The 576,716-nt window shown below is 42.5% G+C and overlaps 1 protein-coding gene across 6 annotated transcripts; it reads left to right on the forward strand.

Moving 5' to 3' along the window:
- Positions 1 to 45,814: 45,814 nt before the first annotated feature.
- Positions 45,815 to 428,166, forward strand: PBX1 (PBX homeobox 1). 6 transcript variants are annotated; one of them, XM_085601506.1, is made up of 10 exons: positions 45,815 to 47,158; positions 57,607 to 57,680; positions 294,751 to 294,995; positions 317,382 to 317,572; positions 329,470 to 329,605; positions 331,158 to 331,317; positions 360,445 to 360,516; positions 381,376 to 381,488; positions 406,220 to 406,309; positions 427,800 to 428,166. In XM_085601506.1, the coding sequence occupies exons 1-10, from the start codon at positions 46,968 to 46,970 to the stop codon at positions 427,890 to 427,892; spliced, it is 1,365 nt and encodes a 454-aa protein (XP_085457632.1). In that variant the 5' UTR covers positions 45,815 to 46,967; the 3' UTR covers positions 427,893 to 428,166. The 6 variants fall into 6 exon arrangements, with proteins under 6 accessions (XP_085457632.1, XP_085457633.1, XP_085457634.1 ...); XM_085601508.1 differs by having other exon boundaries at positions 45,875 to 47,158; positions 331,158 to 331,206; XM_085601510.1 differs by lacking the exon at positions 45,815 to 47,158 and adding an exon at positions 55,225 to 55,281.
- Positions 428,167 to 576,716: the final 148,550 nt, after the last annotated feature.

The raw sequence follows: 576,716 nt of genomic DNA on the forward strand, positions 1-576,716 counted from the left end.
CACGCGCACGGAGCTCGCACAGTGAAAAACCTGAAAAAAAATATATTAATAAATACATAACTTAGCATTTAAAAAAACTTACAAATTCACTTAAAAAACCATAGGTTTCACACACGTTATAGTTAGGAATTAGCATTTAAAAAACCTTGCAAATTCACTTAAAAATCCATAGGTTTCACACATGTTATAGTTAGCTGGACATTTCCCTCGTAAAAAACCAATGAAATTCCCCCGTTATAGTTAGTGCAGGCAACTATAACTCACGCGACCGCAATCCTCTGCTGATGACATCAGATATTACATCACTGATTACATATGTGTCTTTCTGAAAAATAAATATTTGTAATATATGTATAGCTAAAGATTAATGGAAGAAGACATGGGTAAATAGGTGTCTAAATACAGTGATGTAATATCTGACGTCATCAGCAGAGGATTGCGGTCGCGTGAGTTATAGTGCACTAACTATAACGGGGAAATTTCATTGTTTTTTTACGAGGGAAATGTCCAGCTAACTATAACATGTGTGAAACCCATGGTTTTTTAAGTGAATATATATATATATATTTGTTTTTACTTCATGGCTTATATGTATCATGTGGGAGGAACAACGCATTGGTAGTTTTCATAGTATGTGTTGTAAGTTTTTTTCTGATTTGATTGGTACGCTTTGTGATAAACATGGAAAAATAAAGATTATAATCTATTGATTAAACAAACATCAATTAAAGAAATACCCCAAAGATTGTAAAGTATTTTATAGCTCAGGAGCCCAATTCACAGTGTAATTTGCCCAAGTAGTTCTGACTTCAATAACTTAGTAAAAGCTCGATTTATGAATGCAAGGTATTCACAAAAGGAGGCTTTCAACCCATTCATCCTTTTACTAGTAAAGTATTACCCCAGAATGCTGTGATGTCATGTTTAAGTTCGGGTTGGGGATTGGGCATTCCAGGGCGGGGTTTCTTTGAAAGTTTAGAAACACCCACAAACTCGGGTTCTCAAACCCCTCTCTGAGCTCTTTCCATGCTGGAAATAATCAGAGATTTACACACTTGCGGCAGGAGTAAATTCCTTTCTGTTTGGGATGTAAAGGCAAAACCCTCAAAGTTGTGAGGATGCAGGGGAAGGGATTGTTTTCATGGTGAAAAGCATTTACTCGTGTAAAAAAGCAGTTGCAAAGCCAATAGGTCTTGCTTATGCAAGATCTATTGGCTTTGCCAATGTTCTAGGCATGTTGCATCCCAGCGTGGCTGCTGTTCAGCATGGCTAAACATTATTGGGGTAAAAGGAGACTGACGTGGAGTGTCGTAAAGTGGAGAAGATTTGAGTGTTATGGAGTGGCATGGCGTGGCATACAGCAGTGAAGAGTAGAGTTGAGTGGCGTGGAGTGAATTGGAGAGTCATGGAGGTAGATGAGTGTTGCAAAGTTGAAGGGCATAGAGCGGAGTAGAGTTGAGTGGTGTAGAGTGTCAGAGAGGAGTAGAGTGTCATGGAGTGGCTTAGAGTGTCGTGGAGTGGTGTAGAGCAGAGTAGAGTGGCATACAGGGTGTTGCTTAGAGTGGAGTAGAGTGTTGTAGAGTTGAGTGGCGCAGAGTAGATTACTGGAGAGTGGCGTGGCATAGAGTGGAGTAGTGCAGAAGAGTGGAATGGCACAGAGTGGAGTAAAGTGTTGTAGAGTTAAGTGGCGTAGAATAGAGTGGAGTGGCATAGAGTGAATTGGCATAGAGTGGAGTAGTGTGGCCAAGAGTGAAGTGGCATAAAGTACAGTGATGCAGAATAGATTGGCGTAGAGTGCAGTGGCATAGAGTGCATTGGTTTTGAGTAAAGTTGTATAGAGTGCATTGATGTAGAGTGCAGTGGCATAGAGTAGAGAAGCATAGAGTGCAGTGGCATAGATTAGAGTTGTGCAGAGTAGACTGTAGTGGTGTAAAGTGGAGTGGTTTAGGGTAAAGTGAAGTGGTGCAGGATAGAGTGCAGAGGTGTAGAGTAGAGTGGTGTAGTGTGCAGTGGTGTGGAGTGCAGTGGCACAGAATAGATTAGAGTAGTGTGGAGTAATGCAGAGTGTAGTGGTGGAGAGTGCAATGAATTGGCATAGAGTTGAGTGGTGCAGAGTAGAGTGCAGTGGTGTAGAGTGTAGTGGCATAAAGTAGAGTGGTGCAGAGAGCAGTGGCGTAGAGCACAGTGAGCAGTGTAGAGTAGAATGGCATAAAGTGCAGTGACACAGAGAGTAATGGTGTAGGGTGGCATAGCATGCAGTGGCGTGGAGTGCTTAAAGTGCAGAGGTGCAGAGTAGAGTGGTGCAGAGAGCAGATGCGTAGAGTACAGTGTGCAGTGTAGAATAGAATGGCATAAAGTGCAGTGACGTAGAGCGAAATGGCGTGGAGTGGCATAGCATGAAGTGGCATAGAGTGCTTAGAGTGCAGAGGTGCAGAGTAGAGTGGTGTTGAGTTCAGTGGCAAATAGTGCAGTCTTGCAGAATAGAGTGGCGCAGAGTAGAGTGGTATAGAGTAGAGTGGCGGAGAGAGCAGTGGCACAGAGTGGTGTAGAGTGTAGTGACATAGAGTGCAATAGTGTAAAGTGGCGTAGCTGCAGTGGTTTAGCGTGCAGTGGTACAGAGTGAAGTGGTCCTCCCAGTAGAACCTCATTGACCTTTCTTCCACAACCCTACACTTCTTGGCCCTTTATCTCCCTCATGCAGCATGCATTTCGTCAATGCTTTCTACCTTAGCCACACTTTTCCAGTCTTTCTCATCCTCCTTCTTTCTCTTTTTTCTTTCTTCCTTTCTCTCTGTCTGGGTCAGACTCTAATGATGAAAAGTAAATCCAAGACCCCAAAATTAAAGGAGGGAGCAAGCTCAGTTCCATGGGTTGGTCGTCGCTCCTTCACTGTCTCAATACAGGGAACAGGATTGCAATATAAGCACCGGTCGAATGTGAATCAGAGACAAATGGTTGGGAGTTTTTGCAAGCATTCCTCTCTGCCTGGCAATTCAGGCTTGACTGCTCCTATTGGAGCAGCACCAAGACATATATACATAAGGTGGGGTCTCTGTTAGGAATGCCTCAGTGGGTGAAAAGCAATGGTCTGGAATATGGTAGAGCGATTGCCAGTAGCTGAGTCTATGGCAAGCAGGCCCTTCTTTGCCCTGTGCATGTGTTTTGCTCCCCTGTGTGCATGCACCCCATTCCTGCACGGCATGGACTGCACAGTCCATGCCATGCAGGAACACAAACCGGCGGTCCCACATATGAGCCTGTAAACTGCACCGCCGCAGGACCACCACGCCTCCCACCTGCCCGCCAGACCACAATAATACTCGTAATCTGGTGGGTGGGCGGTGGCCCTGTTTGGCGGTGTGGGGGCAGCGCGGTGGCATGGCCGCTCGCACCCATAACGCCAAACTCGTAATCAGGCCATAAATGTTTTCTAATGCATAGTTGCACATCAAATTATGTATCCAAGGACGCTTGTCTGTCAATCCCTTGGGTATGCCTTTATTTCCACACCCATTCAGATGTGCCATATTACCAAGAGCCCCTGCGGTGAAAATGGCATTTGCACCCACTTTGCTTGCCCCAGGGCATTTTGATATTACAGAAGAAACCGCAGACACTTGTGGGTCCCCTTCTGTAATACCGATAGCGCTGTCACACATAAAGTGCCAGCGCTATCATCAGAGGGAATTCCCTCATTTGCATGGGGTCGTGGCTCCATGCGAATAAGGGAATCCCTTTGCCTCTGCACCCACACCGTATTACAGACACAGGCGCAGAGGCAAAGAAGCTGTCAGGAGGCGCACTGACAGGACACCACCTAAAAGATGGCGTACTGTCAGTGCGCCCCCTGATGGCAGCCTTGCTGGTTGAGGCAAAGAGGGTCCCATGGACCCACCAGACATCCCCATGCAGGCGCATATAGTCACTCACTTCACCCGCCTGCAAGGGCATCTTTAAGCCCCCTTCAAAGTGCAGGTGAAACATGGAGTGGCTTCAAAGCAGCTGCTCTGTTTTTCACCTGAATGTGCAGCCCCCAGGGCAGCAAGAGTTTGCAGCTGCCCTAGGGGCAGTGCATTTACTATAATGCAGTGTATTTTCCTGGTGAAACACTGGGCGTACCTTTTGAAAGGTTCGCCCAGTGCTAACCAGGAAAATGCGCCGCATACATAATATGCCCCATGTGTACTTTGTGTATGGACACATTAAATTTCCTGGTGTAACTGTATCCCGCAATCTCTCTGTTACTGGCATTGGCATTAGAGTGTTAGATAGTGGTGGGTATGTTGGTATGAGTGCCCCTCCATAATGTGAAAGACTAACATACTGTTATAAACCCTGCCTTATTTCTGCTTTTGAGGTGCCTCACCTTCTAGGTTTGTTCTTGTGCACATTATTATTTATAAATTGTTTAAAATGCATAATAGTGATTGCAATTCCATTGATATGTATTCACAGTTTAAACATAGTTTGTTAAAGGTTGATAATGTATCAATAGTCTCCATCAACATCGCACACTGATGCTTGCTATTTGGTTCTTCGACGACCATCGTCAAAACATTGACAAAGATTGGCCTTGTCTCCAGGCAGGCTGTGGACTGGAAAAAAATAGGAAATATGAGCAGGTATGTGTTTGTGCCATTTACAAAGATCCTATTTTTGGCATGAGTTTGGCACTAATATAGACATTAACCCGAGCCAGATAAGAAGGGATTTCATCACATATTTCGTCCTAAGTTTGCCTTCAGTGATGTTGCCAACTTTTACAGTAATTACATGTATTGCCTTTATTTTACTTACCAGGCTGTTTATATTATATTTAGTTTTGTCATGTATTTTGTACTAAAATACGTCTTTTAAAGCAAGTGCTGAATCTTCCGAGCCCTTTATTTGATGTATTCAACCATTCATGCTTAACCCTTCAGAACTTTCCTTCCACAAAAAAGTAGCCATGCCAAATTTGTGCGCACTATTTCCTCACATGTTGGAGATTCTAAAATTACCCAGTGCTTGTGAAACCCCCTGGAAATAACCAAGAAAATAACCAAAATGCTGAAAAATTTGAGGTTTTTTTGACAAATGGGAAAAGAGTGCTGTACACGAAAGTGTATGTTTTTTCTTAAAATGGATGGCATCAATAAAATCTTTGCTGTGCTAAGCTCATGCAGATTTGTTTTTATAAAAAAGTTATTTTTTACCTCCATTTTTGAAATTATCGAAGTGATTGTCGATTTTTTCAAATTTTTGTTGTCTCTGCCTACTTTCAATTTGTGGAGGAAACAGATGTGAAACCAAAAGCTCTACTTTCCTAAAAAGTAAAAACAATTCTGCATTGAGCAAGGAACCATATGTGATAGATTGCTGGTGATTTTCCCAAATGAACTAATTACTGAAATACAAAACGAATGAAAATAAGTGGGAGAAAATAAATTATAATTACAAAAATGTATGTATAATTTGTAGTCACACAGGCTGAATAACAAAGATGATATATTGCCAAGTCCATGGATGTGATAGTGTGCGTTGCTTTTCCAAAATCACGAGATACCCATAGCCAAAAACAGAGCTGCAACTTTTAGTGATTCTGCGCTCCAGGAAAACCCCCAATCTGCCTCCAATGGAGAGGAGAGCAGAAAGATTGTTGGGTCTTTAGAAATGGTGGTTAGGCCCAATGCCAGAGTGGGCTGTCATCACCCCATATATTATTTCTGAAAACAAATGTGGGCCTTCTGCTTTTTCCCGTGGGTAATCCTTTGCTTAATGTATTTTTCCCTAGTGTCTCGAGTGCCTTCTTCCCTCGGAGGGGGATGGGGTGGCAGGATTAGTGGAAAATCCCCTAACTGCTCCTCAGTAGGCAGAGAGATAGCTTGTATTTTCGGTGGGTAGTTCTTGCATTTGCCAAAGAAGGCTGTTCCTACCCAAAGACATCCCTTCCCTGATTTCTAAAGGGCTTCTATCCCCATGGAGGTAGATTGAGAGTAAGTGCCCTCATCACCCAACAGGGAGGAAGAGTGCTAGGGTAATTTTGGCTTGGAGGCATGTCCGATGCCAGGGCGGGCCATACCATGTCTTCTTTTGTTTTTGTTTTTTAAATCTTCTTGCCACTAGCGGGTTTCTGCCTCCATGGGGGGAAGTTTGGAAGAGCTCCCTCCACCAACAGGTCCCAATGGGGACCCAAAGGCGCTTTGCTTTTTTGGGGTAACTCTGGCCTAGGGGGAGTACATCCCCATCAAACTTCCTGCTTTTTATTGGGCTTTCTACCCTCTTGGGGACAGAGTAGGGAGCATAGCCTGATGCCAGAGAAACCCACATGGACTTCTTCTTTTCAAAAACATAATTTCTCCATGATAGTGTGCTTGGATCATTTTGGAGTGGAGGCACTGCCTGCCATAAATGTGGGCCATCCGTCTGTTTTTAAATAAATGTGTCCCTGGTGTTTAGTGGCCTCTCTGCCCCTCTGGGGGGGATGCTTTGGGTAAACACATATTTTCAGAAAATAGCAAAAAAGTGATTCAATCTCCTGGACAGCAAGAAACCTTCCCCTTGGTAGTACATGTAGACTGCAGAAACATATCTTGCAAAGAATATTCAAATAAGTTGGTGTTTTCCCAGTACAACCCATATGAATAAGACACATACTTCACGTCTTCCACACTGCATATAGGCAACCACTTGATAAGGTGGATTCTGCACCACATGATGGAATCTTGGCAGGAAAAAACACATATTTCTTTGTGCAATGTACTGATGTATTCTAAAGTGCTGCTTAGTAGAGCATTAGCCAAGGCCACACAACCCTTTACAGGAACATAAGGTAGAACAGAAAAAAACAGTTGAAGCTATGGAAACCTGGAGATAACTGCAACCCCAGTTTTTCATGACATCCCCAAAACAACATTCCAACATACCTTCTAATACCCATGGTCTAGGCTTCACCTTCATTATGGTTTACCCTAAACAATGCATGTCATCTTCCAAGGTCATCTGACTCTTCTCTTAGGTAAAAAAAACTATTATAGTCATCTGTGGCATTCAGAAGAATCTGTGCATTATTATTTTTCTATGTATTAATATGTATAGAATTTGCAAAGTGCTAAAAGCAGGGTAAAAATATAATTGCCTGCACATTAACTACAAAAACAGCAACTTTATACACACCCTATGCAAAATACTGTAATATCAACGAAAAATATTGACTGATAAAATATTGCCATAGCAATGATATCAACTACAAAAATTATGTATAAACAAATCATCATTGCCAAACTTATAAGCCATGGTCTTTGCCATACCATACTTAAAAAACAACCAAGAAACATATACAAATTAAAACAAAATATCAATAGAACCCAAAAGAACCCAAAAGCAGATATAAGAAAGACCTACACCAATAGAAATGTACAGCACATGTTCAAAACATTGTATACAATTTAATAAACATGTAACATACAATAAAATCTAAAAGAAAAACAACAATAAACACATTTTTAAGTAATCATTTGTAAAGAAACACCTATTCTTAAAAAATATGAACAATTAAGTTAAATACATGTAATATTTAGATTTAAATATAGCCCGATTGTCCAAATGCTATATTAATCAAATATCACCTACATAAATATACAAATATACAAACAATAACAAAAATAAGTAAAATGAATCATACTACTAACAGTCCCTCAACTTAAGAAACTCCCAGCAGGGCATTTGTCAGTAGGTATTCAAAACAGAAATCTAATGTAAAATAAAATCCAAAAATAAGGTCTCATATCAAATACTTTGATACTATCCTAAACCTCAAAAATAATTTTTTTAAAGTCCAGAAAATAAAAAATATACAGAAAATTTAAGCAATAAAAAAAGTCAAAAAAATACACAAACACTACAAACCCAATACACAAATGCTACAAACGCACAATTAGTTACCAATTACAGTAATCAACCTAAAAAGCATAATAACTTCAAATATATGTAAAGTTAAAGATGTCTCACTTGCTCTAACGCTGCTGGAACATACACCCACATCTATTTACATGTGCTGGGCAGTGACAAAAAGGAAAGATTTTTCAATGGACAAAACAGAAAAATAGCAGGGTAATTAAAATAAAAAAGAGACTCCAAATACATTCAATGGAAAAATATTATTATTATTATAATTCTTTCAGAAATTTTTGAAATACCAAAAAATATATAACAACATATATTGTTAAATACATTAATAAAAATGTAAAAATAAAATAAAGTTTTAATAGATAAATTATTTAAATGACTTGCCATAATTAAACATAATTAAAAGGTAAAATAATATTTTCTATTTTCTATTTTTTATGTGAAAACCTAACTTGAAATAATTTTTAATCTTACAAATGTAACTAATTTGTTAATCCTAATATTATTGTATTACAGTTGAAGTTTGCAGAATAATCATTTTATAATTTAACATATAACTATCAATACGTTTGTCCCACATTTTGAGGACTCTGCAGGTACCCAGGTTTTGTAGACCCCCCGTGGTGAGAAATGAGAAAATACCCAAATTACGGCAAAACATTGATTTTTATTGTAATAACTGGAAAAATGTGCTGTGCAAGAAGAAAGAGCATGTTTTTTTTCCTAACAATGGCAAAGACAAAAGGTTTGCTGTGCCAGGATTACCATCTTCCTAGCTTTCAGAGACAAACAGAGTTGCGAACAAAAACTGATTTTTTTTTTACCACAGTTATCACATTTTTGTAACTGGTAATTTTTCCTATTTTGTTTAAAGTTTCAACCTATTTGCAATTTGAGATGCAAACAGGTGTGAATCCTATGGACGAACCTAGAAAGCTATACATGTCTGGAAAAGTAGATGAAATTCCAAAGTCAGCAAGGAGTTATTTGTGTAAATTGCGCATGGTTTTCCAAAAGAATTTAAACGCTGAAAAAACAATCATGAAAATGAGTAGACAAATTGGTGACAACATTTTCATCTGTACCTTTTTGTCTCAATAGCCAATTGACAAAGTAAAATACCATCATGCCTGCCAGACCATTTTGCTCATGGATATATAGTGAGGTGAAGTTTGTAATAATTTTTCATTTTGTACTGACCATGCAGCAATTTATATGGTAAAATCTAATAAATGAAAAATTGTATGAAGGAAACATATGTATTTTTGAAATGCACACAAGATACTGAGTTTCAGAATAGCGGGGATTTGAACAAATTAGAATTTCAGGTTACCCATACTATCATCCAATTCAGAGGAGAATTTGCAAAATATCTTGAACACTACCTTACATTTGGAAGTCACTAATGGAGAGAAGTGCAATTCATAATACCAATTGTTATAATATTCTTTATTCCCACACTTCTCCCAAATAAAAACACGACCTCACCTGTGTGGCTTGGTCTAGCAAATGTACATGGAGACATCAACATCTCCTGTCAAACAAATGACCTGTTTTTGATGCAAAGCAAAACCAAAGGAAATGACGGACGGAGTGTTGAACATTGAAAGCACTCACCCCCAGTCAACTGATCTGGGTTTAATCCATCACCGTTCTTTAGCCCACTCTGCCACCCCAGTTCAGACATGGCCATATGCAAATCAGTCTGACCCTGTGCCTTATGGGAACAGTCCAGCCCGAACTGCCAAGCCATGTCTTCCCTGGACCGGAAACAAGCTTCCTAGGACCGGTTTCTGGCATTTCAGCCGTCTTCAGCCAGGCTTGCTTGAATCCAGTGGCAAAGTGAGCAAGGGACTCACGTCTGAGCATACCCTGCCAACTTATGGCGAACAAAGCAAAACCAAAGGAAATGACGGACGGAGTGTTGAACATAGCCAGCACTCACCCCCAGTCAACTGATCTGGGTTTAATCCATCACCGTTCTTTAGCCCACTCTGCCACCCCAGTTCAGACATGGCCATATGCAAATCAGTCTGACCCTGTGCCTTATGGGAACAGTCCAGCCCGAACTGCCAAGCCATGTCTTCCCTGGACCGGAAACAAGCTTCCTAGGACCGGTTTCTGGCATTTCAGCTGTCTTCAGCCAGGCTTGCTTGAATCCAGTGGCAAAGTGAGCAAGGGACTCACGTCTGAGCATACCCTGCCAACTTATGGCGAACAAAGCAAAACCAAAGGAAATGACGGACGGAGTGTTGAACATTGCAAGCACTCACCCCCAGTCAACTGATCTGGGTTTAATCCATCACCGTTCATTAGCCCACTCTGCCACCCCAGTTCAGACATGGCCATATGCAAATCAGTCTGACCCTGTGCCTTGACTGGGTGTGAGTGTTTGATTGGTTCTGATTCTCCGTCCATCACCACCCCCTTTTGTACTGCTTTGTTAGCCATAAGTTGGCAGGGTATGCTCAGACGTATATAGTTAGTGCAGGCAACTATAACTGACGCGACCGCAATCCTCTGCTGATGATGTCAAATATTACATCACTGATGACATATGTGTCTTTCTGAAAAAAAAATATTTGTAATATATGTATAGCTGAAAATTAATGGAAGAAGACATGGGTAAATAAGTGTCTAAATACAGTGATGTAATATCTGACGTCATCAGCAGAGGATTGCGGTCGCGTGAGTTATAGTTGCCTGCACTAACTATAACATGGGAATTTCATTGGTTTTTCACGAGTGAAATGTCCTGCTAACTATAACATGTGTGAACCCTATGGTTTTTTCAGTGAATATATATATATATATATATATATATATATATATATATATATATATATATATATATATATATATATATATTCGTAAAAACGGAGTCCCACTCGCGCTCTCGGACGGCAATTGGCAAATAAACAACGAACTTCAATCCAAACAAAGGGAGTTTATTCAATTCATAAACTCGCCGTGACGCGTTTCGCCACTGTCGTGGCTTGTTCACACAACGATACACCGTGAAAGGCACCATTACATACTTTCGCCTATCATAAACAAAGAAAGAGGACTGTTACCTCTCAACATCGCTGGGAAACTCTTGAACAAAACGGTCGCCATTTTGGCAAGTGCAAAGTGCATTGTTACAAACAAAAATATATATGTAAGATGGCACCATTGTTTACGTAGCAAGGGGCATTTTGTCATAGAAACAATTGTCAATAAAGTTCTATAATCATTTCGATATGATACATAAATTGTCAGTACATAAGAAATAATTTGTATCACAAAGTTAGGAATGGTTCGTTCGTTTGTGTTGTGATGAATCGTATTTTTACGAACAAACTTCATATTGGATTATCAGTATTTCGATCGACATAGGAGCATTCCTGTCTGGTTTACATGTATACCTTTTGCCCTTGGTGACAAAGAGCCCCTTGTTCCACATGATATTGCAAAAATCTTGCTCATATAGTTTCTCAGTCAAAATGTAATTAAACCCTTGTTAGTGGGTGATTGAAATAATTATAGTTTTCTGATGTATGTAAGGCTATCAAAGCATGGTGTCTTAATCCCTTATATCACCCATATATTAAAATTAAGAACCATATGGTCTTATCTCACACAGAGGGAACCGTCGGATGATCTGAGGAGAAGGGGCAGAGATCTCAATCTGGGTCAGCCATACCACCCTTTCTTCCTTCCTGTTGAGAAGATAATACATACAAATGTAAATAGGTCATAGGGAAAATTATATCATCAAATTCAAACAATATACACATTCATTCATTTTGAAGATGTATTGCCATTTCTTCATCAAGATTATGGCCATTCGGAAACAGGGTACACATACTTATTATGTGTTTCGACTCCCGTTGTCTAAATCTTAGAACCCTGTTACCCCCTCTGACTTTGGGTGTGATCTGTTCAATAGCATAGTCTGTGAGTTTTGAGGGATCTGAGAAATGATGGCTTGCAAAATGACGGGCAATGGGATATTGTCTGACTTGGTTGGTAATCGCACGCATATGTTCAAGCACTCGTTTTTTTGCCATATGCGTGGTGCTACCCACATATCGAAGCTTACAAGGACACTCCAACACATAGATGACAAAAGTGCTGGTGCATGTCAGAAATTGTGAGATATTCATCATATTTCCCGTGCTGGTGTTAAAATATGTTTTGACCATTTTGCTATTCCCACAGGCTTTGCAATGGCCACACGGGTAAAAACCTGGTAAATCAATGCCTCTATTCTCAAAATTAGAATTGAGGTCGCTGTGAACTAGAGCGTCCCTGAAGCTACGTCCTCTCCTGTACGTAATCATAGGATGTGTTGGTAAAGTTTTGCCTATGACTGAATCACTTTTTAAGATTTCCCAATGTCGTTGTACAATCTTGCGGACTTGGGTAGAATGCCCATTGTATGTCATGATCAGCCTAGCTGTTCCCTCCTCTTCCTTTTGTGTTGTAGTCATTTCTGGAGGTGCTAAAGTACTAGATCTTTCAACTGATTTGACTCTTTCTGTTGCTTTTTTAAGAACCCATGAGGGATACCCTCTTGCTTTGAATCTTTCAATCATTATTTTTTCTTCCTTTTGGTAGTCTGATGTTAAGCTGCAATTCCTCTTAGCTCTGAGTAATTCCCCGTAAGGGATGCTCCACTTTAAACTGTCAGGATGACTACTCAAAGCATGGAGCAAGGTGTTCCCAGCTGTACATTTACGATATAAAATCGTATGTACAATGTTATTCTTCACTTGGACACATGTATCGAGATATTCCACTTTTTCTCTGCTAATCGTGCTGGTAAGGATGATGTTCTTATTATTGTGGTTTAGTTTATCGACGAAAAGTACAGCTTCTTTCTCTTCTCCTTGCCATACAAGAAATATATCGTCGATATATCTAAGCCACAATATCACCCTGGTAAAGTCATATTGTAGATCTGCCCTGGCCTGGGTCTCTTTCTCCCATGCCCCCATGAAAAGATTCGCGTAACTAGGCGCGAAACACGTACCCATCGCGGTCCCGTGTTCTTGTTTATAGATCCTGCCATTGAACATAAAAAAATTGTTCATGAGACAGAATCTGGATCTGATAAAGCTGCCTTTGACAAATTTCACGAAAATATGTACAGAAAACTATTACTAACACTTTGGATCTTATGGCCCATCAAATAAAATCTTTATTATTCTTCATTCCAGATCCAAATAAAAATACTGGGTTTACAATCCTCAAAAGTAAATAACCTGGTACTATACTTGATCCTCTGAAGATTCTTAAAAGAGCTTATGTAGATGCCTTCCCTGATAATTCTGACCACGAGGAAGAGAATGACTTTGTGGACAGTGTAATATCCAGAGACAATTCTGATGATAAATTAAGACAAATGTCTCTGATGAGGAGTATGAAATGTCTTGGAGACTTGTACCAAGACAAAGTGAAGATAACGGTGCAGGAAAAGAGTCCGTTTAATTCTCAAACTCTTTTGTTTCCTTCTTCTGGACCTTTTTGATCAAGAAGAAATTATTCATCCACACCCTTTCAAGTGTACACCTCACCCCTAGAGCTGCAGCATATATAGAAAACTAATTGAAAAACCTTTCCCTGAGGAAATCTATAATAGACTTCCAGCAGAATGCACAAGACCAACCATATTGGGTGAGGTTTTCCATACTCCTGACATAGTTCCACAATTAAACGCAAGGAGATGATGGACTGAGTGCTGAAAATTTTCAGACACTCACCCCCACTCACAGATCTGGGTTGAATCCATCATCGTTCTTTAGCTCACTTTGCCACCCCAGTTCAGACACAGCTATATGCAAATCAGTCTTGACCCTGTGCCCCATGGGAACAGTCCAGCCGTAAATACCAAGCCATGTCTTCCCTGGACCGGAAACAAGCATCCTGAGACCGGTTTTGGGCTAACAGCCCTCATAGGCCAGACTAGCTTGAATCCAGTGGCAAAGTGAGCAAGGGACCCATGTCTGGGCATACCCTGCCAACTTAGGGTGAACAAAGCAAACACAAGGAGATGATGAACGGAGCGCTGAAACTTTTCAGACACTCACTCCCAGTCACACATCTGGGTTGAATCCATCATCATTCTTTAGCTCACTTTGCCACCCCAGTTCAGACACAGCTATATGCAAATCAGTCTTGACCCTGAGCCTCATGGGAACAGTCCAGCCCCAACTGCCAAGTCATGTCTTCCCTGGACTGGAAACAAGTTTTAAATTTAAAGACAATCGTAAGATTCTTTTTATCTTTGTCTAGGCCACAGAAACAATACTATACAAATTAGTCTCTATATTCAACTCTTTTTAGTGGATTTGAAATTCTTATGGCCGCAAAACAAGGTCTTGTTTCTGTGGCCTAGACAAAGATAAAAAGAATCTTACGATTGTCTTTAAATTTAAAACTGGACAATTAAGTTTATGTATGTTTTAGAATGGTTGAATGTGAACAGTGAATGGGATGTATGATTAGAATGAGTGAAGTGAATAGATGAATGGTGTAATGAATTTTTGTTTAACACGATGCATTAAGAGATAGTTAAAGCTTTGATTTTTCTGGAAAATGGAAGGTAAAAAATGAAAACAAAAATAAATAAATTCTTGATTGATTCGACTAAATCAAAGGTCTTAGGCGCATTTTGTTTCCTTCAAGATGTGCCCTCATAAGTAAATATGAGTTCAAAGACTTGTTGCAGTACTAGCGATGTTGTTGTTACCTATCATGGGATCAGTCCAGCCCGAACTCCCAAGCCATGTCTTCCCTGGACAGGAATCAAGCATCCTGAGACTGGTTTCGGGCTAACAACCCTCATCAGCCAGGATAGCTTGAATACAGTGGCAAAGTGAGCAAAGGACCCACGTCGGGGCATACCCTGCCAACTTCGGGTGAACAAAGCAAACACAAGGAGATGATGGACGGAGCACTGAAACTTTTCTTTCTGAGCATGTGCAAGGCTCTGGCTCAGTGCTGAAGGAGTTAACTGTAACAGATGACACAAGCAGAATATAAGGGCAGGCAATAGTGAAGAGGGAGAAAGCACATGGTGAGCACATGGCTAACTAAAATGGCTGCCACAAACAAAATGGCTTCAGCTGATGCTAACAGCCATTGCAGCTAGTTTCCACAGGTCCCGTGCTCTCCATGCCACTGGAGTCAAGCTATCCTGGCTGATGAGGGCTGAAAGCCCGAAACCAGTCCTAGGATTCTTGTTTCCAGTCCAGGGAGGACCTGGCTTTGCAGTTCGGGCTGGACTGTTCCCATTGGGTGCAGGGTCAAGACTGATTTGCATATGGCTGGGTCCAAACTGGAATGGCATGGTGAGCAAAAAAACGATGGATTTAGGCCGAGATCTCTGTACTGGGGTGAATGTATGACATTGTTTTGCATTCTATCCATCAACTGTTCTTTTTGCATTTGTCACCCCGAGTGGGACGGGTATGCCCAGACGTGGGTCCCGTGCTCTCCATGCCACTGGAGTCAAGCTATCCTGGCTGATGAGGGCTGAAAGCCTAAAACCGGTCCTAGGATGCTTATTTCCAGTTCAGGAAGGACCTGGCTTGGCAGTTCGGGCTGGGCTGTTCCCATTGGGTGCAGGGTCAAGACTGATTTGCATATGGCTGAGTCCAAACAGGAATGGCATGGTGAGCAACAAAAAAACGATGGATTTAGGCCCAGATCTCTGTACTGGGGTGAATGTATGGCATTGTTCTGTATTCTGTCTATCAATTGTTCTTTTTGCATAGTTTCAAAATTAACAATCTTTCTGGGAAAGTTTACTTAAGGTGCATAAAAGTATTGACAGGTCGGTAACAGGCTGTCAAGATACATTGCTGCATTTGGCATTGTCCAAGATCCTAGACCTTGCACTCATAGCTAAGGATACTAAACTGTTAACTGGTTGAGCTCAGAGGAATAGTTACCTTTTGGGAATGCCAATTGTGCATTTCAGCGAAATGCCAAAGATCCAAATTGCTACTTATCGACCCCAACCTTTGTGATCTAGTGACCAACGAAGCTGTTCCTTCAGCTAAAAGCCTACTTTCAGAGATCCTTTTGTCAAAGACATTTCTAGATTTGTTAATACTTTCACCTCTTTGGACAAGGCCCAATCAACCCTGAAAATAAGTGTTCCAGACTAACCTTTTAATCAGGGCTGGCAGAGGCATGGGGCACTCCACCAGCCTCTTCTCCCATCAGGCTGCTTACAGAGGATTTCATTGTTGCAGAGGCTCTTTGAATGATAATCAGATTAACACCCCTTCCTATCCCTCCAGAGGTTGGGATCACAGAGGACACTTTCCACATTGAAACTAGCGCAGGAACTCAATAAACTCTTCCTTTCAAGAGAGCCAACATTCTTCTTCCCCAATAGGGTTCTGAAGGAGTTATCATTTTATAATCAATAGGGAGAAATTAACAAGGAGTGTACTTTAGACGTATCAGGTTTTTATCTAGCATTCTATTACACTACCTTCCAAACAATACGTCCAAAACAAATCTTCTGAGCAGAACAGAAAGAAGCATTCATAGATCAAGTAATTGTTCTTTAAAAGCAAACCATTACTCCAATGTCCCTTCAACCCAAGGGATTTCTCATCAATGATTTTCTTGCAGACAAGAAAGGAGGAGGTTCTCATTTAGTGATAAATCTAAGAAAATTCAATATTTGGATTGTATACAGGCATTTCAAAATGGAAAGAATCCATCTTCTGAGAGACCTTAAAACACAAGGAGACTTAGTGGTCCACTTAGACCTAAAAGATGCTTACCTTGTGGTTCTAATTTATGCCCCTCATTGATGGATCCTTCAATTTTGTTAGAGAGATCTAAATTAATCTGTTTTAGCTCTTCATTTTGGTCTTTCTTCAGCCCTTGGTGTTTCAAAAAGTTCTGAAGCCAGTTGTAAAATTCCTAGGAGCTCCAGTACTATGTGTAATTATTTATCTAGGCGATATTCTGATTATGTCTCATGAACCTATCATTCTTTGATAACAACTGACTAATTATTTACCTTCTTCAAAATCTAGGATTTGTCATCAACAAAAAGAAATCAGAGATCCTTCTTTCAAAATAAATTACATTATTTGGATTTGTCGTATAATCCAACTCAACTTCTTTATCTTTTTGAATTTAGAGGATTAAATTCATCAAAAAAGAAATTTGGACAGTTCTCACAAAAATTGGATCATGCTTCATTGGGTAGCTAGATTAGTAGGTCTTCAAGCTTCATCAGTTCATCTATTTTCCTTTACACTATGGTGCCCTTCAAAGGGTAAAGATTTTTCATAAAGAAAAGGTAACTCATTCTCAAATCAAATCCAACTTTCCACTGAAGTCCGTCAAGAGTTAGAATGGTGGCTCGATCACATGGAAGTTTGGAATTACAGAGCCATTTTCAGCCTTGTTCAGGACATTGCGATTGAATCAGATGCCAGTAGATTTGGTTGCGGTGCAAGATATGGACAAGTAACAACAGGAGGCAGATGATCTCTGGAACAAACCTCCCTTTGTATAAACTACTTGGAACTTTTAGCCAGGTCATTTGGAATTCCCCTCAAAAATCCCACTGTTGCACCCGTATGAAAATGGACAACGTCTTCGCAGTTCAATATGTCAACAGTCTTGCGATGACAAGATCTTGTATACTAGAAGAGCTATCTGAAGCGTTTTGGCATTAAAGCCTCAAACACAATGTTTCTGTTCTAGCAATGCACCTTTCTGGAAAACTAAAAAAATTTGAAGACTGGATCTTAGGAAATCTCGAAGATTCTAGTGAGTAAAATTTGAATTCATCATTATTTACCAACTATAAGCTAACATTAATACTGCATCAAAGGAGTACAAGGAAAATAATGAGTGATAGTTACGCTTGCCTGCAGCTCCTGACACTCCCGCCATGAGGGGAACGGCTTTCTTACTCCAGCCTACCTGTGCAGCGCCGTGAGGGCAACGGCCAGAACAACACCGCAGCTTTCCCCCCACTGCCAAAGACTCCATATCCCAGGTGCCCCGGGGACCATCGGCGCACCCGGGATGTCACCGCCTGCGCCTGGAGGCGCTATTAAACACCGGAGCGCCGAGCGCTCTGTGGGAGGCAAATTACGCTTGCCTACAGCTCCTGACACTCCCGCCGTGAGGGGAACGGCTTTCTTACTCCAGCCTACCTGTGCAGCACCGTGAGGGCAACGGCCGGAACAACACCGCAGCTGTCCCCCCACTGCCAAAGACTCCATATCCCAGGTGCCCCGGGGACCATCGGCACACCCGGGATGTCACCGCCTGCGCCCGGAGGCGCTTTTAAACACCGGAACGCCTCCCCGCCTGCTGGATGCGCGCGGGCGGAGCCGGGCAAAGGGCGGGCCATCTGTGGCCATCAGGGGCTGAAGGAGGCTGGGCCGGGCCATCCCTCTAGGCCCGTTAGGAGGAGACCATATGAGCCTTGAGACTCCGACATATGTGGTAACCTCCAGGATTGACATTGATCAGTCAAAGTTTACCCGGAAAATCTGTCTTTTAATATAAGAAATCTTTTTTGGGAGCGTGTATTTTATCTTATTATTATTACTTTGCTTTTCTTTTAACTGTTCTTTTTAACTTGTGTAAGACAATCTATTATTGTCTTTTTCTAGGTGGATACTTTTTGTCTAAACCTTTATGATGAGTAATAAGGGCATAAACAGTAAGCCATCTGTTGTCCGTCCAATGACTAGACAATTGGCAGCAACAACTCAACCACTCCCAAGCCTCACAGCCATTGATAAAATGCTCCAAAAAACAATAGGGGTTGTAGCAACGGCCATAGAAAACACTGAAAGGCGTCTCTCGATTACCCCTGTTATACCCCCCATCACATCTTTGGGGGACTGTTCTGTAGCCACAGCCAACCCTACTGAATTTACGTAATTTCTCATGCCCTCATTCTCTGATCTACCTTGTGCTCAGATTGAGCCTGACGTAAATGTTTCAATAGAGGTTCCTCTGTCTCCACATCCCTTGACACGCATTAAGGCTCTCAAATCCAACGTTAGAACGAAAAAGTCAAAATTTGTTACAAATTCGGCCAAGAAAAGAGCATTAACACGTGTTCTTGTACAACCTGAACCCAGCTCTTTTTCCCCTAACATAGGACCCCCTGTCTGGGCTACTCATTTAATAACTGATCTCCAGACACACATGGAACAACTTATCAATAACCAATTTAAATCCTTGTCTACGAGGATTGATAAGCTAGTTTCATTGATAAATAATAAAGGCCTTGGGAGAGCTCAGTCAAACTCTGTGCTGGGGGATCTCGACACTACAGGGGCCTCAGGAGCAACTAAGCCTGCTGTTAAAGGCCCAACTCACGGTGTCATGCCAAAACCTATTTCAGCGCCGAGCGCCTCTGGTTTAACCATTTGTTCTAATTTGCCTTCAGCTGTAGCAGGCCCGAAACAGTCCGGCTTACTTTCTATATCAAAAACTCCCAGTACCCAGAGCATCGACCCGGGTAGGTCCCCACTTAATCCTCCCCGGAAATCTGGTGTAAATGGATCATTAAAACCCCCTCGCCCCCAGTTACCCCCAGAGGCATCACCGTATGTGGTGGTGCTTAAGGGAGTACCTGAACTGGTTGGCGAACGAGGGGAAACTTTCCCCGAGTTAAAGAATAAGATCATCTCCTGGCTAAGCAGACATAGACCCTTAATGGGAGCTGGTCAGGGGGAGATCTTATTTGCGCGCAGAGTTAATTGGTTGGGGACTAGACCCAAAGACATCTGTGGTGATTGGGTAATTGTTAACTTCAGGGATCCTAGAGTAGCTGGACACATACTAGCTAATGGAGGGCCTCCTAACACTGGCACGATTAACACTTGCCACCTGGGGTATTTTTATTCTCGAATTTTAACATTGGGAAGGTCGGAACCATCCTTTTCCCACCATGGTGGTAATAAATTTGATTACAATATCTCAGTGGGCAATAGATATAGTGCATTGAGTAATGTAGATTGACTGCCAGTGCCATCGCGTGCAGACGGAATGGTTCCAAATCGGCCTGGGAGTCATGTTGTGGAGGGCTTGAGCATAGAGGTGGGGTCCCTCGAGGAGGTCTCTAGAGCCAAAGTGGGTAGTACAATTAAATTTCCCCATTTTAAAAACTCTGGCTCAAGAGGAGGTGGAATGGTGTTGGAACAAATAGTTCCTCCCCCTCCCAGTGCCCCGATAAGGAATAATCATATAGGGACCAGGATACTTAGTTGGAATATCACAGGACTAAATAATAAGGCTGATGATGCTAGGTGGAGGGATTGCTTAATGGAGTGTGATATTATTTGGTTGCAGGAAACTTGGGACTCTAATAACACGTTTCATCTGGATGGTTATACAGCTTATAGGTCCTCGGCAATTGCTTCCCCTATGGGGAGGGCTAAGGGTGGGATATTGATCCTGATTTCTTTAAAAATTGAGGGCACTCACAATAAGGTGGAGACCGGCTCACCTTATTGTTTGGCTGTACAAATCTTAACCAGGGATGCGGGCACTTGGCTTATTGTCAACTTTTATAATTCTTTTGAAAAATCTTCTTCAAATGAACATTTAGTTAGATTACATGATTTTTTGGGAGTCATATAATAGAGAAAATCAAAACTGTTATTCGGTTTTTGTGCTGGGTGATTTTAATGTTCATTGTTGTAAAGAGTATTGTCATGTATGGGATAGCTTTGAGCTTGGGACCGATCGGCCAAGTGAATATACATTTTGAGCACTCCCCACAAGGACTTTATCTGGAAGAATTGGTGGCAGATTATGATCTGATTTACCCAAAGTTAACTGATGAGGAATTGTTAGTTCCAACTTTCAAAGGCAAGGGTATAGGGTCAATCATTGATTATATTTTTATAAGTACTGTATTGGTAAACAGGGTAAGTGGGTACTGTGTATCCTGGTCTACTTTCAGTGACCATAACCCTGTCACATTGAACCTGGTGGACGACCTAAAGAAAAAGGAAAAACCAAATATAACAGTGGGTAATTTAGAAATACGCCCCACAGATAAAACGCGCCATTTAAAATGGTGCCGGGTAGTGCCCCAGGAGTTTTATGCTAATTTACTGGTTAAGGTTGGAGATGAAATGTCCATTTGTTTGACAGAGGGTAATGTGGACAAGATAGTTTTGGAGGCATACTCCAAAATTTGTGCACAAATTGATAGGGACCTTAAATTGCCACGTAAAGGTCAAGATAGGGTTGGGGAAAGATGGTTTGATCATAATTGTTCTGTAGCCCATCGGAAGTTGCTGGCTGCATTGAAATCCACTCCATTGGATAAACCAGCTATAGCCGGTCTAAGGAAAACATATAAACTGGCCATGAAGAACCGGAAAAGGGAAATTAGGGAGGAGGCCTGGAATGAGCTCTTATCTATTGACGTTGTCAATAATAGTGCAAACTTTTGGGCAGTGGTAAATAGGCCCTTTTTACAGGACTCCTGTAAAAGCGAGTTTGAATGTGGCATCCAGGAACAGGTGTCGTACAACCACTTTAAACTAGTCTATGAATGGGAAGATTCTCGTGTTAACTCTGACCTTAACATAGAGGAGTATACTTTGTCGATCACTGAATCAGAGGTGTCCGAGGCAAGATGACACGTAATGGCAGATGGCAGATGACGAGTAATAAGGCCCCTGGACCGGATGGCGTGCCGGCAGACCTGTTTAAATCTGACATCAAGACATGGTCAAAAATATTGTATAATGTTTTCATTAATGCCTGTCAATTGGGTCTGCCCAAAACATGGTCAGAGTCCGTTATAATTCCTATCTTTAAGAAAGGCAAGAGAGGAGACCCCAGCTGCTACAGCCCAATATCTCTTATTGATTCTTCAGTGAAGGTACTTGGAAGGGTGGTGTTAAGTCAACTCACAGGATGGCTTGAGGAAACGGAAACACTCTCAGTCCTGCAGTATGGTTTTAGAAAGGGCATGGGCACGTTAGATCCACGTTTAAATCTACATTTATTGATCAGAAAATATACAGTTGCTAAGAAGGGTGCTCTTTACCTATCGTTCATGGACCTGTCATCGGCCTTTGACCGAGTGAACAGGTCCAAACTCTGGACTATGCTCCTAAATTTGGGAGCTGATAAAAACATCGTCCATTTTCTCGCAGACCTACACAGGGATTTATCAGCCACTGTGAGGTACGATCAGACGGGTAATTGTACCGAAGGAATAAAAATTGTCAATGGCGTTAGGCAGGGGTGCATCCTGGCGCCTCTACTATTTACGCTTTACATTAATAACCTGGATTTGATTTTAAGCGCTTGCTGTAAAGATATCCCTCGTGTAGGGAAACGCTTGATCCCGGCACTTCTTTATGCGGACGACGCTGCCCTTCTAGCTAGAACCGCGGTTGGATTACAATTACTTTTAAATTCCTTTGCGGTCTTTATGAGATCCCTTGACCTTTCTGTAAATTTTTCTAAATCCCATGTAATGGCAATTGGCTGCAGGACCACAAGGGTCAAAACTTTTTACTGCGAAGGGAACATATTAACCAGGGTATCTACGTTCCCGTACTTAGGGGTCTTATTTGATGATCAGGGCTCTAGGGGAACCCAAATTATAGCTAAAAGAAACGTCCTGACTAGAGCTACATCGGCTGTTTTAGGCTTTGCCCGCAAATTGGGAGCTAGACCAATGAAGGCCCTCCTAAAAATCTATAGAGCCAAATGTGTCTCCCTTGTAATGTATGGGGCTGACCTGTGGTGTTGCAGGAATGTGAAGGCCATCCAGGTGATCGAAGATAAGTTCTTTAGGAATATTTTATCTGTCCCACAATCAACAGCTAGCTACATTGTTCATCAGGAATGTGGAGCGGGTTTTGTTGAAGATTTAATTGCCATGGCACCGCTGTTAAAATGGATTGTTACCTGGTTAAACCCTGAATTAGGGCTAAATCGTGAAATCCTGAAAGATTGTTTGGCCCTTGATCATGGATGTCGCATTCCCTGGCTTAAATATGTCCATAACTTGTCAGTAAAACTTAGCAGACCTGAGATATATAATTTTCCTGAAAAACTGCTGAGGGGAGATATAAAGTGGGTTAAAGATTCATATTTGCGAATAGCTACAATGGCTAGAGAAGAAAGGGAGCTTGTAAAACCAACAGTAAGGGCTCATCAATTGCGGAAGACTACCCTGACCATGGAACCATATCTAGACATGGTTACAAACCCCAATCACCGATTTCTACTGGTTAGATTCAGATTAGATCAATTTCATTTTCTTTCTGGGGAATCGCCAGGCTGGAAGAGGGTGGAAGATCTTGGGGTCTGCTCATGCGATGATTTCTTTATTCAGGATACCATGCATTTTATTTTTTTCTGCGAATATCTTACTGGTATCAGGAAGTGCTTCATTCTCCCAATTTTAGTTCATAAGGGCTTTGTGCAAGTTAAGCCAGCTCTCCTTTACCTGCAGTTATTGTCGAATGTGTGGGAAGTCTTTAATGTTGCTAGTTTCCTTTCTGCTGCAGTAAAAATTATAAGGAAAACAAGTCAAGCCTAATCTGTCTAAAAACTTTTAATCTGAATTAATTGAACTTATTTTGTGGTTTTCTTTGTAATTCATTCAAAATATGTTTGTAAACCTTTGTATATAGTCTTATATGTAAATCATGGTTTTTATCTTTTTTAGTGACAGAATATGTCTTTTAGTATACTTTTATGGTTTTGCATAAACCGAATAAAGTAAATTTGATTGAGTGATAGTTTGTCTGCTACTCGGAAGCGATCTCTCTATGAAGTGAAACAGATCTTAAAAGAAGGCAAGGAGCATATTAATCTCACAGAGATCATGGAGACATCCAGCAGCTCCTATGGAGAAGGACTGCTGGTGGTTCTCTGTGCTACAGGCACAAGCCTTGGAGTCTAACTGGCACGATGGGAGGCAATGAAAATATGGATAATAATATAAACACATCAGAAGAAAAGGAGAACAGTGGAAGGACCACAAAAACAGGAACTGGGCTCAGAGAATAGCTGGACTGGAATAAGGGTCAGGGCAGGATGTACAGGACTGGAATACACAGAAATGTGAATACTGGATATCTGCACACTTACTGGGAAACAACAGCAATATGCAGTCAGAGCAGGGGTACAGAAAACAAGACAAGGAATCTACATATAAAAGACAGATCAAGATGTGTGCAGTATGAGGATATTGTGGGGCAAGCCCACATCATATGCATTAGGTCAGCATCCTTTTCAGGACCTCTGGGGATTGTTGAGGAAACACCGGGGGAAATGGTTTGGAGTCTGTGTGGTTTAAGGTATGCACGGTGCAAAATACACTACGGTATAAATTTGAATCTAGAGTTGCGGGAACTTTTCTTGGGGAATTCATGGAGAAAGGTCCATTCCTTATCCCAAAATTCTCGCCCATATCCGCCTCTCATCTGGCATTCAAAGGAGCCAGAGAGGTTGATAGGTGTGTGCGAAGCCTTCGGTATAGCCATCGTATTGAAGGCCTGCCCTGACCCATAATTCGTAGTGACTGTATGAATTCGTGTGTGGGTGGCTCCATCCCATCCGGAGCCCAGTGTTGTGGTATTGTATTGTATTGTATTGTATTGCATTGTATTGTATTGTAATTGCATTTATATAGCGCTTACCACCCCTGACGATGCGTTGAAGCGCTTTTTAGGCGAGTAGCACGCTACTCCCTAACCCATAAAGGATTAGTGGTGAAATTAGTATAGTGAAATATGAAATAATTTGAGCGGTGGATATCTTAGTATATTATTTGGATCGAGAAGGATAGTGGAGGGATAGAGGAGGGAAAAGGTATGCATATATATAGCATTTGCCAGCCCCGATGAGGCGAAGCACTTCTCGGCGAGCAGCACGCTACTTCGGAACGAAAAAGGATTAGTGGTGGATTAGTCTGGTGAAATATGAAATTAATTTGGATGGGGGACATGTTAGTCTGTTAAATATCGAAGAGGGTAGTGCACATAGGGAGGTATAGATTGACTATTCATAACTCCACATCTACATACTTTGAAGATATATATCTAGATATCAATATCGATATCTATTATCTACTGGGGGTCGCCAGTAGGTAGTTGTAATTAGTACCATGTTTCCGTAGGAAAAGCATTGTTTGACATGGCTATAACATAGGTGTCGTTTGACCAATCTTCATGATAGTCCCAAGAAAGTGTCAAGGTGGATTCTATTGTCATGGAATGTTTTGGGGGTGATCCGTGCAGTGGGCACCGAGAATGTGGGGCATGAAATAAGGTTGCGTTTGTAATGTTAATTTCCATAGGAAACTTTAGCCACACCGACAGCCCGAACTGCTGAACAGACTTACACCAAATTTGGAAGAGCCTTTTGCTTATTTGGTGTAAATCCATTCAGTAGTTGTTGAGAAATCTAAGTTTAAAATTACAGTGATATCTCTGGCCTCGGATGATTCGCTCTGAATCACAAATGCATTCGCCAACGGAAATGCTCTAATTGGCTGGACGCAGCCTGAACAGAAAGTTGTGGCTACCATTTTATCTATTGGGATCGTTTCCTGGGGCTGAACATTTGTGTGAAATCCCACAGAAGGGGTCAGGGTGGAGATTCTATGACACCATGGTTGAGAAATGGGGGTGTTAGTGACACAAGTTATGTGTCCAAAATTGATTTTACGATATTATCGACTTAAAATATCGGCCAGAATCACTACTGGTATATTTACAAAAAAATAGAGAAGGCATGGAAGCATCACCATTTTGGAGATGTCTCGGCAGCCAGCCACTAAGAGCTGGAGTGAGGTCCAAAAGGTCATCTGAGAATGGAGGGAGGTGATTGTGAAGAGGAGACAGCATAATCTGTGCCTTTGTGTCCTTAATGGAATTGAAAGTTCTTGTTATTGTATACTATAAAATTGTTTGTTCCCCAGTGTTTTACTGCAGCTTCCCCACAGTGTGAGTAACTAGAGTGCTAACTATACTCAAGAGAAAAGTGTGGCACACCTGAACGCCAGCCATCTTGATGAAATTAGAGCAGTAGGACAAAAGGTTTTCTGACAGAGGAGACTGCAGAACACAATAAGGGATTTCTTTTGTCATAGAATTTATGGTTAGTGCCCTAGAAAGCTAGAATGAGGACACATTTTCTTCCTTGTCCATTTCAGTACTTCCACAAAGCAGCAGTCTATCAGATAACTCCCTAGTAATCAACAGCGGCTTATGACAGAGTTCAAATGAACAACTAGAGTGCTAATATTTTGTATTCAAGACAGCAGTGAGGCACCGAATAGGAGCACCGAGAGGTTAAATCAGGTATGAAGCCAGCGTGTTCAAAATATATGGGGAGGTGAGGATTTTTAGTAATTTGAGGCATAAAAAAGCCCTTGCACAACATTATGGAGCTCTCCATGCTGGAGCAGTGAGTAATAAATGAGAGGCTCCTGATGCTCACTTTGCACACTTTGATGTCCGAACACACTCTTCTTTTAAAAACTATTGGGAAGGTGGCACACAGAACCCCTCTCTGAGCCATTATGGCCCCAGGGACCCCATCCCCAGGGGTCTTTATTTTCTAATAAGGGGAGGGGTACACGGCCCCCCTCCCTGAGCCTCCTAGTGCCCAGGGAACTCCATTATTCACTTTGGTGTCCCAGGCACAAACCGGGTCATCTTTTTCTTAATCAATTGTTGCGGACGGGGCGTGCAGCCCCCGTCCACGAGCCTTTATGGCCCAAGGGATGCCATCCCCCAGGGCATTCTTTTTAAATAAGGGAAGGGGGTGCACAGCCTCCCTCACCAAGCCACCTTGAGCTCTGGGGACCCCATCCCTATTTTATAATTTTAGGGGAGGGGTGCACAGCCCCACTCTCTGACCCTCTTTAAATCCTGAGGGCCCCAAACCCAGGGCCTATTGTAAAAATTATGGAAAGGGGGAGCACAATCCCCGAGCCTCCTGGGCCCCACGTACCCTATTCCCCGGGGCAAAAGGTGGGAAACTACCCAAGGCACCCCCAAACCGCTAGTAAAAAACAAGATGACTTTGGAGAATGGCTCAATAGCACATAACAGAGAAAAACAGGACACTTTCAGATTATAATGGGAAAACTAATGCAAAATGGGTCCAGGACTTCCATTGTGAATGGTTTTAGAGCAAATAACTGGTGACTTTGTTGCTGGTACCTGTTAAAGACAGAACTACTATGTAGGGTTTCACTGTAGCTGGTAAGAAGTAAAATGTGTTGTGCACTGGAGAATGTTCAGGCTCTAACAAGAAATATAAACAGGGGAGCTCTAGGTAATAGTTCTAAATATTACTACACATAGAGAAAGAGGACCACTGTTTAGAATGATTCAGGTGCTGGGAATCAATTAAAGGGGCTTCTCTGCAGAATGGATTTACAATTGAAAAACAAAACTGCCCTAAATTTGGTTTTGTAGTTAAAAAGATAAAATAGTACTCAAAATAGATCAAGAGCTACTAAAACATCAATATAATGTTCATCTTCAAACTGGTTGTAGAGAGAGTAGCAAATAAAAAAAACAACACTACAATGGAAAATGGTTTTACACCGTATAACAGAGGATTGCAGGAGTAGTCTGGAGAATGCAGTGTAAATTTTTAGCAGGTACCCAGGGCTTTGCTGGGGAATGCTTGTCAAACCCTGTTTGTTAGTCCATTGGCCAAGCAGGGGCTATTGGATGACACTGTAGGGACTTGAATTGTTTGCTTCTAATGTCCCAAAATCTATCCTACTATGAATCTGTAAACCGGGCCATGTACAACCCCTTCAGCACTTGACTCTCAGTGGTAGTGACGGTGAGCAGTCACAGGGTTCTCAGTGAGGTTGGTGCGGGGGTACAAAAGGCACAGCACTCAACAGACACCCAACAGTTTAATAACGTTATTGTCCAACCCAGTGCTTATCTTTGTAAAAAGAGGAGTACTTTAATACACAGTAAAACTTCTGCCTCCCGTATGTATGCTCCCTCCTCCCTCTCTCCATTTCCTCAGCCTAAGGTATCCAAGTTTTAGGTTTCGGCACAGGTGTAGCATGCCTCCCCTTTGGTCTGGCATGCACTAGAAGGCACTCAATCTCTCAGGGCCTGATTCACAAAGGAAAGCTATACTTTTGAGTAATTTACTCTTTTGAGTAAGTTTACTGCTTCTAGCTTATTTACAAAATCATACTGTAAGTTGCTTCTACAAAAAAAAAGGAGAAAAAAAGGGAACTCCAGCACCACACATGGCCAACCACTGGAACACTCTCTCAAAAAAAATAATGGTGGTAGGAAATTAAATTAAAACCCCTTAAGAAATAGTCTTAAATTTAATTGACTTATTAAAAATAGTTAAAAATATAAATAAATGATATTTATTTTAAAATGCATCTCACAATAGTACATATTTAGTAATTATTGTCAATGTTTAAGGCGGTGCCGCTCACCTGAACTCCAGGTGGTTCCGATGGGACGACGCTGGACCTCCTCTCCACCAGAGCACTAACCTCAGCATTAGATGAGAACTCTGTGCTGGCAATAGTGCCCGGAGGGAAGGGGGGATAGGATGTTGCAGTCGGATCGTTTTCACTTGATCACTGCTCTACTACTTCTGCCCTGATCACTGCTCAGCTACTTCATTACCCCAGAATGTTGTTGATCTACTGCACAGAATATCTGTCAAGGAAATAGAACAATTATCTCTATTAACATATAAGCACATATATACTACACCATATTGAAGGACTTCACTGGAATCTCACCCAAGATTATGGGCTGGGGAGGCGGCTGGGGCTGCAACCTTTTTAAAGATAAAGCGGCTATTATGGCATACCCAAGGAATACCAGGGCACAAGATGCATACTGTAGGAATACGCAATGGCAATAGCTGGGGTTCTGAAAATGATAATATACTTTACTACCCTATTTTGAATTTAAGAACTAATGTAACACCTTCTATTAAAATTAATGTTAATTAATTCTATATCTTACTTTTAATAATTGGCAAGAATAATAACATTATTTTTAGGTGGGAAGTTATTTTCTAATTTCAACTTCAGAAAAATAAGTTTAATTTAATCTAATACAAATTAATAATACTGTAGTTTTTTTTATATATTTCTTTTTATTAACAAGTTGAATCAACATCACAAGGCGTATCACAGTACGCTATTACTCCCCCCCACAAATCAAATAAGTCCACATTTAAATGTACATGGATTGAACGCTTGGTAGCCCACATTCTGTCTACACTTGCTCATTATGAGCCGGGAGTATTGGCGGAGTACAGATGTTCCCTCTATATTCATTCCAGTCCTTCCAGATGCGAGTTCATTTTTTGGGGCATCCCTTGGCCACATATACAGTCTTTTCACGAAACATACACTAGTCCATATCCCTCTTCCAGGCGGATACTGTAGGTGCCTGCGCTGGCCCCGATTTCTGTGCAATATTATGTTTCGCTATCATCAACCCTAACGTGACCCAGGTGATACGTGTGCGGTTCAGGTCGGTGAGTTCCCACACATTCAGGAGGCACCTCTTGGCCTCCAAAGTGATGTCGTGTGCGAGCACCTCACTCATTACTTCATGTACCTTTCCCCAGTATCTCTGTATGTGTGTGCATTCCCATAATATATGGAGACTGTACTATTTTTTTATTTAGCTCTAAATTTAAAACAAATATATAAAACTTACACATATTTGTAATATTTATTTTCACGTTAAAGCCTTTTTTTATTTTCCCTTTAATTTATCATGGGGAGACTCCAGGATCTCTGCATGGAAAAGTAAAGGGATGAATACAAAAAAAGTGTATTCAACACAGAAATAAATCATAATAATAAGTTATGTTAACTATTTATTTAAACTCATATTATATATTTATCATGAATGGAGAACAAAATGCAAAAATGCTACAGCACTATTAAATACATTTCTGCATAAATCTTTAATTAATGCAAATATATTAAATCAATTTAAATTATATTTCTGAGGTGTAACTGAAAAAATTAATTCTCATCTAAAGAAAAATATATTATCCACTAATTATTCTTAAACATGGTGTAGGGAATAAATTAGAACGTATCTAGTTATATTTTAATAACAGTTACAGTTATAGTACATTTTCAACTTAAAATAGAGTATTAAAATATTTTACAATTTAAATAATTATTATGTACTATTTTAATATATTTTATATTTGATAACTATAAATTATATTTATTTATATATTTAACAATGTAATATAATTTAATTCAACATTGTTTCCTACGAGGTTTTATTTTAGTTCCTTGCCTCCATTATTGTCTACGGGAGGGTGCTGCAGTACTAGAGATTCGCCATATGTGATGCTGGACTTAATGATGTTTTCTGTTTTTTTAGTAGTAGCTTACACTCAGATTTAGTAAATAACCAAAAAGTAGTAAACGTTTTCAAGAGTGTAAATTACTGATACCGGATACACGTTTGAGTAATTTACACTTTTCAATATGTTTATTATTACATTATTTTTCGATTCAAAATAGGGTATTAACATAGTTTATAATTAAATAATAAATATGTACTATTTTGTACAGTCAATAATTATAATTATTATATATGTGTAACTATTTTAAATAATTTAATTGTAGTTGGCTATGTGTGGTGCTGGACTTACTACTTTTTTTAGTAATAACCTACATTCTGATTTTTTGTATAAGAAAAAAGTTGTAAACTTACTCAAAAGTGTACTTTACTCAAAGTATCAGTTTCCTTTGTGAATCAGGCCCATAGTATTTGCCAAACCCACAATTCAGGTCTGCTGTTGGCTCACTCTGACTGGCTCTTCATTGTTGGTCCTCCCATGGTGGATGAAGACGCACTGACCTCAGGTGCATCAAGCAGTTGATCCACTCCATTTAAGCAAACACGGGCCACACAGCAGTGTCCAGCGGCAGCGGCAGGCATATATGTATCTGTCTTCAGTCAGTGGCCTTCTTCTGGGCACGTAGTGTTGGTGGCAGATGGGCCCACAGGTCGTGGCAAAGCCTCCCTTCTCTTGTACTAGTGTGTTGCTGCTTCAGAGGCAGTGATGCAGTGCGCTTCTGGCTGCAGGTCCAAGATGGCAGCTGAGCTGCTTCATGGTGGTAAGGTGCAGCAGTTGTGACTTTGTCTACTTGGGCGGACTTCTGGAAAGATTTTCAGCAGCTGCATTTTAACTCAGGCACACTGTGGCAAGTACCTTGAAGTAACAGCTTCACTGCAAGAAGTGTAGGGTGCATGTCTACATGGGCACACACTGGGCAAGTGCCACAGGGCTAGATACAATAAAAGTCAGTTTGGGCACACTTGGGCAACTGCCATGGGCTTATACAGAACTCTTTTTCAGTGGCACAGACAGTGGCGGACCGTATTTTTACCAGGAAAGGAGGCTGGAGGTAACTCATGCACACATATACCTCACTCACACCCGTGCATTCACAAACACACACACACACCCATTCACAGCACGCATTAACATATATACATACATCCATACATACACGGACGCACCAAACATTAAAAAAACACATAAAACTTACCGTAACTACGGCTTGAGATGTAAGTCTCGGAGGTCTCAGGAGGTCTGGACTGCTGCCTCCCCTCATTGGCTGACCTTAGGTCAGCCAATGAGGGGAGGCAGCAGTCCCAACTTCGTCCCAACTACGTCACAGAGTGGGATGGGGTGAATGAGACCGCAGACCCCAATCTGTGACGATGTGCCTCTGATTGACACTCTGCCTTGGGCACTTCTGGGCTTAAAACTGAAGCACCCAGGTCTGAGGTAATCGGTGATACAAGGGAGGCCTTGCAGCACTTTTACTAGGCTGAGGAGGTCACCCCCACAGGGCTGTGAAATCCTCAGCCTGGCAAAGTTCAGGCAGCCGAGAGCCTGCGTATTTAGCGCATATCCAGCTTCTGACTGCCTGACCTGAACAAGAAGATTGTCAGGATAAACTTTGTTCAGCCTGACAGACACTCTTCTTGCCTGGATAAAGGTTGGGGATGGCCCCTCAGCCTGAGCAGATGGGCCGCTGTTGGGCACAGACTGATCGTGCACACTTGGAACAAGTGCAATGGCTGCAACAGCAAAGTATTTTTATGCACACTAATTGAGTGCCACAATTAGTAATAGGCTTCTTCAGTGGGGCAGACCATTTGGACACATTTTTGTTGAAACTGTCAGGGCTGCGACAGCAAGGTCAACAGAATAGTTAGTTTGGGCACACTTTGGCAGTACTGCAAATCCTCCACTTCCGCAAAAGAGACCAGCTTTGAGGATGCCGATAACACTTCCAGGACTCTCTTTCCAACTCCCAGCAGTGGGTTCAATGCCAGTAGTCCACTCCCCCTGCAGGGCTGGTTCACTCCTTCCCTCTTCTTCCAGGCTGGGTCATCAGTGATGTCATTTGAGATATCATTATTAGTGATGTCATCAGGGATGTCACTGACCATGTCATGAGTGATGTAATATGTGAGGTCATAAGCAATGAATTCATAGATTCAGTGCGACTGCCACCGAATATTTTTCTTAAATGCCACCGTAGGACCCCCTCCACCATATCTGGGGTGTCAAGGTATTCTTACTTTGCCCCCTTTTCTTTTTTACTTTTTTTGTGGGGCTCGGCTTCAAGCGGAGACCCAAGATGGCTGCCAACACTTCATCGTTGAAGTGTTGGCAGCCAATCAAATTTCAGTTTGATTTCAGAAGGATTTTGGGCTTCCAGATATCTCTATTTTTTAAACTTAATATCTCTGAAACTATTGAAAGGATTTACACCAAAACATAAAAGGCACGATTTCTGGACAAGCATTTAGCTTTCTGGAAAATTTGGTGTTATTCCGTTCAGCAGTTCGGGCGGTAGTCATGCTCAGAAAAGTCAGAGAGTCTGCTATTGGTGAAAAAATATATATATATTTCCTCCTGTTGTCAGTGAGTTTCCCTCTGGCAAAGCAGAAAGCCGGAGGTGCTGCGAGGTACAGCGCTTCGCTGCGCGCTGTTAAGCGTGATTATTAGTGTGGTTTCTGTAACAATAAAGGAGCCCACAGCATTCCGGGGCAGTTTCTTGAAATATATTGTTGTGCTACATATATATTTACAATTGTAAATAATGACCCTATGTACCCTGTCGCATGACATTTTAAATTTGAACACCATAATGGTCTTAAGTGTTTACAATATTATGTCATCAAAGCTGTAGCCAAACTGCACAGGGGTGGCGACAGGGAAAGAAAGCTGCGACAATTAGAATCGAGAACTATTCTGGAATTGGACAGTAAGGCTCCTAACGGGTTGAACAATACTGAAGACTTACATTACTTCTTATAGAGCCATTTAACTCGTGATTGGGGCTGTTATTTTACTTTCCTGACGAATGATGTCCTCTTCTTCTTAAGATTATGACCCACTAGACATTATCTTTACTCTACTATTTAGGCAACTCTAAGCATTATGCATAGAATTCTATGTGCTTTACACTTCCCAATCAAAGTCTTATTATGATATTTCATTTTACCATGTGTACAGAGTTTTTTTTACAATTTTTAGGTAGCACTTGCACTTTATGTAGTTCAGTGAAGTTATAGAAGCACTTTTTTTCAGCACATCGCACTTTATTGCAGCATTTGCACATTTCTAAAGATCTGTATGTTGAGATTAGAGGATCTTCTTTCGATTTCCTTTTGGTTATGGAAACAGTAGGAATTTGAATATTCACATTTTATGCAGACATAATTTAAATGAAACTCAGATTGACCTATTGGAAACACTTAAGAATAGTGACCAGGTTTTGTACAAAGTATTTATACAGGAAAGATGTTCCAACTATGGTCCCACATATCGAGTAACTATTTGCACAGGTCACTGGTTTACATGATTTATTGCGATATTTGCACATGAGGCGGCTGTAATTGGTATTAAGCACTGTTAGATAGCTTCTGTTTTTACTCTTGGAGGCTTTTAATATGCTTTTTATCGCTTTTAGAAGGCATTATTTTAACCAGGTTTTTAGCTCAATGCTTTTACATGGTTTTACCTTCTTTTCTCTATGTGTGTAATAATATGTACACAATTATCGCAAAATGTATTTATTCATGTAATTTAAAAAGCAGATTATTGCATTTTCAAGCATTATTATACCATGACTGTAAATGTGTTAAACCAACATGAGTTACTGAGAAGTCAACATTGGAAAACAGACTATGAAATGAGAGCTGCTCAATAGAGTTTAAGTATTTTTTCTAGATTAATTTTGTCATGTGGTGACTAACTAAGCATATTTAAAACATGGCGAATTTCATTTCTCTGTATGTGAGCAAGGACTAGTGTAGACCGAAACGCGTCATTTTTTAGGAATAAAAACCTAATCAAGCCATACCTTCCAGTGGTTTGTGTCTCTCTATTAGCCGGATGGAAGTTGGAGAGTGAACTGGTGGCCGACGGCACTGGGGCCAGCCCCGACACCCACCGACCACACACGCAACCTGGGAATCATCCTCTACTCAACGCTCTCCATGAGCAGGCAAGTCAATGCCGTCTCCTCCTCCTGCTTCAACACCCTCCGCATGCTCCGCAAGATCTACAGGTGGATCCGGACAGGTACAAGAAGAACAGTCACCCAGGACCTCGTCAGCAGCAGACTCGACTACGGAAACGCCCCCTACGCAGGAGCCCCGACCAAGCTCATCAAACGACTGCAACGCATCCAAAACGCCTCAGCATGACTGATCCTCGGCGTACCTCGCCACGGCCACATCACCCCCCACCTGAGAAACCTGCACTGGCTGCCCGTCAACGAGAGGATATCCTTCAAGCTCCTCATCCACGCACACAAGGCACTCCACAAGACCGGCCCAGCCTACCTCAACAAACGACTTTCCTTCTACATCCCCAACTGCCAGCTCCGCTCCGCCGACCTCGCACTCGCCACCGTCCCGCGCATCCGAAGAACAACTACCGGCGGGAGGTCCTTCTCCCACCTCGCCGCCAAGACCTGGAACACCCTCCCACTGAGCCTACGACAGACCCAAGACCTGCTGACCTTCAGGAGGCTACTCAAGACCTGGCTGTTCGATCAGTAGCACCCCCCCCCCCCAGCGGCTTGATACCCTCACAGGTATGTAGTGCGCTTTACAAATGTTTGATTGATTGATTGATTGAACTGTGTTTTATATATATATGTATGCATTGGATGAAAGCAAAACTGCTCTAGATGATACATTTCTATAACATGTTACATAAGAGAAGAGGACTGCTCTGGCAAATGATGATGGTAACATACAAAAAAGAACACACTGGAGAATTATTCTGCCACTAACAGCAGATTGAAACAGCACAGCTCCAGACAAAGCACAGGCTCATACTTGAGATGAATAGCACATTGTTTCAGAATTATTTAAGTGCTTGAAGCCAGTAAACAAGTATTGCTCTTGAAATGGACTTGCACCTTGTAAGACATGAAAACGACTGTATTCTAGAGAAAGGTCTGGTAATTTAAAAAAAAAAAAAAGAATTTCTAGAACTGCTGACAATAACAAGGCCGCAGTACAGACGGTTTATGACGTCGACCTCGGAGCGGGGGAACTGGGTTCGAGTCTCGGCAATGATGCTGAACATCCTGCACAAATCACTTAATCTCCAGCCTCACAAAACGAATGTGTCCTCATGGAATGCATCTGGTCCTCTGTAAAACGCTCTGATACCCGATTCGGGTAAAGTTCGCGCTATATAAAAAAAACTGTAAATAAAATGGTTCTACTGCTTACTACAAGCCAATGTTCACTCACTGACGGATGGTCTAGACCTTTTGCGTTTCAAGTATGATGTATCTATAGCTTTCCTAGAGCACTTTATAGATACCAAGGGGACTCTGTTCTGTGCATCAGTTCTGGAGCGAGTAACATCTCAATATAGGGCTGATTGAAACATCGCATGGCAACTGTTCTCGGGCACTAAAAGCTAGAGAATAAAATAAGCTCATTCTGGAGATTGGTTGTTGTGCTGTAGAAAATGGCTCCTCGTATAGTAACAGGAATGTTGTAACCTGAAAAAATCGAATATATGCAAGGGCTACTAACATAAAAGAGGGCTGATAAGAGAAAAGCTCATCGAGCTCTGATGTGTTTCTCTAAAAGCTAGTGGGAGATAGTTGGCTTTTGTTCAGACTGGTTCAAAAAATGATAACAGATGAGGTAAGGCAGGTCTGGGGTATGGGACTGCCCTGCACCACAAATGACCACATGTACAGAGAGAACTGTGTGTAAAATGGTTCTAGAGGTAATAACATAAGTACAAGTCTACTCAGTGCTTCTGAAGTTACCCACATGTTGAAATAAAATAGCCAAACAGAGTAGTTTTCGTGCTAATATTGTATCAAAACAGAACCCCTCTCGAGAACAATTCTGCTTGTGGAAACATAAAAATAGATTTTACTGGGAATACTTCTAGATTCAAGAACAAGCAAAAAGGATTGTTCTAGTAAATGATTTGAGGGCTAGCAAACAATAAACATAACTTCTTTGTAGAATAGCTCATCAGCTGGTACTTAATTAAAACATGGCTGCTCTGGACAGTGGTTCTTGGTGAAAACAGCACTACCTTGGAGGTGTGTTCTGCATCAAATAACATGCAACACAGGACTCCTCATAGAAAGGTGTTAAAATAATTAATGGCGAAAAAAGGTATTGCTCTGTAGAATGACTGTAGGTCCAATGGAAGTTAAAATAAGACTGCTCGTTTTTCTGGACCTGAAAACAATTAAAAGGAGGATTTTTCTCTAGAATTATTAAACTGTCACTGATGACGCAAATTGAGTTCTGCTGAGATTATGTCTGGAGTTGGTGATAGATACAAAATGGGCTAAAGAATAATGCATGAGCATTATAAACAGGACTGATCTGGAGGAATATTCTGGAAATATCAGCTGATAGAACAAGGGGTGCTTCACAAAATATTTGTATAAGCACAGGGTTTATTTTCCAACTAGTTATTTAGAGCAAAAATCAGCAAAAAAATATTACCAGTGTTTAGAGTGGTCCTTCAGCTAAAGTCAGGGTTGTTTGGAAGACTGACCATTGAGCCTAAACCATAACATCAGGCTTGCCCTGTATAATGAGTCTAGGCCTGACTTAATAATGCAAGGAGATGTGACTCTTAATTAATTTATCATTCTAGAATTAACAAAAATGAAAACAGGTCTCAACTATGGAATGCAGTTAGGCAAACATACACACACATAGAGGTTCTACAAACAGTATTAATCCTTGTGAAATTGGTTCTGTAGAATGTTACTAAGAGGTAATTTCAGGTAAAATATAAATGTGCCGTGCAATTCTTGCTGAGCTTTAAATAGATTAAAAGAAGGCTAGCCGGGAGAATTCAAATAGTAACATAAAACAAGCATTGGCAAAGCCAGTAGATCTGGCACTGGCTTGCAGCCTTTTGGCTTTGTGGTGCTTGTTTTGTTTATTCTTGATTTTATTAGAACTTTTTTTGCAAGGGGCACACTAGGCCCTCCGCAATATAAAACAAGTTTTCTAAAAGTAAAAATATTTTTGAGGTGCAAAAAGATCTCATCGCCATAGTAGTCCCTGGCACGGTGCTTAATTTGAGCCTGTGGTTTCTGGTGCTCGGAACCAGCACTTAATTATCAACACTGACACTGAAGACAGTTTGTCACATGGTGGTGCTGTTAGTCTATTTTAGAGATAGGCACAACAATAGTTGTTTAATACTTTAATATACATTCAAGTGACTGATACTGGCCACCCAAGCTATTCGTATTCCTTTGGGATCCTGGAACATCCTGAATTGACACATTTATAGGAGCATGATGGTTAGTAGTTCTGTTGGTACTCTCACTTGCAGAGCTGGCAGGAGCAATGGGTAGTGCAACCTGCTGACGAAGGCCCTAGCACTTATTTTGTTTGTCAAATTAGGCACTACCTGGCACGGAAGGTGACTGCACCTTTTGAAAGAGCAGAATGCAGTCACTCATGTTCAAGTTAGCCAATGCCTGAAGCGCCTCCACCACTGCCCCATGTTGTATGCTGTGGTGTGTAGAAGAAAAATGTGAAATACACAACAACAGACAATGGATGAAGAGCATTAGTAAAAAAATCTTGGCTAATGTTTGGCTGCAATATAAGAGAAAGAACAACCACCTAAATGAGTGTGGTGAATGTGTAGAGCGGAAATGAGATTGGTTGAGGATGATCCCAGAAGTCAAGATAGAGTGTACATGCAGAGCTTAATACAGATGTATACTGGCCCGTTAGAGTGGACGGCTTTGAAGCAGATGCAGAGTGCCTTAACGATGGACCATTTGGCTGAAGCATGAGTTTGAGGTATCTTCAAATAGGAGTGCAATGAGGGAAATTGAGAATCAATCATGTAGCTAAATTCTGCACCACTTGAAGGCAGTTGACATGGTAATCAGGTCGATCAAAGCACAGAGAATCGCAGCAATCTAGCCTAGACAAAATGATGGAAATGACAGCCATCTTCTGAGCTGAAGATGGGAGAAGACATAAGGTTTTGCAGAGCTTTGGCAAGGAGAAAAAGGGCTAGGAAATCATTAGAAAAGGAGAGAGAAGAGTTCGTTTTTGGCTGAGGAAGCCAGCGTAGGAGAAGAGCCAAGCTCAGGGGGCCACCATGCAGATGACCAGATTGATGTTTTGTCTGCATTAAGCTTGAGAATGTTTTCACACATCCAGCAGGCAGTAGAGTACATACAAGAACAGAATTTAGTCTAAGTATGCGAAATATTATTGCCGATGCTGATGATTATTTGGGTGTCATAAGCATATGACATGATGTTGGACCCAAACTAATGGATAAGAGCATTCAAAGGAGCAACGTAAATGTTTCTATAACGTTCCTGTTCCAGAACGGGTGCTCCTCAGGGTTCGAGCGACGTAACAAGATTTCCACCCCTTGATCTCCCCAAACTCCCACAATAATTGTACGGAGTGTTAGAACGATCAAGTGAGGGAAGGGTAGGAAGGAAACAGCGGGTAGTAGAACCTGTAATACAAATGTACACCGTTAAAATAAAACAGAAGCATGCAACACTACACTCTGTCAATTCTCACTAGGCTTTCTCCTATACCTGTAACTGTGACACAACACGCCCCTTCGGTTCTCCTCAAAAACCAGGTATTACCAAATACCTACGGCCATGAAGGACAAAAGAGACACACCAGCGTTAGCCTTCGAAAGCACATTCGACACCAGGCAATGTGACACACCGGCCCCCCTACACACCTGTCAAGAACCCCACTGCGCCAAAAGGGAATGAACAAATGAGTCTAAAGTTTTGTGATGCACCAAGTTCGGATACTTTCTCCTTCTTAGCAGTTCAGCAAACCAAGAATAACTAGCAATGTCAGGGTTGATCTAGGCTTGGGTCCAGATACTATCCATAAACAAAATGTCACGAAGTAATTCCTCCAGTTTGCTATCGTACTGCAGATAGCCTATTAATCACGAGGAGGACTGAAAATACCCAATGGTCACTCCGCAAACGAGGAAGTTAATGGGTACAGGCTCAATGGTTGATACTGTTTTTTGGAAAGGTAAAATCGAGCATGTGCGTTCATGACTCCACTGAGGAGCAGAACGCTACCACCGCTCTGGATGTCTTAGAGCACTGGGAAGAACCGGGTACGGAGGTGGAAGCCGACTCCCACGTAGCAGCACTAGGACGAACAAGGATCCTCTTACTCACGGACAGCGGTCCGTATCTCTGGAAACGGGGGCTGCTTGGACGAAGCCTTCTCTCTACCAACCAACATTCAATCGCTGGGATCCCGGTGACGCCTTCCAACCCCCACACGAAGTTCTATGAAACTCGCCGCCACTATGATAACGGACCTCCGTCCGCCTCGTCTGGAATCGAAAGTTGTAACAGGAACGAAAAGCCAGGATTACGCACATGCGTCTGCGCGCGTCTCCTCCGTAAATAGCAGTGGCTCCGCCTTCTCTCTCATTGCCCTCTGGGGACTGTAGGCAATGCAGGCACCTTGAGTGCCGATCCTCACAGTTTCAACAGTGTGGAACTCAGTGATGAACCTTGAGGAACGCCACAAAATACTTAAAAATAATATGAACAGAAATTGGGCATGATAGTGGCCTGGTAGAGGTTGGCAGGAAAGTAAGCAAGCCTTGCAAAGGCATGGCTGTTGATACCCATGAAAAAGTGAAAGCAGGAAAGGTTAGGAGACCATATCAAATCTGCAAAAAGTCTGCAGAAGAATAAGAGTGATGGTACCTCCCTAATCCAGGATATAGTGTAAATCATCACTAATGAACTGGAAACCAATTGCAGTACCATGACATGTTCTCAAACCAGACTGAGTGACATCAAACAGAGAATGACTGTCAAGGTAAGTGGATGTTTGGCGATTGACTTCCTTTTCAAGAACCTTACAGAGGAAAGGAATGAGGGAAATTGGCCTAAAGTTGGCCTAAAATTACTAGCGACAGTAAGAACTGCAGTGTTCTTTTTAAGGAGATGAGCATAGGCTATCAAAAGAATGTACAATGGACATGGACGCGACAGAGATCCTGATTTAATGGTGTGAACAAATTATGAATGGAGTTGAGAGAAAGGAAGAGTTGTAATTTTACCGTGAATGGCAGGGTGAATATGCATCCTGCTGTAATTTGGGGAATTTTGCATAACAAGCTCAACACAAAATTCCCAAAATTACGTGAAGTATTCCGGCGTAATTTAAATTAAGCCTTGAAGTTAGTGTCAAGGCTAATGTTGACATAATTTAAGGAAGGTTTAGAATGGGACAATGCATTATGCAAGTAATCACTTTTAAGTTTAGACTAGGGACTGTAATTTGAGCAAGGAGTAGCCTTGAAATTTCTAGTGAAAGAGAATATATCTAGAAGAAAGGGAATAGGAAATGGCATAGTGAATCCTCTAAGGGAGCTGCAGAGGAGGTCTGCTTAGGAGCAGAGGACAGTTAGTGAAAAGGGGGTCAAGAGTGCAACCAGCCATATGGGTAGAGCTGGCGATGAGGGATTGGAGCCCTAGAGCATATAGGGCTTGACTGAGAGCTGTGGTATCTGTGCATTTAGGTTCGTCCAGGTGAATAGTAAGCCCACCTAGGACTGAAAAGTTAGAAGCTCATACGACGAAGGATGCGAGGTACTCTGTTAGAAAGAGGCTAAAATTAGTGGCAGGCCCCTGGCGGAGATCGATAAGGTCGCTTGAAAAAGTCATAATATGAACAAACTTAAGTCTAAAAATCATAGACTCTTCACACGTATATGAGTTTCCTTGTAAGGTTTCTAGGGGGAAGGTGATCTTATTTATGATAGCAATTCGGCTAACCCAGGCAGTTCCTGGAAATGTCATAGTTAGGGGATATAGCTATGGCTAAATCAAGTATAGATGGATCTTTTAGCCTGGTTTCAGTGAAAAAATGCCATCAGGTTCATAGCTGTCAACCAAGTTAAAAATGCCAACCTATGTCAAGGGAAGGATTGAGAGTTCCGCAACATTCAATTGATTGTGTGGTTGAGTGTGCGGGCAATGGCGGCTTTGCCTCGTTTTGAGGAACTATAACTAGGACAAGACGGAGGACTAGCAGAAATGGCGATGCTTGGCCATCAATGGAGTATGGCTGGGCAGGAGTAGCTACTTTAAAATGCTTCTGGGTCTAATACACTGTATAGATGGGACTGCTGCGTAGAATGTTTCTGGGACTCATAAACATAAAATCAGAACTGCGGAATGTTTCTAGAAATAATAACATGTAAACCCACAACTGTTTTGCTGAACGGTTCTTGAGCTGGTGACACATACAATCACGGCTCATCTGCAAAAAGGTTCAATGGCATTATGCAACAATGAAGAAAACAACAATGAATACAAAAACAAAGGACATAAAAATGAAAAAAAAATATTTTAACTAATAACAGTACTATCACTAAAATTATTAGCACATTAGTACATTATTATTAAAACATATACAAGTTAATAGTAAGGTTATTGTTAGGAGTCTGAATAAAGTGAAAGTAAAGATAAAGAAAAAGGTACAGGCAAAGTTTAGAGTTAGAATTTAGATTAGAACATGGTTTAAAATTTAGAGTAGGGTTGCAGATTAGGCTCAGGACAAGAATAAGAGTTATGTATAGTATGTTAGTCCTTAGTGTGAATGGAAGAAAGTTCTGTTAAGATGTACAACCTCTTAGTTACGGAGAACTTTGCCCAAAACTTTAACATTTTGAATAGGGATTTTTGTGTTTTCTGACTTTGCTACCCCGTCCCTTTTCTTAGGATTAGGGTAACTCCCTTTCTTTTTTATAAGATGTACAAACTCTACATTAGTTCTGTAGGGAGAGTTCCACTGGTGCACCAACGAACACCACAGGAGAGTACCACTGTTGTCAGCGGGTGCAATGTGGAATACTCCATTGGGATCATATACAGATGTTTTACAACTTAACTGGAGTATCCATCACATTTTTTACCGACCACCAAAGTACAAATTGTGTAAGTGCTAGGGTTGTGGAAGAGGTGTGGCGCAGCAGCCAGGGTGCCTGACTCCGGACACAGTTTGATCCCCGGTGGCAGGTTAGCACAGCACCAAGTGACTGGGCAATAGCTCGCTTAATCTTCCTGTCGGCCCCCAGCGCCGGGACATCTCTCCCAAGGTAGCTGTGCGCTTTACAAATGCTGGCATTTTAAGGTTACCATTTAGGCTTTTAGGCTTAAAGTTAGAGTACATTTTAGGATTACTGCTTTGGTTGAGAGTTTTGTTTAGAATTGGGTTTAGGATCAGAGATGGTGTTAGGTCTAAGATCATGTTTGTGAATGTTAAGAATTTACATTATTTTCTTATTTGTGATCATTGTTTATAGTTGTTGATTGAATATAAAAGGGTTTTTTCACCATAAAGCAAAAGGTTCCTCATTATTATATTTCTTCATTGTTGCATTATCCACTTGCACACAGTTCTGGGTCACAAAAGAGTCGAAAGAAACTAGTTGGAGAATGGTTCTGAAGCAAATACCACAGAAAGGTTTGCACAGCGTGTAAGAGATTCTAGCGCCAATAAGAGGTAAAATAAAGTATGCACTGGACAATGTGTCTACTTATTTTTCAGGTAATTGAACTAGATTTAAAAGCAGATAAAAAATTCTTCTAGATAGTTGTATACCTTGTTACACACAGAGACTGACTATAAAACTGTTTACATAAAATAAAATCTATACCATCCTGGAGAATGGTACTGAAGTTGGAACGAAATGAAAATATGTCTGCTCCAAAAATGAGCTCCAGAGTTTTCCGCACAATTATTCAAGACATGGCAAAAGATGGAAGGGCACTTTTTCTCGAGAACAGTCAATGAAAACTGGACATCTGTGTAGTATAGTCCTTGAATTAAAAAATAAAATAGGACTGCCATCGCTTATGCTTCTGGGGCCACAACACATTAAAGCAAGGCTGCTCTCTACAATGGTTCCAGAGGTAGTAACATAGAAAGAAGACTACTTAGGAATCTGTTCCAGCCAGGGTAATATCCCTTTTTCTATGAGCATTTGAATCAGGAAGATGCTTGGTAAAATAGCAGGTATGATGACACACTCCATAAGATATCTCGTGTTATATGTGGCACTTGCAGCCACACCTGACTTTGCAAGTTTCATTTTCTGAGAGAACAATAAGTGCCCTAGATTTGCATTTTGAGTAATTATAATGCCCAGGCCCAGGATTTGAACACAATGAAGGCAATCCTGTGTTCAGGGATGTCTAGGCAACTCTCAATTTACTTTTTATTTGTATTTTCTGGTTTCAGATTTAGTTTTAAAATGGGATGGAACGCCTACTTATATTTTTCTTCTGCTTTTACCATCTCTCACATGAACATACTGGTTGTGTTGATAAAATACCAGCATAGGGCCTCATTACAATTTCAGTCAGAAATCATTTCGACCAACTCGGTTTCGGAATGACTCGGGTTCGGGGAGTTCGACTGACCAATTACGATCTTTCCAAACACTGTTCGGTTGGACTCCCATTGACTTCAATGGGAGTCTGTGTTCCAACCGACACCACAGGCTCCCATTGAAAAAAGGGGTGGTCGCGAAAAACCTTGCACCCTGTGGCGGGCAGCCTGCCACACTGTGCATGATTGGAAAGGGGGGTCCCTTTGGTACCCCCATGGGCCTCAACCGGAGGCCTCCTGGTAAAGGTGGCGCTGCTACAGGCCCCCAAAGTCAGATTCCGACAGCCAATCCGTGTCGGACAGACCGATTCGGAAAGGTTGTCCGAATCCGACATCGTAATCGCTCGGTCGGAAACGCGCTCCGTAGAGACATACGAGTCGGCTCCGACCGACTCGGTGTCTCCGAATACCGTTCGGACGCGAGTCGGAACCGAGTCAGACAGTCTGAATGGTTTCCAACCTTCCTTATCGGTCGGTCGGAAATGCTTCTGAGTAGGTCGGAAACAAGGTTTCCGACACGGATTCGGACGAACCGAATACCGTACGGAGCCTTTCCGACCGACATCGTGATCTGCCTCATAGTTGTCAGGTATAACTTTGACATGAGATTGATGACATGTGGCTCCTTTTTTTTCAGCCACCACAACTAGGTATGATGGGACATATAGTTCCCCTTCATTGTATTGTATTGTATCGTAATTGCATTTTTATAGTGCTTACTACCCCTGATGAGGCGTCAAAGCGCTGTTCTTGGAGAGTAGCACGCTACTCTGGAACCCATAAAGGATTAGTGGTGAATTAGTATAGTGAAATATGAATGTAAGTTTGAGTGATGGATATGTTAGTCAGTTATATGAATTGAGAAGGATAGTGGAGGGATACAAGAGGAAAAAGGTTTGCAGTTATTTAGCACTTGCTACCCCTGATGAGATGTTAAAGTGCTTTTTCAGCGAGTAGCATGCTACTCCGGAACCCATAAAGGATTAGTGGTGAATACGTTTAGTGAAATATGAAAGTAATTTGAGTGGTGGATATGTTAGTCAGTTATTTGGACTGAGAAGGATAGTGGAGGGATAGAAGAGGGAAAAGGTTTGCATTTATATAGCGCTTGCTACTGCTGATGAGGTGTTAGAAGTATAGGCATAAAACTGGCAGCATGCATAGTGGTGATGGCTGAACAATCAGGGCTGGCTCAAAGTGGACCACCTGGAATGGGGTCATTTGCCAACTAAACACCAGCCAGATGCAACACTTCCTCTTTTTCTAGGAAACACAATTTTGCATGCTGGCAATTGTACTTTTGCGCTTTCCATTATAATAATGAGTCCTTGGCACAAAATGACAGCAGTGTTTGAAGGTGCCAGAAGCGCATTGTACATAAATGCCTTGTTAACTAGGTCCATGCGTAACTGGCTACTCCTGTGTTTTTTGTTTTTTTCATAAGAGTACTTATATTTATGGTTTTATAGTGGGATAAACTACATGTCCCAAAATGCAAAGATCAAAACTGGACAGGAGAAGAACCAAAACTGGACAGCAGCAGATAGCCACCTGTGGACCTTGGAAACTTGTCAGGGCTAATGGTGGCACTTGGCAAGTACATAAACTGAACTGCACTCTGAAAGGTCTTGACCTGCTGTGCACAAAATGAATATATTTTGTTGCACAGTGAGAATGTGTTGCAGGTGGCTTCTGGGACAGTTGCACTGCAAAGCCTTGGGGTGCATCACACCTTAGCCCCTGTCTTCTGCCAGGGTGAGCAGCTGCACCTTTAAGACTTCTGGCGCTCCTTCCCATTCTCTTCTCCGTGGAACAGTTCTCCCTCCCTCCCTCCCTCAGAGCCTCCCACCTCTGAACCCTGTGATTGACAGCTTCGAGCCCTGGGAGGGGCCGTCCTCCCCGGTGACAAATCAGGACGAGGGTGGGCGGGGCCTCGCCTCCATTCTGCCTGTGCCGCTGCTGCTTTATGTAGCAGCTTCACAGGGAACCAGATCTGCAAACAAAAGCAGCAGGCAGACTTTTGGATATTTTTTTTCGTCGTTTTCGGTCTTTTCTCCTTATTTTCGGAGGAAGTGGGCGGACTCCGGCAGAGCTTCCTCTCTGAAACAGGGGTGCTCGGGAAGATTTCCCCCTGTGTATTTGTGCCCTCCTCCCTTCTGAAGAAGAAGCAGAGAAAAGCAAAACAAACAAGGAGGGGGTGCAGCGTGCCACCTCCAGCAAGGGTCTGCTGGGGGAAAGTTTGCTCACGTCCTCCTCCGCCCCCCTCCCCCCGCCGGACTGACAGAACCAGCCCCCCTCCCTGCAGGAGAGGGATTAGAGCTCACCCGGGCTGTGCGTGGAGGAAGCCGCTCCGTGTGCAGGAGGAAGCAGGACTTGGAGAAGAGAACCCTCCCTCCTCAGTGCCCGCACAACACTGATTTCTTGGGCCAAATGAAGTAAGGGGTTTGTGCGTCCTGCTTTTGCTCCGTTTAACCCTTGCTGCTGACTTCCTAGGCTTCCAAGGAGAGTTGCATTGCAGGATTATCCAGTTGTTCTCTGATCTCCTTGGATCCCAACGATCCTTGCACTTGGCTGCTTTTTGTTCCTTCTGCTGGTGGACTAGATCCAAGAATTCTGGCAAGTTGGGTGAATTTGTTCCTGCTGCTCCCTAACTTTCAGTTTGGAGCTGCTCTCTGCTTTGACAGTGTCTGAGGATCTTTGCATGGAGCCCATTGTCTCCCAGCTGCTCACTGACTTACCAGATCTTTAAGGATCCTTCTCCTGCTGCCCCCGGATTTGACAGATCTCTAAGACTGGTTGGTCTCAGTGCTGCTGCTCTCTGACTTCCCACATATTCCAGGATATTTCCTCACAACTGTGGCAGCACTTGTTCCTAGTGCTCCCTGATTTTCCAGACTTGCCGGATCCTCGCCTGCATTGGGTTTGCGGAGGGGTTGCGTGTGTTTTTGGGGGGTGCCCCTATCACATTTTTCTCCTTGCCCCTCTTCCAAAACGGATAAGACAACGTGGTTCTATCAGGAAGCGGAGGAGGAGGAGGAGGAAGAGAAGTACACCAAGGGGGGCTGGTTGGCGATGGATGAGCAGCCCAGGCTGATGCACAGCCACGCCGGGGTGGGCATGGCCGGGCACCCCGGCCTGCCCCAGCACATGCAGGATGGCACTGGGGGACAGGAGGGTGAGGGGGGCCGGAAACAGGACATTGGAGACATCCTGCAGCAGATCATGACCATCACAGACCAGAGCTTGGATGAGGCGCAAGCCAGGTGAGGACACGGATGATGCTTTCAGAGCAGAACGATGAAATGTGATGTTGTGGAAGTGGTTTCAGGGTGCGCTGGGTGAAGTGGTCATGTTCATGCACGGGGAGGAACTGTGTCTGAGTGCAAGAGATGTTGTGGTCTCACTGATTTTATGTTGTCATGATCGCTCCAAATCCAATTTTCCCTTTGAATTCTTGCACTTGAAGTATGGATTCTTCTCCAGTTAGTTCCAGGAATGGGGGGAAAAAGCCCTGGAAATGGATAGGTTCCTTTATCTTGGCATTCTTGAGTAGTTCAATATCTCAGTTTCTTAAACACCGAAACCTTGCCAGATTCCTAAATCATTATTATGAATGTTGTGTTTTGAATGTGTAAGAGTTGCTTGTTTGAATGCTTGGTGATCTGCTGCTTAAATGAGACTGGGAGCATTGGGCGAAACAAAATCATTGCCAGGTGTTGCTTGGCGTGGTTTCTTTGTGTCAGTCAGTTGGGTCCTCCTTGTTGACATGTTGCCCAATGTCATGTGCGACACCTTCAACCAGACCTTGCTTTTTAGCCAACCTTCTGAGGCTTGTAGTTTCACTTTCAAAATTGTAAACGGAAGCACATTCCTTTCCTTCCTGACCTCACATCTCCACAAACTGGATTAGACCTTGTCTAGTATAAAAACATTCAATCCTTTTATGTAGTCACCCCTGGGCTACAGAAAGAGGCACACCAATGTCTTATTGGATGTGTTATAAGTGCCAAATAATGAAAGCCATTGGCTAAATATCCCAGCATGCAAGGTGGTACTGCTTTGTAGTCATCAGACTTCTAGGGAAGACACTTGCTGCTGTGCTCACTACATCTTTAAATGCCCTTTAAGTATAGGGTGCACTGTACAGCTAACCGGGTGACCACCTCACTCCAGGCCATTACGGACGTTGTCTCCAGTCCTGAACTGTTTGACTGCAAATCGTTGATTTCAGATGGGTTGGTCTAATCCGCTTAAAGGAGGCAATGCAGGACTACAGCACCCAGATGCATTAGACTGTCAAATAAAAGTCCTCAACCAGCAACGGTGTCTTTAATGACCTGGAGGGGAGTGGCCTCCCTAAGTATGTAGCTCTGAACTGGAAACGCTGTCCGTTATAACCTGGAGGCGGGTGGTCACCTTACAGTTGTAGTTCTACGCTGGAAACAGTGTCTGTAATGGCCTGGAGGGAGATGCTCACCTTACAGATGTAGTTCTAAGCTGGAAAGTGTCTGTAATTGCCTGGAGGGAGATGGTCACCTTACAGATGTAGTTCTAAGCTGGAAACAGTGTCTGTAATGGCCTGGAGGAAGATGGTCACCTTACAGATGTAGGTCTAAGCCGGAAACGGTGTGTGTAATGACCTCAAGGGGGGTGGTCCCATCACTGGGTAAATACTTAAAGGTTAGATGAGGGCCCTGCCATCCGCTTGTTGGGCTTATTGTCATTTGTAGTAACAGCAGTTTGACACCGCAGTAAGCATTGATGGTAGGGTACCAGACATCTAACTGCAGTTGTATTAAACCCAGCAGGCTCTAACTTGTGTGTGGTGCTCTACACTTTCCAAATAACTGGTGGCAAACCGTGCAAAGATAATACTTGGGCAGAGTGCGAAGGCAGTGGTAAGAAGATAACAGTAAAGGAAGGAATTATGTGCACACTCGCACAGAAATATTGAAACACCTGTAAACACAAGGTACCGCTTGCAAACACATGACCACTTGATTTTCCTGCATGTCTGTGACAGGCTGCAAGAGCTTCACCCTGGTGAACTTGACAGGGCTGTCAAGTGCTTCGATGTCATATGCGCTACCTTTAGCAGGTCTCAACTTTTCAGCCGAAAGCTTGATGGGACTGTGTGTGTGTGTGTGTGTGTGTGTGTGTATATATATATATATCTAAAATACTCCACCAGCCAAAGGCGCTTCAATCTGTTTTGAAGAGAATGGAGCACGGACCACCAGATTAGTGCTGTATGTTTTTCTTTATTCCGCCATCACCATCACAGTCATCTGTATATATAAAATAGCCCCCACCACACTGAGGCTTATTTACAAGCCCCCTGCGCCTCCGGTACGTCATTTTTCCCCATATTAAAAGGGACGCGCCAGCAGCGCAAGGGGCTTGTAAATAAGCCCTTACATTTTTTACAAAAGTCAAAAAAACAAGCATTGACAAAGCCAAAAGACTGGCAGACAGCCCCAAACATATTATCTTTATATTTAAATCTCCCCAAAATATCAGAAGTTGAAGGGCCTGTTTGTGTTTTTAACTCCTCTATTACAATTCATTTTGTCCCTAACTCCCTCTACACTTGAAAAAATGTGTCTAAGAAAAATTCCACTCCCCAACACGATGAAGCCTAGCCAATCCCCAATTAGATTGGTTAAAAAAAATATGGAGACTCTTTAATGTTTTCTGCGTCGAATTAATTATGCAAATTAGGTAATCAACTTTCTCTATAGTGGCCACCCTGAAATCAATTTTACACACACGGGCTGTGAGAAAACTTGAACAGGGCACTTTGTTTTTGAGCGAGATTTTGAAGAGGGCTGCTGTGCAGTACCTACCTTTGATGGGGTAGGTTTTCTGTTCTTTGTAAAATACTCCGCGTGCTCTGTCGACAGAGTCTCGCTGGTAACGTTCAACTACATTTATGTAGCGCTTCACTCCAGAATGAAGCTCATTTCTAAGATCTCACAGTTTAGGCGCACAAGGAACTGAATGGTGCATTTGGATAGGAGATGTCCTCCGATTACACAATTTGGTCAAGAGCAGACGCCAACAGGGGCATCCAGGTCTTTTTCTGAATATCACACAGCTTAGTGAAGAGCACTGGATAAACGTACCATGCAGGGTTTTTTGTGCTCAAGATCACACTGTTTGGTCAACAGCTGGCGCCAAGAGTAGCATTCAGGTTTCCTGTATACAAAGACAATAATAGCCTAGTCACTAGATCAAATGCCACGACTTCCTTTACGCACTCCCTTCTCAGTTAGTTGGTACTTTCCTTGGAATATTAGGCCGTATAAGTATTTAAGTTGCAACAGAGAGGGTTAGTTCAATGTTCTCTAAACAGAGGGCGTGCAACGCGTGGTAGAGTAATCCAAAAGTATTGATCATTATTATTTATAAAAAGTCGCGTTGACGTGTTTTCCAGCTCCTTCACAGAGACGTCGCTTGGGTAGAGGGGGTATTCTCGGCGCTGAGGTGTACGTATACACACACCTGGACAATGCACGCGTGACGAAACATGCATTCACCCGATAGAGCCGCTTCCAGAGTGGTTGTTATTCGAGGCTCCGTTCCTCGTCTTTCTCTATACCCGTCAGTTTTATAACCCCCCATGAATGCAAGGTTTGAGGAAGGTGAAAAAGGAAATCGTTATATTTTGTTACTCTGTTGTTATCAAATGTAATGCTAGAATGAAGCTTGTTTCGACTTTCGAGTCGTTCCCAGCTCTGGAAGATAAGGGAACTGAGAAGCCATGAGATAAAGCGAGATTTTCCCAAGAACGCAGAGTGCGTTGAGGCGGTAGCCAGGATTGGACCGCCTCCCGTTGTCCTGGATATACAACTGACAATGTGCTCACAAGGCCACCGTCCCCAAAACTAAGCGGACATGATGGCTCGTGGGTAGGCACGTTGGCGGCCCAGGTCAACGGGCTCTCAGCCCGCCTGTTCCCGGTTCACTGGCTCGTTGTGTTCGTGAGGTTCACTGTGCGGAACCAGAGCAGCGGTTTACCTCGGACTCCGTCCAAGCACAGTGAAATGTGCAGCTTTTATGCAGTGTTTAATGACAGCATTTAGCTAGTTTACAAGCGCTTCCGAACAAAGCATTCAAGCGCAGAAACGGGGCCATTTGTATGTGTTAGCGCTCGGCGAAACCACACTTGAAATCCGCGCGCCGCGGCCTTTCACTACTCAACAACGCGACCCCTAAACCATGCAAAACAAGCGACTTTAAAAATAAAAAAAAGAGCAGCTGCAATCTGTCTCATTAAATTACAGGTTTTTACATTTTATGTAAAATTTGTGCTAAGTGGAATTTAGTAGGAAGATGACGAGGGATAAAAAAAAAAACGCCCTTTGTGGTGAGAGCCCCCCGCCCTGCCTTCTAGGACTGTTACGGTATTGGCACCTGGTGCGCTTGTTGACGTGTTTGCACCACGTCTAACCGGCGTGTTTATTTTTTGTTTTATAGACCGGTGGGGCCTGCTTTTTCACGTTGCTTTCTATTGTTGTGGTGAACACGCTGTTTCACAACCACCCAGAGCTCTGCCCCCATTCAGAAGCGCCTCAGTTCAATGTTAATGCCAATAAAAAGCCGTGTTTATAACTATTCTTGTTATAAAACATAAATTATATTTTCTTCACAGTTCGCCGCTGTAAATGTAGTTAATAATATGGATTTTTTATGCAATTAAGACGTAACAATGGTGAGCGATATTAGTAAGAGACCCAACGCGTTATTTGGGTTTTAAAATACAGGGAGAGGCTTCTCTGCAAAATGCCAAAACATCTTCTACCTCACTCTCGCCTATGTTGATTTTATTTTTTAAGCAAATATACTAAGTAATATATTTAAATTCTATATATGGTGCGATACTCCTAAAATGTATACTACAAATGTAATCAATGGGATCCTTATTGAAGATATAAACGTAGCAGCTATATACTCTGTACCATGGTGTTTAATAGAACTTCTATTAACATTAAACAAACTATTTCTTAGTCTTTTAATTAATAATAGGGGTTTGAGTGTCACCGACAGCAAATCCCTGTACCTTCTAGACTGGAGGTGACTTTCTCTACCTCCCTCTAAGAGAAAGCCAGGCCCTTTCGGTTCTAGAGTTTTCTGCGTGTGTCTAAAGTACATGGAACATGCAGATATTGTGGGTAAATTTCGCTATGTGGCTAGTTATAATGCTAGTATATTGCGCCCATAAAGTATTAATATAGCATTGATATACTCTGCAAAATATTACTTAATTTAAAAAGGAAAAAAAAGTAAGATCAAGTAATATTTTTTTTAAATTCTGTAATAATCTTCTGGCGTTTTGTTCAATGCATGCACAGTCACTGTTTCTGGTTCAAGGCTCTAAAATCAAAGGCTCTTGGTGGAATTACATGGGTTTATTTAATGTTTTGTTTCCTGCACATGAAGTAAAGCAATGTGTTTGGCTCTGCACAACACTGATAAATTAAATATAACCCCCCCCCCTTCACATTAGACTAGCAAGAAAAAGTGGAGGGGGGTAAAAAAGTAAAGTAAAATAAGCTAGGCGTGTGTTGACCTTCACGCACACCCCACTTTGCATGAGTTCAAGTGCCACAGAGCGGGGTGCCCTTTGGTTGAGCTTTCTTGACCTATATTATTGGCTCCACTAATAACAAAATGCTCAATGGGGCTGTTGTGCACCCTGTGTCTCCAGCTCACATTTGTGTAAGCGGGTGGCTGCATTTCCGCAACATCCCACCCAACAGCGGATAATCAAATCTGGCATTGGTAAACAGACAGCTATGTGACGGGGAAATAAATAAATATCACTCGAGCAGATATCGTTGCCGGAGGCCAGGCGATTCCTGCTCCTGGTATATTTTTTTCTCTGTGTTTATATGTCTGAGGGATTGTGCAAACAGTTTTATTTATTTTACTATCTAGACCAATATGATGGAATTGGCTTCTTTAGTGGTAAATCTCATTTGGTAAGGTTTATAAGGAATATCTCTTAGATCCAGTTGCAGCATTTGAGTTTATGGACATTTTGCTGTATTCATCCAGCAGAAAAATATAACAATTTTACTGCTTAATTGAAGATACCAACTCAAACCAGTAAGCTTCTTTGAATATCAACACATACATTAACATTAGAAACCTGTCCAAGATGTAGATATTTCAATAGAGCTGAGTGTATTCTTTTTCTGTCGCTTGTTACGCACACACTATAAAATGATTTATCTTGTTGACCGTGCTTGGTTTGGGTGGCGCTGCTTTTGGCCGGTGGAAGGGTAAATAGACATTTTCAGTACGTGATCTTGGGTGCAGCTATTCCCCTCTTCTCAATTGGGAGATATGCAGTTTCTCTCCAGTGTCCACAAGAAAATTGCTATAAATACAAAAATGTCACGCTGGAAGCGGGTGACTGCCAGATTGGCAACAACCCTCCCAAGGGGCAAAGCTGGCTTGTTGTCAATGCGAGTGCTCTATATCGAGTAATATATAAGTCAACGGGGGGGTCCTTGGCAACCGTTCTACCACATTAGAAATGTACCCATCCCTGTGACATTTCACACATTGGCCTTGCGTTCGATTATCAGAATCTTCCTCTAAGAACACGTAGTACAAATGCATGATCCTGTAAATACAAAATATATAAACTATCTATAGAACCCTTAATTTTTCTACTCAAGTCACTTTCTCAAAATTTAAATTTTTTGTGTGCACAAGAAGGGGCTAATTTATACACAGTGAAACAATTTAATGGCATTTGCCTAGATTCGCACAGCGTGGTCTAGTGATGGAAGCTAGAATTGGAACTCCAGTCGTCTGACGATGTGGTTCATGATTTTACCTCATCACCTGAAAACTGACAAGTGACAGAACTAGAATGATTGGGAGCAAATGCTCTTGGTTGTGATATGTGCTTCCCTAATGAGCCTATATTCGTTAAAAGAAATTGATCATGAAAAAAAGATATACATTTTTTTAATTTTCGCACAATTCTTATCAGAAGACACCTGGATGATCGAAGCAGAGGGTATTAGAATATTGTATGTAGTGAGTAGATCATACAGGGACTTCTAGTGTGAAACCTGAGATGATTCACAAACTTTTTAACTTACAAACCACGTTAGAGTAAGCAAACAGATACTAGCAAATTGCCTGTTTAGTTCATGAATTAAACAAATATTCAGCTTCTCTGGGATTTCTTTGATTTCATAAGACCCAAAAGAGATTTACTTGCACTTATTAGAATAAAAACGGTCCTGTCTGCAGACATCGTCCAGATACTTCTATTTTTTTTAATTTCTTATCTCAAAAGCTGCTCTAGATCCTTCAGTATCGACATGTGGTGGATTCTGTTTCCTCTTTTCCTCTCCTCCAAAGGTGGTTTGATAATTCGGTGTCTCATTTTTCATGCTGGGAACTGAGCCTTGACTTTTGCGCCCCAAGATGTTCAACCTCATGCCTGCACCTTGAATTAGGGACATAAATAACACCTTCAAAATTATTTGAGTGGCGGCGAGGAGTCGAAAGCCACCACTGTGGCTAAAACATGAAAGGAGAAGCAAATTGCAGTCAGGAATGTGGTGGATAGGATAATAGAGTCCCATGCATGGAGGCAGGCAGGAGGGGTCAGGTGAAAAAAAAAAAAGTTAGGGGCACCTAAACATGCAATTGGCAGAAAACCAATCTCAAGTATTCAAAGTTTGACAAGTGCTCGTATCCCGTAGATATATCTTATTAGTTGCTAGACAGGATTGCTGTAGATTAACCCCCGACACAAAGGAGCTCACTGCTGTTGGAAGCTTCTGTCAAGTTTTTGTAATTTATAAGGGTGCGCACACCAAAGTATACCATACTATACCACATGATGGCCACTGGTTTTAAACATTTCTGGAAGGAGAATTCGAGACCTTGCGGTTGTTCAAATGCCGCAAACCCCTGTGCAGAGAAGCAGAGTTCTTGCTCCAGATACCCGAGCTGGCCGAGACATGATTTGCCCACTTCTGTGGATCTTCAGCTTGGGGTAATTGTTCCATGTGGCTCAAGTGATCTGTGCCCATTTTGCCTCTGAATTGGTCAGCCCGTCTTCTCTCTTTGAAGGCTACGCCTTCTGATTCTCCGTAAAATTCTCATCGCATAGCAATAACTGTGCAGAAGACCATGGAAAGGCCCCCAAGGAACAAGGGGGCCGGTCTGTTGAAGGTAGATTGGGGTTACAGGCCACTTTATGAACCATGGTAGGAAAGTGTATGTCATGGGTATCGGAGTGCCTTCCATAAGGTCATCTTCTGGGTTTGGGTTAGGGGTTTCTTCTCGTGCTCCTCTGGCCCCGTCGCCGCACATACTGATCATTCTCCCATCAGGAGTTTGAAAGTAGCTGGTAAGTGATGTTAAAAACTACAACTGTCGTAGGCTTTAGTGAAAGATTGTTACAATTTGCATGTGTCCCTCTGTAAAATGACACCTGATAAGTTTTTTTAAATTATATAACCCTTTATGCTACATTTTTGCCTTTTGATAGTACTGAAATATCAGAGGTCACGATTAGTCTTCTTAACAGTATTTGATTTATCGATCGCTGGAGGATGAATGACTGAGTAGGCCCTTCCTGGCTGTTCCCGCCTTAATCTTCAACCACACACATATCTTGGTAGCCAGCACTTTTAATCAATCTGCTGCTGCAAGACTACAGTCAAATATTACCCAGCGTTTTATTATTTTGCGCAATCGGTTCTTAAGCCATTTGAAAGCAATCCATTTTTAAAGAGTTATCATTTTATGTGAGTTTTTCACTTTACACTAACATGAAGAACCGTAATTTAGGTTGTTTTGTAGATTACTGATAATCATGCTGCAGTAACAATCAATTAATTAAACATGTATACATACGTGCCTGATTTTCTTTTTATTTTGTCTATTGCTTATTGTGAATTTCAACTGGTAATATGTTTTTGTGAGTAATATATTTATCCAGTGATACAGCAGTGGTATGTATGATATAGAGAGATTTATAATAAAGCTTTTAGTTATAGTTTCGAATGTTAATCCATGGCAAAAGCCTTTTAGTCACATACATTTGAGCCTGCATGACGATTCTTCTCGAAGCTTTCCAAAAATGCGTATCACACAGCGTCAAAAATGCCTCTTTTTTTTTAATCACATTACAATATGAACTTTTACTGACTCTTGTGTGAGTCTAAAGAAAATATACGATCTGGTATAAAAATTGCTGGTCCTGTATGGTTGATGCCCAGACAGCGAAGCATTTTGTCGCTGTGTCCAAACAAATGCACTTGTGAGAATCTTGGCCCACTATGCAAATTTGAGTTAAAGGAGGCCTGAGGTCTTTTCCATTGCAAGGTACACATTAATGGGGACACTAATGAGCTCGCGCTAGGTCCCCTGCTTGTAGTTACGTACTAAAATAAAAAAGATTTAAAAATAAATAAATATGACTCCCTCTGCTCCGCTGTTCAACTGCTTGGAAATTCTCACAGCATGAGACACCAAACACAGCAGAGCTGACCCCTTGTTGTGAGTTTTGAACTTGACCTGCCAGCACGTAGGTCCATCAATTTAGAATATTTTTCCCTCTGCCTGGTATTTATAAAAGTGCTTGTAATATGAAACTCCTGCCTGCTTTTTCTTTTTTTTTTTTTTTTTGCTTAAATCAAATTTCACACTCCCATGTTCTGGAGCTTCCTATTTCATATTTTGCGCGCTCTTTTTTTTTTTTCTTCTTCGATTTGCTTAACCGATTGAAAGATGAACAAATCTGACTGGGCGCTGGATCAGCCACCACCCTTAAAGGGCTTTATTGAACTTATTAAACCACTGTCAGGCTCCTCTATTTTCTATTGAATTTCTATGTAGCAGCTGATGAAAGTATTCAAGTAAAGTTGCTATCGGTTTCCTATAGCAGGAAGGGAATGATGTTTATTATTGAATGTTTCCTTGGGAATATAGAGCACACGCATGGGACTACTGGAGTGCTGTATTGGAAATCTTTGTATTATTTACAAAACCCTGAAGGCCCAATCTGCGAAACATTGTTACACTGTTCTCAATCCAAATAACTAACATATCCACCACTCAAATCACTTTCATATTTCACTATACTAATTCACCACCAATCCTTTATGGGTTCCGAAGTAGCGTGCTACTCGCCGAAAAAAGCGCTTCAACACCTCATCAGGGGTAGCAAGCGCTATATAAATACAAGTACAATTACAATTACTAAAAAAAAAAAAAACTTTTACAGCACCACAAACAAGAGCAGGCAACATGTATGGGAGGCCTCTGTGTGATAACAAGACAGAAAATACACTACACTACAGTAGACTTCTTGCTAGATGGATGAGTCTGTAGATATTAACCAAAAATATGGGCCCTCATCCCCATGTAGTCTGACTTTTCCCTTTGCTGAAGCAACTTCATAGACCCTATATAGTCAGTCTCAGTTCTGACTTTGCTCCTAAACCATGGTTACTAGTAACCCTTGTTTCTTGATTCATGTTCACTCAAGTTATAGAGAACAAGTTTCCGTGTTTCAGTTTCTCCACCACTTTTGGTGAATGTCTTGGAAAGGAAGCAGTCAGCTGTTCCGCGTGCTTCCTTTTCTGGTGTCACCCGCCGCAGTGGTGGAGTTGCGTCAATCTTGTGCCGTGGACTACTTTTCACTCGGTGTCTTTGATTTTCTCCGCAGGAAGCACGCACTGAACTGCCACAGGATGAAACCCGCCCTCTTCAACGTCCTGTGTGAAATCAAAGAAAAGACAGGTAAGGGAGCTGCTCGGGGTGCCCAGTGTCCGGCGTAGGTGCCAGTGAGGGCATATCGCTAATGCCTTGGTGAATAGTTGGGTCACCTCTTTTGATCATCCAGCCCCTGGGCATCACATATGTGGTGTCCATGTGTTGGGTGATTTTTGGTGCACTAAGAGTAAACCTTTTTTTTGATTGCCATCCCTGTGTGCCGAATGTGGGTGTGAGTGCGGGCTGGTGGCCCTGAACCCTTGACTTCACCCTCGCTCTTTTCACTGCTGCTTCTTGTTTATAAATGGTAGATTTGCCCGGAAGGTGTACAGTATAACCTCCTCTTTCAATCATATCAGGGTTTGAAAAAATTACCAGCCCTGGAATAATTAAAAAAAAAAGTGAAGATGACCAGTTCAGTTTTTTTTCAATTAATTACTCTTACTGCAGTTGGCTTGTAGATTGTTTTTAGGTGCTGGTAAAAATGTGACTGGCTAGTGAAAAATGTTCCGCGTTCAAGGTCTCGATGTATGCTTTACAAAATCGTTTTTGTCTGCTGGGAGAAGGTGAAGGCCTTCAACCGATGTGGCCCTAGAGTCCACCATGTGCCTGTAGCAGAGAGCTGGATGTTGTGCCAGCTCTTGCTTTATGGTGTCATAGTTTTGACTGTGAACAAGCACTGGCAGCACAAAGGCTTTAGAGTTCTCATCATCCTAGCGCATGCTTATGCCACACACTAACACCAGGAGTGGCCCGTGCAGGTAAGAGCAGTGGGGCGGGGTGGGACTCAACAGACGGCGACGAGGGAATGTAATTATTTATTTCATTTTCCCTTCTTGTCGTCCGTCGAGACCCGCCACCCTGCTGCCGCACCGCTCTTACCTGCAGGGCCGCTCCTGACTAACACACCTATTGCGCATGCCTCATGAGTGTTTCACTTTTCAGAAGGCCAATTTAAAATCTAGGTGTCATCCATCAGAGCCCTGAAGGAGCTGTAGCTCTCTTATGCTTTACTCCCCTGCTATTTCTCATGTCCGACACCATGCACGTTTTCACACCCACTCGCTTTGTGATGGCTGTTTCACAGTGGACTATTGTGCAAAGAAGGCTCCTTCTGAATGGGGTAGAAGGGGGAGATATAGTTCTGTAAATAGAAAACCTTTCCTCAATATGTTTTGTTTTCCACACCTCTGGATTCTTTATTACTTATTTATTTTTTCCCAGGAATAAGGAAGAGGCCTTTGTAAGGGGTTGATAGTCACCCCCCCCATCAAGGATCTTGTCTGATCTGCCTCCTTCAAGGAGAATCAGGAAAACATAAAGTCACTATTCAGCCAGCCACTTCACCATGGAAATTTATCAAGTGATCGGGGGAAGCAAGCAGAGTTAGGGTCCAAAGTCAACTTCATGTCGCTCACTACCCCCTACTATGCTCCCCATGGCTCTTGATTCCCTTGTATTGTTAGTGGGCATAGAAGCCAAATGAGATAAATCGACCTTTTTTTTAAGCCACTTGCAGAGTGAAATAGGGCTATAAAACCCGTCCACATCTACTGTTCAGATGATCCAGAGAAAAGGCAGACTTCAGACATTTTGTGCAATTTGTCTGGTACCCCTTGGCCTACCGTGGCCCAGGGAGAACCACTTGACGCGCACAAACGTACCGTTACTGAGCCGTTCATGGTTCACCGCAGAATTTCAGGCTGTGTTTTTACCAGGAGAGGAGGGATGCATGTTCACCTGTTATTTATTACTGCTATTTTCCGCCATCGATGTTGTACAAATTAAGTTAAGCAAGAATAGTAAATGGGTTAGAGAAATTTGTTGTGCCTGTTGCGTCTTCCACCTGTTGAATGTAGAAATCCCAGAACATTTCAGCACATGATAGTTCCTTGTGTGGGAATGTAGGAGTGTGAGCAAAATCTTGAATCCCATTTAAAGATTTATAAACATTTCTGAACCCTCTGTTTGAGCCCTGAAGATGGGTGAGCTAATCCCTATAGACGGATGAGCCGATCCCTGTAGAGAAATGAGCGGATCCCTGTAGAGGAATGAGCTGATCCCTATAGATGGATGAGCCGATCCCTATAGACTAATGAGGTGATTGATCCCTGTAGACGAATGAAGTGATCCCTCTAGACGAATGAGCTGATTCCTGCTGTTGGATTAGCTTATTCCTGCAGCAGGATGAGCTGATTCCTGTAATCAGATGAGCTGATTCCTGTAGTTAAGATCAGCTTACTGCTTGTAGTCAGAAAAGAAGTGCAGCTAACTTCTGAAAGGTGTGACTTTTTCTTGGTGCTGGGCAATTTCAATACAGGGTGCGCAATGTTTCCTAAGCTGACACCATCACTCTGATGCTGTCATACCGACATGTGGCGGGCGACTAGTGTAGCCGGATTTAGGGAACTGTTCAGAGGTGCCAGACAATAGACAACAAAAGGGAACATTCAAGGGTGGTACTAAAAGGTGGGAGGACTGCACATGGAGGTGGAAAGGACCCTAAATAGGAGGCCTGTGAGAACTACTGGAGAGGAGTGGAACAATACTAAGGTATACTAGATAATAGGATTGTGGTAGAAAAGGCGGCCTCGGAGCAGGATCACAGGCTTCTTTCCTGGCATCCTTTCTTACAATGGTCGTGCTGTGATATTGTACAGATAAAGGGACGTTTAATTTGTGATTAGCATGGGGACCGAAGAAGAAAGGTGAAAGGATGTCTGTCACAGTTGAAGCGTGAGGATAGGGTCAACCAGTACACAATTTCACTTTTACTTCTGATATGTCATTGATGGCTATGACTTCTTTCATTGGAAGTTGCTGCTTATTATTGTTTTGCTTTCATAGGGCTCCAGTTTTACTTCTGAGATATCATTGATGGCAGGGATTTCTTTCATCGGAATTTGTTGCTTATTTTTATACTGCTTTCTGTTTCACCTCTGATGGGTGGGAGGAGCCTCTTCGCAAATTTAAGATATTTATGCTACATTATAGGTGTTGTTTTTGTAAGCAGCCTTATGAAGTAGCTCTATACTACATAAATTAATCTGTGTCTTTTTCTTATGCTTTGTGGGGCTAGTTTTTGATTATAAGCGCATATTTATGAATCGAGCTATCTCATTTGGCACGGTATCGTGGGGCTGACTTATATGTGGGAGCGTGCATGGAAGGAATGTGTGGTCTTGCCAAATTTCGTAAAACATTAATACCATTTAAAGAATTTCAACCTTGCAAAGAACTAGTCATGTATTACTTAAATAAAATGTCTTGCAGTTCTGTATGTGCCAGGGCTTCCAGGCGATTGGGTGTTTGTGGTATGGATGAGCTGGAAAGAGTGCATGGGAGGGCTGGAACCTGTCAGCTCTCGGGACCTTGAGGTGAGTCAAATGACTGTATCCTCTCCCGGGTATTTTTTTTCCCTTAAAGGGCACTCTTGACCCTTTAAAAGAAGGTTATATTTCCGCATCATCCCACCTTAAACTTTGCATTCCATCTTAATATTGCGTTTTACGTCAAAAAGCAGCCATCATTTTCATTATTTATGTGCCCCACCCGTCTCTCTTCATCACCTTAAACGTAGCGATCCAGCACCTATGCATTTTAATTATTTGGCGGGGGGGGGGGGCACTCATCTTGTGTTAATAGCAAGAAACTCAAATGTATACATTTTTTTCCTTAAAAAAAAAAGGATAAAAAACAGAAAGGCCCTACCCGTTTTACTAAAAGGAAAATGGCGTAGAAGTGTGGCATTTCTCTTAGTTTTATATTTTTACATATTACCCCTTTTAAAATATTTTTCGAAGATTTTCTTTATAAAATTTGTCATGGTATTCATATTTTAAATCCTTGATTGCAGATAAACAGAATGATTAGGTGAGATGGCATATGCCTCGCAATGCAAGAAGATAAGCAGCCATTACAGTTTTCTGCAACTTAATTTCATTTCAAAAGATCAAGTGAAAAAACTGTGCAAAAAATTATAAATTAAAAAACTATTTAGCGGGAATTAAATCATCCAAGTGACAGTAAAGAAAAATCTCAGGTGGCTAGATACTGATGGTTTCTCCTAGATAAAATGGCTGGCATAATGATTCTACAACCTCGACTTAAGAAGAGGTAATAAGAGCATTTCATGTTTTATTGGTGCTGAATGGTGGTTATTATTTTCAGTTCAATTTTTATTTAAGCAGTAGAATTGCAATCTGTAGGTCAATTTCCAAACGCCCACTTGCCACAGGTAACTGGTCACTCTGGAATTTTCACTGGTGTAAATTGGCAGTAGGGTAAATCTCTGCCAATTTGACTAGCGAGAGAAAAGCTGGTAGTTGGGAAGTTATTTGTGGCCTCTGAATTTTGCAACAGGGCAGTAATTCATACTTATATTTAGCAGCTGCACGGAAATCGAAAAAAGCATTTTAATACACTACTGCTTTGTATTTTGAGCTATTCTTTTCGCAAACATAAATAGAAATCAATAGATACTTAATAAGAACTAAAGAGCTTGAACCAATGGTATGGCGCGCTGGCTGACTATGCCACTGATCTATCTGTGCTGGTTTTTGAACGTTGACTAGCGTATGAAGACTCTCTTGTTGGGGGTCTCCTTTGAGTGGAAGTGTCTGATCTAGTTCAAGGAATGGCAAGGTCCATGCCAGATTTTCGGGATAACCATGGAGTGTGCAAATTTATTAAGATTCATTGTATGTACATTTATTTCCTTTGGATATCTGGAGCTGTTTTCCACAGCTTTCCATTAGGACATTGAGGAGGTTGTATATTGTTTGATTAGATCAAAAATGGCCAATATTCTAATTGCCATTTTTTTGGGGGGGGGGAGTTTTATATAGCAAACTTCACCCGAAGGTATCGGAGTGCTTTACATGAGCACCAGTTGCATTACAGATGGACACGGGGAGATTAAATGGTTTGCCTAGAATCACAGAATGTTGAGCATCCCTGCCGAGACTCGAACAGTCCTCTACTCATAAGACGTTTTGCTTTGTCTGTCATGGTAGTCAGCCGCTTCTTAAAGTCATTGTGGTGTGCAGTGTCTCGAGTCCGGTAAATATCAGACAATTTTGTGGGGAAGGAGGAGGAACCGACTTGATTAAACATTTGGTTATCTTACCTCCATGGGTTCCTTGAAGTCGCAGGTAAATCAAAGTTCAGCTATAAAATATAATACCCCAGTCATATCTTTTTGGTTCACTGTGGTATAGTTCTTGAAAGTTTTTAACAATTTCAAGTTTGGAAACGTCGAATTCAGTAAAACTCATTTCAGCATGTTTTTTTAGTCATGCATCATGTTGACTGGATATGTGCATGTACATTTACTGATGTCTGCTGTTCAAGAATATAAACCCAAACTGGTCCATATTGTAACCGGTGTTGGAGAGAGGACTCTACGTCAACACCCTTTGGGTTCAAAACCCAATACATCACCCCAGGAAGAGGCTTTTCTAAGGGTGGTTTGGCTGATTGTTTTCTTTTGTGAGTGAATGCCGCATTTGAAACCTCTGTGTATCTCTATGTGTGTGTCTGTGTGTGTGATAGCGTGTTACTATTGGCTTACTCTTGAAGAGTAAATCTTAGCCAGATTCCGTCCAAGTTAACTTCAGAAACAAAATGGGGTCCTGAAATTATACGTACAACAATTTACTATGTAAATTGTAACATGGATGATCCAATGAGCAAATCGCTGAAGCTGAAACAAAGTAAGGTCCTACTATTTATGCGAGGACATATCATTAAGACCCAAAACTGTACTTCTCTCAAACGAGTTCGCCACTTGCACCGTTGATGGAAAGCACAAGAATTTAAATGAATGATGGGAGAGTGTGTAGAGTGACTGGATTTGGATTAACATGCTGTCCTGGAGGTAGGCTGCCAGGTACTCGAGCATGTTTCATGGAAAATAATACTGAAATTCTGCACCTGGTTTTTTTTAAGTCTTGCTTGGCAGGTGTAACACTACCAAAATTAGGCTTGCCGGAAGGAAGCTCTATCTGCCTTACGTGGAGTACAACATTTCACGCAACAGGAAGTCATTGGATGTAGTACTTCTTCCTGTTTGCTAATCTGCCGTGCCAAGCACATAATAGAAACCGTGCTTTGTTTACAGCCCCTCTTTGTTTCCACGTGCCTTATTTGCATAAGGCAAATAGTGCCATGCTCAACATGTGCCTTTTACCTGCTCTAAGCACTTGATACAAATAGTGCAGGGTTTACAGTTCATCTTTGTGCCTGATTGCATTGTGTGGATGAGGTAAACAGTGCAGTGTTTACAGTCAGCCTCAGTGTCTACTTGAGTTATGTGCATGATAAAAAAAAGTGTAATGTTTACAGGATGTTTGTCGGCTTAGGCTTAAAGGCAGGACAGAAACAATCCACTGTTACCGGTCTTCGCGTCTGATTGCATGAGGCATATGATACAGGCAGTGTTTCGTGTACATTCAGTATGTTTGTCTGCATCCACCTGTTGCATGTTAAATGTGATGCTGAGTTTAGTCTTTCTGCTACAATACGAACATGACGTAGTAGTTTGATGTTCGGAGTGTGTGCTCTGTCTTTGCTTGTGCTTTTTGTCCTGATAGATACTGTCTGGTGTTTATAGTCTCTCTGCTTACACTAGGCAACTTCATGCACGCCGTTCACTGGTTACATTATGTGTCCGCTTCCATTACACACATAACAATTAGTTGCCTGCTTATAGCTTTTTTGTGTCTCGGCTTACACTGCGCATGTTTGCTGTCGGTATATTTACACTAACCACATGAAATAAATAGTGGAGACTTTCGTCTTTCTGCCTAGAGTAGGCGTATGAGAGTACTTTGTTGTTTACAGTGTTTTGTCTGATTGTACTATACTATGTACATGATTCAAATCACCCAGTGTTTATATTCTGCCAGGCTCTACTTTTACCCTGCACATTATATAAATCGTCTATAGTTTACAGTTTGTACCTGCTTACACTTTGCACATGATACAAACCGTCCAGTGATATGTTTTTATCTGCTTACACTCTATATATGATACAAATCGTCCAGTGTTAACAGTTTGTATCTGTTTTACACTCTGTACTGATACAAATTGTCCAGTGTTTACACTTTTCTATCTGCTCACACTCTGCATACGATACAAATCGTCCAGTGTTAACAGTTTGTATCTGCTTACAACTCTGCACATGATACAAATCGTCCAGTGTTAACAGTTTGTATCTGTTTGCACTCTGTACTGATACAAATTATCCAGTATTTACAGTTTTCTATCTGCTTACACTCTGAAAGGAAACAAATTGTCCAGTTATATATTTTTATCAGCTTACACCTGCACATGATACAAATCGTCCAGTGTTTACAGTTTGTATCTGCTTACACTTTGCATATGATAGAAATCCTCCAGTGTTTACAGTTTGTATCTGTTTACACTCTGCAGATGATACAAATCCTCCAGTGTTCAGTTTGTTTCTGTTTACACCGTGCATATGATAAAAATCGTCCTCTGTTTACAGTTTATATCTGCACACGATACAAATCCTCCAGTGTTTACAGTTTGTACCTGCTTACACTCTAGACTGCACATGATACAAATCGTCCAGTGTTTACAGTTTGTACCTCCTTACACTCTGCACATCATACAGATCCTCTAGTGTTTACAGTCTGTATCTGCTTACACTCTGCACACGATGCAAATCGTCCACGGATTCCAGTTTGCATCAGCTTATGCATTGTACATGATGGACATAGTCCAGGGTTTATAGTTGGTTCAGGACTGCTAAAACATATGCACGCAACCCAAATATTCCAGGGTGCACTGATAGTTTCTGCTTACATTATACAAATCCCCCAGTGTTTATAGGTGTCTACTCACACTCTGCACATGATAAAAATCGTCCAATGTTTACAGTCCGTATCTGCTTACAGTCTGTACAAATTGTTCAATATTTACAGTTTGTTTCTGTTTACATTATGCACAAGATTCAAGTCGCTCGGTGCGTACAGATTGTGTCTGCTTATGCGTCACTTATGATGGAAATAGTCAAGGGTTTATAAGTGGTCCTTGTCTACTTAAACCTATGCGCACAATTCAAGCATGCAGAGATTTGTATAAAGCTGTATAGCCATTAGCTTGAGTTTTGATGTACAGTAAAGCAGAGAAGTGGTCAGGTCCAAGGCTCTGCCATTCTGTGATGTGCTCTGCGTTGCTCAATATTCCTGGGTAGGCAGAAATAAATGTCCATCACCTGCAGTATTATTGCAAATTAGTCTGACTGGTCTTTAAAGAATTTAGGGATAGAATATGGAAGAAATTACCTAATTCTACATTTTCTGCACTTGATTATGCTACGGAATTACACCCCTACTGCTCTGATGCCGTAGTGGTGGAAGATACCAATTTACGGCTGGCCCAGCTGTGAGATGACACCACCGCGAGTGAAAGCGGGTCTGTAGCTGCCTTGAGTAGGACAGCGATGTGAGGAACCGGAGACGTCGAGAGCATTGGGTAGCAATCCTTTTGTGAGTTTCATCAGCAGAAAGAATTTTCTACAGTATCTGGTGCTAACAACCCACTTGGGGGAGTATTCAGACTTCCAGCCCCAGAATCCATGGTAACAACCAATTTGCTCACCTGAGCGTGATGACATTTAAATGAGGGTAGAAACTTGAAGCAACGTGTGCTGCGCTAGTCACAGGTTGCCTTTGAGTAAGGGGGTCACCCCGAAACGCATCAGGCAGGAGTTTGCTATGTTGTTTGGACTTGCTGGGATTGAGCCATATGGCAGCCCTAGATCATACTATGAACAAATTATGGAACTTACAGTAAACTCACCCTTGGGATTGAATCTCCAATGGTACATCCTCTGCCTCAACCCAGGGGTCTTTTTGCAGACTAGAGACTGAGAAAGGAAACCTCCTCTGCTCCAGTGGAATAGTAACTAACCCCGTCGCCCCCACCCCCGGAAGTTACAAAAATGGTAATTGCAAAAATAGTGCCCTTTCCCTCCCAAAACTGCCTCCCGCATACCAGAATTTTTTCCTTTGGGCGGTCCAGGTCAAATGCATGGATCTCTCTTGCTGCATCCATTGGCACTTGAGCTTTTCAACAGCTCCGGGTATGTTTAGCGAGTACAGTATTTATATCCATAACAGAACAGTTATGAATTGTTTAATTTTAGAACATGCTGTGTCTTGGCCAGCTCAGCTCGCATAAACCCAGCACTGTGACTATCCTCATTACGGCATTCACCAAAGTCATCTCTTCTGTAAAACCACAGGTCCTTTTCATGTGTGTTACCATTTTCTCTTATTCGGCCACTCCCCTTCAATTAGCACCTCAACACAGGACTATAGCTTTTCTGAGGCCTGCGCCCGTGTTTCACTTCTGACGCCCCGCTTATTGTTCTCGCCTGCCATGCCATTTTTAATATAGCAATTACATTCTAGGGGTTCTTTCCAGTTTTTTGCTGTAATGTGAAATACGCGGAAAAGAAAGACATGATGGGGGAGGTACCAAGGTGGTTCTGAATGACAGTTCTTTAGAGAGGGCTCTGCTGTGGCCTATCATCTGCTACTTTCAAGTGCACTCACTTTCCCCAGTAGCATGGCCTCCCCATTTCTGCTGGGGAGGATGACAGAACCACTCCACAAACTAGGACCATACTTACAGCTCATTTGCCTATAGACTTCTCCCACTTTTTAACCCCGCTGTCTGGTTCGTATACAGGATCACTCCCTCTTCCCTGCGACCTTGCAGAACACGCCTCCTCCCATGATCCTGTCTAGAAAAAGCCATCCCTTCCCATCTGAGTGGATGCAAATGAGTACGGTCCCCCAGATGCACTAATGCTCCAGCGAATCCGCCAGTCGGCAAACCGCCATGCTCAGAGTAAGATACGTGACAGACTCCTCACCATCTTTTTACCAAATATATCAGCAAAACTCATACTTGAAGCTCTGGCTGCAGATCATCACTGCGATACACTGGTATCCCCCTTCCCCACCAAGGGTCATGAATTGCAGGCCACACTCTTGCCAGGCGTTTAGGCTCCACTGGGGAACTGGTTTTCTTAGGCACACACCTGTGGTGCCTAATCCGATTTGACCTATCTTACAGAGGACCTTTATACGTCTTCCCCTTTAATCCTCCGCCCCGCCACCCACCAACCTGCTGAACTTCCCTACCTGCAAGGCTGAGCCTAAAATAATATACATATCTGGCAAGGGCATTGTAAACGTGCCAATAAAGTTATTTTCTTAGCCGAACTAACCTTTTGTTAGGTAACAAGCGTGTACAACATTTTTTGGGTCCCCTCATCAACTTTTGCATAATTTGGTGTCAAGGCACTGGAGGTGTGTTGGGGTGGCATTGCGCAGTGTAGTAGCTGGTTTCCTGCTAACATAAATATTAGAGACGCCATTTTTGTGGTGGATGTTTCATGTCAGTGAATGCCAGACCCCAAAACCAATATGCAGGATGCCCCGGTCTAAAGTGGCACGTTTGAGATGTAGGTGTCTGCCGTAGGCTTGGTGTTGTGGATCCTTTTCTTCTGTTTTGAGACTAACTCTCCTTTGGGACTACTAATATGGCTTAGACTAGACTGAGGTTTTTAATCTTGTCCTTGACCATGCATTCCAGTACAGTGACTGGTAGCGGTACAGTGGTGCGCCATTATTATTGTTCGGTGTATAGGTGACAGGTTAAGGTTAATTTCAGTTTCTGACAGATAGGTTGGCAGCCAGGTCATTCAGAATGAAATCTGCACATTGCACATAGTGATAGAATCTGTTGACCAACACATTTGTGCAAAGATTGTGCAGTGCACAAGCTTTCCAGATGTGAAAGGAATTAGTGTTTGTTTCTCTCATCTCTCCTACTGATGTGCAGTTTGAGGTCTTGCACCAATTCAGACTCTACATACACTCCCAAAGATTTCCTATATTTGACACACAGTTGCCAAAATTCGTAGACCCATGGCCAGCATTACTGTAACATATGACTTCCATCTTTGTTTTATAGTGCTGCATTTATATAGCGCTTACTTGTGGGGCACTGAAGCACTTGCTTATATGTGGAAGGATGTTGATTTTGTTTTGATCCTATGTGGGAAGTGTTTCCATGTCATAAGTGCTGACCACTGACATGTAGCTATTGTGTTATTGGACGCTTCACGGTAGATGATGAAGTTCCTGGTGAGTAACATGCAGTGTGCTCGTGCCATTCCATGTTGCCCCGGCCATCCTGGGGCTGCATCCCATGCAACTTGCCATTCCATAGAGAAGCGTCCTCAATGTGATCTGACCGTGCCTGTCTAAATATTACAGCGGTTAGATCATTCTAATGCAGGCCAACATGAGCCGAGCCTCTCAGCTGCACTGTGGCCTGATTCTTCTGCCCGCCTGCACTGGGACTTTCCTCGGTAGGATCTGCCTTCCTTAATGTCAAGCCGCATCAGCACAGCAGGGAATTGAGCTGCTGAGACCCGAGTTGCGTCTGGGTGATCTGAGCCTCCTGTGTAATTAGAAGTCAGATGGGCACGCACCCCCAGTAGGAATAACAGCTCTTCTGTCTTCATGGAAACAGACCTGCAGTATTCCGATGAGAGCGATGCAGGCATCTGAGATGCCAGTAGCCCGTGGTCCAGGCGACTTAATGAGCATTCATGCCCAATTAGCCAGTGTGGAAATATCAATAAATACATATTAAACCAATGTGGGAGCGCGCCTGTAGGAACATGTGGCCCGCCTATATCAACCGCTTCTCGATCGTCAGCGAGTAGGTGTGAAATGACAGTCGTATGATCGTGGTTTGGCTTTGCCTCTCAAACCATTCCATAGCCAGTGGTTTAGAAGTGTCTCTGTGCTGACAATGAAGGGGTGATAGTGTAGCTATTGTGTGATCAACAAGCAGTTTCCCCTCAACCATGCAGTGATGGGAGCCATTTGTGATACTGTCGTGATACTGTTGTGCATGTGCTGACGATGTGCAAGGGAATGGCCATGTTTGTTGTCACCTGGAGGGCCAATCATTATTCCCCATTTCCCATCTAGAGGTTTACATATGTTACAAAAATAAAATAATGGACATCCCATTTCCTCAATCAGATCAGCCTACTGACCACTCTAACCACTCCTAAAATGTCCCCGTATTAGAAGGACAAAAACAAGATGCCGATTCCTCCATTTGTCAGATGCTTCCAAGTGTCTGATGCTTGGCCTTTGAACCCATTACAGTGCCTTGGATATTTAACCCTATATCACATCTTTTTAACATTATAAAAAGTTTTGCTGGGTGCTGTTTACAGGTTCCCAAAGCACCTTTGACAATATGAAGACCAGAGGGGATGGGATGTGGACATTCCTAATTCTGTGCAAAGATGCATTATAGTTACAGGGTGTCTCGAAATAGCAAGATACAGGTTTTAACCAGGTTGTGCGAAGGCATCAAGTACAGATTGCCTGCCCCTCCCCCCCGCCATGAAGACTCATCCTTTGATCAAGCAACAAGGAAGTTTATGCAGTACCATGAGAAACTTGCCAACAGACATCAGTGGGTGGTCTGGGTTGTAAAGTACAAGAAAAGTCATGAGCCTTGGTTTTGGATACGGGTTTGTGCACAATAGAGGATTGTGATGGACACATGGGACTTGAACTGAGACCTGAAGTCCCTTTGCATAGGGCGCATTTTATAGCATTGTGCCTAAGCCTTCCAACAAAAGGTCACAGTAGAGTTCAAAACAGGCCAACTATGCTTGTAGTTTTGCTTTTACAAATACCAACTAAGCGTGACAAGTTCCAGTATCTAAATTAAAGAAAAACACACCTGTGAGTTGCTCACGCCTGACCAAGGGACAGGTTGAGGCTCTGAAAGTTGTGGCAGAAAAATGGAGTGGTGAAAGTGCCCAGGCTACATGTTAATGGGATGATGAGTTTCCTCTGGATGTTTGGTCACCGGATGGTGACCAAACATCCTGATGTTCATGGAAGGCTATGTATGCGTCTTTTGATTAAATCATTGGATGCTTTTTCGATGATAGATAGTCGATGTTGAATGGTTCGGAGAGCCTGGTGATAGGTTGTCCTATAGGAGTTGCATGCTTGGAGCCTCTGCCTCTGGATCTTCCATCATTGCTTGTGCCCATGAGTTTTTACCATTAGTCTCCCAGTGTCATCTATCCCTGGAGCTTTGTACGCATTACATTGTTCCTTTTGTCCTAAAAACCTAAGAAGAATATGTACACTCGTTCTCTTCCTCTGCGGGCTTGATGCTCTCTGGCTCCAGACAGCTAGCATCGTGAATGTCTCTGCAGGAAGTCCAGACTTGCAAGTTCAACGAATAGGAGTCGTGGCATGCTTTTCTGCACCATTGGATTTCTGGGTGTATTGTGGTGGGTGGGTGTTATAATGTAATCATCTTGTTTCGTGTGTAAAACTGGCCTTGTACAATAATCTGTATGTCTTCCGTTCTAAGTGTGAGCAGTGGAAGCAAATTACCTTGAGGGAAGTTTGGGGACAATAATGATCAAATTACTTACCTTACATGTTCATGGTGTGGAAAATTGTCCCGGTTTTATTTAAATGGTAAAGTGAGGATACCCAGATTGTATGTTGATTGTATAGCAGTATTGTCTAGGTGGCACACTCACCGTTTAATGAATCACCAGATGGTATCACATGGTATGGTGACATTGCCCAGCTTGTAAGTTCCCAGTAATATGGCATTGACCGTGATGGTTTTTTTGGTACAGTGAGATATCTCTGGTTGTATGCTCATGGTCTGCTTATGTTTCGCAGGTTGTATTTTGATGGTATAGTGACCTTAATTGTGTTGCATATTCAAGGTATGGTGATATTTCCTAAGTTATATAACATCAGGATAGTAAAATTATCCAGGCTGTATGTGAGGGATTTACTTGGCGATCCGAGAGGAGAAGGCAAATTTATTTTCTTAATAACATCACTAATAGCAAATAACTGCAGATAATGACTTTTTCAGTGCTTGTTTATCAGTGTTCTCTTCATCGCACAATAAATCACCAACCACCACTTACTTGTTAGCAAAAAAGGCCACTTTATTAAGACAGGTGCCAAATCATAATTTTTGCAATGCAATAACTTTCCACAGTTTGTCCACAAATCACCCCAAACCTAACCCCCAATGTAAAAACTCTACCCCTAAACAGAATCCCGACCCCTGTGTGCATTTTCCCCTACTTCTCATTTCCTGATCACGTGACTGCTCCCCCCCCTCCCCCGTTGGAGGATAGGCTAACCCGCTCAAGGCTGCCCACCCCCCCAGCAAAAATCCGCCTACCCAGGACACTATACAGCCGTAAAAACAAAACACAAGAAAACCTGTCTTAGCGTGGCAAAAGGAAAAAGAACGTCGATGTAATGACAACACCAGGAAAAATTGGTGAAGAAAAACAATGCTAAATAAACCAGAGGGTGGGTGGGTGGGACAAAAAGAGTGAACCAGCCCCTCCTCCCCGCTCCCGAGGGCCCAGTGATTTTCCCGCCCCTGCCTTCCCCTACTTATTACCTTCGGCGCGCCTCGCGCCCCTAATCAGCCCTCTACCCTGGCACCTGGGTGGCCGCTCCATTGTGCGAAGCCACCCAGGGGGAGACCTGGCTCGCGCCCTGCACCCCCTGGGTCCCCCCTTCTATAGATGGAAGTAAGTCAGTCGCCCATGCCACTATTTGTAGTGATTTAATCTAATTGGTGAGACCAGTTACTGATCATTGACGAGTCTTAAGGAAGTGCAGTGGTTTGTCAATTGTTGCAAAGGCAAGTCGGTGTCTTGAGTCAGTGTTTAATGGCGCAACTCCTGCCTCCACCCACTAATCACTGGGTCATCCTTCCAACCCATCACTCATGGGAATAACCTGGAACAAGTGTGCACAATGTCTACAAACAAAGCCAGATTTCCTTGGTTGCCTGCTCTCGCCAGTAGTTACCTGCTCCATCATTCGTTTCTGTACTTTTGCACTCATTTTCAATTCCCTTCCCACATGTTTGTGGCAGGTCTTGCCTTTCGAGCATCATTTCTGAATGTGTGGCGACTGCGTCATATTGCACGGCCCAGCCAGAGCCAAAGGTGTCTGTAATTGTTGAACGCCCTTGGCTGCAAAAGTCACTTTAATTAATATTAAACCTTCGCACATCATTTTGGGCTTTTGCCTTTTCTCAGAAGCTAAAACTGTGGCACATCTAGTGAAACGATCCATGCATCCGCCTTGATTATGTGTTGAGATCCCAGGATGCAGGGTTGTGTGGTTCGAGGTATTCATGGATGGAACATCTTATATATTAGCCATTATTGTTGATGGTTTTGTAATTGTTTCACTTTTTTTGCTTTCTGTATCATTGAGCTTATTGGGCATAAAATCCCTGGCACGAGGCATGGCCAGACCAGGCAACCAATAAATTGCACAGGCTACTTGAGACCACTTCATGAAGACACCTGAGGTGTAGGCGCTCACCCTTGGTGATGAATCACCTGCGAGGCGCTTCTTCTGGGGTGGCCGCCCTCCCACCTAAGAAGGCTGGACTGAAATACAGCAACGGGAAATGGCCACATAGAGAGAAAAAAAAATAAAGGCCATTATCTCCCATCTAAACGGCATCCCATCTCCACACGGGCAGCAAAGACCTTGGAAAACACATCTAAGAGCAGAAACGTCCTCTCCGAAGTCTCTGGCTAGGCAATGCTTTATGACACCGGCTCGGTAATAAGAAACATTTGACTCCGGGGAAGCAGGAATCATAATTTAGGAGCCGGAATAAAGTGCCGTCCCATTTGAAGGGTGACCTTTCCCTGCTGCTGTATTTACAAAAAAAAAAAGCTGCACGCGCAGTACTTCACGGCCTGCCGCGCGGACGCCGCGCGCGCGCGCTCGCCTGCGTGCTTGTTTTCGCATACATTAAGGGGCCTAATTAATATGGATCTCTTTCTGTTGTTGCCATAGGCACACCACGGGTGAAAGCCCTTGCTAAATAGTGTCCACGGGTGTTTGCATGATACTGTACACCGGTAGTTATAATTCCAAATCCACCCGTAGGCTTTGGAGATCTGTGACGGGCCAATATGGCGTTGTTGCGCTTTCATTGAACCGTTATTTATTCGCTAAATATTTGAATTGACACCTTGTTTAATAGGCATAAAAAGAGTCCTTATATGTGTTGTTCTTCAATTTTAAAAGTACACGCCTTTAAACAGGACATACTGATAATTCAATAAAAATGGGAAGGAAAATATGATCATGAAAGTGACTTCATTTGTTAAATTACGTCACTTGGGCCTCCTATTTCCTCTGGAAAGTGCTTTTTCTGTGTCGGTGTTTCTTGAGTTGTTGGAATTTCATATTAATCTTTGCCTAAGGCTGTATAATGCAACTCTACAAAGTTGGTTTTGGGTTTTGGGCCAGAAGAATTGATTGTTTTTGAGAACAGAGCCATTATAATTAAATTACTGGTGCCTTGATTTCATATGCCAGGTAATTTTTGTGGGTCAAGCAATTCGACACATGTTTGTCCACCTTTTTCCGCCAAAAGACATCCATATATGCCAACAGGCCTGAGTCAGGCGGAAGAGGTCCGATTTTTAAGCCCAAAGTGGCATTTATTTTGGGTGTCTCCTGCCTAAAATCTCCTCGCCTTCAACTTAAAACAATAGGGAAAATTAATTCCCACGATTCTCTTTTCTCTCCAAAATCTCCCTCTTTCTAGGTTCCAAATGTTGGTATGCAACATATCAAGAAAGTTAATTTGCTCATAGTCTTCGGAGAAAGGCATCAAAAGTTGACTAAAGGAGGCCAGAGTTTGTGATATTTTACGCGTTCACTTTTCTTGCAGGTAAAAGCCAGTGAATGTTTGTTACATCATGTCTACTTCCAGTCCCTTAGGAGTCTTTTGGTTTGACAGTGACAATACAATGAATGTGGTACATTGGCCCTTGAGCCACATCCATTTTCTGGAGCGTTTCCCGAACGAGGCCCTTGATTAGACAAACACCCAAAGTTGCTTACGGATTTTAGAAGACATTTTAAGCCCCCTCCAGCAATAGATAGAGTTTATTTATATAGGGTATTTTAGAATTAATAAAGCATTCTAAACTTGATATTGTTCCCACCTAGCATGTGAGCAGGGCTCAGTTCCGGCTTTAGCAAACAGACAGTGGTATGTAGAACAGACTGAAATGGGTAGTAGTCTATCACCCACCCTGCTCTGTTAAGGTACTAGCTGAAAAATGGCTTTTTAATAATTAAGGGCCTGGTATAGAGTTTGGCGGATTGAATACTCCATCACAAACATGGCGGATATCCTGACCATCTTATTACAAGTGACATAGGACATAATGCACATTTAATACGACAAACGGGATATCCATCACATTTGTGATGCAGTATCCCTTCTGCCATACTCTGAGTCTGGTCCGAAGTATTTTCCAGCCTGTCCTCAGTATCTGTTAGGTTTTCATGTTGTGTCTTCCTAAAAAGCTAACAAGTATCTGTATACGATAACTCTAGAAATAAATGATAGCATAACACCAGGTTCACAGGCTGGGGATATTATTATGTGATTCTTTTTTTTATTTTTTATAGAGTATTGGAACTCTCTAAAGGGTTTCATGATGCTGAGAAAGAGGCAACCGTTGGTGGAGTGCACTTCTGCTTAGCTAAATTGTAAATGTAAATTGATACTTGTATAGCGCACAACTCCCCCGCAAGGGTCTCAAGGCGCTTGTACGAATACCGCTGTGGAACCCATCCTGGCTTTCCCTGTGAGGTGTCCACTCCTGGGCACCTCCAAGGTGGAGGCCAGGCATCCTTAGCATTGTGGGGGCCGTTGTGGAGATTAAGCAAGCTATTGCCCAGAGTTGCAGAGTGGGACTCCATGATTGGAATAGGCACCAAGGCGAAAATTGTCAGGTCCGTGGAATTTTTGAGCCCAAGACCCGCCGAATTGAACCCTGGTCCCGGGCCAGACCTCTGCATCAGGGTCTGCCGGTCTAACCATTGAGCCACACTTCTCCTGCTGGGAAAATCTTTCCTTTTCCACTGAGCCAGTAAGCGACTTTCTGGGTGGCTCAGTTTGCTCACTCAGCACCAGCACTGCACCAAGTCCTGGATATGCTATCAAGTGTGCCAGCCTCCCCCAGAAAACTTATAAGTCACCATGTGCTACCCATGGGAACCATTCAACTTTGATTTTAGCAGGCAAGAGAGGTGCTAGAGATTTGCTGTGGAAGAAAGAACAATAGGATGATGTGTTTACATTGTAAAATGGCCATATCGAATGTTGTGTTGTGCTAGCAAGAAAGGAGTACCTTATACTGCTTGGTGGCAGCTGTACATCACCCTACAGAAGGTGGGACCAGGTGGAAAGATCAGTGTGGGGAGCATGACTGCTGCATTATAAAGTGTGGAAAGATATGTGATGTTGGGCGCTTAGGGAAGAAAGCTGCTACCCCAACAAATCCGATCTCCGCTAATGAGCAGATATCTCAAACTGCCTCATGTCAGATGTGCGTATATCCACAAGTACTCTTATTCTCCCTTGACACTCTGGAACTGAAATGTTGGGCTGTTGGGGAGTGATGGAATCCTGACCAGGCTGAAGGACGGATGCTTTGGGCTTTGAGGGTTATTTCTAGCCCTCATTTTAGTGATATTAGATTCCATTTGGTCAAATACCATAACAATGCCAAGCATCTCACGGTTTCGCCACCTTCTTGCCTATGTTCACAATACACTAAAGAAGGATTAATTTCAGATTTTGGTGTGCATTCTAAACCAGCGAGGATGCAACATAGATGTCTCTTAGTAACCTGCAGCAAGTCCGATTCACAAGTCATGTCATAATACTCACCTGTGGAGGGCATTATAAGTAAGTAACCTGCTGCAGCTGTGCCTATTTGTTCCCTACTGAAGTGTAAAATGGCCGCCTGGCATGCTTAGGGCCAGCTATGTTACTAAAGGACACATCGGCGACAGCCGGACAACTCTGAGATCCACAAAGCACAAGTTCTGGAGAGTGTTGGGGTGTGGCAAAAAAAAAATCAGAGTGGAAAATATGTCATGTGTTGTGTGTAGCGCACGGTTGAATTTATTGCCCTGCTCCAGCTATTGTGTATTACCTAGCCATGGGTGAGACGCTGGGCCTCTCCTGGCAGCATACCACTGCCATATTTGTTAATGTGAGGGTTACTGCTGCATATCACTCAGACATTATGCTTACACACTCCTGCGTTTCACTCTCTGAGTCTTAAAATTTGCATTTTCTGTTTGAGATGGGACTATGCCAGTAGGGCGACTGCTGTGTGTTCAAAGAGGAGTTATAGAAATGTCATCACAATGTATCTTTATTGTTTACTTTAAAACAACAAAAATGAAACATTGAATAGCAATAAAATTCGAATTCTCTTTTTTTAACTTAATTATTTAATGTTTCTATCTTCTCGAATCATTGTTATTTTTCCCACAGCTATCAAGAGTTGGGAATATACATTGTACAGTGCTATACTTTCAGGGCAAGACTCCCAATATTTCATTAGATTGGTTTATGCTATATCCATTAATTCAGTGTTTGTGAAACTATATTCTCCTAAATAAAACGTACATAATCTCTGTATTGGCTGCTCTTGATATGGAGAACTTGTATTTTGTTTTAAGAAATGTTTTTATCAGTGGATGGGCCATTAAAAAAAATGGTTTTTTGTGTTACAAAAGCAAAATATTTTATTCAAATAAAAAGTTAAAAAAGAAGAACTTGGTAGTAAGTCATGAGACCCTCACACTCCAGGAGTTGATGTTTTTTTAGGCTTCTTGAAAACAAAAAACAGTGATACTACATTGTGTTACTTTGCTGAGCCCCAGAGATCTCTTCCTCAGATGGCTGTGGCCCGTATACAAAGCTGCCTCAAAACAGAGAGAAAAATCGCCCATATGTTCACATTGGACACGAGCTGAGAAGAAAATCCGACAAACTGAACGATTAATAGCATTTGGTCTGGGAGTTAAGGCCTCACCACACCATCATGCATTCTAGGGAACAGAACATGGTTAACAGAAGGGCAAGAAGAAAAGACATTCTTAAATTAGAAAATTGCATAATTGAAAAAACAACACAGCCATGTGTGTTTTCAGGCACTGCAATTAAGGAGCAGTTGATGTGCAATATTTTCCATGTGCCTTCAAATTTGATCACTCATCAGATTTACTCCTGTGATTGCATTGTTTTCTCTAACAATACAATTATTTTGAGAATATTTTAAATGCAGTCTTGAAAGATCCTAGAAGCTACAGTAAACATACTACACCATAACAGAATTGTGTGATTGTTGGGTACTTTCCTCAGTCGCATTGTCACTTTTGTTGAGCTAATGCAACAACTCTTTCATGGGCGTTATGAGGGTTTAGTGTCAGTAGTCGGATGATGAAAAAAGTGATGGCAAAATGTATGCAGGTTTCATGTGGAATATATAAAATGAAAATGTAGACTTTAGCACTACATTTGAGCCAAACCCTCATGATAGCACCCATTGATTCTAAGGCATCCTCAAATCTAAGAGTGTTGTTTAGTTGTCCTACGTACATCATTTTCTCCTGTCCAATGATCAAGATACTAGAGTGGTAAAGTCTCGGCTGTCTCTTAATGTAATTTGCCTTCCTTAAGCCTACAAAGCAAGTATACATTTGAAAAAAGACATATCAGTGGCTTAATTTCCTGGCGGTAACTGGCAAACTCTTGTACCAAAATTGACCACAACTCTTCTACCAACTTTGACCAGAGTATTAGCTGTTCACCTTTCAATAGGATTTGACAATAAACAATGGTTCTTTGCTGTAATCACTTAAGGGTTCTTAGGGGTGGAATACCACTGTTGTTGGTGGGGCTGCTCTGGATTTTGACCAACTCACTTCGGTTGGACATTAGTATTGTTGATAGATTGTGGGGATGAATCTTGGGCGTCCTGCTGACGGTATCACACTGATGAAGCATCACGTGGCATTGGGAATTATCTACATCTTGAGGCGATTATTCATGGAAGTCACTTTAGCCGGTGTCCCGTGGATGCTTGTGGTGTTGCAGTAGAAGTTTGCATCAAGATACTCTGCATGGCATTGTTGGTGTGGTAATCATGATGCTGGCAGGTTCAAATTTCTCTATTTTCTGATATGAAACCAATATTCCTTTTACGGCCTTTGTTCCTTGGGTTCAGCTTCTTCAAGTTCTTGAGATGGTTTCCTGTCTGAGATTGCAGACTGTTGTCTGTTCATTTAGATGGAAGCCTGTTCTGTTGAGGTGTCTGTTCCAGACTTTGAGGTTTTGTACTCTGATACTCTCAAATGGCAATTTCTTCCCATGGGTGCGGTAGATGTATGCTTGTCTTTAAGTAATGCATGGACAATTTGATGCCTCTGAGAAAGCAAGTAAATAACTCATGGCATGTTTTTAAGAAACTTGTCTGTTTCTGTCCAAATTATGAAAATGTCTGTTTATTGGACTTATCTTAGTAGTTTTAGAGTTTATTGTTGTAGGAGCTATTTCTGTAAGTCTGCCACAAAGAGATAAATGCACTCCTGTGACAATCATGTGCCCTTAGCTGTTCCCATTTTGGTAACAAATGCTGTCCATCAAACTGAAATTGTGTGTGAGCAGTATCCTTTGATGTCTGTGATGTTCCCAACTGGATTTGTTTTCGCTAGGATTTCTGGATGGCAGCAATACCAACATTTTGTGGAATGGTGGAATAATGTATGGGGACATCCAAGGTGAATGCCATTAAATGATGGTAATGTCTTCTGTAATGGCCATTTATAATGGTAAAAGGCAAAACCATAGGTTTCAAAATTAGGGCTTGCACATGATTGGATAATTTGAGGTCCTTGTTCTCACTGATTTGGAAGGTCAGATAATGCTCCATTAGTTTGAGGCTTTTAGTGTGAGGAGGCTCCTACGGTCTCATGAGCATTGTGGTCCTCCCACATGTAGACGCAAATAAAAACAAAAAGTAGCCATATTGAAATATCTACTTTGTACACTGTGCACAATTCAGATTTAAGTAATTATTCTTACTCTCAACCAGATCTTTATGTTCAACGTTGTCAGACGAAGGGGCTTACTCTGGTGTCCCTGAATTCATATCTGTGATCAGTAGGCTACATGCAGAACTGCAGCGGGTGCTCTAACCTTCTGATCTGCACTCCTGCGAATGGCTTGTATCACCTGAAAGTTACTCGTATTCCTGCAACATGCTCTCTACTCCACTGATCTAACCATGATTGACAGCGGTGGTATGCACTTTGTGCAAATATTTTAGGGTTTGTATATTTATAAAGCACCCAAAGGCCTCTAGGCATTAGAACTCTTTATAGTACGAACTTTATTTACCTACATTTTCTTAGTGGGGTTGAAATATGTAGGTTATAGTTACACAATAACTGTTGAAAAATAAGTCTTTAAGTATGACTGAGCTATGTTCCCTGGGATTTGAAGCTGTTATCTATAAATTATTTTCAAATGTCTAAAGAGAGTAGTTTGTTCCACTGATTGTAATTGGCATTACAACCTGTAGCCAAATCTTTAGTAAATGTTTGCATTCTGGAATATTGAGTAGAGAATAGTGTTATACCTTAATAGTGTAGCCAACGTGACGAAAACAAAAAAATCGAATGGTTAGTGAATATAGGGAAGTATAGATTTCCTATCATTTACTACACATCTATATACCACAAAGATGTACATATATATACTGTCATGGTACATATATGTGAAGTTGGGTATGGAAAATCTATACATACTTACATGTCGATATTTTTTGTCCTCAATATTTTGGCTATTATATTAAGGTATAACAATATTCCCTACTCGATGTTAACAACCTGCCCTTAAGCAGGCCTGGCAACAACATGAGCTGTTTTACTAGGATGAGAATATGTTGCCAACAGTTTACTTCTAATTCATTGCAATAGATTGATTATTATATGGAACTATGCTGACTGGACTCAGAGTTTAACATGGGAAATATAAGTACGGCCACTCGAACTATGCGATTCTAAGGCTGCTCTGATTTCAAATAATTACAAATTTACTTCACTTACCTCAGATTCCATCGCCTGCTTCAGAGTTTGCTGATTTCAATAGCAAATGCTGGCTCGATCTCAAATGAGTCAAAATGTACTTTTATTATTGTGGTCAAGTGTGGAATTGGCACTAATGAGGTGAAACTTTTGCCCAGACCCTATTATTATAAAATAACAAAATATCGAAATATTACTGGCACACAGTGTGCCTTGCAACACTGCATAATTGGCCTTCTCTTTGCTGTTTAATTTAGTTCACCTTGACAGCGGTGCAGCGTCAATTGGTGACGCAGGTGTAGTGCCCTGTGGCCCAGAGGCCTGGGGGCCACTAATTATTACTATATTTTGTCATTCAAACTCAGTAAGGGGTGGGGGTCATTTCCTACCTTGCACTAGTGCGCACAACACACTGGCTACGCCACTGACCGCTGATGCAAAATGTATTTCTATTCGATGCAAAATTCCTGTGGCCGCGTGCATGGGTGCACGACAGATGCTCGCAACAGGCCTATTAGATAAAGCCCGTTACTGCAGATAGAAACTGCCACTTTCAGATTATGTATGTATCTTGGTGGTTTAGCTACTGAGCTATTGTGCCGAAATTCAAATCTTCCATCTGTAGGTTAAATGCGTATGCCAGTGCAGCAGGTACATTAACCTAGTGAGCTGTCTTTCCGGCTGCCATTTTAATTCTGTCATGGAAATAGTTCCCTCAGTTATGGAAATCTATTCCTCAACACTCGAGCACCATCCACAGCCTATGCAGACAGCCTGGAATCCGATATGGGACGCAGACCAGACAGAACCTTCAAAACACGAGGATTGCTTTACACGAGGAATTCTGGACCTTTATTTGCTATTGCCTTGGAAACGTTTGCACTTCCAGGAACCCAAAGATCCAGAGTCAAAAACAAACAGTTTTTGTCTACTGTTTTGAGAATACTTCCCCGTCAAGTTTCTTTTTTCATATTATCGTGTTACTTTCGTCTTTCGTTGGTATTTGGCGCGCGGTGTGCTCGGCTGCAGAGCCCTATTGCCGCTGTCAGACGCGAGGTGACCTTCCGCGCACTTTGCTTTTGTCAGCCTGTTTATCCTGCCTGCTGGGCTTGCGTGACTGACACTCTGCAGCCTCATCGAAAGGCGGGATAAAATAAAAAAAGCCAAAAACAAGTTACGGAGGACAGCGTAGTCTACCGAGGGGCCGAATGAGAGAATACTTTGCAGGCTCACTACAGACTTGTGATAAAATCGTAATGTAGGAGTGCGTAAACTTCAAGAGACTAAATAGAAGGGTGGGCTTTATTAGCGCGGAAGTGAGTTGTGTGCACGTTATTTCCGCCGGTGCGCGTTGTAGAGCCGTAAATTATAAGGGGCAGATTTACAAGCCCCTTGCGCCACTTTAGCTTCACTTTTCCCCTGTTAAAAGTGACGCAAAAGTGGCGCACGGGCCTTGTAAATCTGCCCCTAAATACGTAAGAAAGAGGAGGACGTTTTCCGAAGACCATGGAATGAGTGGTTAAGTGTGAAATGTCACGCGCACCCTTTAAGGTAGTATTTTTGGGGAACTTTTGAAGATTTGAGATGATGCTCACTACAGTTATCTGAGCTTTTTACGTACAGCAGTAAATTGTTTAGGGAATAGTCCAGCACTTGCAGCGTTTAATAACAACCTGTATGAACGAGGTGGTGCAATATATAGAAAAAATAGTAATGGAAAAAGAAACTTGACGTTTTTAACTGTTGCCTTTTCCTAGACGTGTGCATGTATAATGTGAAAAGAAATTGAACGTTTTTTATTGTTGCGTTTTTCTGGCTAGGGCCATGATAACGGCAATATATTATGCGCGAGGCTCACTTAAAAATACACACGGCGTAGCGAAAAGCCATGACCCGGGCACGTGCGTAAACGTAGTGCACGCGTTGTGTAATTTACGCATACTCGTTTTCGGCTCTCTGAATCGGCTATAGCATTTTCGAAGTTGTTCTGTGGACTATTCACGTCTGGGGAGGGTTTTAATGCTAGCTTACGAGTTACACGAGGTTGCTCCTGTCTCGTGCCGAAACCTGGAACTGTTTTACAAGACATGGTGCAGCGTCCGAAAATTCGCCGCTGGATGCAGCTGTAATTGCTGGACTGGAATTTACACCAAATAAAGCATTTGGGGCCACAATTATGGCAGTAAGATCGCCCCGTTTGCACTCGACCGTTTGTAAGTGTGACTTTTGAGTGTGTTGGGAAGCGCCACGCGGGGGGTGAGAAGCCGGGGTTTGCTGCCAGCGGGCAGTGCTTGTTTGCTGAAAGGCGCAGGCTTTTGCCCTCCTTCCCTGCTCTCCCGGGCCCTCCTTTGTTAACCGGATCTCGGTGACTCTGGCCCTGGCCTCCTGCCGGCAGCTAGCAGCTTTATTGAAAAAAGCCTGCCTTGGAATCCAGTTTTATAAAGTCCCCCCCGGGACGGTCCGTAAATATGCCCAGAGCGCCTGCAGAGAAGGGGAGCCGTGCGGCCTGCAGCGAGCCGGCCTTTTAGGTTTCTTCCCTGCTTCAGGAGGGCTGTCCCCCCTCCTCGCCTTCCCGCGGTGCGGCGCTGCATGCTCCCACCCCCCTCCTCCGAGTTCATTCAAAGTTCGCAGGGAGATGGCGTTCAAAGTTGCTCAGACCTCTCACTGACTCTTTCACCTCTCGTCCTCATCACTCAGAGGAAGACAGGAGTGAGGGGGGGTGGCGGCGGGGGGGGGAGTGTGTGGGGGTCTGTTGCCCTCCCTCCCTTCAAGAAGATTGTTCATTTACTTCTTAAACTTGAAAAGAAAACTTGGAAGCCAAGGAAGGAAGACTTAGCAGTGGATACACCCACTCCATTTTTTTCTTTTAGTGTTTTTTTACTTCTTGGTTCAACAAAGTTTGGTACAAATCGGTCAACCTTATCTTTTACCTCGCCATAGCAAGTTTGTTTGGCCACGATTTGTATCAAACATCTTCTATTATGGTGGGTAAATGAGTAAATAAAACGCGGGGTGGGAAGAGCTAAGGGGAGGTGTGGACCTGGTGTTGTGAATAAGTGAAATGCGAGGTGGGAGGAGCTAAGCGGAGGTGTGGATCTGGTGTTGTGAATAAGTGAAATGCGAGGTGGGAAGAGCTAAGGGGAGGTGTGGACCTGGTGTTGTGAATAAGTGAAATGCGAGGTGGGAAGAGCTATGCGGAGGTGTGGATCTGGTCTTGTGAATAAGTGAAATGTGTGGTGGGAGGAGCTAAGGGGAGGTGTGGATCTGGTGTTGTGAGTAAGTGCAGTGGGCCGCTCAGTGTTTGGGGCCTGCCTTTGAACCTCATGCACCTTGAGCAGCACCCTTCCATCCATACAGCCCTGGAAGGGCGCCAAGGAACTGCTAAAAATATAGGGGCATATTTCCAAGGAGTTGCGATAAATATCGCAAAGCGTGCTTAGTGCTGTTATTTTTATCGCCGGCTATCGCTGGATTAAATTGCCGAGATAGCGTTGTATTATCAACGCTTATCTCAAAGGCAATAAATCCAGCGATAGCAGGGTTTTCCATGGAACATCGCTGGTTTTCCAGAGCTGTTCCATGGAAAACGGCGATATCCTTGGTGATAGGGCCTGTGGTCTGAGCCACACAATCCACCCCACATGTTAGGTATGCCTTAGTCAGGAATACAACAGACGTTAAATTCCTGTGTTAAGGCATACTTAACGCGATTTCAAATATCGCTAACCCTCGTTGTTAATATGAAGAAGCTGGGTTAGCGATATTTTCCCATGGTGTTTTCTCAGGCACGCCTCCTTTGCATCTCATTAGCAATGCGATGGGAGGCGTGCTGACAAGGGGCGCTAATGCAAGGAAATGCGCTAGCGTGTCCTGGTTGATAATGCGATAATATTATCGCCACTTTTTGCCCGAAAACGGTCTCTAAAGCAGCAATAATATTATCGCCGCCCCTTGTTGATATGCCCCATAGTGCTTCACAGCTTTGACAGGGGTATGAAGCGCTGTACAAATGTTCCGACACAATCCAATGGAATGTTTAGTAAAAAAAAAAAATCTCTTCAGCAACCTACACGTAGCACAGCTCTAGGTCCAGCAATGTCACCTCAGAATTAAGGAGGTGATTGATGGCTTGTGGGAATTGTTTCATGTCTGAGCTGTTATATCCCACCTGCTACTTTTACCCTTTTTTCATACCTGGTTTTATGAGCTGTATTTTACCAGTAATGGCCGCCAAGAGACAATTTAGTTGGTAGTGAGTGCCCTTCAAGTGTGATCAAATAAATACATCCAATAAATTAAATGCCAGAAATTGTTGTGTGTTCGGTCTGTGTTCCACCGCTACCCTGTATTCTTTTAATGAGATGGATCATTTTTTGTAAATGTATATACATGTGTGTGTATATATATATAAATAAATGTAAATAACTATATATATATATATATATATATATCTCGTCATCCCGTTGTGCTCTATCTGTCTCCTACTTAGGTGTTTTGGAAAGGGAGTTCTCTCTCCAACATTGCACCCTACATCTGACGTTCACAGAATTCAAAGGGGTGAATTGTCACAGTTTAATTCAGAACCGGACGTTTTCCAGCAAAATGGGTGTGATGGCCCTTCAGAGTGTTTGGGGCCAAGTGAGATTTTGATTTGAGATGTGAGGTTCGAGTTTGTCTGCCATTTGCAGCACTGACCATGGCATGCAGCAGATTTTGAATAACTTTTGACAGCATCAAAAAGATTCCAACTTAACGGGTATGTAAATGGGACTAGAGCACAGAGATGGCCTAATTGGATTAGGGATTTTATTAACAGAGATTACCATCAAAATGTCCTCACTTACGTATTGAAGCAATCACCAGTGTTCTCTATCCCTGCATCTCTCCACATTTTAAATTGCTGCCCTCTTTCCTTTAACTGTCATTCTGCATTTAGGTCACAACATTTTGGACCATCATATTGACTTCTCTGGCTTGCTTCTTGTCCAAGATTCACTAGTAAGGTGCATTTCATGAAATAAGTCAATTATAAAGGTGCACTTTTCTCAATTCTTCCTGTAGCAACTTTTCCAAGTTTTTGATGAGGTGCAAGGAGACAACCCCCTTTGTACATTGTAAGCCATTAGACAATGTGGGCCATGGTGTGTGAGTGTTTTGTTCCCACATCTCTCTTGTATACTGTTTATACATGCTAGGTGGTTTTACAAAGTGGAAGTACCCTAATATCTGCCGTACCAGTTGCATCACATTTCTGATGGTGGCTTCCATGTGCCTGAATCCCCCTAAATTTACTCTTACCTAAAAACAGAACTAGCCCAACTGTGGAGCTTCCGATGAAGGGCACAAGCGGTGCAAGTGACTTGAAGAAAGGCGGCCATGAAAACTTGGATTGATGATGATTTACTTCAGAAGGCTGTTCGCAAAGCGTGAAAGGAAATGTACCCGGTATTCTGAAACGTATTGACGTGTTTCACCTCTTCCCTTTCTTTTAGAGGCGTTAAAGCCTCTCCGCAGAATGGTCATGAGAGTAAAACTATTCTTTGATTGACGCTCTACATAGTCCCAAAGCTGGATATGGTGAACTTGCACGCTTTTTAAAAAATATATTACATATTGGAAGTTTTCATCATCATGCAGTTCAGTACTGATGCATGGCACATGGTTCAGAATATTAAGTGGGGGTTTGACCTATTGATAATAATAGATCTCCTAAATATATGTATAATGGACTTTGGCTCCTCCCAGTGGAATGTTTTTCTCTCTTCTCATGCTATTGGCTGTAATGTGTATCATTTAGTCTCCTTCGGAATACTTGCATCACAATGCCCTGGCTACTATTATCTATTTTATTAATGCACGGCATTGTCACGCATAGGATTCTTTATCTCATATTCGACAGAATACTTTTTTTCTTTTATTTTGTTCACTCCAGCGGGCTTTTTAAAAATGTGTTTGTGTCATTTCCAAAACTCTTGAGAGGCGAGTGCATTCCAAGGCTTGCTACGTGTAAGTTGTTGCTGTCTGCTGTGGTGCATCACTTCCTGCCAGTGAAGTCATGGGCTGGGCAACTAGTGCTTTTGCATGCACAGAAGAGTGATCTCAGTTGGGGTATTTGTGAAAATATAAACCTGTGTGTAGCCTTCATCGCCTGAACACACAGCATACTTTTAGGAGATGGAACTTAAAGCTGATTCCGCTGAATTAGATAAGTGCGCTGGAAGTTACGATGAACGAATGGGCAAAACATTTGCACACGCAGCAGGCAGTAGTTCTCTTGTTAAAATGATGGTTAGTATGCGTAGAGACATCATTAAGGATCTCCCAGTGAAATACTTCCCTGGTGTCTTGTGTATCTTTAGGGGGCTTGGCTTTGCATGTATTGCCCATGAACCATTAAGGACCACACTGTGGTCTGTTCAAGAAGAAAGCCACTGGTTCAAATCCCAGCATCGCTCAATCAGTCTTTCATCCTTTTGAAGGTAGTAAATTGGGACCACTGGCTGGACTCGTAGTAATACGTATCTACAGGTCTATGATATGGCAAAGCTGTGGCCACAAAGACTAATTAAAAAGCAAATTATTATCATAAGTACTACAACAAGTTCTTTGTCAGCTTTGCAAATTCTATCTGGACAACCTGGCTGCCAGTTGCGTCGATGCCCATATGTTGCAGCACTGGGCTGGCTGGCGAAGCTTCCGGACCTTTCCATGAAAGCTTTATGTCTTCCAGAGCTCTCCCTTTGGAGTGTTTAGAGATCTCAGTAACCCCCGTGACAGCAATTCTCGATGAATGCCCGGCTTCCTGCCGGGGAGCCAAGTTGGCACCAGACAGCTCGGCTGGTTGCTCAGGTTTTCCTTTCATTTGAAGTCCTTTGGGGATGAAGTTTTTGTACGTCTTGGCACTGGCGCTCAGAGTGTCGCAACACAGCTTACACTCACTGTGTGGGAATAAAGCGTTTTGGCCCTCATGTGTGTATCTGTCCCAGGCTTTATAGCTTGCCTTTTTGCCTACCGCGTACGGTTGCTCAGCCACCGCTGGGCGATAATCGAGTTACCCAGCCTTCTCAGTGTCTTTTAAGTAATCTTTTTGGGTCTGGCGTAGCGACAAATTTAGTTAACCACCAAATTCATATAATAAATGTGTGTGTGTGTGTGTATATATATATATATATATATGAGGTGAGCTGACCCACTGACTCATTCAAATTTTGTTCCCACCTACTACAGCATGACAGTCAAACAGACCAATGGGTGAAGAGGACTGACCCAAAGCTCCTCTATGTATGTATTTTATAGGAGCTTTGGGTCAGTCCTCTTCACCCATTGGTCTGTTTGACTGTCATGCTGTAGTGGGTGGGAACAAAATTTGAATGAGTCAGTGGGTCAGCTCACTTCATCAGCCATTGGTTCTTTCTCATGGTGAGTAGCAGCAATTTACCTTATCGCATGTGCACATCTTCCTAAAAAGCAGTCCATTTCAGTGCCAGTGACAATGTGCCAGTATTCACATTGCCTGTCTGTTTTTTCTGTCCATTGTTTACAGTTTTTTTGTTTTTTGAGTCATCCTTGTGTGTTGAAACTGGTTTCAGGCTACAGCATTTTAATGCCAATTGTACTTTTTCTTTGCACTGAAAAGAACCATATTTTAATATGATGTGCATTAAAACTAAAAATAATTTTTATACCTCTTCTGAGTACCTCAGTGTCCAACGAAGGACCTCTGCTGGTGTATTAAAATTGTAGGCAATAGTTTACTGGTTTTTAATTTAAAATGTTAACTGCGAGCATCTGCCTGTGATGTTTAGGTGGCAACATGGCATGTTTTTTTCCTTCTGTTTTTGTTGTGTATGCTTCCAATAAAACCTTTTTTTAAATGAAGCCCTCGCACCAGAATGCCAAGGCCACACCTGTTATTTTTGCCAATTCTTTTTTTGTTGCATGTTTGAGGTAATTCCCCGGCAGCTTTACGGTATTAAGCAATATTTTTATATTAACATTTGCTATTTGCTTATCTTATCTATGTATCATCCTTTGTAGCCCGTTGCTGAGAGTGCAGTAAGTAAGGGGCAAGTTTGACTGTGTGTCTGAAAACCATACACTGGCCTTTTTTTTTTGTTAAAATAGGGGATCTAAAATATTTTGCAAATGTTTGGCCATCAGATCAACATAAAACGTTCTTTGGTACATCTTGGCACCGTTTGGGTGTAGATGTGGCAACCGCGGCCCATGCAGGTAGAGCAGTTGGGCCGGGTGGGAGGAGGGGTGGGGGGGGGGGGGGGGGTTCGACAGACGACAACAAGGGAAAATTAATTATTTATTTAATTTTCTCTCGTCATCGTCATTTGAACCCCGGCCCCACCACCCCACTGATCTTACCTGCACGGGCCGCGGCTGGATGTGGGCACATGTCATCACTTTCACTTGTAGGAAACAATCGAGCCAATGAAGTCCCAGCACAGGACCATTGAAGTCGCACTAAAGGTTTTGAAAGCAGGCAACATTACTGAAAGGAGTCCATTGTAGCTGAGCAACTATGATATTGTACGGGTTTGCCTGTTTGCGCTCGCAAATACGTACACTATTGCCCCATTGCGTGCCGGAGCCATGGACCCATATGGTATTGATAATCAAGTGTGAAACTATCTAGTTATTTTGAAAATTGAGAACATCCAATAACTTCCTGTTGGTATAACCTTAGGCCACCCACAGATCAGGGCATGCACGTCAGGGCAACATTGTCTATCCTTCCAGAATGGATGTGCCTCAATCCAAGAGGTGGTCACTGGCAACTTGTATGAACCTTAAAGGAAAATGGCCACCAAAAGAGCGACTTACCCTTCGGTTACAAACAACTCACACCGTTGCTTTCTTTTGATTAGGTTCACCATTTCCCTTTTTAATGGGAAGAAGTCAATGTATAAATAAAGAATAGTTTTCTTTGTGGTGGACGGGGGAGGGGTGGCCTTCCACTTTATCATTTTGTGTTATTCACCATGTCATCTTGCCTCCCCGCGAGCATTGTGCGCTGTTGGTCCTTTTTGAATTTGCCGTCTCTGTTTCTCTGCACTGGAACTGCCTTCACCTCAGAGGGAGAGAGAGTATTCATTAAAACTGATATATGCCACAGGTAGGGACACATTGTTTATCAGCGATGTGGAATATGCTCTGTTTTTATGTAAAGAGGTACTTACTCTGAATCCTGAATATTTTATTAGCGCCATAATAATATTGTGAAAACATTTTGCAGGTCCCGATGGGTATTCTCAGAGTAGTTAGGGTCCCTGGGGGATGGCTGCGGCAGCCCTTCGGTTTCCTAGTTGCATTAGGTAGAATCAACAGTTTTTCATGGTAAGGAACAGGCAAGGTGATGCGATCACTGCGGTAAACAAAGAAGTGGTGGGTGGAATGCTTGTATTAATATGAGCCACTGGAAATTACACTGTCACATTCCAACCCATCATTCTGTTGCTCATTCTACTACTGCAGCCAGGACAAACTTTATGCAAAACCGACGTGTTCCAATTCATATCGCAAACCCCCAGCCCGAATTACTGGGCCACGTCCCCTCTGAACCAGAACAAAAGCAACTTCAGGTCAGTTTTGGCCTTGCTGGGCCCTGCCAGTAGTGTGCAACTTGAGTCCCAGGTCACAGCAAGCACAAAAATCACATCTAGGCGCACCCGTCACTCATGGTGCCTCCCATCGTGAAAAACAAAAAAAGTGGAAGGTGGAATTATTGAATTAATCTCGGACACTGCTAATTAGTCTGGGCTCCATCACTTGGGCTTTCTAAGGGAGTCTCCATAAGTAGAAGGGTATGCCCAGAAACTGATACCAAATGTATATGAATTATTTGGACCTCACACACTAGGCCCACCTTGGCCGACCGATGCTTCAGGGTTCTTGTATCCTCTATGAAAGGAGAAATGGCCTGACAGTTTGGAATGAACCAACCCTTTTGGGGAGGTACCAACATTGATTTTCATAATTGGACCCTTTCTGGAATAGCACAATCAAGCTAATCAAACACATGGTGGACTGGAGTGCAGCCCAGAGGGATTCTTCACAACTGGGATTAGTTCAGACATCCTTCATTACTTTTTAGTTTTGTGCAAGTAATGTGGAGTCATTGGAACACAATATCTTACATATTAAGGATCACGTTAAAGGGAACAAAGGTTCTTTATTTATTAGTTTTGGTGCCTGCATACTGCAAACATTCCTATTCTAAATCCTTTTGACAAACAGTAAGAGTAATTGACAAGCATGACTCTTTAAATGCAGGTTTGCGATTGGCTAAAGAAAGAGAAGGGCATGACTCATGCTTCAGAAGGAAGTTTAACTTGTACCCATTCTAATTTTGCATCTACAGTTTTCATTGTTGATTCTGATAGAAAGAAATCCGTGGAGCAGGAAAGATGTACGGCAGACCATTACTCAACTGAGCGACCTCACAAGCCTTCCCTTTACACATTCAGCACCTCGTGTTTGCTTTTAAGCGGATTTATTGCAAGGGACTCTTCTAGTCTCTGCTGAAATGCAAACATACCATAGGAGTAAAATAAAATTATAACATTGTTTTGTATGCAGCAAGCTACATAATGTCAAGCTAAGAATTGAAAATACAAAATGTTTGTTTTGTGTATAAAATTATATTTACCGTTAATGCATGCTAAGGGGTGCATACATGGCAACATTTTAAATGTTGAAAGTGGGACATTTTGAAAAATAAATTGGGGGACTGTCCACTGGAATTATGCGATTGTGCGGCTACTGCGATTTTTGCATACTTGTGATTTGCAGCATTTGCATCATAATTCATTATCTCCTGCTCCTTCAGCAGATTTTAACAAAAAAGTGTTTCTAGCTCAAACAGTTCAAAAGTTATTAAAAATACAGTGACACATGTTGCCACGCAGTGGAAGGCCCTTTGCAAAGGTTGACTGGTCCTGTTTCTGTAACTTATTGCTGTATTTGGGTGTTAAACTGTTACCAATGAGGTACAACTTATGCGCAGACCGTGTTAAAAAGCTTAAAATTAACACAACGAAGTAATACTATCACAAAATGTGCCGCATAATGCCACATAGTTTGTCTTTTCTTTCCGCATAATTTACTCGTCCCTGCTGCATAATTTGTCCCTCCCCGCCACATAATTCCAGTGGCCCTGAATATAGCAGAGGCAATTTTATACAGGAGCGACGAAAAAAAATCCATGTTTTGCTTTAAAAAATCGTGAGTCTCCTGGCTGAATCACGTTTGTTGGCATGTATAGGGGATGCCATATCTATGTACAGGCCTTGATCACAAGTTGCTCATTATATTCCGACCCATGTGTAAAACCCCTTTTTTCATGGGTTAGAATTACAAGTTTGACATTATATCAGATGTATTAAATACCTCAACTGTTGTTAAATTTCCGCAGGTTTGCCAATGTGGGACAGACCCCCCCCCCCCCCCCCCTTATAGCCCCTCTCTTACATGACCAGTTTTCAGAGTATATAATTCTATAGAAATGCTGCTGGTTTTAGGGGCACTTTTAAACATGCCGGCATTTCATTCTGACCTATCAAAACGTGAAGGACTTTCTCTGCCTTTAAAGTTGTCTGAGCGCCACCTTTTGTCACTCAAGCCTCAAGTGACCCTATTGTGGAGGGATCAGACCTCTATTTACCACCATTTTAGTCAGCAAAAGAAAATGCTATTGTGACCTTTAAAAATATTCACCACTCTGATATTTCAAATTGAATTTCTAGTTTGGACAAAACTGGCGCCCATTAGACAGATTGAGGGCCGTGCCGCTTCAAAGACCAGCAGCCCCACTCTCTCTCGCGCACATAAAGTGCCGGCTACTTACCGCGTCGAGTTTGCCCCCTAACCTCAAGTGACGTCAGTCTCTGAATTCTTCCACTCGTCCATACCATCATTCTTGTACCCTCTCCCCTTCCCGGCCAGGCACGTACTTTCCACATTCAGAAAAGGCCTAAAATTTGGCGGGCAAATGGGAGGTGTCTGGTTACAGTATTAGCATCTGCGCATGCACGCGCAGGCTGCCTTTAAAGCCTCCCAGTGCAAGGGTTAATAGTTCAAGCGCATCATTTTTGTGCCCCTTGGTGCTCACTTGTGCAGAATAAAAAGAAAGCTGCCTGCAGGGATATTGTTCCTTGCTGCTCTGTTTTTAAAGGGGACGAGGGAAGAGCACAGCGGAGAGCCAGTCGAGATAAAAAAGCCCCTTTTGCCTTGGTATTTGCCCCCCTCCATTCTAGCACTCTGTTCACTCAGTAATCTTTAGTTTCCCGTTTCAGCATGTCTGCTATGTTATGCAGCCCCCCTCCGCCCTCCTGTGTCCACCAGAGAGCTCAACCCACACTCACTCACATGTCCCAGGCTCCCTTGGACGCCACTTAGACGTTTCCAGGCCCCAGGAGCCTCGGTGCAACTTTGTAAAGTTGGGACTTACGCAAGGGGCCTGTTTTTGGAGAGCAGCTACAAGTGTAAATATAATCGAAGTGAGTGAGTGAAGGAAAATGAACCTGTGAACTACATTTCTAGTTGTTATTCCAGAGTGAGCAAAACGCTTTTTTGGGGGCACAGTATAGCGCTTACTGTTTCTGCGAGTTTCTTGTGCCCTCAGAGCTGTGGTAGATAGGAGGGCTGTTGAGCCAGCAGTTAAAGGGATTTGCCCAAGATCACAGACTAGTGTGTACGTGTGAAGTTGTGATTCGAATGCACAGTACATTTGGTTTAGTTATTCTAGCATCATGATTGGTGCCGGTTACCAGACGCTCTTGTTTTTTTACTATTGTTTGTGCTTTTTTTGTTTGTTTTCTTTTTCAAAACAAACTAGGTGTCTGCCTTTTAGTGTAAATGCTCAAGTTAAGGGTAGCCTCCTCTTATTGAGGAACACCAGTACTGCTTGAGAACTAATCCCACACTTTGAGGAAACACTACTGCATTTTAAAGACAAATCTCAACTTTTTTTGCAGAAAATCCGGATCCAGTTTTTAGGGAAAAACCTCAAATTTACAGATGGACAAACTGTTTCATTTTGTTGTGCAAATCAATAACGGTTTTGACACTTATAAAATATGAAATTACCATACACTGATAGCATGTTGTTTTGTTGGTTTCAATATACTTCTGAGTACCTATAAATATAAAATTCTAGGTATTATCATATGGTCTGCATTTACCAACATACATTTAATTTTTTCTCCAGTCAAGAATAGCACGTCTCTGTGGGACAACTATGTACACACATTTTAGCAAATAGTTGTAGTCTACACTTTCCCCAAAAATGAGTTGCTGATTTTCCTAAATATATTCCACCGAAGACTTTTTGTTGACTGACAAAACTACTACTTTTTGTGCGCAAATCTTTACTTTTCAGATCATACTCATTGCTTTAAATACAAACACATAACTTTTCCGGGGTATATAAATTTTGAGGGGCTCATATTTTTGGGGGATAAAACTTCACTTTTTGAGGCCATTCTTTCTGCGTCTAGGTACAACTTCTACTTTTATTAAGGAAGAGGATTTCCTCTTGCTGCCAAAATGTACTTAGATCATGCCATTCCAAAAAATTACAGGTTGCCCTTTCAACAGAACTATTGTTTAGAGCTCCTTGGTAAGAGGTTTCTAAGCTCTAGTGGGAACTCGCGATTTGCGCTTTGATGAAAGAAAAGTTCATATTCCTGGCCCACCATTTCAGCAGGACTCTGTAATGAAGATACTTCAACATTTGTCTGCTTTTAATTTGAACTATCCTGTTTCATCGTGTTTTTCCTTTTGACCTAGGATTGGGTTCAATGATTCAGCAGCCTGAGGGGTTTATTTGATATATTCTGCACAGATGAAGAGATCGACTTGTCGCAGAATATTTAAATATGATTGATAACCCTGCTTTACATTAAAAAGAAGCATTGCGGCTCTACACACAGCTCCTGGCGCTTCCCCTGCGAGAGTCGTGGGTGAGCGGCGCCATGTTTGTTTATTCTTTAAATGAGGCTTCTCACGTTTCCCCCAAGGTCAGGGTCGAAAGTGTTGCCAGAAGGTATGTAGCTAAACATTCCAGGCAGCTTTTTTAAGTCAATCGCTTTACTTTTAGTATTACTTGAAAGCCCACAAGGCGATTATTTTTTAACAAAAGAATGTGGCCATGTTTAGTGCAGTTTGCCAACGCAATGTGGTTTTCAGTCTGTAGCCTAGACTTGCCCCCCTAGCAGGGTGTGTCTGCTCATGGCCGTGCACATGCACTAACTAACCCTGGTAGTGCTGCCCCATTTTGGAATGCAATTATTTACCTTGGGGTTTTCAGTCCCCAAGGGAAAATCCTTGATGAATGTGTGACTAAAGGGAGCCCTACCCCTCGCTCCTGAGATATGTGACACCCATCAGTTGTGGGTGATACAACAGAAAAAGAAATAAAAGGATGGGCAAGTATTAACACTGCCATATAAAAGTGCATGACATTACTCTGCAACCTATTTACCAGGGAGGTGTTTATTTGATACCCTGATGAAAGCCCCAGACCTAATTAGGCTTTAGAGTAGGGCTGAAACATGTTGGTTAACATAACTTAGGGTCATAGGACCATAATAGTCCACATTACCTCTTACCTTATCTTAGTTTTCCCCACCATCTCCACTAATAAGGGGATACATAGGAGAAGGTGATGGATTTTTAATCTCTAGTTAAGCCCCCTGATCACCCTCTATCCTTAAGTGCTCCCTGAAACACGGTCGAGCCCTCCCTGACCTTTAGGAGTCAGAGTGAACCCGATGATGAAGCATGACACCACTAGAGTGTGTGAGGGTTATATGTAAAAAATGATTTTTTCCCCCTCCTGCACCAGTCATGCAGAGCCAGCATACCCACTAGGGGTGTACCTAACAGCCCCGCCCATGTCTTGTGTATTATACACTACTATCCCTGCAACCCCTGGCGGGATACTTTATTGTTGTATTGAGTTTACAAGGGAGGACGTATCCCCACACTCCTCTTCAACTGTTGAAGAGGCCTCTCAACCCTCTGGGTCCCACAGGTCGCTCCCTGTGAGAACCCTATTTGTCAAAGGTTGCAGAGTCACAACACTGCCCAACCATAATAGCCAAAGGAAAATGTATTGATGGCAATGAAGAGATTCAGAAACTGTGGTCCAAAGAAACCCTTCATTTTTCAAGCCACTGCTGTTTCAATATGGCCATAACAAAAGCAACTACATTTATCAGTGCCCTCCCTGTCTACTGCAACTTCCTGGCGGCCGTATTTCTTTTCATACACTGGCTATGCCCCTCCCTCTTTCAAGAGCTAGCATTTTCCTGAGCTTTTCAGGTCTTGCTTCTCCTTTAACTTTTGATTCCTACACATCATTATAGTTTCGCTGCCCAAGGAGAATTTTCTTGACCAAGCAAATTCTTCATGGGCAATGACCATCTCCTGCCATGGATTGGAACTTGTAGTGAAGACTGAAACCACTTTGTGAAATTCAGCCATGTTTTGGTGATGGATGTGTGGTGCCATGCCGCCACAAAAAGCCAGGTTTCCAGTACAAGTCAAGAGAGCTAGTCTTCTGATCAGCATTTTCTCTAAGAGAGGCAATCCTGAATGAGTGATCAACCCTTGGCACTCGTCATGCACAGGAAACCTCGTCTGACTCGTCCACTCTCTCTATGACACGCTCTCAGACAAGACAATGACTTAAAACGATTGAAGAGAAGGTGTGAGCGCATGCTTGGGAGGGAATAAAACCTTAATACACAGACATAAACATTTCACCCCTGCTCTATGATGAATGGCGTGCATTGAGATGGCAAAGTATGTTCCCTGAGAAAGGGGTTGTGACCGGCTGCAACTCTTTTAAAATGTATTTGTTTGTTGCCTGCTCTCCAGTTTGTGGTCTCATTGTCCATCTTGTTCTTTATTTCTATTATTTATTACTTCTGCTTTGCTGTCATGCTACTACACCTCCCCTTTCTTTGGTCATGCAGGGTTTGGTGAGGTACAGTGGTCTTGGAAGACCCGTCAATTTGGTACACAACAGGGTTTCCACCAGGTTTTTACAAAAAGCAGCTAAAAGTTCAGTCCGTGGTCACTGTACCCCAGAGTACCAACTTCTTCAGTGACTTCATTTGAAAAAAGTGTGTTGAAATCCTACTAGCAGTGAAGGAAATGTCTTGCACTGCCTAGTGGCTGAAAAAATTGATACCTGTTCTTCGTCAGTGGACAATGGACACGTGAACAACCAGAACAATGTATTTGATAAGTGTTCAGAGAACGGCCTTCCAAGTTATTTCACAGGCACATCCCTGAAGGAGATGGCACCTGGCTGTGATTCTTGTGGTGTGTTTGAACCTTTTCGGTGGGTATGATGTTTTTTGTCTCGCTCTTCTCCCCTCCCTATCACTCTGACTTTGCTTGATTGTGGGAGGTAAAAGGGAAGGACTGCACAAGAGCACCCCCGTAGGGTTGGCTCTTAGTAATATGTTGATATGGAAGTATGTTTCCATTGTTGAACATTCATTTGACAGCCTATTGTATTCTGGGAGTTGTAGTCTTCAGTTGTTTTCAGTGATCAAGTTTGACTTAACACATCTGAGAACAGGGTCTTGTAACTGCAAAGTCCAGGACTGAAATCGTGCTGTCCAGAAGACATTGAATGAGGTGGCAATCACAGAGCCCCGTGATAGTTCAATGGGTTATGCTTTGCTGCAGAGGCTCATATGTAATCTGCCCATCATGCATTCCAATAAAAACATGTCTTTCAGAATCACTTTTTAGTCAAAAAGCACCAAGGCTGATCAAAACACCACACAGGCACTAGTGCTCCTGGATTTGTCGGCAGCTTTCTACACAAAGACCACAATTTATTGGTTGACCGGGTCGAGAGCTCCGGCATCCGGGGGCTACCGCTAAAATGGATCACGTCCTTCCTCAAAGATCGCTACCAGGCAGTTCGTCTCGCAATTTCTCGTCGGAGATAAAAAGACTGTCCTGTGGGGTCCCCCAGGGCTCTTCCCTCTCCCCTCTTCTTTTTAATCTATATATTTTCCCCCTGATCTTAGATCTTCGGAACAGAGAAGTAGTCACTTTTAACTACGCAGATGATCTCCAACTTGTTTTCACCATTGACTCGTCACCCTCCTCTATAGAGAACTTTCAATCAACCATGAATTTCATCAGCAACTGGATGAACCTAAACCAGTTAAAACTCAACCCCGATAAGATGGAGCTTGTTCTCACAGGGACCCCTGCCAATCCTTGGAACTCTAACTTCTGGCCCCAGTCATTGGGCTGCCCTCCCTCCCACGTCAGCTTTGTCAAAAGCCTAGGTGTAACTATCAGTAGCGACCTTACCATGAAGACCCAGATTAACTCAGTGGTCTCCGCCTGCTTCTTCCACCTGCGAAGAATCCGGAAAATCAGCAGATTCCTATACTTTGAAGCCCTTACCCAAGTCACGCTGGCCTTAGTAATCTCGCGCATCGACTACGCCACTTCTCTGTATGCAGGTATCCCCGCATACCAATCGCACCGGCTACAAATGAAACAGAATCAAGCCGCCAGGCTGGTCTACGGCCAGCCAAAATCCCACCACGTGACTCCCTTGCTTAAAAACCTCCATTGGCTCCCAGTGAACCAGCGCTGTCTCTTCAAACTCGGCTGCCTGATCCACAGAGCCTTATCATCCCATGGCCCCGCTTTCATTGCTACCAAAATCCAACGCTATGTCCCCTCTCGCGAACTACGCTCTTCTAGCCTGAATCTATTGACCCCTTGTTCATTCAAACGAAAAAAACACGGCGGTCTAAGATTCTCGACCCTAGCACCCCAATTCTGGAACTCTCTCCCCCCCGAACTGCGCCAGGTTCCCTCTTACCCCCAGTTTAGGAAATCTCTTAAGACTTGGCTATTCTTCCAGGCCTATAACTAATTAACTCTCACTACATATGTCAACGCATCTCTGCTAAGCGCCAAGAAACCGTTGGTGTGCGTGCGCTCTACAAATAATTTTATCATATCATATCATATCAAGGCTTCCAAAAGTCAGTAACAAACAGTTTGAATTAAATATTGTGTTAAAGGTGGATAAAATCCAGTGATGCCAGCTCTATTTTGCACCTAGGATTTTCTCTTCAAGATAGTTGGCATACCTCATGAAAGTGGTTGGGTCTCCAGGGCTTGCGATGGATGGTGTGAGCTGCTTGAACTCTTGGTGCCAAAGGTCTCCAGCACGTCTGGTGCTGGGGGTCCCCAGGATTGTTATGAGATAGGTTGCCACCATGAACAACACCTTTATTTCCAAATGTATGTGGACAGTACTCAGCTCGACAGCAAGCAGGTTAAAAACACTGAACAGCGGGGAAAAATGCAACATGATTGAGATACGTGATGATTGATGGGCTGCCTACCCCTGAATAGCTTAAGCTGAAAGGCTGACCAGGGTTTGGTGGGGCATCAGTGATACACCTCCTTTGCTTTCGCTGGAAGTGGTCATGGCTTGGTTAGAAAGAGGCATCAATGAAGCGTCTCCTTTTCTTTGGCAGGAAGTGGTCATGGTTTGGTGGGGGAGTGGACATCAATGATACACCACCTTTGCTGGAAGAGCTGATCAAAGTAAATAATAGTAATAACGTCCTTGGACTGTAGTTTGACCTTTCCTTTGTACACAGGTTCTGGGTGGACGTAAATGCGATCTTGGGAAAGCTTGTGCTGTCGAATCAGTGTGTTTAACTGATGAGATCACTGATCCTATACTGGCTGCATTTTTGCACCTTCATGCACATAGTGGCCACAAAGACGAACATTTCCAATAATCCAGGGAATGCAAAATCAAGCTGCTGCTGCTTCTCTTTGCTTGAATACAAAACACCAATATCAGCTCACTCTGGTTTGAAATAATTGCATTAGCTATTGGTGACACAGAGAATAAGTTAAAAATAAATTCTGCAGTGTGCTGAAAGTGTTTGGGGTCAAGGCACCAAAATGCCATCAAACATGGACACCCGACTTTACCCCAAACACAATCATTGGTCAGAAAATTTAAATTTTATAAGGCATACTAGATTCATCCAGAAAAGGCTTGGTGGTAGGACCTTTAATGTATTCGGCCTGACAACTCTGAAATGCCACAAGTATAAACGTCCGTAAAAAACTTTAACTATATGAATACACTAGGGCCAAGATTGCAAGCCTCCTCTGAAAGACTTTTACCTCTAAGAACCCCCCAACACCACCATCCTGCATGAAGGACCAAGCCTGCTCCAGAAAACTATTTAGAACTTTGCTTGAACCACTAACCAGTCTGACACAAAGTTTCCTTTCTGTGCTTAACCTGCGCCTTCAACTTCACTCCCTGAGAACCTCCTTGTTGGACTACCACAACTTTTCTGCTGCTACCATGTGTCGATAAGACAACACATTTAAAATAAATAATTGGATCCGACAATGGGTTTTTGGGTGTTGTTAATCTTAACTTGAAAGCAATTAGGGTATCCAACCCCCAGACCTTTTTTTTCACCCAGAATGTTGGTTTTGGCAGAGGGGGTTAAAGGTACTCATTAAATGATTTGATCAAGTCGCTTAAATTTACCAAGAAAGGGCCTTGCTTGTGTTAAGCTTTACTGATTGTCCGGTTCTCGCTTCCCTCTCCTCTCTGAGCCGGACATGTACCAAGGCTCAGAGCGTGCGGAGATCAGCGCATAGATCACACACTCTCTGCTCCAGTTTGGCAGTCATGGCACCACTGAGGGCACTGAGGTAATGATTCTGGCGACCTAGGAGAACTCTTACAGAGGCGATAACTATTTTCTGAGCAATTGTATTTGTCCCAGTGGAGGTGCGATGTAGTGCCGCTTTAAACCCTTATAGTTCCATAACTCACCTGCCTAACATGGAGACAGACGTGCTATCGCCGTCCACCTCTACGCAGTCGTTTTGCTCCATATCCTCGCCATCGGCATGAAGGGACTTAAAAATGAATAATAAAATGTAAAAGTATGACACGTCTGTGGATAACCTTAAAAACTTTCTATTCATGAAGTGTGATTATGCATAACTTGTGCTGGTAGATGTGTTTGCTGTGCAGAAGGTATCTGACGTTCTGACAATATTTGGGTTGTGGTTAAAATAGAAAAAGCCGGTGTGGCCGTGGTCACATTTAATTGTTTTACTGTATGAAGCAATTTTTTCTTAGGTAATTGTAAAATCAATGTTTTAAAGCAACTGAGATTGCTTAGAGCTGGGGTTTTTTTCCAGTGGAAAAGGTCTCGGCTGTTTATATAAATGTTAGCAACTTGACTGACAGTTGAGAACTTTTTGGAAGGAATTTCTTGTGGTCTCTCCTTGCCTTTGATGGTTCTACCCCAGGTGCCTCTCTGATGCAACCTTCTGTTTTGTTCTAAGATCTGGTGACCTGACCTTGCCAAGCTATTCTATTTGTTTCCATGTGGACTTGTCAAAATGCTCAGGCGGGCGGCACCAAGTGGTGCGCGATGGCACTAACACCACTGAGCACGCAGTGGCTGGACATGGAATCTTAGCCATCGTACTCAAGCGAGTGCCCCGAGGCCCGCTCATGACCCGCCAACCAGTTACCTGAAGTGAATTTTTTTCTCACTCCTTATCAGCTGTAAACTTTCCGTCTTCCCAACTGATTTTTGATATTTCATTTTATACTACTGTGCTAGTAAATTGTCTTAGATGTACCCAGTGTGGCTTTTACAATCAAATGTAACGATAAATCAACCAACAGACCAAAGAGCTATGCAGCTTCCACAAGGGTACCTGAGTAGGGACCACAAGCAAGATGTTAGCCGTGAGAGTGGGTAGATTCTCACACCATACATACCTGAGATCACGTGTGGGCTGCTGTGGGACCATCATATGCGGACTTCTGTGGCTGGTCCCCGTTCTTCACTTAACAGTTCATGGTTTAGGTCTGGACGTTTCTTGACTAATGGTTATACATTACAGGCCCAGTGTATAAAAAGTTAATGAAGTTCTCTTGGAGGGGACTTTCTATGCCCCCTGACTGGAATGTGCAGGTCTGTTTAAGGAGTCAAGAAAAGCCAGACACCAGCTTCTAGCAGTTTGCAGTCTCAGATTTCTGTCTCACATCCTCTCGTTTGCCTCGCCGTTAGTATTTTTTTAAAATTTTAATTAATGGAAGAATTTTAAAAGACCATTCAGGGGCCCCGAAAAGTCAGCAATGGATCTTGTGCACGCGTTAAGCAAACAAATGTGACATTCAAAGACCGCATAAGACAAAATACAGCGCCATTTTAATTGCTCTCGGGTGCTTTACCTGCAGCCCACATTCTTGCTCTTGTTAACTTTTCTCCTTCTTTTCCCTCATAAGCTTTTTCGGTTTTGCATGTTTATTCTTCCTTTTCCCCTTCTCCCTCTATTGTCTCCATTTAACTCTTCTTCCTTCAGTTACTTGTGTTTACTCGTTGATTTTCCTCCTCTTGGGCCTTTAAACTTCTCTTCAAGACTTCACCTACTTTTTTCTCCTCTCATTTCTTCTCTCTCTAATTTATTCTCTTAGTCAGGCCCTTCACCCTTCTTTTGCTCTCATCACGCCTTCACTTTTTTTTGCTCAGCCTTTTTTCTGTTGTCTCACTTTATATTTTCTTCTTCTGTCTCTGGCCCCTTACTGTCTCAGCCATTGCGACTAAGTTGTCACATGTGTTGCACAGCACCCTGGTCTTTCCTTACTCACGCTGCACCCGCCAGAGCCTGTCCCATGTAGGTGATCATTCTGTTACTGTGTGGTACTAGCTCCTTGGACCCCATAACCATGGGTTGGGTCGCTGACCCGCACCAGCCAGCGGACCAAACCGCGCAGTTGCTCCATGCATGAAGCAGCGTAGTTTCCCCCTGCAGGTATGACTTGGAATTGTGAACAGTGCCTGTAGTGATAACACCTGCTATACTACAGCAGTGCTGCCAGAGTTGCCACCTGAGCATGACTAAAATTCAGAACATTACATGCCTGCACGCGGTATATCTCCACCACATCGCCCACACTACAACTGACCACTATAACCTCTCCAGTGCATCCTAAGGCATTACATAGTTCCGGATGAGAGAGCGGAAGTTGAGGCTTATTTAATTAATAGATTAAAAGAGAGTTTATTAAATAAATACAATTATAAGAAGGACTGAAGGGTGGGGTTCCCTTGGAAATGATGTAATGCTGGACTTTGTGGTGAACACAATGTAATAATTAAGCATTTTATTGACAGAAGGTAATATAACATAAAATGCCACATGTATGTTTAGGGACATGAGGCCTGCTGTCGCTATTAACTCTTAGCAAAATTTAGAAAAAAAATGGTTCACAATATTTGGCCTACTTTACACCATGTAAACTTCTTACAAGAACAGATACAATCTAGATAAATACAGAGAAACACCTGTTTCTCTGTATTTATTTTTGAATGTGGAAAAAACAAACACTACCATGCATTTTCAACAGATTATGGTGTCTGTCAAACTCTAAATCGGGCCCTATGTGTATTGTTTATGCTGTGTGATTGGGTGAATTTTAAATCTGACTTGTATTTGCTAGCATTTGTAAACTCTCTTTGCTTTAGTGCAATTTTGTATTGTAATTGGAATTGACTTTACCACATATAGGCAAAGCTAAGACGTCTTGGCTAAAAAAAAAGCAGACTTATTGGGTTTTCCAATGCTTGTATGTTACATGGGAGAATAGTTGCATGTAGGTTTCTGGGTGAGTTCTGGTTGTGGGAGGATGTTTATAATGGAGCATGATTGAGAGCTCTGGGGCTGAGGCTGTGGAGGTCTATGGGACGGAAGCAACACGGAGGGCGGGAGGAACCAACATAGAGGGTGCAAGGAGGGAATCAAATTAAAGGTGATAGAGAGCAATGTGGAGCAAGGTGGAAGTAAATGGGAAAGAGAGCAACGGAAGCGTGCAGGGTAGAGGCACACAGGAAGAAGAGAGAGGGAGAGAGAGCACAACATGGTTCATGGAGGAAAGAAGAGAAGCACTCTAGGGAGAGAACTGGAAAATACATGCACTCTTGTGGAGTGCTTAAAAATAAATGATAAGTACTTGAAAAGTGAGCAGTGGAAAGACACAAGTAATACGTTTGTGCTCCAGGGGAGGGATGCACACAAGAGGAAACAAAGTCCACAAAAACCAACAAATAGGAAGCAAGCAAATAAGAGTGACAATGAAGTCAACCAATGTAAGCAGTTGGCAGGCTCTAAGTCCACTGTCTGCTAATAATACGTCTTGCAACATACAACGCATGTGCTGTTTAGTAGGCGAGACCTTAAAACGGACCATGCTCTCCAACCAAACTGTGAACAGCTGCATATGTCCCTGTGTTTATAATACAGTGCTAATGTTTTCTCAAGAGTGTATTGCATATGAGTGATTTCATCATATATGCCTTCTTATAGCACTGGGACCCATCGTGCATCCAAATGTGAGTGCACCCTAATTTAAATTGCTTATCAGTTAAATAAAAGATAAAAAAATAGTAGTTGCAACTTCTTTTAAATACGGATAAATACAAAGAAAATGAACCAAAAAAATGATACATTCTGCTGGAAACGTTTGAGGAAAAAATATAATAACTTATGACCAAGGTCATGCACTGTACCAAGATTCCCATGACTTGACTATCAAAGACTACTTAGCCAATCAAGATCAATCTATCCATCCACACAGATACACAGGTAAGAATAATGCATTTTCTTAGTGCGTGCACACTTTAATTGTGACTTTCTTTACCGGGCATGTTCAGTCAGGAAACAGCAAGTCAAGCAAGGGTGCTGTTCAGAATTATCAGATATATATCAATGCTTTAGCTGTTGATGACCTAAATTCTTATCAAGAAAATGTGGAATTTTGTGTATCAGATTCATTGTAGTTCCTGAAGTTTATGTTTAGGGTCTATGTGAATGAGAAAATGGCCGACATGACTGTGACAGATTAAGATCACGAAGAACCGGCCTGATCAGCAGCTTCCCCCGATCCGCGGCCTCTAACACATCTCTATAAATTGAATGTTATTCTTGGACTGAGGTATACTTCTTGCCACGTATGAGTCATCTTGGGAAATAGGAACCATTTTAAGCACAAATATGTTACCTTTGGCCGACATTTTGTTTCTGTTAATTGAGCCATGAGTAACTACGGATATCTTATTTTGTTTATTCCTGTGGAGCGGATTTCCCGAATTCTGTCGCACTGAAGGTTTCCATCTCTGTATTTATGCTAGACAAACAGCAATCTGGTTGGAACTGTCATTTCTATCACAAACAATGCATTTATTAAAAGAGTAGTGGATTTGTGCATTGGATGTGCAATATATCCATTGCATCATTGTTCCGCGATCTTTTCCGTGTGTTTCTTAAAAAAAAAACCTTTGTGATACAGGACTCGGTTCACCATCCACTTAAAACATGCACAGATTCATATGTTTGGGTTGCTGATGAATTCCTAAGGAGTGCATTCTGATGGCTAAAAGATGTAATATATTCTTCCGTCCGTTTCAGCCATTTAGGAGAGATTTACACATTGCATATTTTCTTTTTTGGCAGATTTCTTTTTCTCAAGAATTTTTTTTCTCCTGAGACCAAATCTCATCACTTCCCTTAGTGCTGTAAACAGGTGTAACGTTGATTCTGGATGTCAATTGGTGTTTCTTAAACTGCAATAAATTATCTCAAATGTGAAAAAAGAGTGCTACAATGTGCCCACGGGGGACATGTAGGCGAGGCGCTGTACATAACTCACTAAGATATTAATTAAGTAAATACTTAAGTGTCACCTTCTGAAAAATGGGTGGGTGATTGGAATTAGGTGTCCATTGGGTGTGGCACAGCCATTAGGAATTTTTGAGAATACCCCAGTTGTTCCTGGCTTAAGGAATTATCTAAAATTCTGAGTGAGTGCCCAGTTACAACTGGGGGAAGTTGAACCATTTGGAAATTATTTGTACTCCTAAAAAAATACAGTTAAAGATCCCTATGTGATTATAGATACTGAATGTGCTAGATCTGTCCCTTTTGGGCACACAACACGTTTTGCATACCCATATTCTTTTGGAAATTGATACTCTGAGGGGGTTGTTTGCCTGAATCAAGCGCTCCTTTACCACAAGTCCAACAAATGTGTTTTTACCCCAACTTTTTATACCACGCATATGCCTTCACAACGCATGCCTTTACCATAAAAAACTAAGTATTTTATAGGTAAATATATATATATATATATATATATATATATATATATATATATATTCACTGAAAAAACCATAGGTTTCACACACGTTATAGTTAGGAAATAGCATTTAAAAAACCTTGCTAATTCACTGAAAAAACCATAGGTTTCACACATGTTATAGTTAGCTGGACATTTTACTGATAAAAAACCAATGAAATTCCCCCGTTATAGTTACTGTAGGCAACTATAACTCACGCGACCGCAATCCTCTGCTGATGCTAATACTGTATTTAGACACTTATTTGCCCATATCTTCTTCCATTAAATTTTAGCTATACATATATTACAAATATTTTTTTTTCATAAAGACACATATGTCATCAGCAGAGGATTACGGTCGCGTGAGTTATAGTTGCCTACAGTAACTATAACGGGGGAATTTCATTGGTTTTTTATCAGTAAAATGTCCAGCTAACTATAACATGTGTGAAACCTATGTTTTTTTCAGTGAATTAGCAAGGTTTTTTAAATGCTATTTCCTAACTATAACGTGTGTGAAACCTATGGTTTTTTCAGTGAATTTGTACGGTTTTTTAAATGCTAAGTTACTTTACGCCATTTGTGGCGTGCGCGCCCACTTAACGCAGTTCGTTCCGTGCACGGTTTTTATCAACTTTAATAAGCCCTGTACATTTGGTGGCCTTCGGCCACCAAAAGCACAGGGGGTGAGGTCAATGTGGATAGTGTTTTTTTTATTTCGATTTTATAATTTCATGTTGCCAAAATTACGTTTTTTTTCTCTATTAATAAGCCCTGCACATTTGGTGGCCTGCGGCCACCAAAAGCACAGGGGGTGGGGTAAGTGTGGATAGTGTTTTTTTTATTTTTATTTTTTTACCGTAAGCGTACGGTAAGCTTACGGTAAGCGTACGGTAAGCGTACGGTAAGCGTACCCCGCGAAATTGCCGAAAAAAAAATAAAACCGTTTTTGCTCTTGGGGGATGTTTGGGGACTCCCTCAACATGACTATGTGGGAGGGAGTTGTCAAAACAGCCCCGTAACATGTTTTTGGCCATCATGTTTGATAAACAACACTCAGTGCGAGAGACAAAATGGCGGACGCCGCTTCCTGGTTTCGGCCGATTCGAATGTTTACTAAGATCTAAGAGCCAATCAGAATCGCGCTCGCGCACGCCACCGTAAGCTTACGGTAAGCGTACGGTAAGCGTACGGTAAGCGTACGGTAAGCGGGCTCAGATATATATATTGATTTAAAGGCTATTTTCTCAGAATCTACTGAACAGATTTACACCAAACCTACAAAAGGCACTTCCTTGACCTAGGGACTACCTCTCTGCCAAATTTCTAGTAATTCTGTTCAGCCGTTCGGGCTGTAGCTCGTTCTAAAGGTCCTATGGAAAAATGCATGGGAAAAACGCGTTTTGGGACCCCCCTTTTATCTCAGCCCCCGCTTGACGAATCCCCCCGAGACTTTCAGGGTAGGAGCGGAGCGTAGCGCCCCACCTATTTTGAGAAATTCGCGAGGATTCGTCGACCGGCGCCAAAGTTATTCAAAATAGAATGTTGAGGTTTTCCTATGGAAACGTGGTCCTAACTATAACTACCTACTGGCGACCGCCAGTAGGTAATATATATATATATATATATATATATATATATATATATATATATATATATATATATATATATATATATAATATGGTTTATTCTTACCTGTAAAATACTTACTTTTTTGTCGTAAAGGCATATGCATGGTAAAAAGATATGTGGTAAAAACGCATTAGTTGTAATGGACTTGTGGTAAAGGCATGCATTGTTTGTACATACAACCCCCTCAGAGTATCAATTTCCAAAAGAATATGGGTATGCAAAAAGTGTTGTGTGTGCCCCAAAGGATCCAGCATATTTAGTGTTTTTGTGGTAAAGGCATGCATGGTAAAGGCTTATGCGTGGTAAAAATACTACAGGTAAGTATAAACCCATATATATATATATATATAAGTGTGTGTGTTTTTTTTTTTACAGGGACGTTATAGTTAGGCTCGTATTTCACTTGTACAAAACCAGCAAAATTCAGCAGTTATAGCTACCTGAGCAAACTATAACTTACGCCCCTGCAATGCTTATGACCTCACATTTAACATCGCTCTTGACATGGTCAGTGACATCAGTAGTAACATCTTAAATGACATCACTGATGACATCATCCACAGAACCACTCACACACACCCTCACACCCCAATACAACCTTTCATATGCCCACTCACACACCTACACAACCACTCACAGACCCATACAAGTACTTACACAACCACTCTCTTATCTGTAGCCACTCACACACCCTTTCACTCACTCATAGAACCTGATTATACAACCAGCCACTCACTCATAGAGCCACTCACACTGTCACACCCCCACTTACACACCCATAGAGCCTCTCAACAGAGCCACTCACCCGTACAACAACTCACACACTCACTCCCACATCCATACAACCACTCACATACCCATTCACACATCCATACAACCACTCACATAGCCACTCACTCACCCATACAGCCAATCCTACAGACATTCACTCGTCCATACAGCCACTTACACACCAACTCACTTAAACAGTCACTCAAAAAGCCACTCACTCACCCATACAGCCACTTACACACCCAGTCACTCACTCATGCAGCCTCTCAGACATCCATTCACTTACCCATACAGTCACTGATACGCCCACTCATCCACCCCATACAGCCACTCGTTCACCCACCCATACAGACACTGACACATCCACTCACCAATACAGCCACTCACACAGCCATTAAGTCACCAACACAGCTACTTAAACAACCACTTATACATCCATACAGCCTCTCACACACCCACTCACACTACTGTACCGTCACTCAGACACCCACTCACACACAGATACACACAGTCACACAGCGACTCACATAAACTATGTTTAGAAAAGGAATCACTCAGTAGTACACAAAGTATGCTGATTTAACTTTTGTGGTACCTTAGTATATACGTTTAATGCACAAAAACCTTTGGAAAACACTCACAATCACTGGATGATGTCATCAGTGATGTAATTTGAGTCATCAGTGATGTCACTGACCATGTCATGAGCGAAGTAAAATGTGAGGTCATGAGCAGTGCATTTCAGGTGCATAAGTTATAGTTAGCTCAGGTAACTATAACTGCTGAATTTCACTGGTTTTGTATGAATGAAATCTGAGCCTAAATATAACGTCCCTGTAACCTTTGTTTTTTTCAGTGAATTTCTCAGTTTTTTAAAATTCCATTTCCTAACTATTACTTCCCTGTAACCTTTGTTCTTTTCAGCCAATATATATGTATGTATATCTGTGTGTGTGTGTGTATTGAGTGGAAGTAGCAGGAAATTGAACTTTCCGATATATATATATATATATATATATATGCACATATATATACAAAATAAACTGTGAAATATTTGCATTTTTGTTGTAAAGTCATGCGTTGTAAAAGCATATTCATTGTAAAGACGCATTTGTTGTACTCGTAAAGGGTATGCGTGGTTCCGACCTCGTTTTTAAGGCTGTCACCCCTCCCTTGAGGGTGCTTCTTTTTAAATTCTGAAATGCTAATTTTGACTTTTTAGAGTGCTCAATCCAGAGGTCAGATCATTAAGAGTATACATTTTTTTATTGTATGGGTGAAGTGAATAATCCACTACAAAGCAAGGTCACTGTATAAAAATAAACACAGGGGTCAGTTTTAAAATTCACCCAGTCACACAGCACAAACAACAGACATAGGGCCTGATTTAGAGTTTGGCAGACGCTGTACTCTGTTGAAAATGATACGAGTACCCTTCCTGGCAATCCCTTGGTCTGCCCGCCTCATTTAGAGACTGATGGATGGTAAATATTCCATCCAGGGACCCCTATTCGCTCTGTCGACAGAATACTTCCTCCGACAGCCCGACAAAGTAAAGAGCTGTTGGAGGAAGGACATTACACTGCGCTAGTTAGGGTGGGCAGTGTAATGTCTTTTTTTCTATCCCGATTGACACCACCTCATCCCTCAGACCATAAATTGGGCCCATAGTTATTATGCAATAGAAAAAACACTCAACCTTTACAGAAAAGAGCACAGAAAAAAGAAGGGGCACACAACCACACCCCACACAGGACTGAGGCAAAGTCGATTGCAACAACACAGAACTTTGAATGTGAAATACATCACACGTTAATATTACACGCAGAGGTTATTAAAATGTAACCAAATATCACCAGTCTTCTTTACCACTAATCCTTTCCTGATGCCTTTTCCTCTGCAGGTGGGGGATCCAAATCCTATATCTAATTGTCACAACTGGGCTTGGTTATTTTAGGCAGGTATAGAGCTGGCAGAACCAGTGTTTCATCAGTTGATCTGCTCAGGGCCACATCATTTAGTTGTAAAGCTCTGAATTGGGTTCCGGTTTCTGGTCCAACGATGTAGAGCAATGTAGAGGGACTCCCACACACTCGTGACAGATATCTTGTGGGGGGGGGGAGAGGGGAGGAACATTTTAATATTTTTCTACACACTTTCCACAATTTTTGGTGGGAGTAGCGGGTGCTACAAGAGGATTCGAAATTCGACCCACTCTGCCCGGGCTAGTGGTTTTTGATGTGGGAGTGGACAAGGGGGCGATGGTGAAACTCGGGTGATTGAGTCCAATTGCCCAGAGGTTAAAATTTGACCTTGATCGTGACCTTGTCCTCGACTCAGCACACCTCTGGGGTAACCAGAGGCTTGCAGGAACGTATTTTGATACAGAAGCATCATAAAGATGCAGTGCAAGAATCTAATATGCGAGTGACTTTTTGTTTTCCTTTTCTTGTCTTATATTTCAGTAACTTCAACAAATAGCTTCGTGCGTGTGGGGTGAGGGGTGGCAGCTGCTGTTCCCCTGTAGGACTGTGCATATCTATTTGGCTAACTGCTGGAATTGGAGCCCTGGCAGCCAGGCTGATGATGCAAAGGAAATGGCCTGGGCCGCAGCCAAGGCGTGTACGGTGTCCATGCATGGAGGGATACGGCAGACGACGTGTGGGCGCGAGGGGGATTCCGTGCATTCTCGGCGCTGCCTCCTGCAGCCCCTCTGATCTTTCGATTAGCTTACATTAGGAACAGAGTCTCGGATTGCACCACACACAAACAAACACACTCACACACACTGCATGGCGTTGATGCACTTCGAAAAATGAGACATGCGGTTGGCCAAAGAGGAATTTGTACTTACAAAGGTATGCAGTGACGCAGCACTGGGTACTGCAGGCAACCCACTGCGCCTATTGGATAACTAATTAACCCCGTCAGCGCTGCTATAGTCAGGGCTGTAAGTGGGCGGGGTCCTGCCGGTGCTCAGCACTGGCAGTTTTAAAAAGCAGGTGCTGAGCAGGGTCTCTATCGGGCTCTCCATTTTTGCCCTCACACTGGGTGGGAAAATAAATCTTACCTCTGCACTATTACCACCACCCTTCACTGCCTTTGATGTAACTTCAAAGAGACTCGTTATAGTTCTTTCACAGTCTTTTGTTTTGGAGTTTCAAATGAGCACCCTGACCGCTTCACATTCTTGTTTTCGCCCAAGTGAAGTTATCGATGAACCACTCTGTACTCCTAAAAAAGTACGGCAGATCCTTCCGCCTCTTCAGCAGTGTGTCCTGCTTGGTACACATCTGGGGCTGCTACACATCTGGGGCGGCCCCAGACAGTGTCCACTCTAGCCAACCTTCCTGTTGAATGTTTTCATGTTTCTTGAGACAACCTGCGAAAGTAACAGGCACAGCCTCGTCACCCAGTATGTCATTTTATCCCTGCCATAGATAATATTCCTTTTTGTCCAGGAGTCTTTCGGCATGTACCTGTTTTTTCTTTAAAAATGTAACTGTCAACTGACGTTTCCTTGGTGCATTTCAATAAAGCGGCAGTTGTCATTGCTGGAAAGTTTTCTGTAGTGGCATTTTTAGGTCTGGCTGTGGAGAGATCTAGCGTTCCAATGATGAGATCATTAAGCTTCAGATGATGACCTGGACCAATCCACCTGCTGCATTGTGCCATCATGTTTCTGCACGTCAGATTGTCGTACCTTTCTGTGCCTTGATGACCGTGCGCTCTCAGCGAAGGCTTGTTTGGTGGGATGCATGGCCTAAAATGGCCTCTGTAAGTAGCGCTCTAAATCGAAATTTAGCAGCGCAGGTACTCACTATGTAGAGTACCTGCTCGCCTCTGGGTAGTCCAGTGCTCTTTTAAAAAAACTTTTTTATAGCACAAACTAGACCCAAGGCATCGGGTATCAGAGCACTTTACATGAGCATCAGTTTCGTTACAGAAGGACACATTCATTTTTATTAGGCCCGGGGAAGATCAAGTGATTTGCCCAGAATCATTGGATGTTAAGCGTCGTTGCAGAGACTCGAACCCGGTTCCCCAGCTTCGAGGTCCTCCGCTCTAGCCGTAAGGCTACATCCTCTCCCTCTTCCTTTAAATGAACTGCAGCCATGCTGAGGAGTCCAGGTACTCTCCCTTTCAAATTAAAGAAGTGCAGGTACTCAGTACCAGACAGTACTTGCCCATTTAGAGCGCTGCCTATCAGCATCCCATTCCTTTGCCTGCTGCAGCACAGTTGATGATTTAATAGCACGTTTTAGAGGGTTACGGCTGCCGTTGTATTGATAGCTTCTGGTATCCATCCTGAGGTGTTACGCCTTTGGTGGTGGACAGTGGGACAGGGAAATCATGCTTTTGACGCCTTTACAGACTACCTGAATTGCAGATTTTGTGGACTACAGTGAATCAGTATTTCCTTGTTTTATTGTGAGCTACTCTAGACTGTTATGAGCTGTACTGATGTACCAGCTCGTAGCCAACCATGGCATAAGGCCTGCTGCAGTGTTTGAAGGGGCCGTGATTTTGTATGTTTGCTGTATAGTTTGCACGCCCCTTCTTGGCAGATCCTGTTGATTGTGTGAAATAGGCACACAGTTTCCAGTAGACAAGCGGTTACTAAGTTAATCTGAGGTGCATCAGGAGTTGATTAATCAATAAGCTTTCGCCGGGATTTTTGTTTTGATCTGAGCTGTATTGTTGAGGGGAAGGAGCTGTGTTGGTCCATAATTTATGGGTTGAACCAGCATCAAATTGGGCGGTGCAAATGAACACGATGGAATGTGGCAGACAGCACAAGTTATGCTAGTGTGTGTGTGTCTCCCACCTTGTTTACAGTCTTAAATCCATGGCAAGAGTCAATGGTTCCTCTGAACTTGGCTGACAAACATTTATGAAGTGCAACATAGACCTCGAGAGGTATCTTGGTGCTGTCACACAAAAACCCACTATGGACAAAGAGCCAGATTTAAGCACACTATGTCAAGACGTTCCTAAATGCAAGATGGTTTGAGATGGGTCTCCTTGAGAGGGGCAGGTTATCCTATTTTAGCTGAGATGTAGGATAATGGTATGTCCTTGAGTGTGGATCATTTAATGCAAAGAATCAACAGAAGATGAGCATAAGGATCGGGAGAGGGCATGTCGCCATAAATAGGAGCAGAAAAATACCGGTCTTGTCCTATGAAAGTCCTTACGAGAAATACAAAGAGAAATGAAGAAGAGAGACTCTGTCATTTTGCAGCTAACCCGATGTGTACAGAAATGTGAACTTTGACTGTGCAATGCTGTTTCTGCCTCCTGTTCTTGCCTCCTCTGTTAGAACTCTGCTGACATCTCAGGAGTCCCCAACAGGTTCCCAAGTGTTCTGAACAAGGACCTCTAACACAGCAACAAATATTGCTAAATTGGAAAGACATCTTCAAGGGAGGGTTGACAGGCCACAACAATGGCGCCTTTTCTTCTGAAGGCCTCTGTTTTCATAGCATTGGGTTACAGGGCTCGAGGAATGCACATTTATAACTGGTTGCTCTGACGTCATGTTATTTTTATGGGAGGGAAGGAGCGGATTTCAGCAGGATGGCAGCTGATTTTTGTAGAAAGGAGGATGAATAATCGTTGGGCAGGACTCCATGTCGGCGAGCCTTCTAAGCAGGCAGGTCAGGGGGACCCGCAGCCCTGTCGGCTCTAACGAAAGCCAGAGCGGCCTATTTTCAAGGTTTTTGTTAATACTTTTTTTCTTTTTGGCGCCTTCAGTCAACACAATTACTGGGCCACAATAAAAGTGTCTACACGTACACTCCATGTTTAAAAAACACATTTAGTTTTATTGATGAATAAACATACTAGGGTGCCCATTTTGTTGCAAAGGCGGGTGCGGTGGAGGTTACTTTAACCCTGTATATTCAGTTAGATTGTTCCGAACATCTGTTTTTGATTGAATAATATTTGGGAGTGATGCCTATTTTAGTAGTTTTTACTTTATTCTAGATTTTTAGGCTCCATACAGGGCCCCTATATCTGGTTATCTCCAGGCAGAACCTTAAGTGACCCTATAAGAAATATTCGACCGGTGCCTGCTAGTTCAGGGCCCTACAATCAAGGCCACCGGCACATCAGGTGGCCAAGTCAATCACCGGAGGCCGACACCCTGTTTTAGAAACTTGTGTGTTCTTGCAAAGTATTTCACATGATTCCTAGTGGACCCCTATGGATTTTGTACAGGAATGTGACAAACTTACCAGGTGAACAGTATTTTTTCATTATTTTGCTGGGGGGGGGGGGTGAAGCACTACAAAAGCGGCAGCATGAGGCTACTTTGAGGAGGGGTGCTTACTTGAGGATAATGAAAAGCAGTGCCGTTAATCCTGGGAAAACCAGTCAAACAAGTCAGTAGTCTTTCTGAAGGATGAATTCTCCCATTTACGAAGATGATCGATCCGAGAGTCTCGGACTCAGCAAAACTCTAGCACGTGACCTGGAATGGCAGATGTTTAGTGGTCTTAGAATCAAATCAGGTGAAATCAGTCAATGCATGATTGGCAGATGGCTCAGGGTAGAAAGGAGGCTTTTAATTGGGTGACCAAATATTGAAAACCAAAAAACAGGGACATTGCAGAAACACAGAAATAGGACTACAAATGTGTGTCCGCTGTGGTGCACATAATGACTTAGGTGACAGCATTTTCCCACATAGAAAACACAGTGGGGCGCTAGGAATAATTAAGTACACATTTTACGCACGGTATCGTCTGCATTAATTAAATTGTTTTCTGATAAGGGCAGCTAACTAATCCAGCAGTGGAGCACATTAAACCTTGCCACCCTCTGTGTTTGGTCTGTAAACCAGGACAAGTGGTAAAATGTACAGGGGCAGATGGTGACAACCGAGACGTCTCAGCAAATATGGAGAACCCTGGTCACCCAAGGCTCTAACCATATAACTTCACGAAGAGCGGTGCTTTCATGCTCCTCCAACGTTTGGGCATTTAATAGTGTTATAGTTTTTGACAGAACACTTTGTAAAATGGGGTATATTGGACTTTAGAGTCCAGTGGGTATGTGTGCTATCCTAGTTCGGTATTCTTGGGTCTGGCCTTCCATCGTATGTAGATAAGTTGAGTTTGAACGCTTCAGGTTTCAGGAGTTTCCCCAAATCACGTGCTAAGTTTGGCTCTCAAAGAGCTCCACAGCCTAGTCCCTGTATTCAAAGGATCTGCCTCCATGCTAAACTCTCTTCACGTATCATTGGTGGGTGCAGTATGATGGACGAAAGATTCGCAATTGGCACCTAGTGAGGAATAATTGCTATCAGGCCTCCTCACCCTTCGCCTCAGTAAATCTTCTGCCTATTGCAGAGTACTTTACATTTAGATGTGCTTTCACCAGGTGCAGTGGAGTGCTTTCAGGTTGGTTGTATGTGGTTATGCTTACAAGCACCGCAGTGCATTCTAGGCAGCTTCTTTTGTTGCTCTTGCAGCCTATTACTCTATTACTTGTTGCAGTAGGCTAGCTTTATTGTGTTTGTGGTAGAGAGATTGTGTGCATGAGACTGAGGTGTGCATTATGTATATGTTAGGGGGAAATTATTGTGGGGGTAAGTGTAGATTTAAGCCCTTTTCAAATGTTCATATATCCTCTTCATGTACTGTTTAGTTAATTAGTCTTGATGAACAAGCTGTCAGACCTGGAGAACATCTGGAACAATGGGGCCTGAGCCACGAGTTCCAGAAGCACGCAAGCCGGACAACGACTTGCCTGAACAACGACTTTGCCTTACCACACATATGCGTGGTTAAGGCAAAGTTGGTCTAGTGTTCAGGGTGGGCAGGGAGAGAGGAGCATCGGAAAGAGAACAGGACAGGTAAGAGGGGTTCGGGATAGTTTTAAGTAAGAGGGGGGGCTCGAGGTAGTTGTTAGGGAGTGGGGGTTCGGGGTAGTTTTTAGGAGGTGGGAGGTGGTTTGGTGTAGTTTTTTGGGTGTGGAGGGGTTCAGGGTAATTTTTAGGGAGTTCAGGGTCGTTTTTAGGGGGTGGGGGTTCCGGATAGTTTTAGGGGGAGGGGGTTCGGGGTAGTTTTTAGGGTTGTGGGGGGTTTGGGGTTGTTTTTAGGGGGTTGGAAGGTATTGGGGTCGTTTTTAGGGGGTGAGGGGTTCGGGGTAGTTTTTGTGGGTGTGGGGGGGTTCGGGGTAGTTTTTAGGGAGTGGGGGTTTAGGAGTACTTTCTTGGGAGTGTAGGGGGTTTGGGGTAGTTTTTAGGAGCACAGGGGGTGTATTTAGGTCTCAGGGGGGTGGCAAGCTTAGCAACATAAAGCTGTTTACCATGCAAGCATTTACCAGAAAAAATTGTGGTAAAGGAATGCGTGGGAAATCAATTTGTGGTTAAGACGCGGTTGTTGTAGAGACCGCGTTGTTAAGGTAGTTGTTGTATAGGAACTCGCTGTTCTGACCGTCAGATCTGCTACATGCTATCCTCTGGTATAGCTTAACATTCTATGATAATTAGAACAGTCTTAGTAGGATCTGTATTATGGCAGATGTACTGTATTGTAATTGCATTTATATAGCGCTTACTACCCCTGACGAGGCGTCAAAGCTATTTTGCTAAATAGGAAGTATCTATTGGTGGTCAACTGTGGCTTTTTTTCTGCCGAGCATCTACGTTCTAGTTCTTTATGCTCTCTGGGACCAACATCCTGCTGCTCCTTTGTGATTATGGTTACCGGTTCTGCCTGGCCTTACGCCTGCTGTGCAGTGCTTTTGTAATGCTTGGTTGTTTCTGGGCAACGCAGCATGGTCTGACACCATTTTTGTGACGCTGGTAGCTCTGGGGAAGTAGCCATCTTAGACTGCATCGGAAGGGGAGCACTGCAATATCAATAATACTGGACCGGCTTGCAGTGAATAGTCACTACTTCCAGAAATTATATTTACAGGAAAGGTAGGAAGAGGCCAATATGGCAGATAGCTTCTCGTGATCCCTGGTGGAATAGCGTAATATGTCCATCAGTCCGCTGACATAGCTGCACCCACTTTAGATGTTTATTTAGTGTTTCTTTTTTCTCCGTTAACATTAGCGGGCTTGTGAATGTTTAGTGCATCAGTATCTGTTTGCACTATTGAATGTTTTTACACCGAGGTGGAGGGGTGGGGAGTTTATTTTTATAAATGTTGCAGATATATGACGTTCATCTTGGCGACAATCTTCAAGGGCTTTTTTTTCCTTCTCTTTTTTCCCATTACCGAGTTAACAAAGTCGAGGCATGTGGGAGCAGGACTCCTCATACATTATGCTAATGATCAAGAGACATGTTAATGATACTTTAGAAGCCCAATTAGTGGAATATATAACTGTATGCGATTTGGTAATGGGCTGTGACAAGAAGTTGCTGCAACAAGGCTTGATGAATCCAGTTGTTTGTGGCTGGAGACAAACGAGGGCCGGGGAAGGCACAAGGCAGGGGTACGAGCCAGTTTTCTGGACATTGTGTCCCCCATGTTGCCACCGACATGCCTGCACTGCCGACACGGAGATCCATCTTTTCATTACTCTCCACAGCGCGTCTTCATTTTTATACAACAGGAAAAAAATAGATGAGAGTGGAAGCAGCGAATCGGTCTGTGGTGTTAGACTGCAACAGCTTTTAATTATAAAAATGTTTTTACCGTAGAAATCGATTGAGAGGTTGTGGGAGTACGTCGAGCGATCAATGTGTTAAAAGCGTATAGTATTTTTTTGCAAAGTTGTCACTGCGTAGACGCCATGCTTGAGGATACCAGATTATAGAAGGTGCAAGGACATGTAGGTTTGCAGATACACAGTGTAATATGGTATGTTTTACTGTTGTTGAGAATAGGGAACTTTCTTGGCATAAACAAATGCACGTGCAAAAATGGCACAGAAATTACACATATGCAGCTGAGCGGTGAGTAATGTGCCATTTATTATCACGGCTGTGGGAAAGGAGGGACAGCATGGCCCACTTGAGACTTTGCCCCTCGTGAGACTGAGCCCCTACCTAGATTCAGCAATAGTAGTAAATAGCGTATTACACTCTGTCTCCCTCTCTATAAGTAAGCATATGTATGTATGTTTATGCCATGCTGTTGAAAACAAAGCCAATAGGTTTCTCCCATGCAAGACCTAACGGCATTGTCAATGTTTTTTCAAGATGTTGCACAGCAGATCGCGTGTCACACTAAATAAAAACAGTGCTATGGCACGGCCAGCATTGATGGCGCCATTGCGCTTTATTTTTATTTACTTTAAGCCATGTTGCACAGCAGCCTGCTTTGCTGTGCAACATCTTTAAAAAAACATTAACCAAGCCAAATAGCTCTGCGCAAGCTATTTGTCTTTGTTAATGTTTTTAAAAAATGGCTTAAAGTAAAAAATTTAAAAAGCGCTACGGCGTGGCCAGCACTGGCCATCATTTTGCTTTTTCTTCTGAGGCGGGCGATAAAAGCAGACACAACAGGGGGTAGGAGGGATGGCAACAACAAAGCAGGAGGGGTGGGGGGACAGGACAACAATAAGGATGGGAGAGGGGGTGGGAGGGATGCGGAGGGGTAGAGCGGTCCTGCAAACACATGCACTCTTAAGGAGTGCCTGATTAAAAATTAAAAAGTACCTCTACAAGTGGCGCCCAATGGAAGGACACTGGCTGCAGGGACTGGAAATTGACTTGCCCCAAGCTTCATGGACGACCGAAGAACCGAAGAGAAAGGGAAGCAGTAGGAGGATCTGACCAATGAGTAGCAAGGAAATGAGCGCTTCGTTGGAGCCATCCAAAGGTACGTATCGGTACATATGGGGTGGGCTCTAAGCCTGTTTTTAAACTTTTTACAATAGCTTTCGCTGAGACCGCATGGGTGCTGTAGGCGAAACTTAATAAATGTGGCCCAATAACTTATTTGAAACGTGTGTACTAAGGAACTAAGATTCACACATTTATTACTACAGGTCAAAGGTGTAATAACCACTGTAGAGCATACCTGACTTGATAAATCCTTGCTTAATGTTTTAAATATTTCACTGTAGAATCAATTTACAGAGAAAAACAACTGTTGACAGATCCACAGCCCCAGTTTTTATCACTTCATCGCCCTATATGGATTGAGGCCTTTGCCTCTAGTTATGGTTAAATACCTTGGTTTATATCTACTGCAAATAAAATCTCATGAAAAACCGGATGGCATAATCAATACGTATAGATCCGATGGGATCAAAATGCTGTGAATTAACCATTGTTGAGTGTGGAGTAGGGCTATCCACGGAATGTTTCATCTCCTGAATCGCGGCTCATCCCCACATTTAACAATGGTTATAAATAGCATTTTACACTTAACACATCTGAATATATTCAAATGTATGCATAATTTCTATACATATATACGTATACATAAATATCTTTACATGTGTTTAGTATTGCCACCCTACATTTTTGCGGACAACCTCTGTGTTTTACTCTGCATCTTTTTCTGTCGCAGCTATACTACACTGGCAAATTTTATTTACCAGAATAACTTAAGGGTGTTTTCCCCATAACAAGAGCATTATTAAAAGCTAGCACCTCATTCTAGTTGGCTGGTCACTTTGCATATGTTCCCTTCATTTTCTTTTGTAAAGTGCTGAACACATCTTTCAGCCACTTCAGGGTGCTAGGAGAGGAGATTGAAATATTCCCTAAAATGGCAAAAGCTTATTTCTCATTTTATCAACATAGAATTTTGTCTGCTTTTTCTGGGCTCTGGCATGAAAAATAGGTCCGGAGAGTGTTTCTCTGTATTCTGGAATAGAAACCGGGATGAGGGCGCTTTCTAAGTGTGAACGCAGTTAGCGGCTTCATACTCTTTGTGTCGTCTAACCTAAACTTTAGTTTAATGTGGTGTTTTGTAGTCCACTCAAGCTGATAGTTAGCCACTTCCAAGTTGTACAAGAGTCTGGGAGACAGAACACATTGGGACTGCTGAGCGTGGATCAGTGGCCTAGGATTTGTAGCGGGTGCAAAAGAGGCGGTTCTTCAATATCTTGTCAGCTTTGGCCGGCCTGGTTGAAAGGGGTGGGAAGTAGAAAGTAATTCCAGGGTAAGCTGTCATGTTATTTTAGGGATCCGTCCCAATTTATTACTATGTCAGCCAGCGGGTGAAGATGAAGTCATAGGAAGCCAAGCTTTGATAGCAAATTTGGTTTATCTGCCCAGCATTTCATAGTAAGAACTAAGTGAGAGGCATAGCATGGGACAGAGAAGGGGTGCCCAAGAGGAAGAAAATGTGCAATTCTTGCCTTAATTGACCTTATACTGTGAAATCCCATGTTCTGTTTCCGCCACATGATGCTTTCCTGAAACTTCATATAGCTAGAGACAGGCAAACTATTCCAGTGTACTTCCATCACGTGACTAAGTTTATGGTCACATTTTAGTGTGTTTTTCAGTCTTTCAGGGGTATAAGCCATTGAAGTTCCACAATAACTGCTTCTAAGGAACATTTGATTATTTTAGTAAGTCCCTAATTTAAGAGAGATTAATATACTTGAGCAAAGATGCAGATCCCCTAGTGTTTGATTTGGTTGCCTTGGCTGACCTTATGTACTCTAACACCACACTCTAGACATCCCTGCTCAAACATTTTACTACAAATAAATGAAGATGTGATGATTGGTGGCACTGCGTGCAGAAGTTCTGAATGTTTGATAAATAGGCTTTTTTGCCAGCGGTTCTGAGTAGGGGTGTGACTGAAGAGTCCGCAGCGTAGTAGAACCTTACCTCTCCGTCCTCAGATACTCAACGGGGGCAGTAACTTTACAGACGCACGCTACTTTATGTTCTGAAACCAATGTGGATTATTACTGACCCAATGACTGTCCAAAAATTAAACAGAAATTGCTATTTGCAATCATAAATCTTTGGGCAGTAGAAATTATAGGAAGAGAGCATTCGGATCATCAGTAAAAAAATAATTTCCTATGTCTCTGAGACTTCTGGCCTTTTGTTGACTTAGTGTTTGAATGAGAGCATCTACTCAGTACGGTGCATTGAAAGAAATAGTTATAGGGGCTGTTCTGTCAATTGTTTGATCATAATGTGGAACGGAAGGCTGAAATAAATGGGTCTTGAAGAAAGATATAAACCAAAGTGAGACATTTCTGGGGAGCAAGGATAGAGGTTTCATATTTTAAGGATAACAATGTCGACAGAGCTGCCATTAATATATGAGCAGTGGTGGTAAGGAGTTTCCTTCAAAAGATTTCTATGGAATGGCCGAGGTGTCCTGGAGGACTGATGGCAGCAAATTTTGTTTTCAGGTTTAATTGGACTGTTTCCAAGAGATATCCGTCACAGGTATTTAAAATAAATCTTTGACTTCAGCTGTGAGCTAGTGCAGGGTCATCTTGCAGGCAGTAGAACCCCATCTCTCTTTTTGATCCAAATGGCAGACAAGCATGCCCCTGTATGCCTTTGGAATGTTCTAATGAGTTTTTCTGCTATTCCCAGCAGTAGGATATTTGCATAAACAGTCTAGTAGTTAACACCCACCAAAAGGCGATACACCCGTAATTGTAGCAAAGAGAGATACAAAGGGATCCCTCGTTTTATGTTTGCCAGTGCATGTTTAACATTTCTGACTATATTGGTCACCTGATGACCCATGTAAAATGATTCATTAATTTGGACACCATTGTTTGTAACTTTGAAAGAGAATAGAACATTTTAGTCAGCAAATATTGATGTGGCCTGACAGTGGTGGCTTGGGCTGGATGCACTTACTTTATGGAAAAAATGACGTAGCAGCCTTGACCTGCATCCTTCCTAGAGTTTTGAAACACCTTAGGGGATTTCGGATCTAGTTTTCATATTTTTCAAGACATCCAAGGATGCGTAGAGCAATATTGGTAGCATCTTCAAAGGGCCTGGAATAGAGACATTGGTAGTTAATGAGGATTAAGAGAGTTCTAATGTAAACATGGAAAACAATCAAGCTTTAGGGACCTCACATGTTGGGTAAAACAGGGAAGAGGTCAAGTTTCTTTACTGAACCATTTGACCCAATTGTCACAGTAGTAATCAAAATGAGCCGATGTTGATCTCTAACGTTCAATACATGTCAAAGTTGGGCATCCATCCCATCTAAGGCAGAGCAAAGGTCCAATGACCTAAATGTAGCATGTTGCCTATCATTGGCTAGCATCAAAAAATGATGTTGCTCATTGTAGAGACACAAGCTGGGCGGCTGTTACAGCAGTGCTCACACGATTGATGACATGCAGATGGTTGTAAAATATCAAACTTCTTGTCCCAAGCCCCTCATATTCAGGCCTCAGTCCCTTAAAAATGGATGCCAGAATGGTAGGGGGAACCAGTTCTGTTTATGGGAGAAGATTTATTGGAAAATTGGTTCAGGTTTAGCACTTTTCAGAATTGTCCCAAAACTATTCCACTGAAAAATCTGCAGAAATCTTAAAGGTGGGCAGAATTAATGAAATATCCCACAATACTGTGATATAGGTGGAATTAAGTAGGCTGGCTTTGTGCATCTGCAGAAGTGTGGAAGGGCTGATTCAATGGATTTACACCCATTCATCTAGGGATGGATAACTCCTCTAGAACCAAAAGTATACCAAGGAAGTGAAATTGGGGAATACTAGGGAATTCCTCTCCAGCTGGGTATTATGAAGGAACTCATCTTTCTCCCTTCAAACCCTGCACCAATGCGAGTTCTAAAATTTGAAGTATATAGCTGCATCATGTCTCGAGCGTACATGTTGTACTGTGACTGCGTCTCAGAAGACTGACTTGAAATTTCTATTGATGTTATAAAACTGCTGATGTAACTCTGTTGACAAAATAGAAAAAGAATACAAATTGCCTTAAAAAAATACAAGTATGTGGCTCAGCTCAACCATGAGGTCCTTCTTTGTATAATTCACCAGTAGAAAGCTACAGACGAAGCAACATCTGAGCTGTCTTGTAAATGGTGCAAACCCTCGCCAAACCAGTCTAGCATGCAGAATCTCCGAGAACCTCCTGCTATGGCCAGTAGAGCTGGTCACAGCAGAAGTCCAAGCGATGCTAGTTTTCAAACAACCATGGCTGTCCTCTGGCACAGAATCCTAGGGCGAAGCATACCAATGTACTGGACAAAAGAGGGCAATAAATGAAAGCAGCATAGCACGCCGTGCGAATAATAATGACAACACTAAAAAGAAAGCCTCCTGCATGCCCAGCACGAAGTCGAAATATTGCTTTAGTATGCTTTCAGAATTTGTTATGCATTCCCGCAACCCACTTAATTCAAGACTAAAATAGGGCTGTGAAGTGAGCATATTGATTAGAAATGCAATTTCCATTCAGCTGTTTGAAGTGGGAAAATTGGCTGTTTTGACTTTGAAGTTGGGCGGTATAGTCTCTTTTTTCTTTTTAATGCTTGATTCTGAAAATGTAGCTCCTTTTTTTTTCTTTATATGCGGCTTGGTATAAGCCCTTGAAGAGAAAAGGTTTTGCACTTGTGCCATGATCTATGCATACCATGGCTTTTCTTGGTTGAATGGGCATCATTCATCACCTTTCGATGTAGATCTGGTCAGATACATTGAAAATTAAAGTTGAATCAGGAGTTTAAAATCCTTCACGTGACGTTGAGGGGAAGACAGCACCCACTTCTCCTCCAAGACCATAAAGCCTTGAGTGTCACAGGAAGAGCACATGGAGGAAGAAAATGTATTGTGTTTTTTAATAGTCTTTCAAACTTCCAAAACTTCTACAATTGACTGATAATGGTCTCCCACAATCACTCACCCCATTTACTTATTTTTCTCAAACAGTCGAAAAGACCATTTTCAGCTTTGTGTTTTTTTAACTGTATTAAACTCGCCCCCATCTGATGATCTACCTCATCTGCATGCATCTATCAATTTTTTTTAAATGAGCTATAAATTGGCCACAAGACAACATGATTGGTGGGAAATAATGCACCTTAAATAAATAAATAACTAATTTTGGGGAGTATACATTGATAGTTTGAGTAATGATACTGGTATCAATTCCAACAAACCATCCTCTGCTCTTTTTTGTTTCGACAAAACTGCTGTAGTTTTGACCGAGTCAAGATACAGTGGCGCTCCCTCGATGTGGTAATCGGGCCAAAACCCCTTTCACTGGAGGCGGTGATCCAAAAGGATTTTAAAATGTCTCTGAGGATATTGGAGTTGGGGATCAGTTCTTTGGGTAAGAATAAGTGTGAGATCAAGCTACTTATTTTCTTGATTCAGATCAAGGCACATATTTGACTGACATTTACCCCGAACAAACCGGTGCTCCAGGGGTATTGTGATCAGGGTTAAGGCAGCATTTCGTGGAGGTTTTAATCAAGATGAGATCTGAATTGACTTACAGCTAAATTCCTGATAAGTTCTGGGGGCAACACGCCAACAATGTCATACGGTCAGCGGAAGTGGCATTACATGCCCTTTGACCCTACTATGCGATCCAAGTAAGTGACATCACATGATTTACATTTCCTCCTAGGCTGGACATCTGTTTTCCAACTCCTTGAGGGACTTTGTTAACTCTTGACTCAAACGCCTCTCTTCAATAGTTAACTGTTTCGCTCTGTACTGATGGTCCTTTCAGGATTGCTGCACTCTTTTTTGGGCTCGCCTGAGCCAGCGTGCATGTGCTGCCCTGCGATGTTTTTAGTAAGGGCTTTAAACTGTGAACACACGCTTTTGCGTGTGCTTTTTTTCATCACCTGCTATTGGCCTTTGCATGCGTCTTTCTAAGAAAGAAAGCACGCAATTGGCCAAAGGCGGGTGCATGTCCCACCTTCTCTCTCCCCTGGCCTAGGGAGCTCGGGAGCGAGCAGTAGCATGGCCGGGTGCCAGCTGCATACTTCACATTCCTTGTAGTGCGCACGTGCACCGCCCTTGTTTCTTTTGACTGGGTAAACGGAGCGCGCCCTCTCAATGCAGCTTCCCTGTTGCCCCCCCCCCTTCTTTGCAGCACGCAGAAGCAGCTTTCGCAGCACACATTCCCTAGGCACAGCCATCCGTTTGCTCTTTTAAGGCTCATTGGTACTTGCCTATATCTACTGCTCGCTGTTCGGATGCAACACCCGCCATGCTGCTGCTGTTGCTTTGAAGAGTGGACTGACGCTCCCCTCTCCCCGCAGGGTGGACACCGGAGCACTCTAGCGGCAAGGGGGTGTATTTCCTGCTCAGGGATGTTCGAAAACTTCACGCGCAGGGCTGGGCTCTGTAAACACTGCGATGCGGGGAGGGGGGGGGGGTGGGAGGCTGGGACAGCCTTGTACAGCGCAGCACAATCTTCAGCATATTTATGTATAATTTATGTCAAATCTCACATCTGTCGGGAGGTCAAACTGCAAGAGACACTACACCAAAAAGTTGCTGGTGCACTTCTGCACGTTAGTGTCAAGTAGAACCGTATTCATTATTTGTGGGGTGGGGAGGGAGGCACAGGCTAAAAGCAGAGGGTAAACAAAGTCCTTCAATTATTTTCTTTTTTTTTTAAAAGGCCTTTTAAAATTTTAATTCTCACCCCATCTCTGCTGAAAGTGTCTCCCTGGGCTTCTAGAGGGCAGGGCATGATGCAAGCCCTAAGTGATTACTTTGTGGATTCCAATGGGTGGCCTCCCTGACTAGGGCAGTAGCTTAGTCACTGAGTTTCTTGGATGTGAACCTCAGATTTTTCAACTTAAAAAAATCTAGTGACCCGCCTGGCGGAGCGTTGAGATGACTAAGATTCGGGGTGAACTGTTTCCATAAGGAGCAGGGTAGTACTGATTTGCATTTGGTGGGCCTCTGTCTAGATTGGCTCAGTGGGTGAAAATCGAAGTGCATGCGGGGAACTGTATTTTGCAACAAATTAAGGGAATGAAAAGGCGGAAGCTTTTGAAATCACCCAGAGCCGCATGGGTCTCCTTCCATTCACTGAGCTGCAAACCCGAAGAAAAACTCCTCAGAAAAGGCTGGTTTGTTGAATGAAAATCCAGAACTTGCAGCAGGATGCACTGCTGACATGAGGACTGTTTATAAACTGTGTATGCATGTGCTGCATGGCTAAAGACTTCAAAGGTCCCAAAGGCGAGACCTATTGGCTATGGCAATGCTTGTTGCTTTATAGCTATGTCTCCCACATCTATCTACTCTAGCCCCATCCAAGCATATCATTCCTGGCCTTACCTGCGCTGCATACATGTGTCCATCCCTGCTAATGTTTTCAGCTATTTCTCATGCTGGTCACCGCTCCTTGCTCTCACAGTCCAAAACGTTTCTAATTTGACGCTTCTTTGATCTAAAACCAATTTGGTTTTCCCGAAAGCATTCTCCCCTATTTAAGTTGGACTGGATCTCATCTCCTCACATTTAACGTTTTACTTTGTGTTGTGCGTTCCCATGAAGGTGTTTCACTAGCAGCTTTATATTAGGGTTGTCCAACATATGTTTCTTTAGTTTTTAATTAAACTGTTGACTTAAGTTTTCTGGTGAAGATCCTTTATTCCTACATATGATTTATCTGCTTTGCATCACATTTTCTTTACATGGTGAAGAGATCTATCTCTTCCCCATCATGCTTACTTTTCCTGTGCTGTAACTGTATGCACCACTGCAATTATTATGAACAAATTGGAACTATCTGTGGTACCACCATAATCAGTGCATCAGTTTTTAGATATTGTTCTTTAACACCTAATCTGTATTGCATTCTAAAACCCACCTGGGTGGAGTTCAGGCAGTATCAGACAACAAATAAATAAAACAACTACATCATCCTAAGTCTAAATACCTACTTCTAAAAGACCACCCTTCAGATAGTTGCATAATTGTATTGGAATACCGGTCCACCTGTGTCGCAAGCAGCACCATATGGCTAGACATCACTTCCTCTGGGTCTGCTTAATGCTATGATCTCAGGAATAGGAGCTTGCTTGAAATTAAATCCCTAAGTTGGGTGTAGGGCATCAAGAGGAGTCTTCCTCCTTGTGGCAGCTGGCAGCTCTAACTTTGTTCAGGAACTTTGAATGCAAGGTGCAGAGTAGATTCCTTTGTGTCCAACGTTGTTTCTGAAACTGGAACAGGACATGGTGGTCTTTAGCAGTTCTAGACTTCCATTTTGGCAGCTCTATCTTTGTTTGGGACCCTTGCAAGGTGCATAGTAGATTCCTTTGTGTCCAAAGTTGTTTCTGAAACTGGAACATGACCTGGAGGTCATTAGCAGACCTAGATTTCCATCTAGGCAGATTTTTTATTTATTTATCTATTTTATTTGTGGTGCTGTGAAGCAGTACTAACGACCCTGAGGTTTCCTCAAAGTGATTTTTGGGGAATGGAGTAAACATCAAAGTATCATAGTACAGATGTCCACACAAAGGATGGAGAATGGGTCCATTGTCGGCAGTGAGCTGTGCTTGGAGATAACCCACTGTCAAATGTGTCGCGGAAAGCTAACAAAACCTTGAAAAGCCATGGTCTTTAGCAGCTGCTTGAGTAGGACTTGATGTCTACAGAGGGCTGATGTGGAGTCATTATCCAAAGATGTGTGTCTTAGAGCTCTTTTGGATTTTAGATTGTCACTTTCCGCTCTTAAATGAAGAGGTCGAGAATTCCACCTGGAGGAGCCCATGGAGAGGAATTTTCGGTGGCCTTGCATCTGTACGGTCGGAGCAGCAGTAGGCACTGGTTAGCAGACCTAGTGCTTCTGGTTAGTTGGTTGGTAATAGACATACAGTTTTGCCAGGTGTTTTGGTGAGCCATTGTCTGGGGGCAGCAGACACGGTAGCTGGGGTGTGACAGGTTTTTATTGAGTGAGCAAAGTCATGAATAGATCCTCATTACCTCACTGTAGTTCCCTGAGTTTGCCACATTTGCCATCTTTATGCCCTTGCGTAGTTGTTCCTGCCAAATTTGCAAACATCTAGTTGGCCCCAAAAAATGAATGTGAAATGTTCTTGTAAGTTCATTGTCAAACCATTTTCCTAGTGACTTTAAGAGTGGATGAATGTTGCTGTTCTTTTTTTTCTCTCTCAAATTTTTATTTAAATGGGCGTGAAAATCCTTATTGTAACATGAAAACACGTGTGCAGAAAATGTCTGGAACCTCGGGCACTAGTTTTCGTAGACTTCGCACACTCCTCTCCCAGGGGGGACCAGGTAGAGTTGAGGCCAGTCATTGCATCATGTAGGCTACTAAAAAGCCGGGCTTCTTGGGTCTTTGGATAGAACGCGCTGAGAGTGTGGTGAAAGCTGGAACTTGTGAATGGCGGAGTAGCTGGAGGAGTCATAGGGCACAGGAGACCTGGGTATTCCACAGCATGGGCCTGGAACATGGGGGCAGCAGTGGAGTGGGTGGGGGCAGGACCGGCTTTAGTGCTGGTGGCGCCCAGTGCGACAATCATTATTGGTGCCCCCATACCCCATGACCGCCTCCTGGGATTCTCTCACTACCACTGGGCAAAAGTGCCCCATATCTCTCCAATCATAAGTTAGTACTAAACATCGCTCCCCCCAGGTCAGCGCCCCCTCCACAGGTCAGCGCCCAGTGTGTCTGCACCAATCGCACTTCCCTAAGGCCGGCCCTGGGTGGGGGCATTCCTTTTCGCAGGCTTGTAGTATTAGGTTTGGCGCATAGGCATGGCAGGTTACTATGAGCATTTGAAGGGTATATGTGGCTCACTTTACTGGTGGTGGTAAAGCCTGTGGTATCACATTGTAAATGGCAGCTGGTGTCATAAATATATTTACAGACTTTTGGGCTTATTTACAAGCCCCTTGCGCCGCTGGTACGTCACTTTTTCCCCCATGTTAAAAGTGACGCACTCACTGGTGACACAAGGGGCTTGTAAACAGCTTTCCTTCGCTCTACTACAGAGCTGCGTGTTAAAGGCGCCACGCTTTTATTCCGCCAGAAACTTGCGATATGTGACAGCCTCTTGATTCTGTACTAAAGGTCAGGGGTTACGAAGAAGCGCCCGTAAAATTAACTGCTCTTTCAGTTTTACAATGCTGCCTTGATAAAGATTCATATAAATTTAATGTTAATTAAACACTTGGCGTTTCACCTCCTCTGCATCTACCTGAGCTGGCTGTAGGGGGAGAAAGAGAAATTTAATTTGTCTCAATAAATCTTGCTTTGCTAAGTGCTGTGACAGACATTTTAGGAGCTCTTATGAGTGGAGACGTTTTTTTCTGCAGGCCCTGCCTGCCCTTTTTGTCTTGTCTCAATGGAACGCCTTTAAAAAAAACATAAGAAAAATGTAAAAACAAAAAACGATTCAGTTGCTACATATGTCATCTGTTGTCACATACATTATAAATACTGCCCGAGCAGGCACTTCATGACATTTTTCAAGAGTATGCTATACATAGAATATAATTTTGGGGGTGTGCCAGGGCAGTGTGTGCTCCTCGAAGGGATGAGGCTTTTGTGGTCACTTTTTCACCAAACAGATTTATGATGGGGCCCTTCTCCCTCCATCTTCTCCTCACCACATTTCTGAGGAAGGTTGTGGCTTGGCCACACTCAAACGCGCTGTCAAAACCGTGGCTAAAACATGGTCACCCTTGGCTCTCCATGAATAAACCATCAATGACCATAGTTTGCCGATAACCATAACATCAGCAGGTTTGCTGCTGTGTCACTGACAAATGCAACAAATACTTTTATGAAGAAGTGATTAGGAGTAACTTGATAAATAAAATAGATTACCGTGTGGGAAACATTGATATGTTGCAGGAGACTATTACAATAAAGACTAGGCTGATTAAAATCAACAATCTGAACCCCTGGCCACAAACCAGATCCCATCTTCAACATTACATTTTTATTTAACCAAACCCTTAAATAGTGTGTCCAGTGTAGGTCCAGGAGGACTGGATCCAAGATGGATTTTAGTCCTGACACTTCGCATGGCACTGCGTTGTGACTGATGATGGCACCTCGTGGGCACTAGGGAGGACACTGTCTATGTTTCTCTGTCCTGGATCTCTGAAGTCAATAGTCATAACACTGCATAAACTTTGGTCAAGATACTAATTAGGTACTGGAAACATGGGATATGTGATTCTGTGGTTGTGGCCTTTGGTGAATAATTACTGATATGTCATTTTTACCACATAATGTTAAGTCTATTTGTGTAGCGCACTAAACACCCGTGGGGATATCCAGGCGCTTGAGTCATCTGTTGCATAATCTGCAGACTTAACGGAAAAAAATGTTTTTTAGCTCAAACTGATAAAAAGTTAATAGAAATTGCAGAGACCCATGTTGCCACGAAGTTGAAGTCTTAATCCATTGGTCATCTCACCGTTGCCTATGAGTGCATTTGGATGTTATGTTAAACTGTCACTAATAAGGTGGAACTTTTGCCCAATGTTAACGTGTGAAAAACAATAATTATGAAGTAATAATGTCACAGAATGTGCAGCATTAGGTCGCATCATTTGCTTTTCTTGCGCCTAATTTAGTCAACATAATGCCACATAATTCAGTCCTCCCCTGCCCCATAATTCCAGTGGCCTTGTTTATGGTGCATGAATAGACTTTGGCTTCAAACGCATGGGTCCGGATGCTATAGTCATTGGTTATTAGACTGCCCAGGGTTTCATCCTTACACTGCGAATATGCGTCAGTCATGGTACCTCATAACCAATAGCCCCTGTACAGCCCAGACATCTCTTGGGGTGCTACAAAATAATACATTTACAAAGGAAGGCAAATAAAGGGTATTAGAATCTTCTGCTGGTGAACGCCCCCTTGCTTATTTTGCTCAGTCGTACATTTAGTACATGCGCCATGAAAACCATACACCGGTTCTTGTGGTCTCTGTGAGGGGGGTTACAGCTGCCGAAATCCTCCCCTGCTTTACCTCTCCCTCCAGCTGTCCGACCCCCCGCCTCCCTCCCCCTCCGAGCTTGCCCAGCGTGCTGCGGTCTTTGATTTGAACGCCTCCCCTTTTTTTCAGTTGTAAAACTCATTAGGTCCCACCTGGATACCCCTTCACCATCCTGCCGCATTCCCCACAGGACACCCTGCAGGCTGTGTGAATCTCCATTCGCATCTGAAACCGCCCTGGGGGTGTTGTTTTCAAATGATTAACACAGCATCACCTAAAACATGCAACGAGAAATTGCAAAATGTTTTTTACACACCCGTCAACAGCCTCCCGTAGCACCAGCAAACACCTCTGGCAATATTATATGTAAAACAAAACAAAAATGGAATGAGTTTCTGTGAACACGCGCTGGGTTCCTGGGTTGTAAGGCAAGGCGCGAGCTGTGAGAAAGAATCTCTGATTTTCCCTGTGGTGGTTTCACCTTCCGGAGAAATGTAAAAGACTCAGCGACTACTGTTACAAAAAAAATGTAAAAATGTTAATTTATTAATCACTGAATATATTCCTGCCCTCGTCTGCAATTCTGTTGCTATGCCAACGCCCTGCAAGTTTATTTTCTTAATTCAGGAGAGAACTCAGTCCTCTGCTCCCCTGCTGTTTCATTTGAATGCCGCTGTGGTATCTGTTTAAAATAGAGAAAAGGCAATTGGGGGACGTGGGTGGGGGTGGAGTGGGGGAGGGGAACTAGGCCAAACCACCAGAGCAGTCGGATGCAAAGCAGTGAGGGGCCCTTCTCGGCGCGACTTAGTAAAAAATGACACAAATTAATAACCACTACTTAAACCAGAGCAAGATTAATGGTTCTCTTTCACGGCGGCTTAGTCCACCTGCCACTCGCCCGGCTCTCGTCGGGGCAAAATCAACACTAATCAACATTTATTCCCCCTGTGCCCTTGGGGTCTTGGACTGCTCTACCCGCACAACTCGCGACGCTCTCTCTCTCTCTCTATATATATATATATAAATATATATATACATATATATACACACACACACACACACCCTCTCCCCTTTGCTATCCACACACACACACACACCTTCCCCTTTGCTATCCACACAGACACCCTAACACACACACACCTCCCCTTTTGCTAGCCACACACACACACACACACACACACACCCACCCTAACACACACACCCCTCCCCCTTTGCTATCCGCAAAATCTTTATCGAATCTTCCAGAAGTTGCGCAGGTTCCGTTAACGGTTACTTTGTTTTTTTATAAAGAAACTGTAATTAAAGTGCCCCCTCCCTAAAATTGGAGTGCAGCCAGACTCACATTCTGGAACCCCGGTGCCTCCGGTCGTGTTGCACAGCACTAGTGTTAGCTATGCCCCTTGGCAGGGGGAGAGCGGGCAGTGCGATTCCAACCCGGTTCCTTTGGAGTGTGTCTATGGTATGGAGGGGTGCTTGCTAGACTGAAGCATCTTATGTATTTTTGAACCCTAAGTTAAGTAAGGCGCTATTGGTTCCCAGCGCCTTGAGAGACCCTCACGGGTGAGTAGTTGCGCTTTACCAACCCTGATTGATTGATTGATAGGTGCCTCCTCAAGAACGTTTGGCCATCTAGAGCTTTATTTTGCACCGTTTTATGCCCAATTATTGATTGTAGCTGAAACATTTATTTTAGGTTGAACGTTTGTTCCGACAGATGTTTTTTTTTCAAGCACAGGAGAACAGACGAGTCTTCCACCCTATTCTAAACTTTCGATAGTTAGGTTCATGGAAGACGGGGGAGAAGACTTCCATCCTGAGGAGCCTTGGTAATTCAGTTATCCACCACATACTGTTTCTAGTTTACCTTGAGGACGGTCAGTGCAGTTCAACTAGCAGAGCATTGTGGAAGGTGACTAGTTTGAAATGTATGGTTCACTTGCAACCAAGCGCGCAACACCCATTGGACTCAAAGGGCTTCAGCCGCCCCCCCCCCCCCGTCGTGTGTGGCGGCCCGGGATGAGACAGCTTCCCGGGCACACACACACCCGCACCCGAGCACTCCACAGGTCTTTAAAAAACCATTTGCATGTTAATGAGGCCTCGCTGCTGTTTCACCCCTTCTAAGAGCCCCTGCAGCTCCACTCTGCCTATTGTTTAAAGGTTCAGCCCCCCCCCCAAAATGTTTTCTTAGCCCCCCCCCCCGAAATTTGGCTCTAGTTGCGTCTCTGCTTGTAACACCTTTAAAGTTTTCATTATAGATTTATCCTACTTAGTGTGTTTCGGTGCTTTCGATAGCTCCAAGTGCTAAAACATTCAACGAGACACTGGTTAGCCAAATAACACACACTGCAACACCCTAACACACACACACCTCCCCTTTTGCTAGCCACACACACACACACACACACACCCACCCACCCTAACACACACACCCCTCCCCCTTTGCTATCCGCAAAATCTTTATCGAATCTTCCAGAAGTTGCGCAGGTTCCGTTAACGGTTACTTTGTTTTTTTATAAAGAAACTGTAATTAAAGTGCCCCCTCCCTAAAATTGGAGTGCAGCCAGACTCACATTCTGGAACCCCGGTGCCTCCGGTCGTGTTGCACAGCACTAGTGTTAGCTATGCCCCTTGGCAGGGGGAGAGCGGGCAGTGCGATTCCAACCTGGTTCCTTTGGAGTGTGTCTATGGTATGGAGGGGTGCTTGCTAGACTGAAGCATCTCATGTATTTTTGAACCCTAAGTTAAGTAAGGCGCTATTGGTTCCCAGCGCCTTGAGAGACCCTCACGGGTGAGTAGTTGCGCTTTACCAACCCTGATTGATTGATTGATAGGTGCCTCCTCAAGAACGTTTGGCCATCTAGAGCTTTATTTTGCACCGTTTTATGCCCAATTAAAGTTTTCATTATAGATTTATCCTACTTAGTGTGTTTCGGTGCTTTCGATAGCTCCAAGTGCTAAAACATTCAACGAGACACTGGTTAGCCAAATAACACACACTGCAACACCCTAACACACACACACCTCCCCTTTTGCTAGCCACACACACACACACACACACACACACACCCTAACACACACACCCCTCCCCCTTTGCTATCCGCAAAATCTTTATCGAATCTTCCAGAAGTTGCGCAGGTTCCGTTAACGGTTACTTTGTTTTTTTATAAAGAAACTGTAATTAAAGTGCCCCTTTCCTAAAATTGCCCCCCCCGTCGTGTGTGGCGGCCCGGGATGAGACAGCTTCCCGGGCACACACACAGCCGCACCCGAGCACTCCACAGGTCTTTAAAAGACCATTTGCATGTTAATGAGGCCTTGTTGTTGTTTCACCCCTTCTAAGAACCCCTGCAGCTCCACTCTGCCTATTGCTTAAAGAATCAGCCCCCCCCAAAAAATGTTTTCTTAGCCCCCCCCCCCGAAATTTGGCTCTAGTTGCGTCTCTGCTTGTAACACCTTTAAAGTTTTCATTATAGATTTATCCTACTTAGTGTGTTTCGGTGCTTTCGATAGCTCCAAGTGCTAAAACATTCAACGAGACACTGGTTAGCCAAATAACACACACTGCAACACGTAGCGCAACATTTAGATCAGGGGAAGCGTGGATCTCTGCAGCCACCATCTTGACTTCTACTACCGAGATCTACAGAGATCACACCAAATTTCTGTACCTTATTAGAAGTAGCTTATCAGAGATGATTGCTTCTCAGCGCAATCTGCGCTGTGTCCAGTCAGAAGGAGGAAAGTACAGAAAGCTGTCTGAAGTTTTTGGGGTTCAGAGGTCAAAGGTTTCAGAAGTGTGGAATCCAGGGTTTTTTGTCCTGTTAACTGATAAAGGCCAATCTGGTTGTCCTGGTGAATTTAAGTAATAGAAGATTGGCCACTGTATTTAAAAGCTTGAGAAAAGTACAAGGAACTATGTTGCTAAAAAATACAAACAGTATGTGTTTTTCATAATATATTAGCATGGACAAACCTTTAAGGGAGTGAGTGGTGGGAAAGCGGACATGGGTAAGTGAATGGCCTAATTTAGCAAGGAGGGTACCATGCGTCACCGTGCAGCAATAGCGTTGAAGGCATTACCCCTTTTTAGGTCTCGCCTGACCCAGCGCATGCGCTGGTCTGGCGAGACTTTTTGAGAGGGCTCCAAAAAGTGCTACCAGGCCAGCCTAGAGCTACAGTGCACGTGCGCGGGCACGCGCCGTGCTTTACCGCGATTACTTTCACTTTCGCTTTGAGGTTTGATCGTGATCACTTTCACTTTCGCGGCCGCACGGCCGCTCTGCATAGCCAATAGGTCTCGCTTTTGGGACCTTACAAGTATTTAGTTATGCAACTGTTGCATAGCTAAACACTTATAAGGTCCCAAAGGCGAGACCTATTGGCTATGCCAATGCTTGTTTCGGTTGCTGGAATATTAAAGCGTCCTTGACAGGCACTCGCATGGCAGCCTGCTGAGCCGCTGGGACCTTTCTCCAAGATATGCCTATTACACCCAAGAAATGACATAGCTCAGCCTGGTCAAATGCAGCTTCTTCCGAAAAGGGCTGTGGGAGAATCTGCCCCTCTCATTTTTATTTTTTTGCTTTGATCCACAGCTCTGTCTTCTGACTCTTTGAAAAGCACTAAAATAATCCCAGCTGTCTGGGGCCACTTCACAAATGAACCTCATATTATCCTCTTATTAATGCATAGCATGCTTTATCAGATATATTTTTGTTTTACAGTCGCCAATTATAGTCAAATTTGGTCTGGACAGCAGCTCAACCTCACGGTTCTCTTCTTGAAGTCATGGGCTGGGTGTTGACCTTACAATCTGCTCTGCGCGCCACAAGATCTGCCCACAGTCTGTGTTCTCTGCTCTCCTATGTTTGTTCTGAAGCATGGTCCGCTCACTCCATTTCAAAACTTGAGGATTACCATGCTGTGACTATCAGCACAAGGCCACGTTGATGTCTTGCGGTGCCAGGACAAGGATGTTTGGTGCTCTAGGTGAAGTAGCATTTTGGCCCCGCCTCCCTTCACTGACAACGAGGCCATATTTTATCTAGATTATTTTTCCATCTACAAAGGTTCAGTCACTCCTTTTTGATTATACATCTCCAAGAAAGCCCTTCATCTTCTGCATGAGGTAATTACACTTATCAGCCCATACCCGCTTTGTGCAGAATATGCTGGATGACTTTGTGCAGGAACAATAGACATTGTTGTTACAACTTTTGAAAGAGACACTTAGCACCAGGTGCTGAGCTAAGTTTAGTAAAGACTAGTAGAAGAAGTCTTCCGCCCCAAACCAGGTCTTTTGCCTTTAGGCTGCCTTTGGGTTGATTCGTTTCAGTGAATCTGGTTCTGATGCACACACATTTGCTGACATCTTCTGTGCCCTGCAAATTAGGAGCTTAAACCTTGAAACGCCATTACCCTTCTGTCCAGGGCCAGTCTGTATACCGACAGCACCCTTGGTGAAAACAAAATTGGTGCACCAATGAACCAAAGCCTGCACTTCATAACCTCATGATTTTATGTCCATAAGTCCTCATCGCCAGCTTGACAATCTTTTTTCCCGATCGCTCTAAATTTGATATATTTTATCTTCACAGGTCCTTTTTGATGTATTACCTGCTGTAACTTTTTAGTTAATTTGTGTGTTCTATTTTGTACCGCACCTTTGTTTTTAAATTCTTGCCTTGTACCCTCCTTTGTACAGTGCTCTGATACCCTTTTTTGGGTCATGTTCGCGCTTTATAAAACTTTAAATAAATCAGCGCATATTATTCCTATACTCAGAGGATGACTTACCAGCACCAGTACAAGCTCTGCTTCCAGCAGAGTTGGTACAGCCCAAACAGCGGTGCAAGCTTCTTGTGCGCATGTGCGCCGGATGCACGCACACTAACACATACAGTCCCTCTCTCTCTCTCTCGCATCAATGCTTCATTGAGGAAGGGCGGCTACAGTACAAACAATGTCAGGTAACTTTACTCTCGTGACACATGTAAGTAGGTCATTCTGCCCTGTTTAACTTTTGGCCAGTGTTAGTTTAGCCTTTTATTGTAAGAGCTCCATGTAATAAAAGGAAGGGGGGCCAGAAAGCTGAGCACCTTCGAATTGGACAACAGCAGCAGCTGTAATTTACAGTGCTTAGAAAGCGCAGCAGAGCAAGAGGAAGTGCTATGTCAAAAGAAGTTATTAGAATGTAGCAGCTCGCCCTGTAGAATAATGCTCTAAATTAGTTTGAAAAATAACTTCAATATGATTCATAACGGTAGAGTGCCAGTTCAGAATACTACACATTTCAGAGACAACACAGAAGTCCTGAATTCTGCATTAAATATACATTAATCACAGTCATAATGCTGCTTATCAAGGTGAGGCGAGTACCACTGAAGGTTATCAGAACAAGAGTTGCCTCTCAAATAAACCCAGCTGTAAATAAGAAGGAAACATCAGATGTGGATCGACAAAACACCACAAATTGTGCTCCCTGCTCAGCTTGTTAACAGAAACCGCTGTTAAAGGTACACACACACTTGGGATGACTTGACTCCTTCTACCGAGCTACTCTCCCCTCTCCTGACGTGTTATAGATTAGAGCCACTCACTCTGGGTAAATGGAGTCATAAAGCAACAGAAAGAAAATGACGTAGTCCTTTGCAGGAAGAAGATGAGAAATAAAAGACCACCCCTAAACAAAATGGTTTCAACCGAACCTTTAGGCGAGCAGATAAGGAAAAGCCTGCAGGAACAATTACAATTATTTGAGATATCTGGCCTTTTCAAGCTCGATGTTGAGGTCACAGGTCACGGTGCTTTTCAGTGGCCCCTCCTAGCAGGATTTAAGACTCTCAAAATGGAACTGCATCACCCGAATCGCTGGAAGTGTTTGATGCGTTTAGCGTCTCTCCCCTGTGCCTAATGTCGTCTGCTCCAGTGCTGGAAATGGAAAAATAGAAGTGCAGGTACTTTGTCCCAGAGTACTTGCTTGTTTCAGAAAAGTGCCGGTACCCTCCCATTAAAAGTATTACATCTCTCTTGAGAAGTGCAGGTACTCTCCCTCTCAAAATAAAAAAGCATTTGCAATGCAATAGGTCTCACAGTTACACGAGTTAAAGCTATTGACATTGTAAATGTCAATGCCTTTTATTTATGTTTTTAAAACGAAAACAATTATAAAAGGCATTGTTATTTGCAATGGCAATAGCACAAACTCGCGTAAATGCGAGACCTATTGCATTGCAAATGCTTGTTTAAAAGATGTTCTCTGCCTGCACTAGTCTAGCCCTGCCCATGGCACTTAATTCGTCAAAAACATAATTAGCAGGCCCGAGGGTATTTCACAAGAGGCCGTTCAGATTGCACACCATACCAGTGCTTCCAAATGCTTGTACCACTGTTACCCTCAAACCATCACACTGCAACAGTTGTGACAATTTGGATTATTTCATGTCACAAAAGCTGTAAAAAGGGCCTGGACGAAGTATTGTCATCTTAATTTATACTGAATGTTAAAATGCTTTAGATACACCACCTCACAGTACTTGGCTGAACACATCTTCATTCGCGCCCCATTAGATCTGCTGTAGGTGCGAGGGTGCCACCAGCCGCATCCTTACTCTTTCCTAGTCGCTCCCCCTTCAGCTGAGTTTCCGGCGGGAACGGCCATATTTCACAAGTGTGTTTACGTTTTTGCTTTGGAATTCTGCGAGCTGTGGTAGCGCTGTGAGCCCCGGAACATGGAAGGCGAGCTGGCCGAACAGGTGAGGGCGCAGCCCGGCATGTGGGCAGGGCGTCCCCCTGGCTCAGCGGGGCTGGCAGCACCCGCGCAGGGCAGCGGGCCCGGCGCCGTGTTGTCTCACAGAGCTTTTCATAAGTGATGCGCGCTTCCTATGGAGCGTCAAGTAACTGGGCATCGTCCTCATAGGGACGGAGGGACTGTATAACCACCTCTTCCCAGCCCCAACCCCTGGGAATTCTAGGGACTTGCATTCTTATATTATCCACATTAAATGTCAGCTGTTGCATGTGGTTGCTCTCTCAAGGGCACCTCTGGCAGTGGTGGCTGGTAGGGAACGGTGGCGGAGGCAGAGGTGGGTGTGGGTTTGGAAAGAAAGGAAAGAAAAGACTCACCTGCTGGTCACCGCTTGCAGCCGCCACCTCTCATCCATCCTCCCTGTTTTCCTGTCTCCTGGCAGCACCCAGGCTCCCAGACTCCTCTAGCCAATCACGACGCTGCTGTCACCAGCATGACAGCAGCGTCGTGATTGGTGTGAGCGGCCTGGTTCAGCACTCAGACAGGGAGTGGGAGTCTGTGCATGTTCTCCACCCAGGCTGTGCAATACAGCTGGGTGGAGAGTATGCAAAGTGCATATTACGGTTTGGCCAGCCCAAGACACCCGGCCAAACTGTCATGCGCACTTTGAAAGTGCCTACCACTCCTCCTCTGGCTCTGAACAGCCCGCCCCCCAACCAACTGAGTCAGTACGGTAAAATAAAAATTATAATAATGTTGCGTTCAGACTGATCACAACGCTACTGTAAGGCAGCGTCGTGATTGGCTAGGGGATTGTGGTAGGCTGTGTTTCCTGGTGTCGGAGAAGAGAAGAGGACAGAGCAGAGGCGGTGGCAGCCGTGCCAGGTAAGATTTTAAAAAAAATGTATTCCCCCTCTCTCTTCCGCCCTGCCCCACTATCCCCGTTCAGTAGCAGCCGCTACTGCCTATGATTTATTCTGTGACTGTGGTTCATGTTGTCAGATTACCTTCATCTTCACAACATCACAGACTTGGTGATTGATCGGTCCTCGGCCATTCCGATGATCACACCATATCCTGTGACCAGAGTTGAGTACTATTTAATACTGAAGTTTTCCACTAGCACCTGGCCTAAGATTAGGGATGAACACATCACCCCAGGCCATTACGGGCACGCTCTTTTGTTGTTCACTTTTTACCTACAAATCATCGTTTTCAGGTGTTTCAGTCTAATTGGGTAAATGGAAGTAAAACAAGGCTACAGCACCCAGAATGCATTAGGTTATCAGATAAAAGTCCTGGACTGAAAAGAGTGTCAATAATGACCTGAAGGGAAGTGGTCACCCCACCAAACAGCAAAGGGTACTGGCTGGCTTCTCAACACATCTGCCATGCTGAACAAAATAATTGTACATCTTAGATTGTGACAACGCCCCCTCGCTGGTGTCTGGATTTTATTCAAGCCTGTGCTTTTGCATTTTCTGTCCAGCACATGACGGTTATGGCAGGGGTATAGGAAGGGTAGTATCAGCTGAAATCTTTAACTTGAGCTGTTCTTTAAATCTCTCACCCATCTGTTAGAAATAAAATCTACTTTTATTTATAATTATCTTACTATTAAATGCTGTGCATTCACTTAAGTTTTTGTTTTACTGCACGTCAAATCAGGTGTACCACAAAGTGTGGCAGTAGTACTGCAACACAACATTCCCATTGCACGTGATTTATATATAGCCACAATGCATTACCCTTTGCCATTTGGTGGCTGTTAATGCCTTTCTTCCAGTACTTAATTTGTAAAACAAAGTAAGTGCCAGGGTCCATCTCTGGAGGCCACTGCACCCTGCACCTGCATTTGCCCCTGCCAGTGCTGCCATTGACAGAACCAACACAAGTACTAACCATCGCAGTGCTAAAAGTGTGACAATTCAAACAATTCCTGGCCACCCAAAGCTATAATAATGGTGCGAGCAACAGGTGAATTCATTTTCAGTGTATATTGACTTATGAAACACTATTGTTGTGCTTATCTCAAAATTTGGCAGGCAGCGCCACCATGTGGTGGACAGTTTATACAGCAGGAGCTGACAATTAATTACCAGTGCCGAGAACCGGAAACCACCTGCTCGAATTAAGCACTTCTTTTGTCACTGTTGCAACCTACTTTTTCCATGAATTAGGGGCATGTTTTCTTTATAATTGTCTAGGTTCCCTATTTTTTCTGAATTGCTACATGATTCAAGAATAATCAGTATGCAGATGTGTATTCTGGCCAGACTGTTTATAATCCGCCTATACTGAGGGCATTCTTCAGTCCGTACTCGTGCACTTAATTTTAAGCAGGGACATGGACTGTTTCTTCCCAAAAATATGGTCTACAAATCTTCTATATTAATGTAAAGCCAATTCTTGTTGTGCAAGAGAGAATCCAGTTTGCTGTGTGCTTTGTATAAGCTGTTACTGCTATTGTGTTTATTATAATGCACCACAGCGTGCAATACCTGTTTAAAAGCTGACCAGTAATTTCCTTATTACAGTCGAGTTGCGACTTCGTAGTTATAGTAGCAGCAGCTGGAGCATTAGCATTATTGCATTATTTAGACTTTTTTTTATTATTACTTTTATTGTTGTCATATTGTTGTTATTACGATTTTCATTATTGTTTCATCTAATATTATAATTAAATTATTAGTGTGAAAATTGGTAATTGTTAAATTTTCATAAACTTAATAATGTTATTATAAATGCTATCTTTATCATTCTATTGCAGAATTACCGATTACTAATCTTCTTACTGATATTATGTTGTTAGTGTTAAATCTTAATGTTGTTTCTGTTATTATAATTAATAATCTTAGTGTTTTAACTATTATTGAGATGTTATAAATTATATTTACAAGTATAACAAATTGGGACGTGTGTAACTAAAGTGTTCATTTGGCCCTTAACTTGCCTGTGATTGGGTGTTGTTGAAGGGACTCTAGGATGGTTTAACCTTGATAAAACAGAGATTTCATCCGGGATGATATTCTCCCATCTATCTTCATCCATCACCGCGCCGCTGAAATATGCAAATGAGGCAAATGTATAGGAGTGCGGTGCAGTTAAATGGGGCGTTGCAAACGTTCTGTGTACTCTGGTGACAGGGTGATGCCACTTACTGTCGCAATTTAGTGCAGGATGTAGTGCAATTGCTTACTCTGTATCAGGCCGGTGACAGAATACAAATCGGGCCGCGGGGCTTATGGCAGAAATTAGGGTGTGCATTTTTTAACCCCATTAACGCCTCCATCTTGTACTTCTCCGCAGAAATGAACATTCACTGCTTGATATATGGGCCAACGGGTTCGCCTTGCAGCAGTTGTTGGGTAGATGACACATGTCCTGCCCCGAGCGTGTTGTGGAACGGTCCACGCTTGCTTGTTTCTGATTGGTCATCATGCAATTTTAGGGGCTGGTGTATTTCATTATCAAGCCAAATCAAACAGACACTCAATCCCCCCAAATCAAACAGACACTCAATCCCCCCACAGACTTATCCTCGCCCCTCAAAGCCCACCTGTGGCATCTGATAGTAACAAAACGAATTCTAGCAAGTATAGAGTGAATCGTAATATCACTAAATAGGTTTTTAATAAAAGCTGGTCAGTTTTGGACAGTAACATACTGATTCAAGACAGCCAATTTTTTCAAAAGTAATGCAATACTTAGTGATAGCACTTCAATTTATGACCACAAATTATTGATTTGTGACTGCACTTAATCGATATATCACAACTGTATATTGATTCGTTAGAGCTCATCGATTTGTGACATCCGAGGATCAACCGGTGACAAGAGAGGCACGATTGAGGATATCAGTGTATCAGTTTGTGAAAGAAAGAAAGAAGTGATTGATGACTGGAACGAGATGTTGGTGAAATTAAAGGATCAAATGATGACAGCAACAGATTCATTTTGGACAACAGAGGATCAAATTGCGACAACTACAGCATGATGACGACATCATTAGAGTTATTGATTTCAGCGTTTTGTGTATAGCATCAACACAGTGATTGCTAAGGTGCACAGCGATCGTTGACATCAGTGGAGCAATTGGTGGTATCAAGAGACCGATTGCTGATGAGCTGGCGATATCAGTGGATTGAATAGTGACATCGAATGATTGGTGGAAGCAGTTGTTTAAATTTCTGATTAATTGGTAACATCACTGAATTGAATCGCGACTCAAGTGATTTCTGCCTGTCAGGAACTGACCAATCAGTGAAGAAAACAGTGATTGTGGATCAGTAAAAAGTTGGCGACGAGACTGGATTAGTGACAAGAAGAGATTGAAAATTCCATTTGATCAGATAGTGACAACAGATCACAAGGTAATATTAATGGATCAGTTGCGGTTGACATCCACACATCAGGGGTAGTAAGCGCTATATAAATGCTATTACAATTAAAATTGCACATTAATTGGGGAAAGTGGAGCAATTAATGACAAGAATGGAGTAATGGTATAATCATGCCAACAATTGGAGCCACTAGTTGAAATCAGACAACCGATTGGTGGTTTCAGTAAATCAGTTGGGTGATGGTAACTAGTGACCGCAATGTATCGATTGGAGAGAGTAATGGGTCAGTTAGTGGCATTGCTCATAAAAAGTTAGTGACAGCAATTCTTGACCAGAGTCCGATGCAATAAATCCATCTGACTGGCATTGTGGAGACTCCTTGGGATAGCCCTATTTTCCCATGGCCATGCTTCGCAGATTGTTTCGGAGAATCAAACCAACAAAAGTTTCAATATCTTGATCTAGTAAATATTTTTATAGCATGATGTTCACCCTGCGGGCATCTCACATCTAAATGAAATAAGGGTAAAACAAATAACAGCAGCTATGGCACTCTAAAAGTAGAATTCTGCGAAAAAAAACATGTTTAATGACTTTCTAAAATCAGCAGCGCAAGAAACTTTTGAGAGTTTTCGAAAACTGACTGGAAAGTAATGGAAAGCGCTTATGTGCTTAAAGGTACTTCTAAGCAGCGGTTGCTATATAAAAGTGCTGCTGAATGCCAACCATGACAACCGCTCCTAGCAAAGTCGTGCTTGCTGTGCAGTACAAACTGCTTAGTTCTTTGCACACGTGTTTTATAGAGTCTCTTATGCAGTGGTCCAAGTGCATAAAAGAAAATAAGGGAAGGGTGATCCTGAGAACTGTGGGGGCGGGGTGAACGAGTGAGGGGTGCGGTCAATGACTGAAAATAACATTTTCTGTTTATTTTGTTGGTATTTCACCTACAGGTAACCGTATATAAAATACACACCTTACATGAAAATTGACTCCATTGTGCATTTGCGACCCAAGCTCTCCAGAACACTAGTGCGGCACAAGCCCCATAGTACCCTTTATATGTCGCAGTGTGTGTGTGCTCGCTAGACTATAGTTGTGTCCTTATACTCCATTGCATGTGTATCCTCTATTGCGTAGTACACTTGTGTTTCTTTAGCTCCATAACAGACGTGTGTGTAGTCTGTTCTATATTGCACGTCGGTGTCTAAGGCTCCTTTACACACTCGTGTTGACCCTGCTTCTTAAAGCACTAGTGACCCCCCCCCCACACCCGAGTAGCACATTAAAACTTTAAATCTTCTGTGCTTTACCCTTTTTTTTTTTTAAATGTAATGAATAGTTTGATAGTTGTCTTCTCTCCATTTATGAGACGCATTTCAAATAAAACGCACAATCTTCAGTTGTTTCATTCCCCCCTCCCTCCCCCCCCCCCCCTTAAAGTAACATTTTGACTGCCATGCTCCGAGCTGGCCCTTTCCGTGCATAGCAATGCATTTGGGTGCATTAAATTCCATATAAAGTTCACAAAATAAATGAATTATGCATGCGTAATTAATTTTCTTGATGAATTGGGTCTTAAAAATACAATTGCTGTTTGCTTTTAAAGCTCCAGAAACCAGAATTAAAGATAAAATAATGGTCGCTGCCTCCGCCTTGAGATGTTTATGACTTGGAAAGTAGCTCTTTGGAAGCAGCCGGGTCCATAAATATGTGGATATAGTAACATATCAGGGTTTGAGGAGAAGGAATCATGGATTTAATTGTACAATAGCAAGCATCATTCTTGCATTTGGCTTTAGCACACGCATGCGCATTTCGTTCTTCAGAAACAAGTGTGTATTTTTATTTTTTAGGAATATATATATATATTTTTCTTTGGCAAGGCCAATATTTTACACTGTAATCTGTAAACTATGCCCATTGAGGTCTACTGCGTTACTAGACCATGTTGCCTTCCCCCGCTATTGTGTTATTACCACAGTGGTGTGCAAAGTAATATGGTAAATGGCGACAGATAGATTGGATAGAGCGACAAGATTCTCTTTTTCCGTCGTTGCCTTCACGCTGAAGGCTTCAGGACCAGGCAAAATGTTTTAGACTCCCATCTTCTTCATTTGGTTCAAATGCCTGATTTCGCACAATACACTTTAGGTCTCTGTGTCTCTGCTCCCAAGTCTCCAGAAAGTCTGTGCTTTGCAAGAAAATTGGTTCATACACTAACTCATTGACTCATACTTTCTGCTTGAACAGGTTCGAGCCAGTTCTAGTGCTTTGCCTCTGTCTGTCAGTCCTGCCACAGGGGTTGTGGGTTTACGTGGGATGATGGTGTGGGCTCAGCTGACCTTTTGTCTCAAAGACTCTTAGCCCGCCTTCTAGTGGGCACTTAGACACAGGTGTCCATGACTGGTCCAGAACCACGTAAGCTGGGTAGCCAGTGAGCATCACTGCTGCTGTTGCATCAGTCGACAACAGTCACCCGACCTAGCCTGTACCATCGCACGTTCAAGTCCACCGCTGACCAGTCTAGAAATTCAAAAAGCATAACCTTCTTAGCCAATGTGCTTCAGTCTACCACAAGGGAGTGCACTATCAGATGAAATCATTGGTTACTTTAACAAACTCGTTGTCCTGTCCTAGAGGTGATGTTTGATTGGAGCACCATGTGACTGAGGCCACTCTGTGCACAAGTGTGTATGATTCTTTTTTTTATAACATCGGCTCCCTTCTGTGGCCACCGGAACATAATGGTGTAGGGTATTTCATTGGACGTGCAGGGACCTCATACCAAAGAGGAGTGTAAAATCCCACTGTAATGCAAACTGAAGTTAGCCCCTAACTGATGTTGTGTCACTGCATAGCTGGGGTATGAAAGCAGTGCCCTTATAAAGGATATGCATCGCACACGTGATCACCTTAGCGCACAGTACTGTTATGCAGGATGTGGCTGGCCCTTGTATCACCATCAAAGTACAGAGCCCTTACTCAGGATGTAAAAGCTCTCACGTGGCATCAGCATTCAACAGCCTTAATCGGTGTGCATCATTGCACATATTTTGCCAAAAAAGCATATTAGCAAGCATTACACACGCAATAACATTAATGCACCGTAACCTTAAGTAGGACACATCTGATAGCACTAAAGCGCAGTACCCCTTTAGATCAGCCTTAAGCAGCGTGTAGCATTACATACCCGTTAGTGTTAAAGTACTCTTTCCTACATAAGGCAGTTTTACACGTCCCATAATATTAAAGCACAGCACCCTTACCCATGCACACCTCATAGCACTAAACACACCACCCTTACATACACACACCTCCTAGCACTAAACACATCACCCTTACACGCCTTCACCTCATAGCACTAAGCACACCACCCTTACATACACAAACATCATAGCACTAAACACACCACCCTTACATACACACACCTCCTAGCACTAAACACATCACCCTTACACGCCTTCACCTCATAGCACTAAGCACACCACCCTTACATACACAAACATCATAGCACTAAACACACCACCCTTACATATGCAAACCTTATACCACTAAACTCACCAACCTTAAATACACACGCCTCATAACACAAAACACACCACCTACATATGCACCTTTCATAGCACTAAACTTACCACACTTATATACACACACCTCATAGCAATAAACTCACCACCCTTACATACGGACACCTGTTAGCATTAAACTCACCACTTTAAAGAACACCTTCATAGCACTAAGCTCACCCTCCTTACATATGCACTTCTTATGGCACTAAACTGACCACTCTTAAATACGCTTACCTCATAGCACTAAACACACCGCCCTTCCATATGTACACCTCATTGCACTAAACTCAGCACCCTTACATATGCACACCTCATAGCACTAAACTCATCGCACTTACATACGCACACCTCATAGACCAAACTCCCCACCCTTACACGTGCCCATCTCATAGCACTAAACTCACCACCCTTACATAGGCACACTTTGTGGCACTAAACTGACCACCCTTACATACGCACACCTCATAGCACTAAACACTCCACCCTTACAGCCGCACAGCTTATAGCACTAAATACACCACCCTTACATACACACACCTCATAGCACTAAACTCACCACACTTACATACACACACCTCATAGCACTAAACTTCGCACTCTTACACGTGCACATTTTATAGCACTAAACTCAGCACCCTTAAATACGCACACCTCCTAGCACTAAATTCGGCACCCTTACATACGCACACATCATAGCACTAAACTCAGCACCCTTACATATGCACATCTCATAGCACTAAACTCACCACACTTACGTACACACACGTCATAGCACTAAATCTCACCACACCTACATACGTACACCTCATAGCACTAAACTCAGCACCCTTACATATGCACACCTCATAGCACTAAACTCATTGCACTTACATACGCACACCTCATAGACCAAACTCATCACCCTTACATAGGCACACTTTATGGCACTAAACTGACCACCCTTAAATACGCACACCTCAGAGCACTAAGCACACCACCCTTACATACGCAAGCTTCATAGCACTCAACTCACCACACTTACATACGCACGCTTCATAGCACTAAGCACACTACATTTACATACGTAGACCTTGTAGCACTAAAGCACAGCATCCTTACACCTGCACATGTGCTAGTATGAAAGCACAGCGCCCTTACACATACTCTGGCTGTTCCTCATACTGCAAGCCACCTCGATTCTCATTTCCCTTTTATTCCTGTCTTCACTACTACTCTTCCCTGCATGTTGGCCTTTGCGTTACCCTCTTACTCTTTTTACAAGTGTTGTTATCCATCTCCTTTCCAACTCCTTCCTCCCTTGCTTTCTCCCTTATTGCTTTACGTTGGATAGCGATTCACTCTGGTCTCCTAGTTAGTTTTCTTCTCATCACCTTCAAACACCTTAATGGACTGCCCCCTTTATGCTTCGGCTATTACACTGTGTGCTCCCTCTTGTATTCTTTTCTCTGTCTCGCTATTTTGGTGTTTTCTCTGTGCTACTCCAAAACTCTGGAACTCTTTCCTTCAGGCTGCTTCTTTGCCTCCTCCCTACAATCATTTCACTTTCTTCTAAAAATGCTCTTACTTTTATCTCTTTCTTCTTCCCAGGTTGTAAAGTACTATATTATAACTATACATTAAGATTTTTGTTGTTGGTATTCCCTTTTTTCTTGTAAAACACTGGTTAGTTATGCTGCTATATAAATTCAGTGAAATGAAATACATTTACAATCTTGCTGAAGGTGAATTCTATTTGATATATATAGTTTTATCAAATTGGTTTCATTCGAAAATTACTTTCATATAAAGCAGCGCAGACCTTTAAAAATGTGGTTAGCAAATGGCAAGTGAGCAGAAATTTCCACAAAGTATTAAAGATTTCCAATGCTATAGAAAAATGAAAAAAACGACGTTAATGGCAAATTAGTGGATTCCACTATTTTGTCTGCCTACATTTCTGCACTCCACCTACACGATCCCCAAGTTCAGCCTAGTCTGTTTCTTTGACTCTGTGAAGGTTTACAGAGAACACTGTTAGAACAAGCATTTACAATGCAACGGTCTCGGCATTGTTAAAGTTAGAGCTATTGGCATTGCTCATGACAATGCCGTTTCTTTAAATGTTTTAAAAACAAAAAGATAAACAAAAATAATGTCATGAGCAATGCCAATAGCTCTAACCGGCCCCTTTAAATTGCATACGGAAACTACTTCGTGATGGACATGTTGGAACGAAATGAGCCGACGTCATCAATTCATATCGTGGTCAAGGGAGCTTTAACATCCACCTATGCTCACCAGCAAAGGCACGCTCACATGGCTGTGTGCGTGGAGATGCGAGGTGCTCAGGGCTGTGAGGCTGAGCGGCAGCTCGTCTGTCATTCTAACACTGCAATTTCCTGACTTGTGAGGTCAAAACACAGCTATTAATACTGGTAAATACTCAGGCAGGCAAGCTTAAAGAACTAGAAGTCATTTTAAGAGGTCGATGAACTAACCGTCAAAACTCCTCGGGCCAGACCATTTTTGCAATAGGGGAGATGTGGTATCACAACATTTTCACAAAGGCACTCCTTAGTGCTGCCACAGTCTATGTTAGTTATCAGTCTTACTGTAAATATTGATAGTTGTTCGCCAACAATAATTTGCGCGAAACTCACCCATAGACCTGTACCCCCCCTCCAACAAGCAGGTAGAACTTACAAGATGGTACGTTCCACAGCGGCTTTTTTCCCCACCCCTTTAAGGGGGGCTCGCGCTCCGCTCGTTGGTGCGTACCAACGCACGAGCCAGCTGGAGGGGCAGGGGCGGAGGAATGAGGAGATTACTTCTTCAGTCTTTTGTCTCCGTGCCGAGTAGCTGATTGGCTATGTAAGCGGTCGAATCCAAGAGAGCCGAGGAGTACCGGCTCGACGCTCCGAAAGTAAAAGCGATAGCGTGTGTGCGCGGGAGCAACGCTTACTTCTTTAGTCTTTTGTCTCCGTGCCGAGTAGCTGATTTGCTATGTAAGCGGTCGAATCCAAGAGAGCCGAGGAGTACCGGCTCGACGCTCCGAAAGTAAAAGCGATAGCGTGTGTGCGCGGGAGCAACGCCGGGGCACCACCGCCTTTCTCCGAGGCACAGCAAAAATGCCTCGGAGAAAGGGAGCCTCATTTTCGGATTTGGGGGCGTGTTTTGCTGTTGTCTCCTCCCTGAGACTTCTTGCAAAAAACAAGCCCCCCGATCCGAAAAGGACGGGGCTTCAATGGAGTGACTGGACCTCTTCTCCAGTGGCTGGCCAGCATTTAAGAGGCCAGCCAATGGAGAACAGGAGAGAAGAGGGGCGGGTGCAAGCCCCTCTTCTCAAAGTCACTCCAACTCATTAAATCTCGGAGCGAGACTGCGCAAGCGCAGCCTTTCGCAGCCGAGACCTAAAAAGGGGGAGCCTTAGAACTTCTCCAATCTGATGAAGAACTGTTGTTTTTATATGGAAGAGTTTATACTACAACAGAGGAGATGAAAACAAACCCCCAGCGTGGTAATTGTGCGTACCAGACCAGTCTCAGTGTAGAAACATCAGTTCTTCATCAGCTCAGTGAATTTCTGGAACTGCATAAGCCCTTGTGTATGGTCCTGAGGAGGCCCAAGTAGGAGAGCCGAAACGCATCATATTTTAAAAAAACATATGGAGTCTCCCAACATGTAAATTACGCAATGACTGTGGACATTGTATGAGCACCCAAAGAAAAACTAGAAGCCCATCAAATTTTAATAGTGGCTGTCCTGGAAGCCCGTGGGAGACGATCATTAAGGTGGACTCAATTTGGGAAGAATTTCTTGAGAGTCACCCACATTGAATCAACACACAAGGAATGGAAAATGTTCACAAAGCTTGATGCGGACTTAAGTACTTTCTGTTCAGTTTGTTAGTTGTGGTTTTAGGTTTTTGTCCAAATGGTTGATTTGAATATGGTACATGTGTGACAATCAGACTATGAATTAATAGCAAATTATATTTGCATGGTATTGCAAATACTTGTTGTCTCTGTTGTTGAGTAGTGTAAACAGCCCAACTCCATCCCTATAGAGAACCCCTGTTGTAAATATGGGTGCACAGAGAGCAGACACTACTGCCTGAAAGGGGAGATCTTCTCTGTCCGCCTCAGCGAATCTGTTATTCTGCCGCCATTGGTGATGCTAATAGGAGCATCGCAGACTCTGATGTCGGAAAATATTTCTTGTACTGCGTGAACCCCCACCTCACTTTGAAAGCTGGAGACAAATGGAACCTTTCACAGTGTGATCAGGTGTGAAAAAAGGCCATTTTGACTTCTGCTCTCTATTGCAAATGCCTTGCGGGTCCATATCCTATTGCATGCAGTTAATAGTCTCCTTCCTAAGAAATTGACTGCGCGGGATGATGATAGGCTGGCTTGACTTAGGAGGCCTTCTTTACTTGGATGCTTGATCCAAATTCAGAAATCCTTTCTACTTTCGAAAAATGACTGTGGTAGCATAGGATTTCAAAGCCATATATTTGTGATATCCAGTGATGGTTACTTCTGCAAAATATCAGTCACTAGCTGAAATCAATCAGCCAGTTGGAAAGCCTGTGTAGAAGATTCCCGCCCCTCCCGCAATATTCCCTTTTTAGGTCTCGCCTGACCCAGCGCATGCGCTGGTCTGGCGAGACTTATTGAGAGGGCTCCAAAAAGTGCTACCAGACCAGCCTAGAGCTACAGTGCATGTGCCCGGGCGCGCTCGCCGCGCTTTACCGCGATTACTTTCACTTTCGCGGCCGCTTGGCATAGCCAATAGGTCTCGCTTTTGGGACCTTATAAGTATTTAGTTATGCAGCACAATATCCTTGGGGTAACAACATCAACTGTTGCATGGCAAAACACTTATAAGGTCCCAAAAGTGAGACCTATTGGCTATGCCAATGCTTGTTTCATTTAAGGGACCTTTGCACAGTTTCTTACAAGAGGGAAAAGAAATACTGCTACGTTGTTACTTTGTAAACTCTATTGTGATCCTTTTAGATTCTGTTCAGGTTTTACGATATTGAAATCCATTTTTAAAGTTGACCACATTTCCTTGATCGACTCCATGATCACTGTCGTTCTGCCATATAGTAAATTACACTGGCTTCCTTCCACTACATTATTTGGCCTGTGATAGGTGTAACGCAAATTCCTTGAATCCCTTGATGAGATTCACGGACGCTTAACCCTGATGCCACCTCAGGAAGTCTTATCACTGAACCCTTGGTCCTGAGGGAATTACGGAAAGGATATAAAAAATCTCTCAGTAAATATTAAACTAAATAAATCCTTGTACATTTCCTTGAGGGGGGATTATAAGGTGGAAAGAAGAGTTTCTGTAAAGAGTACGGTGGTCACACTTTTTATCTATCGGACTCCTAAGTGGGCTACCTGTGCATTGGACAGTGCCTGCTCCTAAGTTTTTTATTGTTACCTTCAGAGATATTAGAGGGGGCATAAAAGAGGTTGTATGTCAGAATATATAAAACAATCCTATTCTCTCACAAAAATATTGTCACCAGAGTATCGACTAACACAGTATGGCGATGGCAAGTATGTACAGCTAAGTATGCATTTACTAGTTTAAACTCCACATCTGCTTACTTTGAAGATCTATCTCATTAAAGTATATAGGTGTGCAATGAAGAGTAGTAAATCTATAGTTGCCTACACATACTAACCTTCACGGTGTTGTGTAGTCAATGTTTTGGCTACAGTAACTGAAAACAAATCTGTGCAAATGTGCTTGCACTAATTGTATTCTCTTACCATTAATGAATATCATATACTTATACACAACAGTGCTTGAATTCCTTGAGTCAAGATGGAGGCGTTATCTCTAAACCACGCCCAGTTCTCATTGGTAGTGGTGGACATGCAGCATCTTTGTGAGGGCCGGCTAGCATGTCTTGTGTTCATCTTTCTCAGTTTATGGGCTCCATCTTTGTAAAAGACACCTCGGATTCTTCTTCGCCATCATCGGTAGCAAACCAGTGATGTTTTTTTTAGCCCAGATACTGCTGTAATATTTTGTGGGATGGGAATGACCATACTTCAAGGAACAAATCAACAAAGGGACAGGGCTTCACCACTCTTTCAGCAGCTGCTTCAACTAATACAGTCTCTCACAAAGGACAGACCCAACTTGGAAGCAACTTTACTGCTTTTGAGCGATTCAAAAATTCCAAATTCCGTTTTTGGTGTTGATGTTGAGAAATTAAAAACGAGTTCAACTTTGCTTAGTTAATGGTAGTGTCATTACATGAATCTGTATCCTAAAAGAAACAAAAAAGAAGAACTACACTTTTATTGAGACCTGTCTAATAAACACGCAAAGGCCAACTGTATGTTGTCAGAATATTGTGCATTTAATATTATCACACAAAAATATGATATGCAAAATACAAATCCAGGATTCCTTTACTTAACAACTACATACCTTGACATTGTATTGTCACGGTATGTACATGCGGTGTTAAGAAAATTAAATCTATACATATATATACTTATGTTGATATTTTAGTAGTCAATATTAGCGATACAGTATTTTTTCCGGATAGTATTAAATCCACAGTATTCCAACATACAACCATAATAATTTAGCACTTGCACTGATTTAAATATAACAGCCCTCTATTTGTTGAAAGGAGTCCCAAAGAAGGTGGCTGGGTGATCTGGTACAGTAAACTGTGCAGAAGGGGCACAGAGACCAATAATAATTATTTTTTACATTAATTTTATTGTACAACGATGTAAGCCATGGCAACATTTAATTAACATAAATTGCAATATAATAAAATCAATAATTAAGAGTATAACCCAATTCACTACTTAAAGTCCTTATTATAGCACATTTATACCATGTTTAATTAACCGACAATACTGTACAAAATTGATTGTAATTTATAGGGAGATGGAAATTTCATCATCACACTTCTATAATTCAATTTACAAGTGATCGTCCTGGCCACCCTTCTATAAGAGGGTAATGTAGAATGTATTAAAGATGGGTAGACTGGTAAGAGAGCGGATGCCTGCTTGCAACCAAGAGCCTCATATTCCTTAAATAGATTCATCAATTGCTTTTTCATTTTTGCAACGTTTGCTTTGCTAAATTGCTTAAACTGCACAATATTGTCAACAGAAATATTATGTCAACCACATAAAACACATATTGTTAGTTGATCTTTCCAATGAGCCGAGAAGAAATGTATTAGGGGTGTGCTCAGCCTAAATTTGACTCTCCAGGGCATATTTTCGAGCCCCTTTGCCTCGTTCTTGCACCACGCAAATTAAAAATGAGATTTCTGAAGCCACGCAAGACCACCTTGCGCGGCCGTGAGTGGCTTCATAAATCTCGAGTAATCCTTGCGTTGCATTACTCTGCGCCAGGGAGGCGTTTCCATGGGCGTTACATGGGTGTTCCCATGCAACATCCATGGATATGAACGCATTACCAGATATACCAGAAGCGGTAGACCTTAGAATGTGCCAAATAGTTACATTTCCCCAGGTGAAGATTAACAAGGAGACATATGTTTATTTCTCCTCTTTTGTTTCTTTTTCTATGTGTGCTGCATTGTGCAGCACACATAGAAAGATAAAAGTGCCCCTTCCTGCACAAAAACTTTCCACCTCACAACGCAGGCACCCTTGTACCATGGTGTAAGGGTGCTTGTGTTGACACCAGGCAGCCAAAAGGGCACCAGTGCAGGGATAAAGGCAGGAATGCGCCGTATTGACTTAAATACAGTGCATTCCTGCCCTTTCCCTGGCAGGTAGCGCAGCACGGTGGCTTCCTGCGCTCCACTGCGTCACTTGGCCATAAATATGGCCTAAAGTGCACACAACCAATTAGATCTCTCTTAATTCAGGTAGCTTTCTCTAAGCCCTCAGCTGTGTTATCACTCGGTTAAGTATTCAAAAGGCCTCCCGTCTCCTGGAGTTCTTTTCAGTAATCAACAAATCTTAATTATCGCTACAGATTTTTTTTATTACAAACTAAATGTTTTCGGATGCTCCTGTGATACTTTTTATCATTACTCACTCAGTGGAACTCATTTTATTGATCTTGGAAAAATGCGTTGGGCTTGCTATATTCCTGTATCTGTGTTCTTCAGATTGCTCACAGATCTTTTAAGTGGACGCAGACCAATCAATATCTGTTATCCTCCCTAGCATGAAATCATATAGTGTGTGAAGCAGTTGCCGCAATACTCGGTTCTACTCAGTGCTAAAAGTCTCTCTTATCGGTGCAAAAAATCCATGTCATGTGCCCTGAAGAGGTCAAAGTTTACTTCCCGATAAAAAAATTAACCAAAAATAATTATTAAAACACTTGACCAAACTTGTCTTCTAGCATGTGTGAGAAAGAGCATTCACAAGTTATCCAGATGTCACGCATTCCGCGTGCCATTTATACCTGAAAGTGCATGAAAAAGAACATTCCATGGATCCTGAGAGACGCTAGCAGCTTGGCACTCCCGCATCCCGAGGGAACTAGGGGGAATTTACATCATTACTGCTTCATCGATTCGTCTCACTTTGGATTCCAGCGGGATAATCCATTTTCTGATTGCTGGTGTAAATTCAGCCGCGTCATCACAAACGCAAACTGACCTTAATATACTTAGCGTTTCAGGCACCTAATTTGATTTACGGGCACTGTCGTTTAAAAAGAAAAAGGGGGCAGAAGGGAAGAAAAAAGAAATGAATACAATTAAACTAACACCCCTACTTTGTATCATCTCTGCCTGGTTTGTCGCACTACGAACAGTAATGGCTAACAGAATCTTAGTATATCACAGGCGTGGTGCAGTCGTGTTAGTTAATTGTAAATCTGGTTGACCAGGCAACATATTGACTGTAAGAGAGTGCAATGGCTGTCCAAAGAGGGCTGCTAAGTTTTGATTAGTCTCCTCCTGTCTACACTGCACTAAGCAGTGGCCTAACATTAGGCCCAGCAGCCTGCGCGGTGCTGGGGGGGGGGGGGGCTGAGTTCCAAGGGGCCCCTTCCGGCTCTGTGCAGGGGGGCGGTGGGTCATTGGCCTGAGAGCTTCTAACTGAGTCAGGGAGTGCACGGGGTCACTCTTTGTACTTTACAGGGAGACCTTCCTCAAGTTTCGATACGCCACTGGCACTTAGTGCAGGGCATTGCCTCTAAAGAGAGGCTCTAGTTGATGCTTTTTCCAGGACACTCCCATCTCAAGCTTGGCACACCCACTGTAAGACCTTTTTTATGCTTTGTACCATATAATGGCAACTATTGCACTTGCCCAAGGACCAGCGTATCAAAGGAAGCGTCCATATCGGCGAGTAAGTAGGTTTCAGTGGAGGGCAAATTAGATATATTTAGAATGCTCTCCTAATGTCTCGCTTTAAATGTGTTGTTTGGAAAAACTATTTTATTCTGAATAGTAGAAATTGATTTTTTTGCGAATCATCTGAACCAATTCACCCCAAAGCTCATCATCAACTTGAAGCGTAAGACCCTCTCCAAATTCCACTGCGGTTGGGTGTCACTGAGGGTGGGTTGGTTCTTCTAATATCTCAGTACCCAACCCCAAGTTCTCGGCGACATAGAAACAGCTGCTTCCAAGCTACATACAGGCAGCCCTGACACAGATTTCTCAGGTGGAAAGAAGATAAAACATGCCCCTTGCCCATTTCTCTCCTCTGGTTTGAAGTCTGTCTTCTCTTACAGTTTCATCTGATTGTACTTAATATTTTTTATCAATTGAGAGTTGTGTTTACTGTGAATGAGGCTTATGTGGCATCAGATTGTTTTAGAACATGGTTGCAGGGTGGGTATATTGGCTCTTCTTCTGTGTCATATCAATCTACCTTTACCTTACTCCACATGTGATGTGTAAACATGCACATAAAAGCATGCTAAATCCCATACATGAATACATAGTGTGTGCACCTGTGGTAATACACCTCTCTTCTTACTATTGAACGATTTCAAGGTGATTAGTCATACCTCATGTTCAATTGTCACAATTATTTTGTTTATGGGTGCCCCTGCCAGCATCTTTCACTTTTCCATCATGACCTCACCAAATAAATACCACTGATGATGGCTGTTTCAGTGTTGTTGTACAAACATTGTTTATTTCTAAACAATATGTACACCTGTACCCAAATATGTATCTGACTCATAGAAAATACATCCATCCTCACACTCTTCCAGTATCCAGACCAGCTTTGCATTTGCAGTCACCTGTAGCACAGTGCTTGATTTGAGCCACTGGTTTCTGGTGCTCGGCACCTGCATTTAATTGTTAACACCGGCACTTATAACAGCTGCCACATGGTGGCGCTGTTTGTATAATTTAGAGATGAGCAGGACAGCAATTGTTTATTGATTCAGTATAAATTAAAAACAACTAATATCTGCCGCCCAAGCCATTTCATAGTGTTGGGTGCCTGGAATAGTCTGAATTGTCACACTTGTAGCAGTGTGCTGGTTAGTAGTTGTGTAGGTACTGTCATTGACATCGCTGGCAGTGGCAATGGGTGGTACAAGCTGTGAGGCCTCCAGACCAGAGCCCTGGCACTTATTTTCTGTTACAAATGAAGCACTGAGGCAGCAGACAACAGTCTCCTATAATGTGCTGAGGGTCACCTTCTATGTTGAAGGGGTCTTCATGCCTATGGAGGCAGTCACGCAACATGTCATGACAGGCCCTTCTTTCAACCTTGACTTAACACCACTCTACCTGCAGGGATTTTCCAGGCCGCCTTTTTCCATTACAAGTATGGGGAATACAAGTCCCTGCTTGCAGAGTGCCCTTGGCTAAAATGGTAGTCCTCGGGGAAGGTGACCTTCATGCTAAGAGGTCCATTTGATGGCTACTTGCTTCTGACACTGTAATGTTTTACATCTTTTGCCTTTAGAGTCTCTTCCTACACATAAAGGGCCACATGTATTAAGCATTTTTGCGGTCAGAAAAATCACAATTGGGTAATCTCTATTTGAAAAAATGATATATGGTGGCCCACAGTAATTTTTTTCGAATGATCTAAGGTTTTCAGCTATAACTGCTGCAAACTCTTTGAAATTAGATTGTGGGCTTCTGATTTGCCAAAGCGTAGGGAAATGATCAAGAGAAGCATGTCGACGCAATTGAAATTCGCGCAGAAGCCTCCCACCGGCCTCTTTACAATGCATTAGCGCCAACTGAGTCTATGGGAATTGCCGAAGTAGCCCATATGTGACTCACATTAGCCGCTGTGCTTTGCTAACTCGATTTCCCACACACAATCAGTCCAATAAATGGAGAAGGAACATGCCTCTGTTTTCAAATTACACGTGTCTCCGCTCACTTTTCAGCTGCTCCCTCCTGTGGCATGTGATGTTTTCTCAGGTAAAACATCCTGGCACTGATGTATTTATTTGTACTCCAAGGGACATTGGCAATTGCCCAAGCACAACAATCTCATATAAAGTGAGGAAATGGCCTCCCTAGGCTCAGGATGGTGAGGACTGCCGCTGCACTGAGTGGAGCTAGGGGCACTTGGGAGGAGTGACCATGCTGGCGGTGAAAGGGAGCTGAGTGGGCATCCCTTGCATACACACCTCCATGGGAAGGAGAGCATGAGTCTCAGCGAGTCCGCCGCCGACCTCTTTGTACAGCTCTGGTAAAAATGTATGCTAAGCAACAGCAAATGGATATATATATCTCTCTCTATATATATATATATATATACATATATATATATATATATATACATATCTCTCTCTCTCTCTCTATATATATATATATATATATATATATATATATATATATATTTTTTTTTTGTTTTTACTAGTCATCAACTCAAAATACTAATTGAAATCCAGTAAAGATGCACTGAAATCACAGGGAAAAATTAATTTAGCAGTTTAGCAAAAGTTCAGAAATTCACATAAAATCAAAGTAGTGCGTGTTAGGTGCCAGGTTCAGTGCAATTCGATGCTCTTCTGGACCTCACATGAACTAACCCTTTGTACTCCATCCTCATCAATGCAGGCCATGTCCTATGTGGTCTGTGCCACCACTGCATGGAGCAGCGCTAGGTGTGAACACAGCCCATTTCCCGTGAGCCCTTTGTCCTGTATGACCCAGGCAACGCCATTCTTGATTTCATCAGTGATGTCTTCGATATTATTTGTGCTGTCATCTCTGATGCCGCCAGTGAAGCAATGGGCAGGGCATGGGTGAACAATGGTTGTGTAGCTCAACAGAACTCTCAACTTTGACTTTAAGGTTTTGTGTGGTTGCAATAACATCCACTCAAACTTTATTTTTTAAATACATTTTAATGTGTTCATGAGCTCAAGATAAAGTCCCATAACATTTTTTATGAAATTAGATGTACTGTATTGTAATTGCATTTATATAGCGCTTACTACCCCTGACGAGGTGTCGAAGCGCTTTTTCGGCGAGTAGCACGCTAATCCGGAACCCATAAAGGATTAGTGTTGAATTAGTATAGTGAAATTTGAAAGTAATTTGAGTGGTGGATAGGTTAGTCAGTTATTTGGATTCAGAAGGATAGCGGAGGGATAGAAGAGGGGAAAAGGTTTGCATTCATATAGCGCTTGTTAGCCCTGATGGGGTGTTGAAGCTCTTTTTTTCGGCGAGTAGCACGCTACTCCGGAACCCATAAAGGATTAGTGGTGAATTAGTATAGTGAAATATGAAAGTAATTTGAGTGGTGGATATTAGTCAGTTATTTTGATTGAGAACGATAGTGGAAGGATAGAAGAGGGAAAAAGGCTTGCATTTTTATAGCGCTTGTTACCCCTGATGGGGTGTTGAAGCACTTTTTTGGCAAGTAGCACTCTACTCCGGAACCCATAAAGAATTAGTGGTGAATTAGTATAGTGAAATATGAAAGTAATTTTAATGGTTGATAATAGTCAGTTATTTGGATAAAGATGGGTAGCGGAGGGATAGAAGAGGGTAAAAGGTTTGCACATATATAGCGCTTGTTACCCCTGATGGGGTGTTGAAGCGCTTTTTTGGCGAGTAGCACACTACTCCGAAACCTATAAATGTAGCTCTATTACATAATTTAGAATGCATGTGTTGAATATAATATGATTTTAAGTAACACCTCTATAAAGAATTACGACACAAAAATGAATTGAAATCAGGTCTTGTAATCCGAAAGACCCTTCAATGTGAACCTTTCCCTGACGTGGGCATTGTCTATCTTGTCCTTCCATGAAAGTATTTTATTGGTGAAATTATTTTTATGAGCAAATGTCTTATGGTTGTACACTGACCCACTTTAGATCCTTACCTATAGCATTCTTTCATTCCATTTGTGAACAATGGGGTGTAAAGGGCTGTGTGACATTTGTGTAATTTTCTTTCACATAAGCACACAAAATTTGGGGAAAATTGAGCAAAATTTCCCATTAATATGCACAATGAAAATCCGGCACTTAGTGCTATATTTTAGCATGAAATACGCTCTTGCGATCAAGGACACATTTTGCACAAAAATAGCCGCAAAAACGAAAGTCCCAAGAACAACAGCCCTTTGCGTTCTTGTCATTCTTGTTGATCCTGCGTTCCAGCACTTCCGCTCTATTATTTTGCCTCATAATTATACAAATTTGCTTAATTTCAGGAATTTTACATAACAAGCATACCGCAAAATTCCTGCAATTACGCTCCAGTAAATTGAATTTCGCCGAGCCTAGTTTAAAGCTGTAAAGTGGGAAGGTTTGATCATGGCCGTCTATAGTCTTTGGAAGAAACCTGTCTCCCAATGTCCATTCTGTGAAATTGACTAACCTAGACACTGGGTTGCGGTTAAATGAATACTATTTTTGATAGTGTACGCCCTACTGTGCATTAAAAGGCTATTATAACATCTCTTGGTTGTCTTGACAGCGGTAAACCACAGGTCCCCGGTCAAGAGAAGCACTCAGCACCATAATAGGCTTGTGAAGCACCACGGGTGGTAAAGATCTCCATCTTATGTGTGCACTCCGCTGCATTCACTGACTCACAGATCTGCTCCACTTTACACAGCAACCATGTTTTTTTACGTTTTGTGCAGTTTCTTATTAACCCCTTCAGTGCCCGCCCCTTTCCCCGCCCTGTGCCGGCCGTTGTATTAGCGGGCGGGGTTTATGACGAGCTGGTCTCGTCATGAGCACAGCGCGACCGCGGCCCATGACGAGACCAGCTCGTCACGGGCATTGAAGAGATTAAAAGGCAGTTAAGATAAGTTGGCCTTCGACGATCAGGTTGTGCCATTTCTCTTATAGTTCCATCAAGAGAACTTCTGTGATGTGCGTGCAGTAGCTGGGAAGATGTTGGGGCCACATGTATCATCCTACTTTGCATTCGCAAATGGTGCAAATCGCTAAATTCTGCTGTTTGCAAATGCATAACAGCCTTTTAAGATGTATTAATGGCTTTGGAAGTGCATTTTAGGTGAACACATTTTTTTGCGATTACCTAAAACTGCAACCATAAATAGGGATTTGCAGTTGTGATTCCCTTAGCACATGTACCAATCATTTTCTAAATGCAAACTGTGCATTTAGGGTATTCTATTACCATCGACTCCAAGTCAATGGTAATCATGTGTAATTTTGGAAAATGCACAAAAAATGCATCTTTCAAAGTGCCATGCCCTTAGGGCATATGTGCGCCTCTACATGTGCACATTTTTTTGGGGGGTGGGGGGGGGGCTTCAGAGGCACTTAGACCCCAGGGACCCTTAGCTTTGCATTACCTATTTTGCTATTACCAATTAGGTAATCGGAAATTAGCTCAAATAAAACCATTCTCACCTATGGGCCAGGCCTATAGGAACGAATGGAGTAGTATTACCTAACAGCCATCACCTATTTATGAATCTGTATTTGGTAATATTAAGCAATCGCTAAATCTTTTACGTACATTGCATTTTGGGATTACCGAATAGCTATTAGGTCACAATCACTATTTAGTAATCGCAAAATGCTATTTTGATACATGTGGCCCATTGTTAGGAAGTAATAATACAAAGCTGTTTTCTACAATGGAAGTAATTGGAAAATAATATGTTGGGGGAAAGTAGGAAAAAAGTTAAATGTAGGTGTCTGAAAGGTTCCTCACCCTCTGCTGTCCCAGGCAGGGGCTGAACTTCCCATCTCTGGACCAACGAGTGCCAGGGCCCACGGTGGCACCCCACATCTAGAATAGTGACTCTGTGGTGGACTCTCATCCACCAGTCAATCAAACAATCAATCAGGTGAGGGTCTCAAAGCGCTGGGGGAGGGGGGCTGCTGCTCGGACTGGTTGGAGGATCATTGGACGAGCCAGGTCTTGAGGTCCTTCCTGAACTGGGTCAGCGACGCTGATTGTCTGAGGTGCAAGCTCGTCACACCAGTGTGAGTTACAGCACGGCTATGTGTGAATGCCCAAACTGGCGAGAAAGGCGCGCCAGATGTGTGGGCTCTTGACGTGTACATCCACATCTGGACCAAGATGACGTGCGGTGGGTCAGTACATAAAACCACTCCTAGGCTAATTGTGGTGCTGCCCAGAAGATGCTGCAGCAACAACAGCTGACTTACTTTAATGATGTGCTGGCCACGCCCCCCCAACACCACCCTCTTCACAGACACAGACAAAATGGGGTCGCATCCGAAGAGTACTCGCCTCGTTTTTGACTCTCAACTCCTTGTAAAGGCGAGCCGCGGATGCGGCCTTCAGAGCCTCAAACTGAATTAATGGAATTTGTATGTCTGAATGAAGATAATTTAATTGTGTTTTCAGTTCTCGTCCCCCGCCTCCACCCGCCCTTCCCCGGGATGGAGTGGGAAGCTCTGGCGAGCTGTCGGTTCGGATTGGGGAGGACGGAAGGCCGCTCCCCGAATCATTTTGTCCCTTTGCCGGGGTTGTCACCACTGACAGGCCTCATGTTTATTTCATGCAGCGTCGCGGCTGTCTCCTTCCCCCGATCCCCCGATGTCATTAACGTGCAGAGAGCAAACCCTGCAGCGCCGGCCTTAATGAATTCGGCCGCGGCGGCCGGCCGGCCGGCCTCCCTACCTCGTTACCAAAAGCTCACCGCGTCAAATTAAAGCTGTCCTGAAAAGGAGGAGGGAAAAAAAATAATAATCACAAAATGAAAAATAAAGGAAGAAAAAAGCGGTGGCGTTTTAAAGAGTGTTCGGTAATTGGTTGATGCGGGGATTGTTAGTGACAAAGAAGGCGTCCAAATTGCCATATTTTGGCTTCTGGTACACAGGGATTTCTTTTGCAATCTGAGCATTTCTGGGTCTTTTATCATGCGAGTGTTAGTGGCGTAATAGCCAGAGCTGCCGACTTTGGAAGTGGGGAAGTAGGTTCGAGTCTCTGAGTCCACTCATCCTTCTGTGATTCTGGGGAATCACTTAATAATCTCCCCGTGCCTATAAAAAAAAGATGATGTCCTCGTATAATGTAAGTGGTGCTTATAGCGCTCCAATAACATTTGGGTCGAGTTAACGCTATAAAAAACTGCAAAAACCAAAAAGAATAACGACGTGGAATGTACACTATATATGTTATTTGTACGTTCTACCCCTCAAGGTACAGCAAACATATAGTAATTCTATCATTTTATATTACTTTTCTATAAATATGAGTGACTGTGCGAGTGGCTCTTGAAAGCATATCTACCCATATGTTTGTTCTATTAGAAGTTTAATATCATTTCAACGTGTTTCCTTAGGGCTGCTTCACAGCACTTTGGATCACTGTATGCTTTCTTAAATACTGAAAGTTTAATAACGGGATTTACCAAATGGTAGCTAATGTTATTGCCAGTGAGAGATTGTTTGCATTGTTCCCAAAATTAATGCGAAGGGATAGAGGTTTGCCAGAATTTCTTTTGTCACTGTTTATCTTTTGCTGAGATCATTGGTCCAGTATTAATTTTTTTTAAAGGATTTTCCATATAAAGCCATATACTCCTTCCTAAACTCGCTTTGTAGAAAATGGCAACATAGAAAGAACTTTGAGCTCGGCCAATCATTACAATTATTTTCTTATGTTAAAATGAAACATTGTTTTTGGTTTGTTCCTCCTCAGTTAAACTGCACACACTTTAGTAGTAAAACTCGACTGCTGAAAAATGTAATGTAAAGTACCGATAAAAATGTACCTTCCAAGTACATTTAGTTCAAGGCCTAATTCGAAGTGGTTAGTGGCCCTTGATTCTAATAATATGAGATTCTGTCACTTAGTGATCGTAGTAGAACTGTGCGTGGTCGGGGATTGTAGCATAAACCTCCTTTTAGCGCCAGAGAGTAAGCGAAGCTAAAGATTGTTGACTCCCGCTTTATGTGCCAACCACAAAGTAGTACAGCTACCAGCTTTGACTTCAGGTTATCTATACTTCTTAAAAAACTAAATGAACAATATTGTGAAAATATGTCTTTGAGGGTTTCAGATAAAATCGAAAACAAAAAAAATCACTGATAATCGCCAGTTACTGTAAGAAATGCAACCATAATCCCACCCCCAAATGAATGGCCTTGCACGCCATGTTCCAAATTACATCACAAACAACATCAGTTGTGATATCAAATATGCTAATCAATATTAACATCCTAGATGCCATGACTGAGGCCTCTTTCCCAGATCAGTTTCCTTCCATTGGAAACACTGCCATGTTTTGATGTGTTTACTCCACAGGGACGCCTGTCTGTCGAACAAAGTACTGCAGCCTTCACATTCATGCTTGTGATGGTATGAATTGTTAGTGAGTGTAATTCAATCATTCTTTTTTGATCTATACGCACATATATCTCAAATTACATGATCAATGTTATTACTGCAGGGAACACACATGACATTGAAGACTTCACTGAAGGTGTGATTGGTTTCTCCCCTCTACTTTGGCTTCCTGGAACTGGAAGTGCGGCCTTGTTTTTATTTGTATGAGTTGCTGAGATATTTGTCTATTTTAAGTGGTACTGCAGGCATCAAATCACAATTGATGTATATGATGACATGTATAGGTAGTGAATGGAATCAAAGCAGACTTTAGTTTATTTTCTAAATACGCACATGACATTTCAAAGGACAATACTCGTCACCACATTTCAGGACAACAGCACAACAGCAAGCTTAGACAGAATAATGATCTCTTCAGACCACCGCTTTGTAGGGTGCCTGCTAAAAAGTAAGAAATAACTGAATAGACATTAAAAGTGGAGACCGATTTGTTTTGCGCAAAAACCCAGAGGCATGCCAATATCACTAGTTCTTAAAACACCCAACTGTCCTTTGATCTCAGTGGAGAGAGATGGGTTGTAAATCCCGGCACAGATTTCTGGTATTATGTTTTCCCTTGTGCCTCACTACCTTGAGGAGACCACCAATGTCAAGAATGAATGAGATCTATGGAAGAAACATCTTGTTTCAGGACTTCTTGACCGTATTCCATGTAAAATGACCTATCTGCAGACCTCTCTGACTTTGACCACGTTTAAGTTCAAGAACAACTGAAAACATTGCATTTCAAGAAATCATACCTCGAAAAATAGGCCCTGAAATTGTACATCACCTCCACAAATGCCATCCAGGTTCCAGAGCTAGCCACTTTAACTCTCTGTGACATAATATAGCATTTCTCTATCAAAGGCCATTCTTCACTTGTCCTTGTGTGTGGGCCTAGTGGTGGGGCTTCATTCTAGAAGTGGTTTGCAAATCACATTAACCATACCGGGACCACTGCCAGGCTCCCGCTGTCTGTTATTGGTGTGTCTGCCAACAGGCATATCCAGAATTGTTTTATAATGGACTCCACATTGCTCTGGAGTGCCGTTCCATATTTGGCAAATTTAGACTAGTTGAGGGTGATGGGCTTTAACCAGCATCTCCTTCTGCCGCCGGTTTCTACAGGCGCATTTCATCCTGCTGCGTGATGGCAGACTTCCTCCCCCCACTGGCCACTCTGCTAGGGCAGTACGCTAAAAACCCTTCCATCAAAGCGTGGGGAGAGCGGACTACTACTGATCCATGTTTTCCATTCTAGCCTTCCATTTCTTGAGCAGGCGGAGGTCAGTACATTTCTCCGGAGGCAGCGCAGATTTTGATACGCAGCAGGCAGGTGAAATGAGAACGGCAATTTCTTTTCCTAGCGTGATGGTTGGATGCAATGTGTCTCCTGAAGTGATTAGAACCGGGAGGTCGTTATAACCCCGCTGAGCGGGCCTGCGGACCTCCCAGCGGGTGGCAACCTCCACATCTCATCGTTTCAGTCTTCCATTGTCAATGCGATGGACCAATGGGAGGGCATGGAATTGCATAAATTACTGTATCTGAGCAAGCTGGACCCATATGTTTTACACAATTTGTAAACTCAGGAACCCAGGAATTTGAGAGCAATTGATTAGAAGGGCTTCCTACATTTCTCCCTATATTTAAATAATGACTACTGCAAATATTGTGTAAACGTTGTTATTAATATATTTTATTATAGTGCTGGACATGTATGTTACACTCTGCAGATAACTGCAAATTATCAGTAACCTCTCGATGTACATCTATAATTTTTTTAAATAACCCTTCTGTGTTGTAATGGGTTGCATTTGTATAGCACTCTCACTCATCAAAAGGAGTTTGCATTTTACTCTGTATGTATCACTTAGTTGGACAAATATTGGTTTATAGCAGTGGTCTTAACACTTTTCTGTGCTAATTCCCAGAGAGCAAAATGTTTTTGAGTCTGACACCTCCCGTTACACATATTCGTGGAGACGGGCGTCATGGCCAGAGAGTAAACCTGCCTGATAGAAGTAGGGTTGGGGGCAGGTGTTCTGTCTACACACCACTTGGCCCTGGTCATGAGGGACACTGGGGCACAGACAGTAGGTCCAGAGCCACCTTCCACTGGTCATGGAATACATTTGGATGGAACGCACAATGCCTAGAGGTCATCTGCTTCTGGTCCTGGGTAGCAGGTCGCTAGGATGCATGGCCTGGGACCACCTGCCTCTTCTCTTCAGGGTGGCCAAGTATTGTGACCACAGGTCACCTGCCCATGGTCAAGATGATGACGAGGCGAACCCGTGTTTGCCTAGAACCCCCCTAGCCATCTGTATGCTATTGCATTTACATGGGGGCGCTATTGCATGTACATGGGAGAGGAGTCTTCTTGCAGTGTCATAGCAGGTGACTTTCACATTAAACTTCCTTAGAACTGTCTTTGTTCCTCAAGAAGTGGACAAGACAATCATTGAGAAAGTTAAATTTACAAAATGCATTGCAAACAATTGAAAACAGACGTTGCAAAATAGATGTCTTCATAGCCTCATTATTAAAAAATAAAATACAACCTAAAAGTGTAATTTGTTTAAAAACAATTACCTTTTATGCATATCTTTTTGAATTATTTGCAGTTTTTGCTAACTGTTGTGTATTTTCTTAGTGTAACTTTGGAGTGCTATAAGGAGAGAAAAGAATAAGCAGGAGTTAGAGTGAAGAGAGAGTTCTGGTCTAATATTTTGTAATCACCATCCCAAAGATGTAGCCTTATTTGAAAACATGCAGGCAGAGCTGTTTTCAAAGTGGGCAATTGCACTGGGCCCCCAGCTTGGGGGCGCAAAGGATGTGAATTGTCTCTCTATTTGACGTCTTTCTATCTATTTCTCTTTGTAAACCCCCTTCCCTTTCTGCCTACTTACCTCTGACTCTGCATGTCTACCCTGTTTTATTTTAAGGCTTTTAGGGGTCTCGAGCAAGACATGGTTCAACTGTTTTGAATGACTGTGTTAAATTTAACATATAATTTAGTATTGTTTGGCATCATGAGAATTTGAATAAAGTCTGACCTGGTGGCTCGTTGGACTAATCTGTCCACTGCAGGGGCCGGTGTTCGACCTCATGGTCACAGGTTAAAATTCCTGCTGGGTCCAGTCAGCCTTTCATCCATCTGAGGTTGATAAAATGAGTACCATTGAGTTGGCTAACAATAAACATCTGTTGTTCAACTCCAAGATGCCTACGGGTGAACGTGCACTTTACAAATACACATGTTATGTTATGAATTAGCAGGAAATGGGTAAAAGAATTCAAATTGGTTCCAAGCAGGTTTCTTCAAAAAATGCTTTCCTTGGGGCCCCCAAAATCTTTAAGATATCACTGTATCTTGGCAAAAGGGACTGACTCACCGAAAAGTCCAAAATCTCTGAGTATGAATGTGAGGTTTTTTTCTTCAATCATTGAGGCTGTAGCATATGCCAAGAAAATGTCCTGGCTCTTGCCTGTGCTCCCTACCCCAAGACACCTCACTAACACTGGTGATTTCCAAACAGCAGCAGGTAGAGGGGTAGATGTGGTGAATCACATTCTATTCTTCACACATAATACATCTATATGGGATGTGTTCCATTTCCTTAAGGACCCTTAAAATGGGTAGGGGGCCGTTCAGTGTCCTTTTGCACAATGTCAAGAACACTTACACCTGGATCCTCAAAGCACACATATAGAAGTGTGTGAAAGGCAGGGCCCTTGGGGAATGTCTACTAGCTGTGTGTGTGTGACATTTATACTCACATCTCGTCTAGGAGCATTCTTTACCCTGCTTCTTCCTGTTACTTATGAGTGCAGAAGAATGTGGGATTATATGAAGCGGCGTTAGAATTTGCCATGTGCATTTTTTCTACTTTTGCATTAGTAACAACCTGTTTTAGTTTTTTTGCTTTCTTTTAGGGCAAACACCCTCCTCCTTCATCAGCACCTCAATCTATGAGTTTATTTTGTTTAAGCCCCATGAACAACACTGGTGTATATGTATCGATTAATTGGCTTTTCGTCTATATGCATCAACGACCTGTTTTTCCCTTCAACTTGTACCTACCTACAGCGTACCTACAGTATTTTGTTCTAAACTGTAAAGTTCTCTGAGACACCCCGATGGTCTGGTTCACAATGTAAAAAACCACAAATAAATAAATAGTTAATTTGTGGTGACTTGTGTAGTCACTGCTATCTCAGTTTGGGGGTGGCATGATCCCTACAAATCATGTACACAGCCTGCGATGTCTACCTGAGAAGAATCTGACTGCTGGCTAACTATCACAACTCTGGATCCAGGAGACCTAAGTTGTGCTCCCAGCTTCCCTGTTTAACCGTTACATTGTGTGATCCTGTGCAAATCCGTTTACTTCCGTATACCACATTTCTCTTTCTTCTGACCACATAAAATACCAGTTATTTGCGTTTTTGATTTAGGAGTGCCCTAATGCATATATGTAATGTTCTCAGGAATCATACAGTACGTTCTCTGTAGTCACGTGCTGTTGGCGGAGTAGGGGCAGTTACCGTTCCTGGAGTGCTGGTTCCTTAGATGTCCCTATAAAAACCTGACCATCATCTTGGTGGCCCACCTGATTGAAGTCACCAAGCTTTCGACAGGCTAAGGTCTCTGACTAGAGGCTACCGTTCGGCTGGACAGGGCACCCCACCCTTGCCCTCCGGGCACCATAGTGGCAGCCACAGCCCCTCCGCTTGTTAGACTGAAAGAATGTGCCGTTTTAATTAATGATATGTAAATATCCGTGAACGGGCCGCATTTGCATATTAAGAGAGATTTGCAGAATCTGCGGAGTAATATATTTTAATTAAGGATTAATTAAAAATAATGGGAATTTCATTTCGCCTGGCAGAATCAGTTTAGGGTTTAGCACGCGTCTGCTGGGGAGTATGATTGGAGCGCTGAGCTCTCGCAGTGAGGGACGCGAGGACGTGATGCTGCGTAGGGCCTCTTGTATCGCTGCTCACCCTTGAACCGTTGAAGTGAATAGAAGGAATGCATGGCTTTTTTCCCGCTCTTCCTTCCCCTGCCACCCACCGGCCTGCCCCCATTTTTAGGGGTAAAGGGGCTGCTTTGGTATTCTTTATGGTGTAGTCAGTTAATGGCTCTGAGACATGGACGACTAGTTGTGTTGGCAATTATGTTAATGGCAGACTATTAGGCTATGATTCTGTATGGGCAATTGGGGAGAAGAAATGCCTTCCTGAGAGCGAATGATACAACAGACGCGCGTCTTATTGATACAGCACCAGTGGCACTTTCTGCTCAATTACTCCCGCCCTTCTTCCCCAGGGGGAGGGGGGAGGGGCAGTGGCTCCTGAAAACAGTGGCGGGAAGGGGGGGGGCGAATGGATTGTGCAAAAGAAGATGGGGCAGGATTAAGGATGGGCAACAATGTAATATTTCCACACATAATGCACTTAACTTTCCCACATTCTATGTCTATTTAGGTAGGACAGTGTATGCGAGCTCTGCCCTATGTAAAAAAGCTGCCTTTTACAGTGCTAAATGTACTGGGAATACATCTTCATAAAAAGAATAACCCTGGTATGCCCTGAGGGATAAAATTGTCCAAGATACCTTCTTAATGTATTTGTCTGTCTTCTGTGTGATATTTATTTTCTTCTCGAACCAGACTGCCAGCTGTGAAACTGTTGTAAAATGTGTAAGTATAAGAAAAACTAGATTTTGCGAAATACATGAAACCTAATAATCTGAGTTTACTTGAAATTATGCTTGCCTAAATTTTTTGTTTTGCCTAGGCACATCTAATTTATGACAACTCTACATGCCCATTAATGATTGGTTCAACTTTTTGGGGGCTGGGAGCATCAACGGACAGTTGGCAGAAGATAACCGCAAGAGGTCCCCCAAGGTCTTTTTCCTTCATCCTCAGCTGACTACACTTTATCCAAAGGGTGCAAACTCAAGTGATTGCAGCTTGTAACCTGCTTTCTTAAATAAATTGGATGCTTTTGCCTCCCACACCTGGATGCTTTGTCCCAGGTGTGGGAGGGGGCAGGTGGTGGATGGTTCTGCCCCTACAGCAGCCCAATAACTAACCAGCTTTGTCTGTCCTCCCTCTATAGGTGATGCTGATTTTTGTTTGGGGGGGGGGAGTTGAAATCTTCTGTCTAGAACTTGTACTTCTCCTCCTCACCTACCAATCATTCTTCTCCTTTCTTCCTCCCTCTCAATGCTTTGACCCCTCCCTCCCAGGCAGTAGCTTGTCCCACTTTTCCTGACAATGTGTCTGCTGCTTCCCACTGACTGCTTTTCCAGGTTCTGACCTATTGCTCAATACTTTAGCCCCACCCCTCCTGCTCAGTGTTTCTTTCCCTTTACACTGCTGCTTAAAATCCCTTCACCCCAACTGCAAAGTGAATTTGTATGGCTACTTTACACATTTTTTGCCTTTATCCTAGTTGCTTGTATGATTCTAAGCCCACCCCTACATTGACCTGCAATCCCTCCACCTTGCCCCGCCCAGCCCGGTTCCTGGTAGGATAATGAAAGTCTTCGACATAGGGTCGGACTGGCCTATAGGGCAATCTGGCAGTGCCCGAAGGGCTAGTCTGAGAGGTCAGTGTGTGGGCTAGTGTTTTAGCATTTTGTGGGCCTGTTTCATGGCCAGGTGGGCCGGCTTTTACTGTTGATTTCCTTGATATTGCCATAAGCATTGCCTGCTGCAAACATAAATGGAAGCAGTCTCCCATACCCTGAAAAATAACTATTCGGCATATCTTTACAAGTTCCAAAGTGCTCCGATTTGCATATGTGTGCCTCTTTTTTTTTTAGCCATCCAGTTCGCTAACGGGAGGCACTTTTATTTTAGTGCCCAGAAATATTTTTTCCCCAATCTGACCACACTTCGATACAAGTTTTGTGATCTGTGTACAGCCTGCAGGTCATAGGACCATCCCTGTTAGGCTCCTTCAGCAAAGCTGGTAAAAGAGCACCTCCCTCCACAAGGACAGACATCTTCACAGGAACAAAAGAGTTGTTCCTCTAGGCTGATATGCTAGTAATTCGGGATAGCCCATGCCTTTCACTCAGCCGCAAGTCTCTGGCGTGCCTTGGAAGCTAGTATGTGTGCATATGTTGAGTTTTTATTTGTCATGAACATCTAAAGTCTCAACCCAGCCAAACCCCTTTACCAATGGCAAAGTCATAACTGACAAGAAGAGGTACAAGAAAGGTGAGTTCTTTTAAAAGCTTCTGAATACTGCCAAATTAAGGCGGGGTACCTTTAATAGTTACAGGTAGGCTACTTAGATTTTAACACGGTGCAGCTGTTGAAGGCAGGCAAGCAGGACAGGAGGCCACTGAGTGACACCACTTCTTTCCAGATGTTGTACTCTAGGCTGTAGGCCTCAATGTTCCTTGCAGCATCTGCTGCTGGAAGTGACTCAAGAATCTATTTAGAACTTTCCTACTGATGGTTTTGTAGCACTACAATTGAGCCCTGGGAAAACCAGCCATTACTTCAAAATGTTTCCATTGTTGGAGGAACTAGTCTTAGCAGGTCACACAGTGGCCTCCTCGCGTGCTTGCTGCCTCCAAAAGCTGCACCCTGTTTTAACTGGTCGTTGTGCAGCCTCCACTCTCCTCAAAGAGCTCTGCATTTATGTTATGTTATGTTAATAACTTTTATAAAGCGCAGTGATTACCCGAAGGTGTCCTGGCGCTAACATATCTAGCCTGAGGGAGCAAGGAGGAACTAAGCTTATTCAGCAAAAATCCAGGTCTTCAAAGCCTTCCTAAAATCTAAAAGGTCAGTGGAGTTTCTTAGACGAAACGGAAGGTCATTCCAGGCTTTCGCCGCGCACACCGCAAAGCTTCTGCCCCCCCCACAAAGCTTTCCTCCTGAACGGTACAGAAACCAGCTTAGCCCCTAGCGAGCGGAGGGCTCTTTTTGGAATGTACCACTGGAACAGCTTGTTCAGGTTGTCTGGGCCTTTGCCCTGCAGAGCTTTGAAGACCATGCAAAGTGATTTGAAGTGCCCTGCATTTGTCATATGCTCCTCTCCTGCCTGTGCTCGCCTAATCCAAAAGAAGCATGGACATTTTTTCTCGCTCATGGCACTGCCTCCGGTGCTGCTCCCTCCCGCCTTTCTCCAAGCACCCGGACATCCTTTCAGAAAGTCTCTGTATCTACCTCTCCTGCCCTGCTTGGGCCTGTGGCCGCCTCTGCTGTTCCTTACTGACTGTCCACAGCAAGCTGTGCGCTCTTTTAGTGTGCCCCTACCCGCCTGTCTGCAATGAGCCATACTCTCTTTCAATGCACCCACTCACCTCTGCCCAATGGGCCATACACTCTTTCAGTGTTCCCCCACTTACCTGACTCCAATAAGCAGTACACACTTTTAGTGTGCCCCCACCTGCTTGAACCCAATAAGACAGTACACTCTTTCAGTGTGCCTCCACTCGCCTGTCCCCAATGAGCTGTACACTCTGTCGGTGTGGCCTCGTTCACTTGTTTCCAACCAGCAACATACTATTTCAGTGTGTCTCCTACTCGCTTGTCACCAGCAAGCGGCACACTCTTTCAGTGTTTCCTCCACTCGCTTGTCCCCAATGAGCCGCACACTCTTTCAGTGTGTCCCCACTTACGTGAACCCAATAAGTCAGTACACACTTTCAGTGTGCCCCCACTTACCTGACCCCAATAAGTCACTACACTCTTTCAGTGTGCCCCCTACTTGATTGACCCCAATAATCCAGTGCAATCTTGGAGTGTGCTCCCACTCGCCTGTCCCCAATGAGCTGTACATTCTTTTGGTGTGGCCTCGCTCGCTTGTACCCAACGAGCCGCATGCTTTCAGTGTGTCCCGTGCTCGCTTGTCCAGCTGCACACTGTTTCAGTGTTCCTCCACTCGCCTGTCCCCAATGAGCCGCACACTCTTTCAGTGTGTCCCCTGCTCGCTTGTCCCCAACGAGCAGCACACTCTTTCAGTGTGTCTCCTGCTCGCTTGTCCAGCTGCACACTGTTTCAGTGTTCCCCCACTCGCCTGTCCCCAATGAGCTGTACACTCTTTCGGTGTTGTCTCGCTCGCCTGTACCCAACGAGCCACACGCTTTCAGTGTGTACCCTGCTCGCTTATCCCGCACAAGCCATACTCTTTCAGTGTGTCCCCTGCTCGCTTGTCCAGCTGCACACTGTTTCAGTGTTCCCCCACTCGGATGTTTCCAAGGAGCGCACACTCTTTCAGTGTGTCCTCTGCTTGCTAGTCCAGTTGCACACTGTTTCAATGTTCCCCCAATCACCTGTCCCCAACGAGCCGCACACACTTTCAGTGCGTCGCCTGCTCGCTTGTCCCCAACGACCAGCACACTCTTTCAGTGTGTCCCCTGCTTGCTTGTCCAGCTGCACACTGTTTCAGTGTTCCCCCACTTGCATGTCCCCAATGAGCCGCACACTCTTTCAGTGTGTCCCCTGCTCGCTTGTCCCCAACGAGCAGCACACCTCTTTCAGTGTGTCCCCTGCTCACTTGTCCCCTATGAGCCGCACACTATTTCAGTGTTCCCCCACTTACCTGACCCCAATAAGTCACTACACTCTTTCAGTGTGCCTCCTACTTGATTGACCCCAATAATCCAGTACAATCTTGGAGTGTGCTCCCACTCGCCTGTCCCCAATGAGCTGTACATTCTTTCGGTGTGGCCTTGCTCGCTTGTACCCAACGAGCCGCATGCTTTCAGTGTGTCCCCTGCTCGCTTGTCCCTCACGAGCCATACACTCTTTGTGTGTCCCCTGCTCGCTTGTCCAGCTTCACACTGTTTCAGTGTTCCCCACTCGTCTGTCCCCAATGAGCCGCACACTCTTTCAATGTGTCCCCTGCTCGCTTGTCCCCAACGAGCAACACACTTTTTCAGTGTGTCTCCTGCTCGCTTGTCCAGCTGCACACTGTTACAGTGTTCCCCCACTCGGCTGTTCCCAATGAGCGCACTCTCTTTCAGTGTGTCCTCTGCTTGCTAGTCCAGCTGCACACTGTTTCAATGTTCCCCCAATCACCTGTCCCCAACGAGCCGCACACACTTTCAGTGCGTCGCCTGCTCGCTTGTCCCCAACGACCAGCACACTCTTTCAGTGTGTCCCCTTCTTGGTTGTCCAGCTGCACACTGTTTCAGTGTTCCCCCACTCGCCTGTCCCCAATGAGCCACACACTCTTTCAGTGTGTCCCCTGCTCACTTGTCCCCAACGAGCAGCACACTCTTTCAGTGTGTGCCCTGCTCACTTGTCCCCAACGAGCCGCACACTCTTTCAGTGGGTCTCCTGCTCGCTTGTCCAGCTCCACACTGTTTCAGTGTTCCCCCAATCGCCAGTCCACAATGAGCTGTACAGTCTTTCGGTGTGGTCTCACTCACTTGTACCCAACGAGCCACACGCTTTCAGTGTGTACCCTGCTCGCTTGTCCCGCACGAGCCATACACTCTTTCAGTGTGTCTCCTGCTTGCTTGTCCAGCTGCACACTGCTTCAATGTTCCCCCACTCGCCTGTCCCCAACGAGCCGTACAAACTTTCAGTGCGTCACCTGCTCGCTTGTCCCGAACGAGCAGCACACTCTTTCAGTGTGCCCCCTGCTCGCTTGTCCCCAACGAGCCGCACACTCTTTCAGTGTTTCCCCCACTCGCCTGTTCCCTGCACACTTGCCGTCCACAGCTCCTCGGGATGCCAGAGAATTTCATTAACTGAACGAAGTAAAATAATCAATTTCAGATGTTCCCAGCGTTTGTGTTAATAGCTTCTCTAACCATTCTGATTAGCTGTCTGAGATGGAATTTTTCTTTTAAATTACAACCTGCTGACATGAAATGTATAGCAGACTTTTTTTTTGCTCCCTTGGCTGTGCTCTAGCCCGTGCATTTATCATTTGTTTTTCCAGTTCCGCCCCCCCCTCCATCCCCCACCCCGTTTTGTCCATGCAGCATGACCTGTCTGCAGGATTAACGTGCTTATGAACACTACCATCTGATGAAAACTCTCATGGTGAACCCCATTTGGGGTGCAGACCAAATGTAACAAATCAGTCAAAATCTATTCTGTTTCTGGAAACACGTGGCAAGCCCACCCTCGCTGAAACTAACCTATCTCTCAAACTGAGTAACTCATTGACTTTAACCCTCACCCAACACAAAAGTATGCACCCATTCGTAAACCATCTGTTATTCATAAACTAACTCCTTGTCTAACCTTAACGCCTACCCCATAACCTTTCCAAATCCACTTCCTAACACTTCATGTTACCCATATACATTACCCTAAACCAAAACGTTTGACCTTCCCTATGACTTATATTTTATTCTAACTTTAATTTAAACCACTTCCTGGCATTAATACTCGACCCAACCATTTAAAAAATACATCGTGTTTTTTTTTAAATGGCAAAAACAGAATTGCTTAATGTTATTTTTTCCTTATTGCAGATTTCTCCTCTAAAAATGATTTATAATCAAATAATTCTCTCTCCGTGGCCAGTGGAAACGTCCCTAGTGTGAACTTGTAAATCTGATATCCTTTCGGGATTGGCACCAATCTCCCGCCACACCTGTTTCAGCTCTCACCAGTGGCCTCTGTGAATGCTCTAGTCGATACTACCTATAAAAGGGAGGGGTAAAATATTCACGGGTTTGACCCTCAGCCTGTGCACATCTTTGTTGGTCTAGTATCAACAACAACCGAAAAAGAGGACTCCTCTTCGCTGGCCTGAAGATGGATTTTATGTATGTGCATTCTGAGTCTAGCACGAGAATGTATATTCTTACATCACTAATAATCCATTTTGCTCTCTATTCGTGAATGTTGTTCATAAACATATTAAAGCAGGAAGTAAAAAGCACCTTGTATCATGCCTGCAGTCCACCGCTTTATCTGGTGCTGGCCTGTGGCCCTTCTCCCGCCACAGAGGCATGATCTAGCCTGCTCATGCGTAAAATGGCAGCCCCTGTTGAAGTAGATTGTTTACTGGCCGGAGAAATTGCAATCAATAAGCGCCATTAGCATTGATCCATGTATTGGCTGTCCTGCCAGGTACCTAACCACGGTGGGTTCTGCATCATCGGACTGCGACATCAAGGGTAATTAAATCACCGTCACTGAAGTGATGCTGAACTGTGTGCTTGTACGCGTGTGGTGCATGTGTCTATATGTGTGATGCATACCTATAGCTGAATTTCCTTATTCTCTGAGTTGTTGTCAAATTTGTGTAACTTAACATTCCTGTGTGATGTCACCTTTCTGTGTGCGTAAACTAAGGATGTAGGGTACACATAGTTATACAGGAGCGGATAGAAGGTGGTTTGTAGGCCTATTTATATCAGACTGTACGTGTTGACGTAACCTTGCATCTTTCATGGTCACTTGGTCCTTTAGGTTGTGTCATGCACCTCTGTATGTATGCGCGCTTCCCTTTGTCCTCCTGAGGAAGGCCTCTTCTGATCCTGGTAATGCTGAACCAACGCGGAGAATGAACCGTTGAATCTGCATTAAAATCAATAGCGCAAACCATCTGCACCCCACACCTGCCTTGCCGTGAGTGAGAGTGTGCAGTATACATTAAGCTGGTGCACCGCCAATCCAAGGGGGATCTCATCAAGAGGCGCAGGCTGGTCCATATGCCGGCAGTGCTCCCTTTCTTCCCAAGACCTGATGGAGTTTGCGGGTAATGAATAAATTAGACTGGATGATTCTGCACTGCATCCTGCATTATCAATTCTCTTTCTTCTCGATTTATTTCAGATCGTGAGGGCCTCCTTCTCTTCTGCTTCCTCTGATAGATATGTGTATCATAGCACTCATACATATAATAAACATATTCTCATCACTCCGAAGTAGTATTGCTCTTTGTTTAATTTATATTTGATACTCCTATATAATATATTTTACAGATTGCAACAGCCTTCCCTAATGTTATTTATGTGTGCATTTACTAACATAAATCTATCTATCAATCTATCTATCTATCTATCTATCTATCTATCTATCTATCTATCTATCTATCTATCTATCTATCTATCTATCTATCTATCTATCTATCTATCTATCTATCTATATATATATATATATATATATATATATATGTTTATATATATGTATATATCATACCAGTGAACATAACCTGTCATGTTCACATTCTGATAGGAACGATCTCTCGACCCCTCCCCCATCCCTCTCCCCACAGAAGATGCAGCGCACCGCTCAGACCCCCGCGCACCGCCGGAGTCTCTGAACCTTTCACTCTCCTGTAATGAGAATTTCTCCTAATTATTTCGGTGGCTGCAGCAGAGGGACCGCAGTGTACTTAGATCTCGATACTCGGACGTGACTGTGCTGCTGATAGAGGCAGCAGATCAATAATTTAGGCCCCGGCTCTAATGGCGAAGCCGGGAGCTTCCAGTGGCTGCGCTCCATTCGCGGTTCCCTCTGGAATATTTCCCGCTCTCTTCTTCAGCGGTGCCCGTGTGATATGGCTGACATTGCTCTCATTGTTATATTTCGTGCTCCCTCCTCCCAGGTGCACTGCTCGTGAATTCCTTGCGTGTCTCTATATTTATTCCAGCATTCTGGCAGCCTGTGGTTTGACGCTGTCATCCGGCTACCCCTTTACTTGATGGCAGCACAGGTTTCAGGAGAGTTTTTCAGGGTCACCTAGTAGGCGAGGCATATGATGAAAATAAACAGACTGTACTCGCCCCATATTGCACTCAAGCAGATTCTTAAATTTAAATAAGAAGGGTAAACCTGTGTAATCTGTATTTGAAAGCACAGAGTATTATAGAGTATGGATGATTGTTATCAATTAGATTGACATTCATAGCAATGTGGAAATTTGTTTGAAAATTTAGGCTAGGCCGGGTGATTTCAATACTCCCTAACAATTAAATAACCTTGACTTGACTGACTACATTTTTGACCATTGTCATTATAGCTGGGTGAGGATGGAAGTCCATAGCTCTACAGCAATCCTACTCTGCCCCCATGTGGTCCACAAATACCTACCCACTTCCTTCTCCATCTTCAGATGAAGGTACACAGTCTCTAGCCATAGACATTGTCACAACCATGGACACAGAAGAAAGACTGCTGTGTGGTAAATATACATTACTAGGTGTACTGATTTTAGAAGAAATATTTCTGGCCTAGACCTACAACTCCCTTTGTGAAGAGAAAATGGGTAATATGGCGGCACAACACACAGCTTTAAGCCTCTGAGATACAGCCTTCTTAGGCAGTCATCTGATCTGCACCTAATTGATGTGTGTGTGTCAGAAGGCTGAACGCATGTTGTGATGCCTTCACTCTTTGTAGTGTCTCTGCAAAAAGACTGAGTTCGCTGAGCTCACCTATTTCTCTTTCAAACACCGCATGCTTATAAGAGGCATTGGATTCTGCTCTATTTGGGTAGTTGACACTTTTCCATAATAATTTTGTCAATTACCCCATGTGTCTACCACTGTTCAGCTCTCCATTATTTCCAATCTAGGTTTGCGCTATACCATTACTATTGAACACGTATGCATGTCATGTCTGAAACTTTTGGAGGCTGTCTGATAAATGCGTTCATAGCTAGCTGGTGGACTTTGAAAAAAAGACACCTGCACAAAGTTACCACTTCATAATATGGAACCGCAAAAATCACCGAACATCTATATAGTTCTTAAATCTGAAGGACAAAATGTAAATTAAGTTTTGACAGATTGAAGGAGCTTGCATTAAAGCTTTCATTTCTCAATCGAAGACCAGCGGCTTGTGGAGGTCCATGCATAGCCATAGTCGAACAACATACAGTTTTCCACCCAGAACATCGGTAGACAAAAAAGTAGTCTACTATAAGCTGGTCAATAAATTGCTCATTTTGTCCAAATGACAACCACCTAAACTTTTCTTGTTGTGCTTTTTATAGAATTCTAGAGTTCTCAAACTCCCACACAACTCCTAGCTGCCATTTGTCCAAGAGTTAAACGGTGAGACCAAGGGTTCACTCTTGTACCCCCGTCTTCGCAATAGAGCTCTCTCCATGCTTGACGCCTGCTGTTGGTGCCTCCCGCAGCTTCCCAACCAACACTACCAGGAAACAAAACTCTTTGACATGACTCTTCCTTAAATAACAGAGAGCCAACCAAGTCACCGCTACCCAGATATCCTTCAGTTGGCCACTGATCATGCTGGGTTGAATTCTTGTTCAGAAGGCACGGCTCCATCACGCTTCTTCCCACTTTCAAAAGCTGATGCTTCTGTACCACGTGACCATATGTCAGAGTTCTACCTACCAAACCAACTTTTGTGATGCTCAGTGCAATTTGAAGAATGGTGCGTATACTCCAAACACGCTGTCCTCTACAAATCTTTACAGTTATTTTCCTTTCCCACACCATATCGTTTTGGCTTCAGAAATTCCAGAAGGGCTGAAGACCACTCCCTTCTACCAAATGTACACTCCCATATGTGTCCTGGGTGTGACCTTTTCAACTTCAATAGACTTTGCAACTCGTTCCCCTCGTCTCCTGCCAAGGAGAAGCTAAACATCAGAGCAAGCACTCAACAAAACAATAGCTTATAAATGTAAGCCTTTGTTGCTTTGCATGAAGCAATGGATTGAGAGTGCTTTGGCATGGTGGGCACTGCTCCATTAATTTGCCAAGGTACAGATTGCAGAGGAAGAATTTGTACCATAGATGACTAGGTGGTCATGTAAACCCTATCAAATGGCCCCTATGCTGGCAAGTTTGCCCCATGAAGTGCCAGTCTCAAAATGGAGGTTAAACGTTCTCTACCCTGTGTTCAGGCCGCCGGAATGCCTCACGCCAGTTTTTTGTCAAAGTACCTTCATGCTTTGTGGATCCTAACTATGATGGCTCTGTAGGTTCGGTGCCTTCTTAAGAGGTTTATTTGTATCCAGATCAAGACCATGTCAAAGGCGCAACTAGAGCCAAATTTCGGGGGGGGGGGGCTAAGGAAAAATTTCGGGGGGGGGCTGAATCTTTAAGCAATAGGCAGAGTGGAGCTGCAGGGGCTCTTAGAAGGGGTGAAACAACAGCAAGGCCTCATTAACGTGCAAATGGTCTTTTAAAGACCTGTGAAGTGCACGGGTGCGGCTGTGTGTGTGCCCGGGAAGCTGTCTCATCCTGGGCTGCCACACATGACGGGGGGGGGGGGCTGAAGCCCTTTGAGTCCAAAGGGTGTTGCGCGCCTGATGTCAACAGTGACCTCACAATTACATCCTTCATATATCCCTAAAACGAATGACTTCCAGTTCGGATTTAATTAACCCTATTATGATAGATGATTCAGTTTGTTTGTGGCGTGTACAATTCATATCATTGTCAACTGTGAATTTATCAAAATCACGTTGTTCGACAGAGCCCATGTGACTGCTGCCTCTGCTCCACACGTTTCGTAATCCGGAGGGAGGAGGAAAATAAATTACTAGAAGAGTGACTGCATCCAATCAATTAAAAAATCATTGTGTCTAAATTTGATAGGACAGTCACATCAGCTTTGAGAGAAACTGCTTTTTCAGTTGTGAATTTGGAGTCCTTGCATTCGTGCAGTAGGAGGCCATAAACACAGGTCTAGTGCTTAATTTGAGCCGGTGGTTGCCAGTGCTCGGCACCGGCACTTAATTGTCTACACCTAGCACTTATGACAGCTGTCACATAGTGGCACTGTTTGTATAATTTAAAGATGAGCAGAACAGCTATTGTTTATTAATTAAGTATACATTAAAAACAAAATTAATACCTACAGGAAAAAAGCTATTTTTATAGCATTGGGGGCTTGGAATAGTCTGAACTGTTACACTTGTAGCAGTGTGCTGGTTAGTATTTGTGTAGGTACTCTCATTGACAACGCTGGCAGTGGCAATGGTTGGTGCAAGCTGCAGAGGCCTCTTGACTAGAGCCCTGGCACTTATTTTTTGTTACAATTTAGGCACTGCACAGGTTCCACCTTACATGACTGGCTGGGAAACGAGGACGGAAGACTGAGGTGAGGCAGCCATTTTCCATGGAAGCCAGAGAACGCTCGCGGTGGCACCTCAGGGCACACGGTGAGCTAGAGTGAAAAATGGCCGCTCACCCAAAGTGCTTAAGCACAGGATTGATATTAATTTGCCCTCAGTGGCAACCATGCTGACAATACATTAAAGCCAATATCCAACCCCCTCAACAAAGTGAAATGAATGTTTGTTTGTCCTCATGAAATATACATCCGAATCGGTTTGCTGTGGGGCAGGAAGGAGAAAGTGGGGAGTGTAGAAAGTTGGATCGAAGCGGAGGAGCGCAGGAAAATTGCTAGATATGAAGGATTAATAATCTCTTTAATTAACATTGCACGTGGTCTGACCAAAACTGTTGATGAGAAATTTTGAGATCATAATAATCATTTCCCTAGCCAGAGAAATTCAAATGAAAGAAATTAAAGAAATGGATGGCTGGTTTTATGTTTTTTTTATTCGTCTGCCAGATGCCTCCCTCGTGTTTTAGCTCTACTCTGATATATTAATTTTTTACTTAATATTGTTCTTGGACTCAGACTCTTTTTTTTGTCAGTTGTCTGCGTCTCTCTTGCTTCTGACAGATCTGTGCACTTGCCTTGCTTCTTTCATTCGATTTTAATTTAATTAGCCTGTATCTTTCTCTTTGATACTGTTTTGCATACCTCTCTGCTTTGCAATGTCTTCCTTTTTACTTCTCTCGTTAATTTCCTGGGTTTCCCCCCATCCCTTTGCCCCCTCTTTCTTTCCTCTTTTGTGTTTTCAAGTTGCCCGCTATCTTCCTTCCTCCCTTGGTTTTCCTTACCTTTTTTGTCCTTTGTTCCCTTTTCCTCACTCCATACTCTTTTCTTTCCTAATTTGCTTCCTCTACTTCCTTCCTTTTTCTTTCTGCCTCTCTCCTTCCTTCTCCTTACTACTTATCCTTCAATTATCTTCATTCCTTATGCATTTCCTCCCCTATTTATTTTTCCTCATTCATTATCTTCTTTGTATTCCCCTTTCCCTTCCCTTCTTTTTATTCATCCCTTTCTTTTGTTCCTTCTTTTTTATTCCTGCCCCCCTAATTTTTTCCTCCTGCTTTATATTTCTTCTTACCCTTCATTTCTATTACTTCCTCCAGTACATGCTTTTATCTTCCATTCCTCCCCGCCCTCTTCTCTGCCTTTTTTTGGTCCTACTCTTCCCTTTCCTCCTTTCCCTTCCACCCCTTTCCTTCCTGTTGTGTGTTTTTCTACCTTTTTTCTCTCCCATGTCTGCAGTGTTGCTTGCCTTGATTCCCTCCCCAAACCTTTGCTTCTCTCCTTAATGGCAGGTATTTATTTGCTTCTTTCTCTCCTCTCTTTCATTTTCTCTCTTCTATCACCTACGTGTGACGCCTTCTCCATTCTTCCTCCCCCTATCGTTGCCCCATCACCGGTGCTGGGTGGCAGGCCTAGGCACAGGCACCTGCCGGTCTGGTCAATAAATAAATGACTGTCAATTACATAGGGCGGCTAATGATTAGCTGGTGATTTTCATCTATTGATTCTCCGTGATCCTGAGAGGGAGGTGGACTGGGGGGCAGGGAAGAAGGAGGGTTCTGGGGGAGCGAGGAGGGTCCTGGGGGAACGCACCCCCCCTCTCCCCCAGTTTCTGCCCCGTCTAGGTTTCAGCATCCCTGCAGGGAGCGCCCCAGACTCGCAGACCGCCTCTCTCTAAGTGCTGAATGTGTCTTGAAGGGAACAGGCTCCATTTCTTTATGGCTTATGGCAAACTGCCTTGATTACTTCTACCGTGGTAGCCATTATGTGAATTAAATATGTATTCAGTTGCATGCTGCTCGCGATGTTATTGCACTGTGACATATGGCGCAGACTCAATTATAATGAGACTGGCATTAGATAACTCTGCGCTGGGTGCATGGCAGGCCGGGCTGCAGCCTGCCTATGCACCGCGCTCACTTACATCAAGGCCCCGGGCTTTCATCAGCATCTGATGGGGGCTGCCAGTTGTCTGCTTGGGCCTGAACCTTCTGAGGGTTGTGCTGGAGGCTGGTGTCTGCCTGAGTGTCTAGAGGATTGTGTCTGATTCTGGTGCCTGTGTGTGCTGGGGGTTGTGTCTGATACTGGGATCTGTACCAGTCCGCAGAGGACTGTGTCCGATAATGGTGTCTGTTTTAGCTATTGGAGGCCTGTGTCTGATGCGGGTGTCTGTCTGAGTCTGCTGGTTCGTGTTTCTGATGCTGGGGTCTGTCTGAGCCTCTGATGAGTGGTATCTGATTCCAAAACCTGTCTGGGTCTGGCATGCTGGGTTGGCTACTGATGCTGGGGTCTGTGTGAGTCTGCTGAGGAAGGTGTCTGATGCTGGGGTCTGTCTGAGTCTGCTGGGGTCTTTCTGGGCTTATGATCAGTGGTATCTGATTCCAAAACCTATCTGAGTGTGAAGCCTTTGGTTTGTTTCTGATACAGGTGTGTGTCGGAGTCTGCTGACAGTTGTTCCTGAAGCTGGTGTCTGAGTCTGTTGAGGATTGTTCATGATGCTGGCGTCTGTCAGAATCTGTTCAGGAAGGTGTCTGATGCAGGGGTGTTTTCTGAGCTTGTGATGAGTGGTATCTGATTCCAAAATTTGCCTGGGTTTGAAGTATTGGGTTTACTTGTGATGCTGGTTTCTGTCTGAGTCTGCTGAGGCATGTGTCTGATGCTGGGGTATTTCTGGACTTGTGATGAGTGGTGTCTGATTCCAAAACCTGTCTGAGTGTGAAGCATTATGTTTGTTTCTGTTGCCGGCGTCTGTCTGAGTCTGCTGGCAGTTGTTCCTGAAGCTGTTGTCTGAGTCGGTTGAGGATTGTGCATGATGCTGGCGTCTGTCTGAGACTGCTGAGGTTTGTGTCTGATGCTCGTACCTTACACAGCTGGGGAGTGTGTCTTATTTTGGGGTCTATCTATGTCTGATGAGGGATGTTTGATACTGGTGGTTGTCTGATTCTGCTGAGGATTGTGTCTCATGCTGAGATCTGTCTGACCTTGCAATAGCTGCTGCCGGCCTCTGATATCTGCCTGGGTGTGAAGGAGATGGGTTTGTGTCTCATGCTTGTGAATATCTGCCTAAGTCTACTGAGGCCTGTGTCTGATGTAGAGTGTGCGGTGGTGTGCGGTGGGTGATATCTGGTTCCAATACCGGCCTTAGTGTCAACTACTGGATTTGTTTCTCATGCTGGTGTCTGTCTGAGTCTGCTGAGAACTGTATCTGAATCTGGGGTCTGTCTGAGTTTGTTTGGGTGCTATCTAATTTCAATATCTGCCTGCTGGTGTCTGTGCATCCTGAGTGTTGTTTGTACAACTGACGTCTGTCCAAGCCTGTGCATATTGACGTGCCTGCCTGCCTGGTAATGTTGTCTGCATTAACCTTTGCCTGCTGAGGATGTTTCCTGATGCTGCTGTGTGCCTGTGCCAACTGGGGGGTTTATTTATTGTTTAATCTGAGCTTGTGACTAGTGAGAAGTGGCTGATGCTGCTTTCTGCTCAGGTTCAACATTACAAAAAGTACAAATGATGAACGGAATGCTGAACAATGCAAACATTCACCCCCAGTCACAGAGATTTGGGTTTAATCCATTGTTTTTTTGCTCACCGCACTACCCCAGTTTGGACCCAGCCATATGCAAATCAGCCATGACCCTGCTCCTCGTGGGAACAGTACAGCCTGAACAGCTAGTTCGGGTCCTCCCTGGATTAGAAACAAGCATCCTTGGACTGGTTTCGGTGTATCACCCCTCATCAGACAGGCTAGCTTGAATCCAGTGCCACAGTGAGCACGGATCCCACGCCTGGGCATACCCTTCACACTTAGGGCATGATGAAGAACAGGGTCTGCAGAATTGCTTTTTGTTCTTAAGATTTTAAATGTACTGAGTAATTGTCGAATTTTGAGACTGTAAAAATTCAGGTGCTAAAATCTAACTACCTTATGATCACAGGCCAGCACTGTGTAGCAGGAAGTCCTAGGTCTTTGCTGGAGTGATGAAGCCAAGAACCATCAACATGCTTTATGACACCCAACTGTTGAGGTTTAGCAAGGATTTGGGAACTCACAACTGAATTCAGCAAATCAAAAGTTTTACTGCCTGGCTGACAGGGGGTTTGAAGTCTGCCAGGAGCTGACGTTGGCAGGTGGTGTGTGCAAATCAATGGAGAGGTGCTGAAGGGAGGAGGTATAGATGCGTCAGAGAGAGGCAGTGTAATAATGGCTGAGAGATGAAGGACTGATGAGCGCCCTTCCGGTGTCTCTTGATTGGTTGACTTATTGAGAAATTTGTAACACACAAAACCAATGAAAGATTAATTCATGGAAAATAATGAGTCCTGGTGCCCAAAGCCCTGCTCAGAAGCCTGGGCTCTGCATATTACATGTCAACACACTGAATACCAAGGCTGTGTAATCTGGAATCCACCTCGTGCCTCTTTAATCGACCACCAGAGACACTCCTTGTCCATTTATCTCACTCTTGCAGGTTCCTGCTTTCTCTCTTTGTAACACATTGTTCTTCTTTCTCTTTCTTTCCCCTTTGTTTTTTCCTCTCTTGCTCTTGGAAAATGTATGATGAGAAACATAAATACAGGTCCCCAAAACTGAGTACCGGGTGGCTCCACCAGTAACCACCGGCTCAAATTAAGCACTGATGTGGGTGCTAACCACATGTTTATACTCTGCATCTACAATTGATCTGACTCCCAAGTCTCTTGCCTTCCACTCCCTCAGTTCCTGCATTCATGATTATTTTCATTTAGGAAAAAAAATGAGATGCATTGTTCACGTGTGAGGTGGCAATAATTCCTGTAATATTCTGCACGTGGGGGAGGGGTGCACAAAGGCTACCCCTTCCACAAACTAGAGACCTGAGTGAGCATCGAGGGATGTTATGGAGGGGTGCCTTCGATCCTTTGTGGGAGCAGACAAGCTTGTCCAGGCTCACTCAATCACAGGAGATACCCCAGCAAAACGCTTTCGGGCATGATCCAATCATGAAGACGATGATGTCAGTGAAGAGCACACAAAAGGGGTTTGCTGTCTGCATGTTGCAACTGAATATTCTATTGTACATGCCCAACTTCAGCCACAAAGGAGGCCAGAGTTTAATATTTTTACATTAGGCTTTTCATCGTGCTTTCTATGTGCTTGCCCACAAATTGTACACAACTCATTCCCAGCATTTAGTTTGTTTCAAAGAAGTCCCAGTTTTGGCAGAAAGGAACTGAGGGCCACTGACGTTAAGAGATTTGCCAAGAATAGCACAGCTTGGCCAAGTCAGGGAGTCGACCTCCGGTCCGTTGGGTTTACAGTCAACAACTTGTCCAGTAAGGAACACTTCGATATTTGGAAGAAGCTGTAATAATGATGACACCAAACTCAGGGCTTTTTAAGTGTTTGGCAAATGGGATCCTAGTCACAAGCGTGCTGCATTTCCCATCCACTCTGGTACAAGTACATTACATCCTTTGGCACTTGTAATACAGCGGGTCGAATATCAGCCATGTTTATGACGCATTATCCCATCCACCAAACTCTAAATATGGCCCTTGATGTTATCACTTAGTAATATTTCGAAAACTGTTGCCTTTATTTAAGATTAATTTTGATTGAAATGGCCAACATTTCTCCCGAACTCGCATGGTTAACCTGGACTCTAGCAAGTGACCATCGCGCAGTCGTTGAAGGGGTAGGCCACATCCCGATGAAGGCACAAAAGAAACTGGAGCCCATGTTCATTCATTTATTGTCAGCAACCCCAAGGTTTCATCTCCTTCCTGCGCCCTCTGACCTGTGGACAGATGCCTGCTGGCGGGGCTGAGATGTGTGTAGGCGGCCTAGTGTTTGTGGAGCGGCCTCTGGCTTCCAGTGGGCAGGGTCCGAAACCTGCCCCTTATTGTGTAGGTCACTCGGCAGGGTCTCCGGGGATAGGATCTTTAGCCTGTTGGAAAGCGACCATTGTTTTTTTCCCATCAGACGCCTCCTGGTTTGTATGCCGCGCCGTCGATGTAACCCGGTGGGAAGGGAGGATGCAACTTTTGAGGTAAAATAAATAGATTGTGTCTGTCTGGCCTGGCGGTGTTGGAGGCGGTAATTCATCGGATAAAAAATTAATCTTCTGTGATTGATGAGGCATGGGAACCCCACCTGCAGCAGGACAGGCCCATGCCTTCCCCATCTACACACACTGAAGGCAGCTGGGGGTCTTTCCCTCAGCATGGGCTGTTGACTAGGGGCTATGTTGGCTTTCAGTGACTCTTGGTTGGCATTTGAAGTTCTGGCGACCAGTGGGGCAGTCCAGTTACCCGTCAGTGCACCCTGGAGATGGGGTCGGTCCTTAGTGACGCGGGGAAGCTCCCTTGACTTCATATGAGCTTTACATACATGTGTCCCACCTCTCATGCAGAGTACAGCAAATGCCACAGCGGCGGCCCCACGTCTACGGCGTCACAGAGCTCGTCCGCTTTCATTCTCCTCATGATTGTTTTTTATTATTCTCCTCATAATAAAAAACTTCAGCAGTTGCCATGAGAAACAGTGTTGTTGTTGAAGATTATAATCCATAGAATTGTTCATCAGCAATCTATACTATTGTCGTTGTTATTAATATTTATGTCATAGGCATGAATTACGACGATATTCGGTCCCACACTTTCCTTTATGCCGAGTTTGCCAGCGAAGGTACAGTTTTCGCCCAGTGTTGTAAGGATCACTTGTTACCGTTGCCCATCTCGGTGACGTTCGTTTTACCCAAATCTGCTGCGGGGTTGCGAAAGGACGGCCGGTAGTCACATGCTCAAGTACCCACTGAGATATCTTCGTTGCCTTTCATACTTCTTCTGGGACCTTTACTTTTACTTTTTGTTGCTGAAGTGGGAGTTGGGCATCTTTTCAGTATAAAACAGGTAAAGTGACGTGGCGGTGAAAAGGGGGTTCGTGCCTAGCGAGGAGTGTACCTGCCGTTTCCTTGCAGCCCCTATTTTCTTTTTTTTGTCTACGTTCTCAGATTTTTCGCTTCCTTTCTCCCTCACCCGTCCCCTTACACCTTTTTACTCGTTCCTCACTGTCTCTCTACTTCCTGTCTCGCTTCGTTCCCATCTCCCATCCCACAGGCTCTATCTACCTGCCTTTCTTCCTGTCGCCACTCCCTCCGGTCCGGTTGGGCTCGGTTTGTTCCTGTCCCCCTCCCTCTGTCATGTCTGTGGCTCCTTCCTTTCTCCCACTTCTCCCTGCACTTCATAATGACTGTGTCTCAAACCCCGTGCTTTTTTCATTTTCATTTCATCCTTAGACTTTTGTTTCTTTACCCCCTTTCGTGTTTTACCTCTCTTTCTTTCACTCCTTTTTTTCTCCACTGTTTTCTTTTTCTTTTGTCCATCCAGCCTAAACAGCTCGATTGTGTGTGGCTCTCATACTCGCGAAGCTTTCGTGGACTTCCTGACACGCGGCTTATGACGCAGTTAACGCGCTTATTTATACAGTGATTTGCTTTTCGGAGCTTGGCTACCTGGATAGCGTTTGGCATTGGAAGGACTTTATAAATGTACAACAATGGAATAGGTATGGACTGACCACATGTTTTAAACATTGTCAAACTAAACACTCTTGCATGCGCACAAACAAGGCTGCGCATGCACGTGCCAACGCCACTACTGAAACACGAACTCGTGCGCACGCATGTGAAAAAGCGCGCTTTCAGACCAGCATTTATGAGCATACAGCACGCATACACACACATTACAGATGCACACGCAGGAACAAATAGATTCTCATGCACAAACAAACATGTTCTAACATTAGAGATTCAAGCATCCTACCTCCACCCTCACACACACACGCAGGAAAAAGCAGACACGTACATGCACGTGCCCACAAACTGCAATGCAGACACACACATTTGAACAAGTAGACACACATAGTTACAGACACTATCGTGCGCACACTAACCTTCGTTGAAATACATGTATACACGAGCAAGTGCAACACACGCACATAGGAGAACGAATAGACTTGCACACAGACACAAAGACAGTTTTACAAGACTAGACAGACGTGCCATGAAAACATACAAATACACAAGAACAAATCGGCATGCCCACAGACCTAGATGCACACAAGAACAGACATGCTCACTCATACAGCAAAAAGACATGCAGACTGACACACATATACAAGATATTTTGCACATGCCCACATACACTTATATAAGAACAAGAATACATGCACACATACAAGAACCATTGGTCATGCACACAAATACTTATATTTGAACAAATAGACACACACACACACACACACGAACAATGGGACACACACACTCTTTAATACAAACAAGTACACATGCACCCAGACACACAAAAGGACAATTGGATACGCACACAAGCAGACACGCATAGAAATGCGCAGTCGTATTCAAGAACAAACAGAAGTGCACAACACGTGGTTTTGACACTACACAAAGCTCTCTTACAGGGGCGGTGGAAAGCCCCTTCTTGCTTGGTGGTAGCCCTGACACTGTCGGTTGTGGCACTGCTGTTATTTATTTTCCTCAGTCGCTGCTCTGGAAGCCTGGAGTTGACAGAGCGGTTTTGTAGAATAGAAACATTATAGACTGTTACTGTCAGAGTGTTAAATGTGATGGATAGAGAAACGGAGGAGCGGGAGGGAACCCAATACCCGCCATGTCTGAGCCTGGGTGCTCATGGGAAAATAAACCATCCGCATGTAAAAAAATGAATGAGGTAACGTGGCGGGAGGTAATGGCTTTATGCAACATGCTGGAACAGAGAAGCTTATTAGAGTGTCGACTCTTAACCCCTGAACGACTGTTTTCTTCTCCAGTGGTATGTTTGATTTTCCTGCTATCATCGTCTTATTTGTTGGGGGTCGGCTGAATAAAGCATTTTCTTGGTCAACAAGCTCACTAAATGGAGAAAGTCCACAAGGCGGGCTCTGGGAGGTGGTGATCACAGGGCGCGTGCGCTGCAACTGCGTCAGATGGGCAGGATGCGGCCTCGTATCAGCACAAAGGGATGCAGCAGCAGTCTGAGAGTCTTGGATGTTGCTTGAAATTCAGGTTTCTTAGAATGGAGGTTAGCGCAGTCTGACTCCACATACTGCTCAACCGTTTGGGTCCCTCAAAAGGAAGAGATCAGATGTTTTTGCAGGGGGTCCCGTTTTAATGAATAAAGATGATCGGCTTTTTGGATGATGAGGATGGTTTGAATGCCAGATGATCCCCTTGAAGCCCGTTAGAGGCATCTTTCATGAGGGGCGGATGGTCAAGATGAGATAGAGGAAGTTGACCTTCCTCCTTCGAGGCTAAGTTGAAAGGTATGCTAATGGTGCTTCTTTTTTACTGACCAACCGCAGATACCTTGTACAAACTTCCTGGAAATTGATTGAGAGAGTATTCCGTGGGCTACTGCCTTCACAAGGCCAGAGGGCTTGGGAAATGGTCAGTCACATGTCTGGCTTTGCTTCACATGAGGCTGACTCTGCCCTAGCCATCCTGGTTTTTCAGAGTTTTTTGTGAAGACTAATGCCTTCCGGTGATTGTTTTACCAGTCTTACATACTTGCGGCCTGATCAGTTGCCCTCCTTCTCCGATGACATATTTCATAGTTGCGACAACAGATGTTTAAAAATGCAGTTGTGTCTCGTGCGTTCACCTGCTAAGGCGCATCTGAGAATGTGCCGTAAATCAGAGTCTCAGGTAATTGGAGGGAAGTGAGTGATGTCATGAAAAGAGGTGGACTGTGATTGGCTTAGTAGAGCAAGGATGTCACTGGATCTTCAGCGCATCACAAGTTGACTTTGGCACTTATACAGCGACTAAGTGATCTTGGGAGAGTTTGGAGACTTCCAATTGGTGTAACTCATTGATTTGAGTGTTTATATTATTGGAGTGTGGAAGTAGTACACTTCTTCCCTGACCTTTATTTATAAATGCAGGTGATTTACTGGCTTATCAGATGCTGGTGCATTTTTCTTCTCCTTTGGGACAAGAAGCCGCACACCACACCTGAGTGAGTGGAGCTGGTCACTGATCAACAGTCACTGTGGTGCAGCCACTTTGCCTTTAATAAGGTTGTGTATTGTACTCAAAATAAACCCAAAGTGTTCCCCATCACCATATCCAGATACTGACCTCATCGGCAGCCAGAGTCCAGCAGTTTCCAATATGACATGGTGCATAGGTTTACAGTGAGGTGCATATGATAACTCAAGAGAAGTTCCTTCTCTGATTCTTCATGTCAGGCATTTAGAGGGAAATTAAATGGACGACATATCTAGAGTGATACAGCAAGGAGCTCAGCATTCCAATAAATGCAACCTGAGCTATATTTCAAAGATGATTTTTTAAGGAACATAGGGACTGTCATAACATAATCTCATTAAAATGTATTCTGTCTCTGTAGATACTCTTTTATAATTTTGTTCAATTTTTCACATAGAAATTGCTTGCTTGTGTTCTTTCTACCTATGTAATATTTTTACATTCCAAACTACCTTTGTTTCTGTTACCTGTTAGCTCTGTATACTCGTAGCGTTAATAGATCCAACAGTGTGCCTTTCATTCTGTTTCCTTGTGTCCCTGGATACTATGTAGCATTCCTATGTTCCAATATATGATCTATTATGCTCCCTTGTGTCTGTAAGCATAAAATAGAGCACACCTATATTGCACTGTCTGTCATACACTCCATGTCTGTCTTTGCTGCGTTCCATCATGTGTCCTTCATTCGGCTCCCTTGTGTCGGTGGATACTGTGTAGCGTTGCTCCGTTCTATCATGTGTCCTTCATTCTGCTCCCTTGTGTCCGCATATATTATGTATCATTGCTGCGTTCCATCATGTGTCCTTCATACTGCTGCCTTATGTCAGTGGATACCATGTAGCATTGCTACGTTGCTACGTTGTATGTGTCCTTCATTCTGCTCCCTTGTGTCAGTGGAAATTATGTATCATTGCTGCGTTCCATCATGTGTCCTTCATTCTGCTTCCTTGTGTCGGTGGATACCATGTAGCATTGCTACGTTTTATGTGTCCTTCATTGTGCTTCCTTGTGTCAGTGGATACTATGTATCATTGCTGCGTTCCATCATGTGTCCTTCATTCTATTCCCTTGTGTCCGCATATACTATGCATCGTTACTACGTTCCATCATGTTTCCTTCATTCTGCTTCCTTGTGTCCGTGGATACTATGTATCATTGCTGCGTTCCATCATGTGTCCTTCATTCTCCTCCCTTGTGTCCGCATATACTATGTATCATTGCTGCGTTCCATGATGTGTCCTTCATTCTCCTCCCTTGTGTCCACATATACTATGTATCATTGCTTCGTTCCATCATGTGTCCTTCATTCTCCTCCCTTGTGTCCACATATACTATGCATCGTTACTGCGTTCCATCATGTGTCCTTCATTCTGCTTCCTTGTGTCAGTGGATACTATGTATCATTGCTGCGTTCCATCATGTGTCCTTCATTCTCCTCCCTTGTGTCCACATATACTATGCATCGTTACTGCGTTCCATCATGTGTCCTTCATTCTGCTGCCTTGTGTCAGTGGATACTATGTATCATTGCTGCGTTCCATAATGTGTCCTTCATTCTGCTTCCTTGTGTCAGTGGATACCTTGTAGCATTGCTACGTTTTATGTGCCCTTCAAGCTGCTCCCTTGTGTCCGTGGATACCTTGTAGCATTGCTACGTTCCATCTTGTGTCCTTCATTCTGCTTCCTTGTGTCAGTGGATACCTTGTAGCATTGCTACGTTCCATCTTGTGTCCTTCATTCTGCTTCCTTGTGTCCGTGGATACTATGTATCATTGCTACTTTCCATCATGTGTCCTTCATTCTGCTCCCTTGTGTCCGTGGATATTATGTATCATCGCTGCGTTCCATCACGTGTCCTTCATTCTGCTTCCTTGTGTCAGTGGATACCTTGTAGCATTGCTACGTTTTATGTGCCCTTCATTCTGCTTCTTTGTCTCCGTGGATGTTATGTATCATCGCTGCGTTCCATCATGTGTCCTTCATTGTGCTCCCTTGTGTCAGTGGATACCTTGTAGCATTGCTACGTTTTATGTGCCCTTCATACTGCTCCCTTGTGTCCATGGATACTATGTATTATTGCTGCGTTCCATCATGTGTCCTTCATTCTGCTCCCTTGTGTCCGTGGATAGTATGTAGCATTGCTAAAGAGTCCGGTCTTTGTCTTTGCACTCCGACAGGGCACAACTGGCAAAACGCAAACATGCCTGGATGGTCATATCGGAGTTTAAGCCGGGCGTCGCGTTGCCACATCTATCATGCTCCTACCCAGTAGTATGGAAAAAACGATTTGGATGGTGGATACTGTGTAGCATTGCTGCGTTCCATCATGTGGCCTTCATTTTGCTCTCCTGTGTCTTTGTATACTATGTAGCATTGCTACGTTCCATCGTATGTCCTTCATTCTGCTCCCCTGTGTCTTTGTGTACTATGTAGCATTGCTACGTTCCATCATATGTCCTTCATTTTGCTCTCCTGTGTCTTTGTATACTATGTAGCATTGCTACGTTCCATCGTATGTCCTTCATTCTGCTCCCCTGTGTCTTTGTGTGCTATATAGTTTTTTTTACATTCCATGATGTGCCCTTCATTCTGCTCCTTTGTATCTTTGTATACTATGTAGCGTTCGTTTGTTCCATTATATGCGGACTCCCTTGTGTCCATGGATACTTTGTAGCATTCTTCCATTCCATTGTGTTTGTGGATGCTGGTTAGCATTCTGTATGTCCTGGCATGTGATGGTAAACATCTGTATTATGTTTGATTGGGAGGACGTTCTTTATTTCATCAGTGACATACACCAGGGACTCCACTTAGGGCCTGGTTACACGTGGCCTTTGTTGGATGCAATAATGATTACATCTTATACAATCCGGCTCCGAGGTCTTCAGAATTTATCAGGCTCAATGATTACCACTGAATCTCGCCTTTTTGGAATAATATGCAGATTTTGGTGCTACCCGCACCAACATTCTCATGTTCTGGTAAATACTGAGCCATTTCCCCTTGTAACTTCCAGCAAATGTGACCTGCTGACATTTCATGAATGGTGCAATCTTTATCACACCTGGTAATTACAAGGTGTGATAAATGTTGCACCACTTGTATTTGCTATTCCTGCACAAACATGTTTGTGCAGGGACTGCAGTTTAATCATGAATTTATATCAAGCCCTTACTCCAGACCCTGTGTCCAGAGTGTCCAGCATTGGTCCAACATGGCAGAATCAATGCCTCATTTTCTAGATGTCTTCAGAGGTGAAATTTACAGACAATCTAATTGGGAATCAATTACATATAGAGTGGGTATCCTGAAATGTTGGCATAGATCTGGCATTCATGGACCAACTGTGGTTATCCTTGATCGCAGGTGTGGTCAGCACAACTCAGCGAAATCAGTACGTATTGACACACTTGCATTTTCCTGTTTTATTTTTTCGAGAACCCTCCTATGTTTCTCTAATGGATGGTTTATGTAAGGAGTATTAGAAAAGTCTTCCATGGCACCGAACAGCCTCTTCAGAGAAGTATAAAGTTTTATAAAAGTATGGAATGAAAAAGAAGGGTCGGGGAATGGGGAAAGTACAGACACTCATCTTGGCACTCAACTGTCATAAGTGGGAGATAGCGATGCATTTATCAAAGAAGATATTGTATTTTGAGATATACCCAGATGGTGGTAAATTTGAAATACGCATTACCACAGATTTGCCACCTATCTCCATGTCATTCAGTACTTGGGCAATAAATGTAATTAATGAACAAGTGTTTAGTCACAGGCCTAGGTAAAAGAACAATTAAATGTAACATATATGCACAAATATTTGGCTAGTCTGAACCTGGCTGGGGGAAGAAGCTCACGCTGCATTGTCCATTGGCAATACCAAGCCTGCTAGGTGCAACATCTCCCTAGACCCTCCATGCCCTCCCAATCCACCTCCTTGTTGTAGATGGTGCAACTTTCTCATTTATAAAGGTGCTCCTATTAGTAAAGAGATGTACTACTCACGTGACCCAAACTGGCCTTGCTGGACTGCTAATAATTTGATCCACAACTGAAACCAGCATGGAAGGGGGCCAGGAACGTGTCTACTGCCTCAGTGCTTCACCAAGGTTGGATGTTGGAGGTCCACCTGACCACAACTAACAGCACCTAGAGGAAAAGCTCACCACCGAAGTTTAGAAACACATCTTACAGTAAGTTTGGCTGAAATTAGTCCAAAGATTTAAACACTTGTAGTCTTCTGTTGGCGGTACCGACCAGAATGCAGCTCCAACCACAATCAAAATCCTTCTTGACATATAGATGGCCTATTCCCCCCAAATATATTTATTTCAAAATCTCTGTGCATGTGCTTGGTGGCTGTTGTTGTGATGATGTAGGATATGTGTGCACTCTGAAACCACATCTTCTGCACTGCCACCTCTCTCGGACATCCCGATTCTGTAGCTTTTTTTTTATTTTTTGTTCTACAGGGTTTTTTTTCTTTTTTTCCGTGTTATACCTTTGTTATCCCCTCACAGAATTGGATTCGAATCGGCGACATAAACAAATGGTTTCCGGCTTAAGGAGTCCTGGAGCAGGCTTTATTTGGTAAAATGCTGCTCCCAATGCTTGTCACAAGTAATTTATTCTCCTTTCTTGTAATCTGAAGGAAAACAGATACAAGCCTATAGATGAAATGGAAAAAAAGGCCGCATTCTGGATTCGCTGACAGTACAAAGGTGTCATATACAAGAAGGATTGACACAGACCAAGGGGTCTTGTGGGGAATATGATAATAACGATAGAGAAGACAAATTATTCCCCAGCTGGCAACATTCAAACCTTTTTACTGTCAGTTCAAACATATAAAACTTTATTGCTCTTGCAGGAAGGGGAACAATTTCTCACTGCACAGCTTTCCCTGGACTGGGTTTATGCCGTCTGTGTTATTGCTCTGTAGTGGCATTTTAAACTTTATCGAACCAGACTTTTACAATTGAAGGAAGTATATAAAACTGTAAATTTATTAGATTTTTTTCAGGATAACTGCCCTTTTCAGTTGTGCTTGAGACTTGGGAGCGGCGTGAAGCGAGCAGGCTGATTAGGACTGACGGCCAGTCGTTTCCTCTAAAAATATTGTTTGAGTAGAATTAAAAAAAGAATCTGTCAAGGAAGCATTGGTATAAAATCTTTTGAATATGTTGTGCATCTGCGTGACTAGCATTTCATTTGTGGTTGTTTGCCTCATGGGAGTTTCTTCAGGGTTGGGATTTGTGTCTGGAATCTGAGTGGTAGATCTGCAGATGTTTCTGAACTATAGTAAACTGCGAGCACTAAGGACGCGCAGCCCCTGCGCCAGGGTTCATTAAGAAGTGGGCGTGCACTTCTATATCGAAAGTGACCAAGCAGGGCAGCCGCCATTTTGCATGATATTTAAACAGGAGTGAAAACCAGTGCTGTTTTTGCTGCTCAGTAATATTTTGCACGTGTTTTTCCTTTACTGCTCATTTGATAGGGATAACTTACTTAGTGTATGACATTATGTTTTTGAAACCTGTTACAATCGTTTACATGAAGAATTTTTTTTAAAACTTTTATTTACTATGTTCTATATTACACAAACTGTGAAATCAGTCCCACCTGCTCCATTGCATGCAGTAATAAAATAAAAAGTACGAGGGACAGGTATAAATTACAACCGATCAGCAAAGTATTTCACATTTACCTTCAAATCTCCCTAAAAAGGTGTTTTTTTTTAAATGTGGCAAACTGAGCAAAACTCCAAGGTCATGAAGATGGCTGAGAATGTATATTTTGGCCACACTGGAACACATGAGCTTCCCTACAGCAGATTTCCAAACCTGAATCTAAACATATAAAAGGATCTGCTGCATTAGCACAGGGCAACCTCAACATTATAGGATCATTTTGGGTGTGGAGGCACATTGTCTCCAATTTACACTGTGTTTGCCATCAGAAAAAACATACTACCTAAGAGGAATATTGTCAAAAGTTGCTTCCTGACCTTGCTGACAGTCCGCTCCTTTTATGAAGTAATAAAATGATCATTCTCCTATCCAGTCTTTTCCATTATTGTGCATTTAATACTCTGGGGCAGAAGCTGGAATTTCATGCCTAGTTAAAAAGCTTTTTCTGGAAACTGGAACCACAATTTTCATGAGCTAGAGAGTTTATTCATGTGGTTATTAAAACAAACATTAAAACAGCCATTAAGTCATGGCAGTGAAACCTTTTGGCTTTGCCAATTTTTTTTTTGTTAGCTACCTGTCATGGATGTATGCACATCCACCACGAAAATCTTTAAATGCGTTTTTTCAGATATTGCAAATGTATTCAAAGATGGCCACCCTGAATTGGAAGGCATTCATAGCAGCCATCTTTGAATGTATTTTCAATATATTGAGCAAAACCATTCAAAGATGGTGGCACATGTGCATGCATTTGCAGTTGCCATGTTTGAATGGGTGTGCTGAATTAATACATACCCATTTCTTGGTTCCTGTTAGTCCCACGCGCACTTGTGTCAGACATATTGAGTGTATCCTCCAGGATTTCATGGGTTCCTTCAAATAGGTCAAATACAGCATGAGTCAATGTACACCCAAGGCGTGAATAAAGATGAGTCAATTTCACAGTGGCATAGCAAAGGGGTGTGGGGGGGACAGTGGTCTGCCCCGGGAGGCACAAGTTTTGGGGGCGACAACCTCCCCCCTGCTCTTCTTACCTGCCGTCGCGCGGGACAGCAAATGCAGGATTCGTTCACTTCCCCTCTTACGGCAGCGGGTGGCATAAGGCCTAGCTAGGCCACTGCAATTCTATTGAAATCTTCACAATAGATTTCTTTATTTTTCTTCGTTTAAAGCATCATTATAAATAGCATTTTGTATATGATAAATGTTGACTCCAAATTTTGCCAACACGTGGTTTGTCCTTTGGGGTCACGACTGTCTTCGGATTGAATGAAAAGAGTCATTTCAAATGAAAAATCATTGTCCGTTTGGTCCAGGGGCGGCTCCTCCTTTATAGTGGAGGAGTGCCACCCCGCATAAATGCCCCCCAAAGCCCCAGAGATGAAAAATAAAATGACCATTTATTACCATTTTATTTTTCATCATCTTCTCCCGAATCAAGTGTCGGGACGAGGCGGGCCCCTGAGTGGCAGCAGGGAGGAGTGTTGGGCAGAGGGCCGCCTGTGCACTGTTTAAATGAATTCCTTACAGTGGATGTCCAACTGCACCTTCCACCAGTGATCAATTTGTGAAAAAAGAGTAAAGAGCGGCGGTCTGAAGCATTTCCTATGTGCCCAATGGGAAATGCCAAAAACCAAGGCTACTTAGTCATGATTCAGCCACATGCCCCTTTCTTCCACAACTCACAGTTGCCACCAATTTATCTTACTTTTGGGATTCATTTTATCATCCTTCCATTCACCTTTGTCACTTTCTTCTGTGCTTCTCTTCCATATTCCTTTTGCTTTTTGAGCAATTGCTTTAAGTCAATGTCTGATAATACACAAATAAGTCCTCAGAAATGGCTGCCAGTGGCACCACCGGCAACTGCAATTAAATGCTCCTTTCTACCTGGCTAATAAATATGCATACCATATTTCCAGTCACACTTACAGTTGGTCTTTTCACAATCAGAACAGGCTGACCATTAAGCCCCTATGTGTACACCACAAAACCATACAGTTAGCAAAGTGGAGACAGCACTGTCAAGTGAACACCAGTGTAAATCTGACAACCACAGAGAGAAAACCAGCATAAACAAAACGTATCAGCTCACACACAACATCACATTTTATATGTCTACATAGATTTTGATGTAAATCTATTGCAATCAATCAAAATGTGCACATGAGTGCCAGGTCCAAGTTCCTTTGGCTGGAAGAAGTGTTAGTATGTCGGTGCCAAATGAATCTCCGTGATGCTACACAACACTACATAACAACACTACATAACATAACAACATCATAATATAAAACAACACAGAATACTGCAAAAAATAACATAGCACCCAATATACCTAGCATAGTGTAATATGTCGAACATGGCGTTACCTATAATATCAAACACCACACGGCATAACACTAAACAGTAGAACATTACCCATAACATGACGATGCAAAATATCACAGACAACACCTTGGAGTGGCAAGCTAACACTTACCAAGCACAGCATACTATAACTGTACAACCTATCCTAACTTTCCAAAAAATAATTTACGAAAGAATAATATAGTGTAAAAGCATAAAGCAGCCAATTTTAATGCAACGTAGGACAACATAACTGAACATAACACCCGATAAACTTGGGGTTGTGAAATAAGTCTTGTCTTGAGTGTTTAAAAAAAAATATATTTTTACTATCATAACAGAGCAGAAACACAGCTTACATAATCATTATTGCATACACAACCAATCACCAGCTGCCATTTTTGGTATTCAGTTTGCATTCGCAGGCAGGAGAGTGGCAAAAACTAGCGTTTGAAGTACACACTCAGGGGCTTGGACTGCCTTTAGATTAGAACAACAGGGTCCCACTGCCCTGCTCGTCCGGTACAAAACAACCCCTGCCTTCCTTAGTGCAAAGCTATTCATGAAGCTGGCCCAGCTAGGCTGATTGGATGCCCCGAAGCCAGTGCATCAAAAGATGGCGGCCAATTCTAAAGGCTGAAACTGCCTTCTGTTTCAGGTAGTCAGATTAACAGCCCTTAAACCAATGAAAACTGACCAGCTTTGTAACATTTTGATTGTCTGCTGGTAACCAAAGAGGAACATCTGGGTCTGTTTTGTGTTCCATTGAGGCAGCCAGGACATGGTTGTTTTTGCTTTACAGCTGATATTTACTGTATAAACTGACCTATTTCGATGGATATTTTCTATCCCCTGTTATTCCCACCTACTGATATAGCATTCGCTGTTGTGCGCCATGAGTCGTTACCAAGTGCCTGTGATCACTTAGCTCAAAAGGAGTGAAGTGAAATCAGTCTGCACCGCTGGCAAACATTTCCTGGCTACATCACACTAGGTTTTCTGAGTTTATCCCGGGCATTATTTACTGAGAATAACCAAATGGCAATGAGACCGCCTCCTTCAAATAACAAGCTCCAGGCCTCCCTGCAAGGCTGCTTTCGCAACCGCAGATGGATCCCGGCATTAATGGGGGGGCTCAGTAAGGGGCATCTTGAGTCCTATGCCATATGAAGCCCTCCACCCACACATAGACATATCAGGACTCACTTAACCAGAACAAAATTGACGGATTGAAATACTTTGAATAATCTGAACTAATGGCAGCAACTCCGGGGTCACTGATATGATGGACCTTAGTTGGATCCACTGATGTGGCCGAACAAGGATGAAATGTCTCTAGATTTTTTTTTTGTTCCAGTAAATAGGGTGCTTGGCCTAGCAGTTTTCGCCAGACTATCCCTTTTGGGGAGTGGCCAAGACTAATTTGCATAGGATTGCTCCTTGTTCATTTAGGCACAGTGAGCAAAAAAGAATATAGTGGGCATCTGCCCAGAGAAATTACCAGTGGTCAAGAATAAGTCAAGCATTCCCATCCACCACATTTTGTTTTTCTTAGACTGCCTGTGCTCAGTCGCCTTGTATTGCTGGTAGTTTAGTGAACATGCAAGTGCTATACCTGGAAACCCGTTGGAAAGAGAGTTAGGAAGGCATAAAACAACGTTTTATTTATTTACTGAATACATTAACAGACTATTTACATGGCCACGAAGGCAATGGTGTTCTATTTAAAATGATACTTCAGACTATGTGTGGGCAAAATGTTTCACTTAAAACAGAGAGAGTAGACAAATTCACAACAAGGGCTGTTAGTCAGAATGCAGCTTTTTTTAGAGCATTAAAAATCAGTTGTGTCGAGTGATGCTTTCGGGCGGAATTCACCCAATCAAATTGCCTTAAACATTGAATTTTTTGTGTGTTGTATGCTTTGTGTTTGGAACTTTTCCAGTTTCATCCCAACAGTGGTTACAATGAAATGCCTTTACATTCTAATGTTCTATTCCATTATATGGTGCACAGGTGTTCCGGCCATACGTAGACACTTTTTTCTATTTAAAAAAACACAAGTATCTAGAAATATAAAACAGCATAGATCTTGTGGTTCCAAACCAGTGCCGACTGGTAGAACTATTTTATAAGTGGTAGCCAAGCAGCATTATTACATGAATCCATTATTGTTGCCTTTGACACATACTTTTCTCTAGCGGAAAGTTCGGCCTTGCCTTAAACCCATTTTCTACCACTCAAAATGGCTGACAGAACATAAATGATGGCATCGCAAGGAACTGACAGATGAAGATGGAGGGCTGCCGGAATGATGACATTTCACATGAGCCGCCTTGGTCTGCTCCCCATTTTTTGATGTGCTGAATTAAGATGAGGTTGGCTATTTGTCTTTTGAAATGTCACTTGTTTTCCCTCCGCAGTTTGTTTTACACATCATGATCACTTCAGCTGTTTTAATTGTGACTTGCTGTTTGATTTACAGGACTTTTGCGCTTGTAAATAAGATCATCTTGGTTTAATTGTGCCACCTGTGTACTACTGAGCACAGCGAAAGAGGCATGGCAGAGCCCTTATTAGAGATGCACGTGATTTCTTTAGAGACCAGAGATTCTGCATTCTAGTGACGAAGAAGCTGCAGGATTGAAGAATTACTTTAGGAGCTTCGGAGCTATCCGGTTTGGGTGGTTGAGGTATCAAGCTGGGTGACAGAGGTATCGGGTTAGGGCCTTTGAGGTATCCACCATTGAAGACTGGGTTGACAAGTTTGTGTCATTTAGTATTCAGGTTTTGTTGGGTGGTTCAATTATTGGACACTTAGTGCAGCGATATCAGGCTCGGATGGCTGGGATATCAGTCGTGGGACGGCTAGCAAATTTACTATTTTAACTCACTCACTTAAATTATGAGAGGTAATGGTTGTTGATGGAACTACCAAATCTTGCATGCTGGTCTTGAGACGTATCTACTGGAACTGATTTTCTGTTGGAACAGATTTTCTGGTGGATTGATAATGGTTTTTGTGTACTTAACATGGATTCAGTTGGGTTAATGTCACCAACCTCCATAGTTATTGCCATGTCACTGTTCTCTTCTGGTTTATCACTTTATATTGCAATTTACACAGTGAACAACAGGAGTTTGAGGCGCCTCTGTTGAAACCATCTGAAATGCTGGCCCCATTATTGATCAAAAAGGCAAGTAGCCTTCAGGGACACAAACTGTACATTAATTTGTTTTTATGCATAACTTTTACTCTTTCAAAGTAATTGTGTCCAGCTTACAATGGCCACACTTTCTGGTGACCAGCCCATCATGAATGGTGTTAAAATCATTAACAAAATCAAAAATAAATTCCTTATTTGTGAAATAAAAGAAGGCACAAGTAATGCAGTTCTAACAAATATATAAAAAATTCAAGCAGGCATATGAAAAAAAATACCCTTCTTATGAACGGAACAAACGTTTCCCACAAGCAACTCTGGATGTGCAATGAAAATGCCGTAAATAAAGTTAAAGTGCTTTGCGTCTCTGGGCTGAGCTGGCACAATGAATAATAGAAGTGCTGACATTGTATGTCCTCCTGTTAACTGAATGGTTGGTTGCATGTTGTAAGCTTTGGATTTCTTTGAGGTGTCATAAGAGGAAATAGAGTAGATAGAAAAATAGAAAACAAGTTCTGATACGCCGCGTATTTCCATTGCATGGAAATCCAATGAGAACAAGCCGGGAGGTCCTTGTAATTCCATTGTGATCCACATGGACACTGTAGTTAAATCCTATGAATTACTATGCAGTAAGAGCCACTGGAATTATGAGGGTGGGCACAACCAAATCATGCAGAAGGATTGCCTAAATTAGGTGGCAAGAGAATAAACATAAGCAACAGTTGCCGCATTTTAGTAACTTTTGATCCGTTTGAGCTAGAAACTGTTTTTTGGTCGAAATTTGCAGATGATAGACTGTGTGGCCAATGCAGAAATCCATTATTATATGGAAAATACTGCACCACAAAATCACATAGCTCCACTGACCCTGAATATAGCCTACTTTGTCCCAGGAGGCAATTGAATAGACTAACATTGCAATCTACTGTGCCACAGAAGGAAATCATAGCAGTTCTCTTGAGATCCACAGTATGCAAGTATGGCAATCCATGAAATTCCTTTGAAAGCCACACTGATCCAGGAAACCCTTGGAATTCCAGATCCAGGATAGAACACAGTGGAGTTGCATTGACATACACATGGACACACACGGAAATCTGCATAATTCAACTGTAATGCATATGCACCTGCACAGGTAATGCACTTCTATTGCAGTCCATGTGGCCCAAGCACTTACTCTGTGGAGAATCACTGAAAATGGGAAACATCCATAACAGTGCAGTCATTTTAACGACCTACCTTTACAACGCAACATTGCATGCCATTACAACGCATGCCACTACAATGCATGCCATTTCAACACATACCATTACAACACATGCCATTACAACGCATTATAATGTAACTAATGGAGATTTTTTTTGTATTAGGGTGGGTATGGGTTTTGAGGTACATGGGAATAGTAATTTTTAACCCTACACTATCCAACACTTACCCTACTGTTGCACTCACTGGAGTGGGATTAGGAATTTTTACGCCTACACTATCCAACACTTACCCTACGGTTTGCCCTAAAAGTATTATGCGTCATAATTGTATGCGTTGTAATGGTATGAAATGTAATGGAATGCATTGTAATGGTAGTTTAAAAAATGCGCTGTAATGGCATGCATTGTAAATTCATGCAATGTAATGGTAGTTGCCATGTTAAGTCTGAGTTGGAAAAGCATTTGTTGTAATTGCATACGTTGTAACGTCATATATTCCTGAAAATTGCTTTTATTTCTCAAAAATGTCATCAAAAGCAAAAATCTGTAGAAGTTTTACCAGAGGCCTACTAGGGCTAAATAACCTATCATTTTGCAACTTTATGAAATTTCAAAAATATAAATTTCACCTAATTCCTCTGGCAAAGATCAAATTTTGCACAGCTTTTCTATTTAATTCCATTTAATTTCTTCGAAAATGCCATCTTAAGTCATCAGTGTGCCCATTTAACTTGAATAGGATCTTTGTTTATATCTACATGTGTTTGAAAGCTACAAAAGCAGCAATTGGTAATAAAGCCTTGGAGTGTTGCACTTACATACGCCGTCAGGTGAAAAAAGATATTTCTTCTTAATCATTCATGACATGCCAACAGTAAGTATTGGAGAATGTCCCTTTATTTTGTACTGTCTGGTTGGAGTGTGAAGCCTATTGGTGTCTGGATGACCCCTTTAACATTAGTTGTTTTTCCCCATTGTTCCACTTTAGCCAGTATTGATGGTGTGTACCTTCCTCTCTCTCACCCTCTTCACCTCTTTCCTCTCACACACACACACATATTCTCTCTGCTTCAATCTCTCTCTCTCCCCGCTTCCACAAATAAGGATGGGTGAATGTAATGGATATCACACACTCTTACTTTTGCCGGCTCTCAAAAGCATTTTCTGATTTTTGAAAATGTATCCTGGCAATTTTCTGCAGCACTTCACCAAATGCCAGTGTGTCATTCATTTAGATAGCAGAAAGACAGCTGATAACTTTATGCCTAGATGTGCACCTGAATGCGCACAGAATGTTTTGACAAGCAATCACCATGGACTTGATGAACGTGGCACGCAAATGACAGAATGTTGGCAAATTCTTCGCTGGCGATCAAAAAGGCCAAGCATTTTTATCCCAAAATAGTATGTGCGCATCACCCATTTTGTTTGTGAATTTGGTCTGTTAATCACATTAGTTGGTATAGCAGCAGATCCGAGATCAACAGAAAAACTCTTCAGGAAAGCCCTGTGAAGACTTGGGTCTTCTTCTCCCTTACAGACACTGCATACAAAGCCCTAGTATAATATGCACAGGATCCCTCGAACAATAGCAGTAGCCAACATGTTCCATCTATGTTGACATCTAGCGCCAAGATGCTCCCTGGAGTGATAGCTGCGCTATATAAATGTACCTTCCATTCCATTCCATCTACGCGCGTTCTCCGAGTCCCCCACCCCCTCAAAATAAGGATTTCCACTTTCCTTCATTATTTAGCATCCTGGAGCATGGCGGCATGAAATGGCCCTCTGGTACTTCTAGAAACGTTGCTTTAGGTGCGTGGGGTTGGGGGGGGGGGTTACACCCCCCTAAAAAATCTATACTGTAGTAAATAGTTGGGTGCAAGTGCTTTCAGTCGGGTATTGTCAAATTTCTGTCAGATTTCTCCTGGAATTTTTACATGCCCACGCTGGCACACACAAGTCTCTATTTTGAAGGCCTTTATAAATGTTGATTAGTTTGCAAAATATTGTGTGTTAAGTACCCCTAACAATCCACACTCCTTCCTTCCCCTATCCACTGCCTCTTAAGCCCCCCACATGTCCTGCTTCCCATATAATGCATTTTAACAAGATATGCCAGCGAGATTATTGGGAAATCTGAAGCTCACCACCCACCCCCCCCAATTTTACTGCTCAGTCTATGCCCCTGTCGGTAGAACACTATTCTGAATGACGATGTGCTGTTTGGTAGATTAGACGGTGGCGGGCTCATATTTTCAGTCACATGAGGATGAGGAGGAGGCTGGCAGAACAACTACTTTTGGTCCAACGGTGCCTAAAATTTAAAAATAGTAATCTGATCGATAAGTGATGATCACGTGACCAATGCTAATCAGAGGGAAAGTGTTAGACCCATTTTAGCTTATGCACACTAACCTGCAGTAGCTTATTCGACTGGGTTTGTAGCAAGACTGGCTCATGCTTCACGGGATGACTCAGGTTGTATGGAATTCCCGGGCTCACATGCTGAAGCACCCCTTGGACCTCTCAAATGGTTATGAGACCCTGCTTATGGCAGACTGTGTGCTATAGAGATGCCAGTTGCATAACATCAACACGCATTGGCAAAGCCAATAGGTCTAGCATTGGCTTCCAGCCTTTTGGTTTTGTCATTGGTGTTTTTCTTTTTCGTGTTTTTTTTCAAATTTTATTTCTGAGGGAGCTGCCTGGCCCTCACCAATATGGAGAAAAAAATGTGCCTGTAAACAGATATATTTTTGGTCTCAGAAATAGCACTGTACCCTAATAGACTCCTGCCATGAAGGAACCACTCTGTGTGCGGATGCGCTCTTTTTTAAAAGAACAGAATACTGTTACTGAATGTGAAATACCCATGGCTGAAGAGGGCTGAAACACTGCCTAGGGCTGACCCACTGCCCTAGGCAGCACGGCGTGGCTGGCAGAAGAAAAATGTGAATGACAGAAAAACTTACCATTGGATGAGAAGTGCCAGATGGAAGCTCCTATATGTGTACACCGTATATAACTTTAGCAAAATCAAAAGGTCTTTGCTAACACCATACCTAAAAAATAAACATCAATGGATTTGTAGATTTCTGTTTAAAGAGTTTACATGTATTTTAAAAGCAATCGACCACTGTGTCATGACGTGTCACGGGCCTGTGTCTGCTATGTGAGTTCACTAGGTCTGTGCCGGCCCTGCTGTGCATCTTGGAGGTACTTAGCAGTCTGTATAAAATCTCATTGGCCGATGATGTCTGCATGAGTTTTGGAACCCACTGTGACTGATAATGTCCAGATGTGACACCATTCACTGTATGTCTCACATAAATATGGTTTTGAAGCAGTGGTGAGGAACAATTGATATGATGGTTATGTGATGGGCAGAAAGACTCGACAAAGGCAATACTGCGTGTATTTTAATGTGGCTCATTACGATTCTCCGGTAGCCACGCAGTAAGCATGTCTTTTTTCTAACTCACTCAAATTCACATTGCCTTAATGGTCTTTATTTGCATGCATAGATTTGCAAAAATGGAGCATAAACCTTAAGATGGCACTCCCACTGGAAGACGGGTATGATTCATGCAATAATAGAGCAAGTAAATAGTATTGTTTTCCTCTCAGTGCGCTAGCGTGCCCTTTTGTCAAGTTCTGCATCTCATCGCTCATCCATGCTTTGTCTACAATGAATGAGTCCTGGCCATGTTGATCTAGTGGAGATTTGACCCTGTGACATCAAGGTCATTCATCCACAGCCACCCAGTGAGCGAGCCTCCTGCCATCACAATATCCCACTCAGATGGCAGTCAGCTGCCACAATAGACGTTGTTGGCAACAGGGATGACTGAGCTTTTTCCTCGGGTGTAATGATCTATTTGAAGCCTTCCCTGACCCTTCAACACATCAATTTCGGACAGCGATTATGTGAAAGGGATGGTGCAGGCTGCACTGCCCGCAGCGAGTCTCTTTGGTGTCGGGTGTGCACTTGTATATCCGAATTTCCATGTGCCCACCCAATGCCTAAGACACTGTCCGTAAGTACAACACTTCCATATGCAAGATCTGTCGCTTTGAGGTTTCAGTACTTATTTTCTGAAGCTCTTTTCCACTTAATGCTAGTTTACCTATGAATTGGCCAGATAGATTTCTTCTAAACTGTCTACCAAAGTACTAGCGCACTCAGAAAGGAGTTAATTTACCTACTTGGAGGTATTTGAGCACTCTGCCTTTATTATGGTCTCTCTCTCTCTCCTTATTTATCATGAGTGAAGCATTAGACTGGTTCTCTTGCTACCTCTCAGACTACTTGTCCATTATCTCCAGGTGTTTTTGCTTCACCACCGACCACGCTCCTCTTGTCTGCTGGTGTGCGCCCTCTGGTTCAGTCCAATGTCCTCTCCTTTTTTCATATATTCCACCAACATCTCGGATATTATTTCCTTTTTTTGAGTTTTAATGCTGTCTAAATGCTGATGACACACTACAGTATTTTCTCTTTACCCTCACACCCCGATGCAAACTAAAACTTGACTGTCTCACGCCACCAGGTACTAGATGAACCTCGGTTCCTTCATGCTTAACTCCTGTAAAACTGAAATCCAATATTTTCCTGCCTTATTAGACCACATCACACTTTCTTCCTCTATTGTGCTTCTTTTGACACACCTCAGTGAGGAATTTTACTGTGCAGTTGAATTCCAGCATTCAGTAAGGGGGTCAATCTCCACAGCAGCCAGGTTCCGCCTTCTCAATACTCCATACTAAGAAAATCCACAGCCAAGAGGCTACACAATTGTCATAGCCTCCTCTTTGGCCTCCTCCAATATGCAACCACCAGGTGCCTCGTCATGATCCTCTGGTATACCCTAGTCAACTTTCCCAAATTACCATTGGCCACCTCTGACACCAATCAGGATGGCAGCCTGTAAAAACACCTATTGCAATACAGACTCTCACATTAGTATTCAAAGTCATCCATGGCAAACATCTCCTTATCGTATCGCTCTTTTTGAACTATTTAAACACCACTCGCAACTCCCCCCTGGTCCCTACACTCATTCAACCTCCACATCCAAACTGCACAAAAACCTACAGTATCCCAGTTAGGCCTGCACCTTCCCCCAGAAGTTCAAATCCTTCGAGCTGCTTTGATCTCTACTCATGAATGCTTCCTTCACAAGGTGCTGGGTACTGTGCGAAACGGCAAGAAAAAACATATTCTCACACTTGAGATTCCAAAGAAAACTCACCTCCTCCAGTGCATTGTAAATATGTATTTTCTCTAAAATTATATAATTGTAGATCATGTACTGATATCTCCATCCCCCAAACTAAGCCACTAATTGCAATCAAATCTGCTTTCCGCAACCATGCCCTTTATAGATCTGTTCTTGTGTACCTTTGTGATTGTGCATACAGCACATGTGCGAAATGCCTTCTTACCTCAATAAATACAATAAAATTGAAAATGAGAGGGTTATAAGTTCCTCCAGTGCATGTCCCACCATGGACTACATTGCAGCAGAAACAGTCCTATCTTGTGAAGCAGTGTATACATAACTGGAGTTAGACCCAGGGCCAAGGTACCATTTTCAAGAGACTCGAGTGTACCATTTACTTCTGCCACCCCTCCTCTGCCTGCTGGTTAAACGAACAGACTTCATTTCCAAGGACTGTCACTCCGGAGGCTTGAAATTTATTATTAATGTCACCTAGTAAAAAAAAGAGAAAAGCAGAAATCTCTTCCTCGCACTCATCCGTCTCGTCTGCCATGTCACTCTGTGTGGCCTTTGGACATCCGCTCACTGCTGGAGTTCCCTTTACCGCCTACACTCATCACACGCTCATCTGCATGTCAGAAGCCATCTTTAAATCTCTTGTTAATGCATCCACACTTTAAACGCAAAATCCCGATGGCTCCCATTTGATATGCTTTGTTTCACACTAATCATACTCATTTTTTGTAGCAAAAACTTTGCCAAAGTTATCCACATTTTCAATTCAATTGACTTACCTTTGCAGGAATACCATCCAGTTGTCTCTTTGTTGTTTTTTTTTGTTGCCACCCACATTCGACCAGATGTCGCTCAAGGTCTTTTAAGCACCCAATGTTGTACGGAATAGTTCAGTAAGCACCCTCCTCATCCACTTAAGCACACTTGTATTAGCTTACCAACAGAGAGAGTCTGAAAGAATACAGCCCAAGTACTTGGTATGGAGTCTGGCTTGCTAAGGGAACACAGACTTTGTGCCTGTATGGGAACATAAGAAGTACCATTTGTGGTTGCATGCACAAAGACAGGTGGAACAGGTAGGAATAACTCAAGGAGGGCGAAGGTTGGGCAGAGGTGCCTTAAGCAACACCAAGCTTTCAGAGAGGTCTCTGTGCCACATTGGAATTATTGCAAGTCTCTAAGGAACCGAAAGTGTTAACAGAAATACATAAATTCTCCCTGGCACCAGGTCACTGTGATTTGCCACATGAGCAGGGCTTCAGTGGTGTCAGGATTTTAAAAGGGGGGATGGAACCAATGACCCTGAGGAAAGCAGTCAGGCAGCAGGGATGCTCTTCTGTCCAGCAGAAGAGGGGGTTGCATGTGGTGTGCATATCCTGGCATGAAAATGCAACACAGGCATTGCTACAAGAATTATGAAGCTGCAGTGTTTTCCACCTAATTATGGATTTACCACACTTTCCACTTAATCCACCATCTGCTGATTGATTTACAAGTGTGAACCAAAAATTGCCCCTAGCTCAGACAGAACAAAAGTTACTGAAAAGTGGCACTCCCTTTCTAAAGGTTAACTGGTCATATTTCAGGTGCTATTTGCTGTATTCTGGTATTAAGTTGGTACTAATTCGGTGAAACGTATGCCCAGGCAGTGTTTTTCTGTGTTACAATGGCAAAATAGTGAATAATTTTGTCACACAGTGTGCATTATGCTCCAAAATTGTATTTTCTTGACACATACCTTAGTCAGCCATGCGGCATAATGCGGTTGCCCTTAGCACATAATTCCAGCACCGAGAGCCACTGCTCCCCAGTAGGGATCCTGCTTTCCTTTGGGACTAGCATCAAGCCGTGCTGCGTGGGACTCTAGGAAAAGCAGGAGTATGCTTGAGAAATGGTCACCGTATGCAGCGTGCACTGATGGGACATGTGATATGGTTCCCCTTTATAACTTCATTCCATGCTTTTGGACACACTTTGTACTTCACCCCAGTGAGAGAATGTAACACCTACTGTGTGTTTCCCATTTCACTTTCACTGCCATATCTTCGGATTTTCTTTTGTGGCTGGAGTAGAGTCAGGTGTCAAAAGTATTTAGAGCACAAAGGAGATGGTACTTGTACAAGCCAATTAAGATGTTCTCGTAGATTTGATAAATGATTTGCACACAATGCATCTAGATAGAATTTGTTTTCATTGTGAGTGATTATCCTAAAAATGTGGCATGTTTCTGGCCCTCCTGTGCCGGCATTGATTACTTCTGGTGTAGTGTAATCCGTGTGATCACCTACTCATTAACCCACTACTGGGCTTCAGAGCCATCCGGTGACGTCCAGCATTGTTACCACAACTGGGTACTAAGGATTTGTGCTGTTAAAACAAACTTGAGATGTACTGTAAGGGATCCTGAATTATGCAACAGTTGAAAACAATTTTCGCAGTGCATTCACGTTTGAAACTACTTAACAGGAAGCATAACAACCTTTTCCAAGATGGCAGCCAAACAACCATGGATACTCTCCGCTCCCTGTCCACAGTTTTCCAAACAACTCATGAGTGAAACCTCTTCTCTCTCTGTGTCTGCCTCTGTTTCTCTTCCTCGCCCCTCCGTCTCTGGCTTAAGCTTCATAGCCTCCTTCAGAACAGTTTCTTTACACTGTTTAGTAATGTGTACGACAGGACTTGTTGACCCAACAAAAAGTAAAAATCAGTTAGGTTTTCAGTACACCCACATTTAATACGTATGAGGAATTACAAAGAATGAATGCACTTCACTGTAAATTATTTATATATTTGTGATTCTCAAAATCCAGCTGAGTTGTCATGTTCAGTCGTTTTTACAAATACAACTTTGATTTTCTTCTGTTTAAATACACACTGTTGAATCCCACTCTAGATCCCAGAAATGTGATCACTACAGAGGCATTATTGTACAATTCACAGGATTTAAGTGCACACATCACGGTGCTTGAAGACAGTTTGCTCAAAGAAAACGTGATGCTTTTTGCCCATGTGAACTTACGAGTTTCTCTCAGGCCCGAGGCGTTGGAAAGTTTAATGCCTCACACTCCTCCTTCATTGATCCTCTTTCCAGGGCCGTCCGCCATTTTGACTCCGACTCCTCCGAGCTGTTGCCATAAAGCTGTATATTTGGCGGCATGACTCTGCCTCTTCAAGTAGACGCCTTCTCGGCCTGCTGTCCGTTTTTGACGAAACGGCCCACTCTCGGCGAGATAATATACGAGGCAGTCCCTTATTCATGAGACCATTCAGCATCCCGAGGACAGAATATAAAAGGCTAGGCTTGTGCTAGAGATTAAAAAAAAGAACAGGCTGTCAATAAAAAGCCTGCCCATCTTTGGCGACTTCAGCAGGATTCGGCTGCCCGCCCTCGTTAACATTAAAGCGAAGTGTCCGTCAGCGGCTATCTTCGTCTGTGTGGCCCATATGTTTCTCTGCTGATACTGTCCGGATTATTCCATCCATTGGCGAGGGTGGGCTGGAAAGAAATCGGTTTGATAACGGCTGTTTATAACCTTGGCAAAGACCGAGCCTAATCAGACTGGAGCACATTTTCACCGAGCCGCTGATAACAGGCTGTTAGCTGGCTTATCACAAACGGGGAGAGATAGGGGCCAAAAATGAGGAGATCTGCGAAGGCGCGGGAACGAAATCACTGGCGCGCGCACTTTACGACCCGGCTTGTTTTTAGGATCGCGCGCGGTCTACCCCGAGCTTCCTATATTAACTATTAACACCTTTGCCCTGCATCCTGTGCGGAGGTTCCCGGATTTTCCATTGTCGAATTTTTAAACCAGGACACATTTAAAGCCGATAGATTGTGGCCTAACGCCTAGAGCTGCCGACTTTGGAGCTGGGATACTTTGGGGCAGATTTATGTTGCACTTGCGGCACTTTTGCGCCGCCGTTGCGGCACTTTTGTGACGCAGCAGCGGCGCAAATCCTGCGCCATGGTGCGGGGCATTTACAAACGTGACGCATCTCCCAGATGCGTCACGTTGTAAAGCCCTGCGCCACATGTAGGCGTTCCAAGGCAGGTGGGGGCGTTCCGGCGCAGGAACGCCTCCTAAAAGTGGCTGAGTGAAATCTACAAGATTTCACTCAGTCACTTTTAGGCCCATGCTGCGTCAAAACCCTGCGCCTGCTTGAAGCAGGCGTAAGGATTGACGCAGCATTGTACAGATAGGGCCCCCCAGATCATTGCTGGAGCTGCGTCGCGCTTGCGACGCAACTCCAGCAATGCGCCACTTTTCGGCACAGATGCGTCACATATCTGTGCCGTTTTTGCCCCATGGTGCGCCGCATTATAAATGCGGCGCATCCATGGTGGCGCAGCTGTGGCGCATAATAACTGGCGCATCCCTGCTGATATGCAGGGATGCGCCAGTCGTCATAAATCTGCCCCCAGGTTCGAGCCTGGGCGTTGACTCAGCATCCTGTGCTTCTGGTCAAATCGCTTAGGGGCATATCTACAAGGCATAACATTATCACTGCTTTTGCGGCCGTTTTCGGCCGAAAAGCGGCGATAATTTTATCGCTATATCAGCAAGGTCATGCTATTGCGTGAAACCTTGCCTTAGCGCCTGAATTCCTAACGCCCATATTTGCATCTCTAATGAGATGCAAAGTGGGCGTTCCTCCCCAGGATAACGGGAGAAATGTCGCGAAGCGACATTTCTCCTATTATCAAGCCTCACGCAAAGCAGCATAGCGACAAGAAAAGTAGCGATTAACCTCTGTATCGGTACTTTCCTTACGCCTGCTTTGAAACTGACTTAGCCATGATAGCCTATGGAAGGTGGATATCATGGCTAAGTATATGAGGCCCTATCGGCAAGCTATCGCCAAACTTTGTGGGATTATTGCTGGGTTTCCAGCGATAATCTCACGTTTGGCAGTTAGCGCTAGGATTTTTATCGCTTTTGAGATAAGCGTTGCTATTAGCACGCTATCTCAGCGATAAAAATCCACGCTAGCCGGCGATAATTATCCTAGCGCTAAGTGCGCTTAGCGATAATTATCGCCGGTTGTTGCTGATATGCCCCCATATCTCCCCGTGCCTACCAAAAATGAATGTCTCTCTCAGATGGAGTTTGCGCTATATAAAAGTGCTAACACAAAAAAATACAACTGAGGGGAAAATACAGTTATTGCTCTCTGCCAAGGGCGTCAGTTGTGGATAACACCCTCTGGGTAGATAGAGCCTTACTGCTGTTAATTGCACCGCTCGCAAAAATGGAACAGAGCCAAAGGCGAGTGCACCTAATAAGAGAATGAGAAATTTACCGTTAATAATTCCCTGTATGCTTTACACAGTTAGGCTGTTAGCATTCACCCAAAGCTCACCAAATGTAGGCAAATAACACCTACTGCCTTTGTCAGGTTTAGTTCTCTTCATATAATCCTAGAATGGAGACTAAGCAACAGCAGTTAGTGCCAGTATTCTAAGCTTTCTGATTGGTTGGTTGAGTCAACATTGGCTTTCAGTAAAAAAAAAATAAAAAAAAATAACGATTTTGCATACAGACTAATGCTACAGTTTTCCAGTTTCTATGTACGGCCATAACACGTGATGTTATCCAAATTAATTGTTCTTAATTTATCGACCTTTTAAGGAGGAAATTCTCGGTTGGCCCTCCTAGCATTTAAACTCTTTCGCAAGCAGTTCAGGCATAGATGGTAGGAGGAGGCACTTAATCCACTGAGCCCTCTTGCTTGCTGGTGCAACTCCTGGAGCAGTTGGTGTTCTTCACACCTATAAACCTACAGAGGTTCCTCGTATGTTGCACAGTAGCACTGCAAGTGCCTTGAACCAAAGCTCCGCTAAGGTGGCAGAAGCTGGTGGAAGTAGAGGGAGGGGATGTAAAGAGAAATATTGTTTAAAAATAATATGTTTCTTCACAGTTATAGGTGTCTGTAAAAGAGTTTGCTAGTTGGTGTGAGCTTGACTTTTGTGGGTGTGCCTGCATGTGGTTTTAGGCAAAGTGACCAGCTTATAGTGTTCTTTTATACTTTGTGTGTGTTCTTAAGTTGTCCAAGCCACCCGACAAAGAACACATGTATTCATGTCACAATAGTTACCTTGCTGTCCTTTTTAAAAGGCCAACTACAGCATTTTAATAGTGTAAACCAGGCAGGGCCTGCCTGATGCGGAGGTGTTTGTTGGAAGGTTGGTGGCTTGGGCTGGGCTGCAAGGTGCCTTGTCGAGGGTCAAGTGCAAGTGTTGATTTATGTCAGGGGTCTGCTCGAAGTGTATGGAGGTGGTTGTTCCCAGGGTAAGTGGTGGAAGTCTTGGGTATGCAGCTTATGTTCAGGTCCCTTAGATAAAAGGTTTTTTTTGGCGTATAGTGGGCGCAAAATGACTTGGGGTATTGCCGTGAGTACCCAACTGGATTCAGTGGATGCCATTTCACACATCTGTTTTTGTGTATTTTTAGTGGAAGCAACAAACAAATGTCAGCCCATTTGATTGGTCAACATTCTCTGGCCAACCAGAATGTGTGAAATTTCAGAAGATGGGACAGAATTGAAGAAGCATATATTAACCCATGCGTCCAATGGTTGGGGCTGTGTTATAACGCTTGGGGTGAAGAAACCGGATAGATGATTGGTCAGCACACCCCCATCAACCTGCAAAGCTTTGGGATTGTTTTTTCTTTCTAATCCTTGTTTTAAGCTTGTAAAAGCAGAACATCCTTATCATAATAACCACGGTGAGGTTTAAAATTAATTATAAAAGTGCTTCAATGCAAATGACACACCATCCATCCCATATTTCCCTGTACCAGTGACAGTACATTACAGTGAGTTCGTGATTAACCCATCGTAGCTCTGAACACTGTAATATATGCTTCTTTCTTATCTTGTCTCGATTTTTTGGGGCAGTTTTATAGAGCACAAACTTGGTCCAAAGGCATCAGAGCGCTTTTCTTAAGCACCAGATTACATTACACACGATCAGGTTTTGTTAGGCACGGGGAGATTAAGTGATTTGCCCAGAATCATACAATGTTGAGCCGACGACGGGACAACCTGGTTCCCTAGTTCTAAAGTCAGCAGCTCAGGCCGATAGGGCACATTTTTTTCGCCTGCCACAAAATATATATTTAAACTTCACTAGGTCTTAAAACAGGAACTAATTTGTCCTCTGACCTGGCGAGCTAACGACTCCCTATATTTAAAAATTTATAATGCAGCCAAAGCTCCCCTTAAATAAGAGGTGTCCCAGATTACTCTTTAAGCAGACTCCATAATTGGTGGCTTCATACCAGTGTTATTAAAACGCTCCACTCTCTGCTTAATGCATAGACCAGTCCAAGGCACTGTCACTGTTCATTGCACACCTCCTTCGATGGCTTTCGGAGTGCAGTACCCAGAGCAAAAATGTATCCAATTTAAGGGAATAAAATGACACCTCACTATTATTCTTATTTTTTTACATATTTGTAAACCGAAAGCAATGAAAGAAAATATTTCTCAGGAAGAAAATGAATATATCTTAGTAAGTGCTGATGAAAAACATAGTTTAATTATGGGAAGAAGTCCCCAGAATTAGCATGTGCCCATCCTGGGGCATGCACTGCAGTTCGGAGGTACTTCCATGAATCAACCTTTGTGTTTTTCTGGGTTTCAGTGTGATCTTCGAGATCATTTTCTCTCTCTCTAACTTCACAGTAAATTTGTAATGCAAATGCGGACATTTCTCAGCACTGCAATGTTTACCGTTTTAATGTGTGACAAGTCTTCTGTGCAGCAGGGTGTCAGGAGCTGGAAAAGAAAGTGGGTATGTTTGTGTGGAATTGTCAAAGTCCGGCCCGTTAGATTGAAGAAATGCGTATTAAAGTGGAATCATCACATGAGCGGCAGAAGAGGTTGAGGTTGGTGTGGTTAGGGCAGTTGTGCCTCAGTCTTCACTCACTAAGGAGCATGAAACAGTTGTACACCCCACATCCTGCATCTAGAAGATACAGTGTCTTCTTTATCTATTGGTCTAATGTGGCATTCGCATTAACAGCAGCAGTGAGTCATCCCACCTCTGCCATTGACTTACTACACTATGAGTGACGGCATTCTGTGCTCTCGCAAGGAGCACATCCTCTCACAACATAGATAGTCCCCTTCATCGCCAGAGACTACTGTGTGGTTATTGAGACCAATTAAATGTTTTCGCCTTCAGCCATTTATTTATTTTTAGATGGATGAGGACCGGGTATCTTCCCCAGTAATAACGTTCAGCAAAAGCCACGACAAAGCAAAATAAGCACTGACAAAGCCAAAAGGACGGCAACCGAGGCCAGAACTGTTGTCTTTGCAAATGCTTGTTCTCAAATGATCCCTGTTCCTGAGGATTTCCTCCTTTGAACCACATTGAAGAAGGTCCACTGCTCTACCCAACACCACCATCAGTGTGCTAAAGGGTGCAGGCGATGCCAATGAGTTTACAACGAACCTATCATGGACACAACAATTGTATGCCCAAGTGCCCACTGCAGTTCCATGATCTGAATGTTTTGAGCAGCTTAATCAGGAAGTACAATTTCATAATGGCTGGCTTGCCTTCCAGAGACATCCTTAGTTATTTTTTCCAAAGGCTACATCCTTCAATGGAACATAACACACTCTTTACTATGATACCACTAATTACCTACAATTCAATGGGGGAAAGGAAAGGGTACCATCAGAACACCACCGGTGTTGTCATTCTCGTGCCATACCAACCCACCTACATATACACTTATTTTTCCCCAGGAAAAGACTTAATAAAAATACGCTTTCTGTTCCCTAGAAATATACCTTAGTCCTAGAGAAATATATATTGGCAGAAGTTGGACAGGTTCAAATGGTATTTTTGTCATTGCTCAAATTCCTCTGAAGTATTCATCGAGCCATGGGTCTACACCGTGCGGCTAAGTAGAAGACAGGTGTGGGCGCCACTCGCCGTTAACAGGCCCGTCTCCAATCTGAATATGTTGCTGGCTCTTGAGGGAAAAAGCAAATGAATGAATAAAACATGCAGGCAGAGGCATAACCTTGTTGCACAGCAAAAATTATTTCCCATGCGTCCCCCCAACAGCATACAAGCGACCGCGGCATTGAAGGCCTGCTAAATGCGCAACGGCTGAAGGAATAACCTCTCCGCGCACGAGAGGTAACTCACTGTAGGAAATTGACCTGTCAAAGGCAAAAGCCTGCTTAATGCATATTGTTCAATGGGAAAATATGGTCTGGTACAATATTTGTGCTATCGCCATCAGACCTTTTTCGTTCTTTTTTTCCCCTTCATGTCCCAGTTATTTTGTTACCAACTGTGTTCCAATACGTGATCCTGTGCCCCCACCTCTTACCACAAAACAGGCGACTAATACAGTTACATAACCTCAATGAAAATGCACAGTTCTTTCAACACCTGACATCTGTGTGCCTGAAGCTAGTATTGGCAAAGTATTTTATAAATATGATTAATGTATTTTTAAAATGTTACTACTAAAAACTGTCACCACCACAGCCAATATACATCTTTGCCTTTTCTGTAGACTGGTGTACCACTTTGCTTTATGCTATGAATTTTGCGTAAATTCCACTGTGATTATGAACACCTCAAAAGAGTAATTTTCTTTTTAGAGACTCTTGGTGCAGTAGTGAGTACATGGATAGGAAATCTCAGATGTTTCCTCCCGGCCAATCTCTAGGAAGACTCCTTTAGCTCCGTGTTATTTGGCCACCGCACTGTGGCCACAAGGAGTACACATAGCTAAGTGTAAAAGTTACTAATCTTAACTCCACTTCTAGACACTCTGATGCTATGTATATATTTTTAGGTTAGTAGATGTAGAGTTCACAATAATAAATCCATGCTTACCTATGTATTTACTTCCACAACATTGTGGTAGTCAGTAGTCTGGATACATCATTTTGGCAGGATGATATTTAACATTTGATATTGTGGTAGAACACAGAAACATGGTCCACTCTATTGACTTTCAGTATAGAACTCACATAGTTCCTTTGCAATTCCCTCACATGAATCCCGCCAATTCCTTTTACCCCAACCGTTCGTCTGTCCAAATCCATGAAGTAGATGCCTCCACCAGGCACGTGCCAACATCACTCCTGTAACCCTCATGCCTCACCACCTAATTCCTCACCTGCCTGAAGACGTCCACTCCGGATCAATTTCCATGCTTTATTAAATGCTATTAATTACAGGTTAGTTCTATATTTTTGTTCCTAACTAATATGCTTTTTTTAAAGAGTCTAATCAAAGTTCCATTGAGAAAACGGAGCTCTTTATTGCCAGTAAATTACTGCTGGATGATACTCACTAACCGAGTCATGCTCAATCGCCTTTTGATTGTTCGCCTCTTTTTGTTTCTTGCATGTATGATAAGTCGTACCACAATCATCGGTAATGCCAGAGAGTTGAGATATGTTTCCTCCATGAGAAGGTTCCTAATCAAGGGTAGTAGTGTCCAAGCATATTAACTCCCTTGGTTTTGCTTTGTGTCTCCTATTGAAGTGCATTGGGGATCTTGGAGCAAATTCCAGTCAGGCCGTGCCAACTTCGGGCCAAAGTTGGCATTTTCAGTAGTGACATCATGTCAGATTGAAGCATGCCATCATGGCATCTTTGAAACCTGCATAGTGCAGACTCCTAATATTCCTGGCACACGTGGCCTAAAGGTCCGCCTTATGAATGCTGCACGCTTGATGGTGAGATGCGTGTGGGATAATTCTCATGCCTAGTTCTGGTTTGGTGCCCATAGTAGCTTCATGATTTTGCCTCCCAAGCTTTTATGTTGCCAAGGCCATTTTGCAGAGTGTCACTAATGGTATTCATGTTTACACGACATCGCCACATTCAAATGTTGATGCTTGCAGTTGCAAGGGATGCTGCTTTCTATAATCCTGCGCCATTGGGCCACGAGCAACCCCTTTGCCTGGAGATGGTGCATGAGCCACACTGACCAGAAGGCTTTGTCAGATTCTTGTTTATATTTTAGTTGCTCTAAGTACTGTTATTTCTTTTGACAGTTCTGGTGGTCGAAGCCACCACTGTTCTCAATTTACCAGTGACATTGTGGTGTGATGCTGGACACCCATCTTCAGAGAGCATACCCGTCTAAGCCGCCCTTGAATTTATTTAATTAATTTTGCATATGTATTTTGTTACATGCCAACATGTTGCCTTGTGGCCACCTCACGACTCATGCTCCCCAAGTGGTAATGCTCTAGTGGCTTCCTCTCTTCCGATTGGAAGATACTGATCGGTGTCCATCTAGGTGATGTCCTTGGGGTCATTGGGTCCTGTCCTTCATACAAAAGTGGTTTCCTTGTGTGAGAAATTCCAGCTGGATAGAGAATGTTGCCAGTATGTGGGGAGTTTGGAAGACCCCATCAAGGCAGAAAGCGTCCTCAGAGTGGAGTGTTGGTTGTTCTAGAGGCCGTGCATTTGGATGGATTCGCCCCATTCTTTCCTCTCTGTCCCCTGAAGTGGATCTGGCTAATTGTTCTAGTATTGTTGCTCTGTTATTGTTGGATCTGAGGTTTGTGCTGTGAGGGTTCTTCTTTCTAACATGCCTGTGTGAGTTGTCCAAAGCACTGTGTGGCTAATCACTGCTACGCCTTAAAGTTTTAGGCCAGTTTTCAAATAAATTCCAATGATAAACTACCTCAGCCATTTGGGATTACAGGGTAGAAGGCATACATCACAGCTGTTACAGTGGCAGGTGCATTTGAGGAGCAAAGCAGAGCAACAGCTTTCTATGATTGATGCTGGAATAGTACACATCTGCATTTTTCATATCCTCGTGGAGTTTTGGGCTGGCATGAAGATGCTTTCCCCAATGACTATGTGATGTTTTGCGTGGTAGTGTCTGTCCTAGCTAGGTTTGTTTATTTATGGGCAGCTTGTGTCAGGAGGACTGCATGGCTAGTACTTGTCTACAACTCTGTGGGTGGCTTCTTTACCTGCTGGATAGCTTGTGTGCATTGAAAGAAACCTGAGGGGTGTTCTGACTGATTTTCCAATTTTTGGAGATGATGGTGGGCCATGTCCCGGTATGTCACACTAGGTGTGCAAAATGTTTGGTATAGTGGTAGTGTACTGTGTCGTGTTTTTATTGTGTTTAGTTGTGTTCAATACGATTAGGACTAGCCTGACCCCCAGTCAATATACAAGGACGAAGATGTATATTGTAATTAGTACAGTCTCCAGGACAACCCAACATTGATCACAATACATTGAACAGAGCAGCTCATGTACAAAAAACACAAACCTGTCATTAAGACACCCATCACGAAGAACCCAGCACACACCACACAAACATCCAACAGAACACATCAGGCAGATAATATTCCATTAATCCAACGCAGCTCGAATAAGCCATAAAGTTCATGGCTATTGGACTCGCAACAACCCTTATCACTTAACATCAAAGAAAGAAATGTGTTCAGTCCTTCCAGATATATTTATAATTGATTCTACCCCCAATGGAACACATTAGATAGATCTCCATGCACACATGGCACTAAGGTTATATAGTTGGCATAGTGTCCCTTCCTCTATAGCATTATCCTCTTCGCACACCAGCATACGTCTCAGAGCCAATATTAAGAACATATTTGCTTTATCATACCACACCCACAAACACGGCATTTCTGTCAGTCATCAAAACAGTCACATCTAGCTGTGCGATGGACAATTGTCTATCTTAGCGAACAACATAAATACCAAATTTGAATGTCACATGAACCTGTAGAGACCGGAAACAACAAAGATACTCTACAACATATGATGCATGGAATTCTTCCCATCATCACTGAATAGTACATTGATGACCCCGACCTTCACAGATGAAGCATAGTATTTCCTGATCATAATAACTGCAGCCAATGAGGAATGTCACAAATATATGGAAGGGGTGCCAAGACCTTGAAAACACTATGCAACTTTTCAAATCAAAAGACATTTGCTACATGAAAATCTGTAATCGGCTTTTGGCTTTGCTTTGCTAAACACGTTTCAGCTCAAACTAAACCAGACTTGCGGACTGGGTCAGCACTTTCAGATGCCCATTATAGAAAAATCCAGTCACCCGCGCTTCCCAGATATGACAATGTCCTCTGATGCTGTAATGATTGCCTTGAACATTTCTGTAGCCCCAGGCCAGCCATTCCCTTGTAAGGCCGAGGCGCACAGCAGCGCTCTTGACAAGACCTGTTAATTTTCAAATTTCTATTTGCGGATATTGCAACCAGGACAACAGAAAAATCCCCAAGTGAAGTCTGCAGTCATTCGAGCAGCGAGACTGGCAGCCCAGCCCTAATTTAAGGAAAATAATAATTCACTACGAACCTATGTAGCAAACAGTGCTGCTGAGTGGTCATTAGCTAGTAAAATCATAGCAGAGGTGTTCAGTTTAGTGCAGCAAGCTGGAACCGCAGTGCTCAAATGTGCCTGTAGGCATGCTTAAATAGGTTCTTCTGTTAATATTCCCAGGCATGTGACCGCTGCTCCTGGTTCGCTATTACAGCCTTTCCTTCCAAGCTGTCACCTTCGACATAGATAATTTCAGACAGATCAAGAAATGTGGCCGGCTGCGTCCTTGCCCCCTCTAAATATGCACGGCTTACTTGGTCTCTTTCTTTACCATGAATACACGATTTTAAATTAGTTCACCCTGCTTTTGTTCAGATTATTTTGCTCAAGGTTTTACTTGTAGAGCGGATTACACAAACTGTCACAGAAATGCCAATTTTTTTAAAGATGTTATTTAACATCATATAACCTTTTGATAAGGGTTTCTGTTTTTAATCCTTTTCTTTTTGTGGTTGCCTGTGATTTATTTTTTTATTTGCTGCAGGTAAAATAACGTTTCGCTTTTTCTATCACAAACGAACAAAGAACAGGGATTATGGCTGGCATAAAGCACTGTGAAAAATAATTTAGCATATATGCCACTCACTAGTATGTCTCTGTTCGATGTCTTCTGTTTGGTGTCGGGCTGTTCTGGTTACGTTACTAGTTACAATATACATCTTCTTGCTAGTATATTGATTGTGGGTTCGGCTAGTCCTAATCATATTGAATACAACTAGACACAATGTTAACACCTCCACAATACACCACCACTGTACCAAACATTTCTCACACCTAGTGCGACATACATGGATCATCATCAACTCCAAGAATTGGAAAATCAATCCGAACAGCCGTCAGGCTTCTTTCAATACCCACAAGGTATCAGGCACGTACCGACGCCACCCCGTAGTCTACAAGATACATGACTCGTCATTCCAGTAGAACAATCCCTGCCTGCCATCAGAATTCATTAAAACTTGCCAGGGACAACATGTTTGGGTACAGGGCAGTTGTGCACTTGTGATAGATTTTGGTGCTTAGGTCAAATACACACCATGGCTGCCATAGTACCAGCCCTTTGCTGCTGTGTTGTTTTTCATTCTAAAGACAATTGGAAAACAATGCCTCGACAAGGTGGGGCGAAGAGCCGGGACAAGCCTGCATGGATAAGGATGAAGAATTAATGTCCCTGTGCTGGGATCAAAGTATGGAATGGGAGAATAATTGGCTGTGTTGGTCAATCATTGAAAATATTGTGTGAGTGTGGCCCGACCCAACCCCGTGGCCCGACCCAACCCCGTGGCCCGACCCAACCCCATGTCTCATCCGAACCCTTTTGCCCATCTCAACCCCTTGTCCCATCTCAACCCCTTCCCCATCCCAACCCCTTGCTCCATCCCAACCCCGTGTCCCCACCTAGTGGATGAGTTTCTCCTCTAAAAGGTGCACTGGTGTTGTGAACCTCCCAGTCGGTTCCACTCGACCGGAATCAGTGAAGGCAATGGAGGGTGAGATCTCTTGTGTTATGGCGGCACTACAACTTCACAAAAAAAATCCAGATAGGGGTTTCCTCAAGTACTGATGCCCGGCATTTTGTCATAGGTGCATAATTTGTTACAACACAGCCTTCTTTGGAGAGTAACTTGTGTCCATGACTCATGATGGTGGAAATCCATAAATTCTTCCCGCGACATTGGTCTCAGTACGTATGTTTATGTCAGGGGTAAAGAAATAAAGAATATCCATCTTTCTTTAACCGTACCTCATTATAGGCTCAAAGCAAAGCGCAGTTCAAATAGGGTCTCTTACAATGATGCGAAAGGTGGTCAGGTCGCCCTCTTCCATTTTGTGGCTAGAGGTGTGCTTGTGTGTTACTACGTAACCACCTTCCCAGGGTGATGGCGGGTGACGGTGCAAAGCTTTCTGCCACATTACTGCCATTTATGCCCCCACATCCCACGAAAGTGAAATCTCTGCATTGGTAGGAGAGCAGAGAAAATTACTTTCTCATAATGGGTGCAAAAGGAAGCAAAGCAGAGCCGAAGAGGAGGGGAAACTATGCATTCAGAGGCTGACCTTTTCCAGAAGCCTTATTATGGCCAAATGAAAGGGTTTTCTCACAGCCCACGAAAGGCGGTCCCACAGGAATGGCTATTTCAGTCCCATTAAATTAATTCCATGGAATGCAATCTGACCTCCTGAAATAGAACTGTGAAGGTTCAGTTCATTTTGAATATTTGTGCTATGCACAAATGGGCGACCTTTACCTCTGTCAGTCAGTTCAGAAGCCTACCAATCCCCCTTAGCTTTAGAAATAATTAATAGACCTATTTATTTGCCTTTGATGCTGGTGTAGGCCTTGTGGTTTTAATAAGTGATTGGATGCTTAGGTGGCTTTTTAGTTGTGCTGTGAGTGCAGTCAATTGCCCCAATGTAAATGGGGAGACTTGCACGTCTTAAAACCTGGTTCATGAGGGCTCAGATGTCTTGTGGAGTGGGTGGAAGGTTGCATACTTTCCAGCTATGGGGTTAAAGACCTTTGTGAACTGACAGATTGTTTTGTGGATGAATGTTATTATGGTTGATGTTGCATAAGGTTTGTTTACCTGTGGGCTGTATGTAAGGGGCATTGTCTCGACATCCCCCTTTTTATTTTAGATCTGTATGTGGGTTTAAGGTGACACATTTACAACATGCATTGGATAATTACACTGTGTGTGGTAGTGGAGAGGGCCACAATCTCTTATCAGTCTTGTTGGTTGTGATTTGGGAGGATTGTAGAGTTAGTAAAGAGGCCTGATTTGATCCAGGACTCTAGATCCGACATAGACCCTGTTTGTTCCTTGTTTACAGCTTCTGTTTTTGTATGTCCAAGTGTGCTGTATTTGTGTGCTAGATGGCACATTCTGTTGATGTTTTGCTTGATGTGTAAATGTTTATGCCTTGGCAGTTATTCACAGGTTTTAATAGAAGTGCCACGTGCCAGTCTAATAATCTGATGAGATACAAATGTAGACTGTCCTTTGTTGTGTCCCTTATGTCTAGACTGTCCCACATCTTTGTGTTATGATTGGATCACCTTTTTCTGTTTCCCCACTTTTTTGTGTTTTGTGATTCTGGAAGAGGGCTGTCCTGGTACTTGATTAATAATTGCTGCAATTGCTCTCTTTGATAAATTTGACCATTTCAGTTCCGCCTCTATTTGAAAATAAGTGTACGGTATAGAGCTCTTGTAATATTTCCTACATGTAATCCTTTCGTATTTCTGTCTTGAAGGTGGTGGTGGTGAAGGGTGGGAGGATTTTTGTTTATTTTTTATTTTTTGTTTTACAGGCCTTATTAAAAAAAAACCTTTTCCCTTCAAGTGAATCATAAGCAATGGGGTGTCCCTTGTCTGAGCTTGCTGAGACGCGGCTGCTGTGTCATTCACCCTTTCAGTCGTCTGAATAGCATGCGGATGGTATGAATTGTTTTTGTGAGGCAATCTGTATGTCGCTGGCAGTAAATGTTCCTTTCTACAAGTCCGCATGTATGTTTTGCCAGAAGAACATGCATTTTAAAAGGAGGTTCTTGAGCAGCTGACATTTCATTTCAAAGTAAGTGGTGGTGGTTGTTGAACCAATGCATATTTATAAATTTCAGGCCAGGCGAGGAATTGCTGGACCGACCTTTGACCCAAACTGATTGGGGCAGCTCATTCCTCCCTGGCGTCTGTGCCTGACTTGCCTCCACCCCCCTTTTTCTCAAGCCTCATCATTTAAATGATTCAACGGTCGCATTCATTTTATCTTGAAGGAATAATAAGTGTTCCCAGAGAAGAAGGCCCGTCCCAGAGGATTCTCTCGGCTCAGCTAATTCTCGCCTGCCAAATTGATGCTTGCATAATGCGGTGTTCCATATGCATTTAGTGGCTAGGTAGCACCGCGGCGCAGCCTCTGAGGGAAGATATGCGGATCTCATGCCTGCTTTTTCTATTCTCTGTTTTTGCTTTTGTAATCGTAAATGTGCTGTAAGTGAAAATTATGAAAAGGGCAAGAAGCGAGCCACCAATAAAGTACAATGTGGGACAAAATTGATTTGGCAGGCTCCCCGCTGTGGCCTTTCCAGATGGCCAAGATATTGGTAGATGGTGCTGTTAGCAAATACCAGCTGACAATAACAATGAGTTTCTTCTGCCATGTTTTGTTATGGTATGTTTTTGATCTTAGGTTATGTCAAAAGACAGACTGCAATATGTTAGTATATGATATGGTATGTTATGTGTTTTGTATCAGTTAGCTTTTACCTCTACGCAAAACAACTTAACATAACATACCATAACATATAAGGACATAAAATAGTGTAGCTGTTGATACACCATAATATACAGTGAAATACCCCAACAATCTTTGATACAGCATAAACTATAACATGAAATTCAATAACATACAAAGGCATAGCATCCAATGTGCTATGAAATACCATAATTATAACAAATAAAGACATAGCCTAAAATCCTATGGAATTTGACTCCATGCATTCTTATCCAATGAAATAACAGTCCTGTCAAGATGGCAACCTACATTAAACACTGTATCTGCCCACAATAGAAGAATCTTTTAGAAGGCTATGGAAGTGCATTAGCTTACGGAATTGAAGGGTAGCTTGTTTATGATCTCCCCCTCTTCAGACTTTTCCCTGTGAGCTGAGAATTCCAAGCAAGTTTCCATTGAATGCCAATTTGGAAAAATGTGTCACTTTCAAATAGGGCTGGGTTTAGACCAATGGCCAGGAGCTATGAAACTGTTATGATCTATGCCTTCTGTGCCCTAGTGTTCCACAGCAACTCACTAAGCAAAGAACCTGTTTTCTCTGTTGAATGTACCAAATGTTGGCCAATGACTGTTCTTAAAGAATGGACCTGGGTTGAGTTAACTTTTATTAGTGGCTATTCTTGGATGGTGCAAAACCTTGACCAGTGCTTGTTCTTGAAGAACGGACATGGGTAGTGGTAAACTTTGACCAGTGGCTGTCCTCGTAGTATGGACCAGGGTAGTGGAAAACCTTGACCACAGCTGTTCTTGGAGAACAGCCCTGGGCAATGCTAAGCTTTAACCAGTGATTGTTCTTGAAGAATGGTCCTGGGGCATTTCCAACTTTGACCCGCGGCCATCAGCAGGCTTTTTAGCTATTGTACATTGAAACTTTCAGAGAAAGATTGTGTAAACAAATGGGAACGCATTCACCCACTACTTTCTGCCATAGAAATGGAGCCGTTGAGCTCATAGTGTATGCCCAAGATACTTTAAATGGTGAAAGTAGTTTTTCTTGCAAGCACTTGTGTCACTTTCTGAAGATGACTTCTCTGACCCAAAGAGCAAGGACCTGACTTAGTTGTATTATGTTTGGTTGAGGAACAGCCCAGTGTGATATTAAATCCTTTTTTATAATTATCGACTGTGCAAAGAAACATGTTGTTGTATTGTTCCCCAAATTGTGCTAACCTGATATTCATCCAACTTCTTCTGTTGATAATGGCTGTTCTCATTTTTGAGATCCTGCTCTGTAGAGTCCCAAAGTGCTATCCTTGCACACCGCCCCATAGGTATTATCACTTCTAGGCAATGGACTGTAGAGTCCCTTCTTTATACTTGTCATAAGTGAGTTGTGTTATGTGAAACTGCAAAAAAGGGTCAAAGAACTTTAAAGAACAGTGCGAGGACGTAACCTTGCCCAACGCCTCTGCGCACCCTAAACATTTCAGAGTACCCCAGCCAGACCTAACAGAAGCACTAGAGTCGCAGTAGATTTCCCTAATGGTGTTGATGACTGACCTGTCTATGCCCAGGCCTTTCATGATGCCCCACAATTTCGAGTGGGATAGACAATCAAATGCACTGGACAGATCCATGAAGCCCAGGTGGTTGGAGATGCATTTAATCTGTTGCACACAGATCATACAGTACTTACAGGATTTTGATATTATGAGAGGTGCAGTCGATTGGCTGTCTGAAAAGAATACTTTGTTTGGTGAAACGTGCTCCATATTGAACCCAGGATAAAAAAAACCCTTACTGGCTGCCAAACATCTTGGCGCTGGTATTGTGTTCCCTGAGGTTCCACTCCACGATTTCCTCTCCATCACTGATGTGTTTGATTCATGAAAAGTCCGTTTGGGATTCAGTCCCTTATCTCTGTGATGCAGAGCGCAGGCATGTGCTGAACATGTTTAGAGACAAGTAAGAGCAGTTGTGCTGCACACAAACGCAGCTCTGAGCATCTCCTATGGAAATGTATTAAAAGAAGATCCTGGTCCAATGTGCAACCTCACCAAGTCATCATACATACAGTTGGCGCGGCGTATGTTATTGCATAGCATTTTTTGCCAATTTCTATTCACAGCAGCACATGGACACCAGTTTAGTGAGTCACTTTCAGCCAGCATTGGCTTTGTTTAGCCAATGCCCCATTGCATTCTCAGAAGCGTAGTTTTGCTTTTTGCTGTTAAAACTATGAGACCACAAGTGACACCATTCAGGATTACCCGAAGGGGACCGTGATGAATGGGCGGACAGAATGATAGAACAAGTGGGGCCCGAATGTGGTCACTGATGCACGTAATATTGGCAAACCTGTCCCTTTATGTATAATTGGTGCCCTGTCCAACAGCTACACCTCCTATTGCAATACGTTAGTAGCAATAGGCATTGGGTTTCCCTAACAACTGCCTGACCACAGTCCAGCACCAATCAAAATAACAGAAGTATGCTACTTTGGCGCTGAGCTGCCTGTAAGAAGCAGCTGTAGATTGCTGTGAAAGTAGGTCACCTCCATGGATTATGTACGGCGGTGTGCTGAAAAAGTTTAGAAAGTCACGCAATTCAACCAGCTCCACCCAAGCTCCCTTATTCTTGAGGTCATCCTCCGTGACCAAAGCTATGACCAACCCTGCACTCGTCCATGGATGCTGATTCATCAAAATGCTAGCTGTAGCGGATGTGACATCCCACACCCAATGATATCACACAGGAAATGACATCACATGACTCTTGACCATGAATCCCAAGAAGTGATGGCACATGGCCTTGACCGCGACATCAAAATAACTGGTATCGCCAAGCCTAGGGAGAAAATGTATTGATAAATCAAAAGGAGATGGACAGAAAATAAATTAGAAAATTAGAGATTCTGTCCATTTGCATTAATTCAAGGGATTGAACACAGAATATGAACTATGGTATGAGCTTGATTTACTCATTATCATTGTTAATTCGTTTTGTGATCACTTGTAAGATACTATCACTGATGAGTCACGAAGATGAAGGTTTTTTCAACACATCATGTTTCGTGTCTTCACAAACATGGAAACAAGTTGGAAATGTGTATGCTTTCATGATGACTTTTTGATGTGTTCTTGAGAGTGCGCATTGCTCTGCTGAATGTATTTATTGTACGGACCTAGACCTGAAAGTGTCATCTCCTGGTGCGGCACATAAACTGTGCACAGGAAGACTGTCCTCTGGCAACCCCTGAATGATGCAAACACAAGGAGATGATGGACGGAGCGCTGAGTTTTTAGACACTCACCCCCAGTCACAGATCTGGGTTAAATACATAATCGTTCTTTTGCTCACTTCACCACCCCTGTTCAGACCCAGCCATGTGCAAATCAGTCTTGACCCTGTTCCTCATGGGTACAGTTCAGCCCTAACTGCCAAGCCAGGTGTTCTCTGAACTGGAAACAAGCACACTGGGATCGGTTTTTTGGGTAACACCCATCCTCAGCCAGGCTAGCTTGAATCCAGTGGCAAAGTGAGCAACGGACCCACGTCTGGGCATACCCTGCCAACTTAGGGAAAACAAAGCAAACACAGTAAGATGATGGACGGAGTGCTGAAACGTTTCAGGGACTCACCCCCCGTTCAGTATTAGATCTGGATTATATCCATCATCATTCTTTTGCTCACTTTTCTGCCCCAGTTCAGACCCAGCCATATGCAATTCAGTCTTGACCCTGAAAAGTTTGGTAACGCAGGGACAGATGATCCCACAGGTCACATTGAGTACCCGATACCTGTAACCCTCATGGTTTTCATCAATTTATAATACTTATGTTTTAAAAGATATTTGTTCGACTTTGAATTGCAGAGCTAGCTGCAAAACATTGGCACACTCAATAAATGAGTAGAGGAATACAGAAGAGAGAGGCTACCATAAGGGGGTGCACAAGAGCAGGAAGTAAGGAAGAGACTTGTCTGGAGGGAATGGGGTTACTACTCATGATTTAGGGCAGCAGGGCAGAACATTGAAGCGGGAGAGGTGCTACATTTAGCTGAGATGAGTCGAAGCATGGGAGTATTTTACGGAGGGATTGTCCAGGGAGCGTGAAAAGATGCTGCCTCTTTCTGCTTATTTCTCACATTAGTTCTTATCATTTGTGAACTGTTCTGTTTTAATCTTTGAAAATGAGTCTTCTGCTTTGGCCAGCTACCCGTAAAGGGAGTAGCAGCGTAGTAGCTTTAAGACATGTCTGTTCACAGACCTGAATCCAATGTGAACAAGGCTTTCCAGGATTCACCCAGCACTTAAAAATGGCCCATTGGGCATGCGCATTGTTCTCATGTTTGATAGAGGCAGTAATTATTTGCACTTGTACCACTAGGGATAGTAAGTTTGAGTTTCAAAGTCCTGCGCATTTGTAGAGGTATTGAGGGCAGAGTATGGCCCATGACACACTGTATAACACCTACTGACACATTCCAAATTAATATTGACTCTCCGGATCAATATTGCCCTCAATGCTCAGCTTTGAGCAAAACTGGTGGTATGGAATTTCCTCCGATCAATAAATCACCGCTATGCACTCATAAGTCCATACATCCTGCATTGGTGGGGGTGGTGGGCCACTGTATGGCCCGTTCAAAGTCCACACATAACTTTGTCTTCTGCTGCATAAAGGAATGAGTGATTGCTACAATAGAACCTCTCAAGTGTTTGTTGTCATGTTTTAAACTTTATTTATTTTTTTTAAACATAAGCAAGGGATTTGCGTTCAGGCCTACCTTAGATGAAGGTGTATGCTTGCAAAGTGAGAGTGAAATAACAGCAAAGGCTGTATCCCATGCAGTGAGCACTGGGGGAGTGGGACAGGTGTGGCGCAGCGGCCAGAGTAGCTGGCTCTGGATTGCATAATTCGATCCCCGGCGCCGGCCTCAGCTCAGCATCATGTGAATCTGGGCAATAGCTTACTTAATCTCCCTGACGCACCCCCGGTGCCTTGAAACCCATAAGGGTGGGTTATGTTTGCCCTTTACAAATAGGAATTATAATTAGTATAAGTTTGCTTAGTTAAGACACAGTTTCTGGCATAGTTTTGGGCTGGTGGATGTCTTAAGTAGTTGAAGAGCTGTTTCAGTGGCATCTTACCACCTTAGCCAATGTTAAATGGGGGCTTAATTTGTATTAATGTTTTAGCTAACATGTATTTGTCTGAGTATTTTAACTGAATCAACCATAAACGAAATTTAAAATGTTTATACTTTCTAATTATAATGTATGAATTGTGCTGATGTAGTGTTTCTGTGGAATCACTACTGAATTAAAACATTTTTTAAATGAAACTGCAATGAGCTGGTGGCAAAGCTGCCAAGACTAGCTGAAGGTATCACATGTAACTTGGGAAGACTTGATGGCAATGTAACACCCAGAGCTCTACAATGGATGCATTTACTCACTCATCCTTTTTACCCGCTAGCAAATGTTTTTTTTTCTGAAATGCTTGGGCAATTCTACCTTTAACTATTATGTATCTTACTACATAATTATTGGAAATGCAACTTGCATGACTACAAATGGACATGGTTCAGTCTCCCCGTCTGCTCCTGCCTTGGCTTAGACTGCTGTGTGATTACCACACATTGCTCAACTCTGTGTCCAGGCTGTGGTTCGGTCAAGGTAAGCGAGTCACCACTTGTTTACAAGGCCTGCATTAGCGTTGGTGTGCTGCTGCGCGGATCCATCAGCCTGCATACGTATTGGTAAGCCGCTGGGCAGATCCAGGGCCTGAATTGATGTCGGTGAGCCGCCGTGTAGTTCCAAGACCCGTATCAGTACCATTCTGCTGAGCTGTGACAATGTTTGATAAATCCACCCACAGCCCAGTGTTGTTGTCATTCTAAGAGAGAGGTGCTGCCCCCATGCCAGGTGTGGGTGCTGAGAAACACGTCGTGGCTTTCAGGGTGTTACTGTCTCCCATGTCCTTTCTCAACCTGTGTTACCACGTTGTGCTTTGGAGTCTCCTTGCTGCTCTCTGGAGCTTTAATCTTTAATGCGGCGATCAATGGTTGCGTGCCGGTGCTGCTCGGCTGCTCAATCTTTAATCCCTTCTGCTTCGTTCAATGTCAGTTCTCCCATTTTTCTTCATGGGAATTCAAGTCCCCTACACTGTACCTGCTGATTGCTGAGCAGAGAACCCTGGACATCGCCCTTAATTATTTTCATTGATTTCTTCTCCCACCAAGGTCTGCGCGCCTTTGAAGGAGCTAAATAGAAGGTCTAAATTACAGCATTTTCTCTTCTAAATTGTTTTGGCACTGTATGTATTGCAGGTGTAGTCAACTTTGTTTGTTTGTCGGTCAGGGTGATATGGTAGGCAGAGAGAATAATGAGTGTTTTATTTTGTGGGACTCCTAAACTGAGTAATCCTTAATAAAAGAAAGTTTTTTGGTCTACGCGCCCAATTCCATTGTGTTGTTATTGGCTTCTGATTGTTAGCGGCCCAAGGTGGCCTATGCTTTCCTTCAGTGTGTATTTGGAGTCGGAAACCACCTTCTGGTCTCCCACATACATGCACACATGAAGGACTGTGACATCAGCTAAGAGCGCGCTTCCTGAATAGAGGATGGCGTTTGTTGCATTTTTTGGAGAACTGCTGAGCGGCTTCAGCTATAGGAATTATACTAATTTTATGCTTTTTGTATTGAAAAACCCGCTCCTGAAATGCGCCTTTTTCCTTTTATAGCGCCCTGGATGGAAGAACTTTGCTGGCGCGTTCAGGGAAGGCTAATCGTATTACTGCTTTTACTCCTTAATGTCTGTCTCTAAGGCAGCTGGCGATGCTTTAATGAAGCTGGAATTGTATAGTCTGTGGTGCTGGATAATCATAAGCTGCCGAGTCAGAATCAAATTAATAATTCATGCCATTAAAGTGTATAATTAATTCGAACAGTGCAGATGAGGAAAGAGCTGCTCCCCAGCCTAGAGAGAGGTGGAGAATTATATTCAGATGGTCTTTGGGTGGATAAAGTCTGGTGACAAGAAGGTAGACACCCCTACTGCTATATATATTGTTACACTGGTCTATGGGTGGATTGGTGTGGGCCATTTGCAGTTCATCGCCCATCATTTCAAATGTTCCCAATTGCTCGGTGTGTGCCCACACTGACAACTGAACCTTGTTAGGCTCCTTTGCTTTGGATTTTCTGCAGAATGTTGGAAGAGACACTGCTGCATGAGTAGGTTTAGAAATTCACTTTATCTGACCCACCAGTCCATGAGCCATATTTTGACCATCAAATGAACTCTCTAAACTTCCATTTGTCAGCTTGAACCTCTTATGGATTCTCATGAGGTGCATTATTCCACCATCTAGCTTCAGAAGTGTGCCTTCAGCTATCAGAGTTTTATCTTTAGTCATGAACCATAGGCTGAGTCAATATGACTCACTGTGACGTCGGCCGCAAGCACACAGTACCCCTTTATGTGACTTGTATAATTCACCTCTTTCTTGTAAAGCTGAACCAATCAACGTGATTCATTTAATCCTTCAACATAGTTACTAGGCAGACGTCACTAATCGGGATCTCTGGCAGCCAGTGCACCAGTAGTTAATAAAGTGTATAATCTGTTCATGCCATTACATCGAAGCGGCACCATCGCAGTTCTTCTAGGCCTTACATATCAAGTCTCACCTTGTTAGCATCACCCTGAAACAGAAGAGGTGCTCATTTCTGTCCACAGACTGCCCCTGACAAGGATCAGGTCTCAAAAGTACAGGAAGGAGGCAAGGGCTTTTCCACCCGAGTACAGCCTCGTAGAAGTGTCCAAAATACCTAAAACAATGTCAGTTTCCCTGTATGATTTATAATGTGGTGTCCTAATTCTAAGGGATGCTGTGTAATCTGTTCTCAGGTCAGTTCAGCCATTTTTTCTCACAGGTGCACAACCATCAGGACCTTTGAACATGGTATGACAGAAAAGACTTTGTAGCCTAGTCGCAAAGCACGTTGATTTCATTGGTTATGTATTTTCTGTACTAAATCTCTTAATATGTACCGCATAGTTCAGTGTTTGGCCCCTAATTTCATTTTCGGCATTACTAAGAGGTGCATCATGTTTTTGGTTGATTTGCCCGTCTCCATCGCAGCCGTAGGTAGATATACTCCCTTCCCCTGGCATTCCGATATAAGTGCCAGATAAACCCAATGACTACTTAACCCTGGCAGCTCCTTTACAATGGTGGACGAGCATCGCCCCATCTGCCTGGCGCAAACAATACTCTAGCACCATTTTATTTTTTCGTTTGCTGGCTCTCAGCCAGCTGGTGCATGGAGGGGTGGGAGGAGGAGTGTTTGTGCTCTCCCTGAGTGCGCATACGTATTTGGCCGGCCGGCCCAGGCCGACTAAAACACACAGGCGCACTTAGGTTTCTCCAGCCTAGCTGCACTCAGCAGCCGGACTAGAAAACCCTGCAGACTCCATGGCCTGAGCAGAGCATCTTTCCTGCCCGCCTAGGCCAATCCCCAGACTACTCTGCAACACGGGGATTGGATGGAAGTCTGTCCCATGGGCTGCTGGGACCAGTAGGTGGCCAGCAGGAGTGACGCAACGCAGGAGGCGGCGTCAGTTACGTTTTTTTATTTATTTCCACCATCTCACCCCTGCGCTCCCCCCATCCACCCACCACCCTTTTTTAATGGCAGCCGCCACTGCTACCAAACAAACGACCCCAGTGACGGTGTATTTACCTGATTGGACAGCCTTGTTGTGTAAAATGTTGTATTACTTTGCATATATCAAACGTGAATAGTAGTTGTGGTTAATGAGGCATTGATAAAACAGAAGATAAAACAGCGGTTACTTACCAACATGATTGATCAATCTAAATTTAAACGGGCCAGGATGGTCATGATGGATGAATTTAGGAGTTTGGAGGAGTATTTTCCATTTAATAAATACGGGTCTAGCCATGTTTATCCAATTGCATTATAAATCAATAAATGTACGCAGTCGTTTGCCTGGCCGGATTGTCTGTTAATAGTGAACAGTAGGTGATGCATTTCAAAAAGGAGTTCTAGTTTTCGTCAGAATTGGCCAGCTAATTTTTACCGACAGAGGTCACGTCAACTTGAAGGCCCAGGTTAAAAATGATGGCAGGCCAGATCCATCTTTTTTGGACATGGACCATCGACCCCCTGGGTTTTACATATCTGATAGACTCAAAAGGAATTGTTTATTAATGAAGCGTCGTGCTAATGGAGAAGTCCAAATAAAAAAAAAAAAATTGAACTGAGTCAGGACTTTGTCATACATTGCTTTTAAAAATTGCAGTGAATTGTGGGAGCTGGAAGAAAGGAAATTAGATTTATGTTTTGCATGTGGCAATAAAAATACTACACTCAATAAAGCAGAACAGTTTTGAAAATAGTTACATACTCTTGTGTCAGTTGTCTATTTAAAGAGAAATTCACCATCTCACTCCACGGAATCAACTGGGCATTGCATGTACAAAAAAAAACTTTCATTTTTCTATTACAAAAAACCTTTCCTTATTCTGTCACAATATTATTTATCCCTGAGCTAAAATTAACATATTTCTTTCAAAAACCTTTGTCAACTTCATTGTCCTTAACATTTGCTTACCTGATAAAGAAAATACATTTTCTAGCATGCAGAATTGTAAAATGATCATGTTTTTAAGGTAGAATAGTTAGTGTTGGTTTATTAAGGCTGCTTGCTCTGATAACTTCCAGTCTGCATTCATTTTGATGTAGCCTCCATCAAATAACCACAGTTTGCATGCATAACATGATCCCTCAAACTAGGTGAAAGTCCGGCGGGTGCACCAGGAGTAGGCAAAAGGCTGACTATGTCTTATTTTTGCAAGGAGGGATGTCCGTCCCCAACTCCTGGAGCATAAGAATAACATATTCCAAGGAAGCACCCTTGACAGAGCATACAGTCCCATTAATAGCCTCATTCACAGACTGACCCTTGGGAGCAGAGAGGTTATGTATCAATCTAAACTCCCAGGGGTGCTTCTTGGGTACCACCCCCAGGTGAGAGCAGACAAAACCTTCGAGAGGGACTGAATCAAACGGGACGGCCACTCTCCCCAGGCCAACCTCTTGGACAGTCTTTGCCAAAGCTGTCCCACGATAGGACCTCAAGGACTGCTGGTTCTTGCAGTAAGACACACCCATGCACCCCTGAGCTGATACCCTAAAACCCTCCCTAAAACCTTCACACAAGACCTTGGCCGCCGTCGCCGGTTTGCTGTACACATTAAACCATGGGACCATTACCATCCAATTGACCAAAGAGGAAGCTTTGACTAAAGATGAGTGATCAGTCCTGTTTTTTATCCCCTTTATCTTTGGGCTTCCCGAAACATTTTCACTCCATGCGGGAGGCAAAAGGGCTGACTGGAGGCCGTAGCAATTTTCGAGCCAAGGTAGTTCTAAATATCTGCTATTATGTAAATAGAGCAACAAATATAGCAAATGTTACAGTGCAACGCTTTTTCCCTCTGCAAACCTTCATTTAAAAATATAATAATCCTACTTTAAAGGTAAGGTGTCCTCCAATCCAGTTGACGTTTTGAGGCATTTTGATGTACACCTGGGAAACTATTCAGGACTCGAGTCGGGGTACCACGCGGGTGGACGGCGTCCCCCCACTTATTTTACCGGGAGCTCGATAACTGGAGCAAATGGAGCCACACATTCGCACTTTGGCCTCTCTGGGGCGAGATCGGAGCTCATTCAGAACGCTGCTCACGCGCTGGCTTCTCTGATGCAATCGCATCTAAGGGGTGAGCGAGGGGAGGCAATGAGTCTGATGGTGCAAGCCACCTTTCGTGACGTCACTTCCTGTCGTGACGTCAGCGTCCCCCCCACTTCTGTTTTTTAGGACTTGTGCCCTAAAACTATTTAATAAAGCGCTTCAAAGGAAGGCAATTCCTGGGAAGGGAGATGCAGACACAGTGTACATTGTGTCAACAATGGATTTTCATCACCCTTCTGGCACTAGAATATGATCTGTGAGCCTTTATTTGGCTAAAATATCCAAAGAGACATGCTCTAGAAAGAGTACAACATTACACCGAGAGGTTACTAAGAGGTGCGGTGCATGAAATAATGGGTCGATCACTGACAGCACACAAGAATGATAGCTTGTTGGAAATGTTCAAATAAATAAATGGATTTTAATAAACAAACATATGCGCCCAGGGCTTGTCCATATAACTTTCTTAAGGTTTGGTTCTCCTGGTTGAATAGGCGGGGAGAGGCATGGCTCTAGTACTTCAGGCAATTCTGATGTTTCTTGGGAAAAGAGTGAATTTAGACCTACATTGTGCAATTATAGCGCAACATTAAACTCACAGATTTGTGGTTTCACTAATAATTCACCCAACCTTGGTGACTTATTGTACATGTAGAATTTATAATGGAAATTAAAAACATACCCGGGTGGCTTCAATGGCGATAGAGGAGTCGTTAAGCATTTTGTTATGAGACTTTCTATGTAAATGTTTTATGGAAAAGTGCTGTCAAAGTTTGTAACAAACACTGTCTGACTTTTGCTAGTTTAGAGCCACCTGCTAAGGCGATAGTTTCCTGGACTGTGTCTTTAGATGCAGCCAGCTTAGGGTCCGCCCCTCTTCCCAATTCCTATATGGAACTGAGCAGGCTCCAGCTTGAGGGGAACTTGCACTTTTATAGTTTGCTGTTGACAGCGTGCCATCCTCTGATAAATTTACCACCAAAGACACGTGTGTGCAACATCATGTCCTGCAACCCCACATACCAGCAAACAAACTGCACTAAATTTGCTGTGTGGGACAGGATCATGAGCCTGCCAAAGCTCTGGAGCAACACACATTCAGAAACCCCACATAAATGTGATAGCGCATATTGCAGACATCCCAGATCAAGTGTAGCCATGCACACTTGGACAGTGGACATGAATTTAGAGGCCACGCTAATGGTAGATGCTTTTCTCATATAAGAGGACCCAGATGGTGGTGAACCTTGATGACAAGCAGTTTTAAAGTTAACCAGCTCCCCTTCCACCTTGTGGCACCTCCGAGAAGGAAATAATTGGAGGAGCACTTGAGTGAAAACACAAAATGTGCCTTATACATTAGATGTCTGTGTGCTTTAAGAGAAGTATGCTTATTGAGCATGGTATCTTGTGCTGTAGCTCATGGATGTCCTTATCAATATTTCTGTGATCTTCCAATAAGAAACTTGTGGCGGGAAAGTGGTCCCGGAGTATGGAGAGGTTTATCCTGTGCCGAAAATTGATCCGGGCAGTGTGCCTTTAAGAAAAAAAGTTCAGAATTCAAAATTTTGCTAAAAAGATTTCTGAGTGGTGGAAACTGCAAACAAAAACAACATGCAAATGAGGCTTCCGGCAACAGGTAGACTTAATCAAACGCTGTCAGATGATTTCAGCGTCTCCCCGATTGTCGCCGCTACTTGCCTCCGTTCGGAAGCCCTCATCTGCTCCAGATGTGGTTTAATTTACTGCGACTTGGCTAATTACTGTAATTAAGGATTAATTACTGTTAATTACTTTCACATAAACTCAACGCCAGTCAAAGAGCGAAGCCTTATGAAAGCTGCCACATAAGCGAACACAAACACGGCAGCCCGCGAGATGATGGCAGGTCTTTTTATTCGCCTCGACGGGCAAGGAGAGTCCTGGCCTTTCTGCCGTTACCTCGTGTAGATACGTAGGGGCAGCTCCCTTATTCTCAGAGACTGCCACCTTACCATTCTCTGGGTGGCTATGGGCACAGACTGGCATCAGTGAGGGCACAGTGTCAGAAAGGAGGCAGCATATCTTGTGCAAGCGAGAAGATTGTGACAAGTAGTTCAGCTTAATCGCCCAATGCAATAGTAATTTGTTTAGATTTCAGCAAATTCATATATCTATCTATCTATCTATCTATCTGACTGTTTGTCTATCTATCCCTCTAACTCTCAAGGGCTTCTTCTAAGCACGTGTCATCTCTGATTCCCAGCAGACTCAGGCGTCTTCATCCTACTTTTATACTTTACATACATTTTGCTCCAAATGTTTTAATTTGTCTGATTTCTTGTTTACTTGAGCGATGGTCCTAAGACCATCTTAAGCTCTAACGCTGCCCAAGACTGCATCAAAATACTGATTTGCCTGAGACAACGCAAATGGTGCATTTTGAGGACTTTCATTGTTTTTGTATTGTCTGACTTCAGACAGCTTTATCTTTCAGTCAAGACCCTAATGTCAACACTACACACACCACACAACAATACACACTACACACCATATTATACAACATACTATATGAAGAAAGGGGCTTTGGGTCATTCCTCATCAGACATTGGCTGCTGCAAAGAATTTCGTGGAGGGTTTCATTTTTCAACAGTTGGAGCTTGAAACAGTGATGGGGCAATCTAGTTCTACATGTTTAATTGTAGTATGATGTATTTTATAATGTTTATATTATTGCGTTTGCGCTTCTTTCAGCCTTGGAATTATGGTAGTTTTTAAAGGCAATAGTATTTCATTAGCCTTTGAAGCCAGATTTCAAGTTTTCATATTGTGTGTTACAGAAAACATGCACTGGCCAATGGAATAGCTTTAAAAGTGCCAACACTTCTGACACAGGCTGGTACAAGTGCGCATTAATCCGTGCTTGTGTTTGCGAGGCACAGCACTTTCAAACCAGACCTTTTGAGATTGCCAATGCTCGTTTCATCTGTGTTCAGATCCAGGAGAGCGTTGCAAGCATGTCATAGATTTCAAATTTCATGGCGGATGAGCTCCCATATGAAAGCGTGCTCAACTCTTCTGTGGTACCCGCAGACACATCCAGCACCATGTCTCCGGCGATGGAGAGGCTGCAGTTGAAAGGTGCTCAGAGACGCGATCAGGGCTGTCGGATCTGTGTGGAGACGGATACAACATTTAACACAAGCAACACAGTCTTCCAGGATTCTTCTACACTGGAGGGATTGGTTGTACTTGCATAAGCTCACGCCCTACTTCATCTGTCGAATTGGGATTTCCTCTTGAAATTTGATCTCTATATTCCTGCACACTGGCAGAAAGTTCACAAAGTTGAGCCTCCTGAATCTCTTAAAAATGCAATGCTGGGGTGGTGCCAGCTACAGCAGGTGAGTTCGGATTGGTTATGGCCACTGTGTTTTTTCTACTTATTGGACCATACTTCACAGTAAAGCGCTTCAGCACCTCATCAGGGATAGTACGTGGTATATAAATGCAATGCCAATCTTCAGCCTGGACAGTGTATGGAAATTTGATGTCCTCTGGTAACCGTTACTTTTAAGGCACACTTACAGAATATTTCCCAAAGGTTTGACGTCCCTAAAGTGGACTCTATTTGTAATGTGCGAAATATAGTTATTCATATGGTGTATTTAGGGAGCTCCTACTCTCATAAAAAAATGGGAGAATGGCTGTAGCTGGGAGATGGACGAAAGCAGAATTGAGTGGCATGAAGTGTGGGGCAGGGAACCACCTTACTTTGAATTGATACCTGAGGATTAAAGTAAGAAGCACCAGGGGATGCAGAGGTGGCATGTACCTCCTCTGCCCAAAACACCCCGCACCAAAGCATACAGTAAGATGTGTTCCATATGCTGGAACTGTGGCAGGAAGACACCCCAGCTATAAGGCATTGGGCTGAAACGTGGTATTAATTGACTGGCAATTAACCAGTCTTCTGTCCAAAGGAGAACCATTGATCTTCCGGTTGTTGACACTGGAATCAGGAAGCTTAAAATCTAATCCTAAATTTACCAATTTTGGATTTTGAGTAATCGTGGGAAAATAATTTAGCCCCCCTGTTGCCTGCGTTACTTTATCACCTAGGATTTGGACATTATGTAATGGGAATTATGTTGGTGTTAAGCATCATACTTAAAATACAAAGGACGTTTAAGGGTGGGATGATGTGGACTCCCCTGATCATGAGCGTTGCAATAGAGAACTGTCTGTTGCATCCCTGGGAGTAGATGAGCTGGCAGCCATTTGATGATGGCCGTTCCAGTGTCTGAACCAATCTCTGTTAAACACAGTGCATGTTGGCTTGTGACATAAACCAACCTGAGTATCTTTCTCACCACCCCCAATTGTATTTATGTATTGATTAAATGTATATAGTGCACTAATGCCCAAATGTATCCTGGTGCTGAAATAAAATCAGCCAGTATCACAAGACTTGAAGCTTGGATAACCAAGTTGTATGTGCTTTCCTAAACTTCAAGTAATAAATCATTGGACGTAGGCTCAAAGGAAGGTAGTACCAAGGAGCAATATCGGGCGTAACAAGTGAACATGTTTTGCATAAATGCAGGGCTGTTCTGATGTAATGCTTTAAAGGATAAACAAAGACACCATACTCGACATGCACAATAAGAAATTCCAAATGCATACTGCCAGCAGTGGCTGACATTGAGCTGTAACAGCCTCAACCAGACAGAGATGGGAGAGTTCCAACAAGTCCAAGTCAGTTCGTCCCTGGAAAGAACTTGACACTGAAAGTAGAACATGGCCCAGTGGGTTAATGCACTTGCTGCTGATATTTGTGTGCAAAAAGTGGGTTATGGCTTAAAAACTCAAATCCAAGCATGACGGACTCCACACTTTTCTCTTGCAAGGTTGAAGCAATATGTATTCTTGGGTAATACTAGTAGCTGTTTTTTGCAACGCAGTATGGGCAAAAAACAGAAGCCGCAAGTACCTACCACAGAAGCACAGATATTGTGTTTCTTCTCTTGCAGCCGGATAGTCCCTTCATGTCACCTTTACAGGATGCTTCACACCTCCCCATGCCAGCTCTCATTTTTCTTGCCCCCTCCGCCACCACAACAATGGCTGCTTCATTACAGTCTGCCTGCAGGCCAGGCCTGCCCTACTCCGGCCTCCAATCATTCTAATTAGCATTATTAGAAATGGCTGCCTTGGAGGGAGAGTGCACGCATCAACCTCTAGCACAATGAAAAAGGCAGAGTGCGGTGGTCGGCTTACCCTGGAATCACTGGTTCCGCGCTCAGGGGATCACGCGAGACAAGAAGCCACCAAAGCTGGCTAATGCGCTGCCTGTCAGCTCTGCTAGCGTGAGCTGTCAGGCCAGGGACGCGATAGGCCTCATTTTTTTAATTGACACCTTCCTCGTCTATCCCAGTGTTAGGCATCTTGCTTTAATTCTTTCCATTGTCTTCCTTTTCTTTGATAGAAAATGCCCCACCTCCCCCAGGCGGCACCAAAAGGCATGAAAGGAACAGCGTATTTATTATTCTGGAGAATATATTTAGCTCCACACTAGGCCAATATTTTCATGGATGCATTGTTTTTGTTGCATTTGGGCTGAAGGTTTGTGGGTGAGGGGTTATTTAGTGGGTAATGTGCCCAAATTGTTGAAATCCTTGAATCACACAACAATACACTCAGCTAATCCAAAACCGCCGCAAGATGCTAAGACCAATGTTTTTAAGGTATGGGTCAGAAAATGTGCTGATGGAGTTTCCTTGCTCTTGTCCCGCACAGTACCTTCGGATCAGGCCAAACTTGGCAAATTCATGAGTATGGCTCGAAGGGACTTGAATGAAAATAAGCAAGATGCAAACTGTGTGGACAAAACTGTTGAAATTCAGAACTTATCACGCCGGACATGCTCGGTTAAGCGGGGTCAGTAAGAGATCTGGAGGCCGCAGAACACATTCCGGCAACTGCAGGCTGGAAAACAACACAAGCATGGACCATTGCTGGCATGGAGCGGGGGGACGAACAGGGAGATTCTCCCCCCAGAAGTTGGAGGGCGGTAGACCTAGGACACATCGTGATGTATTAAGCAGACTCTTCCGACAGTCATCGATTATAAAAGGGGCGCGGACAATTTTTTTTTTCTAATTTGAAGCCAAGTATTTTAGGACAAAATCCCTGTTTATAAAAGGTGTGAGACCTGTTTTAATGGCTACTTTTTGATACTGTGATGCAATTTGCAATAAAAAATGCATTCATTCATTCACTCTGCTTCTAGGTTGATCACTCTGAAGGCCAGGGGCAGCTGACATGTCTACCAGCTTTGCAGCCTGCACCCTTCACCAGAACACTGATGGTCTACTGCACACTGAAAGAGTGTGTGTAGGTTTTTTGTGGGATCCAAGAAAATGTTGTTGTGGAAAGGGACGTAGCAGAGCCACTGAAACAGCTTGATGGGTTATGGTATTGGCTGCAGCACATTTTGTATGTTTGTGCATCCTGCAAGCAACATAATCCTGTCAGGCCAGGCTCAGTACATGAGCAACGCCCAGTTTGGCAGTAGCACCAGCTGCTGTGTACAGGTCTTTGAAGCTGAAAGACTATAGCAGAAAGTGCTCTATGAAGTAAAAGGTTATTATCAATGTATGTGCCCATTTGTACACCAGACAGCCACCCCGAAATCGTTTAGATCACTTAACTGCATGGGTAGGTGCGAAAATATTAATCTCACCTTTTCTGAAGTTTTTGTTAGTATATAAATGTAATTACAATACAAGGAAATACATAGATTCAGGAGTGAATGTTCTTAAAGGTTACAGAATGGACTCTTGAGGGGAGTATTCATGGGGAATGGTTCAAGTGGGCGCTGGAATTTAATTTGCTTTTTCTGCTGGTAGTATGAAGACCTCTATAATTTTAAAAAACTTTTTGCGCATCCATTAGGAACCATTAGTATCTGGTCAGCTGGAATTTCTCTCAGACATACCAGGGGTGAGGGAACACCCTCTATATAGTTTGTCATTGATTTCTTGTGGATGTTTTTGACTACCTTTCAGAAAATGCTAATAGCTGTTTTATCTTAAGCTCAGTATGTGTTTAATACAGACTAAAGCCATGAAGTTGTTGGCTTCAGAAAATGATGTCTAGTGTACCGGCCTGTCAAAATATCCTCTGACCAGAATGCTAAGAACCATTCCCATTTCCAATTCTGCGAGCGGCACGCAGCAGCACCCCCACTTGTGATTGAAATGACTGCCAGGCTGGGAGAGCGCATTTATTTTTGATTTTTTTTTTTGCCCCTCCCACCTCCTTCTTTCTATTTTCCATCTCACCGCTGACGCACCGTGTCGCCTTGAAAACGGCGGCGTGGTAATTCTCTGCTGGGACCCCGCCATTCGCTCACAGCTTGCAGCCCGCGAAATGAGCCCCGCGTAGGCCATGAATGCCTGCCATGGAGCCGGTGCCTCACAAAATGGCCTTTTGTCGTCATTTCTTGAGTGCCCCACCACATTGTGCCTGACCGGTTCATTTTGCCTCCATGCGGGAAAATGCTTTACTTCTTTCATCTAGTTATTTTTTTAGAGAGGCGGATATAGCAATTCACTTCAATTGCAGTCTTTAAAAATAATGTGATTATTTTAGCCTTCTTTAAACACCAACAGAGCACACTGTGCCAGAATGACCTGTTAAGCTACTTCTTGCCGCCCATGTTCTTTCGAAATACAGTAGCAACCCTAAACGCCTCTCATACATTGTTTTAGCCTCCTTTTTACTTTCCACCCTCTCCTCTTTTGTTGTTAAATTTGAGTTGCGTGTTGCAAAGCTCAGCCACCTTTTACATTTGTAATAGAGGCGACAGCCTAGGCTGTGTGGCATGAATTCCTCGATTTTTGCATTAATACATCTCATCGGTAAATTAAAAAATAAACGTTTTTTTTCACACCAAAAGATTTGTAGGAAAAGTCAAAATGTTATTTAAAAATTGGTGACAGGCACTGTGGAAGAAAATAGTGGCTATTTGGCAAAAAATCTTTTTCAGTGTGGTGGCCAAAGGAAAAATTGGGTGTTCGTATGGACTCTAAACTTTTTGGGGAGGGGATGCATGGTCCGCGTCAGAGCCGTTGGCCATGTCTTCGGAAAAGCAGCTATTTTGAAAACGTATTAACTTATTTACAACCAACCTTGCGCCGGCCGTGCGTCACTTTTAATATGGAAAAAGTGACATCCGGTGGCGCAAGGAGCTTGTAAATAAGCCCCTCGGTTTCCTGTGCTAGCAGCCTCCTGCAGTGACATATGACGTGTTTACTTTTTGGCCTACGTATACCTTTTCACGGTAGTGTGGTGGCAGTGGACTCTGATGTCAGCACATTTTAAAGTGGTCGTTTGTCACAAATGATGGAGGATGTGGCGTAAGGGCCAGAGCTCTCGACTTTGGAACTGGGGAAGCAGGTTCGAGTCTCGGCGTTGGCAAATCACTTAGGGGTATATTAACAAGGGCTTTATCTTTTTTTTTGCTTTAAAAGCCAAAGAAGCGGAGATAAAAATATTGCCCTATCAACAACAGGGTGCTAACATGCAAAATCGCATGTTAGCACCCTTTTTCACTACGCTTCCCTTTGCATCTCTAATGAGATGCAAAGTGGGCGTTCCAGAGCAAAATAATAGGAGAAATGTCGCTAAGCGACATTTTTCCTATTATCAAGCTTCACGCTAACCCTGTTATTGACAAAAAAAGCAGCGTTAACCACGGTTAATGCTGCTTTTTTACGTCTGCTAATTTTCAGACTTAGCCATGTAATCCAATGGGAGGTGGATTACATGGCTAAATCCACCATGGGCTATCAACAAGGGTATCCCTATCCTTGTAGTTTTATCGCTGCATTACCAGCGATAACCTCCCAAAATGCCGCTATTGCTGGATTTTTTATCGCCTGGGCGGTTAGCGTTGTTAATAACGCGATAACCCGACGATATTATCCAGCGATAGCGGACGTTAAAAAAATTAACGCTAAGCGCCCTTAGCATTAATTTTCCCTGTTCTTTTTAATATGCCCCTTAATCTCCCCCTGCCTAACAAAAATTAATGTGTCCTTGTGTAAAATAAGGGGTGCTCATATAAAGCGCTCCAATAGCTGCGGGTCGAGCTCTTGCTATATAAATCTGCAATGTAGTTACCAATTTAAGCTCCGTTTGGCTCTTTATCTAACTAACATCCCTATGGACTCCGAAAGGCGCAATTTTGCTCTTCCTAGCTTAAATATGTTTGTAAACATCCAAATAGGACGCCGTATGTGGCCGGTTGGATGCACTTTTAGCGGGAAAAGTCAAACCCTCCATCTGCTGCGGGTGTCGTCATCGAGTGCGGGGCTGGGCTTTGGGGGTGTTGGCTGCTGCTAGCGCCTGCTTCGACGGCAGACCTGTAGGTAGGTGTGAGCGCTCAGTGCCCTGTGATAAATGGCGCGCACCCCTCGTGGTGTCAAACAAGAGCCCGGCTGTCACCTCAGGTAGGATCCGTGGTGAAAGACAGGCCCACCACAACACAGGCGGGCAGCCCTCGTAGGCGGGCGTGCCAGTGATTTATGAACTGGTCCGGCCTCAGAGAAGTGCTCCGAGTGAATCACGAACGTAAACAAACAGCAGGGGCTTGTCACCATCAATCCAAAGGGGGCTTGTAAACCGGGGGGCCAGAGGCCCGGTTGTTAATTCTTTGGAGAAGTTTATAGGGCCATGGGAGATGCCTCCCTTGTGGGATTGTTAGGAGTCTGTCCAAGAGCTAAGGGAACCTGCATAAGAGGCAGGTGGGCAGGCGTTCTGAGTACAAAGACCGCAACATTTGAAGCAAAAAAACTGAACTCACTTGAAATGGCATTCGAATTCGGTTAGAAAGTATGTATGGTCAGTTTGTCTTCTCATCTTAAAAACAAGTACAATCAGAAAAGACAGCGAGTTACAAAACTACGTTCTCGTCTTTTTCCTTTAATTCAGGACCACTGGAGTTATGGGATTGTGCGGCCACGGCCTTTTTCGCATAATTATGGTTCTGCCGAATTTACCACATAATCCATAACCTACTACATAATCTGCAGATTTTTTAACTAAAACAATTCTTGTTTCTCGCTCAAACTCTACAAAAGTTACTTAAATTCAAGTGATACCTGTTGCGGCGCAGAGACAGGCCCTTTGCAAAGGTTGACTTGTCATCTTTCCGTTGCTTATTTGTATGTTTATGTGGCAAACTGACACTAATGAGGTGCAACCTGTGCCCAGATAGTGTTAACAAGTGTAACAGTGGCAAGATAATGAAGTGATACTATCAGTAAATGTGCCTTATTGCGGTTCTTAATTTGTCTTTTTTCTTGCTGCAAAAATTAGTCAACCCTGCCACATAATTTGACCCTCTCCTGCTGCATAATTCCAGGGCTCCTGCCTTTAATGCAGCACTGCCCTGAATTCCAGTGTTATCGTTTTTCAGCTTTCTCACGGGTTTAAGGATTTGTATCTACCATTTCATTAATCTATGCGTTTAATTTGAATATTGTGCATACCGTTATTGGAAGTGCTAAATAGTTTATTGGACTAATGTATCCATTGTAGAGCTGTATGAGTAACCTGAAGTTCAAAGATTTTAATACTCTCAGCCTTTCATCCGTGGTAGGTTGATAAAATTAGCACAATACAGTGGGGTGATATTTAACACCTGTTATCAGCTCATAAAAACCAGACAAATAGTAGGGAACACTAGATAATGAAAACAATACTCTTTTTAGTAGTAGTACTGGTAATATTAATGTTGTTATTCTCGCTGCTGTTGCCTTTGATGGTTTTATTATGAATCTACATGCATGCACCCCAGTGCTTTAAATGGAAATATAGACGTGCAGGCACTTAGTATTTAGAGTACCTGTTTGCTCCTGAGAAGTGCTGGTACACTCATTATATCTACTCAAGCAGTGCTGAGAAGTGCAGGTACTCTCCCTTTCAAATAAAAAAAAAGTGCAGGTACTCAGTACCGGACAGTACCTGCCCATTTAAAGCACTGATGTATACATATTATGATATGGCAGAAAAACTGCTCTTCCTTTCCTGACCTAATGTTGCGCCTGGTGACTGTGCTTTTGTATCTGGCTTTGCTATGCTGTTCCCTGATGTCCAACATACCCTTTGGACACCATAGGCTTTTTTTAATTCCTTGGCGGACCTTTTGCATTTAGCGCTTAAAGTTGTTGCCATGAATTCGGCCACTTTAAGGGCCAACTGAGACCAGTTCACCGTCAATGCACAGATTTACTTCGAAAGCATTTTCATATTTAACACCTCTGCTTCGTTGTCACAAAACCCTTGCCAAACCAAGGGCTGTACTACTCTGAAGCCTGATAAAAATGTCTCGTTGTAGTTGAGTGGAGACTGAACGGAATGGTGCCGGGACAAAGGAATTGACTACTAACAAACCGCTTCCGCTGTGTGCTCTTTGAGTGTGGCAATCAAAGCCCCCTAAACACCCCAACCTCATTAAGAAGTAAGACTGAACAGAAATGGACTTGACTCCTTAGCAGATAAAGCCTATAATTCCCTGGAATCTTGGTTAACTCTTCACTATTGCCACTTTACACCACACACACTTTAGGAGATTGTAAGGGTAGCCAGTCAGTAGGCCCTCCTAAGGTCCTGATGAAAGCTCTCTGACTGAATGGCTAGGGAGATTGGGGCTGAAACATGTTGACCATTATTTTAAATGATGATGAAGTTTCCTAATTAACTAAATATCCCAATTCATTAATTTTATTTTAACATTGTATATGTGTGATAGAACAAATTGAAAAGCCCTCACTTTATACAATTTTACACAAAAAGGAAAATACACAGGACACAAAAGTGTATAAAACGCCAAAAGGGATCAGGATGAACCATGCCACCTAATGTGGGTGAGCGGTCAATGTTCTTTTAAAATCTTCACACATTTCTTCATACTATGTTTTTTTTTAACCTTTTTGCATTCAAAATAATGTTTTTTTATACTTGTAAGTTTTGCACAATTAATGTGTCTAAGTATATGATTCAAACTGTTGACCTAATACCATATTAAAAATACAAACACTGGATCCATTCCATGCTGTCTTGAATATTATGCAAGAAAGTTAATATAACTTAACATATAAAAAGCTTAGATAATTCATGCAGCTGATTTCAAAGTTATTGTCTAGGCTGCTAAACCTAGAAGCTCTCAAGGCTGTCTGAACTTGGGAAATGGCCTTTCCCTAAGCCTCAGAACCAAGCTGTCGGCTTGAATTCTTCCTTCCACTCTCCCCAGTGAGTGAAGTGATATTGTACTCGGTGTCGTCTGCCACCTATCATTACAACAACATCAGAGAAGACCAGTGTTTACCGCATTTTAATATGCAATGCCATAACAAGTGTGGCACAGTCAGTAGCTTAGCCAACATGTCCTGGGCCATAGTGCAAGTAAGGGACTCGCCCCCCCCCCCCCCCCCCCGGCTGCAGTTTGAATTGTAAACGACAGCATTAATCAGGGATCAGTGAGCCCCGGTGCCACTGCACCTGCTCTACCAATATAAACTACGTCCCTGGAGGTAGTAAGGGCTTCTTGCTGTGTCCCTGTCTTTTCATCCTTTCCTGCCTTCTGCTCCTTTGCTTCGCTGTGGTGCACAGGTCCTCTCCTTTATGGTTTTTTTCCCTCCAAAATAAAAAAAGGTATCTCAAGTCAATATGTTTGTGTAACAAGCACAGGTTTTTACATTTAGGCTCCAGCTATGTCCCTGGACTCATTAATATTTAATAGGCTTCACTTCTTCAGGGAAATAACCACCAACGGCCTCTTTGTCCGCACAGTATCGCCTCACCTGAATTATGGCGACTTCCATTAAGTGGTCGCCCTGCTGTTTTCTTGTTGGCAAGCGCTTTCATTTCTTTTGGAGAGATCACAACCGTGGAACCAAAGGTCAGCGCATCTTTGTTTAAGCCAATTGATAAGAAAGTACTTCCAAATTTAAAAAAAACTCTATATATATATATATATATATATATATATATATATATATTACCTACTGGCGGTCGCCAGTAGGTAGTTATAGTTAGGACCCTCTTTCCATAGGAAATCCGCAACATTCTATTTTGAATAACTTTGGCGCCGGTCGACGAATCCTCGCGAAATTTTCAAAATAGGTGGGGCGCTGCGCTCCGCTCCTACCCTGAAAGTCTCGGGGGGATTCGTCAAGCGGGGGCTGAGATAAAAGGGGGGTCCCAAAACGCGTTTTTCCCATGCATTTTTCCATAGGACCTTTAGACACAGCTACAGCCCGAACGGCTGAACTGAGTTCCTTGAAATTTGGCAGAGAGGTAGTCTACAGGTCAAGGAAGTGCCTTTTGTAGGTTTGGTGTAAATCTGTTCAGTAGATTCTCAGAAAATAGCCTTTAAATCAATATATATATCTGAGCCAGCTTACGGTGCGCTTACGGTGCGCTTACCGTACGCGTACGGTGACGTGCGCGAGCGCGATTCTGATTGGCTGTTCGATCTAAGTAAACATTCGAATCGGTCGAAACCAGGAAGCGGCGGCCGCCATTTTCTCTCTCGCACTCTGAGGGGGGCAGCATAAACATAGTCAAAAAACATCTAAAGGGGTATTATATTTAGATGTTAACCACCCAGCATCGATATAGGTGTCCCCCAACAACCCCCAAGGCCAAAAAAACAATTTTAATTTTTTTCGAAAAATTCGCCGATTACGCTTACCGTACGCGTACGGTTAAAATTATTAAAAAAAAAAAAATTATCCACACTTTCCCCACCCCGTGTGCAAATGGTGCCCGAAGAGCACCATTTGTGCATGGCATATTTATTACTAATGGAAACTAAAAATGAATACCTTTCACAACGAAGCACATAATATGTCCCCCATGTGTGCACGGTGCGCGAAGCGCATCGTGCGTACATGGCCCATCCCGCGTAACGTGGACACGCGGTGCGCGCAGCGCACCGCGTGACCACCGTGCGTGCACGGCACTAACTGCGTAAAGTGGGCGCGCAGTGCGCGAAGCGCACCGCGTGCTCACCGTGCGCGCACGGAACGAACTGCGTTAACTGGGCGCGCACGCCACGAATGGCGTAAAGTAACTTAGCATTTAAAAAACCGTACAAATTCACTGAAAAAACCATAGGTTTCACACACGTTATAGTTAGGAATTAGCATTTAAAAAACCTTGCAAATTCACTGAAAAAACCATAGGTTTCACACAAGTTATAGTTAGCTGTACATTTCACTCGTAAAAAACCAATGAAATTCCCCCGTTATAGTTAGTGCAGGCAACTATAACTCACGCGACCGCAATCCTCTGCTGATGACATATGTGTCTTTATGAAAAAAAAATATTTGTAATATATGTATAGCTAAAATTTAATGGAAGAAGACATGGGCAAATAAGTGTCTAAATACAGTATTAGCATCAGCAGAGGATTGCGGTCGCGTGAGTTATAGTTGCCTGCACTAACTATAACGGGGGAATATATATATATATATATACACACATATATATGCGCAAGTAGCTGCTATAGACATAGTAGAAATATATGTTGAACATAGATAGTATGGTATCCTGGAAAGAAATTGGAACATATTCTTAAAGTATAAAACCATTCGAATCCTTATTTGTACTGGCAGCAGAGTCAGCTGACCTGACACGGGACGAAATGTTTTAGGAACACAAGCTTCCCATTTGTCGTGTTTACATTTAGTATCCAGCTCAGATGAATTTGATCACAACGAACCACACAGTCACTTGTCGAGTAACACTCGCTCCTGTCCCACTCACCTGTGTCATTCTCAGGCTTAGCCACATTCAACATGGCGGCGAACCTCCCGGTGTTTTGTCAGCAGACTAGCATCCGCCTTTGCGCGTGACCCACCTTTGGTCATTTAGGAGATGCACTCTTATCTGTAAATGGCTGGCCCGGGTGATTGATGGAAGGGGTTCAAGCGACTCCTCGTTGTCCATCAGGAATCAGTGAAGCCGTATGCAAATTTGTCACCGCCAAGGAATCACGCTGCAAATTGGTTGTCATCTCCTTCCCGATAATTAACAGACAAATAAGTTATGGGACTAAGAGGCGGATAGAAAAAAAACAGAAAGCTGTGGCGTATTAGCTGCCGCGGGAAGTGCTGACAACTCTAATGTTCAGATACACACCACATGCAATCAATTGAGCAGGCTTTTAAAGCTGTGGGAACGAGCTTGAATGGCCTGCGCGTGGTAGGCGTTGACACATTAAAGTTGGCGCGTCACTGTTCCCAGTGAACTTGGCACTGCGTGGTCTCTGGCAACAAGTCTAGTCCACAACACACATACGTATTGGGCCATGGGGTTAAAGTTCTTCATCTGTGTGTGTTTGTGTGAGATGCAGATGGTGGCTGGTTGCCTCGGAATTAAGTAGAATGTCCTAGAAATAAACATATATGGGCAACATAAAGGGCCTAGAAAATCTCAGCAGAACGTAGTTTAAAATATATTCATGTTTGTAGCCCATTCTTTTACAATGTGACGTCCAGAAACCCCCGGGGGCACTTGCAGCTGTGTTCCATCTTTACCGTTGTTCTTGGTGTGCCTTTGCAGCACCTCTAGACCCCCACTACTGCTCCTACTGTGCCCTATCAGCGGTTCATCTTGAGAGTGGACTTCAGCTTCTGTATTTACTGTTATGCTGCTTTGTGTGTAGCCCATTTACTGCTGCGATTTTGTGTTTGCTTCTGCTCCTCTTGTGCGTTTGTTGCTACTCTATCTCCCCACTTCTTGCTGTCCTTGCTGTGTATTTGCTGTGTGCTGGCTGCTGCTTTGGCTGTGTTTACTTCTACCTTTGCTGATCATTTACTGATTCTTATAAATGTATTTGCTCTTATTCTTGCTCTACATGTTTCCATGCTCTTCTTAAGCATTTTCTTATGGCCTTCTACTTTTTTGCTACTGTGTGGTTACTGCTGCACTTGGTGTTTATTGATGTATTTTTACTGTGTTGATTACTGTGCTTTCTCTGATTCTCCTACCTTGATGTTACCACTGCCCTTGCTTTTCATTAGCAGTTTTTCTGACTGTAATTTGCCACCGCTCATACTATGGCACATCTGGTCACACCACAGCTTTTCATGGGTGTTCAGGCACCCGTCAGGGTAAAAGAATTGTGCAGCATATGCTGTGGGTGTAGTGCTAGTTTTGTTGAGCCTTTACTTCTCCTCGGTGTGCTTTCTCTGCTGCTTTTGCTATGTTTAACTACTGCTGCCCTAGCTCTGCTTTTACTCTGATGCCCCCAATGTGTTTTGCAGATGTTCTTGCATTGTATCTACTGCTACTTATACTGTGTCTCGGTCATTTTTAAAATGTGCTCTGTGTTTATTGCTGCTTTTGCTCTGCTCTTACTGCTTTCTTTGGTGTGCTTTATTTGTACCTTTAGTGCTCTTCTTACTGTGCCATGACTTCTGTCCTGGTTGAACTTTTCTCGGTGTTTGTGCTTGCATGCACTGCTGCTGTTACCGTATTTATATTGCTGTTCAGGTTGTGTTATGATTGCTTCTCTTTTCTTTGCCACTACTGCAGTTATGCACGTATTTCTGCTTTTGCCGTGCATTTACCGCTGCTCTTGCTCTGTGTGTAGTGATTCTCTGTGTACCGATGTCTTTTTATTGCAGCTAATGCTGTGCTTTTACTGTGCTCTTCAGCTTTTATTGCTGTTTTTGATTTGATTATTCGTATGTACTTGTCCCTTTGTGCTGGCTCTACCTGTGCATGAAGAGATGCTCCTGCTGTGTTTTTACTGCCACCCTTGTTAATGTATTGTTGCACTTTGCCTACCTTGAGTTTTTTCTCCTCGTGTTGTGCGAAAAGCACTTGGTGAAAACAGAATGAATACTTGCCTTAAAATATTTTCAACCCTAACATTGAGCTTTCCCCTTCATCCTTATAATGGTCATAGAAAAGGGATATTGACGCAATTTGGTTTTCCATATTATTATGACATCACCTCAGACAAATGACTGGATTTCCCTCGAGCACTAAGACAGTGACGTGAGAGTATCAACACTCACAAAAAAGGTGGTCGGTCAGTGGACAGACTGACTCAGTGGTCCTGAAGTGTGAATCTCGATGGACACTGAGCGGGAGAAAGAGGAATTTGAGGCCTACAGGTACTTTGAGGCAAACCCTTCCCCGATTGGGAGGACACATTGTAATGATGATGGCTGTTATGGTCAGTAATTAAACTAAGCACACAAGGTTTATGTGGAGCAGCAATGTCAAGGTTGGAAACCAAAATCAGCCCTGGCAAAAAGACCCAAAGCGGACTTGCACTGCAAGTGAGACTGCTGGGGTGAGGTTGGGTCATAGCTGTGCATCCTTCTATGAAAGCAGTTCCCTACCCTGCAGGCCTCTGGAAAACAAGCAGGAATAATGTCCAGTCCACCCCGCAGAGATGTGTGCTTTTTTCTTTTTTTTTAAAGTACTGTAGCGCTCACTAAACCAACACATCTTGTTTTCTGTGCTTGGATTGCTACCTGCAATTTTTGAAAGCCTTCAGAGGTAGCAAAGCAAGATTGTGCAGTTAACAATCACAGCTGCCATATGACCTGGAACAGTGTGTTGAACCCTGACATCTGGCTGGTTTGACTTTGAAACTTTAACCCTCACCTACGCTGCTGAGTGAGGTGAGCACGCAGCTACACCTGGCACATTGCTGAACCAGAACCCTTCTATTCCCGATTCATTTAAACAACATTAGAAAAGTGTACAATAAACTGTTGTGGATAACTAGACAATAATCTAATCTAAATATTTACACGAAAGGCCTTTGAATTCTCCCTTGCACCTTAAATAACAGGTTATTGTAACTCAGCAGATTGTTTTTTTTTTTTTTTTTTTTTTGAAACCGTTTATTACAGAATCCAAAAGATATACAAAGATGGGCCTACAACCTTCAGGCCGGCCGCTAGCAGACAGAAAAAGCATATAATACAAACAGTAGAACACACGCTGCGGCAGAAAAGAGATCACAGGAGTTGAAAGAAGCGTTGGCAGCCACACCATCCGGACCCCACACAACGGTTTCATTTTTATATAAATAACGAAGAAAACAAGTCCACAAGGCAACCCACAATCGGAAACAATAGCATGTGCTCCCCTGGGGGGGACCCTACCGGTCCACAGGAATATCAAGGGGGGGGATAGGTCGGGACGGAGACAAAGTGAACTCAAGCCCAGAACCAGGAAGACAAGCAGGCTAAGGAGACGGGGCCGGTGACGGATCAGGCATCAGCGGCGGGGTACAGATTCCCCCACGGTAGGCGTTCCAGGGGCCCCACACTTTCACCCATTTCCCAGGCTTACCTCTCGCAACATACACCACCTTTTCCCGAAACATACACCAATCCATGTTGTCCTTCCACGCCGAGACAGTCGGTGACCTCTGGGAACCCCACAATTGCGCAATATCACTCTTGGCCACCATATATCCCAGAGTCACCCACCACGTCTGCGGCACTGAGTAGTCAGTTGGCTCCCACACATTCAGGAGACATCTCCTCGCCTCGGGCAGCAGCGGCACATGTGTAACTGCCTGCAAGACCTCGTGCACACCACGCCAGAATCGCACCACCTCCGGGCATTCCCACAATATATGGAGAAAGGTCCCCAAAGAACCACACCCACGCTTACACAACCCGTCCACAGCATAGCCCATACGCATCAGACTCGGCCCCGTAACATAGACCCTATGGAGTATCTTGAGCTGGACGAAGCGAAGGCGAGCCGGTATGGCCACCTCTTTCGGGGAGGCCACCGTAGACACCCAGTCCTCGTCATCCAGCTCCAATCCATCAGCCCCCCAAGCCTCATGAAGGCCAGTCAGCAGTCCCGAGCGATCATTGATGAGTTTTTTGTAAATTAATGAAATCGTGGCGTCCGGTACATGCCCATCTAGCACTCTATCCTCCAGAGGGGAGTACTCCGGGATGGAGGCAACGTCCGGGAATACGGAGCACAACGCATGACGGATCTGCATATATCGAAAGTACTCCCTGTCCTGCAACTGGAATTCCGTCTGCAGCACATCGAACGTTTTGACTCCCCCCCTCGTCCAGAGATCGCCCACCCTGCTGATGCCTATCATGTCCCACTTCTCAAAGCCCTTCGAGGTCCACAGGGAGCCCAGCCGCTCAGATGCGTATAGTGGCGTCGCCCGGGTCAAACGGTCCTTCCACCCCATCGCCAAGTTAGCCGCGTGCCACACTCGCACCATGACCCGCGTGGGGCCCGTCAGACGTGCGTCGAGCGAGCTAGAATAAAGCGCCCGATTATAGTCACCGCCCGGCAGTAACATTTTATCCATCTCAAAGGCCGGGTTTAGAGCGGGCCCGTAAAGGCCGTGATTTATCGCAGCCAGCTGGGAGGCCCAGTAATATCGCTTGATGTCTGGGAGGGCAACCCCCCCGTCGTACCACGGGAGCGTCAGCTTCGCCAGGGCGATACGCGGTCTACCCTCCCAGAACAAGCGGCGCTGCAAACTCTCCACCTCGCGAAAGTAGCGCGCCGGGACAACGTCCATTGTGTTCTGTAAGGCGTACAGGAAACGTGGCAGCGACATCATCTTAAACAATGCCGCCCGGCCGAGCGGCGAGAGCGGCAAGCGCCTCCAACGCGCGACATCGTCCTTCAGGCGCTGGAGGGGGGGAAGCAAGTTCTGTTTATACCGGGCCTCCGCGTCCAGGGTAATGAAGATACCCAGGTACCTAAATCCCCGCGGGGCAATCTGGATAGGACAACCCCGCGGAAGGATAGGAGCCTCCCCAGAGAGGACATACACACAAGATTTAGCCCAATTGATGACTAGGCCGGAGTTGAGGCCAAATGAGTGCAATACATCAACCAGCACTATCAGCGATTTACGCGGGGAAGCCAGGTACAAAAACTCAGCAGATTGTTACTAGTGTTTTCTTTTTCTCAATCACAGGAACACACACACACACACACACACACACACACACGCTCACTAACTCTCACCACACACAGAGGACTGGCTTGTGCAGGTTTCAAATTTCTGTGCTTTACTAGTGTTTTTTTATTCAGAAAGAATGTCGTATTTAACTCTGCCCATGGAAAATCGATGGGTACAGAGCAATTTTAGAAACAGGAATATGTTAAGTATCTTTACATACAAAGTATCAGACTTTGGAGAAAGGGCAACAGAAGTCTTTAAGGATTCTTAGTTACATACTTGGGGTTTATGCATCTAACACAAAGCCATAAATGGAAGTCAAGACACCGAAAACACCAAAAATCTCACAAATCTATTCATACAGGCAAAGACTGTAAAAAACATGCTCCAACAAATACACACATTTTTCGTGCCCCAAATGGTGGAAAAAAAAGGCCATGTGAAAAACGAATCACCACAATGAGCACAGACCTATAGAAATAACTTCCTCCCCAATACAAAAATGTTCTGACACTACAGACTTTCAAAACTACAGCATAAAAGCTGTGCATGAACAGACTTAACTCAGATGCCTGAAAATCCCCAGAGCTATTTTTAATGTCCTTTAAATGGTCTCACCCCGCAGGTAAACTCCCCTCCCCGCCTCCTTTTCTTTTTCCCTTTTCCATCAGGTAGTTAAACTAGTTTGTCTTCTAGTACATGTTGTGCATAATAAATACAAATAACATAAGAGAACTCTAAAATGGGCTGTAACAAGGGTCGCTGGAACTACGTGGCAGTGAGGGACCAAAGGTGGCAGGGTTTACTAATTATGCAGCAAAAAAAGGCAGTTCATACTGCGTAATGCAGCACATTTTGTGCTGGTATTACCTCATTATTTTGACAATTTAACACGTTAACACTATCTAGGCAAAGGTTTTCACCTCATTAGTGCCAATTTGGCATTGAAATACAGCAACAAGTAAAAAAAGACGGTAAGCAGGCCCCCTTTGTGAAGGGTCTCCCGCTGAGCAGTAACACATCACAACGTTTTTAGATACTTTTCGTCTATTTGAACTAGAAACTTTTTTTGGTTTAAAATCTACATTTTATGCAACAGATGACGGATTATGTGGCAAATGCGGAAAATCTCTAATTATGTGGAAAACGCCGTGGACGCAAAATCTCATTCCAATGGACCTACCTGTAATGGCACTCTCATTGTTCGCAGTCTTTGTGCTGACGTCACGCTGCTAACCTGTGCCCATGGCTGGACTATGCATGAGCTTTGAACCCTTGGCCAGGATTCTCTGCCCCAGCCAGCATTGCATTGTGTTGTGTTGCGGCGCCGACGTTGCTCTGAGGAGTAGGGCCGCTGAACGAGCCAAAGACCTGCCAGACTACGTCGGGAGAATTTTTATAATTTCTGTCAGAAACATCACAACTCGCTTGTCTTGCCATACATCTTCCGAAATGTGACAGAACACTCCACTGTTATTAATTGACTACTATCTCGTTTAACTGCTTATCAAGGAGACGAGAGACCGGTGGGTTTCAACACTATTGGCGTTGGCGCGAGCCGAGCATGCGAGTCTCGAGGAATCGTCCTATTGGCCCTACTTTTTCCTTCTAGCACTTTTTATTATAGCGTGAACTCGACCCGAAGGTGTTGGCGCGCTTTACATGAGCATGAGTTACATTACACAAGGACACATTTCATTTTTGTGGTAGGCACGGGGAGATTAAGTGTTTTGCTCAGAATCACAGGATTTTGAACCAACGCCGAGATTCGAACTTCCTTCCTTAGTTCCAAAGTGGCAGCCATGGCCCTTGCCACCTCCTGTCCCATTTGCAACCCCAATTCTGTATAAATCTGCTTATTTGATTAACCTCGTTATGTGGCATTAAGGGAGCTACAAATAATAGCCTTGGGAACAGTGACTAATGTGACCTTTATGGCTTAGATTTTGTTAAATGATTTTATTTACAGATCAATATTTAAAAACATAACTTTCTCATTGTATTTCTTCCCTGGTGCACAGGGTCACATGACGTGCCAATATATTGTCTACATGTATTGCAGATTGCCCAGAACGCTCCTTTACAATATTAAGTCGTATTCATTAATGTCGAAATCTTGTGTTTTGCAATCACTCTAGTTGCTTTTTAGGTATCGCCTGACCCAGCGCATGCGCTGGTCTGGCGAGACATTTTGTGAGGGCTCCAAAAAGTGCTACCAGGCCAGCCTAGAGCTACAGTGCACGTGCATGGGCGCGCGCGTCGCGCTTTACCGCGATTACTTTCACTTTCGCGGCCGCTTTGATGTTTGATCGCGATCACGTGGGGCCGCTTTGATGTTCTCCGTGAGGCTTCAATAGATTGCAGCAGTTAAAACAAGCATTGGCATAGCCAATAGGTCTCGCTTTTGGGACCTTATAAGTGTTTAGTTGTGCAACTGTTGCATGGCTAAACACTTATGGTCCCAAAGGTGAGACCTATTGGCTATGCCAATGCTTGTTGGAAATGGCATGGTAAGCCCCATGGTTTGTTCTGGTTAGGGATGTGGTGTGCAGCTTTGGGTTTCCGAAAGGCCAGATCTGTGATAGATTTTGAGAATGACCACTGATTATGAAATGCTACGCATGTATATCCATCATACCTACTGAAATGTCATGCGTATAAGTGGTTGAAGTGGGCGGGATCTATTGGGAACAACGTTCTCAATCCTTTTTAAATTTTACACTAATTGTTCCCATACTACTTTTTGTCTCACCCCCAAATTCGCTCACCCCACCCAATTGCATTCATCATAGTTCCCATACTTTTTTGTAATGCACTTCAAACTCTTTTGTGCATAGCCTAAAATCTGGGATGGATCTGGCCTACTGGATTTGAGGTTGGACAACCCTGAAATAAGGGGTTGGGATAAGTTATCCAAAATGGGTGGTATTATGTGGCATGAACACATGTGGAAGCCCCAGGGATGGTCATGGGGAGATGAACTTTGACTGAAAACACCTTGGTTAAGCGGTGTGAGGGTTGGAAGCCTTTGGTTAGGCTTCTATATGCTGGTGGTCGAGTCAGAATCAAGCAGACTGGTTTTTGACCTTTTTTTTAACACCAGATCTCCTTATTTAAGCCCCAAACACCCACAGCATCAATGCATGTGTTACATTGTTTGTATTTGTATTATCAAAAGTGTGTCTGCACTATCACTGAAAGTTCCATTTCAACTTTCTAGACTTTCCCAATGTCCTCATCATGGTTCGGCAGAGTAGCAGAAGGATGTGTTTTTTGTGTCAAGAGCCTTAATTACAAGGGCCGTCCAGTAGGTAACGAGTATCAAGTTGATAAGATGTTGGCGCAACTGAAGTTTGAGTCTGGTTAAACAATCCCAATGTTGATCCCCCAAAGCCAGCGGATCTCCAATGTGATCTGGCTAGGACTGCCCGTGAATTAGAAAACACTTTGCAAAGCAAATAACTATTTATATCAGTCATAGAAAACAGGTTGTTTTCTTTTTTGGGATACATTATGCTAAATGGCTAAGCAAACTTTAAAGAATGGTCCTCCTATTAACATTTCCCTAAAACGGTTAGTAAAATTCAGTTAAAGATGCTATTTCATGAATGGAAATTTGTATCGCATGGCAGCAACATACTCAGAGTGTTCATGTAGTATTTATTTGAAAGATCACATCTTTGCAAGAACCATAGTTTTAGATTTGGGGTTTCTAATGCGCCTAGCTCTGCTGCTGACATTTCATACTTGGTTGAAAAATAAACTAAGGGCCTATTATGAGTTTGGCAGTCTTTGTACTGCTGCTGCGTCGTTGTTTGATTCACTGTTGCGACTAGGCGGTCCGCCCGCTGTATTCTGAGTTTGGCGGTTTGAACGAAAGACCACTGGAGAACTGCTGACACCGCCAGCAATTCACCGACCACCTCGACGGCGGTCGAGGAAAAGCAGCTGTCATAGGGCACTACGGAGAAGTCCACCGCCGTCCGAATTACGAGTTGGCTTTTCAACTAGCTGACTGTGGTGGTGGGACCGCCTGCTTCGAGTCTGCGGAATCAAAAGATTTGAGATGCATACCCACAAATGGCATTCCTCCAGGTCTCCCCTTCACAGCAGCATCTTGACCCCGATGGAAACGACCCTGTTGGCCCCGCATTCTAGGTACTTCTGTTTTGCAGTTTTTACCCATTGACTGGACTGTGTGCACATATGGTCCAGACTTCAGCAATGTGAAAGTACTGATAGCAGGTATTTTTTCACGTGTCATGCATTTGTGTACCCTGCATTAAATAAATTCACACCTGCATCAACACATATGAAAAAACAGACACCGCCGTCAGAAACACTGCTGCCGGCCCATAGCAAAATGGCGGGCAGGAGACCGCTGCCGGGGTGTTCCTGCCACTGACACCCTGGCGGTCAGGCGATCGGACCATCAAATTCGTAATCGGGCCCTAAGTCATTCTATGAGAACATTGAATATTCTATCCTTTGCCCCTATCTCATCCTGCCCCCTCACCATAACTTCCCGCTTCCTGTTAAAAGTTTGTGTTTCAAGGCTAGTTTATTGTTTCTATCTCTGTCTTTATTTTTAAGTGTAGTCTTACACATTAGTATGAGCTGTGACATCTTAAATGCAGGTTGTCACCCTCTCATTTCTCACTTAAGGCCTCTCAGAGGTAGAGCCACTTACTGTGTCATGTTTCAACAATCCTGATTTACGATACAAAAAAAGGTCTTTAAAAGAGAAAAAAATGCCTTCATTCTCCGGTAAAGCAAAGTGTAGAATTAGATGGAGAAATGGAATTGGGGGAGGGGAGGGTATGGAAAAGGTTTTTTTTCCCCGCAACCCTTTTCTTTCAGAGCCGTGTATCAATTAACAGAGAAAGCGGTAGCACTAGTCCTCGAAAATGGCTGCAGATGTGTTACAAAATTACTTTGATGATACTGTTTGCACACAAAATACCATATTTTTAAGATTAATTCAAGTTTCTTGTACAGAACGGTTGCAGGGGGAACAACTTTACATTCAATCTTGTCAGGGGTAGGCTTTTTTTGTTTTTTGTCTGGGTCTGTCATTAAAATGCAAGGTAGCCTACGGGAATTTGAATATTTCATCCCGCCGGCTGCTGTTAGTTTGCGCATTACAGATGGTACTTGCTCTATCCTTCTGGACAGGACTCAATTATACAGGAAATGAGATGGTACAGATTTGTCTTTTGTCTCGGCCTTGTTGGAGTAAGAGGAATCCCAAGGAGTGTGATAAGGAATGTTTCCACCTCCCTCTGATCTATAAGCCCCTGCAAGTTTTTTTTCTTAAGAATCTCTCCCACTTGTTTTAAACTCCCACATATCTACCCCTCTTCAACATCATCCCTACTTCAATTTCCACAACCACCACATTCCTCTCCTTCATCCATGGTTCTGTCACTCATGCCCTATGAGGCCTTTAACCGAAACATTGAATTTGTATATTCCAGAGTGCGCATGCGCGTGTGCGTGTGTGTGTGTGTGTGTGTTTTTGTGTTGTTTAAATCTGGCTTAGAGACTGACACATGCATGAGCACTTTTGATGAGCCGTCTTCATTCATTAATCTGTTCAACTATAATTCACGTTTTGTTTTCCCTCACCATAACGTACCAACCACCAGGGCCACTAGAACTATGTGGCAGGAGAGGGCCAAATTATTAGGGGTGGGCGGAATTTGCGAAATCCACTTTCGCAAATTATCGCGAAAATGTTAAAAATTATCGCAAACACGCGGAAATATCGTGAAGATGCAGAAGTTTTTTTCCCCGCATGTTCGCGAGATTTTCTGCATGGTTGCAGCTCGCCAACTTACCCATGTGGTTGCTCGCGGGCGCGGCCATCTTGTTTTCAGTTGCCTCGCGGTGCATGATCGCGAGAAGAAAGACGTGATCGTGTGACGCATGACGTCACTGCGGGCGCGAACTGTCGCGAGACAGCGCAAATGACTAAAAACAATACAACATCTTATGGAGAACGCGACCGAATCAAGAAAACTTGTCGGTAAACGCAGGGATTCAGGTAAGGCGATCGCGCGCGCGCGAGAATGTATTATTTAACAGCGCGAGCAAGAAACAAATTATCGCCATGCTGCGGAATGCGGAAATTTTGACATTTTCGCGCTCTCCGCGGAACGCGAAGATGTCAAATTATCGCAATTTCCGCGAACGGAACGAAATTTTAGTCCAGGCCTACAAATTATGCGGCGGGGTGAGTACATTATGAAGCAAGAACAGGCAAATTATGTGGCATAATGCAGCACATTTTGTAAAAGTATGACTTCATTTTTTTGTCATTTTAATACTTGGTAACACTGTCTGGGCAGTGGTTGCACCCCAATAGTAACAGTTTAACACCCAAATTCAGCATTTAGCAACAGAAAGTTGAGAATCCAGCTTTGCAAAGGGCCTTCCACCACGCAACAACATGTGTTGCTGCATTTTTAGTAATTTTGAACCGTCTGAGCTAGATACTATTTTTTTTGGTTCAAATCTGCAGATTATGCAGCAGATGATGGATTATGTGGCAACATCGTCAAGTGTATAATTATAAAAAAATCACTGTGGTCACACAATTGCATAATTCCAGTGGCCATAACTACCGTGCAGGACAATTGGTAAGCCACCTGCTGCCATTGTCTCTCTTCATTGTGAGTGACAGCATTTTGCTTGTGCATATTCACCTGCAAAGTAGTCCACTTCAGCACAGGTCTAGTGTGCCAATCTGAGCTTTAATTCCATGAGTTTTTTGTATTTTTGTTACGAGTCTTGTGTTCCGTTTTTTTTTTTTTTTGCTTTTCAAACAGTTCACTGCCACTTTTAAATAGCAGCATGTTCACCTTTTAGTACTTTTAAAATTGTAATGCCTATTGCATATGTATGTGAAACAATGTTTCAAAAACACTGCAGGTTACGCCAAGGCCAGACCTGTTGGCTTTGCCAATGCTTATTTATAAGTTGTTTGGCACTAGTTTGCTGGAATCAGTGGCACATTAACAATATAAGCAATGAAAGGGGTTTGTGAAAGGATGTTATGACTCTGCTGCCATATAGAAGAAAAGGTCATTTTCTTCCATTCTGCGCACCATTATAGATGAGGATGACCAAGCCAGTAGCGTTGGTTCTTGTGATGAAAAGGGATTTGCAGCATCACCAACCTTATTAAGCAGGAATCCTTCCTACAAAGGGGAAGCAGATCCACTTAGGAGATTGTGTAAAAGATGCACAGAGATACTATTCACTCAAAATATCCGCACTTAGGTTGCAATATCAGAGGTTGAGGGTGTGGAAAGAAGCACAAATTACGCTTTTGATGTGGTAGTTCCAAGTAGCCTCCTGTTTGCTTTGTTCTTACAAACAATGCTGCTCCCTGAAATCATAGCAGGCTTTTTCAAAATATTTACTTGTTGTCAGACAGTGTTGCCACAGCAGGATCCCGTGCCTTCTTTGGGTTTTTTAACCCAGACCTTTATTTCTAACCGTTTGGATATTTGTGCTAGCATTCAGTGTTCCTCCCAGAAGCTATGCTCTGCATTCACATAGGTCAGCCATCACATAAGATTTTCAAGACTTGCTCAGTGACATTCTGCAACACAGAGTCAATGTGCAGGAGCGGTGTGCTTGCATCCCCGCTAGACCAATAGGGAAACGGCATACAGTGGCCTGAAGATGATCACACTGTGGTGCACTATATTCTGCAAGCGTTGTCGAATAGCGAGGCAGTCTGGCTCAGATATGGTTCAGCACTGGGCGGAAGACATGTTTGAATGGAAACTGAAACGGGTAATATAGCAGTGACGTAACACAGAATGGTGGGACGCCCTTTGAAGGATGGCGTGAGGGGCCCCTGAGTCTCCCATATCTCACAAATATTCATAGGCCCTGGACTGAAGGGTGGGGACCCTCGCACTGCAGGAGGTGTAGGGGCCGGCTTTATGCCACTGGAAGTGAGTATTTTGTGAAATCTCTATTGCTGCATGTTTACCAGAAGTAGCCTTACTTCAGGGGACTGACTGAAGAGTATTGTGTGTGGTTACTTGGTTATTATTATCTGTGATTGCTCTTTCTTATTACTAATTGCTGCTCGATTGTTAATGTAATTGGCTGCTCGATTCTTTGCACAAGTGTTCGATTGTGACCACCTGTTCAAGTCTGAGTGTGATTGACTGCTCAATTCTGAGTGTGATCTGCTGCTCAGTTCTGAGTGTAGTTGACTGCCAAATTCTGAGTGTGATCATCTGCTCAGTTCTCAGCATGATTAGCTGCTCCATTTTGAGTGTGAGCAGTTGGTCCATTCCTGGTGCGAGTGGCAGCTTGAGTCTTGGAGTGATCCACTGCTAGATTCTCATTGCGAATGAATCCATCTGACTCATAAGATTAGTGATTGCATTCTTCTCAGTGTGGTTTTTCTTCCCGATTCTTATGAGTGAATGATTGCTGATGGGACTGCTTCACTCTTGCTGTGAACTTCTGCCTGGTCTCCAGCATGAATCCTGCTATGAGAGACTGCTTGAATTGCTCATTGAGTGATAGAGAAGGAAGAGCTGAACTCGCGTCAGCTGACTTTGCCTACTTTTTAAAAAAGTTTTAACCCTTTTTTATTGAAGTTTATATTAAGAGGATTTGTTGTCTGAAATGCAAAACATAAAAAAATGGTGGGCAGGAGTTCACACAAAACTCTGGGTTGGCATCATCATTAAAGATAGATAGAGGAGGTCGCCAGTAGAGATTTATAAGGTCCTTGAGACACATTAGAAGTCCTAACCTTGCATGTTTGATAGTTTGCATGGACCTTGTCTACCTGTGAGTGGTACATCCACTGGCCTGGCTGTGCCTGCCAGCCTACAGGCACGTCTCTGTGCTGTGCATCCACACCTGTTCTGAGCCTCGTCCTCCCAGCATCTTCCATCTACACACCAGCCTCAAATACTATGCTTGAGTCAGACCTCTTTCTATATCCCCCCTCCTACAGACCCCCTTAAAAGACACCAACCTCAAGTACTATATTTAGTCCTGATACCTCTTTTCACCCTCATCCATATGCTTCACCAAAACTGTTGTTCTTCACGCATCAGGCCCAAAAATTGCCATGAGGCCAAAACTCTTTCTGCACCTTGTGCCATTTGCTTGTGTACTAATAAGGATCATGGAAGAGTGGCTCAGTGAGTTGAGCACTCTACAACAACACATGCAGTGTCACAAAAGTTACAAGTGCTGCCCTGGGATGACCAACTAAGCCTTCCATTCTGCTGAGTTCACCAAATTGTGCACCATTACATTGTGCAATAGCAGCACCTGTTATTTACAGCACTTCAAGACCCCAAAACTATGGTATGAAGTGTAATATGAGAAATAAGCAGTCAGTGTAATAATATGACACATTACCCTCGTCCCTGAACTCTATTTGTACATTCTCTCCTAACACCTACTTGCTGGTGTCCCTCGACGCGACCCATCCTGTTATCACGATGGGCCCTAGGCCTTCACTGAGCAACATCCTACTACATGTTTGTTCCCAGCAGTTGCTGTGAACTGGGTATAAATACCATCCTTGCCATGGCCCCTGGCAGTGTCCTGTTTCAGCTTTGATGTGTGGGCTTTCAGGTACTCCTCACATAGATCTAGAGCCCAGTCTATACCCTGGAAAACTAGTGAGGACTCAATGTATTTTGAATAAGAGAGACTATAGTGAGTGATTGGTTTGCTCTGACTCCCAGAAGTGCAGGCGGTATAGGTGGTGATTGGCCCTTTACAAAAGGATTAAACCACTGCACTTGTCAGGACCATTAACAATCCCGCCTAATATATATAATATATATGATGGGTCTTTGTATTAGCTTGCAGCTTCTAGGTATAGTAGTGGGTGGGCGAACACTGATACATTCCTGTTTTTTATATATATATCTATGCATGTGTATGTATATATATATATATATATATATATATATATATTTTTTTTTTTGATTTACGTAAATGAACTGAGGTAGTGTGATTTGCCAAGACTCACAATTTAGTCAAGCAGCATAGCTGAGATCTCACCTGAATCTCCTGGATGAACCATTGTCAACATACCCACTAGACCACTTTACATACTAGACGTCTGGTGATAGGTTCCCAGAGTCTACTTGATCGCTTGTGAGGTTGTAAAATGTGGGTCAGTCGGTACCCAGGAGTTAACACACGGGGACCCCAGCACTAGCACGACTTAAACCAGTGATACTCAAAGTGTGGCCCAGGGCCCGCATGCGGCCTTCCTAACCTCTACATGCAGCCCCTGAGTCAACAGCAGCCTTACTCAACTCAGCACTATCATGTAAAATGTTGAATAAGCAGGCAAGCATTTACTCAAAGGTCAATTGACATTAAAGAAAGGAAGTTACAGCAAAAGTGTACAAATGATTGCCTCTTAAAAATTCAAAAAGTGTATTTCATTAACATGCTTCAAGAACTGTTTCTCCTTAGTACCTCAGATTATATCAGTGCATTGAGAAGTATTTTTTTTATGATAGTTTTCAAACGTGAATTTAGAAACATACATTCTTTCCCTCACTCTGACAGCAATGTCAATAGAGAACTAAAAGGCAAGCCATTTGTAATGTGAACTTTTTGGGTGGCCTGGGTTGCTATTGTACATGAACAACATTATAGTTTATTAAATCAAACACTAGAGAAGGTTTTGTACAGTGCACATTCTGACCTCGTGTATTTTGAGGTCCTCTGATACGTGATAATGAAAGGAAAGTGAAATAAAACAAATGCCTTGGATCACACAATTCGGTTAAGTGGGGAAGTCAGGATTAATCCCAGGTTGTCTGGCTTCACATCATGCAATCTAGCCACTAGATGTATATGCTTCGCCTACATCCACCTTAGTGCCAAAACCCCCAACACCCTTCTCAACCCCTGACCACCACCCTGCTGAGATTAATGTGGCCCTCGGTCACATCACAGACCAAACTTTTTGGCCCCTGGGAAAATGTTTGTGAGTACTCATTACCTAAACCAAGCTCATTCTGTTTTCTGAGCCTGGAACTCGCTGCAGTGTATATTTGCCTTGAGGTACAAATAGGGTAGCGGCTGCACTGCCTCTGAGCATCCCTCACCCCTCTTTCCCTCGACTTCTTGTGCGCGTCAGAGGTATGTATATGCAGGGTGCTGGGAACAGCCCGGCTTTCAAAAATACTCCCATTTGCGGATTCTCGGCCTCCATCGGCCGGAGATTTGAGTGTGGGAGAGACCGTTCATAGGGGAGACATCTATTAAAAGCACTACATGTTTTATTAATGTCCAGCTGTCTGCAGATCAGGACGAGGATTGGATTTTTAGTTGCGAAAAAGGCGGCATGACCGGAGCTCTGGTGCAGCGCGTAGCGGTGCGTAAAGCGATGTGATGACGCTAAGGACTATGGGTACCTGTAGGGACCTTCGTGGAAGGCAGGCTCACTTCTGTCCTTTCTTTTGCTGGCGACGAGGACGAGCCGAGCAATAATGTAGCAACCGTGGTAAAGCGGGGCGGGCGGAGGGAGTTTGCTACCCTGGCTGAGGGCAAGGCTGGAGCGCAACCACGCGGGAGGGGCGGTGTGCTCTCACATGCGGCTGCGTTTTATTTAACTCGTTTGTAATTTTCTTCTAACGAGAACCAGATGACACGCCAGCCCTGAACTTTAGTCCAGGGCACAGTAGGAATTCGCTGACGACACAGCCCTCCTAACCCCGGTGTGCCCTCACTCCGAATCCCCCCGTGAGATGGCGGGTTCAAAGGCCCGCGTGAGGGAGGTGGGTTGCTGGTCCAGTTTTGTGAAAGCAGTCTAATGTGCGGTGGGGGCGGCAATGCCTGTGCACAGGCTCTTCCTGTTCTCTTTGTTTACCTGAGAAGGTGTGTGTACCATAGGGAAAAATTCAGCTGTCTGGTTTACAAATGTCGTTTTTTTTAGGTTAAACCGTTTATACATGGGCAAAGTACCCCATGCCGTACATAATAAGTATATTACAAGTCAGTATTGTGCGGTTAATACCCTGAATTACATAGCCTGCACCCCATTTTTAGAGACTCCTCTACCTTTTGCAACCCACTTAACCCAGGACAAAAAAGTTAAGTAAATACAAACCCTCACAAAAAATAGCACTTTTTGTGACATGAGATGTCCTTGTGTGAAGCCGAAGCGTGTTGTTTTTCTCACGTGAGAGAAATTTTGTTGTTGAGAAATTGTGAAAGTCATTGAAAAAGATCATATTGTAATACGTTCTTCTTTAATTGGGTTTTCAGACTCAGAGAATTCAGGTTTCTCGACTTCACGCAGGAGTGAGTGCAGCTTTGTAGTTGTTTGCCACCTGGCACTTGTAGTGCTATAAATTCAGAACAAGTGCAAGAAAGCAGAAAAAAACCTGGACCAGTTAAGCTGCTGAGTCGTGGATTCTGCCTACTGATGTGTTGGTAGCCCTTGGACTTCAATTAAGCCCCTACGCCCCTCCCACATTGAGCAACTTTTCTTCAAGTGGAATTATAATGTCTTAGGTGCCGTGGAACAGGTGTCCCTTCATTTATTTGTTTAGATATCCAGTGACAACTTCTTCAGATCTAGGATGCCATATGCCATAGAGGAAGCCATGTTTTTTAATTGTTCACTTTGCCCAAATTATTTTTTTTTTTAAAGAGTTTTATATAGCGCGAACTTGACCCGAATCTGGTATCAGAGCGCTTTACATAGCATCAGCTGCATTTCATGAGAACACATTCATTTTTGTTAGGCATGAGGAGATTAAGTGATTTGCCCAGAATCACAGGATGTTCAGCGTCATTGCCGAGGCTCGAACCCAGTTCCCCAGATTTGAGGTCGACTGCCCTAGCAGTTAGGCCAACAAATCTAGTTGGCTCATGGGTTTTTGAGTAGCTCAAGCAAATCCTTTTCTTTGCATTCTGGTCGGTAGTGTCTTCCATTTGGAAAGAAAAGCAAAACTAATGGTCACAGGAAGCAAAGTAATACACAGCAAACACCCCATAGGCAGAGTGCTACAGCAAACATCCAATGGAATGACACGAGAGAGTGCCAAAGCCCACTCTATGTATATTCTAAAGAATTCATAACAGCAGGTCAAAAGATTGCACTATCAAGCCAGACGTAAATATACGAGGATACGATTAATTACTCACACATGGTGTAGCTTCAGGGATCAGTTGTATTCTAATTGCAGAATAATTGATGTCTAATGCAAAAGCAAAAGTAGCAGTGTCTTTTTAGTGCAGTAAAATAACAGTGCTGTACACTCTATTTGAATACCTTGCAAAATATTTCATGGCATTTTTACAATACATCACACAGTGAATCATTTGACGCTGTTTCAGATGTGCAGTTTGGCCTTTTTTAACTGTTCAAATTATTACACTCTATTACTCTAGCACACGTTTTATTCTTCAAAATGAACCGGCTAAAAACAGTAAAACTAACATTTTTCATTTTTGTGAGGCTTTTTAAGTGCCAGACAAGGAAAAATCCAGGAAGCACTTAGCAGAAATGGCCAAGTGCTCGTTCAATTAATTTCGAATTGGCGTCCATCATGGGGAAAATCTTTCGGGCCCAGGTAATGATAGGAAGCGTAACTTCTACAGAAATCACAATGTAATTTTTAACCTTCATTAAAAATGTCTACCTCTGGTGAAGTGTTACTGGAAATGTTGAAGCAGGTGCCAAAAGATCTGACAGCTTTACGTGTCACAGAAACAAAAGTACAGGGCCCTGCATAGCATTCGCAGAGGTCGCAGACGTTACCCATTTTCCGCGACGCCAACTTTTTTAGCTAGAACAAAATTGAACTTTTTTGGTCTAGCCGCGAACAGCTTTAGCGTAATACCTCACGTTATCAATTCCTCAAAAAGTGTAAAAGATAGATATTGTACCTTCAGCCATTGGTTTTCAATTGATTTTGTGGGTTGCCATTTTTTGGATGGTCTACCAATAAAAGCTATTGCGTTTCGTGGATGGTTATGTTATCCCATTTGTGTTCCCATCAGGTTTTGGTGATGGGCTGAAAGTAGCCTATTTGTTAAACTGGAGCTAACATGTGTGCTTTGATGCATTTGTTTGCTGACACAATGATATTTAAATTGCTTCTTTGGGACATTTTTGTTCCGGTAGTGGTTGCTGTTTTGATACTTTAGCCTGTTATATAATCACAGTACTATTAACTAATTGCTATTAAATATTCATTTGTTCTACTATTGTGTCATTATAACATGTTGGAGGTAGGGCTTTGCTTGTTCACAAAGTATAGACATGAAAGCACACAAGCTCTGCTATAAATGCAATGAAAATATTGTACCTTTGTCAATATGCACATTTTGCTTTGTATACCTTTCGAGTTCACAACTTACAACACATACTTAGTTGCCTGACTCCTTTTTCACACACACTTTTATGAGGGTACAGAGAAGCTCTGCTAATTTAGTCATTTCAGCAAAGAGCACTGCTTCGATCTTCTCTGACCGTGATGCTGCTCCGTTATGGGATTTTCTTTCTAGGACAGTAGGTGACAACATACCACAAGATCTCCCCATTATGACCAAACACTTCGCCTACAAAAACAAGACCTATTGGCAATGCCACTGCTTTGTAATAAATGCTTGGTGGGAGGGGTTGGGTTTATTATATGGTATGGCTGTGCAGCCTTACCGTGGACTACACTTGCATAAACTGCTTTGGATCCCGTCAGGCTGGTTTGCACAACCTTAGGGTCAACCCTCAGTAGCTATGGCTTGAAACAGCAAGGCTTGAAGAAAAGAACTAGTGTAAAGCATTTGACTGGACCAAATACAGAAATAAAAAAGCCATGCAACACAAAAGAAATATTACGCCAATTTACAAAAACAGTTTATATCTTTATGAATTTTTGGAGTCCAAGCTGAGCAAAATCCAACAGGCAGTTCAGAAGATACAGATTTTTAAAGAAATCTTCAATTCTTAATCCAACTGCAAACAAGCATTAGCAACCGTAAAGTTTGTAAACTATTGAAAAGTTTCTAAAAGTTAGTTCGGCTACTCTGGCCCGACTTGGGTGACCAAATCCAACAATGGGAAAGAGTGGGGGCTAATGGGGTCGTTTTGGACAGTTACCTGGCCACCAGACTGTTTTTCAATCCAGTACAAAACGTTATAGCATGACCAGCATAGACTTCAATGGAGCGGTCCTGATGCTATGGATGCCGGAGTTGGAAATGCTCAAAGATTCCCAGAGTCCTGTGCGGTCAACGGGGGTGCCTCTGCTGTTATTCCTCCGTCCACAGGTCAGGTGGGGGGACTCTGGCCACAGAGATCAGGGTCCCTCAAAGTCCTCTTTTACACCTTAGAAGTCCAGCAGCGGCTGGGCTACTGGTCTTGCTCCACAGTGGTTCCAGCGATATCCTTTGTTTGGGGGTGACAAATCTGGACTCAGATGGCACTACCGGGTCCTGCTGACTCGGGTGCAACTTTTGACTGCCAAGGATCTGTCTCTTGAGATGGCCAATCTTCGTTAATGGCTCTCAACGTGCCGATGTGGGCAACTTCAATTCTGGACCTAGTGTAGGTAACAGGGGGCATGACTTTTCCCCAAGCAAGGAACCACAGGCACAGTCACCTCTTTGCTAGACTAAAGTGCAGCAGGTGCAGTCCAGCAGACGGTGCAGTCTCTCTTTAGCAAGTCCAGGGGTCAGCAGGGTATTCCTTCTTTGGTCCTTGTTCCTGATCTGAGGGCCAGGGGTGCCATATTAATTCCCGGTAACTAGCCAGTGGGCTACTAGGTCCACTTCCTCTTGGTAACAACTTTCTAGCAATGTGTGGCATCTAGCAATCCCAGAGTTCACTATTCTTACCCCCGCAAGATGACGGGACCATTCCTTGAATGCCAGGACATTGGTAGTCCGTCCGTCCCCCCCTCCCCCCCCCTCCTCCCCTCCCCAGAGGTGTGGCTGCCAGTGGGCTACACAACCACAGGAAACCAGTCTGGACACTTGTCCCTCCTCTCTGTCCTTGTCTCCAGCCCATCTACCTGAACAAAGGGCAGCCCCTCGGTGCTATAATGGAGCAAACTGACTTGGGCCTCATTTGGCTTCTTGTGAGATAAGGAACAAGGGAAACTAATTTGCCTTAGTTTGCTTTAATTGTAGCTTCCGCAATCAACAAAAATGTTTGACAAACAGATTCTAGGGGCCATATAAAGCACAATGATTATTATGTGGGTATTATTGGATGGCGGTGGGACAAGCACAAGAACAGGGAGGAAAGCAGTGGACTCTGGAGCAGGGAACTGAAATATACAAGAAAGCCATCAAATCATGGGAAGAAGGCTGACACAAAGCCCCCTCTGGGTCTATATTGAATACAACAGGCAACAGAGAGCTGAATATGCAAGTAGACAAAGACCTAAAAAGAGCAATGATTAAGCTGCACTGTTTGCCTTTATGTTTTTGTTAAAGGCATTGTCATGTCTAGAGATTAATTAGCTGGTGTGAAGTAATTAAGACTGAGGAGCAAATTTTTTAGGCTTCCCATTGGTTGAAATTTTCTGTTTCAGAATATTCGTGAGCATGATGTAATTTCTGTGAATTATAGGCCAGGGCCACTGGAATTATGGTGCAGAGGGAGGTCAAACTATGCGGTAGGGTTGGTCAAATATGCTGCAAGAAAAGGCAAATTATGTGGCATAATGCAGTACATTTTGTGATAGTTTTACTTCATTCTTTTGTCATTTTCAAACTTGTTGACACTGTCTGGGAAGTGGGTGAACCTCATTAGTACCAGTTTGACACCAAAATATAGCAATAAGCAACAAAAATGTAACTAGTCAACCTTTTCACAGGGCCTTCCATGGTGCTGCAACATGTGTCGCTGCATTTTTAGTAACTTTGAATCGTTGGAGCTAGAAACAAATGTTTTTTTGCAGACAACCCTTTCTCCCTTTTAGAAGCCATGTACATAGTAACTATATTAAAATAAAGTTAATTTAATGTTTTATAGAGCCCTTGGTGATACTGATCCGACTTCCAAGCGTTATAAAATTAACAAGTTACACTTACTATTAACAGACATATGCTGTGATCTGAAGGTCACACGTTAGAATCCCAGCAGTGCCACCTCACCCTCCTATCTGTCAAAGGTATCCCGAATTCCATTACATTTTGACATTGTACCATCTATTATTTACAGCATATAGAAACAGCGGCAATGTGCTATTAAACGCTATATAAAAACATGTTATTTAAACACAATATTTTTAGTAAGGTGCATTTATTTTATAAGCTGCATTAGAACGAAGCAGTGTGTAGGCCCAGATGGGATTTGAGCGTATGGCTTGCAAACTGCACACAGGTCTGGGCAGCACATGGAGTAACCCCCTGAGCTATCTCACCGTCCGAGGCTTGCGCCTGGAAAATTGACCTTTTCTTTTCTGTTTGCCCATGATCAATAATAAACATACAAGTCAGCAACCATATTAACCCGCTTTCTTCTCTGAGACAGGAAGCAAGAACATGCTAAACATGGAAAACGAATGTGGAGAGTGTTGGCTCTGTCGCGTACAGAATTGATTCTAGGTTTACTAAATAATAACAATTAGAAAACAGTACTCAAACTTTTCAGTAATAATCATTGAAAATGTAAGAGAAGAAAGGACAAATAACACACCAAAAAAGTGAGTAAATCTGATGTATTGAGGGATGATTGAATATATTATTTTACATTTTATGGTGTCGAGATAACATTAGCAGGCTATCGCAGTTCATGAACATATGAATTTTTCAAACGGCACAAGTGAAATGGTGAAAAAAGTGCAAAAAAAGTGCCCCGCATGTGGTCAAATTTGGACTGTCATGTAGTCCATAGGTGGCGTCTGGAGAGCACTTTTCTTGGAAGCTGGTGACTGCAGAATGTTGATCATGGCTGCTGTGAACAGCAGTTTAATGCTGAATTACAGACCCAAGCTCTCATACACGGCAAAAGTAATTCCAGACATGTGTCCCTAATTCTCCTAAATATGTGTTACTCGCCTACAGCAGGCGATCCAGAGCTCGATAACATTTGTGTGCTGTAATGTGAGCCCCGCTAATCTTTCTGATAAAAGCAGGCTTCTCTCTGGGAGATAAACAGATTAGGCCCTGGTGTCTGTGTGTTTAAAGCAGCAGGTTGGATTGTGTTTGCATAGGGATTTAGGACGAGTCACTGCCTCAGAACCAAGGGTAGACTCGGGGTTAGCAAAACTCACTCTTCAACTCCTGGCAGCTGCTTGGTGACCGGAGCAAAGACTTTACGACCCAGGTGGAGATATTAACCATTAATAGTATAATATTTATTTATTAGAAGTAGAGAAAGGAAGCCAACGTGCTGTGGCATTGGCATACTACCCCTGGCGAGGCGCACATGGTGGATTCCGTTGAAGCTTTGACCCCAGGAACGCTCTGGGGTGAGAGGTTCATAGTTCATCCGAAGGGCTTCAGTATCATTTACACAATTAAGGCGTCCCTGTTTTAAATTCCAGCTGACATGTTGCAAATGGTTTCTACAAGATCCAGTTGCGGTCATATGGGCTTTCCGACCAAATTTCCAGTTGCATTACTGAAATGTTATTGGTCTGGAATGTTATCTATTTCTTGAGTGTCCAATTTGAATTAAATTAGTAAAACGGGCCTTCTTTTTTTTCCACTGAGTATAAATTATCCAGTGGCCCAAACACCCTTAGTGTCACAACTGGATGTTACAAAACACCATTTGTACATCATGGTGAACTGGAATTTTCAACTTGGTTGTTGTACTATGATATGAGAAACTGACATTTGAGGTTTTGTGAAACGTCATGGGCACTACTAATGTGATAATGCAGGTGCCAAGGACAGTTAAATTTCGTTCTTATTTTTTTCTTACTTTTTTTTAATCTTTTAAACCGGTTTAGAGGAAGATATGATGGTGCGTTGTTGTCCTAGGCTGTGTCACTTGTTGAACTTGTGAACGTGAATACACACTGGCATATCAATTATGGCTACACATCACCACAAAGGTGTGTTTTATTTGCCGCCTGAGGGCCCTGCCTCACTTTGTGTTTATAGTAGACACAGTAAAAAGTTAGATTAAATGTACGCTGGATTGTGGGGGTCAAAGTGGTCAAGGAGGCAGAGAATGTAGAACCTTGTCTTGAAACATATAGGAGCTATTTGTGTTAGCTTGCAGTGTGCTGTTTTCTTTAAGTATCAAGGTGGTCTAATACTTGGAGTTCAGGATTAATATTGTGGAGTGTGTAGGGGGTGCATCTGCATTCTTCGAGTTTCATAGCTAAGTTGCGCGCTCCCCTTACCAGAGTGGCGGTGCCGTCAGCTGATTTTTCAAGGCATGCAGGGTAGCCCTCCAAGCCCATTGAAGTGATACTGAGGGTACAAACAAGAATGGGAGATGTTTTTTCCCACAGACGGTGGTTGGCCATGTTTCTGGCAATTGCATCCTACCATTCGAGGAGGCAACTACCTCCAAGGCCAATACCCACCCAAACTTCCCATGGGGCATTCCGTGAGGTGGCACATGTTTGGAGAGGGAAGAGTAGAGCATCTCCTGAGTGGTCTACATTTTCCATCCCTCTTGAATGATGGCCTGGTCCGACATGTAGTCCTTACTAGGGGCTTGCTGTGGACCAAGTCAGTTAAACATGTCTTGCATGCGACACAACCTCATGCAAAGCAAGTTATTCCCCATTTGTAATGCAAGTATAATGAAACTGCACCCAATCTTTCAATCTTACTGAAGAGTTCTTGCAGCCCATTCTGTAGGGCTATAGTGCAGCTCGCTATACCAAACCCCCTGGTATTGAAATATCATCATTTGTAAAGCGCACAGCTACCTCCGGAGTGGTGAGCTGGGGGCGGTCAGGAAGATTAAGCAAGCTATTGCCCAGAGTAACATGGTGCTGGGCTCACCTGCCCCCGGAGGCAGGGATCGAACAGTGACCCCTGTGGTCTGGAGTCAGGCACCCTGGCCGCTGCGCCAATGGAGTAGGCTGTTGTTTTTGCATTGCAGCTCCAACAATTAAAAAAGTATGCTGGTCCTTTGACATTGCAATATTAGCCAAAATTGCATTTTTGCTGCTTGATTTCACATTGTGTGTCTCTTCTACCTTGGTAGTCTTTGGAAATGTGTCATTTATCATGAAAAATGCAAAGGTTTATTTTTACTCTTAAATCCTGTGCCTACCCGACATCGGAATCAAAATGCATAGTTTGATTTTGCGATTCAAAGCTATGATGACATGAGTCTTCATTGTACTGCATTAGAAAAAGCCAATAAAATGTAACATATGAAAGGAGACACCATTACCACTGCAGTGGGATTAGTGGTATACAATTATAGATGTGTAAGTTATTCTTAGTTGTTCATAAACTATTTGCCTACAATTAAATATTTGAACGAGAAATATGCACTCATCTCTTTTGACTCCTAAAATAAGGGTCCTTCATTTTTGTCTTATATTTTTCATTGTCTCAATTATTAAATGGTAATGTTGGTGTCTATCTCTTTTATTGGGTCTCATCAGCTTCATGGTTTCAAATATTGCACACTTGCCAAGGTCAGGCATATTGCCTTTGCCAATGCATAATGTTTATGTTTTATTTTCCCTATTTCTCTTTTACATTCATTCTTGATTTTCAGTTTCTGTCTCTATTATTTTTCTGGGGTCTGTCCTTTAAATTTGTTTTTCCTTTTATTTCTTTTTTTCTATTTCTGAACTTCTTTCAAGATTTTCTTATTCTTTTTTGTGTATTCCTCCATGTGTTTGTGTTCTGTATTGGATTTTCCCTCTTGTTTATTTTGATGTCAATTGTTTTTTATATTCTTACATTTCTCTTCCATTCTTATTTGATTAGAGTTCACCATCACTGCAAGTATCACAATTTGCTGCTTAGAGTTTGGTTAATGGGAGATTACATTTTTTTAAAGTGTTTTATTTATGTTCCTTCTGTGATTTGCACGTATGAATTTGAGAATTCAGCGGACCTAGTGTAAGAATTAACCAACAGTAGTGCTATTATCTGGAACAATCTAAATCAATGTATGAAAACCAATGTGCTATTGATTGAAAGAAAAAAGCATATTTATTTAGGGCAATACTTGACTTTGAAAAGGTATTAGTGATGTAGTGGTGTTACGTACGCAACATTACTTTCCTTTTTGGAAGATGCATACAAGCAGTTAATTTAAGTTTTTACGTATTTGATTGACTATATCATTATTGCGATTGGAACAATTTGCTGGGAGCCCAACACCCACATTGGAGGTAGATTTACTAACCGAAACAACAGAAAATGAAGTTGACATATGTTTGCGGAATTCGTGGAAACATGTAGTATGGTAGCTGGTTAACATATAGAGCAGTAAATTGCCTGTAAACTATTAAATATGAGATTTAAGCCTATATTGGTCATAGTCTAAATGACTCCGGTTAATATGTGTATTTCTACTGTACGCGCTGGAAACTAAGCTGGTCTTAACGCATGTCGAAAGCTGTATGATATTCTTGAATTTCTCTTCTTACTGTGCATAGTCCTCACTTGTAGTCTTACAAATGTTGTAGAATTATATGTCTTTAGCAATTGGGCAATCGTTCCTTCACTATAAAAATGTTCACAACCAATGATTTGCTTCAGAAACAATCCCCATACAATTTGAACTGTTTCTTGCACTTACGCAAACTACTTGTTTGTGTTTACATTAGATGTGCAGACCATACATTGCAAAACCCTGGTTAGCCCGCATGGTGCGACTTTGCGGATGTTTAACTAATTGGCATCAGATTTTTTGGTCGCTCCTTTGATGCCACCCTGGGAACATCCACCGCTGGCTGTAGTGTTACGTCAGTAGTGCATGCCCATGTTGCACGCAATTAAATTGCATTTGAATACCATTGCTTTACATGCTTCCTGCGTCATGGATCTCACATTCTGTATGCAGTGGCACATTGCCACTTTACTTGCATAAGTCACACTTGGGCCACAATAAAGATGTTTTGAGAATCTAATCTGCATCTGAGTCTCATTCCAAAATGAACAACTGCATGAGAGAAATGTGGACCGCATGACAGCATCAGCGAGGACATGTTTTTCTTGGCATTTGCTATTTTTGATCTGGGAGATCAAGCAAGGAAGGAATAGTTGTGTAAACAATATGCTCTCAAACCTTGAAATCTTTCTTGGAAGTGCGCCTATTTGAGCAAGTCTGGCGTCGAGCTCTAGATTGGGTATCCACTTGGTGATGGTAGTCTGCAAGGCCACCCGTTACTTTCCGTTCGGAGACAAGAGCTCCACAGTGCATAGACCGACACTCTACCAGCCATGCACAAGAGAGTAGGCACTTACTTGGCAAGCTAGAAGCACTTTAGTGTCTTTTCCGAGGTTTGATGGACTACACACTTGTTGCTATATAATACAAAATATGATAAAGTCAACCAGAAATGTACTGTAGTACGATACCCCATGATGTTTGGCCATGGTGCAAAGATACAACAGTAAAGTCCTTCATAAGGCATGGAAAGAGTTAGTGCTATAAGTCTTTCCTTTGCAAAAGTCTGTAGGGTTAAACGAGCTGCAATCTGATGCACTAATGTATATTTGTATTTTGTGCGTCCTGTTGCATAAATCTAGAGACAGTGGGCCTTGGGTAATCCCCATTGAGCCATTGCTTTCATGTTTTTTAGGCTTTCAATTTCTTGCTTAGTGATTGGGCAATCATGCAGTTCTTTTGCTAGACTGCAGATAGAACATGAAGCTAGGCCTGGGCTAAATTTCCGTTCCGCTCGCGGAAATTGCGATAATTTGACATTTTTGCGTTCCGCGGAGAGCGCGAAAATGTCAAAATTTCTGCATTCCGCAGCTTAGCGATAATTTGTTTCTTGCTCGCGCTGTAAAATAATACATTCTCGCGCGCGCGCGATCGCCTTACCTGAATCCCCGCGTTCGCCGACAAGTTTTCCCGATCCGGTCGCGTTCTCCACGAGATGTTGGATTGTTGGTAGCCATTTGCGCTGTCTCGCGACAGTTTGCGCCCGCAGTAATGTCATTGGTCGCGCGATCACGTCTTTCTTCTCGCGATCAGGCACCGCGAGAAGAGTGAAAACAAGATGGGCGCGCCCGCGAGCAACCGCATGGGTAAGTTGGTGAGCCGCGACCACGCAGAAAATACCGCGAACGGGCGGGAAAAAAACTTCCGCATCTTCGCGATATTTCCGCGTGTTTGTGGAGATTTTTAACATTTTCGGGATAATTTGCGAAAGTCACTTTCGCAAATTCCGCCCACCCCTACATGAAGCTAGAGGACCAGTAGGTGTTTTTTTGGTGTATTTACTTTTCTGAAGCAATAGCATTTACTTGCTGATTTATTGTTTTTGGTTTAGGACGTGCTTTCTGATTGGATGTTTTAGCCTCTTATAAAGGCAGTGCCCTCTTAACTAATCACCATTGGTTGTTGTTTTGTCATAATGATAACATGTTTGTAAAATGTACGTACATTTATTTCACATAGTAATGTACAGAAAGACTGCCGTGCAGTCAATGACGACAAAAGATAAATGTGCTCATGTTATACTTTTTTTTCCTAAAGGCGGTTAAGTGTGCCAAATAACTGCATTCGTGATTTGTTTAAATCTTTATTCTTTAGGTAAAACACACAAAAAAATTATTGTCCTGATGCCTCGGTCCTGGCAGAACATGTAGTAGAAAGCAGAATGTAAACACTGTTGCTTTTTATGTTTTTAAGGCATTCCTTTTTGGAGACTTGTATTTCATAGTTCAGCAATGCTTGGGTATGGTTTCTGTATCGACACATTGAAGCAGGCGAAACAGACTGAGATATCGGTCTTTAATGCAAGAGCCTGTCTTTTTGCAACAACTGACTTCAGGTCAGCCCCATGATCTACTTTTCAAAAGGAGCCGAGAGCGTTCCTTCAGTATCCAAATGTATCTTTGTGTTTTTTTTACCAGTTAATTACAGAACTGATTGTAGGCAGATATTTTTTCAGGTTTGAGGCCTTTTCAAAGTGTCCCATCCCGCTCCCCAGAAACAAAGCAGCAGAGCCTTGCCAGGCAGAGAAGGGGCTTCAAGGGCTCGGCGAGGCCCCAGGGAGACACTAATCACCCAGCTGCCTACATAAAAGTAAACGGGTGCCACTCAAATAATGAAAACACAGAGTAACCCGAGGCTGGGGCTAGACACAGGCCGGGGAGGGGGGTGCCCAGAAGAAAGGGACGTCACCAACCTCGTGAACTACACGGCCTCGCGGAATCGGGTGTGGACGCCATCTTGAGATTCCACAGGTCTCACAGAGGGTTAGAGTATTTGTATGTTTTTTGTTCTCTCATTTGCTGCCAGTCCATCAATCCAGGAAGATATTTCACCTTATTAAAAGCAATACAGTTTTCTATTCCTAAAAAAGAGTCACAGGCTCTGTTCCCCCCCCCCCCCTTGAGAATACTAACAGAAGTCTTGCCTCAGTTAATCTCCCAATGTGTTTTTCAAAAGCATAGACTTAGTGTAGGCTCGTGAGGGAAATAAAATCACAGCATGAAAATGCCTCAGAGACAACCTGCATATAGTCAAAAGACTGAAACCCTGAAACTCCTCCCTCTGTGCATACTAAAGTAGAAACAGATGAGTCATCGGTTCCTTCTTGAGTATGGGTTGAGAGAGGAGTTTCAGATTTTTAGGCCTCATCTGTTGTGAGACATTTTGTTACCTTACAGTGGACATAGAGCCTGCCCAATATTTTCCATTGGTTGGCTTCATTGTCGCTCCTCTTTGGGTACTTGAAATTCGTTAGCATATGGGCTTCTCTTCCTGTTCTTGGATTTGTCCCTCCCATGGAGCATGGACACATTACTTGTGTCTTTCCATTACTCTGCTTTCAGTCGTTACTTTTTTCTTTTTGTTTGAGCACTGTACAAGAGTGTGTGTTTTCCTGCTCTCCCTTGTGTACGTCTCCCCTGCTGCATTCTTGTGTGTTTCCCACTGCCCTTGCGTGGTTATCACACCATTCTGTGTTGCTTTTTCACCTGTGTGCATCTCCCCCACCTCCACATTTCTCTCTAGCTCTTGTTAATTTCCTCTCCCATGTTCCTCCCATCCTTCGTTTGCTCCCCCTGCGTGTTCTTTACCCATGCCCTCTGTTTTGCTTCCCCCCAACTGCACCCCTTCCTGTTGCTTCTCCACTCTGTGGTACTAACCCCTTCTCGGAGTTGCCCCCGCCCCCTTTGATTTCCTTCTGTCTGCGTTGCTTCCCCTACCTGTAGTTTTTATTTTTTAATAATGTTTTTACTAATCCAATTCGGATTGGCAAAGAAAACAAAAAGTGCTTGCGCCATTCTGTAGGTATATATGCTTGGTGCGCATGCCTACAAAATGACATGGCCGGCTGCATGTGGCTTTTTATTCTTTTTGTGAAGCATGGCTAGAACCATTGGCAAAGCCAGTAAGTCCCAAAAGTGTGACCTATTGTTTTTGCCAATGCTTGTTTAACTTTACTATCGAAAATTCCAGAAGAAGCTGGAAACATTATTCTTTCATCAAACCTTGAAGAAGAATGTTCGATTTCAGTTCAAAACTGCACTTTTTTCTTTTGTAATAATCCCTGTTGTGTCATTCTCGCTGCTACTTGCTGCTGGTCACTGCTCTAGGAAAGGTGCCCATGATGGTGACAAATGGCCCTATTACTTAAAGTAAATAAACAAATAAATAGGTGTTTGAAACACATAGTGAGATACTTTATTATTATTCCAGCTGTTTGGTAATGTTGATATAGCACCAATGAGCATCAAAGTGCCTTAGCAGGACATTTGTAGTGTAGCCAAAGTTCCTTAAACATTTACATGAACCAGCATCTGGTGTAGATATTTGAAAAATGTAATTGGGACAGTCCCCAACGGTGCGCTGTGCAGTATAAAGCCACATATAGGTATTTAAAGGCATTTGCCCAGAATCACGCGGCTTTTAGACAAGCGCTGGAGCCTTATTATAGCCCGAGCCACTGTGTTCCATATCAGAACTTAGCATGTTAGAAAAATACCCTTTATGGCTGTAGAAACTGCTCCAGCTGCAGTTGTTTCAGACAGAAGTTGAGAATGATTGTCTGTGTACGGACAGGAATCCTTCAAACCATTAATAATGCCTAAAAATACATTTATAGTCACGACCAACGAAGGAGTGCCTCACACAACAAGTTATCATAGGTAACAATAACATTAACCAAGTAGCAATAATGATAATTATTAAATTTGTGTTATAAATGACCGTGTATTTTGCTTTTTTAAATACTTAGGGCCTTATTACGAGTACGATGGCCCTGGGACCACCGTACTCAAGGTGGCGGTCCGACCACCACCACCCGTCTGCAGTATTAAGTGTGTGGTGGTGGGACTGCCACAAGCCTGCTGCCTCCACCAGCATCAAGGATACAGCTGAGTTGGCGGTCTGTAAAGGGCCTGAATATGCTGGCAGTGCCGAAGTCGGCATCGCTGAGCATATTACGACCTGCATATCCACCACCCTTTTAATGGTGGAAGCTCGTCATGAAAAGAGTGGCGGACATGCAGGTAAAGGTGCCCTAACAGGGCCATTGGCCGAATCTGGGCCTGGGGATGCGTCTGGGTGGGAGGGTGAGGGGGGGTCACATGTTGTGCCACCCTGGAATTGCACCCTCATTTCTGCATGGCATGGCATGCATGATGGGGTGCATGCCACACAGTGCAGGAACGTCCTGCAAGCATTCTCACGGCGGCGGTATGCTGGTGAGTCTCTCCTATGAGCTTAACACACCCATTGCCGTGAGACCGCCACTGCACTGAATACCCTGGATTAAAGTCCTAATCCGGCGGTGGCAGTCCTATTGGAAGACTGCAAAACCCGTAATAAGGCCCTGACGGTAAACTGAATTCTCATTTTTTCAAACATAATAATTAAGAACCAGAGAAGTATACAGCCTGCAAAATTAGCCATATTGTCTTGAAAATAAAGATCTCTATTCGGAGTCTCTGGCTCTTTTGAGTGGCTTCAATACTCATATTGACTCTATTTATTTATTTATATTTAATTCTTGAGCATTCCGGATTTCTTTGTTGTGCATCGTGTGCCAAGGGGTGCAGCATTCTTGAGGAGCAGTGCCCAAAGAAGGTCATACCTCCCAAGGTACGTGTAGATAGTTAATTGGGTTCAGTCTATAGTGCTGACATCTGTATGTGATTTGCAGGTTAGAATCCTGGCAGGTCTGAATCCTCCTTCTATCCCCCTGAGGTCGGTATGCCGAGTGCTAGTTTCAATTATCATAAATGTAGAGAAAAGTGTTCCCTGTACAGTACCTTCGGTGGAATTGCTGTATTTGATATGTTGAAAGGAAACTAGACGCAAACACTGTGTGAGTAATATGCTGTCAATTGCCAACTTCGGCCACGAAAACCTATTTTTTGTCAATGAGTAGTTCAGAGTTGAAAGTAGTGACTCTTGACTTTCCAAAGGGGATTGTTATCTGCACCAATGTTTTTTTTTTTATAAAATATTTTTATTGGGAAGCTTGCTGATAATTACAATAAATATTATTATTACCTTTTCAGTGAAATCTACACTTTAGATGTGCATGGCAGCATTATTTTTAAACAATTCTGGTGGAGAAAAAAAACTGCGAAATCCAGTCTGTCTAACTTGACGGGCAACAGACATTTAACCAATTTTGGGACATGTGTATGCTTGTCTGTGGCTGCCATATTCTATCTGAAATGTTAACTTCAAGGAGTCAAGCCATGACAGTAAATATTTGGTGACTGAGCGGATTCGTCTACACATGTGCTCATGTATCTGAATTAAAAAATGGTGATCTCTGTTATTTATTTGTATAGCGCCTCATACCCTTTACAAGGCACTGTAGCCCTTCTTGGCGGATAAGTAATACGCTACTCAGTTTTGTGCACATCTTCAGTGTTTGCACAGTTTAGCATTATACACGGGACCTTGTTTGAAGAATTTCGGTGCCTTGCAGAGGACCAGAGGGGTGTACTCCAGGTGTGTCTACATTGAGTCACGAAGCTAAGCAATGAAACCTAAGAGCGGTAGAGCTAGCGTTTTGCTATACGTACTTTCTTAAAGTAAGAGGGTACCCGTCAGTCGTGCATGATTAGTAGTATGTGGGTTAGATGGGAAAAGGTTGGGTGCTCCAGATATTATTGCAATATGCAGTTAAATATCTAGTGGCCTGGCAAACAGATTAAGCACTTTAAATCCAGTGGTTAAGTGCTTTGTTTATGAGTGTCTTTGCAATCTTACCTAGGAGTTTGTGCAGAAGAGGACGAGGGAGCGAAAATCCAAAGAAAATGGTGGTTTTATTTTCAGAAGGTGGTATCTAGTTGTTATTGAGCTAATTAACTTCAGTACTTCATTATGGTACCAAAAATTCATTTTTCTCTCATTAACGAGGTGTCTCACTCAGAGTCGAAATATCTTTCTTTTGGGGTTCTCATACTCTTGCCATTGGCTTACGGCTGGCGCTGAAAGTTGTCTAAAGATTTTTAGAAGCCTGTAAGCTGCTAAAAAGTTTTTAAGATCCTAGACATATGTTTAAATTTGCAAAGAACACAAAAGCAGTAATTCATCACTCTGGTTGCATCCAGCACAAAGGTCGATCCAGTCGAGCAGAGAATTCCTATAATTAAAAGCAAAGGTGTGCACCATGGGTTCAAGAGACTTGGAGTCATATCCATATCCGATATATTCACATAGAATGAATCTGAATGGAATGCTATATCTATCTATCTATCTATCTATCTATCTATCTATCTATCTATCTATCTATCTATCTATCTATCTATCTATCTATCTATCTATCTATATACACACACACACACACACACATATATATATATATATATATATACACACACACATATATACACATATAAAATTATATTGGCAACACATGGAAATGTGTGATTTGAGACTTCTCCATCAAATAAGCATTCCGCCGCTTGCCACTAGTCTATGCCCTAGGAGCCTTGGCCTGTGTCTCACATACCCACAATTTAATGTGCATTTTGTAAAGCAGGACAGCGCCTGTGAACCAGTCCCTACAACCCCATGCCCCCTACATAAACTATTTGTGTCACCACACTGACCAATAAGTCCGATTGAAGCACACATATTTGGTGTAGGTTGGAGAGCTCATGAATATGCACACCCGAGGCGAAGGCATGTGCGAATTATTAAGTTTTTTGTCAACCCTGAAACAATTTAAGTTTCTACTAACAATCAATCGTGAGAAGGGTAGCCATTTAAGTCACAAGCAGGTAGACGTCCCTATCTCTTGCCGTCCTTAAGAAAACAGAAAATGACATAATGCAAACATCTCATAAGCACTGTATAGAATGTATCGAAAGAGGAAACACAACTACACATTAGCCGTTGATAGTTGAGCGGCTGCGATGGCCCTTTGCACGGTTCAGCCCTACAAATCGGATACCACTACTGTGAGCGGAGCGTCGCAAGGCGATGCCTTCATCGTTTGTTTACTTGTATTTGAGTGCAACGCAGCTGGCACTGACAGCTATGTCTTCAGCTGTGAGACAGCATTTTATGGTTTGGGTGGACTGAAATTTAACGGCGTCGTTTTATTGCAATGTTTTATGCCGCAAATAAAAGATCTGCACCTCTCGGTGCTAGAGTGTATTGGCACGCGAGAGGAGGTGGATTATGACTCATCCTTGAAACCGTTTCCCCGTTAATTTAGGAGGCTCCTTCGGCCTGTAGTTAGTTATCTGCCTTTTACCGATGACATCACACCTTGATCGATGGTCTGACAGGCCGCGCGGGTGACATCACGCGAGGAATCGGACCGAGGGCGGCCATTTGTAAAGGGGAGAGTTTCTGCGGTGCGAATCTTTAGTGATCATCAGTATGTGAGAGAAGAGACAAAGTGCATGACAGTTTGATGGGGTTTGGGTAAAATATGACACGTTCTTTTTGGTTAATGTGCCTGGATGTGCTGAGGGCTGCTTATGCTGAAGGACACGAAGACAGCACCATTTCAGCGAGCGTCCTGTGTGTGCAGGTAGCAGGAAGGCGTGCAGACAGGACTGCCATAGATTAGGCGCACAGTGTTCTTCTCTCAATGTCAAATCACCAACACTGGGAAGAGAGACCTCCAGTGGCCATTAGTGGTACTGTCTGCACGCTGAAATTATAGCGCAAGATTTTATTTTTATATCATTTTCTCTTTTTTGAATTACTTCACTGTCTTTAGTTTCTCAGCACATGTATAACCCTCCTGTACCCGTAGAAGACATGTTCATATTAATTTAGCTTTTTTGATTTAAAATGTAACTCCCACTTCTTGATGGATGTTTTTGAACGATGCAAGGAAAAACAATAGCAGGATTATTCACTGTGTACATTTTAAAGTACTGAGGAAACACGCGTTAGACAACTGTTTTAGTTTTCGTAATTTTGAGATCTTTCTGGGCGTAAATGTTTTCACCTACTCTGCTCTTCTGTCATGTTGTAGTTTGTTATAGTAATCACACTATTCCCGGCTACTGGAAAACAGGCCAACTTTCTTTACCATAAAACAGCCCTTTGCAAGATGCACCATTATATCCTACTTCGTAGGGGCCATATTATCAAGGAACGGCGATAACATTATCGCTGCTTTAGCGGCAGGAAACTGCCGCTAAAGCGGCGATAATGGGCTTGATAATATTCCCTTATGAATTCCCATAAATGCCCAGGTTCACACCAGAACCTGGGCTTCTATGGGAATTCTCAAGGGCATATTATCAAGGCCATTATTGCCGCTTTGACTGCCGCTTCTCCGTTCCTTGATAATATGGCCCTAATGTTTTTTTGTTCTGCATTGCATGTCGGGGGGGAGGACCTGCAGGCTGCCTCCGCAGGTGTATAACACACCAGAGTACTAGTGTGTTTAATATGCACTTTTTTTCATTTTTTACTATACATTATGTTAACAAAGGAACCCACACATTAACATAGGCCCCCATGTGAGAGCAACACACATCTGTCACAGAATTGATAAACAATACACATATATATTTGTGACCAAGGGATCTCTGAAATATCCTTGTGCAGTTAAAATTTCAGTGAACTGATGGTATCTAAGTAGCACAACATATGAAGTAAGCCACAGTGTTTAATTTGCAACAACCGACTGGAGCTGCCATCACTGCCGCATACCAGAATAAACGCTCCCTATTAAGCATCACACTACTATAAAAGTGACTGTTTGGACAAGTCCAGGCCACCCAAAACATTAATAATGGACTGGGTGCACTAGAATTATGTTTTTTTAATGTGTATTTAATTGTTAAACTTGTGTGCTTCCATCAAGAACAGGCAGACAGCTCCACCATGTGGTGAACTGTATTAAATAAGTGCTGGTGTTAACATTTAAGTGCCGGTGCAAAGCACAGCAAACACCTGCACAAATTAAGCACTGGTAAGCCACCTATGTGTGTTGAAGTTCTTGCCTGTAGACAGACATCATAAGGAGGTGCGCTGAGGAGGAAGGGGTGAGCTATCCACAGTTACCTTAACTTGACTTTGGCAGCACCCAGAGAGGTAATCTCTTATTTTACTTCTGAAAATTACACCGAATCCCCTGAAGACATATTCTTTATCTCATAGATACATTGTATACAAAAAAATGCAGTCATTTTGTCCCACTGCAGCAGGCTTTTTAATGTTTTACTCATGACTCTAAATACAAGTAAGAATTATTGGCTTCACCAGTGCTTGTACTTTTTTCTTGCTGTGTACTAGTTCATCTACTTAACACAGAATGTAGCTTTGCAGCCCATGGGAAGATATGCTGTATTGTGGTGTTGTCCCCAAACTATGTACAACTCTGGGGTATTATGCTGGACACATGGCTGAGGATGTGATGTTGGATTTAATGTACCAGTGAGCACTGGGGGTTGTCTGCAGGGTACCAGTTGAGCGCAAGTTACAGTCATTAAAGTTATCAGTATTTGACAAGTGCCATCAGAGCAACTTATAAAACCAGTATTGTTAAAGCTGATTGGCAGAGGCCCAAGTGACCTCACTCGGTGACAGAAGGGCTGTGTATGGACTGTCACAGAAACTACCAAATTTGGAAATTCAGTCTTCCCCACCACCAAAAACCTATCAATCTGGATACCTACCTTAAGTATGGAATGTCTTGTAGGCTTGAACAACAACCATGATTTCTTTTTCTTTGCTACTCCTGGGAAGTGTGAGTGTTTTTTGTGTGAAATTAAATATTAAAAACTAAGTGGTTGGGTAATAGAGAGCAAAAGGAGAGGGTTTGCACTAGGTTAAGTGTTGACTGACATTTCAGATCTCAGCTGTACATATGGGGATAGATTGTTTACTCGAATTGAGGCTCAACATCAACAGCTCAATAGCATATCAACAGCAGAGAGGCACATTTTGCCCACAAGAATGCCAGATTAGTAGCTGTGCAAACCATGAAGGTTTATTAGCAGCTTAGTCAATTACAAACTCAAATCTGTCAAATTAGTTTTAAATCAATAATTATCTGGTTACAGCATAAGTCAACACAATCTGAGCAAGCCAGAACAGAAAATACAAATCAAGTTATTGAAAGAATATTGTAGGCAAAACATAAATGATCCAGTTCCTTAAAGGAAACTCCCTAATTCTAAGTTAAGATTTCAAAATGGACAACAGGGAAGTTTAAGGTGCAGGTGTTAGCAGGATGAAGCCTCTAAAGCAGAACCAAACGAAGGTTCCCATCAGAGAAAGGAGAAATGTGTTTGCTCGAGAGATTAACTCTATGGGTGGAAATAAAATAAGCATGGGGACTCAAAAGAGGCAGAGGGGCATCCACACTCCAAGGTGGACAGGAGCAAGTCTAAAGTCCTAGTTCAGCAACACACAAATAAAACATGAAATGCAACAAGACAGGCAATGCTTATGGTCCCCACGGAGAAGGAACCACTCAAAATTACGTTTTCACAGTCTCCCTGCCCTCTTCTTAGGAGTCGTACAATGGAAGATTTCAGCATCATATTTATTTATTTTATTTTTATTTATTTAAGGAGTTTTATATAGCGCTGGCCAGACCCGAGGGTGTCGGAGCGCTTTACAACAGATTATAATGCAGGAGTCCCAATATAAGGCATAGGTATTCATATTGGTTCGCAAAGTCCCGGCATGAGGTGCGACAAATGAGGCATGGCAGTCCTGAGAGCCTCGCACCATGTCATGAGCAGAACCATTTACAGGGAGGGGGGAGCGGGGAGGGGCGTAGGAGCACTTGGAGGAGGTAGATAATGGTGACAAAGTGGCATGGTGCTGCAGGAGGTCGGCAAGTGCCCTACAGCGAGGGTCAACGGTTTGGGAAGGCACGGTTGAGGAAGAGGTCTTTTAGGAGTTTTTTTAATTCTACAAAGGACGGGATAGTCCTATGTGTGCTGGGATGGAGTTCCAGATTTTGGGTGTGTTTCCAGCGAAGGATCATGCAAAGTGTTTTCATCTCAAGCAGTCCAGCTCTCGTGCAGGTGTTAAGATTTATTGTTTAGCTCATTAAAAGCTACATTAAATCGCCTTCACACACGTTCGAACCATAACAGTGCAGTCGAAATGAGCACACTTTTGGAATGTGCCTTCTGAACAAGAAAAAAGATTATACAAAGCAAACAGAAATTCAACATTTCATTTAACTTGGAGCCTTTAAAGTCAAAAGACTTTATTTCAATCTCACATATCAACAAAGTAAAAAAGTATACACAGTTTACAGAGTACTAAATAGATAAAAAGGACAGTCCAGCTGTTATCACAGAATGGATAAAATGGAGCCTTTCAAATCGAGGCCTACAGTGAATATGTCTATCTTAAAGTGAACATACTCGAACTATGATTAAATATGAATGTAAAGTTAATAACTATGGTCAGTCTAACTATAAAATCATACATGGATATAAGTAAACATTGATTATAATTAATGTGCATTGACAGGTTATCAAACGAAAATGAAAAATAGTGACTTCCACATCACCAGGGGCACAGAGTCCATGTCAGTAGCCTGCCACTGGGGTTGCTGAATGCACAGATTCCACTTCATGCTTTTTTTTCCACCACCAAAGAATTGATGACTATTTGCCTCACTTTTGCGGGTTCCTTTCCATCCCTCCTTTCTAAGTTTGTTAATTGTTTTCTATCTGTCTCTTTCTCCTTTCTTCTCTCTGTTTCTGTCTTTTTGTCTCTTGATCAAAGTTTGATGATGAAAAATAAGTCTTGGTCTCCAAAAATGAGTCTTGATGCACACCACCTGCAACCACTAGCCCATAATTAGGCACTATAGCCGCTTCAAAAGCAGACCCTTCTATCCTGGCTGTGTCTGTTTGTCGTGAGCACTGTGCCGGTCCCTGGAGTTTCCACCTGGAGACCTTGTCTTAGGTGTGAAGAATATCCCATCTCTCTGCAACACTGTTCATGAGCAGTAGCTTAACAAGGGAGCCATGAGCCCTATTGCAGGCTGCGTGCGCTGGCCCACCTGTCCCTTGAAGAATAGTAAAAGGCAGTGGTAACTCATGAAGCTGTGGAACCCAGGACCACCGTACTTGCTGCCCTTTAGACAAGGCCACTGGAATTATGCGACAGGTGGTAATCAAATTATGTGGCAGGGTTGACTAAGCTATGCAGCAAGAAACTGCACATTCTGAGGCATAAGGTGGCACATTTGGTGATAGTATTACTGTATTATTTTGTCTGTTTTACATGTCTTGAAACTGTCTGGGCAAAGATTTAGCCTCATTAATAACAGTTTAACACTCAAATACAGAAATAGGCAATTGAAAGGTGATCAGGCATCGTTTGCGAATGGCATTCCACTGAACAGAAATACATGTTACTGCATTAATAACTAGAAAAAGAATCTTTTTTAAGTAAATTCCGCAATTCTGCAGCAGTTGATGAATTATGTGGCAAATATTCCATAATTATGCCGAAAATTCAGCTGTCACAGAAACACATAATTCCAGTGGCCATGCCCATCGGTAACCAAGCCCATGTTCCTGAGATTTCCTTATCTCACTTGTTATGCCCTATTGTTTCCTATGCTGTCACCAACTGGCTTAAAATAGGATGTGAATCCTCTCCTTTAAATACAAGCATTTGTACCATGTGTCTGTCATACTTCAAACTTCATCACTCGTATTTATGTTTGTGCGTATTGGTCATTTATAGCCCACTCAAGATTGTCCTCCAATCAGGGTGTAGCAATTTCGTAGCGACATACGTTGATTTGACGCTGTGCCATGGTCTGATTAGCTACAGTGTAACAGGCATGCATAATTTTGGGAGGTACAAAAGTGCTTTATAGGTCCTTACACATCATTTGATGCTTTAAGGTGGTAGAGTGCCCTTGGTTTAGTACAGTCACTTCAGACAGACACACACACACTCACACACAGTTGTTTCTGTCTCGGCCTTATTTGAATTGTGCTGTACCAGATCATTAAAATAGCAGCAGAAATAGCAAGACCCACTTACAGGCAGCAGATTTGGCCACAGTTGGTATGTGAAAGATCTGTGTCTGTATAGTTATCCTGGATTTTTGAAGCCCTTAAGTTCACACTGTCGCTAGGTTGTACTTATGACTAAAAGCCTCCAGAGGTGCTTTCCGTTTGCCCTCAAACTTGTTTCTCTTTAAGGTAAAACTTGCGTATTGTGTACAGGATATAATTACTATATGTACATGTAAAAAGTGTATGTTACTCTTGAAGAATGTAAATAAGAACTATGGGCACGATTTTGAGTCTGGCGGTCCATGGACCGCTAGACCTGCGGTGGTCCGGCCGCCGGATTATGTCTTTCTGTGTTGTTCCAGCTTTGGACCGCCAGCTGCGCCAGGGAACTGCCATTCTCTGACTTTGGCATGGCGCAGGAGCACCAAAGTTGTAATCGGGCCCTGAGCATTTGTTATAATGTCATTGTTTATTGACATTCACCAGAGAACATTATAAAATGTTTTTCACCCGCATGTTGCTTTTCTCATTTTCTTTAACATTGTGATCACATTTTTAATGCACTCTTTGGACTACTTTAGGTTTGTTGTGATATTAGGAAGGTTAGGAAATACTACTAGTTAAGGTATATTTTAATGTTGTATTATATTATTGAACCATTTTGCTCAGCATATCAATGTCATGGTTAATATAGCAATCAAATGTATTTTAAAAGAAAGAAGTTCTTAATAAATAAACTTTAAGAGGGAGTCCGACACTAGTTCAGGAACAGGGATCGATGCCAGGTTTTCAGTATAAGCCATTGAATGATTTCTAATTGTTTGGAATATATGTAATTACAGGCATTGTGGATATCCTTAAAATCTGGTATACACCTGCCAATTCTGGACCAGTGCTGTGCACACATATGAGAGAGATCAAAATAAAGATTGCCCATTTAAAACTTCTCAAATACTTTCAGTGGCAACACACCTCTTAAAGTGATATTAACTATCCCCTTTCATCTTGTTGCAGCCATTCATCCTTCTCGGGTTGATAAAAAAAGAGCTCTAGTGGTTATTATTGAGTTATCCTCTGCTCTCAAACTTTGTCTGCTACTTTCTGGTCTAATAATGTTATCGTTAAGCAAACGTTTTGAAATCTATATGTTGTCTCCAGGTCCACTGAAATTACAGTAAAGGCCAATGTCTCTGTGATGCAACTTTTTTTTGGTAAAATTAAAGTCTCACTCATTACGAGTGAGTATTACATCTGGGATCAAGCTGTCACGCTTGGCATTCTTAATTGCCACATTAATTCCAACTAAGTCTCGTGATTTATAATCCTTGAAAGTTTGTATCCCTGGGTAACCCCTTTACTCACTTGTGCTTTTTCTCTTCATTTCTTTGCAGTCCTGAGCATTCGAGGAGCCCAGGAGGAGGAGCCCACAGACCCCCAGTTGATGCGGTTGGACAACATGCTGCTGGCGGAAGGGGTAGCGGGGCCCGAGAAAGGCGGAGGCTCAGCGGCCGCCGCTGCAGCCGCCGCCGCCTCTGGGGGAGCCGGCTCCGACAACTCCGTGGAGCATTCCGACTACAGGGCCAAACTTTCTCAGATACGACAAATCTACCACACAGAGCTCGAGAAATATGAACAGGTACGATCTTCCCTGGCTCGAGAACCCTTTCATCCCTCATTCCCCATCTACCACATCCGCCCATCACAGTCCAGCCAATTGTTTGTGTTGTTTCATTGAACAATTCCATGATGTGCCATGAACCCGAAAACGTGAAAATGCATTTCTCCCTTCAAATTAGGTTGAAAGGAAAGACGGGCCAAGTACGCTTTCAAACTGTCCAAATCTGATTTTAAACCTAGCTGTCACTTGGTTTGTTAACATTTCACTAACTGCCTTTGAAGGTAGCAACCGGGGAAGCTTCAAAACAAGGTGTGATTAAAATGAGCTAGCCAGCTCGCTATGAGAGCGTGACATTAAACATGTCTCCTCCAGCAAAAGGAAACTGATTTTTGCACCAGGTTATGCGAGACCGAAAAAGGAGACTCGGAGACTTGCAGTTACTGTGTTGTTAAAACGCCAAGCAGTGATGAAGCTTGCTAACAGCGCCACCTAGCGGAGCGACTTTTTTTCTTTACTCTTGTTTATTACCCGCAAATGAAATATTTATGTGCGCTACAATACACATTGCAAGCTGAAATAAATCAATAGGAAACGAACGTCTCTCCGTACACTCAAACTGACCGAGAATTTTAATAATCCCGATGAAACATACCCCTTGATGCAATGCAAGTTCACAATTCGAATTATGTTACACCCGGGTACCATACCTGGATTTAGGAATTTGAAAATGTGGCCAGACAAACACATACGGTAAAGTTTAGTACTGAAACAAAAAATACCAACTCAGGCCAACATACATTATTTAGACTTCTATAACCAAATCCAAGGTACAGTCTGAATTGAATGGAATTGAAATAGTTACGTACAACAAGATGGAAGCAGAAACCTTTAAAACAGTGATCTACGAAGTGAGCAGCATGGATTGCATTCTGGCAGTGAACGCACGCTGACTGCAATAAAGGCTTTAGAACCCCTCTCCTGCAGACACATGGTCTGTTCCTTGATGGCTCAAGGCCGATTCCATGAAGGTGTCCACATTCCTCCTCTTAGACTCCCTAAAGGTAAAAACGTGTTTCCAAAGCCTACCTTGTGCTGTACTTCCGCCCTACCATTTACCTTGTAAACCAAACACTGCCCCCCACCCCCCCGCAGGCCCCGTTGCACTACTCATGCGCAGGGACGCTGAGGTATGTCTGTCCGCCACTGGGGCATGGCGACATACAGACCCCGAAGACAACGAGTATTTTTTGGCCAAGTACTTAAAAAAACACAAAAAAACATTTTTTGGGTTTAGTGTGTAGTTGCCCACCAAGTCGCCGTACAGACTATGTACTTGAAACCATTTCAGACAATCAACGATTCATTATAGCAAACTTGAAACACTTTCCGAAGATAAATACAATGTAAACATTTTTCCTAAGTGATTTCCAGAATTAATTTAACAGAACTGCATCAATTAAAACATATTTATAAAAGTGTATATGATCTCCCTCATTAGATAAAGTTGCCACTATTCATTATGCATGCCAGCTTTTCTTTAACCTTTCATATGCGAGTATTCCTAACATTAATTGTAAATAACATTTGCATTTTCCTCGGTGAGAGATGTGTAAAAAAACAGAATATGTAAAAGGGTTTGTACTGTAAACAAACACATCAAGCAGACCCTCTGCATAAGGGATGTTAAGTTATATCAGGGATACTTGTTCCAGTGTCAGCATTAACATCCAACACGTAATTTCCTGCAGTTGTAAAGGTAACAAACACTTCTGGGCCACTCCACCTAGCAACAGATAATATTAGGTGCCTGGACTGTTCACATTTTTCACAGGGAATGAGATCACCTTTTCTAATTGAATTCTTTGTTATTAATGTTAAACGTGTCTGCATCCTTCAATTACCATCCTTAAAATACCTACGAATCTGCCCACATTTCCATTTATTAAGAATTCGTAATCAAGTGGCACCTCCTCTTTTTATAAAGCACCTTTCTGCCCTCAGCCAAGTCATGTTTTGGTTGTTGTTGCAGATAAGGAGCCCTGCATAGTAGTGCTTAATTTGACCCAGTGGTTTCCAGTGCTTGGCACCGGCACTTAATTGTCAACACTAGCACTTATGACAGTCTGCCACATGGTGGCGCTGTCTGTCTAATTTAGATTAAAGCACAACATCAGTTGTTTATTTATGCCACGTATCTACTAATACTTTCCACCCAAGCCATTCTCATAGCTTTGGGGGCCTGGAATAGTCTGAATTGTCACACGTGTAAGAGTGTGGTGGTAAGTGGCTGTTTTGATACTGTCATTAGCAGCACTAGGAGGGGCAATGGGTGGTGCAAGCTGCAGTAGCCTCCTGGCGAGGGCTCTGGCACTTAGGTTTTTTACAAATTAAGAACTGTTGCACAGTGTTTATATTTTATAAGAACTGTTGCATAGTGTTTATATTTTATGTTTGTAATACCTAGCTCGAATCACTGCTGGATTGGGCATCTCTTTAAACAACACTAACTAATTTTATACAGATGATCATCTCAGCTGCCTCTAATATTTTACTTGTGACAGCATTTCAGAGCACTAGAACAGGAGGCTAACTTATTTTGCATTATATATGTGAATTAATGCCTTAGTAGAGGGTTTACCAGTTTTTAGTTCATCCACATTCCTGGATAAACTGATTGCAAAGTTCAATCTTAGATATTTATAATCTTTTACAACTTCCATCCTTTTCCCATCTAGTCTCAATTTATTAATAATTGAATGCTTTCTCTTCTTAAATACTATTACTTTTGTAGTTTAAGAGTACATTTTTAGGTGTTTTTTGGCACTAAGGATACCACACTCAATGACCTTGAAGCCTATTGAGGGGTAAGCTAAAATGACTGTACCTTCTGCATAGTAAGTGCTGCATATCTCTTCCTGGCCCAGCCTTGGCGGGAAGCATCTTACTTTTCTAAGCCATAAAGTATCATCTGCAACATTGAGCAAAACTCAGCAGCATCTGGGTGCATTCCTGATTGGGCCGCATTTACCCCAACTTAAATTCTAGTTTCTGGGATCAATGTAGATTGCTGCATAGGAACCTGGCGAGGGCGAAACTGCAATGTGGTAACCAAGGCCCAAGCCCCAGTGGCTGCTCCAGTGACCTAAAGGAATGACCACCTGGTGTATGGAATCACCATTGTGTGAGCTGTTAAATGTGCATGGAATCACCATTGTGTGAGCTGTTAAATATGTCCTTGCAGGAAACATCATTTTTTAAAAATGTTTTTTTTTTAGTTTCATATAGCTTGAACTCGACCCGAAGGTATCAGAGCGCTTTACATTAGCACCAGTTGCATTACAGATGGACACATTAATTTTGTTAGGCACGGGGAGATTAAGTGATTTGCCCAGAACCACAGGATGTTTAGCGTCCCTGCCGAGACTCAAACCCGGTTCACCAGCTTTGAGGTCGAACTCTAGTCATTAGGCCACATTCAAATAGGATACTGTCCCTATGCATAACACGTAATCACAATCCTATAACGTACTTTTAGGGCGAAGTGCAAGATCCTAAGGGACTAGTCACCTAGTCAGGAGTACAGGTAAAATGCTTTTGCCCCCTCCACTATGAACTTGGTGATACCAACAGCTGGTCTCCAATAGATAGGCTCAACCACAGCTGGAATATGCACCTGCTGGTGGCCGATGTGCTCCACAAGTGGACTGCATGACCGCATCACTGTCCAAGTGTGTTGTTGGGTCAGGACTAGTCCAGAAGACCAAGTGACCAGAGGGATACCACTGAGGTGCCTCATGATCAATCAAGGATCCCCGTGCCAAAAAATCCTCATCACCTGCAAGCGTGTGGCTGTCGTGTTCAAGAAGATGTGCCAGGTACTGACCGGAGTGTCACAGTGAGCAGTCCTGTGAGTCAAGTACCCACCGGAGGGAGCCAAACCGTGAGTGAAGTAACCACTGAATCACAGGTATCTACTGTGATCTACAGCCTGCTACCCAGAAGAGGGCCACGACAGAAGCTTCTTGGAAAATTGGCACATGGTAAATGGAAGCTCGCTGAGACGGGAGAGATCCTACTGCTGTTGCAGGGATGAGCTGGGTGAGAGACTGAGAGGCATAGTGCTAAGACCAAACAGGGGGTGTGAGGGAGCATGAGCTGCACCTGAAGTCCTTACCTCGAAATCTGAACCTGAGGGGAGGGGCAACCCATGGAAGGGGGGTCCAAAGAAGGGACAGGTGTATGGTAATTGCACACGCCACGGCAGAGCTAAGTTGCCCACCACCCGCCTCCCTCCCGCCCTCATTTTAAAATTACTTAGAAGGTTAAAAATAAAGAAAATTACTTACCTGAGCTGTCGTGTCCCGGGGCTCCATCTTCCTGATTCCTCGCTAGCTTCTTCCTCACAAATGCCCATGCGCGGGTTCACCTCGCATGCGCATTTGTGAGGAAGAAGCTAGCGAGGAATCAGGAAGATGGAGCCCCGGGACGCGGCAGCTCAGGTAAGTAATTTTATTTATTTTTAACTTTCTAAGTAATTTTAAAATGAGGGCGGGAGGGAGACGGGCGGCGTGTAGTGGAGCTACGCGGAGTGTGTGGGTCCGCGTAGATTTGGGCACACTCCGTGATGCTCCGCGTAGCCCCACTACGCCCACTACGCCCAGGGTTAATATGGACCAACTTGGCAACTACAAAGTTTATTTATAAACTCTCCTAGTTGATTCTCTGCAGTGGGTGGAGGAGTGGTTGAGCATGTTGGGGGTTATTGTGTGTGTGTGTGTGTATGTGTACACGTGTCTGCACTTCAGCTTTTGGGTACACTGTTTTTTGTTACACTGATTTAACTAACTGTTGTAATAGGCTTCCGCAAAACTTGTTACAGGGATCTAAAAAGCGGTCCTCCCTTTAGGTCAAGCCTAGGCAGCGCGCATGTGCTGTCTGCAAGACCTGTTGTTATCTCCTCTATTGGCTTTTGGCATGCCCATGAAAACCCATATTTCTAAATGGCCATTTAGAAATATGGGTTTTTTATTGGTGCATTGGGTCTTATTCTTCCGCCTTTGCGTGCTTTGGTCACGCACAGGCGATTTCATGCATCGTTTGCTTGCTTTGGCCATTCCAATACGTCTGCGGTTCCTCCTGGTCATCCTGATCTGACTTTTTATTTTGTAGGCTATCAACATCGTTTTAGGCTTTCAGGCCATTTCACGGAGCAATGCCATGTTCGGCACCTGCAAAGTGGCAATTTCTATCCGGTAGCTGTTGAGCTATGCCAATAGCTCTAACTCAAAAAAATGCAAAACCTATTGCATTTCTAATGCTTGTTTTCCAATCCTATTGCAAGTGCAATTTCTGAGATTCACTGAGAATAACATTGTCACTGTAGCATATGTGGTATTTAAGTATACTCCATTATTATTCAAGCGCAGATGGGTTATTAGCCTTTAACCCACTCCAACTACTAATCCAGAGTGTGTATATTGCATTTAATTTGCAGAGGTTCCATTAGAGCATGGAAAGAAACCGTTAGTTAAGTGATTGGTTGCGAAGTAAAGTGCCAGGGGGAGCAAACCCTCTTCGCTTTTAGATGCAAGGTTAATGTAATCTTTTGAATTCAGACTGCCTATATATTCAGTAGCAGAACATCTGCACAGCTCTATTATTCTGTTCTTATCGGTTCAAGTTGTGCATTGTATAAATGACACTTACCGCAAAGCCGATAACTGCACCAAGCTGCAGGTCGGCACCCTGTTTCCTCCATTTATGCAGGGCATGTCCTGTGCCATTGCTTGTGAACAGCGAGTGTAGCATATCTGCCCCCAGTGCTTAATTTGTAAAAAAATAAATGCCAGGGCCCTCAACAGGAGGCAACAGCAGCTTGCGACCCCTACTGCCCTTGCCAGCGCTGTCAATGACAGCACCAACATAACTACTAACCATCACCCTGCTACAAGTGTGACAATTCCGAGTATTCCATGCCCCCAATGCTATAAGAATGGCTTGGGCGGCAGTTATTAGCAATTTTTACGTTATATTGAACGAATAAACAACTGCTTTTGCCCTGTTCTCTAAATGAGATATACAGCGCCACCATGTGGCCATGCCGCCTTGTGAGTGTCAGCACTGTATGTTTTCTCTCGCCTCCTCCATTCAGAGCAATGAATTCAATGGAAGGGTTCGAAATAAAGTACGTGAAGAAGAACACTCTAATTTTACAGGAAAACCGAATAGGACCACACCTAGATGTACACTCTCATCTCACAAAGAATTCACAATCTACAACATTAACTGTCGCTCCCTTAACAAAACAGCAAAGCCCATATTTTTGATCTCCTGACAGATAATCAAACAGATTCTGTCTTTTTAACTGGAACCTGGTTACAGGAAAGTTCAACCCCTGATGTGGTGGCGGCCCTTCCGCCTAACTACTCCATTATCAGGAAAGACATGAGGCGAACACTTGGGGGCGGCATAGCGATTATCTATAAAACTTCATTTGAATGTAAAACAGAAGATTTCACAGCCACTGACTGTGAAGCCTTATTATTTAAAAGTGCGCTTACGCCTAAATTCACATTTTCAGGAATACTTCTGTACCACCCTCCTGGCCCAGCTGGGCCATGGGTGCTTTCTTTCACTAATCTAGAAGCCCCTCAGATCTTGAAGGCTGCGAATTTTACTATATTGGGAGATTTGAACCTCCATTTAGATGATCCTAAATGTACTAAAAGTTCATCGCTTATGGCTGACTTAAAAGAGATGAACGTACGATTATGTAACTCAGGTTTTACTCACGTAGCCGGTCACCTGCTAGATCCTATTTTTTTAAACCTGCTTGACCTTAGCTGTCCCCCTGCCCTTCCTTTGTTTTGGTCCGATCATTTTGTTGTAACTTTTACGCTGAAAGTAATGTCCTCCCCTCCGTCTATCTGTCTGGCGCCTGAACAGAAGATCAGAAGATGGGCTAAGCTCAATGTCCAGACTTTCAACAAACTTCTAGTTGACAGTAGATCGGCTTTTAAACAAATTTCTATCAAAGATCATGGCTGTATCCATAATTGGATTCTACAAGGGGTAGAAACATGCCTTCCTTTCTCTACTAAACATACTAATAGACATCTGCCACCAGCCCCCAGGTTCACCGATAGGCTTAAAAGTGAAAAGCCTAAGTGTAAAATGCTAGAAAGGCGCTGGAGGAAACATTACAATGAAGATTCCAAAGTAGCATACTAAAAGCCCTAAGCGAATATCATACTCTTTGTAAAGAGTTTTTTTTCACACAAAATCCTCCAGGCACAGAACTGTTCTAAAACGCTATTCAAAGTGGTAAAAGAGCTATCCGGCTCGGAGACCCAGACAACCTCCCTTGCTCTTACCCGTAGTCAATGTGAAGAACTTGCTCTCTGTTTCACGGATAAAGTTGAAGTGATACATTCTGCGCTGCTAAGCAAAAACACTCTAGGTACTCTATCAGAGACTGAGATTACTTCCAATGCCTTTCAGGACTCTGTGATGATAGATCTTACCAACAACATTAAATCCTCCTGCAAATTGGAAACCTGGACCCCCTAGGAACCTAGCTCCTTTAATCACCTTTTGGCAAACATTAAATCTGGCTCCCCGTGACGTACTTTCTTCTCATGTGCTTAAACAGCTTGATACTTCCATACTTTTGATAATAATGGAAACTTTAAATGCATCTCTACAGGAGGGCATAGTTCCCCTGGAATAGAAACATGCTATGGTGCTCCCTCTTTTAAAGAAAGCCAATTCCGACCCTGCCGCTCTGTCTAACTTGTCCCATCTCGTTGCTCCCTATCTTTTAAAAGATTCTGGAAAAGCACGTTAATGGTCAGTTGACCTCTTGAACTCTTTTATTGAATCTCAGAACTTTCTTCATACTTCGCAATCAGGGTTTAGAGCCGGTTTCTCCACTGAATCCACTCTCCTAGGCGTTACTGAAATGTTAAGGCTCCTGTTTGATGAGGGTGAAATGGCGGCACTCATTCTACTGGATCTCAGCGCTGCTTTTGACATGGTGTCGGAAATTAACTTTGGGGGCCCCAAACAGGGCCCCCATCCCTCTGCGGCCCCTGCAGTGAGGACAGGGGGACAACTGTGGTGCCACTCCCAAACATCCATGCCCGCGTACGCCTGGCACATGGGGCATGGATGTTTGTAAACATCCATTTTCCCAATGCGACTTGTGCTGCGCCCTTTTCCTCATGGGCTGTCGCATCCAAATTCGTCGGATTGAACCGCCGACTACTAGTCGCTCGGTTTCCATTCCAACATGATGCCATTTGGATGCTGGTCCAACCTACATCGTAATAGGCCCTTTGTTTTTCCCTTTAGGCACATTTGTTTTTGAAGAGTATTATTCCTGCTGGTTCAGTGTTTCCGGGGACCCTTATTGAGTTCCCTGGCACAGTGGTTAGGATGGTTAGATTTGTTTCTTCAGGTGCACTGTTTCGATGGGTTTTATTTTTGTAGGGCACAATAATACTGCTATCTGGAACATTTCATGCCCAAGTAATTCTAAAGGACAGTGCCAGAGCCTCAACATTCGATGCAATTGGTTCTGGTAAGCTGTGATTCAAATTGGGCCATTCAGCCAAACCACACTTCTCTCACCCTCTCCACTCCAAGGTGGATCCGCCCACTCTGCTCATCATTGTTCAGCCATCATTTTTATCAACATCCCTAATGCTTCCACAGCTATTAAGCTGAAACTGATTTTGTAAAGGCACATCATTGGTGTCAAACTGAAAAGGCTGCAAGTGCCACTCGCCTTAAATCGAACGTCGTAAAGTTGAGGGCTGACAGCACATTTCATATCACAGTAATTACGACAGACAGTATTTCATGCACCACACATTGTCATGTGCATTACAGCTCCTCACATGGTATTTCCAATGCTCATTTTTCTTTGCTGGCATGGTATTTTGGTTGTTTGCCCCTGCATATTATTTCAAAATGATTTTTTTTATTTTGACACTGTCTTTTCAGGGTTAATTCTTCTGGGCACAGCGACTCAGACAATTCCATTTCCTGTCATGGCTGAATGCTTCAGATAGGTGTTTTTTTCTTTCTAGAAACAATGTTTCTTCTCAATTTTATGTTTTTAAAATAAATGGGTAAGTTATTTACCATCCATTTTCATTACACCTATTCTCCATTTCTCGTCCCAGTACTTACTTCATGAGGAGAAGTTCCACCCCCTCAGCCTGACACCCCTTGAAAAACTCCCTGATTGTTTCAAAATAAAAGTCCTTTCCACTTCCTCCTCCAGCAATGCCTCTACTATAAAAAGCACAGCCCTCCAAAGAATTTCATGTAGGTAAGAGAAGGTAAGTTCTGGGACGAGGATTGAAGAATCAGAGTAATGAAGATTACTGATAAATATGAATAAATAGGATATTTATGAAGCGCAGGCGGTTACCCAAAAGAGAATGTCCTGGTTCTCTGATCACCGCACAAACAAAATGGAAAGCAAAAATTCAAGTGAAAAAATTGTAGGTTTTCAGACATTTACTAAAAAGCGATAAAGACATCGAGGCTGTGAATTTAGCAGGTAAAGAGTTCCAAGTTTTAGCAATGAGATAGCTGAAAGAGCAGCCACCGACCTTTGTAGTGAATCCTGGGAGCAGAGAGAAGGTTTGCTAAGGAAGAGCTGGGGAAATGTATCAATACATAGAATTTTAAATGCTTCTGAATATAGATGGGTCCAAGATTCTTCACAGACCAATGACAATCACAGAGCACTTTCAACATGCATCCAGTGGCGCAGCATGGGCGGTTGCCCCGTGCGCAAAATTCTTAGGGGCGCAACATTTTTAAAGAAAACAATTCATACTGGTAGATTTCTCTGACTTCGACATATTATTGAGGATTCATTAATGGTCCACAGGCTAGGGGATGCAATACTTGCCTTGCCCCGAGTGCTGGCAACCCACGCAGATTTCTAAAATGCTGCAAACATGAATATATTTTCTGAGCCCTAAGAGAAGACACCCAGCATTTTGTACAACTTAAAGGCATAACACTTGTTTTTTGGGAGACCTAGAAGAACTGCTTTGCAGTAATCAAATCTTGAGATTTTTGTCGCTTGGAGAACCGTTTTTCTTAGATGATGAGGGAAGTATGGAAGAGTTTTCTGTAGGGTATATATAATTTAGCCTCGGGGAATTGGAATTCACCCACTTGGCAAAAGTTGTCATCGAGTTTTTACAGCTATTTTTGAAGATAGTCACCTCACTGTCGAGAATGATTTGGGAGTCATGGGCATAAGAAAGAAAGGTGAAGGCGAAAGATTGAATGATATTGATGGCAGCGCAACATGTAGATTAGAAGGTGCTGAGGCTTACCATACGGATGAGCGTAAAGCAGAGATCTGAAAGGAGGCAGAACTCTTAGCTAGAAAAGAGGTGAACCATTTCAGGACACAGCTTCACACAAGAACAATATTACAGGAGATTGTGTCAAAGACTGCTTAAGTGATCTAACCATTACCTCCTTATGCCTTCCTCATCCCGTTCCTCACTTTTTGAGGTTATACTAATGGGGACATGTTGTGAACCTCACTCAGTCTTAGTAAGACATACACTTAAGCATGCATAAGCCACATTTGCCTCTAGTGCTCCATTTAATTTAATTTAACTCTGCCTCCATTTGTATTGTATACTGTTATCTTGTATTGTTTAGTGCCCTGCTACTTGGGCTTCGTGTTGTATCTCTCCCCTATTCCCCTCTACCGCCACTGTTCCCTACAGCCCGACCTGCCCCGTTTCTCGCCTCCCTACCTACTGTCCTGTCCCCCTCCCCTACTTAATGGCAGCCGCTGCGTGGTCGCGCCGCTGGTGCGCCTAAGACAAGCCTGTCCGCGACCGACCGTGACCAGCGCCAGGACCCCTGGCCCCCTTGAGCACCACGATGCCAGAAGCTGCTACGACGCCAACCTCCTCCACGCACTCAACACCGGCCGATCTACCGCCTGCTTCCAGGCCACCCCGAGGCACACCCACGGACCATTCAACTGCCGATACTGCAACTTCACCAGCCAGCACACGTCCTGCCCCCCCCACCAAAGCAGGCAACAACCACCTCAGATGCATACTGCTCAACACCCGCTCCGTCCACAGGCATGCCGTCGAACTCAGGGACCTGCTCGACTCATTCTCCCCGGACGTGCTTTCCGGACAGAGACCTGGATGAACACCTCATCGGCACCCGACGTTGCCATAGCCATCCCGGATGGTTACAAGTTCACCCGCAGGGACTGCACCAACAGACCAGGAGGAGGAATCGCCATTGTGCACAGAAACACCCTCAGAATCTCAATCAACACCGAAGGCACCCTCAGCACCGCCGAACACCTGCACTTCCAGATCCACATCAATCCCAACACCACCCTCAGATGAACCCTCGTGTACAGACCCCCCGGACCCCGGCCACAGTTCATCGACTCATCACAGATGCCGTCAGCTCGCACGCCCTGGCCTCCACATACTACATCCTCCTCGGAGACCTGAACTTCCACCTCGAAACACCAATGACAGCAACTCCACCACACTACTGGAAAACCTTGTCAACCTTGGCCTCAAACAGCTCGTCACGACACCCACCCACTCCGCTGGACACACACTCGACCCCATTTTCTCCGCCAACAGTCACGTCACCTTCAGCCACACCACCAAACTCCACTGGACCGACCACCACTGCATCCACTTCTCCTACATGAAAACCACCACACACAACCAGCAGTAAAGAATCCCCCACCACAGCTGGAACAAGGTCACCGGAGACCAGCTAATCACCACCCTCGCCGGAGACCCACCAACCAACTATACCGACACCGACACAGCCACCCGCAACCTCAGGCAATGGATCGACGACTGCGCCAACACTCTCGCCCCGGTCAAGAAACCCTGAAACAGAGGCACCGAAAGAAGAGCCATCTGGTTCACCGCCAACCTCCAGACATCCAAGCAGACCTGCCGAAGACTAGAGAAGAAATGACGCCTTGAGCAAACACCGGACAACCATGCAGCCCTCAAGAACGCCAGCCGCAGACACTACCAACTCATTTGAATGGCCAAAAGGACCTCCTTCAAGGAACGCATCAACAACAATGCACACAACAGCAAAGAACTCTTCAACATCGTGAAGGAACACACCAACCCCAGCTCCAGCTCCAACGACATCCTGCCGTCACAAGACCTCTGCGACTCTCTAGCAACCTTTATCCACTACAAGATCGCAGACATCACGAAAGCTTCAACTCCCAGGCCTCTCCCACAGCTGCCGACACCCCAGACTCACTGCCCCCCAGTCACAACGGCCGCCTGACCTCCTGGAACCATGTCAACGACGAAGACACCATCAAGACCATGAACACCATCCACTCAGGATCACCATCAGACCCCTGCCCCATCACATCTTCAACAAAACGAACTCCATCATCGCACCCCATCTCCGTAAGATCTTCAACATCTCATTCGAGACCGCCACCTTCCCAGAAAGCTGGAAACACGCAGAGATCAACGCCCTACTCAAGAAACCTAAGGCAGATCCAAAGGACCTCAAGAACTTCCGGCCCATCTCCCTGCTCCCTTTACCGGGAAAAGTCATTGAGAAGATCGTCAACAGATAACTGACCCAATTCCTTGAAGAGAACAACACCCTGGACTCGTCCCAATCCGGATTCAGCAGCAACCACAGCACCAAAACTGCCCTCATAGCCTCCACCGACGACATCAGGACCTTGCTGGACAATGGCGAAACCGTGGCCCTCATCCTCCTGGACCTCTCGGCAGCCTTTGACACCGTTTGCCACCACACCCTTCGCACACGCCTCTACAATGCAGGTATCTGCGACAAAGCCCTGGACTGGATCACCTCCTTCCTCTCCGACAGAACCCAGAGAGTACACCTCCCCCATTCCGATCCGAAGCCACTAAGATCACCTGCGGCATACTCCAAGGATCATCTCTCAGCCTGACCCTCTTCAACGTCTTCTTGACACCGCTCGCCAACATCGTCCGATCGCACGACCTCAACATAGTCTCATACGCCGACAACACCCACATGATCCTCTCCATCACCAAAGACTCCGCCACCGCCAAAACCAACTTCCACGAAGGGATGAAGGCCATCGCCGAATGGATGAAGAGCAGTCGCCTGAAACTGAACTCGGACAAGACGGAGGTCCTCATCCTCAGCTCCACCCCCTCCGCCTGGGACGACTCCTGGTGGCCGGCTTCGCTGGGAATGGCGCCGACACCCACCAACCACGCACGCAACCTGGGTTCATCCTGGACTCCTCTCTGTCAATGACCCAACAAGTCAACGCCGTCTCTTCCTCCTGCTTTAACACCCTCTGCATGCTTCGCAAGATCTTAAGATGGATCCCCACAGGAACCAGAAGAACAGTCACCCAGGCCCTCGTCACCAGCAGACTGGCCTACGGCAATGCCCTCTACGCGGGAACCACGGCCAAACTCCAGAAGAGACTCCAACGCATACAGAACGCCTCTGCACGCCTCATCCTCGACATCCCCCGCCACAGTCACATCACCACCCACCTGAGGAACCTGCACTGGCCTCTCATCAACAAGAGGATCACCTTCAAGCTCCTCACCCACGCTCACAAAGCACACCACGACGCCAGAAGAGCATACCTCAACAAGCGACTCACCTTCTACACCCCCAACCGCCAGCTCCGCTCCGCTGACCTCGCCCTCGCCACCGTCCCACGCATCCACCGAACAACCACCGGCGGCAGATCCTTCTTCCACCTTGCCGCCAAGACATGGAACACCCTCCCCATCCACCTACGACAAACCCAGGACCTGCTGACTATCAGGAGACTCCTCAAGACCTGGCTGTTCGATCAGTAGCTGCTCCCCCCCCTGCCCCCCCCCTCAGCGCCTTGATTCATATAAAATGATGGTACCTGAGTTGGTTCCGTATTAGCAGTGGGAATATTTTTCTCTCATTGGGCCATCAAAGCCGAAATCTTACTTAGCACGATTTAATTCCCTTGTGCTCCATGGTTTATGTAAATTACTTATATGCACTCAAACTGGCCTTTCTGATGCCAGAGTCATTCTATTTTTTTGTCACGCAAGTTGGTTGTTTCGCAGCATTTCCTGCCAACTGCATGGTCATTGCTGTGAATATCATGATTGTTGGTGCTGTGTTTGTCTCATAAGTGATTTTGTTCTTTATTCTAAATGCTAGGATCATTGCTTAGGATGCTAACTCTACATTTGTTTGAGTGCTGCTGTTACTGTAGCGTTTGATGTGGTTGCTGTATAAACAGTGGCATTTGCTGCATGGGTGTTCTTTTTAGTCAATGTTCTGTGATCTTGTTTGTGGATCTGTTGACGTTTGCTCTGAATGCACTGGTCTTCAGGTATATTGGGGTTTGTTATATACAAGAGAGTGTTTGCTCTGACACTAGTGCCTTTGCTCCAGGTCATCCAGGTTAATGTTCGTTCCTGTTGACTTTACCAGGGTGCTATTTTGATTGCAGTGGATACAATTATCTGGCACGTTTGCTGTATATGTCCTTGCATTTCCCTTTTGAAACCTGTTCTGTGGTATATGCTTTTTGTGTTATGATCCTTATTTCTGGTTTAGTGGTGTTGAAACATGTTCCCATGATTTATCCATGTTTATTTTCCATTAACGGGAGTGTTCTGGTGTTTTCTGTGACTGCTACCACTGCTGTGCTTTTGTTGTTTTTGCAATAATGTGTTATATATTTCCCATGGCCTGTACTCTGTTTTTCATTGGTGTTGCACTATTGATACAGTTGCTATATATTGTGGAAGGTTGATATTAGATTTCTTGAAGATTCAATGATATTTAACGTTGATGCAGGGGGATTTCTTGCATTTGATTTTGCTCTAAATATGGAGGCATTTTCTATGTGTGAGTTATACTCTTTGTTCTTATTGCTGTTGCCATTGCTGCATAGCCATGATAGCTGTTCTTTGCTTTGTACTTGTCATATCTGTTGTTGGCGGTGTACTCTTTGTAAAAGAGAGGTGAATAACTGTCCCTTATGTGTATAATATCCACAGATCCAGGAAGGTAATGCGATCTTTGCTGAAGTTCTTTATGAATTGTATGTCTGCATACAGAGCGCTATGTATTGTCTGCGTATATTTTCCACTGAGTTAACTGAAAGATGATTGAGACACACACACACTCACAAATTCACACTCTCACACACACACACTCTCACACACACCCTCTCTCACACACACGCTCTCTCACACACACTATCTCTCTCTCTCTCTTTCATATGTGGCAATGGAAAGACTTGTCTACTGTGGGCCATAGGAAAACCTCATTCACTTGAATGTAAAATTCTTCCTTCTGTAAGAGCATTGTGCAATCTATTTTAACTTGTGTAGTATAAACAAATTAGAGATATAATGGGGCTCTCCCGTTTGTACCCAAATGTTTCTCGTAACTTTAATACTTCCTCTTGCAGTATTGTAGTATTTAAGTACTCAACATCTGTGGTTACTGTTATTTGTGTACCAGGGTCAAAGAGGAATCCTTCCACAATGTTGATCATGTCCATTCTATTGCTGATATATGCTTTGGTATCCTACACAAAATGGTCCCACTACTCTAGATTATACATTGAGCAGGTAGAGTAGCTGCACTTTTGTGTATGTTATGCAGAGCGTATACGACTGGTACGCAGAGATGCTGGCGGAAGTAGAAATTCATACTGTTTTGGGTATAAACATCCTAACTTTATCTGTTTCTGAAGTATGTGTCTGCAATTGTTGAGTGGTGTCTGCCTGTTAGTTCTTGAGAAGTGTGGTACTGTTTTGCACTCTCTGTGTATCTTTGTCCAGTGCCCCTCTTTATCTACTAATTTTACTGTAATGGCTTAATTGTTTATCTCAGTCTGTATAGTATTAAAAGGTTCTTATCTCTATGCTTCTCTTAATGTACATTCTTTCTCCCTTGATTTTTCTCTCCCTGTAAAGACTGTGTTCTTTAATGTTAAAAGGTTTGAGGACTCTGTTGTATAAATTTCATTTGCCGCTATACACCTATCACGTTTACTTCAACATACTCTGCTTTATCACTAATGTATACTTTAAGCGTAAGGTTGCGTATAAATTCAAGTATTTCAAGTCCCGCTTTCGTAAAGTCAGAGTACGTCTCAGAATGCTTAAGAGCAGTTTTTGCCAAGATTTGCTTCTGGCACCTGATATCTTACTCTATCTGAACACTGTTAAGAGATTTTCATTTCCATTACAGTTGCCAAAATTGCTCACCAAAATCATCTAAAAAGCAGTCTAAAGTCACCTGGCTCCCTTTGGTCCCCTTTCTGCAATATGTCCAAGGCAGATGCTAACCTTCAAACTAATGAAAAGTTGTCAGATCACCTGTTCTGCAAACTAAAGTACAACCTTAAAATAAAACTTTAAATAAATGAAGCAACTACTGTACACAGACCCGCACACCCGTCAGTTCATAGGAACACAGCCACGTCTGATACCTGCAGGCCTCCTAGTAACATTAAGTACCACGGAAATTCGGAAACCCGCAGTTGTGCTGGTGGGACACCTTGTCCAGCTTTTTAATTGCTCTCTCAGGACTGGTGTGGTTCCTCATGCCTGGAAGATGTTAATCCACAATAGACCCTTCTGATCCCAGCAATTGTAGACCCTTCTCTCTCTTGCTTTACTTGTCCGGAGGGCAAGATGGCGGTCGCTTGAGGCTGCAGCGTCCGGTAACCAGAGCAGTGCCGGCATGAAAAAGCTGAGACAGATGCTGTGCAGTGTAGAATGATCGAATGGCTCCGATCCCTTCTGGAGGACATCCCACCGAGGGCAAATATTTAATACTAAGGTTGGCAACGCTTATAGGACTCTCCGTTCTACGCTACTGGGGTAGAACGCAAGAAGCACCAGTAACCCACCTGGAAGCTGGTCCGAGTGCCCGGATGGCTCCGAAGGGGTCGGCCGCGGCTGCTGCAGCGAAGGCGAGAGCGGCAAGACTCGCACAGCGGGAGAATGCTGAGGTGGGAGGAAAGACGGCAAGATCCCCCGACGAGGTGCGCGATGCCCCTACAGCTCCCAAAGCAGCAGGACGCGGAAACGCTACTCGGCCTAGGGAGGGCGGCGCAAGGACTGGTCCTACAGTGGCCGAGCTGTTCCGGAGAGCTCCGCTTCCGGGTCAGGAAAGGAAGATCGGTGAATGCGGGAAAGCAGCTCCAGCCGCAGCTGATTCACCTGTAGTGGTGCTGGCGTTGGGGACAGAGACGGAAGCCGAAAATGGGGGGAGCCAGCAGCTTCATCCCCGCTCTCAGTGTCAGATGGGATGAGTGAGGCTGCCATTACTCGTGATGCTCCTGACGCTCCTGATGTTCCCAGTGTGGCTGCGGCTCTTGACAGGTCAGGGGCAGAGGAAGATACGACTGTCTCGGTTCTTTCCTCCCTTGGGAAAGGTGTCAATGGTGGGTGTTTAGAGGTAGAGACCCAACGTAACATGATAGCTAGAATTGTTTCGGATGGCCCGCTGAATCTCACACACGCTCATGAGAATGAGAATGAGAATATAGAGAGCTTAGAGAGTGGTGCTGAGCTAGATACCGAGCTAGATCCCAGCGATTTTTTTTCCCTCTCGGATGGGGGGGGGGCGGTCAGATGAATCTGCCTCATGCACCACCAACGAAAGCGGGTCTGAGGAAAGGGACAGAGATACTGAGGTTAACTCAAAAACGATTTTGAAAAAGAAAAAAACTCATTCAGGTTTGAGAGATCTAGCATGGGATTACTCACCCACTAGCCAACTAATAGCCCCTTGCCCTGCTCCTACTTCTCAACAACAATCCGACTCCACAATTCATATAGACCCTGCACCTTCGGCCCTCAAAACCATCCTACAAGCTATTGCCGTACTTGTCCAAGTTACTGGAAAAATGGATGTTCATCCAGCTTGAAAATTTTGTGCATCCCATGAAATATCTCAGTTTTGGACGACCTCCGCGGACTAACGGATGCAGAAGGGGCGGGAGCCTTGGTGCTCCTAGACCTCTCTGCAGGCTTTGAAACCATTGACCACAACAGCCTTCATGCAATGCTGAAAGAGTGAGTTGTCCTTTGTCATTCATTAGCTTGGTGAAGAGACTTTTTAACCCTTTCGCTAGCAGGCAGTCATACTTCTGGTATATACCTCTAAACCAACAAAAAGTGAAATAAGAAGTACCACAGGGCTCGATTTTGTCCCACCCCACACTTTTTAATATTTTAAAAAGACCACTGGCATACCTGTTTCATCAAATAAACGTAAGATTTTACCTGTTCGCCAATGACTCAATTATTCATTCGAACAACCCCTCAGATGACAGAGGCTACCCTTCACTACAATTGTTTGCTTCTAACTCAGTGGTGGATGAACAACAATTTTCTAAAATTAAATCACCGTAAAATGGAGGTTATGTTAACCTCCTCTGAAATACAGATAAAAGATCTTTATAGGACTTCATCTATTGGCCCCCTCCCATTGCTGCCTTACAAGTCCTTAACCTTGGTATTCATATTCATTCAAACCTCAGACTTAACTTACTTCCAAGGCGTCTAAACCATGTTTCTTTCAAGGAAGAACTTTGAATGAAATCCTCCCTTTTTTAAATGGGGATCTTGGGGCCATATGTACAAACCCTTATTGTGGTCGGAAACTGTTTGATCAGGCCGTTTCCGACCGCCATAATGCTTTACATATGTACAAAAGACAAATTATGATTCGGTAACTTGTTACTGAATTGCAATTTCGTTTAGTGAGTCATTATTTGGAAGGAGAGTGTTTAAGGCGTCTCTTCAAATGGCAAATTGCATTGCTATGTATGAATACTTTGCAAGTGAATTACGGTCGCAAAGCATTCATTTTTTACTAAATACTAAAAGGTAGTGGTAACCATTCGCATAAGCAACCTCTTCCCCTTTGAGAATGTAAAAAACATATATATCTTAACAGCAGGCAGTGAACCCCTTCGACCACTGCCTACTCTTCAAAAAGAAAACTTAAAAGTTTCATTTTTTCTTTTTAAACACATCCCGTTTTCCTTTTAAGGAAAATGGGTTCGATTTTTTTTTTGGAAAGATGATTAAAAAGCAATCACAGGCATGGTGGTCTGCTGACCCCAGCAGGCCACCATCCCTGTGATGGGTATTATTCCTAATGGGTCGCAAATTGAGACCTGCCTTATTAATACTCACAAAGTAGGTCAATTTGAGGTCCATTAGGGAATCGCTGTTGAAAACTTGTGTTTTCTTACATTATGAGATGGCAATTCCTAAATGTTGTACATGTGGCCCTAAGTGCTCCAGCTGTCACCACAGTGGTCCAAACCCTATAGTAAGACAGGAATGCTGCACTGCTGAATGTGCCCCAAAACATAATTTTTGGGATCCGACTTATTCAAAATGCAGCTGCCAGACTGCTTTGTGGCATTAAGAGGTATGGTTTTACCTCTGCAACTTTGAGAGCACTACACTGGCCACCAGTACATGAACAAAAAGCCTTCAGATCTCCAAGCATCGTTCACTTAGCCATCTTCACGAAAAAAAACACCATTCCTGGTAGAAATATTCCATCAATACAAGCTCTCAAAGGGCACTGCTCCTAAAATAAAATTTTCCTGCACATTCATAAACTTAGAACAAAGACCTTTGATGATAATCCTTTATGCATTGTCGTGTCTGTATTTTAGAATTTATTGCAGGAATATCTAGGGAGTCAGCCATCTTTTCTTATATTGGGGAGAGTGCTAAAAACCTTTTAATTCACTCTCTTCCACTCTATTCCAGTATAACAGGCTACTTGTTCCTACTTCTTCAGCGCCAAGAAACTTTGGTGATCGAACTCTAAACAAGTAACGATAACCATTACACATACAGCAAAATAACTTTTCCCCCCTTCCAAGCCAGCAAAGAACTTTGACCTAGGTGCCAGTCAACAAACAGCACAGGTACAACAGAAGTCCACTTTCAGTGGCTATAGTGTCAATATTAACCCCCACGAATTCCAATTCCTCCACTGGAGGAAAAGTCGAGAGACATATAAATATTCATTATCTAATTGAGGCCCGATCTGTAATAATTTAATCAGTCACAGATGACAGAAACATGATTCATTTCCCATCCCCTCCATGCTAAACACCTTTGACATTGAATCATAAATGTTCCTATCTGGTAGATCTGGACAGTGCAGAAGGGCCGGATTGGCTCACAGGGCAACTGGGCAGTGCCCGATTGGCTGCTCTGATAGGTCAGTGTGTGGGCCCGTTTTTTGTCTGTTTGTGAGCCTGTTTTGTGGTCTGATTCTCTGATATTAAAATAAAAATTGCCTGCAGCAAGCTGAAATCAATACAGGCCTCTATGTCTTTAAAAATACTTATACAGAGTGTCTTTCCAGGTTTAAAGCTGCCCCAATTTGTAAACATGGGGCACTTTTTAAGCTATCTTATTCATGAGGGCTACTTTTATTTTGGTGCTTTGTGTGCTACTCTTGTCTTTCTTTAACTAGCAGCTTTTCTGGGTGTCTCTTGTTTCTTTGGGAACTATGTGTTTCAGCCCCTGATGTATGAAGAGCTTATCCAAGTTTGTGGGGCTCTAAACTGAAACAATGTGTTGTTGCTTGCTGTGTGTATTTGTAATTTTAGTTGTCTATTGTTCTACGTTGAGCAGCAGTGTGTGCGTGCTAGTTCTTCTGTACCGAAAATAGTGGGGAAAACTTCAGTACTTCTTTTTCTGTTGGGCCAGTGCTCCACTTGGTTTGGTCTTTTGTGTATGCTTCGCCGAGGTTTCACTACAATTAAGGAAAATTAGTTTAATAACTGTTGAATATTCATTTCCAATGTTTTGTCTGGAGTTTCAGAGATGGAGCTGTTGTCTTCTGGCATGGACTGCATGAATGACTTTTTCTTGCAAGCATTTCATGTCCTAGGTAAAATTTCAGAGGAGCTAAATGTTATTGTGAAATCCTATTCACCATTTCATTTGAAGGCTTTTTGTAATTGAACAATTTAGGCCAATATTTATCTTGTATTTGTTCAGTGAATGAATGTATTTTTAGATTTTTTATGAGATGCACACCCAAATCCAACCTTTTACCCCAAACCGAGCAATTTGACCCTGTTCTCCTACCATACCCTGATCATTTCGAAGGTGCAACTCCTGTGTTGACATGGTACGCAACTTAAACAAGTAACGGTTTCTCAGGGTCCTTCATCTTATTTCAGTCTCAACCAAATCTGGACTGCCTTCCCCCTGTAATTCAGTCGTCACGCCATTTCAGGATGAGTTTGGGTCTTGTGCCTCCAAACATTTTAATGAAAAGTCCCAGCATCCCAGCAATGGGCCATCCCACGTGGGCCAGTCAACATTTACTAGTGTGGCTGAGCTGCGGCCGAGTGGGTTATGGGGTAGGATGTTGACCTGTTGTGATTTTACAAGGTCTTGTTTGGCAGGAAGAATGGTGGTAGGAGAGCTCATAGCAAGAGGCGCATATGCTGCTCTCAGAAGCCGAAGTGGCTAAAAAACCCAGACACTCTGCCCTTCGCTTCTGGTCGTTCACCCCTCACATGTGGAATGAAAGTTTAGGGGTAAACGAAGAGGGAGACCCGCTTGCTTCTCATTTTTATGCTTTCTCCAATCTTGATTCATAGGAACTTCCCTTGATTTCCCCCACCTCACCAGGATCTCAAAAGTGACATAGATTACGGCCAAAATCGGGGACCTGCTACAAACTGGGAGGAAACGTTAGAATTGTCCCTGATAATTGTGGAAAAAAGGAAAAAGCTCAACTCTCGTTGACCCTTGTTTTGAACCAATTATAATCTTGAGGCCTTACCAAGGCAAGCAATGTAACATTCAGATGTTATGTGTAATCAGGCTTTGTTGTAAAATTGAGGGGGAGCAACGAAACTTTGTTATTGTAAATAAAACAATTTTAAATGAGAGAAAGGAGTCACAGAGATAATCATAGTTGGAGGAAATTCTGAGTAAATACAGAAAACAAATAGGTTCCTCAGATGCTACAATAGGTTTGAAGAAAAAAAAGTTGACAAGTCCATTGTTTTTCTTTCAGTTGTCATTTTGTTTGTCAGTGTGTGATGGAACAGCATGCAGAAGCCTGTGGGAGTACTTTGTTCCTTTGTCTTATTTACAGTTTGACAGGCGGTAACTCCCTGCATAAACGTGGTGGATCTCCTTTTGCTGTATTACAAGTGCATTGAGTAAGTTGCGACATCCGCCACATTCGTGATGGAGTACCGAGCCTACCAAACTCTAAATAAGGTCACTTATGTAACAAGTGTTTGTCCACATTGGATGTCATCGCTTCAATAGACTTCCTTTTTCATTCCAGGCTTGCAATGAGTTCACCACGCATGTCATGAACCTGCTGCGTGAGCAAAGTAGGACCCGGCCTATTTCACCAAAGGAGATTGAGAGGATGGTCGGCATTATTCATCGTAAATTCAGTTCCATCCAGATGCAGCTAAAACAAAGCACATGTGAAGCTGTCATGATACTGCGCTCTCGATTCCTGGACGCACGGTGAGTACCACACATACATCCTTTGGCCGCTTTCTAATGTCAAGTTGTGGCTGTCTTACCACCAATGTGGCATCCTAATGGCTTTAAGTATAACTAAATGCAGTCTTTGTACCATCATATACAGAAACTTCCATCACCGTTAATACATATCTCAGCATCTTGTCTTCAACAATTGTCATCTTGTTGTGCATATCTTCTAACATCATGTGCTACAGACTACCAGAGGATGCCATGATTAGGACAGAATGACAGATATGCTACTCACACATGATCTCTGAAGAAATGCCTCCCCAGAAGGGAGATTAAAATTCTTTCTTCAAAAGTTTAATACAAGCTCTGTTTTGAAGGATATTCTTATTTATTAGTCTTTGAAAGCAGTCTGAGAAGGTGCACAGCCATCGGAATGTTCATCACACAGATCTCTAAGACCTAGTTTAGGAATATTTCAGAGAGACTCTATAAATGTTTATGAACTCCACTTATGAATAAAAAATCAGCCCCAAAGAACATGAATATTTAATCAGTTAGTGGATCTAGAGTTAAGGAAGGGGAGACAGATACAGCTGTATTTCCTCTGTGATTTCTACATAAAACTAACCATAGAAATGGCAATAGCAGACACATTCATTAGTCAGACATGATGCACAGCTTGTGAATCGATTACGGAGACAGGCTATTGTTAGAGGAAAATATCATTATTAGGTCGAACCTACCAGACAGCAGCGCAAGCCCTCTCGTTGCAAACGACCTGTTGTCAGCTTACCACATGCTTACAGTGGGCTGACAGCCCACCCTTTGCTTGCTGTTGGTTGACTTTGTTGTCACTCTCATTTCCTTGCTTCTTATTTGATATCTTGCTTAGTCTATCTTATGTGTGTCATACTCCTGCAGAATAGCCTCTTTACTTCTCTCGCCCCCTCCTTTCACTGTTGCTCACTTTCATCCTTCTGTTTTTCTCCCCTTCCCTGCTCTGTCTCGTTGTTTTGCTTTAGCTCTCCATTAGAGTGCATTTGTAATCTAGATGTATCCCTCATGTGGTTCTCTCGCCTCTCCCACTCACTGTTGCTCTTTCATACATTTGCTTTTCGTCCCTTGCACTGCTTTGTCCTATTATTTTTTTTGCTTAAGCACTGGAGCTGCTTTTCCGGCTGTCTCCTTTGTTTGCTTCTCTCCCTTTCCCACTCTATGTTGCTCTCTCTTTTCCATGCTCATCTCTCCCCTCCTCGTAGCTCTCTCTCATACAAGTGCTTTTCTCCTCCCAATTTGCGCTCCATGTTGCTCTCCCTTGCTCGTGCTTCAGTGGTGTTCGCTCCCTCTTGTGTTTCCCCCCCACGAGTGCTGCTTTTCCCCTTCCTTCCCCAACTCCCTCCTCGGTTACACCTCCCCCAACACCAACAGTCCTTTTTTTGAAAATAAAAATGTTTAAACTAAAAAAAAAACATATTTTTTTTAATTTACTGATCCCAGTGATGTTCTCCATTTTAAATAAAGAAATAAAAAATGAAAGCAAATACCCCCAACTTAATTATGATGGTGCGTGCATGTGTTCTGATGAATGCCCTTATCAGTGAAATGACAACACCGCCATTGTGCCTTTTTTCATTTTTAATTTGACAATCCTGTACAGCGTGTCGAGGATGTACAGCACTGCTGGAAGCAATTGGTAAAGCCAATATGTTCCAAAGGAGAAACCTATAGGCTTAGTCAATGCATGTTCTTATAGTGATCTCAGCAGATTGTCAGAAGTATCTCCAGAGATTTATTTTGTCACAGGAAGGTGGGGGTTGGGGAGTGCTGGTCAATTGCAAGAAGCTTTTATCTGGCAAAAAAGCCTGGCAGATATTGGTAATCTACCCGATGATAATGAGATCTGTTGGATATAGACAATTAAGTATTTACTGGAAATATTTAGATGCTGTACCATTATAATGCAGAGAGAAACTGTCTAATTCTGACATATTCCAAGACGGGCTCAACCACGCTCATGAAACTTGTAGCCACATCACAGAAAAAAAAAGCTACGTTTGCCCATAGATCAACTCTGGTCACAGATGCCGCAGCGCTGTAACATTTATTTGCATCAAACTTGGCATGAAGTTAAAGCTTAAGCTTAGGAAGTGGACCCATAGATAGCTCAAAGAGACAAATTTCAATTTGAACTTCAAATCGTGATGGAAACAAACATTCTTTACCATGGAGGGTGGTGAGTTGAGCACAACTGACACCCAGTTACGACCGGAGTTATCTCGTTTAGGATATGTACACCCTGTTTCACAGTCTAAATTTGGACACAGCATCATCAAACCCAACTTTAGGTCTGCAAACTAATATGCAACTTTATTATTTTATTGTCTGTCCTGACTGCTACATATTAGCATTGTGTGTTTTTAATAGAAAAGTGGTTTTTGGATTTCTAACAAATTTGGCCACATTTCATGATCGTACATGAAACTTATCTAAAGTAAAATATATGTTTGTTTGATCATATGAAGTCTCACACATAGATTGGTCAAGGTGTGGACGGATGTCCTGTCCGCTGTGTTACAAGTGCTATAGGATACAATGCACTTGTAATACAGTGGATGAGATGTCCAACCTGTTTATGAGTAGCCCGTCCGCCGAAATCTAAATCAGATCCTAAATGTGTTAAGCAGCAACATCCACCATGGGGACACTTAGGGGCTGATTTAGATCTTGGCAGGACTACTGTTGTCCTGTGGCTGTTTCAAGTACTCCGCCAAGCTGAGGGCGGTCCGTCCATCATATTTAGATGTTGCGGCAATAGACAGAAGACCGCGAGTTTGCGCCAAGTCGATTTTTGTTCCCATTGTGGTGGTGGTGTCCTGCAGCTGTTTGCTAATGTAGTGAGTTCCTAGTGGAGTGGGTACTGGTAAGGACAACCAATTATTGTGTCCATACACATACGTGTCATGTTTGCATGAAAAACATATGTAGGCAGTGTGTTATGTCCCTTTGTGCTACTTATTGCATGCCACTCACACAACATACACTTTTGAACGCCTACTCACAGGCACCACTAGCATAACACTCTCAAGCATCACAACAACAAATATTTGTGTCAATACAGGTGTGTTTAATTTTCCTTGAAAAGTAGGAAAATGAACACTACTGCATTACACCTAATAACAAAATAGCGGGTAAGAGTAATGCAGAAATACACAAGGCTACAACAATTGTCAGCACATGATCCATAGTAGGACAACTGTGCAAGTAGCTTACCTTCAATCTCTGAATCGTTTGGCATTGTGGTGGAGTGGGACCAGCAAAGTAGGGACCTGAATGATGGGGTACATGATGGAAACGGAAGCAAGAAGCAGGAAAAAAGGTACGTTTTTACCTCATTTCCTTTGATTCCACCAACTCAAAGTAGGAGGGATTCCCACCACAGTTGCCTCAACGGAAAGGCACATCTTAAACAGCTCGGCAGGACTCTTGGCTGGAGTCCCGTCGCCAGACCCTCATCTGCCTATGGCGCCATCGACGTGGGCAAAGATTCCTGGCAGAGGCAGCGGGACTGTGGTGGTCTTTCTCCCAGCGGGACTGTGGCGGTCTTTCTCCCATGGACATGCCAACTTCTAAATCTGGTGGACAAACTGCCAAGTCGGCGGGTGGTGAATCTGGCGAAAAAGCGACAGTGGGACCTTTACCAAAGACTGTACAGAAGTGTGAGGGAGTTCGATTCCCAAATATGTACTCCATTAATTTTCAAGAAACCTGGCGACAAAATGCTATGTGGCCTATGTGCATATAGCAAAAATCTGGTTGTAAATAAAATGGCAGAACTATGATTAAACCCTAACCTTTGAGCTTCAGTCTGCAATCACTTTGATTTCATTTTTGTTCTTGTAAGTATGGCATTTATCCCTAGGGTTACCTTGATGCTATAGGAATGTATAAAGAACTACACTGAACATCTAAAACCCAAATGATCTGGACATCTAACAAATTGAATGATCAGAATAAAAACAGCATCAAGGATTTTCTAAAATCTAGGTGGTTGTGGAAAGAATAAATATCGATCAGCAGGTTTTTCCATAGCTTAGTAACTAAGGACCTGTTTTATATTTCGGTGGACAAGATACTCGGTCAAAAATGTGACACATATATCGTCTGTCATATTACAAGTGCCATAGGATATAATGCACTTGTAATATGACGAACGACATATCCGACACATTTGTGATGGAGTATCGCATCCGCCGAAATCGAATTCAGAACCTAAATGCGTTAAGGAGCAACTTCCATGCTGGGGACACTTTATCTTTAAACATAATAGCAAAATAGCTTCGACATTCAAGAAAACTGGTAGTTCTATAGGAGGAGAAGTGATCAAACAGACAGAATTGGTCAGGGCTATAGAAAATGTTGTGCATCTGGCAAAGAACCTTAAAATGATTCCTTAAATGCACTGAAATCAATGATGTTCTCCGGGCACAGCAGCAACATGATCAAATTACTTAAGTGGCTTATCTTGCAGGGTGCAAAGTTCTAGGTCCTCCACAGTTTAAGTGCTACGTTCCTGGGGAGCCCAAGTGAAAAGTATTTCAATAGTCAATTTGGAAAAGGACCGAGGGTCAGAGAGAGAGCACTAAAGTTGGAGGTGGAAGCATCTTTGATTTGACCTTTGAAAACAAAGCTCCTCGTCCAGGAGTACTCCCAGCGATGTCACCTAAGTTACTAGTTATCTTATGGACCGTTCAAGTTCTAGTCCACTTCCTGCTTTCATGGTACGCTATCCGCGAATTAAAGAGATCCATGATGGTCATATGAACATCAATGGAAGCAACAGAATCTTTAAAGTTGACTCATATGTCATCATCATTTTAGTTGTGATAACATACTTAAGTCATTGTTTGATTCCGGCTTGCTCAATATTGCAGCCTAGGGAAAGTGTTGCATCAAAACCTAAAATAAGTCTTCTCCTCCTTTCTAAAAACAAATCTTATTAGTCAGAGGGATAGCTATTTTCCATGATGTACGCATTACTTTCAGGGCCGGACTGGAAACTTAAAACAGCCCTGGCAACAATTAAAAATTCAGCCCCCATGGGCAGACATGCTAATGCGCTAGAACAAGAGCGACTCTTTCAAGTTGGGCCGGGATCGGTAATGAGCACCACCATTCCTAGAGGCTCAAACCGGCCTCCAAGTGTCAATACCAGCCTCCTGGTGCTCAAACCTGCTGGGGAATTTCCCGCTTGCCCAGCTGGCCAGTGCGGCCTTAATTACATTTTGGCTTTTATGAATTCATTACAATAAATATTCTTGTTTTGCTGCCAGTTTGCCATCTGTCTAGGATTTTTACCTCCTTAAGGAATACTAAAAGTAAGTGTGAACCAAGGTCCTCTCAGTTCAGCACGTATTTGGGCTTCTCTTAGTAACATTCACAGATCATTAGAGAAAGGTACTGTGCTATAAAGCACAGTGGACATAAGGGTTGCAGATTCAAATCAGCACTGCCAAATTAAATAAATTGACTAAGTTAATTCAACTTTATGTATGGGAAGGGGAAATAGAGGACTTCGGAAGCAGACTGAATGACTGACACACTTGTAAAGAATTGATCATTTTGAAAAGTTCTGTCTCTTCTGGTGAACTTTCTTGGTGCCTGCAGCTCAATGGTTCTCTGGCCTCACAATGACAAACACATTAAGAAGGCAGATGGGCCAGTGACGAGCCATCTAACAGTAGAAGATATCTGTAAACAAAAGATACTACTGAAGGAAGACACAAGAGGCACCTAACACGGATTGCTGGAAGGCAGCTGAAGCCAAGCACCTAATCCATATGTGGAAGAGTTACTATTACCTTCTTCACTGATGCCTCTTCTGGAATAATAGCACATATGGTTTAGGCATACACTCTTGGGCCGAGGGAAACCTTCCTGGTTCACTCCTGTTGTCCAGGGCTAGAAGCATAGTGGTTTCCAGACAATTTCTGTCTTCAAGTTAGTGTTGTGGTTTCTTCTCAGTTGTAGAGGGTGTTCTCTGACGTGGCTAGAAGCAATGCTTGTGCCGTATCTGAATCTTCTTTGAACTTCTTATGGGGTGTACCATAGGAAAGTCAAAACATCAGTGGGGCCTTGAGGCGAAACACTTCAGAAACTAGTACCATCACTGCTAAAAGTAACAGTGTACAGCCAACAAAGAGACGCATGATCTTCTCCTCTTGGTGGCCACTGCTGCTGCTTTGCAACTACTGCAGCCTTGAGGGAACCTGAGAGAAGTCCATTGATGATGGGTGTGAAGCAGAGTTAGGCCGGGGCCAAAAACTAGCCACAGGCAGCAAAACTAAAACTGTTACTGTCACCAATTATTATACCAAACTTTTTGCCACATTCAGTTTGGAGTACTTGTGAGGAGCTAGTCCAGGATTTTTTGGGGCAAGTGGTGCATTTTAACGTTGTGCAAAAACGGATACGATTTTAGGAAATGTTTTGGGGAGTCTTGGGATTATGTGCGTAAGAGTCTTGGGGTAAATTAGTGGCAACAAGTTCCACCTTAGCCACTCAGCAGCTCATATCGACCAAGAAGAGAGCCAGCAGTGGCCTTTTGGGCTAGCCCTACTGCCTGGGGCTTGTTTGTCAGGAAGGCCAGACCAGGTCTGGTATGGAGTCCTGTGGTTAATGGGATTCTTTCTTGGGGCATCTGGGCAAGGTGCCAGGTAGAAAGACGACTGGACGCTTCTTGCTTCTTAACTCGTGCAAGCTCACACGGTCATCGCCTTTCCGCTTCTTCGGGTCTGTTTCAGTCAGTCTACCAATCAGCCTTTCCCACTTACACAGTGAAGAGCCAGGGTAGGTTACAAGGAACGCAACTTCACTGAACTACCTAGTCCTTGGGGATTAAAGCACTCAGTGATGTACACTCACTCCTTGTAGCGGCTTGCACCTGTTTTCTTACCACCACCTTCTTCTGAAAGCAAGGATCTTCTTAAATGTCAAGCAAAACTGACAGTCGTCAGACAGTTGAACCAAGAGATGTATGGGGGACCAAAACAGAGTCAGGATCCAATGTCCTAGGTGCTTTGTGGAATAGACTTATTTCTCCGTTTGATCAAAGCTAGAACAAAGCTTCTGGGGTGGGGGGGGGGACTGGGGGGTGGCGGGGGTCATTTCAGTTCCTGAAAATTGTATTTTACTCCTAAAAGGAAAAATAAGCTAACAGTAGTTCGACAAAGCCTGATGTCAATGTAGGGCTCTGTTTTCTGCCAGCCTTCATGCGCTCTTGGCCAGAGTTGGCCATTTTGCAGGGCAGCGGCTAGCAACGTGTCACTTCGACAGGGACAGGAACAATCACTGAGTCTAGATGTCTGTTCACGCTTTTTCCACTACCCTCACTCTGAATTGCCTGGGCAAAGCACTACGCTCGCGTAGTTTGCGAAGTTCGCGGTACTTCGCACTACGCGAATTGCACGTAGCACAGTGCGAACATGCGTAGAGTAGTGTTGCGGTCATTTTTTGCTTGCTCGCGGTCCTCAATGTCAAGTTGGCGACCGCGAGCAAGCAAAATAACATCCCGGCGAGACTTTTTCCTTGTTCGCGATCAGCAACATCAAGTTGGCGATCGCGAGCATGGAAAATAAACCTCCCGGCGAGATTCCCAACACGAGGAGGTCAGGTTTCTCATTGCGAGTGGTCGCGTATGCTCGCGACCGCTCGCGATGAGAAACTACCAGTTCACGTTGAGAAAGCTGCCGCTCGAGTAAAAATCTACTCGAGCAGCAGAAAACTACAGCTCGCACTGTGCAAGATGCCATTTTCAATGATTGCACAGTGCCGGTTGCCTGTCCGCACTGTGCAATCATTGAAAACGACATCTGGCACAGTGCGAACAAGGTACTACGCAGTTCGCGAAGTGCTACGCGTAGCTCGCGTAGTGCGAAGTGCACTTTGCGTAGCTTCGCGAAGTGCTACTTCGCGAACTACGCCCAGGGTTAATTTTTTGTAACTAAGGCACTCGATGAAAAAAAATGTTTTGTTTGTAAAGCAATTCAAATGGATGTAAAATAAGAGATTTCATAAATTAGAAGTTTCTCAGACCGTACATTTTCTCGGTTGCTATGGGAAGGCTGGAAACAGAGACACGAACGCAGTGTTTAATTTGTAGATTAAATAAACAGATTAATTAAATGAAAAAGCTCAGGGCCCAGAGTTTTATTAGAACCCCACCACTAGTACAGCCGGTTGTCGAGGTTACTGAATACCAAGGCTGTCTGGTCTTGGTTGCACCTCATGCCTCTTTTCTTCCCCTCACTACACTTCCTGTCTAAAATGCTATTACTGTTTTTATTTTTCTTGTATATTTAAAAACGCTCTCCCTGTTTTTACACATCATGTATATCTGTGTAATGTCGCCCAGGGCACGGGGACATGTTTTATTTTTTATTCAATATGTTGTTGTTTACCACATGGTGGTATGTTCCACCCTTTTATGATTTTAACAAATCAAATAAAAGTATTCTTCTACACTTCCTGTCTCTTTACCACACAATTACAGCTTCTTTTTCTTCTCTGATTTTTTTCTCACATAGTTACTGTTTGCCTTTCTACTCCCTCCTTTTTTCTTCCTTTCTCAGTCTTGCTGTGGATCAGTGTCTGATGATGAAAAAAAGGCCCAGTTCCCAAAAATGAGTGCCGGTGCAACCACCGGAACAAATTAATCAGTGGCGCAAAGACTGGGCAGTGCCCAGCAAAAGTGGACATCTAATCTTTCAGGAAAACGTAAACGATGATGTGGCTACCTACATCGAGGTGTGTTTACCCATTGCCATCAGCCGACTGCTTATGAGAAGCCTGGCTTCTTGGCGCTTATAAGGCTGCCTCCATAACCGGGTACCCATTGTATTCTTTCAGGGCCATAATAATATTAGTAGCACTGGCGTCCGGGTGCCAGCCGGCGGAGTGGTTCTTTGCTTGTTTTCTTCTCCCGCCTTTTCTTGTGGAGACATTATGCTGCTAATGATGCTGAATAAAGCGAGGCCAAACAAAGCTAGAGAGGCTCTTCACGGCTGAGCTCAAATTGCTTTTGTTACTTACGTTTCCAAGGCAACCCCGGCGAGTTAAAATGGCAAGGTCTGTATTTACACGGGGCCGGGAGAAAAGTGAAGCGCGCCGCTCTGCAATTATCACGCTGTCTTCAGGGCGCGAGGAGCAGTTGCCCAGTGCATCTTGGGACGAGACGACCCAAAGCTCAGATTCCGTATCCGGCATAAAAAGAGAATTCATAATAAAACGAGCTGGCTTGGAAACAGCAGTTAATGTCGAGTGAGGACATAATTTCCAGACCTTGTTTTGTTTCTGCAAGCATATCATCCTTTTGTTTATTGTGAAGAAAGCGTGACATGCATCTATGGTTATGGTAGTGTAGGCAGTCAGCCGCTTTAAAAACCAATAGGTTGCTATAATGCGGGGCTCACTCGCATCACGAAACACAAATCGTTTCGTCGTTAATGGATTTCTTAGCTACCTACAAACAGTGTTCAATTTGGACCGGTGCTTGCCGGTACCGGCGCTCTTTTGTGACTCTGCAACTTATTTTTCATTATCAGATTTTGAACGGTAACGAGGAGAGAGAGGCATACAAGGAACAGAAACATAGCAACATAGTAATCTAGGTAGAAAGAAGGAATGAAAAAGAAGCTTCAAGAGTATGCTAATAAGAAAAGAAGAGAAGGGTAGGAAAGCAAGGCTAGGCGGCCTTGGCTTTCGATAACCCCGGCATTCAGCTAAACTTTGTGGCCCTGCACTTTTCTACACATTACGCACTGCCTGGCAGGAGGGACTGCATAAATCAGGGCCTGTCCTGATGTTCCAGTCTCACGTCATCTAAGTGTAAACCCTACTCTGAATGTGAATTAATGAGTGCTTCGGACTGCCGGGAGTGAAAACATGCTAATAACTGTCCCTATTATTCCACTTGTGCCTACCTATTCTAAGCTGGGTGTGTTTATTTGAGAACTCATATTTTTTAACAAAATGGTTTCCTGCACATCACCTAAGTCAAATGTCTTATTTCAGTTCGATTAATAACTGTCTAAATAGACTACAGTTATTTCGGTTTTGTTCTTCTATTCCTTCAAAGTACTTGAGTGTTGGTTTCTAAAATTCCAGTCCATGAAAAAGTTAGGGCAAGAATGGTGACATACTCGTATTGGAGAATAGAGGCTCTGCTGAACAAAGAATACGATCACTGCCCATAAGCTGGAATAGTGTTAACCAGTCAAGTTAATGTTATGTCATATTGCAGACACATCTACCGTAAACACACATATTTTTTATTCCATGAAAAGTGTTGCTATTCTGGATCCAAACCTTTGCATGCACGATAATGCACATCAGATGCATTAATCTGTAAGAGATACCAAGGTGCAAAACCATAGTTACAGGTAAGTAATGTTTTCCATTCCTGGGGTGAATAACGTAAAGTGAGCTAGGCACTGACTTCTTTAGTGTTTCTGGCCAGACATACTATTGTAAAAGCTTAGACTGAAGCTGCTTCCTTACTAGCTGACGCCTTCACATTTCCTGATATTTTTCCCTATTGTTTGATATTACAATGGTTCATTTTATTTACTAAGATATTGGGGTACAGTTAAATAAGATACAACTCTACAAACTAGGTAATACATCCAAGCATACATTGGCAAAGCCAATAGGTCTGGCTTTTTGTTATTAGAAGTGTTTGGTAATAGTTGGGTGACTGTGTGTGTTGTTCCCTTATGCCCTAGAAATTGTGTCCCACAATCAAACCATGACCTGGCCTCCAACAACATAGAAGTTGGGATAAGGGCTGCATACCTGAGTAGACGGCATCAGCAGAGTTAAACTGTACTCCAAGGCCCTGATCACAGGTTTAAGGGTTATTTATCGCCCCTGATGTATAACGATACAACAGAGTACATTATTTATCCAGTGCGAAAACCAACACCTACCAGGAGTTTTTAGGGAATAACATGCAGATTTTGGTGTTTAACGTACAAAAATCTGCATGGTACGTAAATGCCATACACATTTCCCAAGTAAGATTTCTGTAGGTTAGACCTGTCAGAATTTAACAAAGCATGAAATATTTAGCACATCCAATAATTATCGTATGCGTTAAATACCTTTCAACTTGTAATTCTGACCTGTGCATAAAATGGGTGTTTACTCAAGGGTCGGAATATAACGAGTGACTCATAATCAAGCCCTAAGAGAAGAATGTTATGAAAAGGAGTCAGAAGATGAAGTTTAGGTTGTAAAAACTAAAAAAGAACAAATGGTAAAATATTGCACAGTAGATACTTTTGACAAAGGGCCAGTATTCTTATGCATCCTTAACCCCTTCAGTGCCCCGCCCTTTCCCCGCCCTGTGCCGGGCGTTACATTAGCGGGCGGGGTTCATGACAAGATAGTCTCGTCATGGGCACAGCGCAACCGTGCTCCATGAAGAGACTATCTCGTCATGGGCACTGAAGAGGTTAAGAAAGCCTTGGTGCACACACATTTTAATTTGTGACCAAAAAAAGCTGTAAATCGAACAACATATCATTATAGCAGCAAAGTAGGCCAAAGGAACATGTGTGGTGTTTAGTAAATAGCACTGTGCCTTAATACCAAGCTAAGGCATCCAAACAGCAAGCACTACCTAAGCCAACCATAAACCCGCCATTGAAAAGTTGGGTTAACAAAGTAAATACATAAAGGAACATACACTGCCTGTAGTCTAACAAAAGGACTACTTGAGCCCCACCACGAAAACCTAACGAGAACACAAATTACATCTATCCACCACTGCTTTGATCAATGTGATTGGATTACTGTATTGATTGTATGATGCTTCTGAATTCTCGACTTCAGACGTTAGTAATGTTAATGTTCTGTTGCTTTAATTGTAGGCGGAAGAGGCGAAATTTCAACAAACAGGCTACGGAAATCCTGAATGAATATTTCTATTCCCATCTCAGCAACCCTTACCCCAGTGAGGAAGCCAAAGAGGAGCTAGCCAAGAAATGTGGAATCACAGTCTCACAGGTTAGTGGTGGTGCAACAGCTGTCTGAGCTTAAGAGTGTTATAGTTCAGGAATCACAACATTTTCCAGTGATATTTGTGTGACCAAGTAGCGCATCCCCTTTTCCAGTGCTCAGCCTGGCGGAATCTGAAATTGACAGTGTGCTGAGAATACTACTCCCCGATTGGCTAGAGTTCAGTTTGACGAAGTATTTGTTGGACTATGGCCATGATCAGACAACACATATCCATGCACTACATATAATTAGATATATTTATATAGTGAGCCAGTATCACATTGGTGATTGTCATGACACGCATCTCATCATGATTTGCCTGTACGTTTTTTGACATAGCATGTATGGTGCTGGAGTAGTTTTGTGCTTTCTCAAAGAATTTGAAATAGCATAATTCTGAGCAGCATGTGGACCTAAATCCTTTTGCAGACTGCAGTCTGTAGACTGACATAATTACATAGTTAATTGTCCCTCATACAGTAGATTAAAATGAAGTCAGCTGAAGTGCACTTCAAATGGATGTTGTAGTATGTGGCTCTTCCAGTGGCAGGTTACGCCAGCTTTTATGTGTCAGCCACTTTGTGTCTGCATTTAATTTGCTGGTACACTGTGAAAACTAAATATAATTTTGGGTGTATTAGTTCCCCGAAAGAGGCATCAGGAGTAAATCAATCAATCAAGTGGCTTGTAAAGCGCGACTTCTCGCCCGTAAGGGCCTCAAGGCACTGGGGTGGGGGGAGATAACGACTGCCGATCTGTCGCAAGGCACTGTGGTTCAGTCGAAGAGCCAGGTCTTGAGGCCCTTCCTGAATTGGGGCAGTGACGGTGATTGCCTGAGGGGGACAGGTAGTGTGTTTCAGGTCTTTGCTGCAGGTAGGAGAAGGATCTTCCCCCAGCCGTGGTCTTTCGGATATCTGGGATGGCTGCCAGGACCAGTTGAGCGGAGCGGAAGTCTCTGGTGGAGTAGGAGTGAGGTTCTAAAGAAATTGCTGTTATAAGCTTATTGTGAAAATTTGCAGTTTCTCAATTTGTGGGATGGTATTCTTTAATCACTTGCAGAGTAGGAATAACTAGAAAGAACATTTGAACCATCTGAAAGTAAATGAAAAAGTGTTATACTCTCTAAAGCTGTTTACTGCAAAAACCAAGATGTGTAAGAAAAATCATGTTAAATCTTAGAATATTTCTGAGCGTAGAAAATGCTGCACCTCTGCGACCACGGTTATAATCTGAGTTGAGCTATTTCAAGGATTTAAATCTGTTATTTGTTTTATTCTGTGTGATTATTTTCTTATGCTGTTTTTTTAAACTTCTGTTTGATAAAATAACACTGCCAAAACTATCAGTAAAAGGTTTACATGTTAAAACGTGCAGCAGTATCTAACCTCTTTTTGTAAAAAAAAACCCAAAAAAGTATCCTTTAAAAAAAAAACTGGAAAAAGTGAGCATTTCTTTTTTAAGCTTTAAAAGTGTGAACAGCCGCATGACTATTATTGTTTCTACCAAAGGAGTTAACACATCCAAAGTAAAATAACTGACTTTTTTGGACTCATCTTAGGTATCAAACTGGTTTGGAAATAAGCGAATCCGGTACAAGAAGAACATAGGTAAATTTCAAGAGGAAGCCAATATTTATGCTGCCAAAACAGCTGTCACTGCCACAAACGTGTCCGCTCACGGAAGTCAAGCAAACTCACCCTCAACTCCCAATTCTGCTGGTTAGTTTTTTTTTTTTCGTTTGTTGCTGTTTTTTTATTTTATTTTATTTTCGTTGTTTCTTATTCTTTAATATTCTTTTCATTTTCTCAAATTCTGTTTGTGTCCATTTTATTTTTCTTCTTCCAGACGATGTGATCATGGTGTTTTTAAAGTGTCTTTTATTTACCTTTTTTTTATTCTTCTTATTTTATTGTTTTTGTGGGACGGGGAATCTAAATGGACGAAAATAGTAAACCAGCCTGAGATTCTGGAAGAGAAATTCATTGTGCAACAGAGCTTATTTTTGTTTATTAAAAAAAAAAGGTGGCTGGCTGGTTGTTGGGGAGGAATATTTTTCACCATGATTGCTTGGATACATATTTCATTCTCAATTATCAGTATACAGATGAATTGCATTAACAACTCACATTAAGAGATCTAAAAGCACTGATACAAAAATGTACCAAAGATACCAATTCCGTCTCTCATGCACTGGACTGTATTCATTGTGGTATACCTGAGGAACTAATTGAAAATACCAGAAAATCATGTGTTTCGAACATCAACACCACCTGAGAAAGAATCAATCCCCGCAAACTGCTCCAAACCAAGCAACCAAATGCCTCCAGTACCAATGCTAATACACAGATGAGTTTCATGCCATCGAAGAATTAAACCTGATGCTTCCTCAAAGAGAATTCAGATTGCTCTCTCCTCAACCTATGTTCAGCTGACATCTACAAAATATACCTTGGCACAGAAAGCCCCCCTTCTCATCATGTGTCTCATCCAATACAGAGCAGTCGACACCAACAAAATGTCCAACATCATTCACCTGCATAAGACAATCGCTATCTACCCTTGAAAACTCAAAGCTGTGGTTTGGCATTCAACATCTATCTAGTAGTTAAGCTCTCCAAGATGGAGGTCACAACTAAGCTTCATACCCACCAGAAAACACACAGCCTTCTGCATGCATGCCAGCCTGTTTCTGTCTTGGTCGCAGAATATAATAAGACATACATCAGAGCGGTTTGTTCCAGTAAGCTGCTGGCCGCCCATTGATTACTTTAGTCCTCCAATATTCTTTGTTTTCTTCACTCTCCCAGCAGCAAGATATTGTCACACTAAGTACCAGCTTTTTATTTTTCAGTCACGCGTTCCTCAAACAATTGACCTGTTTTCTTCTCAGTAGACAAGATCCACCCTGCATTCTAAGATCTGGCAGCCTTGGTTGCATTTCCACACCTTTCTCCAATTTTCTTCCAGATCACTCATGACTTCAGTTCTCGTGCCAGCCCCAGACCACTACCATATTTTCATGTACACCATTAATTAACAAACCCACTTCAAAATGAAAGAAACACAGGCTGACACACACTCATCATTTTCCGAGGCCTTCTCAAAGATGCCCCACTTGGTGATTCAAGAATTTGACATTGATCATCAATGGTAAAACATAACTGGGGTTAGTGAAAACATATTTTGAAACACTCTTTTGATCATCTTGGCCCTGCATGTTGCCTATAGACCTCATGGGCGCAGCAAGCGACTAAACATCCAGTATTCATAATCTATGTCTTCTCCCCCTAGAAGAGGAAACTCAATTTGCACAGGTCTCAAAACGAAACTTATCCACATGCCAGCACTTAAACTTTGAAAGTAGAACTATCTGCAATTCCCATCAGTATAGGCATGTCAACCAGGCTGTGCCCTGAAAGAGAGCAAGCAGATTGGGGTGTTCTCTTCTTCCTACAAGGCTCCTAACCCTCAGACTGTATTTACTAAATGAACTAACAACTGTACTCTATGATCTAAAACTTTGTCTGTGTCACCACTGGTAAATTAAGCCTAATTTTCAAGGTCACCAGGAAACTCTCCTCTGTATTGTTCAATGTCAAAATGTGCTGCAGTTTAGACTACTGGGATCGACTCTTCCTTCTGGGTAGGTTTGCTCCCCCCCCACCAGGCTATAGCAGTCATGAAAACCTGGTCAGACATGCTGAAAAAGTAGGCTGGTAACAGTGGCGTAGCAAGGGGGGCAGTCTGCCCTGGGCGGCACTCTTCCAAGCGTTGCCGCAGGTCGGCAATCGCGGGAATATTGCCAGCAAACCCCCCCTCTTATGGCCACTGTGGGGCGGGAAAGGCAGAGACCGCCATGGCCGGCAAAGTGGCTAGCTACGCCACTGGCTGGTAAGGCCGACTAACAAAAGAAACTTCACTGTGGGTGGGCACAGTACGTCCACAGGTAGCTGCTATGCCAGATTTTGAGGGATGGCCTAGGCATCTCCAAAATAGGGCTAGTCCTCACACACAACACACTCAAATCATTCTCCGAGCTCCCAGAAGAATTTGGCCAGGTTAATGCGCAGTTTTATAAATTCGTACAACCGGTGCATGCACTATACCCATATATACGTCATTTAGATTCCATACCCAGCTTTCACCCTTTAGAGAGCAAACTCATTTATGATAATCAGCGGCGGCTTCTCCGTTATGGCGGAGGAGCGTCACCCCACTGCTGAGAGGCAGCAGAGGCAAACATGAAAAATAAAATGATAATAAAACCATTTTAGCATTTTATTTTTTCTTACCTTGCCATTGCCAGCTGAGTCTTAGGGTGGGGCCATCCTGGGATTGTCACTGCATCAGCAGGAGAGAGCAGGAGTGGTAGGGGCACTGTAGGTACGCATGTTAGTTTGCACTTACATTTCTCAACCCAACTGTGTTGCACAGCCAGGTGGAGAAATAGCACAGGCTCCCTGTGCTTGAGCGAGAGTCAAGTCAGCCTGTTCAGGCCAATCACAGCGCTGCTCTTATTCTGGTACCAGCATGAGAGCAGTGCCGTTATTGGCTCCGGGTAGCCTGTGTAGTGCACCAGCATCGGGAGAGGAGCCCCGAGGCGGCAGCCGCAAGTAAGTGAGTTAATTTATTATTTTCTCCTCTCCCCCATGCATTCGCGTTGCCCCTCCAAAGTAGAGCAGCCGCCACTGATGATAATAAACATACCTAAGACATTGATCAGCTTTCCTGCGGCAAGGGAGACTGCCGTAGGTTGTATGGAGGGATAGGTGCTGCAAGAGGCTCTAGCACTGCTTAGAGAGATCTTATTAGGGCCCAAATTTCGCTTGATACAAAGTAGGTATTTGCATCATTCTGACTGCATGAGAGCAAAACCCTGTTACATTGAGGCCAATTCCTCACCCTTGTGTCTCAGATGTGAGGCTGACGAAGGGAACCTGTTACATATAATCTGGGGCTGTAGCACCCTGAGTGAGTTTGGGGGAGGTGAGGGGAATGAGGGCATAAGCATTGAGGTTATAGACACACACATCTCGTTAGACCCACACTGTGATTTGTTGAATATCCTGAAAGACCTGGACCTTAGAAGAAACCAGATTTTTCTTTTGTTGTTGCAGTTTTATATAGCGCAAACTGGATCGAAAGGTATCATAGCGCTTTACATGAGCACCAGTTGCGTTACAGATGTACACATGAATTTTTAGACACAGGGAGATTAAGTGATTTTCCCAGAATCACATGATGATTGAGTCTCCCGCCAGACTTGTAAAATTTTGTTGTTGTTTTTATTGACATGAAAGCAAATACATAGAATATCAGAGACCGATAAGCAAATATGTGACATTACAGCAATACATATATAATGAGAATAACATAGGTGGAGGTACAATCCTTTGGGCCTTCTCAAGACTGTCTGTGTTGTTAATAGTGGTGCCCCTCTGATGAACTAGTGGAAAATAAAGACTATAAGCGAAATAGTGAAGATGTGAGTGGGGTAGGGGGGTGGAAAGGAAGTTCTTCTATTCTCGTCCCGCTAAGTTGGGTGTCTCTTCTTCGTTTCCCACCTCTAGTGAGTTTCCTGCCAGACTTGAACCTGGTTCCCCAACTTGAAAGTCGATCGCTCTAGCTGTTAAGCCACATCCTCTTCAGTCTGGTAGTGGCAAAATTGGACATAGCCCCGAACTGGCATAATTAAATTTCACCAAATGCTAAGAAATGGAAATGAGGTCTTGAAGAATGCAGCTTGTTGGAGGGGCCTTTAGTTAAGGCATGGAAATACTATCAAAAACATGTTAACATCTGGGCACTTGGGCCTAATACTGGGGTCTGGTAGGATTATTGAAAACCATTCTTCCTCAAGGAACCTGAATTTTCAGCAACAATGTCCGAAAATGGGTTCAGTATATGTATGCACAACATGGGATGTATGCCACACCCACACTGGATACTTTCTGTTTGTTAACCTTATGTCGTTATTGGTATTTACAGTGGTTGTTCATGAACTATAGTACATGTATCAAAATCCTCCTCTTTTGGTTCTTTGTTCTGTTCCTAAAAGTGTTATGGGAACAAAATAATATATACGAACACATTCATATAAAAACAAACCTGCAGCAATGCCGATCTCTGCTGCAGAAACAAGCCTTTACTGAGCTTCTCGGCTCATGCCTTTTTTTACAAAACCAGTACATTTCCCAGTGCTCCTCTTAGACATTTAATGATATGAGACATTCAAGTTGCAATGCAGGTGAGCCTTACAATATGGACATTCGATCCCGGTTGGTTAAACTCCTAGATTTAACATGCCTCCTCCAAACCACAAACAGTTGCTTCAGTTACCACTTAAATAATGCATCCCTTCAATTGAATTGAATTGGAAATAGCACCAAACAATTTACATGACAATAAATAGAAATTTGCAGTAGTGTAAGTTCCACTTACATGAGTTATAAAATAGTTTCAACCTACCTTGGTGTCTAACCAAGCCCTTTACTGCAAGCTTTTCGCTCTCATCCTCCTGTGTCCTAGGCACTATGGTCTTGTTTGCATGTTGTACAAACTGCACTGCTTTTCCCAGGATGCTTTGGTGTGAGAAGAAGTTAAAAGATGGGCCAAAACCTGTCGGGACAGTTTCAGATTTGGGGTTGGTACCCTTCTGATTAAAAGTAGAGATTTCAGTGTTGATCTGGCAGGAAGCTACATATCATAACTTGACAAAGAGTGACCTTGCACAGTTGTGTGTCCCATAGGGATTCTTTGTGCTACCATTGTGTGTCTTAGAGGGCAACTACAATATACTCTGGTGTGGGAACAATGCGTGTCACCTTGCTTATAGATAGCGATGGCCCGAATGCTTTGTATCACCCAAACCTTTGTTTTTCACATTTGATGAAGTGGGGCGGACGAGAACTGTCTTCTTGAATTATGTAGTAAACAACAAGGGGGACAATGAGGGCTTGATAAAGGTCCACCGTACTTGCCCTGGGTAGAACTAGAAGACAAAAGAGGTACGGTGTTCCTGGGTGGCATTTTGGCCACCTGGTGAGTACTCAGAGTGGTGGGGAGGTGGGAAATACCTCCTTTCGGAACTAGGACCATCACACACCCAGCAAGCTAGGTGTCATGCTTCATCATATGGGTCTGCTCCTCGTCGAGCCGGCGCTACAATGCTCGACGGGCACCCATAAAGGGGCTCTTTATCGGAGATCTTTTGTTCCTTGCCGTATAGGTGCCGTGGGTGTGAGGGGCCTGGTAAGATGTAGATGTGGTGTGTGGGTTAAAACAAGTAAGGGAATCCTCTATAAATATTTTTATTCTGGAGATGAAACAACCTGATTAAAAAGTAAAAAGAAGAAGGAGGGCGACTATTTTGTTTTAATCTGACAAAAATTATGCTCTACGCCTTAGTAGTCAACATGTTTCTTGCCTATAAAATGTCTTTAATAGATCAGTTGGCGATTTCTCAGGACCTAGTGACTAAATGAAAACTATCTACAGTGTGTGGTGTGGTTCTACATACCACTTCTTCTCTCGGCCGCACTTGAATCCTTAAGAGGTTGGCTGCTTTTCTCCGGGGGAACAACCTACAGAGAGAAGAAGTGGTATGTAGAACCACACCAAACACTGTAGATAGTTTTCATTTAGTCTCTAGGTCCTGAGGAATCGCCAACTGATCTATTAGAGACGGGCTGCAGCTGGCCCGGCGGGCGGCTAATGATAAGGCGCTGGATGCGACTAGGGCATGGGGAGCGCTAGTGGATGGGCTCCGCGCTTTGGAGGAGTTGGATGAGGAAGACGGGGATCCTGTGGACGTTGACCGGGGTATGGGACCCGGGGCGGGGCCCTCTGGGACTGCAGGGGAGATTGCATAGGATGAGGCCACATAAGCGTATTTGGGAGGGGTCTGTGTCTGCACAAAGTATTGAGGTGCGCATGGGTGGTCAGGGCGGGCGCATGAAGTGTATATGGCGGGGGACATGGAGCCTCAGGTCCTTTGAGATCATTCCTGATGTCTTTTCCATTGCTTAGAGCTAGGCTGTGTCGGAACTCGGGGTGCTTGATGTCTCAATTTACAGGGGTTGGAGGCGGGCACGCTGACAGAGGGGTGGAGTGGGTAGAGAGGGTGGTAGGGGGGGAGTTAGGGTAGCAAATGTTGACGATCTGGTTTCTCCTGATATGTGCATTGATGACTGGGTCTTATATCGGATGCTATTGTATGCAACATTGGTTTATTGGTTCGACGGTTGGAAAACCTCAATAAAATATTTTAACAAAAAATAACTGATCTATTAGAGACATTTTATAGGCGAGAAACATGTTGACCACTAAGGGGTGGAGCATCATTTTTGTCAGATTAAAACAAAATAGTCGCCCTCCTTCTTCTTTTTACTTTTTTACAGGTTGTGACCTCTCCAGAATAAAAATAATTATAGAGGATTCACTTACCTGTTTTAACCCACACACCACATCTAAATCTTACCAGGCCCCTCACACCCACGGCACCTATACAGCAAGGAACAAAAGATCTCTGATAAAGAGCCCCTTTATGGGTGCCCGTCGAGCATTGCAGCGCCGGCTCGATGAGGAGCAGACCCATATGATGAAGCATGACACCTAGCTTGCTGGGTGTGTGAGGGTCCTAGTTCCGAAATGAGGTATTTCCCACCTCCCCACCACTCTGAGTACTCACCAGGTGGCCAACTTGCCACCCAGGAACACCGTACCTCTTTTGTCTTCTTGAATTATGTACCATCACCACAAAGTAGGACAATGGGCCAAGATACAACAAAGAGGAATTTCAATCTTCCTGTTGTTCACAAACCTGGAATAAATGTTATTTCAATGACATCTTTCTCTACATACATGACGGGCTCCTTGAAGTTACCATTAAACTTTGAGAAACTATTGATGAAATCATTATCTTTAATTCCCAGGGCACCATATCCACTGCTGCATTCTAGCATCTTTCAGTTTGAGAAAGAATCACTTTTAAGGTTGGGTTAATGTTTCTTTTGTTTGTGAATCGGGTTGAAAATGAGGAACATCTACAGATTTGACGTATGGCAAATTCGGGGAGTTTTCCATTGAATTTAAATTTGTGAAATACATTTATTTTGTAAATCCGTTTCAATTGGTAAGAAAATTTAAGTTTATTTCGCGAGTCCAACTTCTTATTTTACATATTTGTTGGATTCCTACCAAACAACAATTCTATTTTTCACACATTAAGTGGATATTTTATAAAGTGATTTGCTTTTAGATCTCAGGGCAAACATTATACGGCACATTGTGGTGATTAACAATCCATTGTGATGGGAATAATTGACCGCAGTCTTCTCATTTTGGTTATATAAATGTGAAATTTGTCATCTCTTCTTATTGGAGGATCAAACTGGTACTCCATAACTGATTCTAGTGAATTTCATGTTCTCACTAGAATTTGTGGAATTGAACACTGTTGCAGTTTTTCAGAGCAGTTCACACTCATTATCGTTCCAGGCAGACTTGTTACTAAGCATTCTCAGAAACTGACGACCTCTCTCCACTCCACTGAAGGGATGCAGTCTAAATTTTTCTTTCTCTTGCAGAAATTCATCAGCCCTCAGTGTGTGTACTTTTAAGTTGTTACAATTTTTACATATCAGATTGTGTTCGAAATACATATATTAAATTGCTGCTATGATGGCATTGTAGTGCACAGCGGATCACAGTCAATCCCACTTCCTCACCTCTGTATAGTTCTTGCTTCATGTAAATGTGTGATTTAAAATGAGTTCCTTTCTCTGAACTATTGAGTAATGTGTCTGCCCTAAACAAATCAGAAGGAATTCTGACTAAAACTCTTTCACTTCCAGGAAAATTAGGATTATGCTCACCATAGAAATTATATGGTTCCAGTGCTTAATTTGTAAAAAAAAAATAAGTGCCAGGGCTCTTCTCAGGAGGCCACTGCAGCTTACACTACATATTGCCCCTGCTATGCTGTCAATGATAGTAACAACACAACTACTAACCATCATATTCCTACAGTTGCAACAATTCAGACTATTTCAGGCCCCAAAAGGTATATGTTAGAATGGCTCGGATGGCAGGTAATAGTAATTTTAAATGTATATTGAATTAATAATTGACTGTTGTGGTGGTCATCTGAGACGGCAACACCTTGTGACAGACTGTTACAAGCAACAGTATTGACAATTAAGTGCCAGTGCCGAGCACCGGATAACACCAGCCCAAATTAAGCACTGGGTGGTTCTATGCTAAATTGGAAAGAGGAATTCGTCATACAGAAAATAATTTCACCAATTCCCTGGGATTTCGTTTAGGTCGTTCTGAAAGCTGCTTTCAACCAGTCGTCTTGTGCTTTTGGAAAATAGTCCTTCTGAAAAGTCACAATCCCTTTTCTTGAGCAAGGTACAGGCAATGACCACCTCCATTGTTCATAAGACAGATTCGCTAGCAAAATTCAAATCGGCATTTCCAATGGAGTTTCAAAACATTTTGAGGTAATGGCCCGTACTGAACCTTGGATTAAAATCTGACAAAAACTGAAGCACACTACTGCATTTTGTGGAAATGAAACCCAATTTGGAGTCTCAGCCACAATCTACATGTGCATTTTACACAGATAAGATGTGTTAGGCTTATGAGGTGGCAAACATGTTTTCGAAGTTACCACAGAGCGGCAGAATCATATATATCATGAAAGCTGAGTGAGAAGGTTTGCTGTTGCAAGGCAAATGTTATTACTAGCTATGAGGCAGGAGAAAAAGAAAGGATCAGATTGATCTGAGGGTAGAGGTTGCTTCTGGTGGTCCAGTATTTAAGAACTATGTTTTAAGAATGTTGAGGAAAGGCATATATGACGTTATCCAGGCTTGTATGTACACAAAAGTGTCAGAAAAGTGGATGATCTGGTTTAAATCATTTTGTGGTGAATTTTGCATCATTTGTGTGCATGTGAAACTCTATGTACCTCAGCAAGCGAGCTTGCTCTGGATGTTATTCTGCGCAGGTTTTCCATCACTAGGAGGTAATATTTGTGTTGTGCAAGGCAGACAAACTTTGGTGATGCTTTTACTACAGGTAATTATTTTACCAATCCAGCGGGGGCATTTTCCTCTTCCATAGTCGATGATACTTTATCATTTGCTGCAACTGGGAAATACTGTTGGCTTCATGCATACACTCAGTGTCACTATATGCAGTGAACCCAACCAGATAGATCAATAGCTTTTGTTCTTGACAATATCTTTTTTTGTAAAGAGAATTTCTGCATCTTCTGAATAGAGATGGGAAGTGCAGGCACCCCATAATTGTAGACTGAAGACCTAAAAATACTTGTCTTTACATCTTGTATATCTGAATTTGAGAATTGATCATGGAGCATAATTGGTACATGGATAAAAAAAAAGTTTTCATTGATGTTAGATGGTACGTGATTATAGTCCTGTTTTTATGACACAGATAATACCCTAGCTGTTGGTACTGAGACCATTTTGAGAAATTGCATATTTTGGCAAGATACATCAAATTAGTCTCCATTTCTAAGACCTATGCAAGGAGTTTTGTTTGTGAATAGAGGTCTCCTGGTGACTATCGTAAACCATTATTTTCATAGTTAAATTAACAATTAATACTTCAACCTACTGCCGCAGCTCCATCATTGTAGGTGCTTTAGTAAGTTGACTCACATTGGGCGGTAGTAGTGGCTGCTTTAAACTGTGGATTTGATACCTGAAAGCAGCGCAAAGGTAACCCTGATGCTGCTTCTCAGTGCATGATTCAGTGGAAAGAACATGTATCATTGTCTCAAATTGGCAAATCCAAATTCTGCTGAAATTCATGCATGTAGTATTTGTCGAAACCTTATGAACATTGCCAAACTAGCAGTGTCACATCATGCTCCATGTTGGCTGGGTTCAAACTGGAACGGCATGGTGAGCAAAAAAACGATGGATTTAGGCCCAGATCTCTGTACTGGGGTGAATGTATGACATTGTTCTCCATTCTGTCCATCAACTGTTTTTTTTATTTGTCACCCAGAGTGGGAAGGGTATGCCCAGACGTGGGTCCCGTGCTCTCCATACCACTGGAATCAAGCTATCCTGGCTGAAGAGGGGTGAAACCCTGAAACCGGTCCTAGGATGCTTGTTTCCAGTCCAGGGAGGACCTGGCTTGGCAGTTCGGGCTGGACCGTACCCATGAGGCACAGTGTCAAGACTGATTTGCATATGGCTGGGTTCAAACTGGAACGGCATGGTGAGCAAAAAAACGATTGATTTAGGCCTAAATCTTTGTACTGGGGTTAATGTATGACATTGTTCTGCATTCTGTCCATCAACTTTTGTTTTTGCATTTGTCACCCAGAGTGGGAAGGGTATGCCCAGACGTGGGTCCCGTGCTCTTCATGCCACTGGAATCAAGCTATCCTGGCTGAAGAGAGGTGAAACCCCGAAACCGGTCCTAGGATGCTTGTTTCCAGTCCAGGGAGGACCTGGCCTGGCAGTTCGGGCTGGACTGTACCCATGAGGCACAGGGCCAAGACTGATTTGCAAATGGCTGGGTTCAAACTGGAACGGCATGGTGAACAAAAAAACGATGGATTTAGGCCCAGATCTTTGTACTGGGGTGAATGTATGACATTGTTCTGCATTCTGTCCATCAACTGTTGTTTTTGGAATTTGACAGGCAACTGTATTATGACTCCCTGATAAAACAATGCAGCAGGATCCAGGACATCCAGAGCTCTGCCACAATATTCCTGATAATGTTGGGAAGAAGGAAGATTATATCATGGGGTATACACTGCTTTCATGAGACGTTGTCTATAGCAGTTCAAGCATAAGGCCCTATCCCAGTTGCACATTGCACTTGTCAGGTGTGAAACCAGATACGTATAGCAAAAAATATGTAAACACCATTCTTGGTACATTTCAGATTACCAGCAATATCCCTGTTGACTATCGGTGGTTTATGGTCATCTTAATTTTTGATGGAAATTTCTAACCGCAGGTTCCTCACCATGCGAATGAACCCAGCGCCAGACTGGATCCAGAAACCTTTCTCGGTATTGCTCCTGTGCACCAGCAGATGGAGCCATAAGACTCAGTTGTGGGTTTGCCCCACCCTGGAAGTGACATCAGAGCCACATACAAGCACCACAGCTACACAAACACATCAGTTCTTTCCGCACCTACGGACACAAATGCAGAGCTTGCTCTCAATATTCCACCTTGTCTCTGACGAAAACTAAGAAATTAATATATTCATATCACACATGATCATGATTCAATGATTGCACTAGAATAAATCTTAAAGATAAAATATGTTGGGGAGCAACAGGGAGACACTTGCAAAACACCTAAAAACAATAGTGGTTTTGTCCCCTGTATTAATTCATATGGCTCACAACTATTGACCTGAACAATAACCATGCTATTGGCCTACAATATCTTCTATTTTCAGTCATTGTTAATGTATTTTTATTTACAGTCTCTTTCAAGGCACTGTCAGCACAGCACAGAGGAGAAGGTTTTGTTCATAGATTATTTTTCACACATTCACAATAATGAAACACAGCACCAAATTGTTTAAAAATGTGTATGTTCTTCATACTGAAAAATTAATTTTGATCACTTCTAAAATAATGAGATAAATGCTTAACGTTTGATTTACTGATTGTGTTCTGAATGAATATGCAGCCTTTTCATTAATAACCAGCAAAGGGACCTGTATGCATTGTTTCAGGTTGCAGGGTAGCAACATTTTTTTTAAATTTAGAGAGTGTGTATGACACTGCTGAAAGTATTTATTTCTAAAAGCTGAAAGTCTATTGTGGCACAACCCAGAGGGAGATGGGAAATGAAAACAATGCTTATGAGTATCATATTTACTTTCTATTCTTAGCACTGCTTTTGTGACCTCTGAGGTCAGGTCTCGCAAAGGCAGTATCAGGGTTCACAATGTCCAAGCCAGTGGTAGCAACTGCTGTGATCCATAAATGACACTCATGGGGTAGGGCTAGTCCAATGTTATCCAGTGTGATCTAAGAAATGATTTAGCCTTTTCGTATTCCAAGCAAATTGTTAATTCTTTAGTGTTACTCAAATACCATTCAAATCTGTCCACCTGAATAAGCAAAATTGCTACTCCTGTTGCATAACTTGCAGGACTCCAGCTCAGCAGGAGAATAATATATAGTCCATACACGAGCAAAGCATTCAGTACAAGTGTAACTAACCCACTCAGACACTTCAAGTGATACATTTTCTGGATTTCTCTCCAGAACACAGCCTAGACGTGCTTTCTAGACCCTGTTGCACTAAGGACTTAGTCAGTATGGCAATCTAAAACAGAGAACCCAGTGAACTGCAACCACTCCACAACTCATTGAGCATTACTTGAGTGAGGTGCATTATAGGTAACAATCAGCCCTGTAAAACCTCACGGAAATAGTTAATGCAACCCAAACCCTCTTTCATCATGATTAGGCACACTCGAGAACACTAGAAAACTATGACTATATTTCCAAGGTTTATTACAATCAAAATCTTATCCTAGAACAGACAATATGAATATAAACTTTTATAAAAATAAACCTGATAATGATAATAGTCAGGAGGCAGAATAACAGAAACTATTGTAACATTATGATGGTATTATAAAGCTTTTTTTCATCAATAACCCCAACTCTTTATTTTTCTTGGCTAACTAAGCTAAACTAGGCACCAAAATAGGCCTGTTTGTGTTTCAAAGATGGTTCACATCTGCATAACTTTTCTGAACAATGGAACTAATGCTCAGCAAAGAAACAGGAGCTGTTTTTGTCTTTTGCAAATTTGCAGATAAGCCAAGTAAAGGCTGTATGTGCCTTCCCTGTAGCCTTTACCCTGGCAAGATGATTACGGCTTCTCTATCACGCTCAGTCACGAATCACTGGTACAATGATCCTCTCTATCTAATAACACTGTTCTGTTTTACATATTCTGTTTGAACTTTGTCAAAGATTTTTAAATTAAACAATTAGTAGCAAAGTTATTTTAACCTTTCACTTATTTACACGCTGTGAAACCTTGCTTATTGTTTAAGAACAATAAATGAGAGGTCAAGATATCCATTCCTATGAAGCTAAATTATCACTTTGCAGTGAATAATGACATGAATATATCTGAAGTTATATTTGACACATAAAACTAAATAAACAAACACATATATAAATTGAAAAGGGGTACCTAAAATATCTATAATTGAAAATATATGATTATTTTAATACTAGTAATGCATAAATTGCACTAACAAAAATAGTTTTTGAGTAGCTCTTCCTTTAGGCAAAAAGTGAATAAGGGCAAACCCCCAAATTCACCAACAATGTTCTATTTGTCTTTCTTTCATCTTTGTACTGTGGCATATTCTTTAAGCCATATAACAGCTAATGTTATCCCTGTCCAATAATTTAATGATTGGGAACTTGTGTGCATTTCTTAATAATGTGTATGGACATTGTATGTGGAGAGAGAGCATCAGTTAACTGTTGGGGTTCATTTGTTAATTAATTTTATTACCACCTTCCGTCTTTAATATTTGCTTACTACATGAATCTAGGTTGGAAACCAAAGATATGCAGGCGCCAACTTTTTAAATTTGTTTAATCAGACATAAGAGGTATTTCGCCCAAAAACAATACTGAAATTACCTGTCTGCGAAATTCTATGGCCTTGATCTGACATTGTCAGTGATGTACAGGTATATTGGAATTTGATTTATTGCTAAGCTTTGTCGCTAATGTTTTGAATAGAACATTTCCTAGTAACAGGTTGAGGTTTTGAGATAAACCATTTGAAAGGCAAGGCAATGCTTTGACTTTGTAGCAATTGCATCTGCCATATTAAGACACACAAAAAAGTTTCTGTGGCACCAATCTAAGCTAACTATCAGGTAAAAGGTTTGTGTAAAAGTTATAAAGCAAGTACTTTTGGGTATTTGGGATTTCAGTTTTCAAAACTGATAAAGATATGGTTTTAACATTGCCATTACTTTACAATGGCAAAGTGAGCGCTGTAACAATAATTGTGTGTCACAGTTTTCATGTTCATTGCTTTACATTAATCCTTGTTCAGGCAATAGCCCCCTTGTCTTCCTACTGATTGTGTCTGACTTCCTTTGTGACTCTGTTTTCCTTGCGCATCCTCTCCTGCCCTCATCAAATAGTTTTGTTTGGAACAATAGCCATCGCACATTCAAATATTAAATCATGCTGCTAACAAATACAGTAACTATCCAAAGCTCATAAAAAAGTGAAACGTGTCAGAAAATATAATTTTCAGTCACCCTTTACAAAGGTGGATCAAGATTTCTCTATGTAACACTCTGCTCTATACACTGATCTATCAATATCTTTAAAATTGATAAGGGCAGCATCAAATGCAAATGTAGAACATACCCATTGATTTAAAATTTAAAATATAGAATATAAAAAATAGAAATGATAGGAGCATTAGTAAGTGATCTAAGTAAGTGACTTGTTTCTGAAAAGTCTTATTGACAAATGGTGTACCTGTATGATGTTTAACATATTTACAGGGCATTTCAGATTCAAAAATAGAGTCTAACATATTATCTTTGTTGCATAATTTTCAAGATAAACTTTCCATATCTCATCAAACTTAACTTCTTTGTTTCCAAGCATGTAAGTGTCTCTTTTCATTGTAACTAATTTAAGTATTTCAGTAAACCGGTCTTCTAGTCCTGTCATTCCTGCTGCATTGCAATTTGTTAGGATAAGTCTTTTCCCTGATGATGCAGCTTTCTTAATTCTTCTTTTATTTTTTGGATGGCTTGCCCTTAATTTTTTAGTTGAAGTTGATCAAACATTTGCTTTTACCAGTGTCTTCTCTCATAACTCACTGAACGCTTGGCAGTAATTTGCTTCATGTATAGACCATTAACTACTTGGCATGTCATAAGTAGGTGGTTAAATGAAACTGTAGGAAGGTGGAGTATTATGTAGTGATGCTAGTTAGGCTTCTCAGTGAAATACTCTCACAAACCCCAAAGATGGTCCTTGGATTCACAATAATAAACCCTTAGCTCAGTACGGGTAGAGTGGGAAAGAGCAGTCAGGCTTTACTAGCGGAACATGTGTTAATCATTTCAGAGTACAAGCATGGAGTATAAGTAATTGACACAACTTGAAAGAAATCTGACACCAATTTATAAAAATAAAGCAGATTTTTATAAGTATAGACACCAAAATGAATTCAACTAGATAAGTATAACTGAAGTTATGGATTTTAGAAGCAAAAATAAATCAGTGCAACTCAGTACTGCAAAACTTTAGCATTGCGGTCAAAGGTATAAAGTACTAGTGACAATCGGTCACTTGCAGGTCGAGTTGCGTGGAACCCACTTGGGGGAGTAAGGTGATGCGGGTCCCAGGACCAAACCAGGAAAGTCAGTTCGATTTTTACCTGCCTCGAAAAGCCCAGGTGCAGAGTTGTTCTGGCTGTCCGTGCTGCTGCAGTGGAGCTGGTTTTTCCACTTGCACGGTGCTGATGAGGAAACGGGTGCAAAAAGTCAACAACGGGGACACTGCTGTGGTTGCCTGAAGGTGTTGCGGTGTTCCCTCGAGTTGCAGCGTCAAGCAAAGGTGGTGGTGCCAGACTGGCCACCAACAAGCCTTGGCAGCGGTAAGGTCAAAAAGAAGTTATTTTGACATCTGGAGGAAAACAGTAGCTACCTTAAATGTGCTGGCTGGAGATCAGGACTACGTTTCCCACAATGCACTGGACCATCTACTTTTGGACAATCCCTCAGAGGGCCCGATGGCCAGTGATTCTTTGGTTCCAGTATGCAGTGTTTACCTGCAGACTTCAGGAAATAAGTGCCACTAGTCCAAGAGGGTCTGGGGGAACCAGTCCTTTGTCCGGGGTAAGTCACAGTTGTGCAGTTTCAGGGTGGTTGCCACAGGTGCAGAGTACCGTGCCTTTGTTTTGTGCAGGTCCTGTTGTCAAAGTCACAAATCTCTTATTTTTCCTTTGTTGCAATTTGAATCAGAACTGAGGTTCTGGTGCCAGGGGTGTGCCTTAAATCCTAGATTTAGGGGCGTTAGGGGGTGGGTGCAAGTGGCCAATGGGCTAATAGCCCCAGCGGCTAATCCGCCCCTGAGTTGACCACATCATGGGGTGTGTGTTACCTTTAACAGTTGGCCTTAGGCATCATCATTTTACCTTTTGCCCAATGCTCCTTCACCCGGGTCCATATATACCGCCTCCCAGCCAAGCTGGAGTGTTTATCAACTGGATCCCCCTTGCCCTGGGCCTAAAAATTACTCACTATGCCACCTTCACCATCCAGGGAGACTTTAATGTGCATCTAGTCAACCGAAAGGACACTATGGCTGGCAAACTAACTGAAGTACTGACCGATGCTAACCTTACGTTTACCCGATCAGGCCTACACATAAAGTTGGCCATGCGATTTATGCCATCATTACGAACCCTCCTCTGGCCCTATAGATTCCAAAAGTGGTTACATGGTCTGACCATTTTCATCTACCATTTTCTTGGTCTTGGACCCCGGCAAATGTGTCAGGGAGATCAGTTCTCTGTACCACTGACCGTGCATGGAATAAAATCAATATTCCTTTATTAAAGGGAACTCTTGATGGCACCAGGCCTACCTTTTTTCAAATTTTCAAAATTGTAACCAATTTCACTGGCCCCCAAATGCACCTCACCTCCCATCGAACCTTATACTCCCAACTAATCACTTATTTTTAAAGTAAAATTCAGGGCAAACTTCTAGTAGCACAAGCCAGTGAATCAATCAATCAATGTCATCAGCCTCCCCACACTGCATACCCAGGCTAAATTCAAGCAATTCACCCCCTTCAACTGAGAACTTAGAAAATCTAATCACTAATTGTAAACCTGTCTCGCCGTGTGATTCCTTCCCCCCTCAAGTTGTGAGCCTCCTGGAGGACTGCCTAGGTCCTACATTCCATGAACTATTTACCACTTCCCTATACTCGGGGATAGTGCCTTCTGCATAGAAAAAAGCAAATGTGATTCCACTACTAAAAAACCCTAATACAGACCAGAATTATCTAACTAGCCTCCGAACTAGATCTTTGCTTCCCTAGGCAGCTTCAACCATAGAAAAAGTGGTAAACAGTCAATTAACTCCATCCTGATTTTTCTAGACCTTTCGTTGACATTTGACACCCTCTCGCGAGACCCTGCTTCGCTGTCTCTTCCAGATTAGAGTAGAAGGAAAGGCTTGGTCCTGGTTGGGCTCCTTCTTGGAAGACAGGGAGCAGGCAGTTTGGCTCAGGCCACACTATTCTAATGACAAAAAACGTAAGTATGGAGTTCCTCAGGGCTCAGCCACACATTTTAATATTTATATGACGCCACTACCACATCTAATACTCTTTTTGCATTTGCGTCGTCTCATATGCAGATGACACTACTTCTTCTGACCTATGACAATAATGAGCCTGAACAATCTACTAATGTTGCATGCGTATCAGCTGTGATGGGTTGGCTGAGGACTAGCGCTCTACAGTGCAACCCTGATAAAACAGAGATCATACTGTTTGGCAACAACCCTCCATCCACTGCTTGGCAGGTGGACTGTACATCACCTCTCATCCTATTGAAATGGCCAGGAACCTGGGAGTCCCTTACAGATACTAAACTTTCCATTAAGCCCCAGATCTCAGCTATAATTAAAACCTCATGCTGGATTCTCAGGATGTTAAATACATTTCTAAAATTCTGCCCTTGAATGCCCAGAACACTGTGATTCAAACCCTGATTCTGTCGAGACTCCACTATGCAAACGTCTTATACCTTGGTCCACCAGACTACCTGACACAAAACTTCAAAGGTTACAGAACATGGCCGTACCCCTCCTGTTTAACCTGCCTAAATGTACCTCATTATCCCATTACTCCAGCCAGTTCCATTGGCTGCCAGAAAAAAAAAGATTATCTTTAAAGGACTGACAGTAGCACATGCAGCTTTTATAGGACAGGCCCCAAATATGCTCAGGACAGACTGTCCCCCTACTGTCCTATCAGACCCCTGATATCTCAATCATTCCTTATATGCATCCCTCCTACCAGATGCATGAAATGAGGCAGCTCAACCTGCTCAGTATTAGCAGCTGGACACTTGAATGCTCTCCCGATAGCCTTGAGAAGCATCCAGGATATACAAAATGTTCATAATAGACGAAAACCCACCTGTTCAATGACTAAGCTGGCCCTCCTGCCTTTGGGTCTGGTGCCTGGACACTCCAGTAGTAGCTGTGCGCTCTATAGGCTCTCCCATTCATTCATTCATTTTCTACCCAGAACCCTCTATCCTACCACTTTTAAAAATGGCAGAAACCTTTCTTAGCTGTACAGACCAGGTATCCCACCCTAGAGGTGTGGCTAGCGTACTGTGGGTGTACACGCCCTGACTACATAATTTACCCACCTGCCTGCGTGCAAATGTGCTTGGGGCAGGGGGAGGCCTGTTTCCTCCTTTAGGAGGCAGCCTGGTTGCATATCACAGGTGGTGCAAGCTTTGAAGCTCACCGCCTTGATGTGCCACTTCACTAGCCATCCTGTCAACAAGGGAGGTGTGACCTCCTTACCTTCCAGGCCAGTATTTCTGATGACAGGAGAATTCACAACTCCTGGCAGGGGGTCAGATCCCTGTCTTGGCGGCAGCAGCTGTGGGCTGACAGCCAGAGTACAGGAAAGTCTGGGGCAACCTCTAAGGTAGCCACCTGGGTGCATGCCACATCAACCTCGACATGAGATTTATGTCAGCAATGATGAGACACGTTCTTTGATAACAAACATGACATATTTTGGTGGTACCGTAATAGAGCTGGCGATATCGAGTTTGCCCGGATGCCAGCCAATACGGTATATGGACTGCTGATCACTTATAGTTGCCCTCAATGGAAAAGCCTACTATAGGGATATATCAGCTTGCACTTATGTGTCCACACCTTTAACATAATGCACCCTGTCTCCTGAGCTCAGTAGGCCTTCCTTAGGGGAGACTGGCATATATTAAAAATAGTGCTTTGACCTTGCCACAAATGGGGAGGGCAAAGTCGAGTTTGAGCAGTTTGCACTGCTCCTACAGGCTGCAATTGCAGAGCTGCTGTCACCTGTTTACTTGGGTGACTCAGGGTGGCACAAACTGTGCTTCAGACCCGAGTGATCCCTTTAACTCCCATGCCCTGGGTACCACTTGTACCATTTACCAGGGACTTATAAGGGGATTAAATCCTTGCCAATTGGGGGTAACAGTTCACATGTATCAGTTTTAGGGAGAGAGCACTGGCGCCTGGGCAGCAGGCTCCAGTGCACTTTCAGAGTCATAACTATCAGCACTGGGGCAAAACGGAGGGGAGGGCATTCAAAAAGGTCACTTTTCTAACATGTCATTTAAAATGAGTTTTAGTTTATAGATTAGTACAGAGCACCAGCATGATCTAAAACGAATTTGTTGTTGTATTAGCATGCTGCATATTGTTATTTATATTAAGTACATCAATTATTTTTTCAATCCATACATTCACTGGAATAGCCATCCACAACTCTCCTTCCCAGTCAGTCCTACATTTTCATAATAGATGTAAGATCTCTCTTTGTATGGTCTTATACACCACTCAGTCCACCTCCTTTCCTGAGATTATTTTGGTCAGTATATTGCTATTATTGCTTTTGCCTTTGCCCGTCAGCTATTTACCCTCTTCACAGAAACCATGATTAGCTCTATGGAATGTGCAATATATCATTTAACATTCTTGATTTGATCCCCTACCATCCTGAATATTGACCTCTTTTACTTTCTACAACAGTGTATGCTTCACAGAGCTCTTATAAGTTCCAGTCTCCTCAAATTGCGTTGCTAAAACCCGCTTTGCTTCAACTTATTTTAATAGAAACCTCCTTTAATTCACTCATCTTCCTTTCTGTCTCCTAGAGATATTCATTCTAATTCATTTTTTACCATTCGTTCTGCTCCCTCACAGTCTCAATAGAACTCTACAACTTAGGGTTCATTAAAAGGCACTCCATTGAAACTACTACCCAACCTCATCCTTCTAGAGAGGTTTTCGATTTGCGATGAAGTAGGTAGTAACGTCTTGTGACTTTGTCGAGTTCAGGCATTGCTCACTTTCTTTAGGCTTTCTGTAACTTTGCTGATTGCTCCACCAATATGCTCTTCATTCTCAAGTTTATGCGGATCTCTGTACCAGTAAGTGGAAGATAAAAGCTTGCCGTTGGTCCACTCATCTTCTTTCTAGAAGTACTAGTCTCTGTGGTATACTCTTCACTTTAGGCTATCTCCTCCCTGTTTTGGAATCAACACTGATCATCATTTGGATCCTTCAAAAAGGTCTATTGTACCGATGTAATGCATTGAGTTTCTGCCATCCAGTGCTGGATGTCCATGTATGTCTTAATGCCTAGACCTGCCAATACAGAGGTCTTCTATCACCTATTTTCAATTGTACAAAAACAGTTATCTCTCTTTACCTTCATTATTCATTCGCCTTCTTATCAAGAGTGTAATGTGGCTCTTCACCTTTATTAATTTCCACGCACTACAACATGTTCCAGCAACAACAGTATCTGCCTTAACCTCACAATCCACACATCCACATCTCTGATTAGCACTTCAGTTCACAGAAATGTGTACTACTGTGATAACCTTTTTCAGGAACCCTTCACTGAACCTTCAAAGCTAGGCCAGGTTACTTATTTACATTTTTATTTACCACTAATGTATTCATCATGGGTGTTACTGCACTTCAACACGAACAAACCAGAGTCAACAAGACTTCCTGATAACATAACAGTAAGCATGTGTTGAACAACTATGGTAAATAACATTAGTCCAGTTTCAAACTTCAACATTCCTTGGTAGTTTTGGGAAAAGGAAAAGAGGCAATGAGTTTTGAAGGGTGATGTTTAGAAATGTGTTTCGGAGGCATGTTTTAAGCTTTTTCCTGAATTGGAGAGGATCATCTTGGCATCTAAGAACACTGCCTTTATCAAAGAAACAGTTTAATCTTACTTCTGACATCCTTTCTTCAGACATCAAGCAGACTGGCTCACACTCCACAAGAGATTGCTCTAGTACTCGTAACAGATTTTACATCTGTCAGTGGCAATCCATCCCAGCCTTGTAAATGCAGCCTTCTTCTACTCATCTGCCTCTCTGGTTTGCTCTTTCAACCAACAACAGCGAACGGACAACTTTAAGGGATATTTGCGCCATAACCTGTTGTATGTAATGTTGATTATAACATACCCAGTGTATAAACAAGTATACCTACAATATTGGATAAAGTTGTTACATAAAACCTGTATAGAATATGTGATCCCTCCACATTTGCCAGAGGTCTAACAATCTTATTCAGATATAACATTTATTTTGATGTTGTCCAAAAATTTCAAAATGCTGTTTTTATTTTAGTCAGTGTTACCTGTCATACTGGTATGGGTGTTCAGGGCCAGAGCAATTCTGTATCATCAGTTAAATTTGATGCCTGCTTACAAAAATGGCCTGATTTGACCATGACTGAAATAAAAAGACTTACGTTATGGCATTTCAGAAAGTTTAGCTCTAAACCTCTATTTCAGCAATATTTTATGTGGGGGTGTCATTTTTTTTTTTTAAATAAAAAAAGTGTATTAAGTAAGACGTGTATCTTTCAAACAACTGCATGTCTTTCATTTGTCATATTCTGCTTGTTTATCCTCAACAACCAGTCTTCGATGTTAATTTATGTGGAAGCCAGAAAGTAAACAAACTTTTTCAAGTATAAAAGCAGGGCCCTAATAGGCCTTTTCAAAACAATTTAAAGGTTTAGGTGTCAGATTTCAGAACAAATGATGCATATCCACCTGAACGAAGATATTTTTTAGGCTATCAGAGATCAGAGTATTTACAGATTTCAGATCGGTGCTGGCCATCCGAGGTTGGTTGTGATTAACAGAAGTGAGTGTGTGTGTTTGAGCAAGTGAAAAAGAAGGCACAAGGCAAACTGTCAAATCTGCTAAACACAATGGATCTGATTTACGAAGGTAAGTTACACTTTTGAGTAAGTTTACACTTCAGTATTCAGAAACTCTAAATGTAAGCTTACTACAAAAGTGTAAGTTACATATGTCCCCTCCCCAGAGTAATGCAATTATTGGTTTACTCTTGTGTGGTGAGTGGGTGACCTCTCTCTCTAAACCCCTCCCTAAGGCCCTTTGTCTTCTCGCTAATCTCATCACCTTTATTAGTAAGTCTTGCCCTTTTCCCACCCACTCCAATGAGTCTCTCCTTCATTTACTACTAAATCTATACTTGCATTTGTGGAGACTCCACAGTCGGGGTGGAGAATTCCTCACATATAACTATAGGTAAAGCTTAAACCTTTTAATAGAACTTTTTTAAGTACTACAAAATTCGGTTTGAGAATCAGTCCCATTGTTTCACTTTCTGTGCTTTTTCAGAAGATTTGAAATTACTTATTTTTCATTCTGAATACAAGATTTTCCCAACATTGTTAATCAGGATCATTTTTGGGTTTCTATTGCAATGTACACAAAGTTTGTACTTGTTTGCTAAAATATTACTTTATACTTCTTCTGTAAAGGTGCTCAAACCAGTACTCACTGTTGCAGTAGTAAACACAATTTCAAAGTAAGAACTGATGTCTTATGAAAATAGGTGCAACAGATTTTTCCACATTTTTGAGGAAGGGATGATCATTTGACTCTTCTCACACTGAACATTTTAACGCAGACACTACCAATACTACAATTAATCATAAATAATGACTGTCTTTGTTCTGTTTTCTTTACAAACCCTTATATGTGTTGGTTTAATAGAACAAAAGATAGATGAAAGTTTCAAGTTATGGCTAGCTTGAAATTTCCAATTTAGCATTAATTGCAGTGTGGTTTAATAAGTAATTATTTTAGCTACTTTTAAATGCCAAATATTTTCTAGCCAGATAGACTTGGTACCGGGATCAAAATAACTGAAAAGAGAGTACACTGTGGGCTACATCCATGAATAAAATTACAGATTTGTACCTAGGTTAAGTGGAGATTTAGGAAGTGAACCTTATTCAGAAATCCCGTGGGCCAGTGCTAGCAAAGTATGAACCATTTGTATTATGTTTTGGGCTTATTCCTGTTTACTCTAAACCTACCCATGTAAATTCTTTGCTTATGCTTAGTGGAAAATCAGCACATGTAGGGTTATGTAAACTGTCATTTTGAAAATATATTTTAATGCTTTGTTTTTCTAAATTTAGAATCCTTTTTCTAGTTAAGCTCTTTCTTCCTACTCCCCCATCACCGACAATTGGGTGGACCTTCCCATTCATTTTCCATCTCTTCTACTTGGTTTATTCAGGTGTATGTTCAGAAACAGAGTGTGAGAAAGACATTGCAAGTGTGTGTATAAATACCCATAAACCCTTTAGGTGTTCATCTCAAATCCATTGGTTACCCCTCTGGACCTCTTGTGAGCAGGCACACCACTTCACCATTAGATGACACATATGAATGTGAAAAATATAGTTGGCCCAGTAGATTTTTCAAACTCATAAGCCGCATCTCCTGACTGTTTCACATGCAGTTTCCGGCATAGGTGTGACACACAAAATGTGATTGTGAATTGGGCCTTAGGTTTTTGAATAGCAGCAGGTATGTTGTTGTTACTGTTTTCCATCATTCTGACTCTTGTCTACCCTTAATCTGTTCATTCACCAATGTAACAGCCATATTTTATTTTACTTATTTACTTTTCTGTTGCTTTGCTTTGCTTTATCTGCCTTGTTTGTGTCCGTCTTGACCTGTTGAGATGGGAGGTTGGGTTGCAGGTTTGCTTTTAATATTGACTTTTCTAGTTATGTTTAACTTTGACACAATGGTTGGCTTCCACTGTTGTTCTAGGAACCAATAGAGAATGTTACGTGTCTATTATTCTTTGCTGCACCTTGTGTTTAAGTCTCTTAAACACTTGCATTCCATTAATCGGACACAAAATAAATTGACATGTCCGGGACCTGTTCCCAAATGTAACACACTGCCATTTTCTACCGTTTTATGTATCAGATGATGTCGTTATCCGGCAAGGCAGGCAGCAATTACATTTCATTACAGTTACATGCATTTCAATGGAGGCTGGCAATGTATTGCCCTTGATTTTTCTAGAAAGCACTTATCACCAATTTCCAGTGACCATCCTTTAGAAAGGTTCCTTATGCATGCAATTTTACCAAAATGTTTCCACGTTTTTCTAAAAGAACATCAATGTCCTCAGTTCTACATATCCACATGAAGCTGTGGATAAAGAGCTATTTGATAATCCATTTATAGCATTAGCATCATCAAAGAGATCAGCTGTAAGATAATATTAGGCATTGTGGTGCCAATGCCAGTTAAGCTCACTAAGTCTTGAAGATGTAGAGAAATTACGTTAAGTCAAAACCCAATAAAATCTGCACTTTATTTAAAACAAGGGAATCTTGGTTTCCCGGCAGTTACTTAGTCTGAGTGGTTTATAAATTTTCAATATCATACTAGCAGGATGATCCTTGTTAAGAAGGCTTGATGTTTGTGTTATGGATTCACGCCTCTGTTTCTTCAGTGACACCAGGCAACAGCAAGTGCCACTGCATTTTGCACTTATAACACACATGTCTACTTATGACTATGGTGCGTAAACTGCAAGCTCCCTTTCTATTTCGGGATGTTGATATAAAAACATGCATAGCTGGGCAAAGCCCGGTACCAGAAGGAAATGCATCCACTGGGAATCTGATGAAGAAAAGCACTGCCATTTGGGAAGAACAAGAATGGTACACAACAAAATGGACAAGAAAAACAAGCAAAAAGGGGTTAGATGACAAATTTGGCAAAACATTGATAGCTGAATACACATTGTTGTCAAGATGTAATCAAAATGAATTTGGAATTTATTACACATAGGTTTGATCTAAACACCTGCTTTGAGAATACAACACGAAGCTGCAGTTTATCATTATCAGGGTTTGGCATCCTTGCCAATCTCCGCAAATGGGATTGTCCCATGTACGTATGCCATGCTTGCTATGGATTTTTAGAATCATTGTAATGCACAATGTACTGACACTATATACGTAGGCCAATCTATTCCATACTAGCATACATGCTGGTGTTCCACGTTCCTTGTTTAGCTTCCATTTCACACATTGTTTTTACGATGATTCTTTAACTTTCCTTTTTTCTTTTTCTCTCTTGATTCCCATCTGATGTAGGGTGACCAGTTGGCTCCATGTTCATGGTGGAATTTTTGTCCATGGTATTGTCTCCTACTTTCTACCTCCCGCCAAAGAGTAGTAATTCATAATTTTGCTCAGCCAGCAAACTCCAAGGAAGAAAATTGTGTTACCATAATTGTTGGCAGAAAGTATTCTCCTGAAATTGGTCTACTTACATGGAGAAATGTATTTATTGATTGTAAGGTGATGTTCCTTACAAAGCAAATCATTGATTGGTCAACCCATTTTGCTTCATTCAACAATAGGACTAACAGGTTTTCCATGTGGCTTTACAGTGCGGCTCTAATGTACTACAGCCCCTTTTCCCCATTTCCTCTCTTTGTCTCAGTTAAATAGCTGCAGGTCAGTTTGTAAGTTACTGAAAGTGCCTCCTTTCCTTGATTTGCTTATTGAGAAGATCAGTGTTCACAATATGGAGCAAAATAAGCAGTTGTAAAAATGTTGGAACCAGCCCCACACTGCAGAAGACAACAACTCAAATGAGGTAGGGGGGCTTTAATTGTTGCTGCATGAAAGCACATCTACATCTGAAAACAGCTCTCCAGCCTTCAGTCTGTTTGGCGAATACCAGAATGGCAGATAACCCACTCTAACCCCACTGATGTTCAAAACATCTTGAAATGTCCTTATTCATCAAACAACACCATGATTGATAAGGACACAAAACTGTGTGTTTGCTCTAAATTTGAGGAAGACACATTTTTGTTTCCAGTTTCAGACAATACTAGATATTTTTAGCCAGATACTGTACGTTCTTTATACAAGGCATAAATTGATAGACACCTCCCATATGGGCAACTGAGTGTGTACTGCATACGAGTCCCTGGCAAATCACTGCGGGCTTGCCATACAAGCAACCAAAAGTGCTTTAATACAGGCCCCATTAGAAAACCTGCCCGGCATAAATACTAAACAGAAGGTTTATGGGATAACTCTCTTCCTCAAGGAACCCCTGAATCCCTTTGTATTTTCATGAGCTATATATATTCTAGGAAAGTGCATGCTTTTGGGACTGAATCCATCTCCATCTGGAGCACATGCAGTTCTCAGCGAGTCTGATTTGCATTAGACCATTGTGTGGTGAAAAATTCTTTATTGCTTGATTAACAAAAATCATTGCAATTAAAACATTAATATCATGGATAAAAAGGAAGCAATTCCTTAATTCGCCGATCAATATACAACTGTGCTAAAAAAAAATGTTTCTATGTTTAAATGCCGTACTAGAACATTGATACCACATATACACATCTTTTAGCACAGTCGCGCATTAATCATAAAACTAATGACATATTGTGGTCAGATTAGCACACATTATTGCAATTAAAACATTAGTGTCATGAATTTAAAAAAAACAATTCCCTAATTTGTCGATTAAGATATAACTGTACACAAAAGAAAAAATTCTATGGTTACATGCCATACTAGAACATTGCTAAAACATATACACATCTTTTATTGCAGTCGCTCATTTATCATAAAACTAAAAACATATTATGGTCAGATTCCCATTAATATACAATAAAAAACTATAGACATTATGTAACATGGTGCAAATAAGCTATAAAGTGCCTAAGTGTGAGTGCTGTAACCATTATGCACCATTGTGCAAATGAGCAATAAAGCGCCTCTAGGCTTTCATATACTCTTTGGAGCCTGATTACTGAAGTTGCCTTAGTGCGAGAGCTTTAAACATTATGTAACATTGTTCAAATAAGCAATAAAGTGGCTCTATGCTTTCATATACTCTTTAAAGCCTGATTACTAAAGTTGCCTAAGAATAGAATCATTTGGTCACACTGCAAAGCTATTCAAAGTGTCTGTAGCATAAAAACAACAGCCTTATATTTTCTGAACCATTAAAATAACCCTTAACATTAGGTATACACAAGTAGATTTAAAATACAGACACCAGCATTTTTTCAGCAACTGTTAAATTTTTTAAATCATTTGACATAACAATGGAATCCTTTCACGCGACAAACATAAAATAAGGGCCTGGCGGGCTGATCTCACCCCAGCCTTGAGGAATAAAGGTTTTAATAGTGCACGATGTGTTCTAAGCAATTTAGGCAACGCACACACTATATGTAATACGTTTTCACACGGCCACCCGCACAGTCTACATTCTGTAGTTGGCCATTGTTGTATTCAGGTCGGCATGCCCTCCTTGGTTGGTTCTTTGCCAAGTCTTAATTTTAAAAATGTTTCCTTTATGCGAGCCGAGAAATAGGCATTCAAATAGGGCTGGATTCGCAAGGACTGATGAGAATCAATCACAGACCAAGCATGAGGTTTTGCCACTAAAACTGCCTTATGCGCACTAAATTAATTAATTATTTATTTATTTATTTTTTAAAGATTGTTTAAAACTGGGCATTGCCATTCCTGGAGGCCCTGACTGCAGATCAAAACTCTGAAGGCATGTTAAAATATTAGACCATTGTGGTTTTAGCATGGCAGGTTACAGTTTGGAGCACCAATAAAACCCCAGAGCCAAGGGCACTTGTGCCACCTATTAACACCCTAGAACTTTCACACAGTCAGATTACATAGGGAGACAGATGCATGTGGTCTAATATGTGTTTCGTTTTTACAAAAATTGATTATTGAATACCTGAATTAAACTCGCGCACTGGTGATAAATATAGGGCTCGCTCCATTCAATCCTTTTAGAGCATCTGTGCTATTACATATGGGGACCAACCATATGCAAATCACTATAGGACCCGCCACGAAGAAGCAGTTTAGACCGAAGTGCTAGACCATACCACTTCTGAATGCAAACACAAGCAACTCTAGCTGTGAGGTGAGTCTCTACGCCACAGAAAGCTTATGACTGATGTCTTGGCATACCCCACCCATTTAGGGAGACTCACTTAGGCAGCAGAAACATTATGGGCGGAATGCTTTTTCATTAATCCACCTTCCTCAAAACTAAGTTTCATTGAGACAGCTCAGACTGTAGAGATTGCTCACAGTGCCGCTTTGCCTCATTTTTGGCAAACTTGAATTTTAGAAGTGTGTTAACTTCTAATCAGAATGGGTCAGCTGGTAATAGATAAATGTCACGCTGTCAACTTGCCTTGATCAATAAAGTTTTACCAACACAATTTAAACACACATGCAGACCCCTGTATTGCCCAAGCATTGCCTCCTCTGGCTGTGACTAATTCATATTTTTTTTCAAAATCCGAAAATGTAGACAGTTCATGAGTGTGTTCCAAAGTGAGTAGGGAGGCTGAATTCTACAGTGCTTCATGTTGGGAAGTACACAGAACCAAATTTTAAACAAACTTGTCACAATGAACACGGAGCCATCATAAGCACCCTTTCCACACTTGAAACTTGCAAGATGTTGATATTTCTGTACCTTCTCTGTACCCTGAGCAGTTATCATCCCCTTCCAAGACCTGCCCCCTTTCTCCCTCCCTTCTCCTCCCACCCTTGCACCACAAAGTGCCCTTGAAATTCTTGGCTTTACTGTCTATCTCATCCAGGAAGCAAACAGCAGGAACTGGGGACTCCGCAGCCGCAAAGTAAATCGCAGTTCATCACGCCACAGAATCTCGGTTAGTATGCATGCATTGGCTGTATGGGACTGGAAGGCCTAATGTGAGAAAAGGGTTCTCTTTGGGATTTCTTTAAAGCTGTCTTTAAAGTGTCTTCTGTTTCCAGTGAAGCCATATCAAAGTTAGAATGCTATTTTTAAAATATATATATATATATATATATATATATATATATATATATATATACATATATACATATATATATATATATATATATATATATATATATATATATATATATGCACATATATATACAAAAGAATCCTGTTTTCTCATCCTCGGAGAAGATCTAGAGATGGCTTCATTGGCATCAGCATCCCCTCCACCTCATCTGTGTGCAAGATATTAAACATTCTGTTTGAAAGGTTTTAGTTTTAGAACATCTGAGCTTAGATTTAGAAAGCAAACAACTACAGTCCCATGGGTTTACACATATGAAAAGTAGATGTTCTTAATGGGGATGATTGGAAGAGGTGAGGATCCCTCAGGAAATACTTTAAAGTGTCAGGTGTGTGAACATTCCAGCATGTATGCCTTGATCTCATTTTTCATTTTCTTACTCCTTAAATAATCTAAGGGAAAGTGCATGCTGGGTTTAGTGTCCAAACCTGGCATCATACAATTCATAGTTTCACTCATGCGGTTTTAATTCTATTTATCATTTTGGTATTTTTGTTTGGCGTTCCTTGCATAATTGTAAACCTCATTTGTGAGAGTAATCTGTGAATCAGGCCTTACACACCAACGTACTTCCCAGATCAACCAGCGGTACGTGTATATACTCTATCAGATGAGAATATTTAGTGGCTAAGAAGTGACAGTGGCACAGAAGATGCCAACTGTCAAGAACAGTCAGCTTGATATTGGAAAGCATCATTGCTTGTTCAGTCTCCGAGAATGATAAGTTAAAACAGCTCATAACTTAATGCCCGTCGTTTTTAAGACGTTTATTGATACCTGGGTTGACCACTGATAAAGGGAGTAATTTAGAGTTTGACCAACAGAAATTTCTTTTTTTTGCCTAATTGATATAGATCTTGTTTCATACAGTCAGTGGGAAATCCTCTGCATTCAAACATCAATTACTAGATTGCTGATGTTTCTACAGATGCCATTTGGGGCTAAACCTCTATCCAAAGTTCCAATAAGTATGTTAGATGATGAAATCTCAACCAAACATATGTGAGTTATGTTACTTGATACTTGTTTACATGCACTTGCCACCATTGTGACATTGTGATTACAGGTGGAATGTCATGTTTGGTTGCAGAAGTGTGTGAAAAGATTTGGTTGAAGTGTGTGTGTGTGTAAGATCCTGACACATGGTCTGGTTTCATCACGGTGAACATTGTGCTGCTCATATGCATGCTGTTTAAAGGTTATGTGGAAGAGATCTCATAGCCATTTCAACCGCACTGAATGGGAATAAAAGAAAGCTAAAGTTAGTAATGGTAAGAAGAGAACATGTGAGGCTTACAGATATAATGAGTTTTTGGGTAATGTAGGTGTTTACTTGGACATTGGAACGTTAGTGGTATTGAATTGAGAAGGTTTGATGCTCCTGCAGGTCCATAAAGATCGAACGGTAGTTAGCCAAGGACTTGAGTGAGAAGAATATGTCATGGAAGAACGACTACTAGTAGGGTGTGGGAACCACAGCCTACGCATCTCGTTCCATTGGAACTTCGTCAGGGCAAAATAATCACAAATTAAGTCCAAAGTAGTCCTGAACCCGACGGTCCAAATTTTGTGAGGCCTCTATAAATAACAGTAACTATGAAGTTGCAGCAATAGACCCCCTGGACAAGAGCGTATCCAATGGTCTAGGATACCGGCCCACAGACCTCCGCAAAAGGTGAACAATACTCAAGTCAAAAATGTAGTTGTAATTCAATGAGCTAGTGCCGGCTTTTTCAAGCTGTGACACAAGTTAAACCAAACCTGTTACAGTTGTCAATCCGATAACGCTTCCCATTCAAGACTGCAGTTGCGCTTGCTGGCAAGACATACAGACCCTTAAGTACCCTGGTCATCAGGTCTTGAATTTGGCACAAGTAGCAAAAACCTGTGTAGGTTTGAGTGGAGATATTGAAACCTTGGTCTAAACAGATTGAAGTGCAGAAACACCGCACAGTGATGGGAATATGCTACCACGACTGCCTTACACTATGGGGACAGGATTGTTCATTTGTTTTCAAGTCTACTTGAATTAACTTTCCCTTCCATATCTTCACTCATCTCGGATGTATTTTCTGTATAAACGTGTTCCGCTTTGTTTGGTTCTCATCTATGACGTTTGAGTCTGCCATTGTAAATGTTGGGTTTTATTTACACTTTACTAGGTCCATCATTTATAAAACCGCAGTTAATATTTAAAAACCTGTTCCATTTCATTAATATAATGTTCTTTAATATAATGTTGCACTTCCTTTGGTGATTGTAAATCCCATTAATTACCCTAGGTTATTTTTCTTTTGTCTCTTATCTGTCACTCACTGATGTCCCTCAGATATCTTTTTCTCACTGTACATGTTTTATTCATGATGATGTCTGATACTTCTCCTCTCTCTAGTTTAACTTAGCTGACCTTACTTCCAGCTGCTTTATAACTCGCTTCCTTTTACATGGTTACACTCTACCCCAGTTGTGAACCACCACACCATGCTCTCTTCTTGGTTACCAAGTCGTTTATGTTAAGTGTATTTTTGTAGTGCTTTACTATAATGTTATTGTCCTGTAGCCCCTTTGGAATCTGTGGTCTTCCCACTGTTGTGGGCTACCTAGCAACGGAGTTAAAGCTGTTTATATTGTGTTTGCTTTTGACTTCTACTTTTGAGAGTCTTAGTAGATAGAGACCGGCAAGTTACGAACCGCCAGGGCTTGTTTAGTATTACTGTTGGGAAGGTGGCAAATATTTGCTATATTGCCACCTATTGTTGACATGATGGTGCCTGGAGATGGTGTCTAATTTGTACTGTTGGGATGACAAATACTTCACCGTATTGTATGCAATATGGAACATGGATTGGTGTCTAGTTTGCTGTGTTGATGTAGGGTGATGTAGAAGTAAAACTCTGTAGATATGTGCTGTTACCATAGCAAACACTTAGCCCACTGTACAGATTGGAGCTCTGTTGGGTATCTGGCGGTTCCAGGGTCTATGTCAGATGTGTATTGATACAGGATAATGTGGGTACAGAGAGTTATTGTTTACCTGTGTCCATGTGAGCTGGTGTCCTTGTAAAATCAGTTATTTAGTTGTTGGGTCGTGTTGTCAGGTGGAAGAAAAAATACATTGTCCTGTGAGAGAGGCAGTCATTTATTGATACCTCAATCACTCAGTAGCTATTTATTTAGGATTAGGACTTCACAAACAATCGGAATAATTAGGTGATACATTCTTGTCCCTCCACGTGAGGAAAGGACAGATGACAGAGGTTGTTAGGAGTTCCAGTAGGGGTCTTGTCTTTTGCAGCAAAGTTTCAGGAAGCTTTCCTCCTTACTCTAGTTCACACAAATATAGAGCATGTTGGGCACTCGTAGGTTGCAAATGGATAAGTGATATGCCATGATACCTTTTTCCTTCTTAAATATTAAAGTTGCTGAAGAGTCTGTTTTTTATGAGCCACCCCACACACCTTCATTCTTTTCCTGGTATCCCACTGTCTTATGTGTCTATGTAATATCCCAGCACTAGTGGCGCCCCAAATCCTCTCTCCTTGCATGTGACTCAAATTAGGCTCTCCATGTATCCCTGGCTAATATGTTCCCCTCTCTTTTCTTTTTATTATATCAGGCTCTTTTTGTCAGTGCACTCAGACACCTGTTACAACATAATACACATGCCTCGTTAACCTGCAAACCAAAAAATACATATTGTTGGGACTGAGAAAGTGCATTCTCTTACTAACAAATGTCTCAGATGATTAGAAGCACTTCAGAACTAGGGGCGAAATTAGATGATTTTGGCAAAATGGTAGATCCAGGACGCTAGAGCTAAGGAAATATTTAACAGGGAAAATGTATACCTTCTATGGGTTTTCTATACCTTCACAGTCTAAATGGGGCATATTATTTTCTGAGCATTGATGAGTTCACTGTGTTTGGTAAGTGTCTGCTTTATGTGTGTGTTGGAGTTAGGTCCATGCAGACAGATGTACTTGCATGTTGTTGTGCTGTTACATGGTCACCGTTTTCAATGTGACTATTCTTGTAGGTATTGTTGTATGGCAGGAGAGTCTCCTGGCCGGTATATATATAATTGATGTGCTTTCAGGCTTCTCACTTAAGAAGATTTCTCTTAGTTGTGCTCAATTGATTGCTAGTATCAACCTGAACACATCACAACTCTACAAAGACTCATGATTAAAATGAAACTATGACCTTCCCCAACCCACCCTCCATTATTGAAGTACTTTTTGTGACCCAATTGTCTAATTTGATTCTAGTTCACTGGAAAACGAGTTGAATGAATAGTGGCATTACTGGTCCTCTTGTTATGGGTAATAAGATATGTGTTGCTAGGTGACTGGATTCGGCTAGTGGATCCTACTGCGAGGTAGTAGAACCATAGACTTTACTGCTACTGTATAAGTGACCTCCTCAGTACATAATAGGGTTGAAAAGCAGTCCTTTAGTTTGCTAATTGCTATGTCCTATCTGCATTTCATTGCCCTGCAATTTACCACGTTTTCCGATTTTGGCACTGAGACTTTAAGTAGAGTTTAGTTTGTCTGCCACACAGATTGTTCTATTCGTATAGGATTCGCTAGAGTTAGTGGGGCTTCCAGTGAAATTGAGTAGCTCCTCCAATACTATAGGCCTTCATTAAAGTATGTATTAGAGGTGGATAGGTACTCCGTAACAACCATGACAGATATCCCATCCGCCTTATTACAAGTGCCATAGGATATAATTTGCCTGTAGTAAGGTGGACTGGATATCCGTCACAGTTCTTAGAAGACGCATGCCTCTTTTAACAGGGAGAATTTTACATTTTCACTATATCTATCTATGCTGATGGAGAAAGGGCCTTTTGACCCTTGTCAAAACACACAGGCTTCAACAAATCCATTTCTCAAATTCACATGAAATATGCAAAGTTAACAATTTATCTTTTTCAACAATTTTTATTAATGACTATTTCTTAGAAGTTTGGCAGGGCATCCAAGATATACAGACAAACAATATGGAGTACTTGGAATGAGCAACATAAATCATCAATGAAGTCCCACTTCTTCCCCTTTGAATGTGCCCCTCACTCAACTTTCTTCCCAGCTGTCCATAGCTTTTCACTTTGTGTTCATTCTCAATTGTCCTTTCAGAAGGCTGGCTATACAGAAAGTAAAGTTGGTTGTGATGTGAGCAGGGCCATCTTAACAGCATTACAGGCCCTCGGACAAAGCAGTGCACTGGGCCCTGCCTACATCATCGCTCACAGGAATAAAAATGTTTACCGGAATTTTTTTGTTAAATTCTAGTCTGCATGGGGCCCTTATGCTCGTGGGCCCCCTGGGCAACTGCCCAGTGTGCCCATGCATGAAGACAGCGCTGGATGTGAGGGGTCCCTTAAACATGAAACATACTCCCTGCCCATCTGAGAGAGCATTTGGTAGTGACTGTGTCTGTGTAACACTGTTGAGCCGGTAAATCAGGTGTGAAAGCCACACCCAGTATGCCATTCCTGTTCAGTAATCCATGTCTCCGTAGCTTCTGCTGCTGAATATATTCACATTCTTTCCAACAATTATTTTCCCCTTTCTGAACAACTGGTTTCCTATGCTTCTGTAACTGTTGATGCTGGATGTTAGTGGTGAGGTAGCAATAAATACAGATGACAGACTGGAATCTTTTTATGGCCTGTTTTTTCTGTCCTTAGGAAGGTGGGTTTCTGGTTTGTGTTACCACTGAGTAGGCGATTACGAAGGCTTCATCGTGTTTGCTGTGTAACATTTTGGAGCACACATCTACAACAGAATATTAAATAATCTGCAAATATACACGAGATAAATGACCCAAATTGCCACTCAGGTCATACAAAAGTCCTTTAGAATGAGGCTCAAGAAAATAAGCATCACAGTTTTGCAGATTATCGAGTCTGGACTGTCCCACCTACAAAACTTATTTCAATGTGATGGACACTCTTGCAGGGTGGATAAGAGACACTTTGTTGGAAAGCAAAAAAAGGCTAACAACCTCTAAATCTTGGCAAAAAAGTTACTCTGTGGAGAATGTGGTGTCGCTGCCTGAAACTAAGGATGTTTTTTATAGACCCTTGGCCATATGGCGCATAGGATCCATTCTTGACTATTCAGGTATAAATAGCTCACTCCAAGTCATCTACTTCTAACCTCACTAAAGTTGTTACCAGAGGAACCTCAATTCAGCTAATTCACTTCAACACACCTTATCCCCGCAGGTGGAATCATTCACAGCTGAGGGTTAGATATGAAAAGATGTGTCCAAAATATGAAGGTTCACAACATTCTGGACTGCCTCAAAGCCACTCAAGTTTCAGTGAACTATTAATAGTCATCTCTCAGTGGTCAACACTTTAAATCTTCCACTTAGCTGTCTGATTATTTGACTTTCCAGCAGCAAAAAGCACACCTCCTGCTACAAGAATGAGAGTCAAAAACATGGGACTGATCTTCAATAAAGGGTTACTTCCAGACACACCTGAAATCGATTTATTAAATGGAAAGAAAAAAAACAAATGTGCTAATAGGCTGGGTGTTAATCTATCATGATTAGATTTATTTTACAAAATAGTACTCCGCCACATTAAAACAGGTACCCAATTGGACAGTTCATCTTCACGTGAATGAGGGAGAATGTGTCACCGCACTGCTAAAATTCTTTTCCACCTGCTCCCATGATGGACTACTAAGCTCTATGTATCTTCAAGAAGAGTGTCTTAAATTCTGCTTCTCGTTACACCCGGGTTAAAATTATTCATCAGATACTCAAGAGACACCTAAGTTCTATACACAGAGCCCTGTGAAAATTCCCAAATTTAAAGAGCAAATATCGGTCTCTGTGCATTTATCCCAGGACCACTGGAATTATTTGGCAGTGAAGGGCCAAACTATGTGGCAACGTTGGATAAGTTATGTGCCAACAAAAGGCAAATAATCCTGCATAATGTGGCACGTTCTGTGGCAATGTTATTTATCTATTTTGACAATTTAGCACACATTAACGCATTCTGGGCAAAGGATTAACTCCATTAGAACTAGTTTGATACCTAAATACAGCAGTCATCAACTGAGAGGGTACCTGTTAAACAATGCAAAGTGTCTGCCGCTGTGCAGTCCCACATGTGGAAACTTGTATTTCATTTATTTTTGATATGTTTGAGTTACATGACTTTGTTGAAATCTGCAAATTATGTGGCAGACAGTGCATTATGTGGCTGGCCTACTTTAGCAACTGGTGAGTTGTTCTCTAGAACTTCCTCCCAACGTTTGACTCACCATTGACCACAAGAGGATCCTCACAGTACTTCTGTGTTTGAAAGTGTGAGATTTTTTATATACTTTTAATCTCCTGTGTTTCCTATCCTTGGGCTTTGTGTCAGTTTTGTTTAGCTGTATTCCCGTGTTGTGCTGTCCGCAGCACATGAACTATATTGTGGACTGGGGTGGTGAAGTGAGCTAAAGAATGTTGATGGATTCAACCCAGATCTGTGACTGGGGTTGAGTGCCTGAAAAGTTTCAGGACTCCGTCCATCATCTCCTTGTTTTTGCTTTGTGGAACTAGAGCATTAGCATATGTGCGGCAGGCAACACACTTTCATGGTCAAGCTAGCGTACATCTCTTTTCTGTGTTTTTGGCCACCTGCACCAATGCACAGAATACAGGCACCCACAACAGTGATCATTCTCCAAGATGATTTTCAGTTCTTTTGTATAGCCTCCTAGCTTCATATTCTCTTCTTTTAAGTTCACCCCTTTACACCAATCCCTCTCCTCTTTATTTTCACTCTCCTTTTGCTTGTTTTTGACTACAGTCTGCCGTTAAATTATTTGGACTAAGAAATGGCTCAGAGCGGCACTGAGTGCAATTCACAAATAAATAACTAATGAGTATGCTGTTTGATGGACGAATCCTTGATTCTTCATTAAAGTGAACAAAAAGTCTTGTAACAGAATAAAAGTCCGCACTGTAGGAACAGTGGTAGTGTTGGGGCTCTAATAATGGAAGTGTACATTTCTAATGTAAATGTAGACTTTATTTCCAGTGGGAGAGCCTTCTTAGAAATAGAGGTCATTACAGTATGATTGAAAAAGAAATCTAAAATATTTCGTTCGTGGAGAGTGTAGCAAAGTTTTGAAATAACCACCCAACAAAGGTGACAGGATTCCGTTTCCAGTCCAATTTTAAAAAGAACCTGGAACAGATTCACTGGCCAGATTTGGCTAAGAATATCCGTGATCCTAACAGTAAAAACTATTAGGTTGCTTATAGTCGCAATGCCTGTTTTGTTCCTACATATGTGACCCAAAGATTTTGTTTCCTTAAAGTGTCGTTTTACTTGTTCTTTCTCTTTTTAATTTGTTAAATGTTGTTCGATTTCAATTAATTTGGTCTAAATTCCTATGAATAAAGTAAGTAATTTCGGTTCCAGCGAAAAAAGAAACCACATATGGCAAATTCGCACATTTTTCACCTTCTAGTCTCCACTTTTGGTAAATTGAATTATTACACTGGGAAAACCCTATAAAATTATTGATTAAAATGCTTCAATCACATGTGCACATTCAGTCACAGTCCATGTATTGGTTAGTGGCGGTGCACATATCAGTCTCTCCTTAAGTGAAGTGGAGGTAACCTCGAGGAACTTTATAAATGTAAATTTCGGGATCAGTCAATTAGCTGAATGTTTCGAAAACTTTGAATAAAAGCACAGTCATTAATAGAGTTCCATCAGTACACTTAGCAAAGTGCGTACTTTATGCATGTCCTTTTCCCACGTGGCATGGATGAACTTGAATATCTGTGCAACTGGAACATTTGCAGACCCTGCAAGCATATGCCAGACCTATAAGCAGTCTTGTTGCATTCACCTGAGAGGATTGCTTTTCTTAACGTGACTCCTGCTTTTGCTGCCTGTCCTTATGATGTTCATGTTCTCATGCAGTTCAGCAATAACCAGGCTTAAGTCATTTTTATTCAAACGATTCTATCAATATTTTCATAGCAAATTCTTTGTTAAATTAGTATATCGTCTACTGTGCTTTCTCGTACATCTGTTGCCTTACACTTTACATACCATGGGCAATTTCTATGGATGCTTGTGCGTCAGTGCCATTAACACAGTTACTTTACATATCACCTTACATGCCAAGAACAAGGTTTCCCTGCATAGCTCTGGGAATCCATCCGGCTTTGCATTCTTTCATTGCGGCTTCTCAATGTCTCAGCCCTCGCACTGCCTCACTTACATGTAGGACTGTTGCTGTGCATCTGGATAACACAACTGCTTTATGTCTGTAACATTGCTGCTTCGTGTGCCATTGAAGCTTGATGGCAGTCGTGGCTACTTCACATGCCTACAGCATGTAAAGCGGTTTTACATATCAGTAATAATAAGGCTTGGCAATAACTGTAGTGCTCTTCAAGTCTTGGGTGGTGAGTTTAATGACAAAATCACTGCTCCTTTGCACACATTTATTGTAGCTGCTGTAGAGCCATTAATGCAACTGCTTAACATGCCTGCATCTTTCTGGATTCAGCAGTGCAGAAAGGGTGCCATGGGCCACAGTGTATATAATTAAAAGTGGGTCCCTTGACCACTGCCGGACTAGTCAAATACCATAATTAGGTGGCGCCAGTGGGTCCCTCATGCCTATGGGCCCAGGTGCCACTGTACTTGCACTACCTCCGCGCTGCATTGTCAGAGCAACTTAAAGTTTATTTTCCCTAACGTTGCTGCTGTTTATTGAAACAGTTCTTTTCAAATCGGAACCTCTTCTGAATTATTTCAATAAAACCTCTCCTTCATATATGATACCAGTTCAACTTCCTAATTCCTGTTAACTAGCTGCTTCATAAAGCAGTCACCTATCTGCTTTACATGCCCTGCAACAGTTTTGCTTTTTTCATGTCCATCACACATTTCATATACCCTGTAGTGCATATGCTTTATCAGCAAGACGTCTGCATTACACGTCCTATAATGCAGCTGCGTGTTTTGTCAGTCAGAGTGTGTAGGTCCTGTAACATTACTGCTATGTCAGTGACACTCCTGGTTTATACATCCCATAGCATTGCTGCTTTGTATGTCAGTGACACTCCTGCTTTTGAAATCCCATCGCATTGCTGCTTTGTATGTCAGTGACACTCCTGCTTTTGAAATCCCGTAGCAGTGCTGCTTTGTATGTCAGTGACACTCCTGCTTTTGAAATCCCGTAGCATTGCTGCTTTGTATGTCAGTGACACTCCTGCTTTTGAAATCCCGTAGCAGTGCTGCTATATATGTCAGTGACACTCCTGCTTTTGAAATCCCGTAGCATTGCTGCTTTGTATGTCAGTGACACTCCTGCTTTTGAAATCCCATAGCATTGCTGCTATATATGTCAGTGACACTCCTGCTTTTGAAATCCCGTAGCATTGCTGCTTTGTATGTCAGTGACACTCCTGCTTTTGAAATCCCATAGCATTGCTGCTTTGTATGTCAGTGACACTCCTGCTTTTGAAATTCCATCGCATTGCTGCTATATATGTCAGTGACACTCCTGCTTTTGAAATCCCGTAGCATTGCTGCTTTGTATGTCAGTGACACTCCTGCTTTTGAAATCCCATAGCATTGCTGCTATATATGTCAGTGACACTCCTGCTTTTGAAATCCCGTAGCATTGCTGCTTTGTATGTCAGTGACACTCCTGCTTTTGAAATCCCGTAGCATTGCTGCTTTGTATGTCAGTGACACTCCTGCTTTTGAAATCCCGTAGCAGTGCTGCTTTGTATGTCAGTGACACTCCTGCTTTTGAAATCCCGTAGCATTGCTGCTTTGTATGTCAGTGAGACTCCTGGTTTATAAATTCCGTAGCATTGCTGCTTTGTATGTCAGTGACACTCCTGCTTTTGAAATCCCGTAGCATTGCTGCTTTGTATGTCAGTGACACTCCTGCTTTTGAAATCCCATCGCATTGCTGCTATATATGTCAGTGACACTCCTGCTTTTGAAATCCCGTAGCATTGCTGCTTTGTATGTCAGTGACACTCCTGCTTTTGAAATCCCATAGCATTGCTGCTATATATGTCAGTGACACTCCTGCTTTTGAAATCCCGTAGCATTGCTGCTTTGTATGTCAGTGACACTCCTGCTTTTGAAATCCCGTAGCATTGCTGCTTTGTATGTCAGTGACACTCCTGCTTTTGAAATTCCGTAGCATTGCTGCTTTGTATGTCAGTGACACTCCTGCTTTTGAAATCCCGTAGCATTGCTGCTTTGTATGTCAGTGACACTCCTGCTTTTGAAATCCTGTAGCATTGCTGCTTTGTATGTCAGTGACACTCCTGCTTTTGAAATCCTGTAGCATTGCTGCTTTGTATGTCAGTGACACTCCTGGTATATAAATTCCGTAGCATTGCTGCTTTGTATGTCAGTGACACTCCTGCTTTTGAAATCCCGTAGCATTGCTGCTTTGTATGTCAGTGAGACTCCTGGTTTATAAATTCCGTAGCATTGCTGCTTTGTATGTCAGTGACACTCCTGCATTTGAATTCATTTAGCATTGCTGGTTTGTATATCAGTAAACCTTGTGCTTAATAAAAGTTCAGATTAACTTCTCGAAAACAGTGCTGCTTTGCTGTTGTTAATTTTGCTGTTCAGCTGGAAAATTATAAAGTATTCAGAATACATGATATTAGAACACTGGAATGTTGTGAGCCCCATTGAAGACAATGGAGTAGCTTCGGGCTTATAACGCCTGGTATAAGCCCGGAGCTCCTACATTCCAATGTTTGTCTTCCTGTTTCTCCCTTTCTAATTCAGAACATTCTACCCTCAGTGGGTGGAATGTTCTAATACACTTATAGTCCTTCTGCCTCAGGCTATACCGATTGTTAAAGTCCCTCGCCCTCATTCATGGCTTTTAACAACCAATATAGCCCTCGGCATTGGACTATAAAGCGATAGATAGTGTTGCTGTATTGAATGTTGAAAGCACTGCTTTCTATAGGGTTGCTGTATCGAATGTTGAAAGCACTGCTTTCCATGTTGGTCACGCAAAGCAAAGTAGGTATAATAGCTTACTAAAATGCAGTGATCTGGGTAAAAAAAGTGTAATTTACACAAAGAATAAACTATGTTTTGTCACATAGATGTTACGACTTTGGTGCTTGATGTATATACGACTAGCGTAATTTAATCATTACATGCATTACTTTCCAAACTGTATGGTATTCACAGAAGTCATAGTCTTAGCTCTAAAGGTGCTATAACGTCATGAGGGTTTTGTGGTGTTCTGAAACTCTTTACTGCATTAGGGAGAACCCTGTTTGGGATGCATTGTCAAATGGTTGAAAGAGGAAGACACATGAATTATTTAGGCAAGGCAGTCGCTTTTGGCGGCGCCGAAAAGTATGGTCTACTGGTTCCAAGTATTATTTGTGGGCTGAAATATTGGTGAGAGAAGTCTTTGCTGACCTTGTCACCCAAATGCATAGAACCCAAATGCATAGACTTGGGTTTGAATTTTCACTCCTCAACTTCAGCAAAAATCTTGGGAAATCACTTTGTCCTACTGCAACACTGTGTAAATGTGCTACAAAATAAAATAAAATTTATCTAGAACAATGTCCTGTCCTAATGAAATGTTCTCATGGTACTCCCCACTCACATCATACTTTTATATGTGCATAATCCTGTACTCTAGAGGCTGTTCCTGCTAGAAAATTGTTAGATGCAATTTGTGCGGCTCCCCCTTACAGAGGGTACATGCCATATCAAAGGCCTCAAAAATTAAAAAAGGAAAATAATGTTTTTTAAAACATTTAAATAGGACTGGTGCAGTAATGTTGTTACTAAATGTTCTGGCATTGTGGACCAATTTTCTTCTACCTGTGATTTGATGCTCTCTGCTTGAGGGACCCAAGGAGGTTTCCTCATAATGCTGTGCCTTAGAACAAGTCCTGTCTTTATGATAGCGAGTCACGTGCGAGTTGCATTATTGTCACAAGACCATATGATGATATGAGCACAGGAATCCTGAAATGCATGGTGCTAGTAGTTCCCTGTGCTCTGTTTTATGAACATTGTGTGGGTGGGTTGGATCATCGAGTTCCTCGTTATCTGCTCTGAAATATATATATCATAATGAAGCGTACCACTGGTATGTGTAGGTTGGTTGAACGGCCTACTGCTGCCCTCTAGCCTGCAGAGGAGTCCTTCCTCCTCCAGTGCACTAGTGAGACACAATTTGAAAATGGTAAGACAAATCACCACTGACGATAGGTTTGTAAGCGGTGAGTTGTGTGAGGTGAATATTTGATATGGCTGAACTTGCACCTGAATTTCTTGACAACTAAAGTCAAGTGTGCTGTCGGTACAAAGTTAAACCAAAGCCATCTGTGGTTAAGCAAAGGTTTGCCCATAAAATGGGGCAGTGTTACATTGCCGGCAAAGCAAAAGTGAGCAGTCTTCACTGTTACCTCCTGCACCCTCACAAGACGTTCTGTCTCATCGAACCGACTAAGAGTCCATCAGCCAGGGCACACCGTTTTTCTTTTGAAATTACATGAGTACGTTCTCTAAGTGCTCTACAGTCTGCACAAGTTGGACGGATATTCTATTTGCCAAATTCCAAATTTCATTGAATATAATGGATTTGGAATTTGGCAGACGGGATATCCGTCACATTTGTCACATAGTAACCCTGTCCGCCAAACTCGTAATCAGTCCCTTTGTCTCTAAAGTGCACTTTATTTCTCAGAGGCAAAGTATTAATACGACAAAGGAATTCTTCTTGTGGTTTTATGTTTCCTAGCACTGCGGTGACCAAGTGCTATTGCCTAGTTCACTGGTGCTTGATTAATAGACTACAGTGGAAGAAAGGCTGAGTAAGTGCCTGTGTTTAAGCACGTCACTCCATGTTAATGACAAAGCTTATGGAGTACAGCACAAAAATAATTTGACATTGATTAAAGACGCTTATATTGAGGGCAAGCCCTTTGTAGCAGCAGAAATTTGATTTCATGTATTACATTCATGTATCAATTTTTGTAGCATATCCTGACATTTGTATGGACTATTAATAACAGTATTTTACAGTTGATTGCGTTCTAAATCAAATCTTGATACCTAGTTGTAGTCTATAACTAATAGCCAACAATCTGTCTATGTTTAACAGTTCAACCAGTCACTCAACAGTCACCACAGACTTAACCAAGACATGTTCAAAGAAAACAACCATACTGTTACACCTAGTGCCTGTCAAATACAGCAGGTTATCTTTTGCGTGACCAAGTCTAAGTCCCTTGCATCATGGGATTATGAACATCATGTTACACACAGGGTTCGGCATAGAGCAATTTACATATAGAGCTGTCTTAATGGCATGTCGCTTACAATGATGTGTAGCATAAATGGGATGCCTTTGAGTCATGAGGAATGCTTTTTATTCTCAATTGTGAGGCTAAAGGCTTCGTATGTCTCTGCGAGCTGTATGACTCCCTCTTCCATGGGCAGTAAAAAAGCAGCTAACCCCACCTCATGATATGTATATGGGATAAAATACCTCCTGCCACACATTATAAGTGTAGTGCAAGTCACATAGGAGTTGAAACCACCGGCTTAAATTAAGCACTGGCCACTGCCCGGACACCCCCAAGGGTAACAGTTGTGCTTTACAAATCAAAATAACACAGGAGTTGAGCAGCTATGTCTTTCCGTTATAACCGCTGACTAGAGAGGTTACAACTCGATTGTAATAAAGAAATTAAAAACAGGATATAGGCAGGGTATGCAGGCACCCATGTGATGTATCTGTATCATATTCAGGGACACTGGAAGTATGCAATTCTGATGCAGTGACTTTTTTTGTCTAATCATGAATTTGCAGCATTTACCACTAAATCCATCTTCTACTGCAGTGGTTCTTATCCTGTGGTCTGGGGACCCCTTCGGGGTCCGCAAAGTCTACCCTGGGGTTCCACCACTTCTTAAAAAATTAAATAATATTAACAGATTCATAAAGTTTACATAAATAAAGAAGTAAGATGTGCAGCTGGTCATGTTAAAACATTCTGTAAAGGTGAAGGAATTTGAAATTGGAGACTAAAAATTAAGTTAGTTTCCTCAGCTTGAATTGTGCATCAATCAGAATTTAGTACGGGCGATTGGTGGCCTCAATTGAATTTAGAAAAGCTCTAGCCTCATGATTATAATTAAAAGTTCGATTTTTTTATATTTGTTTGTGAGTTAAATAAAATATTTAATAATTTGTATATTTGTTTGATGAATGCTTGTTTCTTTATTTTTTTATGTTTTGTTTTACTGTTCAAATCATGAACAATGAATAAGATTGTGTCCTTTTCTTCCGCTATGACTCAGTAGGGGTCCTCAGATTCCAGTAATGATTCATCAAGTGGTCCTTGGGTTTTAGTAGTGTTTAAGTGGGATTCCACAGAAGACAAAAGATTACGAACCACTGATCTGGGGCATAATCTGCAGATGTTAACATAAGAAATGTTGTTTCTTGCTCAAACGGATCATAAGTTATTAAAAACATGGCGACACATACTTCTGTGCACCGGAATGCCCTTCACAAAGGTTGACTGTCAGCTATCAGTTACTTGTTGCTGTATTTGGGTGTTAAATTGGTACCAATAAGGTGTAATCTTTTCCTGGATAGTGTTACCAAGGGTAGAAATTACTAAATAATACTATGAAAGTGAGTTTTTGGGCACACTCCAAGTGTGTGCTTTTATTCAGAGTAGTGTGGCATCAAATGGAGGGGTTACTTATTGCGGTCACATATATTCAAAAAGGGAGGTTTTCGAGATATTTTCAGACACATTGTGGTTCACAGTAGGCAGATTTATGGACAAAGTTTGCAAATAGGAAAATGGAAATCTTCACTTCCTTTGTGGTTTAATTTGCAGAGACCGTACTTTCCAAAGGAAGCCAGAGTCACACACTCATACACATATTTTAGCGTGTTATTTTCTTAAATTTACCACTCACATCCAGCCTTCATGTTATCAAACTGTATGTATGCAACAGTCCCCTATTATGGTTACTGCCTGTCAAAGGTCACAGTCCCACACCTTACTTGTACATCAATTGTCACAAAGGACTGCATTAGTTTAAACATGTTCTTCAGTTCTTCAAATATCAACAAGCCACTAACCTTTTGAGCAGAAATCTGTCTGAATAGTCGGATAAGTCACTACCCTATTTTTAGGCTGAGCTTAGGCAGCGCGCATGCACTGTCTGCAAGACCTGTTGTTATCTCCTCTATCGGCTTTTGGCATGCCCATGAATGGCCATTTGTCCGTTGTTGTGCCATTTAGAAATACAGGGTTTTTATTGGTGCATTGGGTCTGATTCTCCCGCTTTTGCGTGCTTGGGTCACGCCAAGACGATTCCACTCATTGTTTGCTTACGTTGGCCATCCCAATACGTTCGCGGTTCCTCCTGGTCATCCTTATCTGCCTTTTTATTTTGTAGGCTATCAACATCATTTTAGGCTTTCAGGCCATTTCATGGAGCAGTGCTCTGTTCGACACCTGCAAAGTGGCAATTTCTGTCTGGTAGCTGTTGAGTTATGCCAATGGCTCTCACTCAAAAAAAAAATGCGAGACCTATTGCATTTCTAATGCTTGTTAATGTTATTGTAATTTGATATAAGTCAGAGCCGCTGGAATTCTATGATACTGTGGCCGCAGTGGTTTCAATATAGTTATGAATGTGCTGCACTTGTCACATAATCCATTTTCTTTTGGGTACTTCTCAGATTACTACGGAAACAATGGTCTCTAGCTCAAACGGATCGAAAGATACTACAACTGCTGCCGCATGTGTTGCCACATAGTAGCAGGCCCTTTACTGTGCCTGATCATCTTTCTTTTGTGGAATGCTGCATTTTGGTGTCAAATATTACTAATGAGGTGAAGTGCAACCTCTGCTCAGATAGCTTTGACATTGTAAAAATCACAAAATAATGCATTCACAGTTCCACAAAATGTGCCGCGTTACACTGCATAATTTGCCTTTTCATGTCACAAAATTTGGTTAACCCTGATGCCTAATTAGTTCCTCTCATTCCACCTAACTCTGGTGGCCCTGTGTGTAGTTAACATTAATGTCACTTGAATATAATTGTATTTTTTAGATAATACACCAATGTCGTAATTTACATTTTGATCTGCACTGCAACATCTGGGCTGCTTTTGGGATACCACTCGACTTGTATAGTTAAAACGAGAAGCAGTGGACAGGAACCTCAAAAATAGTATAATTTTCCCCGAACTTCAATTGTGTTGCATTCAGGGGAGTATTCACAACCATGAATTCAAAGGTGCTTTCTGTTTGTGATAGTAAATCCATGTATATTATCTTATAATATTGAGAGAAGGGCAAGCAGTCTGCTGTTAAGAATGCAATCTGTTTCTTCTCTTCCAGACCTTCAGCTGAACCCAGTAGCAGCTCCCTTCCATAACAAGTGGTGGGGAGGGGGAAAAGGGGAGGGGGTGGGGGGTAGAGGGAGTATAAAAATAAAACAAAAAAAGCTCTTAACTGCTGCTGTGCTGCCGACCGCTATCCCTGGGTTCTTCTGCTCCTGCCCCTACACACTGCAGGCTCCTAAATGCCAATCAAGATGCTGCTCTCATGAAAGCAGAGCTGTGATTGGCCTGAGTGGGCTTGTTTAACGCTCGCTCAGGTCCTAGGAGCCTGTGCCTCTACTCTACCCAGCTAAACAATACAGCTGGGGTAGAGAGAGATCAAAGTGCGCATGACGGTTTGGACAGCCTTAGACAGCGTGCCAAACCGCCATGCACACTTAACAGTGTGCACTACTCCTTCCCCTAGACCCGTCATGGCCCGCCCCGCCCACACATGGCTACCTACAGCAGAAAAAAATAAAATGATAATAACATGGTTTTATTATCATTTTATGTTTCCCGTTTCTGTTTGCTGCCTGGCACTCAGCATGGGGGTGATGCTCCACCACCATAGCGGAGGAGCCGTCGCTAGCTGAACTACGTCAACTAAAGATATCTGAATGGGGACAAGCTATAGACAAAAGGAAAAGCGTGGGGGGCAATACTAAAATGTTTACATATTAATATTATTCCCCTCGGAGATGGCTACTAATTATAGTTATTTTCCTTTGTGAGCTATCTTATAAACAGGAGCATAATCCAAGCGCCTGCGGTGGAGGGTCCAGCCAATTCAGTGTCCCCCAAATCCTTAAGGGGGACTCCCTTTAGTCCAGGGCCAATGAATATGTGTGAGATCTGAGAGATACAAGCCCCTCTTCTCATTTTGCAGGGGCCCCCATCTTTTTACGTTACGCCACCGCTCATAAACCCTCTCTTAAGAATCAGAACCACAAGTCAGGTGTTGTCCAATAACACTGGAATTGACTGGTTTAAATGTCTGCGGGTTCGTAGTCAATAATGAAGCCATCAATATTGCGACTGCATTATTCAATATAATATTCCTTTGCTTCACCCAGTTGGATTTAGGGATTGATGGCATTAGCTGTCAGTAAAGCCTACATCCCATGGTTCATGATGAGCTGACAGCAGCTCAAACCTTGTTCACTCCCCAACCTTCATCCCTATCAACTCAGGCACCCACCCATCCAAATTCTACCACCTAAGGTCGTCCAGTTTTTTGTGGTTGCTAAAAACAGAAACGAGTCCTCCCTCTCCAGCTATGAGTTGTCACTCATCTTTCATTCCCTAGTCTAAGTTATTCAGTGTATTTGAGTAAAAGGAACGTTTACTTCTTATGGTTTTTTTTCCAAAATAAGGAACCCTCAGCAAACTTTATGGTTGGTGCATCAATAAAGTCAGACCTCAAGGTGTATATTGATTAAAAAGTATATTGAGTTATTTTTTTTTTTAGTTTTTTCTATGCCGCTTACTCTGCTTCAGAGCGCTTGCATGCAAAGAGGGGATAGGATAGGATAAGTTGAACAGGAATATGTGATCTCTTCATACCAACAAAGAGTAGTCCACCATTGACTCTCACCCTTAGTATGTGGTAGAACCATTGGTTGATAGGAAGGGACAGTTTTCATTCTGTTGTGATAGTAGAAACATGTCTACTCACCTGAGGTGGTGGAGGAGGAGGAGATTTGAAAGGAACAATCTGTGGGCTTGCAGTAATCTCTCACTGAACCATTTGTATTTCGATACCTGATTGGCCAGTAATTTAAGCGGATGCCAGCCTCAGTCACCTGCTCAGCCAGTAAGGTACGGACATCTTTATTAACCAGAACGAGGATTTCAAACTGTACCCTTTACCACTCCAGTGGCCAATAAGAGAAAAGACTGTAAGCCTTGTGGATGTGGACTCCTTGTAGTTTTCTAGTCTATTGGCTCTGCAGTAGTCTAGTTGACATATTACTAGGTTGTGATAAGTGTTCCCGTATGTGAAGATTTCCTCTGGAAGTGTATGGCGGAATTTATTGATGGATTTTCATTTGAGATCGGAAAGACTGATCAGAATGGACCTCTTGGAAGAAGGCTAGTGTGGCAGGTAGGATGAGGGGGAGTGCACTTTATTAATGCTAGAACCTTGGTTTTGGAGGCAAAAGGTCCTGATTCAATCAAACCTAAACATGTTTATGTATCTACTTGACTTTTTTGCAAGTTCACGTGACTTTTTTTGGATGTGAGTGGGGAGATTACGTGGACCTAAGCCTGCCCTTTAAAAACATTCTAATCCAAGTAATGTTTTTATGGGCAGACACTAACTTCATACTTATATGCACAGCCTGACGTCATCCCATTACCACAGCCAATTTTCACTATGCCATAGCTCTACTCAGCATCTGCATCGGATTTAAAAGAAATATTAATTTTGAGATTATATATTTAGCAAACCTTTCACACTCAGTCTTTGACATGTTATTTTTAAGTTGTGCAGGGAATTCCATTCCCCACAGCAGCCTGTCATATTAAGAAGGGGCAGCATGGACACAGCCATGAGAAGGCTTTACAAACAAGAAGTGTATTTTTGGTTACAAACTTTGATAATGGGGATGGATTGCTTTTTTCAAAACATTTTTAAAGTGCAAACAGGCTAGCCAAAATATGTTCCCTCTTATGTAGCTAAAAAGTCATATTATCTAGGAGAAGGCTCTTTTGAATATTTGAATTTATAATTAAAACATTATTGAATAATACCTTTTTTAAACTAGTAGTCTTGCAGGCCAGTTTTGTGACTGCCACAGGTTTTTGGGGGAATCTAGGAAGCGAAGTACTTCAAGAGCTAGTTAATGTCTAGTATCATAAAATTATTGCTTCGTTCAGCAATTTGAGGGTGTGAGAAAAGATGAGGTAGATGCTAAAGTCCTGTTCAACAAATGCATTAGATCTAACCACATCCAATTATGGGTAACTTCATAAACATCTAACCACTTTCTTTCAGTACAATTCCTGTTATTCCAACTTTGTTGATCTGATAACCTCCATTTTGCACCCTTTATGCTTGCTTTTCTAACTCTCACTAACATGACCTGATTTGATGTTCTGTTTAAGCGTGCGTGCCGCTGTCCTCGTCTGTGTGGTGGTGTGGGTTGTGGCTTTGCATGAGACCTATCTTCTTGGCTGAACGTCGCAGGGTGTGTTCCGCTTCCTTTCTCTGATTCAGGTGCCTCACTCTTTCCTTTCCAGGTTCTTCCAGTTCTTTTAACATGTCAAACTCTGGAGATTTGTTCATGAGCGTGCAGTCACTCAATGGGGATTCTTACCAAGGGGCGCAGGTTGGAGCCAACGTGCAGTCACAGGTAGGGACCACCACTTGTCACTAGTCAATATGTAGTATTCTATAGGAGCCACCACTTTGCATTAGTAGTTCAACCCATGTGTTAAAAACCTAGCACCTGCAACGTCAGCCTGTTAGAGGAATGCATTTGGCTCTTGCGTCATGTGAGGGCAGAACTGGAATACCCTTCATGCAGCCCTTGCAGAAAGCGATTACCCATGCAGGAAATTCCAGTTGATTCCAGTTGCATCATGCAGCTGGTTTCTACTTTTAGGTATTAATTGATTTCAGTTGGTGTTTTAATTGGACAAGTAGTGTTTCTCTTGTTTGTTCCAATGATTGTATGAAATGAAACTTCCAAAAAATTTATACCAATACATGGATCCAGTGGAAACCATCTGAAATTTGGTCAACTGACATTTTAACCAAACTTGGTATTAGGCATTCACAAGGAAGGCTCCAGCTAATCAATATATTTCTTTAGGACAAACAACTTCATGTGTTTTCATTTAGCTCATGTTCCTCTCTCTCTCATCTTGCCTGTGAAGTTCTCTTACTTTCCATTTAGGAACAAGCCTGTATCTTAGCGCAGAGAGCTGTGTAACTCACCAAAGTGATACTGTCTCCAGGTCAGCTGAGGAGGCACATTTCTGTGTGTAAAAAGGAATTATACTTTTTCCACTATTACCACTTCACTTGGTCTGAATTCATTTCACAGTGATCTGATCAGATTAAAGGCAATCTCATGTGTCTGTGAATTTTTAGTCATGCACTTTGTATTATGCCTTGGACACAGCAACAATTGTTTTTATATTCCTCTAGTACCATTGCATTGGCACCCTCTGTTGACAAACTAAAACACTCTTCCTGGTCAAATCTGCGCCTTGATGCAGAATCTGACAGTTCCCGCTAATGTTTTCAAAATAATAGCAACTCTTTAGCCCTTGTCCTTCATGGGAATGTAATCAACTGTGGTTGTTACTTGAATTCACTGTACAGTTTTAAAAATATATGCTTTGGGAGCCGTTGTGTGTGCAAGATTGGCACCTATGCTTGTAGAACTTTAATGTGAATTTCAGCCCTACGCCCTAATCCTGTTTCATTTACATGTAGCTGCATCTATTGTCGAAGGATTTGCCTGCAATCAGTAAGGATTTCCTTTCAGATTTATGTAACCTTTGGAGACGGGTAGGATTGCAATCCACTGCCCTTCTCTCCACACTAGTCACTGAACTTTCTTTGCTAGTCTATAATGAGCTTCAAAGAAACCAGTGTAGATCCTTATTTCTTAACTATGTGGAGTCATGTGGCATCTCTGACACAAAGTGAAAATTACCCTATAGGGAGATCCTAGAGAAATCAAGAGGGGTTTTATTCCACCATTCTTTCCAGGCATTACTCAATTCCCATAAACGTTCCTCAATCTATTTCATACTGAATCTGCATGCCTCCCATCCATCTTTGAGGGGATTTTTTTTGTCAATGTGTAGATGTCTATTAAGTACATTATTTCATATGTTCCACATCTCAGGGTAACTGGATATTAGACTGAAGTATTTGTGATTTACAAATATATACTTACCCAACTTTAATATAGCAGCTGTATTTTAGTTATACATTCACTTGCAGCAAAAGCAGAAAAATATATGGTACAGACTTGTAACAAATTAATGAATCCTTCTACCTTGTGCACATCTGCCTCTCAGCTCACTCGCATACATTTAAAATTATCTTGTAACTTGGAAGAAGCATTTCATATAGTATTAAAAACGAAACTATATCGTCTACCTATAGTTTTTCAGTTGGTCTAGTCTCTTTCAAGGAGGGAACTAAGACATGTTTGTCAGTCCTAGGATATATATATAGTCTATCCTTCTTCAGAACTATACACAATTCTTCAAATGTGTTCTGATAGCATTTATTGTTTGTACATTGTTTAATTGATTTTAAAGTTAAATATAATATTAAGGGCCTTGCACAAGCCTCTATAGGACTCACCCAGATGTCATAAAAGAAAATAAGGTCCAAAATACCTGACAAATGGTTCTGTAAATCCAGGTGTGTCAAACGTTTGATGATGATGGTATAGGTAGGCTGCCTGATTTAATTATTGCAAAGTCTTTAGTAGAAACGATTGTCTCAAACTTAATAGCATTTGTCATAACTGCCCAAAAGTAAAAGTGTCCTCCATTATAACATTTTTCAATATAAGGGTCAACTAGTTCTAAGACCCTCGTGTTTTGTCTTCAGCGGATCTAAACTTATTACCTTCGCATTGCAAGAGGTTTCAAAAATAGTTATTGAAACAAATGTAAATATAAATAATATAACACTTTCTGACATAGTCTACCTTCCATAACATATATGATAGCATATGTGCAAAAGAGGAGCAACAAGTAACTACTTATTGACAAACCAATATTCTAGTTGAGATCTTATTGCAACTCTTCAGGTACCTACTATTATTATTTCCACAAGTATCAATTGAAAACGTGTCGCAAACGTCACACTTTGGTGCTTCAAAGGAAAGATTCAAAATGGCACATGCTGATAAAGAATCAAAAGACTGTCTGCTTGTGCTGCTGGCATGCAGGTAGCAAAAATCAACCTTAAACAGCTGTTGATAGAGAGTGCAGAACAGAGTTTGGACTAAGTGCAAAGGACTGAGCAGGTGAAGTTGCTCAAGCATGAAACGTTGAGTCTGCAGTCAGTAAAAGGTGACTACTAATGGGCAACCTGGAAATTACAGAGGGGTTCTTTTGCGGTATTCCACGGTGCTGACACCAACGAATATCGGAATTCACAGACAATGGATTTGTGTTTGGCTGGCCAGATGGTGAGTAGATTTTGAGTGTCTGATCTTAAGCCCTATGATGGGGCAATAGAATTGGAATTCCTTGATAAGGTAGCCAGGAAAATGGCCATTTAATTTCCTGTGGATTAGTTACATGTTCTTGAAGGTGGATTTCTCAGAACAGAATGACTTGAAGTCTAGGAAGATGTGGCTATGTCATTTCAGGTCAAGTGTGCTTAATTCTGGAGAGTCTGAAGTTCTGGGATTTTGTTTGGCAAATCAGTGTAGAACTTTTATGGTAAATATTACAGCTAGAGGTGCACCACATACAACCACGGAATTTTCTAAAAATGTTCACTACAGTAATAAACAATGTAAACAATTCATTTGCACAGGTCAAATAATCATAGCACCAGCCAACGTGTTTCGTCCAGCATAAAGTGGACTTCTTCAGGGCAAAAATCAAATGAGGTAGGTCCGTAACATCTAGTCTTGTTATCAAGAGAGTGGGAAGACTGTTCGAGTTGTGACAGTAACTTCCAAAAAACAGCAATTGAAGTGTCCTTGCCTAGGGATTTGTTTTTCTTGCTCCAATTAATACTGAATACCACAAGAGGGTGGAAAGTCATTCTTTGCTGTGACTGCCCATTACCCCTTTTCCTTGTAGTTGCCCTGAAGAAGTCCACTTTATGCTGGACAAAACGCGTTGTCGTTTGCTAGGAGCATTTTAAAGAAGCATCAATAAAAGAAGAACATAATTTGACTTGTGAAAATTCATTCTTACCATCGTTTATTACGGTTGTGATCATTCTAAGAAAATTCTGAGGTTGTATGTGGTGCACCTCTAGCTTTAACATTTGATATATTTTCCCTTTGTGAGGGCAGCATCCTTTAGGGCAGGGGATGTATATAGGGTAGTGCATACGGCAAGATACTTGCTGTCTCAACTGATTTAACTTAGGGGCATTACGGTGTGGGTGCGGCAATCGTTTAAGGTCCACTGCCCTCTGGTGTTTTGTGTTCTCTAGAACTTTTATGGTGTTATGGAAATATCTCAGCAAAACAGACCTGCCTAATTTTTTATCTTCACTTATTGCAAGGGCATAGCATCAAGGTATGGGAATTTGAGAGGTGACGTGTCCACGGGGCCAATCATCAGTTTATTGATATTCAGTATGCTTAAAATTATTTTCATAGTTCCAGCAGTGGGCCTTTATATGGTATCACTTCTAACTTTAAACTGGTCGGGGAACCTTGCACTTTCAGATAAGAACCAATTTTTTGGGCTTTCAAGATACTGACTAAGTCAGTTGTGTATACCTTAAAAGGTGAACAGTGCATTTAGGGACTTCAGTGATAGTTGTGGACAAGAAGGGTCCCAGCAGAAAGGGCAAATTATCTGTACCAGGCATTCCTGAAAATCAGGACTGCTTTAGTAGAACTTTGAGACTGAAGGTTGTTAAAAAGGTCCATCATGATTATATCATATATTTGTTCCATATTAAATATGGTAGGTAGCACTCTGTTAAAAATACCAATCAAGTAATGACTTTTAGTAAAGTAGGCTATTTGGTGCCCACCATGATTTTCAAAACTTTCACTAAACACAGTTGAAGAACAGCAGGTCTCTTGTGCAAGCATTATCTAGACCTCTTTCCTTTTTCTTTTTTGGTCTGGTTATTGCATGTCTGGGATTCTGTGGGAGGGTGCCAATTGAAAGCGAAGCTTGATAAGTTTGGTTATAATGAAAGAAAGTGCCGAAGGGCCAATTTAATGATGTTCGGATTGCAAATGTCCACTCTGTGGGAGGGTCTTTTAAGGTATTCTCGGTATTGGTGATTTTGTTGGTGCAGCCAGGAGTAAACGTGAGGCAGATAACTTGTTGCTATGAATTTACAGAATGGAATGGAAGAGGAGAGTGAACTACTGCCTGCTCTAATCTAATTAATTCCATAGCAAAAGAACATCAGAAGTTTTGTGTAGAGTTTGCTAGAAGGAACAGGTGAAATCTTCACTGGTGTATAAACTGTCAGCAATTGATAGGTTAGTACAGATCAAAAAAGTGGAGGGAGGAAGAGGCAGAGGTTCATTCAGCTTCCAGGAGGTACTGGTATCTATCAAAAAGGGGGTGAATGAACCACGTAAGTCTCAATACCAGAGTCTTAGAACTTTTTGACTTGCAGCCCTTCAACCACATGTTCACAGATAGTGGTGTATGTAATCTCCACTTAGTGTGGTTCGGTGGATAGCGTTCTCATCGGAATATGACACTTGAGAGTCCTGTTCTACAAGTGACATCAAAACCTCCACCAGGAGGGAGCCTGTCTGGATGTTGACAGTGGTGAGTGAATTAAAATTAGCTCCTATCCTTTAGGTGAATCTTTATTGGGGGAAAAGAGTAGGATAGTGATAAGTCTAAAAACAAAGTGGTGTTTAGTGGATGAGTCACTGGTCTATGACACCTAGTGGTCGGGCCGACATGTCTCTGCTTGGAACAGCCCCTATGGGTCTATGGCCCTCGTCAGGAACACATAAATAGTTTGTAAATAGGTTCATGGTCCAAGCAGGATATTTTGCCATCTAACATTTGTGACTCAGCCCATCAAAATTTGAGAGCCTTCCCTTTATTTTTTATTTGCCAAATATTGTTGAACTAGCTTCTCTTCCTGTTGCTGGTTCTAGGTCTGCATAGCCATAAGGGGGCTAGTGGGTCGAGGACTACTGTAGTCTTGTTGACCAGGGTGTGGCTGGCCAAGAGAGGGGCCAATAGTTCACATTTTCTCTCTTAGAATAAATGAGATGATCATGCATGTGGAACCATAAGGTAGGTGGTTGGTTGGTTGGTTAGCTGACTAGTTGAGTGAATCTGGTGGTACTGTCTCTGCACTTTGATGAGAGCGCATGTTGTGGTCAGTTCATACGGCCCCCCACAAAAAACGGTAAGGTGATCATATGAAAGGTCTGAGTTTGCTTTGAAGAAGAGTGAATCATGGTGGATAAAAGCTACTTCTCGCCTTATACCAGTATCCCTGTTTCTGCTCTAGAGGAGCAAGTTGAAGGAGATGAGGTCTTCTGTATAAAGGTTAGAGGTGTTTATTAATTGGGACTCTGTGGAGCTAAGGAGGTGCACGTGATGCTTATGTTATGAATGATATGTGTTTTTGATCACAGGTAATGCTTGAGGATGGCACTTGCTAGCAAGTTCTTGGAAAGAGCCGAGTAGGTTCATCCATTGTATTGAAGATAGCCAAGCTCCTAAAGAGACTAGGGTCAATGGTGGGTTTACGGCATGGAGCAGAGTGATGGATAGGAAATTGGTCCGATGTGTATAGGACTATTGAGTGTGCAGGAGGTCAGATTGAGGGAAAGACCCAAAGAGTGGTGGGTTACAACATTTTTGCAGTGATGTGTGTTTTGCCTGTGAGGAGTGTGGAAGCTGATTTGTGATTGGAAGCACACAATTGTATTATTGAATATCAAGCATGGAAATATTGTCATATAAGAATATCGTGGACAACATTATGAAGACCAGATCAGTAGATAAACTACTCTGAGTCTACTTTAGTGGAACAGCAGAAAAGAAAAAATAAACTGAACATTTTCATTTTGAGGGCCACGGGAGGGCTTTTAAATCAAATGAACATTAGGCTACAGGACAGAAACCTACTAATGGTAAAGGAATTCATGAAAGTGCACTACTGATCCCAGCATGCAACACTTAGTTGAACTCAACTGTGAGGCCCACTGAGGGCTAATTAAATAAAGGACATCCAGAGGAGAGTGCCTCTCCACCCATCCTGCGCAGTATGACGAAGCCTGTGACCAAGGAGCTACTGCTCTGAAATACTTAAGGCAATGAAATGCATCTGAATGAAGATGCTGGTGTTCTTTCAAATAAAGAATCAGTGGAATTCATCTGCTTTTTTATCTACTTTTCGAGTGTGTCTTCAACTGAGTATGTTTTGATGAGTGACATCTATCTCTCTCTCTCTCTCTCTCTCTCTCTCTCTCTCTATATATATATATATATATATATATACATATATATATACATATCAGCAAGGTGAAGAGATCTGAAGCTGGGCATAGAATATCTATAATTACCTTTCAATATTTCAGTTTTGATATTCTGTCCTCGATATTTCCGTATCACGGTATTCTGTCTTCAATTTTCAACATGTACAGCGAAGCAGACAGGGTTCAATGCAAAGCCTGGGTGTGGGGGTGGGTTCTCACCTACTAAGTGGGCTGTGCCTTTTTTGCAGATGATAGATATTTGTGAGAGGGACCTCTATTGTGATACAACCAAGCTGATTTATTTGGCTTGAATCTTAATTTTGTCATAAATAGTAAATGACTCTACAGATTAGGCACTAAATGTCATTACAACATTTACTGCTAGTGTAAAACAAATATTAATGTCTACTTTATACGCAGATTAACTGCTTCTGTGGACTCTGGGTGTATTTACCTTATTTGCTGAGGTCAGTGTTGCTGCACTGCTGAAGATGCCAATCTCTGAAATATCTGATCCAATAAGTAATTGGGCGTTGAATAGGCAAATGCAATGTATGCAAATATCGGTGTTAAAAAATATGTTTGTCTGTGTTTCTAGGGGATTTGTCTGGTGGTGCTGAAGCCTCAGTAACTAATGTATACCTTTATAGTTATCTTTTTAGTCACAGTATGGGACTACCACTAACGCCTTGAGTGTTATTTTGTTAACCTTAGTTCATTAACAAAAGTACAAGCAGCTTACAGAAAGAGTGAAACATGTGTATATAGATCCTCATGTTTGACTATATATATATATATATCTATATATATATCTATATATATATATATATATATATATATATATATATATATATATATATACACACATATTTTAATGGGGTTACATTGGGGCAGAAGGAAAAAAACAACGGCCTTGACATTAAAATATTTAGGACCAACTTGCTCATAATTCAAAACTATCCTTCGCTCTTTGACTAAAGTGCTTTCCCAGACCTTTCTACTCATGATACCCCCTTATACTTTTACCTACACACTCTCTTCAACATACACATTCCTTCCCTCCACAGTGCTCTGCACACACACACACACACATGCATGCTCTCAGTTACATTTTAGCTTACACAATCAAACACTGACCTTGCTTGCTTTCTAACACTATTACTCAGACACAGATTCAAGTATTGACATGCACCTACATACTCACACATGCATTCAAACCACACGCACACAATTTCACACTTACACGCACTTTTAAATATTCACTCTCGTTTACACATACATACACTGTATTCCCAAGCACGTTCAACACGTCACATAATCACAATATTCTTCTTCAAACTTAGGCATTTAGAATAGTCAAGACAATAGACCGCTCAGAAGCCATGGCTCTTGACTAAGTATCCCACTAACTTGCTCATTACAAGTGACTACTGCATGGGTATTCTACAAGCCACAGTATTGTTGTTGTGTTCTCAAATAATAATAAAAAAAATCATATCATATCATATGCAATAACAATGTGGCTGGTAAGTCCTTACTGGCTGCATTGGGTCTTCCGAGCCGCCTGTAATCAGACCATAATGGTAGAGCAGACCTATTGATGATAACGAAAGGCCGACACATAGCTATATAAATTTGCCACTAAAAATTAGAAAGTGTGAGCTCAAATGTGCAGTGAATGCTGTAATTAGATGGCACCTTATTATGTGCAAATTATGTTGTCGCTTTTCCCCAATTAGCATTTAACACACTGTAAAAGAATGGATAGCTTAGCACTGAACTTCTAAAGGAAGCCATTAGTAGAATTTTCTAGAGTTTGATGGCTGTATATATTAATAGTATATCCAGATGGAGAGTTAGCAACACCCAGATTTGTACAAAGCAAGTTATGCCAAACTCACCAAGCTAGGTACAGCACTTATTGGTTTTGTTTTATAATTTAACACAATTTAGCTGCTAAAATCCAATACAATCTTATTTTAAAAATTGTAGTTTCTTACTGCTGAAAACGCATTTACTGTTATCCCATGGTATGGGCCCGCTCAGGAATGATGACCCATGATATATACATTGTCCCTTGTATTACCCATTCTGATCACAAGAAGAGTGGAGCACAAGCAATGCTCAGGAGGTCTTTTCATGGGGTCCTAAATCCGTATCCTGCGCGGATACTCTTATTTGCCACTGGTCCTGGGATGAAAGTTCTCCGCATGACTTTTCAAAGCTATGCTGTCCTGCTTTTGTACGATTATGGGCAACTATACACTATCTTTTTATCAACAGTGCACCCTTATAGGGTTAGGGTTAGTTACCAGCAGCCATTCTCCCTAGAAATGTTGGTTCACATTCCCATAAATAGGGCCCTTTGGTTAGCTTAAGCTTTAGGACTTTGCCTTTGTCAGAGACATTAGTAGAGATTCTCATAAGCTATTGAGGTGCAGTGGATTACAATATGCAATGGACAGGGATTTGATGCATTCAAATCACGTCAGTCCCAAACATAGGGGTCTATTACGATGGCGAGCGGTCCTAGTGGTGCTGGGACCGGCCGCCAGTGGTTCGGCGGTCCCGCTGTGCCAATTAGGATGCGACCGCCACCATGTCAGTCTCATCCTGTATATTTAACATTGTGGCGGGCGGTGCTGTATTCAACACCCGCCACAATGTTAAAAGGGCATGTTGTGCATTTGCATGCACAACGTGACAGGCACCGCGTGGTGCCTGCCACCTGGTGCATGCAAATGTCGGGGCGGTACCATGGGTACCCCCCAAGTGCAGCCACCCACCCCCAAATCCCTGGGGGCCCGTAACGGGCCCCCAAAGGCATTCTCCGCATGCCTTTCCATGGCAGAGTCTCCGCCATGGAAACGCATGAGACCGCCATCATCCACCATATTGCAGGTCTTTTCTGCCCGGTAGGGAATCGGGCGGATTGCCTACCGGCAGTAAACTGGCGGACGGTCTTTCCGTCCGCCTGGGTCCCCACCGCCATCCTTATATGGCGGGGGATATGTTAGGCGGGGGGACGGAAATGGCGGGCGGATCGTGATCCGCCCACCATCCTAATAGTCACCTTAGTGTGGCATTTCTCCGGTAGCATTAGATGGGGTTGAAAAGTTTCTTTTTTCACTGGCACAATTTTTTTTGTTTTTTCTATCTATTGCCAGCTTAGAACTAAAGTATGCTTTCTTATGCTATCCTGTGCATAAGTTTGTATTCCCAAACAGAGACCTTATTTTACATTTTTGATTTATTTTGTCAAGGACTCTAAGACACATTTTATGTCGCTATATGGAAATCAAGATGGTTCCTTGCTTTTGTTGTTATCTGTTGACATGTTTAAAAAATGCACAATATGACAAAATGTGTCTTTAATCCATAAATGTTTTGCAGATTGACCAAGGTTTAGGTTAACTCAAGTAGGATGGGTGTCTCCTGAGATTTTTTTGTTTGTGGTTTTTAGCTATTTTTTTACCTAGTCTATTGCACCAGTTGGTTAGCTTCACTTATTCTGATAGGTCTAAATATCTGGCTTTAGTTGTTCAGGAGGGTCGGTAATGTATGGAAAACATTGTACCTTTCAAGTACTAGACAGAACGGATGTCTAATTTAAAAGTTTGTCAGAGTTATATGCATTTCAACAGTCTATACCAGGGTGATGCTAATCAAAGCTTCGTTCCTTTGACAAGAGAGGCAAAAGATAATAATTTACATCATAAGCAAAGTAATTACCTTTTCAGTTAAGACGGTGGTCACTTGAATGTTTCCCTAACGTCTGTAAGAGTTCATAACACCGTGGAAATTTGGTTAATTTTTGGAAAATATATAGTTTTATGGTGTGCATAAGGAACTACCTACAAAGTCAAGTGGCAATCGAGTTTCAGCTAGCAATGACTGCGCCGTCTATTTCCACACTGGTATCCATCTGATAACAGACAGCTTTACCTGCAGCCAGTTCCTTCTTAACTGCTGCAGCTTGCAAAACCTACTACACAACACCCTTTTTTCTAATACAAATATATTGAAAATAATCTCTTTGAATAAAAAATTGATTCCAATTCATGAAGTTAACAAATCTGTGGAGAGATTCTTTAATGCTAGTTTGTTTTTCGATACTTTGATATCAAATCTTGTTTATACTTTTATATTGTAAAATATTATTAGGTTAGTGATGAAATCCAACTTAGAACACCAACTGCAGCAAATGAGAAAACTCAGTAGATGATGTGTTGGCTCCTGGGCTGGACTCTAACTGACCTAGTCCTGTAAGATGAACAATTATAAGGGCTCTATCCATTCTTATACTCCATGTGATTAAAGGTCAAGTCAATTATCAGAAGTACTATATCAGGTTCACATCTTATTAACATTAACAAGCATGTTAGCTGCTCATATACTAATAAAAGTACTAACAATGCATATCCTGTCCATGCTTATATAATCAGGCACCCTGAAATATCCACAAGCAACATGCCTGTGTTATTTAGATATTTTTTCCAGCAAGAATCTTGGTGAATAGGACCACTTGACTTCAAATCTTGTCTTCTTTTTTCTAACACAAACTATATTTCATTTTGTTGAGTCACCAGAAAAGCATACAAGACATGATAACATGTGCATTCTCCAGGCAGGAGGTCATACATTGTACAGAAATGTTGCCTTGTATAATGCTACATGCATCCCATATTGGGGAATGGAAAAAAATGTTTTCCGTAACACAGTTGATGTAATGGGATGTAGAACAGATGGAGGTAAGGCTGACAACTATGGCGAAGAATAGGACTGTCTCATCACATGGATGACACACAACAATGCAAATGTAACATGACACTCCCCAGCCTCCCCCCAACTGTCATCATACAGTTGATGGGGGCAGTGGAAAGATGAAATGGAATTTTCGTGGTGTGAAATAATCTCTATGTAGAATTGTGAATTGTATAAATTTGAAGTAGGAGTTGTGGGCAGTCCTACGGGGGCACTCAAGGATAAAGATCCATTCTTTGTTATGGAGAGCATGGGAGAGGTCATCTTCCCACTTGGTGTGCTGGGTGGTTAAGGAGGCAGCAAGGTGTGAGCGTAAGCCCCGGGCTAGCCATTTAACTAAGCGCCGACCGTGGCCCATGATATGTATCGCTTGAATAAGCTCATGAATCGCTGGTTGGAGCAGGGTGGCGCCCACTGTATTCGGATATATCGAAGGATGCTAGCATGAGCCAAAAAGAGCGTCTCCTCCAGACCAAAAGTTTGAGTATAGTCTTGGTGATTCATTATATGTCAAAGAGATCCAGCACTCCACTCAGTATCAAAACATGTTATAATTGACAAAATTTCAGATCCAATTGCGGAAAACTTACACGACAGATGCGACATGACGGGCGTGAACTGACGTTGCCTCACAATACATAGATTGCGATAGGCTAAATGCTGCACCTCTACAACTAATGGATGTCGGAATCAAATACCTTACAAATAAAGCTCTTGATGTTTGGGACGAAAAACAACTCTTGACTCAACTGAGTATATTGGCCCTGAAGAAGTCCTTAGGGACGAAACGCGTTGGCTACGGTCGTTTCCTTTTAAAGAAGATTTTGAATAAAGAAAATTTACACAAGACCTGCTGATTGGATCTGAAATTTTGTTAATTATAACATGTTTTGCTACTGAGTGGAGTGCTGGATCTCTTTGTTTGCTTAAAGAATTTTGTGGAGTTTTCCATAGGGGGCGTAGGGGTATTGAGCCTCAGGTCCGTGGCACCCTGAGAAGAAAGTTACTATAACCCAATTAACAGATAGGTGCAGTCACTTAAGCCCCATACCCTGTGGTCTTTTTGTGTTAATATATTCATTATATGTTGATAAGCAAAGAGAGCTCAAACCGACAGGACCCTGGCCTGTCCCCAGGCTGCCAATCTTATTTGCTGTTAATGTACCCAGGAAAGTGGGAGACCTCTGTGTGGGACACTCGGGGCATAATGTGGGAGTGAATCAGTGTAACATAGAGCAGTTTTCCAATATGTGAGAACTATGCGAAGTAGAATGGGCGTTGGACAGGGTGGCTTATCCATGGAAAGAGCAAGTGGTGCAGCTGACGTAGTTTAAGCCTGTGAGGTGTATAACCAATTTCAGTCAGGTTGTGGCCTGCCAGCCAGTAGGACAGCCACTTCAGTTGTCCCGCCAAGCAATAGCCGTTGAAATCCAGTGTGCCCATACCATCACTTCCAGGTGGCAACTGCATTTTAGGCAGGCCAATTCTGCGTCTCCCAGGTCTCCACATTAGGTCAATTAATAAGGAGTTGAGTAGTTTGAAGACTGGTGCGGGAAAGAACACGGGTAGGTTCACAAAATGATAGAACAGGTGGGGCAACTTGACCATTTTGTCTAGAGTCCGCAATCCTGCGACCAATAGGGGCAGGGTGATTCAAAATTCAGTATATTATCAGGGCTGAAAGGAAGAGTAGACTCAGCGGTGGTTTCTGCAAAGGAGGAAGATATTAATTGGGTTTGATGGATAAATATCATAGAGTTCCTTTTTTAGTGCAGAAGAGTGATTCGGAGCTAAGACTCAGAAGATGTGGCGTATAAATATTACTGTTGCCCAAGATAAAACAGACTGTTTAGCTGCCTTCTGAGGATATCCTGATGGCTGAAAGGCAAACAAAATTCCAGAAAGTAGGTTCAAGTATCATTCCATTTTGAAAAAAGATTTCACTTCTTTCAAAAGAGTCTGCTCCAGCAGAGGCAAAAGAGTGACAATGATGAATATATGTGCAGATCAAATCGTGAAGCCAGTGTAAATGCTGGAAAAGGGGGGTTATACATGTTCTTGGATCAATCATTTGAAGAATTGAATTGTCAAGATACAACATTCCATTTTTTAGTATAATACACATACTTGTATGCAAGGAGTTCAGTGAATTTACATTGAGGCTAAAGAAAGGGCCACCAGTTAAAGACTGGACACTGGCTTAGGAGCCCTGTAATCTTTCTCTAAATGTTGCTTGAGGAAATGTGAAAATTAATTAAGGATTCATATGATTTTTGTTAGAAGAGATTTAAAAATTCTCTATTGATCAATAAACGTGTACCACCCAAGAATACAGCTTTTTGCACAAGAATGCATTACTTCCCACACTAAACCCCCTTGTTCCAATAATTAAACATCTGACAGAGCGCTGTGTGCCATTATTTCCTACTAATAGTTATGCAACAGATAACTCTGCAGCCCCTTTAAACCTTAAATAAAAACAAATATTTAATTATTAGTTGCTAATGTCACAATAGCATTTTGTCATTATGAAATTGGAACTGTAACCAGAGCTCTGTAAAAGGATGACACTTTCTCCTCATAATGCACAATATATAGAAGTGCTGAAAGGGGAACGCCACATATTTCAGCCCAACAAGCAACTAAAACTGTTAACCGGTGTTTTGGAAAATTGAAAATAAAAGACTCACCTCATCCATATTAGTGGATCTGGTGACACTGTGGTCACTTCCTTCAACCTTTTAAGTGGACTATAGTGGCTCAGTTTGTTGGTTGCAGAAGGCAGAGAAGACATTCGCAGAGACAAAGTGTTGCTTTGTCATGGTCTGTCTGTCTCGGTGAGGACATTAGTGCCTTTGCCAAGATTCATGTAGTTATTATGTATCCTTGCAGCAGAGCTTAATTTGAGCCGCTAGTAGCAGCTGAGGGGCACCGGCACTTATTATTCGCAACAGATATTTTCCGAGCTTAAGAGAGGGAAAAACATACAGATAGCAAAGACGGATGAAGAGAAGCCGACAAAACCGTCACAAAGGGAGAAAGCAGTAACCTCCAAGTTTGAGATAAAGGGACAGTGAGTGTCTGGTAGAGGACTAAAGAGGTATGAGCTGGATTTAGGACCACCAGCCTTGATATTTGGTGACCCGACATTTAATTGAACTGTCTTCAGTCTTCTGAATAGAGCTTCGGGCACCGGCACTCTTTCTTTTACAAACTAAGCACAGCCCTGAAAGCATGTTTCGCCAGCCAGTGGGCCCAAGAAAAATGGTTTAAGTTAATCTCCTCCCAATTATTGTATTTATCAAATTAGGTTTTTTGGAGCCTTACTTTCATTGAAGGCAAGACCCTAATCATCAAAGATTGCATTTGGTGACTGGAGCTCATTCACCATAGAGACTTACATTACAGGGTGGGTGATTAGCTCCCAAGTGGAGGCTTCCCACCATTTCCTGTCTGCAACTGTGATGCCTCTGAACACCTTCCTACCAGAAATGAATGGCAAGGCCAACACCACAGCCATGCAATGGATCAAGAAGCAAGAAGGTTCTGAACTTGATCTCTGTCCTAGGAAGGTCAGCTGATGTGTTATTGGTACGTAGCCATCTTGTCATCTGTTCGCCTTCCAGCTGAAATAAAGGACACTGAAGACATATTGAAGACATATTAAACACATAACCTCTCATTGTCATCTGAGTGGAAATTGCATCAGTTACCTTCATCAAGTGCTGAATATCATCATTAGAAGAAGAGGTGTTCGCAATTAGAGCTAAAGAATAAGTCAAGCTGAGGTTGTAACTCAGAGGAGCAGCAATATTACAAGCTTGCAGAGTTGAGGCAATGTCTTTGACTTGGGGCAATGGCTTCCAAGTGTGATGGTGTTCAAGAAATCAACTGACCATGGAAATGCAATGGACAAAGAATCAAAATTAATACAGTCAGTACAGAGAAGTAGGTCTGGATTTTGTATACTGTAAAAACGTTTTTGATGTAGTACAATAGGATTGTGAGTTTTGAGAATATATTTGTTTAATTATGGCACTCTTTGCTTCAACCTTTCTATCAAATAAGCAGAAGAATGTCTCTTGAAAACAATAAAGTGATGAAATACATTTGTAATTGTACATACATCCATTAACCCGCGCGGCGCGGATTTCCGCGCCACGCTGAAGGTTCCGTGCGCGGGCGGGGCCATGACGGAACGGTTCCGTCATGCACACAGCGCAACCGACGTGCATGACGAAACCGTTCCGTCATGCGCGTCGAACGGGTTAAGAAAACCCAGAAGAGAAGTAAAATACCTGTAAATCAGTACAAGTCAACATGGATCTATTAATGTGCAGGACTGAATGGTTCCTATCATCTCATTTAGGGAGTAAGTGCTTTAATTTCCGCATGCCAGCTTATAAGTACATCCATTTAACATTTGGTACCTTATTCTCATCTAAAGCCCTTTATTTTCTTCAGAATAAGGCATCACAGCAAACATATTTGAGTCTCTTGGTTTTGGGCATCAGAAGAGGTGGTTGTGGCATTTCACTGACAACAGCTTGGTGTTGGATGAGAGCAAGGCGTTGTGACCTGATCATTACACAGTTGATCTTGGGTGCAATATTATTATCCATCCTTTGACTTTCAAAGTTTTACATTTTGTCTTCATCTCCAAATATTTTAACTTGTTTGATGTGATTGGAAGGTTAGTTTTGGCTTGTCAATACTTCCTTTGGAAATGTATTGGAGGAGTGCACTCATGGGCTATTTATCTGTTATGAGGGCATTAACAAATCTGTCTTGGCTTGACAGGTGATAACATTTTACAGTGTCTTCAAACTCAATATAGTGCTCTTCTACTATTGGACGTTTGTAGGAGTTATGTAGGTGTGTGACATGGTCCTAAGAAGGGACTCTGTAAGGACATTTTCAATACATCAACAAAGATTATAGTTTGTGTTGATTTCACCTTCTGCCATATTCTGAATACAGTACACAACAGCTTCGATTTCAAGTCCATTTTTAAAATTCTTTGTCTTGTTCATCTGTCTAATGCCTATAATCCAAGAAGGATAGAAACTTTACATTTTAGCATTTTTGGATTGTAATTCTTCACTCAGAATGGGTAGCCTTCATGTTGATCACCTAGTCAAATAAAGAGAACCTTAGACTGTGGTCATTCCCACTAACAATGTCCTTTCAATGGTGCCATGTTTGGCCAGATATCTGCCAGACTGCAAAACTACTGCTTTAAAAAAGAAGACCACTGTGCGTTGTGATATACCGATGTCTGGTCCTCCCCAACACATTTTTTATTTATTTGATATCTTTTCTCGAATGTTTACTGGTTATGGCTTAGCCACAGAGCACCACTGACTGCTGCTGGGCATCCCATGTGCTTTGGGTTTTACTGTTATCTCACACTGTCTGTTCTTGTGATCTGCATATTTTTACTAGTCGGAATCCTACAGATGTGGTTTCTCAAACTCTTCATCAGTGTAGGCATATTTTCCATTGGTAACTTAAAAAGGATTTTATAAATTCAATCCATCTGCATTTTTCATTGTTAGTGAGTAGCTAGTTAGTTAGTTATGAGTTTTGCAGGGCTCATGGCTACCAGAAAAGGCTTCCCGACGCTGACAGGACTCGGAAGAAAATGGACTGTTCAAGTCAAAAGATGAGTTTTGAGTTGCTTTCTGAAACTTGACAAGTTTTAATTTGTCCAAAGATGAATCGTTAGAGAGTTCCATAGTTTTGGGACTAGATCTGCAAATGACCAACCCCCACCTCTTACTCTCATGATTCTAGGAACAGCAAGGAGAGATAGGTTGTTTGATCTCCGTTCTCTAGTAGCTATTGTCTTGGATTCCTTATAGTGGCAAAAAGAGTTGCTGCTGGTTCTGCTATGATATGGTGCAAAGCTAACTCCTACGCTTCAATCAGTAGATACAACAGAAAGGAGCAAGAGTTGAAACCATTCTTAGAACACTTTCCAAAAGCTCATGAATATAGAGTGCAACAAATAGTCCAAAAAAGACAAACTGTTTTGAAAGTGAATATCACGTGTCCTAGCAAAAAACAGATCTGTCTTATACTCTGCTTCTCAGATGACATGACTGGCTGCTAATTTCAAGTTGTATGCTGAGGTACAAGAAAATCAACTTAATGTATCATTTGACTATAAAAATATATTTAGGCATAAAGTCTATTAAATACTTAAAAAAATTTTTTTAAAGACCTCAAAACAACAAAATCCAATGGGCATCGCAGCAACAATATTCTTTCCATAATAATTGCAAACACCTAACAAACGTCAGGTCAGAGACAGTTCTTTCAGGCATTTTAGCCGTACCACCATCAATTGAAGATGCAACACTATTACTAAACACAACAATACAGCCACAAACATTTTGGGACCAAAACACTTAAAGGGCCTGAGGTTTCCGAGGTAGAGTAACTCCATTCGCTTACCCTCACCACACTATCAACAAAACACCTTTTGGGGATAAAGTAGGGTTTATCCAACCAAAGAAGGGACATGACATCAAATGCATAGGTGCATTCAAAGGTGGAAAACAGTTGCTGCATTGAATTAGACACAATGCTGTGGAATCAGCCTCACAAAATCAAGTTAAAGATCAGCTGTGACTTCATCTGCTTAATATTCGAAGAGGAATTTCCCCTCCTTGTCAGTGGGATAGGAGTGTTTCAGTATACTTTCTGATACCAATAAAAGGTAGGTGTCTCAGGTCCGTCTTAGATATTAGTCCCCCAAGCAAATACATCAGAAGTCTTACACTTTCAAATGACAAAACTGGAACATATAATGCCACTGCTGCAGCAGGGGGATTCATTTGCTACACAGGATTTAAAGGATGCATCCTTCCATGTACCAAAGCTTCCATCTCATTACAAATGTACCAGACTTGATATAAGTGGTAAACATTAACCATTCATTGTTGTGGCTTTTGGCACAATATCTGCTCTCCGATTCTTTAATGAAAATGACTAGCTGCTATAGCTGTACATGTTCATGACCTGGGGTTATAGCTATATCCTTCTCTGGACAATTGGCTGCTGAAGAGTTCAATACACAAATGCCAAACACGTGTGATAACTTGATTTTTGCTCTATCTGGTCTTCACCATCAATGTGAAGAAAAAAAACATTTTCATCCACTTAAGATTTAAAACTTTTGGAGTGACTCTTAAATGGAAGCAAAGCCCCCATTGCAAATCAATCTATAAGTCCTCTTCAACAGACATCACAATATATGACAGTGTGGATGGTGATGAGATTTCAAGTGATTATTGCTGCTTGCGCCTCATTGACACTAAATGCTGACTGCAAATGTGCTCCCTTCAAGATGCTTAAGGAGTCTATGGTCTCAAACAGCAAGGGTATGGGAAGGGGTAGTATTGATGCAAATGATGATGAATCCTAAGATTCAGTGGTGGAACTAACAAATGGGGCAGACCCTTCGTGAAACCAAAGCTACAAGTGACCATCACCATAGATGCATCTCCTCTAGGTTGAGAAGCACATACGCCAGGGTTGAATATCCAGGGTGGTAATCAATGCAACTGATTTGCCAACACACCTATTTACTTTGACTAGATTTGACAAGAACATTTGCTCATGTTTTTGCCATCTATCCCCATCATATGCAAGATGTGTCAGGCTCCGAAGTAGATCATCTGGCGCTGATGTGGGCACATCAACCTTGATACTGCCTTCATTTAAAAAACTGCCACTCCAGCAGGCTAACTCAGCAACAGGGCAAACTGATGCACCTTGATCCATGAATGTAGCTGCAAGGCGCCTGACTTCTTAAAGGTGGGATGTTTACAGTTGGATTCTAAATGCAAGATGGTGACAAAGGAAGTGCACAGCCATACCACTGTTACATCTTCTCTTGCAAAGTGACAAATATTTGCAAATAATTGCACTAAGTAACTTATCAATACAATGCTACACAACATATTATCAAATATTTGCTCTCTTACAAAGGACTATTTTGGACTGCACTTTCAAAATGATGCACTTGAAAGCCATTGCAGCCTATCAAAACAAACATCTTTCTCTTTTTGAGAACCAAGTAACTAAGGCATCTATGGAAATATTCAGGAGAATACTCCTGCCTAAAGTCTTACTGACACCTGTTTGTGATTTCTGCAACATGCTGACACATCTACTGTTGTCCGCATTTGAGCCTTTACACTTTGCAATGCATCGCTTTACTTCGAAGATGTTTTGGTAGCAGTTACAGCACTACACACAGTTACTGAGTTATAGACACTATCAGTGGATGTGCCTTCTTTGCTGGTCCATAAGTATAGGGTTGTTCTACACAAACCCACAGTTTGAGCCAAAGACAATGTTACCATTCCACATCATCCATTTAATTGCCAATGTTTTTTTGCTGTTCACAGAACAATCCACTTTAAGGGGCCGATTCCGATCGGAAAGCACTCCGACCGAGTCGGATCCGGAGTGTTTTCCGACCGAGCCGGACCCCTACAGTCCGAGCGAGCGAGTACGATGCGCACGTATGCTGTCAGACTCAGTTCGGTCGGACTCCCATAGAAGTCAATGGGAGCCGGTCGTACGACACGTACATGGGCTCCCATTGACTGAATGGGTACGTCTCGAACAAGTGCGCCCCCTACAGTGGGTACGCGTTGGTGCCACCCGCACCGTACATGCCTGTGTAGGGGAGACCCATAGGTCTCCCCCTGTGTCCAAGTTGTAGGGCTGCGGGTGTCAGGGGGTCCGACGGGGACCCCCAAAGTCCGACTCCGGGAGCTTTTGCAAGCCGGACACTCCGGCTCGCACATGCTGTCCGACGCGTGCATCGTACTAGCTCGGTTGTAAATCGCATCCATTGCACGCCACGGTTAGCTTCCGACCGGGACGTACGGAGCGGTTCGGACCCGGAAACGACTCAGTCGGTGAATTTCATGTAGCTTGCATTGTACTTGCTCGCTCGTACAGCTGTACGAGTCGGCCGGAAAACACGCGTACGGCTCGTAGTTTTTCTGGCCGAACCCGATTCGGTGCTCTTCCGACCGAGATCGGAATCGGCCCCTAAATGTTAAAATTCCTTGAATAATAAGTTAATAGCACAAGCACTGTTTGGAAAACTAAACAATTTCAAAATCTTGGATTGATGGGTTCATTGTGTGCTGTATTAAAATGTGCAGTGTCTGTGTAAAATGAACAATTGAGCATATGTATATTTACTACACTCATAAAAAAGAAGCAATGCTGGCATTTCAAGGCAACATGCCAATAGCTGAAATATGCAATGCAGGTACATGGACATCGAACCACACATTCACAAAACATTTCTGAGTGGATATTGGATCTAGGTAGACTGCACAAGTGGGTCAAACTGCGTTGAAGACTTTATCTGCTTCCTCAACTGCTATTTTCAGCACGTTGCCACATTAGAGAGGATACTACATTACAGTCTATGTACAGAAAGTTATCTGCAATAGCAAGTGTTGCAAACAGAAAACATTCTTATTTGTAGCACTCACTTTATGGCTTGTAGTGTTGTAGATTCACATTTGACCCTCCAGCTTCCTCTGGGCATTGAAGTAGCACATTATGGTAAATGTTAGAGTAATCAACTGGGGGTTTGGAGGAAACATGTTCGTGACTCCTATGATGCAAGTAAGAAAGTGAAACAGGGTAAGAAGAAAAAGTACTTGCATTAATCTAAACTCAATTCTGGGTGCCAGAAGAATGTACAGCTTGTAGATCTGATTCACTACAGGCTGCAAACTGAGTATGCAATAGTATCCTCATTAATAATTCCAGACTATTTGTTAGTTCTTGCACTTTTGACAGATAAGAGAGCTAAGTGTTTTGAAAATAAGTGATTTACTCAAGATTCCTAAATATTGGTCAGATTAGGAAAAGACAGTTAGATCCACAGTTGGCAATTTAACTATTGGGCCACCTTTCTCCTGAAAGCGGTTAGTTTTTGAAAGGTAGACAGAGATATAAGCCTGATCACTCTGAGTCTTTAACCAAATTTCCTGTCATCCATGTAGCAGGAGGCGGCCTGTGGTACTGAGGTGACTTATTTATTTTCAACAGACTTGAATTCTCTATTCAGCAATGCTTTGCATCTTCTGAAGCTTGGATATTTACACTTTGAATATGCCACTTTCTCATTGACTCTGTGCATTTTTTGGGGCTCTCCTATGAAAAGTAGGGTGTGGAATCCGCATTGAAGACTGGTTACTTACTCAGGAATTTGTGGAGGAATGTTTTGTACTAATTTGTGAAAGTATCTTGGCTGCCACCACTTGACTAAATCATTGAATAGCTGGTGTTTTATGAAAATGTCACCATTACAGTATATTATATTGTATATCTGGCACTAACATTAAGGCACCCTCAGATTATTATTTAATGAATAAACCAAGGGTCGGCAATTATGTTTTGATGCGTTCAGTATGTGGCCTGTGACTTACCCATAGCATTGCGTCTTTACCATTAATGCTTACTAGTGGATTTGGAGTGTAACCTTGAAGTCAAATCACACACAAGTTTCTGTTCTTTACCCATATATAGGTTAATAACTATTTATGAATAATTGGCAAAATACATTTTTCTTCTGGTATTCATTCAATTTAAACTAATTATATGAGTTTTAATAGTTTCTTCCATTGATTAATTTAAGTTATGTCTGAAGTCACATAGCACACACTTCTTGTGTATACAGACACTTTTCACAAACCCATGACATGTTGCCATTGATTCAAACAGCACCCACGTCTAGGTTGTTTGTACTCATGAACTTTAAATTGAGCAAGCAGAAAATTCATTTGACTCTCAATTATGAGAGAACGGTTATGGGGGAGGGTTTGAAGCTGATTGTAGCGCTGAAGAGGGTAAACTATCTAGATAAAGCAAATTATATCTTTTTTGGTTGTCTGACTATTTCCCACTTTACAGTTTTCATCTTGAAGACTGTTCCCTAACCTGCCACTGAATACAGACTAAGGGGCATATCAACAAGGGCTTTATCTCTGCTTTTTTGGCTTTAAAAGCCAAAAAAGCAGAGATAAAACTAGCGCCCTATCAACAACAGGGTGCTAACACGCAAATTTGCATGTTAGCACCCTTTTACTCTACGCTTCCCCTTGCATCTCTAATGAGATGCAAAGGGGGCGTTCCAGAGTAAAAGAATAGGAGAAATGTCGCTAAGCGACATTTCTCCTATTATCAAGAATGTCGCTAACCCTGTTAGAGACAAAAAAAGCAACGCTAACCGCGGTTAATGCTGCTTTTTTACGTCTGCTAATTTTCAGACTTAGCCATGATATCCTATGGAAGGAGGATATCATGGCTAAGTTTGCCTGTCCCTATCAACAAGGTAACGTGTGATTATCGCTGGGTTTCCAGCGATAATCTCACGTTTGCCTGTTAGCGTGTAGATTTTTATCGCTATTGAGATAAGCGTTGCTAATAGCACGCTATCTCAGCGATAAAAATTCACGCTAGCCGGCGATAATTATCCTCACGCTAAGAGCGCTGAGCGATAATTATCGCCGGTTGTTGTTGATATGCCCCTAAGATATGCCCTCTTTAGAGTGGTAGTGAAAAGATTGCACCAAACAAAAAACTGTGAAACAAAAAACTGTGACTATGCAATTTAAAGATGAGATATTATGTGCTCTTTACCCTTGAAATTTCTTCCAGATCGTTTACATAGTATGGAACATTGTAGGAGCTTTCAAATTCATAAACTGTTTTTTTTACTTTCCTAACTATTCACTCATCTTTTTTCTGGACCATATTATTTCAGCACAATAAGAATTACTGCATACACATGAGGTTACACTTGAGATTACTCGATAGCATAATTTCTTGTGTTGCAAAAAATATAACTCATGCTTCAATTTATTTCAATCTGTCTCATACAAGGGCTCGTGGCATGATCTTTTTCTGAAGTCCTCTTCTTCAGAGTACCGTCTACTGAACTTCTTTTACAAAACTTCCTGATTACTAATTTTAGAAGAATTTAAGGTGTTTCCGAGTTTTTAAAATCTGATCCGTGCAAGAGGTAAAATGATGAAATATGATTTTCTTGTAAATCCGATTTCCACAGTGCACTCTCACCCTTCAATACAAAAAGTGTTAACTTCAATCGGTAGCCTACTGTCTGTGGATAAAATGTATCCCAGTGCATTGCTAACTAAGAATGTCACTGTAGTAAAGATAAACCAAGTGAAAATTGAATACTTGATGCGCACTCTAGTAATGGCCCGTGATAAAATAGACTGATTTCTGAGCCACAAATGGTTAGACTCACTAAGGGTTTATTCAGATAAATGTATTAAATTCAAACAAGATTAAAACTGATGTGTTTGCTCTTCAAATGCTTTTTCAAGGCCCTTGGTCCTGTTCTGCATGTGTCTGCCTTTTAGATAGCTTTGCTGAACTTTTGAACTTGGGAAAAGTTAATTGAAAGCCACAAGTCTAATCAAAGAACCCTCTGATGGAATGTCTGAATGGCTCACTTTACATGTGGCACATGAACATGCAGTAAATTAGCCTTTGCAGAGACAGAATACATTGAAATCCAACCAGCTTGATTTAGATAGCCCAAAACCTCTAAATTTTCAAGACACCAAAATGACATGGAGAGAATTGAACTAGAATCCTGCCATGATCCGAAGCTTTTCCAAAGATAGGTGTATTATTTTACAGCTCCAGGTCTGTGTTTGAAGTCCACTGTGCCATGCAGGATGTACAGATGTTTTTGTTTCTAATGTAGAATTGTTTTTAATATTTGGAGTATGACTAAACATGTCAAATTCCTTTGCCCTTTTTGATAGCTACAAGATAATTGACAGTCTTTGAATGTGTACCTTGTAGACAGCCCTAGTCGTGTGGAGAAGAACATTGAGGCACACATTGTTTTTCATTCCCTACATGTCTATGTCACAGCACCAGTGCTAGGGGCGGCTCTTACAGAGTTGAGCCGCTTCATACTATTGTCGTCCTGCTAACAGCTTCTCATTGACTTACGATGGTAACAATAAAACTAACTAACGGGGGAAATTACTGCATGTGGAATGATGTTGATGTGTTTGATGGAGATGAACTTGATTTAATTGTAACTCATTTTCTAATATTTTTCCTCCTGTTTGTATTTGTATCTGTTCTAGGTGGATACCCTTCGCCATGTTATCAGCCAGACAGGAGGATACAGTGACGGACTCACGGCAAGCCAGATGTACAGTCCGCAGGGCATCAGTGTAAGGAAAAATAGGCTTGTTTTTTCATTTTGTTCTCTCTCGTTACCAATTATTTTGAAGCCATGGGGCTTAGAATGCCATTTAGGAGGACTTGTCTTAGCTTTACGGTCACCTACTTTATTGCTTCTGTATCGGTCGTGTCAGCGGCAGAGCTCTGTCCACAAAAAGTGGTGATCGGGCAGGCTTTCTGCAGGCAGCTGGCGTCTAGGCCTGTCAGACACAATCAGTGTTTGCATAGCACCTGCGACAGCGCATGCTCAGCTGAGAGGAGCGTCTAAGCAGGTGACACCTAGTTCAACCACAGCAGCATGTGGGCGGAGAAGAACCGTGCTCACCAAAATGTAAGGCAGTGATTTCACTGAATTATGATAACCTTCCCGTGAGTACCAAGGAGGTGGTTGAACACCATCGCTACTTAGTCTTGCAGAGCTATGCACAAACTTCTCAACATCTCTGGCTGAACCTAATGATATTGTTCCATGGAGAAAGACAGTATGAATTTCTGTCAACATGTAAAGGGAGGGAACGGGGGAAACCATCTTGTTTTTTTTTTGGGTGTGCTGGCGGCTTGGCCTGCATGAAAATTCATAGCGACAAGCTGTGTTGCATAGAGTGAAATCGATAAGACAGACACAAGGAGAACCGACTGTAGATTTGGGACAGCAATCCAACTTCATTTTTCAGATCAGCCGTCCGCCATCTCAGTAGCGGTGACAGCAGGCTGGAAGAAGAGGGCAGACTCAGAAAGGAAAGCTGCGCTCTAAACGGGTTCCCGGCGCTCCAGAGGTCACAGCAAAATCAGACGGCAGCAATGATTTCAGTTCTGAAATGCCCTCTCTCTTCTATTTCTATTTGTCTCATTATTACTAGGAAAAAAGTAATTGGTTAATTTTTTTAGCCACCTTATAAAACACCCTTATGTACTTTTATCCATGTTTTTCTCTGTTTAAAAGAGAACGTAGGCGATTTGTGCTAGAAATTATAAATTAATAAGTATTTACTAAGGAAGGCTATGATTTAGGGAAGGGAAGATAATATTTCTTTGTTATTATATATATTTACTCAAGTATTTTGTTTTAATGTCTATCAAAATCTAATCAAACTTTTTTAAATGGAAAATGTATATGAAGCTAGATAAAATATGAAGCGGAGAAAATGTAATAAATTCATGCAAATATATATTCAAAATACAGCTAGGGAGAGACGTGTTTTAATATATATATATACATATGACGAAGGCCAGAGTGCCGGAACGCGTGTGTTAGTATTTGTTTTGGAAACAGAATTAAAAACGATTTTTTTGATGGAGCTGGAGTGCGCAGCGTGTTTTCCTTGTTGGGGACGTGGTGATTTGGAATATATATATATATATATGTATATATATGTTCTATTTTTTAGTAAAGAAAAATAATATGGTTACCTAGTCGCCATAATTTAAAATAAAATAAATGTACCTAAGTAATTATATCTATGTATCTGTATATATGTTATACATGCACATGCGTGCATTCTTTGACCTTTCCTAATTAATTATCTAGAATTTAAACCACGCACCATCAAGCTTCGTCAAATATTATCGGAATATGTCATTTTCATAATATGCAAAAAACCGTTCTGACATTTCTTTAACGAGGTGTCCTTCAGTTTAACAGCAGTGTTTTTTATGTGGCTGGTTGTCTTTCCCACCGGGTCAGGAAACCATGTTAATCGAAGGTGCCGGGTTAGGAAGATATGTATTTTGGGGTGGGGCAAATGGGGAGTTGCACAATTATATTTGGCTTTTCTGTTTTTAGACAGTTGTTTCATTGCACGGAGCACTGGCGTATTCTAATTAATGGAGAAATAATCGTGGACGAGACAGACTCCTCAGCGCTCCGTGTATCATTTCTGGAGCGTGGAGGGCGGTTGGTTGGTTGGGGAGTGTCACATTAATTTGAGAGAAGTGAGAGTAAGCAGAGAGGGCAGGTGCTGCTAGCGGAAGCCAATTAAAATACGCGGAAAATGATGTTTCGCAAATAAACTCGAGAGCGCGTCTCTCCTTTTTACGCACACCGTCACGTTTTCCGCCAAAAAATTGAGATGAGTGCGTCATATCGAAGCTAAGAACCTAAACGTCGATTTTCAGTTAATAAGCGCCATGTGTGTCTACGTACAGCATAATTGCTGTATGGTTTATTTCAGAGTTTAAGAAGTAGTCTTTGTTTCTGAATGAACGTCCTTCCCCGTGCATTGTGTTTTTGTTGATGATACATACAAGTTACACAAAGCTCTGGTGCTTTCCATTTTACTTTCCCTTTCGTGGAGTGTGGCGAACTGTCCGTCTGTATATGTTTACCTTCGGAGTTCCTGCCGGGTGCGTCTTGTGTCATAAATCGGAATTGCATTGTAGGCAGAAATAGCTTCCAACACGTTCTTGCGGCTGACAGACAGAACGGCAGAGAATAGGGTGGGAGAAATATGTCAAAACAGCAAACGTTGTGTTCATAATTACTGTCTTAAAGGTGGATTTCTACAGTGGGGCCAGTACACTCACTTCCGGTATGGATATATCGAATAGAGGTGGACCACCTCAAATGAGTGTGATAGTAAGTGTACAAACTAACGGATATTTGAAAACATAGCTTACAGATATTTCTTTGAGACAAATACTTTGAGGGACGGGTCCTCCATTTTATTAATTCGCATGGAAGCAACATTACGCCTGTGTTCGCCACGCGGTGGCTGGTGACGACCTTGTTGTCACTTCAAGGGGCTTATTTGCGCCGCCGGTGCTTCGCTTTTAATATGGGGGGGAAAAAGTGACGCCGCGCAAGGAGTAAACGCACGTTCCGTCTGCTAATTATGTGCTGCGAATGCGAATCGCCGCTATCCATCGCAGTCCCTGAGAATTAGCAAGATGTACTTTTGTTATTGGGAGTGAAAAATCCGACTTGGGATCAATTGATGCATTTTATGTGGTGGAGAAAATGAGCCACCCCTTTTCTCCGGGATAGTTTATTTTTAGTTTTTCACCAGACACGGACACTCGGTTGCCATTGTGCACTACAGCACCATATACATTTTTTTTTACATTCTGCGAGTTTGGATAGTGCTGCTTCTTTATTTAAAATGCACCATTTTTATATTTTGTTCTGTACATCTCTGACTACATAACTGGGGGCGTTTCATACAAACAGAATCTGTTGGATAGTTGTTCATGATGCTGCAGAAAAAAACAAAAAATAATTACACAAGTTATACAGAACGAAAATCAATAACTAATAGGGCATACTAAAACGAGAAACCAAGCAAAAGTAGCAAACACAGTAGTTACGCTTGGCCAGCAGAAATTCTACACCCTCATCGCCACCTCCATTTTGACCCAAAGAGCAGTAAGACATGAACATTTCCCATAAAACTGTGTGGGTATTCACATTGGTCTCTATCCTGCTATAGCTTTGCCAAGGTTCCTAAACCCTTCAACCAACTGGTAGCTGCGCGCTCTGTTTGAAGGGTGCATGAAAAAAGCACAGCACATTTTCTCCTTTCAAAATCAATAAAAAAACTCGGCTTTTAAATATGTAAATCTTTTAATAAGCTGCCAGGGTTCGTAATCAGTTCATTAAAACAAAAATGGGTGAACTTGATGTTTATGACCAAATGTAACAAAAAATGTTTATGGACTGACTGGGGATATGGCTCAGCCCTGACAAGTATTTCCAAAGTACTGCTTCCGGACAGTGCTGGAATTTAAAAAAATGTATTCTGGGAACCCATATATTGGGGGTCAAGGTGTGGCAAATGAAAGGGGGTGGATTCACGAGAGGCGGAGCTTAAAAGCAGAGTATGACAGTCAACATGCATTTATTTGAAGAAAAAAACTGCTGCAAAAAAATTGACAAGGACAAATGTCACAGTAAATCTGTTCTAGCTTACTTATTTGGTCACAATGGGGCTGCACTTTAGGATAGTTTACATGGTTAAGATACCTGCTGCAGACATCTTTGTGTGGCCAGTCATTTTGATGTGTGATTATAATAGCGGTAAGATAAGATCACTGGTGGTTAATGCAGTTCTGGCAGAGTTCTCTGTTTTTATCCAGTCTCAGTTTTGAAACAAAAAATATCATCGACGGTTAATGTGCCTGTTGCAAGCAAATTGTGTAAGATGCAGAAGACAGATTTGTATTATATGTAGCTAAGTAAGTGGGTTACTGCTTTTGACACACACTAAGATCATTTTTTTAATTCCAGCTTATTAGTTGCATTCCTTCTAATATAGCACAGTGATCTATTCACAGGCTTCAAGGAGCTAAATGTGAACTTTATGTCATGACCTTAGTTCCTTAATGTTTTTTTTCAATCAGTTGTTATTCAAAAATGGCAATGAAATGTTATTTTGCTAAGTAACAATGTCTTGTTAGTACAGACAACACCAATCACTGCTACGTGTTATATCCTTTGTGGTTCTGCGACCACTCACTCTTAACATATAATGTTTACAAGTAAGGATGCTATGTGATTCCTACACCTTATAATCCTTATTGTCTTATGTAAAGTTTCCTGTACTTTGATTTACACACTTGTATGATTTATTTAGTCTGTGTGTGATGCAAAGCACTCTGACACCCTAAACTTGAATCAGTTGTGCTATAAACGAATAAAAAAAATAGTAGGTGACATTCAAATCATTATTTGTGTAAATACACACAGATACATCTGCGTTCTTACAGTGCATGGACATCTCTTAATGGGGGAGAGGGGAGATGAACAAAGTTAAAAACCTGTCCCCAATAGTTCCTCTTAAGTACTTGTGAAGTGATAAGCTGTTCTCCTTTGTTCCCTGTCAATGCATTGGCGTCTAGGTGTTAGGCTTGAGATGGGTCCCAGCCAGGATGATATATCAACAAAAGAAGACCTGATGGGCCCTCAAATCAGGCCTATGTTTTGGGATTAGCTAGAAGTTAAAATAAGAAAGCCCCTCACCACCTGCAGATTGCTGCTCCGAACCAATGGAAAGCAGACAACATGTGGGCGCTGCTGAATTGTGTTATGGTGTCAGAAAATTGCACTGGGACAAATTCAGGTTATTGTCCTTGGTCAGGCAAATCCCAGATTCGGCCCAGAAGTAACTGCCGGAACTGGGATCCCCGGATTCCCACTCCTTTCCAGTACTGATCTGATTGGTGCAGTTTGACTGTTGATTGTGCTTTGGAGAAAACATTTGTGGGTAAAAATGTATCTCCTTTTGAATACTTTTTTAGAACACAGTAGTGTTCACCGTACACTGAAGAAAATTGAAAATCAGATCTGACTGAGGCCATAGTTCCTAAAAGCATTACACATGGAGAGGAAAGTGCAAGCTACAACGTACTTAGGGGGATATGTACAAGCCCCTATCGCCACAACACATAACTTTTTCCGATGTGGTGGCAATAGGGGCTGCGCCTTATGTACAAGGCAGGATTACGCCACTTAACGTGGCTTAATGTTTCCTTGTAAATAAGGCCCCCTTTCACAATATGGTTAGTGTGAAAGGGGTGGGCAGTGGGTGTTGCGGTGGGCGTTCCACCATAACACTCATTGATTTTTACCCTGCCCCCTATGTAGAAGGGAAGCATACAGAGGAGGCAGCGCCAAAATTAAGATCAGGGAAAACCTGGGCTGAACTTGGCAAAACGAGGAGAAATGCACTATTTCTCCTCGTTTTTGCTTTTTCCAGAGGAGAAATGTATTATTTCTCCTCGTTTTTGCTTTTTCCATGCACACATGGAAAAAGCAATCTTCCATGGATTCTTTATGTACAGGAAGGTCCCCCTTCCTGTACATAAACAATCTGTAAAAAAAAATGCCATTTTGTGACTTTGATGTGTGCTGCATGAAGCAGCACACATAAAAGTGACAAAATGGAATATTCTGATTGTTTATGTGCAGGAAGGGACACCTTCCTACACAAAAACAATCCTCTACTGCACGCAGATACCCTTGCACTATGGTGCAATGGTGAATGCGTTGGCGCTACTCTGCTAAGTGTAGCGCAGGGGGAAATGCAAGGCTGCACCATATCCTTGTAAATATGGTGACGGATTGCATTTCGGAAGTTGCGGAGTGAGGCTTTAAGCCAAAATGGCTAACGCAAAGTCCGCCACCTCATCATACATATGCCCCTTAGACTCCAATTTACAGAGGTGGTGGGCTGAAATATGGAAGTACTCTGGTTTTTCTTGCCATAATATTGAGATATAGCTTGCATGCAAGGTGACTACAACTATACAGAATTATCCCACTAATAAAAAAAAATACCTGCTTGAGTCGGCTGTAATACACCGTAGAACTAGCGTATCTATAAGCAAACATTGGCAAAGCCAGCAGGTCTGCATTGCCTGTCAACATTTTGGCGTTGACAGTACTTGTTTTGTTTGTGACTGGTTTTTGTGTAAAACTTTACTACTAAAAGCAGTCAGAGGCAGCTGCTTGTTCGTGCACACAAATGCCCACCACACATGCCCAAGAGGAGCTCTCAAAGTGTTTTTTGTCCTCGAGTTTTCCCAAAAATACTCACAGAAAAATGAAGTAGGAGCGTGACTCGCAGACATAAAGTTACACGACTGGCTGGTAGCAGTGTAAGGGAGCTTCCACGGTCTCATCAAAGGAAAAAAGTGCAAGGAAAAAATAAGAATAAAAAGCACACTTTGGCCCACTAGTTTCTGGCACAAAAGGGGACTTTTTTTTGTGCGGATGTGCCTTTGGTGCAGAAGCAGAATGTTTTACGTCACAATGAATTTAGCCAATGTCTGAGGTGGGCTGACCCTGTGCTCCATGCTCTATGCTTTGGGGGCGTAAACAAAAGGGGAATTACACTACAGCAATTCAGTGGATGAAGAGGGTTGATCAAAAGCTCATGTATCGTACCTACACATGTGTATATCTTGCACCAGAATTAAATATTTTTTTTGTGACATTAGCAAAATCAACATTTAAAATTATTTTTATAGTGCGGGAAGGAAATGTTTTTCCCACAAATCAGTTTTTTATTCATAGTGCTGGGGAAAGAGGCGAAAACATTTTATCCAAATATGTCCTATTGTTCTGTGAGGCTATTTTACGATGATGTAAGCCCATATCAGTCGTCAAACACTGTTTTGGAAAAGGCTAATGCATAAATGAGTATAAGTTGCACCTCCAAATGTAAAATGTAAGTTTCTGTTTTCTGAACCGGATAGTATCACATTTATTTTTTAGCAAATATTTGTTCAGCTAACACGGAGTTACTTACACAGACACATCAAAAAGGCCTTTTTTTATTTCTGTTTTTCGCTTAAAGATTTTCTAATTTACAGGGTCACAGTTAGCTCAAGTCTTTTAATGTACATTGTAGGCCAGGTTCATTTTGTATATTCATTTGGAGTAACCGATATCATCCATCAAAAAGCAAAATGTTCCCAAATGTTGTCTGTCCAGAGCAGCTCTTAGATTCAATTGGAACTGTCGACTCACGTAATATCTCGCGGATTCCCGACTGCTGGCTCCGATGTCACCCTGCTAAGTCAAGGGGCTAATTGGAAATAATGTAACTGAACATGTGCATACAATTATGTCTGATTCCATGAGCCTTTTGTAAATAATGGACGAGAAATCCACACAGCACCCATCGCTTTGCATCAGTTTCTAACAGCCCAGGCAGTGTTTTTTTGTGTCTCTACTCTCCCCTTTTGTCCAGTTGTGTAAATCGCTAGAGTGAAAATCAAAATATCTCTAACCTTGGAAATATGTATATTGTTAAGGATGTAAGGATGAAAGATTTAGAAGGCAGTATTTAAAGAAAATATTACATTCACATTTTCACATTTCCTTTATGATTTTCATGGTCACAGCATACATTTTTGAAAAACAGTAAGAAGATGTAAGTGCACAGAGGTAATAATAAATCAAGAACAACTTGATGTGTGCCTCTTTGTTCTACCATAAATCAGTTATACTTAGGCGGGAACTGAAAAATTTCTACTCACACAGTAGTAGGTAACTACATGGAACTGAATTAACACGATTGTGTAATCTACTGGCACAAAATTGTTACTAATTCCACCCTGCCTCAGTCCTTTGGAATGCCAGGAACTCATTGTTCAGTTGGGAAGTCATTTTCAGCTAAGAGATCGTTTTGCTTCCTAACTGGGCAGGTGACCCAGATTTTTTTTCATAGTTATAATCCTGAGTTTTCTTCACCTCACATCAATTTATTCTCTCATTGGATGGCCTCTGCAGCTGTCCTTTATAAGTGTAGTGTTAGCCATGACCTTTTGATTTTACAAAAATGATATATTAGCCCACGTTATGTACTAGCCCACTGGCAGTCGCCAGTGGGTAGTTGTAGTTAGGACCACGTTTCCATAGGATTTTTTTTGTTTGTTTTCCTAATAACTTTGGTGCTGCTTGATGAATCTTCATTAAACTTTCCCAATTATTTTTTCTTCCCTTCAGCTCCTTCCTGGAAAGGTTCGGGGTGATCCATCGAGCGGGGGCTGAGAAAAAAAGGGGATCCCAAAATGCATTTTCCCCATTGATGTGTCCATAGGAACTTTAGACAGAGCTACAGCCCAAACCACTGAATGGATTTTCACCAAATAAGGCAGAAAGCTAGATTTCGGTCCTGAAAGAGTGCTGTTTATGATTTAGTATACATTCATATAGTCGTTTTTTAGCAATTAAGTCTTAAAAAAAAGTACATTTCACACAGTGGAGGATCCGCAGAGCTGACGGATGTCATGGAGGGATCTGATTGGCTGCCACCACATCAACAACAATGTGGTGGCAGCCATCATAGGACTCTGGACTGGTCCCGAATTTTAAAGAAATGTGAAAAAAAGACATAAGTGGCAGTGTAGGGATACCCTGCCCCTAGGCCTGCTGGTAGGGTCCCAAATGGACCCCACATGGTGCCCAAAAACTTTTCTTTCTACATTTTGGCACAAATTCGTTGAGCATCCCAGGGCAGGAGCCGCTCATTAATTATTCACTGCTCCAGTATGGAGTGCTCCATAATGCACTGAAAATGCGTTTTTGTTTAATTTTTTAAGCTTGGTGTTGCCCCTAGAATAGGGCGGGGCACCCCCAAGCATTTGTTTTTAATATTGTTGGGCGGTTGCGGGACGTGAAGCAGCCACTCAGCAACATAAAAAAAATCAGTAAGTCTTGTGAGTCATTAAAAACATGACCGCAGGAGAGTTTGCCATATTGTTTTTTTAAACACCCCTAGTTAGAACTCTATGCTCTTCAGCTAGAGTACAAGGCCATCATGTGGTTGTGTATATGATTGCATTTTTCTGGGCCGAAAAATATTCAAAGAAAGACTCTGACATGTGCTTTTATTTTAAAAAAGTGCGAGTCTTTCTTTTACATTTTTCAGCCCACAAACTACAATAATAAAACAATGTTAAAAGAAACACTCACAGATGTTTATTTTTTTATATAAATTTAGTAAACCTTTTTATATCAAACACTATTATTAAGCATTGCATTGTGTGAATTACTGAAATGTACACTAGATTAAAAATTTTAGGGACTTGTGGAGAAAGATGACAATAATGTCATTTGTTATATTTTGGTGTTGTGAATCTCTGGTAAAGTTAATAAGTCTACTTGAGTATGGCCAGGACCTGCACATGCCTGAAGGCAATGCATGCTGTGATATTGGCTGCTTGCAAGTAGTTGGATGCAGGGCATGCCGTGCATGTTTGGCTTCCGGCAGGGGTGTAGGTTGCAGGACCTGGCTAAAGGGCCCAGGCCACACCCAGGGGTTGGCTTTACGTATGGTAATAAAATGTTACTTTAAATAAAAAAAACCTAGACATTCACAAAAAACCCAAAGTAAAATTATAGTTATGTGAAAATCTCAGTTAAAACAAACCGTTTTAAAACGTACAATGCCACTAAATTCACCGGTTATAGTTATCTCAAGTAACTATAACTTGTGCCCTAAGGTAACTATAACTTGCTCCCTCACCAAGCAATGCTAATTACCCCACATATTACATCATTCATGGCACATTCTATGACTTCATTGATAATATCACTGTAACATTTGAAATTACATTACGGATGAGAGTGAAACTGTGCATGCCGAGGGCATGAGCTGTAGTTATCTTTGGGCACGTCTTATAGTTACTTGAGATAACTATAACTGGTGAATTTCTGTGGTTTTGTACATTTAAAATTACATTTTTTATCTGACATTTTCAACTAATTACAATGTCGCTTTAACCTTTTGGTTTTTCAGTGAATATATTGCGTACTTATAGGTTCATCCAGCCAGCCCTTGTCATTAGTTGGTGTGTTGTTGTCGCGTTCAAATTTTTTTTGTCCGCCCACTAAAGTATACAGCATGGGGAAATGGGTCAGCCCATTTCAGGCATTGGCTTAATTCACTGTGAGTGATAACAGTCTGCTCTTTCACAAGAATACATCCACGCACAATGCAGCTCCTTTGAGTGCACTGGCTTCAAATGCAATGTATGCTTCTTGAGATCAAAAATATTTTTGCTTTTAGCCAATGTTTTCTTTTGGTGAGGGCCGAGCAGCTCCCCCAATGATAACGTTCCGCAAAAACCATGACAAAACAAAGCAAGTATTAACAAAGGTGAAAGGCTTGCAGCCATTGCCAGACCATTCGGCTTTGCCCGAGCTTTATGTTATTGGTGCCTTTTTCCTGCGTAAGCATCTGCAACTTCCCGTACAGAGTAGTTTGAGAGTTCCCTATATGTGAACTCTCTAAAGGCTTTGCAAAGTGAATGATCATGTCAAGGCTTTCGCTCCAAGACATCTGGAATTTGTGGTCAAGGAAACTGGTCCATAAGATTATACATAAATATTAGCTGTCACCTCTGAAAAAAGTCAGTAAGAAGATCAGCAATGTCTTTATTCTGTCCTTGCCAGGTATATATGTTATTCCCCACTATACATGCCCATCTAGCAAGAGATTGCCCCTGACTCTAGTACTATTCCCACAGTCTCTACTCCAGATTGTGGCTAGTCTAATCACAGCTGTAGAATGTTTGCATCAGTGCCCCAGTGGTTGTGAAAACATGCTCTTTGGAGGACTTTGCTTCCATCTGACAGATTACTTTCCCCAGGCCTGTTGAAAGGGTTTAAGATTCCTATAGATGCAGGATGCCAACATGCCATGACCTCACACTCCCCTGTTGCTTAGCCCTGCACCAAGGTGGGAAATCTGAAAAAGTAACACCCTTCAGCATCTCATCAATTCTTAATCAGATAATCATGGTGCCAGTCTTCTTCAATATACTAATGCCTTTCTTCACTGATTCATTTTCGTTCTGCCAGCAGCAACTTTATCTTAAGTTAGTTTTCCACACTATTTCAGAATCTGCTTGTCTGGTGTTACTTAGCTCTGTACCCTGTCCTAGTAGAGTGGTACTTGGCACGGACCTGCCCTCTCTGCCATTCACACTTGTATTCCTGGCGCAGCCCCACCCTGACACCTATATTTTAGTAATGTAACATAGAAGGGTATACATGGGCTTCCCCCCATTTTGTTCTGCAAGGGCCTCCTCTAACAGCCTAGATACCTGAACGAAGCTGACATAAGGCAGATTCTTTGCATCTTTTTCACTTTAGTGCACGTGTCTTTATATTTTATCTTGATTTCCCTATTGTCAGAGGTTCCTAGTCTGTAATTTTATAATTAATGTGTGTTTTAGAACAAATTTGCTTTTTCATGTGCGTGATTTTAGTGGTTTGTATACTACATTTTAAAGCTGCTAGACAATAATCAAATTTGATGATAAAATCTCCTAACATGTTGTCCCAACTCCCCCACTACATATATTTTGAATATTTAAATATTCAATCATGTAAGCCTTTCATTTACAGGTTGATGGATATCCAGATTTCTCATTTAGACTCTGAGTAGGCCGCCAACATGACTTCATGAATGGCTTAAACTCAGCGACAGCTCCTGCATGAAAGCGGAGGAAAATCTCCCGCCTGCTGCAAGCGCTGCAAGCAAACATACAAAAAGTTTGCCACCAGCTCACGCTGTGTACAGCATGAGCATGAGACAGGGGGCGGGGCTGAATCCTGCTATTGCAGGATTACTGCTGCCCCTTTCAGTGCGCTTGTCAGGATGGCCGGTTGGCTTCCTACGGCCAGCCCGACATGCGCACTTTGGACCCAGCAATCCTCCGGCTGTGAAAAAGCTGGGCATTGCTGGCACAGGCCCCCAGCCTCAAAATGAGTGCTGGGATAGCCTTCTCCCACTAATCCTGGAGATGCTGTCACGCGATGAAAGCAGATTGGTTGGATTCGCATTCCACTGAGCAGGAAGGAGGTTCTTCCATTCCTCCTCGGGGAACTCCGGGGAGAAGTGCTGCATATATGGTGAGTTTGACGCAATTGCGACCAACCATATTTTTTAAATGGTAGCTGCCACTGCTTAAACTTAGCAAAGTATATGTATGGAATTTGTGAAAAGCAAAAACAAGGATGGGATGTTGGACGGAGTGCTGAAACTTTTCAGACACTCACCCCAAATCACAGATCTGGGTTGAATCCATCATAGTTCTTTAGCTCCCTTCGCCACCTCAGTATAGACACAGCTATATGCAAATCATTCTTGACCCTGTGCATCATGGGAACAGTCCAGCTCGAACTGGTAAGCCATGTCTTCCCTGGACCGGAAACAGACATCCTGGGACCAGTTTTGGGGGTAACACCCCTCATCAGCCAGGCTAGCTTTAATCCAGTGGCAAAGTGAGCAAGGGACCCACGTCTGGGCATACCCTGACAACTTAGGGCGAACAAAGCAAACACATTTCACTGAGCAGGAAGGAGGTTCTTCCATTTCTCCTTGTGGAACTCCGGGGAGAAGTGAGGTATATATGGTGAGTTTGACGCAATTGTGCCCACCATATTTTTTACTTGGTAGCTGGCACTGCTTAAACCTAGCAAAGTAGATGTATGCAGTTTGTGAAAGCAAAGAGAAGGCACACAGGCACTGAAAGTGAATTGTTACCATAAGTTTCCGAATCCCACTCCTCCTTCCCCATTATCAACTCAGTTGAGCGAATATGCGGACAACCATCATTTCCAGATTCCCTATGTTAGTGTACAGTACAGATTTGTTGTATAACTATATCTGCATGATGTAATTTAGAAATCTTTTAGATGCTGAGTTTTTACTTATGTAAAAAGTAATATATATTTCTCACCTCATAGGTGACCGGAACTGATGCAAAGTGTGTAGATGTTTTAATGGTTTGCATATTAGATTTTAAGGACCTCATTAGGAGTGACAAAATAATTTAGATTGGCCAGTTACAGCCGCCATCAAAATTTTGAGATCCGCAGGGTCATCATGGATCTGTACGGAATTTCTGGGGAAATCAGACCCAGAATTACTGATTCTCCAAGTAATTCCAACTTTCAAAGTGAACCCCCAGGGCCAAACTCATAATCGGTCACATTTTTTCAGCCCTGATGTTACTCGCACCCACAGCCTCTATAACTCTAGAAAGGGGGAAGACCGACCCTTTCTTTTTTGGTGGGGAAATTCCCCATAAAACCACCCCTTGTTTTAAATTTACTGCTAACCTCCCATAACCACTACCCGCTCCAAACCCTACAATTACCCTTATCTCCCTTTACCACTACCTATCCCAAACCTAAAATTACCCTTTCCTTACTGATAAAACTTATAAAACGTCTTAAGGACTTTCCTAAACCCTTTCATATCAAATGAACATTATAAAAACATCAAAGTCAACAATTTTAAGCTGCAACAGCTGGAACAGCTGAAGTCCGATTGGGAATGTGAGAGTGCATTGGATAAGGTGCAGAGGAAGCTTGTACTGAACTACACCTTAAAGACTTTTCTAATACCTTTTCCTGTCATGTAGGCATTGTGGCATCACCATGGTCAACAATTGTGAAAGAAAAGAAGGAGCAGCAGATACCTAGCAAAAAATGTGCAGGTGTGCTGGATAGGGTGTAGATTTAGCATGCACCTAAGCATGATGGTCGTTGTGTCTTCCCGGTCATTTGATTTACAGTTTGAAACTGGAATCGTCCATGCAATGAGTCACGTGAGATACAAAAGTCAGTAATTTGACACAGAGAGGGAGTATATGAGCGATCAATTTAAAAATGTGCAAATCAGCAGGTTAAAGTGCTAAGTCGATGTGGAATACGGCAATATGTGCAGGAGGGCTTCACATTAAATTGAGTTTTTTGTTAAAAGCTAAGGTCGTCTGTGTACCTTAGAGCAAGGTGCAAATTAGCAGGGTAAGGTGCAAGGTCTCCCTCATGCAGTTATACAAAACGCTACATAAGTCTTAGGGTGGACGCCTGATTCTGCTAATGCAGACAACGTAGACAGAGCATTCACAAGAAACTTTCATATCAATTATCCATTTTTAGTAAAAGAAAAAAAAATGGCCACCCCATCGACCGACTTATAGTAATGTGCAAATAAACATTACAAAGTGAAAAGTCTGCGTGCTATAGCACGATATGGGCGACAGAGTCTTCCAAGTAACTTAGGCAGGTGTTTTGCTTTTATCTTTCTTGTCACCTTGCTGAGGGGCTTTACTCAGCAGGTTCTTGCCTCCAGTATATATTTTCTAAATTTGGACAGATCTGAAGCGGTGGTGCTGGAGATGAGAACTGATACTGCTTTTGCGCATGTCCATGCCCCTGTGGACAGAAAATTTGGGTTTAGTAATGTCCATCATGGCTGTAGCAAATTGAAATTTGCCATGAAACATTATATATTTATGGTCCAAAATTTTGAACTGAGCTGTGTCGTTTTTTATCAACCCTGTGTTAAGCATTGCTCTTTCACTTCATTAGGTCGAGCCTGCAGGCAGCGCATGCGTGCTGTCAAATGTGGCGATCTATTGTTTTTACACAAAAAATTATAAGGACTTATAGCCCGCTAGTTACTTACTGTAGGTAGGCTTAAAGATCACTCTCATTTCCTTGCTTGACCAAGTACTGATTGATTGTTGCTTTTTTGTATTCTTCCGCTGCTCCTACTTGAATAGAGGTACTTTTTTGGTGGTCAATTCACTTGTAGTCATTGTTTGTACCCCCTGTTGTCATCGTGGCTTGCTCCATCCCACTTCTTTGCTCCACCATGTCATCTCTTGCAGTTCACACATAAAATAATGCTGCTGTTAACTACAGTCACCTCTGGACTGTTATTTTATAATCCCATATCCAAAGGTTTTGACAAAAGTCCCCAAAAATGCAGACCCATGCCACACTGAGTTTATCTTCAGCCTCCAAAAGTACTGTCCATGAGGCACTACATGACCGCACTCCTGAGTTTGACTTATCAGAAGATGAAGATCAGACACCCACCTGGATACAATGCATGGCAGCGGTGCTTGCGCATCTGAGCCCCCACTCTCTGGAGCCTGTCCCAGCCCATCTCTCACTGCGACCAGAAGCGCTGCCTTTTGGTAGCTCAGGGCCATTTGAAGGTTGCTTGTCTCCAGTGGTGGCTACAACAAAAATAATTTGGTGAGGCACTATGGTGCTAAACTCATCATATACTGCTCCCCCGTTGTGCACCTCTCTCCCCGATCGGTATCCACTGATCAGAAAGGGAACTGCTTACTTCCTGCTCAGTGGACACCAATAAAACCAATCCTGGAGCTGCTCTCATGCTGAGAGCAGCTCCAGGATTGGTGGGAACAGGCTAAGCCAGCACTAATTTTGAGGCTGGGGGCCTGTGTCAGCAATCCCCCAGGGGTTTAGTAGCCAGGGGATTGCTTGGTGCGCAATGCTCATGTAGGGCTGGCCGCACAATAGAGCAGGCCAACCCGACATGTGCACTGCAGAGGCAGTTGTAATCCTACAATTCCAAGATTCAGCCCCGCCCCTACCTTCGTACTGCAGCGTTTAAGTAAAATGGAAATGACATGCCATTTTACTTATTTGTATGTGCCTTCTGCGCTCACAGCAGGCGGGGCGACACTCCTCCGCTCAAAAGGAGGAGCCGCTCCTGCCTGTCTCACTCCTGCATTCTGCCACTCGCACACCTAGGTTTGACAGCCACTTGCAGGGCATTTTGCTTTTTTTGCACTGGCATTAGAACTATTACAAGATATTAAGATAAACATGTGCGCAAGAAAGACATTAGATGTGATATGAAATTTCAAATGGAAGAGCAAGCCTCAGAGCTGACGTGCTGTCTGTTTTGCCTTCGCTTCCTCTTTTTTTTGTTTTTTTGTTTGATGTAAAGCTGTCGTGACCCGCAGGTAGTAGAGCATTTTACATGAGCACCAGTTACAATACACACGTTAGAGAAGAGAAGGTGTGGCATATCGGTCAGAGTTGACAACTTTAGATCTGGTGAATCAGGTTCGACTTTCGGAGTTGGGTCAACAGCCTGTGATTATGGGCAAACCCCTTGCCTAAAAAAACATTAATATGACCTTGTGTAAAGTAACTGGTGTTCGTGTAAAGCGATCCAATACTTTCAGGTTGAGTTTGTGCTATATAAAAAAAAAACTGCAAGAATAAATTAGTATTGTGAAGGCACACGGAGATGTAGTGAGTCACAGGATGTTAAACTGACGCTGGGACTTAAATTTGGTTTTCCATTGCCAAAGTCAGCAACTTTGGCCATAACGCCACATCGTCACCATGCTTACGCCTGTTCTAAAAATGCTACTCCATACTCTTGAGTGCCTTGGAGCCTTTACCTGCCCCCCTCCTGCGTCTTGCCAAAGGACTTGCTAATGGTAGTGAGCAAAAGGCACGCTGTTGCAGGTAATCAGCAATTTAGTAGGCACACCTCAGCAACTCAGACATAAATGACATACATAAACAATTTATGTCATACGATATAATCATAACATATTGTTTCCTTCACACTCAAAAATTTAGGCTGGGGAAGCCCTCTCAGTATGTGAAAGAAGCAAATATAATGCGAGAAAAGAGAAAACAACAATGCTCTGAAGCATGATCATTTTTTTAATGTACAATTAGAGGTACACAGGTTGTATCGCCAAGTTCCGCTCTTGGTAATTGCACACTTTACAAATCTAGGAATCTTAAAAGTTCCAGAATACAAAGATATTTTCTGTGAAAAGTCAAGATTGGCTGAAGATGTCAATCATCACTGGGGCCACTTGGCAGCAATAACCACCTCAGTCCCCTGACACACAATCTTATAAGCAATGGTATATAGTAGTACATAATACATTAAGGATCTCATGTTCAAAGTGTTTTAACTGTTGCAACCCCCTAAATTCAGTAAATCTGAGAGTTTGTGACCACTAAAACACTTTCTGAAATGTACTAAACTCATTAACGATTTGGAAAAGGTTTTCAAGATCGTTAACTGAGTGTAGGAAATGATTCTGTATTTGTCAGGGATATATTTCAGGTACCCTTTCCAAACACCTATTTCTTATGGTATGTATTAATGTTTTGCGACCGGACTCCGGTCACCAACTCAAAGAGACCGCTGCCTACTCCTCCAAAAGGTTTGCGTAGCTTTTCAGTTTGTTTAAACGCATTCCTTTTCCCTTTACGGAAAATGGTCTGCGTTAAAGCAAAAAAAAAGATTGCTTTATTTAAAAACAACCACAGACCTGGTGGTCTACTGACCCGAGCAAGCCACCATCCCTGTGATTTTGGCCAATGACAGTGGGTCGCAGTTTGCGACCCCTTCATAAATATTGATGAGGTAAGTCGAATTGCGATCCGCTACGATTTTGTATGTTGTGAACCGACCTATTAATACATAGGTCGGTTCTCACAAATCATTAAAGATTTGTAAAAAGTCGGTGTTCAATTTGCGACCATTTTTCAAAGTTTATTCTTTGTACAAGCACTGATGCTTAATGTACTCAGTATATCTGTTACAAGAGTACTACTTCACAAAATACAGCAATAACATAGCATTAATGTTAAACCCACATTCGACCACTTTGTATATAAGTGTAATATAATATGGTCCTATAAGAAGTCAATTTATCCTATTAGGTGGTGTGCTACGATATAACATTGCATGTGGGCTGCTGTTTTGCTATATATACAACATTTTCTCTAAAGGCAACTTCAAAAGACCTTTCTACCAAGACGCCATTTGCAGGCCCTGCTGTACATTTTTCTTTTTACTCCTTTTATCCCTCATCTCCCCCCTCCACCTGCTCCTCCCCACCCCGGCTCTGGCTTATAATGACCCTCGAAACTGTAAGTGGCATTTTCAGTGCATTTGAGCAGCAAAACTCTCTTGTGACATAGCAATTATGGCTCTGAAATAGATTGGGCGCGTCACGGAAAGATAAGGGCTCTGAAAGTTTTCTGTTGTGATTATAGATTGTGACTTGCCCAAATAACAGGCTTTGGAATGAGCGGCTGCCAGCAGCCCTTTTGTGACTGCTTCAGTGATGGCACGTAAATTGCTATTAATGTCCTAAGTGTACTTGAATATGCCAGTCTCTGGCATGCAGAATGGGCTCGCGTGTTACTCTTTACACAGACCAGCGTGTCCAATCTCATAATCTGGTGTAATTGCTGCTGCTTCTGATGGGCAGAGAGTGTAGGAGGGCCTGTCTTCGCTATAATAATGACACTGCATCCATTAGTGTTTTCTTATCTATTTCTTGGTGAAAAGTATGTTTTGTCACCACTTATGGCAGGGTGCATGCAGTGGTTAATTTGTAAAAGAATAACTGTTGGGTCCCAAAGTTTACTCAGAATCCCATGGCCGGCACTATCAAATATTAGGATTTCTGAATACCAAAGCAGCATAGTTTTGATTCAACTTTATGCCTCTTTCCTTCATCACCAGACAATTCTTGCCGCTTTATCTCGATCTTTCAAATTCCTTTTCATCCCTGCTTTCTTTTTTTGGTCACTGTTTTCTCGTCCTCCTTTCCTTCTTTTGTGTTTTTCTTTCATTTGCACTAAGTCAAAGTCTTGAGAGGAAAAATAAGTGCCGGTCCCTCAAAATGAGTGATGAGGGCCACATATCAACCACCAGCTCAAATTAAGCACTCTGGCATGAGAAAATCTAGCATTTAAGTTACGTTGGCAATCCTCTGCGCGAGTTTCACCACCCACCCCCCAAAGAAAACCGATTGTCATTTGTTGTTTTCGTATAAAAATCAGGCATTTAACAAGTAAAGCTAATGACCTCTTTGGAACTATATCCACAGGGAATCTTGAAAAATAGCACACATAAAAGGTCACGCTCATTTTAGGTCCAATTTACATGAGATGATCATTGGTAGAAGATTAATTTTAGAGGTTGGTGGGTCCTCATAAGACACAGAAAGAGAACACAACTCACAAGCACGCTTTCCACTTGTGAAAGGGATGCAGTTTAATGATTTGTTTCCTATCAGTGGAAATGTCTGTGTAAGTTCTCTGAGCTGGAGAAAGAGCTCTTTTCTGATAACTTTAATGGCAGAAGTGACCTACATAAGCCAAATAAATCTGAATCCATGCTAGATGTTCAGAACAACTACTGACTGTGAGAACATTATTACCATTTAGCCTCATTGTTTGTTAACTTATCTTCTTTGGATGCCCTGGATATCTGGCATGCATCAAGCTTTCCTTGACCATTGTTAGAAACACCATTCCTATATGCTGATGAGTATCAAATCAGCAATCACCTGCTATTCATGAACATCACACACTTATGACTTCTCTAAAGAGGAGTTTTATTCGAAGTGGTATTTTCTTTCCAAGTGAGTGATTGCAGTCAAGAGGTAATTTTGTGTAAGAAATCGATGGCTAAGTAAATTTGCAGTTCCTGAGGAGTTTTCTCTAAAGTTAAAATTATAATTTATAGTGTTTTTGGAATAAAACTAAGTTGGGATAATTCTGTGAAAGGCTATTGAGTATTTGTCGAATCTTATTTCAAATCCTGGAATTTGTTTTAAGCTTGACAAAAATGGTCTGAAATTTGCAATTCTAAAAGGATTTTAGTATATTTTTATACATTATAAATGGTTCCAAAATTATTTTAATGTTTGTAAATACATGACATTTTTTGTTAAACTTTCCAAAATATTTTGGAAATAAAACATCGGGCTGTCATTAATATTTCAAGTAATGTGTTTTTGGATTGCATGTAAAACGTTAAAGTTGAGAAGAGAGTTTGTTGTGATTTTCCCTAACAGTTAGATTTGGTTATTAATGTGTTTGATTATTCAAACATGAAGTATACTAGATGCTATGTGCAACTGCCAGTATACATTATTTTACCCCTCTTTATAATGATGTGCAAAATATGTTGTTAAATAGTACCAGAATATTTTGTGGACTAGCAGCTTTTTAGAAGTTCTTTTAGTGGTGAAGTCCAAGTGTATAAATGTGGAGCTTGCACTTCGACGTACAGTTTCTTATTTTCATACTGACCTCTTATACTTACTTACAGAATTAAAAAGGAGAGCTCAGAGTTTTGAGCTATGAGTTTTGCTGTACTAAATTCGCAAAAACCTAATTTCTCCATAAACATAAATAATTTGTTATCACAGTTTGACTGTTTACATATTCCAACTTCTTTTTAGGATGTTTAACCTCTTGCGTGCCCCGCCCTTTCCCCGCCCTGTGCCGGGCTTTCTATTAGCGGGCGGGGTTCATAACGAGATGGTCTCGTCATGGGCACAGCGCAACCGCGGCCCATGACGAGACCATCTCGTCATGGGCACTGAAGGAGTTAAAAGAGTTAGTCTTTCAGTTTAAACAGTAAGACTCGTACTGCCTTTCAAAAATGTTTGAATAGTTTGTTAAAGAGCTGCACAATTTCTGGAACTTTTAAATGCATTGAAACATTTTGCTCAAATTTCAAGATTTAGATCTAGGAAAGGCAACAACTAACAGAAGACATTCTGAATGTATTACTATTTCAAAATAAATATATTTACATGTTTTGTAATAAGATACCAAAACGTGTAAGAAAATACCTAAATAAACATTGGATTCACAGTATTAACCCCTTGTGTGCCACGCCCTTTCCCCGCCCTGTGCCGGCCGTTGCATTAGCGGGCGGGGTTCATGACGAGCTGGACTCGTCATGGGCACAGCGCAACCGCGGCCCATGACGAGTCCAGCTCGTCATGGGCACAGAAGGGGTTAAAACATAAATAGTAGGTTGTGGGTTGGTTAGGTGGATGGTGTGTCCAAGTGTTTGTCCGTTCCTCTATGTGTTTGTTTAAAACTTCCAAACATCATTGATTCTAAAGGAAAATGAATGTAGAATTTTGAAAAAGGTCTTAAGATTACTATTCTTCCACACAAACCTATGCAAAGGCTGACATATACAGTTGATTAATTTTAAGGTCCTCGGCACACCTTGTATGGCTGGCATTGGTGCGAAGCAATTGATTCTTGCAATTTTTTATGTAATGTCAACAGTGCAGTTTTTCAGGTTTTGTTTTAATACCAAAATTTTGCTGCATGACCTTTATACATTGATTTTCATTGTGTGAATGTGTGCTTTTAATGACATATCTATTGTTTTTTTCTAGGCTAATGGAGGCTGGCAGGATGCAACCACACCCTCATCAGTAACATCCCCTACAGAAGGCCCCGGAAGTGTTCATTCTGATACCTCCAACTGATTTCTTGATCAACACACCCCGTTACATTAACCAGGGAGTTTTCATTAACACTCAAAGCAAGTCAGACTTGGAGAGGTGAAATCACTTCAGCTAAACTAACAACAGCGTCAAGAACATTCCTCTTGATTGAGGTGCTTACAGCTGATCTGGACAATTCATTTAACATCTTTTCTTTTTACTCATTTTGTGGGCAGAAAGTCCCACCTCCCAATCACCTATGGATATTTTCAACAGCCTTGGAAATTAAAAGGAAAAAAGAAATTTGAAAAACAAATTGTGCATTTGTTTCATAATCCTTTGAAGAGCGAGTTTTAACTTTTTGTTGTTTAATTCACTCTAAAGGAAGCCGGCAACCCATTCATTTAGATTTTTTTAAATTTCACACTACCTCTTGTGGCACACATTAATGTAGGATTTTCCTATTTTATTTTGTATCATTTAGGTCCGCGACATACTTGTTTCCATAAATGATTTCCTTTGGTTCAAGACAACCAGCACCTATAAGTCCACTATGTTCTAATCTCCAATGATTCAGTTTTGATGATGGATCAAAATAAACTTCAGAGTCCTTGTACTATCCAGCTCACCGGTGCCCACAACAGTAATCTGTGGATTAACCATGCAGCCCATTGCTATAAGCCATGGGGATAGTGATTTCTGTGTGGGCGTCTTGTGTTGTGTTGACCTATGCAGACTAATGATGTACTGTGTTTCTATGTGTTTCCCTGCTGAAAATTAGTCTTCTTGGTTATGTCAGCGGTTCTACTGTACATACACAGAACATGGGAAGATTTCTGGTTAGAATGATTTTATTCGCCATTGGAGCAACATTAGTTCCGTCAACATACAACAATTTGGTCATGACATTTATCTTTTTTGGAATTCCTTTTCAAGACAATTAAATTGAAAATGCAGGTGTTCTTCTTAAGGTAAAAATCATTAGAGATTGTAGTGTGTGTACAAGTGTTGACACCTTTTGTGATTAGCAGTGTTGCTCAATGGTATGTATGTAAGAACCTAAACTGCATAAGGTGGGTTGTAAGATGTCAAATTGACAAAACAACTGCATCAGAATTCAGCCTACTTTACCAGATAAAGTGGACATGAACTTTGTGACATTATATTTTTTTTAAATGGCTATGGAAATTGTGTGTGACATCCTCAAGCTATCTTCCTTGTAGTGGCATCATCGCGAAAATTAGGTGAATGAAAAAATGCCAAAACAAAACTTGTATTACACAATTATGTTGCGGTAGGTATAGTGCTCCTGCAAGACATGTTAAACCAGCAGCTATTTATGCAGGTGTTTGATTTAAACCTAGTTTGGTAAGGCACAGGGGATTCTCTATTGAATAGTTATCTTAAAAAAAAACACTTTCAATAGAGCTCTTCCCCTGTACTCAAGACTATTATATATTCTGTTTTCAATATAGAAGCCATATAGAATGTAAAATAGTTAAACCTAGTGTTGGCATTCTAACAGTTATGTGCAATTCTTTCGAACAAACGTGTCCCATATTTGAGCAGAGATGCCTCATTTCCATCAGCTTGCAACTTGCATTTCAAAATTAAGCATATGTGTTTATACAAACTATACTAAGAGGTGGTGGGACATAGATTGATAGTGTACTTAGTTAAATGTTGGATTGACTGCATTTCCATAGTCACCTTGGAATCTTAGTAAACGACAGTGGTGCACAGTTTCAATGGCTTAAATACATCTTTTTCTTTCAATATTAAATTAATAATGTAGTTGGTTTGTATGTCATGTATTTGGGAAATGGCTTGAGAAAAAGGCATTTCACAAACATACCATTGGGGAATCTGTACTGAAGTAAATTTAAATTCATACTCATGTTATCAATCAAACCTCCTTTGTAGTGAGGAGGTATTGTAGCAAGACACTACAAACAGTTCAACTCTAGAATATCTAAATGTATTTTCTCCCAATTCAGTTGAGATCTGGTTGCCGCCAACTTGTCTCTGCAACCTTTGGCTGCTTTGAGCCGCAGTTAACAGTTATGCTGACATTTCTGTTTTTCTTTTAAACAGAGTGTTATATTTGATAACTTGCTTAACTTTGGTACATCAACGGTACAAAAAAAGTCTGTTTTTATTGCAAGTAAGAAATGTGATCTTTAGTGCGTACACAAGTAGGAGCAGTAATATTGCATTAAAAAAGATCAGCTACAACTAGAAGTCTGTATTTTTTGGTGCAAAAAATCTGCCATGAATGTACTACAAGAAGTAAACATTGCACATCAGTAGTTTAATATTCTCAAATTTTACTGACACATATTGTTTGTCAGTTTATAAGTAAAACTTAATCTGATAGACAGTTTTTCAAACATAAAGTTCATAGTCTTGGCTGTAGGTAATCGAGTGCGATCAAACGTTTACTATTTTTGGGGGGATTAGGAAGAGGGTAATATATGATGGTGACTACATGTCATTGCCACTGATTTAGAAATCAGATTGGTTCAGATTAGTAGATGGAATGAACACTGATAACACCCTTCTTAACTCTCAATCAGCTTAGAAATTGTGCATTATAAATATGTATTGGTTCAAGAGTGCATAATCTAGAACAGATATTTCTTACAGATGATAGCCTGCGTATGATGCCACACCTATTTGGAACTTATCCCCTGTGATCCTTTGAGGTTAGTGTAGTGGAACATCAACCACCTCAATAACCATAAACCACTGCTGCTAGAAACAAATTAGTTTACCTTATTTTCTATGAAAGAGTGCATATCAAACGTAGTACTTGAAATTCAGAGAGCTCAAACACAGAGGCAAATATTTTTTAATATTGATTGCATTTGCAGCAAATTGTATTTTAGAGCATCATTCAGACTTCACAGGCTATCAATACATTTTCATCATATAAAACACGAGTTAGGGTGAGAAGCAATGCTCAAGCACCTCACAACACTACAGAAACTAGTATAAAGTGTCTGAGACTTGTACCATAAAAAAAGCTTGAACTGACTTTAAAAACCACCACATTCTGAAAATTAATTCCCTTTCAAACATGACAACAATTCTGTAAGTAAACAAATGAATTGCACAGTAAACACCTGTATGCATTTGTTTTATTTATTGAGTCGTCCAACTACAATAATTATGTTTTTGAATAATTTAAATTAATTATACTTGGATCTATATTATATTTACATTAAAATTAAGGGCCAACATTCTCAAATTTGATTCATGTGAAAGTTTTAAGTTGGATTCTTTTCATTTTAAAACAAAATTGGAATAGAATGTATTTAAACAAATGCACTTCTTTTCTATTCATGAATATGCATTCTGTGTTCTTGGTTGCTTTCTAAACAATAATTGGGTTATTCCTGGAATATAATTTGATCCACATAATATGTGATTACTCTGCTTTCATAGTAGTATTACTCTCGTTATAGACATAAACATATCTTTTTCAGTCAGATTCAAAGAATAACATGAATTTAGAAATAATACTTAGGACCGAGCCTTCTTTAGAATGTTGAACAGAATGAAAATAGCAGGCTGCAGATTTCAAACTAACAATGAAGGCATGTTCTGGGCATGACCTAGGTTAACATTTTTAGAAACAGGACTTTCTAATGTATTTCATGGGACAGGGTGTATCTATTTTGTCTCTTTCTGTGAATCAGCTGATGAAGTTAGAGAGTGCAGTGTAGTTAAACAACTTTATATTTTATTTGTAGAAGAAAGAAAACTGATTCACTTTGGTAAAGGTAAAATGCCTTATTGTGAAATTGAGGACATGCTCATTAATTCTTTAAAATCTCAACTTCTTGAATTTGTTTCATTTGTCTCAAAAGTATACCTCTGCATGTCATCCACGTAACATGCTTGAATCATAGTCGTGAGGATTTAGTTTGGAACACATTTTGAGATGCCGAGTGTATCACAGGTGTGTACCATCTATCTTCTAATGTATTTACAAAGGCTTGCAGTGAAGCTAATCAAGAGAGTCTTTGACCATCTTCAAGATGCCCTTGAGCAATTCTTCGTTAAATTAATTTCCTAGAGTGTATGTCTTAAGAAAGCTAGTGTAAATCTGAGATGCTCATGGGCATATTGCTATTTGCTTCTGATGAGAAAGTTGTGAATTTGCCCTTAGGCATTTACATCCCACAAAATAAAACAAATTATTTATTTGACAAAAGGTTTTAGCTGTACTAATTGTATACAAAGATGCAAAGCAGACCAAAGGCCTTGAAAAAGATCATCAGTGTAAACAATAAAGAACAGATCCACAATGATATGAAGGAGCAGTACAGTAAGTTTTAGAACTTAAGTGATAAAATTAGTTGCATTTTGAGTCCAAATTCTCCAAGTGTTAATGCGAAGCTAAGATAACAAAGGGATCATGTCATATTTTCTTATATTTGAGCCAATTCACACTCTTCAAAACACTGGTTTACCGTTTGTGGTTACTGTACAAGTCAACATCTTTTTATGTTGTGATTAACTGTGTTTTGCAAAGGACCCACATCCGAGTGTAGTGTTCTTTTCTTATTATATGAATGGAAAGTATGTGACTACTTCCAAATTAGGATAAATGAATGATTGTATGACAAAAATGCTAAAGAAAAAGAGACGCCAGACTGACATTTTCAAGTTGATATTTGAGTTGAGGAAAAAAGTTTAACAAAGACCATGGCAAGATTACCTTGCAGGCACACCTCTGATAAACCATTGCCTTGTTTTGTGCAAGCTAGCCTTCAGCTCTTAAAGTGTATGGGTGTACATCAACACACATCAGGGGACCAGGTTGCTGCCTTCGCCCATTAAAACTATATTCACTACTTGGCTTACAGGACTGTCATGTTGTGATCCTATTTCACCTACGAGAACTATCATCGATGCACCACTGTTCATCAATAAAGCTACCAAGCAGTCAATGGGATTCTTGGACATTGTAGTTATATCATCATCTTCAGCAGAGCAAAGGGTTAAGAATTAGGAATGTTTGGTTTCTCTCTTATTACGTTGCGTGCCATCACAGAGCATAAGTACTTCCATATTCAAGAGGATCGCATGCAAGTGATTGACCCGGGCTGCTTTCATGTGGTCCTCATTCTTCTGTCCTGGATCTTCAAATTCATGGGAAATCTACATCCAAGGGAAGGAGTGATGCCTAGACGATGTTGTAAATGTCTTGCGTTGGGCACGGAACCAGAATAATTCTTGTGCAATGGAAAATAGGTCACAACATGGACACAGTGACTTTACAGTGCACGTGAAAACTTTAATTACACAGAACACTACAGATTTCAGCTCTGGCAAATAATTTGTTTATGTTATGATTTCCAACTGTTCTGCTGTGCATATATAAAAAACATCTTCTGCTTCTGAGGTGCTGTACATTGAGACTCTTTCTCCAACCAGTGAGACAGGAAGGGGTTGCAAGACATTTTGAAAACATTGTACAAAATCGATCTACTCTATCTCCATCACTGCTACCCCTGACTTATATGTTTGTAGAATGATGCCCTCCGTCCATTTGTACTCTGTCTCCCCTTGATTGGACATTAGCTTCTGCAGGACTAACCATAACTTTTTTTTTGTTGGGTTGCCGCTTCCACGTTTTCTTACTTGAGATTTGTTTTAGCTAGTTTTCATCTTGTTTCTTTTTGACAACACACACATGTTGTCTCTGCCCAAAACCTGACTTCGATACCAAAAACCAAATATCCTGACTAAAAATATGAGCAAGCAAATGGAAAAAAACTATAAAAAAACAACAAAAGTGGACTCGTTCAGCTTTATTAACATTTTTCATTGTTTCTTGCGACTTGTGTCTCGTCATTTGTAGTATTGAGATGAACATTTGATAATGAATGTTCTTGTATATTCAGAGAAAAACCAAAAACGGTCTGAATTTAATAGTGTTTATATAAAAATAAAAACCCTCTTAGCACGCCAATAGAATGATGGTTTAATACATTCTATTCTATGTGACCGCAACTCATCATTTCTACATAGGTTCTAACTCCGAACTACCTACATCAGTTTTTTTCTTGCATTTGTGAATTTAGTTCAAGAATGCTAGAGAAGTGTAGTTGTGCACTTTTAATTTCTTTCTTCCTGTTTCACGATGTTAATAAAGTGACAGTAATCATTTTGTAAGCTAAAAATATGAAAAATGAAAAAAAGTTGGAATAGTTAAACATAAATAGGTACATCATAACATGTACGTTTAATAACTTTTATGAGAACCCAGAAATAAATTGTTTTTCCTGTTTTAACTTTGTTTTATTGCCTGCAGAGTGCCCTCACATGAATAGAAATGTACTAATTTGCAATTACCTCTGAGTGATCCGAGCATTAGATTGAGCTGAGAAAGATGCAGTGATGTATGTTGAAGAAAGTGGCCTGCTGGTTTTCTGCCTTACCCTGTTTTCGTCATGAACGGTATAGAACTGCAGATTACTTTTGAAAGTGAGGCCTGTTGTGCATATGTTGCATTTTTAACAATCAATAGTTATAGGTGCAATAAATGTTCAGTCACTTAAATATTTGCTGCCCTTATGAAATACGCACACATCATGAAATGATATCTCCAGGAGACCCTTACAATGTGTATGTATATATCATACTTATCTGACTTGGTCCCGCGACTGTGCTTAACAGGCAATTGCCTGCCAAGAGCAGATTACGCATGGGGCCCATGGAAGCCAGTGAAGTGGAACCCACTATCAGAGGTAAAAACAGGGAAGAAAAGAGTACAAAGCAAACAGAGTATTAGAAGTGATAAGTCCATCGTATAGAGTGATGTAGTTTATCCATAAACCTAAAAGACCTGGATGCACACCAGCCTCGATTACACCCTCACCCGAACAAGTCCAAGACAGCCGCTGGACTGTACTGAAGGTGGCGGCATCCCTTTGTGACACCCAGGGCGACCATTCAAACTCCTCATCGTCGTGTTTGGGATGAGGAGCTCTTGAGCTTCCTCCTTGCCAGATATGGACTTGCCCTGTACCCAAACAGTGGCCTATATTGTATAGACTGATCAGTCACTCCATGCACAAAGCTCCTGTTGGAACTTGATTCTAATATACTGGCCATGCCAGCCTTGGGCCCCGATGTCCATTCTGATCTGGGCGGTAGCCGTTCCCTCACACTCAGTTTGTTCTACCAGAAACTTCTTCCTGGGAAACACCTAGATGCCTCTTACCTCGCCTCGCTCCTTTCCTCCCCCACAAGATCAACTGGATAAGTTGTTTGAGTATTAGGCAGACCCTCCAGAATTTCGCGATTTCGCGATTCATGGAAAAATCGCGAAATCGGCCGACTAGCGCAAAAGCCGCGATATTTACAATTATCGCCGCGATATTTGCCACAATCTATTTTCAAAACAAACAATTCCCGTTTATTGGCTGTGCGCACACACACGTCACTACATGCCGCCGTCCAATAGCAGCTACGTCTCTCCACTAGACTTCCAGCGTCGCAATAATGCCGCTAAATTTCCACTTTTGTGCCGCTAAATTTAAATTTTTGTGCCGCTAAATTTGCAAATCTATGCCGCAATATCCTGGGGGGTCTGATTAGGCCTTGGCCTAGCTGCCCACAGAATTGTTGTTTTTTGTTGTCTAACTAACTCTCGTACATTGTTGACCACATCCCCACTTCACTGCCTCCTCAGTGGGCCCCCTCTCAACACTGCCTTCTTCCCCCTGACCAAGCCACAGAGGCCTCCATATGGGAAGAATGGGTAGGGTACCTCACCTTAATCCTATGACACCCTGGTCTTATAATGTGTTATCCTGGAATATCTGTGGGATGTACATGTTGGTCAAACACGATAATGTTCATACATTTCTTAAGCAGTAGGGAGTACATATTGCGCTGCTAAAGGAGTCACACTTCACTCAAGTTGAAGGGGCTCGCCTTCAGAAATGGTGGAGTGGTCAAGTCTACACAACTAACTATTCAGGATACACTAGGGACACACTAACTTGGGTGCGAACAGGGACCCCTGTCCAGATACTGTCAAAGGAGCTGGACTCTAAGGGCAGATTTGTCCTCCTTGAAATGCACCTGAATGGCAACCCCATCCTGATAGAAAGCTTATATGCTCCTAACATAAATCAACCTTAGTTTCTGCAGCAATTATCCCTTAGTCTAGCTAAATGATCTCACATTCTGTGACTCCTGGGAGTGTACTTTAACACTATACTGGACCCTATTCTAAATGGATCAGCCCGCCACATCCCAAAGACCCTACAATCACCACTTAAAAAAAACCAGTAGCTGTGGCTACAACAATAGTCCTTGACAGACAACTGGCATTTTCAAAACCAAGGTGTCGGACTCTACTCCTTTTACTCTACAGTGCATAAGGTATGTGCATGCCTGGATCGTAGAGTTTGCTGGCACTCTATTTGTACCTTTATTATCTTACCTGATTACCAGGGAGAACTCTACAAACATAACCCCCTGCTACTGGGCCTGCAATGGGGTAGGCTACCGTCCCTTATTCCGACATAGCGACTGCAACCCTCTACTCTCAAAAACGCATTCTGGGAGTCCCTGGCCCCTATCATCCAGGACTTCTTTGAACATAATAAAGGCACGGTCTGGTCTGTGGTCGTAGAATGGGAGGCCTTCAAAGTGGCAATCCGAGGAGAGTGCATACAAACACTGATCAGAGTCAAATATGCACTCTGAAATCGAGACACAGCTGAACTAGACTACATAGAAAAAGAAAAGTGAGTAGCCGGGGACACTTAGCTTAGATTAGAATAGATTTTTATTTATTAGGCTCACAAATCATCCCCCGGGGTCTCTCAGCGCCAAAGCCGTCAGATACAGGCCACAATTCCCTAAGATGATTAAAGATCGAACAACCATGTGTTCAGGAGTTTCTTGTAAGAGATGAAGTCTGAGCAAGAGCAAAGAGGCAAGGGTAAGTCATTCCGGTTTTTGGGAGCTAAAATGGAAAAGGAGCAGCCACCATATCTGGCTGTACGGATATGTTTGGGGTACAGCAAGTGTAGCTCACTAGATATGAGCCGGCATACCGGGATATATGGCTGCAGTTTGTGTTTAAAATAACATGGTCCCTTCCTGTGCAGTGATTTAAAGAACAAACACCATATGTTTATAGAGCGCACACTTTTTTATGGGAAGCCAATGCAGGGTACGTTATAAAGGTTCAGATGGAGATCACGGAGGAAGATTACAGATGAGGCACGCTGCTGTGTTCTGTATCACCTGAAGTCTGGAAAAGAGGCCTTCATTCATAGTGACTGTAAGGGAATTCCCATAGTCCAGATGGCTCACTATCAATGCCTGGACTAGGGTTTTCCTGGCATGCACAGAAGCCCAGTGAAAAGCTTTCCGAAGCATGTGCATCAGGCCGAAACAGGTTCCAGAGATAGTTTTAACATGCTCATTCATGGAAAGTTTATCGTCCAAAAGACAATCCAAGTTCGTATGGGCACTAGTCAGCAGATCAGAATGAGTGAGCCTTCACAAAAAGTAAGACGTCCGTCTTACTAGTGTTGAACTGAAGGAAATTAGCTGTCATCCATGATGCAATTTTAACATACAGTTTTTAAATTTGATTTTGATAAGTTCCAGATTAGAATCCAAGGTGATGACAAGTTGCGTGTCATCAGCATATGAAATTGTATCGAAACCACATGACCTAATAAGCCTGGCCGGGCAGCCAGATATATGTTAAAAAGAGTATGGCTCAAAATCGATCCCTGTGGCACCCCTTTATCCAAGAACATGGTTTTAGAATGATGGGTATCTATTTGCACTGTGTAAGTTTGCTCTGATAAAAAGTTTTACACCCATTTCCAAACTTTACTGCTGACACCAATCTCCTCCAATCTCTGGATTAGAATTGGGTGGGAAATGGTATCAAACAAGAGAGTCCACATATCCGAATTCCCTTGATCTAAGGCAAGTCTGATTGTGTCTGTAACCTCCATTAACGCTGACTCCGTGCTATAAGAGGCTGGGAAACCTGACTGGGAGGAATCTAACAGGGAGTTGGATTCTAAAAAGACACCAATTGATGGTTTACCAACGACTCTGTAACTTTGGAGATGAAAGGGAGCAGTGATATAGGCCTATAATTTTGCATGTCTAGGATCAGCCATAGGTTTTTTAAGACTAGGTCTGATCCATGCAGTTTTCCACTCAGATGGAAGAGTTGCCAATTTAATCAAAAGATTGCATAGGTCTGGAATGGGGCAATAAATATTGGAGCCAGAGTGTCAATAATGTAAGGGGGGCGGTATCCAATGGGGATCCAGATTTGAACCTATTTGGCCGATCCAATACTTGATATGGGGTGGTAGAATAAAAAAACTCTAAGGTGGTGGACTGGGTGTTAGCTGGGACTTCAGGAGAAGCTAGTTTTGTCAATGCCACATTATTTGAACGAGTTTGGTAAATATTCTTGCAATATCATTACAGAGTGTCTGAGATGCTGGGATGGTAGAACTACAGATAGTCGGATTGGTTAATTCTCTTAAAATTTTATTAAGCTTTTTTGAAAAATTCTTTGCAGAGTTTATTCTGTCAACAATGTTGGTCCTTCTTTTAGTATTGGAGTTTTTTAGATATTTTCTTAATGCAGATTTATAAATGAGTTTATCCCCATCTGATTTAGACTTTCTCCATTTGCGCTCATGTTTCCTACATATGGATTTTTCCATCTTTAGGCATGCAGTGTACTAAGGAGCAAGAAGATTTTTTGTTTTCATTTTACTTAGTTTCAGGGGGACAATAGTATCTAGGGCCTGCATAGACGAGTCCGCAAAAACCTTTAAAGTGAGATCCATGTCTTCTTACTCCCTCAAAGAAGGGGAAATAAAAACAGGAGAGAAAGCAGAAGGAACTACCTTCCTCCAAGGTTTGGTAGATTTTAAACATTTGAATAAACCGCACTAGGCTCCTCCCTTCCATAGAGTCCACTCCGGGAATTGGGGGCTCGACTTCTAGAGTACAACCATTACAAAGATTACGCAGCATACTCTGCCAGAATACATTCAGAAGGGGATTGATTGGGCAGATTATTAGTGTGGTTGGCTAATAGGGACACTAGACTTCTACCTGGGACCACACTCTGAGGTCCGGATTGTGGTCTCCTTCATACACAACAGGCAACACATGACACCTTTCCCTCTTACCATACCGATCTGTACAGATCTCTACAGATGGCTCAGCTGCTAACCATACAACCTTCTTGGAGCCGATGCTCCTCCCTAGAATCTCTGTGGTAAAACGGGAGGGCCTTCATATCCCCCTAACTGTTCAGGAGCTGAAGGTTAATCGCCGGGGACAGATGGTCTCCCAGATTAATTTTACAAAGCTTTCAAAGGCGCACCAGCTCCCAATATGCTTCAATTATACAAGACGTCACTTACTTTCACTTACTTCTGGGAGCCTTCCCGCCACGCTTAGGGAGTCCTCTGTGGTGTCACTATTGAAACCTGGGAAGGAACCTCTAGATGTTACTTCCTATCACCCTATTGCAATATTAAGTATAGACTACAAAATTCTGAACTTGATACCGGCCCAGAGAGTGCAGCAGATATTACCACAAGTGATCCTCAAGAATTAGAATGGGTTTATCCCAGAGAGTAATACCTCTATGCGTATTTGTTGCCTCTACTGGATAATGGAAGCAGTGCAAACTATATAGGCTCTTATTTGCAGTCTTGGAAAAGTTTGCTTCGGCCCCTTTAGTACCAGGCTAATCCACTTACTGTACACCTCTCCCACAATGCAAACTCTTTTTTTTTGGGTGGGGGGGCTCCCCGATCCCATCCAGGCCACGTGTGGCACCAGAAAGGGCTGTCATCTCTTTGCCCTGGTGATGGAGCTACTGGTGGACACGGCACGGACAAGGATAGAGGGTGGGGAATTTCCCTACCGGACAGCCCCTATGAAATCTCTTTGTTCATGGGTGATGTCCTCTTATACTTGAGGGACGTGACCTCTGACCTTACACCTGTAGCTGCTCTCCTGACTGAGTTTGGCTTGGTGGCCGGACTTACCGTCAGCTGGAATAAATCCTGCCTTTTTCCACTGACACCTGGGGCGGTCCCGTGAGGAGTCGACCTGGAGAGGGGTGTCATGCACTTGGTTCAATCCGTTACCTAGGGATACAGATATACCATACACTCCCAGACTTGCTTGACAGAAATATTATGGCAGCCATCACACTTGCCCTTTTGGAAGTTTCTCCCCCTATCAGTGGCAGGCCAGATAGCCATTGCTAAAATGATGCTACTCCCTATTCTCCTTTATTACTTCATAAATCTGCTGGTGATTCTACCTCGATCCTTCTTCCGAGAACCTTCACACTCTCCTGCAAAAACTCTGATTGCATAGTTCACAGAGACAAGTGGCACTGCATAAGCTCCAACTCCCAATGAACTGGGGGTCCCCACGGACTCCCAATTTTGTATAATATTACCTGGCTGCCCAATTGCAATGGCTTACATATTGGGTGGCGGCCGGTTTCTGGAAGACACATGCTCAGTCTGTCCCCTATTGACCCATGAGGCTCTCTTCAGACTCTACACCCTAACACCCGACCGCCCCAAGATGCCACTCTCCTTTGCAGCCAATTGATGATGTTCGAGACCCTAATGGAGCTGTATGCCTTTCCGAAGTTCAGTTTCTCCTGTACGCCACCCTGAAAAGTGCCCTAGGGGACGTATAGGCAGCACACCAGACCGAACCAGAAGCACACCAACTTTTGCAAACCATGTACACAATGAAAAATCATCGCAAATTAATTCACTGGCTTAACAAGGCTTTAATCACACAGACATTGTTTCATCCCCTGAGGGACACCTGGGAAACAGATTTTGACAGGCTACTAAAAGACAAAGAATGGGAAAGAGCCCTGGCATACCCGTGATGGGTGTCACACAATGCCCATCTGAAACAAATTCAATTCTATAATCTTCATAGGGCATATCTTGCCCCTAAACTGTTTACCCGCAAATTCCCGGGTACTTCTGAGAGTTGTGCCAAGTGCGGTACTCCAGGAGCAGATTTGAGACATATGCTATGGGACTGTCCACAAACTCAGCATTACTGGAACACAATATTATCCAAAACAGGAAAAATCACGGAGATCACAGGCATCTGATTGTGGGAGGCAGGGGCTGTAGGCCATCTACGTGAGACCATGAAAACCTACAATTGTGGCCTGGTTCCTGGACCTAGCCCTTATCGTTGCTAAGAAACTGGTCACAATGTACTGGAAACCTTTACCCTGACTAGCCCAGAACACTGTCAGTTCATATTCACCTGGGTGAAAGCTGAGGGAGTGGCCTTGCAGAGAGATGAGGCCAGAGGTATACACCACTGTGTAGTGGTCCAAGGAGGAAAGGCATAACTTTCCTGGCTAATTGATACCCCCCCGAATCATCTTCTGGCACTGCATCTGTGAAGTCCCTACCCCCATACACCATGCCGCATGAAATTTCACCCGAGGGGACCAAGAGCTGAATGTACAACATCTACTCAACCCTAGTCTAAGCTTAAGGCCCACTTTGCGGGCACCCACCAGTAATTCATCCTTCGAGCTAGGCAGCGGCGACTCCTCCGTCGCCTCACTGCTTTCAAGCAGCGCGAGAAGAGGGAACATAACATGATAATAACTTTCAGATATTATCAGGTTATGTTTCCTTTGCGTGCGGGAGGGTTGGCGGGGCTGCTCTGCTTATCGAGCAAGGCAGGGGCGGAGTGGTTTGCCCACTCAAGTGCGCAATGTCTGTTTGGTTGGCCTTCTCAGTCTGCCCAAAGCAGTCATTTGCTTTTCCCTGTTCTCCATGCAGGCTGCATTACATCCTGCATGGAGAACATGCCCACTCCTACAGCCCCTGGCTGAGCGCCGTGTCACGGCACTCAACGAATCACAGTTCTCCATTGAAGCGTTGTGATTGGCTCAGGGGTGGGAGCCTGGCTGCCTGCTTCCTTTTCCTGGAACCGGACTCAGGAGAGCAGGAGCACAGAAGACGTGGGACCCGGCCTCTAGGTAAGTTTTTTTTAAACTTCTAAACCCACTCCCTTCACGTGACACCCCCTGAGACCCTCCCTGTGACACTCCCCGTGACCCCCACAGCCCCCAAACCTGCCCCCCACCCGCGAGCTATGCCGGCTGCCCCTGGAGCTAGGCCACCCATGGCCACCTGCTGAGGGTCCCTTTTCCCCCCACCCTTCTTGTCCCTCTTCACCCCTCCCATTCCTGGCTCACACTCTTAAATAAATAATATTTTTTATTATAGATTCAATCTGGACGGTTGTAACACGATGACAAAATAACCAGTTATGCAATAAAATCCACTGAACAACTGTATGCTACCTATTTGCATATACTCTATACAGGGTGAAAAATGTATTAAATAAAACGTGTTTAAAAGAAATTCCAAAGCGGGTGACCTGCGACAGGGCAGGAGTACCACTCTGTCAATGACACCAAAATACTTACAACGTAGACACACTGCAATTCAACACTCTTTCGAACAAAAAAACAAACACTCCCCCATGGAGTAGTGTACTGCCCATCCACTAATGTGCTTCAGTACCTCCTCAGAGGTTTGAAGCGCTATTTACATGCAATTGTAGTTGAGTACAAGAAGAGACCATTTGATAATTGGGTGAGGATTTGCCTCCACATATTGGTTCCTTATCTGAAGTGTAGGTGTGTTTTAGCTGTGTAATATGCCTTTAAATTTAACATGGTTTCTTCTGTTGGGACTATCATTGTCTTTGCCATGTATTTTGATAAATTGACCTTTCTCTTCTTAACAAGTATATTTGGCAGGTTCCAAATGATATCTCCTTTGAAGACCTTGCTTAGTGTCGCCTCTTTTCAGTTCCAGGGCAATTAACGTTTTCTTCTGAATGGATACACATCTATAAAAAACTGAATCCAGACTATGACCCCAATTCACAAACTGCATTGTGTAGTATGTAAAGCTGTACTACAGAAGTACTACTCAGGTACTCAGGGCTTTAAGTAGGATGAAAAAACTGGGCGGTATCTCAAAGGGGCGTGACCAATGTAATTAAGGGTGTGGCTTAAAACACCTAAGCTAAAAATCTGTGCTTAGCATAGTGTGCCGCCCGACTTGTATTTTGCTGTTTCTGAAATTGCATCCAGATATATGATACAACAAGTAACATCATTCCTACAACCAGTCAGGACTATTTGGCTTTGTCAATGGTTGTTAGTTGCATAAGATAAATAAGAAGCAACTATGGCTTGTATATAATATAGAAAAAGCTTCTACTTAAAGCCCTGGTGACACCACGACAGTGTTGCTGCTCCTGAGTTTCAAAAAAGGAAGTGGCAATTTGCAGTGTGCGCTATTCAATAGGGCCCCCTCACTCGCAACAGCGCTTGGAGTCTTGTGTTTTAAAAAGCTGACACATGGGAGATGTCAGAAGCAAGGATTTCCTTTCCCCTATAACGCTCACTGAGTACTTCACAGGTCTTTTAAAAGACCATTTGCTTGTTAATGAGGCTTTGTTGTTTTTTCACCCCTTCTTAGAGCCCCTGCATCTCATCTGCCTATTGCTGGAAGAATTAGCCCCCCCAAAATATTTTCTTATCCCCCCCCCCGCCCCCGAAATTTGGCTCTAGCTACGCCTCTGCATGACGTCATGCGTAACTTCCTCACTAGTGAGAAGTGAGCAGTGTGAGCAGCGTACATCAATGTGCCTGCTGTCACTGCAGTTCGGAAAACAACAGACCACATGTGCCAGGGCACAAAACAGAGCCCGATAGAGACCTGTTTCGAGGCCCCCTTTAAAAAACTGCCAGTGCTCAGTCCCTGTGAGACCCGGCCAACTTAAAGCCCTGCAGGTACTACAAAATGCTATTCACAAACCTGTGTGCGGAGTCCTCCGCCTTCCCCATTCCTATCTTTTCTATGTAACGATGTCCGCACACGTAGGTATAGAGTGGATCGTAGAGTGGATAGTAGGTATACAGGGGAAGTCTAAGACAACACGTGACCACTCACAGGTCCTGCAAGACGCTCTCATATAAAATAATGGAGGATGGGACTAAAAATAAAAAAGTCAAAGAGTGCATGTCCTTTTACTGATGGGACATAGCAGGCATTAAAACTACATATTATATACAAAAATATTTTTTTTAAATGCATACTGATACACCTAAGGGCTACCACAATAGACTTCTCTTTGCAGTGCTCAAGAGATCAGCTTTAATACATTTTATACAGATATTACTTTCGCCAGCTATGCTACCCAAAAATGTGAACGTATTAGCCAGTCTCTTTGTATGTGAAATGTGTGTCAAAATATAAAATCCTACATATTTATGGCTGCTGCGCTTCCATCAACAGACCTAAATTGTACAATTATGTCTCGCCGACGTGCAATATAACCCACCAATTATTTTTTTGTGTAAGGTATCCTTGCTTACAATTTGCACTTAAATATTACTGGGCGGTTTTTGTTTTGTTACAGCTCGGGGTTAGGCGCCCTAATGGAGCAGGGTAGGTATTCTGAACATGTCACATTTCCAAGGAGGCTGTTTCCATAGCAACGGCGCCTGTACCATACCTTCCTTCCTGCACCTTTCTGACTAACTGTAAATGGAAAAATACAGAGAGTAAAGCTGGATATACACTAATTACCAGATTGTCAGCAGATAAAAGCAGCGTGATTGTTGTAGCTGTGCCATTTATACTGACAAGCACACAAAGGCGTCCAACTATGTGCTCATTCAGCAAAAAGAGTTCTCGCTTTCTTTTGTACCCCAGCCCTCATTATGCCTCCTTGTCGGCTGTGCTGTAGTTTGGCCTGTATGGTCCTCCGTACAAGAGGACCTGGAGCCTGAAAACAGTCCCGGCTCCTTCATCAACCGACCCAGTAACAGGAATCCCAATTTCCCCTATTGTAAATAACCTGGAATTGTTACCTCACCTCTCCCAACGTTGTACGCCCCCCTCCCTCGCCTTGATGTTATATGCAGGGCAGTGTAGCTTCATAGCTAGGGTTGGCCTATAGAAAAAGGGGCACAGGCATTACAAAAAATTATATGCACCCTCTCACTCCTCTATTGGCCTGTTTTACGAGTTTCCTACTGTTAGGGCTAATTTTTTTGGGGCCTGATCAATCCGATTTGACTGGGACGACATTTATCCGGTTGCTCCCTAAAACAAAATAATGTGGATTTGTGGTGATTAGCGCACCAAAATTCTCCATATACGTATTGATCATTTTCCAACTGATGCCTTTGGGCAGGTTTGACCTGTTGTAAATTATTGGTGGAAAACTGCAGGAGTATGGTGTTAGCCGCCAAACTCCTACCGGTGATATGGCAGCAACAGAAGTTACCCAACATATTCAGGGGTGTAGCTTCAGGGGGGTGTTTAGGGTGTTACACTGCCCTAATAAATGTATTTTGTGATAAATAGTTGGGTACAGGTGGTTTCAGTCGGGTATGGTGAGGTGTTGGTCGGATATCTCCAGGAATTTTTACACACAGATAATAAACGTAAATACACTCGCTCTCTCTATTTGGTAACAGTTAAAATATGTTGGTTATTTCACAAAATAATGGGGCACATTTGCAACAGGCAGCGATAATTATCGCTGACCTTGTATACCGCATTTTTTTCTATCGCTGGAATATTTTGCCAGGCTACCGTTGTATTAACAACGCTTAGCGCCATGGCGATGTATATTCCAGCAATAGTGCCCTTTTCCATGGAACATCGCTGGTTTTCCAGCGACGTTCCATGTAAAACGGTGATATGCTTGATGACATGACCCTGTGGTCGTATCACATGAATCCACCTCCCATGTTAGGTATGCCTTACTCAGGAATTTAACAGACGTTAAATTCCTGCGTTAAGGCATACTTAGCGCGATTAAAATAATCGGTTCCCCACATTGTAAATATCGCGAAGCTGCCTTCGCGATATTTTCCCATGTTGTTTCCACAGACACGCCTACTTTGCATCTCATTAGCGATGCGAAGTTAGGCGTGCTGGAAATGGGAGCAAAATCAGCAAAACACGCGACAGCGTGTCTTTGCTGATAAGGCGATAAAATTATCGCCGCTTTTCGGCTGAAAACGGCCGCAAAAGCGGCGATAATTTTCTATCGCCGCATTGTTAAAATGCCCCAAAGTGCTTTCTCTCACTTCCCACCTCTACCAATCTGTACTCCACTTCCTTTCAGCTGCCCCTTATGCCCCTCTCGTGACCCCTCCTCGTCGTATTATGCATTTTAACCTTATGTGCCAGCTTGATTGATGAGAAATTCTAAGCTCACCCCCACAATCAAATTGACCAAGCTACGACCCTGCACATATCGCAACTAATGCGGCCACTTGTGACGAGGACCCTCTACATGTGTGATTGTGTGGCATGATAGAAACAGTTTGTGTTATATTCCGCTGATGGCAGGGAACTCACCCTATGTTGCCAAATGCAGACTCAGGGGGAGATTTACTAATATTTTGTGCCGTGTTTGTGTCCCAAAAGTGATGCAAAACGTTGCAAAATCTTTTTTTCTAATTAACTTTCCAGTGCTAAACTTGTTTAACGCTGGAAATAACGTAAAAGTAATGCGAAGCAGCGCATCGTGCTGCTTCGCATTACTTAGCGCCATGGGGGGCATGTCAAGGGAGGAGCAAGGGGGTTCCCATGCAGCCACCCAAGGTTTCTCACGCTAAACCCAATTTACTAAAAACAGTAGATTGGGTTTAGCGTGGGAACACTGCGCCCTTTTCAACTAGACGCACAGAAAGAGAAATGCTTTCATTTCTCCTTCCTTTTCGGATTTTGAATGCATGCTGCACTGTGCAGCACGCATGCAAAGTGGGAAAAACTTGCCCTCGTGTGTAGCATAGTATTTTGTACAGGAAGGATACCCTTCCTGTACAAAACCTATGCTACACTTATGCACACACCCTAGCTCTGTGCGCTAAGGTGTGTGCATGGCGCACGGCAGCTGAAATCAGCGCCAGCGCAAGGGAAAGGGGATGAGAGAGCCAGATCTTTGAAGATATGGCGCTCTCCTTCTCCCTTCCTGTCGTGCCACGCAGTGCAGCCTCGTGGAGGGCTGCGTTGCGTGAATTTTTAGTAAATCTCCCCCAGAGTTTCCACATACTCTAAATAGCGCTATTTTACTGAATGGAGGGCCATTGGATAGGATGCTGTAGACCACTCAATACAAATGTAGAACTAAATGTGCTTGTGATTGTGAGGCTTAGCTTTTGAGGTTATCATGAGCACTATAAGAATGTATGAATGGTGAATGAGAGAAAGCCACTGTAACAACACAGTAATCAAACAGGGCTTTGTTGCCACATCTGTATGAATGGAAGATGTACGACTGTTTATGCCACATGACCGTACAATAGGATGGAGGAGAAGAACGTCTGTTGATGAAATAAAGACTTATCCTCTAGAATAACACATAGACAAGATGGAAAAGCACATTTGTCTTGGATAGGGCCTCCTGCAGGGACTTACCTTTGAACACCATAGGCTCAGTGAACACTCACGCTACTATAAGTAACCTAGAAACATCCACTATAACCTGTCGCCTGGGAGCCAACCCTGATTGGTTCCTGTCTCAGGCTGGCTAGCCTATCTTCCCTTCTCAGCCCCAGCCATTACAGGCCCGTCCTCCACTTCTTCCAAACTTACCTCATTGTGTGTTGCCTGTGCGCTGATGCTTTCTTGCTAGGAAATCTTTCTCTTTTATTGCTAGTTTTTGACCTCATTACTCCCTCATTCCTGGCAATAAGACACTTCATGTTGAACAGCAGCAGTTCTTTAAAATGAAAGTTGTTCACTTTTTCAGATGCACCTTCAAATATACCTTGAACTAAGCCTGAGCCTCTGTTACCATTACAGTGAGCACTAGCATGAAGAAGGTAGGCAGAAAGATCTAGCCAAGCTCAAGGCATGATTGTTCGATTTTGTGTCAAGCGTGCCTTCTTAGCGTATTGGTGTCACATGCGATGTGGTTTGTTGGATGAGTGAAGCATGTAGTGGTAGTGTCGAGCTATGGATGCCCACTGAGCAGTTTCTTATCACCAAGACTGCTGTGCATTTACCATTGGCATGTGCGACAACCACTTTCAGTCTGTGACATAGGTTGGCTTAGACGTCATTATTGTTTTTATTACCAGCCAGCAGTCTTTCACTTGCTCCATGATGCCAGAGGTGGACTAGTGCTATCCAGAAAACACTGCAAGGATGCTACCTCTAGTAATGCATGGTTGGTACACATAGGAAAGGAGAAAGTGTGCTAATGTCTGAGAACAGGTTTCAGCTGTCATTCAGAGCAAGCAAATGCTTGCACAAGAAAGTGAGTGATACTTGGGTTGTCATATTGAGGACTCTCTTGGATTACAACAGACGAGCTTCTCTCAGCACGTAAAATGGAAATATCATGTGCCGAACTCACGAGCTTAGAAGACAGGTTTAGCAATTATTTGGGATCAGAAGAGTGGGGTTGCCCATTACAATGTGTTTCAGGATTTATTTTGCGGGTAACCAGTGGTCGTTGTAGCATTAACAGTGGAAGCTCCTCCGCAATGGCGGAGGATCGTCGCCCCACTGGCTGGCTCAGAGCCAGCAAAAGTGAAATAAAACGATGTTCTTGCATCGTTTAATTTCACATTTTCCTGCTCTTAGCCAGCAGTGTTGGGAGGGGTGGGGTGAGCATGGGAGGGGGAGGAGTGTAACGTGCACTCCACTCCCTAAGTGCGCATATGTGTTTTGGCTGGCCATCTCAGGCTGACCAAAACACACATGCGCACTTAGGTTTTCTCCAGCCCAGCTGCATTGAGCAGCCAGGCTGGAGAAAGCCCACAGACTCCCTGGTCTGAGCAGGGCGTCTTTCCTGCCTGCTCAGCGCAATCCCTGCACTGTTCTGCTGCACAGGGGATTGGATGGGAGTCTGTCCCAGGAGGCTGCTGGCACCTCACCCAGGAAGAGGAGGAGAAGCAGCGCGATGCTGGAGGCAGCTGAAGGAACGTTTTATTTACATTTTATATTGTTTTCCCAACCACCACCCCTCTCTCCTCCAGTGACGCCTCCCGCGTGAGCCAACCTGCCCCACCACCCTTTGCTTATGGCGGCCACCGCTGAGAGTTAGGTTCTGTTTGGATAGTGTGACTAAACTTCTTGGTCTCCTTTCAATATAGCTTTGTCACATTAAGGTATTTTATTTTACGTCTTGAGCAAGAGCACATGCTCATCAACCAACTGGAGGATTTCGGGGTGATTGATGTAATGGTGCGGGTTAAATTTGCCTATGTCGGCCCTGTTATTGTCAACATGGAACATTGTAGTTGGGAATTGTGCTCATTTAATCAGTGCATGGTATCCCACATTTCTTTCATTTGTATTCATCTTCACAGCTGGTAGTGTTGACCTCTGGGTGCCTGGAGGCTGCTAAACATCTCCCAGAATATGTATTATACTCCTAAGTATGGCAACTAATTAGCAAACACCACGTGACATATTCACTTTTCAGTAATTCCACTGTAAAAACGTCTTGTGTAAGGTAGGATACAGTATGAACTTATACAACTCACGTTGGATACTTTAAAAGCATGGCTGTGTGGCTACCGGGCAGCTATGTACCCCCATGTCAGGGTATATCATTGCTATGTCATAGTAAAAATGAATTCTATTTTTGGAGTGGTAATATCTCCAGTATGGTATACAATTATGCAACTTACCCTGAATGCCGAAACAACAAATATCTGTGATTCTGGTTTTAGATTTTGGACCCCACATCACCCTAATCCAGTTTGGTAGTTAAGGCTTAGGCCTACCCTTAATTTACCTTGGGCTCTGGTCATGTGTTGGACCTGAAGGGGTGCACTAATTATGTCCTCATAGAAACAACAGGACAACTGCCCCTGTCCTCACACGTGTAGCCTAGAAGTGGCAGCATATCATGTTTTGTAGTAATTATAGCATGACCAGTAGGCAGTAGACACCTGGGTACTCAGCTTGCCACCTGCCTGCGACCTCCACTGCCTGCTTGCTTTAGCCTGATCCAGTGACACCACTGGTGCCCGGGTTTTCCCGCCTAGGATTTCCAGGTTTTCCCACTCATCGTTCTTTCTGCCAACAGAAGCCCTGCCCACCAATAGACCTACTTAATGCAGGTCACAGTGTGACAGCGCTGCTGGTGTGCTGAAGGCACACCAAAAGCAAGCCCGTCTGTGCCTGGACCGGGCCCAGCCCCACAACGCCTGGCCCTCCCACGCCCCACAAACATACCATTGCAGAGCTCTACACCCTCCACTCTGGACTCTGCAACAATGACTGCCACCAGGCCAACCCACACTTGACGGTAGGACCTCTCACCTGCACCTACTGCCACTTCACCTGCCACAGCACACACACCAGCCCACTGACCAACCCCACCCCGAACACACCACAAACAGCACCTGAACAAAAACAACCAACTTACATTGCCCTTCTCAGCACACACTCACTAGGCCCAGCTTTGAGATTTGGGACCTCATCTCCACCCTCATACTCGACGTCTGCTTCCTCACTGAAACCTGGCTCAACTCCACTTCTGCACCGACATCACCGCCGCAATACTTAAAGGATACAAGATTACCCACAACAAGCGTGGCTCAGGGACCCCATCATAAACGAACAATCTATCCAGTGCACCACCACAAATGACGTCACCCAAGCCAGGGAACACCTCAACTTCCGACTCCAAATAGACAGCAAAACCATCATCAGGAGAACCCTTGCCTACCTTCCTCCAGGAACACGTTCAGCCTTCTGCAACTTCTTTGCTGACTTCATCGCCCCCCCTCGCCATAGATTTTAACAACTACATTTTGCTCTGCGACATCAACTTCCATCTAAACGACCACTATGACATCAACACTACCAAACTCCTCGACAGCATGAACAACATCAAGCTCACCCAACTTGTCCACGACCCCACACATACCACAGGCAACACGATAGACCCCATCTTCACTGTTCGGTACAGCCACACCACGGAACTCACCTAAACCAACAACTCCATTGTTCACTTCAACACCATCAGCTCACGGACCTCCGCCCTGAGGTTCACAACGCCCCCCACTGCAGCTGGAGAAAAGTCTCAAAGGACACAAGGACCAACACCCTCAACACCGCCCACCACATCTCCTCCAACAGCCTAGACCAGAATGTCAGAAACAATTGAATCACCAACTGCGCTGACAGCGTAGCTCCTATCAGCAACAACACACACAGAAGATCCACCAAACAGGCTAGCTGGTACACTAAAGACCTCAAAACGACTAAACAATACTGTAAACAACTGAAAAGGAGATGACGCACCAGCAAGAACACGACCGACAAGACCGCCATCAAGACAGCCCTCAACCGCTACCACAGACAGTTGAGAGAATCGAAGAAAAAGGCCTTAGCCTCATGTTTCAAAACAAGCCCCAATTACAGCAAAGAACTCTGCAACATTGTCAAAGAATTCTCCAACCCCTCAGCTGCAACAAACAACATTACCCCCTCACAGGAAGTCTGCGACAACCGTGCAAACTTCTTCCACGACAAGATCGCCAACAATTATAGAAACTTCAAACCTCAGCCCAAGGTCATAGACTTCTTCAAGCAACACAATGACCCCACTAGCACCACAGACATTGGACTAACTGAATGGATCCGGCTTGCCCCACAGGACATCGCCTCCATCATGAACTCGGTCCACTTAGTGTCCCCAACCAATCCATGCTCTCATAACATCTTCAACCTAGGCAAAGCCAGAATCAGCCCCGTACTCAACACCATGTTCAACACGTCAACTGCCACGGCCACCTTCCCCAAGGACTGGAAACATGCATAATCAATGCCCTACTAAAGACCCAAGAGAGCGCAAGAGCTACTGACCAATCTCCCTGCTCCCATTCCCAGCCAAAGTATTAGAAGAAGCCATCAACCAACAACTCTTCTCATATCTGGAACAGAACTTCCTACTCAACTACTCCCAATCCAAATTGCGCAGCAACCACAGGACTGAGACAGCCCTCATCGCAGCTACCGACAACATCCAAGCCCTACTTGACCAAGGATAGACTCCCGCTCTGATCTTTCTAGACCTCTCAGAAGCCTTCAATATGGTCTCCCACCACACATTCATCATAAGGCTGCACAAGATAGGCATTCAAGGAGCCACTCTCAGATGGGTTGCCTCTTTCCTCACTGGGAGAATGCAAAAAGTCTGCCTTCCACTCCGAACCCAAGGAAATCATCTATGGTGTACCCCAAGGATTCGAACTCAGCCACACCCTCTTCAACACTTATAAGACACTTCTGGCCAGCCTCACCAAAACCCACAGACTGCCGACGGCACACAACTCTCCCTCTCCGAAGGCACCAACAACACCAAGACCAACTTCCACAACTGCATGACAGGCATCACCAACTGGATGAAGGACCACTGCCTGAAGCTCAACTTGGACAAGACAGAGATACAGATTTTTGGAAACAAAAGCTCCCCTTGGGACGCATCTTGGTGACCCTCAGAACTCGGACCTACTACTACCCATACTGACCACTCTAGGAACCTAGGCATCATTCTGGATAACAAGCTAAATATGAAGACTCAGGTCAACTTCATCTACTCGTCCTGCTTCTTCATCCTCTGCATGCTTCGTAAGATATTCAAATGGCTACCCCAAAGCTCAAGATGCACCATCAGCCAGGCTCTCATCTCCAGCCAACAGGATGATGTCAATGCTCTCTACGCAGGGATAGCAGCTCACTTCCTCCAACGATTACAGACCATACAGAACACTGCAGCCAGACTCGTCCTCGATCATTCTAAATGAACCCACATCATCCCTACCTCAGGGAACCCTGTACAAAAAAGATGCAATTTCAAGCTCCTGGTCCATGCATACAAGGCCCTACACAACTGTGGAACTGCCTACCTGAACCACCTCCTGAACTTCCATCAGCCCACCAGACACCTTCACTTCATGTCCCCTTCTCTCAACTTCCCCCCCACATCCAAGATAGCAGATACGGAGGTCGCTTTTTCTCTTACCTAACAGTGAAGGCATGGAACGAGTTACACTTAAATCTATTTACATCCCCATCTCTTTCAGAGTTCAGAAAATCCCTGAAGACCTGGCTATTTGCCTAATCAACTGGACCCTGCCAGCACCTGGATACCCTCACAGGTGACAAGAGATGCTCTACAAACCTACTGATTGATTGATTGACCGTGCCTTCTTACTTGCGCCATGCAAATGGAAAGCTACTGGCCCATTCAGCCAAAGTTCTGGTATTGTGAAACCTGTGTCCTTGGACATATGTATGGATACTAATAGAGTTGGTATGGAGTGCCTGAGTGAACTAGAGTGACACAGACCTGTGGTTTCCATTTTGAAAGCCTCTGTCTTGTTAATGTGCACAAAAAGGAAATGATGTTGCTTTCTCAGACAGTGGAGGTGTATTGCTGACATTCCTAAGACTAGAAGGAGGGACCCCAGACACAGAACTGGTGAGCAAAGAAGCAGTTGTCCCCTTAGAAATTTGATTAGGTCCTTTCTGATACAGAGGGCTGCTATTTAGTCTTTCCAACACTTCCATTTTGTGGCTGGCAGGGGTGAAATGAAATTAAATGAAAATAAGATTTCTAAAGCACAGCAATTACCCGGAGGCATCTCGGTGCTAAGTCAGACTGAGAAATCGAATGCGTTATGAAAGAATACTGGGAAGCTACTTCCTAAATTCCAGTAGATTTGCTTTGTTTTTGAGTTATGTCAGAAGCGAGTTCCACAGCCTCGTTGTACAAGTTACGAATCCCCTCCCTCCCCAGTTAACGTTTTTGAATTTAGGGACTACAAGATTTCCAATAGTGGTTGAGCGTAGTGAACGTACTGGGGTGTACCATTGGAAACGTTGTATCAGATAATCTGGGCCAACGCCTTGTTGTGCCCTAAAGGCTATAGAGTGCCCGAGGGTGGGACTTCAGTATCTTTGTGGGGAGTATCCCTTTGACTCTCTTCCTGATCACTGACAGATATAGCTGTAAAGGCTACTCACACATCTTTGTATCATGGTTGTGGTTGCTTATTTCTGGAGATAGTCCTGCTGTGAAAAGCGTCATTCAAGACAAAATATGAGCCTGAAAGACAGTCTGAGATTGAAACATGAAAGAGAAACTTACCCAAATCGGTTCTGCAAAGGCGAAGGAACCCGCCAACCTTGCAAAAGTAGCAGATTGCTGGAAAGGGCTAAAGCATTTGACCCTGGTGCAAATGTCCGTTCACCATAGACTCATAGACTGATGATTGGGTGGATCAGGATCATCGATCCACCTTTGATACTGATGGAATAATCACAGTACTTTCTTGAAGCATGCCTAGAAGCCTCCCCATGGTATCCCCATATCCCGGTCCAACTGAAGCTGAGATAGAAGGAGGGCTTTAAGTTGGGTGGGTCCTGCCAGTGCTCAGCACCGGCAGTTCTAAAAAGCAGATGCTGAGACAGGTCCCTTTCAGGCCCTCTATTACTGCCCTCACCCTTCGAGTGAAAAAAAAAATCATAACTTTGCATCAGTACCACCCTTCACTGCTTTTATGTATCTTTAAAGGGACTCGTTATAGTTCTTTCACAATTTCATCATTTCAGAACTGAAGCATTTTAATTTCATACAAATATGCCATTGTCGTTGCTTGTTTATCTCCTGCAACTAACAACCACTGACAAAGCCAATAGTCTTGGCTTGCTGTAGGTGTAATGTTACTTGTTGTTTTATGTATCTGGATGGAAAGACAGAAAGAAGCAAAATAGTTGTGCGGCACATAATGCTATGCAGCGATTTTTAACTTACATGTTTTAAACATTGCCCTTAATTATATTGGCCACGCCCCTAAGAGAGACCCCACCCATTTTTTCATCCCTCTTAAAGCCCTGTATAGAAGCTTCCTTAGTAGCACCCACTGTATGTCACGACCCCCAGATGGTGCAAACATGGCACCCTTACTCATGTCATACAGGCCTAACCACTGAAGAAGTAAAGACAGCAATTCTGCAGTATCCGCCAAGGTACCCATTTGAGTAACATACCTGGCAAAGACTTTTTAAGGCATAGGTAAAGTGGGCAAGTGCTCTTGGCCCCCACCTTCGAGGGAGCCCAGTGGGAAAATGAATCTTCTCTCTCTTTGATCTCTTTCTATCCTATTTCTCTTTCTAAACCCCCTTCCAAGATTTCAATGCTGCAGTGGAACAATTCCAATACAATACATGGGCAACATTGGCAAAGTACAGTACACCCATCTCAGTTGCTCTCCAGTCAAGCTGAAAAGTGTCAACCAGGAGGACCTTTCCCCTATGCATCCCACGTTTTCCTAAAGTCTCCAACAACAACAAAAAAGAGAAAGGCTTAAAAAGGCAAAGTGCAAATCAAAAACATTCCATATACTACATGTGCTCACACTCCATTCATAACATCGTATGTGTGAATGCACAACACTAGGAAAACTAGGGGAACCCCCCCGCATATGTAAGTCATTCTCATGCTGCATGTGTACAGATAGTAATTCAGCAGCAGCCCTTTCTGTGTTGTTAATGGCAAACTGGGCAGTAAAGACGTCCCACGCCTCCCTGAACAGCTTGATCCAGCCATTCAGGTACCAGTTTCCTCACCCCCCTCTGCAAAGGCCATTAGTACTTCTAGCCATAGCTTTACTGTAGGCCTCCGTCATACCCCTCTCGACTCCTCCACTCCCCAGCCCCTCCGCTGTAGCCCAGCTCTCTACCGCTCTTCGCCATCTGCAATATGGCAGCCCTCCAGTGCAGTGCTATATCCCTGCGGGTATCCACAAGTGTTAGATCAAGGAATTCTTTTCCCACCTTCTTTTCAGGCCACCTGGGATATAGGGTCAATGAGCATATTTCTATGGTCAGCAGTTCTCACCTAGCAACATCGGATCACCTTAACTCAAAACTGACCCACAATGCGAAAATTCCACACCATGTGAATAAAATCTGGACCTGGTATAGAGCAGCAGGGGCACTGCATAGTGTTGGTTTGCATCATAACATTAAGTCTATGAGGCGTAAGATATGTTGCATGCAGATATTTAAACTGGGTGTATTTGAATCTAGTTTTCCTAGACACCCTATAGACCTGGCCAGGGTCTGGTCCCATTTTTTAGCCCTCAACTCTCCACCCATCAATCCCTCCCATCTGGAACTCAAGCGTGCAAGATCACTGACTATTATTGAAAGGAACATCTTGTAGATCCAGGTGATTAATTTGTGCCCCCTCTCCGAAGGTGAGGAGGGTCTGTAAAAGATCATGAATGCATAACTCCACAGTGTTCGGAACTCATAGTCAGAGCTGTGCAGTCCTCAGTGTTGCATACGTGAGAAATTATGTCCCCGGCAGACCCTCCTCCTCCAACAGTGCATGTCCCTCCATCGATGTAACCCCCGATCGAGCATCAGTGAGATCAGTGCCCCTTTGTAGTGTGGTTCTCCAGCTTCACTCATCTCCTCCATCTGAAGCCCAGCAAGCCAGAGGGCCAAGCATTGCTGCTGAGCTGACAAAAATAGACCTCAAAGTCCAGGGCACCCATGCCAACCTCAGCCATCGGACGTCTCAGTATGTCCAAAGAGGCATGGTGTCTGTCATGTGCCAGATCAATTCCTGTAGCAGCCCGTTCAGTACCTGGAACCAATACCGTGGCACAAACACCATCACTTTCACAAAGAAATAAAGGACTTGGGGCAACATTACTATCTTTGACAGTGCAATGTGTGCCATTATTGGGAGTTTTACGGGACGCCAAAAATTAACATTTCACTTCAGGGCCCCTCTAGAGTTTCCCTCTCTAACGTCCACAGCAGAGTGATACACCTTAACACCCAGGTACTATAGCATTTTGGGTTCCCACCTAATGCGTACCCGCACTCCCGCCAATGGTGGATCAGAAGGTTGGCAGTTATTGGGAAGGCACAGGTTTTAGTCCAGTTCGTTTGGAGGCCCATCGCTCTCCCCGGTTCCTCAAGGAGCTCAATGCTTCAAGGTATACCCGACTCAACATCCCGAAGAAACAGGAGCGTGTCATCCACATGCAGGGACACCTCATGGTCCCCGTTCCCCAACGAGACACCGCTCCCCAATCCCTTCGACCTAAGCACACAGGCAAATGGCTCTACCACCAACATGACAAGCTTCGGGGTCAGTGGACAACCCTGCTGAGTGCCACAATGTACCTCAAACACCTCTGATATACACTATCCCATTCAAACTCTAGCAGTGTCTCCTGGGTATAATAGAGTGACCCACTTATCCCACCCATGTCCTAGGTTTATTCGCACCATCACTGCTGTGAGGTATTCCCAGTGTATATTGTTGAACACCTTTCTAATGTCTATTAAAAGGATCAGTGCCATACCATGATGCTGGTCAGGGGTTTCGTCAATTACTTTGAACAACCTTCTGATATTTAAGGTAGTGTTACGATGAGGATGAAGCTGCACTGATTGTGAAGGATCAATGCCTGCAGATGAGGCTTCAGGCAGTTGATTCAAAACAATAAAGTACCCGTCTAGCCATGCACATGGATGGCACTATAAAAATAATTACTAGGCAAAAAAGGAGTACAATGGTCCTATGACCCTCAACTTTGGGCAAGCTGATGGCTGATGGCGAGCTGAGGGTCATAGAACCAGTGTTCTCCTTTTTTGCCCCTGCCCATAATTATCATGAGTATAATTATTTTTATAGTGCCCATTCATTGATGAATAAAGGGGTGCCTAGGTGAAACTGTTGCTGTTTTGCTAAACGCCTCTTGTCTTCTGTTTTTTAAGGAAATTCTACTCCAAGCAACAATATTAATCCCAAGTCACAAAAAACAAATATATGTACAAAGAGCTCAAACAAATATGGTTGAACCCATCCTGGCTTTTAGCAGCCAGGATGAACCCAATGATGTAACTAGTAGAGTGACTGAGCGTTGTAAATAAGAAGTAAAGCCAATTCTCTCCCCTGTATTTAAAGACACCCCACTATGTTAATTCGGCTCTGTGGGTTTACTTGTGCATGTGCAGATGGGTACTTTATTGTTTTGAAGTTTCACGTTCCGGGAGAAAATATCCAAATCTTCATTAACTGCTTAGGTCTCTCCTCTCTTCCTAGTTGTTTCTTTCCTTCAAAACATTTATGTGTCAGTGAGGCTTCAGGCAGTTAGCCAGCATTCTGCTAAGGACCTTATAGTCCATATTGAGCATGGATAGGGGCCTGTACGCTGTCACATCGAGTGCATCACTGCAAGGTTTCGGGGTCGATATGATCAGTAATTCCCTTGTGGTGCCCAGTGGTACACCACTTTCCACGGCCTTCATATACATCTCAGCTATGCGGGGCACCAGACTATCCCTATAGGTATATTAGAACTCTACTGGCAATCCATTTGTTCCCGGGCATCCTACCGTGCGCCAGCTCCGGGATAGCCTCCTTAATTCTTTTCTCCGTAATCGGCTCACCCAGGCCCATATGCACTTGATTGTTTATGCGGGCAATGGTTCCCTGTTCAGAACACTCTCCATCACAGTCCTCGGGGTCAGAGGGTGTCTGCTATGAAGTTCTCGATAATACTTAACAAATACTTCATGTACATCACTCTGGGACTGCACTAACTCATCCTCCGAGTTCCAGACATAAGTAATGGGACTATTGTCCTCTGATTTTACCAACCAGGCTAGTAGGCGACCCCCCCCATCTCAGCGTGGCTACTCCCTATGGACAATAGTCCTCAGATGCTCCTGCAGTACAGCATGCTCCTTCCTCTACGCAACCAACTTAGGGCATGCTATGGAGTCTGTGGGGAGCCTCTTCTCTACATCCCAGAATCTATCCTCCAGCTTCCCTAAATCAGACTCTAGGGATCGCTTGACTCCGACCGACTGTTCTAGACAGAAGCCCTTCACCACTACATTGAATGCCTCGCACTCAGTGTTCACATAGCACGCCGTGTCTTGATTGACATGGAAATATTCTGCAATTACAGCTCCCAAAGAGACCCAGTAGGTCTCTTCTGCCAAGTGTGAGCGCTGCAGGCACCATGTTGGGATGGAAGCTCTGTGGTATCCCGACACGACTTCCAAAGTAAACGGGCTATTATACGATACAGTGTGGCTAAAATATTCCATGTGGAAAAACCTATTAAGAGAGCCAGTTTCTGCATTATAGTTTATCCAGATGAACATGGAGGTCATGCACCAGGAAGTAAAGCCAGTACTCCCAACTGTCTGCGTGTCGGAGCCTCCACATATCACCCAGCCCCCACTGTCTCACCCATTCCTATGCAAGCTTTATGGTAAATGTACCAGCCAGAGGGCGAGTCGATCAATCTAACCCCACGTTTTCCATGCAGTTGTAGTCACCCCTTAAGATCATTGGATCCCCAACCACAAGGGATAGGATCGGAGCAAGCAAGTCCAAGAACAGCCTCTGTCTCAAATTAGGGGCATAATTGCTCAACAACAGCACTTGGATCCCATTACGTCGGGCCTGCTACAGCACATATGGACCCTCCTGATCTATGATTGATGCGATGGGCTCCACTAGGACACCCTGCCTGACCCTTATCACAGCTCCTCTCGAGTATGAGGAGAACCCTGTGGCATACAGCTTCCCTTTCTACCACCTATGTATGCTCTTTATGCCCTCTGGTGTTAAATGCATTTCCTGGAGGAAAGCAATGTCCACCACTCTATGCCTGAAGTAGGTTAATACCCTATGCCTTTTGTGCATGACTCCCATTCCCCCCACGTTCCACATAAGGAATTTATAAGTAAAGGAAGACATTGATTGTGGGCACTGTCAGTGTTTGTGACCATACCCAGTGGCCCAATGCCACCCGAAACGCTATATACTGAGGTGCGGGGCTCTGAGTGTGTGTTTTGTATACAGCGTGGATACCTAATGCACCAATGTCCCCAACCCCCCTCACCCTTTAGAACGGAATCACAACGGCTATCTATTCAAACTGTGTAACAGGTGAACCACCTGGAATACAAACTTTCCAAGAGAAGAAATAACATCATGATAACTCCCATTGCCATTATCCGTGGGAGTTAAGAAGGGCAGTGTGTGGCCAAGCTGCAACCACAATCACTCCTCTCATCCTCCCCTGTCATTTGTGATGCCCCTTAGAAAAGAAAGCAGTCACAATGCCGCAGGAGGAGGCAACAGCTACATGGTGCCATACTCTGTTCAAAGGAAGGGGGAGGGCACCACTCCCCGGCTGATCCACAGTCCAGCACATCATCATTAAAGGTCATCAGCAGAGTGCAGCATGACTCGGGGCTGGGATGGGGTTGCGCTCGTTGTCACCTCTGAGATTCCTGACTGATGGTCCATGGACTGATTGTTTTGAGCTGTCTGGGATAAGGCCCCAAATGAGTTCACAGTTTGCAATGCGTCCTCCCTCTCCTTGGGCACGAGGTGGTCTCTGATCCTGAAACTAGCTTCCTAGCTGTTGCCTCCTGCGATTCAATGCTGTGGACCTGTCATGATCCTGACCCGCAGTGTCAGTTTGCCCCACTACGACCTTCAAACACCTGTGCATCACAATGCACGCTTGAAAAGAAGTTATCTCAGCCCCTGAGCACCTCCTACTGTAAGACTTTGATGGGGATTCCATATCTCCGCCCTCGAGCACCAAATGTCACCAAAAAATAAGAACATAATGACTTGGGCTTAAGTAAGATCATAATCTTTGTCGCAACATATCCAGTATTTTTTGGTTATACTTTTGCCGCAATCCAAGTTACAAAAGACCTAACCCAGCAATTAACAAGTTAAATAAGCCAAGTTCAAGAAACAGGAATTAACCAAAGGTGAACCAACTTGGTATTCTAGTGTGAAGCAACATTGGAAGATTACAAACAGTACCATTTTGGGAAAGTTTGAAAGGCAAAACAGATTAGCACAAGGTACTGAGTGGATTAAGGTGGAAAGGAAATCTAATGTGTGCATGAATGTAAAGCATGTTTGGTGAATTGCATCATAAACAATTGAGATATTGAGTGTCTTTATTAGGAGCTAAGTTAAAACTTCACACATATCAGAAGATCCTAAAACCACGCATCTTTTTTCCTGGTGCACAATATTTGACAGTTGCTTCGCAGGCACATCCCAGCTAGTCCATATAGGGGGAGGCGGATATCCATGTTGTAGAGGGACCACAACTAGTTCCAGGTAGAAGATCATCAATGACCGAATATTCTTGATATTCTCTCCCCCCTAACTTCTTCAGGTCAACAGCTCGCAAAATAATAGGAGGCACCATTAACCAAGATCCTCTTCCTCAATCCTGATCAATTCTCTGATGCTGTATTAGAAATCCATGAGTAGGAACGGTCAGGACAAGGTGTTGGATCCATATCAGCTCTGCAAGGCCACATCACCTGAATACCTGTCCTTACAGGGACTGACCCAGATCCCATGCTCTGCCGATGCGGCTCCAGCCAGTTCCATGCCACATCAGGTGTGTTGAAGAACTCCTTACAGTCATCCAACATGACCTGAGCCTGACTGTAAATTTCATAGCATAGCTAACCTCTGCCTACCCCGCGCATGCTTCAACTCCAGCAACTCAGCATGCTAATGTTGCACCTCCATCATGTAGTCTGGGAAAATAGCCACACTGGAGTTCTCCACCTCGATGCAGCCCAGCCTGTGTGCCTGTTGCAAAATGTGATCCATGTCCTTGCAATGGAGAAGATGCACCACCATTGGTCGTGGAGGTGCCCTCGCCGGCTCCAGTGTTCACTCTCCAAAGCAAAGAAGGAGGTCAGGCCCTCTGGTGCCATCGCCATACAAATCTACTCTTTGAGGCAGGCCACCATGTCCATTCTTTCACTTTCACTTGTAAACTTACTATACTGATATTGTTGCAGTGGCTGCAGCTCTCGGCATCCTCCACCTGCTTGTCCAGTGTGTTAACTTTGCGCACAAGCTGTTCCACCTGCACCTTTAGTGTCATCATGACCAGCTGCAGTTCTCCAAGGGTACCTTTGGAGCTCGGCACCCTTGCAATGAGCCAGCAATAATCATCTCACAACACCCCAAGTATATGGCAACTTTGTCAATTTTATGTTCCAGGACCTCCCTAGTCCTGTTGACAGCATCAGGTACTTGGGACAGAGACACAGCATCTCCCCTCTCAGATTCCTCCAAAGGGGGTCCAGCTGAACCCCTAGGGACCTCCATGTTGTGCACAGAGGTGCTGTCAGCTCCTGGTCTAGATCCACCACCTGCACTCTTAGTTGTCCTTGAGCGCCTCATAAGCTCAGTAGTCACAAATGTCTGGGCACCACTTGCGTGCCCAGAGCCTGCTCCACACCAGGTGTACATGCTGTGCTGCAATCCTGGTGCTCCACCACGACCTATTCCTTGCTCCTCCTTTAGCATAACCCCACAAAGGATTGTCATCAGTTTCCCCAAAGGTGAGGGAGTACCCCTCCCTTGCTATGATTTGTAGCCTGCAGTCATCCGCACAATGGCTGGATACACCAGGTCTCAGGATAGCGAGTTTCAGGGTTCACACATGGCCTCCAGGCTAATGTGCTGTGTCTGGATAGTCTAGTATGGGGCATGAGTCTTCCATTGTTAGGCGAGACTCGCTTCATCTCCCACTAGGGGGGACCATGCCAGCACTTCTCACTATGGACCCACTCTCTGGCTGATCAGCGTGGGAAGGATCCTACTTCGTTCACCTCAGGATACCCAACTCATCATGCAAAGGCCTCAGAGATCTCTGGTCTGCGGGCACATCCCAGGTGATTGGACCGCCAACTCAGGTCAGGTCCAAGAGCATTCTACTTTCTCTCCCTGTTCAGGCCACTCCCAGTCAGCCCACAGTATCACCAGGAGGCCACAGGCAGGCTGTCGCTCCTTGTTCCCTCTTCTGCGGCCCCAACCACCCTCCAGATGGCCTCTAGTGTCGTAGGGGTGTCTGTTTGCATGGAACTCCTAGCCGATGCAGGGCCCGCCCAACTAGCCGCTGCTGTGTATTTTGCCTGCTATCCTCAGTTACTAGAGTACAGTAACATTTGGGAGGCATATCACAGAGAGCTCTGTCATGGTTGTTCTGGCTGGAATAGTGCAGCTATTTAAATTACATATACATTTTTCAAACACCCCTGCTCAGTGGCAGGCTATGGTTGTTTGACAATATTTTGCTGATAAAAATATTGCCAAACATATCAAGCACACAAATATCAACTTTACATATTTGTATAGAGGACCACAATGTCATCAAGAAATAGAAAGTAGGTTGAATTAGAATTATTATACACTATATACACCATATCAACCTTAAAATACATATTAACTTCATTAATAGTATTACATTTAAAATAGATATACTTATAATTTGAAAATAAAACTGTATAACTTGCATAAAATAAAAAGTATGTACTTGAAAATAATTGTGAGAAATATTATTTAAACCTAAAGAATGCAAATAAAAATTTATTATAATAACAAATACTAGATATTAATTACAATAATCTACTTTATAAAATTAAAACAAAAATATATAAAAAAACTTACAAAAATATCTGATAAAAAAATAAACTCAAAGGGATAAAATGCACTACTCCCATTCCAACATGAGCAACAAACAGTTGGGAAAATGTTGGACTTTAGCGGGGTCAGATTTACGATTCCCACTCCAGAGTTAGCAACAGTAGGTAAAGTGTTTGATTCTTGAGAGGTTAGATTTACTATTCTCACAACAATGACATATTTAACATGAGCATCCAATTCACCAGTTAGCAACAAAAAAAACATATTGTTAGACATATATTCAAGAACTAAAAGTGTACATAATTATCTAATTATAAAATTAAAACTCATTTTAAAAACAACTAATCAATCAAATAAATATTTAAAATACTTACCACGATATCCATCAACCCAACAAAAATACATCAAATAAAAAGACTTAAAATGTATTACCAACTAAAAACACAAAAAATAGTGAAACATATTTAACATTAAAATACTAACAAATACTCATCTAAATAATTAAAAAATATTATGTGCAGCTTCATTGGAAAATGATATAAACTACCTAAAAAACACAAATGTCCTTAGCTTCCATATTCTGTCCCATGAGCTTCTTAACACAATATTTTTGACACAATATTTTGTTGAAATACCTCAGTCCACAAAGGTACAACTGTACGCTATTGCACAATTTCCAATCGTCATTGGATGCATGGATGGAGCCCACATCCTCCCATGCCCTTTCTAATGGAGTGAGTGCATTTCTGAAAGCTTAAGAGCAGCACTTCCTGAAGATACCCCTGGTGTGTAATACCACATGCTGCATCACTTACCAAATTGCACGGTCACCATAAAGGACACGCAGCTCCTTTATCTTTTGTCACTGTGCACTGACTGACTGACTGGCAGAAGGAGAGCTTGGAGACCAGTAGTTGCTCGGTAAGGATCAGGGTCGGACTGACCATAGCGGGCTTCGGGCATTTTCCTGGGAGGCTAGAAGGGTGGGAGACAGTTTTGCAGCAGTGGGGGTCATTTTCTTTTGTTACTGGGAGACGTTTTTTTTCCTGGTGTTGCAATGCCAGCCCCAGTAGCAAAAGCAGCAGTGCTTCACGCTTGCACCCCTGTCCCCCCATACCGAGGTAGGTCCTTAAAAAGTGCCAGGGCTGCTTTGGATTCCCAGGCCGACCCTGGTAAGGATACATGAAGTGACGTTTTAGCAAGCGTACTTTGAGGTTGAACATAAACACATGTCTTCCCATGGCAGTGTGTTTGTCCTACGGCTGTAGATAATGACACTTAGGCGCATGCATCAAAATCCAAAATAGCCATTCCTAAAGTGGGAAAAACAAGGATTCGCAATGTAAAAATCGCTATCCGCAATGCATGAATCCATTAGCGAAAAAATACCGATTCGCAAAAAATCTCTAAAACGAATTGCGAGATCCCAAATGCGAGCTGCTAAAACAGAAAAATCCAAATTGCGATCTTTCTATTTGCGAAATCGCAAATAGCGAAATCGCAAATTGCGAGTTCGCAAAAGCATGTCGCATTGGAAGCATGCTGATGACATCACAACCAGAAAGTCATCCAGTCCATGCTTCATTCAGTGCCCAGAGGAGGTCAGAGGAGGAGGAAGAGTGCTGGAGCTGAGCTGAAACACACCCAAGTCTGTTTCCAGCAACTTCCAATGACACAGGATGGACAAAACAGCATCATTGGATAGTGCCACGCCCAGAAAGAGGAAGATGAAGTGCAGTGAGAGAGAACTTGAGAATCTCATTGAGGAGGTCAGCAAGAGCCATGAGAAGCTCTTCGGAAAAATGTCTCTTAAAGTGCCAGAGGCAGAAAAAAGAAGGATATGGCTGCGCATAAAGACAAAGGTGAATGCTGCAGGTGTCACATACCGCAGCATTGATGACTTAAAAAAAGGTGGTACGACCTGAGGATCTGTGCCAAAGAACGCATTGCCGAAAGGCTGAAGGAGGCAAAGGGCACAGGAGGGGGGCCCATCTACTGTACCCGACAACACAACCCTGGAGGACCTTGTGGAGGTGACAATCCAGCCTGAGGCAGTGGTTGGAGTTAAACAGCTGGACACATCCGGCGCAGTAAGTACCCCACAAGGTAAGATGCATGCAAGCATACTCTACGTAATGTATAATCGTGCACATACACCCAGGCAAAACACAGTGTACAGATCAAACTCCAGTCAATTTTTCCCTCATACACCCAATGCATCATGGGAGTTGTAGGCATGTCAGTCAAGTGGGCATTCAAAACCAACTGGCAGTCAGTGTTACCAGTCAGTGATTTAATGTGAGCAAAGTATTCAAAATGTACAACAATAGTAGGAATATCAAAAATTAACATTGCACTGTTTCACATCACAGATGCAGCTGAGGCAGACTCTGAAGATAGTGACTGCCTACACATCTCTGAGACACCTGCTGAGACTGATGTGGAGACTCCAGTTGCCCCAGCATGCACACCACCCGCACCACCGAAACACAGGACCCAGATCTCCTAACAGCAGCCAATGGAATCCGAGCTGTCTCCTGCACCCACTACAGGGACCAGCCAGCCTCGTGTGGCAACACCACCTACACCAAAGGCACAGGTCCAACCGGGACGGCGGCCCAGGTCAAGGGCCCGTATTGCTGCACATGATGACCAGGCTCAGAATGTGTTTGGTGGCATAGAGTCCCAGATGTTACGCGTGCAGCGCCTACAGGGAAGGCACATGGGCTTAATAAATCTACAAATTTCTAAACTTGCCAAGAACATCAGCATGATGACAGACAGCGTGCGTGAGCTGACCACAGTGGTTGCTGAGGGGAATAGGCAGACAAACTCAAGCCTACAGGAGCTCACACGGGCGCTGCTTGCGGGACAAAGCCCTAAGAGGAGAAGGCATCGCCAGAGCATGATCCGCATGTCAGCCAATACAAGGGCCACCAACAAGCTCTCCAACACCACTGCGCTGCTGGCACGTCGCTCCATAGCTATGCAAACCGATCTTGGCCATTACTGTGGGGATGTTGCCAGGGCCCTAGGACAAGTGACCACTGCTGTGGAACATATCCAGGCCGGGACTGTTGGTGGCATCAACTTGACAGGGGAGGAGGGGAGTGAGAAGGCATCCAGTCTTAGTAGCCTGTCGATGCCAGTGACCACTGCCAGGAGGCACAGTTCACGCAGCACTAGATCTTCCTTCACACATCAGGGTGATGTAGCCGAGGCAGGGGAAAGGAGGCTGGGGGTGCGTGGCCGGAGGCGCTAGCCAGGCATGTCCTCCTTTGTTTGGCCATGGTGATGTAACCATGGTCAATGACATCCTAGTGATTGCTATCCAGTGCGTGGAACTGTTCATTTGACTTTATACCTCAATGCAATCACAGTTATAATTTGCACAAATCTCTGTGTGGCTAAACATTGATACATGGGCTCATGTTAATAAATAATTTTGCGTTTGCCATTTAGGTGTTATGTCTCATTATTACCTACCTAAGAAATAATGTTGGGTGATATGTGCACGTCTCCTTTGCCCTTCTGCTGAGTTCGCCACATGCGCTTGTCAGTGTTGTGCGGGTGGTTGGTTGTCCCCATCAGACTCACTGTCGGACATCTCGATGTGTATGCCTCTTCGGGTGGCAATAGTGTGCAACCTGGCACATGCAGCCACGATCCGGCAGCAGGTCTCTGAATGGTACTGCAAAGCTCCACCGCCTTTGTTTAGAATGCCAAAGTGACTTTTCAGTATTCCAAACGTGCGTTCAATCACATTCTGTGTGCTGATGTGTGTAGCATTGTACCTCTGCTCATGTGGTGTGGCTGGGTTGAGGTCTGGTGTCAATATTTAGTCCCGCACGGCGTATGCGCTGTCACCTAGCGGGTTGAAAGCAAAGGGTTAGCCACAGTAATGCATTTACATTTGTTTGATTAACGTTGCAAATAGGTATATGTGTGTACCAAGTAGATGTCCTTCGCCATATTCCCCCCTGAGCAGGCGTGTGTGGATACCACTGTGTCGGAATATATAGGAATAATGGGTGCTTCCTGGGAATTGGACCACGATGTCCGTTATGATATGCTACACTACTTGCACATTGATCGAGTGATAGGATTTCCTGTTTCTGAAGATGTATTCATTTGCTGCTGGGGGACAGATTGGGACATGCGTACAGTCTATGCAGCCGATCACATGAGGGAATTGTGCCACCTGGTAGAAGTCAAGTTTTGTCTTATTCAAATCCTGGTGGGTTGTGGGCAAGCTGATGTGGGTTTGGATCCTTGTCATCATGGCGTCAAGGAAGTTTTTGAAGAAGCGTGAAAGTGAGCTTTGTGATACCCTCCTGGCTACAGCTACTACCCCCTGGAAACTGCCTGACGCAAGTAGGTGCAGGCAACATAGGACCTGTACATTTGCGGGGATAGCATGGGTCCTACAGGTCTGGCGCTGCAATAGGTGTTCCAATTCTGCAACTAGGTGCATGATCATTGCACCGTTCAGCCTGTACTTATCGTATATTTCATCCTATGTTTGTCCCAGCAATGTGATGCGCACTCGCAATATCCTCTCTTGTATTCTCCTTCTGTACTGGCCTGTTGCATGGATCCTCATCCTCCTCGCCATCACGTAGAAGGCTGCCATTGTGAAAGGCTTCAGGGGCCTTCTGAGTAAGTTTTAAAGGGTTTATGATTGTTGGCAGCTGTGCGATTTTTTTTTTTAAACTGTACCACCTGATAGTGATTACCTTATTCTGCACTTGCTAATTTGCGATTTTCAGAGAATTTGCTAATTAAGAGTTTACATGCATTGAATTGCGATTCTTTATTTTCTAATCACTATTTGCGGTAGCTGCTGTATGATTTGCTCTTAAGGATTTGCAATATTGGTTTTCGCAAATTTTGCGCGACCTTAATTTTGCGAATTCCTTATTTTTTCGGTATTTGGGTTTTTGCATTGGAAATTGTTGTTTTGCATTCGCTAATGGTCTATTTCAGCGATTCGCAATTTTTGCGAGTTTTTCTTTGCTTGATGCATGTGTCTGTACATAATTAAACCCACTATCACCTAGAGGAAGGAAGCACAACGTTGGTAACAAGCAAACCAGACCAATAATAGAAAGGATATTTGGAGTGCTTAAAAATCCGATATCACTGTCTAAACAAGAGCGATGGTGCACAACAATATGGTCCTGCTACGTACCATTGCCACATGTGCAATTTTGTACAATATAGCCATCATAAAGGGCATGTCTATGGAACCTATAAGCGATGCCTCAGTGATGACGAGGAACCCCTCCTTCGATTCCCAACCCTAGGCCAGGATGCAGAAAAAGCCACAGAGGTACCTGCCTGCAGGATTGACGGGCGATTTCAAACAATTACTTTTTAAGTACATGATACTATGGTATAGATGTAGACATACAAATTATTCTGTAGTTTATATCATATACATGCTTATATTTACCCATGTGCATGAGTAAAGGAGAGGATTAAACAAAATTTAGTGCATCAACTTTGTTCATCATTTTTTTACATGAAAGTGAAATGTTTAACCTGAATTTGGCCTTCTATTTGTGTCTTGTTCTACTTATAGTTTTCATTTCAGGGTGGATGCTGAGTTCCACTACATTTCCCTGCGAACTGTGGCTTAATCTCTTTGTAGTGCATGTCTCATTTGTTAGTGACAGACTGCTAACACTTGAAGCCTCCTCAGCTTTCACTGCACTGGTATTGTGTTAGACCTGTCGGCTGCTTTAGCTGTCTTTATTTCCTCGAGTGTATTTGTCATTTGTGATATGCTGCTGGCTACATCCTCGCTATGGCGAACCATCTCAACTTGCATGTTTGCTGTGCATCTGCACGTGGTTGTCATTGCAGGTGCCAGCCTATCCACAGAGAGGCCTTTGGCATGTTGGCGATTTTCAGTGTGCCTTTGTCTGCTTTACTTTGCATCAGAGACAGCAGCAGTGACTTTACTGGGCCTTCCTTGCTTGGGTTAATTTTGACATTCCTGAATCCTCCTCTGAACTCCTCCACCCCCTTCTGTGCTCGCAGGGGTCCCTATGCTGCTTGTGCGTAGTCATGAGAATATATTTCTTTAATGTATGGAGGTGCCATGCAGCAGTAGTGACAACTGGTAGCTCAGGTAACATTTGAAGGGGACCTTCTTTACAGTGTTTGTCCGTCTCCATACATTTCAGTGAATTGTTGTTGACTGGGTAAATATGGGTGCAGATCTTGAGCATAGTGTAGGAGCTCTGAGCAATGGTCGCCTCGGTCACAAAGTGAGTTCTACTGCTGCAGTAATTGATAGTTCTGCACTAATGTCTTCTTGCTTTGAGACCGCTTTCTAAATCCACTCTGGAATGTCTGGGCTAGTGTCTGTTTAATGCCATTTAGCTATGAATCATTGAATATGATATGTTAACTTTAAGGATAATTGCTCTCATATAAATCTGCAAAGTCAATCTTGTGAATGGTGATAAATTCAGATGCAATATGTACACCATATAAATGATGACCTTTCATTTTCCATTTCAGGTTCATGTTGTATTTACAGGTTGACATGTATCACAAGCCTCATTCTTCAAGTGTTCTTTACACTTGATGAATTGTGTGTGATGTACATAACACTCAACTTGGAATTTTCGACAACTGTTTGTGCTTCTTGTCTTTCTGTAGAAATTAAACTTAGTTTACGTTGAAAACTAGTTTATGTGGATTCATATTTTTATTACAAATGTATTGCTTAAACACATCTGGTATTCTTTGCCTTGGAGTTGATGTGCCTGTTGTACATAATTCAGATACCTCCTCTGGCTAGCAAATTGAGTTAGTCAATTCTTCAACACAAAAAAATGTAAACCTTTATTTTGCATCTGTCAGAACAGTAAACGTAACATTCAGTGCATATCGACACGTGCAGTCAGTATGTTCCCCATGCAGCCTCCCTGAACCCAACAAGTAGTACATAATAAACAGCAGTGTACACGCCAAGTCCCATAATCCTTGTTTCCGGTCCAGGGAGGACTTGGCCTGGCAGTTCGGGCTGGACTGTTCCCATTGGGCGCAGGGTCAAGACTGATTTGCATATGGCTGGGTCTGAACTGGAATGGCATGGTAAGCAAAAAAACGATGGATTTAGGCCCAGATCCCTGTACTGGGGTGAATGTATGACATTGTGCAGCATTCTAACCATCAATTGTTGTTTTTAACAAGTCAGCAAGCCAACCCAACCTGTGTATCACGTAAATCCACACTAGGTGACCCCATCAAATAACATCAAATTACACTTTATAGAGGTTTATGCATCCTGTTCGCTCTGGTCAGAGTCAGAGTCCGAGGTCTCATAGTTATTTAACTCTTCCTGCAGCTGCCTCCGGCCTCCTCTGCCTTGGGAGCCCTCTGAGTTAGTCAGTTCTTACATTGGTGATGGGTCTGGCTCAGCACAGGGTCTTCTACTGGTCGCTCTTGCTTCATGCTCCCAGGTTGCAATTCTTTTCTAGAACCTGGACCTTAAGTCATGCCTATATTTCTAGACTTCCTCCATTCTCCTGTTGGTAACTCATAGGGTACTCATGCTGCCTTTAATATGACTTTATATACAATTTTGGTAGCCTTGGGGATGGTGAGTGGAGCCTTTTAAAAAAGGTTATCATTCTCAGGTATGTGTGATTCCCCCAGCATCTCCAGTTCCAGGTGACTGAATTTCCCCTGTCTCTTCCCACTTCATGGCTCCTGGCTTGATATTATCTTCTGTTTGGGTTATAATCCCGTGTTTGTGAAGTATGCTCTTTTCCATATCACTCCTACAATGCTTCAGGCTCACTTCCTGGATCTGTGAGGCCACACAACCACATTTTGGGAGTCAAACTGGATCACAGGCAGGAACTCAGTATTTACCAACTGCAAACACTTACAAATCATAATCATAAACAAGATGGTGCTTAATACATATTAATGTGCGATTCTGAAATTGCAATTCATTAATTTGTGCAATTTCAGAATTTGAAAATTGAGATTTCATGCATTAGTCCCTAGAATGTTTAATTCCTTGATAGATCATGAATTGCTCTTTCTCAGTCAACAATCCAGCTCCCTACAAACAGACACTGTACACTACCAGATGTGCAGACGATGGAAGCTTGGATCTGAAAGCACCGTTTGCATCATCGTGTATTGATTATCATTGTTAGAATAGCATGAGTATGAGTTTTGATCAGTTTGGGTTGACAGTAGTGTGCCCCCTGTTTGGTTGCTCGATTTGTGAGTTTTCTTTTTACAATCAATTGTTGGCTAGCAATGATGTTTCCATTAAGGCGCTTATTGCTAATTGCTGGTAATCTCCAATGAGCCAACTAACACAATGTACTGTGTCCTTTTGGGTTCACGAGTAATGCTGGAACACCGCAGGAGAGCACTAACACCCTGGAGACTCCAGCTGCTTACAGCATACAAAACCTCTGGTGAAAGTGCAGCTGTGAGTGAGAAATGGCCAGAAGGATCAGATGTGGCAAATCTGATTTCCTTCAAGCAGGGACGGACTGGCCGTAGCGGGCACCGGGCATTTCCCTGGAGGGGTGGGGGGTGGTTTTGTGCCCTTGGAAGCCGGTTTTGCAGCAGTGCTGCAATATCGGCCCTCTGTAACAAAAGCGGAGTAGTGCTTCTTGCTAGCACCCCCTGCCCCCATCCGAGGCCGCTCGAGAAGCAATCAGCCAGGACTAGTTGCTGTTCCCAGTCCAACCCTGCCTACAAGTATTTCCCATTTCTTAGTGGACCTTCCTGGCCGAACTCGTAATGGTGCATTTGTTCCAGCGCCTGTATTTACTATACTGGCCAGGAATGGTTACACCGTTGGGGTCAGAATTAGCAGTCCCATTACTGTGGTCCAATTACCGTGAACCACGAAATGAGGGCTTAAGGCTTCTTTCTAATGCTCGGTTGTAGGTATCTTGCAATCTCAAAGAGGACTCCCACCTGTGAATGCTAGGTAATCTCTAGAAGAACAGACACATTTCTATGATTTTGTTTCCATTCACGCAGTTCATTTCTGGTTATTCCTGTCTGTGGATTTAATCATCGACAGGTGTTTTTATTTTATTCACGGTTTTTAAGCAGCAAGGTACATATTTCCATGCTAAGATGCACTGATTGCAGATGTGTGATCAGATGTACTTATCTTCGCCATTCTTGCCAACAGGTTCTTTGGACACCAAGTTCTAGACATGACCTATGTCTTCTCTCTTGAGGACGTTTGCCTGTCAACAAGAAAGTACTTTGCTTTGCACCTTTACAGTGGACTTTTTCGCTTATAGACAGTTGGTACAATATGTGGTCTTATGGGATAACAATGTCAATGTTTTTCTGCCTTGTTTGGTGATGGCTGTGACAAAACTAAATCATTTCTTTCAGGAAGTGAAAGATGTCTTTGATAGACAACGAAATTAACTGCAGTCGAGTAAACTAGTCTCTCACTTGCAACCTGAGGGTACCGCGGATCTGCAGACATGGTCACCTACCCACACCTCAAGTTTGCGCCCGCACTTAACAAGCACGGACAACTAGGAATGGATAAGAGCGGACACGCTGTATAGTTTGTTTTGATAATATTTCTGATTACAAGCACTTATAAATTTGCGTAGACGAACACTGTGTTTTTATGATGTACAGAGCCGAAGCCATGATTACAGCCCAGGTTTCTATATTCAAAGATCCGCACATTTGCCACCAGACCACGTCAACAGCAACCCCCTGCGGTCTTTAAGGACATAAATGCATTTGAATGCACAGCGTGCATACATGTTTTCTACTCACATTTCCCAGAAAAATTTCACTTGCCTAGTGGTTTCTTAATTTTTTTCACTTGTACATAAATCCGATCTAAAAATACAGCCCTTTTACATTTCACAGTTCAATCGTGGTCAGTAAATGGCTTTCTTGAACAAAATTATTTAAACTTAAGTGCTGCTGAGGCATTTTATTCTGCACTTTTACAAAATGGTATTGTATATATCAAATTGCACTGAAAGCATTCATATTTGTTGTATTTTTGTGTTCAAAGTTGCCAAGAATCTTTTCTACTTCCTTACACTTTTATCTAGCTGTATATTTATTTTCCTTGCGTTAGTGGCATGTCTGTGCTGGAAGTAGGCTGCGTTAGAAGGTACTAGAGAAGGACAAATGTTGTAGTATATGGTTGTCTCGTAAAATAAAATAATAACATATATAATAGTGGCGTGACCAGTGCACTCAAAGCCAGTGGATTCATTGTTCGTAGCAGCAGCAGCAGCCGGTGCAGGTAAGCGGGGTGGGGTGGCGCAGAGGGGGATTGTTGACAGAGGACAGAATAGGATTTATTTATTTAATTTTCCTGATTTTGTAGTCTGTTGACATAACCCCCACCCGTCCTGCCCCGCCCCACCGTCCTTGCCTGCACCGGCCACTGCTGGTTTGTAGACGGGATGGACTGGCCGCATGGGACACAGGGGCAACCCCCAGCAGTCAAACGATCCGAGGTCTCCTTTTAGGGTTGGATAGTCACAGGGATCATTGGTTATCCAGCCTGGTAAACAGCCCTGAGTAAACACACACAATTGTCCTGTAGATCACCATTTATGTTTTGTCATGCAAATTCTCCTAAAGATGGTCGTCTTCACTTGCTGCAATACTGGGCTGGGCTGAAAACATTTCCTAAGAATGAGGTTATCTCCTTGTTCCCTTTTGAGTTCCATGTAACCCCTTTAATCTCTCATGCAAAGCTAGAAGCTAGGCGGCTACAGAATTCGTATTGGGAGTTACATGGCATAAGGAAATATGAGCAGAGACTTTCACCAAATCTTCCTTAACTGAGTCACAATGAGCTAGGTAAAATGCATGTCACCATTTTCAGCAGATTGACTACTGATATCGGCACCAACAATATGGTGGCATACTAATATCGAGGGCAGGATATCGGGGGACAAAATATCAAAGGTAAATGCATATTACGAAGTCTAGATTTACTATTTCTAACTCCATATCTACGTACCTTCAAGATATATGTAGCACGTAGGTACATACATGGGGAATTAGGTATAGAAAAAAACTAGACTTACTGTCAATATTTTATTTTTGATATTCTGTCCTCTATTTTTTGTCCCATTGCTATTGCTGATTCGATATTCAGGGGGAACACCATTTCCGCTTAATATCCATCACCATGTCAATGTATATGGTCCTGTATGCCATAGCACGTTCTTCACTTGTTATTATTCTCATTGTATATTGTTTGCTCCATGGGAGATGTTACATGCTGATAGCTTAAACATGTCTAGCTGCTGTACTTCGATTCTGTAACCACTCTTGGTGAAATTGCTTGCCTTTTTGTGAAGCACCCTGATGCCTATTCGGGCCTGGTCTAACCCAAAAATAATTAACCCAAGATACTTTGACATTTACGAGCCAATTTCACAAATAAGGTGCTTTAAATATGTTGATGTATACAGTTGAGATTCCATACTTGGGGGGGGGGGGGAGGGGTGCTTCACAGTCCTTTCACTGCAGCATGATTTAGTCCCTTTTTTGCTGGAACTGAAAGCAATCCCCACATATATCTCTGCTTATGTAAAATGCCTCCCACCAGAGAACCATTACAGCCCAACCTCTAATGCCACTTCGTAGACTTTGTCTTCACAAGAATATTCCTCCTAGTCATCATGTACTCCATCATAACTCTCAATTTCATTGCCTCCCACCTCACTATCCTCTATGTTTTTTGGGTACTTCATCTGAAGGAAGTGACCCGTTTAGGGTCACTCGGGTCACTCACGACCACCTCTCAGCCTTCCATACCAAATGAAAAGTCGGTCAGACAGTAGAGAATACAAACCAATATCTATTTATTCAGTTACACTCAGAGTGGAGCCCAGTCTTCCTAGTCGCTAGGAGTGCTGCAGAGGGACTGACATTAGCAAGCATAAAGATACATTATGTACATTTCAGACCGAACAAAGGCACACCCACAATGGAATTTTCCAAGCAGATGCAGTAAAACAGTGAAATACAAAACAATTAAGTTTTGATTCTGAGGCCGGGCACATACTATCTACTATTCAAGGTCGTTCTGCCTGTGTCCGCCACTAGACAATTGGGAGAAAGTCTCTATCTAGAGGGAAAGGTATGTGCTAATAAGAACAGTGTATTCATTAGTGAAGCAAAACCTAGCCTTGGAGAAACATAACCTAACAGAGGCCTTTTCTCTGAAATAGCAGAGTATAAGTTTCGATTATAACACAAAAGGGCGCTGGTATTTTCTATTTTAACAGACCCTCCTTTCAGCATGGGCTAAACATTTTCTAATAATAGCAAAGAACATATAAATCAATAAAATCATAGGTGAACTTTTTAGGAACACTCCATACTTTCAGCATCAGGAAGGGAGACTGTAAGGGGGGAAGAAGTCTCAAAGATGCCTTCATCTATCTGCATGAGGTCATCTGTTTCCTTCTGGACCATAATTGCTGCATTAGTGTCATGAATCGATATTTTCCACTTAGGAGTGAGAAGAGTGGTACAATAACAACAAAAGGGGAGGCATTCAACCAAAACACAGCAAGAGACCAAAATCATAATGAAATAAATCACCTTTTCAAGGATCCAACCCCAGCTGCCAAAAAGAGACCAACTACCAGTTCCCACTTTCCATCCCTTTAACATTTTCTAGGATGTCTAAAATGTGTTGGGTGATATTCTTTTTCATATGTCCTGACTATACACTGGTCTCCTACTACTGTGCATACATCACCACTCTTAGCTAGAATAAAATTGACTGCATATCTGGTCTTCTTGGAATATATTCACATTCTTTCCAATGGATGGTGATGTCACGCAAAGCTGCTACTGTGAAGTTAGACAATATTTGTAACTTACATCCAAAATATTCTCTAGCTCTCTCACCCCTGGCTATAGCAGATCCACCAAATGTAATTATGGAGGAAAGAATGTTTCCAAAAGTAATACCATTGCTATAATTATTGACTTCTAGATCTGTCACTCCTTCACAGAACTCCCTAGTCAATGTCCATTTAACCCATCTTACTTTAGGCTTTGCATGCTTGCAAGGTACATCCAAAGGCAGCACCATTCCAAGTTCCACATCATGTGTACCATATGGGCATTTTCATAAGTCCCATTAGACAAAAAGAAAAATCCAGGGTGTGCATAAATCGGTCTATCATAATCCACGGCAGAATACCTGGAACTCCTCCCGAAGGTACTGCGGTCCTTTGGATCTACCAAAGAGTACATGCCCTTACGCAAGAGTATCCCTGAACAATTGACATACAATATGGGGTCAGTAAAATTGACAATTGGACCACAAGTAGGGTAATAACCAGCTTCTCGGGGGAACAGATTCTTAAGGGGGAGGAGTTGGCCTAACGGCTAGGACAGTCGACCTCGAATCTGGGGAACTGGGTTCGAGTCTCAGCAAATGACGTTGAACATCCTGTGATTCTGGGCAAATCATTTAATCTCCCCGTGCCTAACAAAAATGAGTGTGTCCTCATGTAACAAAACTGGTGCTATGTAAAGCGCTCTGATACCCGATTCGGGTCAAGTTCGCGCTATATAAAACTCTGGTAAAAAAAAAAAACTTTCAACTCCCTATACTGGTATCCTACCAGAGTTACATTCTGATTTTCCATATAGAAGTTATCACAATATGTGTTGTTATCACACCCTGGATAACCCATGCATCGTGGCTTTTTATGATATAGACAGGTACCTGGATAACCAAACCCAAATACTCCTTGCACTTCTACAAAGTCAGGGGGCCAAGTATAGGTATAATTGACAATTGACAATGGATATGCTGTCCATAAACTAGTGGCAGGTTCAGTGGGGTAACAAGCAGTCACTTCTCTAGACAAACTCTTGTATGTATCTAGAAATGCATTGCTTGGGGCTGTCCTTTTCTATCGGACTTGAGGAATAACCTTATCCTTACCATGTAAAGGTACACTTCGATCACTTTCCAGAATCCATGATACACCACACAATATAATCAACAACAAAATAACAAGGGCAATACATGTTAGCTTTTGTCTTCGAGGCCACACTGCATTGTGTTGGGCAGCAAGAAACACTGGCTGCTCTTCTTCAGCAACCATTCTACCAAAGGGATGCATAACAAATGTTGAAATGGGGGGGCAAAATGCAAGTAAGAGAAATATACGAGTTCCTAGTGTCCGTCAGAGCTTCACTGGTACAGGCTCCTATTGTGCATCAAAACGTTGGTGCTCTTGAGCACCGGCACTGGAGCTTGCTCTGTCCTAAGCTCGTATCCCATGCCGACCAGAATAATGTACCTCCTAGGGATACTTCGATCTATCCTGTCCAATGTTCAATAAATGCACAAAAACTCTCATCACCTTAAATTAACTACATTGGTGCTATAGCAGAGTACACCCTTACTTACACAGTCCATTCCCTGACTAATCTTTCTTCTCTTTTGGCAGCAGAGGGCGCAAATTTTACCTAGTGACTCCAGGCACAGAGGGGTCAACAATTAGGACCTCCAGGATAGCTAAAATTTCAGGAGGAACTGCTGCATTCAGCACATTATCATTTTTCTTTTCCGTTTTCGTCCAGGTCAGCTTGGCATCGCTGAAGGGGACAAACCGAGTCACCGTCTCACACTCCCCTATTCCATCCTTCACCCACTGGTCATAGGGCAGGGGCAAAGAAATCCTGCGATAATGAGTCACATGAATCCAGTTCTTACGGCCAGCGACTTTCACTGCGGTACGAGTTTCTAGTAGGACCTGCTCCGGTCCCCTCTAACGCGGCTCCAAACTTTTCTTCCGCTGAAAATTTCTGATTAAGATGTAGTTGCCAGGCTGAATCTCATGGCCGGGTCCCTCTGGCGTAGGAGGCAGGGAATCCCGGCCATGTTGGTGAATAGAACGTAAACTTTCGGTTAACTGGCCAAGATAGTCAATCAACAATGGGTACTCAATATCAGAAAACCACAGAGGTCGCGGGACGCCTCAGACATTTGCTGGGTGTCCAAACACGACCTCTTACTGTGACAATCCTGTCCTAGAATGTGCTGTTATTCTGGTTGATAAAAGAGTTAACGGTAAAGCATCTGGCCACTTTAACCCTGTGGTCTCCTGAATTTTTGCCAGTTTGAGCTTGAGAGTACCATTGTACTTCTCAACCAAACCTGCTGATTGTAGATATTGGCAGCATGGAACTTTTGTTTTAAGTGGAAACCATCACAAATCAATTGAATCACTTTTGCATTAAAATGACTTGCGTTATCACTCCAGATCAAACGAGGCAAGCCGAAACGAGGAAAGCACTCCTTCAGGAGTAGCTTTGCAGTTGTAATGACTGTATTGTCTTTAGTGGGATAAGCCTCAACCCATTTACTAAATGCATAGACAACCACCAAAACATACTTCAAATTATTGCATCCTTCTAACTCAATGTAGTCCATTTGAAAGGACCTCAAAAGGAAAAGTGGGTGATGCAAAATTACCAGGCAGTGTAGGGGTACCCTCTCCAGGATTGTGCATCATGCACACCATACAGTACTTCACTAAATGTGCAGGTGTCTTTGGAATATTGTCATTCTGGCATACAGGGTCTAACAACTTGCAAATAACCTTAGCGCTAATATGGACTGGGCCATGGGCCATTGTGAATACAGGAAGAACATATGCATCGGGCAACATCCATCTCTGCTTTCCTGACTTATCAATCCAACATCCCTCATCATTCAATTGTGCTTTACTTTCCTGCCACACTGCTATCTCTTCTATTGTGGCTTCGCTTTGTATCTCTTTTACATTCTCAAGTGTGTCCTCAGACATGACAACTTCAGGCACTCACCTAGCTGGGCCTGCTACAAAAATTATTTTCATCTTTGTCCAAGCCGTTGCCTTAGCTATCTAATCTGCAAAAGCATTTCCTCTACCTACATCATCGGTGACCTTCCGGTGGGAGCTACACTTCACTATAGCCAATTTCTTAGGGAGTGTCAAAGCAGACAAAAGCCTCAATATAATGTGCCCATGCTGGATTTTGGTGCCATGGAAAGTAAGGAATCCTCTCTCAGCCCAGAGTCGCCCAAAATTAGGTGCGACCCCAAAGGGTTACTTGCTGTCACTATAAATATTGACAACCAGTCCCTCACTTAATTTGCAACCTCGAATAAGGGCAGCAAGCTCAGCAGCTTGAGCTAACTGATAAAGGATTTGTGATGTCTCTACTACTGTACGCAGGGAGGTAATAGCATAAGCAGCAGTTGTAGTGCCATCTGGTAATTTGAAACAAGACCCATCGACATATAGTTCTTGTGGGTCAGATAAGGGAACATCAGTCAAGTCTATCCGTCCTTTCATCTCCTCTTCCGTCCGGAAGATACAATCATGTTTGTCAACTTCATCACTATCGGAAGGGAGGGGTAGTAACGTGGCTGGATTCAGAGTAGCACATCTTTGAATTGTGATATGTTTAGCAAACAATATCAATTCATAGCCAGTAAGACGTGCACTGGTGAGGTGCTGTGTCTTTGTCTTATTCATAAGTGTATCCACAGCATGGGGTACCATGACTGTGAGGTCAGTATCCAGAACAAGTCCAGCCGGTTGTCTGATCGAAGTGGCCACTGCTGCGACCGCTCTTAGACAACTCGGAAGGGCCCTTGCGACTGGATCCAGGACAGCAGAGAAATAAGCACACAGCCTTTGCTTTTCTCCAAATTGTTGTGTTAGGACAGAGAGCGCGCAACCAGCCATCTCATGGACGTACAATACAAACAGTTTGTTAGAATTAGGGGTGCCAAGTACTGGAGCCGAACAAAGCACAGTTTTCAATTGCTCAAAAGACTGCTGACATTCAGGCGTCCAAGGCAACAGCTCATGCACTTCTTTCGTTGTTAGTGCAAGCAAGGGTTTGATTAGTAGGGAATAATTTGGAATCCACTGCCGACAACAGGAAGTGATTCCTATAAAAGCACGCACATCTTTCTGAGTCTGTGGAACGGGCATTTTAACAATGGTACTAATACGCTCAGGGGTCAATCTCCTACCCTCCTCCGACAGTAGGTGACCTAAATAGGTGAACTCCTGTCGACAATAGTTACATTTAGAGAGAGAAACTTTAAGTCCTTGTTGAGCCAAATGCAACAATAATTTAACTGTACTATCTTTACAACCCTGCTCTGTATCAGAAGCAATAAGGAGATCATCAACATACTGCACCAATACATTACCTGCAGGAAGCGAAAGGGAATGCAACTCTTTAAAGCCTGACTATAAATACTTGGACTCTCAGTGTAGCCCTGAGGAGCTCGACAAAATCTAAAGCTTTTGCCAGTTAGTGTAAACCCAAACAACTACCTGCTATCTGGATGTATAGGAATACTAAAAAAATGAATTTTTCAAATCAATGACAGGAAAGAATTTAGCAGTAGAAGGAATCATTTTCAAAAGTGTAGTAATGTCTGGGACCACTGGAAACTGGGGAACCACTATTTTGTTAACTTTGTGCAAATCAATCACAAAATGATAAACGTCTTCATGATCATCAGGAGAACCTGAGGGTGTCTGTTTAAGAATTGGAAGAATGGGACTATTACAAATATTGGCAGACGTCTCCTCAACCACTTTCTTAATCAAATCCTGGATAATTTGCAATAGAGCCCGCTCTCCTGCCTGTGGAATTTTATACTGAGGAATACGAGGCAGAATAGCATTGTCTTTTACCTGTATCGAAACTGGTGGTATGCAATATCCCTACGTCTGTATCACCTGTCGCCCACGAAGTAGGTGGCATATGAGTAAATTCAACAGGAAGAGGCGCATCCTTAGACAAACACTGTTTACCACCTACTGGAATCCATGCCCATCGTCATATAGACACCTGCCGGGGAACAATAAATTGCAGCATGCAATTTCTTCAACAAATCCAAACCCATCAGGTTATCACCACAATTAGATGTCAGCAAAAATGGTGAATCCACAGTTAAAGGACCAATAGTCAATGCAAGGGGTCTTGAAATGGGGCTTACAACCAGTATACCAGAAAAACTTACCAAATCATTATTATGGCCAGACAGAGCCTCCCCAGGGACCATGGTTCCAGAAACAGAACTTTTTGTTGCACCTGTGTCCACCAAAAATTCCTTAGTCGAACCTTTCAGTTCCACTGTTACATAAGAACCACGCTGGTCTACAGTTATCGGAACTGGCCCCCCACTCTGTCCCTAGTTGTCCTAGCTTTAAGACATTCCTGTCGCTTCCTCCATATCATAGTCATCATGTTAGTACTGTCCATCACAAGGGTCGTCAGAGTAATTATTATCAGACCAACACTGAGAGGCTGCAGCTTTTTGAGCCCTATCAGCTCCACCAGCTCCACGACCCCGTCCACAAGTACCTCATCCTCTAGGGACTGCCACCTTCTGCAAAAGCACAGGACACTTGCTAGGCCAGTGACCCTCCTCCTTACAGTATGCACACTGATTCATCCCCAAAGGCGTTGTATTTGGCTGCCTACTAGTGCGTGGAACCTGTCGGGCAGGACCACCACGTCCTCTACTGTTTCCTCTAAACGCTTGCTGCAACAACACTTTCGTCTCTAAATCCTTATTCTTCTTATCTATTTTTTCTTTCTATTCCTGATCATGATGTTCATAATATAGAGCCATATTCAAAATAACAGAGAGGGAAGAAGTGGTCCAGGTACTCTCAGACACCTTTAAACGAGTAGCAATTCCAGGAAGTAAATTAGAGACAAACCTGTCAACAAACAATCAAACACCTCCTTCAATAAACATATCCTGCCCACTATAGTCCAAGAACGTATCTTCAAACTGGGTGAAAAAATCAGATACACTTTTATCCTTCTTCCGTCGACAAGCCATCAACTTGTCCCAACTTACTTTCTTCAGCGGAATAAGAGAGTGCATATATGTAATAATGTGACCTGGCAAAGCAAGTATCTCGGCTCGAGGCTTATCCCCTGGCTTCCTTTCCTAATCCCATTCCTTAATCACATCCCATGTACCACCCAATTCCGCAACATGGTCCTCAGTATGAACCTGTCTCCAAATATCAAATGGAATGAGAAGACCAAAGAACAGTTTAATATCAGCAAGAGTCATTACGGTAGAAGAGGCAGTTTCATTCAGTTCTTTGTAATAAGCAGTAGGATTTTTACTAGGATCGGGCAAATGAGCTTTAAGGGACAGAACCTCACTCCTTTTCCATGGAGTATAAACCCACTGTTCTTGGAAACGGGTGGCTACTCCACCTGGAGTAACATTACCTCGCTGATCCGTTAATTCTGGTATCTCTGGGTGATATATAGGATGAACCCCTTGCATTGGAAACTGGGATACCATAGTAGGACTCTTCTCATGCAACTTGCCCCTATAGGCAACCAACGTAGTAATGTTCCCAAAAACTTGGCCTGTGTCCAAACCAATGGCATACACACGACCTCAGATATCGAATAAAATTTGTGGCGCATCATCCCCAAAATACTGCTGCCAAACACCAATCAACATAGAGGACATATGTTTAAGGGCATGCTGCTGTATAAAAGGCTCATAATCTTTCATCACATCCCAAACATCCTGCACACTGTAAATGGGATTACGACTCCACTGTGCAGCCTGATGAGCTACTACTTTCTTCTCCTCATCCCCCACCGCTGACCATTCCTAAGGGCCCAGACGCTCATTCAATTTTGTCAAATCTCTATCCTCAAATCCACATATTGGCGTCTTAGCACCCAATAATGTGGGGAAGTGAACCATCAAAGATGGAGAAGCAATAGAAGCACCGGGTAGGATCATAGCAGGCGGTTGCACCGCAGGAGAAAGAGCTGGAGCCAGGGATGCTGAGACAATAGGTGTGGCAGGGGTACTAACAGTCATAGTTGCCAAAGACGGCGAAGACACAGAAGAAGGAGGAGGAGCCGAAGCGACATCCGTCAAAACAACAGCAGTAGATACAGGGACAGTGAGAGCAGCTGTAACAGGTGGCTGTGATGGCACAGGGACAATGGGGTATTTCCTATGCGGGGCATATGGGGGCGGGGGTCGGGGATCTAACAATTCTTCCACAAAAGTATCAGTTTCCTCCTCAGCCAAATACGATTTATCAACATGCAATCTAAATCTCCTATCTTCACATTCAACTCCCTTCTCCTGTTTTTCTCTATCATATGCTACAGCTTTCTGAGTCAGCGTCTGCATCTTCCCTTTCCGTGCCTCTTTCTCCGTCTTCAATTGTCTCTGTCTAGCTGCTTTCTTCCACGTTCTGAGGGAATAAAACATAGACTGCCTACTTTGTCTCTTGAACAACTGTTCCTGTAAATACCCAATATTTTGTTCATCGAAAGGGCCCGTCAACAGCCACTGCAACTCGGCATTGTCCCTTATATATTTGTGCCATAATGTACTAAACATAATAGGGCCAAGACCATGCTTCACATACATAACAAAATTTGGAGTGCCTTCTGGAGGCGCCGGCTGAGCTTCTTCCAATTAAGCATCTGCAGAACAACAGCAACAGCACAAAGAAAACAGTTTACTGATCCCAGGCATTCTCAAAAGAAAACACGTTCACTATTTATGCTTGGCAAAGCAATTGCAAATGCTTTTATCCCAAAGACGGTCCTCAGACAGTACCAAATGCAAACCAAAATGGTACCATATCCACAAAGAACCAAAACAAAGTCACCTGAGGTCAAACAAACTAATTCTCCACTGCCAAATGGTCAGATCCAAGGGTTTCGCCGTGTAGGACTCAAGTCGGGATGACCGCTGGGCGAGGTCGGCAGGACGGATGGAACAGCTGCGAGCAATCAATGCTCCCCCTACTGGGATCCCTGAACCATCAGTCCGACCTGACAATGGCCTCGAACTCTCCCCCATCCGCGGGAATGGATGGGTCACTCACCCGAAAGAGTCCATGTTCGGGCACCAACTGAAGGAAGTGGTCCATTTAGGGTCACTTGGGTGCCTCACGACCACATCTCAGCCTTCCATACCAAATGAAGAGTCGGTCAGACAGTAGAGAATACAAACCAATATCTATTTATCCAGTTACACTCATAGTGGAGCCTAGTCTGCCCAGTCGCTAGGAGTGCTGCAGAGGGACTGACATCAGCAAGCAAAAAGATACATTATGTACATTTCAGAACCAACGAAGGCATGCCCACAATGGAATTTTCCAAGCAGATGCAGCAAAACAGTGAAATACAAAAATAATTAAGTTACGATTCTGCACACGCTATCTACTATTCAAGGTCGTTCTGCCCGTGCCCACCACTAGACAAGTGGGAGAAGGCCTCTATCTAGAGGGAAAGGTATGAGCTAATAAAAACAGTGTATTCATTAGTGAAGCAAAACCTAGCCTTGGAGAAACATAATCTAACAGAGGCGTTTGCTCGGAAACAGCGGAGTATAAGTTTTGATTATAACACAAAATGGCGCTGATATAGAAAATGGCACTGCGAATGCTAAAATACATAGAACAATGCGCGAACATGAATTTTTCTAATCTAACACATCATTCCTGAATCTTTTTCAGCTTCCTCTGCCAGGTGTTCCCCCTCGCACAGTCAGCATCCCTTACATCAACTCTGTGTTCTCCTCAAGGGAACTTTTTATCATTACATATCTGTACAATATCCTCAGTTGGGAACTTATTTGTTCATTCAACTGATTCCTCTCCAGTCATCAATTAGGTCCCTTTACTAGCCACAAAAACCCTATCAACAGAACTTCACACACCTTTTTAGGTTGATCCTGGGCAGCCCATGTGCTGCTCTGCGAGGCATGCTGTTCCTGGATATGGGCTTTAAGCATCGCCCATGTTTTGAATTGGCTTCCTCTTACTGTCGTTTGTAAATGGCCTCTTGTGACTGGTCAATAGTCTTAGTAGTCCCTCCTTTTGGACTTCCGTATCCTCCCATGAGGACTGCCACTGTTACATGTGCTTTTACGCATCATGTTATTTCCCAACCTTCATGCACACTCTTTTCTTAGGTTGGCATGCCTCTGCCCATGTTTCTGCCATGAAACCTTAGTTGCCGCTTAATTTTTTTGGCACCCGCTGTGCTGCTCTTAATCTCCCAGTGCCCTTCCCCACACCACTTCACCCCTCCCACAACAGTGCATGCCCTCTTCAACACTTAACATTATTTTAAAAAAATTGCACACCAATTTGCTATTTATTCCATGTTTTTCCCTGTTTTGCATGCACCAGTGCAGAGTATAAGCACAGGAAAACAGAACGGAGAACCATAGACAAACCTGATATTCAGGAATATACGCCTTGTTTCATAAAACACTTAATTTAGCATATTTGCGTTTCCAAGCTTTGTAACTGGCAGATGTTACTATTGCTAAATTCAGTGGTGTTCACTTTACTCAGAAGGAGGAAGGACTGAGTCTGTCCACTTGGGGTTCAATTTTTTCCTTCAGCTCATTGCAGATGTCAGCAGTGATCATTAAACTAGTTGAGCAATCCTGCCTATTGTTGTATGTTTGTTATCAAACAAGGTCTTCGTTAAAACTCTTGTGTGCATTTTTGTGTGTATTTTGTGTGTGTTTTTGCCTACTCTCTAAACTTAGATTCAACACAAATGGGGTGAGGCAGCGGGTTGCTGTGCTGCCATTTTCCAGGCTTGGCCATGCACCTAACATTTTGGTATTCCTGTGGGACTGCAGTCTGGCCGCTTTGACGCCTCTCAGAGCCATCAGGCTGTCAGTGTGAGTCTACAGCTCCCCTCTAGCGCTCTGCATGACGTGTGATGATAGGGCGGGAGAGCAGGGCTTCCAATGTAATTTTTTTGTTGGTTCCATTGGTCTTCTTTTTTCCTAACACACTCGTGATTTCTGTGTGTTTTGATGTCCACGTCAGCAGGAATTTGCGAAGAGTGCATCAGGATTTTTACAAAAAAGTACTTCTTGCGTGGGAGCGTACCTCAGTGTATGCCCGGTTCCAGCTGGCATTTAGAGTGTTTTGCCGCTTGTATGTGAGATGCTAGGCACAGTAGTCAGAGGGCTAGCCTTCAGAGAAATACTTATTTTACTGAGACTGGAATCCTGCAAACAGAGGCAAGCAGCTATGACTGCAATTCAGGCCAGAGTTGCTGTTTCATCAGTGCCAGCATATGGGTAGTTAATTAAATTGTCCACTTACACCACCTCCACCACAAACTCTACATAAATAGAGGCATTCACTAGCTCAGAGATACTCTTTTTCTTAAACATGGACCATGGTAAAAGCTGATAAGGCCTTTCTGGACGTCTAACCATTCCTCCCCAGTCTATTATGCAGTGGATGCTCAACCCACTGAGCTATTTTATCGGCCTTGGGAGTTGAACTTTGTTTTGTCAGCCATCCTTAGGCAAAGTGGTAGACTCCTAGCCAGTGTCCGACTTGGTTGATTTTTGTTTTGTACACTGAATGATACAAGCATTGACAAAGCCAATAGCTAAGGCTTGCGTTTTGAGACCTGACTAAAATATTCCAAAAAGCCTGCTGAAGTAAAAAAAACACCCAAATACCACTGTTTTCTATTCAAATAATAATACAGATAAGAATTTTAAAATGTAATGATTCAGTGTACTTTTGAGATGTAAAATCCTCCCCCATGCATTGAAGTGTAAGTATTGCATAAAAGGAGAAATGCTGCACCGAACAGCCGCCAAAATGGAGTGAGAAAGATACATCTCAGAGCTAAGCTAAAGCCCACACTATTTATATTTTTAAAATTTGGTAACCATAGGTCTTTGAGACAGCTGCAGTGTCAAACCATACGTAAAGCCCACGCAATGCATATTTTTCAGAAATGGTAGCAATAGATTTTTGCAGACAGCTGTACACTCATGCCACATCTAACAAGCATTTGCAATGCAATAGGTTTCGCATTACTGAAAGCTTGAGCAATTGGCTTTGCATTATTATTTGCAACACCAATAGCTCAAACCTTCAGAAATGCGAGACCTATTGCATTGCAGATGTTTGTTCTTTCTTATCCTCAGTACATGGGCCAAAAGGTGAAACAAATAGCTTAATTCTTAATTGTGTGACTGGTAATATCTACTGGAGGTCCAAAGATGAGCAATGGGAGGAAAGTGAGTATTACTAATTAAACTTTTACCCATATCTTGAATGTTGTCATTTTCCATTGTTTCCCTAACCATTTAAGTTATAATTTTTCAATGATTTGGGGAATTTGTTTAGGTTTTTGCAATAATGTTCTCCGGTGTTTCTGCCAGATAAGTGACCTTAATCCATAAGCATGCTGCTGGAATAACTAACTACATTTGACCAGTCTAGTTATCCAAACATTATTCACAGCTGAAAATTGACTCAGGTTATTTTAATGGCTGACAACTGCTACTGTGGCCCACCGAAGGCATATATTGGCTGCATGCACCCACAATTTGAATTTGCCAGTCTGGTCCGACAAACAAGAAATGGAGCTAGAAGCAGCACAGCTCCACTTTGGCCCGTCTGGTCAGCCAAGCAGCCGGGCATTCACTAGACCCTTCTAGACTGGACTCCAAATTTTCAGATCCAGTTTAGGAAATGGAGACAATGTCCATAGCAGGTAGCATTTGTTAGACTTGTCCCCCAAATGTGGAACACAGCTACATTGTGGCTACAAACAGCCACAGTCTGACTTTAGATCAACCCTTCTGTGAAACACTGAATAGGTTGTAAAAGGACACACTCTTTGTTTGTCCTGGAACTTGTGCACCAAAACAGACTACTGCGGTAGTTCAACTATATTACACCCAGATGAGATGTTTCTTTAAGGTTCAATTGTATACTGTTAGTGGAAGTCAGTATTAACCACTAATGTAAGATTTGGTTGTTGTATGATTCATTCCTTATGAAGAAAATCATTCAAGGTGTTCCAGAGGTTCACTGCCTTTAGGGAGCATTGGGTGATCACTTGAGTACATAGTGAGAACATTTCAGATTAAGAAAATAATGAGCCTAACAAATGGCTTTAACTATGAGTTAAGACAGCTCTGGAAGCAAAGGTTTGCTTATCATATGCCTTCAAGTCATTCGTTTCTGCACAATTTAAGCAGATGAATTCCAGCCTTTCTGGATGTGAAGTTGAATTTCAAGTTAATGCAAAGTTATAAGGGTTAGTGTAGCCCTTCAGAATGAGAGAAGACACTTATTGCAATAACTTTATGGCACAACAAAAGACGCTGATTAAACTACCTTGGAAGCTAAAATGAGAAAAAGCAAGAACGCCAAGCAATGGTGTTCTGAGGATCCAGGTTTAGAAGGCCATCCAAGAGGATCAAGAGAGTTCTAACTCAGCTGCTTTAGAACAGATGTCAACAGATTCAGCCCAGGTATGCAGCTTCCACCATTTCAGGGTCGTTGGGGAGTTCCAGTTGAGATCTTCAGTTCAGAGGGAAAGTGGGATTTTTTTCCAGGCTGTTTGTAAGCATTCATTACCCTACCCCACCAGGGAGACTTTGAGCTTGCTATTGCTATCCCAACTTCCCTTTATAATTTAGGATCATCGTCATATATAAAAGATTAGCTGTAGTAGTTAGTCAGAATAATGATCATATATAACAAGATGAACTGTCATACTGAGTTAGAAGGATCACAGATAAGAGTTAATATGAAACAAAGGGAACAAGGTAACAGACCCTTTAAAATCTGCAGGAAATTGGTTGTAAAAGTTATTCTGAAAGCAAAAGCCATAAATGTTGTCTTCTGTCTGACAAAAGCCATGCAAAGGCAGTGTCATGGATGATAACGTAAGTCCATGTAGTAGGATACAGATCCAGTTCAAAGAGGGCCCTACACCTTCTCCACCTGAATCATGACTCAAGTAGACATGGCAAAATATAATAATTATCTTAGAAATTCTGTCTTGCCATAACCCAGCAGCTGCAGTGTGCAGAACGGCATTTGAACTGTAAAGGGATTTCGTTAAATATGGTATGGGGGGGGGGGGGAACTGGTGACAAAAACAAGAAAGTGTTTGTGCAGATTTTATAATTTAATACAGTTGCTGTGAAAATAACTATTTTGTTATTCTCAGCAGTTTATAACATGACCAGCCTTCTGTATCTTCAGAGACTTTAACATGCCCACTAGCCAAAAAACAGTAACATTTTATCTTCAGATTACACAGCTGAAGCTAAAATGATTAACATCAACTACTATTTCCCATGGCAAGTCCTACATTGTTATTTCCCACTAGCACCAGGGGCTCTTATGGATGTATCTGAACATGCTCACTTTCTCGAATGATGAAATAAAAAATATATCTTCCTACTGTAAGTGAAGCTATGCTTTCCACAGCCAGTACCACCTGTTATTGGTTCATTCTTCTTTCCTGAGGTAAAGCAAAGTAATGCCTCCAAAGTAAAACAAGGTGTTGCCTGCTTTGGCATGCAAGCTAATTCCTAATACAACAAGAGTGGGATTAGCATATGTATACACAAGTCAGCTGTCTTGAAATGTAATTCTGTGAACCAGTAGATTAAGTCTGTGGTCTTCTAGCTCCTTCAGAGTTGACAATAGTTGTCATATTTTTCAGAATGATCCAGCGCTGGACTAACCACTTACCAATGGTTATCCGATATTTCCATGTGACTGAGAGATGATGATCAAGCTCATATAATTAACAGTGTAACCAATTTGGCTACATAATAAGGACCAGGAATCAGTAAATAAAGTCAAGAAGTTTTATTACAAATTAGCAGTCAGGTTAATAGATATCAATCTCAATACGATACTGCAAAGGTATAGAATAAGAACTGGATAGCCAAACCTCCTGAAAAAGGTCAGGCACATCAGTATCAGAAAAAAACATTAAGTACAGTCACAGCAATACAAAGAATTAACAGCAGAATCTGATGCTAAGAGTCTTCGATCTCCTCTCTTAAACATGAGTAATACCTAAAGTCCTCTAATCTAGAATCTAAAGCTGTTAAAGGTAGTTTAATCTAAAGGAGTTTCAAAGGTTATGGAAAATGCAAAAAAGAGAAAAATGTCAGACGTTTGCAGAAAGGTGTCAGCATTTCAGAAGCTCGTTCACGAGTATTCTAGGGATAGGGAAATATGTGTAAGCCTAAGCCACACTCAAAGGGGGAAGCATAGAGGTCTGTACCGCTCAAAGTGCAAAGGAAAAGTGCCCAAAATCAACCTGTGAGAACACCAGTTAATATCACTAGAATCATCTGGGTAACACCCACTGATCACACCATCAGGAGTTCCATTTTCCTTTCCATTCTCACGTTGTGAACTGCAACATTAGCAGACTCTGCCAGGCTAATCCTGAGAATGACATCATCCTTAGTACTTGAAATACTTTGATACATTAATGCAGTTAACGCTCTGGCTCTCCATGTTCTTTGTTAAGGTCTTCTTCTCAGGCTCTCTATCACTAGTAGAGAATTACATCTATTCTCTAACTAACAAACCATGTGAACGTACCTGTAGGGAAAGACATTGAAGCAGAAATGGAAAAATAGTATTTTATGCAGAAAGAAATACAGGCCAAGTGGAATCAAGTTAAGCATCTAATACAATAGTGCATATTAATACGTGTTGTTTGTGCACATACAACTACAAATGAATGTAAGTACATAAATTCAGCATTACATTTCAAGTTTGTAATGTAAATAGATTTTAATAGTGTGAGGATGGTTCATCAAATCCTAAAGCCTATATTTAAGTTTAATAAGGGTAAAGCACACAGTGTATATGATTTTCTAGTTCTACAGTGAATGCACTTCAGTATTAGATTTAAGTGCAACACTTTACATTAATAATGTTAGGATGCACAGAGTATGTGATGCTAAGAGCACATATATATTGCGTATTTGTAACATCTAAGGATGGAGCCAAAATTACACTGCCACAGTAATCAGCCATGGCCAACATTTAACAGACATCAACTGCAGTTTCAAGTGCCACCTTTTGTCTTTAATCAGCCTGACCATATAGGAGCAGAGAATAGCTACCAGCAGCTTTGTTCATGTTTGCAGGCCCTGTGCGCTGGTCCAATCACTCAAAGGTTGGTTGCAGTCAGTCGTGTAAACCACATCTAGACTGCAATCACAAGCTGACGAGGCAGTGTGTAATCTCTGATAAATGTAATGCGAACCATAACTAAGATTGACTGTGGTGCGTCTGTGTCATACCATTATGCGAAAATACACATCACAGCTGCTAGTAGTTCTGATTTGAGACTAGTCCACAAAGATAGACCACAGCAACAAGTGGGAGTAATGCCTAATGGACCTGTTGGTCAACCATTGTCTTTTGTCACAAGTGTCCCTGTCCCATACTTAGCAAAGTATCCATCAAACACCCATTTTGCATTTTTCAGATGTGCCACTAAATAAAGATTCTAGCCATCAGTAGCCCTGATCCATGTTTTCCAGTACAGATACCAAAGACAGACATTGATACAAACAGTTTTGAGCCTTGTTTGGTGGTTCAGTGAACCAAATAGGCATAATGACCATAGGTTGTGGCAACCTCCACTTTCCGGGGTGGCCCACAAAGCACAGACTTCAGCCACAGGTGGGTCTGTGGCAAGCTGCACTTTCAAGGGTAGTCCACAAAACAAACATCACAGGTGAGTCTCCCGCAATCTGCAGTTTACAGGCTTGTCCTCAAAACACAGTCCATAGCCATAGGTGGGTCTGGATTGTGTTTGCTGGACCAGTTCAATAAGTACAATTTTTTGTTCATTTCATAACTGTGTAAACAAAAAGGAGCTTTGGAATTTGTGAAAGATGTCAGCCTTTTTCCCTCAATGGACTCCAGCTAGCATGAAACAGAACTTTTACATTTGTAACAATCTGTAGATGTTGGGAACTCTGAGGACTACTGGCACCACAAATCAGAAAGCAATCTTAAAAGCTTCAAATCAAGGGTCACCACTTTCAAAAATTCTGTCTGGCAGCATTTCCAGAGCACTTAAACGGAGTCCCTACTGTTGTGGCGTAGTACTAGATTGTGGCGAGTCCAAGATCTGGACATATAGTAGCTAGACACATCTACTAATCCAAGTTCAGTGAATCGTAAGCCAACTTTTAAACATGAATTGGTCTGAATTCACTGTTGGGGATGGTCAAGAGCAGGCACAAGCCACCAAATCCAGGCAAACATGCCGAAGAGTATTTTTCTGGGGATATGCAGGTGGGAAATGACTAAGCAAAGTGCAGCATGTTTGAAAAGTCCAACATACTCTTTTAGCCTTATTTCTAGGTTTACACAAATAACCCATTAAATAGTGATTTGTTAATGAACGTTGAGGGACTGATTTATAATTCTTTTCACAGATGTTAAGTGTCTTTCCACATGGCAAGAGTTAAAAGATAGTTACAAGTGCAGTACATCGTGTGGTATCACCAAAGTGTTATTTACATACTTATGTGGAACATCAGAGTGTGCTTGCCAGTGGTGTAATATAGGCCCCCAGAGCCTCCGCGGTGTGTGGGGGCCTGAACTCCAGGGGGCCCCCTCACCACAATACCCTGGCCTGAGAGCTCCTGGTTGAGTCCAGAGTGGGCCCCTCCATGTGCCTTGCAGGGGGGCCACCGTCAAGTTTCATTACACCACTGGTGCGTGTAATGTATGCATACTTTACGCACACATAGATTAATAATCAGATTGGAAAAGAGGGCTTCTTTAATGGCCATTTCTACAGATAGATGGTCGTCTGTCATGCAGCTGTCTTGGGATGAAAAGAGGCACCCCCAGAAATGAGGCTTGCAGAGTTCTGCAGCAGGGCTCAAGGAGTGCGTATGAATGAGGGAGGGAGGTGCTCTTGTGTCTTGGGAGTGCTTGTCAAAGGAGCTGTAGTGGAAAAGGAATGCAAATTAGCTAACCACTCACAAATAAAAACTATAATTCATTTTAATTAGGGGTAGTCAGAGGTATCAGCTGCCGCTCCCTTCTCCTATGATACCCCTGCCACTGCCCTCGTTGCCTCTTGTTACAGGGGCTCATGAAGGCTTCAGCAGCAACAGGAAGTAAACAGAACTTTAGGAGATATATTTCCAATTGTGTTGTTTCCACTCCTTGCCCTTCATTGAGCTCCTCATCAGCAAACAGTGGATCTCAGGAACTTAGGGCCAGATGTAGAAACAATAGTAATATTGATTACCAAATCACGTTCTTTTGCAAATCGCTATTTGGTGATCTCTATTACTAATGCACAAAGGGGTTATTCTGCCCCTATTTCGAAAATAGTGATTCGCAGTGAGTCGCAAATAGACCTACCTCATGAATTTTAATGAGATAGGTTGCGGTTTGTGACCCACTACGATTCGCTACCATCGCAGGGATAATGACCTGCTGGGGTCAACAGACCACCATGTCTGTGATTGCTGTTACATAAAGTAATCTTTTTTAAACGCGATGCCTTTAAAAAATAAATAAAAGAAAAGTTACATTTTCATTTTTTAAGAGTAGGCAGTGGTCCATTTGACCATTGCCTGCTCCAAAAATATTTTTTCGACCATTCTCAAAGGTGAAGGGGTCCTTTGGGGACCTCTTCCAATTTGCCAATTTGTTACCATCAACTATGAGTTGGTGGTAAAGTGCAAATGTTTGCGGCCGCATTTCGGTTGTAAAACATTTGTACATACCAATGGGAATCGGTATTGGGAAGTGACAACCTAAACACGCTCCTTCCAAATGCCAAGTCACAAACCCAAATTGCTATACGATAACCAGTTACCAAATAGCAATTAGGACTGTAGTAAAAAACATAAGTGGCAGGGCCCTCGCAAGGAAGCCGCAGCAGATTGCACCACACCTTGTCACTGTCAATAAAAATACCTACACAACTCCTAACCATCACACTGCTACAAGTGTGACAATTCAGATTGTTTGAGACCCCCAAGCTATGAGAATGGCTTGGGAGGTAGATATTCGTAGTTTCCAATTTATACTGAATCAGTAAACAACTGTTTTTGTGTTCATTTTAAAATGACACAAACAGCGCGAGCATGTGGCAGCTGTCATAAGTGCTGTTTTTGGCAAATAAGTGCCGGTGCCGAGCACCGGAACACACTGGCTTAAATTAGGTACTGCTTTTTGCGTTCGCAAGCGGTCCAATTCTGCCAATCGGACCATTTGCGACCACAAAAAGGCTTTGAACATTTTGCCCTAAGTGTGAAAATAACATGTGATGTCACTTTTGCTATGTCTGACATGCGTAAGAGTGTGTCATGTGTGTACAATGTATTTGAAAGAATTGTTACTTCAACTAAACTACACTTAAACAACTTTCCTTCCTTTGCACATGTGTAGCATACACCTTGTGTACATTACACGGCATTGGGCTTAGGAAAATAGGCATAAATCAATTTATAGCCCGATCTCTCACCACACACACCTTTTTTCCACACATGCACATTATGCATACAGCACGACGGAATTTGTGAACAAGGATGCAAAAGCATAAATCACGTAATGCATAGTTTACAGAGACAAAACCATGCCTTAGAGAATCACCACCGAATATGTGGTACACAATAGAAACACCTTACACATCTTATTCTGTACTTTGAAGATTACCCCCCCCAACTCAGTTAGAACACGTCAACAAAATATATATTTTGCTCTCTTTGAACTATAGTCCGCATTATGTGATAGAATGTATATAAACGTACTGTACGTGTGACCCAATACCCTGTTGGCATTTTATTTTGACTTTTTAAAGTATAAAATGGTTGATGGTGGGTTCTGTGTCTAGAGCTGCGAAGAGAAACTCATTAAAAAATCTCATTAAAAGCTTTAAACTATGGAAAAGGGAAACATCCAGGCACCCTGGATATGAAAAAAAAAGCCCAGAATCAGTTTCAGTCACTGACTGCCGACTGCATCCTACATTCCCCTGTAGAGTACTTGTCAATTATTATTCAATCTCAGTCCTGACCTTTCTAGTCTAAATAACACTGCAATATCAGCGCGGTCCAGCATGCAGGCGCTGCAGGAAATTAACTGTATCTGACGCTCACAGGAGACCCACCAAATCCCCTCTGTAGCTGAACTAAACACTGCTTTATAGAAAGCCCGCGGATTATCTGCGCCTCGCACTCTCTTTCTAATACCAGTCTAAATATCACAGGGCTCCCAGCTGTTTAATTCTAATAAATACTCATCTATTCTCCAAACAGACAAATGTTAGGTCCCAGGCGGGTTCCATGATGCTTTCTTTGGTACAAAGGAGAGGATCAGGCTGAGAAATCGCTTTTATGCAAATGGTCTCCCAGCATGCCTTGGAGCTGCCCACCTTGGTGTTATTGAGCAGTCGCATTCTGGCCACCTTGCTCACATTGAGATGTTGCCACCGATCTTAACTATGATTTTAATACTGCAATGTTGGGAGCGCCATTGAAAACAAGGAAGTGGCTCAGGGCCATTATTAGCTGGTAGAGACCTTCTGCTATAACATTCTAAAGTTTGTCTTTCTATTTCTCCCTTTTAAATGTAAAATGTTTTACCCTCAGTGGTTGAATTTTCAAATAGCATTATGGCCCTTCTGCCTTATGCTATAACAGTTGTTAAAGGCCCTCATGTTGTTTTAGGCGTTTGCCTGCTGTTCTGGCCCATATCTTGGGTTCAGGGTCTTTAACAACCTTTATTGCCCTGCAGTGGGCTAAAATGCTGTATTATTATTATAGTCAGCCATGGAGGGTGTAATCCTTGAGCATGGTTCAAAGAATGATCTGACAAACATAGGTGCTGGGGAAAAGGTAGTTGCAATATAAAACTCATATATTTTATGTATGTTACATGAATACATTTGGGTATCTGTTGTGGGTTGAATTTGCACAATCAACACTGTGGTATTGATAATTGTGTGGAATGAAAATGCCAGCGTAAAATTGGTGGTAGGATTAAAGAATCAAGTATAGCCAGCTAGTGATGATGAGGTTGTTCAACAAGTTCTTTTTTGACGTTTTGCAGCGAGAATTTGTGAAACCTGTGATGTTTTGTGACTACTCCAGTTATTTATGTTTGATTGCAAACAAAAATTGAGCATGTTAACTGCATGTGTCTGTTTCTCTCTCCTGCCTTTCTTCTCTCCTGCCCTCATCTTTTTCTTTTTCCTAAGTGTCCTAATATGAGTAACTTTTAATAAAGAAGGGGGTTTACGGTAAAATATCACATGTGTGAAACACGGATGTCACTTTCGACCGTTCTTTTGACAGTGGAAAATCTTCCCTTGAAAGTGTGAGCAGGTGTTTTATTTTTTTCACCTTTTCATTGAACCTGAGGAAATGCACATCACTTTTTGCATGAGGTACTATACAAATTTTACTACACAATGGGCCATATTCTCAAGGAGCTAATGCTGAGCTATCGGCACTTTAGCGCAGCCAAAGTCACGATAAAACTACCGCCCTATTCAAAAGCCGGTGCAAACAGCCGATACCACCAGTTTTCTTGCGATAGCATCCTCAAAAAACATCGCCACTGATGACCCCGGCAACTATCGCTAATGACATACAGAGTAGGCATTCCCGAGCAAAAAGCTGCGACAACACCACTCCACAACATTCACAACGTCCAGCCTGATCTGCGATAAGAACACAAAACAGGTGATAAGGTGCATTAGCAGCAGGAAAACTAACACCTGCTCTGACCTGGTGCAAAGTCGGATGACAATCAGCAGCAGCCAAGGGAGCACAGCCCATAGCCATACATGAAGAACAACAGATGCCCCACAGCAACTGAAAATGCAGCCGGAGCCCCAATAGGGCAACAACACCCACCTCCACCCCCCCCGGACCCCTCCCTCCCTTACGACAAAGAGAATGCACATCAACTCCACGAAACCATGACCCAAACAAATCGCCTGAAGTCGCACAACCACAACACCTAACATACAGGTGTGGCCACAAAAATGGAAACACACATCCACATCATATAACCCCAAAAAAAACATTTATTACAGATGACACAAAAAAAAACAATCATGAAGAGGCACGGTGGGTCTTCTCAGGGAATTCCGTAAGTCACACCCTGCAAGACAGAAAGACAGATAAGAAGGTGTGACATGAGCCCATCAAGAGAGGGAGAGCGACAGAGAGAGTGAGAGAGAGAGAGGGGGAGAGGGAGGGATGGAGAGAGAAAGAGAGAGGGAGAGAGGGAGAGAGAGGGAGAGAAAGAGAGAGGGAGAGCGAGGGAGAGAGGGAGAGAGAAAGAGAGAGTGAGAGAGAGAGAGGGAGAGATGGAGAAAGAGGGAGAGAGGAAGGGAGAGGGAGAGAGCAGGAGAGAGGGAGGGAGAGTGCGGACACTGCGGACCCAGGCCCCACTGCTCACCTGCAGCCACCGGTGTGTCTTCAACCACATGCCGGTACACACTGCAGTCCCCCAGGTCACTCATCTGAAACAGTTGCCAGAGAAATGAATGTCAGAGTCCATACAGTAGCACACGCCATCACCGCTTGCCCGCCCCTGCGCACACAGGCTGCTGCACCCCAGCCCCTCCCGCCGCCCAGCGGAGACTGCTCGCCCCTGCGTGACCAGGCCTCACTGCTCACCTTCTGCCACCGGCGTGTCTCCAAGAGGGCCCACCATGTGCCGGAGGGAGCTCCAAGCCAGGGTCCCGTGACCATGGCACCCTCAGCATCATGCAGCCACGCACCGTGGGCCACCAGGTCACACACCTAATTCTGGGTCTTGATTTTGCAATGGCAGAAAACACATCAGTGTACAGGTCATCATCGCAGGCTGCACACCCGCTCAGCCCAATAGGTGCCACTAACTCTGTGAACCGTGAGGCAACATCACGTGGCGGTAGGCCCGCACTGCCCGCTGGCTTAGGCCTACACTGCGGTCCAGCAGGGCTCACACCAATGCCACCATTCCGGACCACCCGGATGGTGCATCATCGCAGGCTGCACACCTGCTCAGCACTGAAGGTGCCCCTATCTCAGTGCACTGAAAGACACCGTCCTGTGGTGGTGTGCCTGTGCCTGCCGCAGTGCATCCGGTGCCACCAAGTAGGTGCACCATTAGCCATGGACCCTTTATGATTGTGTCCCGTGGTGCGGACGCCATCATGTCACCACCGGCACTGGGCAATGTGACGTGGCAGGGCCCTAGGCCCTCATGCATAACAGATGCCCACACGGAGACACCCATTTGGAGAGTAGAAATGGCATCCAGCACGTGCGCCAGGCCCTTTTTATTGGCAAGGTCACATGTCTTGTGACGCCAGTGCCAAATGGGTGTGGTGTGGGTGTGAACCAGCCGTGAGGGAGTGGCTGTGGCATGCGGACAACCAGACCTGTGAGCACCAGATCCCTACAGGAGAAGACCTGGGACATGTAGCATTGTTGTCCCCCCCCGTGAGTGTGAGCGGAGTGGGCTGGCCTGGCGTATGCCAGTCCAGCGTAAGAGTGTGAAAAATGACCCCGGGCTGTGGGCGAGCTTCCGTTCTGGCCTAGAAAGAAAGTAACAAATGCATGTTTCCCCGTTCTAGTGTCGTGGCCACCCGGCACGCAATTGGCAACGTGTCACCCTGTGACCCAAGTCCCACAACATAAGCAAAATGGACGTAAGGTGAAACCATTGACCCTACATGCATCCATACCTCCACACTTGCAAGATCATAGACATGACACTCCATTGTGTAAATGAATGTTAAATAAACATTCAATGTAGTGCTGTAGGTGGAGCAGTACAGGGCCATGCAAACCCCACATTTCGGCGCTGGCCCGTGGAGGGCCAGCCAGAGTCCTTCAGGGAATGACGTACATCAGCAGTAGAGCAGTTCAGTTCGCAGTCTGATATCTGGGTCCTTGGTGACAAAACATAATATGGCTATCCACGTTAAGGTCCAAGGTGAGTGTCGCAGAGTGCATCAGGGGCAGTGGAACGGGAAGATGCTGAGGGCAGAACCAAGCAGAAACATGCCATATGGCGGACATGAATGCTACAGCTTTCTTTTGACCACGGGGGCAGATTCATCAGCATCTTCGTCCTCAGCTGTTGCATGTGCCTCACATGTGGGTGGTGGTGTTATGTCTCCAGCACTGTGTGGCAGTGACACCTCAGGGGCCGGAGGTGGAATGTCCGCGGCACTGTGTGGCACTGACACATCAGGTGCCGGAGATGTGGATGGAGTGGTAGCAGCAGCATGCATCAGCGTCAGGCTTTGTGGCAGCAATGCCATGAGGATGGTCTTTATGGCATTGAGGGACCCAGCTAACTCTCGCTGTTGTGCAGCCGTGTCAGCCGCTGTTTCCACACACTTACACTCCCTGTCCTCCATGAGCCTCCACATGAGTCCCAACTCTCAGGCGAGCTCGCTGGAGTCACTATGACTGGCCAGTCATTCTTGCCTCTGAGTCAGGATCCTGGTGATGTCAGCCATGGTTCGTTGGAGCGCATGGAGCGGATTGTCGGTGTCTGTTAGGGACTGTGAGTGGTCCCTGATGGGACTTATACAACCACGTATGGTGTCTAGTTTGGCTGCCATGAGGTCGAACTCCACCTGCACCTGTTCGGCCAGCTTCTCCTGGCACCCCAACACATGGAATTGGAAGACCATGTGTTCATTGTGGGAGTCCTGTGAGGTAGCCTTGGTGGTGGGTACTGCCTGGTGTGTGTACTGTGCAGGGGGTGGGTTCTCCTCGTAGCAGCTGGGCTGCCCTGCTCCTGGAAGTGGGCTGCGGAGGCTGTCCATGAGCTGTTGGTGGGCGTGGTTGTCCTCGTCGTCATCAGAGAAGAGAGGTTGGGACTGCTCTGCAGGAGGAGTTGAATTTCCCTCTGCAATGTGAAGGGGAGATGCAGTTTAACATTGTGATCACATGTATGTTGACGCATTGTACATGTTTACATGCAGACTGTGTACATTGTTACTGTTTGTGGGGATCTGCCTATGTGATGTGGGACAGTGGACATTTCGACAACTTCACGGATGTGTGTTTGTACCCTGTTCTGTGGTGGACGTGTTGCAGATTGTGCCACATCATTGTCAATGTTGATGTGCTCTGCATGTGATGTGTGTGCCGCTTTTTGGGGGAGTCGCCCCTGCAGCTCTGATTTGCCTGCCCCTGATCCCTTACATGTGGTGTGCCTTTGACTTCTGTACTTCTACAGTGCTGGGATGTTGCATTCTTGGGTGCATTGTTATCTTGGTGGGAGTTTGGGGTCTGGGGCATGGTTTGTCTGAAGATGTGCTATGCATACTTGTGCATGTGTGCCATTGTGCCCATCTCCACCTTTCCCCCCCTAGTCCCTGGTCGTTACTCACCCTGTTGCTGTTGTGTCCGGTCCTGTTGAACAGTGTCCGGGCCCCGAACTCCTGCCACCGTCTCCCCACTGATGACTGTGGATACCATTTCCTGCATCTCGTCCAGCTCCTCCTGTGGCGCTGGACTCCCACCTCCAGTCTGCATTGCTGCCTTCCGGTTGTTTGCGAGTTTCTGCTTGGTTTTGCACTTGACATCATTCCAGCGCCTCTTGACCTTGTCCATTGTCCTCTTCAGCACTCCGACTGCATTCACCTTGCCCACGATGGTCTGCCATATTCCATTTTTAGTTGCCAGTGACACAGTGGAGGTGACGAACAGTAGTTGATGGTGTTCTATCACCTCCATTATCAGGATCCTGTTTTCCTGCGGAATGAACCTTTTCTTCCTACTCTTCTTCTCTTTGCCCTTCCCTGACCCCGAAGTCCCAGGCTGGTCCTCCAGGGTACTTGTGGGGTTCTGGTTGTCCTCTGCACTTGCTCTGGCTGACACCATTGTGCTGTTGATTGGCTTTTGTATGTGTTTTTTTTCACCTTTTGTAGTGCATTTTCCAGCATGTCGCGTGGGGATTGCAGGCCTGTGGCTGGTTTTCGCTGATTTCTGTATCGCGATTGGCATCATCAACGCTTTTTTTGTGTTTCGTACTTTTGTGGAGTCACGTTGATTTTAATGCGTTGGTTTGACGCGTTGTCGTGGGACTATCGCAGGGTACCACCAGCTTGGGAATACCACATTGACACAGAGTTATTTTCCTGCGATGGACTGCGATGTGAAGAGTTGCGTTAAACTACTTTTGCAGTAGTTATCAATCGTTCTTGAGAATATCCCCCATGTGTTTTACTACACAAGGTCTTTCACCCCATTCTTTCCCACCAGCCCCCTTTCACTTTTCCTTTTGTATTTACTTAAGTAATTCTCCTCTGTGAGAAATTATCTGTTGAGGGGGTGAAAATGAGTTGTGGAGACAAGTGAGCGATGTCTGAACGCACAGATGTCATTAGCAGGTGGCAAGACATTACTGTAATTGGTCCTCCCACTCTCAAGTATACCTATGTGATTGAGCTGCAGACGTTATGGGGGCAGTATAGTTACCATTATATAACAGTGATCTTGGGTAACGGTGGTATTCATTTGTAAACATTAGTGGCAAACGATTACAATGGTAGGTATGATGATCCCAGCACTATGTGTGTTGGATAGCTGTTTGAATATACAGTGTGACACCGTAAAGTAGTTCAACTAACGTATATGCTTTGATATAGATGGGTTTATAGAATACACGGAGAAGACGATGCAATGGACACTTTACCAGAGTATTAAGGGTTATCCAATGAATTCTCTTGTAGAAGTAATTCACTATATCTGCACATTGTGATACATATGTGTTTATCTATCATAGCAAAAAACGCCGTGGAAACTGATTGAGAACTCTACAAGTACAGGATACATACAGTGGAGATGTATGTGCTTTATGAAGAAGGTGGATGTTTGAGAGAAGTAAAATGCCTATGAGGATAATCGATGTTTCCTACAATAAATTCTCCCAGGTGCTTTGTCAGATGGAGTTTTGTCCTGAGGAGACCCATCAAAATTAGCTTGTGGGTCAAAATGTTGACACTGAAGTGGGGATTATCGAATATTGAATTTTTTTTAGTTTTTGGATTAGTATTTATGCTGGACTGAAAATTTGTGGAAGCCCACAGCATAAATATGTATCATATCTTAATTGTTTCGCTATTGCACTTATGAACACTGCGCTGTCTGCACTTTTTTGATTTATTGTCTAGCATCTTTTTGGAGGAATAATAAATTGTGATTTTTGTTGATGATTAAGATTGAACTGTATTTTAACCTCATGGGAAATATTGATTGAGACACACTGAACCACGTATTCTATGTTACCACTTTCTAAAAGTGACATTTTCAGAATTGTGACTAAAAAATTTACTTTACCATTAAAGAGGATTTTAACTTAGTATACTCTAGAAAACAAAAATGACATTTCACTTGTTCCCAAGCAAAAGTTATCACTTATTAAATGTAATAGGGTAACCCAATGGTACCCTATGGGAGAGGTAGGCCTTCAGTAGTGAAAAACAAATGCAAACAGTTTTCACTAACAGGACATGTGCAACTTCAAAGGACATGTCCCATTTTTTAAACACAATGCACATTGCCCTATGGGCTATGTAGGGCCTACCCTAGGGGTGACTTATATGTATAAAAAAAGGGTAGGTCTAGGAAAAGGTTAATTTTCCCAGGTCAAAATAGCAGTTTAAAACTGCACACAGGCATGTTTTAAAGAGCTACTTAAGTGGGTTGCGCAATAAGGGATGCAGGCCACTAATAGCATATAATTTACAGGCATTGGGTACAAGTAGCACTACTATAGTTGGGACATATAAGTAAATGATTTGTGCCAATTGGGTGTAAGCCAAGTTTACCATGTTTAAAGGAGCGAGCACAAGTACTTTGGCACTGGTTAGCGCTCATAGTCCTAAAGCCAACAAAAACAAATTCAACAAAAAAGGACGACCGAAGGCAAAAAAGATTAGGGCAAACCACACCAAGGATGTTTGGTCTAACATCCCCTTTCTTCAGAACTGGTTTGAAAGGAGAAAACCAATTTTTTTGGTTTAACACACATCTATAGCCAAAACTACTCACCGTTTACCTTTCTGGGTATTTACACCTATGTATTAATACTGGATACAATAACACCCAAGTGCAATTAGCATTTGGGTTCATGGGCGTGTTCATGAAATGAAGAGTAATGTTCCATTTCTCATCAATCATCTTAAGTTACTCTGATTCTGCATTCCTTGTCCCAATAATTTCTTTTGCAAAGTCACCCTGCCTCTGTAAGCCGGCAATCTCTATCCAAGCATCTTTTTCCATTTCTATTATTTATGAAGGACTACCGCCAATGTCCATAAAGGGATTAAACTTCCAACCTTCATCTTGCTCTAATTAGGCCCTTGTTATGGGAGGGATCATTAATACTGAAACGAGGAATGGACAAGCAGAATAATGATTACTGGTAAGTAATATAAACATTATTCATCCCATTTGTTTCTTTTGCAAGCATGGCCAAACAGTATACTTTTTTCTGGAATTTGTTTAAAAATAAATCACACTCGAGTGCCACTCAAAAAAATGTACAGTTCTGACTGAGACTCCTGCAGTATCAAAAATATCTTAAGTCACAGAACCGTTCAACAATACTTATCTACCAAAATCACATGTGACTGAAGCAAAATTGATAAACAAAGAATCATAATTTGTGAAACCTGCTGATCTGTGAAGATAATACATTCACAGGTCTTATCACATCCAACTAATTTGACTGCACTTTCTGATTTGAAACTGGATAAGGAAATTAGGTGAGTTACAGTCCAACTGGCGTAGCAACAGAATGAAGATGTCTTGCTTATATTGGTTATTAAAAATGTTCCTATCAAATATTTACAGATTATTTTTACTTTCTAATTCAATACTTCTCAGAGGAACCAAGCTGACATTAATTTAATTCGCTTAATTACAATAAGTTTCTTTAGGTTTTAAATTACACAATTTAGTTGGTTCAGCTTTTTTGTATGGTCTCTCAAGACCGAAAATGCAGTTTTCTAGCTAGACTAGTGAATGGAAGTTGTGATTTTATTAAAGACATGGAGGTGAATAGTACGCTTTCTTAATTTACAACTTTTATTATAGCAGTCACGAATCACTAAAAAAACTACATTTCCGTGCAACCCCTGTGTCACAAACTATAGGTTGAGGGAAAGTGAAACTATCCATCTTTCATGAGCTTAGTCTCCAATAAGTAACAGCCTCTTTTCTTGATGCGAAGACAAACTAAACTCCATGGATGAAATTAAAGAACATCAGAAACAACCCAACAGAAACAATAGAATACCTTATATTGGATCTCCAGACAACTTGTCAGGAATATCCAGAAGCCTGGATGCTTGAGCCTCCTATTTGACATGTTCAGCTGAAGCTTTAGGAAGAACCAGGAGTTTTAGCAATTGAAGCTTGAAGAAAGAATCAAGAGCATTTGTAGCATAGAAAAGTTAATGGGAAGGAAACAAAATATCTGACAAGATATAGGCAGTGGAGGAATACTATTCACATTCATGTCTTTAATAAAACCAGCACTTTCCTGCACTATTGTAACTATGAAAATCTGCATTTTAGTTGGAGAATGCAAGCTCATATGCTTGGTGAAGCCCATTCACTATAACTAAATTGACATTAATCACCAGTTTGCACACAAATGTCTTTAATATTGACACTCTGGACTAAACAGCAGTTCTACGAATGTCTAGAGGCCATGTCCCCTCAAGTGAAATGAGCCCCAAAGGATTTGTATCTTTTCCAGCCAATGACATGGCCATAGCCAATCTGTTTAATGCAGGAGAAGATACTGGCACATTTTTGTTTAGAAAGATTAACAAATGAGGAGAGGATATTCTTAAATCAGTAGTCTTACATTCATAGTATTACACAACTTTGGATGGGAAAAAAAATATGGATATGCATTTTCACTTGTCTAGTAACTGAAAAGAACACCCTGAAGGAGAATAATGTCTTGTAGGAATACCTTGAGCCCCATCATTTGATACTCTTTCAGTGGAAATCAAGCAGACTAGTGTGTTTAGTTTTGCAAGTCATTGTTAGGCCAGGTTTGTACCAATCGTAGAATTAGTCCTGGAAGATATAACTTGAGATGCCAACGAGGCAAGGAAATTCAGAACTTAAGGGACATTTGCTAAAATGAGATAGTGATTCCTTTCTTCACACTAACCAACTCCAAGATTGCCAAGCTTTCTTGTATTTCTTGATGGTGCCCGGGATCCAAAAAGATTTTTTGAGAGAAGCAGCTGAAGATAGAAGTCCAGTCGATGACAAAGAATAGCAGAAAGGTTCAAAGCCATCAGCTTTAAATTAGCGGATAGGATCAGACTGTGGCTCATGCTGTGGTGATCTTAGAAGACGTGAGGTTGAAATGGAAGCAAGACAGGAATATCTATAGCCATTTTGAGAAGAGATTGGAATCAGGCCTGAGCAATCCAAATTAGAGATCCAAGGCTGAACCATCAGGAGTTAGGACATTAGAGCCACCTAAGCCTTTTGGTTAAGAATCTGAGCCAGGCACATAGAAATCATGACAAAAGTAGAAAAAGTTGAAATGCAATCAATCTTGAACGAACATGTCTATGGCAAGAGAACACTGAAAAGTAGTGCAATTCAAACATGAAACAAAGATCTGTTGACAACAACCCCAGTGATGATTCAGTGTTTAATAGATTACTGGACGAAGTCATGAAAGTACTAGGAGTGTCAAGCTGCCACCAAGTGCAAAAAAAAAATATTCTGTTCTAACTAAAATGTTTTTATTGTGGACAGAACCCTCAAAATACATTTTGTCAACCCCACCAGGAGTTTAGAGTTGGCACCTCCCAGATGGTTTTGTATTGGATTGTGGATTTGTTTTCCATCTGCCAAAAGTATGGCGAAATGAGCCTTGTACATGGTGAAATTGAATGACAATGGAACCTGTAAAAGAGGTAAACAGCTGATAAGAACTGACATTTCCTTTAGAGATCATGTCCCCCAGTTGAATACTGAACACTCCAAGTCCCTCATCTCAACAGATTGCATGTGTCTGTGGATCTGGAAAGTGTGGTACGACGATTCCAAGCAACTAAATGGTCTTTACGCCATGTCATCTCCTTTCAAGTATCTTTGTCTAAGGGTACCTTGTATCTATAGAGATCCTTATGTAAATATATGATCTTGAGACAATAGTATGAATGGTAATGAAGGGGTCATTAAAATACAGCTTAAATAGACAATGCCAAAAGCTAAACCATTCTGGCCAGTTGCCTGAGAGATGTGGGAGACTTTGACATCTTACTTATTTATGTTTGAGAGTTGGAAAATTATTGTGAATTGTAAAATGTTCTATTTGGATTTTACAGAAAAACATGGAGCAGAGGACAGAATAAAAGAGGGGAGAATTAAATTGGTAAATTGTGGTGTACCAATTAAATTAAAGGAACCTTCTGTGCTCTAACTAAAATTACAAAGAGTCAAGCGTTCTTACAGTCTAGCTTCACCATCCATTCTTCTAGAAATAAAAGCATCCTTGAGATGAACAACTGCCTCCATTTTGAAGGGACTGGATTCTTTTGTCCTTTACTTTTCCATTTTTTGCTCAAATTTTGTAACAAAAACCTATAGAATGGAGTGAAAGCTGTTCCTTGGCTCAGCTGGGAAGAAGCTTCCCTATATTCTGTATGAGCTCTGATCATTTAATACATAAATAAATTGTCTTTAGGGAACACTTTAGAACGGAGGAGAAAACATATTTGTAAAAGAACATGTACATTTGAAGAACGCAGTGATTCTCTGAAATTGCTTGCTAAATTTGAAGGAACACACATTTTGAAACCAATTAACAAAGGGGAAAAAATGGGATGCTGAATGGAGAAGAGAGCCCATCCCTCTCCTCAGATGTAGGGGAAATGTTATCTCATTCTACTTTTTGGAAAGAAGGAGGGTCATTGGGTTTGCTGAAGGTGACCACCACATGGGTACTATTAGAAGTAATTGTTGAAGTGGAAATGATTGGCGTAGGAGTTCCTATACCTATAGCTACTAGCTTTGCCAAAAACATATTTCCCAACACCCTCTTCAGAGAGCAATGCACTTTGTAAAGTGAACTAAAGCCTTGACCCATACCCATATCCCTATTATCTTCATAAAATGCTTATTGAAAAAAAGAAATCATAAGCTGCAATACGAATCTCTGAGATTCCAAGTTCACACAATTTGCAATCAGCCTTAAACAATAAGACTATCTTCTCAGTGAAATAACCACACTGGCATTATCAGCAAAATACAAAGCTTGTTAGGCCAAGTTAGACAAGACAGCCCACTGAATCCGTACACTCTCTGACTTGTTCTACAAGTTGTAAAATCTTAGTGAGTGGATCCACCACATTATAAGCTTGCCCTAGCAGGAGGCTGGGATCTTCTAAATACCATTCTTTAGATCTCAAAAACAAATCATCCTTTACTTGTTTCATTGAACCATGAAATACTTTGTAATGAAAATAGACACAGGACCATGGACACCAGGACTCAAATCCTGAATCTTCAGATTGAGAGTGTTATGCTTTAACCTTAAGGTGACAAGTGACTCTCAAACTTTGGTGAACATGGTATCCATACTGGTATTCAATACAGGAGCAGCAGTGGAAAGGGACTGCTGAATAAGATGGATAAAACATGAGGCTATCATTGGCATGTAGCACAAGTGACTAGTTCTGGGATGCACCCATCTTTCAGGGCAAAAGCAATGGACATATTTTGTCTTTTTGACGGGTCCTCATGACAAAAGTGGAAAGTATTGGAATAATTCCATTATCTTTCTCTGAATCATTGGTATTATAATTATAATCATCAATATATACCCCTTACAAAGGACATTCTTGTCCAAAATGCTTGGTGGCACCATAGGAAAATGATGATAACAATTGTTCACATTATTGGAGTATTTGCATTAAAGAAATATCTTTGATGCTGTTTAAACCACGTGCATGGATTTGAGTTCAACAATATAATAATGAATATACATCAACAATACGGACATGCATTAGCACTTACTTCAGAGTACTATTATCAGAGACAGGAAATAAAATGAATAGGCGTATGGCAGCAATTACAGCAGGATGCAGAGGGACTACAAGCACATTTAGACATATAATTATTGCACCCCTGAACAGAGGATACTCTTCTGGAACACACACTGAAGTCTATAATATTAGAATGCGTTTAAAATTATCTTGGTTTAAGAATAGGTGTGCATCTTCAGAACCTGTCTTCTTCAATTCTGAAGCTGAATTGGGACTTACAACATGCTGAACAATTTCCTGATTTCTTTTGAGTCCTAATTTAAGAAAAAGCCTATCTTCGAAAATTTGTACATATGTAGGAGCTCACATTAATGCATTCAACTCCCCTAAACGTAGGAAGTTGTAATTGCTACCAGGAACAAAATTGTAATGTCAAAAACCTTTTTGTAAACTTCTTCCAATGGTCAAAAGTGGACATTTAAACGCCCACAAAAGTCAATCACGAATAGACTACTTTCTGACTCACATGACGAACATCGGTAATCTGCCTAACCCACGCTGACTGCCAAGAGGTATTTCTGATCACTCCCCGATATGGGTGGAGCTCACCTATCATAATCAGAGACAACAAAACACGATAGTGATCAACCCCATGCTACTTAAAATCCCAGATATAAAGGAGAGTTTACTGACACATACAGAAAATTACTTTACTGAAAACGTAGGTTCTGTTGACGCGACACAAATAGTATGGGAGGCCTTTAAGGCAGTCTTGAAGGGGCAGGCATTGGCGCTCAAGGTGGGCTATCGAAAAACACAGCAGCAGCAACTAATACAGTTGGAGAATGAACTCCAACAGCTCGAAATAGACAACGCACAATCCCCTAGTGATGACACAGCCCACCACTTGGACCTTAAACAAGCAGAATATAAAACTCGGCACAGGCTCTATGCGATGGGTGATAGAGCTGGTAAATTGCTGGCGTGGTTGGAGAAAAGGGAACAGCATGAGCGATGGGTGCCTAGATTGACACTCGGCAATCTGCAGCCTATCTCAGATCCGCAAGAGGTTGCCAATGAATTTATGGATCATTTAGAAGAGGTCTATACCTCCTCGACTACCGCCACGGCTGATGACTCCCAACAATTGCTAGCCAGCATCCAGCTGCCTACCTTGTCCTTGGAAGATAGGGAGGCATTAGAGGAGGATCTCTAGGATGATGAAATCCGCCTGTTAATAAATAGTATTCAATCAGGAAAAGCAATGGGACCCAATGGGGTTCCCATTGAATTCCTTAAACTGACGGCTCTACATGTCGCACCTCATCTGAGAGAAATGTACAATTAAAGCTATCAAAAAGGGGTTCTGCTGGAAGACCAGCAGCTGGCCTCCATTGTGGTTATCCGTAAACCAGGGAAGCCTGCAGATCACTGCGGTTCCTACAGTCCGATATTGCTTATAAACGTGGAGGCGAGAATTTTAGAGAAACTCCTAGCGACTCGTCTGATCTCTATGCTTCCGTCCTTAGTCCATGCGGATCAGTCAGGCTTCGTGCCCGGCCGAAACACGGCATTACACATCCATCCACTCCACAATGTCCTTGGCCGCAAACACGTCATAGCAGAAGACGCAGTGGTATTGTCACTGGACGCCAAAATGGCGTTTGATTCTGAAGAATGGCCATATCTCTTCACGGTGTTTCGGCGCCTGGGGTTTGGCCCGAAATTTAGAAACTGGGTCAAATTGCTCTATACGGACCTAAAGGGGCAGGTTAGGGTCAACATCCATGTGTCTCGAACGTTCTCCTTGAATAGAGGCACCAGACAGGGTTGCCCCCTGTCCCCCCTGATCTTTTCACTAATTCTTGAACCTCTGGCCTCATGGGTGCGGAGGGATCCACTCATAAGAGGGCTGAAATGGGCAGAAGGATAAGAAGACTGAAGATCTCTGTACGTAGATGGTATCCTGCTATATCTAGCATCCCCCCGTACATTGGTGCATAGAACCCGAAATATATTTATACATTTTGAAAAATACTCCTGCTATTCAATAAACTGGACTAAATCGGTGATTTTTGCAAATGCCGGGTTCAATGCCAAAACTACCTCTGGGGTGTGAGGTGGAAATGGCTACAGCGGGATTCAGATACCTGGGAGTTTTTATAACTCCAGACCCTCAGACCTTTTATGACAAAAACCTGGTGGTTCCACTGGAGAGACTTCGTAACGATGTGAAGCACTGGAGGTCGCTTCCCCTCTCCCTACTGGGCCGAGCTGCCCTTTTTAAGATGTTGGCGCTCCCCCGGATTTTGTATATTCTTCAAAACTGTCCACATAAGGTCCCCGACTCTTACTTTAGAAATATTGAAAGTGAGGTTCGAACTCTGCTCTGGGATGGGAGGGCGCCTCGGATAGCACTACAAAATTTGTCTAAGGGTTGGTATGACGGTGGTATCGCACTCCCTGATATGCGACTATACTATTGGGCCTCTCAATTGATAGTGGTGAACCACTGGATATACCACTCGCCGGTGGACCCAGCATATCTGCTGGACAAATATCAAATTGGCAGGGAGGGCTATCTAGGAGTCCTCTACTCTAAAGTTAGTAAAGATCGATACCTAGGTCTGACAGCTCACACAGTGGAGATATGGCGCCAAGCGAATCGAAGTGTAGGTTGGTTGGGCTGACTGACTCAAGCCACTCTGCTATGGTCCACCCAATACCTGGGTTTACTATGTCACCAACCGGGATTTGATAAGTGGGATACCATAGGCATCTCGTCCATAGGCCACCTAGTGAAAAAAGGTAAACTGTTACCATTCACGGACCTAAAGAACCAATATGAACTAGCTCAGGGGGACATTTTTAGTTATTTACAGATCCGTCATGCCCTTACAGGAGCTATTTCAGACTTCGCGAATCTTCCGGAGTCCTCCCGTCTAGAGGATCGATTGCTGTCGGAACCTATGTCAGAGAAAGCCGTATCATTGCCAGATAGGAAATTATGCAATAACCTACCTGATCTGTTTCACACTCGTCGGGAAAGGTGGCAAGCTGATGTCGGACAGATTGAAGATGATGACTGGCAAACAGCATTAATGTCCCCGACAGAGGCAGCCATTCCTCTAAGGCTCCGCTTGATCCAATTAAAAGTCCTTCACAGAACATACCTCACTGGGGTCACGCTAGCAAAAATTGGGCACAGACCAGACTCGATGTGTCTCCGTCGTTGCAGCCAGGAGGCAACTTTTTACCACATTATTTGGGAATGTCCCCGCATACAAATTCTATGGGATAGAGATACAAGACACATGCAAAGAGCACTAGAGAAAGAAATCAGCCTTACGCCACGCTTAGGGCTTCTTAATATTTGGGAGGCAACGGATCTAACAGAGGTGGAACAACAAATGACCACTCTGGGATACACACTAGTAAAGCGAGCCATTGCAATGAAGTGGGGAAGAGCCATCAGCAAAAAGTTGGGCGCAGGAATTAGACAAATGTATGATAGCGGAGAAAGATGTGTTTAAATCCCGGGGCTTCCCTAAGAAATAGGATAGAAAATGGGGTAAATGCAACGTATATCGAGGAGAGCTGTGTACTTCGCCAACTGTAGATATGGAAATGAGTTGGAATGGCAGATATGAGATAGGAGCGTTGAGCCAAGTCATGATTGATTCCTTTGACCATGTGAATGTTATAAATGTGGTGCACTATTTGTAATTATTGGATAGGTGATGTAAGTTTTATGTTTCGAACCAATAAAAATATCTTTAAAAAAAAAAAGTGGATATTGGAGGGCTGCTAGAAGCAAGGGGAAGTCCTGATGAGGCACACGTTTTTGCACCTTTGGTTTTGACAATTCAACACACTCAAAAAAGCCTACAGATTAAGCCCACAGTGGAATTTAAGAACCCCCATAGTGAATAATAAGTCATGATGGCTCTCTATTGGAATTTCAATGTGACCACAGCTAACCCCCTGTCACATTCATCCTAAAGAAACTGTTAAATAGATTCTGGCTGACATTTAACAGTAGTCATCTGTTTATTCTGACATCAACGTGAAAAAACACCAGTAGGCAATTACATTTTGTTTACTTCTTGATTCCTAAATAGATGAAGCCTGACAAAGACAAACTTCTATTCACAAGCCTTATCCCCTTAATTTCCATACTGATAGACTTAGATGCTCAATGGTTACTGATGACTGAGGTGGATGGCCAATAGGGAAGGGTCTAAGGGTCTTATTGATAACTTCAATAAGAGAGGGGGCATTACCACCATGGCAAAAATTGCAGAACTACTTTCACAAATGTATAGTGCATAATCCACATATGTTTGAAAGTGCTTTCACCAATAAGAGACTAGAGGTTCTCTGGTCAGTTATATGCTCATAACACTATATTCTAGAAATTCTATCTTGACAGCAATGCCCATTTTAGAAAAACAGAGATTAATTCCATTCAGTTAAAAATGTCTAAAGTCTTTATTTACTAAGAGGCTTTCCATCAGCTATTTCCACACTGTTTCATGTTATCCTTCTGTATTGTATGCTCATAACATAAACTCCTAATGGGTTTCGGGAATTATTCCATTCTTCATGAAATATTTAGGGTAAATATGAAGATAGATTAACTAACATAACTTAAGATGATACATTGAAACCAATATCAACATTTAGTAATGAGAGAATCAAATGCATCCTTCTATACATTGCCCAAGCAAAACAAATTAAAAGAAGCACACAGAAAAATAGGAGCACACTAGGGAAATAAGCTAAACTAACTCTGCTAACAAGACAGAAGCAGTTTTTACATATACACAGAAATGTGACTTATATGACTGTATAATACATGCAAATATAAGATGAACTAGTGAAGTCTCACCTTCTATTAGAACACAAACATATCCATGTTTGAATTGCATTAATTACAATGGTTTCATTTAAAGAATGCACATTCAGCATCCACAAACAGGTGAAGAAATTAAAATAGGAACATAAGCAACAAACAATACAATTTTTTGTTTTACTTAATAAGGTGTCCAGATGCAAACGTTTACATAAGCCAGACCTTGAGGAAATCTACAATAAAAAATATGAAGTACAACTTAGCTAAACATTGGATAGAAAACAAAATGTAAAAAAATAATTATCATGTTTTTTGTAACAATGATGATTTTTTAAACTCAATGAGATGATAGTAATGACTTTGTGAATAGAGATGAAGAGTAACATGCACAAACGATATGGACTCATAACATTTAGGATTATATAAACAGAAATGAAGATGAACAAGAAGATCCAAATACCAAAATGACAGGACATTTAAATACTGACTGAAGAAGATCTTGAAATAATGGACCATGTAGGGCATGTTTGGAATGATTCTTATTATATCATTTAGGAAACACAGAAATTGAGCAGTTAAGAAATACGATACCCATTATATTATGCATCTGAACTGGATGTAAGAGTGTCACCTGTAAAAATTGAAGGACAACTGCATATCAACATCTGATGCCAATGGCTCACATCTTTTAACAGAATGCCAGAGCAGAAACCAAATATTGTGGCAAAGATGTGTAAAAATCAGAAGAACTGTGGCATAGTAGAATCCAATTTCATCAACATTTTCTTTGATTAGAATTCAAGAGCACATGGATTACTGACATACAGATGGTTAACTCCAACTAAATAGTGCAAAAGTGCTTGAAAATATCTTAACTGTGTAAAACAAGCAATATGATGCTTGCAAGTATCCAATTGTTGAGAAATAAGTAATATAGGCCCAAAATGGAATGGACTTATTGAACACCATCAAGACTGTGATTTAGCAATAGATTATTCTCAGTGTATAAATAAAACCTTGGAAAAATGTAAATGCAGCAAATTATTGTCTCCATATTATTGAAGGTTCAATGTCTTGGATAATGGTATGAAGCCATTATTTATGCTATAATATTGTTTATGAACAAGCCAGGCTATTATTCACATGTAGAAAGCCATATTATTTTCTCCAATTCGTAATATTTATTTAATTTTCATAGGAAAGGACTGTGGGCCTGATTTAGAGTTTGGTGATGGGTTACTCAGTCTCAAACCTGTCTGTGATCCCGTTTGACTTATTATAAGTATATTATATTTTATGACACCTGTAATAACGCACACAGGATAGCCGTCACATTTGTGACAGAGTAACCATCTTCTAATCTCCAACTCGGGTATTATATGTGTAATAATTTCCACTGAAGAATGGAATCATTTTTAAAGGACTAGAAGTCAATGTTATAAGCACATAAAAAATGGGATACATGAAATAGTGTGAAAATAAATAATGGCAAGCACTTTAGTAAGTAAAAACGTGAGAAAGTTTTAAACAAACTGAGTCAATTTCTCTTTTTCTAAAGTTTACACTACTGCCAAAATAGAAATTCTTCAGCATAGTGTTATTAGGACTGCTGTCACATCTGCCTTGCCCGTTTGGATTTTGACAAATAAATGAGATACCATAGGAATTGTGTTAGAAATTGGATTTCTGGTTGGCAGAGGTATGCACCCTGTTTAAGCATAAACCACAATCCTAGTCAGGGTAAGTCAGATATACTACATAAATTAATCTGTGCTCACCCTCTGGTAGCTTGGCACAGAGCAGGCAGGCGTAACTTAAAATGCAATGTGTAAAGTATTTGTGCAACACGTCTGACAGTAACACAGTGAATACACCACAAAAAAAGACTACACACCAGTTTAGAGAAATAACTTATATGTTTATAAACAAAACAAAATGACAAAAATCCAATAAGTATACCCAAAGGTATATTTTTCTAAAGAGTAAATGAAATTGTAGGGCTTAAAAAGTTAAAGCACCAACCTAAGCAATCTGGTTCGCTAGACCGGGGTAAATCCAAAAGTTCAGGCCAACCACGATGGAGCGTGGGTCCCATACAAGAACAAACCTTGGACCACTGAAAAGTACCTTAGATGCGTTGTTGATGGAGCCGAGATGCAGGAAGCAAAAGATGATGCGTCGTCTTGAAAGCACAGGATTGAAGGTGATGCATTGGCACTGAGCTGCACTAAGTTGGTGATGCATCAAAAACTGTAGACTATGAGATGTGCAGTCAGTGATGCAGTGCCCACATTCCTTGCAGCAGTGGCAATGCATTGGTGTCAAGGGAGTTATGCCTTTTCCTATCGTTGTCAAAACGTGGTTTCTGGTTGTAGCAGCAGTTTATACCCACTTCCAAGGACCCAGAACTGGATTGGCACTACTTGGCAGGGCAAGACTTGCAGCAAGCAAAGTCCAGGTGCTGTTGCAGGATGAGTTGAAGTCTTTTATGCCCCTGAGACATAGAACAGGAGGCAAGCCAGCATGCCCTTGGGTTCACTCTGGGTTCAAGTGAGATGTGTCCAGTCCTTCTGTTGGAGCAAGGACTCATAGAAAAGAGACTTGCTCGGAAGCAATCTGCTCCTTTAACTCACTAGCAAGTTATTAAAAATGTTTAGTGTAAAACGAATGCGCACCACATGAATACGCGGGTTAGTGAAGCTTGCCTATGTGTTTACAAACGTGGATAACATGAACGAAGGAATAAAATCGCTTTAAACTGGAAATCTTTACTGCGCGTGGATCAACTACATCTACATAGGATGACGAGCTATCGCTTGGGGGAAATTTTTGCGCATGAGCAGAAGCTCTCAAAATGGAGTCTTGAAGGCTCACATGCATGGCACATGCTTAAGCTGGAATGAAATTGTGTTATTTTACTAATGCTAATGCGGGAAAAGTATTAAATAAATAAAATGGGATAGAGTAGAAGTGGGTGGGATACAGTGAAACCATTTTGTTTGAGAAACTAATATTTGTGTTCTGACTTTTATCATTAGTGCGTATTCTGGCCTCTCTCGAGTAATTGAAATTGAGCTGTGTGACGTGGAGTCTGCGCATGCCTATTGAGAGCGAGCTGTGAACAAAGACTAAACATTGAACAGGAGCCAAAGAATGAGTGCAACTCTGGTGGGAATGGACGGTGAAAAGTTCAAGACCAAAAGGACATCTAGATAAATGTCGCTAGTTTGAAGCGTCAAATGTATGAGAACTTAAAGTCATGACTAAAAAAAGTAATACAAATAAAGGGACGGGTTTGCGACCAATGGATGAACTGATCTTTATGAAATATGCGCATGGTGTGATGATGATCCCTCTTGCCAAACCAACCAAATCCCGTATTTTCCCGATATTGAAACTTTAACGGGTGGGCCATGAAGAAAAAAACCTTATAATTAGATAGCTTTAGTTAGTTAGCAAGAGACTTGCCGAGACTTTGCAGAGCGCAATGCTGAATGCTGAACGAATGGGGAGCGAAGACTGTCGTGATTGCTGAGGTTCTGACACAGGACTGAAGAAGCGCAGAGCTGGAGAAGGGGAGCTGAGAGAGCTGAAGATTATGGAAGAATCTCAAGGAGGAAGAGAGTGTCAGAGAGGGGTGCATGTCCCTTAGACATTGTTCATTGAGTAAGTCCGTGTTATATTTGTTTAATGATTTAATGGATTTTTCTCCACTGAATGATTGTGATTGCACTGTGTGTTTGAGATTGTTCACATGCGTTTGAAATTTAGATAAAGATTTAAACCTTCCTGAGTCTGTAATTATTTGCTTCATAATTAAATGAATAGTTAGAATTTTGTTAATTATCACCATCAACTAGTTCAACTAATGGTCCATTGGCCAGAGGAAAGAACTTCTTGATCAGTGAAGGGTTAGTTTGAGATGACTAGAGGTACCAAATAACTAATCCTGATTATTGTGGAAAAAAATAAAACTTTGATCAATCCAGCGGTTTACTCAAAAGTGAGTTTATGGGCCCAGGTGAGTATATGGTAGTGGAGCATCTGTTGTCGATACACCGCTGGATCAGTTTTCTGGTAGCAGAGTTGTGGTTATTATTGACTAGTTTGGTGATAAATATTGATTATTGATTTATGTTTAACAAAAGAGTTAGCATCTTGTTTTATGTTGTCTAAAATCCCGGGAAAATGAATAGCGTGTGGTGACAGAAGCCACACTGCAATGAGGTTACTCGTCTGTTGGAATAATACTGAGAAGCTACGTAGGGCTGGCAGTGTTAAACTAGGGACTATTTCGTATAAAAGTAGAGTGTGAATGATAGAAGAGGGTTTGCTGGTGAAACTTTGGTCTTATTTCCCAGTAGGAGTAACACTGAAGGAGTAACAGATTCTCCCGAGCTTGAATGAAGAGTAAACAGGGGTTTAACTCGTAGTGAAAAGGAGCGAAATTGAAATCTAGCCTTTGTTTTGTGGTTCAGACAGCGTAGCAGTGTTTTTATGTTGTAATTAATGAAGAATTTAATGAAAAAGTATTAAGAAATAAGTTATTGTATTACCTTATGAAGAGGGGGTCAGTCGCCGGAGTTGTACTGACGTCACAGAGAGCCGCGCTGGGATTGGCTGAAACAGCAGGCGTGAGACAGAAGCAGATTGTAAAGGAGGGGTCAGTAGTAAGGAGTAAATAATGACATATCAGAAAGGCTGTGCTGACATTGCTTGAAGAGGAGCACGAGTCTGAGTTGTAAGAAAGAAGCCGCGCTAGGATTGGTCGAAAAAGAATTGTATGTTGAGTCCTGATTTGACTGCGGGTGTGAGTCGTGCTGATATAGGACGTGACGAGGTAATAGAACTAGAAGATATACGGAAGACTCTTTCCTATATCGTCCATCTGAAATGTTTGGAAGACAAAAGAAAATGACGTTAATAAAGAAAATACAACATTTCTTTATGAAAGACAAGCCTGTGTTGACTAGAAAGGGAATTCCTGCCTGCTTCATTTATGATGATGGAGAAAGGATATCACACGTGTGTATGGTTGGAGAATTGGGTGGAATATACAAAAGGTGATGGTGTTTTGGCTTTTCCAGATCATGGTACTTTTAATTTAAAGATACTTCAGAATTTGAGAGATAGAATTAATATGTTAGAACCAAATCCTAGAATGACACAGTATGAAGCTTTGGAAGAATGGGAGATTGAGGCATTTTATCGTGAAAAATTCAGAAGTGGTTGGAGATTTAGAGGATTTTTGCCTAGACATCCGTATGAGTCAAGTAGAGATCAAATGAAGCATTGGAGAAGAGCTGCAGTAATAGAGGGTTTATATCCAGTGTTAATGGCTGAAGAAAAGTCGGGAAGCAAGTGTACGGAGAAAACAAAACACATGAATGTGACAGGATATGGTGAATCAGATGACGAATTGTTGGAGGAAATTTTAACTAAAAATCCTCCACTGTGTCAAGAAGGACCCAGCAGAGTCACTCCAAGTGCACCGGTAATGGGAACACCCTTAATTCCTCAAATTTTACATGATACATCAGTTAATAGGGTGCCCCAAGATAAAGAAAGAGAGCAATTGAATAGAGCTAGGGAGGAAGTAGTACATACAATAAGTCAATTGAATTTAAATACTGAAGCTTTGACAGTACCAGTGACTATAGGTCCTGTTATCTAATTATACGGAGATAAAATGAGTTGCCCAAACCTCAAGCGGTAACAATTGCTTTGAGTAATCCCAGAAAAGAGGTAGTAATATCTGATGATCAGGCCAGTGAGTGTGATTCAGTCATCTCATTAATGGACCTTCCAATAAGGGAACCTTAAATTGAAACTTCCAAAAGAGTCACACCCGGAAATTTGAAAGAAAGAGGGTCTATGGTACCTTTAGGAACTAGAGGCTCAACAGCGGTCACTCCAGAAGATTTGGAAAGATGGGCACAGGGAATAGAAAAACGAAGCTCACCACCAAAGATCTTAGATATTTATAGATTGAAAGTGGAGTTGGAAGAGATGATAGCTGGAAATGTGGGAATAGAAAGGTTAAACCTTTACAATGATGAGGAGTTGTTGTTTATATGTAGGAGTATAGCCAGAAATGCAAAATTGTTTCATGAGAGATTGACAGAGGTTGCTTCAGAAATTTGAGTAGATATAGTAAGATCAAAATTATTACAGAAACCATATTGAGTGGAGTTTACTGACAAGGATTTGGAGAATATTAATGCGTCATGTAAAAGATTACAGATAAAAGAGTTAATGAACATTTTGCAGAAGTGGGGAGACATTGAAAAGTGGAAAACTAGGTGGACAAGAAAGAAGGAGGAAGCACAAGCAAAGGAAGCATCATCTGCATTCTTACTAAAAGAATCAGAAAAGGCAGAGAGATTGTGTCCCATAAGAGAGGTTCCTGGTGGTGGATATGTTCATGTTCTGTGGAGCAGACAGGATATTTTGTCATTTACAAACGATTTCCCTAGGTTGAGAGAGAAACCCGTTGAATGGTACAAACAGGTTGAAAGGTTTGTGAAAGTTTCGAAGGTTCTGTTGAAGGGTCTGGATGGTTTGTTTGAAATTGTGGTACCTGCTGACTTATGGACAGAGTGTAAGATCACAGTTGATTGGCCAAGTGAGGAGTATGGGGAGACATTGACAAGTGGAAAACTAGGTGGACAAGAAAGAAGGAGGAAGCACGAGTAAAGGAAGCATCATCTGCATTCTTACTAAAAGAATCAGAAAAGGCAGAGAGATTGTGTCCCATAAGAGAGGTTCCTGGTGGTGGATATGTTCATGTTCTGTGGTGCAGACAGGATATTTTGTCATTACAAACGATTTCCCTAAGTTGAGAGAGAAACCCGTTGAATGGTACAAACAGGTTGAAAGGTTTGTGAAAGTTTCGAAGGTTCTGTTGAAGGGTCTGGATGGTTTGTTTGAAATTGTGGTACCTGCTGACGTATGGACAGAGTGTAAGATCACAGTTGATTGGCCAAGTGAGGAGTATGCTAGAGACTCAAAAACAGGAGCACCCTCAGAGGAGGCGATTAAGAAATATCCCCAAGTAATTACTTTTCTGAAAGGGAAAATCACTCCTAAAGAAAAAGATTGGGTAAAGAAAGATAGAACATTTCAAGAGCCAAATGAGTCTGTATATGCATATTATGAGCGGTTACTGCAAGTGTTTAAGCAGTATAGTAATTTTGAGAACATTGGTGATAAGGATATGGGACATTTTGTGTATCGGTTTGTGTATGGTCTGAAACCAGAGATTAGTCAGATGATTCAGCAGCACATGTTGTGCTGGCAGAGTAAAACGATCGACGAAAGTTTTAAGTATGCCAAGTATTGTGGAGATGACATTGAGGCAAGGCGTAGAAAGCTAAAAGAGAAAATGATGTGGGCACAAGTGAAACTGGCAGAACAGGAGGAAAATAAATTAAATACCCAGACTGATAATCAGGTGAAAGAACAGAATCAGAATGATCAAACGGCGAATGGTGGTAAAGTAAGAGGACGAATGACTAGAGAGGAAGCGAAGAAGTAGTTTCCCTGTCATGCGTGCGGAAAGCTTGGAAATTGGAAGAACGAGTGTAAGAATGTTCAGGATAATAATGGGCCAAACCAAAATTTCAATCCACAGATGCAGAATGAAGTGATTATGAATCAGCCGCAGCAGGTAGTTACTCCACAGTATCAGATGCCACCAGCTCCTATGCCAAACTTTGTGAACACTCAAAAACACAGTGCAAATGCCGAATTTCACGGAGAAAGTGGTAAGAAAAATTCTGTGGTTACACAATATTTTTTACAGAACAATGATGATGAAATAGACTTTGTGTAATGATGGTGCCTGAGGGCGGAGGAAGAGGAGTGCGTGCTTGGCGCATCCTTGCCGGTAGATCAGTCAGGTCCATTTATTGATGGGAAAAGTGGAAGGTAGTGATATCACTTTTCTATTGGATACTGGTGCAACCCAGTCTACTGTGAGAACAGCAGACATCCCAAACCTACCCCTCTCGGGAGAGTCTATCCAAGTTGTAGGAGTGTCGAATCAACAGATTAGAACCCCAATCACAAAACCAATGGAGCTACATATTGGAAATTTTAAAGACATGCATCGGTTTGTAGTTTGCGATTCCAGTCCAGTAAATCTGTTGGGAAGAGATCTATTGTGCAAAATGAACTGCACAATCTACTGTACAACAGATGGTGTTGCTTTCCAAACCCCTGATGAAGATGTTGTGTACAAGATGATGTTAGCTAGGTACTGAAGTAGATGAGATGTTTTCATTGATAATTGAAAGTGAATTGCCAGAAGAGTTGAGAACCACAGTGAATCCAGATGTGTGGGATTTTACAGGAAAATATATTGGGCTGATGTCAAATGTAGATCCAGTGAAAGTGACGGTGAAAAAAGGTGCAGTTTATCCAAACACACAACAGTACAAAATGAGTCCAGAAGTAAAAGCAGGAGTTGCTCCAGAAATTGACCGAATGATTAAACAAGGCATTTTAAAAGAAAGAATGGGTAGTCCTTGTAATTTGCCAATAATGGGACTTAAAAAGCCTAGAGGAAAATACAGGATAGTGCAGGATTTGAGAAAGATCAACAAAATTGTAGTACCTTGTTGCCCAGTAGTGCCAAATCCAGCAGTGATCCTTTATCAGATACCCTGGAATGCAGGTTGGTTTACAGTAATTGATTTATGCCAAGCCTTCTTCTCTATTCCTTTGCACCCAGAAAGCCAATATTTGTTCGCCTTTAGGTTAGAAGACCGTGTCTTGCCATGGTGCCGAGTTCCTCAAGGGTATACAAAGAGTCCCTTAATTTTTAATCAAATCCTGAAAAAGTGTCTAGAAACATTGGTCAAGCCCAGAAATTCAGTTCTGGTTCAGTACACTGATGACCTACTGGTGGCATCAAAAACACGAGAAGATTGTGTCACTGACACAATTGCATTACTGAACCATTTGGCTGAAGGACACAAGGTGTACCCAGAGAAATTGCAGTTTTGTCAGCAAGAATTTAAATATTTAGGCCACAAAATAGAAAGAGGAGTTAGAAAAGTGACCCCAGAGAGAATAAAGATAATCAAGCAAATGCAACTACCTCAGACACAGAAGGAGATGAGAATGTTTCTCGGAGTAGTTGGGTATTGTAGGCAGTGGATAATAGGGTTTTCCCTGCTGGCATAACCATTGATTCAGTTGACTCGGAAAAGAGCAAACGATCCGATTGTCTGGAATGATGAGCGCATGGAAGCGTTTGTGAAATTGCGAAATTGTCTCTGTGAGGCCCCTGCCTTAGGCATGCCTGATTATCTGAAAGAATTTGCACTGTTCTGTTGTGAGAGAGAAAGTTGTGCACTTTCAGTTTTGACTCAAAGGCATGGATTAAGCCGACGTCCAGGAGCATATTTCTCTGCTACTCTGGATCCTGTGGCTTAAGCTTTACCTGGCTGCTTAAAAGCAGTAGCTGCTACTTGTATGAGTCTGGAGCAAAGTGAATTGATTGTGATGGGACATCCAGTTAAAGTTTACGTCCCACATTCAGTTGAGATTCTTTTAACAAGAACTTGAACACAGCACCCTACCCCTAGTCGGATGACTGAGTATGAAAGAGTGATTCTGGGAGCGGAAAATGTGACAGTAATAAGATGTCCAATAATGAATCCTGCCACATTATTGCCAGACCCATGTTGTGAAGAAGTGAAAGATGAAGTGGATCATGACTGTCTGGATGTGACTGAGATGTTTACTAAGCCCCGTCCAGATATAAAAGAAGTGACCTTGAAAGAGCCAGCTCATGAACTATTTGTAGATGGGTCATGCATGAGAATTCAGTGCAGCCTACGCTATATGTAAAATATCAGAGGTCATTGAAGCATCCTGTTTACCGGGAGTCAATTCTACACAAGTAGCAGAATTCGTGGCCTTAACAAAGGCATGTAAAATTGGGAAAAAATGGAGGATAACCATATTCAAGCACAGTCAATATGGTTTTGGGGTTGTGCATGTTTTTGGCCAGCTCTGGATGCAAATGGAATTTCTGACTTCTTCAGGATCTCTATAAGAAAGGGCAAAAATGTAAAAGAGTTGTTGGAAGCAATACAATTGCCAAAAGAAATAGCAGTGGTCAGGTGTGCTGCTCACCAGTCAGGAAAGGACTATGTGGCGGCAGGTAACAGATATGCAGACCAAATTTCTCAATATTGTGCAAGAAATAACATGGCATTTAACAGAAAGATTGAAACAAGTGAAATTAGCTGCCAACTTATGTTTTTCTTAGCTCTAGAAACATGGGATGAGGTTGCTGGGTGAAGTTGAGGTGAAAGAAAAGGAAATCTGGATAAAGTCAGGTTGTGAAAGAAGGACAGAAGATGATGTATGGGTATACACCGATGGCAGAAAAAATACTAGTCAGGAGAGAATGTATCCATATCTGGCAGATAATTTCTACCAGCAACAACCTATAGATGAGGATCACTTTCAATCTTCGACTGACAGATTTACTAAAAAAGTAGTCACTTTTTCTGACACTACGGATTCCGAAGGGGAAAATTATGACCAATACCAAACTGGTAATTCGGGGCGACGAGTCGTAGGCAACAGTAGGGGTGAGCGTCCCGGTTTTTTAGCCAGGCGTGGAGGACAAAGATCCAGATGGCGGCCCAGATATCAACGACGCCAAAGGGGCAACTACCAACAAACGTACAACTACCCACAGGGTCAGAATGCATACCAGGACGATCCTCAGGTCCTAGTAACGAGGCATGCCCACTACTGGCGGGAGTAAATCAGTTACCAATTTTCAATCTTAGCACTTATGAGATTAACCATCAGACAGAATCTCTATTGACGAAAGGTCTTTCTTTCGTCCCACATATAAAAGCTAATAAATTTGAACTGTTTCAAGATCTAATCTCATTCTTTCGTAAGATACGATTGCGTGCATTTTTTGAAGGACGGGAACAACTTGATCCCCCTGTACCCAATAAATCAGGCCTGTCGCTTCCTTCAACCTTTGTCCCGACTTTAGAACAGGTAGGACCAGAGATCGCCATTTTTGAACATGTGGTATTTAACAGAATGATGGCAGCCACGAAATTTATCCCAACACCTAAGTACAATCTTTCTAGGGATGAATATCAAGCCTTGTCCACCATCAAAAATAGGAAGGACATTACTATTAAGGGTTGTGACAAAGGTGGAGGCATAGTACTCATGAACACTGATCAATATGTAGCAAAAATGACAACGATGCTATCTAATGAGGAACACTATACACCGATACGAATGGATCCTACTAAAAGGGTATCCAAAATGATCAAGGATCTGACCACCCGTGCCCTGGAAGAGGGGGTCATATGTGAGAAAGAATGTGACTTTTTGAATGTAACAAAACCTAAAATGGCCTCAATATATGGGATTCCCAAAATACACAAAAGCACAATATATCCCCCCTATAGGCCTATTGTAACCACTATCAGATCCACAACAGAAGCACTATCTAAATATGTTGATGCTCTGTTGCGCCCTCATGTCCCTAAAATAAGATCATATATAAGGGATACTACTGACATTATCAATAAAGTTGAGCAAATCCATTTTGACCGGGACACTCAATTCCTGGTCACAATGGACATTGAGGCCCTTTACAGTAACATCCCTCAGGTAGAAGCATTGGAAGCCGTGAGGTGGTTCATTGAAACCTACAATATAGAGTGCCCAGCTCAATTCATACTGGAATGTTTAGAAATTGTACTCAAAGAAAATACTTTTGAGTTCAATGGGTCGTTATTTCAGCAGACCCAAGGAGTAAGTATGGGGGCTTCGTGTGCGCCAACAGTGGCCAATATTTTTATGGCACATTATGAAGAGAGGTATATCTATAATGAAGTGGCCCCATTCAGCGAATCTACCACAAGTTGGTCGAGATTCATTGATGACGTTTTTTATATCTGGAATGGCACTGAGGAGGACCTAGCGCAATTTGTATCATGGTTGAACCTGTGTGATACAAATATCCGGTTTGTAGCCAAAAGTGACAAGCTGAACATTGAATTTTTAGATGTAAATATCAAATCAGAAGGACATACGTTATCAGTGGACCTATTTACTAAACCCACAGCTCGCAACACTTTGTTGCATTTTTCCAGCTACCATCCCAGAATGCAAAAAACGACTATTCCATTTGGACAGTTCCTCCGTCTTCGGAGGAACTGCACTAGCATCTGTGACTATGATCTACAGTCGGAAGTAATGAAAGCGAAATTCATATCTAGAGGATACCCCAAAAGATTAGTACGAGACTCATACAAAAGAGCTCGATACTATGATCGCCAAAGTCTTTTGAGAAAAAAAGCCCCCAAACAGCAGAACCGACTCGTGATGGTAACGCGACACAGTACAATGAATGGCAGTATATGCCAGATTATCAATGCTAACTGGCATATTTTAAATGCGACAAGAGCAGAATCAGAACATCTACCTAGGCCAATGTTTGCATATCGCAAAAATAAAAACCTTAAAGATCTAGTGACAAGATCACGTATGCCTAGGAACACATCCACTATTATCCAGACTACAATTGGTGGCCTACCTGCTGTGAAAGGTAATTACAAATGCATGTCTTGTCTAGCATGTGAGACTGCTCTAGAAGTTAGACAATACTCCATAAATGGAGTAAAAATAAACTTACAATGTCTAACCAATTGCAAATCCTCTAATATCATCTATGCCATCCTATGCCCTTGCGAGAAACCATACGTAGGGGAAACATCCAGGTCAATGGCAACTCGTTTGACGGAACACAGGTCAGCGATTAAAAACAAAAAGATACAAGCGCCGTTAGTCCAACACTTTATTGAGCACAGTCATACTGCAAAAGACATAAAATGGCTGATTCTTGAAAAAATTAACACTAGTGGGACTCAAGGCACTGAGATTCACAAAAGGAGAGAAGTGTTTTGGATTTTCTCTCTAGATGCTTATAAGAGAGGATTGAATAGTGAGATACCATGGAGCCAAGCCATACGATATAACAACTAAGGTCACACTATATAGTGGATGCCCCTCTGACACTGATGCTAAATTATCGTTCATAGTTAATGCTGTGAACGGGAGGGTCTCCGAATCCATATAACTGGAGGTTTTTACTATAAGCGTTTTATTACCGAATCCATGTAACTGGAGGTTCTACTATAAGCGTTTTATTAACTAACAATAACGCTTTGGGCGTATTAAAAACAAATGGTTACCGCAACATATTATTGTTAAGCCTCTTTATTGGCTAAATGGAGGATCTATTATTTTTCCACCAAAAGGTCTTTTATTAACTAACAATAACGTTTTGGGCGTATTAAAAACAAATTGTTACCCCCACATATTATTGTTAAGCCTCTTTATCGGCTAAATAGAGGATCTATTATCGCTCCACCAACAGGTCGATGTCATAAGGAATTGACCAATCACTAAGCGAATCAGAGTATATATGGAGCGCTTTGAGACCTAGTCCCCTTTCTACCTTAATGATTCGCTGGCAACGGGGAGAAAGGACTCAGATGGCGAGGTGAGTGTAATGTGATAACCTCGGCGTCTTAGCTCGGCTTTTCAAGTGTAACGCGCCAATCGAGAATTCGAGGTAGTGGAACATACTGATTCACTCTAATTATATGTTCTTAGGTTCGGCTGGGCCTGATTACAAACCTTCAATTGCGTCGCTGAAACAGTATAGCGCTGAGATGAAATAAGTCGCGTGAAACGAAAAATACAAACTAACCGGGTAAGACATATTTAGCGTTTGGGATAAAATCGATACAACAAAAACGAGGCATGAGTATTTTTCTCTTACGCATTAGCATTAATTGATTTATATGTTTCCTATTAGAACTCGTGACAACACGCTACAGGTCACTGTAGGAATCTTTCCAAACGTACTTCCCTACTGATACGGGATAAGCTCTGAACAACGCGCAAACCGGAAAAGCTCTGAATAATGCGCATAATAACTTCATAGCGTGAGTAAGTGTGTTTTTCAATAATCCGGACAGGTAGCTTTAAGTTTTATTTCCCTCTGACAAACTTTATGCTAATTTGTCTTATCGGTCGCATTTCAGTGTATCTATGGTAGGGATCTTTAAAAACTGCCATAGCAACGCGTAACCACAGATCACGCTGACGCATATATACACAACTGAGGATAGAGCATTGGATATAACGTCCGTTATTCAGAGGGAACCTTGTCAGTAGACATATCCATTAAGAATCAGGTAACATTCGCGGCCCACCACGATACCTAGCTAGGATTTTGGTTTATTTTATTTTAATTGTTGTGTAGAAGTCTCCAGTTATATGAAGTGCAGGAAGTGACCAATATGAGATTCCATTGTTACTGGATCATTAGATAGTAAGGGGGTCACTATTATGAGATTGTCCGATATCATTACTGTTATCATTACTGTGTCATTAGGACACTATGGGTTATACTGATATAAGAGTGTCCATCACCCCCACTGAATCATTAGGCGCTATAGGTGCAACTATGATGTAATAAAAAGTAAATCATTAGAATGGTTTTGAATCGTATCTTTTGATTTGGACGTAGACATGTTTTCTGTATAGAGATGATGACTGTTGTTTTAATAAAAACAGCATGTAAATAGGAACATTGATATGAAATGTATATAAATGTAACAAATGTATATATGTATAGGGCCGATTTAGGGCCATTTTTAATATAATATGCACTTGAAATTGTGGAGATGTACAGTTGGTTATAGATTATTCTTTTTCTTTATTATGCTTTAGGAATTCTTGAATATCATGGCTGCCTGAAGAAGGCTGATCGCCGAAACGTGCGTAGACTGGAATAGAGAAAAATAGCCATGTTTATTATGCAGTAATCTTTTGTGATTTTTTGTAACACGATTGAAAGCATATAATGTTTGACAAATTGTAAATCATAGATCAATTTAGAACAATTTAGTTACATTGTGTTAGGAAGCTATATTAATTCATACACGAATAATGTGTTAGATTAATGAGGGAAAAGAAAATCCAAAAAAAGTATATAAGTTTGCAAAAATATTAAAGAATGAATTTTCAAATCAATTTCTAAGTGTGATAGTTATGTTTGATTCTGGATATTGATCAATCTGTACATCTCTACAGTTATTTTAATGATTGTTTCCTATATATATTTCTTCAGTAATATACACCGATGGCAGACCAGTCATGCCAGATTGTTCGCTTGCTCAAGTGGCAAGGGTGTATCATGGGGACACACATGTTGGTAGGGACACCATGATTAGACTATTCAGGCAAAAGTAATACAATCCAAAGTTCAGGCTAGTCGCAGAGAGCCTATGCCAAAGATGCTTGACCTGTCAGCAGTTAAATCCAGGCAGAAAGACAGTGGTCAGTTGGGAAAAAATTGGAAAGGCAGAAGGAGCCTTGATGAGACTGCAGCTTGGATTCATAGTTGCCTCCAAGCAACGGAATGAAGTATGTCCTTGTCATAGTGTGTTTGTTTTCACGATGGGTGGAGGCATATCCCACTAGGAATAATGACAGTCTAACAGTTGCTAAATTGCTGTTAAGAGAGTTGATTCCTCGGTTCGGTTTCCCAGTCACTTTGGAATCAGATAGAGGACCTCATTTTAATAATGAAATAACTCGATTAATCTGTGAAGCATTCAAAATTGAACAAAAACTGCACTGTGCATACCGTCTAGAGGCTTCTGGAGTAGTTGAGCAACTAAATGGCACAATCAAGTCAAGGTTAGGAAAAGTGTGTGCATCCACATCACTGAAATGGCCGGATGCTTTGCCTCTTGTGTTGATGGGACTCCAAAGTATTCCTGGGCAGGGCAATGAGACAAGCATTTATTCCTGGACATAAATTGATGAATATAACTGATGATGTGGTATTGGACTATTGCTGTCAAGAATTCCTGTCATGCGAGGGGAGGAAAACGGTAACCAGCGTAAACGGACTACATCTCCCAGGAGGCTTAGCGGTTGAGAGGTTATGTAAACAGGAGAGCTGTTACATAACTCTAGGAAAACACGCCCTTATGTAAACAGGAGAGCTGTTACATAACTCAAGGGAAAACACGCCCTTATGTAAACAGGAGAGCTGTTAGATAACTCAAGGGAAAACACGCCCTTATGTAAACAGGAGAGCTGTTACATAACTCAAGGAAAACACGCCCTATAAAGGGAGGAACCGGGAGGTACAACGCTGTCGGATATTGTGTTTACACCGACGTACCTGCTTCGTGAAGAGCAGTGTTCCGGAGTGGTGCTCCAGTAAGGCAAGAACGGAGGTAGGTCGAGTCGTTACTCCCTGGGCCGTGTCTTGCCCCATCATCACCTGTGAAGGACCCGGAAGCTCTACCGGTCAACCATTGAGCTTCGCTTTTTGACTCGGCTGAGTCAAAGCGCAGTGGCGCTTTTGCTGGTTGGAGTCGTAACTCCCAGCCCGACCAGAGATACAGGGACTGCCAGCTGTAACGCACACCAGGAGGTGTTTGCCGCGTTACAGACTCGGAAGTCCACAGGATCGATCGAGCGGCTGCTCTCGGTTCAGTCTTCTTGCTTTTGATTGGGGTATCGGTGACGCATCACCAGGAGGTGACTCCGCGTCCCGGTGCAGTCTGAGGAAGAGGTTGAGCGGCTGCTCCCTTCAGGTAGAGACCCCGGCTGGGTGTTTCCCTGACTCCTCGATTCTCCCCAACACTCTTCGTGCCCCTCACAGCCTACCGATTGGCATTGTCGGCCATTTCATTTCTGCCCTCTGTTGGCATACGCCGGGATCGGCGTATATGCAGAGGACGGTTAGGACCATCCGTGCTGTGGGCTGGTAACGTACTTAGCCTGGAGGATTCCAGTGACTATAACTTTTGTTTATTCGTTGTATTGTTTTTGCCTTCATTAAAATAACTAACCCTTCACAAGTGGTTGCGTCCTCATTATCGTGTCTGTTAAACGATCCTGAGACGTTCAGGGCGTTACAATTGCAAAGGATTGGCTGACCTAGTAAATTCTGTCTCTCACCAGGTTGGAGAAGACGCAGTTGCCAGGCAGCCAACACAGGCGCATGATTTGAATCCTGGAGACTGGATGGTAGTGAAGAAACACACCAGAAAGTCGCGCCTAGCACCCAGGTGGGATAAACCATGTCAAGTCATACTGGTCACTACCACAGCAGTGAAAAGTGCAGGTTTACCCAATTGGATTCATGCTAGTCATACCAAAAGAGTTCCAGGCCCTAGTGAAGAAGAACAGCAACTGATTGAACCAGTTGAAACAGCTGAATGGTGTCAAGTTGGAGAATCTAGAGTGATAGATTCTGAAGTAATAGACAAGGAACAACCAAGCACAAGTCAGGAGGGATGAATACCAGTGATTGACATACCTGAAGTTGTTATTCAAACAAGAAGGAGAACCAGATTAGAGAGACAGGAAAGTAGTGAGGATCAGATAGATATAGAACAACACGCTCAGGTAGAAGTGAACAAAGTTATTCGAAAACCTGAGCAGGACCAGACAGGGAAAGAAGAATATACTCAGGCAAAGGTGAACAGAACTATTCAAAGACCTGAGCAGGGACAGATAGGAAAAGAAGAACACGTTCAGGCAGCAGAAAAACAAATTGTAGTAAGAACTGAACAGGACCAGTTAGGAGAAGAAGACCAAGTTCGGGCAGAAGAAGAAGATCAATTTGGAATAAGACCTGAACAGGACCAGATAGAGGAAGAAGAACAGGTTCAGGTGGATGAAATAACAATAATAAGACCTGAACAAGAACAGGTAGATAGTGATTCAGAACAAGAACAGATTGTGCCTAGACATGCTGAAAATAAAAGAACTTTAGAAAAAGACGGAGAGGGTGAAAGTGCAGTTCGGGTTAAAAGGGTCAGAAAGGGTGATAACTGGCCAGGTGGAGTGAAAAGATTGAGATACTATCTGAGAAAAACAAGAGAAAGACCAGAGCAAGCGAATGAGGTTACTAGTCAAACTCAGTCTAAACAGTCAACTGTGAGAAACACACGAAGAAGCCCAAGACTGAGAATTTGGAACAATAAATACAAGGCCCCTGAGTGGACCTATGTAATATTAGAAGAATTTGAGAATTTAGACTTAAGTAAGAAATCAGAAGAAGTAGATGCCGCACAGATTGATGAAAGAAAATTGAGGCCACCTTAAAAACAAGAGCTTGAATTTACAAGTGAAGAAAGAAAGAGAAGAAAATAACCTCTCAGATTAAAATGGCGAAAAATGAAGTCACTGAGCAACCGAAACGAAGTTTAAAAGAAATATGTTGTTGAGCTTGCATATGTAGTATTATATTAGTGATCTCAGTATGGTTATTTCTAACAGTGGCGGTGCCTTTATTTATGATAACAAATAAGAAGAATGATACAGTTATTAATGAGAAAACAGCTATAATAAAGAGAGATAGAGTAGAATTAGAAGCAGCAGATTAGACAGATTTTCATCACACAGTATCAGATAATGACACGTCTTTAAATGTTTTACAAAGTTGTTATTTCAATATGTAGATGGAGATTAGTGATTGTTATGTCTGTATGAAATTACCAGCATCAGTGTCAGAGGGAGTTACATATCACCATTTACCTTTAATATATGGTATATCATGTAGTGTTCTAGCAAGTCTGTTTTATGAAACCGGAAAACTTCAGTATTAGTTTTCAAACTTAGATATTTTATTTTCAGAGCTTCCTATTCAAAAGAATATGAATCCAGTACTTAGTAGCCAAGATGCACAGTTCATGGGTGAATTTTTCTTAACAATGACATCCATAGATATAGTAAAGGCGCATAAGAATAATTCAACATGTATATTACGTGAAGAAGAGAAAGTGTTTTTGCATTTAGTTGAGGGAAGGAGACAGGATTTTAAAAAGAAAGCTGCTGAACAGAAAACCCATGTACCACCATGGGCTGGGAAAGAGGGAATTTATACAACTGGCAAGGCTCATGCTGCGATTTTCCTGGACTTTGTGACGAAAGAAAAAACCTGCCTCCATAGGTTAAAGACAGATTATAATAAAGTATTTATTGGTTCCAGTGAATGTGAACATACCTTCCTAATTTTAGGATGTTAGGGACTAAAAGGGGAAACTGATCCAGTATTTACTGGGGTTTACTACATGTGTGGGAATAATGCTTATTATAAGTTGCCTGCACGGTGGTACGGAAGCTGCTACTTTGGGATAGTATTTCCAAAAATTTATCATGTAAAGAGAATCACTGGAAACAACGAAAACACTAATGGACTAACACGGAGAAAGAGAGCTAGCTTTTCAGAAATAGTAGGTGATATGTTTGGTGCATTCATACCTTCAGTGGGAGTCATTCTGAATTCCCATAGAATTTTTAAATTGCCGTAGTTGATCGTCTCTCGACTGATACTACTGGGGGTTTCTTGATGATAAATACAGAAATTATTGCAATTAGGTCTATGGTTTTACAAAATCGACTTGCGCTTGATGTTTTATTAGCAAAAGAGGGCGGAGTCTGTAGAATGTTGAAAGTTCATTGTTGTACTTACATTCCTGATAAAAGTAAGGAAATCAGAGGGTATATTAAGAATATTGTAAAACTTCATGAAGATTTGAAACCACTGGAGGTTGACAGTGTATGGGAGAGACTAACAAAGAGTATTTCTTCAATAGGGACTTGGTTTTCTGATTTAGGGACAAGTATTTTAGGTCAAATAATTCCTCCAGTAGTTGGCATAATGATAATAGTTTTAGCAATAATGATTTGGTGTAAATGTTGCAGAAACAAAAGAAAAGGAAGAAAATATGAAGTGAATGGGAAAGGAAAGAAAAGAAAGAGGGAATATGAGGAGATACAAATGGAAGAAATGAAAGGGAGGATATACAAAAAGATGAAAGATTTAGAAAACAAAAATGAAAATAAGAAAGAAAAGAGGAGAATGAGAATGAGAAATGCTAAAAGTTGGCATTTCAGAAGGGATAAGTAATTTTGTGATGGCTCAAAATGCCATCGGAGAGGGACTTGATGGAGCAAGGACTCGTAGAAAAGAGACTTGCTCGGAAGCAATCCGCTCCTTTAACTCACTAACAAGTTATTAGAAATGTTTAGTGTAAAACTAATGTGCACCACATGAATACTCGGGTTAGTGAAGCTTGCCTATGTGTTTACTAACATGGATAACATGAACGAAGGACTAAAACCGCTTTAAACGGGAAATCTTTACTGCGCATGCGTCAACTACATCTACATAGGATGACGAGCTATCGCTTGGGGGAAATTCTTGCGCATGAGCAGAAGCTCTCAAAATGGAGTCTTGAAGGCTCACATGCATGGCACATACTTAAGCTGGAATTAAATTGTGTTATTTTACTAATGCTAATGCGAGAAAAGTATTAAATAATTAAAATGGGATAGAGTAGAAGTGGGTGGGATACAGTGAAACCATTATGTTTGAGAAACTAATATTTGTTTTCTGACTTTTATCATTAGTACGTATTCTGGCCTCTCTCTCGAGTAACTGAAATTGAGCTGTGTGACGTGGAATCTGCGCATGCCTATTGAGTGCGAACTGTGAACAAAAACTAAACATTGAACCGGAGCCAAAGAATGAGTGCAACTCTGGTGGGAACGGACAGTGAAAAGTTCAAGACCAACAGGACATGTGGATAAATGTTGCTAGTTTGAAGCATGAAATGTATGAGAACTTAAAGTCATGAATAAAAAAAGTAATAAAAACAAGGGGACGGGTTTGCGTACAATGGATGAACTGATCTTTATGAAATATAAGCATGGTGTGATGATGAACCCTCTGGCCAAACCAATCAAATCCCGTATTTTCCCGATATTGAAACTTTAATGGGTGGGACATGAAGAAAAAAACCTTATAATTAGATAGCTTTATTTAGTTAGTTAGCGGGAGACTTGCCGAGACTTTGCGAAGACTGTCGTGATTGCTGAGGTGCTGACGTAGAACTGAAGAAGCACAGAGCTCGGGAAGGGGAGCTGACAGAGCTGAAGATTGCGGAAGAATCTCGAGGAGGAAGAGAGTGTCAGAGAGGGGTGCAGTGTGACTAGAGAGGTCCACTATCCTATCCAGATTCCGGTCCTGAAGCCTTTGTCTCCTGACCTATCCCAGGGGACCCTCACCAGCCCTTTGGCCAGGGGATTGGTCTTAACACTTTTAAAGATGAGATCACCACTTATAGTTGAAGAGCTGACTTTATTAAGTAAGGAGCAGGAACCCCCAACAGCCGTCCTTCTGGAACTACGCCTGCCTCTCTCTCCTAGATTCCAACAAGCTGGATTCTAGTAGTAGAAGCCTGTAGTTGCTAGGAGCCGGTTGTCAGGGAGGTAAAACATGACATAGACAACATGGAATATAACATATCCTCTCTCTTAAATAAACAACAAAATGGAACATTTTAGATAATACATATTCAGACTAATTGCAGACATAGTCTTGAAACTTCCTTGGTGGTACTCTGGCATGAACACCGAGTTGTCTGCTAGGAAAATCATTGCACTCTTTTCCATCATCTGATTTACACTTTAACCACTCACGAACCTCAAACTCACTGCATTTAGCAACACGATTGGCATTCCACCATTTACCATCAGAAAGTTTCAAGAGGTTACCCTTGATCAATAAAATCTTCCTCGGCTCAGATAGTTTGGAACTACCTTTACTATGAATAGTTCCTATTTGTACTTTTACAAACATACCTAACTCAAACAACCTCGGTTTTTTGACCAACTTGTCATTGTGCCTCTGCTCATACGCCAATTGGTAATTCTCCACTTTTGTCCTCATGGCATTTTCATTCACAAGTTTATTTCCACTTCTTCCCATCCATGCAGGCACTGCTATGGAACATGGAACTCTACCCTTAAGCAAACAGAAATGAATTTCTCCTGTCACAGAATGTATGGTGGTCCTATAATTCCACAGCATCTTCTTCACAAGACTCTTCCAACATACATTGCTATGGACAGCCATTTGGATGCATTCACCTAAAACACAGTTAAAGTGCTCTATTAAACTATTTCCTCTTAGGTGATAGACTGGTGTCTTAAGTTGTTTGATACCCCATTTTTTTAGAAACTCACTAAACTCTTTGGACACAAATTGAGGACCATTATCTGACAAAATTTCTGCAGGACATCCTTCTCTACGAAAAATGTCTTCGCAGAAATCTATTACATTACTGGTTTTGACTTCTCGCACAAAAGTTACCTCAGGCCATTTAGAGAAATAATCTATTAGTACAATCGCGTACTTACTGCCAACGCCTAATATCTCAAAAGGACCGCAAATATCAATAGCCACCCTTTCCCATGTATGCATTGGCCATTTCACATGATGAATGGGAGTTTCTTGTACCACATGAGCTTTGTCACTACGTGAACATGCCACACATTCCCTCACAAATCTCTCGATTTGCCTGTCCATGCCTGGCCACCAGAAGTCTTCTCTAGCTTTCCTCTTCATAACGGTCATGCCACCATGGCCTTCATGCAACAGTTCTATCAATCTAGGTCTCAACCAACTTGTCATTTCTCCTTAGAATTCCCTTCACCACAGATAATTCACACCAAACCTCCTTATATTGTAACATGTCATCATGTAGTTTCCATCTTTCATTCATCGGTAAACAATCCATAACAATCCATAACTCTTTTCATCACAACATCATCTACACTGGCTTGTTTCCATTCAGATTCCTCAATTGCCTGACATACATAAACTAAATCAGCTACCACCCAATCATCATCCATAGTATTAAATTCTTCATTGTCCAATTTCACTGCAGGAAGGCGTGATAAACAATCAGAATTTATGTTTCTTACTCCTGGTACATACTTCAAAGTGAAATTGAAATCTTGCAGACGATATATCCACTTTGCAATGCGTGGTGTGGCTCTGCCCGCACCCGCAGTGGAAAATATGTCAATTAGGGGTTTGTGATCTGTGTGTAATTCAAAATTAGTGCCCCACACAAACGTACGAAGGTGCTGCACTCCCCGCCAAAACGCTAATGCTTCCTTCTCTATGGTGGAGTACATGCATTCAGCTCCCTTGAGTGTGCGTGATGCGAAGGCTACAACTCTTTCCTTGCCATCATGTATTTGCATTAACACTGCACCCAATCCATAACCGCTGGCATCTGTCACTATAATGCACCTATCTTTAGGATTGAATGGTTTTAAGGCAGTAGCTTTTGCAATGGCTTTCTTCACTTCATCGAAAGCGTGTTGACAGTCATCAGACCATACAAAGGTCACGTTCTTTTTCATCAATTCACTCAAGGGAAAAACCCGGTCAGAGAAATTAAAAATAAACCTTGAATAATACTCAGCCAGTCCAAGAGATGACCTTAACTGGTCTTTATCTTGCGGAATTGGGGCTTTCTCCAAATCTTCCACTAATTTGAGCTTAGGTTTAATTCCTTCTTGGGATAATATGTGACCTAGGTAATCCACCTCTGTTTGACAAAATGTACACTTCTGTAGACTTATAGTTAGGCCAGCTTCTTCTAATTTGTTAAGAACAATTTTTAGCAAATTGTTGTTCTCGAGTTTATCTCTACCCCAAATCAAAACGTCATCTTGAAAAACAAGCACATTGGGGATGTTCTTCAAAACTCCTTGCATCACCCTTTGGAACACTGCCGAGACAGAAGCCAACCCAAAGGGCATTCGAACAAACTGAAATGCTCCTTCAGGAGTTATGAAGGATGCCAAGTGTTTAGATTCAGGTTGTAACAAGATTTGATGATATGCACTTGACAGATCGAGGGTGGAAAAAACTTACCATTGTCTACACTAGCCAACATTTCATTAATATGAGGCAAGGGTTAGCGGTCTACCCATATACATTCATTCAAGTCTCTCAAGTCCACACACATGCGGATACAGCCATTGAGTTTGCGTGCAATCACAATTGGACTCAACCGTTCTGATGCCTCTATCGGTTCTATGATGCCTTCCTTGCATAACCTATTTAACTCTTCTTTGAGGGGTCTCCACAGAGCTAAAGGTACATTTAGCACTTTGTGTACCTTGGGAATGATCCTTTTCTTGAGAACTATGCGTAGCCTGAACTTCTTCAGGCAACCTAACTCTTTTTTAAAGAGATTTGGGAACTTGGATTCCCACTCATTATCCTTTTCACCTAGTGATTCAGTAAGAAGTACTTGTGAAGGGTGGTTAGGAGTGAGTATAATGTTCAAAGATTTTTGCTCTCTCCATCCAAGTAAGGATTTACCTTTTTCAACTACATATATCTTAGCCACAGCCTCCCTATCTTGAAATTTGATTGTAGATGAAAAATAACCAAGCACAGGTACTTTTTGTCCACAGTACTCCACAGGATTCACATCTGCAATTTGTAAATCCTTAGAACCTATGTTCACCCAATTCTGTCAATCAATCAAGGTAAAAGGTGAGCATGAATCAGCCCACATTGGTACGATTTTGTTATCTATACTAATGTTGCATTTAGGAGGATTATATGCATCACAAATATTTCCACACATATCATTGACATCGTTAATCACTAACACGTCAATGTCACTATCACTAGAATTAATTACGGAATCATCTCTAATCACATTTATAACAGGCTTTGAACGAGTCATATTAGTAGCTTTGCAACCCTTGAAAAATGGCCAATTCTTTTGCATTCATAACATCTACTCTTTAACGCAGGATAAGGAACAGCATCAGCTGAATGCCTGTTGCTTCCACATCTGTAACATAACTTTTTCAAATTAGTAATTTGTTTTTTCTTTTCATTTTTGTTTTCTTCTGTTTCCCCAGTTTTCTTTTAGATACCACTTACATCACATACTTTGGATGTATTGGACTCAACAGAAGATTCAACAGATGTTAATTCCTTAACATACTGCGAAGTTTTCTATGTGTTTAGCTATTTCTATAGATTTATCGAAAGTGGGGTCCATGAAATCTAATAGTTTTTCCTGAACCTTCTTATTATTCGTAGCGTTTATTAACTGATCCCTAATAATCTCATCTCTAAGATCTCTGAATCTGCATGTAGTTGCTAATCTCCTCAATGCTGCAATGTATTGTTCAATCTTTTCCCCTTGCAACTGTTTGCGGGAGAAAAACTTATGTCTCTCTACAACAATGCTTAACTTCTTTCCATAGTTCTCCTCCAACATTGTCATGGCTATTTCATACACATCTTCGTCGTCATCCGATTCATCTGCATTCCTTACAACAGCTGCAGGTTTGGGAAGAGTTTTTAAAACTTTTCTGCCATCCAAACCTAAATGATGTTTCAAAATTGCTAGTTTTCTATTGGCAACATAGACATCGCCTCCAACTACTTCCAGATATGTAGAAAAGGACTCCTTCCAATCCTCCCAGTCCATACAAGTTGAAACAGGTTCTTATTAAAATGTGGGAGGAGGAATAATAGCTTGGTTGGACATAGTTTGTAAACCAGGTAACGGACATTAATTCTTAGAGATGTACTTTAATTCTGTAAAAATAATTCTGTATAGTGACAAGTGGTGTGCTTGTCACCGACGAATCTTCCAACGACGAACAGTGTGCTAGTTACTTACGTTCTCTTACTCAACTTAGTGCTTCAGGAAATGACAGTTCCGTCGCTTATTAGCGAAACTGTTCCCGCACAACAGCAACGCTACTATACTGTGCAAGGAAACATCAGATGAGTGAAAGACGGAGAAAAATCAATACAAAGATGGTGGCACGTACAACGCGACCTCGAAAGACGTGGGGTCACGCAACGTCGAGCCGCATAAACTCTGAGAAGATTAGAACACTCTGCGTAGAACACAGAAGCAGCAGAGAACTCACCAGAGATTCTTCGCGTCACACCGGGGATTCTTCGTGAGACGCTGTGATTATTCAAATGGTGATCTCGCTCACTTGTGCGCACTGTCACTGGCCCAAAAAAAACTTTGACAAGTAAGTTGACAAGTAAGTTTAATTACTTACAAGTTTTCGTAAATATAATTCAAGAGCTTTTGTAGGTTTGGTGTCTCTGGCACAGGTACGCACGCTGCTGGGGGTCTTCAGTACTGTTGTGTACAGAATACTCGTCAAATCCGTCCCGATCAATATCGATCCAATAAAAAATAATCTCCAGTTGAATTGTCCACCTCTTTCTTCTTCATGGGGTGCATCCCATCCTCGTCACCATTTTTAAAGAGGGGAATCACCACTTATAGTTGAAGAGCTGACTTTATTAAGTAAGGAGCAGGAACCCCCAACAGCCATCATCCTGGAACAACGCCTGCCTCTCTCTCCTAGATTCCAACAAGCTGGATTCTAGTAGTAGAAGCCTGTAGTTGCTAGGAGACGGTTGTCAGGGAGGTAAAACATGACATAGACAACATGGAATATAACACACACAATTCTTGGTAAATATATTTCTCTCGTAATTTAGCTATATGCCCTTTTCTCTCTATCCTCTCTTTTCCTTAGACATTGTTCATTGAGTAAGTCCGTGTTATATTTGTTTGATGATTTAATGGATTTTTCTCCAATGAATGATGGTGACTGCACTGTGTATTTGAGATGGTTCACATGCGTTTGAATTTTAGATAAAAATGTAAACCTTCCTGAGTCTGTGATTATTTACTTGATAATTAAATGAATAGTTAGAATTTTGTTAATTCTCACCATCACCTAGTTCAACTAATGGTCCATTGACCAGAGGAAAGAACTTCTTGATCAGTGCTGGGTTAGTTTGAGATGAACAGAGGTACCAAATAACTAATCCTAATTATTGTGGAAAAAAATAAAACTTTGATCAATCCAGCCGTTACCCAAAAGTGAGTTTATGGGCCCAGGTGAGTATATGGTAGTACAGTATCTTTTGTTGGTACACCGCTGGATCACTTCCTCAGTCAGGTCAGAGGGTAGCAGGCAGCAGGGCAGCACAGCAGAAAAACAGTTCTTCCAGAGCAGCAGTCCAGCAGAGTGGCAGTTCACAGCAGTTCTTTTTCCTGGCAGAGTTCTTCACAGGTCCAGTGGTGTACTGAAGTGGTAGGGTCAGAAGTCCAGTTCTTATGCCCAGTGGTGCCTGTGAATTGGAGTGACTTCAAAGAAGGGCTTTGAAGTGCACAGAGGTCCTCCCTCCTGGATCTGGCTCTAGATGCACCCCTGAGGAGTATACAGCCCTTTGCGTGGGGGGTAGGACACAGACTATTCAGGTGTGTCAGCTCCTACCTCCCATCCAGCCCAGGATGACCCATCAGGATGTGGATAGCCACACAGTCACACCTAAGCTTCCTTATGTGGCTGTTTAGAGGGAATGCACCAAGTCCAGCTGTCACCCATCCCAGACATATATGTAGACGGGCTGCAGTAATACAGAGATAAGAGCAGAGAAATGCCTTTTTTCTAAAAGTGAGTAACAAGGGGAGTTAGGCCCATAGGGACAGGTTCTGACTGGGCCGTATGTAAATATGTAGCAAGGGGGAGGGGCCAGAACCTGTTTTGTTTTGGCGTCTTTTAATTAACGCTAGATCAAACAATTTTTTTTAGTTTGAGCTGGTACTTTATTTATACCTTTTTTTCAACTTTTTATCTCTTTGTTGTGTACTCAAAAAACCAAAAAGAGACAATAAAGTCTATATACAGAAAGTGCTTATGTACATTTGGTTCACAAAACATTAAAAAACAATAATATATTTTAAATACACAATATGAGTACACAACAAAGATTTAAAAAGTTGGAAAAAAAGGTATAAATAAAGTACCAGCTCTAACGAAAATAAATTGTTTGATCTAGCGTTAATTAAAAAATGCCAAAACAAAACAGGTTCTGGCCCTTCCCCCTTGCTACATATCTTTCTAAAAGTGGAATTTTTTCGGAAGGGTAATGATGCATTTGACTTTACCAGTAAAGAGGATTTATCATTACTATTACCATGATATGAAAAATGACAGATCTACTCCTCCTCAATTAGGAATTACAGCTTGAAAGTGTTATAAGGAATTCCCAATGTTAATCTATGAGAGGGGTGGCCTCAGAGTAATGAAAATGAATTTGGGTGTTTTTCACAACAAGGACATTCAAAACTTAAAAGTATATATCCTACCTTTTGATTACACAGCACCTTGTCTTTGGAGCTACCTTAGGGGTGATTTGTATGTAATAAAAGGGGAGTTTAAGGCTTGTCAAAGGTTTTAAGTGTAAAGTCGGCATGTCAGTGTAAACTGCACACACAGGCTCTGCAGTAGTAGGCCTGAGCCATGTTTAAAGTGATACTTGTGTAGACTTTAACATTGCAGAACATTGATAAGTATTAAGTGTATTTGCTCCATTTTTCTCCTGTTTCTTCATCTTCAAGATAGTTCAGGTTTTGGACTCTGGGCTCTGGCTATACTGAACTCTCTTTTATTGTATGTTTAAAGGTTCCGGGGATGCGGCGAGGCGTTGCCTCTATCCCTGTGCGTTCGCACAATTTTGCTATGTTTATACTAGGTAATAGAGATATTTGCTTTGAACTACTATGGGGCTTTGGGATTTCCCCTAGATCGAGAATGAGGAGATGGGTGGGTGGGTGGGGTGCGGGGGTTTCTTTAGTTATATGGTATAATTTGTTCCTTACACAACTTGTTTGCTATGATGTTCCACGTGCTAATATTGACACATTCATGTTCTTTGTAGCTCGGGCCACTTGTGATGTTGGCGGGTAGGCTCTCCACTGTCTCTGACATTAACTTCCTTACATGGAATGTGCGGGGTTTGAACAACACCAGTATGGGGAAACATGTGTTAAACTATTTATAGTACCATAAGGCTGACATTGTTTTTTTACAAGAGACACATTTATCCCCTACTGCCCCTAAACTGTTTGCCTCTAGCTGGGGGGTTCACCACTACTTTGCGAACTACAGCACTTATTCCAGGGGAACTGCCATACATATACACAAACGGCTGCCCTTCCAACTACATAACGTACATACTGACAGAGCTGGTCCTGATTTTTGTCACTCTTTGCATGCCCTGTTGCTTCCCTTAAGAGCTGACTACATTTGCTTAGGGGGGGATTTTAACCTTCTGCAGCCTGAAATTGATAGCACAGCAGATTCCCCCGCCACAAAACCCCGAGCTAGTAGAGTGCTTGGTGACATTTGTGACTCTATTGGTCTAGTAGACATATGGTGCACGCGTTTCCCCATCGACGCTGCTTACACTCATTATTAGCCCCTTCCACAATACCTGGACACATCTGGACTACTGGCTGGTCTCACATACAATGGCCCCCTGGTTCAGGTCTATGACCCATTTGCCTAGAACGTACTCTGCCCACTTACTGGTCATTATGCATACCCGACTTCCCAGACCAGAGGGTAGTGAAAGACAGTGGAGGTTCCCGGGACAGGCTTTAAATGATATTGTATTCTAGACAGAGATTCAGGAGTCAATAGTGACATACTTTGACCTAAATGTGGGCTCCGTCAGTACATGGGTGACTCTATGGGAGGCATCCAAGACATATATAAGGGGGGAATGCCTTGCTAAGCACGCTGGGATACTCAAATCACTGAGGAGTACAATTGCTCGCATAGAAGACTGTCTAAAGATCTTTGATGAAGAACAACTTAAGCACCCAGACCTGGCTAAGCAGGCAGTCGCTTGCTGTTGCTGACTAAATTCAGGGAAGCCACTGACAGCGAAACAAATTTCCTGGGGAAGTATGCCACCGCCAGGTGGTATGGCGAAGGGGACAGACCGGGACACACACTGGCACAACTGTTGAGGCCTTGCGTGGGGAAAGCCTACATTGCATCTATCCACTCTGATGATGGGCAGATTTACACGGACACAGCTATCAGGGATGAATTCCGTCGATATTACACCAATTTATATACCACATGCGCAATGCAGGACGACGAAGACTGCAGGACTTACTTACATGAGATTGCTATGGTATGGTTAGAGGACTACATGCAGAAGTTTTTAGTAGAACCATTTTCAAAGGAAGAAATTGTCAGCGCCATAGATGCCTTAAATGGTACTACAATGCCAGGGCTCAATGGCTTTACGGGCATATTCTTGCCCCGTACCTTCTCGAGGTCTATAGTGAAGCCCTGGAAAATAAATCATTGCCTCCCACGCTCCGTGAGGCAGTAATTGTCTTGCTACCCAAACCTGGCAAGGACCCATCGAGCTGCGGCTCTTATAGGCTGCTATCACTTTTAAATTTGGGCTATAAAATCCTTGCTAAAATGATTGCGTTGAGGCTGGCGTTGCTCCTGGATTGCATCATATCTCCAGTGCAGTCTGGCTTCGTTCCCCATAGGTCCATGGCACTAAACTTGGGGACATTGTTTGCGGTGCTTCACAGAATTGCGCAGGAGGTTCCGGCTGCGGCGGTCCTGCTTGATTCAGAAAAGGCATTTGACTCCTTGTAATGGCCTTTCATATGGGCCGTGATTAGTAAATTAGGCATCCCCAAAGGTATTATAGACCTTATGGCATTGCTTTACGACTTTCCCACGGCAAGACTCCGCTTGCATGGCACTCTGTCCACCCCGTTCGCACTCACACGTGGTACCAGGCAAGGTTGCCCTTTATCTCCTTTACTTTTTATCCTGGCTCTTGACCCTTTGGTCCACCACTTTCAGGAGAAACATCTCCATAGAGGTATCCAGTTCAATACAGGCCCTCTCCTCATCTCGCTCTATGCGGACGACATTTTGTTGTAAGTCCGCCCGACCACAGGACAATCTGGATCCACTTATTAGAGAGATTTTCCGCTTTAGTGGATATTCGAGACTGGGTATCAACTGGAGAAAGTCCGAGCTTCTCCATTTAATGACGGGCACCATAGAATGGGAATGCGAATTCCCGCTGAAATGGTGTCATGACTTGGTCAGGTATTTGGGTATCCAGATTCATAGAGAGGTGGACCAGATGCTAAAGCTAAACTACGGTTCGGTTATACACAATCTTGAGGCGCAGGTAGAACGATGGATAAGGCTCCCGCTTTCTATGTCTGGCAGAATTGCACTTATGAAGATGATAGTTCTTCCAAAGTTTCTATACATGTTTCATAATATCCCCATTCCACTCCCAGACAGTTATTTTAAGACCCTTATATCACATCTTATCAGGCTCAAGTGGGGTGGCAAAAGACCTAGGATTCAATGGCAAACCATGACTATGCCATATGAAAGGGGGGGCTGGGTGCCCGGGACTTTGGAATGTATTACCTAGTGGCACAGAGCAGTTTTGCCCATTAATGGTACCATCCAGATGCGCTTATTCCCTACAGTAAGCCTGAATCAGACCTGGTGCTCCAGACTCCGCTTCATGCCATTTTACCCCAGGGTTTTCCTCGCGACCCTAGATACATTCAGACAGTGTCCACCTTGAGCTGGGCATGGAGCAAACTATCGCAAGTGACTGGGAGCGGATCCCTGTATTCTTCTGCAATTCCCATAGCACACAACCCAAGGCTCCCTATCACAGAAAAGTAATTAGTTTTGCGAGTGCTTAAATCTCATTCCATGATAAAGTTTGATGACCTGTTCCCAGACGGGCATGTATTCGATAGTGCTGGGGGGGTCGGGAGCCGGACTTACCTTTATGGATCAGTTTATTTTCAGCAGGGTGCACAGGACTCTGCAAACTAAAATATCGGAATGTCCACTTAAACAAAGTCCTTTGAGCCTCTATCCCTTTTAAAATCTAACTCTGACGGGAATCAACTGATTTCTAGGTTATACAAGGCCAACATGACTCTGATCCCGAGCCACGATACTAGGATTCGAATGGCATGGGAGCGCGATCTGGGACATCCTATCCTGGATGACCAGTGAGCTTTCTGTTGTGCGCATATTAGGGAAATCTCCCTTAATAGCAGGCATAAGCTAATACATTTTAAACACCTATGGAGAGCGTATATGATGCCGGCTAAACTTCACGCTATTGACCCGTCCCCTGCCTCACAATTGCTGGAATTGTGGTAGCCCTGATGCTGATTTTCCCCATTTGACATGGACTTGCCCCAAGATTGTGGAGTTCTGGGTAGCCATTTTTGAAATAATATCCCGGATGACTCTGTTGGAAATAGACCCCTCCCCGGAGGTTCCACTCCTGGGAAATGTCTATAATATGCCCAAGAAACGACGCAGATTTATAGCGCTAGCACTGCTTTTGGCTAAGCATGAGATAGCTCTTAGATGGGGTAGCAAACGGCTTCCTACAACAGGTGCATGGCTTGCTAGTCTCAAATTTTGCAACACAAACTGCGAACTGTATGCCACGTTGCCCCCACCCAAGTCATGACCGAAAGATATCTGGGATCCGCTTAAGACATATTGACAGAACTTGGAGCCTGTTGCCCCTAGTCATACTCCCGACGGCATAGTTCCTACTGGAGTGGGTTGAAAGGTTAGCTGTTAGACTGTTCTGCTTATATGTTTTCAGGTACGTTCTGGGGATGGATACATCCGCACTCTGAGATGAGGTGTAACAAGTGGAGTAATATGTACTGGTCAGACACTGTATACTTTTGTGTTGCTTTGTCATACGTCTTTTGTGCATAACATGATACGATGGTACCAAACTTTTAAACTGTTAGCATGATTGTGAAGGAACAACTGTGGAAATGACATTGCTTTGTATACGTCTGAAAATGATAAATACAGTTTAAAAAAAAAAAGTGATACTTGTGTGGGTGGCACAATCAGTTCTGTAGCCCACTAGCAGCATTTAATTTACAGTGCTTGGGCACATGTAGTACACTCTACTAGGGACTTATCGGTAAATTAAATATGCCAATTGTGGCTAAGTCAATCAAACCATGTTTAGGGGAAAGAACACATGCACTTTAGAATTGGTTTTCAGTGGTAAAGAGCTCAGAGGCCAAAGTCCAACAAAAAGAATTCAGCAACATTGAAGACAAGCAGACAAACCATTTGGGGGAAGAGCACCCTAAGGCTGACAGTTATAATAACTTGGAAGAAATGCACACTGAAGTCCCCTGGACCAATGATTTAACAGCACATATATCCCCAACACTAATGGATTATGAAAACAGCAAAAAAACTGAGGAAAAAAGTAAATGTGTTGACTTTCAACATGTTCACTATTTGTAGACTGAACCTCTGACAAATCATTTGAGATAACTGAACTGATAGCAAATGGTCTTGGGAGGAGGGAAATAAACTGCTTAGGATGTTCACCAAGACACTGTCCTTTCCCTGAACATGCACTTCTCAAGGAGATAGAAAATGACTCTCTGCCCAAGCTTGGATTTGCCTTGCTGTTTTGTTCAGGTAATGAGAAACTACCCTAAACAGATGATTCAGATATGTCATTGTAATGACATTTTTGGTTCTTACTACTAAAACTGAACCACAAATCTTGAGTTTGAACTAGTTCTTAAATCCAATAAAAAAAAGAACCAACAGCTGACTAATGTCTAGCACTTGTTTTCCATGTATCATCCGTATGGGTATATGAGTGCCACAACTTCCAGTATCCGCTGTATAAAGATACTTGTAAGTCAAACAGTCCACAAAAGAAGGAAGGTGCACTCTATCATGAGTCATACAAAGACCAACACCTGTAGTAGCAAAAATATCTTCTTTATTCGTAGTCTTGTTAAAAGACAGGCACACAGCCAACGCGTTTCGTTCCCCTGTGCCTTGGGAACTTCATCAGGGCTGTAATGATTATAGAGACACCCACATGAATACACATGTAAAATACATATATAAAATACATATATAAATCACAAATTACAACATGTATACATAACTAACAATTATAAGTAAAATGTAAAATGACATTCCTAAAAGACCATGGCTGGCTCAGAACTTGTAACAGAGACACAAACAAACAACAAATTCCGAAATTAAATGAAAAGAGTCAAATAAAAAACATTTCTTTTTTCATTTCTCAATGTGGTGCATGAGCGTTCGCAGTGGCAACGGCACAAGAATTGTATAACATGGCCAATAAAGCCATAACAAACCACAATGCTAGTAAACAATTCATATTATTAAAGACTAAACACAGAATGCATACAAGATATTAAGAAAAAATATATAAACAAACGTGACAGAAAAAAAAAAATCCACCATCATTTCCCTCCAATTGAACAAGTGCTTTCTTCCTGAGGTGACAGTCTCTCTTGGATTAAACTTGAATCCAGACCTGGCATCAAACCCCCACCTAATTTGCGTGCATCCACCGTTAGTGTCATTGGAACAGAGGGATAAAGAGGGATCCCAATTCCAGGAAGCCTGGTAGAAACCACCATTGATTTGCTGTTTCAAGCTCCACGATATCACAATGAAGTCCAGAAATGTAGTACCCAGTATGAAGAATTTGAAGCACTACCAGATCCATAAGAAGATGAACCAGAGGAACTTAAAAAAAACAAGCTGTCTAAAAAGAAGATATCAAGGAATTAGGGCTAAAAAACATTAGAAACCCTTTTATTTTACCCACGACTCCATTAATAAGGATACTTACCATATGCCCTTGCAATTGAAGCCGTTCTTCATCAGATGCCTCTGGCATAACTTGATTCCTCTGGTTACAGAAAGAGATACAATCCTTTAGTGTGTCTGGAACCATGCTCCAATAACTTTCAGACTCAGAACTGGATGGAGATGAGACTTCCGATAGTTTATCAAAAACCTGAGACTTTCCAATATGTGAACTACCCTTATTGTATAATGTCATGTCTGTTTCTGTAAATTTCAATTCAGGAAAAGGTTGTCCATCATGTGCAGGATTTTCAATCAAGGAGCTAACATCTTGGTAAAGACTCTGGACGATACATTCAAACCAAAACGTAGATCTCAAAACTGTCAATGCGAATCTGAAAAATCTCTGATGGGACTTCTTGATGGAAATATGGCACATGCAACCTGAAGGTCTACTGATGCCAGAAAATTCCCAATAGATAGTAGAGGAATAATTTGTTGTAGAGTGTTCAGCTTGAAGTGTGCTGTTGTCAAAAATGAATTGAGGCTCCTCACATCTACCACGTCTGTGATAAACAGATAATTTCTTTACTACAACAATAGATCACAATCCCAAACTCCTCTCCTGAGGGGGAACTAGCAATATCACATTCGTTTGAAAGAGAGCTATGGCATTGTGCTGTAAAGCTCTGCTCTTCTGTATGTAGTGAGGCCAAGTAACTGAAATAAATTTAAAATTTGCAGGTACTGCTTGAAATTCTATAGAAACTGCCATAGACACCACTTATAGTATTTATATGTCTTTAATAGAACTATTCCATGCATACTGAAAAAAGGCAAAACTACCTCCCATGTAACTGGATGGCTCAAGATCTCATCCTATTCAGGGATGTTGAGGGTTTCCTTTGAGATGTGGGAGATTCTTTGCAGAGGAGCTTCCCTCACAACCCATATGCTAAAAGAAAGTCAAATAATGTTAAAACTTCTAATGTCTGGTGCAATCAAAGTTTTTTGTTTCTTTAAAAATATTTGGACTGTTGATGAAAAGGACGGATATGTTTTTTATTTTTAAAAGAAGTTTGAGAGACTGATTCTAACTTGTTTCCAAAACGTAAATTGCCTGAAAAAGGCATCTTAAAAGACAGGATTCAAACGCTAAATCAACTTTTTAGTCTCTTATGTACAAATGTTGTTTGCAGCCACAACACTACAAGGAAGCATTGCTAAAACCTTGTTCGCGTCGAAGGTTACAGCTGAAAGAAACTTTGATTGAGTTTCCATGTAACCCAATAATTGTTAAACATCCTCCCCATCCTGAATTGCTGAGGCCAACATTGAAAATCTTTAAAATGCGTCTGAGAGTTATAGATTGCATACCTCTCAGCGTTCCAGACCAAACTTAAACCCGGCATGTACTCTCTTTAAAGAAGCCTCTGCTTCCAGTGACTCGGGCAACTCGATTTCTACTTTTGCAATTGGATGGAAGCTTCGCCTAATTCTTAAAACTGATTTTCTTTCGGAGACTCTCTATTCCCTCTTCAGAAAACCCTGAACTGCAGAATTGAATTGCCCTTTAGAAACTGAAGGCTTTTGGAACTGTGTGAACCATTCTCCACCCATCGTAGGCTGTTCCTCATCAGGTGGCAGATGGGGGTTTGAAGACAAATATCCAAATCCCTACAGTTCCTCCTTATGTAGATATCTCTACCTTGGTACAGATGCCTCCCCTCTTTCCTCTACCTCCTTATAATTAGGGGAGGACCATGATAATGATACAGGGGTGGGAGATGAAAGTGAGATTTTTGAAGAACCAATTTTATCAAGAGAAGCAATGACTACAGACTAATTCTATTGATGGTTATATCAATCATCAAAAATAGATCTCACCGGCATTTACAATTGATTTTCTGATGTATCTGAACAATAATCTCTATCTTTTGATGAATGTCTTCTCGTACCATGAAGAGGTTACTGTTTCCCTGGAGAACTAGGAGACAAATGATGCTTCTTGTGCTAGTGTTTACCTATTGTGCTTCAAAAGAGAATAGCACACTGTGCTATATGAGTTCCTAAATCCCTTTTATTAATAAGCCATGGTCCCTAATCTCTTTTTCAGGTGTCCTTACAATTGCCTGATGCAACAAAGGAAACTATCATTTACTTTCTCACAAAATGTTATGCTTTAAAACAAATTGTAAATATAAATAAGGCGGAAAAATCCCCCTAACTGTATCAACATATTGAGTTAACTAGAAAAAGTGCATGATGGCAAATTTTAGATAATAAAGGAGACCGATCTCCTCAAGTTCCAGCTTCCTCAACCAAGAACAAGCTCTGCTAGACAACAAGCCAGCTATGTACAAAACTGCATTTTGGATTTATCTTGCAATACATAAGCTCTATATGGTCCCATGTGACAGCAGGGATATCTAATACAGGTAATGTGGCAATCATACCATCTTATCTGGGTTCCACTGCTTGCGAATAAAAGTCTAATCCCACCACCTAATGCGCCTGCAAGGCAGGACTCTGCTACTCATAGTGTGGACCCCCCACTGCTCCGTATGATGCCGGCTTCAGCTTCACTCTCATGGCACAGATCGTATTATCTCTTCCACGGTGTATGCCTCAACATCTACTTTGCTTTGAGACGTGGGCGTTAGCACCGCTATTACCTAGAGCTGTGAGCCTCAGAATCACCACAAATGATAGAATGTTCCTCAGCACCACCATAATCCTAGCATGCCAGAGGCCCATGCACTGCGGCTAAATCGAAAAATAGAATGGGAAAAAACTTGCATCAAATAATTAGAGAATGATAATGTCTTAAGTAGCAGGCACAATGAAGAAACAAGATGAAGGTTTAGGAGTTTCCTCCCTTAACACACATTAGGGGGGAGTGGTCCATGTAAATAATAGAAAGGGAGAAAAACTTGGGTAGAGTGTTGCAGCTTTGGAAAGGTAAAGAATGGGGATGAGAAAGCAATTTTCATAAACTATTCTTTTATCAATTTGTGCGCCCTTTTTTACACCATTTCTTACATTTTACACAGAAGTTCCCATCAACTAAAGCTTAGTGGCAAATGCCTGGTCTGGAGCTATCAAAATTTGCTTTTGACACCTACCAGAAGCTTATGTTAAATTGGTGGTAATATCATTTGAATGTCCTTTATCGCAAACAACTGAGTCAAAAGTCACTTCAAAATATTGGCAGTCAATGTTTATTTTTGCTTTTTTAACTTAAGGCCTTAGGAGTTATTAGAAAAATATAAGATATAGACCTGTCTGTGAAAAGAACCATTTATGTGAGAAAGATAGGTGAAAAATAATTCCTTACCACAAATGTGATGATGTAGCAAGCACTGGACCTGCCTTCACTAATGTTTCTCATTTCATTAAATCTTTATTTCGGTAAAACGAACCATAAAAGGTTTTAAAAAAAACAAAAAAAACACAAGAATTTCCACAATACATCGTATTGAGCATAGAATACAATACTATTAATTTAACTGAATTCTACATGGAATAAACAACCAATTTTGAGATGTTAGATGTTGAGATGTTAGAACAAGTATATCAATTTATGCAATTTTACAGAGTTATTAAAAAGTTAATAAAAAACAGGTTTGAGGAATAAACATATCAGGACATTAAAAATAATGTTTCTATCAGGAGCACATACTTTTCCGTGACTTGTATCTCTAACACCTCATCAATTCTGATCTCAAAACTACTATCTTGACTGCAAAGACCATGGGCCATATTATGTATAGTGTCCAGGGATACAAATCATTTTTGTGCCTACTTTTTGTTCTCCTGGGGCACTACCATATTACAGAAGAGGCCACAGATGTCTGCAGAGCACCTTTTAAAATATGGATTGTTCCTGCGCTAAGCATGCACCCGCATGACCACAAGGCAGAATGCCCTCATTTAAATAGGGGCAAGACTCCATGAAAATAAGGTTCTCCTTTTCCCCTGTACCATAATATTGATGTGAGCTCAGAGATAGCGGTTGTCAGGAGGCTCAATTAGTAGCGGCTGCTAATGGACGGGAGTGTGGGACTGGGGGTTGGGCAGTACAGGGAAGAAGAAAATGCTAAAAAAACACACTTACATGTGCCGGCCAGCTGCCGCCTTCTTTCTCCGTCCTCTTCTTCCTGTCTCTGCCGGCAACAGGAAGCACCCGGCCTCCCTGAACCAATCACAACGCTGCAATGCAGCGTTGTGATTAGTCTGAGCCCTGTGGATCGGCGCTCAGAAGGGGAATGGGAGACTTTGCATGTTCTGCACCAGGCTGTGTAGCAAGCCTAGTGGGGAAGATGCAAAGTGTGCAGGACTGTTTGCCTGGCCCGGGAGGACCAGCCAAGCAGTCATGCACACTCAAGGAGTGTAAACCGCTCCTCTCCATGATCTGGCCAGCCCTGCCCACGAGCCACCGAGCAGTGGGGCAACGCTCCTCTGCCTTAGTGGAGGAGCCACCACTGGGCTCACTGACTACGCACCATGTAGCAGTGCAAGTGCAATTGTAAGAAGTGTAAGTGCAGCATTTGTGGGAACCCCTTAGCACATACGGGACAGGAGTGTCTATTATCTACACATGTGTTATGATTGATAATATCATCAATCTTTTTTTAGAAACTTCACATTTCCATCATTGATGATGCCCAGACATGATAATTAATATATACCAAAAATATAAATGATCCAACCTGTAATTACGGGAGTGTACATTAGTAATACACAGGAGTCTCAGAATCTTGATGAAAACATCTTGATTTATTTCTATTCTTTTTGTAGATGTAAATATGAATTTCTGCCCAGCCAAAGTGTATTGTGTGAACCTCTTGTGAGGGAGGACAGAGGTCCTAAGCACTCCACAGGCATTTCCATGCAGATGGTGAAGTAACTCACTGCACCCGCCTGCTGCGAGATTTCTGCCCCCCTTTGAGGTAGAAACTGACTATTGGCTTAAAACAGCTTATTCACCTTTCATTAATGCTCTGGTCCCAGTGCAGGTGTGGCTCTGTACTAGAACTGGGAACAGCACATGTTTAGCGATGTGGCACACTGTTCCCAATAGCTTTATCAGGGCAATGGGCTAAGGGTTATACCTGTGTCCCTTTGGTGATGCCACCCTACAAAATAGTCACCTCTTCTTGCATTGTACACTACACTTCCCCACTCTTTCCCTATCATATATTCATCACTGCAAAGCCCAGAATATCAATCTCAGCCCCACCATAGCTCACAGGGTTGATGTCCGGAGGGAACAAATTAATACAGTCACATTCAAAACTTTTTCCCCCAAATCTTGTCTCCTTCCATTGTGAATTGGGAAACTGAGTCCATCAATTTATTTCCACTGAATTCAGCTTCACACTCAGGCATGGAAAAGCTTCTAACATCCACCTGCATATCATTATATTTCATTTTCAAAAATACTCTCCTCACTTTATCAATCAAATTCTCAATTCTCCACACTTCTCACCTGCAGCCAGAGGCATAGCAGCCTTTATTATGCATGTGGAGTTCCTCACAAAACAAGCTGGACATATGTCTTGGATTGCCACACCAATAACATTACCTTTACAGCTCCTACCTTAGCAAGTAGATTTTCCATTCTATCTTCCAACCCCTAGTTTTTGCAAACTGATTATCTCACAGCACCCAATCATACCACCCTTCTCATTCACATAGTTTTCACACTCAACTTAACCCTGATGTCCACATATCTTTTTTACCCCTCCTTTAGCATTCTCCATTCCTTCAACAATCTTCACAGCATCTGTGATAGAAAGATTCTTTACAAATGTTTCTCTTGAACAATTGGTCCCTTATGAGAGAGTAATAGAAGTCACCAAACCTCAACATGCGTGCCAAAGTGTTTAAGCATGCAATGTCATTGTTGAGTTTTTTCTCTATTGCCTTGTGTCCTAGAAAATAATTTATGCCACAGTGAAACCAGATTGAAGTGTGTCAAAATCTGCTTCAAGCATTTTTACGGTTATATCGTACACGTCTAATGATTCCCCTTCTCCATACTTGATAGGTAGTTCATCAATGCTATCATAAATATTATGACCCACAATGCTCAAATTCTATACATATTCTTTGTTTCCTAGCAGGGGAATAGTTCTCTCCCCTAATGGCTATGAGATAGGATTGAAAGAGTCTCTTCCATTGCCTCAATGGAAAAAGAGGGAGTCCAGCTGCCATTATCAAGTTGTTGTTAAAAGACTCTGATCCAGAAATATCAATGTAAGCAGTTTTCAGAGCATACACACGTAGGTGAAAGGTTACTTTGTGATACCACAAATCAAGAACAATCAGTTGAAAAGATTGTGGTACAAATTATTTCTTCCTTTTAGCAGACTTTTTTTCAGTGTTACCTTGTAATCAGTAGTACATTTTCATACTGTTTGATGTGGGTAAGGAAGGAAGATTTATTTGTCTGTAAATAATGTCCTTGTCTCCTCACAGCATTACAGAGCACATATGTAGTGATCCAGTGTTTCTGGGCCCGTGACTGGTTTGGTTTAGTGTTTTTTTCCTTTGCCGGATCATAAACTCTTACTAACTTTCTAAATAGTCCTGCAATGGATCTTTATGAGTCACACTGAGTGGAAAGAGAGTTAGCCTTTATTTGGCTACACAATGACGTTCAGGAATTGGTAGCCAAGTTCAAGGGTGTTCATTACAAATTAGTAATCAAGTTCAGGTAAATCGCTCTCAAGACCATACTATATAGGTATAAAATAATAACAGGGAGGTCAACTCCCCTAACATTTTTTAGATTAACAAGAATTTAAAAAAACAAGCAGTTCCATTACATCAAAACAAAATAATTGCATGAGGACCTGGTGCTCGGATAATAATCTCAATTGGTCCTTTCTATACAATAACAATCTAAGTCCTCCAAGTATGGTCCAAGCACACTTCGGGAAAGGCAAAGGGACATAGGGAAATGTTTTAAAGAGTCCATTCAAAGGGCAATGGGAATTTGGGTAATGGTTTGGGTAGGGGTCCAAGGAAGGTTTTGCATAGGGTCTGCAGAAGGGGTTCAGCAAGAAAGTTCAGCATACAGTCTGCAAGGAAAGTCCGAGGTCATCTGCGCACACCAGCCAGGGCAAACTATAATCAAGAGTCTGCCGTAAACTCCCCTTTCATTGTATCATCAATAAAAGTCCATTGTATTTGTTAATTCCCATGTCGCACACTGCAACAGTAGAGAAAAATCCCCCACTGGACATGGGAACACCGTCTTGGTCACACACTCAGGCTGGAGCACAATAGTATTTTATTCGTTCACAGGATTCTAATGTGCTCATCGTCAAGGCTTCTTTGCCAGAGTGTTTATCTAACACTGCTACAAGAAATATATCTATTCTAGAGTAGCAATGCATCAGAATTTCTGCAAGAAAAGCAAGTCAGCAAAATACAAAAGCAGGATGCTAACTTAAGGCATTAAATCAATGGTGTACATTAAATATGCGTGTGCCCATTTCAACATAAACAAATATATTTCTTTGTATTTTTAGTTCATATTGCATTAGCATATAATGAATAATCAAATTGCACAATAGTAAGCATGACTAAAAACTATGTTGAAAGTACCTACATGCAACAGAAATGCATACATCGATCAACCTTAGTCATTTTACTTGTGCTAGTATAGTATACATATAGGGATCATTGAGAGCTAAGAACGAAGTTCCTAACAGTTACACAGACAGAATAGCACATGTTTAAGACTGGAATCATAAGTAAGGCTTCAGCAATGAAGTAAACAGGATGGTTTGAAATAAACTACACATTACTAATATTCATAATTGTAATATAACATATTATGATCACAAATCTTTTAGTGGCAACGAAGCTTATACATTTGGTTATTTCATGTCAGTCACTTTATTAAACAGCATCAAATGATCATTTCTATTTCATTTATTTTATATGCATGTCTAATTTAGTGAAGATGATTCCTAAGTTAAATATCAAATATAGTTTGTTTGACATTAGTGAACATTCTATATGGAGAACAGTAAATTCTACAGTAAAGACCCTCTGCAACAGCAGTGTCTGATGCAACATGTGCATGAATCATTCTGACAAGTAAGGCTCATATGCAAAGTGCACATTCCTTTTGTGTGTCAGGTATCACTTAGAATAAGGTTTTTGTGACATGTAAGGAGTGGGCAACTGTGCACTGCAGCAGTTGCATTAGACTTATACAAGATTTGATTTGATCATTTATAGAGAGCGACTATCACTCCTAAAGGAGCATCCTGGCGCTATGCGGGAGAGAGAGGAGGACAGGTACCTCAATTATCTGAGAGATGACCAGAGTGCATCTGAGGATCCGAAGATCCAAGTCTTCACGGCCTTTCTGAAATGTTTTTCTGCTCCCATCAGCCTTAAGTGTGTTGGCATGAGGTTCCAAGCTCCGGTTCCTAGAGCTGCTAAAGATTTACCTCCTTTGGTTTTATTCCTAAAGGCAAGCGGTTTAAGAACATTTGCTGATGAGGATCTGAGTATCCTAGCAGTGGTGTAGGGGGTAAACCTGTCCAATAGATATTTTGGTCCTAGGTTTCTAAAGGCTCTGAAAGTTATGAGCAGAACCTTGAATAGGATTCTCTTATGCATGGGCAACAAATGGAGGGTTTTGAGGGCTGCTGAGGAAGATGATCTGCGGGGCAGTTTTAGCACTACGCAGGCCGCTGCACGCAGTACCACCTGTAATACCTTAAGTACTTGTTTGTTAATTCCTGCAAGTACGCTGTTGCTGTAGTCTAGTCTAGACAGAATAAGTGGCACCGACGACTGTTTTACTCGCAAAGAACGGAATGTAGTCAAAAAACATTTTAAGGGTTTTGATTATGTTGAAGCACGTCCCTGCCACCGTCAGTGCATGAGGTCGAAACGAGAGCAATGCATCACATTTCGCTCCCCGATTCTTAGCTACTTCTACTGTGTTTAGTGGGGTGGGAGTGTTTTCAGGCCACCATTGGCTCGGCTCGAAGGGATTGTCCGTCCGTATCAGCAGGATCTTGGGTTTTATCCGTGTTGCATTTAAGGTGGTTGAGCTTCATCCAACGGATGACCTCCGTAAGCCATAGCTTAAAATTAAGTTCTGTGTTATTAGAGTCTTAGTCTAAGGCCAGGATCAGTTGCGTATTATCTGCATATGATGTTGTTTCAATGCCAAAAGAGGGTATCAGTGAGGTTAGAGGGGCCATGTAGATGTTAAACAACATTGGGCTAAGAGACGTCCCTTGTGGAACGCCCAATGTAATGGGGTGATCCGTTGAAACGAAAGTTCCTAGGGCCACTGCTTGTCTGCAGTTGGTGATAAAGGGTTTTTTCCAGGCTAGTGCGGTGCTGGAAAGGCCGATATTTTTTATCTGGGCAAGGATAATGTCATGTTGAATGGTGTCAAATGTGGCTGACAGGTCTAATATATTCAGCACCACCTTTTTACTTTAGTCTAGGGTTAATTTCAATGTGTCAACTATTTCCAGCAGTGCGGATTCAGTTGAGGGTCTAGGGCGAAAGCCAGATTGGCGGGGGTGTAGTGTCTGTTAGTCAGTCTTTCTGTGATTATGCCAAGAATGGGTAATAATGATATCAGTCAAAAGGTTGAAAGTATGGATGGATCCATGTTCTGTGCTTTTTAAGTGGGTGACTATTGCCAGGGACTGTACCTGTGGCCAGCGAAAAGTTGACTATCTTACTAATTACAGGATTGACAATATCTATGATCTTATGAAGGACCACAGGTGGACATGCGTCAAAGGGGGAGCCAGATTTGCAGGCAATTATTGCTTCATGAGTCTGCTCGAGTGAGCATTTTTCAAAAGCATGTAGGAGAGGTCATGTGTGGGTGGGGACAGGCTCTAACTCTAAGTGCTGTGTGTGTGTGTTTAATGTTAAAATCTTTTTGTATGTTGAGAATTTTTTTAGACAGAGATCTGATCACATAGTGTCTGTGATGGGGGCATTTCCCTACCTGACATTTTTGGGTTTGTGAAGGACTTTACGATTGTAAAAATCATTTTCTGATCATCTAGTATTTTTTTTGAGAAGTACTCTTTTTTTTGGAATTTGAATGTGCATGTGATATTTTTTCTTCTCGATTTAAAGAGGTTTAAGTCTCCTGAGGTGTATGCTCACCTCCATTTCCGTTCCAGTTGTTTACACTGGAGGTGGAGCTCTGTTAGTGTGGGTGTATACCAGGGTGCTGAGATTTTTGATTTTTGCTTATTTGTTGGTAGTTCTAACAGGCTTAACTCATTGCTAATGGAAGTCATCCATGTATGGAAGAGTTTTGTGTCTTCCAATGTGTCTCCTGATAGAATTCGAGTGGATGCACTATCCAGAAGTGGCTGCTGTCGGATTGCTACCAGTTTGGCCCATTTGCGACTTGGCAGTGGGGGGTATTTGCTTAAGAGGTTGTTTGGCAACTGAAATCTTAAGGTTAAAGGGAATTAACCTATGATCTGACCAGATTTGAATGATTGGGGTGCTGACCGTTAATGAGGTGGAGTTGGAGCAAACTCTGTCTAAAGTGTGACCTGCCTTGTAAGTAGGTGCTGAGACCAGTTGGTGCATTCCAGGAGTTTCTAAGATTGCAAGAAAGTTGTCTACTCCTGGTTCTTTCAGCTATGTATGACAATGATGTCACAATGTATATGAGTGATGTGTTCTGATTGCTCTGCTGGTTAGCAGTCCTGCGTGCTAGAAGACTGTATGCTCAAAGATGGCGATATGTCTTTTTGGAGAAACCTATGTGTTCAATCAGAGGTGAAGTCTTTCATGGAGGTTAACACCTCTTTGTTGATGTCACTGCATCCGTGTGGAGCCTACACAGAGAAACAGGCTTTGCACAAGGTGCAGAGTTAGGTTCTCTAAAGACTCACGAGCCAGGTTGAAGATACATAAATAAAGTTCTTCACAGGTAGAAGACCCTTATCCCTTTCCACCTACATGTCACCGGGAAGGTTTGTTATTTTCAGTTGATAGTATATGACAGTGACCCCTACCCTTGATCTTCGATGCACTTGTGTAGCGAGTGTCCAAGTGTAGCTCTTAGTTACAAGATGGTGCTGGGCTTTAACATTGAGTACTTGGGGAGTTGGCAATGCTTTTGTGGCCTATCCCCTACCAGGCTCAATTAGTCATTATTGATGAGTTCTGCTTTAAATAAGCCATGAAGTCCAACAGTGAGAAAGGCATTTTCCCAAAAAGTACAGAGCATTGTATGTATGTATGTATGTATGGATACTTGTATGCACCGCCAACCTAGGATGAACTCTAACTGCCATAGAATGGAATCTCCATTTTATGATACAGTGACGTAATAATTCAACATTACTTAGGGAGTTGTTCCATAGATAATAAAAAGAAATAGGGAACGAAGGAAAATAGACCACACTAAGCTTTGTGTAAATTTGGGAAGCTGTTTCCAATGGAATGGAACAAAGGAGGGAATGACATAGAGAAGAAAGAAGAAACCTGATCATGAATGAATCTTCTATTATGGTCCAGTTTCTAGTTTCTAATGTACAAAATCTATTTTTTGAGTAGGAAAAGATTATCCAACTCATAAAATAGGTTCTGCAACCCCTTCCAAATCAAAATTTGGAAGGTACTTGAAAGGAACATTCCTTTAACTGTACCAATTGTATTGCTCGTTAAGAGAACTCTTTCTCCATATCATATTTCTTTAAAATGTTTTGACATAAAGTCAACAACAGAAATAGTAAAAATACCATGCTTTATAAGTCATTATTAAAAATGCAATTAAAAGTGAAGCAAAGTATCTTAATTTTTTTAAATAATCGACATTCCTCCAAAATTCCTTAAAAGGGTTATTCTGTATTTCATAAGATTTTGTTTAAAAACTGTTTAAAACAAAGGTTTGCATTTTGTATTAGAAAGTAAAAATGACCGTAACATTCACTCATTTTATGGCAAAACCTTTTAATCAGTGGTTCCAAAAAGAGGAGTATGGACCTTCCCACTTACAGAGTAATTATTTTTTCACATTTTATGGATGCTTTTTGGATTTTTTTCATCTTGGATGTTTCCTTTTATTTATTATTTGATTCTGGATATGGAGTGATGTGTTTCATAGAAAGGTGTGTGTACATGAAGAAAATGACTTACTCCCATACCTTTACATGAGAATTATAATTCTTTTCAGGGTTACCAGCATTTACTTTTCTTTGACATAGCTCTTGTGAATGATGTTTGAAAATTCAGGTTTCAGATTTCTTTTCTTTGAAAATGTATTTTATTTTTTTGCTTGATTAAGGATTTTTTTCATACATATGATATGGTATAAGGTTTCTGGGAGCGTGTTTATTTACATTTTGTTAATTAAAATCTTGGAGTTGGCACCCTATGATAGATGTTTTAAACCTCCCTGAAATCAGTTTTTCTATTTTGTTTTTTTGTTTCTTATAGTGCTTTCCCCAAAGCACTGTATAAAGGGATAGTGCAGCTGTATGAAAACAAACAATCAAGCCACAGCCAAAGCTAAAATGAATAATAGACAAAAGGTGTTTTTAACATTGCTTTAAACAATAACAAAGTTGGGGCTGATATTACAGTGAGAGCAAGCTGATTATATAGTAAGGAAGCACGTATCTAAATGAACGAAAACAAGGAGTGCACAGAGGACGGGGTATAGCTAGCAGACATGCAGAGGCATACTGAATTGGGTAACTGGGAACATAGGGTGAGATTAGAGAAGACATGCAAAGATGTGCCAGAAGTGATTGCGTTTAAAGACAATACATAGTAAGTGAAGTTTGTATTGTAACAACAAAGGTAACTATTGTAGTTGATGCTAGTAAGAAGAGAGCAAGTTAAGTGCAAGTTAAAAAGAAGGTGGGTGAAGGCGTTGTGTATCTGCTGCAGAGGAATAGTAAGATGTTTAGGCCAACCAACACAGAGAGAAGAACAATCGTTAAAGCAGGACAAGACAAGGTTTTAAAGGAGAAGTTCAAAGGAAGAAAAGTGGAAAGATGTTTAATTTAGCAAATATTTCAAAGGGCAATGATTTGATAACAGAGGAAATTAGAGGAGCAAAGTCAAGGTAGGAATTGAATGTGAATTTGAGGTTATAGACTGATCCAAAGAAATGGGTGGCTGTAGGAAGAAAAAGCCTAAAAGTGACACATGAAAAGAGGAAAGAGCAGGAAAAGGTAAAGTCTTGCAGACATACATGTATGAAGAAAGCCTGGAAAGAACTGAATAGTTGAAACCCACAAGATTGAGAATAGAATAATCCAGCATGAGGAAAGCAATGGAAAAGGTTGAGAAGAATTATGGTACAGATTTGTTTATTGTGATGATAGTGAAGAAGAAAATTAGAGACGGAAAAGAGAGTAAATTTAGTGGAATGGCCAGAACAAAAGTCAGATTGCACAGCGGAAATATGGTTTTGACTTGAAGAAATATTAGAGTTTGGAGGGAACAAGTTGTTCAAGAATGGTGAAGAGGAAACAGAGCAGGGATACGGTTCTAGAGGTAGCAATGTCATCGGAAGGACTGATGGTATTTTGAGAACTGTTATAGTCTTAAAGAATGAGGAAAACATTCTGGAAAGTAAGGAAAGATTTAAGAAGGAGAACCAGTTAGGGTGCAGTAAAGAGAACAAGGAATAAGGTAGAAGGTGAGGTCATGGAATTGGTGGTACAAAGAAGGGAATTTACCTAGGATTCAGAGATAGAGGACAAGAAGTAAATTAATGGAGAAATAAAGTCAGTGTCTAGTGAAGGGCTATTAGACCTTGCAGCAAAATCAGAAGAGAACAAGGCAATGGCTAGGCAATGGCAATGACTAGTTCTGGGAAAAGAAGCACAATCTTAAAGAGAAATAAACAGAGCGAGTTGAATGAAGGGAGGGGCTAGGAGTAGGAGGAGACTGTAAGCAATTAAAAATGGAGAATAGGTTATGAGAGTCATTTGCCTGGTCGAAGGTGAGAATCTGAAAGAAATATTCTGTGGCCATTTTGAACTCTGAGTATTTACCAAGAGCAGGCAAAGGCCAGACCAGTGCCTAATTTGAGCCTGTGGTTTCTGGCGCTCAGCACTGGCACCTTATTGTCAACACAGGCTCTTATACCTGTCTGCCACATGGTGGCGCTGTTTGTATAATTTTGTGAGGAAAACAACAACAGCAGTTTAGTAATTAAATATACATTATAATCACTAATACCTTCCGCCCAAAGCAATAAGAATACCGTGGGCGGCATTAATTAGTCATTTTAAATGTATATTTAAAGTCTGAATTGTCACACTTGTATGAATGTGATGGTTAGTTGTAATGGTACTAATTGGCAGCAATGGCAGGGGCAATTATTCTTTCTTAAAATTAAGTACTGGCAAAGACAGGCTAGAAGATTGGCAATATATGTAGCTTCTGCCATAAGTCTTCAAAATAACATACAGAGGTGCAGAGAACAGAACGCTTAAGTGTGAGCCAGGGTGGAAGGGATTTCCAGGTAGGCTTGAAATCTTTTAAGGGGACGAGGGCAAGAGAGTCTAGAGTGGCAATGAGGATGAGACCTTGTCTGGTGTAACAGAAAAAAAGGATCAACAGAGTGTAAAGAAGTGACTGGAGCAGAAGCTAATGAGACTGGTGAGTCTTTCAAATTTTGACCAAAGTAGGTTTGATAAGAGAAGACAGAGTGCATGGAAACCCAGAACCAGATTGATATGAGAAAATTGTAAGATAGAGGATGGTGCAGGAGCGAGCAAAGAGATATTAGAGAAGAAAAAAGTAAATATCCAAAGCGCTCTGAATTGGAAGCACAGATGTTTTGTCAGTGAGATCAGAATGAAAGTCACCAAGAAGAAGAAGTGAAGATTGTGGTATCTTGCAAATATGTAATGCGGGCCCTTGTGCCCCCTGATGCACTCCATAAAATAATGACGTAATCATTTGGGTGTGTCTGAGTGTGGTTAATAAAGTTCATGACGCAGTGCACACAGGCAGTTAACAGTTGTGCTATGAAATGTACACTACAGAGCTCCGTGTGTTGCGTGGTCATTTGCATGCTACCGGGCTGGGGATGATGCTACAAGTGTCTACGAATAAGGGGATCTGCAACCCAAAGTAACAAGAGTGCTCTCCCTGAGAGTTTGCCAAGATCCAGCAAACTGCTCATTCAGGCCACATGCGCCTCTGTCGAAGTGAAGCAGACGACTGTTGGCGTATGTGGAGTCAAAGCACCACTCCAGCCAGTGCAAGGCTTTTGAAAAGGCAAAGGCCCCACAAAAAGTTCACACTCAGGCCAGAACCTGAATGAAGAGGTACTGCACTGCACATAATACAGCACCAGCATACATACAGTAGGTTAGCGCTAAAGGCAGTAACAACCAGGTACAGAGAAGCACAGAAGGCTGTGACAACCAGGTGCAGAAAAATATGCCAAAAGCAGAATCATGCAGGGGCAACAAAATGCTATAGACAGTGTAAACCAGGTAAGATGCAGAAGGTACAGAGTGATGATAACCATGTACATGATTCGAAATAGTTACACACCGCCAAAGATGAAAAAGAGGCCATACACCATCAGATCGGCCATGACAACAGTGAGGCAAGCACGCAGCTGGGGTTTATAGATGATGTGAATGGAGTAGGTCCTAACGTGCAGTAGACGGCGCCAGAGAGCGTGCCCTACTTTCTATGTCAGTGAGGTCCAGAACTTGCTATGATGGGTGCATTTTCTTGCCACCACAGCTTCCATTCAATACTGCCAAAAGCAGAATTTTGGCGCCAGATGGACTGCCTTGATCGAAAAATTTGACAATTTTATCGGCACGCTTGAAGAAAGAAATTACAAAAAGATCACCAAATACTTACCGAACCTTGTAGGTGATGGTGTGAAAGAAGTGATAAAGAAAATACCACAAGCTGATGAAACATCATACCATCAGATGAAGGCGGCATCAGGAATCATGTTCAATCCAATGTTAAACGTCGACTGAAAGGTACATCTTCAACCAAGTCGGACAGCAAGCTGGATTAACAATGGATGAGTTTGCTGAAAGACTTGAGGCCCTCATCAAACATTTGAAGTTCAATTAATTCAATGATGAAGAAGCCATCCATCTCGGAGTCATCAATGGTTGCTTCTCTGACTCTTTCAGACTACGTATGCTGAACAAGACACTCAGCCTGGAGAGGGTGTTAATGTCTGCAAGAGCAGAAGAATCTTCAAATCAACAAGCTGCTGACATGGTAGCTGGAGTATCCCAGAGCAAATCAGCATTGAGCATGAAAAGTAAGCAGAGACACAAGGTCGCGTGCCATGAAGTGATGTCTCTGAGGAAAAAGAAGTTGTGATTCTCCCTTCCGCACAAAGGTAAATGTCCAGCCATTGGACAAACATGCAAAGGATGAGAGAAAGAAAACCATTTCATAACGGTTTGCAAAGTGAAATAGAAACTGACTGCATCACGTCGAGAAGAGAAAATGGATGACGGAAAGTTCCAGAAACCCTCTAACCAGGCTCACAAGACCAAGCGGGAACACCAATTAAGATAAATGGAAATGAAACAAAGTTGATCATCATGAAATTAATCTTCCACGGTTCTTCAACGTCATTGTCAAGTGGTTTTATGCCAAGAGTCCAAGTGAGATCGCCACATGAAAAAAAACACGTTCCTTTGTACATTGCCCCAGGATTGCACTAAGGGCCCGATTCTGATCTCGTTCGTTAAGCATTCCTACCGAATTGGTTCCAGAATGCTTACCTGACTACTCTGATCGGGGGAGTACGACTGAGCGATTTGGATGGATCCGGATGCTTCTGGATACGATTCGGTCGGACTCCCATTGACTTCAATGGGAGCCTGTGTTCCGCACGAGAACACAGGCTCCCATACAAGAAAGGGGGTGCTGGGGAAAATCTTGCACCCTGTGGTGGACACCCCATGGTGCCTGCCAAAATGTGCATGGTTGGAGAAGAGGGACCCATGGGTACCCCCACAGGCCCGATTCAGAAGGCCCCGGGTGAAGGGAGGCCTGCTATGGGCCCCCTAAGACAGATTCCGGCAGCTGATTTGTTCCAGAGAAACCAAATCAGAACAGATGCCCGAATCGGTCATTGTACTCGCTCGCTTGGAAACTGAGTCTATAGAGCTGTGCAATTCGGCCCCTATAAGACGTTTCCTGTCCGAATGCCTTTTGGAACCGATTCGGACAGCCCTACCGGTTTCCAGGATTCGTACTTAGTCGTTGGGAAGTGTGTTCGATTCGGTCAGCAACAAGGCCTCTGGATCGGATTCAGCAAACACGAATCCGATTCGGAGCCCTTCTGAACGACATCAGAGTCGACCCCTAAAAGTGAATGGTTGTTCCATACCTTTTATCATTGATAGTGGTGCCTTGATAAACATCATGCCCGCAGAGAAGTACAATGAACTCCACGCCATTGCAAAGTCAAGTATCTTTTGTAGCAACCATGCAACACAAGGAGACGAAGGTAATAGCACTGATTCATGTTCTTAAAGGTACTTTGTCAAGTGCATGTTCACTCAGTTTCAGTCCTGCTACAGACATGGGTCTGATTTCCATCAACTGTAACAGAAATGCACATGCAGACATAGTAAGTTCCTCTTCCATTGTTTCATGGCCTAGGAAAGCTTAAAGCATGAAAGTGAAATTTCATATCAATGAGGACATTCGTCTTATTTCTCAAACACATCATCAAATTGCTTTTCACTTGCAGGAAGCTGTTGAGAAAGAACTGGACACTCTGTTAAAACATGCTATAATTGAACTCTCTACTGGTACGACAACATGGGTTTCACTCATAGTGGTAGTGCCTAAAAAGGACAGTGGAGGTGCCATGTGCATCTGTGTTGACATGCGCCAAGCTAACAAGGCAATTGAGAGAGAATGACATTCTGGTCCACACATTGCAGATATAATCACACAGCTGAATTTTGCAAAAGTCTTTTTGCATTTTGATCTGAACAAGGAGAATCATCACCTTGAACTAGAGGAAGACTGCAGGTACATTACCACCTTTTCAACCCATATTGGCTTGCTCAGATATAAAAGACTACGTTTCGGGGTGTCGTCAGCTGCAGAACTTTCTGATGATGTCATTCAATGCATAATACAGTCCTGTCACACCTGCTTTTAATTATAGTGATGATGTACTAGTATTTTGGGCCGCTACAAAAGAACATGACAAATCCCTTACACAAGTATGCTGCTTGCTGGCTGATGTTGGTCTCACTTTGAATGCAAAAAAGTGTGAGTTTCACATACTTAAATTCTTTGGCCATATTTTCTCTGAAAAGGGATGATGCCTGACCCAGCTAAAGTACAAGCTTTATCATCCACTACTTCACCACAAGATGTGACCAAACTGTGACCCTTCCTTCACATGGCCAGTTACAGTTTCAGGTACATTCATGATTTTGCCACAGTTAGTGCCCCTTTAAGAGTCGTGACAAAAAAGAATGCAGTGTTCCCGTGGTCACCTGAATGCGACCAAAGCTTTAAGAAAATAAAACATGCAACTGAGAATGCCACTGAAATGACCTATTTTGATCCAAAACTACTTCATACTGAGGTTGCAGTAGATGCCAGCCCAGTGGGGCTGGGTGCAATCCTTGTCCAGCACAGTGGACACAACAACACACAAAGGAACATTGTGGCTTATGCGAGCTAGAGTCTATTGTAGACCAAACATGCTCATTTCCAATCTGAGAAAAAAAGTGTAGATGAGGTGTGGGCTTGTGAACACTTCCATGTGTCTCTATACGGAAAACACTTCACCCTTGCCAATGACCATCAAGCTTTACTTATTATTTTTGGGAATCCTAAAGCCAAGATGCCTCTTTGCATCGAGAGGTGGGGCTTGCATTTGCAAGAGTATGATTACACTATTGTGCATAGGCCTGGGAAAGATAAGAAGCCTACTGACTACTTCTCATGAGTGCCAGTACAGTGTCACAGTACAATGTCTAAAGCAGCTGAGGCATATGTTAACTTTAAAGTCAAGTCAAGCATATCGGAAGCTCTTTCAGTGGAGAAAATTCTTGCTCCTACAAATGCAGAACAAGATCTGTGTGCTCTCAAAGACATTATTGCCCAGAAGTACTGGAAGAAACACACATAACCTCTTGCGGAGGACTTTGTCTTTCCAGAGAGTCTGGGGCAACAAGTCATTGAACTAGCCCATGAGGGTCATTGTGGTGTTGTTGCCACCAAGAGAGCTCTTCGAGACTGAGTGTGGTTCCCTCACTTTGACGAAAGAATAGAAAGAGAATTAAAGGCCTGTCATTTGTGCAGCTGCTTGTCTCCCAAAACAATGCAACATCAATTATTATGTCTGATCTCCCAAGGCAGGTGTGGGAGAGCACTGCAGTTGATTTCTTTGGACCCCTTAACAATGGACATCATTTAACAGAAGTTGTTGGTGAGTACTCACGATTTCCCTTGGTGGAAGACCTGTCATCAGCCACACATGACAAAGTCATTGGGACCTCAAATTACATTTTTGCAACATGGTGGTGTCCCTTCTAGTCTTAATTCAGGCAATGACCCAAACGTTCAACAACCAAGAGTTCAAAGAGTTTCTCTATAACCTGAATGTCAAACATCAGAAAAGTACCCCTCTATGGTCACAGGCCAACGGCGTTGTCGAATGCTTCCTGGGAACCTGCTTTAGGAGGCAGTGATCTCAAATCACATCTGTGTTCAGTCCTTTGTACCATAGATTGACTCCCCATTCCACTACAGGTGAAATCCCTGTCAACTTGAGGTTTGAGAGAGCCATGGGAACCAAAGTTCTGCAATTGACCACTCATTGGTCAACAAGAAGGATGACATCCGTACGACGGAGTCATTGCAGTCCAGAATGAATACCTATGCTGATCAAAGGCGAAGTGTTCAGGACACGGATTTCATGGAGGGAGACTGGTTACTGGTCAAGCAAAAACAGAAACTCAAGTCTGATGCTCTGTTTGATGCTGAGTGTTTTGACTAGCAAAGGACATATGGTAACCCCTTAACGTCCTGTAAAGTCCATCACAAGAGATTTGTCACACTTCAAGCACCTACCTTGATGTTTGTCGGCTACAGATGTCAGAAGTGAGACCTGCCCAAAGTCCGGAGAGCCCACCTCATACGCTTACTCCTGCATCCCTGCTGCCTGAGGCAAGCCCTGCTCCTCAGCTTCGTCAACCTCACATGACTAAGTCTGGAAGACTTGTTCAAGCAACTCCATGACTCATTGAGGAATTATGATGTATATGTGTAATATTTGTACTTTTTTTAACAGAGGAGGAAATGTAGTGTCTTGCAAATATTTATAGAGGGACCCTTCTGGTCCCTGATGGACTCTGTAGAATAATGACGTAATCGTTTGGGGTTGCCTGAGTGTGGTAATAAAGTTCATGATGCAATGCGTACAGACAGTTAACGGTTGCACTCTGAAAAATAAAGATGTGCACTACAGAGCTCCATGTGTGGCATGGTCATTTGTATGCTACCGGGCTGAGGAGGATGCTACAAAGATGTATCTGAGAGAATTGAAGTATACTCCGAAGGTCAACAAATTAAACCAGGAATGGATCAGGGGAATGGATGCAAACCATGGGCAGCAAGGAATAGCTGCTGCTACCAATGGACTGACGTTTGCTACTACTGGACATACGACCCCTGGTCCATAGGGTCAGCAAGCCTTGAGTAGGAACAGAAAGAAAACATATAACAGAGTCAAGTTTACTTTCTTCAGTTTCCATTTCCTACTCTTCCCCTTAATCCTCAGCTACAAATAGAAGACTGTGAAGGAGGCTAAGGGCTGGGCACTAAATCAGCCTAATCATGTCTTTGATTGTCAAAGGGTGAGCGATGTTAATTTCACTACCAATGGTATTGTGGTAAATTGAGGTCTGTGATCTTCCAGACAACTTTAACTCATTCTAAATAGTCACCCACATGCCACTCCATAATTAATTATTCAGATTTTTATGTTTTATCATTTAGGAAGGACTGCAGTTCTTTTGAGCCTTTTTCTGCTTTTATAGTTCATGTAGCTTGCACTCATTTTGACGGTAAGTCCCAAAGCAGTGAAAAAATTGGGCACTTCAGGCTTATATTTTCAATTAGAATAATTTTTTTTATTCAGCAGCACATGCTTGCATTTTCTAATCTGCTAGAATTAATGTATCCGGGGGTACTTGTTTGCAGTCATGTGTAAGTAATGTCCTTAAGGAGGCGACAGGCACATTTAGTGATCAAATATGCAGAGTATGAAGCAGGAATTGCTGCAGCAGAGAACGTGGTGAATGATATAATGACATACCACTTGATGCAGCCAGTCCTCCATTACCATGGTCCGTGGGCTTCAAATAAAAGGTGTAAAGCCAGATTTTCAAAGGTATCTGTACACTTGAGTTGAGCGAGTGCACAAATACCTCCGTATACCTGTGTAAGTTCCTTTTTGTACTCATAAAATGTGAATTTACACTTGAATATGTACTTTCGTACATGCAACATTACACCACTATGGTTTCCTACTGCAGTGAAACAATTTTGCTCAATTTGTGGGTGTTCTCAAAATCCTGGCAAGCACGTGTTCACCCAGAAAACCATTTCAGCTTTACTCCTTCAAAGGCAGGGCAGGCTGCATCCTTAAAAGAATATGGCAGTTTACAACGCATGCAATTAGATCGCAAGCCATTACAACACGGTTGTTACAACAACAGCGTTGTTAGTACACATACAATTACATCGCAAGTCATTACAACGACTTGCTGTAGGGGGCATGCTGGACTTAGGAATAGTATTATTTACTATTCCTACTCCAGTTCGCCCAATTGCAGGGAAGGTGTTGGATTTTAAATCCAATACCAGTGCACCCCCTACAGCAAGTCGTTGTAATGACTTGCGATGTAATGGTATGCGTACTAACAACACGGTTGTTGTAACAACCGTGTTGTAATGTCATGCGTTGTGGAGACAGCGTTGTAAACGCTGTTTCCCCCTTAAAATTGAGTGTGATGGCCAAAGTGTTACTTGAGGCAAAAAAAATTTTTTTTAAGTGAACAAACGTGTAAAATACACATTACACTCAAACACGCAAGAATGTGTTTGTATGTGAGTGACTTGAAATTCACAAAAAATTCTTTAAATACTCGAAAACTGCATCTGTTGCAACTTTCTAGAAGTGAACTCTCAATTCTGAGTGAATGAAAAAAAAGTCAGAGATTGACTCAAAATGCCGGGGTAAGCCTCAGAGAGTAAATTTCAGTTGCTTTTGAGATAGATTCAAGCTAGCAGGAGCTTGTTTTATTTTGAACTGGGCTGACTAAATACGTGGGAGAGACAATAGCATTTTTACATAGTTCATGTTCATTAAATGATTTATATTGAAAAATAAGTGCCTATCCAGAGTTGGATTGTGTGGAAAGTGTTTTTAGAGTATAACAGGTTTTTCAGCATCAGAGTTTAGAGTATTTTGCTCGTATCATTCTGTGTTTTGAATGGGCAGGTTCTCCAAAGTGAGATATATATTGAAGCATCAATATAAAAAATACATATTTTAAAAGATACCCCCTCACTACTCCAAGATGTGTAAACTACTCAATATGTAAATTATACTTACACGTGTGCATAAATTGCTTCTATGTGGGTAATCATATACCTGTGATTATAATTCATACATGAGTTACACATGCAATGTACACGCGTAGCTGCATGGTATTAAACCAACACAAGGCCGATCTGTTCCTACTGTGCTAATATAACTGATGCATAACATACAAGTGTATACATCATTATAGGTTTAGGATTATTAAAAATGAGGAATCCAGTTTTTATTTTTCACTATTATTCTTTCAACTTTTGATTTATTTTGCACCCTTGTCACTCCTGTCTTCCTGTTAATCTGGACAAAGCAGATGGTTCAGTTACCTTTCTCAAATTGTCTGTAATTGGATCCACCTGACGGTAAGCTGGGTACGTAGAATAATGTGGCAAGTGCATTCTTAGATAATTGTGGCTACCCAAAAAGATGTTATTTTGTAAGTGGTAACCCTTTTTATGGCACTGTCTAGCCAATTCTAATAACAAGGGGTACTTCTTTGGCGGTTTCCCTGCTGGCAACAACACCCACATACCATTTTTGAGCTAGGCTCGGGTGGGACTTGCCCTCAAACATCCAGTGCCTTCAGTGGGAAGGGCAAAGACTAGCACTAAAAGTGCTTTTAGCAGTCCCTAGCGCTTTGTTCTTCTTTGGCGGTTCCACGCCTTCAACAACACTCACATACCTGTTTCAAGCTTGGCTGGGGTGGTACACGCCCCCCCCAACATCCAGTGCCTTCACTGGATGGGGCAAAGACTAGCACTAAAGGCGCTCTAAGCAGCCTGAAACCTGGGACGCACCTGTACGAGCCCCCCCTCTTGGTTTTGTCATTTATCTGCTGTCCTTTTGTATAAAGACCCATCTTTCTGGACTAAAGCACTGTTCGTATTTATATTGTTTCTCTTTTTTGGTTGTATATGCTGGGTTGGGATTTCTCCGATCAATAATTCCAGGTGACATAGTTTAGTAGTTGACTACCCCTTGATAACAGCAATATGGGGAAAAGGAAAGCAGAGGACAGGAACTCTATTGACTCTCTAGAACTAGCAGTTCGGTTTTATTCTTTTTAAATAATGACGTTTGAGCCCTTGCCAATGAAATCTCATCTGTGGAAAAACAAATAACTTACTCTAGACAGGGCTTGGACTCGCTGGCAGCAGATGGGGCCTCAGCTTCCTCAGCTCCAGGAACTGTTTTGGCTTGTAACAATCAAGAATCTCCCAGTGGAGGGAACTTGGGGGATAACACAGGTCTTGCAGCTTTGGCCTCCCCGATGGACACACATGATAGGGGGACACCAGGGGGGTAGTGCTGCCACATTTGGTACTAGATCTAAAGGTAAAAGTAACAGGGGAGGGCCCCTGCTTCCTTCGCAACCCAGTATAAATAAATTAATAAATAAATAAAGGAAATCTAAGAGGGGACCCATGGCTGCTGTAAATGAGCATTTTACACAGAATGTCCCCTAGAGAACTCCCATCCCAGAATCTCCTACTTCTACATCCTCCCTAAATTAAAATTACATAAGGGGGTAACCCCACCCCCCCTGCTGCCCCCAGTAGACCTATTGTATCTGGTCTGGGCTCCCAGCTGGAACCTCTGTCAAACATTTGACATCACTTCTTTCAAATCCTGGTAACAAAAACACCATCTTTTCTGAAAGACCCAAATGATGTTTTAAATTTGATAGTGAAGCCAACAACTTAAGGAACAATGACCTTCTGGTAACTTTAGATGTATAGGCTCTCTGCACGTACATCCCTTAAGATGCCACACTAGAAGTGATAGAAAGCAACCTTATGACTGAAGACTAGTCATCTCCCACTCCAATTAACTTAATCATGGAATGTGCTACCATGGCCCTTAAAAAAACTTTTTCCAGTTCCGAGACCAGCTATATCATCAAACCCAGCGAACTTCCATGGTGAGCACATTCACGCCAAGTCTGGCCTGCCTGTATATTGAGAACTTTGAAAAGGAGACTATATTTTGTGACAGTAATCCTTACATCGCCAAAATCCTTCTGTGATGTTGATATATCGACGACATCCTGATCTTTTGTGAATGGGTTAACACATTGAATCCCTTTCTCAAGTTCACCAAGAACATTTCTTTCAACAGTCTCTCATTCCTTGACCTCTGCATTACCCTGACTTTAGGGAAACCCACAACCACCTATCTACAAGAAACCCACTGATTGCAATAGCTTACTTCAATATGGCTGTCATCAACCAAACTCCTTAAGGGACAACCTCCCTTATGGCCAATTTTTGCCACTATGTTGCAACTGCAGCACCACAACAGACTTTTAAAGACCGGCACAAAAACTTTCAACAAACTTGAAAGCAAGACATTATCCCTTTCACAAGGTCACAAGGCTGACCTGGCACATAAGAGAGCCAGGAATAATAATTGAGCAGCCATTTTGGAACTGAGGGTTCACTCACAGGAGGAAATAATAACCTGTGTTACCATATTTACACCCAGTTCCAAGAAGATCAGAAAATAATACAGAAACATGGGCCCATTTTATATACAGGATCACTCTCTATCCCAAGATCATGCTTGATTTTAAGCGCACCAACGACATAAAAGATATGATTATACACACCAGACCATCAAGGGCAACTAGATCAGAGTGACGCCCCCTGAGGGACCTGCCTTATGAGACAGGACACCATCCCTGCGGTTCCTGTGGTGTGTGTGATCTCACTGAACCCACCAAAGAAATAACCCTTGACCACACTCGCAAACTACAAAAGGCACACATCCATTGCATCACGAAAAATGTCATTTATATATTGACCTGTCCCTGCACAAAACGCTACATTGGCATGACCACCAGACCAGTGAAAGTCAGGATCATGGATCATCGCAGTGGAATCCTCTGCAAGAAAACCACAACTAGAATGAGTGCCCATTATCCAAGCTTAAACCAAACCCCTGCTGATGTGTGGTGGACCATTCTAGAAGCATTCCCTCATGCAAACAAACAGTCTTTATTCCGAAAGAAACAGAACTGGATCTTCCGTTTGGCCACCCATTTGATTGGCCTGAACAATGACATCCCCTGAAGTGAAGTGGATAAGTGACAGCCCCTGTCTTTCTTGAACCTGGGTGGCTTTGATTTGTAACAAATCAATACTTAATCCTTCTTACCACCTCTGAGCTTCACTGTGTGGCCAAATGGGTTGCACTGTTATTGTGAATCTGTACTGAACATAGCTCCTTTATTCCTCAAGCACCCTAAAAAGGTCAGTTGCAGGGGGGATAAGAAAAATGACCCATCCCCTCTGCATCAGCAGTTTTGAATTTGTGACCTAAAATCTTTGCACCATTTTCATGCTTGTTTAAGTAGCTGAATTTGGTGGCTTGCCTCCAGGATGCTAGGTTCACAATAGGCAATATTGTAGCAGCAACAGTGGCCCTGGGGGCCAAGTGTCTTAGAGGTCAATGGGCACCAATCATGGATGTATTTTGCTACTCTGGAAGTAGGGAGTTGAGCTCACTTACCTTGTTTGCACTGGGGTCCATGACACCCTTCACCACTGATATCTCCAGACAATTCCCCACTTAAAAGACAACTTCAGATTTTAGATTAGAATGACAAAGTATTTTAGGTATAGTTACAATTATCCCAGAATTCAACCATTAGCCATTCTCGATTAACTATTCTTTACGTAATTTATGCAGCAATTTAAAACCCTCCTGTTTCCCTAGTAACTAGAAAGCAAACTCAATCCTGTTAATAGTATTTTATGCTAAAAAACCTCAATGAGTGAGCACTTTAAAAATAAAATTAAAATGACATAAAAAATTACTTGCAGTATCGACAGCTCTAGATACAGAAAGTTCAATGAAATATCCAAGCCCACTTTTGATTGACGTGCCAGTTTGTCGGCTTCAGGCTCCTGGTTGCAAAACCCAGATCCTCATGCCTGTTGAGAGAGTCCAAATAGCAGAGCTGGGTTCATATCTGTCAGCAATTGGAATGAACATTGCATTGTTTCTTTTGGCTTTGCCACAGCCGTTGTATCTGTTACAGATATAACAGCTATGCTAGAGCCAATACAAACAACGCTGGGCCAGTAAAAAACAGAGCTTTTGGAGTCATAGCAGTGTGAACAGCAGATGGTAGTAGAGGCACTGGATGCAAAACTAGGCCCGTGCGGAATTTCGAATAGACCAGACTAATCAGAGTAATTCCGCATTACTCTTTGATGTAGAATGCCTGATAATAATGTGATTACTTCTGCTCACGTAATTAAGAGTAATTTGGGGGAAAACAATCCTACTGCAAGAGAAAATTTTGTGAGCAGCCTCTTGCACTCGCTATTCATCTTGTGCTGCATTTAGCTCAATTTCTTAGCGGAAAATGCATCCTCATGTCCATTTGGAATGCAAGGATGCATTTTGTGTTAAGAAAGTAGCTCTAAATGCTATGAGTAAGTTGGGGAAAATCCTACCCATGAGCAAATATAGCACTATTTCGTAGCACAAACTGCTTTCTGATACCAATTTTGGATGCGAGGGGGCATTTTTTCTTTTCATTTTTCTTTTCCATCCAAAATGTGTGTGAGAATGCATTTTGCACTAAGTGCAAAATGCAACGGAACATGAACAGCAAGCACAAGCAGCTGCTCACACTCGCTAAATGTGCACTTGGGGTAAGATTTTCTCCAACTAATAATTTGAGGTATTGACAACACCCAGTAAATACCAACACCTTGTGGTGAGGTATGTAATGGATGTGGAGCTATGACTTTCTTTTGGAAAATGGGACAGAAATGCTCTAATTACGGCAACACCGCTTCAGTGTGGGAACCAACCGACAGTAGGTCAGTGGTTCCGAACACCCTATTATAATGCGACCGCACATGGTGTGGTCGCAAATTCCAATTTCCCTATGGGAGCTTGTGCAGAGGTCGGGAACCAGCTGCAGCACAATCTCCCATAGAGAAATGAGAGTTCCTGTAAATCCCTTCTCTGCATGGCAGGCCCCTCATGGAGCCTGCCACACTGTGTACGGTATTTACAGGGGGGCACCATTAGCGCCCCCCCAGCCCCCTGACTGGAGGCCGTGGAGGCCCCCAAAGTTGCTGCCCGACAGGCTTTCATGTCGGAAAGCACGACATGAAAAGCCTTTCGTAAACCGACATCATAATCCCGGCAGCGGAAATGCTGTCCGTAGGGGATTATGTGCGGCCTCCATCTGGTCAACGGGCTCCGTCGGTCCGACCGTCCAGTTTAAACTAATTACAATGTTGGCGGTCGGATTTAAAACCAAGCATGTCGGTTGGAAAGCCTCCGACCTGTGGTCGGAGGCTTTCTGACCGGCATCCTAATGAGCCCCAAAGTGTGAAATTTGGCATGTATCAGTATTTAACAGGCATTTTTCCACTTAATTAAATTTTGGAAGGTTATACCTGCCAAAAATGTACCTATGGAAAATTGTGTCAGGGTGAAGTAATGACCAGAGTGCTCAGAATTCTGATATGTGCAATAATAGGAGTTACCACACATATATGAATTAACACCACACTCGTGATCGGACCTCTAAGGTTTTGGCAAACTGTTTTTCTAGTCATTTCCAGAGCAGCAGCATAGGAAGGGTGCCATAGGCTCCAATCAAGCAGTGAAAGACAGTTGTAACTGGTGTGCAACCGCCCTTTCACACTCCTGATGTGCTATTGATATCTAAGCCCAGTTTCAGAGACTTAGGTGCCGATTACGATCCGGTAAAAACCGGGTACGAACCGTCGGTCGGAGCGTTTTCTCCGTCCGACTCGTACCCGGTTGTACAACTTTACTAACATGGAATTACGATTCGCACGGAAACACTATTTGCGTACGAATCGTAAAAAACACCGACCGACGAAAATATACATACGAATGTGATCCGGGAATGCTGCGACGTGACGTCGGGACGCTTTCAGGCAGCGTTTCACGACCCAGGAAGTACGATTCGAACCGACAGCAGTCCGGACGGCAATATTTTCACGGCACCCAAAAAGTGCTGGAAAAGCGAAGTACGCCGCGAAACGACCAGAGTAGGTGGCCCGGTACGCGCCGTACCCCCCCCAGCCCCCGCATGTACGCACCGACCCCCCCCCAGCCCCCGCATGTACGCGCCGAGCCCCCACCCCAGCCCCCGTACGTTCGAGTCGTACCCCCACCCATGTATGTCCACCCGTGTACATGTCAAACCCCCCGTGTATGTACACCCGTGTACGTGTCGAACCCCCCGTGTATGTACACCCGTGTACGTGTCGAACCCCCCGTGTATGTACACCCGTGTACGTGTCGAACCCCCGTGTATGTACACCCGTGTACGTGTCGAACC

This window comes from Triturus cristatus, chromosome 4_2 (genome assembly GCF_964204655.1).
Source record: "Triturus cristatus chromosome 4_2, aTriCri1.1, whole genome shotgun sequence".
NCBI lineage: Eukaryota > Metazoa > Chordata > Amphibia > Caudata > Salamandridae > Triturus > Triturus cristatus.

Bases quoted from the DNA above. Each gene is read 5' to 3' on its own strand.
- PBX1 (XM_085601506.1), top strand. From the start codon at position 46,968: ATGGATGAGCAGCCCAGGCTGATGCACAGCCACGCCGGGGTGGGCATG. The intron at 317,573-329,469 runs GTGAGTACCACA...CTTTAATTGTAG, and splicing joins TCTCGATTCCTGGACGCACG to GCGGAAGAGGCGAAATTTCA. The intron at 381,489-406,219 runs GTAGGGACCACC...TATCTGTTCTAG, and splicing joins GAGCCAACGTGCAGTCACAG to GTGGATACCCTTCGCCATGT.